Genomic DNA, 576,716 nt, shown 5'->3' on the forward strand with positions numbered 1-576,716 from the left:
ACTAATTTCCGAACCTTGGTTTCATTTTTCAAAACTCTAGACACAAAAACTCACAACCGATGATCAAAATGCAAATTTTTTTTTTTTTCAAAACTAACACTTTTTCCAATTGCTTGGATACAATACACATAAAGATATGATCATTTGTTCATTGAACTAAAATCGCCTGTTCAAAATGACACAACTTAACATCAAAGTATTACTATTTCAAAATGCAATTTACACATTACATCTGAGATGACTGTCTATTAATTTCATTACAATGATCTAACTATCTATTGATACAACTGGTCAAAATGATGAGTAACTGTTGCATTACTCTTAATGCATTGTTTTATGGAAACTGACGAACAATATTCCATGTTTAGATCATGAAAGTTTCAGGATAACGAGATCCATTGACACCAATTACCATTTAACATGAACCAATTGGACTACATTATCTACGGATGTAATATTTCATCATCATTCTTTATCAGACACTGTTTCTATGGTCTCATGTACCACTTTTCCAGACCATGTTTTCAGATTTGACATTACTGTACACTCACTCTATTAGGTACACCTATCTAGTACTGAGTAGGACCCCCTTTTGCCTCTACAACAGCCTGAATTATTCACGGTGTTGTACGTTAAGAGATGCCCTTCTGCACACCACTATTTTAAACAGCTGTTATTTGAGTATTTGTGGCCTTTCTGTTAGATTGAATGAGTCTGAATTATTCACGGTGTTGTATGTTAAAGTTTTCTACAATCCCTTTGGCACTAATTTCAGAACCTTGTGATCATTTTTCAAAACTCTAGACACAAAACTCAAAACAGTCATCACTTGCAACACAGGCTGTCCAATGTTCAAAACATTGCATTGTGCATTCATATCTTTAAAGAAACCTTGCACTTGCAGAATCATTGGTGCAAATATCTAATTTATCATGAAATACCATAGTTTCACTGTGTAGTTGTTAGTTCTATCATTAAATATTGTAGCACAAAATATGTGACACATGTTTCATTATGGTACTACACGTAAATACATCACTGTAAAAGGACTAGTAAAGAGATAGGTTCGAATGTAACCTTCCTTGATGAGCTAAATCAGGTCTGTAGAGCTGATGGCATGACCTATGTCATTGTGTGGGATAATGTCAGGTTCCACCAAGCTCAAATGGTGCAACCATGGTTTCAGGCCCAACCACAATTTACCACCCTGTACTTACCCCCATACTCTCCTTTCCTAAAACCCGATTGAGGAATTTTTCTCCACGTGGAGCTGGAAGGTATATGATAGGCACCCTCATGAACAAGCCACCCTTCTCCAGGCCATGGATGACGCATGCAATGACATCACGGCAGACCAGTGTCAGGCCTGGTTTGTACGGTAATCAAACCTGTGTTTTGCTTTTTACAGTAAGCCAGGTGAGGAACACTGCAGTTGACGTTTTACTGTAGTTTTTTCTTTTTTTGTAGCTAATTATTTTTGCTTTGATTCACAGAAACCTATGTTGCGATTTTATTGTATTTCATCAATCAATTTCAGATTTTGTTCAATAATTCCACTGTGTCTGTAGTATTCTCTCTACAAGTCATTTTACAGTGATGTATTTACGTGTAGTACCATAATGAAACATGTATCACATATTTTGTACTACAATATTTAATGATTGTCCGAACAACTACACAGTGAAACTATCGGTATCTTGTGTGTGGGTGATTTTAAATGAATGTTCCTATGCTATTTCATTATAAATGAGTTATTTGAACCAATGATTCTGCAAGTGCAAGGTTTCTTTAAAGATATGAATGCACAATGCAATGTTTTGAACATTGGACAGCCTGTGTTGCAAGTGATGACCGTTTTGAGTTTTGTGTCTAGAGTTTTGAAAAATGATCACAAGGTTCTGAAATGAGTGCCAACGGGATTGTAGAAAACTGTAAACACTTGTATGAAACATTTATAGCAGGACATTTTATAATCAAATCAATGAATTGTATAATTTCAGCTAGTATAATCGTAAGGAAACTATGTGACACTAACCTTTGCAACGAGTGAACAACGGTCTTCCTCTGTCTATCTACATGTTATTGTAAATTTTTCTGTCATACACATGTCAGTTTCTTAGCTCTGTTTCCTGTCCACCAACAAACATTTCAAAAACTTTCAATTAGCCCCATCTCCTACTGATCCACTCACTGACCCCCCTCCTCTCACTCAAATGACTACTGTGGAGTGATGTGTGTATGTGTGTATGTGTGTGTATGTATGTGTGTGTGTGTGTGTGTGTGTGTGTGTGTGTGTGGCTGGGTGGGTGGGTGGGTGGGTATGTGTGTGAGAGAGAGAGAATGTGTCTGTGTGTGTGTGACTCTGTGTGTGTGTGACTATGTGTGTGTGTGTGTGTGTGTGTGTGTGTGTGTGTGTGTGTGTGTGTGTGTGTGTGTGTGTGTGTGTGTGTCTCGGTGTGTGTGCGTGTGTGCGTGTGTGCGTGCATGGCTGGGTGGATGAGTATGTGTGTGAGAGAGCGAGAGCATGTGTGTGTTTGACTCAGTGTGTGTGTGTGTGTGTGTCAGTGAGTGATGTGTATCCTTGGGATTGGTCCAGAGGTAGAAGTGCAGAGGCTTGAACACAGAGCCCTCCCTGTTGAGCATAAACCAGGCTACGACATCTTAACCACGGACACACTTCACCTCCTAACCATTCATCCTGGACTGACTCTGCTCGCCATCCACTATCTTCAGCTCCACAGACAGTCTCATCTGCCGCAGTTGCTGTTAACCAGCTTACCTGACCCAGCTCTACAACAGACAGGACAGGACTATCCGAGGAGGATGAGCAACATGGCCACGGAGATCGTTGCCTTCATCCTGACCATATCTGGATGGATCCTGGTCTGCTCCACGTTGCCTACTGACTACTGGAAGGTGTCCTCCGTGGATGGGACGGTCATCACCACGGCGACCTTCTGGTCCAACCTGTGGAAGACCTGCGTCACGGATTCTACAGGAGTGTCCAACTGTAAAGATTTCCCCTCCATGCTGGCTCTGGATGGTCAGTCCAAACTTTAGTTGGTTGCTATTTTTGCTGTGATTCGCCATTGTAATTGTATGTGATTGTGTGTAATTTTGTGTTTGCATGTGTGTTTGTGTTTGTGCATATGTGTGTCTGTTTGTGACTGTAATGGAGTTGTGTGTGTGTGTGTGTGTGTGATTTCTTTGACCTAATCACAGATGTGTTACATCTTAAGCATCCGTCTCCTGGGATGAATGGCTGGCTTTGAAAAAAGTGCTATTTGGAATTTGATAACCCTATCGTTTTGTTGGCTTAAGCCCAAGAGCCTCTAAAAGATACACCACCAGAGGCCAGAGCAGCATTTGAACCGGGTGTTCAAGCTGCCATTTGAGGATACAATGCTTTTAAAGTGGCAATGAGAGGAAAACTGAGAAAGTCAGAGCACTTTTACAAGTGTGAGATAACTCTGTGTTTGTCTCTTTATCTCTCTCTCTCCCTCACACCCACACACACCCACACCCACACCCACACCCACCCACCCAGCGTATATCCAGGTGTGTCGGGGCCTGATGATTGCGTCTGTGTGCCTGGGGTTCTTTGGAGCCACCCTGGCCCTGATGGGAATGAAGTGTACCAGGATCGGAGGCTCAGAGAGCACCAAGGCCAGACTAACAGGCCTCTCAGGCCTTCACTTCATACTCAATGGTGAATATTCATTATATAGTGTGCTTGTTGAACTACTCCTTGCTATTTAGACCAGAGCTGAGTCCTCTCCGTTTTCTCTGCAGGGCTTTGCTCCTTGACTGCATGCTCCCTGTACGCCCACAGGATCACATCAGAGTTCTTTGACCCACTCTTTTTTGCTCAAAAGTAAGTGTTCAGCTTAACTGTGCTACTTAATGTCCTACTGCACTGCATGTCGACAAATGAAATGCAGTGAGCACATGTATGTACTAACTGGTCACTGGCTTTGCCGGCTATGCCCGTCCTCTCGTTGCCAGGTTTGAGCTGGGCGCAGCGCTCTTCATCGGCTGGGCTGGCTCGGTGCTCTGCATTTCAGGAGGACTCATATTCTGCCTCTCCTTGTCAGAGGGCTTCAGGCAAGTTTGTACAATTTAATTCAACGATGGTCAATTACAGAAAAGTATTACTTTGATAGACGTGTTCCCCCCCTCCATTTACTCAGTGTGTTATGTAATCTGTAAGTACGGTATGTATCTCAACATCATGTTGACTGAGACACAGAAATGGAAAGGTATCTATAATAGAGTAGACGGATCGTAAAGCTTGTCATTCAGTAAGTCAATGAAGCAGTTTAATATGAACTGTAATGAAGTTGTTTAAGTACTGGGATATCCAGGGATCACTGTCAACATCTTGTCTCATAGTGATAACAGTATAAGGACATGCACTGTATGTTGATGACTGAATGTTTTCTTTGTGTATAGTGTCAACGTATTTATGTGAAAGTCACCTTGGGTGGGGGGCCTAGGGAACGAGTGTATAGGGTGGGATGAGGTAACAGGCTGCTTCAATAACTGTCACTACAATTGGCCTAGATCCGAGACTTCTCTGTCTTCTGAACTCAGACTTAAAAAAATTTTTTTACCATGGAAAGGGAATGAGGACACTGTATATCTCAAAGGAGTAACTCTTAGTGTTTTCCTCTAGTCGAGCAGAGTGCTCCTACAGTGGTGGTACGTCTATGGTAACCAAGCGTCACAAATCCGGCAAGTCTGCCAACAGTTTCTACAAATCGCCAGTTTCCACAGACCCCCGAGACCCAGCAGAACACTCAAGGCAGTTTGGAAAGAACGTCTATGTGTGACAACGGACGGAACACTGGCATTGCCATATGGTCATATGAGGTGACCGTGGACAGTTTGACCCTTGGGCTAAGCTTGTTGAGGTCACCTTTTCATACCTCTTCAACCAGATCCCCAATTCCTTATTGAGACAGATTCCTGTGTGATTACATTACCTAAGGGTGTGATGCATGCTACCTGCTTTTATTTTCCTTGATATCGCACTTCTTTCCAATGCACTGTACATAGAACATTGTTTTTGATATCTTCTCTGCCAAAGGAGACTCCTTGCTGTCTCTGTGCCTCTGCTGTATAACTGACTTGAACAATGTCCCCCCCTGTGGCACAAACAATGCTGGTGGAAATAACCCTTGAAATCAGCAAGAGGAAATAGATTGTTGGCTCCTCTCTAAAACCACATTAGGTAATAGGTCTCTTCTGTCAACGGGCGATAAACAAAATAAATCAGATAAGCTTGTTTTCTTCACAGGGCAGGAAATTCGGTTTGGCTAGGATCACAGTATGAACTCCCGGGTCACCTTGAAGGGACAAACGAACTGGTGCTCTTCCAAATCCATTGTTGCTCATTAGATATGCCTCAAGAACAAATATCAGGAATATGTTTCCGTTTGAGGTCATCGAAAGACATTACTCGATTGGTTCATTCCTGTACATCTCCCAATATGTTGTAAACAGTGGCAATGTCAATAAATGCTGTTTTTTTTTGCATACAAGAAGGAATTCAGTGATCATTTTCTCTGAATGATCTGATGAAAGATAATTTTATTTTATTTATTTAACCAGGCAAGTCAGTTAAGAACAAATTCTTATTTTCAATGACGGCCTAGGAACAGTGGGTTAACTGCCTGTTCAGGGGCAGAACGACAGATTTGTACCTTGTCAGCTCGGGGATTCGAATTTGCAACCTTCCAACGCTCTAACCACTAGGCTACGCTGCCGCCCCAATTAAGTATAAAGAAAAGGGTGATCGAATAAGTGGCCTTTTTAATTTGGGGGTTTATCACTTTGACATGGACCTCTGTATGAGTGTCTCATGACAACTACCTCCGGAACTCAACTGTGGAGCCAATGCCCGTCTGCCGTATGCTGTCACTCTTTAGCAGACCACAAGTGAAGCCTAGACGAAGGAAGAGTCAATAGAGAACATTGTGTGCTCTCAAGAACTGTCAAGTTCTTGTATTTTTGCAATATACCTCACACTGAAAGATGGCCTCCTACCAGCCACCACAGACAGAAAGGGGATTCCGTTGTCTCGACTGATCACAGAGTTACCAATCAACAGCAGTCCTGCCCCAGTTGATCTTTGTTCAGACTCGGATATGGGAATCGGAAGTCCCCCCCCCCCCGCCGCCTGCCATCTATCTCCACCTTCTGATCAATGGAAACCTTAACCCTGTTCCGCGAATCCTTTTGGCCCTCCAAGCCGGGGGACTCTCACCAGCTGGCATGGGGCTACAGCTGGCAGCCGCCCCGTGCTCCCTGCTCCAGTCCTGTCTATCCGTAAACAAGTGTCGGGTGTCCCGCAGCTCTGGTTGGTCAGAGGACCTACTCTGACAACGCTACTATGTTTGGATGATAGCCAGACATCTAGACAAAATCAATAATGGTGAGTGATTTCCCATTTTGATGTCCATATTTTTCAGAATGAATCAAGAAATGAATACGCCATATATATATATATATATATATATATATATATATATATATATTTTACAGTTTTATTGTATGCAATAAGTCTAAGATTCCTAATTTGTATGGATTGAAGCAGAATGGCCACATGATTCACAAGCATCCATAATTCATGTTTATCCTGTCACATCAGATTCTACATTCAAACATGAAGGCCACCAGCAGAATCCTTGTGTCCCAAAGTTTATTTCTGCCAAATTTACAGCAAATCATTTCCGTACAAAATACACAAGTTGAGTCAGATTCGGACTGTGGTTGAGGCACAGTTTGGTCGCCTTTCAACAAGACACCACCAGACCGTATGCCTACACTTTTATTTAGAGGACCGTAGAATCAAACTATTGACAGATAGACATTCAAACAATGTTCTGTGTATGCATCTTTGGATGGAATCTTACTTAATATTTCTTCAATTCTCATGGTAGGTTATTCTGCAGCAGGTATTTGTGCTTTATAACCCATAATTAACGTGAGGCCCTGCCAGCGAACACAACCACTCTTTTGTTCATTCTCTCTTATTAGCCCTTGATTAATGAAAAGCATGAATTACCACCATATAGGTCCATGCATCACAACAGTGGGTCCAATCCAATGTCCCATCTACTTTGCCAATAAGCCGAGGGACTCGGTACAAAGAAGACCCTTCTCATCTTCACTCACCACAAGAAAATCCATTCCCCATGCAACTAATACCATCAGAGAGAGCCGTGGATTTAAGCATAATTATATGAGGCCAAAGACGTTGTGTTTTAATTATATAAGTGAAGCAGGCAGCACACCTAGCTAATAACCTACCGCAGCCCGAGGCAATGTCAACGGACAATGGAAGCGCTTCAACGGACTCTGAAGTTGTAATTCCTCAGCTAATGAGTTCTTATTGAACTAGTTAAGGTCAGACCTGCACTGTATTTAAAATAATGATAATCTTGAGATGAGGTCAAGTTTTTGCCATAGCCTTTGGGCCGTACTAGGTCATGTTTATGTATTTCGAATACATTCGATCAGAATTAGTCAAATAAATCAAAAACCCAAGGAATCAGCTCGGGACATAGAGATGGATGTTTTTGAAACGTGAGATAAACGCTTAGGTCAACATCTTTAGCACCCAAACAGGGTTCTGGGAACCTGAGCAGCAACAGACCCACATCCACCCTCATGCAGTATGGGAAAAGTGACAACCAGGTAGAGCGACAAAATGACTGTCTCCTTAGTCGTACTGAGCCCTGCTACCAAGCTGTATGACTGGGATGAGCAGGTTTCTTCTACAGCACAGCACAGCACAGCAGGAGACTCAGGCTCCACTGGACGGTGGCTCCACCAAGGAGACACACCATCGTATAGACGAGGGAAAAAGGAATCGCCAAATAAGTCAGATCTCGAAAAAGGAAACGCAACAGAGACGGTCATAATAAGACAACTTGAGGGTTATCTAGATATAGAGCATATAGACTGACTCCACACACCGGAGTATCAGGATGAAAATCCGCGTGATGCAGATCTGGGGCTTCCTGATGACAGTGCTGGGCTGGATCTTTGTGGCATGCACCATGGCCATGGAGGGCTGGAAGGTCACGTCCATCGGGGGCATGGGCGGCTCGGCTGTCATCAAGGTGGCCTGGTACTGGTCTAACCTGTGGAAGGCCTGCTTCACCGATTCCACTTCTGTCACCAACTGCCAAGACTTCCCTGTGCTCTGGTCCGTGGACAGTAAGTACCGTAGAGACATGCATCATTAATTGTGTTCTAATTTTATTTCTATGGTGGGCATGAAGTCGTATATCAACAAGAGGTACACATATGAAGACAGCCTGTTAAGTTAATTTACCCCCCCCCCCCCAAAAAAAAAAATAGGGCTTAAAACAAATGATGTTAATGTGTGAGTATTACTGTGCTGTCTTTTAAGCAATGCAGACAAAGTTCTGTGAGTTTAGACTGTTTCAGTACAGTGACATTGGTTATTCCACTGAAGTTCTAAAGCCTACTGTAGTGTAAAATGTGACCGTGCGTTCGGTTGTGTTCTAATCAACCAGACCACATCCAGATTGTGAGGGGCCTGCTGATGGGTGCTCTGTCTGTGGGGATGCTGGGGTTCGTACTCAGTCTCATTGGGATGGAGTGCACCTTCCTCGGGGGCAAGGACAAGGCGAAGTACAGGAAGCTCTTTACTGGAGGAGTCTGTCACATCATCAGTGGTAAACATATTCTTTCAGTTGACTTTTCTCTCTGTGAAAGCAACCTGGTAGATGCACACTGTAGCAGATTGAGAGTAGCTGACTGACTCACTTCGTCTTATGCAGGCTTTCTGGCTGCGTCGGGATATGCTGTCTACGCAAAATACGTCTCTGGGGAATACTTCAACCCCTATTTTGACGGATTAAAGTGAGTTGACTTGGATGCAGGTTTTTCCATTCAGTTACAAGATAATATGAATTATCTCTCTCTCTCTCTCTCTCTCTCTCTCTCTCTCTCACACACACACACAGGTTTGACCTGGGTACTCCTCTGTTTCTTGGCTGGGTGGGATCAGCTTTCCATATGACAGGGGGTTGGTTCTACTTGGTCTCTGTGTGCAAACTGCTCTGTGGGGACGAGAGGTGAGTACAAGCATAGCCATGCTCATCATGGAATAGTTATTCATTTACTCATAACACACTTGTCATTGATTTGTTCTTTCTCATTTTGTATGTCATCTCTCCCAGCGAAACCATAGTCATCCCTGAACTTCCCGAGGTTGAGAGCGACCAGGCCAAGTCCACCACACCACAGTCCCCAGTATCCCAGATCACCTCAAAGATCAAGGTTCCATCTGCATCTAAGATTTCTTCAAAATCTGCAGGCTCAGATGTGTCTGCCATCTCCTCAAGGTCTGGTCAGTCCGGTCGCGCGTCCAAATCAGAGCGGTCTGGGCGGTCCTCAAACTCCGTGCAGTCCTCGAAATCTGGCGGTGGGTCTTTGACGTCTGGTCGTTCATCGAGGTCGAGGTCTCATGGGTCAGTGCACTCTGAGGTGAGCAGCGGCAGCAGTAGTACAGTGTCCTCTTTATCCAGTGGGTCAAGGAGGAGCGAGAGAGAACCGTTTATCAAAAACTCCTACATATGACCTGGTTCTGTTCAAGTATGTGTGATTTTGACTGGATTGAACTGAAGTAACAATTGTATATACTGTATATGATGATTAGGGCTGTCAGAGTTAATCCGTTAACTTTATGGAATTTTAGTGAACTACTGTTCTTTAAATCGGGATTAACCTCATTGTCTGAAAGCTTTCAAAATACAGTGAGAATATCCAAAATACATAATTTACACAGCTAAAAAAAACAATTCGATGTCAAAACACATTAACAATGAGGTTAAATTAAGTGTGCTTTATCAATTTACCTGATTTGCTAACCGTTGCTTTGGACAACTCAATTTGAGCAAATTCTGAATTTGCGATGAATCACAACAAATCCTTTGATTAACTCGATTAAATGTTTGAATCGTATGACAGCCCAACGATGATCCAATTGTGAATCTGTATGTGGGGGAATGTTTCTGTATCTAATGGCTTTTTATCCTGGGTGTGTTTCACTATCATTAAATCAAATGCTTCATCACGTTCATTGTTTCATGTGTTGCTATTGATCATGTCATTCAAGCAGGACTTTTCTGCCTTTCGACCAAGCTCTCTCTGACTCCGTGTTGTTGTTGTTCTCCCTTTTCAAACGATTCAACTGTAGTCCAATCAAAATCAAGATATTTTAAGGTCTATAAATAATCCCCAACTCTTTTAGATGTTACTTTCCTAATATTGTCAGCACAGTCATACCTGCCAAAGCAGTCAGGGAGGTTGCCTGTAAACAGTCTCTGTTTTTGGTGTTGCCACTCAATTCTGCCCGGACACTGTTCCCTATTTAAACCAAGAGTGACATGCCGCACAGTTGACAGACCGATGCTCCTATCTTGTGCTCTTCTAAATTAATATGGAATACTTTTTAAACTATGCATTTTTTGTGAATTCCGTGACTAGATTGGATAAAACCAATAACCTTGAAATAGCTCCATTAACTTACCCTCGGAGGTCCCTGTGAGCGCTCCTCTCCACCTGTCCAGACAGAGGAATGTGGAGAAAGTTGGTTCAGATCCTGGGCCTTATGGTGTCCATGCTGAACTGGGTGTTTTTGGCCTGCACCCTGGCTATCGACTACTGGAGGGTGGCCCAGGTCAGGGGCCAGGGTGGCCCAGGTCAGGGGCCAGGGTGGGTCCTCAATCGTCAGTGTGACCTGGTTCTGGTCCAACCTGTGGAAGGACTGCTCTGCGGACTCTACCGCTGTGGTCAACTGTGTGGACTTTGGGGTTCTGAGGACGGTGAAATGTGGTTTGAGTACTAGAATCTCTCATCTCGTATCTGGTATCTCTGTGTGGAATAATCAGGAGTCTTACGGGTGCCTGTTAATATGAATCTTTCTCTAAATTGAACATAATTCATTAAAGCATATTGGCAGGCTAACACAGCTATGATACATACTGACTAATACAACGATACATGATATTTGCGATATATTTTATTTGGCTAAGCTAGGTTCAATTCATTTTGTACATAATGTTACAGTAATTGATTAGCCTCCAAAGCAATGAGATCTGTCTGTGTTACACAGCGTACATCAAGGGAGTGAGAGGGCTTCTGATGATTGGTCTAGCCGTGGGGCTGGTGAGAACTGTGTTTTCCTTTGTTGGAATGGAGTGCCCTTACATTGGATGAAACCAGAGAACCAATGACAAACTGCTATTAACAGCTGCCTCTCTCAGGACACATACCGTACAAATCACCTTAACTTCGAGGGTTTAAACTTCCTCATCCTGACTATATGTCTTTCTTCTTTGTCATTGGTTCCTAATCCCTGACGCATCATCATGCAGGCGTCTCAGACATCAGCAGTTATTGTTAATAAACACAGTTGCAGCAGCCATTTTTACATGCCAAAGCAGACCCATCAAAACTAAGGCAATATCGCAAATAGAACAATCTGAGGGAAGATGTTGGAATAACAAACCGTATGGGAATATCAAGCTGTTTCTTTCTACATTTCCCCTACTCAGGTATGATATTGGATCTGCTCTTTGGCTTGGACTAGTGGGATGCTTCCTCATCATATTAGGACCCATACTGCTCTCTGACACTATATTCACAGTAGGCCATTCAAACAGGTTAAATGTACAGTACAGTATAAGTATAAGCATACATGCCTGATTTACACACACCACCACATATGCATGCTTCTCTAAATGAATGGTGTATTTTCAGTCTACAATGCGATTTGCATAAAGCTTGAGTGCATGTTTTCTGAATATATCTTAATACGCTAGCAGGGTGGAATTGGCCCACTCCTCCAGATCTCCCATGGTGCCCCTCACCAGAGAATTTTGAACGAGAGAAAACAGCCAATCAAAACAGTCACAGGAGCCAAAGGGATCCAACAAGTCCCACCTCTACAGTGATTGGTTGTGATCGTGTGGCATGTTGCACTGGCATGTTCCATGTGTATTGGCATGTTCTTTTTCATTTTAAAATGCTATTTTCATTATTGTGGCAAAACAAATTGTCCAATAAAGATCTACTTTAGGATACTGTCCTCAGCTCTACTCTATAGGCTATATTACATAGATCATTATCAGTTTGTCCAGAGAATATTGACATGAATCAGTTACATGCACCAGTGTCTTGTGACCATAGCCGGGAGGGAGCAGTTCATCCACTGTGATTTGAGATAAAGGGCTATGAGAGAAACCTAGTGTCAAACCCCCATACGAGGGGAGGGAGGAAACCAGTTTCATGAATCCCCATCCCTGACGCTATCTCCCCCTGGTTCGTGGGAAAAGAAGACGTTTGCTTACGGAGCAAAACCCTGTGAGATAAGCCAAACGTCCATAATGCTGGTTTGACTGGGAGGCATCAGTGACATAACAATGCAAGTGCCTGGCTGCACCTTGACTTCCACAGACCGAAGATCTCTGAGCAACTCTGGAACTTCACTCCAGCTTTGTTCACTACATCCATTTCTCTGGTAAATCCTATTCATACACGTAGCTTTTTTCCCCTGTAACCACTGCCAAGCTGGAGGAGAGCATCCTCCTTATCGGCCATCATCATGAAGCATAGGACGGTGATTATGTACATGGAGATAGGCTGCTTTGTGTCTGGCTGGCTGGATTCTGGTGAGCTCCACCCTGGGTATAGAGTACTGGACCTGGTCTGAAGTGGGCAGCGTGGTGCTCACCACCAGCAACTACTTCTCTAACCTCTGGAAGGACTGTGTCTCAGACTCAACGGAGGTGTCCGACTGCAAAGAGTACCCCTCCATGCTGGGACTACCAGGTATGTTCTGGTCAGCTAGTCACAACTTGCATGGATGTGTGATTCTGTCTTAATATGGACACCTAACATTTGATGATACATGATGGGATATTGACTCTTACAACTTGGAGGGTTGTAATCAAGATCTTCAGTGCAGTTTGGTGCAGTTGATTGTCATTCAGCAGATGCTCTTATACAGTACTACATTACAGGCAGATAATGGGGCAGGGCAGAAGTATGACTATAAATATCATGATCAACATTTTGCAGACGGAAGTAGCGACACCATAGAGTGGAATCCACAAACTCCAATATACACGGAGTACACAACACATTAAAAACATGACATAGACTGACCAGGTGAATCCAGGTGAAAGCTATGATCCCTTATTGACGTCACTTGCCACTTCAATCGGTGTAGAGGAAGGGGAGGAGAAAGCTTAAAGGACTGTGGACTGTGTGTGTGTGCCATTCAGAGTGTCAATGGGCAAGGCAAAAGCCTTAAGTACCTTTGAATGGGGTATGGTAGTAGCTGCCAGGCACACCGGTTTGTGTCAAGAACGGCAACGCTGCTGGCTTTTTTTTGACATCGAGCCAACTTCACACAATTGTGGGAAGCATTTGAGCCAACATGACTCCGTGTTGTTGTTGTTCTCCCTTTTCAAACGATTCAACTGTAGTCCAATCAAAATCAAGATATTTTAAGGTCTATAAATAATCCCCAACTCTTTTAGATGTTACTTTCCTAATATTGTCAGCACAGTCATACCTGCCAAAGCAGTCAGGGAGGTTGCCTGTAAACAGTCTCTGTTTTTGGTGTTGCCACTCAATTCTGCCCGGACACTGTTCCCTATTTAAACCAAGAGTGACATGCCGCACAGTTGACAGACCGATGCTCCTATCTTGTGCTCTTCTAAATTAATATGGAATACTTTTTAAACTATGCATTTTTTGTGAATTCCGTGACTAGATTGGATAAAACCAATAACCTTGAAATAGCTCCATTAACTTACCCTCGGAGGTCCCTGTGAGCGCTCCTCTCCACCTGTCCAGACAGAGGAATGTGGAGAAAGTTGGTTCAGATCCTGGGCCTTATGGTGTCCATGCTGAACTGGGTGTTTTTGGCCTGCACCCTGGCTATCGACTACTGGAGGGTGGCCCAGGTCAGGGGCCAGGGTGGCCCAGGTCAGGGGCCAGGGTGGGTCCTCAATCGTCAGTGTGACCTGGTTCTGGTCCAACCTGTGGAAGGACTGCTCTGCGGACTCTACCGCTGTGGTCAACTGTGTGGACTTTGGGGTTCTGAGGACGGTGAAATGTGGTTTGAGTACTAGAATCTCTCATCTCGTATCTGGTATCTCTGTGTGGAATAATCAGGAGTCTTACGGGTGCCTGTTAATATGAATCTTTCTCTAAATTGAACATAATTCATTAAAGCATATTGGCAGGCTAACACAGCTATGATACATACTGACTAATACAACGATACATGATATTTGCGATATATTTTATTTGGCTAAGCTAGGTTCAATTCATTTTGTACATAATGTTACAGTAATTGATTAGCCTCCAAAGCAATGAGATCTGTCTGTGTTACACAGCGTACATCAAGGGAGTGAGAGGGCTTCTGATGATTGGTCTAGCCGTGGGGCTGGTGAGAACTGTGTTTTCCTTTGTTGGAATGGAGTGCCCTTACATTGGATGAAACCAGAGAACCAATGACAAACTGCTATTAACAGCTGCCTCTCTCAGGACACATACCGTACAAATCACCTTAACTTCGAGGGTTTAAACTTCCTCATCCTGACTATATGTCTTTCTTCTTTGTCATTGGTTCCTAATCCCTGACGCATCATCATGCAGGCGTCTCAGACATCAGCAGTTATTGTTAATAAACACAGTTGCAGCAGCCATTTTTACATGCCAAAGCAGACCCATCAAAACTAAGGCAATATCGCAAATAGAACAATCTGAGGGAAGATGTTGGAATAACAAACCGTATGGGAATATCAAGCTGTTTCTTTCTACATTTCCCCTACTCAGGTATGATATTGGATCTGCTCTTTGGCTTGGCCTAGTGGGATGCTTCCTCATCATATTAGGACCCATACTGCTCTCTGACACTATATTCACAGTAGGCCATTCAAACAGGTTAAATGTACAGTACAGTATAAGTATAAGCATACATGCCTGATTTACACACACCACCACATATGCATGCTTCTCTAAATGAATGGTGTATTTTCAGTCTACAATGCGATTTGCATAAAGCTTGAGTGCATGTTTTCTGAATATATCTTAATACGCTAGCAGGGTGGAATTGGCCCACTCCTCCAGATCTCCCATGGTGCCCCTCACCAGAGAATTTTGAACGAGAGAAAACAGCCAATCAAAACAGTCACAGGAGCCAAAGGGATCCAACAAGTCCCACCTCTACAGTGATTGGTTGTGATCGTGTGGCATGTTGCACTGGCATGTTCCATGTGTATTGGCATGTTCTTTTTCATTTTAAAATGCTATTTTCATTATTGTGGCAAAACAAATTGTCCAATAAAGATCTACTTTAGGATACTGTCCTCAGCTCTACTCTATAGGCTATATTACATAGATCATTATCAGTTTGTCCAGAGAATATTGACATGAATCAGTTACATGCACCAGTGTCTTGTGACCATAGCCGGGAGGGAGCAGTTCATCCACTGTGATTTGAGATAAAGGGCTATGAGAGAAACCTAGTGTCAAACCCCCATACGAGGGGAGGGAGGAAACCAGTTTCATGAATCCCCATCCCTGACGCTATCTCCCCCTGGTTCGTGGGAAAAGAAGACGTTTGCTTACGGAGCAAAACCCTGTGAGATAAGCCAAACGTCCATAATGCTGGTTTGACTGGGAGGCATCAGTGACATAACAATGCAAGTGCCTGGCTGCACCTTGACTTCCACAGACCGAAGATCTCTGAGCAACTCTGGAACTTCACTCCAGCTTTGTTCACTACATCCATTTCTCTGGTAAATCCTATTCATACACGTAGCTTTTTTCCCCTGTAACCACTGCCAAGCTGGAGGAGAGCATCCTCCTTATCGGCCATCATCATGAAGCATAGGACGGTGATTATGTACATGGAGATAGGCTGCTTTGTGTCTGGCTGGCTGGATTCTGGTGAGCTCCACCCTGGGTATAGAGTACTGGACCTGGTCTGAAGTGGGCAGCGTGGTGCTCACCACCAGCAACTACTTCTCTAACCTCTGGAAGGACTGTGTCTCAGACTCAACGGAGGTGTCCGACTGCAAAGAGTACCCCTCCATGCTGGGACTACCAGGTATGTTCTGGTCAGCTAGTCACAACTTGCATGGATGTGTGATTCTGTCTTAATATGGACACCTAACATTTGATGATACATGATGGGATATTGACTCTTACAACTTGGAGGGTTGTAATCAAGATCTTCAGTGCAGTTTGGTGCAGTTGATTGTCATTCAGCAGATGCTCTTATACAGTACTACATTACAGGCAGATAATGGGGCAGGGCAGAAGTATGACTATAAATATCATGATCAACATTTTGCAGACGGAAGTAGCGACACCATAGAGTGGAATCCACAAACTCCAATATACACGGAGTACACAACACATTAAAAACATGACATAGACTGACCAGGTGAATCCAGGTGAAAGCTATGATCCCTTATTGACGTCACTTGCCACTTCAATCGGTGTAGAGGAAGGGGAGGAGAAAGCTTAAAGGACTGTGGACTGTGTGTGTGTGCCATTCAGAGTGTCAATGGGCAAGGCAAAAGCCTTAAGTACCTTTGAATGGGGTATGGTAGTAGCTGCCAGGCACACCGGTTTGTGTCAAGAACGGCAACGCTGCTGGCTTTTTTTTGACATCGAGCCAACTTCACACAATTGTGGGAAGCATTTGAGCCAACATGGGCCAGCATCCCTGTGAAACGCTTTTGACACATTTTTTTTAACTTTTCAGTTATTTAGCAGACACTCTTATCCAGAGCAACTTACAGTAGTGAGTGCATACATTTTCATACTGGTCCTCCATGGGATTCAAACCCACAAGCCTGGCTTTGCAAGTGCCATGCTCTAACAAGTGAGCCACACAGGACTTGTAGTACATTGTAGAGTCCACACTCTGTTCTGAGGACAAAAGGGGGTTGGTACAACTCAATATTAGGAAGTTGTTCCTAATGTTTTGTATACTCAGTGTATAATACATAATTGTAGTCCTGTACTTTGGCTTCCTGTTTAACTGTGTTCTACTCTGCATCAATGTTCCTTCACTCAGTAAGGGCTCTGTCCATCTGTTCTGTCATTCTTGGGTTCTTCGCTGGAGTCCTCACACTGATAGGGTTGAAGTGCACCAAGATTGGAGGGTCAGAGCTCGCCAACGCACGGGTCACCTTCGCTGGGGGAATCACCTATCTGGCGTCTGGTAAGATATGTTTATGGAGTACCTGATTAGTCACCAAAGTGGCGCAGCGGTCCCGAGTGGCACAACGGTCTAAGGCACTGCATCTCAGTGCTAGAGGTGTGACTACAGACCCTGGTTTGATTCCAGGCTGTATCATAACTGGCTGTGATTGGGAGTACTATAGGGCGGTGCACAACTGGCCCAGTGTCATCGGGGTTAGGGCTTGGCCTGGGTAGGCCATCATTATAAATAAGAATGTGTTCTTAATTTACTTGCCTAGTTCAATTTTAAAAAATGTGATATGATAATAATAGCTGTTTTCCTCCTATGATTTTCTGGCCTGATCCTGTACTCTTGGTGAGGTAACAAAGTAAGATCTGTGGATCCCAATTTGAAGGCACAGAAGTGAGTGGATTTTTTTTCAATGAGACTGCTGGAACACACTAGAACAACATTGGTTTCAAGTATACAGTATATGCATTCTAATTTTTTCTCTTTGAAATCGGAGCAGCGGTTTTTATTGGCTGGGGAGGCTCGCTCTTGCTCATCACCGGTGGTTTCGTACTCAGTTTCTTCTCTGGAAAGGAGGGTCTACGCTCAACGTAACACTTTCCACAATATTCCTGCTTCACCCGAAAGACAATAGATTGCATCAAAGGAATATTTTTTGTGTCGGATATGTTCATCATCTCACAATTCTCTTGCTCCGTCTTCCAGTTGAAAGAAAAGGCCCCGCAGACCTAACTCCTATGCCACAGCTCGGACCAGACGCACATACATGATGACAAACTCTTCCAGAGTGACTCCAATGCCACAATTGGTCCAAGGGAGCAGAGGTGGCAGAAGGATCAGGACAACAAGGACCACTGGGACGTTTAGCAGGGGCGATTTAGTTTGAGCTGCAGTAGCTCCTGTACTGCAGGAAATACACTGCTTCATATTATTGGTCGTTAATTACCATGAAAACATTGTGGGAACTGACTCACCACCTACACCTTGTGGTACACCTCATGTATGACTGTTTTACTAACATATAACTGTGTTCCTTTAGTGAACTGAAATTGACATCAAGGAAATGGATGAATGTTTTCATTTGATTAAAAAAAAAAGTTTTATTGCTTGTCTAGCGTGTATAAATATTTTATATACAAAAAAAAATTTTTTTTCATACATTGGACATTCAAATGTCTTACAAATTTCATGTAAATTGTTTTGACACAAATCATACAAGTACCTCACATGGAGTGCAATATCACATTTCATAAAACCTCTAAGGTGACAATTCCCTGTAGCTAATATATAATCTGTATATAAAATAAAAACACTGAAAACTGCCACAAGGCAGATGGCTACCACTGTCATAGGTGTATATCTCAAGAGATACACTGTGTCCTGAACAGAGGATCTCTTAGTTAAGTCTCTTCTACATGCAACTATTATTCTAACAGTATCGGTAAATCATGTAGAAGTATATTTGCCTTCCAAAGAATTCCTATGGGCGTCATATTGAGTTTTATCATTGTAGAAGTGTAAACTATATATATGACTATATATCATCGTCACTCCAGTCGCTGACAGAGACCAGGCTGCTCTTCAGAGTGCTGCCGGTTCCTGCTTCATTCAAACCTGGGGAATGGATTAACATCATCAGAGGCTGAAGGTGAAGGGTAAAGGGATCTGAATGGAGCTGGGTCTGTGAGAGTGAGTGAGACTGACCTGTTTTCTGCCCCTTCCCGGTGGATGTTCCCCAGACACTGGTAGTGCTGTCTGAATCCAGGCTCTTCCTCACAGGGGCGGTGGGCTTGCCCACGGGGGCAGGTACCGATAGGTCATCCAACGAGGAGATATCCCAGTCATCCTCATCATCCTCGTTTGTATACTGAAACGCATAACAGTCCAGATGAACCCGATTAGGATATGGGAACATTCTGACGTTGACAAATGTTCTGTTTGTTCTGTGTGTTATGTTACTCTGAGTTGATGATGACACTGCAGAGAGGAGACTACAGAGGATTTCTCACCTTGAGTTCCCGTACAACGTCTTTGTCTTTACTCTCTGGTAAGATGCTCACTCCCCCTAGTGGCTTCTTTGGTCCTCTGTCTGCAAGCTGCTTCTCCAGGCTCTTAGTCAAGTCCCTGACTAGGTTATCTGGAAAGACAAATATGGTCAGCACAACGCATAAAAACCTATGGGCAACAGTTTTCAATAAACACACAACTAAAAGAAAAGGTGTGTTGTTATCTGATATTAGCACTTAACTACTGACTGGGGGGCAGTATTGAGTAGCTTGGATGAATAAGGTGCCCAGAGTAAACTGCCTGCTACACAGGCCCAGTTGCTAATATATGCATATTATTAGTAGATTTGGATAGAAACCACTCTGAAGTTTTTAAAACTGTTTGAATGATGTCTGTGTGTATAACAGAACTCATATGGCAGGCAAAAACCAGAGAAAAAAATCCAACCAGGAAGTGGGAAATCTGAGGTTTGAGGTTTTTCAAGTCATTGCCTATCGAATATACAGTGTCTATGGGGTCATATTGCACTTCCTAAGGCTTCCACTAGATGTCAACAGTCTTTAGAACCTTGCTTGATGCTTCTACTGTGAAGGAGGGGGGAATGGGAGCTGAATGAGTCAGAGGTCTGCCAGAGTGGCAAGAGCTGATCACGTGCGCTCACGTGAGAAGTAGCTGCGTTCCATCGCATTTCTACAGACAAAGGAATTCTCCGGGTAGGAACATTATTGAAGATTTATGTTAAAAACATCCTAAAGATTGATTCTATACTTTGTTTGACATGTTTCTACGAACTGTAATATGACTTTTTGTCTGAACTTTCGCCTGGACTTGCGCGCGTCATGAGTTTGAATTGTGTACTAAACGCGCAAACAAAAAGGAGGTATTTGGACATAAATGATGGACTTTATCGAACAAATCAAACATTTATTGTGGAACTGGGATTGCATTCTGCTGAAGATTTTTAAAGGTAAGTGAATATTTCGAATGCTATTTCTGACGTTGTTGACTCCACAACATGGCGGACATCTGTATGGCTTGTTTTGTTGTCTGAGCGCTGTACTCAGATTAATGCATGGTGTGCTTTTTCAGTAAAGCTTTTTTGAAATCTGACACAGCAGTTGCATTAAGGAGAAGTGGATCTAAAATTCCATGCATAACACTTGTATCTTTTAGCAATGTTTATTATGAGTATTTCTGTAAATTGATGTGGCTCTCTGCAAAATCACCGGATGTTTTGGAACTACTGAACGTAACGGGCCAATGTAAACTGAGATTTTTGGATATAAATATGAACTTTATCGAACAAAACATACATGTCAGGTCGCAATTGTAAATGAGAACTTGTTCTCAACTTGCCTACCTGGTTAAATAAAGGTGAGAATTTTTTTTTTATTGTGTAACATGAAGTCCTTTGAGTGTCATCTGATGAAGATCATCAAAGGTTCGTGATTAATTTTATCTCTATTTCTGCTTTTTGTGACTCCTCTCTTTGGCTGGAAAAATGGCTGTGTTTTTCTGTGACTAGGAACTGACCTAACATAATCGTTTGGTGTGCTTTCGTCGTAAAGCCTTTTTGGTGCCCTGCACTTTCACTGGCTGTTGTTGAGATGGGACGCTACCGTCCCGAATATCCCAGAGAGGTTAAAGGAGTAAATCAGCCTTGTGGTGTAAAAACAACAAAAGTCCCTCTTACTGTTTGTAGTCTTCTGTACGTTCCCATTCTGGTCTTTGTAGTTCTGGAGCTGTTGTGGGTCGACCTCCTCCAACTCACTCCCCTCTGTCCACTCTCCCTCGCTCTCTACCACAGTGACTGCTGTTTTGGTCGTGTTGACCGCAGTGCTTCTGGGCTGCTGGGGTTTATATGGCTGAGCCTGGGTGGTAATGGGCTGGACCTGTTTGGGCTGGCTTGATCTATCCTGGACCGGTTTGGACTGGGTGAGTTTGTGATGGGGGGTGATCTTGGGTTGTGTTGGTTTGGGCTGGGAGGCTCTGTGATGAGGGACTCTCTGCTCCTGTCTGGGTTTCTGAGGTGGCTCCTCCTCCTCTTCCTCCTCTGATGATGACTCATCGTCTGAGCTGAAGGGAGGGGTCCTACGAGAACAAAGTCAATGTCACAATTTGAAATGAACGTACAATCAATCACTCCCTTATAAGGTAATAAGAAACTGATACCACATAAATGAAGCCAGTGGTGAGGTAGTCTCTTTAGACAGGGTGTCTATCTGGCATGCATTGAGACAAACAGCAGGAGATTCTGACTAGGTACGTACTTGGGAGTGGTCTTGGGCAGGGTAGTGGTAAGGGTCCGGGGGGCAGGCTGGGGGGTCGTTTGCAGCTGTTTGGCAGGCGCTGCTGTTGGTCCTGACATCACTTGGGTCACCTTGGAGGAAAGGCTGCTGGACAGCTGTCTGGCCTGGGTCACTGTAGGGAGGGACAGAACAATAACAATCAGCTGATTTGTTCGTTTGAGGACGTCTCGAGGCCTAAGTAGGTTAAAACGGTGACGAACATGACTCCTGTTGCGAGCAGCTTAAGGCTTAAACTGTTACATTGATTAAGGGGGACTTGTTTAATGTCACCAGCAGCATGCTAGCAAACTATCACAAGAGAATGGAATAGACCCACGAGATGAAACATGAACCCCTCAGCAAAAACCACATGAACATTCTTGAATGCATTAAAAGTTCTAAGTCCTCATAGACCACCAAGTGCTAACAGTCAGTATCTGGATAATATCTGTGAAATGCTTGACAATGTATGTGACATCAACAGAGAAGTATATTTCCTGGGTGATTTAAATTGAATGGCTCGCATCAAGCTGCTCACTCAAAAACAAACTTCAAACTGTAACCAGTGCCTGCAACCTGTTTCAGGTTGTCAGTCAACCTACCAGGGTAGTTACAAACAACACTATAGGCACTTTAGTATTGCCAGTGTAACAATATAGCTTCCGTCCCTCTCCTCACACGCGCCTGCTTACGCGCCTGCTTCTGCCTACCACCGCTCAGTCAGATACTTAGATACTTGTATGCTTGTATGCTCAGTCAGATTATATGCAACGCAGGACACGCTAGATAATATCTAGTAATATCATCAACCATGTGTAGTTAACTAGTGATTATGATTGATTGTTTTTTATAAGATAAGTTTAATGCTAGCTAGCAACTTACCTTGACTTACTGCATTTGCGTAACAAGTCTCCTTGTGGAGTGCAACGAGAGAGAGGCAGGTCGTTATTGCGTTGGACTAGCTAACTGTAAGGTTGCAAGATTTGATCCCCCGAGCTGACAAGGTGAAAATCTGTCGTTCTGCCCCTGAACAAGGCAGTTAACCCACCGTTCCTAGGCCGTCAATGAAAATAAGAATGTGTTCTTAACTGACTTGCCTAGTTAAATAAAGGTATAAAAAAATATATTTAAAATATATATATATTTTTTTAAATTAGGCGCCCAAAAATACCTGTTACTTTTTTCAATCTTTACTAACGACATGCCACTGGCTTTGAGCAATGGCCAGTGTGTCTACGTATGCGGATGACTCAACACTATACACGTCAGCTACTACAGCGACTGAAATGACTGCAATAGTTTACAAAGAGCAGCAGTTCGTTTTGGAATGGGTAGCAAGGAATAAGTTAGTCCTAAATATTTCCTAAACTAAAAGCATTGTATTTGTGACAAATCATTCACTAAACCCTAAACCTCAACTACATCTCGTAATAATTAATGTGGAAATTGAGCATATTGAGGTAACTAAACTGCTTGGAGTAACGTTGGACTGTAAACTGTCATGGTCAAAACATATTGAAACAACAGTAGCTAAGATGGGGAGAAGTCTGTCCATAATAAAGCTCTGCTCTGCCTTCTTAACAACACAATCAATAAGGCAGGTCCTACAGGCACTGGTTTTGTCACACCTGGACTACTGTTCAGTAGTGTGGTCAGGTGCCACAATGAGGGACTTGGGAAAATTGCAGTTGGCTCAGAACAGGGCAGCACGGCTGGCCCTTAAAAGTACACGGAGAGCTAACATGCATGTCAATCTCTCATGGCTCAAAGTGGAAGAGAGATTGACTGCATCATTACTTGTCTTTGTAAGAGGTGTTGACATGCTGAAGGTACCGACACCCATGCATACCCCACAATACATGCCACTAGAGTTCTCTTCACAGTCCCCAAGTCCAGAACAGACTATGGGAGGCACACAGTACTACATAGAGCCATGACTACATGGAACTCTATTCCACATCAGGTTACTGATGCAAACAGTAGAATCAGATTTAAAAAGCAGGTAAAAATACACCTTATGGAACAGAGGGGACTGTGAAGTAACACAAACACAGGTAGACACATGCATACACACAAACGATAACATACGCACTATACACACACGTACATGGATTTTACATTGTAGATATGTGGTTAGGGTTAGTGTGTTGTGACTTCTGTAAAGATTGGATTGTAATGTTTTTTAAATTGTATAACGGCTTTAATTTTGCCCGAGGAATAGTAGCGGCTGCCTTGGCAGCAGTTAACGGGGTGCCACGGTCGTCCTCCTCTTCATCTGAAGAGGAGAGGCGAGAAGGATCGGAGGACCAAAATGCGGCGTGGTATGTGTCCATGATGAATATTTAATTAAAGAAAGTACTGAACACTGAATACAAAAACAATAAACAAATAACGACCGTGCAGCTATCATAAGGACTGTGCTGACACAAGCAACTAACATAGACAATCACCCACAAACAAACAGTGCACCCAGGCTACCTAAGTATGATTCTCAATCAGAGACAACTAATGACACCTGCCTCTGATTGAGAACCATACTAGGACGAAACATACAAATCCTCAAATCATAGAAAAACAAACATAGACTGCCCACCCCAACTCACGCCCTGACCATCCTAAATAAATACAAAACAAAGGAAATAAAGGTCAGAACGTGACACGGGGATCCATAATAAATACAAATACATCTACCTTGAGTGGGTTGTTTTGGTTTGACCCGCTGCTCGGGGGCAGAGTCACTCTCAGTCCTCTTGTCCTTCAGTCTCAGACGCAGTGTGAGAGCCACATCCTCACGGTGACGCCAATAGTCCGGAATGTCCTTCGCCGTACTCTCTCTCTCCGAGCGCAACTTAGCCATGAGATCACTGTACTCGCTGCCTCCGAGTCCCCTCAGACCCTACAGAGTTGTGTAGATTAGAAAACGGAAGACGCATAAGGATTATCTTTACTGGGGAGACAAATGATCCCTCAAGTCTATTAGTGAAGTCAATTTGTTGTATGTTTTTGATGGTGTATCTGTCAGGCTGACTCTTTCGCGTCATAGATCTTCCACAGAGTGTGATTTTAAAGATGCCATTGTGTATATGTACTCATGAAGGTACAGTACATACCGGTTTGACTCCCAGGGACTCAAGCTTCTCTAGGAGTGCCTGCTCCAGGGCGGGACGCAGCTCCCTCTTGATGTTGGGGTTCTTCCTCAGGACACTGGTCACAGAAGACGGCTGCTTCATTACAACAACTGGCTTCTTCTCAGACACGCTGGACGAGTCTATGACAAGCACCAGACAAGTACAGTACAGTTACACACACACACTTGATAACACACTCAAAATAACACTGACGCCTTTGTAGTTTCAGAGGACAGGCTGGGCAAGCATGAAAAGGACTTGAGAGAGAGAGCGGTGCATATGAACTTCCTTTTCTTCCATCTACAAAGGACCTGTGCCATAGATAACTACAGCTAACAGCCACATGATTCTGGAGAGGGACGGGCAGATGATGCTGCCTTTTTGGGCCAACGTGGCTTTGACTGACTTGACTTCACAAATGCTCACTGACTCTACATGGCAGGCATCACAGACCGACTGACACGTCCGTGCAGAGAGCATGCATGGAGTAGACAGACAGACGCTGCTGTCGTCTAGACTGTGTTACCTTTGTCCTCCTCAGACAGCTCCTCTATAGGGTCCAGTTTAGGAGCAGAGGGAGGCTGCTCTGATTGGACAACACAGGGGGTCAGAGGTCAGACAAGAGCGGGAATTAGGAGGAGGGAACTCAGGTAGATGGAACAATAACATTGATCTCTAATGGTGTCTTGTTGGGAGGTCTGATCAACAGGGAGAGATCGCTGACAGAACAGTCTCGTTACATGCTAGCATACCTTTTCTCTGACCAAAAGGATGCAGATGTCTAGATTGACTGAGCTACATATCGTTGGGAATCTCCTGCTAATAACTTACCCTTCACTACTCTCTTTGGTTTAGGCTCTGGCGCTGTGGCTGTTATGATCACTGAAACATACAAAGTAGGAAGAATAGTCAGTAATAACAGGTTCTTTACAGAACTATAAACAGCTAATATCCAAGTTCAAGCTAACATCCAGATTTAAGCTAATATCCAAATTTGACAAATATAAACACAGCAATACAAAAAATAAAGTTAAAGAAAAAGTATGCATACCTGGAACTTCAACTACTTTAGAAGGTGGATTTGAGGACATATGCTTTATCTGTGAAATGAAGAAGTACAATAAGCTACATATCTTAATTATATATATTTTTTAAATGTTTTGTATTCAACCCCTGCTGTTGAACCCCAAGGGCGTAATCTAATTTAATTTAACTTTTTAACATGCTTATGAAGTCAGAGTGGCCCTGACGACTACACTATATGAGTGTGTGGAAACATGACACGTCCATCCGGCGCCATCAATCCAGGATTTCCTGTATGAGGGTCAAGTAGGCGCCCAGTTTCCCGGTGGCCGGGTCGCCAGGGGGTGGTGGTGAGTAAACTGACCTGTTCTCGCTGAGAGAGGATGATTAGGTCCCGCTCCTGAAGCCGCTGGTCACTCTCCTCCTTTTGCCTCTGGCTCTGCTGCTGCCACTCCACCACAGACGACTCCAACCTGCTAAACTGATCCTGCCACTGAGAGGAGACATAGGACAGACATAGACGTTAGAGATCCCACTGCGATGGCTGCCTCTTTCAAGGCTCTCCGCTGACCATTAACTATTCAACAGAACTCACAAGTAGTTGTTAACCAGTATTCTTCATCAAAACTTAATATACCTGATTCTTTTCGCTCTCATGGTTAGCCTTCATTTTTTCAATTTTTGATGTAAACCTTTCTTCCTGTAACAAAGTAAATAGTTGATACATTTAAAAAAAACACAACACAATCACAACTTGAAATATTTAAAGAGAAGAAGTACTGCTTAGCTGCTTACCAGTTTCTTGTGTTTCTGATCCATCTTCTGGACCACAATCTTGCTTTTTTCATCCATGTCTTGGTCAGTCTGCTGGGGAGCAGGACTGGGCCTCCTCTCAGGAGTGGTCATCTTGAGATCCACTTTCTGTACAGATCACATCAAATCATTCAAACAAAAACCTCCCTGACTTACAGAACCAAATCACCAACGCATCAGTTTGAATTGGACACAGAACCAGGAAAGTCAGTGCTTTGCCAAATGGACTAGTGGACTCACTTGTTGAAGAAGAGCGTTCCTGTTGTGAAGCATCTCTATCTCCCTCCGGAAACCGTCTCTCATCTCCTCTATCTTCCTGTGTTCTTCTTCCTTCCATCTCTCTAGCTTTCTCATCAAATCCTGGTGCATGGACTGCTGGTCTCTTTCCTACAGATGAAAAGAGAATGAAAATGGTCAAAAGCTCAAAACAAATACGCAAGTGCAAACTGATCAATGCCATGGAAACAAGCACGGTTCTTATTGTCCCACCTGAGAGGCTTTGGCCAAGAGGGCTTGCCTCTGTGACTCCAGCTCAGATGTGGTGTAACTCAGCTGCCCTTTCAGCCGACTGATCTCCTCTTCATCTGCAATGCTCTTCACTTTCCTCTGGTTGCCTGTCCTTAACTCTGAGAGAAACATTAACAGAGACAGACTAATGGAGAAAAAGTTAGCCTAAGTAGTGTTTCAGGGCCGGGCTCAAAGATATACACCTCTCTCTTTCTGCTAGACTCTGTGGGAGTGTGTGACATGTCTACTGCTGCTGCAAACTACAGTGGGATGTCATAGGAACTGGTTCTCCAGCATTGTAGACACACTGTGGTGCGCTTGGGGACACCCATACCAGTGGGACTCCCTATAGGAGACAGGGTAGTTGGCTGCAGCAAACCTTCTTACCTGACTGACGGTTACTTTCCCTACCGTTCTCTCTAAACTGATGATCAAACCTTTTAAAGCTCTCTTGACTTACGGCTGTCGTACTCGTCTGCATGGCGACGTTGCATATGATTCTGGAGAAAGGAGGAATTCATGAAGGCTTTATCACAATGTTGACACTAAAGGAAAAGAAAAGAAAACGGAATTATACATTGACAGTTCATTCCCATGCAAAGATTGCAACGAATCAATGGTCTGAATACATGTTGTTTGCTACCTTCACTTATAGATCAAACGTAAGGCCAATTTTGTAATAGGCAACTTGGGCTGTGTGTAAAAAATTAACACATCTGAACCCAAAGCTCAAGCCGCGACTATACTATCCACCATTAAGCTTTAGAGACGGTTTCCTGGGAGACAGATCGACATTACCATCCACCAATAAGCTTCAGGGACTGTTTCCTGGAAGACAGATCTACATAGCGTGTGTGACGTGATTCACCCCATATGCCTGGCGTCACCTCGCTCCAGCTCACAGGGGAGGGGGAGTGACAGACGGGGCAGATTAAACGCCAGAGCAACCACATCACACGCCACATTTAACGCCCGACACCAACACAGCACGCATCTGTGCCTTCATTCAAACTGAACCGCACTGCCACGATACCTTGTTGCCTCGCGTGCTGGTGCTTTACCATGCTGCAGGGGAAGTGGTGGTTTCTACAACAGAGACCCTTGTTGTTGTGTGCTGTAATTGCATTGCTGCTCTGGAATAACTTTGGAAATCGCCAGTGAAATTGAATTAGGTCTGGTCCTTGATCGAATCAAGGCGGTTGTGTGTCTGTTGGCATCCGTTTGCCGTGACTTGATGTGCGAGACAGTAATAAAAAAGCGGACTAAAACGTTCATTTTCTAGATTGCATTGACAACACACAGGCTGAAATAGACAGGACGTTTCTTGAATGATACAAGTACTACAATTTATGCAAAATTTCTGCGAATTGCAGACAATTAGGCTAGATACTGTGTATCAGATACACTGTGCATTCTGTATATCTGTTGAAGTTCCTGTATATGTAAATGTAGCTTGACGTAATACATTTGAGTACCTGTGTGAAACAATCAACACATCTAGGCCTATTTTTGGAAGCACGGTGGCCCATCAATAATTGAGCTGTACAGACGCCTCGGTTATCAACGTGCCTGTTAGCCGGGCAGGGCACTCTCACCTAGCAACAATGCTCAGTCATATGAAACACTAGGTGTTGCCTTGGCAACAGCTGGGCCCTATTCAACAGCAATGCCCTTTAAAAATATAAGGATCCTTCTATTCTACATCTGTACAATAAATGCATACATTTCTGGTGTAACAAATGGAAGAAAATCAAAACGACACGTTGACGCGAGACCAATGTCATTATGGAAACATGAATGGGGGTGGGGGAGGTGGTTCAGTCATTTTGGTTCCGTCTCTTGCCACCCTTTTGTAAGTGGATTAAAAGAACTAGGTCTAATTATCACCAGCTGACACCATCTGCTCAGAACACAATCCTATTGTTTAGGTCCCAAAACAAAGCTGATAATGATTACGTCTACCAATCCTTATAAAGTGGCCACATTACAGCTACAGGGATGAGGTGAACCTATTTCCAATACTATGTCTCTGATTTAAATGGCATAATTAATTTAAACCAAATCAAATTTGATTTGTCACATGCGTTGTAAACAACAGGTAGACTAACAGTAGACTAACAGTGAAATGCTTACTTACATCTTCCCAACAATGCAGAGAAAAAAAAGAAAAAAAATGATGTAAAAATAATAACACAAGGAATAAATTCACATTGAGTAACGATAACTTGGCGATATACACAGGGTACCAGTACTGAGACAATGTGCATGGGTACGAGGTAACTGAGGTAGATATGTACGAAGGTGAACCTCCTGTTAGCATTCTCACTCCTCTGACAATGATAATTGAACAAAGCTAAAGGAGCTCTGAATATCACCTGGGGAACAATGGCTAAGAGGGGGACCCAGGAGGAAGGGGGGACTAACTGTTGTACAATACAAATGGAAACCGACACCGAGAAGAAGCAGCAGCGTGAAGAGGTGTTCAGTACCTTATGGCAATTGGTCATGTTGATCATAGCCTGCTGGTTGAGGGCAATGATTTTCTTCCTCTGCTTCAGCTCCGTCTTCAGTACCTTGGCCTGGTCCGCCTGCTTCTGCTGCTGGGCCAGGAGCTGCTGGTGCTCGCGGGCCTGGGTCTGCAGCCTCTCCTCGGCCGCCCCCAGGCTCAGGGTCAAGTACTCCTGGGAGTGCAGCAGGTACTCCACTGTCAGCTGGGCCAGGCGGAAGAGCTTGAGCAGCGCTGGGTCCACGGGGCTCTGGCAGCGGACACAACGCTCTCCCTCCACGTTGCAGAAGGTCACCCCTGTGATGTGCTCCTGCAGGGTCTGGAAGTCCAGCTCGCTGGCCACCAGGTCCACGTCCACCGCGCTGATCCGGCGCCAGTCAACGCTCTCGCGCCGAGGCCGGAATTTGAAAGGCGGGATGGTGGTGGATGTAGAGGCAGACATGGCTGGTGGTGGTGGTGCTGGAGGACACCGGCCGCTGGAGGAGGGCTGGCTAAGGGGGGAGTTTAGGAGGGAGGGGATCCCAGCTGATGAGTGGGTCCCTTGGGTCTCTGGCTGGTATGGGTAATAGACGTTATTGTAAAATGGCTGAAAAAAACAAGACATTTATACTAGGTTATTGTTTTTTATTTTATTTGTGACAGACAACAACAAATAGATTATTGTGTGCTACAGATTAGAAATGCAGCATCTCAATCAAGGTCAGGGAGAAACAAACCTTCTGCAGGTATCACAGCAGTACAACAGAAGCATGAACAGAGAGTATAGAATATGGAAGAAAAAAGCAAAGATTCCACCTCTCAGCACATGAATGAACCATATGAGATGACACAAAAATGGCTAAGCATTACATTCGTATTCGATGGTAATCTACCCAATTCTTCCGATGTCACGTTGACGCCGTGTTGTCCTTACCATCGTGGATTTCATGAGCCTTTATGAGATCGAACACAGAGAACGAGTAGTCGTTTCCTATTGGTGCACGCCCCCTTCAGCTGTCTGCCGCGACACCGAGGCAGGGCGTCCTCCCGATCACCATGGAGACAGAACAGTGCGTCCCACTTTACGGGCTCCCTGGGGAGACATATGTTATCAAAATATTGCACCTAATCAATCCTAAATGATTCCACAATGCACGCGACTGCAGCATCAACAGTATCCTCCGCAAGCTGGATGTATTCAATGTTTTTTGTGAAGCCACTCATGCCACTGACACTGCAGTAATAACATATGACAATTTTTAATTAATGTTTTGTTATTCTACCCACGTAAAATCTGTCTGGCAAACATCTGCAACAAAAATGCTTAAACTTGAGTCTTTTTTTCTATTTGTGCATTAAAAGCCACATAACCAATTGAGTCAAGTGAAGTGTCAAGCTCTCAACATGCATGACATTGCTTGATCGCTATTACCAAATCATGTAAACCAAATTACGCAGCTATTCTCATCGAACTAAAGTATCTAACGTTAGTTCGATGAGAATAGCTGCGTAATTTGGTTTACATGATTTGGTAATAGCGATCAAGCAATGTCATGCATGTTGAGAGCTTGACACTTCACTTGACTCAATTGGTTATGTGGCTTTTAATGCACAAATAGAAAAAAAGACTCAAGTTTAAGCATTTTTGTTGCAGATGTTTGCCAGACAGATTTTACTTTGTGGCCCAATTTTTTTTTTACAATTAATGACTTTTGACAAATAACCATATGTATATTCTGCAGCATCACCCACTTCTGGTTGCCCCTCTCAAATTACGGGCACTGTGCCTCAAAACAGTTCAAGTTGGGACAAGTTGAGCCCAACAAAAGAACAGAACGCATGTGGAGAAACAGTTTTAGGATTTTTTTTTTAACGTCAGTTAGCTACCTAGCTATAAATGTAACTAGGCTATATTAGTTAATAGCGTAGTAACTAGCTATTTAGCTAGCTAAGTAACGTTTATTTTGTAGACATGAACAAAATAGCAACCAGTAAATTAGCTAGCTCACACGTCTGTATTTTCAAAAACATCCCTAGCTAAGTAGCGAACTAAACTCCACTCCATGGTGAAGGAAGAGTGGAGTTTAGTCCGTTAGTTACTACCGTCGGCTCGCTAGCTAGCTAAATTGGCTAACGGACATTTAATTTAGCAGCAAACTAATTTATTGAACATGGACTTCATCGTACATGCCTTTTGAGTGTGTCTCATAAAATAAATAACATTCTGATCGAACTCTAAGTTTTAGTCAGAACTCAAACTTACCGTCCGCAACGTTTTTAAAGTCCATAAAAACTGTTTTTCCACGGGACTCGGGCTTTACTGAGATCTTCGGATGGAGTGAGACTTGAGAGACCGCGGTGACGTAGCAGCTGCTTCACACATTCCAAAAGCTCTGCTCATCCCGTGTCCCCTCTGCAAAGAGGGGGAGGGGAATTAGGGAACTCAAACTGCTGAGATTTAGGAAAGGGGGATTGACAAATGTGGGTGTTAGTCTGTTATCTCCTGAATACGCAATTGCATATACCATATACACATTTAGAGCCACGGTGCTTTTAACATTTAGTTGGCTATTGGCCGTTACTTTTTAGCCACCGTCGTTGTCTTTACAGGCAAGAAAAGCAACCGCGCAAAAAGGACAAGGCTGCTTACACTCAAGGTGGTGTTCGTCTTTAAGCAGTTTTCAGTGGCTAAAGGACTCCCCCTTGTGGTGTAGATTATGAACTTCCCCACAGAGATGTGTGCCTTGTTCTGTCAGGAGATGTCAGTAGTAGGTCCTTTATAAAAATGCTTATGATTATGCATCATAAAGCTGAGATAAAGCTTAGCAGTTAGCCTAGTATTTCTGGCAAAACATATTCCTATTTATTTTTATTATATTATACTTTTATCACATTTTTAAGACAAATTCTAGTTAATTTGGTCCTTTGGAATCACAGTCCAGATGTCTCATAATAAAATAATACCATTTTGAGATTATTAACATGAGTGCACTGTCAATGCGGCAGGGTAGTCTAGTGGTTAGAGCGTTGGACTAGTAACCGGAAGGTTGCAAGTTCAAATCCCTGAGCTGACTAGGTACAAATCTGTTGTTCTGCCCCTGAACAGGCAGTTAACCCACTGTTCCTAGGCTGTCATTGAAAATAAGAATTTGTTCTTAACTAACTTGCCTAGTTAAATAAAGGTAAAAAAAAAAAAATGACTCAACAATACCCTACACACTATTATAAGCATGACACAGACAATAGGACATCTAACTCACTATTATCAAGGGGAAACATGTCAGCTGTTTTAGTTGAGGGCAGTCAAGCCAAACAGCTGTGGGGGCAGGGAGAGAACACAGCACCTCCTTGTTAAAAAAGACAGAAAGACACTGTGGGGTGCATCGTGCCAGTCAGTGCACACACACACACACACACACACAGTGAACATTACATTTATCATTTAACCAGGGAGATTAGGTAGTAGGACAATCCTAAAACTCGTACTTTACTTCCCATCTTGAGAGTGCCTTTCAGCACATCAGCTTAAAGGGGTGGTAGGTAGCCTAGTGGTTAGAGCATTGAGCCAGTAACCAAAAGGTTGCTGGATCAAATCCCTGAGCTGACAAGGTAAAAAAAATTGGTTGTTCTGCCCCTGAACAAGGAAGTTAACCCACTGTTCCCTGGTAGGCTGTCATTGTCAATAATAATTTGTTATTAACTGACTTGCCTAGTTAAATAGAGGTACAAAATGATAAAGATAATATAGTGTTGAACCTGCTGTTGGAGTCCTGCTGCTGTGGTAGACGGACAGTAGATGAGCAGTGGATGTTGGTCAGTTCCCAGGCTGTACCACTAGCAGCAGATAGAGGTCCTGATGAATAGTGGATTTAATTCATACAGACAGGACAGCCCCAGATAGACTGACAGGACAGCCCCAGATAGACTGACAGGATAGCCTTGGACAGACAGACAGAGACTTTTCCCTCAGGGGTTTTTCCAGGAGCAGGCAGGAAGCCCGTGCTGGTGTGGTGTGTCATCCCAATGAAACATCCCACACACAGTTCAGCAAAAGGACAACATGTTGAAGATGATGTGTAGAGGTCCAAGTTTCACCCAAAGGCGTCTGACCACACGCCCATTAGATGCTTACTCCAAAGGTATTGGTGATGTCTGGGGCCCTTTGGAAGGTGAAACCATCAGAGCCACTTCAGCAACTATCAAGCTGAGTGACAAGGAAAATTGCAAGACAATTGAGTTGCTACACTGTCGTCGCTATGCATCTTATCCTCCACTTTATCTGGAGCCTAGTGAACGCGGTATAACAATTGTGCAGTATCTCAGAGCTGAACTTTCTATAGAAATGGTCCTTTTCCTTTCATCCAAGCCACTTTGTTGTCTATTTTTGACAGGCGAGCCGAGGAGTGTTTAGATACAGTGTAGCGAGGTGACTCGGCCTCGTAGGAAGGGAACATGAAAGGAAATAGCGACGAGGACAGAGGCAACCCATGGATCCTTTTATTGTCTACCCACAAAAACATGTTGCTAAGTTCACTGGGAACCGAGGACTCTGTGTTCACAGGTTGTGCGTGATTCGTTCCTGGAGCTAGGGGGCGGAGAAGGAGATAGAAATAGAGAGATTACCAAGAATCTCAAAAGTAATAAGAGGTAAGAGTCAGGGAGAGATACCTGTATGCTGCATGTGGACTAGGACTGTGCTTTAGTGCTCTAAAATGGCTGCTTCTTCTTCTATCCTTTCCCGGAAGGTGAAAGGTCTCTGTTGTTTTCACTCATCTCCAACCGGGTTCTATATCACTGGTCATCAAACCAAAGGTCAAATAGGGGGTGCTTATATTTGTCCTGTTTCACACATGTACAAGCGTGTAACCTGTATAAGTGTATGGTGTGAATTGCATATCCCACTCCCCCTGAGAAACCCTCGGTGAGTGGGGGCCACGGTCAGGGATCAGCCATTATTGACAGCGACCCTGGAGAAATTAATGCTAAGTGCCTTGATCAAGGGCAAATCAACCAACAAAAATTAGAACCAGTGTGCTAGCCACTTTTCGGTTACTGGCCCAACGCTGGTCAGCAATAATGAAGGGAAGATAGTTCCTAAGAGTCACAGCTTAAGAGTGTAGGTGGGCGCCAACATTCATGGAGGAACTGTGAGACATTAGCACTTCTCACCATCTTCCAAGATAGTGCTATGTGCAACACTGAATAGTATAATTTGTATGTTAGTGAGTAGCACTCACCGGTTCTGATGATGGTTATTTTTTACATCAGTGCAAGATGCATCTCAAGGTTGCTGCTTTACAGCCCTGTGTTCACTAGTTGTAGATCTGGGCTGGGGCATGTCGATAGGTCCCTGTGCTTTATGTCATGTGACATCACATCAAGCTGTATTTTTTTGTGAAGAATCAACAACAAGTGGGACACAATCGTGAAGTGGAACGACATTTATTGGATATTTCAAACTTTTTTAACAAATCAAAAACTGAAAAATTGGGCGTGCAAAATTATTCAGCCCCTTTACTTTCAGAGCAGCAAACTCTCTCCAGAAGTACAGTGAGGATCTCTGAATGATCCAATGTTGACCTAAATGACTAATGATGATAAATACAATCCACCTGTGTGTAATCAAGTCTCCGTATAAATGCACCTGCACTGTGATAGTCTCAGAGGTCCGTCAAAAGCGCAGAGAGCATCATGAAGAACAAGGAACACACCAGGCAGGTCCGAGATACTGTTGTGAAGAAGTTTAAAGCCGGATTTGGATACAAAAAGATTTCCCAAGCTTTAAACATCCCAAGGAGCACTGTGCAAGCGATAATATTGAAATGGAAGGAGTATCAGACCACTTCAAATCTACCAAGACCTGGACGTCCCTCTAAACTTTCAGCTCATACAAGGAGAAGACTGATCAGAGATGCAGCCAAGAGGCCCATGATCACTCTGGATGAACTGCAGAGATCTACAGCTGAGGTGGGAGACTCTGTCCATAGGACAACAATCAGTCGTATATTGCACAAATCTGGCCTTTATGGAAGAGTGGCAAGAAGAAAGCCTTTTCTTAAAGATATCCATAAAAAGTGTTGTTTAAAGTTTGCCACAAGCCACCTGGGAGACACACCAAACATGTGGAAGAAGGTGCTCTGGTCAGATGAAACCAAAATTGAACTTTTTGGCAACAATGCAAAACGTTATGTTTGGCGTAAAAGCAACACAGCTCATCACACTGAACACACCATCCCCACTGTCAAACATGGTGGTGGCAGCATCATGGTTTGGGCCTGCTTTTCTTCAGCAGGGACAGGGAAGATGGTTAAAATTGATGGGAAGTTGGATGGAGCCAAATACAGGACCATTCTGGAAGAAAACCTGATGGAGTCTGCAAAAGACCTGAGACTGGGACGGAGATTTGTCTTCCAACAAGACAATGATCCAAAACATAAAGCAAAACCTACAATGGAATGGTTCAAAAATAAACATATCCAGGTGTTAGAATGGCCAAGTCAAAGTCCAGACCTGAATCCAATCGAGAATCTGTGGAAAGAACTGAAAACTGCTGTTCACAAATGCTCTCCATCCAACCTCACTGAGCTCGAGCTGTTTTGCAAGGAGGAATGGGAAAAAATGTCAGTCTCTCGATGTGCAAAACTGATAGAGACATACCCCAAGCGACTTACAGCTGTAATCGCAGCAAAAGGTGGCGCTACAAAGTATTAACTTAAGGGGGCTGAATAATTTTGCACGCCCAATTTTTCAGTTTTTGATTTGTTAAAAAAGTTTGAAATATCCAATAAATGTCGTTCCACTTCATGATTGTGTCCCACTTGTTGTTGATTCCTCACAAAAAAATACAGTTTTATATCTTTATGTTTGAAGCCTGAAATGTGGCAAAAGGTCGCAAAGTTCAAGGGGGCCGAATACTTTCGCAAGGCACTGTATAAGCAGTAGTCATTTCTAAATGGCTCCTCCCCACTTGTCTTCCCAGAATATTCAATTAGACAGCTTTTAATCAATGAAACATGAAAGAGCCATCAATCCGCTGAACATGTGTGGGTGTCTTCTTGACTTATGTGATGCAATGCTTTCAGACTTTCAGTCTCTCTATATATATAACTCACTGTGTAAAGTCTGTACAGTATCACTCTGGTGTTGGAAGTAGAGAGTTCACACAAACTGCAGTGAGCCAAGCATGGCAGGAGGGGAAGTGTTTGAGTACTAGCTGTCGCTATCCAATAGGGAGACGGGAAGTGGACGTCACCATGTATTGACATAGGTCATACTGTATATTGATGTACCTGGTTCGGAATGTTAGCAAATAAATAGGGTTACGGCTCCACTTTCTATTCAATTGAAATACTTGAGTTCTCTATGTCAGTGTGCAGGTAGAGAGCATCAGTAGCTATCTTAATTTGATAGGTTGAAAGGTGTAGCGGTGTAGATTTGAAAGGGCGATATCCAACATGGTCCCTGGCAATTCTCCAGCCTGATTCTCTCCCAATTCAGAGAAGGGATCTCATTCCTGTCAAGCCAGGACAAGAAAAGCACTTAACTTGACATTTAGAAAGGATCAGAGATTTTCTCTAGAGGCCAGAGGAAAAAGAAAAGAGAAAGAAGAGGATGTTATCGCAGACATGTGTTTAAATGTCAAGTGTGCTGGTAGCTCTGTGACCACGGAGATAGCAAAAACCTGTCCCCTGGCCTATTTGGAGTTCACATATTAAGCTTTCTCTACACATTCTCTTTTTTTTATCAAACATTATCTTCCAAGGCTTAGTGCTCAGCGAAAGGTCATCATCCCAGAACAATCATCTTACGTAGCATATTAATGCTGCTCTAACCCTTTCAGATACTACTGTAATACAAATTGATTTGAAACTGTCCACACATTTGGGCTGGAATGAGATTTCACTGGTCTTCATGACTCATCTGAAGTCATAGCTGCCTCAATAAATGAACAGACAGTTCTATAATACACACACAATCAAAAACATAATAACATATACCTGAACAAGGTTAGTATTCTCCTGTGTCCCAAATGGCACCCCATGCCCTATATAGTGCACTACATCCCTACCTACTGTAGGGAATAGGGTGCCATCAGGGACGTATCCTACATCTACTTCAGGTGTCCCTTTGAAGCAGTCATCTACGGGTCCCGGTCAAAAGTAGTGCACTACATAGGAAATAGGGTGCCATTTGGGACGTATCCTACATCTACTTCAGGTGTCCTTTTGAAGCAGTCATGTTTTAAGAGCTCTCTAGATATTCAACCACTGCTCTTGAATGATAGAGCACTAGCTGCATCATTCATTCATCGTTCCAACTGCTGCCTGTTGAAAGAATCATTACAATGTTATTTCAAATGGTGTTCCTTTACGTTGATATACAGTACCAGTCCAAAGTTTGGACACACCTACTCCTTCAAGAGTTTTTCTTAATTTTTACTATTTTCAACATTGTAGAATAATAGTGAAGACATCAAAACTATGAAATAACACATCTGGAATCATGTAGTAACAAAAAAAAAAAAAAAGTATGACAGCTTTGCACACTCTTGGCATTCTCTCAACCAGCTTCACCTGGAATGCTTTTCCAACAGTCTTGAAGGAGTTTCCACATATGCTGAGCACTAGTTGCACTCTGTGGTCCAACTGTGGTCCAACTCATCCCCAACCATCTTGATTGGGTTGAGGTCGGGTGATTGTGGAGGCCAGGTCATCTGATGCAGTACTCCATTATTCTCCTCCTTGGTCAAATAGCCCTTACACAGCCTGGAGGTCTGTTGGGCCATTGTCATGTTGAAAAACAAATGACTGTCCCACTAAGCGTAAACCAGATGGGATGGCGCATCGCTGCAGAATGCTGTGGTAGCCATGCTGGTTAAATGTGCCTTGAATTATAAATTAATCACTGACAGTGTCACCAGCAAAGCACACCCTCACCATCACACCATCACACCTCCTCCTCCATGCTTCACGGTGTTAACTACACACTCGGAGATCATCCGTTCACCTACTCTGCGTCTCACAAAGACATGCGGTTGGAACCAAAAATCAAACATTTGGATTCATCAAACCAAAGGACCGATTTCTACCGGTCGAATGTACATTGCTTCTGACTCCTGGTCCAGGCAAGTCTCTTCTTCTTATTGGTGTCCTTTAGTAGTGGTTTCTTTGCAGCAATTTGACCATGAAAGCCTGATTCACACAGTTTTGAACAGTTGATGTTGAGATGTGTCTGTTCCTTGAACTCTGTGAAGCATTTATTTGGGCTGCAATTTCTGAGGCTGGTAACTCTAATGAACTGATCCTCTGCAGCAGAGGTAACTCTGGGACTTCCTTTCCTGTGGTGGAACTTTAAAAATTAATGAAATGTTCAGATTGACTGACCTTCATGTCTTAAAGTAATGATGGACTGTTGTTTCTCTTTGCTTATTTGAGCTGTTCTTGCCATAATATGGACTTGTCTTTTTCCAAATAGGGCTATCTTCTGTACAGCAATCCTACCTTTTCACAACACAACTGATTGACTCAAACGCATTAAGAAGGAAAGAAATTCCACAAATGAACTTCTAAGAAGGCATACATGTTCATTGAAATTCATTCCAGGTGACTACCTCATGAAGCTGGTTGAGAGAATGCCAAGTGTGTAAAGCTGTCATCAAGGCAGAGGGTGGCTACTTTGAAGAATCTCAAACCTCAAATATATTTTCATTTGTTTAACATTTCTGTTTACTACATGATTCCATATGTGTTATTTCATAGTTTTGATGTCTTCACTGTTATTCTACAATGTAGAAAATAGTCAAATAAAGAAAACCCTGGAATGAGTAGGTGTGTCCAAACTTTTGACTTGTAATTGGCTTCATTAATCATTTAAAGGTCAACAAACATTTGTTTTGAGGTTTTGTTTCAGCTAATCCTACAATCGAGTCTACTAAGGGGTGTTGGGAACACAACATACTCTATTTTCTATTTCTGTCAGCTCTCACAATTGTTCATCCCAAATGGCACCATATTCCCATATAGTGCCCTACTTTTAACCAGAGCCCTATTGGCCCTGTTCAAAAGTAGGGCACTATATGGGGAATAGAGTGCTATTTGGGACGCAACCCATGTCACTGTGGAACATGTCACTCAGGGAATGTACTATAAAATACTCCCTGTTGGCTGCCTTAAGGAATGTGCCAAGATGAGATTCACTATATTTACGGCCGGAGGGAGATGACTAATCCATGAGTATATTTTTCTTACCATTTCTGCTCTGCTCACTGAATATTTTGAGGCTTTGATGTACAGTTGTCTAATGCACTTACCTAAGCAGCCCAGCATATCAAGCTTTCACAGATTTCCCAGTGCAATTCTCCTAGTTTTGTGCAATGTGACTGCATTCTAATGTTAAGATATCCGTTTGAAGCTTCCTTGCTCCTCCTCTGGGGAAGGTGTTTTCAGTAGATAATGACTTTCTGTGATTCAGACTGGATCCACAGGCTGTTCGCCTTGTTTTCTTACCCAAGCTGCCCTGTTAAAAGTCCTGAATATCCACACATATTACTGCATGAATTACACCATGATTCATTGACATTATTACACATACTGCTTTGGGAAAAACAACAGTAATAAGAGCTGTAATAACAGAAAATCATTTTAGACAAATACACATTTTGTTTTTATATATACTGTATTTGGGATATGACTTTAACAACATATATAAATATTGTTGACTTTCTGTGAGATTTGAAGCACTATGGGATGATTTAATGTTGGCCCTAGTCTTTAGTGGTGGAGTAAAACATTGACTGGTGAGGGCTAGTCTGGTGCCAGGGTCTGTGTGGCACAGCTCCCACTTCCTCTTTGACTAAGGTGGCACCCTGGGTTAACTCAGCACGCATGCGCGCACGCACGCACACACACATAGATTAAGGTATTTATCCCTACCATTACCAAGAAAGGCCAGTGAGTGTAGTCTCTATCCTATTCTGCATCCCATGAATGTCCTTCCCTATAGATGGGTTAGCTGATCGCTAGCTGATTGTTAGCTGATTGTTAGCTGATCGCTAGCTGATTGTTAGCTGATTGTTAGCTGATTGTTAGCTGATCGCTAGCTGATCTCTAGCTGATTGCTAGCCAGCATGACAAGAAACTGCCATGCAGGGAATTGTAAGTGGCTCATTTCAGATGGTTTCAATTTGTTCTTCATTACTATGTCTTGTTTTGAGATGTTTTGACTGATTTCATGTCAATTCTAACATGGAAAAATGTGTTAGCTAGCTAACCAACAACTGGAACGAAGTATTTAAGAGACAACTAGTGCTCATTGTGAAAATGTATTTATGTTTTCAATAAACATATAGTTTACATGTTGTCAACAATCTAAGCCAACCCTGTTTTTTTTGGTCTGTTTTTTCCCTCATAGTTAGTTGCATATGCGTTGGTTTTGTTGCTAAACAACCAACCCGTCTATGCATCCATCCAATATACTAGACCTGGGTTCAAATACTATTTGAAATCATTTCAAAGACCAAAACTGCAAACCCACCCATTTGGTACTCCAGACAGACTCAAGCAAACCCTTATATTTGAATGATTTTAAATAGTATTTGAACCCAGCTCTGCTATATACATCTATTGGAATCCTATGCTAATCCCAAAATAATTGTATGTATCCCGTTTCACCCATTACTGAGTCACCTATGGTTTGACTTGAGACCTTCTTTTTAATGCATCCATTACACAACCATAGTGCGATTTATAATGAACACTGACATATCTTTCAAATGATTTGATCAGGGCCAAGGCAAAAGGACACCTGAGAATTCACTCTCACAGCTTCACACTTTTGACCCACTTTAAACGGATCCTTTGAAATGTGACATACACAGTAATTAACAGCACATGCCTGAAATTCTAAAGAATATGATCAAAATAACTAGTATGGGGTTGAGTTTCTTTACACTTTGTTTTTGATTTTCTTCTTGAAATCTTTCATTATCTCCCTCAATTATGTCCGTAACTCAATCAATGTAACAGCACCACACAGTCAAGGAATTACTTCAATGAACCTCGCCACAATGGATCATTTCCCCTCTCCCCCGGAGACTGCCTGCAGAGAGGAGACTGCCTGCAGAGAGGAGACTGCCTGCAGAGAGGAGACTACCTGCAGAGAGGAGACCCCAGCACTGAATCACTCCTGTGAAATCAACAGCAGGAGACAGAGAGGAGACTGCCTGCAGAGAGGAGACCCCAGCACTGAATCACTCCTGTGAAATCAACCGCAGGAGACAGAGGGAGGTAAATCACAGTTGGAAACACTTGATGACACATCTAAGCTCTTTATCTCACACAGCAGCACTTATAATTAACATATTTTAATGTAAAAAAAAAAACATGAACGCATTAATTCACAGGAAGGATTCTGATGCTTGTGCGTCCATGGATTGCACCATGCAGTATGTCAAAGCTGCCAGTACATGTGTTTCAACTAGTTTAATTCTAGCTTTAAATAGACAGGGAGGACAGCAATTACTTGTGGGCCTTTTCACATATGATTTTTCCCCCGCAGAGCGGTAGAAGGCCTTGCAGTGGTGAGTACTTCCTCCCCCAGCCCTGGCCCGATGGCAACGCGCTGGAAGGCTGAGGTGACAGACTCCAGTCGGAACCCAACAGTCCTCCTCCAACTCCCCATTTTCCTGCCAAATCACAGAGACAGGTTCTGTGTATTTCCTGTTTGGACAGGAAAGTGGGTAATGGCCCTCCTGTCACACAGAGCAATCATAGCTGCCATGGTAACCTTGGTGGGCAGAGCATGAGCGAGAAGGCTTTTATACAGGCCTGAGAGGAAGACATGGGAGCTATACCATTGTGTAGTTGGACCAAGGGGGACAGTGGGGGGCGAAAGCTTGGCACTGGAGCTCCACAGGGCAGTGGGTCTTTACAGAAGCAAAGGGCTTCTATCTAACTCATTTATATGCTGGCACACACACACACACACACACACACACACATATGCACGCACAGTCAGTTATATGCAGCCAAGGCGAATGGCACAGTGTGTGATTCATGCACCTATGAAGTTAGATGTCACTTCCTGTCCAGAAAGTGTGTTGATTTGGAGGGCCATCTCAGCTCTCCAATGAGGATTTCTCTTGGATCTCTTCAACCAGAACTACTCAGAACTATTGTAACTGAGAGGACATGTTATGTCCTCAATGTGATCCAGTTCTAGGACAGAAATACAACACATAAACAGAGCATGAATGCAAACAGTCACATGATCTGTCCTCACATCTCAGGACACCAGGGAACGTTTAAAAAATGTATATATAAAAAAATATCTAATATCCTGTAGTCACCTGTGCCCCTCGGGGCTGTATATCAGCGGTGAGGTGCTGAGTCTGCACTCTGAGGGGTTGTTTCTCATACCGCTGCCTGCTTTTCTGAGGCTCAGGCCCTATAAACATCACAGCCACAGGATTACAAGACTCTTTACCACACCTCACTAACAGGGACTGGTGCCAAGGGGGTAGCACAGAACATTCCCTTAACGATTCTGAGAACCAACATTTGTTAGCCGGGACGGCTGATGTTGATGTTTACAGTCACCAGGACTGGATTTTTAAAATTCTGCTCCTGATTAGACTGGATTCAATTGAATAATAAGACTCCAACCTTATTGAGTAATGTCCATCAGCTCAATCTTAAGCTGTAATCAATGATTGTGGCATTGGGAATGGCTCCAACTGCCAAACGTCTGTTCAAAAGGTGTCCATGTGACCATCAAACAGTTGGCAAGTGGGTTAATGTTCAACCAACGAGGAGAGGAAGATGGCGAGAACTTATCTGTCTAGTTTGTTATGGTGTTCTGTTTGAACTCATTCAACTGCGCGGGGTCCCTTAACAGCGGTGATCTCTGCGCTATAAGAGGACACAGTTGTTGCCTTCAACCCTTTCTACAACACAACTTATGCTGTATTATCCACAGTCTCTCACCGCTAAAGCCCGGCATGTGTTTATCTAACACTCACAGCTTGTGGCTTTGTTCTCCTGGCTGCAGTGACACAAACCACAATGTCACATTTTTCCGGTGCTGATCAAAGCTGTGATTATGTTACCGCAGGACAGGACAGGACAGGACAGGGCAGGACAGGACATGACAGGGCAGGACAGGGAAGGACAGGACAGGGCAGGGCAGGACAGGACAAGACAGGGCAGGACATGACAGGACAGGACAGGACAGGACAGGGCAGGACAGGACAGGACAGGGGCAGGACAGGGGCAGGACAGGACAGGGGCAGGGCAGGACAGGACAGAACAGGACAGAGGCAGGACAGGACAGGGACAGGACAGGACAGGGCAGGGCAGGACAGGGCAGGGCAGGGCAGGGCAGGGCAGGGCAGGGCAGGGCAGGGCAGGACATGACAGGACAGGGCAGGACAGGACAGGACAGGGGCAGGACAGGGGCAGGACAGGACAGGACAGGACAGGGGCAGGGGCAGGACAGGACAGAACAGGACAGGGGCAGGACAGGACAGGGGCAGGACAGGACAGGACAGGGGCAGGACAGGACAGGACAGGACAGGACAGGGGAAGGACAGGACAGGGGCAGGACAGGACAGGGGCAGGGCAGGACAGGACAAGGGGCAGGGACAGGACAGGGGCAGGGGCAGGACAGGACAGGGGCAGGACAGGACAGGACAGGGCAGGACAGGACAGGACAGGACAGGGGCAGGACAGGACAGGACAGGGGCAGGACAGGACAGGACAGGACAGGACAGGACAGGACAGGGGCAGGACAGGACAGGACAGGGGCAGGACAGAACAGGGGCAGGACAGGACAGGGCAGGACAGGACAGGACAGGGGCAGGACAGGACAGGACAGGACAGGGGCAGGACAGGACAGGACAGGACAGGGGCAGGACAGGACAGGGGCAGGACAGAACAGGACAGGACAGGACAGGGGAAGACAGGACAGGTAAAGGACAGGACAGAACAGGACAGGACAGGACAGGACAGGACATGGACAGGGCACGGCAGGGCAGGGAAGGACAGGACAGGACAGAACTGGACAGGGGCAGGAGCCATGTGCTGGAGCAGTCACGGCAAAAAGACGAATACTAAAGCACTTCACCACATCGTCATAAAAGCCTTTGATGGTGGGGGTTTCAGGAAAATCTCAACAAAAGCTTGAGATCGGTATAAAAGCTTAAGAAACATGCATTTGTTAAAAAGCTTAGTGGAAGCACTTATAGTCATTATGATGCAGATTGAGAACAGCATGAGAATAGGCTATATTCATGCACACTGTCCTGCACGAGTGGGCTATGCACACTGTCCTGCACGAGTGGGCTATGCACACTTTCCTGCACGAGTGGGCTATGCACACTGTCCTGCACGAGTGGGCTATGCACACTGTCCTGCAAGGCCATGCAGGTTATGGTGTAATTTTGGAAAAGGCGGTAATGTTGGAGGTGCATTGCAAAGAAAATCATCAGGAAATGATTACACAGACGCACTTGCGCTCGCACGCACACGCACAAGGCTGCCGGCCCAGACGGCATCCCTAGCTGCGTCCTCAGAACATGTGCAGACCAGCTGGCTGGAGTGTTTACGGACATATTCAATCTCTCCCTATCCAAGTCTACTGTCCCCACATGCTTCAATATGAACTGAACTAAATTAATATTGCCCCGTGGCACTTCCTTCTGTCATCATCAAGTGCTTTGTTAGGCTAGTTAAGGATCATATCACCTCCACCTTACCTGGCACCTTAGACCCACTTTAGCAGGGAGAACAGCCACGGCCTGTCAGCCGAGATCAGTACAGGTGCATCAAAGCTGGGACCGAGAGACTTAAAAACAGTTTCTATCTCAAGGCCACCAGACTGTTAAATAGCCATCACTAGCCGGCTACCACCCAGTTACTCAACCCTGCACCTTAGAGGAATCACTGGTCACTTTAATAATGTAATTTTAATGTTTACATACTGCTTTACTCATTTCATATCTATATATTGTATTCTATTCTACTGTATTTAGTCAATGCCACTCACATTGCTCATACTAATATTTATATATTTCTTAACTCCATTCTTTTACTTTAGATTTGTGTATATCGTTGTGAATTGTTAGATACTACTGCACGGTTGGAGCTAGGAATACAAGCATTACACTACACCAGCAATAACATCTGCTAAATATGTGTATGTGACCAATAACATTTGATTTGATTTGACACACACGCACACCAACGTAGTGGTTGCAAAGGTGCTTTGTTTTCCTTTAGTCTGTCACTATTGGACCTGTCCAAGGTTCTGGAACGCTATAGCCTAGTATAGACCGTTCAGCTCAGCACAGGGCTCACTTTAAATCCAAGAAGACATACGACATTTGTTTGAAAGTCATGTAGTTACTATTAGGAATTTGATAAACCTGAAGTTTGACATCAGAAACGCCTTTGCAAACAGACGGAAAAGGAATTTGACGTCCATTCATGGGGCTGGCCAGTGTAGGCTATAGGCATAATCATGTCTCCCCGTTTCGATTGGCTTAAAAAGTAATGTTTTAGTGCGAATATTGTTATGGTGGCCAATGGGTATTTCACGTAGGCTATGTTCATGGATTGGTCGATTTTACAGCAAGTGATAATACATGATTGGTTCATATGTAGATGGCTCTCTATCCTCCTCCGCTTTCAATGTATTGCCCTGCGCACAGGTGAACAATTGTTGTTGAGATGTTGACTTGAAGAGCCAGCCTTAAGCGACACAAAAGTATTATTTAAAAACATTGTCGTGGTGACGCAAAGGTTTAAAATGAACAGTGAACCGGTGGCTATAGAGAGATGCATGGGTAGTGCGTGTGCACCGGGTGGTTATGCTACTAATGACAGCGTGATGCATTTATGAGAGCTTGCAGTCGCCGCCTCCGGACAGAGCCGTTGTCGAAGAAGATGCTGAATCAGCTGCGCGCTCGTGAGATAGACTACCCCGGGTAGGCTATGTCTGTTTTTCAAATTTCACAAATGTCTCCTTTGCTTCTGACAATAGAAGACGATACATTGGCATAGCGTTGGGAATAGTTTTTTTTTTTTTTTACATTTTGCTGCTGGAAATAAATAAGCTGCCTGTCTAGAGAGATGTTCATCGCTCCAAAGGAGACATCAAGTTTGACAACTGTAACCATCTAGGCTACGATGAAGCAGGGTGCACGAGGAGTTAGAGCATTTGGTTTGGCTGGAGACTTTATGTTACCGCTTATATCAATGGCATGACTATTTCACCAAGCACAATGGAGGATAAATCCAACAAACTCATTTTGATTCCGATACTGGCCGTGGTCTTCTTGATGATAGGCTATCAGTACATTTGTCCAGCCGGCAGTAACTCTTGTCGCTTCCTAACTGGGGACAAGTTGAGTGGAATGTTCCGCCAATATCACTCGGGGGACGACATTTACGCGTACCAAGAAGGGCTGGAGTCGGAGGGTTCCTCAAAAACTCTGTCCAAATTCAATTTTACTGACCGAGACCTTGAGCGACACGTGGATTTCAACATCAAAGGAGATGACGTTATAGTGTTCCTCCACATCCAGAAGACCGGTGGGACTACTTTCGGACGGCACCTTGTCCGAAACATTCACCTCGAACAGCCCTGTGATTGTATGCCAGGACAGAAGAAATGTACCTGTCACCGCCCGGGCAAAGCGGAGTCCTGGCTTTTCTCTAGGTTCTCTACTGGCTGGAGTTGTGGTCTACATGCGGACTGGACCGAGCTGACTAACTGCGTGCCTGTAGTGATGAACAAGAAAGACAAGAAGGATGCTCAGAGGGACCGACGGTATGGGGTCTCAATTTGATTATTGTTCCTGTAGCTAATCAGTAGAGCCTAAACTGTTTGTGGCCAGGAGAAACAGTGTGAGATGTAAGTGTACATTGACAGAATTAAATTCAATGATCAGATAGGTTTGAAAGAATAATGTAGCCTATACTACATTTCTATAACAGGAACAATAGCATGCAACACGGGTGGCAACCTGGCCCTAGGGGGCTGCAGTGGGCAGGCTTTTGTTCCAACCCAGCTTGAACACTGATTAAAATCATTATGGTTTGTATTAAAATACTATGATTAGCCTCTCTTTTGAATAGAGCGTGCTAAAAGCTTGATTAAACGCATAGAAGACAAGGCGCTTGACTAAAGATATTTACAATTTCTCCCCTTGCACTCATTTTCCTGTTGAAAATGAATTAGCCCTTTTCTGAAGGCTTTAACAGGCAGTAGTTATCCTCACAGAGGGCTACTGTACACTACCCCTTTATAAATGGTTATAAACACATTATAAACACATTATAAACTGCCTCTATGTCAGGGTTATTCCATTTTGGGGTAGAAGGGCTGAAACACTTCTAGTTAAAAAAATAAACAAGGTTTTTACTTTTGGGTTCGGCTTGACATTACAATCATTTAATCTTGTTGTCTTTTTGGTTGGTGCATTTGTCCTCTTGTTGTTCCTGATCCCATACTTCTGACTGTAGCTTTAGGATGTACTGTAACCATAGGGATAATACAAGAAGAGCACTGTAGATTATCCCCATGGTTTTTTATTGATATCAAGAGTTCAAAGATAATTAACGATTATGAGGTTGTTATAAAATACCATAAAGACTGAGATAGTAAAACCTGAAACAGTAAATCTGGTACAACGCACGTAAGTATTCCAGAAATATGATCTGCTTGTATAAGAAGAATAAGCATGGAAATGAAACGGATCAAATGGTCAGACCAGAACCATGGCACTAGTTTGTTAAGGTTCCAATGCAGTCATTTTAATCTCACGATCAAATCATTTCTGGGTAGCAATTAATTACCTTCATTTGAGAGAAAAAAAAATGGTAAAATAAAATGGTAAAATATTAACAAAAATAGCTTGTTAGCAAAGAGCAATTTCTCAACAAAGATATTTTCTAAGACTGTCTGGAAGTTGTCTGAGTGGGGAGGGGATAACTGAAAACAAGCTGTTATTGGTAGTGAGGTTTGGAACTCTCTTTCTTATTGGTCTATTAACCTATTTGCCTCCTGGTGATGTCACCCCAAAATTCCATCCCACCAAAACAGGCTGAAATTTCAGGCAGCCTTTTCAAACTGCTCTTACAGTAAAGGGCACTATCATCATTTTCACAATTTTACTGTAATATTCCAACCTCATATTGTGGAAATATATATAAAACACATGAAAAGCATGTTTTTGACTGCACTAGGACTTTAACATGGGAAATTGAGAGGTTGCATCTATGGGGACATGATGGTCTTTAGTGGAGACAGAGCTGCCATCTGTCTATTGTTGCCCTCGGGTCATCTCACAGACACCCCATCATCTGGTCTCCCTGGTCGAGGCTGTGTCAGGGCTGGTGCCAGGGCTCTGACAGCGTTGGCATTTCCAGGCAGTCCCCATGCAGCTCCAGAGCATGGGACGCTTCAGTCAGGCTAACGCATGAAAGGTCACATCAGATCCTGTCACATCAGACTACTTTCATTGGAGCGACCAGCGTGGGTGAATGTGGATGTATCTCGTATTCCTAACCAACATAATCAGGATTAAGCTCTGCCCTAATGCTAAAATCCATCCATCCATCCCTCCCTCCCTCCCTCCCTCCCTCCCTCCCTCCCTCCCTCCCTCCCTCCCTCCCTCCCTCCCTCCCTCCCTCCCTCCCTCCCTCCCTCCCTTCTTGACCTCCATCCTACTTTCCACATAATCTACCTTGACCAACCCCATCAGTGAGTCATGTGAGGTTACTGCCAATCACTAATAAGAGCACCGTGCTACTGAGTCCAGCATGGCATGCTCCTCACAGCAGCAACACACTGCTCCAACCTTAGAATCTGCTTCATTTGTCAGGTCTGCTCTTCCACAGTCAGCTGCAATGGTAGGAAAGAGAGAGAGAGAGAGAGAGAGAGAGAGGAGGCAAACCTCACTGTCTCACCCAAGTATAAAGATAACATAATTAATTACCTGTTCTGGGGTCAATTCCATATCAGAACAATCAAATTCAAATTGCATTGAATCACCGGCTATGAACTGGAAAACTGGCCATTATCTTCGATGACAGTTTATTTTCTTCAATTCATTGAAAATAAATTGAAGTCAAACCCTGAGGCTGACGGACACGGCTTTTACTCAGAGCCTGTGAACATTGGCTAATGTGTTTCTTCCGCAAAGAGACACCACTACTAGAATAGACAGAATAGACACAAATATATTATAAAACATTTTGCTTTGTTTTATAGGAGGAGAGATAAAACATCCTACCCAGGACCCACTGCAGTCTAGAAGTCTAATAATATGGGTTTTGTGCACATAATCCAGTACACAGATGATTCAGCGTTGTCTTCCTCCTCCACGTTTCACTGGCACTGGGACCCAAAGCAGACCATGAGAAAATGAGAAAAAACCCATCTGGTGGCAAATTTCTGACATTAATCTTGTCCTGCACTTAAGTCAATTTCTCATCCGTTAAATCCCTCAGCTCAAGATTCCCATCTGAGGAGAAGGCTGTTTTATGTAAGCTCCTCCCAGTTAGTTCAGAGGGTAGATTGAAATTCAAACTGTATTTACAGTGAATTTCACTTAACTCTGTCACAAGCCATTTCACAAACACATATAACAAGGAAGTCACATCAGATAGGACGAAAATGAATAAGAATAAGTCATTAACATAAAACGGATAAAATATGATCAGAAGGTGATTATCAGTGGAGGTGTAGCCCCAGGTGTATTCATGTACAGCAGATGTCTCACACTTCGAGGTGTGTGTGTGTTCCAGACACTCGGTATAGATCAGCAACACACACACACACGCACGCACACATGCACACAAAACCTCTGAGCATGCTCTTCACACATCATCAGACACAGCATCCCGGTTATCATTTACCCTTTCTTTCGTCGCATAAGGCAAGAGAGAGAGAGGTATGATTTCCGACATTAATTAGCCAAGTTGGTATAAGGTAACTCTGTCATTAGTGTGTTCTCTCTGTGTAGTTTCTATAGACCTGGGTTTAACTAGACCAGGCTTCCCAAACTCAGTCCTGGGGTTTTTTCTCTAGCACGACACAGCTGATTCAAATAATCAAAACATGATGATGAGTTGGTTATTTGAATCAGCTGTGTAGTGCTAGAGAAAAAACCAAAACATGCACCCAAGGGAGGGGGGGGGGAGGGGGGGGCAGGACCAAGTTTGGGAAACCCTGAACTAGATCAAAGGTCCATTCAGTTATTATTTTCCATAGAAGTTGGTCAATTGATCATATGCATTAATAAAGTGTTGTGTCAGCAACAGTTTCTCCCAGCAATTGACTGGGAAGTCTTTCAAAAAACCAATGTGTCGTTGGTTAGGATCATATTCCCAAAATGTATCAGTCCCTAATCAGAACATGCAAAAACGTAATATATTCCGTTGTAATGTAATATCATGCATTCTGCAGAGGTATTCAGAAGATAGTAGTAATCTCCACACTCCTTTATGGGAGATCATCATCTGGAGGTAGATTAAGGAGCAGATCCCGATTTATACACAAACTTGTCGCTCTTCATGTGTATGTATAGCACATCACTAAAGACCCGAATACAAGCCTGTTGTTCATGTGTATGTATAGCACATCACTAAAGTCCCGAATACAAGCCTGTTGTTCATGTGTATGTATAGCACATCACTAAAGTCCCGAATACAAGCCTGTTGTTCATGTGTATGTATAGCACATCACTAAAGTCCCGAATACAAGCCTGTTGTTCATGTGTATGTATAGCACATCACTAAAGTCCCGAATACAAGCCTGTTGTTCATGTGTATGTATAGCACATCACTAAAGTCCCAAATACAAGCCTGTTGTTCATGTGTATGTATAGCACATCACTAAAGTCCCAAATACAAGCCTGTTGTTCATGTGTATGTATAGCACATCACTAAATTCCCGAATACAAGCATGTTCTTCATGTGTATGTATAGCACATCACTAAAGTCCCAAATACAAGCATGTTGTTCTACATGTGTATGTATAGCACATCACTAAAGTCCCAAATACAAGCATGTTCTACATGTGTATGTATAGCACATCACTAAAGTCCCGAATACAAGCATGTTTCTACTTGTTCCTTTCCCCTCTCTTTTTCTGTCTTATCATGAAGTGTTTTGAGTACACAGGTTTCACGACAGAGATTCTGTGTGCGTGGTATTACAGTAACAGCTGTGTGTGTGTGTGTGTGTGTGTGTGTGTGTGTGTGTGTGTGTGTGTGTGTGTGTGTGTGTGTGTGTGTGTGTGACCGATTGTGATTTTTCCATGCCGATACCAATACCGATTATTGGAGGACCAAAAAAGCCAATACCGATTAATCGGTCATTTTTTATTTTTTTTAATTTGTAATAATGACAATTACAACTACTGAATGAACACTTATTTTAACTTAATATAATACATCAATAAAATCAATTTAGCCTCAATTAAATAATGGAACATGTTCAATTTGGTTTAAATAATGCAAAAACAAAGTGTTGGAGAAGAAAGTAAAAGTGCAATATGTGCCGTGTAAGAAAGCTAACGTTTAAGTTCCTTGCTCAGAACCTGAGAACATATGAAAGCTGATGGTTCCTTTCAACATGAGTCTTCAATATTCCCAGGTAAGAAGTTTTAGGTTGTAGTTATAGGACTATTTCCCCCTATACCATTTGTATTTCATTAACCTTTGACTATTGGATGTTCTTATAGACCCTTTAGTATTGCCAGTGTAACAGTATAGCTTCCGTCCTTCTCCTCGCTCCTCCCTGGGCTCGAACCAGGAACACAACGACAACAGCCACCCTTGAAGCAGTGTAACCCATGCAGAGCAAGGGAAACAACCACTCCAAGGTTCAGAGCGAGTGACGTTTGAAACGCTATTAGCGCGCGCTAACTAGCTAGCCATTTCACTTCGGTTACACCAGCCTCATCTCAGGAGTTGATAGGCTTGAAGTCATAAACAGCGCAATGCTTGACGCACAACGAAGAGCTGCTGGCAAAACGTAAAGAAAGTGCTGTTTGAATGAATGTTTACGCGCCTGCTTCTGCCTACCACCGCTCAGTTAGATACTTGTATGCTTCTATGCTCAGTCAGATTATATGCAACGCAGGACACGCTAGATAATATCTAGTAATATCATCAACCATGTGTAGTTAACTAGTGATTATGATTGATTGATTGTTTTTATAAGATAAGTTTAATGCTAGCTAGCAACTTACCTTGACTTACTGCATTTGCGTAACAGGCAGTCTCCTTGTGGAGTGCAACGAGAGGCAGGTCGTTATAGCGTTGGACTAGTTAACTGTAAGGTTGCAAGATTGGAGCCCCCGAGCTGACAAGGTGAAAATCTGTCGTTCTGCCCCTGAACGAGGCAGTTAACCCACTGTTCCTAGGCCGTCATTGACAATAAGAATGTGTTCTTAACTGACTTGCCAAGTTAAATAAAGATTAAATAAAGGTGTTAAAAATAAAATGTAAAAATCGCCCAAATCGGTGCCCAAAAAGACCGATTTCCGTTTGTCATGAAAACTTGAAATCGGCCCTAATTAATCGGCCATTCCGATTAATCGGTCGACCGCTAGTGTAGGGTGAGTGCTGCGTGTAGCTCACCCAAGACAACCCAAAGGATTGGAAGTGACTTATTTACAAGAAAGAAACTGCTACGATTAACATGTCAAGCTACTGTAATTGCTAACACTCCAGGTTTGAGTATTAGAGTAGTAGCATGCCATTGGCTGTGTCAAACAATTTCAAAATACTTTTGTCTGACTCTGAATTTCTCTAATATAAGGTAATTTGAAATAGAGACATAACTTGACTGTTTTCATGTTAGTTGTTTTCTGAGAAGCAATCAGGACATGCTCATAATTGATATGTGACTGTGTTATTACCTGCTTGGTCATCTGTGTCTGTAGGCCTATGCTGTGGTTCCATGTATTACTGTATGTCGTTCCATAAGCAGTACGTGGTCTTTCTGATAACTGTGTTAAAGAGAAAGGTGACATGCTAACTACTACAATCCTGACAGACTGCTGTACTCCTGAGACTTGTATAGTTTATCTTTAGGAAATGTCCAAATCTTTGCAACAAAAGCAGGTTTCTGTCAATTGAGAAATATGCGCTGCCATGTGCTGGGGGGGGGGGGGGGGGGGGGGGGGGGGTGAAGGCTGAAATACATTGGGGTCCAAGTAACTCACTGGAGAGACCATTATTATTATTATTTTTTATTTGAACCTTTATTTAACCAGGAAGGGCTCATTGAGATTAAAATCTATTTTTCAAGAGCGCCCTGGCCAAGATAGGCAGCACCAAGTCATTAAAAAAAATTACAGACAGACAACGTGAAAAACTACAAGTAATCTAGTAAAAAACATTGAATTCACAAGAGTATAAAACAGCAAATTAAAAACATTGACAGGTCAGGGAATCAGCCTCAAAATCCTTCATCAGTGATTTAAAAACACCAATCGGGACAATTATTCTTTGGTGTCTCCCCGCCTACCCTCCGTTCCTCTCACCCTCGCCCTCCTTCTCCTTCTTCTACTCCCTCTCACCCTCACCCTCCTTCTCCTACTCCCCTCTCCCTCTCACCCTCGCCCTCCTTCTCCTACTCCCCTCTCACCCTCGCCCTCCTTCTCCTACTCCCCTCTCTCTCTCAATTTAATTCCATGGGCTTTATTGGCATGGGAAACATGTTTACGTTGTCAAAGCAAGTTAAATGGATAAACAAAAGTTTCTCTCTCTCTCACTCTCTCACTCTCTCTCTTTCTCTCTCTCTCTCTCTCTCTCTCTCTCTCTCTGTCACACACACACTACCCAAGATCTACCCGGTAAATCTCTCATTTTATTCCACTGTCTCCACACCAGCATCCCTGGGGCTTTCCTGTAGCTCCCGAAATAGCATCCCAGATCTGAGACCATCAGAGAGCCACAGTTAGCCCTCTCTCTCTCTCTCTCTCTCTCTCTCTCTCTCGCTCTCGCTCTCTCTCTCGCTCTCTCTCTGTCTCTCCCTCTCTCTATCTGTCTGTCTCTCTCTCTCTTTGTGCTGTATCGAGTAACATACCTTCTCTGCCTATTCTTCTGTGGGCTTGTAATGGACTGCACATTGTACTGTGGATGGGCAGTAAGTGTGTGGGCATTTGTGTGTGTGCGTGTGTGTGTGTGTGTGTCGGCACATGGGCATGTGTGGGTATAGAAAGGTATTCTATTATCACCACAACTGGCAGAGCATTTCAGTAGAGGAAGTGATCTGCTCAGTCACGTCCACTAATTGCTCAATTAATATGCACAACTCTATTTAATCCAACAGCATCAGCCGAACCAGTGGTGTTAAGTTATGACAGCGTCTCTAAAGGAAACAAGGATTTCACACACAGCTGTTCACGCTTGGCTAGCACGTAGCATCTTTCCCTGCTTTAAATGAGTGTTGCATCAGAATTCACTTTTCATCTGTGGAGAGAGACTATACACGCCGTCAAACAGAAGAGAGTGAAGAAGTGATCTGATTGGTCCCTAATACAGTTGAAGTCGGAAGTTTACATACACTTAGGTTGCAGTCATTAAAACTCGTTTTTCAACCACTCCACACATTTCTTGTTAACAAACTATAGATTTGGCAAGTCGGTTAGGATGTAATTTTTCCAACAATTGTTTACAGACAGATTATTTGTTAGGTGCGTGAATGAGGACCCAAAAGCGAATTAACAAAACAGAGTTTCTTTAATGACGAAACACACGTAGGCTCAGATGGACAGGCAGATTCCGACAGGACAGGACAAGGTTAGATGAACAGGCAGATTCCGACAGGACAGGACAAGGTTGCAGCAAACACGACGATAGTCTGGTTCAGGCATGAGTAACACAAACGAGAATCCGACAAAGACAGGAACAAAAACAGAGAGAGATATAGAGGACTAATCAGAGGGAAAAAGGGAACAGGTGGGAAAAGGGGTGACGAGGTAGTTAGGAGGAGACAAGGAACAGCTGGGGGAAAGAGGGGGAGAAAAGGTAACCTAATAACGACCAGCAGAGGGAGACAGGGTGAAGGGAAAGGACAGAAACAAGACACAACATGACAATACATGACAGTACCCCCCCACTCACCGAGCGCCTCCTGGTGCACTCGAGGAGGAAACCTGGCGGCAACGGAGGAAATCATCGATCAGCGCACGGTCCAGCACGTCCCGAGAGGGAACCCAACTCCTCTCCTCAGGACCGTACCCCTCCCAATCTACTAGGTACTGATGACCACGGCCCCGAGGACGCATGTCCAAAATCCTACGGACCCTGTAGATGGGTGCGCCCTCGACAAGGATGGGGGGGGGGGGAAGACGAGCGGGGGCGCGAAGAACGGGCTTGACACAGGAGACATGGAAGACCGGGTGGACGCGACGAAGATATCGCGGAAGAAGAAGTCGCACTGCGACAGGATTAATGATCCGAGAAATACGGAACGGACCAATGAACCGCGGGGTCAGCTTGCGAGAAGCGGTCTTAAGGGGAAGGTTCTGAGTGGAGAGCCAAACTCTCTGACCGCGACAATATCTAGGACTCTTAGTTCTACGCTTATTAGCAGCTCTCACAGTCTGCGCCCTATAACGGCAAAGTGCAGACCTGACCCTCTTCCAGGTGCGCTCGCAACGTTGGACAAAAGCCTGAGCGGAGGGGACGCTGGACTCGGCGAACTGAGATGAGAACAGCGGAGGCTGGTACCCGAGGCTACTCTGAAAAGGAGATAGCCCGGTCGCAGACGAAGGAAGCGAGTTGTGGGCGTATTCTGCCCAGGGGAGCTGTTCTGACCAAGACGCAGGGTTGCGAAAAGAAAGACTGCGTAAGATGCGACCAATAGTCTGATTGGCCCGTTCTGCTTGACCGTTAGACTGGGGGTGAAAGCCGGAAGAGAGACTGACGGAAGCCCCAATCAAACGGCAAAACTCCCTCCAAAACTGAGACGTGAATTGCGGACCTCTGTCCGAAACGACGTCTGACGGAAGGCCATGAATTCTGAAAACATTCTCGATGATGATTTGTGCCGTCTCTTTAGCAGAAGGAAGCTTAGCAAGGGGAATAAAATGAGCCGCCTTAGAGAACCTGTCGACAACCGTAAGAATAACAGTCTTCCCCGCTGACGAAGGCAGTCCGGTGACAAAATCTAAGGCGATGTGAGACCACGGTCGAGAGGGAATGGGAAGCGGCCTGAGACGGCCGGCAGGAGGGGAGTTACCGGACTTAGTCTGCGCGCAGACCGAACAAGCAGCCACGAAGCGACGCGTGTCATGCTCCCGGGTGGGCCACCAAAAACGCTGGCGAATGGAAGCAAGCGTACCCCGAACGCCAGGATGGCCGGCTAACTTGGCAGAGTGAGCCCACTGAAGAACGGCCAGACGAGTAGGAACGGGAACGAAAAGAAGGTTCCTAGGACAAGCGCGCGGCGACGGAGTTTGAGTGAGTGCTTGCTTTACCTGCCTCTCAATTCCCCAGACAGTCAACCCGACAACACGCCCCTCAGGGAGAATCCCCTCGGGGTCAGTGGAGGCTACTGAAGAACTGAAGAGACGAGATAAAGCATCAGGCTTGGTGTTCTTAGAGCCCGGACGATAAGAAATCACGAACTCGAAACGAGCGAAAAACAGCGCCCAGCGCGCCTGACGCGCATTAAGTCGTTTGGCAGAACGGATGTACTCAAGGTTCCTATGGTCAGTCCAAACGACAAAAGGAACGGTCGCCCCCTCCAACCACTGTCGCCATTCGCCTAGGGCTAAGCGGATGGCGAGCAGTTCGCGGTTTCCCACATCATAGTTACGTTCCGACGGCGACAGGCGATGAGAAAAATACGCGCAAGGATGGACCTTGTCGTCAGAGAGGGAGCGCTGAGAAAGAATGGCTCCCACGCCCACCTCTGACGCGTCAACCTCGACAACGAACTGTCTAGTGACGTCAGGTGTAACAAGGATAGGTGCGGATGTAAAACGATTCTTGAGGAGATCAAAAGCTCCCTGGGCGGAAACGGACCACTTAAAGCACGTCTTGACAGAAGTAAGGGCTGTGAGAGGAGCTGCCACCTGACCGAAATTACGGATGAAACGACGATAGAAGTTCGCGAGAAAGCGCTGCCGCTCGACGCGTGACTTAGGGACGGGCCAATCAATGACAGCTTGGACCTTAGCGGGATCCATCTTAATGCCTTCAGCGGAAATAACAGAACCGAGAAATGTGACGGAGGAGGCATGAAAAGAGCACTTCTCAGCCTTCACAAAAAGACAATTCTCTAAAAGGCGCTGGAGGACACGTCGAACGTGCTGAATATGAATCTGGAGTGACGGTGAAAAAATCAGGATATCGTCAAGGTAAACGAAAACAAAGATGTTCAGCATGTCTCTCAGGACATCATTGACTAATGCCTGAAAGACAGCTGGAGCGTTAGCGAGGCCGAAAGGAAGAACCCGGTATTCAAAGTGCCCTAACGGAGTGTTAAACGCCGTCTTCCACTCGTCCCCCTCCCTGATGCGCACGAGATGGTAAGCGTTACGAAGGTCCAACTTAGTGAAAAACCTGGCTCCCTGCAGGATCTCGAAGGCTGAAGACATAAGAGGAAGCGGATAACGATTCTTCACTGTTATGTCATTCAGCCCTCGATAATCTATGCAGGGGCGCAGGGACCCGTCCTTCTTCTTAACAAAAAAAAACCCCGCTCAGGCGGGAGAGGAGGAGGGGACTATGGTACCGGCGGCAAGAGCTACAGACAAATAATCTTCGAGAGCCTTACGTTCGGGAGCCGACAGAGAGTATAGTCTACCCCGGGGGGGAGTGGTTCCCGGAAGGAGATCAATACTACAATCATACGACCGGTGTGGGGGAAGAGAGGTGGCCCTGGACCGACTGAACACCGTGCGCAGATCGTGATATTCCTCCGGCACCCCTGTCAAATCACCAGGCTCCTCCTGTGAAGAAGAGACAGAGGAAACAGGAGGGATAGCAGACATTAAACATTTCACATGACAAGAGACGTTCCAGGAGAGGATAGAATTACTAGACCAATTAATGGAAGGATTATGACAAACTAGCCAGGGATGGCCCAAAACAACAGGTGTAAAAGGTGAACGAAAAATTAAAAAAGAAATGGTTTCGCTATGATTACCAGAAACAGTGAGGGTTAAAGGTAGCGTCTCACGCTGAATCCTGGGGAGAGGACTACCATCCAGGGCGAACAAGGCCGTGGACTCCCTTAACTGTCTGAGAGGAATGTCATGTTCCCGAGCCCAGGTCTCGTCCATAAAACAGCCCTCCGCCCCAGAGTCTATTAAGGCACTGCAGGAAGCTGACGAACCGGTCCAGCGTAGATGGACCGACAAGGTAGTGCAGGATCTTGAAGGAGAGACAGGAGTAGTAGCGCTCACCAGTAGCCCTCCGCTTACTGATGAGCTCTGGCTTTTACTGGACATGAAGTGACAAAATGACCAGCAGAACCGCAATAGAGACAGAGGCGGTTGGTGATTCTCCGTTCCCTCTCCTTAGTCGAGATGCGGATACCTCCCAGCTGCATAGGCTCAGCACCCGAGCCGGCAGAGGAAGATGGTAGTGATGCGGAGAGGGGGGCAACGGAGAACGCGAGCTCCTTTCCACGAGCTCGGTGACGAAGATCAACCCGTCGCTCAATGCGAATAGCGAGTTCAATCAAGGAATCCACGCTGGAAGGAACCTCCCGGGAGAGAATCTCATCCTTTACCTCTGCGCGGAGACCCTCCAGAAAACGAGCGAGCAAAGCCGGCTCGTTCCAGCCACTGGAGGCAGCAAGAGTGCGAAACTCAATAGAGTAGTCTGTTGTGGATCGATTACCTTGACATAGGGAAGACAGGGCCCTGGAAGCCTCCTCCCCAAAAACAGATCGATCAAAAACCTGTATCATCTCCTCCTTAAAGTCCTGATACTGGTTAGTACACTCAGCCCTTGCCTCCCAGATTGCCGTGCCCCACTCACGAGCCCGTCCAGTAAGGAGAGATATGACGTAGGCGACACGAGCAGTGCTCCTGGAGTAAGTGTTGGGCTGGAGAGAAAACACAATATCACACTGGGTGAGGAACGAGCGGCATTCAGTGGGCTCCCCAGAGTAACACGACGGGTTATTGATTCTGGGCTCCGGAGATTCGAAAGCCCTGGAAGTGGCCGGTGGATCGAGGCGGAGATGGTGAACCTGTTCTGTGAGGTTGGAGACTTGGGTGGCCAGGGTCTCAACGGCATGTCGAGCAGCAGACAATTCCTGCTCGTGTCTGCCTGGCATCGCTCCCTGGATCTCGACGGCTGAGTGGAGAGGATCCGAAGTCGCTGGGTCCATTCTTGGTCGGATTCTTCTGTTAGGTGCGTGAATGAGGACCCAAAAGCGAATTAACAAAACAGAGTTTCTTTAATGACGAAACACACGTAGGCTCAGATGGACAGGCAGATTCCGACAGGACAGGACAAGGTTAGATGAACAGGCAGATTCCGACAGGACAGGACAAGGTTGCAGCAAACACGACGATAGTCTGGTTCAGGCATGAGTAACACAAACGAGAATCCGACAAAGACAGGAACAAAAACAGAGAGAGATATAGAGGACTAATCAGAGGGAAAAAGGGAACAGGTGGGAAAAGGGGTGACGAGGTAGTTAGGAGGAGACAAGGAACAGCTGGGGGAAAGAGGGGGAGAAAAGGTAACCTAATAACGACCAGCAGAGGGAGACAGGGTGAAGGGAAAGGACAGAAACAAGACACAACATGACAATACATGACATTATTTCTCTTATAATTCACTGTATCACAATTCCAGTGGGTCAGACGTTTACATACACTAAGTTGACTGTGCCTTTAAACAGCTTGGAAAATTCCCGAAAATGATGTCATGGCTTTAGAAGCTTCTGATAGGCTAATTGACATAATTTGAGTCAATTGGAGGTGTACCTGTGAATGTATTTCAAGGCCTACCTTCAAACTCAGTGCCTCTTTGCTTGACATCATGGGAAAATCAAAAGAAATCAGCCAAGACCTCAGAAAAAACAATTGTACTCCTCCACAAGTCTGGTTCATCCTTGGGAGAAATTTCCAAATGCCTAAGGTGCCACGTTCGTCTGTACGCCCTGACCTCAATCCTATAGAAAATTTGTGGGCAGAACTGAAAATGTGTGTGCGAGCAAGGAGGCCTACAAAACCTGACTCAGTTACACCAGCTCTGTCAGGAGGAATGGGCCAAAATTCACTCAACTTATTGTGGGAAGCTTGTGGAAGGCTCCCAGGAATGTTTGACCCAAGTTAAACAATTTAAAGGCAATGCTACCATATACTAATTGAGTGTGTGTAATCTTCTGACCCACTGGGAATGTGATGAAAGGAATAAAAGCTGAAATACAGTGCCTTGCGAAAGTATTCGGCCCCCTTGAACTTTGCGACCTTTTGCCACATTTCAGGCTTCAAACATAAAGATATAAAACTGTATTTTTTTGTGAAGAATCAACAACAAGTGGGACACAATCATGAAGTGGAACGACATTTATTGGATATTTCAAACTTTTTTAACAAATCAAAAACTGAAAAATTGGGCGTGCAAAATTATTCAGCCCCCTTAAGTTAATACTTTGTAGCGCCACCTTTTGCTGCGATTACAGATGTAAGTCGCTTGTAAGTCGCTTTTTTCCCATTCCTCCTTGCAAAACAGCTCGAGCTCAGTGAGGTTGGATGGAGAGCATTTGTGAACAGCAGTTTTCAGTTCTTTCCACAGATTCTCGATTGGATTCAGGTCTGGACTTTGACTTGGCTATTCTAACACCTGGATATGTTTATTTTTGAACCATTCCATTGTAGATTTTGCTTTATGTTTTGGATCATTGTCTTGTTGGAAGACAAATCTCCGTCCCAGTCTCAGGTCTTTTGCAGACTCCATCAGGTTTTCTTCCAGAATGGTCCTGTATTTGGCTCCATCCATCTTCCCATCAATTTTAACCATCTTCCCTGTCCCTGCTGAAGAAAAGCAGGCCCAAACCATGATGCTGCCACCACCATGTTTGACAGTGGGTATGGTGTGTTCAGGGTGATGAGCTGTGTTGCTTTTACGCCAAACATAACGTTTTGCATTGTTTCCAAAAAGTTCCATTTTGGTTTCATCTGACCAGATCACCTTCTTCCACATGTTTGGTGTGTCTCCCAGGTGGCTTGTGGCAAACTTTAAACGACACTTTTCATGGATATCTTTAAGAAATGGCTTTCTTCTTGCCACTCTTCCATAAAGGCCAGATTTGTGCAACATACGACTGATTGTTGTCCTATGGACAGAGTCTCCCACCTCAGCTGTAGATCTCTGCAGTTCATCCAGAGTGATCATGGGCCTCTTGGCTGCATCTCTGATCAGTCTTCTTGTATCTTCCTTGTATGAGCTGAAAGTTTAGAGGGACGGCCAGGTCTTGGTAGATTTGCAGTGGTCTGATACTCCTTCCATTTCAATATTATCGCTTGCACAGTGCTCCTTGGGATGTTTAAAGCTTGGGAAATCTTTTTGTATCCAAATCCGTCTTTAAACTTCTTCACAACAGTATCTCGGACATGCCTGGTGTGTTCCTTGTTCTTCATGATGCTCTCTGCGCTTTTAACGGACCTCTGAGACTATCACAGTGCAGGTGCATTTATACGGAGACTTGATTACACACAGGTGGATTGTATTTATCATCATTACTCATTTAGGTCAACATTGGATCATTCAGAGATCCTCACTGAACTTCTGGAGAGAGTTTGCAGCACTGAAAGTAAAGGGGCTGAATAATTTTGCACGCCCAATTTTTCAGTTTTTGATTTGTTAAAAAAGTTTGAAATATCCAATAAATATCGTTCCACTTCATGATTGTGTCCCACTTGTTGTTGATTCTTCACAAAAAAATACAGTTTTTTATATCTTTATGTTTGAAGCCTGAAATGTGGCAAAAGGTTGCAAAGTTCAAGGGGGCCGAATACTTTCGCAAGGCACTCTAAATAATTCTCTCAACTATTATTGAATAAAAGTGGTGATCCTAACTGACAGGGATTTTTTACTAGGATTAAATGTAAGGAATTGTGAAAAACTGAGTTTAAAGGTATTTGACTAAGGTGCATGTAAACGTCTGACTTCAACTGTACATGGTGACAGTCATTTACATTCAGGAAGAGAAACATTGTTTCTGTCCCAAATGGAACGCTATTCCCTATTTAGTGCACTACTTTTGACCAGGGCCCATAGTGCTCTGGTTAAAACTAGTGACCTTTAGTGAATAGGATGACATTTGGGACTCACCCACTGAGAGAGACACACTAACAGTCCCATTCTGCCAAGTGTGAGCTCTGACGTTACTTGATGCTCTGTATCAAATATTCTCAGTGAGGACTTAGTGAGCTCAGTTGCCATAATTGGGGCTAGTTCGATTTTTTTACCTGACCATGATGATCTCTGGGCTCCAGTCATTATAAGTGAATTACCCCAACAACACCACACCTTCCAATCCTGGAACTGGCTTGAGCATCAATCAGTCATTTAACAAAATCAATCTCACACTAGAGTGAATTAATCTGTTCACTCCCACACTTGGCTGTAAGGGCCGGAGACAGTGCTGAGAGTGTGAATGGACAAGAGGTCAGCCTGACCCATAGAACTGGAATGAGTTTCATTCTATTTCTAGGATCTGACCTTACTCTACAGACAGCTCAGGCAGGTCTTTCAACTCCCGTGGAGTTGTCCTCCCTGCAAGCTCTAAGAAGGGCCTTTGTATATATAGTATCTATGCTCTTTCATCCACCACTTATATCATTCTCTGCCTCTTTTTTGTCACTTGTCCCTCTCACCCTCTGTCTGTATTTTTCTTAGACCCTGTGGTGCAGCGAGGGTTTATAATGTAGAGCTCCAGCTCTTTGTTGTGTCGTTGTGTCTGTTTGTCTCCCTGTCCCTCTTTGCCTCTTCTTCTATAACTTCTCTCTCTCTCTCCCTCTCCCTCTCTCCCTCTCCCTCTCTCTCTCTCTCTCTCTCTCTCTCTCTCTCTCTCTCTCTCTCTCTCTCTCTCTCTCTCTCTCTCTCTCTCTCTCTCTCTCTGTGTGTGTGTGTGAGTTTTCATTAAGTAGATCTCTAGACCAGACTGGGGAGGATATCTCCTACAGTCTGACTGCTGGCAGTAGTCACACAGCTCCACATGGCTCTGGCTCAATGGACACACTGATGATCCAACTCCCATCTGATCGTTTCCCACATTAATATAACTCCCATACTGACATTCTAATATTCTGAAAGAAATGTTGAGGTGATGTGATTTTATATGTTATCTTCAGTTCCCTGTTTTGACAATCTTTCAGGCCCTACAGTAAGTATTGAATGAATCTGCCACTAAGTGATCTGCCACTAAGTATGACCACATTACCAAGGACACAACCTCCATTCCCAGCAGCAAATTCCACCTCTTGCAGGGGGGCCAGGGGGCAGGAGGTCACAAACTCACACCCTCTGGGTCTCCTGCAGAGAAGCTAATTCACACACCAGAAAGGGGTGTCGGAGAGTGTTTGAGGGTGTTAAGTTTGGGAATAGGACAACGATTGGGTTATTGTGAAGATGAAAGTGTATGATAGAAAATGGTACACCTCGTGTAGCCTATGTGGGTGAATGTAGCTTCAGTGTGGTGTTAGTGACACGTTTGAATTGGATTTGCATTGGTTGTGTGGTACACTCCCCGAGAACCATCATCACCCTAGCTTCAGTGTGAAGTAGAAACATCCACCTCTTTCAAACCGCTTTATCTACCCGTATCACACAATATGGCGGAAGTAAGGGTAGGGTAGGAACGCTAGTACACAAGTACCAGGTCAGGCAACTTGCTGCTTACTCCAGACCAGGCACTAATCCCCGGGACTCGAAAGAGGAAGCGACAGGGCAAGACAGGCAGGCGAGCCGCCATCCTGATGAGATTATGTTGACGAGGAAATAAACTACCTTTACCCTCTGTTCTTTTGGTGAACGTACAGTCACGAGAGAACAAACTGAAGAACTTTAATATTCAATGTTTCTCTGAGTCGTGGCTGAACAAGGACATGGATAATATACAGTGCATTCGGAAAGTATTCCGACCACTTGACTTTTCCCACAATCATTTCAGCAGCACTCCACCAATCAGGCCTTTATGGTAGAGTGGCCAAGCGGAAGCCACTCCTCAGTAAAAGGCACACGACAGCCCGCTTGGAGTTTGCCAAAAGGCACCTAAAGGACTCTCAGACCATGAGAAACAAGAATCCCTGGTCTGATGAAACCCAAGATTGAACTCTTTGGCCTGAGTGCCAAGTGTCACATATGGAGGAAATATGGCACCAACCCTACGGTGAAGCATGGTGGTGGCAGCATCATGCTGTGGGGATGATCTGGGAGACCAGCCAGGATCAAGGGAAAGATGAACGGAGCAAAGTGCAGAGAAATCCTTGATGAAAACCTGCACCAGAGTGGACCTCAGACTGGGGAGAAGCTTTACCTTCCAACAGGACAACGACCCTAAGCACACAGCCAAGACAACGCAGGAGTGGCTTTGGGACCAGTCTCTTAATGTCCTTGAGTGGCCCAGCCAGAGCCCGGACTTGAACCCGATAGAACATCTCTGGAGAGGCCTGAAAATAACTGCGCAGCGATGCTCCCCATCCAACCTGACAGAGCTTGAAAGGATCTGCAGACAAGAATGGGAGAAACTCCCCAAATACAGGTGTGCCAAGCCTGTAGCGTCATACCCAAGAAGACTCAAGGCTATAATCGCTGCCAAAGTTGCTTCAACAAAGTACTGAGTAAAGGGTCCGCACCGCTCTGATTCAGAGGGGTTAAATGTGGAAGACACATTTCAGTTGAATACATTTAGTTGTACAACTGACTAGGTATCCCCCTTTCCATTTTCAGTTTTTTATTTTTAGTTTTTAGTTTTATCTATTTGCCACTACAAACCGATGCTGGCACTAAGACTGCACTCAACGAGCTGTACAGGGCAATAAGCAAACAAGAAAATGTACATACAGAGGCGGTGCTTCTATTGGCTGGTGATTTTAAAGCAGGGAAACAGAAATTAGTTTATCTTCATTTTTACCAGCATATCACCTGTACAACTAAATGCAACAAAAATGTACATCACATTTACTCCACACATAGAAACTCATACAAGGTTCTTGCCCTCCCTTTAGCCAGTCTCTATCCTCCTGATTCCAGTTTACAAGAAAAAACTCAAACAGGAAGTACCAGTGATGGCCTCAATACGGTAGTGGTCCGATGAAGCGGACGCTAAGCTACAGAACTGTTTCGCACAGACTGGAATATGTTCTGAATCCTACTATGCCGGCTCTGACACTCGTCGGATGTGGCAGGTTTAGCAAATTATCACGGACTAAAAAGGTAAACCAAGCCGCGAGCTGCCCAGTGACGCGAGCATACCAGATGAGCTAAATGCCTTCTATGTTCACTTCGAGGCAAGCAACACTGAACTAGTGTTGTCACAATACCATCATTTTGACTTCAATACCAGATTCAGTATCACAATACTCGATACCATCACGACACTCGATACCAAAACGATACCACGGCAAAAAATAAGGCATATTAGCCAATGCCACAGAATGGCACCTGATCCAGACAGATAAACTCAGCTGCTGCTCTGTTAAAGTTTGTGCATCTTTTTAGCGCCTTTTTTTTTTTTTTACATCAACATATTTCAGAGACAGCCATATATAAGTGAATTAATCAATTATACAATCATACAATCAATTAGATTTTTTTTGTGTGTACCAATCTAACTGCATAAAGGTAATAATTTATTTGAATGGTAAATCTCTTTTGATACATTTTGTAAATCAACATGTAGCCTTATCCACAAAACAGGTGAATACATTTTCAATAGGAGTGTGTTGAGTTATTGAGCTGGTTAGCAATGAGTAAGTGGAACAGGCACTTACCAAGGGGTCAGATGTGCTTATAGACAGAATTGATCTGTGAGACACATTTGATAGAAGTACCGAAAGTAACATAAATTCTAGCACCTAGTATCAAAAAAGTACAGACGTTTTGGTATACCGTGCAACACTACTCTGAACCATGCATGAGTGCACCAGCTGTTCCGGACGACTGTGTGATCTTGCTCTCCATAACCAATGTGAGTAAGTCCTTTAAACAGGTTAACATTCATAAGGCTGCGTACTCATAGCAGCTGACCAGCTGGCAAGTGTCTTCACTGCTATTTTCAACCTCTCTCTGACTCGGTCTGTAATACCTACATGTTTCAAGCAGACCACCATAGTCCCTGTGCCAAAGAACGCCAAGGTAACCTGTTTAAATGACTATCGCCCCGTAGCACTCATCTGTAGCCATGAAATGCTTTGAAAGGCTGGTCATGGCTCACATCAACAGCATCATCCTCAAAAGGTTCTACAGCTGCACCATTGAGAGCATCTTGACTGGCTGCATCACCGCTTGGTATGGCAACTGCTTGGCATCTGACCGCAAGGCACTACAGAGGGATGTGTGTGCAGCCCAGTACATCACTGGGGCCGAGCTCCATGCCATCCAGGACCTCTATACCAGGCGGTGTCAGAGTAAGGCCCTAAAAATGGTCAAAGACTCCAGCCACCCATAGACTGTTCTCTCTGCTACCACACGGCAAGCGGTACCGATGCCCGAAGTCTGGAACCAACAGGACCCCGAATAGCTTCTATCCGCAAGCCATAAGACCGCTAAATAGTTACCCTAATAGCTACCCGCACTATCTGCATTGTCCCTTTTTGAACTAACTCTTTTGACTCATTACATACACTGCTGCTACTAATTATTATGTATCCTGTTGCCTAGTCACTTTAACTCAACCTATATGTACAGTTGAAGTCGAAAGTTTACATACACCTTAGCCAAATACATTTAAACTCAGTTTTTCACAATTCCTGACATTTATTCCTAGTAACATTTCCCTGTCTTAGGTCAGTTAGGATCACCACTTTATTTTAAGAATGTGAAATGTCAGAATAATAGTAGAGAGAATTATTTCAGCTTTTATTTCTCTCATCGCATTCCCAGTGGGTCAGAAGATTACATACACTCAAATAGTATTTGGTAGCATTGCTTTAAAATTGTTTAACTTGGGTCAAACATTTCGGGTAGCCTTCCACAAGCTTCCCACAATAAGTTGGGTGAATTCTGGCCCATTCCTCCTGACAGAGCTGGTGTAACTGAGTCAGGTTTGTAGGCCTCCTTGCTCGCACACTCTTTTTCAGTTCTCCCACAAATGTTCTATGGGATTGAGGTTAGGGCTTTGTGATGGCCACTCCAATACCATGACTTTCTTGTCCTTAAGCCATTTTGCCACAACTTTGGAAGCATGCTTGGGGTCATTGTCCATTTGGAAGACCCATTTCTGGAGGAGTACAATTGTTTTTCTGATGTCTTGGCTGATTTCTTTTGATTTTCCCATGATGTCAAGCAAAGAGGCTCTGAGTTAGGTAGGCCTTGAAGGTAGGCCTTGAAATACATCCACAGGTACACCTCCAATTGACTCAAATGTCAATTAGCCTATCAGAAGCTTCTAAAGCCATGACATCATTTTCTGGAGTTTTCCAAGCTGTTTAAAGGCACAGTAAACTTGGTGTATGTAAACTTCTGACCCACTGGAATTGTGATGCAGTGATTTATAAGTGAAATAATTTGTCTGTGAACAATTGTTGGAAACATTACTTGTGTCATGCACAAAGTAGATGTCCTAACCGACTTGCCCGAAACTATAGTTTGTTAACAAGAAATTTTGTGGAGTGGTTGAAAAACAAGTTTTTATTGACTCCAACCTATGCATGTGTAAACTTCCGACTTCAACTGTACATATCTACCTCAATTATCCCTGTACATTGACTGGTACCCCTTGTATATGGCCAAGTTATCGTTACTCATTGTGCATTTATTCCTCTTGCTATTCTTTTTTTATTGAGAATCTCTCCATTGCTGGGTAAGTAAGCATTTCACTGTTAGTCTACACCTGTTGTTTATGAAGCATGTGACAAATACAATTGTATTTGATTTGAGCCATTTTCCAGTAAGTGACTCAATTCCACCTCATCAAGCCAGTGTGTGTCCTTAATGGTAATGAATGAGAATTGTCTTGGCTAATATTGATCCCATTTCCTCTACGGAAATATGAGTTCCTTGAAAGCCTAAGCAAGCGAGGGGGAGGTGAGGGGAGGCAAGGGGGGAGACAGCAAGAGCGTCAAGTTCGCCTCACACACTCAGGTTAATCAATGAGAGGCTGTCTGAAGGAGACTTGGAGATCAGGCCATAAGAGGGGCATAGAAATAGACATAGAAATAGAATTCTAGGTCCATGGGAATACAAGGTGTTTCAACATCTCTTGCTCCTGTTTGAAGTGTCCCATCCATTCATTTACGTTAGTCATTGAGTGCTTTGTCTGATATAGCAGCATACTGTTTTCTTAGAGTTGTATTTTTTTTATCATATGAGTTTGTGTCCAAGTATCTTCCTGACTATCATGAGTCCGAGTACCCATAACACCCTCTGTTTCCCTCAGACATTTCTAAACCGGAGAAATGTGTCAAAAAGGTCAGCAGACACTGTATAGTTTACTAAATGCCAGTGGATACAAGTCCAGCCGAGTTAAATGCCATAAGCCAACTTCGCCCATTTCGTTTTTTTTTTATATTTGACCAATTATCTTTATTCAACCATCCATCAGACAGACACTGGGAGTCCTGGCAGGGCAGTATTGATTGCTTGTCCAGAGTGCCCAGAGTGTTTCTATGCACTGTTGGAATGGTCCGTTATGAATGATTGAGAGGCACTCATCTTATTAGGGTGGATAGAGGCCTCTCTCTGCCACTGGGTCAGATGCATCTGAAATGGCACCCTATTCCCTATACAATCCACTACTTTTGTCAAAATAAGTGCACTACATGGAATAGGGTGTAATTTTAGCCACAGCCTTTGCATTGACCGTGCCAGGAGATGAGGAGGGGTGTTCTTCTGAATGAAAAGCATGATCTAGTAGTGAATTACGTTGTTGCTCATTTACATACTTTCCCTAAATTGCGTGGTTTACTATTTTATTTCAATAAATATTAGTGACTATTAGTAAGTTATTTCGGCTTCTTACAGTGCATGTTAATATTCCTTGTTGCAACACAATTTGAATTGAAGTGACACAGGGATTTTGTGAGAGCAACACAGAGAGGAGCTGGGCTCATTTGCCTGCACTTCTCTGACTGAGCTCTGTGGAAATAGTTGTTTGTTTCTCAACGAAGTCATCAGACAGGATCAGTCCTCCAGTCGCGCTAATAGAATCCGAGCTGTCTCATTCCACTATGGAAACCCAGTAGAAATCACAGGTATTCATTAGAGGAGTAGCAACCCGCTACAGCTGTTGAAACAGTGGGAGGGAGTTGTAGTGTAGACGGTCATCTAAGGTCAGGGTTAAAGTACCGGTTTGAGGATGGTAAGCTAGATCTGGCCATGTACCTGCAGTGTTGAACCTTTTACTGCAGTGGGCTGAACAAGGGTCACACAGAGTGTTTCTTGGTAGTCTTAAAACAAGAAGTCACCTGCACCATGTCAGATATAGAGTTGAAATGTATTACATTTTGAGTTTGCATCACAATATTACACTTCATATACATAATGGAATAAGGAAAAATATAAAAACCGTTTGACATAAACCCACACTATTTTTATGTGTTAAAAAAAGAAGAATGCTTATTAATGATGAAAAATATGAATAACATTCCACCCATGAGGCCACTAGGTCAATGGACTGCAGGAAAGGTCTACACAGAAGAAATGGAGAAGATTCCCCATGTAATGAGGATGTTTAGTTGGCACGATGTTCCATTTTAGTTAGGTCGAAATGATTGGGAACAAAGTGGCTGCCAGCTAAACTCTCTTTTTTTTGTCACCATATGCAGATGGGCCCTAAGCATTGTTCGACTCTCATTTATAAGGGATCATAATACATGTCTATAAGCACACAGAGCATATAGGATTTGGCGTTAAATAGTTTTGGACTTTCACATTTTCAGCTTGTTTTGTTTAGATGTCATCCCCTTTTAAAGATGACTGGCACTAACACGGTAAAGAAAGACACTGAGGCGGCAGGGTAGCCTAGTGGTTAGAGTGTTGGACTAGTAACCAAAAGGTTGCATGTTCAAATCCCCCCAGCTGTCGTTCTGCCCCTGAACAGGCAGTTAACCCACTCTTCCTAGGCTGTCATTGAAAATATGAATTTGTTCTTACCTGACTTGCCTAGTTAAATAAAGGTAAAATATATATACAGTATATATTTTTTAAAAGCAAGCCCTTAGGCTCTGGTCAGCTTCAAATGACTGGAGTTTCTTCTGTGCTGTAGAAATGAAACAAGTATACTGAACAGGCGCAGTGGTTAAGGGCGCTGTACTGCAGCGCCAGCTGTGCCATCAGAGTCCCTGGGTTCGCGCCCAGGCTCTGTTGTAACCGGCCGCGACCGGGAGGTCCGTGGGGCGACGCACAATTGGCCTAGCGTCGTCCGGGTTAGGGAGGGATTGGTCGGTAGGGATCTCCTTGTCTCATCGCGCACCAGCGACTCCTGTGGCGGGCCGGGCGCAGTGCGCGCTAGCCAAGGTTGCCAGGTGCACGGTGTAGCCTCCGACACATTGGTGCGGCTGGCTTCCGGGTTGGATGCGCGCTGTGTTAAGAAGCAGTACGGCTGGTTGGGTTGTGTATCGGAGGACGCATGACATTCAGCCTTCGTCTCTCCCGAGCCCGTACGGGAGTTGTAGCAATGAGACAAGATAGTAGCTACTACAACAATTGGATACCACGAAATTGGGGAGAAAAAGGGGTAAAATTCTAAAAAAAAAAAGATTAAAAAAAGTATATATATATAAATGCAACACGTAGCAATTTCAACTATTTAACTGAGTGACAGTTCGCATAAGGAAATCAGTCAATTGAAATGAATTCGTTAGGCAACAGCTCTGGTTGACATTCCTGCGGTCAGCAGGCCAATTGTACACCTGCAAAACTTGAGACATCTGTGGCATTGTGTTGTGTGACAAAACTGAACATTTTAGAGTGGCCTTTTATTGTCCCCAGCAGAAGGTGCACCTGTGTAATGATCATGCTGTTCTTGATATCCCACACCTGTCAGGTGGATGGATTATCTTGGCAAAGGCTCACTATGTAAACAAATTTGTGCACAAAATCTGAGAGAAATAAGCCTTTTATGGAAAATGTCTGAGATCTTTTATTTCAGCTCATGAAACATGGGACCAACACCTTACATGTTGCATTTATATTTTTTGTACAGTATATATGTAAATGCATGGAGTGTAGCCTGTCTGTAAGTCAACATCCATCCTGTTACAGAATATGATGTTGTCCCAGGTCAATTACATGCCAAACGTGTGCATGTTGAAACAATGTGTGCGTGCACTGTTGTTTTGCCCAGTAAGATAAGCGGAACACTCAATTGTTTGATGACGGACTCTATTAACTGTTGACTGATGCCCCGACCTTCCCAACCACTCTGTCCCTCGAACACACACGCACACACGTGCACACACAGACACACACACACACACACACACATGCACACACACACACACACGCACACACACACGCACGCACACACACACACACACGCACACGCACACACACACACACAGACGAGTAATCGGAGTGCTTTGACATTCGCCCATTCATGTCAATAGGTCACTATGGAAGAATAGAAGGATGGAGCTAGAATGTCTGGATTGTGCGGAGACATATTGATGGGCCTGTCCTGTGGTTATGTAGAATCTTAATTGGACCAGTATTGTCACAGCAAAATAATCCTGCAGCAACAGGATTTGAACGGTTAGTCCATAATGTTGCTTGAACAGTGGTTAGGCTATTAGCTGGTCAGAATGTAGTAACATGAAAAGTGAAATACTCTTAATAGAACTGTGAATGTATGCATATCCAGCGGTGCAGGAACATTCTCAGCAACAAAAGAGTGATCAAATAAAGATCCTACATCTGTAATGGGGATCTAAAATGCCCCCTTCCCAGAAAGACTGTGTAGGCAGCAGCTCTGGGAGTGTGTGTCCATCTCTCTGTACAGCTCTGGGAGTGTGTGTCCATCTCTCTGTACAGCTCTGGGAGTGTGTGTCCATCTCTCTGTGCAGCTCTGAGAGTGTGTGTCCATCTCTCTGTACAGCTCTGGGAGTGTGTGTCCATCTCTCTGTACAGCTCTGGGAGTGTGTGTCCATCTCTCTGTACAGCTCTGGGAGTGTGTGTCCATCTCTCTGTGCAGCTCTGAGAGTGTGTGTCCATCTCTCTGTACAGCTCTGGGAGTGTGTGTCCATCTCTCTGTGCAGCTCTGAGAGTGTGTGTCCATCTCTCTGTACAGCTCTGAGAGTGTGTGTCCATCTCTCTGTACAGCTCTGGGAGTGTGTGTCCATCTCTCTGTACAGCTCTGGGTGTGTATCCATTTCTCCCCACACTCTCAGTGCCAGTTTAATTCATTTACAGCCTGTGCTGTGGTCGAATATCCATTACGGCTTGGAGTGTGTGTGTGTGTGAGTGCGTGTGTGTGTGTGCGTATGTGTGAGTGCGTGTGCGCTCACGCTCGCGCGCGTGTGTCATGAAAAAAAACTTTGTTAGGATCTATTTCTGCTGACACATTAAAATATCGGTCGATGGTAGTCTGCCACCCGACAATAATCTCCTAATTACCTTTGAGGGTGGTGTGTGTGTCCCCTGCACCGAAAGGTCAACAGTCAGATGGTTCTTTAAATGGCATTCACAGAGCCATTATTACCACTTCAGTGGTGCAGACTGACATTTCCCTTTCCTTAATTACCCCTAAGAGTTTTGGTCGAAATCAATATTTGTTGATCAGTATAGAGACAGCATCTGACATACTCTGACTACTCAACGCCATTGCTCACCGTCGAGAACATCCTGTTCAAGCAATTCAGTTTCTGATCAGGCAAAATGTTAGCAACTCAGTGTTGACTATGGCATCTATCTTATAAAGTGTCTGTTCCTTCTCCATCAGAATGTACAAGTGAATGCTTTGTGAAGCTCCGTCTCCTCTGGCAGTCTCAACTCTTTTCCTACCCGCTCCTCATGAATCTCTAGCAGCTCGCCGTTAGGAATCTCAAAGTGAAAACAAGCAGCGCTCTGCATTTGACACATACAAGATGTTTACTTTGCCGTGTAGCTGCAGCTTTCAAGGTTTTAGTCTTGATCTCAATTCTCAAACTCCCCGTTGTACCTGTCGGGGGCCCAAGACGGTTCCCCTACTTTATTTGACTACGGGATAATGTAAAGAATACTGCAGTGCGGTGTGATCTGTATTAGAAAAAAAGTGATTATATACACTACACTCTCATCTTTAGCCTATATTCCCTTTTTTGATTTAGAAGAAATCATCCAAGGTTTGGATGTTCGATAAGTTCACCGTTTTCAGAAAAAGGACAGTAGAGCGCAACATGCTACTTAAATGTAGCTATTTGTTACGCAGTGAAAGGAAGGTACCGAGGTACGCATATTCAGGAGCTAGGGAGGCCTAGCAATAGGATGAGAATTGCCTCTTATTCAGTATTAAAAATGAGATAGCCCACTGTGCTCTCAGCTCATTAGGATCACTGTTTAGAGAGAGCGTTATTAGAGTTTCCTATCTTCTAATGCTGGCTATTTTTAAATGTGAGAAATATGATATTTTCTTCATTCTTTTCATCGCCCAATTTCCACCTTTTTCTCTCTCTCTCACATGGTCAAATAATTATAGCTCATTGCCACCCCCTAGCTCATCAGCGAGTGTTACATAGAGGGAGGGAAAGTGAAAGACGTGTGCCAGTCTCACTCTCTCTAACGCTCCCACTTCTCCCACTTCCCAGTTCTGTCATTACGGATTGGAGAGCACGGAGGAAAGGAGACAAGGAAAGGAGACATGGAAAGGAAGGAAGTATTAAAACGAATGTCTTTTTCTGTCTTTGCTGCTGCAGGAACTTCTACTACATCACCATGCTAAGGGACCCTGTCTCCCGCTACCTGAGCGAGTGGAAGCACGTGCAGCGTGGAGCCACCTGGAAGTCCGCCCTGCACATGTGTGACGGCCGCTCTCCTACCCAGGACGAACTGCCCGCCTGCTACAGTGGCGACGACTGGACCGGGGTCACGCTGTCCAACTTCATGGACTGCCCTTCCAACCTGGCCAACAACCGGCAGGTCCGCATGCTGGCCGACCTCAGCCTGGTGGGCTGCTACAACGTCTCCACCATCGGCGCCGAACGGGAGCGCGGCCGTGTCCTACTAGCCAGTGCCAAGAACAACCTCCTCAACATGGCCTTCTACGGCCTGACCGAGTTCCAGCGCAAGACGCAGTACCTGTTTGAGCGGACGTTCGGCCTGCGCTTCATCCAGGCTTTCACGCAGATCAACAGCACGCGGGCGGCTAGTGTGGGGGTGGGGGAGGGGGCTCTGCGGCGGCGCATCGAGGGGCTCAATGCCCTGGACGTGGAGCTGTACGAGTACGCCAAGGAGCTGTTCCTCCGGAGGTACCAGTACAGCCGCCAGACACAGCACCGGGAGCAGAGGCTGAGGAGGAGGCAGGAGAGGCAGGAGGAGAGGCAGTGGCTACACCAGCACACAGCCCCCATCTCCAAAGCCAGGAGGGAGGAGGAGGAGAGGGAGATAGAGGGGGTGGAAGGGGAGGAGGTGGGAGGTGTAGCCACCACAGAGGACTACAGCAGCCAGGTGGTGAGATGGTGAGGCCGCAACACCCATGCAAGGACTAGTACTTCCTGTCAGTTTCTCTCTCTCTCTCTTTGTCTCTCTCTCTCTCTCTCTCTCTCTCTGCCTTGGGCTGCCCAATGGTGTCTTAATCTTTCAAATAGATGTATTTATTATCACTATTTATCATGATGTTGTCAACTTTAGTTTCTCCTCTCATGCAGAGTTTATTGTGTGTGTTCATTTTCTAATGCTTGTCTGTTCTTCAAAGTAGGTGAACAACTCAAATGGACATTCTACAAGATTTGATCAGAATCTCCATGGGACTGTACGTAAACAAAATAAGCGCCTCAGGATTCTTGAAAAGTAATGTGGTTCGCTTAGGGTTGCAAAGGGAGGGTATATTACTAGAAACTTTCGAAGTTTACCAGTAAACTGCCAGGATTGTGGTAGCTTTCTTTTTGTATTTTATCAGATGGCATCTACTGGCCATTTTGGGTACTTCAGATTATCACAGGTGTCAGTAATTATCTATGGCCCTCTATGTGGCCTTATCACATGTAAAATGTATAAAATAATCAAGTAAGATGATTCTAAAATAAGAAATGAAATGTAAAACCTGTAAAATATTATCCTAATATAAACCATCAATCAAAACCATTGGTGTTTAATATGAGGGTTTCAGCATTAAACACCTTTATATTCTTTTCACACATTTTTATTTATTTGACTATGTCTTTGTTGTAAATGTTTTGGCGACAATGTGGTGGCAGTTGTGAAAAAAAGTCAATAGGTGGAAGAGTTGCAGAGTTAGATGAAAATAATGACATTCTTAATTAGATGCTTTTTTAAAATTAATTAGGCTATTTTCTCTTGAACCATATGATCTATCCACTAGAAACTCATGGAATATATGGACACAGATATTTAAAAAAAATGTATACATATATGAATATAATCTTTTTTAAGTTATTTGAGTAAATGACCAAAGTTACCAAAGATTACATTTTAATTACCAAAATTACTGAAGATTCCATTAACCTAGCTTTACAACATAGGACTTGCTCATGATTTCTAAAGTAAGATATGTTAGTAAATAACACAATAAATTATTAATTAACAACCCTCCCATACTTTGGTTATTTCAGGACAGGACTTGTATTAGTTTACCTTGTAAGTTTGCTTTCCAACTATGAGTTAGTATGTACAGTATGATGGTATTCAAGACATTCACCTGTAGGAAAGTTGTGCATTAAATGTACGCTGCATACCACCGATTTCCAAGCTTTCCAAAAGCTGTCCTTTTTTCTGCTTCCGTTCACATTGTGTGTTATTCATGACAAAGAAAAGTCTTGATGACATCCACTTCTCTTTGCACGCTTTCTCTGTCAAATCCACGAACGCACACACACACACACACACACACACACACACACACACACACACACACACACACACACACACACACACACACACACACACACACACACACTGTGTGATGGAACTCTGTTTAAGATGTTAGAAATAAATACCGGGGGGCACAATAGGCTGGCTGTCTGAACCAATTAGAGCCTTCTTACATCATGGTGGTGTAGAGCAGCCGTTAGCCATTAGTTGTGGTTCCAGGCAGTTCAGGGTGAAATGAAGCGTTTAAAGTGCCATTGAGCTTGACTCCAACACAGCACAATAAAGAGTAGGCTCTCTGAATACCTTTCTCCTTCATCTGGGTACATAGTCACTCTGGGGATTTCTACACACCAGAGAGGCTGGTGTGATGTGATGAAGAGAGAACAGAACCAGTGATGTTTGGAGGAGGAGGAGGAGGAGGAGGGAGGGGAGGAAGAGGAGGGAGGGAAGGAGGAGAAAGTCAGTGGGTTCCCTACCCCAAAATAGCCTCTCTTCAGCCCAGCTGCAGTTCTCAGGCTATCTAATTGCTATCGCAGTAGGAGAGAGAAGAGAGACTTATTGAGGTCAATAATTCTACAACCATCATTACTTCTTATCAAGTCAACCCAGTAACAGTGAGAGAAGTTGTTTTTCTCCATAACTACTACCATGCACTACTCTGAATAACACTTAGAATGTGAAGCTTTTTTTTAAAAAGCAGTGTGATCCCAGTAGAAATCCATTGTTGCAAGAATTCAGACCAAAATGAACCTGTGTCATGTCCACCGCTTCTCCAATTGGCACTTGTTCTAACCAGAGGAGCTCTTTCACTTTTACAATCATTAACATGAGCGAGCACTGTGAAATGGTTTGTGAAGCATGGAGGGATATGACATATGGCATTCAGTAGAATCGTTTGGTGACATCATTTCTAAAGAACAAGCTATCCAGTCACTCTTATTTTCTGAAGATCTCTCACTGTTGTTTGAAATGGGTCGTTCCGGTGGTTCGGGGTTGACTCACCTTAAATATACATTGAAATGAAATACAGCCAGCCCTGAACCACACAGAGTCCTTATACGCAGTACACTTATGTCATATTCAACATATTATGTCAAATTGATGTTTGGGAATCCGACTTTTGACATTTTTTTTTATAGTAAAGTATCTGTGGTCTGTAGAGACGCCTGTAAAAACAAAATATTTGTCGATTTACATTCCAGTGGAGTTATATGGGAAGGGCGGGTGCTGATCGAAAGACAAGTGGTTAATCGAGAAACGTGAAAATATGTGGATAGAAAGGGAGGTGTGCAGGAAGGAAGAGACAAACACTGTAAAGGGTTTTTACCAGACAGAAACAGTTCCTTCCTGGTTCCCAGTCAGTGTGAAACACAGCACCAATCTCTGTATGCCTCCAAAATGGTACACTATTCCCTATATGTGCACTACTTTTGATCCGGCTCTGGTCTAAAGTGGCGCACTATAGGGAATAGGGTGCCATTTGGGACACAGGCCCTGAGTAGCCTGGGAGTACACTGACTACAGAATAAACCACTGAGTTGGAATCGCATGCAGTGACCGTATACGTCCATGTGTACAAAAGTACATGCACATCCACGTTACACCATGTTGAGAGTAGTGACGTATGATGTCATTGCCAAAAATCTGTACATCTGAACACAGCTGAATGACAGTAGATACCATGATAGGAGACCGCATGCTCCTGTTGGCATACACCTGCACATTCTCAAAAGGGTCAAATGCATAACACAGATTCCAATGATTTGGGGAATTCATCAAATGAGCTTCTCAACTATGTTTACTGGAAAGGTAGAGGAAGAGATTGAAAGGTTGACAAGAAACAATATCCAACAATCAATTGCAACTAGAGACAGGAGGAACTTGTTGCACGCATAGATAGCCCAACTCATTTATATTCATATTCAAGTTTCCATCCTAGCCTATAATTCCTCTTTATTGTTCTCATTGTGTTATGGTAGCAAGATACTATACTGAGGTCGTTTTTGCTGTCAGAGTTGACTCAAGTGTTTCTTTGCATTAGATACTTGCTTTCAGCTTTGAATTTGAAGTGAGGTCTGGGCTCCCACAAGGTAGGATGGACAGTGGACATTACCCCCCTTTGATGTGGGACTCAAATAGTACAGCCTCAAATAAACATTTAAGCACCACTAATCTGACACTAGTTTGTTGGCTATTTGATACTATCAAATGATGAAATGTGTTGAAATAATTCAATTGGATGAGTAATGTATTACAGTAAAGTAAAGTAAAGTAGTGGTTCTGTGATTCTCCATAATGTAAGATGTAAAACAGACGCACGCCACTTTAACAGCAGGACGTCTTTCCCCCCAGCCGCTCCTTTTCCCCCCAGCCGCTCCTTTTCCCCCCAGCCGCTCCTTTTCCCCTCAGCCGCTCCTTTTCCCCCCAGCCACTCCTTTTCCCCCCAGCCACTCCTTTTCCCCCCAGCCACTCCTTTTCCCCCCAGCCACTCCTTTTCCCCCCAGCCGCTCCTTTTCCCTTAAGCCACTCCTTTTCCCCCCAGCCACTCCTTTTCCCCCAGCCTCTCTTTTCCCCCCAGCCGCTCCTTTTCCCTTAAGCCACTCCTTTTCCCCCAGCCACTCCTTTTCCCCCCAGCCTCTCTTTTCCCCCCAGCCGCTCCTTTTCCCTTAAGCCACTCCTTTTCCCCCCAGCCACTCCTTTTCCCCCCAGCCTCTCTTTTCCCCCCAGCCGCTCCTTTCCCCCCCAGCCGCTCCTTTTCCCCCACAGCCGCTCCTTTTCCCCCCAGCCAACGTGTTCCTTATTCCTTGACTCTCATCTCATTGTTGCTTGCGTTAAGTAGGGGAGAAATAAATACCTGACAACACTGGGTATAGAAGTGAAAGCATTTGGTTTATGAATCATATTGGCATGTCTCTGGTCCTGGGCCAAATGTATCATGTTCTTGTTTCTCTCAAGTCATACCAGAACAATGCATTAAATACCCACTGAGCTCTGAGACGGATATTGGATGGTTAAATGTTGATTGTTAAATGTTTATTTATAATGAAGTGATATGGCAATATCAATTAGAGTTTACAGTATATATAAAGTCACTCTTTATAGGTATCTAATATTTTTATAGAAACCACATCAATGTTGTAAACCTCATACTGGCATATAATAAAATCTGATAAAAGGTTTTCTATTTACAGTACAGTATACACAGTATTGTAGGACAATATATTGCCATAGTAGTAATGTCCACACAGAATGAAGTAGAACACTGTATTATATTTCCTGTCTTTGGATGTCCATATCCGTGGCTACTGTCCTTTCGGCTGAAGCTGTGTTACTGGGCTTACTGAAGACAGCCTGGCTGAGTTTGAGGTGAGTCCTGAACCTGGTCCACCAGGGGCCCCAGTGGAACACACTGAGGAAGGCCTGCTTGAACTTGTCCCCGGCCAGGGTGTACAGAGCCAGGTTAAAGAAGGTGTTGAGCCCCGCTATGGGCCTGGAAATGATATAAGCGGCGTGGACCCAGTGCTCCACCATACATGACGACTCAGGCTTCATCCTGGTGTCTACTCTTAGGATCCTCAGGACGTGGTACGGCAGGAAGCATACCACGAACACTACCAGGATCAGTATGGTGAGGCGGCGTGCCCGCACCCGGCAAGGGCTGTGGGTGTGGGGCCCCCTGGCTAGTTCCCGGGCGATACCGGCGTAACACAACACAACCACCACCAGGGGCAGCAGGTAGCCCAGCACGGTCAGCAGCCAGCCGTACCACCACACTAAAGCCGGGTCGCCGCTAGCAAAGTCCAAACACCGGGTCTTGTTGTTTTTATTCTCCATGGTGATCATGGTGAGCATGGGCACAATCTCCGCCCCGGCTATAGCCCAGACTGCGGCGCACGCCAAGATACCCCACCTCTTCTGCTGCACCTGCGCCGTCCTCAGAGGATTCGTCAAGACTACATATCGAAACACAGCCAAACAGGTGAGAAACAGTATACTACCATATAGGTTAAAGTGGAACCCGAAACGCACAAAGCGACACATGAAGTTGCCCAGGGTCCAGGATTCACCGTTGGTGTAGTAGTAGACCAGGAAAGGCAGACTCAGAACATACAGAAGATCCGTCAATGCCAGGTTGACCATGATGATACAGCTGGACTTCCAGGGTCGTAGCTTGGCCAAGTAGATGGCGATGGAGGTGATGTTACCCAGCAGCCCCACAGCGAAAATTACACTGTACATGATAGGAAGGTAGTAGAGTTTCATCAGGCTGTCCACGTTGGTGCAGTTATGGTCGGATTTGTTCCTGCTGTAGATGACGCTAGACATGACCGTGCTGTGAGTGTTGTTATCGGCCTAGAAGAGGAACCCAAACAGAGACAGTGTTATATAATTATATACGTATATAGTGAGCTCCAAAAGTATTGGGACAGTGACAAATTTGTTGTTGCTTTGGCTCTGTACTCCAGCACTTTGGATTTGAAATTATACAATGACTATAAGGTTAAAGTGCAGACTGTCAGCTTTAGTTTGAGGGTATTTTCATCCATATCGGGTGAACCGTTTTGAAATGACAGAGCTTTTTATACATATAGTGGGGCAAAAAAGTATTTAGTCAGCCACCAATTGGGCAAGTTCTCCCACTTAAAAAGATGAGAGAGGCCTGTAATTTTCATCATAGGTACACTTCAACTATGACAGACAAAATGAGAAATAAAATCCAGAAAATGACATTGTAGGATTTTTAATGAATTTATTTGCAAAAAATAAGTATTTGGTCAATAACAAAAGTTTATCTCAATACTTTGTTATATACCCTTTGTTGGCAATGACAGAGGTCAAATGTTTTCTGTAAGTCTTCACAAGGTTTTCACACACTGTTGCTGGAATTTAGGCCCATTCCTCCATGCAGATCTCCTCTAGAGCAGTGATGTTTTGGGGCTGTTGCTGGGCAACACGGACTTTCAACTCCCTCCAAAGATGTTCTATGGGGTTGAGATCTGGAGACTGGCTAGGCCACTCCAGGGCCTTGAAATGCTTCTTACGAAGCTACTCCTTTGTTGCCCGGGCGGTGTGTTTGGGATCATTGTCATGCTGAAAGACCCAGCCACGTTTCATCTTCAATGAACTACAAAAATCTCTGAAACTGGAAACACTTATCTCCCTCAATAGCTTTAAGCACCAACTGTCAGAGCAGCTCACAGATTACTGCACCTGTACTTAGCCCACCTATAATTTAGCCCTATCAACTACCTCTTTCCCAACTGTATTTAATTTATTTATTTATTTTGCTCCTTTGCACCCCATTATTTTTATTTCTACTTTGCACATTCTTCCATTGCAAAACTACCATTCCAGTGTTTTACTTGCTATATTGTATTTACCTTGCCACCAAGGCCTTTTTTGCCTTTACCTCCCTTCTCACCTCATTTGCTCACATTGTATATAGACTTGTTTATACTTTATTATTGACTGTATGTTTGTTTTACTCCATGTGTAACTCTGTGTTGTTGTATCTGTCGAACTGCTTTGCTTTATCTTGGCCAGGTCGCAATTGTAAATGAGAACTTGTTCTCAACTTGCCTACCTGGTTAAATAAAGGTAAAAAAAATAAAAAAATAAAAAATGCCCTTGCTGATGGAAGGAGGTTTTCACTCAACATTTCACGATACATGGCCCCATTCATTCTTTCCTTTACACGGATCAGTCGTCCTGGTCCCTTTGCAGAAAAACATCCCCAAAGCATGATGTTTCCACCCCCATGCTTCACAGTAGGTATGGTGTTCTTTGGATGTAACTCAGCATTCTTTGTCCTCCAAAGACGACGAGTTGAGTTTTTACCAAAAAGTTATATTTTGGTTTCATCTGAACATATGACATTCTCCCAATCTTCTTTTGGATCATCCAAATGCTCTCTAGCAAACTTCAGAAGGGCCTGGACATGTACTGGCTTAAGCAGGGGGACACATCTGGCACTGCGGGATTTGAGTCCCTGGCGGCGTAGTGTGTTACTGATGGTGGGCTTTGTTACTTTGGTGCCAGCTCTCTGTAGGTCATTCACTAGGTCCCCCCGTGTGGTTCTGGGATTTTTGCTCACCGTTCTTGTGATCATTTTGACCCCACTGGGGGAGATCTTGCGTGGAGCCCCAGATCGTGGGAGATTATCAGTGGTCTTGTATGTCTTCCATTTCCTAATAATTGCTCCCACAGTTGATTTCTTCAAACCAAGCTGCTTACCTATTGCAGATTCAGTGTTCCCAGCCTGGTGCAGGTCTACAAGTTTGTTTCTGGTGTCCTTTGACAGCTCTTTGGTCTTGGCCATAGTGGGGTTTGGAGTGTGACTGTTTGAGGTTGTGGACAGGTGTCTTTTATACTGATAACAAGTTCAAACAGGTGCCATTAATACAGGCAACGAGTGGAGGACAGAGGAGACTCTTAAAGAAGAAGTTACAGGTCTGTGAGAGCCAGAAATATTGCTTGTTTGTAGGTGACCAAATACTTATTTTCCACCATAATTTGCAAATAAAAAACCCTACAATGTGATTTTCTGGATTTATTTCTCATTTTGTCTGTCATAGTTGAAGTGTACCTATGATGAAAATTACAGGCCTCTCTCATCTTTTTAATTTGGAGAACTTGCACAATTGGTGGCTGACTAAATACTTTTTTGCCCCACTGTAGTAGAGGACCAAAAGTATTGGGACCAATTAACTTCTATGTGTATTGAAGTAGTAGAAAGTGAAGTATTTGGTCCCATAATATGTTTCTAAACACTTCTACATGAATGTGAATGCTACCATGATTAAGGATAATCCTGAATGAATCTAACCTCCCCCTCCGCTTGTGCATCTGTAATTTATTCATGATTCATTCAGGACTGTCCATAATCATAATGTAGTGAAAGTGCTTGCACACATCACTACAGACCCTTCATTGCATGTTACCACACGACGGATCTGCTTCCTGTCACATATAGGTGCAAGCGTGTTGCACGTCATAACAGGACACATCATAACATTGTTATTGCATTGTATAATCAAGCTTTTCCTCTAGGTGACTTCTGCAGACCCAGACCATTCGTCTGGACAAAACTGCAGGGAGGGTATGTACTGTGTTGGTTCGTGAGCTGCTGATTTCACAAGCCTGGGCAAATGCAAAGAATTGTTCATGGTCAACCAAGTATTGTTTTAACCGTACTACGTGTCAGTGGAGGCTGCTGAGGGGAGGACGACTCATAACAATGTCTGGACCGCAGCTGATGGAATGGCACGAAACACATGGCAAACCATGTGTTTGATGTCGTTGAGACATTTCCACTCATTCCGCTCCAGGCATTACCAAGTGCCCATCCTCCTCAATTAAGGCGCCACCAACATCCTATGCTACACGCGGCTATCACCAACCGACACAGTGTCCATAACCATATCCAGTCCCTAAAGTTGGTCCTGTTAAAGGAAACATTAACAAGACCCTAGTCTAGTTACGGTTAATGTGTCCTACAGCATATCTAATGTTCTGGCAGCCTTCCAGGCTCATTGTAGCAGTAATGGTAGAACAGACTCTTATTGAGGATTTCATTTCTGGTTACAAGGGCAGACTTGCTATCCAAGCCACACACTGACCGGCCTTTTTGGGGCTGGTAACTCCATGTCTAACACATATCAGCTGGCTAAACAAACACAATATACTGCATGGATTTCAAATCGAATAACTACTGGTTTTCAGCATCTGGCGCTTGGTGATGATAGTATCATCAAGGCCGTCAAGTCATAAGCTGAGACATTATTGAAGCTTAGTCACATTTTTTTTGTCCAAACCCACACTGTGGAACACAATACAGCTTGTATAACTTACGCACAGGACTTGTTCACAGCTGCACAGCAGGAGATATTGGATCTCCGCCTGGGTAAGGCGCCGCGCCATGCGCTGAACGACCTCATTGTTTCACTTGAACTAGAGAAATGGTTCAAGTCAGACAATATTCAGAATATTTCATATGCAGAACTGTTAGCCACCATTGATGCACAATTCTAAAGGATATTTTGGCTGTATTTGTTTTTATATGACTTTCCCTTTTATATTTCCGGACCCAACATTTCCAACTCGAGCTCCATCCGCCCTTCGTGAGTGGTTGTTAAACACCAATGCATAAAAATGGGATCACTTTGCTGGCTATTGTTGTGTGAAGGGTACTGATCCGTTCTTAACAACTCGGTCTTGTTGTCATGCGACTGTAATAAATATGTCATTTTTTGCACCTGTAATACATTACCACCGGTAACTTTTGACGATACTAAACTGATGAGAGTACGATCATTGCATGCTATTCTGATGCTATCCAAGTGTCTCATACCCAGTGGCGTGTGATAAGTGAGATGAATTCTTTCTCCTGGGGGGGGGGGGGGGGGGGCTGACCTGTCCAGCTAACCACACTTTCTGCTTGAAATTGACTGAAGATTTCACAATGGGACAGCTGAATATTCTCGGCCGGGTATCCATGTACACTGACATTGCACCCTGGTGGGAGGATACCTTCTATGAGAAGAGCACCAGGTCTCTGACGGAACCCACGGCCATGGTACAGGAGCTTCTGCAGGATACCTGCTACCACCTTGCATGCTCCCAGGTCGAAGTCAACCTGGTCAAGAAGACCGCAACTATCCCGACTAGTGTCTCCATTGCCTCAGCCAAATACACAGGGTGGGACTGGGTGTACCGCGCGTTCTGTCTTGGCAAGCCAGCTTGTGGTAACTATAACTTTAATACGGTGTTGCTTTTGCAGACATTGAATCACCTCTCTTCGTAAGACCACTTCTACTTCTTTCATTATGGCACCTCTGGTTCTTTCCTGGCCCAGAGGTGCCAAACAGGAGATTATTGTAGTCGAAAATAGAGAGAGTAAACTAATGTGAACGATGATGAAGGCCAGTGATGAAGACGCGTCTAGCGACTTGCTGGCGCCGAGGCCCAGGATGATGACTCAATCACGATTTATGACATTGCTTGAATGGCAGACCATCAGTGGGCCATCACATGGGTCAAACACACCTTATCTGTGGTAATCTCGAGGAAGAGACATTCCCACAGAAATCCTAGGGTCGCTGAAGGCAGGAGAGGTGAAGACTGATTAAACTTGAAATTAATGTTATTGTGTGAATTAAATGATCATGTTTGGATTGTTTCAAGAGTTCACAAAGAGCTATGAATTATGATTTATTTTATTGTACTGTAAGTGCTATGGATTTGTTGTTACAGAGACACTGTGTTATTCTGTTGGTCGGATGGCGGAGAGTTCAAAAAGGACCGACACAGGGGTGTGCTCTTATCACACAGTGTTGAGATGTGGTGATTAGAGAATGCGTGTGAAGTTTCATACCTTTTGTTTAGATTTTTTTGGGCCTTGCAAAGTGATGTTAATTAGATGATGGGAGATACTGGGATTTGCCATTCTTGGAAGAAAAAAAGATGGGGTTAAACGTTGATCATGGAGTCATTGGTAAACTGATCTCCTGATGTACGTTTGTATGTCATAGTAGTGAATTTTCTATGCCGTTAAAGACTTAGGATATTTTGTATTATTTTTATCGTGAAGATTTCTGGTATGTACCATTTGCTAATTGTATTCCTATTGCGTACCTGGAATAAATCGGATTACTTTTAAATGGATACAATCCGTAGTCCTCACATTTCTGAGTAATATTCCTTGAATTATTATTAATACTATTACTATTCCTGCTACTACTACTGCTACTGCTACTGCTGATGATGCTACTACTAATACTACTACTACTACTGCTACTACTACTGCTACTACTACTACTACTGCTGATGATGCTACTACTAATACTACTACTACTACTACTACTGCTACTACTACTACTGCTGCTACTACTCCTACTCCTGCTACTGCTACTACTACTACTACTACTACTACTGTTACTGCTACTGCTGCTGATGCTACTACTACTGCTACTACTACTACTGCTACTACTACTACTGCTACTCCTGCTACTGCTACTACTACTGCTACTGCTACTACTACTGTTACTACTACGATTACTACTACTGCTACTGCTGATGCTACTACTACTACTGCTACCACTACTGCTACTGCTGATGCTACTACTACTACTACTACTACTGCTGCTGCTACTACTCCTGCTGCTGCTACTACTACTACTGCTACTACTACTCCTGCTACTGCTACTACTACTACTCCTGCTACTACTCCTGCTACTACTACTACTCCTGCTACTACTACTGCTACTACTACTACTGCTACTACTACTGCTGCTACTACTACTACTGCTACTACTACTGTTACTCCTACTCCTGCTACTACTACTACTGATACTGCTACTGCTACTACTACTACTACTACAGTACTATTACTATTTCTAATACAGTCACTTACCCTCAATTTTCAACACTAGCCTCTAACAATTTAAACTTCTAAACATCTTCTATTAACATAAAAAATACTCATAAAAAATTACCCTTTCTACTTCCCTCTGCTCTCATTATCACAAAACGTGTGAGACAGTCTCAGGTTTTTCTGGCAGCATAAATAAACCAAAAAATCCACACCATGACATTGCAAATTTTACACCTCAGGCCTGATTATTTTTTCTCATCTTGTTCCTTACTTTTCACTCTGCACTTCATGTATTCTTCCTTGCAGAAAATACTGTAACATGTGAAGCCACCTAGTAAGTATGATCAACGCTATACTAGAATTTTAAAAATTATCCTTAGAGTTTCTTTGTACTGAACACATTGAGTCAGAAGCCCCGTTGATAACTGGTTATAAAATGTGTCCTTTGTCCTGGTCTTGTCCACATTCTGATTGTGCCCACATTTTTAGACAGGTGTAGATGATTAAAATACGCATTGTGATCTGTCCGTGATCAGATCTTCCTGACCACCTCCGGAGGTAGTCAGGGACCCAGTGTGTTTGGATATTATCAATCAAGTATAAACCGATTTTCAATTAAATCATCACTATACCGGTCTCTAAAATAAATACATTCGTGTTATTTTGAAAGAATATCTGTCAAATAATCTCCATACTGGGAGGCACAAGGGAATCTAGTCACAATGCAGGCAAAAGACACATTTTAATACCATTTGTAGATGCCATGGCTACAATGTGGGCACAATAAGAATGTGGCAAATATCAGGACAGAAGTCACATGTTAGCATCAGGTATAAGCAAGGCTAGAGATACAGTGAGTGATATGGCAACTTACAGTTAGTCAGTCAGTCAGACAGTGCTGCTCCCTCAGTCATCGGTATCCTCTCTGAGATTTTCCTCCTCCTCCCTCTTATACATCAACCACCTCTGGTCCCTCCTTTCAGCTATGTTAACCTCCTACAGCACTGTCTGGCCCCCACCACGGGAAAACACAAGCATGTCACGCACTGTGCCTTTGTTGGGTGTTACCTCATTGACTTCTGCATCGAAACCCTTATTCACAAAGAATTCCGATCCTATTTCTGTATTTGACATGAATGTATTGAAAATATACGAGAAGTACAGTACTACTTCCTCTTCACTATGGGTACAGTACAACATTCCTGTGCAGCAGTTAAATAAAGGGAGTACATTAAGCACCGTTATTCCCCCTCAGTGCTAGGGGTTTAGTGGCTTAGTATTACTGTACTATGATGTCACATGTCCTGCATTTAGTGATGGAAAAAAGTATTTGATCCCCTGCTGACTTTGTACGTTTGCCCACTGACAAAGAAATGATCAGTCTATCATTTTAATGGTAAGTTTATTTGAACAGTGAGAGACAGAATAACAACAAAACAATCCAGAATAACGCATGTCAAAAATGTTATAAATTGATTTGCATTTTAATGAGGGAAATAAGTATTTGACCCCCTCTCAATCAGATAGATTTCTGGCTCCCAGGTGTCTTTTATGCAGGTAACGAGCTGAGATTAGGAGCACACACTTAAAGGGAGTGCTCCTAATCTCAGCTTGTTACCTGTATAAAAGACACCTGTCCACAGAAGCAATCAGATTCTAAATTCTCTACCATGGCCTAGACCAAAGAGCTCTCCAAGGATGTCAGGGACAAGATTGTAGACCTACACAAGGATGGAATGGGCTACAAGACCATCGCCAAGCAGCTTGGTGAGAAGGTGACAACAGTTGGTGTGATTATTCACAAATGGAAGAAACACAAATGAACTGTCAATCTCCCTCGGCCTTGGGGTCCATGCAAGATCTCACCTAGTGGAGTTGCAATGATCATGAGAACGGTGAGGAATCAGCCCAGAACTACGCGTGTCAATGATCTCAAGGCAGCTGGGACCATAGTCACCAAGAAAACAATTGGTAACACACTACGCAGTGAAGGCCTGAAATCCTGCAGCGCCCGCAAGGTCCCCCTGCTCAAGCTAGCACATATACATGCCCGTCTGAAGTTTGCCAATGAACATCTGAATGATGTGTTGTGGTCAGATGAGACAAAAATGTAGCTCTTTGGCATCAACTCAACTCGCTGTGTTTGGAGGAGGAGGAATGCTGCCTATGACCCCCACCGTCAAACATGGAGTTGGAAACATTATGCTTTGGGGGTGTTTTTTTGCGAAGGGGACAGGACAACTTCACCGCATCAAAGGGACGATGGACGGGGCCATGTACCGTCAAATCTTGGGTGAGAACCTCCTTCCCTCAGCCAGGGCATTGAAAATGGGTTGTGGATTGGTATTCCAGCATGACAATGACCCAAAACACACGGCCAAGGCATCAAAGGAGTGGCTCAAGAAGAAGCACATTAAGGTCCTGGAGGGGCCTAGCCAGTCTCCAGACCATAATCCCATAGAAAATCAGTGGGGGGAGCTGAAGGTTCGAGTTGCCAAACGTCAGCCTCGAAACCTTAATGACTTGGAGAAGATCTGCAAAGAGGAGTGGGACAAAATCCCTCCTGAGATGTGTGCAAACCTGGTGGCCAACTACAAGAAACGTCTGACCTCTGTGATTGCCAACAAGGGTTTTGCCACGAAGTACTAAGTCAAGTGTTGCAGAGGGGTCAAATACTTATTTCCTTCATTAAAATGCAAATCAATTTATAACTTTTTTAACATGTGTTTTTCTGGATTTTTTTGTTGTTATTCTGTCTCTCACTGTTCAAATAAACCAACAATTAAAATTAGAAACAGATAATTTCGTTGTCAGTGGGCAAATGTACAAAATCAGCAGGGGATTAAATACTTTTTTCCCTCACTGTATGCTTGATACATGTTGATGACAGACATTAGTGAACTAGAAATGGATGCCGGTGAAAACGGTCAAAAGCTGTGGCGGTTGTAAGAATTTAGTAATGTTACAGTGCAAGTTCAACTCATGAATGTAAAGGGTATCTAGAGGTAGTTCATTTAAGTCGTTTTTGGGGGTATCTGTACTTTACTATTTACATTTTTACTTCACTGCATTCCTAAAGAAAATAATATACTTTTTACTCCATACATTTTCTCTGACACCCGAAATTACTCATTACATTTTGAATGCTTAGCATGACAGGAAAATGGTCCAATTCACGCACTTATCAAGAGAACATCCCTGGTCATCCCTACTGTCTCTGATCTGGCGGACTCACAAAACACAAATGCTTTGTTTGTAAATTACGTCTGAGTGTTGGAGAGTGCCACTGGCTATCCCTAAATAAAACAGAAAGAGAATTGTGCTGTCTGGATTGCTTAATATAAGGAATTTGAAAGGATTTATACTTTTGATACAGAAGTATATTTTTAGCAATTACATTTACTTTTTGATACTTAAGTATATTTAAATCCAAATACTTTTGGACTTTTTCTCAAGTATTATTTTACTGGGTGACTTTCACTTTTACTTTAGTCATTTTCTATTAAGGTATGACAATTGGGTACTTTTTCCACCACTGTGGGTTAATGAGATTAACCTACTGTATGTCAAACCTACTGTGGAAATTTACTGGGACCTACAGCGTTGGTATGACACATACTTTAGTGTACATAGTGTATGCATAATGCAGGGCAGTTGTTTAAACCTGCCAATGGGTAGGTGTTTCCCATGTTTGTTTTTACTATAACAACTGGCTCACACCTAGATTTAAATTCCTGATATACCATATCGTCGACCTGAATCTAGTTCTAGTAAAACATGCGTGCTATGCACAGACAAATGTTTAAACTAAACCAGCCATAAAAATGGCGACAACTGTTTCTCCAAATTCAAAACAACCATAACAGGAGTTTTTGAACAAATGTTTATTTTACAAAAAAGCTAGCTAAATACACGTTGTGGGTTACTCTATAATGAGGGAAACTAATATACTGATGCGGTCTTCACTGAAGCAAAGCAGATGTTTTTGTTGTACAGAAAATCACCTGAGATCAGAAATGAAACTCACAACACAATCAACCAATAAGAGTCCACATTTGAGTTGTCATGTGACACCCCCTCTATTCCTGAAATGGAAAGACTACTCAGAGGAGATGGTGGTAGTCCGTGCAGACAGAGGGCATCATGGGGAATCATGACTGGGCAGCGAGGGTCTAGAGTTTGGGCATCTTGGCAGCATTGAGGCGCATGGATACGCAGGAGGAGCCAGCGGCGTAACGCATCTCCCTCAGCATCCCGCTCCATTCCTTCTTGTCCTCCTCGTACCTAACACAGGGAAAAGGAAGATACAGTGATGAGGAACAAACCAAGACGTAGTTGACTGTTTGTACAGTACCACTGACCAAGTAGGGCGCTCTCATTTATTTTTTCATTTAGCTTCAACTTTATTTCTTATCATACATTTAAATAACAAATTATTATGGAAATGTAAGCCATCTAAAATAATGAACCCACAACTAAACTAACAGGGCGGAACAATGCAAACTTCTGTTAGCTCACTGAGTTAATGCCTAGGCAAGAAGACCTGGGTTTGAAACCCGGTTGATAACATAACATTCAAAGAGGGTACTTACTGCCAAACATCAGTAATCTCTGCGGGGACCACCTCCTTGTTGTCATTCTGGATGAAGGTGAAGCCCCCCACGGCGTACAGGGCCCCCTCATTGCTCAGCAGGTTCACTGAGCTCCTCTCCTGGGGAAAGTCTGTGAACGCCTCCCATCTGCAAAACAAGGTGATTAGGGATAGCGTCAGGGGGACTCTTTCTAATTAAGGCCATCCTGACTCAAGATGACTAATAACGTTCAACATCCAGAACCAGCAAATGATATTGTTATGGTGAATGATATTAAAAGGTGTAACACATTCTTAAACTGATTTATCACCAAAGTAAATGCTACATACTTGTTTGTTCCAAAGTCGTAGACTTCAGATGCAGCAGTGAGGCCTTCCTCGTTGACTCCACCGGCCACCACGATCTTTCCATTGTGAACGACGGCTCCGAACATGGCTCTGGCTGTCTTCATGGCAGCCAGCTCCCTCCACTCTGACTGCTTGTGGTTGTATACAAACATCTTGTTCAGGGCTTTGCTGCGCGGGAGAATGATAGACAGGGTTGTCAGATCTCAGGAAATGTCCTTCTGGCAACAGTATAGAAAGACTGTGATGGATTTGCAGTTACGGTTTGGATTCAATAAATCAGACAACATGTATTACAATACGTGCTCACATGCAGTGGAGGCTGGTGAGAGGAGGACGGCTCATAGTAACGGCTGGAATGGAGTCAATGGAATAGTATCAAACACATCAAAGACGTGGATTCCATGTGTTTGATGCCATTCCATTTACTCCATTCCAGGCATTATTATGAGCCGTCCTCCCCTCAGCAGCCTCCACTGCTCACATGTAACCCCTAGAAAATGTATTTTCACTACGGTCACGTATGAACAACTGTTTACTTTACCATGTGTAATTCCATAATCAAAATAATGACTTCTACGCTAGCTCTAAGATCTAACATGAACAGTTCTTAGAATGATAGACTACAAACAGCTGCAGCTTACACCATATCTTTAGCACGACGCACGCATGCACGCACACACACACACACACACACACACACACACACACACACACACACTTGATGTTCAATTGTTGTGGGGACCTGAAATTGATTTTCATTCAAAATTATATTTTCCCTAACCTAACCCTAACCCCTAAACCTAACCCTAACACCTAACCCTAATTGTAAACCCAAACCCTAAACATAACCCCTAAGCTTAAAATAGCCTTTATCTTCGTGGAGACATGGGAAATGTCTCCACAAGAGAGAATTTTCCTTGTTTTACTATCCTTGTGGGGACTTTGGGGCAATTCAGGTCCCCACAAGGATATAAGAACAAGACCACACACACACACACACACACACACACACACACACACACACACACACATACTTGTCATCAGTCTTTCCTCCAATGCAGTACACCAGACCCTTATGGGAGATCACAGAATGGCCGTGGATCTTCAGGGGAAGCTTTTTGGTCTCACTCCACTTCATCTTCCTGGGGAGAGCCATTACAGAACAGGAGGGTCAAAACACACACTTTAAATGGTAAAGAGCTGAGTAGTCCTATATGTTTCTACTGTACTGTGTGAATGAGACGTTGAATGCTATTCCACTCACTGGACATCATAGCACATCACAGAGTCCAAACACTCGTTGCTTTGGAGGTCTTTTCCAGCAATAGCGAACAGCAGGTTCTCACACTCTCCCATGTTGAAAAGGGCTCTAGGGGAAGGCATGGGGGGCAGAGCTACCCAGTCAGCTGCAAGAGTGTCCAACTGAAATACACAGGGTTGAATTAATGAATGAATGATTGATTGATGGAATGACTGCATTAATTTATTACAAATAAGTATTATGAATAAAGAGACTGTTTTGTGCTATTGACATCATCATTTATTCTAACATCAAACAAAGACTTTTGTCGATGTAACTAACGTAGATTCCGAAAGGCAAATATTACCAATAGAAGATTTGAAACCATCAAAAGAAGTGACCCAAACTCTAAATGAACAATGATTGGTTACCTGATAGAAGTAGCACTGTAGGGGAGCGTCCTTGTCCTCCTCGTCCACAAACAGTCCTCCGATGAGGTAGAGCTGGTTCTTCTGTGACGCCAGGCTGACGTGGTTCCGGGGGATCTGTTCCGACATGGCCGCCAGGAAACACTCGTTCTCGTTGACGTCGTACGCCACCGCTGCCGTGTCGTTGATCATCAGGATCAGGTCGCGGACGTACATGCCGTGGCGGCGGTTATCGTTCAGGAAACCTGGGAAAACCTCCTCTGTCTCGCCACCCTCACCATCCGCCCCCTTATCCCCAGCTACCTTCTCCTTCTTCTCTGGGAGCTTCCCCTGGAACGCGTCTTTGATAATCTGGACCTTCTTCAGGAGTTCTGGGTCGGCCTTGATGATCTCGTCTGTCTCCACTTTGTCGTGGAAGTATTTCTCGGGCATGAGGCGGAAGCGGATGCACTCAAAGGCGTCACCCAGTACCTGGACACGTTTGTCTTTGTCGTTGTGGACCCATTTCATGAGGGCTTCGAACACCATCTCCTCCCTCTCCACATTGAGCGAGTCGCCACCGATGACTGCGAACAGTTCATGAGCGGCCAGCTGGAGGAACTCCTCGTCTTTAGAGAGGATATCGAAGCGGTCTGCGATGTAGTCACGGGCGGACACCGCCAACCTGGGCACGTTGAGGACCAGACCCATCCTGAAGATTGCCAGACAGTTGGTCACGGAGAGCTTCTTCTGAAGATAATTAACACACACGGTGAAGACTGAAGGTATCTGGAAACGATTGGCTACGGCAAATATGTCCTGCACATTTTCGTCAGTGAGGTCGATCTCGGCTGAGTACAGATACATGATTATCATGTCCAAGATTGCGGGATTGACATCGTCCAGGACCACCTCCTTGTTGGCCTTCACCTCCTTGCCATCCTCGGAAAATAATATCTCTCTGAAGTATGGGCTGCAGGCAGCCATGATGAGTTTATGGCAGGGGAAGCTCCGATCGCCCACTTTCAGAGTGCAGTCCACAAACTTGTTCTCGTTCAGCAGCTCCTTGAGGCCATCCTGGAGCAAGGTGCTCTGGAAGAGGCGCAGCTCCTCCTTCATGGCTTTGGGGTCCATGGTGTTGGGAAATCGGTGGCTTGCAGAGGGGAAGAAATGGTGGCCACAGGTCCTCTTGGCACCCAGTCCAGGCTAGAAAAGGCTGAGCAGAGAAAAGGTTCCCAGCTTGAAGCCCCCACTCCCTACTGCAATTTTATCCTTTACCCTCTAAATATAGCTGCCTGCCTGCCTCAGTCGGTAGGAATCTCAGCTCTGCCAAATCTGAATGCGGAGACCGACTCATACAGCTGTCACAGACTGAAAGAAGCAACTGGGGTGTTCCGGGCTATAGTCCACTACCATGATTCAGCCTCAACACTGTCATTGGTTTAGTAGAGGCTAAAGAGGGATAATGCTGTCAAAGCTACTGGTTATTAACCCAATATTGGTTGTTTAGACTAGTGTCTCCACCCTGTATCTCATTCCCATTAATTCATTTCCAAACAACCATTCAAGCTAGGGTAATACCTCTCAATTAAACTATTTAAAGTGGATTCTAGGATATTATGTCCCTATGCCACTGTGCAGCAGTGGCAGCAGCTGATAGACAGGCCTCTCCACCTCTCAACATTCCTCCTCATTTTCTCTTCATTGTTCTGGAAATAGACACTTTTTCCTGAATTATACTGTACCCTCAGAGTAGGCTTTCTTCTCTGTTTAAACTTAGGTGTCTACAGATAAAATATATAAAGCAGGTAAACTTAGCTTGATTATAAGTCAAAGTGTTTGGAGATGGGTGGCAATGTGGACACTGTAGTTGAGGACACTAAAGATAGACCATTTGGACAGGAGTGGAGTGTCTCACACATAATATAAATATAGTGTAGTGCACAGACAGCAGTGTCACCTCGCCAATATCAGAAATGGATACCTATCGATTGCGGTGGCTACAGGAAGAGGTTCCTAAATTCATAGAAAGTGAGATTTAGAGAAGACTTTCAAAGTACATTCATCTTGTTTCTACTTCAATTTAGTTGAGTTAAATTCACAGACATTTATTTACTCTCTAAGCAAAGTCATTTTCTCAGAGCATGATACATTTGTAGACAGATACACTATCCATATTACTAGGACAAGTTTTACAAATGGTTGACATCTCAAAACGCTCCTCTATCCCTCAACTAGATTGTCAGAACAAATGGTCATAGTTAAAACCAAATAAGTAGCAACATGTAGTAGTAGCAGCTGTAGTAGCAACATGTAGTAGTAGCAGCTGTAGTAGCAACATGTAGTAGTAGCAGCTGTATTAGCAACATGTAGTAGTAGCAGCTGTAGTAGCAACATGTAGTAGTAGCAGCTGTAGTAGCAACATGTAGTAGTAGCAGCTGTAGTAGCAACATGTAGTAGTAGCAGCTGTATTAGCAACATGTAGTAGTAGCAGCTGTATTAGCAACATGTAGTAGTAGCAGCTGTAGTAGCAACATGTAGTAGTAGCAGCTGTAGTAGCAACATGTAGTAGTAGCAGCTGTAGTAGCAACATGTAGTAGTAGCAGCTGTATTAGCAACATGTAGTAGTAGCAGCTGTATTAGCAACATGTAGTAGTAGCAGCTGTAGTAGCAACATGTAGTAGTAGCAGCTGTAGTAGCAACATGTAGTAGTAGCAGCTGTATTAGCAACATGTAGTAGTAGCAGCTGTATTAGCAACATGTAGTAGTAGCAGCTGTATTAGCAACATGTAGTAGTAGCAGCTGTAGTAGCAACATGTGCACATGTTATATTCTTAAAGTTATATAGGCGTTATATTTGTGTTAAGTTACAATCTGAGCTACCAATGGAACAGCTGGGGGTTCCTGATGACAGAATTGAGAACCACTGACTGATTTAGTCAACCGTTCTCAATGGACACAAGGCCATATGTGAGTCTTTCACAAGACACTACACTGGCCATAGACATATAAACGACTTAGTAGCATAACACAACAGATTACATAAACTGGAATGACGACACTCTCACTCACGGCTGCACAAAAAGAGCTAAGAGCAAAACACGCCAAAAAATACTCTAATGAGCCGGCAAACCTACGTTTGAATTATCACTAAAAGAGCAAGTAAAGCTTTTTGTGAACTGTAGAGAAAAATTGAAGAGCTCAAAGGGTTCTTTGAGTCATCATGGTTCCACAGAGAACCATCACCTTTCCCAAAGAACCCTTGACGAACCCTAGCTTCTAGTGTGCATCAGGCAAGGCAACTTTTCACCAGTAGAGGACACCATACATCTACAGTATAATCCACATGAACCAGCGTGAAAGAAAAGGCAACAATTGTCATGTAGAAAACTGTACGGTAATGTACTTGTATGATAAACATCGCAAATTCAGACAAACATAAAGCAAAATCACATTTTTATTCCTAAAAATCTTTGTAAAAAAAAAAACACATTCAAATGCACAAAACTATCCCTAGACATGAACGGTAGAGCACCATTGTCATTTCCTAGCATGGTTTGTTGACAGCACAGTGAGTTGATACAGGGTTGGTTCTTCTTGGAAATAAAATGAGTTGCTCATAGTTTCTGTAAACGTGTTAATACTGGGTCACAAGCTGGATGAATAGCATTACTGCAGGAACACGTTGTGACACCAATGTTATTTCACAGTTTTAACAATGCAGATATTACAATTCCGTTAGCAATATAAAATCAGTGATCAGCATAAAAGAGTTATGATATGATGCGGGATATATACATTACATACTGATGCTGTCAAAAAATGCTGTCAAAAAACCTATAGACCATACTGATTTGCCACTTGAAGCATGTACAGTTGAAGTCGGAAGTTTAGGTTGGAGTCATTAAAACTTGTTTTTCAACCACTCCACACATTTCTTGTTCACAAACTATAGTTTTGGCAAGTTGGTTAGGACATCTACTTTGTGCATGACACAAGTCATTTTTCCAACAATTGTTTACAGACAGATTATTTCACTTATAATTCACTGCGTCACAATTTCAGTGGGTCAGAAGTTTACATACACTAAGTTGACTGTGCCTTTAAACAGCTTGGAAATTCCAGAAAATTGTGTCATGGCTTTAGAAGCTTCTGATAGGCTAATTGACATCATTCGAGTCAATTGGAGGTGTACCTGTGGATGTATTTCAAGGCCTACCTTCAAACTAAGTGCCTCTTTGCTTGACATCATGGGAAAATCAAAAGAAATCAGCCAAGACCTCAGAAAAGAATTGTAGACCTCCACAAGTCTGGATCATCCTTGGGAGCAATTTCCAAACGCCTGAAGGTACGTTCATCTGTACAAACAATGGTACGTAAGTATAAACACCATGGGACCACGCAGCCGTCAACACACTCATCTCCTAGTGATGAACAAACTTTGATGCAAAAGGTGCAAATCAATTCCAGAACAACAGCAAAGGACCTTGTGAAGATGCTGGAGGAAACAGGTATAAAAGTATCGATATCCACAGTAAAATGAGTCCTATATCGACATAACCTGAAAGGCCGCTCAGCAAGAAAGAAGCCACTGCTCCAAAACCGCCATAAAAAAGCCAGACTACGGTTTGCAACTGCACATGGGGACAAATATCGTACTTTTTGAAGAAATGCCCTCTGGTCTGATGAAACCAAAATAGAACTGTTTGGCCATAATGACCATCGTTATGTTTGGAGGAAAAAGGGGGAGGCTTGTAAGCCGAAGAACACCATCCCAACCGTGAAGCATGGGGTGGCAGCATCATGTTGTGGGGGTGCTTTGCTGCAGGAGGGACTGGTGCACTTCACAAAATATATGGCATCATGAGGTAGGAAAATGATGTGGATATATTGAAGCAACATCTCACGACACCAGCCAGGAAGTTAAAGCTTGGTAGCAAATGGGTCTTCCAAATGGACAATGACACAAAGCATAGTTCCAAATTTGTTTGCAAAATGGTTTAAGGACAACAAAGTCAAGGTATTGGAGAGGCCATCACAAAGCCCTGACCTCAATCCCATAGAAAATTTGTGGGCAGAACTGAAAAAGCATGTGCGAGCAAGGAGTCCTACAAACCTGATTCAGTTACACCAGCTCTGTCAGGAGGAATGGGCCAAAATTCACCCAACTTATTGTGGGAAGCTTGTGGAAGGCTACCTGAAGCGTTTGACCCAGGTTAAACAATTTAAAGGCAATTCTACCAAATACGAATTGAGTGTATATAAACTTCTGATCCACTGGGAATGTGATGAAAAAAATAAAAGCTGAAATAAATAATTCTCTATACTATTATTCTGACATTTCACATTCTTAAAATAAAAAGTGGTGATCCTAACTGACCTCAGACCTTCTAGGAGTAAATGTGAAAAACTGGAATTGTGAAAAAAGTATTTGAATTTGGTCAAATGTATTTGGTAAGGTGCATGTTAACTTCCAATTTCAACTGTATGTATTAACGAATCAGTGTCTAATACTAAGTGGTATTTTCTACTATTTCTTGACTACATACCTGAGTGAGATTGACTGAATTGTGTGATAAAATGTTGTTATATGATGAGCTATCCATTCATTTTGAATGAAAATGGTAATGTTAAATTAAAGGCCCAGTGCAGTCAAAAACTAGATTTGCCTGTGTTTTATATATGTGTCCACATTATGAGGCTGAAAGATTACTGTGAAATTGTGAAAATATTGATAATGCCCCTTTAGTGTAAGAGTTGTTTGAAAGAGTGCCTGAAATTTCAGCCTGTTTTGTAAGGTACTTAATTGTCATCCAGAAATGATTTGATATTGAGATAAAAACGGCTGCATTGGACCTTTAATGAAACATTTTACAGAGATTGGCGGTAAAATTAAAGTTCAAATCAGACACTGGAATTAGTATATGAATATTTATAATAAGTGCGTAGAGTTTTAGTTCAAGGGTAGGGGGGGGGGGGGGGGGGACTAGGGAGTGTCAAACAAGCATTTATCCAATAGTACAACATACTGTCATGACTTGACCTCCTTCCATCGTGAAATACATGGTGCCATGGAACATCCCTTTAAAGACTGAATTGAGTGAGATGTCTTCTCAGCCTGTTGTGAAAACACACAAAAACATTCATACAAAATCCCATACTTGATGAATATTCAACGGAAACCAAAGATCATTGAAAGATGAGCTATACAGTACCTGCTCTGCCTTGCACGCATGTCCTCTTACACTCCTCCTCTGTGTCAAAGCGGTTCTGGTTCCCCTCACAGGCTCCGTACCAGAACTGGGCGCATGCGTTGGCCTGCTTGTCGTAGTACCAGCGCATTTTGTAGTCCCGGCAGGGGCCCTGGTCTAGGACCAGTGCACAGCGAGGGTCCAGAGGCACAAACTCTGACATGGGCAGAACACAGAGAGAAGACCGTTAGTGAAGGCCCACTAAATAAATAGATGTTATATCAGGATGTAGGGGCCATGGCACACTAGTATACTGATTCTGTTCATTGGCAGACAAAGCATCAACAAAATGTGGGTCATTTTCAGTTGGAATCATTCAGTAACTGATTTTGACAGGCTTTGTAGTAATCTGAACAGCTCATATGATTCAATCCTTTAGCTTAATGAACAGACACAGGGTAGACTTCTATGACTACAGAGACATAGCACTTCTCCCAGCTGTTGCAACATACCTTTGGGAAGTGCGGGTTGTGATGCAGGCACTAACTGGACAGAGCCTGAGGACCCTGAGGATGAAGATGACGTTCCTGATGATGATGAGGAAGAGGACCCTCCTGTATTGGAAGATGAGGAATCCCTGGAGGAGGAGGATGTGTTGCGGTTCAACGTGGGAACGTCCCCGCGACCAGTCCCCCAATCCTGGGTGTAAATACCTCCATCCTGGCCTCCCTCACGCTGCCCTATCTGGACCCGGAGGAATTCAAACACACAAGGAAAAATATGAGGACCAACAAAGTCCTTACCCTATTGTCAATTAATAGCAAAACACAAATACACAGTTTTAAAGCCTGACACAGAGTAACAAGCCCAGTGTTACTATAGTGAGATAATGTACAGTAGACTAAGAGGAGACAGTGTTACTATAGTGAGATAATGTACAGTAGCCTAAGAGGAGACAGTGTTACTATAGTGAGATAATGTACAGTAGACTAAGAGGAGACAGTGTTACTATAGTGAGATAATGTACAGTAGCCTAAGAGGAGACAGTGTTACTATAGTGAGATAATGTACAGTAGACTAAGCGGAGACAGTGTTACTATAGTGAGATAATGTACAGTAGCCTAAGAGGAGACATTGTTACTATAGTGAGATAATGTACAGTAGCCTAAGAGGAGACAGTGTTACTATAGTGAGATAATGTACAGTAGACTAAGAGGAGACAGTGTTACTATAGTGAGATAATGTACAGTAGCCTAAGAGGAGACAGTGTTACTATAGTGAGATAATGTACAGTAGACTAAGAGGAGACAGTGTTACTATAGTGAGATAATGTACAGTGGACTAAGAGGAGACAGTGTTGTCATTAGTTCAATGGAGCATGCAAGTCATGTCAACTATACATTGAGAGTAGGTTGTTTTCTGGCCAGTGCCTCTGCTAAATGTCTGTTAATGTGCTGTAAAGACCTGTACTGTGGCAGTGCCAGGGTTGATAGGCTGGGTCAGGTCTACGCTGCCACCCTGACTTTGAGTGCCGGTAGTGGTGACTGTCCGCCTCCTGTTGTTGAAGTCCTCCTGGTTGGTGGTTCCATAGCCATTGCCCCCGTTGCCATAGTTCCCATTGTTCCCGTTCCTGTGTCCATTGTTGCCGTAGCCATTGGTGACACGGTTGTATACCAGACCACCGTTCTCGTCTTCACAGAACTTGCTGACGAGCTTGGACTCCAGAGCTGAGAGAGAGAGAGAGCGCCACAGAGCAACATGAGTTGTGATGACTTGGAACAGGTGATGAATCACATTGTACTGGTATTAGCCTTGGAGACTTCGCGGCGACTTGATGCAGTTAACTTGGTACATTAGGTACATTTACAGACCACACCGTATAATAACAGTAGACCTACTGCTAACATAGGGGCAGAGGTTTTTCTTCACTATGTCAGCTGACCAGGGCCATTCAACATTCAGCTAACATTGTAACGACCTAAAGCTTCATATGACACCATCTACAGATGAAACACTATGGTGTCTTAAAGGAGGCCTGGGTAGGATCAAAATGTCATAAATATTCATGTATTTATGTTATTAGATAGAAATGTCAAATATTTGTCAACAATCCTGAAAAGGACTATTCTATGGACTACATTGAGTGATAATCCCAAAAATCATGGTCTTTTTTGTTTGGGTTTTGTGAGGAATCATTCTGATATGACTACACCAACACGATAAACCAGCCGTACCTGGCAGCGTGTTGAAGTCATCAATGAGGTACATGTGTTCACTATCAGGGTCCGACGCGATCAGGTTGAGCTCCCTCAGGAACTCGGGCTGTGTGGGGTCCGACGTATTCACGATCCCCAATGCGTACATCTCGATGTTGGCTGCATGTGCCTCCCGCACCGCAATATCCAGCTTCACCGGCTCCCGCTTATCCGTCTGTCCGTCCGTAATAACTATAGCCACTTTACTCACCCCTTTGCGCGAGCTGTAGAAGGCATCCTGGGTGGCCTTGCGGATGGCGGTGCCTGTGTGGGTGCCCTCACCTATATAATGGATTTTTCGTATGGCCTGTTTGACTTCCTGCTTGGTCATGTGGCGCACCAGGTTGAACTCTAGCTTGACCTCCAGGCTGTAGAGGACCAGGCCTATGCGGGTGGCATTGCGGCCCACCGTCACACGGTCCACCAGGGCCGCCACAAAGTCCTTGATGATCTCAAAGTTCTCCGGCCCCACGCTCTCCGAGCTGTCAATGACGAACACCAGCTCCATGGGCCGCTCCTTGCATTTGATTCCGCAACCTGGAAACAAGGCAGAGGTATACGATTCGGACGTAGAAAGGATGTTTTCCAGTGCACTCTCGACAAGGCCTGCCGTATGTTGCAATCGATGTTAAATGATACTACACAAAGCACAACAAATAATTTTTTATTCACCACAAATCTCCTTGATCATTTTAATGATGTCTTCTCTCTGTGGGTCAAAATCCAGATTGACATGGTGACTAAATGGAATGAAAAAAAGACTACGTGAAATAAAAAGACAGCTAAAGACTGAGAACTTACTGTGAGGCCCATGTCACCTTTGAACCCTGGTCTGCCCTAAAAGGAAGCAGTAAAACATTGGTCTGATCAGTTTCTCCTTTGATTGCAGTTAATTGTTTATTACAGCATGTATCCATGTTATCAAATGAATAGCCCTGATTATAAACGCGACCCATGACATGACTCACTGATTGGCCAGGAACTCCAGGGTCACCCAAATCACCTTTGACCCCCTTCAGGCCCCTCTCCCCTCCAGAGCCGCGGTCACCCTGTCATAGAGCCAGATAACACAAGGTCAGAGGTCACGAAAGTTCAAATACACTGCCGTATGCTTCAAATCACTGTGTCTGTCGTCACCTTGGCCCCTGTGAATCCTTCCCCTGGTGGCCCCCGAGGGCCCGTCACGCCCTGAGACCCTGCCTCGCCCTGAAAGGGTCCATAAAATAAAGAGAAGATTTGCCGTGCTCAACTCAACATTTTAAAGAAACAAGAACATTTTTGTTTGCTTGCTTAGTTCTAATTACTATAGAAGTACCACTTGAAAACAAGAGCGAGGCCTACCTTTGGCCCCTGAATACCCTGCCCAGGGGGCCCCGTTGGCCCTGGGGGGCCCAGTCGTCCAATGCCACCCTAGAAATGAGCAGAAGTTACAACATCAATCAACATCAATCAAAAAGTGTCAGCACAACACAACCCAACCACACTGCACTGCCTGTGTCAAACCTAGCTAGCCATGCAAAATAAGCTAAGCTAAGGGACAAACCCTTCACTTTTTACTTAACAAACCTAGACATTAAAAGTGACCCGATTTCACAGGGCATCCGTGTCACGAGCAGGTAACTTCACAACTCGAGTGTCTCTGGCTTTACTGTTCACAGTCTGACACATATAAGCAAGCTTACTGTATGAGACCAGACCTACTGATGTGACGGACAGCGGTACCTCAACCCCCAGGTCTGCCCGCTCCCTAGGGCTTCTGGGGCTACAGAAGATGAAAAGCCTGAAGAGAAACCTGGACGTAATATTATAAGCTAGACTGCCGGCTCTGGGTATTGTGTTGGTTATAGGCACCCTGGTCCCAATGGTTGTCATTAGACCCTTATGTTGGGATATATTCACACGGTCTTGGAAGTGTGTGAAAATGATATATGTTTCGTGAGAATGAAACGCTGATTATCGCAGCCTTTGAATACAAGGTCCCTGGGGATATGTGTTCACACGTACAAGGTGGATCTGAAATGTGGAGTCTGGCAGCATGAGGTAATACTAGTATCAATCACCATGACTCAGTGGGTTTATGATGGCGCTGAACAAGGCTAAATGGGTTTCGCATCAGAGCTGGGATTGATTCTTTGCCAACTGTTTAGCAGGTTAGCTTCTTCATGTCAGACTACAATACATACCGGTAGACCTTGTAGCCCCTCGCCTGGGGGGCCTGCTAAACCTGGAAAGCCCCTGAAGCCAATATCGCCCTAAATGGGAGAAAACACACAGCTATCATGATGTCCTCTGCTAATTGAGGTCTTCTGTTCACCCAGGGCTGTTGTCACTATCCAAAATAACCCAGATCCGACACCCTCACACAGAACCATATCTTTACCTTCGGTCCAGGGATGCCCAGCCCCTCCAGGCCTGGTTCACCAGGAAGCCCCGGTAGACCAGGTGTTCCCTACAAACCCCAGGTAAACACTAGAGTCAACACTGGTACAACTCATGCAATAGCAACACATTAATAAGCAGCAGTGTTGCTCACCGTAGGGCCAGGATAACCATCGCCTTTGGGCCCAAATGGACCAGACGGACCAGGACCTCCACGATCACCCTAAAAGTTGATGTGATTAAATAAAAGTACAGCAAGATTCAAGTAAAGAAATATCAGTAAATCAATGAATTAAGCTGATTATTCCGATAAAAAAGTATCCCTATTATTCTAATAGTGTGGCAGAGTGTGACCTTAGGACCAGGCAGCCCGTAGCCCGTCTCTCCTATTGGTCCAGATGGACCAGGTGGGCCAAGATTGCCCTGAGACAGACAGTTACAATATGGTTATGATATGGCATTAACCTCATCTACATGGTGAATTGCAGGCATTTTGGGACAGAGGGCTGTTACCTTAGGTCCTATGATTCCCCGCCCTGGAAGTCCTGGCATACCCAGTCGACCTGGTGTCCCAGGCTCCCCCTAGAAGAGGTCAGAAGTCAAAGCTCGCAGTGTGACCACATTACACTACAGTACAGAGTGTAGACTGATGATAATTGAGGATGATGTCCTCACCTTTGCTCCAGAGGGCCCGGCGATTCCAGGAGGCCCACCCAAGCCCCGAATGCCCCTCTGGCCCTGGTCTCCCTATGTGGAGAGACATTATTCGTCAAAAAAACAGCACAGAAAAGCAACCTTGGAATACCACAGCTGTCCAGATTAATGAAGATGAAAATCTTGAAGCAGCGATGTGAGGAGAAAAACCTGGGAATCTTCTTACCTTCTCACCCTGGGTGCCAATCCCCGCAGCTCCCTCTGGCCCCCTCAGACCACCAACACCTGGTTCACCCTATATAGACACACACAAACAGACACACAAGCAAAGCATATGAATCCAATGGTCACATTCAAAGAGGTACAGTATCAACCTTTGGCGCGGAGAGATGGCAGAAGGTGAAATACCTTCTGTCCCGGGGCCCCATCCTCTCCTGGGAGGCCAGGAAAACCAGCCAATCCTGACGCTCCTGGCTCACCCTGAAGAGAGATCGTTGGTTGTCTGTCTCACATCGCATCGACTACATATCCAAATGTGACACCACACCGAGGACAAACTACACATTGCATTTCCATTGGAGGACTCACCTTATCCCCAGGTTCACCAGCCCCCCTCTCTCCTGTTGAACCAAGCTCCCCTGGTAAGCCCTGGTCACCCTGTGGATGAGAGGAGCACCCATACACAGCCACTAGTATTAGCGATAGCCTAAACATGCCATAACCACAATTGATACAAATGTAAAAGTCAAGGAAGAAGCATTCAAACACAGACCTTGGGCCCTGGATATCCATCTCCTTGTGGGCCCCTGCCCCCTGGTGGCCCCCGTGGCCCCTCTATACCCTGGTAGGACAGGAAGCACAGGGCAGTCACATTAGGACAGTAATCCATAAACTATATTTTATTCTTTTTTTAAATTTCACCTTTATTTAACCAGGCAGGCCAGCTGAGAACAAGTTCTCATTTACAACTGCCACCTGGCCAAGATAAAGCAACGCAGTGTGACACAAACAACAACACAGAGTTACACATGGAATAAACAAACGTACAGTCAATAACACAATAGAAAACAAGTCTATATACAGTGTGTGCAAATGGCGTGAGATGGTAAGGCAATAAATAGGCCATAGTAGCGAAGTAATTACAATTTAGCAAATGAACATTGGCGTGATAGATGTGCAGATGATGATGCGCAAGTAGAAATACTGGTGAACAAAAGAGTCAAAAAGTATATAAAAACAATATGGGGATGAGGTAGGTAGATTGGATGGGCTATTTACAGATGGGCTATGTACAGCTGTAGCGATCAGTTAGCTGCTCAGATAGCTGATGTTTAAAGTTAGTGAGGGAGATATAAGCCTCCAACTTCAGCGATTTTTGCAATTCGTTCCAGTCATTGGCAGCAGAGAACTGGAAGGAAAGGCGGCCAAAGGAGGTGTTGGCTTTGGGGATGACCAGTGAGATATACCTGCTGGAGCGTATGCTACGGGTGGGTGTTGTTATCGTCACCAGTGAGCTGAGATAAGGCGGAGCTTTAACTAGCAAAGATTTATAGATGACCTGGAGCCAGTAGGTCTGGCAACAAATATGTAGCAATGGCCAGCTGACGAGCGCATGCAGGTCGCAGTGGTGGGCGGAATATGGGGCTTTGGTGACAAAACGGGCGGCACTGTGATATACTGCATCCAGTTTGCTGAGTAGAGTGTTGGAGGCAATTTTGTAAATGACATCGCCGAAGTCGAGGATCGGTAGGATAGTGGGTTTTATGAGGGCGGAGTGACTGAAAGAGGCTTTGTCATGAAATAGGAAGCCGATTCTAGATTTAATTTTGGATTGTAGATGTTTAATATGAGTCTGGAAGGAGAGTTTGGCCCTGTCCGGGGGTGTCCTCGGATGGGGCCACAGTGTCTCCTGTTCCCCTCCTGTCTCAGCCTCCAGTATTTATGCTGCAGTAGTTTATGTGTCGTGGGGGCTAGGGTCAGTTTGTTATATCTGGAGTACTTCTCCTGTCCTATTCGGTGTCCTGTGTGAATCTAAGTGTGCGTTCTCTAATTTTCTCCTTCTCTCTTTCTTTCTCTCTCTCGGAGGACCTGAGCCCTAGGACCATGCCCCAGGACTACCTGACATGATGACTCCTTGCTGTCCCCAGTCCACCTGGCCGTGCTGCTGCTCCAGTTTCAACTGACCTGAGCCCTAGGACCATGCCCCAGGACTACCTGACATGATGACTCCTTGCTGTCCCCAGTCCACCTGACTGTGCTGCTGCTCCAGTTTCAACTGTTCTGCCTTATTATTATTCGACCATGCTGGTCATTTATGAACATTTGAACATCTTGGCCATGTTATGTTATAATCTCCACCCGGCACAGCCAGAAGAGGACTGGCCACCCCACATAGCCTGGTTCCTCTCTAGGTTTCTTCCTAGGTTTTGGCCTTTCTAGGGAGTTTTTCCTAGCCACCGTGCTTCTACACCTGCATTGCTTGCTGTTTGGGGTTTTAGGCTGGGTTTCTGTACAGCACTTTGAGATATCAGCTGATGTACGAAGGGCTATATAAATACATTTGATTTGATTTGATTTGATCTATCCAGACACCTTGGTATTTGTATATGTCCACATATTCTATGTCAGAACCGTCCAGAGAAGTGATGCTAGTCGGGCGGGCGGGCGGGTGCGGGCAGTGATCGGTTGAAAAGCATGCATTTTGTTTTACTAGCGTTTAAGAGCAGTTGGAGGCCACGGAAGGAGTGTTGTATGGCATTGATGCTCGCTTGAAGGTTTGTTAACACAGTGTCCAAAGAAGGGCCAGGTGTATACAGAATGGTGTTGTCTGCGTAGAGGTGGATCAGGGAATCACCCGCAGCAAGAGCAACATCGTTGATATATACAGAGAAAAGAGTCGGCCCGAGAATTGAACCCTGTGGTACCCCATAGAGACTGCCAGAGGTCCGGACAACAGGTCCTCCGATTTGACACACTGAACTCTATCTGAGAAGTAGTTGATGAACCAGGCGAGGCGGTCATTTGAGAAACCAAGGCTGTTGAGTCTGCCGATAAGAATACGGTGATTGATGTATGGGTGATACTTGGTGAAACCTGTAATAATGAATAGGTGGGCCTACGTACCTTCTCCCCCTGAATGCCCAGGCCTGGCAGGCCGACAGGCCCTGGAAAACCTGGAGGGCCAAAGCCACCCTGAGGGTCACAAAGAGAGTCGTTGTTGGCATCATAGCTATAATTACACCAACACCAGCTCGCGGTGGAAAAGTGAATGAAAAGTGAATGAAATAAATATACAAAAAGTACATATACATTTATATACATTGGTCTGGATAATCACCCTTTCATTATCTGTTATAAAATTAAGGGAAAGTTGTCAAAATAACACAATTACTTACTGTGTTAAAAATCGTCCTGCTAGTCCCCTTGCTATTAAATATTGAGAATGTTCACACAATTGACTATTTTGATAGGCAATAAAGTTAACAAACTCCAGATCCAACGACCCAGTAATACATGCATGCCTCAGCTAAAAAATGCCAGCATAATTCACTTTATAGTGTCAACAGAGCGGTTATAAAGTTACATGGCGAAAACACAGAATGTTAGCCAACTGCAACATTCATCCAAACCGTTAGCAGCATTCTTGCTGAAGGATTGGCCTCATATGATGAAAGCACTGCCAATATCCCAAGAATAAATTTCACCACAAGACTAACCTTGCCAAGACTAATCGGGCCAAGAACAAACACCATTTTAAGGTCAATTAACGTTCAAATCTGTGAAAATGATCATCAGCTACCGGAATTCTATCAGTGTTTGTTTCATTCATAATGGTATATTTAAGCAATAAGGTCCGAGGGGGTGTGGTATATGGCCAATATACCACGGCTAAGGGCTGTTCTTAGCTCGACACAACACGGAGTGCCTGGACACTGCCCTTAGCCGTCGTATATTGGCCATATACCACAAACTCCCAAGGTGCCTTATTGCTATTAGAAACTGTTTACCAACGTAATTAGACCAGTAAAAATAACTTTTGTCATACCCGTGGTACTACGGCTGTCAGCCAATCAGCATTCAGGGCTTGAACCACTCAGTTTATAAATGTAATCAATTCATGTCCCATAATCAGTGTGGGACCGTGATTCTATTTCTGACAGTACACAACGTTATTCAGGTAGAATGAGGCTGCATCAAAATAGCGTTAAGTAGATTTCTCTCCTTGTCTCCTCCCCTTTATCTGAAAACACAGACTAGGTGAAAGCAAAAGACAAGAATCCTTCTGAACCAGGACTTTCCGTCCACATGTGCAGATCTTTAACACCAGTTTCAATGAAGGCAAAGAGACGAGGAGAGGAGGCCACTTTAGACAATTGAGATGCACCCTTTACATTAGCCTTGACCCCTGTATGATTCATCAACACACAGATTCCATTGGAGCCTCATATATAACCTCAGTCTGAATGAGACCTAGATGCCAGTGCTTCTGGCCACTCCCTACCCAAGGCTCTTTATGCGTTCCTGGGGAACACTGTGTGTTTGTGTGAAGGCCATTCACCCAGATTTAGTTTATTTACAGTCTATACTGTACCTTGTCTCCTTTCAGTCCAGCGCCGGGCTGTCCTCTGGGTCCCCTCGGCCCCTCCAGGCCCCGGTCCCCCTGCGGAGAGACAAACACAGCTCTTTATAATTCTCTTCAACTCTTCAGTCTCTCTCTCTCTCTCTCTCTGGCTGGTGTGGCTGGTGTGAGAGAAACTCACACCAGCCATACAGTGAAGGCAGAATCCCAATTTGAGATCTGTGCCAATAACTTCATCTACTGATGTCAATGAGAGATTTAGATTTCAAATTTAGATTTAAAATTAGGATTCTGCCCTAAGACAGCTAACAGCAACACAGATAGTTACTCATTGACGGGAAAACAGTCATGATCCCGCGAACGAAAAACCACAAGGCGGATAGGAACAATGGAACATTCTGAAAACGTTAAACTGAGTTTTTCCTTCCGCCTTGGCAAAAGGTTCCAGCATTCTGTTGTAATTTGTGTTAACGTCTATCTATGTGCCACGCCAAGGCTGGTTCGCAAGGTGACAACGGACGTCCGTTTACTGTGTCTGTTCCTGCGTGAGAGACAGGAAGTCTAAACAGGAACGTGAAAGGGGTTCTGGAAACTTCTTCAGATATCTTCCCAGCCTCGCATGCATCCACTCTGGACCTCCAAGGAACGTTCCAGGGAGATCACATGGTCGAAGCGGGTTGTTGAGATGCCGGAGGACATGTTTAGTGTTACTCTCATTTTTTTCAACAAAGGGGTTTGGCACCGAGCGAGAGTCGATCAGCACTGGTGGAGATGGAAACCACAGCGACCAGCTGAATGTCGTCGAAGGTTCTTTGTACTTAATTACTGCAAGAGTCACGCGCCGACTAAAAGAAAAAAAACTATGAAGTAAATTACACAATAATCAAAGTTGAAGCCAAGAGAGAGAGAGAGAGTGAGAGCTGTGTATGCGTGCAAAACATATCCATTACCTCAGAGGTTACCTCAGGTCTAGGGAGAATACACTCTGCAGCTACATCATTAGCATTAGCAATACCCGAGGACAAACCAGCAACAGAATATACCTGCAACGGAGCTTAGATAAAATGTACACATTAATCCCCCATAATCTTCCATTTCTTCACCCCAGCAGGTGCTGATGACAAGGGTAGCAGTTAAAAAAAGAAAAAACTCTTCAGCTCTCGTGAATCTGGAACTTGCCAGAACTTGTGACTAGCAACAGAGCACTGCTGCTCATAACCAGAGCTGTGTGTCTGGGCTCAGTCTCAATGCAGGAAAGTAAAAGCCTTGAGGCCATCTCTAATAGTAGAAGCTTCTAGATGACTGGTGGAAACTCACACCGTCACTCTCTCCAGAGTAAACTACCAGATAAATATCTCTGATGATAGGAGTTTCAATGAAATAATGCAATAAACGATGTGTCTCCTCAGTCAGTTGACTGGACTATTATGAGTCGAAGTTGCAACTTTGCCAAACAGAGATTACATTTGGCGTGATGTTACTTAAGTGCGTTCCCAAAACTTAATCAAGCGTTGTTTTCCAAGACCGTTCAGGAATGATCAAAACAATTGTTGATCTGTGTTCCCTCACCTGCCTCTGGAAGCGTAATGTTATCCTCGTCGCTAAGTAGGCAATATAAACCTACAGTGGGGAGAACAAGTATTTGATACACTGCCGGTTTTGCAGGTTTTCCTACTTACAAAGCATGTAGAGGTCTTTAATTTTTATCATAGGTACACTTCAACTGTGAGAGACGGAATCTAAAACAAAAATCCAGAAATCACATTGTATGATTTTTAAGTAATTCATTTGCATTTTATTGCATGACATGAGTATTTTATCACCTACCAACCAGTAAGAATTCCGGCTCTCACAGTTTTTCTTTAAGAAGCCCTCCTGTTCTCCACTCATTACCTGTATTAACTGCACCTGTTTGAACTCGTTACCTGTATAAAATACACCTGTCCACACACTCAATCAAACAGACTCCAACCTCTCCACAATGGCCAAGACCAGAGAGCTGTGTAAGGACATCAGGGATAAAATTGTAGACCTGCACAAGGCTGGGATGGGCTACAGGACAATAGGCAAGCAGCTTGGTGAGAAGGCAACAACTGTTGGCGCAATTATTAGAAAATGGAAGAAGTTCAAGATGACAGGCAATCACCCTCGGTCTGGGGCTCCATGCAAGATCTCACCTCGTGGGGCATCAATGATCATGAGGAAGGTGAGGGATCAGCCCAGAACTACACGACAGGACCTGGTCAATGACCTGAAGAGAGCTGGGACCACATTCTCAAAGAAAACAATTAGTAACACACTACGCCGTCATGGATTAAAATACTGCAGCGCACACAAGGTCCCCCTGCTCAAGCCAGCGCATGTCCAGGCCCGTCTGAAGTTTGCCAATGACCATCTGGATGATCCAGAGGAGGAATGGGAGAAGGTCATGAGACAAAAATAGAGCTTTTTGGTCTAAACTCCACTCGCCGTGTTTGGAGGAATAAGAAGGATGAGTACAACCCCAAATACACCATCCCAACCTTGAAGCATGGAGGTGGAAACATCATTCTTTGGGGATGCTTTTCTGCGAAGGGGACAGGACTACTTTGAGGGGAGGATGGATGGTGTATTGAGGGGAGGATGGATGGGGCCATGTATCGCAAGATCTTGGCCAACAACCTCCTTCCCTCAGTAAGAGCATTGAAGATGGGTCGTGGCTGGGTCTTCCAGCATGACAACGACCCGAAACACACAGCCAGGGCAACTAAGGAGTGGCTCCGTAAGAAGCATCTCAAGGTCCTGGAGTGGCCTAGCCAGTCTCCAGACCTGAAACTAATAGAACATCTTTGGAGAGAGCTGAAAGTCTGTATTGCCCAGCGACAGCCCCGAAACCTGAATGATCTGGAGAAGGTCTGTATGGAGGAGTGGGCCAAAATCCCTGCTGCAGTGTGTGCAAACCTGGTCAAGAAATACAGGAAACGTATGATCTCTGTAATTGCAAACAAAGGTTTCTGTACCAAATATTAAGTTCTGCTTTTCTGATGTATCAAATACTTATGTCATGCAATAAAATGCAAATGAATTACTTAAAAATCATAATGTGATTTTCTGGATTTTTGTTTTAGATTCCATCTCTCAGTTGAAGTGTACCTATGATAAAAAATGACAGACCTCTACATGCTTTGTAAGGAAAACCTGCAAAATCGGCAGTGTATCAAATACTTGTTCTCCCCACTGTATGTAATACTGTCAATACCGTAACACAGATCTCTTTCTAAAGGAATGGCATGTTTGCATTGATGCTTTTACGACCATTCTCTTACAAGTCGCAACAAGGGCGTAGGCTACAGTAGAACATAATATCTTTATGAAGGGAAGACACTCACTGCAATGCAAATAGCATATCCGTATCCTGGTAACACTTGAGTTCAGAGGATATGTAAGAGCAGGGAGAAAGAGAGAGGTCTGGTTTGGGCAGATGTAGCCCATGTGTGCCTGAGCAACCCAGTGAAAAGCAGATGGACTCATTCCTTCCTTCTGGTCTCGGTTGAGTGACTCACTCCTTTCATGTTCTACAGGGGTTCTGGATAGCTTCTGGGGGTTTCCCAGCCCAGGGCCTGTATGGGTTCACCTGACGTCCTTTTGAACTATGAACTTCGCCTACCTGCATGCTGGAAGTTACTCCGTAGTAGAACAAGAAATCACTGATTGATAGATCCATTGCATGTGACACTGTGATACCAAATAGAGGTGTAATTCAGATGGACTTTTATGGCACTGCGTCTTCTCCTATAACCATCATCCGTGTGATGTTCCTGGTTTTACAGCGACAGATCTGGAGCCCAGACCGGGACACATCTCTGCAGATGCTCAGTCATACCTTTGGCCCGGCAAAGCCTTCTCCTATAGGACCCTTCTCTCCTTGGACGCCCTGTGGCCCTTGAGGCCCCTGTGAAACGCAAACAAATCAACCAATGATGAACAGACTTGAATAACCATAGACTCCATACAGCTACATGAACACCCATTTCACTGAGTCATTTATGAGTACATTGTGGTAGCGGTAACTCACCGGTAGTCCAGGTTCCCCTAAGCCAGGTGGTCCCGGAGGCCCCAGTCGTCCCTGGAACCCCACATCACCCTGCAGAGAGAGTTGAACACCCGCGAGGTGAGATACAACAGGTGGTTGGGGGGAAATGTAATTCTCATTTTTCAAAACAATGGGGTGATGGAGTGATACCTTGTGTCCAGGAAGCCCGATCCCAGTTTCTCCTTGTATTCCAGGTGGCCCAGAAAGTCCCCGCTCACCCTACAAAACACACACGTAACCATGCAGAGACACACACACACACACACACACACACACAACTCAGTATACAGGAAATTCATATTTAAATGTGTCTGGCACAACAACAATTCATAAATCTGTCTCTCTCCTTCCTTCTCCTCCACTATAGGCCAACAAGAGCAGAACTCTTTGAACGAGGTGACATCATTTCCATTGAATTCCTCTTAGCTTTAACCTCACACCACCATCACTAACCCAGCCATTACCTCACCACATAAACCAATACACCACCACACACTGACCTCAAACGTTAACATTTTCCCCTTCACACATCTTCCATCAATCAAATTCTACCAGGGGTTCAGGCTAGCACTAGGTGTTCTGAAACTCCTCGAGAATTCAAATCACTATGGTTAAAAGCCATTGTTCAAACACAGTGCCCTCCGTAATTATTGGGACAGTGAATCATGTTTTCCTCTTATGGCGCGGCGCTATTGTCCAAAAGTTTGGATTTTAAATCAAACAATGACTATGAGGTAAAAGTGCAGACTGTCAGCTTTAATTTGAGGGTATTTTCATCCATATCGGGGGAACTGTTTATAAATTACAGCACTTTTTGTATATAGTCTCTTCCCCCCATGAGAAAGTTAGACACACAAATATCATACCCCCCCAAAAACGCTAACCTTCCCTGTAATTGTTCTGGTGAGAGGTTAGCATGTCTTGGGGGTATGATACTTGTGCGTCTTTCTCACTCATCAATTATTGATGATTCACTCAGGATTATCCATAATCATGGTAGCATCCACATTAATGTAGAGGTGTTTAGAAACATATTCTATTCTTAATTACAATAAAAGTGACTCCAAGATGACAAAATACATTATTTAACATGTCTTTCTATTGGGCAAAAAAATGATCTGAAACACAACCAAAACAAAGAGCAAATGCATCCAACAAATTTGTAGAACTACCAGCTTGATTGTATTGTTGTCATTGTATGCTATTAATATGGGACCAAATACTTAACATTTTACTACTTAAATACACATAAGTGAAATTGTCCCAATACTTTTGCTCACCTAAAATAGGGGGACTAAGTACAAAAAGTGCTGTAATTTCTAAACGGTTCACCCGATATGGGTGCAGATACCCTAAATTTAAAGCTGACAGTCTGCACTCTAACCTCCTAGTCATTGTTTGATTTCAAATCCAAACTTTTGGAGTATAGATTCAAAAGAAGAAAACATGCTTCACTGTTCCAATAATGCCGTATGGCATTATAATAGAAGTAAATCAACATGCTGTTATACGATAACAAGAACAGTGTGAGAAGACGGCTGTCACGTCCTGACCTTAGTTCCTTTTTTATGTCTCTATTTTAGTTTGGTCAGGGCGTGAGTTTGGGTGGGCATTCTGTTTTGTTCTGTGTGTAAGATTTCTATGTGTATGGCCTGGTATGGTTCCCAATCAGAGGCAGCTGTCAATCGTTGTCTCTGATTGAGAAGCATACTGAGGCAGCCTGTTTTCCCACTATGGGTTGTGGGTAGTTGTTTTCTGTTTTGTGTGTCTTCACCTCACAGAACTGTTTCGTTTCGTTCACTCTCTCTCTTTGTTGTTTTTTGGTTATTGCAGTGTTCAGTTTATTTATTAAAATGAACATGGACACATACCACGCTGAGTTTTGGTCTGATCCTTGACCTTCGATCATTACAATGACAGAGATATCTCAGTGCGTAGGCTAGTCTACATACTGTTCTCCTTGTCAGACATTAGTTCTACGATAACAAGAACAGTGCGAGGAGACGGCAGAGATATCTCAGTGCGTAGGCTAGTCTACATACTGTTCTCTTTGTAAGACATTAGTCTGCCATTCATTTTTGATCTTGGATGACAGTCAAACAAGCAACATAAACATTCTTTCAAAACAATTAAGCCTCTGAATGCTTGACTGGGAGTGTGGGCATATGTCAGACTTGGCAGTAGTGTTGCTGAGAGAAGTTTGAACAACAAACTGACACGATAATAACATGATTATAATCCCTCAACGGGTCTGTGGCGTTCATGCAATGACTGATGATACTTAGCAAGTAATGTATCCATTCAAAACATTAATGCACACATACTTGGTCAATCATCTGCCGTCTGCTTTTGGGCCCCACTTGAATCTGTCTGTCAGTAGCTCTGGTCCAGGGCCGCACGGAACATCCTGGACCAGATCTAGTCAGTCTACTCAGTGGGACCGATACCAGTGTTGTAAGACCACATATTGAGTATCTCGGTCTTGTCTCTGTGTTGGATACATGTGTACTTGGTCTTGACTCAGATTTATTTTTAAATGTAGAATGATCAGCTTCCATTCAGTCAGCCATAAAACCACTTCAAAGGGCAAAATGTATACAGTCCTTTCTTGAAACATTGAGGGAAACAGCGCCCCTCCATCTCAGTATGTGTAGCCCATGTATATGATTCTGTCAAGACCAAAAGAGTATAGCATGTTGCCGCCGTACCATTTCATTGATGCCAGCAAGCGTTTGGACTCCCTTGATAAAACAAATACATCAAATAATTATTCAACAAACTGCGGGTTGTCCCGGTGTAGCAAAATGCACCCATAAAGAGGCCAGTTTGGATTTGGCTTCAGACCAATTAAATCACTTCCTTTGCAATCATAATTTTCAGGAAAACATGTCTGTTTCTGGTCTGCTTGTGTTGATGTCCTGCAGTAGCTAGATTGCTAAATTGGCCCTTTGGCAAAGCATGGATGGAGATTGGGATTTGGACTTGTGGTTTTGAATTAATTGTCTGTACAGGCCAATGATTATGACGGGGATTCTGATCTAACCATACATTAATATGTTGTGCCACTGGCCTGAGATGATTACAGTTCAATGTGTAGACTAGTAGTCTCACATTAACTAGCTAGCTAGATAACTTAGCTGGTTCATTGCTGCCCATGCAAGGAGGTCAGGCTAGCAAGTATTTTAGCTAGGTAGCATATGACAACAAAAGCTAAAAGTGCACTGTATGACAGACAATAGACCATTTTGCCAACATGAAAGAGAGGAGGAAGGCATTGGCGTTCAACTAGTGTGAGTGCAAAAAAAAAGTGTTTACTTGCGCACAGACGTACACACACACACACACACACACACACACACACACACACACACACACACACACACACACACACACACAGAAATCAGAACCAGGGACAGCCACATGATATTTAGCAGCATTGATTGGACTACATTGTTTTTGGTATTTTTACATTTGTTTCCAGTATATTAAACTAAGCATGTTCTTGTTGATTTGATGATGTTTAAATGTTTAAGTTGAAATGGTGCTGGAATAGCGGAGGCAGTGCTGCTGTTGTCCTTGTGCTGACTTGCTGTATCTCCATTGTTCTAAATCAGCAGCTGTTTAGTAAACTTTCGAAAACATAAACTTGCTTGACCATGCTGCAGGTGATATACAGTTGAAGTCGGAAGTTTACATACACCTTAGCCAAATACATTTCAACTCAGTTTCACAATTCCTGACATTTAATCCTTGTAAAAATTCCCTGTCTTAGGTCAGTTAGGATCACCACTTTATTTTAAGAATGTGAAATGTTAGAATAATAGTAGAGTGAATTATTTCAGCTTTTATTTTCAGCTTTCATCACATTCGCAATGGGTCGGAAGTTACCATAGACTCTATTAGTATTTGGTAGCAATGCCTTTAAATTGTTTAACTTGGGTCAAATGTTTTGGGTAGCCTTCCACAAGCTTCCCACAATAAGTTGGGTGATTTTTGATTTCCCCATGATGTCAAGCAAAGAGGCACTGAGTTTGAAGCTTGGCCTTGAAATATATCCACAGGTACACCTCCAATTGACTCAAATGATGTCAATTAGAAGCTTCTAAAGCCATGACATCATTTTCTGGAATTTTCCAATCTGTTTAAAGGCAAAGTCAACTTGGTGTATGTAAACTTCTGACCCACTGGAATTGTGATACAGTGAATTATAAGTGAAATAATCTGTCTGTAAACAATTGTTGGGAAATTCTTTGTGTCATGCAGAAATTAGATGTCCTAACTGACTTGCCAAAACTATAGTTTGTTAACAAGAAATTGGTGGAGTGGTTTAAAAACGAGATTTAATGTCTCCAACCTAAGTGTATGTAAACTTCCGACTTCAACTGTAACTGTTGATATGCAATATTAGCTTTGTGGACTTCACCAGACAGATGTTGCTCTTCGGTTTTGTGATGAAACAAGTCTTATGTGTAGTTGAATTTATGCCGCCACTGTGTGACTTGTCTTTTTGTTGTCACGGCCTTATTATATATCTCGTGAAGTATGAATGAATGGGTTAGGGAGCATACAACGCAATTATCACAACATGGGTTGTAAATTTGGCTTTTTTACTGGCTTGGTTTCCTCAGTGATTTTGCCAAGTAGCACCACTGCTGCCCAGGTCCACCCAATCAGATTGATCTGGTTTAAGCATTATTGAGGACTTGAACATATTGTTTTGGTATAGAAAAAATACAAAAATGTTAACTTCATATGGCTGGGGGCAGTATTGAGTAGCTTGGATGAATAAGGTGCCCAGAGTAAACTCCCTGCTACTCAGGCCCAGTTGCTAATATATGCATATTATTAGTAGCTTTGGATAGAAAACACTCTGAAGTTTCTAAAACTGTTTGAATGATGTCTGAGTATAACAGAACTCATATGGCAGGCAAAAAACTGAGAAAAAAATCCAACCAGGAAGTGGGAAATGTGGGGTCAAATTGCACTTCCTAAGGCTTCCAATAGATGTAAACAGTCTTTAGAACCTTGTTTGATGCTTCTACTGTGAAGGAGGGGGGAATGAGAAGGGATTGAGTCAGAGGTCTGGCAGAGTGGCATGAGCTGACCACACGCGTTCACGTGAGAGTTAGCTTGAGTTCCATTGCATTTCTGAAGACAAAGGAATTCTCCGGTTGGAATATTATTGAAGATTTATGATAAAAACATCCAAAAGATTGATTCTATACTTCGTTTGACATGTTTCTACGGAATGTAACAGAACTTTTTTACTTTTTGTCTACTCGTCATGAATTTGGATTACTGGGCTAAACGCGCAAACAAAAAGGAGGTATTTGGACATAAATTATGGACTTTATTGCATAATAAATTAAACATTTATTGTGGAACTGGGATTCCTGGGAGTGCATTCTGATGAAGATCATCAAAGGTAAGTGAATATATATAATGTTATTTCTGACTTCTGTTGACTCCACAACATGGCGGATATCTGTATGGCTTGATTTGTTGTCTGAGCACTGTACTCAGATTATTGCATGTTGTGCTTTTTCGTGTAAAGCTTTTTTGAAATCTGACACAGCGGTTGCATTAAGAGACGTGTATCTATAATTCCATGCATAATAGTTGTATCTTTTATCAATATTTATTTTGAGTATTTCTGTAAATTGATGTGGCTCTCTGCAAAATCACCGGATGTTTTCGAACTACTAAACATAACGTGCCAATGTAAACTCAGATTTTTGCATACAAATATGAACTTTATCGAAAAAAACATATTGTGTAACATGAAGTCCTATGAGTGTCATCTGATGAAGATCATCAAAGGTTAGTGATTAATTTTATCTCCATTTTTGGTTTTTGTGACTCCTCTCTTTGGCTGGAAAATGGCTGTGTGTGTTTTTGTGACTAGGCTCCTTCATACTGTTTGGGAACTTTTTGGCAAAATTAGAGTATACCCGCTTCTTCAGTCACCACTACACCACTGCATAAGGCCGATGGAAAGACAACAGTCACACACAGCATGATGTTAAAGGATAAGTAGTCCATTCACTCGGACATAATAAGCCAGTAGGTCCCAATCATAAGAATACAAAAACACAACCATTAAGCATTTCCCAATCGAAATGTACATGTATTACTTCCCATTGAAAAAATCATTTCAAGTTTAGCACACAAAGTAACTGATCACCTAAAGTTTAAATGCAACAAAGAGATGGCTTACAACAGCAAGCGTGCTGCAATAAAAAAAAACACAATTCCACTCACCAGATGAGGATCATTTGAAACTTAACTTATTGTTGAAGTTATTTTTGAAAAGGGGGAAGCTAACAAATTAGCGACAACAACTCATGCTGCTACTGCTGCTGCAAACTAGCCTACAACAAAAGCTAACTAGACCATGGAAAAACTACAGCTCGCTAATGCATAGTGAACTGTTAGCCTTCGAGTAGTTTCCATAGGCTTTTGTAAAAACGGTCCCACCCATTATGTCAAAATGCGATTGGTTGATTCCACTGTCATTGCAAAATGTTGTACTAATACAGTTGAATGGCAAAAGCCTTCTATCTCGCTTCTGATGGCCTAGCCAATGGCTGACTTAGCTAGCTAGATTGATCCCCCTCCAGAGGCCAGCAAAAGAAAAATCCTGATTGGATCTTTTTTTCACTTCAGTGTTAACCCTTTCCTTTCCAACAAAAACTGAAGAGATTAAATCAGAACATCATTGAAAAGCATAATATAATTATAATTATAATAATTATTTTATAAATCCTTAGCCCTTCTTTTAAGATATAGAAGGCCCATTTTCCCCACTGTAATAAGTTGTAGAGTGGCTCTATTTTCTCTCGGCATGCATTTTTTTCACTATTCTGTATGTCTAAAGAATCCATATGTTGTTCTGAAATATGAACACAGAAACACTCATATTATGGTGGTGATTTGACAAAATTACTACCGTGGCCTGACTGCCAATTTTCTTCAACCATGAACCCAAGAAACCAAAGACCTCATCCAAACCAGATTCCATACACCCAGACATAATTGATGTTGTCCAGCCAATAAACTATAATCTACTTATCTGTATGGATTTGAGATAGAAGGTTACCTTTGATCAATGGGTTGAAGCTAAGTGGGGGGAATTCTGGCACTGACTTAGTGAATAGACACGTAAGACAGACCAGTCAGTCAGTCAAAGTAGTTGCTTTCTCTTCCATCCTAAGGGCAGATGTGGTTCCTCTAACCAATGGCTTTCTGTGAATGACACTCTCTTAATGAAAAGTTATTAGGTTTTATGAAATAAAACTCACTTTTTTCCCTATGAGACCCTCAGGCCCGGCATCGCCATTTGGACCAGGTAACCCCTGTGTGAAGACAGAATAAAGTAGTCTACAAATGGACAAGTATACAAACACAATTGAATTTGTGTTAGAGGACAGCTTGATGTCCTGTAAAACATGTTTTACTTAGATAGTAAACTGGGGCCTGTCAGTGACTAACCATTGAAACTACCTAGCTTGTGACAGTCTTAACAAAGATGGGCAACACAGAGGATTCTAGAACAAAGGCTTACCTGTAGCCCTCTGTTTCCCCTGGTGCCAACTGGCCCCTCAGGCCCCTGGAGAAGGAGGGGGTCAATCAGTTCATGTCAAAACATGACAAACAAACATGGGAGGCACAGTCAACACATAGTAGTATGGGTTTCACACTGTCTGCATTCATCAGTGCAACATCATAGCCCAGACAAACAAAAACTAGCCAACAACACTATTGGTTGGCTAAAGTATAAACAGAGTGGTATGTAGTGACACTAAAGCTAAACACATAAAATACCATTAAACAAAAATACACTTCTGCTCGCATTTATGGAGCTAAAGAAGACACTTTGACCCAATGGTCCCTTAGGTCAGGGGTGTCAAACTCACTTAGTTAATTAAAAAACTTTTTTTTAAAAATTACTCTAACCATCCAAGGGAGGGATTGGCCCCCCTCGTGGGCCGTATCCAGCCCGCGTGCCATATGTTTTACACCCCTGCCTTAGGTCCTTGGTAAAGGTGGGATTAAAAAAACATTTGATGACAAAACAAAATAAAAATACACTGTACCCTGTCTCCTTTGATTCCAGGTGTGCCACATTCTCCACTCTCCCCCTACAAGAAAAATGAGGTAGGTACAATGTGTCATATTTACTAAATACTAGGAAACCCAGAGGGATATTGATCTGGAGATTCATACTCTACCTGCTCTCCTTTGTAGCCCGGCTTGCCCTGAGTAGAAACAACACACTCTTGATTAGCAAGGAGACAGTGATCAAAACATTGTCACCAACCACAAAACAGAATCCTTGTATTTATAGTTAGCAATGCTGAGTTGTTGAAGTCTGTGCCAATAGCTGTGTACATTCATCTAATAATATAACAGCAGGTGTTTAGGGTATGCCCTCTGTACTGACCTCTTCCCCATTTCGACCAGGAAGTCCACTGAGCCCGCTCTCACCCTGTAAGAAAGAGAGAATTAAGGTTTTGAAAACAGAATGACAGACTAATTGGAATAAGACACACACAGGCAAAGCAAATCACCAGTACCTTCGATCCTTTAACACCTGGGTTACCATCATCTCCAGAATTCCCCTTCTTGCCCTGTGGAGGGAAGTGAAATCACATCAGCATGGTATGGAGAGAAAAACCTCATTTGTGGTGTAATAGCATCTGATCAGTGTGTGGCAGCTGCATCTGGTTTGACAAACTGCATTTTTGGTCTGTTATAGGATAATGGCAGTGATTACTGTGCACAGACCCTAATATTAAAGTACAGGCACATCAATGTACATCCAGTGGGGATAGACTATAATATTCTACAATGTCTGGTCACCAAGTGAACAGTCTACAGTAGAAATTGTCAGTTAGGTGAAAGACTACAATGACCTACAGTTGAAGTCGGAAGTTTACATACACTTAGGTTGGAGTCATTAAAACTCCTTTTTCAACCACTCCACAAATTTCTTGTTAACAAACTATAGTTTTGGCAAGTCAGTTAGGACATCTACTTTGTGCATGACAAAAGTAATTTTTTCAACAATTGATTACAGACAGATTATTTCACTTATAATTCACTGTATCACAATTCCAGTGGGTCAGACGTTTACAAACACCAAGTTGACTGTGCCTTTAAACAGTTTGGAATACTCCAGAAAATTATGTCATGGCTTTATCAAATCAAATCAAATGTATTTATATAGCCCTTTTTACATCAGCTGATATCTCAAAGTGCTGTACAGAAATCCAGCCTAAAACCCCAAACAGCAAGCAATGCAGGTGTAGAAGCACGGTTGATAGGAAAAACTCCCTAGAAAGGCCAAAACCTAGGTAGAAACCTATAGAGGAACCAGGCTATGAGGGGTGGCCAGTCCTCTTTTGGCTGTGCCGGGTGGAGATTATGACAGAACATGGCCAAGATGTTCAAATGTTCATAAATGACCAGCATGGTCAAATAATAATAATCACAGTAGTTGTCGAGGGTGCAGCAAGTCAGCACCTCAGGAGTAAATGTCAGTTGGCTTTTCATAGCCGATCAAGCTTTAGAAGCTTCTGATAGGCTAATTGACATAATTTGAGTAAATTGGAGGTGTAAGCATGGATGTATTTCAAGGCCTACCTTCCAACTCAGTGCCTCTTTGCTTGACATCATGGGGAAATCAAAAGAAATCAGCCAAAACCTCAGAAAAAAAATGTAGACCTCCACAAGTCTGGTTCATCTATGGGAGCAATTTCCAGATGCCTGAAGGTACCACGTCCATCTGTACAAACAATAGTACGCAAGTATAAACACAATGGGACCACGCAGCCATCATACCGCTCAGGAAGGAGACACATTCTTTCTCCTACAGATGAACGGACTTTGGTGCGAAAAGTGCAAATCAATCCCAGAACAGCAGCAAAGGACCTTGTGAAGGTGCTGGAGAAAACAGGTACAAAAGTATCTATATCCACAAATCCGCCAATAGAAAGCCAGACTACGGTTTACAACTGCACATGGGGACAAAGATCGTACTTTTTAGAGAAATGTCCTCTGGTCTGATGAAACAAAAATAGAACTGTTTGGCCATAATGACCATCGCTATGTTTGGAGGAAAAAGGGGGATGTTTGCAAGCCGAAGAACAGCATCCCAACTGTGAAGCACGGGGGTGGCAGCATCATGTTGTGCGGGTGCTTTGCTGCAGGAGGGACTGGTGCACATCACAAAATAGATGGCAGCATGAGAAAGGACAATTATGTGGATATATTGAAGCAACATCTCAAGACATCAGTCAGGAAGTTAAAGCTTGGTCGCAAATGGGTCTTCCAAATGACAATGACCCAAAGCATACTTCCAAAGTTGTGGCAAAATGGTTTAAGGACAACAAAGTCAATGTATTGGAGTGGCCATCACAAAGCCCTGACCTCAATCCTATAGGAAATTTGTGGGCAGAACTGAAAAAGCATGTGCGAGCAAGGAGGCCTACAAACCTGACTCAGTTACACCAGCTCTGTCAGGAGAAATGGGCCAAAATTAAACCAACTTAGTGTGGGAAGCTTGTGGAAGGCTACCCGAAAAGTTTGACCCAAGTTAAACTATTTAAAGGCAATGCTACCAAATACTAATTGAGTGTATGTAAACTTCTGACCCACTGGCAATGTGATGAAATAAATAAAAGCTGAAATAAATCATTCACTCTAGCATTATTCTGACATTTCACATTCTTAAAATAAAGTGGTGATCCTAACTGACCTAAGACAGGGAATTTTTACTCTGATTAAATGTCAGGAATTGTGAAAAACTGAGTTTAAATGTATTTGGCTAAGGTCTATGTAAACATCCGACTTCAACTGTATTTACTTATGTGGATATTGTGACTGCCTATGACAAAAACACACAAAAAAAGCATCCTTATTAGATCAACCGGAAACATACTTTTTTATGTAACCTATAACAGCAGAATTCTGCAGATTTTCCCAAGCCGATATCTGTCCCAGCTTGCTGATCATAAAGTGAAGCAGGAATGTTAAGCATTTGCCACACTATCACTGCTTCAGGGAAGCAGATATGAATCGCCTCTAACCACACAAATCACTAAAGCCTACCAAAGCCCCTCAATTATCTCACGTGTAAGCATCAAGGCAGGCTTTGTGTGTTGGTACTGTACTGTCCTTCAGTTTTGAAGTAATCGTCCACTACAGGATGTTCAATTCGAAAGGGGGCTGTAATCTCAATGTATTGATGTCGAGGGGAGCTTGAGGGTGATGCTGGTCATGTTCAGACACTTACCTGGAGGCCAATGGGTCCCCTCTCTCCCTTGTCACACGCACACTTCAGGGCCAGAGGACACTAAAACCACAAGGGCACAACATAGGGGGTCAGACAGGAGTTCAGACTCCTAAAGAGGAGAGTTCATTGAATACTGTGTGAAAAGGCTGCAGTATATCAAGATTAGTAGGCCTAGATAACTAGGACTTACCCCCTCATCAGCCAACTCTGTCTGAGAAATGAGAAAAACAAATAATTGGTCAAAATTTAGTGCACTTCATATTTATTCGACACATATCTCAATGGCGAGACAGTGACTGTTGAACAAAGTCAGGACATTCCTCTCCCACTTGGCGCAGACGTTAATTCAACGTCTAGTTTTGATTTGAATTTGGTTGAAGTTTCAACTAGCGTGAATTCAACGTGAAATCGACAAAAAAATGTCACCATGTCATTGGATTTAGGTTCAAAGTTGGGTGTAGAAAATGCAATTCCCTCACTTCGATGACGTTTTTGCAAATCCAATCAGTTTTCCATGTTAATTCAACGTCATCAAATTGAATTTTATTGTTGAAATTCTGTGGAAACAACTTTGATTCAACCAACTTTTGCCCAGTGGTTCCTTTCCCTGAATGTTGGCGACAAACACGGATTGCTAATGTTTGCTGATGTTTATTCATGTTGCTTGCGATTCCAATCAGATTCCTACTTCTATTGCTGTACAGAAGATTAAACACGAGCAGCCTAGCGTTTAAAGTTACATTGTATCACCGACGTGTAGGCTACACCACCGGGGAATGTTTTGTGGACTGGTTATTTTAATGTTGATTGATGAAATACCTGTTTAGGTGCATTTTGGATTATCCCAGTGATATGGGGTTGGTCATCTAACCTGTTCAAGTTACTCATTTCAGGAGAGTTTAGGCAGGAGTTGTAAGGTCTGCTTCCAACTCACACTCTCAAACACGTAGATCCCTTAAACGTAGCTCACTTTCCAGCCCACTTTCCAGCTCACACTCTCACACTCTCATATATCCCCTGAACGCAGCTCACTCTCCAGATCCCAATCACAGGAATTCTGATCACCTGTTCACACACCTGTATGTCATTATCACACACTATTTAGTTCAGTTCTTCGCACCCCATCATTGTGAGGCATTGTTTGTTTTGTGACACACTTCTAGTTGGAGTGCGGAGGTTCCTGTGATTGAATCTGCCTGTCTATGATAGTTTGTCTGCCTCACTAACGATGCCTATTCCCTGCCTGTACTTTAGCCTATCGGATTTCCTGTTATCAACCCATTGCCTGACCTTCCTTGACGACCCTGGACCCAGCTACCTGCCGCCTCCTGTGGTCCTTTACAAATAAACACCTGCTGCGCCCTGCGCTCCCATCATGTCCATTACAGGAGTGACAAGTTTTCCCAGGGCTCTCTAAACTCTTCAACTCAACATTGCTAACTATAAAGACAAGGATTCTGTTTTGTTGTCGGTGACAATGTTTTGATCACTGTCTCCTTGCTAATCAAGAGTGTGTTGTTTCTACTCAGGGCAACTCCTGTCAGCTGTAGGCCTAATCCTAAAAAAAACTGGTAGAAGAATGATTCTGTTGCCCAAAATCTGTTTTTCTCCAAACATTGTTTTGTTTGGTCTGGACATGAAAGCCAGCCACATTCTATATGGAGGGGGGATGGTCGAAATTCAACAGAAACAAACACAAACCACATGCAATGGTCTCGGAGCATCCAAAGTATATTTCCGCTTGCAGAGAAGCACTTGAAGCCACCACAGAAGGTCTGTTTATTTTTACCGTGAGAGGATTGGAGCTGATCCTGCCGGAGACGGAAGCATATAAGAGATAAAAAGACAAGCTAATGGGACAGACAGCCTTATGACTAACAGATGCTGCCTGAAACAGGATGAAGCCGCTGTGTTGACTGGGAGCTATTGGGTACCCGACTGAAACTCAAACCAGTCCATATGGATCTAGCAGTAGAGCGCGTAGCTAATGCAAATGCTGCTGGTTAATATGGATTTCATGACCCGATTTTCTTGATTGTGTTATGTCTAACACCTGCGTCAACAATTGGTTGATAAGTCGAGGGGTGTGCGTGAGACTTGTTGAGCTATTCAGCCATGTGTGATCTTGCTGAGCTTCCTTTCTAATGCACACAGCAGTTTTCCACAAGAGTTTTTACGTAGAACCAATGGTATAGTTAAACAGGTCCTGAACTCATATTGTGTCTCTAGACCTACTGTACTGTTTCATGCCCGAATCCGTCTTATTGGACAGACATCAAAGGGTTCATTTCCACCACTACTTTTACCTGAGGTTTCAGTTAAAAAAGAACGTTGTTAAAATAGTTTGAAACACCGGAATGGTTTCCAACAAAATGCCTCAGAAACACCAGCCAGGGGCCACAGTCAAAAATATTGATGTCTGCATTTCCCCATGTCAAGTGAAGACTAAACAAGGTGCTAGAGCGATAACAGTATGAATATAAAGGTAATGTGTTTGTGATGAGAGAGGGGACCAAATCACCAGCAACTATGACAACCTTAGCAGGTGCAGCGAGTTGAAACCACACAGGATGCCCCCAAAAAGCATAAAATATTCTTTGTCTTAGACTGTTAGGAGATGCTTAAACACTAAATATACATGAGTCCTCTTCAACCGGCAAAGATAAAGCATGCAAGTCTTGACATGAGTAAGCCTACATAATATTGTGTAATCCAAATATATTTGCATCCATTTCTTCTCAAACCATTTTCAAGGCCCAGCTTGTTGTATACATGGTAATATCCAAAGAGTGATTAGCAAAATATGGCCCTGAGGGCGCCCTGTTTTGACAAAGCCTGATTTGTCATTCCGATGGTGAATGCCAATTCCCAAGAGGGAGAAGTCCACACAGATTTAAAAGTCCCTACCATAAGCAGTTATACAGCCATAAGACACATTCAGCAAACTACAGAGACCTTTTTCTCTAGACACCTGAAAAATGTGGACTGAATTTACATCTCAACGAACCACAACCTGAACCAGATGGCGAAACGTGATGACGTTGCACTTACAATCTCTTTGATGACCTTTTCCACGATGCCCCTGTCCTGAAGGTTATGGAGGTAGCGATTGGCTGGGGAGCTAGCCAGCCGGCGGAGCTGTGCCACGTTGGAGATGTCATTGGCCGCGGGCGTGATGCCCACCATGAAGAACTTCACACCCTGGTTTTTGGCGTCGACCACGGCGGAGAAGATGTCTGGGTTCCTGGGGTGGAGGATGCCGTCTGTCAGCAGTATGGCCACCCTGATGCTCCCTGGCTCTGACTCCTCCATGTAGATCTTGGTCAGGTTGGTGATGGCGTAGGTGGTGTAGGTGCCGTGGCCGATGTATCCGATGGGTGCGATGCGAGCCTTGAAGTTGGCCACCCCCCTCCACTGCTTGAAGGTCTGCTCGATGATCACATGGCTGCTGAACTGCAGGAGGGCGGCTCGCGAGCTGAGAGCCCGGCCCGTCTGGAGATTGACCCCCTGCAGGCGTTCAACCACATCTGTGGCGAACCTCTTCTCCTGGGCGTGGTTGTCCTTGGCGCTCTCCGAGCTGTCCACCAGGAAGGCCAGCTCCAGGCCACAGTCATCGTTCAAAAGTGCTAAGAACATGAAAAAAGTGTTAACCAATTGTTAATTTATCATGTACCATGCACATTACACAAGACGTAGCTAGCTACCGCTAATTTGTCAATCTTTGTTTGGCAGAGGGCAGAGCTGAGGTCAACCCCATTTCAAAGCAGGAGATCCGATATGGGTAAAACTGGATATTTTCTCATGTCCACCGCTAACACCAAAGAAGGATCATTCATCAGTTCAATCATCATGTACGAACCAGGTACAACATTAGCTAGCTACATTACGTAAGTGGTTCACAGAGCTGGGGGTCACTACCATTTCAAAACAGGAGATCAGTGTTACGCACACCTCTGTGAAGAGGGAACGCAACACCCTGCTACAACTCAACTCCCTGTGAAGTGAAAGAGGTATGGGACTGTAGGTGCGAGTAAGGATGACAAAGGCAGAGAGAGTGGTACCGTTTACAAATCATTTATTCCGTCACACGGTAATATGGGGAAAAAGGGGCTGGACGGAACCAAAGCAAAGGAAGTAAATATCAAAGCACCCTATCCTATCTAACCTGCCTACCCACTACCTATCTAACTTAGCACCACCTGGTGCCCTAACCAAAATACAGGGGGTGGTCTGGGTCAAGCTAGGTACTTTCTCACATCCAACTCAAGACCAACATTGACCAGCGACTGACCACAACTCTGAAGGTTAAGCTAGACCAAAGCCACTCAGAAGCTTAAATTCTGAGATACTGAACCTTAATGACTCAGAGAGAAGATTGAACCCAGAAAAGATCTGATATGATTTATTTATCAAGGTGGAAGTGAAGCTTGGAGGGGCGTCATGACTTGAACTGTGAACTGATGTTCCTGATTCCTGTCTGATATCTAAAAGGCTCTCAGAGAAACAAGTCACACAAGGCATCCTAACCTACAATATTTTTCAAGGAGCGAGGGCACATATCCAATATAAACCGGGAATACATCATATTTATGTTCAAAGAAACGTGTCCGAAAGAATGTGCCCGGGGATACCCAGCTCTTGAGGGAAAAAAACGTTAAAGGAACAGAATGGTTGCCACTGAGATGGATGGGTTTCTAAGCCTGGCTGTGAGATATAATCATTTTTTAAGTGGGTCCCATCATTTGCCAATGACTCTTGAAAATGAGATTTTCTTGTAGCCACACATTTTTTCATTGATGGATGCTTTACCCATGTAGTATTTTCAGAAGTGAACATATCCTATCAATTCTAGCCAACACTATGTCTAAGAAAAACTTTTCTGTGTCTCTCCTTTAAAACAAATAAATACTTTTGGGGCTCTTACATTGGCCATTCTTGGGTATGACGTTGGTTGTCAGTAGTTGGTTCTTGGCTCTCCTGTCCATGGTTCTATCATCATGTGTGCTATAGTCATCCTGAGCCCAGAGACTGTGGAGTCTACAGAGCAGCAAGAACCAGTACAGAGAAGGGGACATCACCATCTGTTCTCCTCCTCTGAGAGAGAGAGAGAGAGAGAGAGAGAGAGAACAAGAGAGAGAGAGAGAGGGAGAGGGAGAGAGAGAGAGAACAAGAAAGAGAGAGAGAGAGGGGGGGGCAGCCAGAACAGCAAATTCAGCTTGTGTTCAGGTAGAAACTTGTCTCACATGAAAACCTGCACACCAACACAGAGGTGCAAAAGTCCACCATTTTCTGAGACCCATAACCTGTATCATTGTAACTTGATCCTGCACATACTCACAATACAGTGCTGCAGGCTCAGGTCTCCAATATACTCAGCTCAGTGTTCAGGATTGGGAAAGATGCACATGAGAGAATCAGAGGGAGCAAGAGAAGCAGAGGAAAAAATAAGACAGTTTCAAGTGTTGTTCAGGTAAAGTTCCACTTAGACTCCTGCTCTTGTCCTGCTCCTGTGATGGTGTCAGTCTGCAGGATGGGAGCTGGTCAGGTCAGGTAGGATGTCTGCAGTACGGCAGCAGTGAGTAGAGGGTCTGTGGAGGTCTGTGCTCTGGTTCACACTGGGTTTCCTGAGGTTTCTTTAGCTGCAGCCATCCTCACACAGACACAGTGAGTACAGTAGAGGCAGAACCAGCCCCCTTTCATTCACAGCCACTCCATGTTTGGAGAAGGGTGGGGCAAGGAGCTCTCGCGGGGCAGGGCTAAGCTGGGGGAAGTGTGGGGGTGAAATGTTATTTTTATAATAGTTTTTGTTTTTTAATAAATGGAGTATGGGATGGCACCTCCAGGCTGTAATAGCAAAGATCCAATTTATTAAGACTATAGTTGTAATCAGTTTATGGGCCTTTGTCCGTTCTTGTTTGTTGCCTCGTATCTTATACTATTATCCACTGGTGACCAGGGTAAATTCCCATTTCTGCCCCATATTGACCTGATGTCTCATTCTGGGAATAATAGCTTCCGGAAGCCTCACCCACAGAACAAAGCTTTTTTGTAAGGTGACTGGTAGTGATTTACTTATAAGGCTCTAGGCAGCGCACCTTGCTAGCACAATTTTCCATGATTCACATTCATATGAAGGCACTAGTCTTTGGCTGCAGCTGCAGGGGGTGAGGCAAGACTATAAAACTGTTTAGAAGATTAGCTGTAGCTGCTCCTCCAGAGAATGTAGCACTCCAACAATCAGTTTCAGTTCACAATACCCCGTTCACCTTGTCTTTATGGATTGGAATTTTTTAGGAATAGGAAAATATTTTTTTGAAACTTTTGATTCACTCCATTCTGAGTTCAAAAAAATCTGGAATATAGAGCTCATGCAAAGGTAGTGAAAATCCATACGCATTTCCCTGGCCGCCAGACTTCTGGCCGCCAGAAGGAGAATCATGCAGCTCTGCTCCAGCTGTGCACTTGGTGGTGACAGCGTGTTTTTTTTTATAGCTCACAGTATTCCAAACCTGGAGGCAGAAAGCAATCAGAGGTGAGCTGCCACTCAAGAATGCCGTCATGAGAAATAGGCCTGCTCAAATCTGGTTCAGATACCGTGCCCTTTCATGGGGAGACAAGTAAAACATGGTGAGGATCTCTCTAACACTTCCTATATGGTGCTGATCAGCCCAAAGGAATTTCTGCACAGTTCAATTCAACCATCTAGCAACTATAATGTTTCACGGTTTGGTTCATTTCAAGTTGAATTCATGCTTAATGACAAGATGGTGATCTGACGTCTTTTCCCAGTGTGATGTACATATCGTGTGGTGCATGTACACATGTGCAGTGAATTGAAAAGGAGTTTGGCAAGGACATAAATTCAGCTTTTCCTGATAGCTGATGACATCATTTTAACATAAAGTCGAAAAGTTTAACCAGGTGGTTAAAAATCATCAATCCATAGCATCTCTGCACATTCTCAACCAACACTTAATGCAATTCACAATGTGCTTGCAATCTGTAGAGTTGGTGTTCTCTTTGATTTCCTAGCAGGTTAGGACTTAGTGTAGGGATGTCCCATGGATCCCGGATAGCACTAACCAATCTAGAACATGTCTGTGGAAGGTCAAAGGTCTCCTGTAGATCGTCTCCCATCAAAGTGGTCATGTCACGGACTGTCATGAAACGCAGTACAAGCTGCTTTCATTATGATGAATGGCCGAGGTGTCGACTGAAAGCGCCTCGAACATGGGTGTGAAGAGCATGAAACAGCCGGTGAAGGATTTCCAGAGAGGTGTGGCAAACATATGAAAACCTCAATTGTGGCTGGCAGGGAATGTTGTAGCATCCAATCTAGTCCAGTGTCTGGTTTCTGATCCTATATGTACTTATGAAACTACGCTTTGAAAGTACCCGTGCATATTTCAGTAACACATTCAGGTATACAGAAAACTATTTATAAAGGGTTACAAACGGTTAGTTATCCATTTATAGATACCAGATAATATGCCAAATACCAGATAGAAAGTTCCATAGAAAACACAAGGCCTCTGAAAATAATGAACACCTGCTCTTTCAATTAAATAGACTGACCAGGTGAATCAAGGTGAAAGCTATGATCCCTTATTGATGTCACTTGTTAAATCCACTTCAATCAGTGTAAATGAAGTGGAGGAGACTGGTTAAAGAAGTATTTTTAAGCCTTGAGACAATTGAGACATTGAGACAATTAAGTGCCTTTGAACGGGGTATGGTAGTAGGTGCCAGGTGCACTGGTTTGTGTCAAGAACTGCCACTCTGCTGGGCTTTTCACACCCAACAGTTTCCCGTGTGTATCAAGAATGGTCCACCACCCAAAGGACACCCAGACAATTTGGCACAACTGTGGGAAGCAATGGTGTCAACATGAGCCAGCATCCCTGTGGAATACTTTCGATTTCTTATAGAGCCCACGCCCCCGATGAACTGAGGTATATAACCAGACAAAACCATCTTAAGAATGTTGAAAAGCCTGACTCATGTGTCAACAAAGCCTGAGGAGACAGGGGCATGGAAATCATTACCACAGTACTTCAGTAACATTCATCCATTTTCATAGTTAAGGACAGGTGAATCTTTATTTGGAAGTTGGTGTGACAAGCTGGCCGATACCTTATCTAAAAGGCTTAAAAGAAGAGCTGAGAAATAAATAGTTATAAAAGTACTTATTAACTGCAGACTTAAAGTAAACGCACATGACTGGTGGCTAAAATCAATGGCTCTTCCACAGTCAGGAAACACACCTTTTCAAGAAAACCCAGGCCCCGATTAAACATTACTACAGGATCGTGTGCCGATTAGCCACTCCCACAAATTAGGCAATACAATATAACAGGAAAAGTTTGGAGATTATAGAAAGTGCAGGTTATGGATGAAATTAATTATGAATCAAAACAGAAAATAACACTGCAACACAATAATTTACAGTTTAAAAACGGCAATAAATACCTTTAATCCATATATTAAAATAAATGGTCCATAGTGAAGGCTCTCCTTCACAGTTGGCATGTAGCCTACTTCACTTCCCATTACAGGATATTCCATCTATTACATTACTGGGATTCTAACACTGGTTGGTAGCATTCATTACCACACTTAATTCCACATGTTTCAACAAAAGAGAGGATGAAGATAGAGAGGAAGTACCAAAATGTATAGTGCAGCCCCACACTCTAGTGGAAAGATAGTGTATGTGCTGAAATCGAGCTTGTGCACACAGTGTTCTAAACACTCGGTGTGGAGCTCTATACAATGCCTTCGGAAAGTATTCAGACCCCATGACTTTATCCAGATTTTAGGTTACAGCCTTATTTTAAAATTGATTAAATTGTTTCCCCCCCCCCCCCCCCCCCCCCCCCAATCCACACACAATACCCTATAATGACAAAGCAACAACAAATTTAGACATTTTTGCTCATTTATAAAAAATTAAACTGAAATATCACATTTACATAAGTATTCAGACCCTTTACTCAGTACTTTGTTGAAGCACTTTTGGCAGCAATTACAGCCTCGAGTCTTCTTGGGTATGACGCCACACGCTTGGCACACCTATATTCAGGGAGTTTCTCCCATTCTTCTCTGCAGATCCTCTCAAGCTCTGTCAGGTTGGTTGGGGAGTGTTGCTACACAGCTATTTTCAGGTCTCTCCAGAGAATCAAATCAAATTTATTTATATAGCCCTTCGTACGTCAGCTGATATCTCAAAGTGCTGTACAGAAACACAGCCTAAAACCCCAAACAGCAAGCAATGCAGGTGTAGAAGCACGTTGGCTAGGAAAAACTCCCTAGAAAGGCCAAAACCTAGGAAGAAACCTAGAGAGGAACCAGGCTATGAGGGGTGGCCAGTCCTCTTTTGGCTGTGCCGGGTGGAGATTATGACAGAACATGGCCAAGATGTTCAAATGTTCATAAATGACCAGCATGGTCAAATAATAATAATCTGGCTGTGCCGGGTGCAAGGGCAGTTTGTTGCTCCAGAGCCTTTCCGTTCACCTTCACACTCCTGGGCCAGAGAAGTTTGATTGGTTTAAAGTCCGGGCTCTGGCTGGGACACTCAAGGACATGCAGAGACATGTCCCAAAGGGACTCCTGTGTTGTCCTGTTGGAAGGAGAACCGTCACCCCAGTCTGAGGTCCTGACCGCTCTGGACAAGGATTTCTGTACTTTGTTCCGGTCATCTTTGCCTCGATCCTGATTAGTCTCCCAGTCCCTGCCGCTGAAGAACAACCGCACAGCATGATGCTGCCACCACGCTTCACTGTAGAGATGGTGCCAGGTTTCCTCCAGACGTGACACTTGGAATTCAGGCTAAAGAGTTTAATCTTAGTTTCATCAGACCAGAGAATCTTGTTTCTCATGGTCTGAGAGTTCTTAGGTGCCTTTTGGCAAACTCCAAGTGGGCTGTCATATGCCTTTTAGTTTGGAGTGGCTTCTGTCTGGCCACTCTACCATAAAGCCCTTATTGGTGGAGTGCTGTAGGGATGGTTGTCCTTCTGGAAGGTTCTCCCATCTCCACAGAGGAACTCTAGAGCTCGGTCAGAGTGACCATCAGGTTTTTGGTCACCTCCCTGACCAAGCCCCTTCTCCCCACCGATTGCGCAGTTTGGCCGGGCGGCCAGCTCTAGGAAAAGTGTTGGTGGTTCCAAACTTCTTATATTTAAGAATGATGGAGGCTACTGTGTTCGTGAGGACCTTCAATGCTGCAGAATCTTTTGGTACCCTTCCCCAGAAATGTGCCGCGACACAATCACGTCTCGGCGCACTACGGACAATTTCTTCAACCTCATGGCTTGGTTTTTGCTCTGACATGCTCTGTCAACCGTGGGACCTTATATAGACAAGTGTGTGCCTTTTAATATCCAATCAATTGAATTTACCACAGGTGGACTCCAATCAAGTTGTAGAAACATTTAAAGGATGATCGATGGAAACAGGATACACCTGAGCTCAATTTTTGAGTCTCATAGTAAAGGGTTTGAATACTTATGTAAATAAAATATTTCAGTTTTTTATTTGTAATAAATTTTCAAAAATGTCTAAAAACCTGTTTTCGCTTTGTCTTTATGGGGTATTGTGCGTAGATTGCTGAAGATTTATTTTTATTTTGATCCATTTTAGAATAAGGCTATAATGTAACAAAATGTGGAAAAAGTCAAGGGGTCTGAATAGTTTCCAAAGGCACTGTATGTTTGTGTGTTGCTGTGTTTTGGGGAGATGGATATTCACTTACTGCATTACTTACTGCATTATACACACACACACACACACACACACACACACACACACACACACACACACCTATCAGTGACCTTGAGTTTGAATGTTGTTATCTAGGTTGTTAGAACATTGTACATGATTATTCTTGCTGAATTGACATGATACGTGATTTGTAATGTTGCGAAGACAATTACAAGTGTTGTAGTATGACAGTAATATGTGGAAGTAGCAATCAATGCAAAATAAATCACGAAGTGCGCCTGCTCAGTTTGGCCCTGGAGTTGCGCGCACGCTCAGTTCAGCTCCGCGGTCATTCATTATAAAGGCACAAGTCGTTTCGTCTCTTTCCACCTTCAGCCATTTTGACAATGTTAGGAGCTGTGGGACGCTGCTGCACCGGGGCTCTCCAGGCACTTAAGCCTGGGGTCCAGCCCCTGAAGGCCCTCGTTGGCTCTCCATCTGTCCTTGGACGTAAGTTTTGCAAGCATATTACAGAGGTAGCTAATGAATTGTAAAAACCGTTTGGAACAGAACTGGTATTAGGCTAACTGCTAGTCAACTTTAGCCCAAAGCAAAACGCTGGCTTTCTTCAGTGTAGCAGGCCTCACATTTTTTACCATGCTTAATTTCTCGTCTACTAGTTTAATGTTGAACGTGGAACTTACGCCATGCATTCGATTTAGTAGTTATATTAATGTGACTTAAGTACATATAGCTGAGTGACATGATTTTTGTGTAAATTGAAATGACCTTTGTATGACATGAGGTTTGGAGGCTTGCGCTAGCAAGTCCATACTGTGGCTAGTTAGCCAGCCAACGTCAAGTGTCATTCAATTACTAAATGAATCACTGTCGGTGTTATTTCGTAGTCAAATAGTTTATAACGAGTATAAATGAATTTCAAAATATTTTGCTTTAACTAGCAGTTCGACTTCTTCACACGTTGCCTGGTTAATGTACCGTTACAGTAGTTTGCTAGCCATCTGACAACTAGTTAGGGATAATTTATTATGCTAAGTTACAAAAATACCAATGTCACCATAGTAACTCGGTTGGCTTGACATGTGTCGGTCTTCGAAGGTATTCGTTTTCCAATTTGTTAACTAGCTTGCTGATTACTTTAATTGCTGAGCTGTAGCGTTTCTCCTGCACAACATGGCCGAAAATACTTGACATTGAGTTTGCTTCGGTGTTTCAGACCTCCCAACATGCACCAATTTTGCGTACCAACTACGCAATTCTGTCAGGTACGACATCCGAGTTAAAAGTACCCAGAAATGAATAGGGCCTGAATTTGTATTTTCATTTTTCATCAAATAAATCCACTGAGTAAATCTAACGTCCAGGTTCTCGAGCTGCAACACAGATATGTAACGGAGTTTGTCTACGGACATGGCGATTAATACATCATTATTCGACGTAGCCCCTCCTGTTTGTTGTGAAGCTGAGTTTGCCAACTGTCAGCTGTACGTAAACACATGGACAAATCCCTTTTCGACTCCCTGTGTTGTGGAAAGGTAAACACGTTGTTTCAAGCTAACGTTAAGCGAACATAAGATGGACATTCAGTGGGCTCTGAAGTGCCAGCAGTTCACTCGCATTTGTTAGTGAAAGAAATGTAAATGCAAATACGAAAAATAACTGGTCTCAATTGTGCCAGTGATACACTTAATTATGCGTCCCATTAGTTGTATTTCCACGTAATATTACGCGGATCACGCAACCTCATAGACTAACTGTAATTATGATCCACTCCACAATTTAAAAAAAAGTAATCAAAAATAAATATAAGCATTAAATGGAGTCGGGAGTTTAGAAAACTGCAGGATTAAGAATGAGTGTCCGTTATCAGCTATAGAGGCAATGCTTCTAAAATGACCTTGGAAACTAGATTTGAGGTTTTCTCAATTTCGAAAATCTGAAATGATGTATGTGCTGCAAAGAAATAGGCTGAAACACTGTCCTCTTCTAGCGAACAGCGTTCAGATTCCCTTTGTGCTAGCCTACTTAAGCTTTGTGTAGCCAGTTTGCGGTCTGTATTCTTATGGATAATATGTATATTTGATACTGATGCTCAGCTTCAGACATTTGTTCTTATCATATCAGTTAATGTGTTTTTATCGTGGATAAGACTTTTGTACCTAATTTGTTTAATTTAACAAACTCAGAGAATGAAGGCCTTTTGTGTTTCTAGTTAGATCTTGTTAGTGACTTTTACCATGTGTAAATGGAATGCTGTCAAATATTCCAACATTTTTAGACATCATTTGGTACAATTCTATAACTGTAGTACTCAGGAAAGGAAAGAACCCCAATTCGGGGTGTGGTATGCATGCTAGTTGAATCTCGAATTTGCTGCCTGTGTCTGGTACTCTAAAAAGTTGGACAGGGTTGGCAGGTCTGGTGTTTGCTCTGGTGCACATGGCTAGCTACACAGGTGATGTTACATTTCCAACTCCTTGCATTGTGTAGGCTAGGTTGGCAAGGGTCAGCAGACATGGCGTATTATTGATTTTTCACTCACAACAAGGTCATATGGCTTTTGGTCAATGCACTTTTACAGGTAGAGACTACGTTGCACCTGCTGCTGCTGCCGCCTTCGCCCATGGAAGGATCGTAGCAGTCATCGGTGCCGTCGTCGACGTCCAGTTTGATGAGGGCCTCCCACCCATCCTCAATGCGTTGGAAGTTGCTGGTCGTGAGTCCAGGCTAGTGCTGGAGGTGGCACAACATCTTGGTAAATCATTTCACCTGCATTTAGAGGCAGCCTAATTTGTGTAGAATTGTATTTTTTTTTTGCCAATAATTGGGCAGAGATCAGGATTTGTCTACTTGTGTAAACACAGCCATTGTTTGCAAAGGCATTGTACCAACATTGCATAATCAATAGCAGCTTATTGGGATGAAATTTGTATGTTGACTTTCAGGTGAGAACACTGTGCGTACCATTGCCATGGATGGTACAGAAGGTCTTGTCCGTGGGCAGAAGGTTGTGGACACTGGCGATCCCATCAGAATCCCAGTTGGTCCTGAGACCCTGGGCAGAATCATGAACGTCATTGGGGAGCCCATTGACGAGAGGGGACCCATCTCCACTAAGCAGTAAGCACTTTGTCTATCAGCCAATTCTCATAGTTTTAGATATGGCAATCACAATATTTACATCCATATTCAATTATTTTTAATGTATGACTACTAGAATTGTCTTGAGATTGAATGATACACAATTGGAAATTGCTTGTTCAAAGTGAAGTGTTGGCTTTGATTATACTTTTTTGGTGTTTTTTTTTGTTGATTAGGACAGCAGCCATCCATGCTGAGGCCCCGGAGTTCACTGACATGAGTGTGGAGCAGGAGATCCTGGTAACTGGCATCAAGGTGGTAGATCTGCTGGCTCCCTATGCCAAGGGAGGCAAAATCGGTACGTGGGACAACCAACATCCTCATTAATTTTTTTGCAATTAGCTAATTAAAGTTTAATGACAGTAAGTTGCTTTCCTTTCTATAGGTCTGTTCGGTGGGGCTGGTGTGGGCAAGACTGTGTTGATCATGGAGCTGATTAACAACGTGGCCAAGGCCCATGGTGGTTACTCTGTGTTTGCCGGCGTGGGAGAGCGTACCCGCGAGGGAAATGACTTGTACCATGAGATGATTGAGTCGGGTGTCATCAACCTGAAGGACGACACCTCCAAGGTGACCAACTGGTTACATTTGACAGTCATAAGCCGGTGCCTCTAAGGAGTCTTATACAGGTTGATGGTATTTAAAGCTGTCACAGGGGAAAAATATCCCCAGTTGAATGTCAAAATATAAGGTGCAATATACAGGAATTGCTCTGACCTTTCCTGGTTGCATAAATCCAAAGTCAGGTTTCCCAAAAAGTTACATATTCTGGCTTTAAGTAGCATATCACCAGTCTGGAAAGTTGACCTCATTACCCACTTGACTTGATGTTCACATCAGCTTTACCCTTCGAACACACCGACAGCGTCACTGCATTTTGGTACACCACAATTGCATTCATTTCCATTGAAATGCTATGTTTCCTTGCAGAGGTAGTTGTGTTCGGTGTGGTATATACGCTGGATTTATAGAATGTGTGTGTAGACTGCTTGACAGAGGGGCACAAAGGTGAATTTTGTATACATATCCAGATGCTGTGTACTATTTTGCGCAATAACTGTCAGTTTCTATTATGGGTTGACCTAGATGTATTCTCTAACTGTGCCCTCTCCTCCAAACCCCTAGGTAGCACTGGTGTATGGACAAATGAACGAGCCCCCAGGCGCCCGTGCCCGTGTGGCTCTGACTGGTCTGACCGTGGCTGAGTATTTCCGTGACCAGGAGGGTCAGGATGTGCTGCTCTTCATCGACAACATCTTCCGCTTCACCCAGGCTGGCTCCGAGGTGTCTGCTCTGCTGGGTCGAATCCCCTCCGCTGTGGGTTACCAGCCCACCCTTGCCACTGACATGGGTACCATGCAGGAGAGAATCACCACCACCAAGAAGGGTTCCATCACCTCTGTGCAGGTAAGCTGGAGTTCAAGCAGCATAGGCCTGTTGGAGGGCCATGCTAACATGGCAGTCTGTAGTACCCAATAGTCTGTCATTGCTTCAAGACTGAAACGCTACTTGTCACTGTAACAACCTGTCTTCTCTAAGGCAATCTATGTGCCAGCTGATGATTTGACTGATCCTGCCCCTGCCACCACCTTCGCTCACTTGGACGCCACCACTGTGTTGTCCCGTGCCATCGCTGAGCTGGGTATCTATCCCGCTGTGGATCCCCTGGATTCCACCTCCCGTATCATGGACCCCAACATTGTCGGTGCCGAGCACTATGATGTTGCTCGTGGCGTGCAGAAGATCCTCCAGGTTAGTGTCTTATAGCCCCCCAGTGTATCAGTCACCCCAACCATTGAGTTTATTTTTTTAAACGGGGACAGTGCACATTAATTTGTTTCAGTAGAAGTGCTAGATTTAGCCACCTGGCAAATTTTAACTGCACACACTGGCAGGTTATTCGACCATTCCCATGACAATGAGCACATGCAGAGCAATGTAGGACAAGCAACACGTAGCATGCAGACAGAGCAATAACGATGGCGTAAAATGCTTAAAAGCAAGTGTTACACACCTCACAAGCTACAGACATGGAAAGCGGCAGTATACAGCTTCTAATAATGAATGACCGACCTTGCCCCTAACATGATGCCTACAACTCTTGCCTCTCAGGACTACAAGTCCCTGCAGGATATCATTGCCATCCTGGGTATGGATGAGTTGTCTGAAGAGGACAAGCTGATTGTGTCTCGCGCCCGCAAGATCCAGCGTTTCCTGTCCCAGCCTTTCCAGGTGGCGGAGGTCTTCACTGGTCACGCTGGCAAGCTGGTGCCACTCAAAGAGACCATCAGTGGCTTCCAGAGCATTCTAAATGGTACGTAGTACTTGTGATTAGGTTTAAAGATACTCTGCGATATGACATAGATACGCGAAGTAAAAAGCTTAGTAGGTCAATTTCTGCAACTACTGAGTGTTGGAGGCATGAGGTTCAACTTTGCTGTTTTGGTGCTGTGGCTCCCATGTAACCGAGTCAGATCATGCACATAGTCTTGCAACTCGCTTATCACAATATCTGCAGTGCTGCTATTGGCAACATTTCGGTCAGTCTACCTTAACTTATGAATTTCCTTGATGTTGTCTGTGTGAAATTCTGATTGTCTTGAGCTAAGTGTGGTCATTCTTTCCCTCCAGGTGAATACGATGCCCTGCCCGAGCAGGCTTTCTACATGGTCGGACCCATTGAGGAGGTGGTTGAGAAGGCTGCACAGATGGCTAAGGATCTCGCATAAGTTCATCTAACTGAGCGGAGGAGGGAGAAAGGCATAAACACAGGGTTGTGTAGAAGGCGCACTTGATTTGTAAGAATGTCACATGCAACAAATATCTGTATTGTCATCCAAAAAAAGTTATTTAATGTTTCCAATGAAAGATGGAATAAAGATCTGTCTTGACAATTTGGTTTGGTCTCGACTGTATATTTTGTAGCATTTTTTTAATGTTGCAATGCTATTCTGGTCTGGGTGCTGTCAGACTGGTTGTAAAATGTCATCCTACAGCACTGATCCACTAGATGGCGTTCAAAGGCTTTGTACAATGCTTGAGTGAATAAATAAAATGGCTGTTAAAGTTGAGGGGAGTTTGTCATTCCTTGCACAAAGTGTAGTGATCTATTTGTAAGATACTTTTTAGACCAGCATGTGATGCATTTTAAGACCTACAGTAACTATAAAATGCTGGCTGTCTTTGTTGCCTTACTGCTGAGACATAAGCCATGTTGACATTATGAAGGTGCAATATGCAGAAATCATTGCCATTAGCTGGTTGCTAATAGTTTGCCTAATTTGTGACAAGCCATGTAGAGAATCATTGTACCCTCAAACCGGTGTGAAACCTTGTTCAAACAAGTATTGTTTGCTGCTGGTGTACGAAGACTCAAATGGGAAAGATGTACTGCTTTTTAGACTTTCAATGAGTAATGGATGCATAACTAAATTCATTGGGTTGCTCAAGTTAAATACAGCTATGAAGATGTTTTCAAAAACAAACTAGACAGCACTAACATGCAATTCAGATTCCTACCACTTGCAGTTGTAAAGGCCATCTGGCATTCGTTATGATACTAGTCAAAATGTAGCTGCAAAGAAAAGTTGCCAAGTGAGTGGAGGACAAGTTTGAACTCGATAGCCCTGCTGAGCAGAGAAATGGTCGTGGACATATTTAATGTACAGTACCAGTCAAAAGTTTGGACCCCTATTGAATGGTTATTTTCTACATTGTAGAATAATGACCACACTAGAATCATGTAACCAAAGTGAAATATCTTGTATTTGGAATTCTTCAAAGTAGACACTTTACTTTGACTGCTTTGCACAGTCTTGGCATTCTCTCAACCAACTTCATGAGGTTGTCACCTGGAATGCATTTAAATTAACAGGTGTGCCTTGTTAATTTGCGGAATGTCTTTAATGCGTTTGAGCCAATCTGTTGCGTTGACAAGGTTGGGGTGGTATATAGAAGATGGTCTTTTACCAAATAGGACTAAATCTTATAGTAAGAACCGCTCAAATAAGCAAAAGAGAAACGACAGTCCATTAATTTAAGACATGGTCAATCTGGAAAATTTCAAGTAAATTGAAGTTTCAAGTGCAGTAGCAAAAACCAAGCACTAGGAAACTGGCTCGTGAGGACTGCCACAGGAAAGGAAGACCGAGTTACCTTTGCTAGAGTATCATTTCATTAGTTATCAGACTCAGAAATTGCAGTAAATGCTTCACAGATTAACAGACACATCTCAACAACTGTTCAAAGGTGACTGCGTCAATCAGGCTTTCATGGTTGAATTGCTGCAAAGAAACCACTTCAAAAGGACACCAATAAGATGTTAAGACTTGTTTGGACCAAGAAACATGAGCAAGGGACATCAGACAGGTTGAAATCTGTCCTTGGGCTGATGAGTCCACATTTGAGATTTTTGGTTCCAAATGCAGTGCCTTTGTGAGACGCAAAGTAGGTGAACGGATGATCTCTGCATGTGTGGTTCCACTGAAGCATGGAGGTGGTGTGAGGCTGCTTTGCATGTGATAGTCGGTGATTTATTTAAAATTCAAGGCACACTTAACCAGCATGGCTACCACAGCATCTGGTTTGCGCTTAGTGGGACTATCATTTGTTTTTCAAAAGGACAATGACCCAAAACATACTTCCAGGCTGTGTAAGGGCTATTTGACCAAAGAGAGTGTTGCAGGGCAGATGACCTGATGATCAGATGACCTGGCCTTCACAATATCCCAACCTCAACCCAATTGAGATAGTTTGGGATGAGTTGAACCGCAAAGTGAAGGAAAAGCAGACAAGTGCTCAGCGTATGTGGGAACTCGATAACGACTGTTGGAAAAGCATTCCAGGTGATTCTGGTTGAGAGAATGCTAAGAGTATGCAAAGCTGTCATTGAGTCAAAGGGTGGCTACTTTGAAGATTCTAAAATATATTTTGATTTAACACTTTTTTGCTTACTACATTATTCCATTTCATAGTTTTGATGTATTCTCTATTCTAGAATGTAGAAAATCATCAAAATAAAGAAAAAACCTTGAATGAGTAGGTGTGTCCAAACTTTTGACTGGTACTGTATGTATTTAAGGTAGAAATCTGACATGGGCTGCAAGACCGAAATAAGTTTGTAAATCTTTCATAGACGTACTTATCTTCTACCAATATTACATTTTTTTAATGGAATTTAATATTTCATTCCTGAACGTAGAGGTATTTGAATCATAGCGGCTAATATCAGTGAAGTTGAAAGATTCTGAATGATTCAAAGCTTGTAAACTTTTTTTGGTCAATTATTGCAGGTTAACCTTCAACATACCAATATCAGCACACCAAGGACAAAGACTGTCAAACCTTGACCTTAATCCCCATTTATCTTGTAAAGTTCTCAAAGACCAACCCAACACTGCCCATGTCATACTGGCCAGAGATGGAAGAGGAAGTGAGACATCCCACTAATTTTCTGTTTCAATGGATGTCAATGAATTAAGTAGACCAGACCCAGCTGCGATTGAATTGGTGTCCATGGTAGAGCCACTCCCTTAAGTAAACTAACTGATTTTTTTTTTCTCCAATGATGAACGGCCTGAGTGAACTGTCTTCAGTGTCACCACTATCTTTGATACTGGCATAGAGAATGCACTGAATAAAAGAGGGCAAACAAGTGGTACCAAATAGCAATTATGGAATTTATTTTTTTGTCAGAGATTAAACCATGTCTGTAGCAAAGCTTACATCAGACTGTATTTCGGCCTGCACACCGTAGGATACAAAAAGTGTTTTATACATTAAAGACAAGCAGTAGCACAGCACAATCAAGCATTTGTTCTGACAGCATATAAACACTGGCAATCTTACGTCAGCCTTAGTAGACAGCCTTGGCTGGAATGATGGCTTTCTTTAGCAGTAGCCAGTCAGCGAACCTGGTTGGCATGTAGGACATAGGGATCCAGAAGAACTTGGCGTCCCACCCTGGCGAGTAACGGGTGCGAGGACGGACTGCAGCGACAGCGTGCTCCATACAGCTCACCACCTTCATCAGGTCGGCGTCGGACATCTTGTCAAGCTTCTCCCTCATCCTCACCTCCACTAGAAGGGACAGAGAAGGTTTGTCTTTAGCTATTCAAGATGGCCACTTACACTAGAACATCGGGGTGAATAATGCTTTCTGAATAGATCAAATCCTTTGGAAGACTGATGTCACAGAGGGCAGACTGAATAAAAAAACAGCCAAATTTTGCATCGGCTATAGAAAACATTTGTGCAAATTAATACATTCCAGAATGTAGGAAAATAAAACTTTTATATTTACCCTTGTCCAAATAATCATGTCCATAATCATCTCTGACTTCTTGTGGCATCTTCTCCCACAGCTGCTTGAAGCTTTTCCCCAGGACTATCCAGTCGGTCATGGTGGTCTTGAAAAAGCCTGGCTCAATGCAGAGGACTTTGACTCCGAAAGGTACCATGTTTCTCCTGAAAAACAAGGTAACAAAACTTCTGTTTACAAAATTTCCTCTGATATGTTACAGATTTTTATAGTTTCATTCGCTGAAGTCAAACAGTCAAAGTTGTATTCCTTATGGTTCACAATTGCTAGATTACTGAATGTATGTAAAAAAAAAATGTTTAAACACTGATGAAAAATATGGCATGGATAGGATAATGTTCTTGTTTCACCTGAGACTGTCATTGAAGGCCTCCACTCCAAACTTAGACACAGTGTAAGGTCCTCCACCTGGACTGATCCTGCCAAACACACTGGCTACGTTGACCACGCGACCCCTGGCCTTCTTGATGAGGGGCAGCACACTCAGGGTGACTGCGATGACCCCGTTCAGGTTCACGTCCAGCATGGACTTGTAGTCATCAATGGTCAGCCAATCACATGGGGCCGAGGGCATGGCCACGCCTGCGTTGTTCACCACAGCCCACAGACCTAGAAGGTGACAGGTCATTAGGTAGCTCTATGAACATGCATTATTTCACATAAGGACAAAGATACCGGCACTCGGGCCTCCCGGGTGGCGCAGTGGTCTAAGGCACTGCATCGCAGTGCTAGCTGTGCCACCAGAGACTCTGGGTTCGAGCCCAGGCTCTGTCGCAGCCAGCCGTGACCGGGAGGTCCATGGGGCGACGCACAATTGGCCTAGCGTCGTCCGGGTTAGGCCGGTAGGGATATCCTTGTCTCATCGCGCACTAGCAACTTCTGTAGCGGGCCGGGCGCAGTGCACGCTAACCAGGTCTGACACATTGGTGCGGCTGGCTTCCGGGTTGGATGCGCGCTTTGTTAAGAAGCAGTGCGGCTTGGTTGGGTTGTGTTTCGGAGGACGCATGGCTTTCGACCGTCGTCTCTCCTGAGCCCGTACGGGAGTTATAGCGATGAGACAAGATAGTAACTACTAACAATTGGATACCACGAAATTGGGGAGAAAAGGGCTAAAAAAAAAAATTTTTTTTTAAAGATACCGCCACTCAACATGAATGTCAACACATGTAACTGAACTGGTAATATTGCATCATTTGACTGGAAACAAATGATGACTGTTTAATTTTCAATATAAACACAGACACTCACCCCTAGCCCCAACTTTGTCTTTAATCAAAGCAGCTGCTTTGTCGACGCTCTCGTTCTTTTTGACATCCAGGTGGAGGGTGGTGAATCTGCCTGAACAGGCCTTCCTCAGATCTTCCTCTCCCTTCTCTGTGAAGCAGGATGCGATCACACAGAAACCCAGCTCGTCCAGATGTCTGGCCAGTAGGTTGCCGAAACCAGAGTCACACCCCGTGATGTAGACATATTTGTCTCCTTTGCCTGGGACTCTTGGGATCTCCCGGAACCAGCGGTACAGGTAGTAAAACACCACCAGTCCAAGGAGGTACAGAAACATGTCTGGGGACAGGATGAGACAGACAGCCTTTTAATAAGTCGTCTCTAGTTTATCAACATTTTAAGCTAAAGGTTCTGATCTGTTGTGTCAGCCACATTGTATAAAATAGTTTTTTAGATGCTACTGGTTGTATTCATTTGGGATCTATCGCATCCCACAACTGTCCCAGACTATGTTTGGAATATTTATTTCTCACACAGAATTGAATAGTCAACTTTTGTTCTATGGGGGATAGTAGACTGACATAGGCTAGTGATTTTGCTGTTCGTTAGGCCTACTCATCTTGTTGGCTGATGAAAAGTAAATGTGAACAGTTCTTCCAATATCGTCAATATGCAACACGGAATTGGATAAGGATGCACACAGTTGCATCCCCAATGGGTCTATCTTAACTTGTAGCCTGTGAGAAAGACCCGATCACGTGATGAGAGCCTTGTGGATTGCGCAGCACTCAGGGAGAAGGGCACAACACAGCACTCTGGGCTGCAAAATGCATGGATTTTTTAGGGTGCATTACGGCCACAAAGGGGATGCTGCTGTTAAAATTGAGGCATTATCAAGTGCTTGTCAAATGAGAGACTGATGAAGTGTGTACAGATGCAAAAAAACAAAGCAGAGCTCATGCCTTTCAAGCGACTTTTTTCAAATCATCATTAGAGTCTCGTCATGCAGCCTTCCAATAAATTAAAAATCAAAACAAAAACCCCAACATTTATAGAACTACTAAAGTTACATTAATAACTTTAAATTAAGCATATAGGAGTACCTATTTCTTTGTTAACCGCTCAACACAGAATAGCCGCCGCATGTGCGCACTCCCTCAAATCGTTTGGAAAAAATATTCATATTTTATTCAGCTTTGTTCAATTTTATTCTTCATAATATAAAAATAATGCCATGGAATTATAAGCTAGTCTTATCTGCTAAATGAACTAGTGTAGCCCACAGCATTTTGGCATAGCCACATCAAGACAACTCAGAGTATGCTTTTCTTTTCTTCTGAAATATACTATAATTTTCTTCATATCATGCTTTTTTAGACCTGTTTAAAGTAAATAATGGATTTATTGTGAAAGTCTAGGCTACATTCAGTGGTGTAAAGTACTTAAGTAAAAATACGTTAAAGTACTACTACTTAAGTTTTTTGGGGTATCTGTACTTTCCTATTTTTGATTACTTTTACTTTACTACATTCCTGAATAAAATCATGTACTTTTTACTCCATACATTTTTCCCTGACACCCAAAAGTACTCGTTACATTTTGAATGCTTAGCAGGACAGGGAAATTGTATAATTCACGCACTTAAGAGAAAATACCTGGTCATCCCTACTGCTTCTGATCTGACAGACTCACTAAACACTAATGCTTTGTTTGTAAATGATGTCTGAGTGTTGGAGTGTGCCCCTGGCTGTCCGTAAATTTAAAAAACAAGATAATCGTGCTATCTGGTTTGCTTAATATAAGGAATTTGAAATTATTTATAGTTTTACTTTTGATACTTAAATATATTTTAGCAAATACATTTACTTTTGATACTTAAGTATATTTAAAACACAAATACTATTTCACTTTACTCAAGTAGGATTGTACTGGGGGACTCACTTTTTCTTGAGTCATTTTCTATTAAGCCCCACCCACCATTCCTCAGTGTACCAAACAAAGTGCTTGGGCCATCACAGCAAGTTATAGAAATATGCACATGACACAATATGCGGTTAGACATACATCAAGTGGAATGATAGGATCTGCCTTTTACAGTTCATCAGTAATATGCGTCTTGTAACAGTAGCTTATAGTAATAACGTTATTGTAGCTATACAGTCCGTAGCTGGAACAGAACAAGGATCAACAGTTATTATGTGCCTGTTTCAACGTGTACTCTCTTGTGCAGTTGCTCTTTGTAAATTATCCACTACAAAATGAGCCAATCTCTTGCCAAAATGTCCTTAAAACCACAACTAACAAATACTATTGAACATGTGGTTCAAATAAACTGGAAGGAATCTGTGCAACACTCCTGCATTTCTATTTGAGTGTAATCTCATGTTATATGCAAGTTCTCGGTGTTTCAACTAACACAATATGTGCAGTCAGGGCGTTGACAGAAGTGAAAATCCAATGAAACCATATCAAATTACCTTTTTACTATTGGAGAAAAAAACACTGCAAGTAGAATTATATAGTGACGAGTTGGCCTAAAGAATGTCCAACTATTGTCATTAATGCCTTTTTATTGAAAAAAAAGAAGATTATTCGTCAGAGCTGTCAAACTCTCAATTTCAATAACATGAATGCGCACTGCCCATCACATAACAATAAATATTTGTTCGATCAATTATAATAGATTGCCTATCCTCAACTTCTGCATGTTCAAGAAGACTACAGTCTGGTGGAATATTGAAGTCTTACCAGTCGGAAATGTTCCACGCCAGCGCAACAAAAGTAACAGTTTTCATAAAATACTCAAGACCAAACTCTGCACAAGGACTCTGCACAAGGACGTCACATGTCTAGTTCTGACCAATCGGAGCCAAGTTATGTCATTAGAATTAATTAGGTCAAAAATGATTTGATTCCACCTCCTTTGACAGGAACTTGAAACCATTTCACATTCTCTTGACTTCAAAATGGAAGGAATATGAACGTATTCCCTTATCCATATTTCATCAATGTCTAATAGATGACCATTTTCTTTAAAATTAGGCCTACCTATTACATTGCATATTAAATCCCGATATAATTAATACAAAGATGATTTTTACAGAAAATGTGTTTTACATTTTAAAATATGGTTGTCATGGATTATCATTTCAAATATACTGAACAAAAATATGAACGAAACATGTAAAGTGTTCATCCCATGTTTCCTGCGTTGAAATAAAAGATAACAGAAATGTTCCATATTTACAAAAAGCTTCTTCATCTCAAATTTTGTGCACGCATTTGTTTTCATCCCTGTTAGTGAGCATTTCTCCTTTGCCAAGATAATCCACCCAACTGACAGGTGTGGCATGTCAAGAAACTGATTAAACAGCATTACACAGGTGGGTGGATTACACATTGTGCTGGGGACAATAAAAGGCCACTCTAAAATGTGCAGTTTTGTCACACAACACAAGTTTTGAGGGAGCGTGCAAATGGCATGCTGACGGCAGGAATGTTCACCAGAGTTGTTGCCAGATAATTAAATGTTCATTTCTCTACCATAAGCTGCCTCCAACGTCATTTTAGAGAATTTGGCAGTACGTCCAACCAGCCTCACAACCGCAGAACATGTTTAACCACGCCAGCCCAGGACCTCCACATCTGGCTTATTCACCTGCGGTATATTTCTGTCTATAATAAAGCCCTTTTGTGGGGAAAAACTCATTCTGATTGGCTGGGCCTGGCTCCCAAGTGCCTTTACCCTCTCAGGCCCACCCATGGCTGCGCCCCTGCCCAGTCATGTGAAATCCATAGATTAGGGCCTAATGAATTCATTTCAAATGACTGATTTCCTTATATGAACTGTAACTCAGTAAAATCTCTTGCATGTTGCGTTTATATTTTTGTTCAGTATAGTTCAACTCAATACTAACTCAAGGTCATGCCTTGTATTTCAATGATCACTAGATGGCGGCAAATACTTGTAGGCTATTGAAAACGGGCGTTATCAATAATATAAATAGTTTCTGCTCATCCTAATTTGAGCCAGTTTGCTACAGAAGGAAAAGGATCCCGCAGCAACAGGAAATGTTCATTATTATGTGGATTATAATTAATGTACATTTTTCGTATGGGAAAATCAAGTCTCACATTTCAAAGTGGAAATTACAAACTTCAGAAGCCTTTTTATACCTCAAATACACTGCAAGTTTAACATTTCCTGGAAAGTTCTCCTGCGACAGGGTGATCAAATTTAGATCCTATATCGGTACATTCATTGACCCCAACCAAAATAATGATCTATCACCTTATCTACCACTCGTAAGTTAATTTCATAAAATAGGTTTTTAATTGACAGATTGTGCTACATTAATTGATGAACTACTATAGACATAGTTCTGATCTAGGCAAGCTGTATTAGTAGTCAGTAAACACAACTATCTGCCAATCCATTTGAATGGCCATAGTTTAGCTACAGTAGAGCAAGAACAATGCTGGCAGTGGCCTGTAATGATCTGCAAAGTGAATTGTCATAATGTTGCTATAATGGACAACACTACCTACTCTGGGAGTTAATCATTACGTAACAAACTGTTGGCTTATTTGGGCATGTTTCAACGAGCCTGTTTCCAGAACCTTTTCTTCACGTGTCAGTAGCCTTCACAAGCGTGTCACAGCCCCAGGGGCACACAGGCCTATTCACCTGCTTCCCAATGGGGAGGGAAAACATACCCTTTACAGTTACAATTCACAAACAAAAAGGAAAATTGGTTTGAGTTAGTACTACTCATGGAATAAGGTTGTGGGCTCAAATTGGAAGTGCTGTTGCTTGTTAGTAATGGCTTCCCAACCCCATGAAAGCAAGTAAAAGCAACAAAAAGTCCCAGTTAGGAGAGAACCTGTTATGACAAGACTGCTAAAATGCAAATGCAACAGAAATATAATGATTTCAGACAGATCATATCGGCTTGTTTAGGACTGAAGAGGACAGCAGCCCGGAGGGAGATGACGTGGAAGTTGTTTGACTTAGCTTCAACTCTTGGAAAGTATCCTGTCTCCACACACTGTTTGTGTTCACATGTAGAAGGGTCAATAAACTGTAATATCTGTAGATGTCATCAATGTGATATGATGAATGTGTAACACTGAGCCCAATCATCGATGGATGTCTTATAGATTTTGCCATAGTCTTTGATCACTTAAACACCTTGGGCAGTACGAACCGACAGGACACTTACCTCTAAACACGATCGTATGACCCCAAGTTCCAGCCTGGACCGGCTTGCACGTGGTGCAGAGGGCCTCAGCATCTTCCAGCCCACAGCCACCCTATCAGTCTACTCTTTACCCACTATCAGTGACCACCTGCCATCTCTACAGACACAGTGGTGGCACGAGGCTGTCAGGTGGACTCGGCTGCACATGTCTTAGTACGGACTGGAGACCATTAGTGTACTGTACAATTGGATCGACTATAATGTAAAGAAGCAGAATCCAACAAGGGTTTTAGTGCAAAGAGGAGATAAGTAGTTTTTTATTGGATTTGGGAAACAACAAGTTGGTAGGTATCTCAGTGATAATACAATACATTTCAAATGGGATGTATTTTGGCTTTGTAATTCATTTTTATTATATATCTTTCCTCTCATGAATGTATTGTAGACAGTCCAGGATGCCTGCTGGATCAGTGAAATTACACAGCATCAAAAAGCTGGGAGAAGAAAACAATGGTTTTGATGAAGGCACACCTGCATAAATATGATTCTGTTCAATGCATCATTTTGATGTCACTTTCCTGACATAAACAGTGCTATCAAAAAGTATAATATTTATTTATCATCTCTTCATTACAGAACCGAACAACGCATTCATGTAAGTGCATCTTCCTCAGATAAAAAACAACAACACTTGTCATGACTTATATTCGGTGTGATTTGAGTTCTGGTTGGTAAAATGTATAAATCAAACTATTTATTTATTTATTTAACTAGGCAAGTCAGTTAAGAACAAATTCTTATTTACAATGAAGGCCTACTCCGGCCAAACCCGGACGATGCTGTGCCAATTGTGCATCACCCTATGGGATTCCCAATCACAGCCGGTTGTGATACAGCCTGGAATTGAACCAGGGTCTGTAGTGACACCTCTAGCACTGAGATGCAGTCGGGAGCCCATTTCTTATCATGTTTCTCAGAATTGTGACATGTAAAAACAAGGTCACATTTAATAGCATGTTCTTTTTTTCCTCCGCTGCAGGACGATGGGGAACCTGGAACAGAACACAGAGTAAGTCCATCTTCACCCCCTACATTATTCCCACTCATGTCCTTTAGGCTTTGACTAATTTCTCTGTGATTGTCCCAGGTCTCCAAACAAGAAGAAGGAAGCTGCTATCAGGATTGGCTTCTTTCAGCTGGTAAAGTATTTTATTTGTGTTTCTTTTCATAGAGATAAAACAAAACCGTACCTAACTCTATGGTTCCTTCAGTGAATTCCCTGTGCGGTTGTGTAGTGTTGTGTGAAGGTCACATGAAGATGTTTTTATTTCATCTCATTTGTGTGGGAGTGCTGGTTCATAACTCTTGTACATAAGAACTTTAAACCACAACTGGACTGGAAATCATCAGAAACATGTACAAGAATGGTAGGTACAATATGAGAATGGAGCATCATGGGACAGACTCATCACACACAGGCAGGTTCCAATGGGGTGCCTTTATTTTAGCAATGACTATATTACCATCTACATGGTTACAGTGGTTAAAGCATGCATATTTTGTCCAGGTAGTACATACTGAGACGGTAGGTCAGATTATCAGAACACCTGTTGTGATGACTGACACATTGGTTGGTTGTGTGTGTTCGGTGTGTGTGTGTGTGTATTTGCAGTTCCGTTTCGCCACATGCCTGGAGACCCTGATGATGCTGGGGGGTAGTGTGTGTGCCTTCCTCCACGGTTCCGCTAAGCCTCTCATGCTGCTGGTGTTCGGGATGCTCACCGACACCTTCATCGAGTACGACATCGAGTTACAGGAGCTCCTGAACCCCAGGAAGGAACGTATCAACAACACCATACAGTGGAAGAACCAGTCAGTATGGACAGACTGGCTGGACAGCACCAAGACTGATAAGATGAAGAATTTAACATGCGGGTAAGTCCTATTCGTTGCTGCACAGAAGAGTAGAACTTTGCTACACATGGAATTTCTATATCAAGGATTGAGGATAGAAAGATATATTTTATATTTTAACCTACATCTGTATGACATTCATTCTCAGGCTTCTGGACATTGAGTATGAGATGACCAATTTTGCCTACTATTACGTTGCCATCGGATGCGCAGTTTTCCTGCTAGGATACCTTCAAGTAAGTATATAGTTGGCATCAACATACTGAGTTCAAGCAGTTTGATGACAGAGCGCTAGATCTTGATTGCTTTGAATGCCTTATTTCTCTTTTAGATCACGTTGTGGGTGACGTCTGCAGCGCGACAGATCCAGATCATCAGAAAGATGTACTTCAGGAAGGTGATGAGGATGGAGATTGGCTGGTTCGACTGCACCTCGACTGGAGAGTTAAACACACACATGTCAGAGTAAGAGAAAAACACAGACCAAAATTCCACTTTTAGGTTTTAAGAGAAAAAGTTCTGGGAAAGTTTTGCATTTATTGTCATGTTTAGGACCAGTACAGATGTAGGATCTTAATTTGATCACTCTTTTGTTGCTGAGAATTTTCCTACACAGCAGGTAGTGTAGTGTATTTGAGTTTTAAAACAAACTGTTAGGGAAATTCTGCAGTTCTATAAAGTATAAAGGTACTCAGATCCAATCATTTTGGTTGGGATTTGAAATTTCAGACTTTATTTGCCCTAACAAAACCTGTATCAACCCCTACAAAAATGTCCATTAATTAACTTCTTGATGCACCCATCCCGTTAGCGGGATAATTTTCGTCAACCACCGCTGAATTGCAGAGCGCCAAATTCAAATTTAACTACTAAAAATACAACATTTTCATGAAATCACAAGTGCAATATAGAAAAACATAGCTTAGCTTGTTGTTAATCCACCTTGCGTGTCAGATTTCAATAAAGCTTTTCAGCGAAACATACCAAGCGTTTATGTAAGCACATCTCTCTCAGTAGACAAAATATTACAAACAGCTAGCAGCCAAGTAGATTGGTCACGAAAGTCAGAAAAGCAATGGATTAAATCTCTTACCTTTGATGATCTTCGGATGTTTGCACTCACGAGACTCCCAGTTACACAATAAATGTTCCTTTTGTTCCATAAAGATAATTTTTATATCCAAAATACCTCCTTTGGCGCGTTATGTTCAGAAATCCACAGGCTCGAGCGGTCACGACATCGCAAACGAAAATTCCAAATAGTATCCGTAATGATCGAGGAAACATTTCAAATGTTTTTTATAATCAATCCTCAGGTTGTTTTTACAATATATAATCGATAATATATCAACCGGGACTGTAGCTTCTTCAATAGTAGAGAGAGAGAAAATGGCTGCACCAAGCTGTTGCGCATACAAAACGCTGCTGGCACCCAGCCATACAATGACGCGATGTGAACTTTCTCGGTCATTTTTCAAAATAAAAGCCTGAAACTATGTCTAAAAACTGTTCACACCATAGGAAAACGAATCTTGTTGATATCCCTTTAAATGGAGCGAAGGCAGGCTATGGAACATGGAGCTTTCAAAATAGAAGCCACTTCCTGGTTTGATTTTCGCCTGCAATATCAGTTCTGTTATATTCACAGACAATATTTTGACAGTTTTGGAAACTTTAGAGTGTCTTCTATCCTAATCTGACAATTATATGCATATTCTAGATTCTGGGCCTGAGAAATAGGCAGTTTAATATGGGTACGTTTTTCATCCAAACATCAAAATATTGCCTCCTACACTCAAGAGGTTTTAACTATGGTCCACATAATAATTCACATTTCCTGTTGCTGCAGGATTATTTTCCTGCAGTAGCAAACTGTAGCAAACAATCTGTTGTTGTTCTTGAACCTGACCTGGAAAAACATTAATGATTCTCATGACTCTGTCTGTGGTGTGCCCCGCTATTTCACAGCGACATCAACAAGATCAATGACGCCATGGCGGATCAAGTGAGCATCTTTATCCAGCGTTTCACCACCTTCATGTGTGGTTTTGCGATTGGCTTTGTGAAGGGATGGAAGTTAACGCTCATCATCACCGCAGCCAGCCCTCTCATTGGAGTAGGCGCCGCCCTCATGGCTCTGGTAGGATGGTCAACGTCAATCAATGTGGTCACTTCCTGTCCCAATACACTGAAATGGTCCCTTTCCTTCCCTCTTCTCCATTTAACTCTGTTAGGAATGGATAGATGAAAGCAATTTACTAGTGGTCACTTAGTAAAGGAGACAATGAAAGTTAAAGGTGAGAAGGAAATCTCATTTATGAGTATTAGGACTAGGCCTATGATTTACATGATTAATTTTCTATGTGTCGATTCTCAATGAGCTCCATTGAGGTGAGTGTTAGTAAGTGTACTGTACTGAATGCACCTTTCTACTTACCTCCTCTGCTCTCGTCTAGTTTGTGGCCAAGCTAACAGGTCAGGAGCTGCTGGCCTATGCTAAGGCTTGAGACGTAGCCGACGAGGTGCTCACCTCCATCAGAACAGTGGCCTCTTTCAGAGGAGAGCTAAAGGAAGTGGAGAGGTAATATAATAACATGACTGAAACTGCCCCAACATTTTCTTCTTTAGTTACTTGCTGAATTTGTAAGTGTCAATACTCGCTAGCCAAATTTAACATTCTTTACGTTGATCAGCCTCACAATATATTGTTAATTCCATTAATTGTTTTCTCATTAAGGGGCAACTAGTAGCACCGCCTTACATATAATATCCAGTGCTGGGCCTCTATCCCAGTTTAAAGGGACGCTCCAGAACATTTGTGTAATTTCAGCAAGTAGTTTTGAAAGTAGTGCTTACAAGCCAAAACGGGTCCCTGCTTTTTGTGTACTACATCATCCAATTGTGTACTACATCATCATCACTACAAGAATCACAGTTGTTTGTTGGAATTCGTGTGATATGTTACGAATCCAATTCGTACGATATGTTACGATTTTGTCGTGCTTAAGATCCCAGATTGCATCTTTAACCCTCTATCCCTTTCTCTCTCTCTCCCAGGTATGGCAAGAACCTGATCTCAGCTCAGCGTTGGGGCATCAGGAAGGGCCTGATCATGGGCTTCTTCACAGGCTACATGTGGTTTATCATCTTCCTGTGTTACGCCCTGGCCTTTTGGTACGGATCCAGCCCAGTGGTGGACACACAAGAGTACAGCCCGGAACACTGTTACAGGTACTATTTTGTAACCATACGGCCAACACCATGAAGGTATACTTTATAAAGAGTCCGTAAGTAGATCAGCTATAGACTGTGAATCAAATTTCTTTGGTTTTTGAATTAATAATAATCACCTCATCTGTCCTGTGTCTTGTCTGTCATCGCAGGTTTTGATTGGTGTGCTGATAGCAGCCCTGAACTTAGGGCAGGCATCTCCATGTCTGGAGGCATTTGCTGCAGGAAGAGGAGCTGCTACCATCATCTTTGAGACCATCGACAGGGTGGGAATCACAACATTGTTGGAGAATTTCATTGAGCATTCAATATACTGTGTACACGCTCACTTTACACAGCCCTGGTGGTTAACACTGCCATTTGTCTGGCTGTGTCACTGTGCCTAGGGGCCGGACATCGACTGCCTCTCAGAAGCAGGGTACAGACTGGACAAGGTCAAAGGGGACATCGAGTTCTATAACGTCACCTTTTCACTACCCATCCAGACCTGAAGTCGTGGTATTGTGGCTTTGTATTTCCTATAACGACGACATGCATCTGATTATTGTGTCGCAGGGCAATCGTGGAATATTTCCGTAAAGATGCAGTCTGTAATTTGTTTTGTGCCGTGTCAGATCCTGGACCAGCTGAGTGTAGCAGTGAATTCTGACGAGACGACCACCTTTGTGGGGCCCAGTGGAGCGGGGAAGAGTACTGCCGTGCAGCTCATCCAACGATTCTACGACCCGAAGGAGGGCATGGTAAGTTATCTTCCATTACATAAACTCAGGAAAAAAAAGAAATGTCCCTTTTTCAGGACCCTGTCTTTCAAAGATAATTCGTAAAAATCCAAATAACTTCACAGATATTCATTGTAAAGGTTTAAAAACTGTTTCCCATGTTTGTTCAATGAACCATAAACAATGAATGAACATGCACCTGTGGAATGGTCGTTAAGACACTAACTGCTTACAGACTGTAGGCAATTAAGGTTACAGTTATGAAAACATAGGACACTAAAAATGCCTTTCTACGGACTCTGAAAAACATCAGAAGAAAGATGCCCAGGGTCCCTGCTCAGGGTCCCTGAACGTGCCTTAGGCATTCTGCAAGGAGGCATGAGGACTGCAGATGTGGCCAGGGCAATAAATTGCAATGTCCGTACAGTGAGATGCCTAAGACAGCACTACAGAGAGACAGGACGGACAGCTGATCTGACTCGCAGTGGCATACCACGTGTAACAACACCTGCAGAGGATCGGTACATCCAAACATCACACCTGCGGGACAGGTACAGGATGGCAACAACAATTACCAGCGTTACACCAGGAACGCACAATCCCTCCATCAGTGCTCAGACTGTCCGCAATAGGCTGAGAGAGGCTGGCTTGAGGGCTTGTAGGCCTGTTGTAAGGCAGGTCCTCACCAGACATCACTGGCAACAATGTCGCCTATAGGCACAAACCCACCGTCGCTGGACCAGACAGGACTGGCACAAAGTGCTCTTCCCTGACGAGTCAGGGTTTTGTCTCACCAGGGGTGATGGTCGGATTCGCATTTATCGTCGAAGGAATGAGCGTTACACCGAGGCCTGTGCTCTGGAGCGGGATCGAGGTGGAGGGTCCGTCATGGTCTGGGACGGTGTGTCACAGCATCATCGGACATGAGCTTGTTGTCATTGCAGGCAATCTCAGTGCTGTGTGTTACAGGGAAGACATCCTCCTTCCTCATGTGGTACCCTTCCTGCAGGCTCATCTTGACATGACCCTCCAGCATGACAATGCCACCAGCCATACTGCTCGTTCTGTGCGTGATTTCCTGCAAGACAGGAATGTCAGTTCTGCCATGGCCAGCGAAGAGCCCAGAGCCCGGTAACATCTCACAGCAAGAACCGGCAAATCTGGAGCAGTCCATGTGGAGGAGATGCACTGCAGTACTTCATGCAGCTGTTGGCCACACCAGATACTGACTGTTACTTTTGATTTTGACCCCCCCTTTGTTCAGGGACACATTATTCCATTTATGTTAGTCACAGGTGTGTGGAACTTGTTCAGGTTATGTCTCAGTTGTTGAATCTTGTTATGTTCATACAAATATTTACACGTTAAGTTTGCTGAAAATAAACTCAGTTGACAATGAGAACGTTTCTTTTTTTGCCGAGTTTATATTTAACATGATGTAACACATTAGTAAAATAATGCTACCTCTATCAATACAAACGTGCACCTCCACTAAAGTGTATCATTGAGAGAGTCTTTAGAGGAAATAGTGTAGAGACATTTGAAATATCCCATTTTTCTCCCTCCCTCCCATCCTCTCTTTCTCCTTGTTTATGCCTTGTCTCAGGTGACCTTGGATGTCCATGACATCAGAGGCCTGAACATCCAATGGCTACGTTCGTTGATGGGCATCGTGGAGCAGGAGCCCGTGCTGTTCGCCACAACCATCGGCGAGAATATCCGCTACGGTCACCCCGGAGTCACCCTGGATGACATCATCCATGCCACCAAAGAGGCTAATGCCTACAACGTTATATTAGGCCTACCACAGGTGAGGTTGACATCATTTAGCGTGCTATACATTGAGGGCTAGTGTAACTGGTGTCAAATGGCTAGCTAAATTTGACACGCTGGTGGGAGAGGGCAGAGGTCAGATGAGCGGCGGTCAGAAGCAGCGTATCGCCATCGCCCGGGCCCTGGTCAGGAACCCCCGGATCCTACTGCTGGACATGGCCACCTCCACTCTGGACAATGAGAGTGAGGCTGTGGTACAGGAGGCTCTGGACAAAGTGGGTGGTTGCGTCCCAAATAGCACCCTCTTCCCTAAATAAAGCAGGAAGTGACCAGGAAGTGTCTCTGCTAGGATCAATTAATTACAGTGATAATAGTTAGGATAACTCTGACGATAGATTGTGTTTTCGTATCATTTTTCATACAACAGGATCAGACCTAAGTACGTGACAAATGGTAGAAAAACAACCATGAAAATAACCATATTTACAGTAGCCAGGTAGGATAACGGTCTCGTGTTTATCTTCTATAAGGTACGCAATGGCCGCACCACCATCTCCATAGCCCATCGTCTGTCCACCATTAAGAACGCGGACGTGATCGTGGGCTACGAGCATGGGCGGGCGGTGGAGAGGGGGCAAGGGGAGAGGGGGCAATAGAGGGGGCAATATGTGGAGAGGGGGCAAGCTGGAGAGGAATGGTGTTTACTTCATTCTGGTCACCCTAAAAAGCCAAGGAGACAAGGCTCTCAACTGGAAGGCCAGACAGAGTAGGTCCCTATGAGATCAATGCATTCCCATCCTTTGCCAAAATTCTAAAGTTGACTTGAACGCACTTTTGTCAACATAAAAAGTATTAAGAGAGAAATTAATGTGCAGGAACATTTTTAACAAAACATTTCTTATAACATTTTGTGTAATAACCTCCCTCCTTTTGCCAGTGTCAGTGCGGGCAACGACGAACCAGAGCAGAAGAATCTATCCAGGGAGATGGAGATGTTGGTGCGTACCTTATAGAAGATACAGGGCCAGTCTCAGGTACTGTAGAACTACATCTCTCATGATGCACTTCACATTCTTTTCACAAGGCCTCACTCACATCTGGTTTCCTTGTAATCCGACACACATCTGGGTGAAGCACGGCAGACATTTTGTGCCAGAATACTGACTGATGAAGCCATTTTGTATCTTGGTAGTGCACTGACATGTTCAGAGCCTCTATCAGGAAGAGGACCTGCTCACAGCTGTCCAACCTCATTCCAGAAGCAGAATCCTTTGTATCTCAGGCAGACGCGGGCAAGGTCTGTGTGTGTGTGTGTGTGTGAAGGAGGTTGGTATGGAAGTCATCAACAGGGTTAAACGGGGGTTACTTACTACTTACCCTTTCCAGGTAATCTACAGTTTACACGTGTGCATTTGTTAGACATGTATCCACAGTCCATGCACGTGTGTTTGTGTCCAGAGTGCCTTTGTAGAGGAGGTGGAGGAGCATGTTGAGCCTGCTCCAGTGACCAGGATCCTGAAGTACAATGCCCCTGAATGGCCCTACATGCTGTTTGGAACCATCGGAGCTGCTGTCAAAGGAGGAGTCAACCCAGTGTACTCCCTGCTCTTCAGTCAGATTCTGGGGGTAAGGTGGAGGGGTGGAGTAATAACCAAGACCGTCTTCATTGAATATCGGTTCATTAACTTAATAAGTGTATGTGTGTATGTGTGTGTATTCCTCAAATCAAATCAAATTTGATTTGTCACATACACATGGTTAGCAGATGTTGATGTGAGTGTAGTGAAATGCTTGTGCTTCTAGTTCCGACAGTGCAGTAATAACCAACGAGTAATCTAATCTAACAATTTCACAACAGCTACCTTATACACACACAAGTGTAAAGGGATGAATAATATGTACATAAAGATATATGAATGAGTGATGGTACAGAACGGCATAGGCAAGATGCAGTAGATGGTATCGAGTACAGTATATACATATGAGATGAGTAATGTAGGGTATGTAAACATTACATTAAGTGGCATTGTTTAAAGTGGCTAGTGATACATTTTTTACATGTATGGCAGCAGCCACTCAATGGTAATGGTGGCTGTTTAACAGTCTGATGGCCTTGAGATAGAAGCTGTTTTTCAGTCTCTCGGTCCCTGCTTTGAATCACCTGTTCTGACCTCGCCTTCTGGATGATAGCGGGGTGACCAGGCAGTGGCTCGGGTGGTTGTTGTCCTTGATGATCTTTATGGCCTTCCTGTGACATCTGGTGGTGTAGGAGTCCTGGAGGGCAGGTTGTTTGCCCCCGGTGATGCGTTGTGCAGACCTCACTACCCTCTGGAGAGCCTTACAGTTGTGGGCGGAGCAGTTGCCGTACCAGGCAGTGACACAGCCCGAAAGGATGCTCTCAATTGTGCATCTGTAAAAGTTTGTGAGTGCTTTTGGTGACAAGCCGAACTTCTTCAGCCTCCTGAGGTTGAAGAGGCGCTGATGCGCATTCTTCACCACGCTGTCTTTGTGGGTGGACCATTTCAGTTTGTCTGTGATGTGTACGCCAAGGAACTTAAAACTTACTACCCTCTCCACCTCTGTCCCGTTGATGTGGATATTGGGGTACTCCCTCTGCTGTTTCCTGAAGTCTACGATCATCTCCTTTGTTTTGTTGACGTTGAGTGTGAGGTTATTGTCCTGACACCACACTCCGGGGGCCCTCACCTCCTCCCTGTAGGCCATCTCATCGTTGTTGGTAATCAAGCCTACCACTGTAGTGTTGTCTGCAAACTTGATGATTGAGTTGGAGGCGTGCATGGCCATGCAGTCGTGGGTGAACAGGAGAGTGCTCAGAACGCACCCTTGTGGTGCCCCATTGTTGAGTATCAGCGGGGTGGAGATGTTGTTACCTTCCCTCACCACATGGGGGCGGCCCGTCAGAAAGTCCAGTACCCAGTTGCACAGGGCGGGGTCGAGACCCAGGGTCTTGAGCTTGATGACGAGTTTGGAGGGTACTATGGTGTTAATTGCTGAGCAGTAGTCGATGAACAGCATTCTCACATAGGTATTCCTCTTGTCCAGATGGGTTAGGGCAGTGTGCAGTGTGCTTGCGATTGTGTCATCTGTGGACCTATTGGGGCGGTAATCAAATTGGAGTGGGTCTAGGGTGTCAGGTAGGGTGGAGGTGATATGGTCCTTGACTAGTCTCTCAAAGCACTTCATGATGACGGAAGTTACCTTTAGCTCAGTTACCTTAGCTTTCTTGGGAACAGGAACAATGGTGGCCATCTTGAAGCATGTGGGAACAGCAGACTGGGATAAGGATTGATTGAATATGTCCGTAAACACACCAGCCAGTTTGTCTGTGCATGCTCTGAGGACACGGCTGGGGATGTCGTCTGGGCCTGCAGCCTTGCGAGGGTTAACACGTTTAAATGTTTTACTCACGTCGGCTGCAGTGAAGGAGGTTTTGGTAGCGGGCCGTGTCAGTGGCACTGTATTGTCCTCAAAGCGAGCAAAGAAGTTGTTTAGTCTGTCTGGGAGCAAGACATCCTGGTCCGCGAAGGGGCTGGTTTCTTTTTGTAATCCGTGATTGACTGTAGAACCTGCCACATACCTCTTGTGTCTAAGCCATTGAATTGCGACTCTACTTTGTCTCTATACTGACGCTTAGCTTGTTTGATTTCTTCGCGGAGGGAATAGCTGCACTGTTTGTATTCGGTCATGTTTCCGGTCACCTTGCCCTGGTTAAAAGCAGTGGTTCGCTCTTTCAGTTTCACGCGAATGCTGCCATCAATCCACGGTTTCTGGTTGGGGAATGTTTTAATAGTTGCTGTGGGTACGATATCGCCAATGCACTTGCTAATGAACTCGCTCACCATCAGCGTATTCGTCAATGTTGTTGTTTGACACAATGCGGAACATATCCCAATCCACGTGATCGAAGCAATCTTGAAGCGTGGATCAGATTGGTCGGACCAGTGCTGAACAGACCTGAGAGCGGGAGCTTCCTGTTTTAGTTTCTGTCTATAGGCTGGAAGCAACAAAATGGAATCGTGGTCAGCTTTTCCGAAAGGAGGGCGGGAGAGGGCCTTATATGCGTCGCGGAAGTTAGAATAACAATGATCCAGGGTTTTACTAGCCCTGGTAGCTCAATCGATATGCTGATAGAATTTAGGGAGTTTTGTTTTCAGATTAGCCTTGTTAAAATCCCCAGCTACAATGAATGCAGCCTCAGGATATGTGGTTTCCAGTTTACATAGAGTCAAATAAAGTTTGTTCAGGGCCATCGATGTGTCTGCTTGGGGGGGAATATATGCGGCTGTGATTATGATCGAAGAGAATTCTCTTGGTAGATAATGTTGTCGACATTTGATTGTGAGGAATTCTAAGTCAGGTGAACAGAAGGACTTGAGTTCCTGTGTGTTGTTATGATCACATCACGTCTCGTTAATCATAAGGCATACCCCCCCGCCCCTCTTTTTACCAGAAAGATGCTTGTTTCTGTCAGCGCGATGCGTGAAGAAACCAGCTGGCAGTACCGACTCCAATAGCGTGTCTCGAGTGAGCCATGTTTCCGTGAAGCAAAGAACGTTACAGTCTCTTATGTCTCTCTGGAATGCTAGCCTTGCTCAGAATTCATCAACCTTGTTGTCAAGAGACTGGACATTGGAGAGTAGTATGCTAGGGAGTGGTGCGCAATGTGCCCATCTCCGGAGCCTGACCAGAAGACCGCTTCGTCTTCCCCTTTTACGGCGTCGTTGTATTGGTTCGCCGGCTGGGATCCGATCCATTGTCCCGGGTGGTGGGAAAAACACAGAATCCGCTTCGGGAAAGTCGTATTCCTGGTCGTAATGATGGTGAGTTGACGTTGCTCTTATATCCAGTAGTTTCTCCTGACTGTATGTAATAAAACCTAAGATTACCTGGGGTACCAATGTAATAAATAACACGTAAAAAAAAAAAAATACTGCATAGTTTCCTAGGAACGCGAAGCGAGGCGACCATCTCTGTCGGCGCCGGAAGTGCAATGGTTGGTTCCTGTAGACATTCTCCATACCAGACCCAGAGGCTCAGAGGAGGGAGATCAATGGTATCTGCATGTTCTTTGTGCTGGTCGGAGTGACCACCTTCATCACCCATTTGCTCCAAGTACATGTCCCTCCCTCCCTCCCTCCCTCCCTCCCTCCCTCCCTGCTCTTTTTGTTACTTGTTCTAAAATACATATTTAATCTTCACATCAACCGGATCCTTTCTCCTGCTTCTCCAAACTCCGTGAAAAGAGAAGCCTATTTCATCTGTCTTTTTGTCATTCATTTCCCTTAACCTGATCAGATGGTGTCGGTGTCTCCCTCAGGGCTATGACTTCTCTAAGTCTGGGGAGCTGCTGACAAGGCACTTGAGGAGGATGAGTTTCCACGCCATGTTGGGTCAGGAGGTGGGCTGGTTTGATGACCACAGGAACAGCCCTGGGGCTTTGACCACACAGTTCCAAGGGGTCAGTATGGACCTCATATAGTCCTCATATAGTCCTCATATAGTCCTCATAGAAGGCAGTTACCAGACTCCAGACCAAATAGTATTAGTGTCTTTCAAATACTTGATTTAATGGAGGGCTTTGGAACTAATGCAGCAGACCCAAAAGAAAACCTCACCCATCTGACATTCTGGGTAAATAACCTAATCCGACCCAAAGTGATTGACACCGCTCCCTCGTCCTCTCCTAGGCCACGGGCTCTCAGATCGGCATGATCGTTAACTCTCTGACCAACATTGGCGTGGCCGTCATCATTTCCTTCTATTTCAGCTGGAAGCTCAGCGTGGTCATCATGTGCTTCCTGCCCTCCCTGGCTCTTTCCGGATGCTTCCAGGCTAAGATGCTCACTGGCTTTGCCAAGCAGGACAAACAGGCCATGGAGGATGCAAGTCGGGTAGGCTACAGTACTCCACTGTACTCCACCGCACTCCACCGACTCACTGGCCAGGGCTGTTTGTAACAGGGTGGAGTCACATAGTGCTACTGTGACTGGAAGTGAATTGTCACTAACTTCTCACATTAGTTATCAACACGTTATCAACATGTTTCTCGAAAGCTTCTGTTAGGGTCGTTCAAGCAAAGTCACTACCACAGAACTTCCGTTGTGTCATATTGTAAGATATTTCAGCCTGTAACTATTGTAATGTCTGTTATAGACATCAGGTGAGCGCTTCCTGTAACCTCGTCACAGTAAACCCACTGGAGGGCTTACCTTACAGTGTGTTAGAGATCATGCGTAGAGTTCCTGTACTGTATACAGTTCCTACTTCCTATTCTAGACTTAAACGGTGGTAGTGGTGGGTGGTTGCGACATCTCTGTGGTATCTTTTGTAGATCTCTGGCGAGGCCCTGAACAACATCCGCACCATCACCTTTGTTAACTGGGGAAGGAACAGAGCTTTGTGGAGATGTACGAGGCTCACCTGGAGGTTCCGTACCAGGCCGCTAAGCAGAAGGCCAACGTGTACAGCGCCTGCTTCGGCTTCGTCCATTGTGTTGTCTTCATGTCCAACAGCGCCTCCTACAGGTTTGGAGGGTACCTGGTGCGCCAGGAGGGCCTCCACTACAGCCTGGTCTTCAGGTGAGAGAAACTGTCTGCCTGTCTGCCTGTATATCTACTTCATAAACAGACCATGAAATCACATTGTCCAAGATGTATTCCACTACCAACACCACCTTTGTTAATTCCTATATATTAACTTGACTAAACCGCATTGTCTCTCTGTGATTGGTTCAGAGTGAACTCAGCCATAGTGACAAGTGGCACAGCGCTGGGCCGAGCCTCTTCCTACACCCCCATACTACGCCGAGGCCAAGATCTCAGCTGCCCGCTTCTTCCAGCTCCTCGACTGCGTGCCAAAGATCAGCGTCTACAGCAACGAGGGGGACAAATGGGTACATGTTGCTCAAGCGCACACAAACACACACTCATTCTCTCTCTCTCTTGCTCACGCCCCCTCTCTCTCTCTTGCTCACGCCCCATGTCTCTCTCTTGCTCACGCCCCCTCTCTCTCTCGTCCAGTCTGATTTCAGCGGGAACTTAAGAGTTCATTGACTGTAAGTTCACGTAACCGACCCGGCCAGACATCCAGGTGCTGAACGGCCTCAACGTGTCGGTAAAGCCCGGCCAGACGCTGGCCTTTGTGGGCAGCAGTGGCTGTGGGAAGAGCACCAGCGTCCAGCTACTGGAGAGATTCTATGACCCCGACCAGGGCAAAGTGGTGAGTCCTCAGTTTCTCTCAGCAGCACGCAATATCCCCATATATGTCTCTAGAGGTATAAAGACTGTAAGAGGGTGGGGGTATCCTGGGAGCTGGATTAGTTCACAGGCTAGTTGACTGGATTTTCCATGTTGCATTTGCAGATTATTGATGGCCATGACTCGACTCAGGTCAACGTCTCGTACCTGCGCTCCAAGATCGGCATCGTATCCTAGGAGCCCATTCTGTTTGACTGCAGCATCGGAGACAACATCAAGTACGGAGACAACCTGCGCGAAGTCAGCCTGAATGACATCATCTCCGCATCCAAGAAAGCCCAACTCCACGACTTTGTCATGACGTTACCTGAGGTAATGCTGCTGTCAGTGTACTGACTTAAAACAACACTGACATTGTACAAACTTTAAAACAAGACTTAAAACAACACTGTCAGCGTACTAACTTAAAACAATACTGTCATTGCAACTGAAGTTTGTAGCACCATTAGGAAGGAAACGCCAACGATTTAGATGTGTCATTTAAATCAAGTCACTCTAACATCTTTGTTTCTATCAAAGATACCCGCACACTAAGATCCAAATACAATTGTCCAGTTTCTGTGCCAAACTTCTAGTCACAAGAACTCTGTCAGAGTATATCCGGCATCTATAGCCCTTTGTTTGACACAGTAGTCTTTTAAAGGTTTAATTTCCCCCTTTAGAAATATGACACCAACGTGGGTTCCAGGGCTCCCAGCTCTCTCGGAGACAGAAGCAGCGCATAGCAATCGCCAGGGGGATTATCCGCGACCCTAAGATCCTGCTACTGGACGAATCCACTTCAGCCCTGGACACAGAGAGCGAGAAGGTAATGTCTCCATGACAACCGCCTGTCATCATCACGAGCAGTAGAAGAAGTCCTGAACCTGATGAGGATAGACTGAAATTTATACAGATAGCTTTATTACAGATAGCTATTTCAAATGGCTTTAGAATTGGTACGAGGCAAGGCAAGCATGCAATTTGCCTGTGCCTTAGGTCCATTGTATGAGGCAGAGGTAGTAATCAAGTAATCATGGTGAGTCATGGGTGATTGTGAAATCAGCTCAAAGCTTTGTGTGTGTGTGTGCGCGCGCTACAGACAGTGCAAGAGGCGCTGGATAATGCGAGGGAGGGCCGAACCTGCACCGTGTTCGCCCACAGTCTCTCCACCATCCAGAACTCTGACATCATCGCCGTTATGTCCAGGGTCCACATGACCATCTCATAGCCCTCAAAGGGGCCTATTACAAACGTGTCACCACCGGTGCATCAATCAGCTAACTCCACAGGGTTATAGGAGCCAAACCAGGAAATGTCTGTTCAGGTCATCATGCCGGGTCACATAGTATTTATTCTGCAGAAGGGATCCTGTCAACCGTCACACATTCTTCAGTGTTAATTGGCCATGTGTATTCATTTGTTGTCGTTACATGTAAACAGTATGTCTGAGAATACTGTAGGTCTGAGTGGCTACCTTTAATCTTTGAGTTTTTACTTTTTTTGCAATTAACTGTATTGCATAAGAATAAAATGAATCCAAAATCTACATTGAGGGTATAAAGTAACTGTTTACAATTGTCGACCGTTTGTACTGTGTTTACTATTATACATTTACGATTGAATTTTTTTATTTATTTTTAATGGAACCTTTTTATTCTTAAATCAAATATGGTGCATTTAAATTGCCTGCAGACGATAATACATTCATTTACAGTTGATTTTCCTAAGTCAAAGGTTAAGATAACAGACTCATTGAAGAGCCTGGGACAGACTAGTACTACAGACTAGTACTACAGTATTCCCTACACCAGGTCTTGTTGATACTTCCATGACTGACACCGTGACACCGTGACCTGACACCAGGATGAGATTTGCTGCGTCCATCCATCAACGGTAATGTGTGATCACACCGCTCTGACCTTATGGAATGGAGTCTTCATCAGTGCATCCCAGATTCCCAGCACCCAGACAACGGGTGAATTAGTATGCGGGTGAAGCAATATAATCTCTCTTGGCTTTCTGCTCACAATCCGTCCGCTAAGAGGACACTGTTTGACTTTGTGCCATGTAGCGTCAATACAACATTGATTGATAACGGCGAGCCGGTATCCTGGAACCAAGTGTTGCGGTGAGTGTCTGGGTCTCTGTTGACTTAGTGGGTGAGAAGTGGGGCTAACGTGCTCTAATAAGTCTTGCCCAGTCATCAACCTCCACGATGTCATCCACTTCTAAAGATGACTCCTCAACCTTGTCATGACTGTCTTGATCAACCCCAACAGAGGAGGAGAGATCTAGGGGTCTGAAGATGTGGGGGGTTTTATGACCCCTCACGCCCCTGGTAAATCTTAGGCCACAGACAAATTCCTTTTGTCCTGTTACTATGGAGAACCAGCCTCAGAACATTAAACATGAAATAAAGGGACTTTGGAACAATGGTTTTCGTCAGCCACAATGGTGGTCATGATGATGGAGGGACTATGAACATGTATGTCATTTTTGTTTGGTTATTAAAGGTTAATAGATAACGTTATTACGAAAACCTTGTAACGTCAACAGTTTACCTAGTATATGTTTGATGTTTATACATTGTACGTTGTATGGAAAATCTCCAAATCAAAGAGAATGTTTTGGTAAAGATGAAATGTGAAGTTAGTTGTCTAAAATTGGATATGAGTCAAATCTAGACCTTGCCTCTTAACTTGGTATGCCCAGAGAATTGCCCTAAAGGCGGTAACGCCCACTTCTGACCCAAGGGTATAAAACCTGTGAGTGAAGAATTTACAGATAAAACTAAGTGACCCTAGCTGCAGCCGAGGTCTAAAAAGTCAACGAACCCAAAACAAGTTTGAAGACAAAGAAATCTTTTTCTAGCCAAGCTACGGATAAGCGGGTGAATTCAAGTCAAACCACCTAGTCTCTACTACCCATCGAATCGTGGTATCTACACTGTTTCATTCCTATGCTGAGCTACAGAGCTGTCTGTCCTCAGAAGAGCCCTTCCAGAACAAGGGCGAGGGAACAGACTCGGAAGCCAAAAGGACACTTACATTGTGAGGACGACCAGAGAGTTGCTCCGGAGAAGTGCGTCATTGAGCAGCCTGAACGGTCCACGCGGAGAATCCACAGAGACCTTCCCCATGTAATTACATCATTATATTCTGACCCATAAGAGCGGCAGTTTGGGGCAAGGCTAGGGTTAGAATAAGCATAGCTGACAAATTCACCCAAATGTATATTTCTCTAATGGACTCCTATATACAGTCTCTGTCCTACTCATCCTATACTGTCTCTGTCCTAATAGTCCTATACTGTCTGTCCTACTAGTCCTATACTGTCTGTCCTACTAGTCCTATACTGTCTCTGTCTTACTAGTCCTATACTGTCTGTCCTACTAGTCCTATACTGTCTCTGTCCTACTAGTCCTATACTGTCCGTCCTACTAGTCCTATACTGTCTCTGTCCTACTAGACCTATACTGTCTCTCCTACCTGTCCTATACTGTCTCTGTCCTACTAGTCCTATACTGTCTCTGTCCTACTAGTCCTATACTGTCTCTGTCCTATTAGTCCTATACTGTCTCTGTCCTACTAGTCCTATACTGTCTCTGTCCTACTCGTCCTATACTGTCTTTGTCCTACTCGTCCAATACTGTCTCCTACTAGTCCTGTACTGCCTCTCTTATTCTAGTCCTTTACTGTATCCTACTAGTCTTATACTGTGTCTCTCCTACTAGTCATTTACTGTCTCCTTCTAGTCCTATACTGTCTCTCCTTCTAGTCCTACACTGTCTCTCTTTCTAGTCCTATACGGTCTCTACTAGTCCTATACTGTCTCTCCTTCTAGTCCTATACTGTCTCTCCTTCTAGTCCTACACTGTCTTTCCTACTAGTCCTTTACTGTCTCTCCTTCTAGTCCTATACTGTCTCTCCTTCTAGTCCTACACTGTCTCTCCTTCTAGTCCTATACTGTCTGTCTTACTAGTCCTACACTGTCTCTCCTTCTAGTCCTACACTGTCTCTCCTTCTAGTCCTACACTGTCTCTCCTTCTAGTCCTATACTGTCTGTCTTACTAGTCCTACACTGTCTTTCCTACTAGTCCTACACTGTCTCTCCTTCTAGTCCTATACTGTCTGTCCTACTAGTCCTACACTGTCTTTCCTACTAGTCCTTTACTGTCTCTGTCCTACTAGTCCTATACTGTCTCTGTCCTACTAGTCCAATACTGTCTGTCTCATTCTCGTCCTATACTGTCCTACTCGTTCTATACTGTCTCCTACTAGTCCGATACTGTGTCTCTCCTATTAGTTCTTTACTGTCTCTGTCCTACTAGTCCTATACTGTTTGTCTCATTCTAGTCCTATACTGTCTCTGTCCTATTAGTCCTTTACTGTCTCTGTCCTACTAGTCCTATACTGTCTCTGTCCTCTGTATTTCTAATGCTCCATCATCTACCGGTGACACAAGGGGCCTCAATGTGAAATGCCACAGAAGAAAGAGCAGAGGGACTCTGAGAATGAAGGTGCAACTAATTCAAAGACGATAGGTAGGCCTGTTCCCAAATGGCCCTGTCAGAGATTGTTGCTTTGGGATTGAATTAGATGCATTTTGTCAGGATTTGGCCAGGATTGTTCCGGTTTTGGCCACTAGATGCCCCCATTGTGCTTTTTGACTCTTTTGTTTTCCCTTGTTTCCAGTTATTATTTGCACCTGTGCCTCGTTTCCCTTGAATGTATTTAAACCCTTAGTTTTCCTCAGTTCTTTGCTCTGTGTTTGAATGTTAGCACCCAGCCATGCTGCTCCAGTTGGACTCTCTTGTGGTACTCTGTTTTTGTTCTCGGTTATTTATTTTTGATTATCTTTTGAGGCTTTTTCCTGCTGTACCTACCACCTTGTGGATTTACCTTTTCACTTGGAGGATTACCTTTTTCTCTTGGAATTACTTTTGACGTTGTGGATTTATATTTTTGCCTGAACTTTCCTTTTTACTTTATTAAAACAGTCTCAAGTACTGCTGTGTCTGTGGACTCTCCTTCACCGCAGCCAATGTGAGTAAAACATTTAAACATGTTAACCTTCGCAAGGCTGCCGGCCCAGACGTCATCCCTAGCCGCGTCCTCAGAGCATGCGCAGACCAGTTGGCTGGTGTGTTTACGGACATATTCAATCAATCCCTTCCCTGTAACGCACAGCATTAAGGTTGCCTGCAATAACGACAAGCTCAGTCTGATGATGCTGTGACACACCACCCCAGACCATGACAGACCCTCCACCTCCAAATCGTTCCCGCTCCAGAGTATAGGCCTCGGTGTAACGCTCATTCCTTCAACGATAAATTCAAATCTGACCATCACCCCTGGTGAGACACAACCCTGACTCGTCAGTGAAGAGCACTTTTTGCCAGTCCTGTCTGGGCCAGCGACGGTGGGTTTGAGCCCATTGTTGCCGGTGATGTCTGGTGAGGAACTGCCTTACATAATAATATGCATGTTGCTTCCTTTCACAGACTACTGGGAAGGTTACAAGATGAAGGGTAGGGTGAAGCATTATTGCAATTCACTGCACTTATAAGGTTAATGAATATATGAATCATTCATTTGTAATGGTAATTGTATGCTCGAGACCTCTCTTATTCCTTAGCCTCAAGATAGCCTCCTTCTGTTCACCTGATTTAGAATTCCTCACAATCAAATGTCGACCGCATTATCTACCAAGGGAATTCTCTTCGTTTATAATCACAGCTGTATATATTCCCCCCCAAGCAGACACATCGATGGCTCTGAACTAACTTTAACCCTCGCAAGGCTGCAGGCCCAGACGACATCCCCAGCCGCACCCTCAGAGCATGCGCAGACCAGCTGGCTGGTGTGTTTACGGACATATTCAATCAATCCTTATCCCAGTCTGCTGTTCCCACATGCTTCAAGAGGGCCACCGTTGTTCCTGTTCCCAAGAAAGCAAAGGTAACTGAGCTAAACGACTACCGCCCTGTAGCACTCACTTCCGTCATGAAGTGCTTTGAGAGACTAGTCAAGGACCATATCACCTCCACCCTACCTGACACCCTAGACCCACTCCAATTTGCTTACCGCCCAAATAGGTCCACAGACGATGCAATCTCAACCACACTGCACACTGCCCTAACCCATCTGGACAAGAGGAATACCTATGTGAGAATGCTGTTCATCGACTACTGCTCAGCAATTAACACCATAGTACCCTCCAAACTCGTCATCAAGCTCAAGACCCTGGGTCTCGACTCCGCCCTGTGCAACTGGGTACTGGACTTCCTGACGGGCCGCCCCCAGGTGGTGAGGGTAGGTAACAACATCTCCACCCCGCTGATCCTCAACACTGGGGCCCCACAAGGGTGCGTTCTCAGCCCTCTCCTGTACTCCCTGTTCACCCACGACTGCGTGGCCATGCACACCGCCAACTCAATCATCAAGTTTGCGGACGACACTACAGTGGTAGGCTTGATTACCAACAATGACAAGACGGCCTACAGGGAGGAGGTGAGGGCCCTCGGAGTGTGGCGTCAGGAAAATAACCTCACTCAACGTCAACAAAACTAAGGAGATGATTGTGGACTTCAGGAAACAGCAGAGGGAGCACCCCCTCCCTATCCACATCGATGGGACAGTAGTGGAGAGGGTGGTAAGTTTTAAGTTCCTTGGCGTACACATCACAGACAAACTGAATTGGTCTACCCACACAGACAGCATCGTGAAGAAGGCGCAGCAGCGCCTCTTCAACCTTAGGAGGCTGAAGAAATTCTGCTTGTCACCAAAAGCACTCACAAACTTCTACAGATACAGCCCGACAGGATGCTCTCGATTGTGTATCACCGCCTGGTACGGCAACTGCTCCGCCCACAACCATAAGGCTCTCCAGAGGGTAGTGAGGTCTGAACAACGTATCACCGGGGGCAAACTACCTGCCCTCCAGGACACCAACACCACCAGATGTCACAGGAAGGCCATAAAGATCATCAAGGACAACAACCACCCGTGCCTCTGCCTGTTCACCCCGCTATCATCCAGAAGGCGAGGTCAGTACAGGTGCATCAAAGGAGGGACCGAGAGACTGAAAAACAGCTTCTGTCTCAAGGCCATCAGACTGTTAAACAGCCACCACTAACATTGAGTGGCTGCTGCCAACATACTGACTCAACTCCAGCCACTTTAATAATGGGAATTGATGGAAATTGATGTAAAATATATCACTAGCCACTTTAAACTATGCCACTTTGTTTACATACCCTACATTACTCATCTCATATGTATATACTGTACTCGATACCATCTACTGCATCTTGCCTATGCCGTTCTGTACCATCACTCATTCATATCTTTATGTACATATTCTTTATCCCTTTACAATTGTGTGTGTGTATATAAGGTAGTAGTTTTGGAATTGTTAGGTTAGATTACTCGTTGGTTATTACTGCATTGTCGGAACTAGAAGCACAAGCATTTCGCTACACTCGCATTAACATCTGCTAACAATGTTTATGTGACAAATAAACTTGATTTTGATTTGAAGCAGAGGTACACAAGGAGTTTGAAACATGGAAAGTTAATATGGTAAAACTGGTTCAACACTAACTGAAATACTTATTCCCAGTATTAAATAAGTCAAATTCCGTAAAACAAGATGACGTTTTTTCATGCTTGCAGGAAAGACCTATCCGTCCACGGAGGAAGCTAAGCGCAAGGAGATCTGGCTAGCTACTAGGAAGATGGTGAGGGAACACAACAAGAGAGCAGAGAATGGCCTGGAGAGCTGCATCACGGCAGCCAGTCACCTTGCTGACTTAGTATGGTATTATTCATTCAGATTAATCTTAAAGAAATTTGGGTTGTTATACAGTATATTACTATGTTGAAAGAAAATCTCAAACAAGTCTAAAGTTGTTTGTTGCCTCTTTGTTTCCAGACTACAGAGAAGGTTCGTAGAGGACTTTTTCCCACGGTAAGGTTCCAGAATATCAAAACGTGTTTAATGCTACAATGTAATTTAACTGTTTACATCAATGATGTCGCTCTTGCTGCTGGTGAGTCTCTGATCCACCTCTATGCAGACGACACCATTCTGTATACTTCTGGCCCTTCTTTGGACACTGTGTTAACAACCCTCCAGGCAAGCTTCAATGCCATACAACTCTCCTTCCGTGGCCTCCAATTGCTCTTAAATGCAAGTAAAACTAAATGCAACCGATCGCTGTCTGCACCTGCTCGCCTGTCCAACATCACTACTCTGGACGGCTCTGACTTAGAATACGTGGACAACTACAAATACCTAGGTGTCTGGTTAGACTGTAAACTCTCCTTCCAGACCCACATCAAACATCTCCAATCCAAAGTTAAATCTAGAATTGGCTTCCTATTTAGCAACAAAGCATCCTTCATTCATGCTGCCAAACATACCCTTGTAAAACTGACCATCCTACCAATCTTTGACTTCGGCGACGTCATTTACAAAATAGCCTCCAATACCCTACTCAACAAATTGGATGCAGTCTATCACAGTGCCATCCGTTTTGTCACCAAGGCCCCATATACTACCCACCATTGCGACCTGTATACTCTCGTTGGCTGGCCCTCGCTTCATACTCGTCGCCAAACCCACTGGTTCCATGTCATCTACAAGACCCTGCTAGGTAAAGTCCCCCCTTATCTCAGCTCGCTGGTCACCATAGCATCACCCACCTGTAGCACGCGCTCCAGCAGGTATAACTCTCTGGTCACCCCCAAAACCAATTATTTCTTTGGCCGCCTCTCCTTCCAGTTCTCTGCTGCCAATGACTGGAACGAACTACAAAAATCTCTGAAACTGGAAACACTTATCTCCCTCACTAGCTTTAAGCACCAACTGTCAGAGCAGCTCACAGATTACTGCACCTGTACATAGCCCACCTATAATTTAGCCCAAAAAACTACCTCTTTCTGTACTGTATTTATTTGATTTATTCATTTAGCTCTTTTGCACCCCATTATTTTTATTTCTACTTTGCACATTCTTCCACTGCAAATCTACCATTCCAGTGTTTTACTTGCTATATTGTATTTACTTTGCCACCATGGCCTTTTTTTTTGCCTTTACCTCCCTTAGCTCACCTCATTTGCTCACATCGTATATAGACTTGTTTATACTGTATTATTGACTGTTTGTTTTACTCCATGTGTAACTCTGTCGTATGTGTCGAACTGCTTTGCTTTATCTTGGCCAGGTCGCAATTGTAAATGAGAACTTGTTCTCAACTTGCCTACCTGGTTAACGGTTAAATAAAATTAAAAAAACTGAGCATACAGTGATGTAAAGTTTCTAAAGCTCTGTTTCATCACAGGGTATGCTTCCAGTCACATTAGTCACTAACATTGCACTCACTACACTACTATTCACAAACCTTAACTATAATGACCATAGTATTAAAGAACCCTTAACATTTACTAATGTTACACACCTAATTCACAAAACAATCATGATATTGACTGACTGTTTCCTCCATCAGAATGAAGACTAGACCCTATGCGGAATTAACTATTTTGTAATTTACAATAAATATATATACTACACTTTCAATTCCTGTGTCCCTTTTTTTTCCATACCAGCCAATATGGCAGGGTTCCCCAAATGGCGGGCCAAATTTGGCCCGTGGGTGGTTTTATTTGGGCCCCCAAGTTTTCAAAACAAATATATAAACACTGTGTTTGGAAAGTATTCAGACCCCTTGACCTTTTCCACAATAATTTACATTACAGCCTTATTCTAAATTGGTAACAGTTTTTTAGACATTTTAAACTGCACCAAGTGGTGCAGCGGTCTAAGGCACTGCATCTCAGTGCTAGAGGCATCACTACAGACCCTGGTTCGATTCCTGGCTGTAAGTGGATTGGAGGCAGGGCATGAAAGGGATTACAAATCGAGTTGTCATCCGTTTCGTGAAAGTACCTATGTAATTGCGCACCCAACTCACTCCGGTGCTTCGCTATTTGACACTGTCCGTAAGCTTGAGTTAATTTGCACACAAAAAAAATCATACACTGATGGAAAGACCTGTGTTGTCCTTGTCAATGCAGATAGAAAAGAGCTCCAACTTTTTAATCTTAGTCTCACTTTTGTCCCGCACATTGAATATAGTTGCGCAGAGTCCCTGTAATCCTAGATTCAGATCATTCAGGCGAGAAACATCACCCAGGTAGGCCAGTTGTGTGAAACTCGTCATAATGCAAGCGGTCAGACAAGTGAAAATGAAGGTCAATAAAGAACTTCAAGCTCGTATCTCAATTTTTTTTTAAAGTGTCAATACTTTGCCCTTGATAACCAGCTCACTTCTGTATGTTAAAGTGTTACATGGTCGCTGCCAGTATTATTGCATAGTGCGGAAAATACACGAGTTCAGGGGTTTTGCTTTATCAAAGTTAACCATTTTCACTGTGTCCAAAACGTCATTCAGGCATTCCCTTGGCAGCAAGAGCCTCTCGGTGGATACTGCAGTGTATCCAAGTGGCGTCGGGAGCAACTGCTTGTACGCGCGTTACCACTCTGTCTCCCTGTCATTGCGTTTCGGCCATCAATATAGATACCAACACATCTGGACCACCAGTCCATTTGTCACAAAGCTGTCCAGCACTATAAAAATATCCTCATGTTGACCTGGTTTCCAGTGGTTTGCAGAAGAGGATGTCTTCCTTAATTGACCCCCCTACCAGGAGCTGTGCCAGGCCCGCAACGTTGTGACTCATCCAGGTGTAATGCATATAATTCACTGGCTTGTATGCGACACAGTAATTGTTTCAGAATCTCATGCCGTGCCACTGATGCGTTCTGAAAGTTTGAAGACATTGTCTCTTTCTTTGGGGGGTCTTGTCCCCCAGCATTGTGCCAGCCATATCTGCAGCAGGAAGAATTACGTCCTCCACAATAGTATGTGGCTTGCCTGTCCTAGCCACTCGGTAACTCACCATATAAGACGCATCTAGCCCTTTATAATGGCATCTTTCTTTTATGCATGTCTTACTACTCGAAAGTCATCTTTATTCTCGCTCAAATTTCTGTCTTATTTTTCAAATGGTCATGATTAGTTTCTTAATGTCTGCGCAAGAGTGAAGGTTTCCTGCGAGAGAGTAACGGTTAATTATTTGACTAGGCCACCTGTATTTGATATTGTTATTTAGCTGAACACTAGATGGTTAAATTGTATTTTTGGCAGGGAACCGAGGCTACTCAGGTAAGAAAAAAAACCTCCCCCAAATGTATAGCCCCGTAAAATACGAATGTACTGTTTGAAAATGTGAAGAAAACGGTCCGGTATGGCCACTTCGCATGCTAGAATCTCAGTTATTAAAATGAATGACCTCCCTCGTATCAATTTTCCATATTACCACTGCCTCTTTACCACTGCCTCTGTCACACCCTGATCTGTTTCACCTGTCTTTGTGATTGTCTCCACCCCCATCCAGGTGTCACCCATCTTCACCATTATCCCCGGTGTATTTATACCTGTGTTCTGTTTGTCTGTTGCCAGTTCGTCTTGCTTGTCAAGACAACCAGCGTTTTTCATCTCAGCTCCTGCTTCTCCCCAGTCTCTCTCTTTCTCGCCCTCCTGGTTTTGACCCTTGCCTGTCCTGTCTCTGAGCCCGCCCACCTACCTGACCATCCTGCCTGACCCTAAGCCTGCCTGCCATCCTGTCTCTTTCTCCCACTACTCTGGTTATCAACCCCTGCCTGCCTTGACCTGATGTTTGCCTGCTCTGTTGCCGTAATAAACATTGTTACTCCGACAGTCTGCATCTGGGTCTTACCTTCTAACCTGACACTTCCTATATAGACTATTGGTCTAAACCTGACTCTGTCATAAAAAAAAGTTAATTTGGGGGAGAAAGAGGCCACAGATTAAACACAACACTACAGAGAACAGAAGCATCAGGTGGACTTGCAGTTCCTAATCTAAACATGTATCACCTATCATTCCAAATGAATTTCCTGAAGACCTGGTTGAACCCAACAGCTTCTGTTCCCTGGCATGCTATAGAAGATTCCATATGTTCACCAATTAGATTACAAGATGTATTATTTTCTGGACTGACTCCTAAAACATGTGCATTGTTTGAACCCATTTTCTAAAATGTTATTTCACCTTTATTTAACCAGGTAGGCCAGTTGAGAACAAGTCCTCGTTTACCTGGCCAAGATAAAGCAAAACAGTGGGACAAACAACAGTTACAAATAAACAAATGTACAGTCAATAACACAACGGAAATAAAATCTGTCTTGTGTAGAAATGTTGGGAGGAAGGCAATAAATAGGCCATAGAGGTGAAATAATTACAATTTATCATTAATACTGGAGTGATAGATGTGAAGATGATGTGCAAGTAGAGATATGGGGATGAGGTAGTTGGGTGGGCTATTTACAGATTGACTATGCACAGGTACACTGATCGGTAAGCTGCTCTCACAGCTGATGCTTAAAGTTCGAGAGGGAGATATAAGACTCCAGCTTCAGAGATTTTTGCAATTCGTTCCAGTCATTGGCAGCAGAGAACTGGAAGGAATTGCGGCGAAAGGAAGTTGGCTTTGGGGATGACCCATGCAATAGACCTGCTGAAGCGCATGCTACAGGTGGGTGCTGCTATGGTGACCAGTGAGATGAGATAAGGGAGGGGCTTTACCTAGCAAAGACTTATAGATGACCTGGAGCCAGTGGGTTTGGCGACGGATATGTAGTGAGAGCATACAGGTCGCAGTGGTGGATAGCATTTGGGGCTTTGGTGACTAAACAGACGGCACTGTGATAAACTACATACAGTTTTCTGAGTAGAGTGTTGGGGGCTATTATGTAAATGACATCGCCAAAGTCAAGGATCGGTGTGATAGTCAGTTTTACGAGGGTATGTATGGCAGCATGAGTGAAGGAGGCTTTGTTGTGAAAAAGGAAGCCGATTCTAGATTTATTTTTGGATTGGAGATGCTTAGTGTGAGTCTGGTAGGAGAGTTTACAGTTTAACCAGACACCTAGGTATTTGTAGTTGTCCACATATTCTAGGTCAGAACCGTCCAGAGTGGTGATGCCAGTCGGGCGGGCGGGTGCGGGCAGAAATCGGTTGAAGCGCATGCACTTAGTTTTACTAGCATTTTAAAAGCAGTTGGAGGCCACGGAAGGAGTGTTTGTGTGGTGTTGAAGCTTGTTTGGAGGTTTGTTAGCACAGTGTCCAAAGAAGGGCCAGATGTATACAGAATGGTGTCGTCTGCGTAGGGGTGGATCAGAGAATCACCAGCAGAAAGAGCGACATCATTGATATATACAGAGAAAAGAGTCAGCCTGAGAATTGAAGCCTATGGCACCCCCATTGAGACTGCCAGAGGTACCGACAACAGGCCCTCCGATTTGACACACTGAACTCAATCTGAGAAGTAGTTGGTGAACCAGGTGAGGCAGTCATTTGAGAAGCCAAAGCTATTGAGTCTGCCGATAAGAATACTGTGATTGACAGAGTCGAAAGCCTTGGCCAGGTTGATGAAGACGGCTGCACAGTACTGTCTTTTATCGATAGTGGTTATGATATCGTTTAGGACCTTGAGCGTTGCTGAGATGCACCCATGACCAGCTCGGAAACCAGATTGCATAGTGGAGTAGGTATGGTGGGATTCGAAATGGTCGGTGATCTGTTTATTAACTTGGCTTTCGAAGATTTTTAGAAAGGCAGGGAAGGATGGATATAGGTCTATAACAGTTTGGGTCTAGAGTGTCTCCCCCTTGAAGAGGGGGATAACCGCTGCAGCTTTCCAATCTTTGGGGATCTCTGACAATACGAAAGAGAGGTTGAATAGGCTAGTAATAGGGGTTGCAACAATTTTAGAAAGAGAGGGTCCAGATTGTCTAGCCAGCTGATTTGTAGGGATCCATATTTTGCAGCTCTTTCAGAACATCAGCTGTCTGGATTTTTTTTTTTTGGGGGGGGGGGGGGGGGGGGGGGGGGTAAGTTGCTGTAGTGGGTGCTGAGATGTTGGGGCAGGGGTAGCCAGGTGGAAGGCATTATAGCATACTCAGTAAATGTGTGGAAAGCTACAGAGAAGCATATTAGATATAATCTTAAATGGCATTCATACTCTCCAATATGGCGTAATAAAGAATTCTTAGCATGTAAGAAACCATTTACATCAGATTCTTTGTCTAAGAAAGGTGTTTATACTTTCAAATACATATTCAATGTGAATGGACTCCTTAGTTTCCAGGGTATCCACAAGTGTTTTAATGTCCCAGGTTCATTATTTTATCTTTACCTTCAACAACGCCTATCCACGCGAGCCTATGGGGTCCCCTGGGGAGCAGAACTAGCAGTACACCCATTGGTCAAACTTCCAACGGACAGGCGCCCCTCATAAGGAGTTGTTTCTGATATCTATAGTCAATTAATTCTTGCAGCACAAAAAACATTATGTCTATCCACTGTATTGGAAAATGATTTTATACTTGCTGACAGACAAATAAATTGGGAGACGATATGGAAAAATATATTTGGATCATCTAGAAACCCCAATCACCAATTCATTAATATTTTTTTTTTGCCATAGAACTAATCTAACACCTAAAAAAAGACATCACATGGGTATTAGTTCATCACCATTATGTGAGTTCTGCACCACATGGGACCTTGGTACTTTTCAGCATGTGCTGTGGAAATGCCCGGGGGGGGTTGAATTCTGGGGGAAAGTTAACCATGTCATCTCTGTACTTAAAGATAAAATACTACCATTAGATCCAATAGTGAAGTTGCTTTGTGTTGACTCTGATTTGCACTTGTCGGAACACCAACAGAGAGTGTGGTTGGCAGGAACCACAGCTGCTAAGCAAATGATTGTACAAAGGTGGATTCCACCTCAGCAGTTTCCATTGCAACAATGGCTGCTCACATTTAAGGAAATTGTACTTATGGAGCTCTCCACAGCCAGGATCCACACGGCCAAGGTGTCCACTCTCCACGGCCAGGATCCACACGGCCAAGGTGTCCACTCTCCACGGCCAGGATCCACACGGCCAAGGTGTCCACTCTCCACGGCCAGGATCCACACGGCCAAGGTGTCCACTCTCCACGGCCAGGATCCACGCGGCCAAGGTGTCCACTCTGGTCAGATGGATAAAAGCAGCAGGGGACATTTCTGAACTCAACCAACGGGCCTTTACATCCATGAATGATGTATTGCTCAGCGGATTTACTATGTAAATCGGGGTTGGAAAACAATATCTGTAAATGTATTGTATGAATCCTATGAATTGAAATAATAAAAAGTTTGGACACCAACTCATTCCAGGGTTGTTCATTATTTTGACTATTTTCTACATTGTAGAATAGTAGTGGAGACATCAAAACTATGAAATAACACATATGGAATCATGTAGTAACCAAAAAAGTGTTAAACAAATCAATTTGTATTTTATATTTGAGATTCTTCAAAGTAGCCACCCTTTGCCTTGAAGACAGCTTTCCACACTCTTGACATTCTCTCAACCAGCTTCATGAGGTAGTCACCTGGAATTAATTTAAATTAACAACGTGTGCCTTGTTAAAAGTTCATTTGTGTAATTTCTTTCCTTCCTAATGCATTTGAGCCAATCAGTTGTGTTGTGACAAGGTAGCGGTGGTATACAGAAGATAGCCCTATTTGGCAAAAGACCAAGTCCATATTATGGCAAGAACAGCTCAAATAAACAAAGAGAAACAACGGTCCATCATTACTTGACATGAAGTTCTGTCAATTCGGAACATTTCAAGAACTTTGAAAGTTTCTTCAACTGCAGTCGCAAAAACCATCAAGGGCTATGATGTAACTGGCTCTCACGAGGACCGCCACAGGAAAGAAAGACCCTTGCCTGTGCTGACCCTGAGCCTGCCCGCCTGACCACTCTGCCTGCCTGCCGTCCTGTACCTATGCCCCATCTCTGGAGGATCGACCTCTGCCTGACCTGAGCCTGAACCTGCCTGCCGTCCTGTACCTTTGTCCCTGTTGCTGTAATACACATTGTTACTTCGACGCGGTCTGGGTCTTACCTTTATCCTGATACATTCCAATAGAAGCAACAAGACGAAGCCTACTGAAGTACATTACATCGACATGCACATGTCACTAAGCAGACACTCATCACTCAGAGCAACAATACAACATTCAAATTAGCAGGCTGAAACAACCGCACGACACAAGCATCCGCCAATCGCAGCACTTGAGACATATAGTGCACTGAAATAAAGTAGTACAGCAACAAAGTAACACAAAGGAGGAGCAATAAGATAAAGCAGAACACATGATTGGTCCAATGATTCCATTATGAGTTGCAGAAGGGCTCTTCCCTTCCTTGCTCTGAGCTGTCATTACAGTCCCCTCAGGTGTGACAGCCAGACATTGGGAACAGTGATTTGTCATGATTGGGTAAGTGTAGAGCCCCTCTAAGTGTTTTGAGTCAATACAACTCCAGGAGGGAGCCTTTCAGCTGACACTGATATCATTCAGCCCTGTGTGTGTCAGAATGCAGTTGTGTGTGTGTGTGTCCGCCCTTGCGTGTGTTTGTTTGTGTGCGTGTGCATGCTTGTGTGTGTGTCTCACCTTGCAGTGCCAGTCGAGGTACTGATTATTACTGCCATAAAGAGCCTCAGTGCTATTCTCCCGTTGGCCATTATCCTATCCCAGATTATCTCCCCATCAGCCCACAGAAGCCATATCCCCCACAATCCCCCTGTGACAAGAGCCCACTGCCAATCGCCTTAATTACATTTTCCCATTATCTTCCCCAGCAGAGAAGCCGGGACGGGTAAATTAAATGGATTGGAAAGGAAAGGTTAGATGACTAACACCCAAAGTTATGTAATCACTGACCTTGTGTTTGTCCAAACTGGTATTTTTGATATTGCACTTTTACTTTAGCTCTTCTAACCTAAATCAAATCTAAACAAATCTAATTTTATTTGTCACAAGAGCCGAATACAACAGGTGTAGACTTTACAGCTTACTTACGAGACGTTTCCCAACAATGCAGAGTTAAAAAGAGTAACAAAACCTGCTAATATGAAATACTAACACAATAAACAACAATAACGTGGATATCTACAAGGGGTACCGAGTAATACGACCTCTGCCTGCCCTGACCCCTGAGCCTGCCTGCCGTTCTATACCTTGTGACACTGCTCTGGATTATTGACCCCTGCCTGCCCAGACCCTAAGCCTGCCTGCCGTTCTGTACCTTTCGGACTCTGCTCTGGATTACTGACCTCAGCCTGCCCTTGACCTGTTATTTGCCTTCCCCCTGTTTTTGTAATAAACTTTTGTTACTTCGAACTGCCTGCATCTGGGTCTTCTCCTGCCTAGGTAGGGGCAATCAGGATAGATAATAAACAGAGTAGCAGCAGTGTATGTGGAAAGTGTGTGTTTTTTTGTGAGCGTATGTAGTGAGTGTCTGTGTAAGCATGTGGGAGTGTGTGGGTAGAGTCCAGTGAGCGTGCATAGAATCAATGTAAGAGTGTCAGTGCAAAAAAAGGGTAAATTCAATAGTCAAGGTAGCCAGTTGATAAACTGTTCAGTCGTCTTATGACCTCCCGAGGGGTGCAGCGGTCTAAGGCACTGCATCTCAGTGTTAGAGGCGTCACTACAGACACCCTGGTTCGAATCCAAGCTGTATCACAACCGGCCATGATTGGGAGTCCCTTGTCCAAGCGTCATCCGGGTTTGGCTGGTGTAGGCCATCATTGTAAATAAGAATTTGTTCTTAACTGACATGCCTACTTAAGTAAAGGTAAAAAAAGAATTTATGGCTTGGGGGTAGAAGCTGTTCAGGAGCCTTTTGGTCCAAGACATGGTGCTCTGGTACCGCTTGCTGTGTGGTTGCAGAGAGAACAGTCTATGGCTTGGGTGGCTGGGGTCTTTCACAATTTTCCTGGGCCTTCCTCTGACACTGCCTGGTATAGAGGTCTGGGATGGCAGGGGGCTCAGCTCCAGTGATGTACTGGGCCATCAACACCACCCTCTGTAGCGCCTTGCGATCGACTGCAGTTCAGTTACCATACCAAGCGGTGATGCAGCTAGTCAATATGCTCTCGAATGTGAAGCTGTGGAACTTTATGAGGATCTGAGGGGCCATGCCAAATATTTTCATCCTCCAGAGGGGGAGGGGTGTGAGAGGACCATGTTAAGTCCTTGTGGATGTGGACACCGAGGAACATGAAGCTCTCTCCATCACTGTCAGTGTGACACTCCAAAACCTTCCATTCATCGTACCCCCCCCCCCCCCCCCCCCCCTCTCGCTCTCTCTCTGAAATACCCTTGTTGCTTTTGGGTTTTGGACAGGAGACTGATGAAAAGATGGTGGCAGCTATTTTTCTTTCTCTCATGTTTCTTTCTGTCCTCACAGCCACATCCCTGTCTGCATATAAAACACCTGCCCTCACTCACTCACTCACTCACTCACTCACTCACTCACACACACACACATATATATATTTTATTTCCTCTTAAGTTGAAGAAACATCATAACCTTGAGCCAAATCCCCTTGAAATGAAAAATGACACAGCCAGCTATTAATCTTTTGGACAGTTGTATGTGTCTAGCTGAAACATCCCATAAAGGTGGAACTACACTGTGACAATATGAGCATGCTGATCTGAGAGCTGATCTTCAGATGTTAGATTGCAGTCAGTTGAGCTTGGAACCGACAATCACAGTGATCAGATAAAGACAAATACTGTTCACAGATCAGGGCTTACATGTACCTATATAAGGGAGATATAGTAAAGAGACATAAATAGGGATGATAAAGTTTAGAAAGTTGAGAGGGGAATATTTCTTTGTCAGTCAATTACATCCCTCGTCCACTCGCTGTTGCTGCGTACCTCCCTTTCCTACACAGGTAAATACACAGCTGAATCACCAGCCCCTTCCAAACACATGAAATCAAACAGGTGAGGTAAATAAATCCTCTTTTTAGACTGCGTCACATGGAGATTTGGTTTCTTTTTCAATGAATCAAGTGCCGTCATTATCATTTGATAGGGAGGGAAAGAAACAAACGCATTTGTCTCAAAGGGGTCACATTTAATCCAATTGAAATTGACGGCACTATTCGGGCTGATTAAATTACCTTGGAATCGGCGTTATCTTTTCATTCCCACAAAGCTACAAAGTATCGCAGGCGAAGTAAGTGCCACATCTAATAGATATTGATTGGATTCGCTTTATTAGTTTCTACTTGCAGATGAGATGAAACTGAAATCTTTCCCAGTAGGATGAGAAAACAATTATGGTGGCCTAGAGGAAGTATAGGAACAAAGACAAGGAGGTAGGGAATAGGAAATAGGAACTCTTGTGTAGGGAGTAGGAAGCATAATTGACATGCTTTTGACTATAAGGATGCTGTGCGGAGGCTTATAATATTATTAGGACTATAAGCAGCACTGCTGTGATGATTTGATAAGGGGCCAAAGGTGTGAAGACGTTTCAGACCGGCTCTTCCTTAAAGCACTCTCCAGAGATTGGTTTAGGAGGGCTGTTGAATAAAAAACAATGAATTCTTCATTCTTCATTGAAACTCAATGGAAATCTCTGCTGACAGAAATGCCTGATCTCCCGTGCATAGCTTTCCCAGAAATAGCCCTGTTATGTTTTCCAAGCTGTTCTGGCTGTCTGAAGCCGACACACACAAAGTATTGTCCCATCCTCTGTGATGCAATCTGTCAACAGCTTCACAGGCATCTGCTGGGGATTTCTCTCTGTGTGTGGACGATTGAGGGAGCCTTATAGGAAAAAATTGGAAACTGGAGAGAGATAGGGATGAGGAAAACGAAGAGAGAGAGAGAAAACAGATTGTCACACTGAGTTCAAGCCCTGGGTTATCAGATTACCCTCCTGTGACTGGGAAAGTCACAGGAGGGTGACTGGGGGGTGACTGGAGGGTGACTGTGACTGGAGGGTGACTGTGACTGGGAAACTGAGAAAGTGACAACCACAGCATCACCAAAAAGTGAGTGAGAGAGACAAAGGGAGAGGGAGAGAGAGAGAGGGAGAGAGAGAGAGATCCATCTAGCCTGTCACCTCAGTCTTAAAGCTAAAACACACTGACTCTCTGAGATGCACTCCTTACATGACAAAAGTGAGATAGAAAGGAGGGTTTGATACAATCCTCCCTCCATCCCTTCCTCCGTCTTCTCCCTCTTTCCTACAAAGCTCCATTGCCCTGCTCAGTACTAAAGCGTGTTTGCTGCTGGATTGCCAGCATTGCATCCTGGGATGTAGGTCAGGTGAATAAGAGAGCGAAGTGAAGAGCAGGACGGAGATGGAAGAGATTTCAATAGAGATTAATTGCCTCCCAAATGAGCCACCTAATTCTCCTCCTCAGCTCCCTGCATCTCATCTGCTCAACACAGGCCTCTGTTAATGATCGTCTGAGAAATTCAATTTCCACTTTTATCTTTCTTTTACCGCAGCGCCCGACCACTTAACTGGGTTTTAATTATTATTAATGGTATTTAAGAACTCTGTAGATAAAAGTTAAAAACTTGAAAGACACCAATCTTAAAGAACATCTGAAAGATCAGGCTTGGGGATATTGTATCAATGGGGCTTATGGAAAGAGCAGTTTGAGAGGAATGATTTCAATGCAGCGATTGATCACGATGATAAGTATCTTTAAGCTCTTCTTGTCATGTGTCTTGCATATTGAGACTAGCCTGAGGCGATAGTGAGACGTCAACATCGTACAAGTTCTGCTGAACTCCTACTCTAAAGCACTACTCTATTCTGAACCAATCCGGTCAGTCTTATATCAACATCCTAAATCAAATCGTCTGTCAACACGTTGAGTGATTAATCCATTTATTCGCTTCCTGGTCAAAGATTGTGAATTACTACTGAGATCATTAAAGTGTCAGCAGAAATGTATCAAAAGCAACTACAAAGTTCGTTAAAAGCTTATCAATTACAATCTCCCTTTGACAACAATAACAACAGCAATGGACGTTAAAAATAATTGTGATGAATGACGAATCCTTTGGAATGCAATATCTCCCAACTAGCCCAGACAACCGGTGGGATACGATTGTGATCCGACACGGGACTGCAGTTTAATACCTAGATGTTGTATACTGTATGATTCATAAAGCTAGGACTGCCCAGAGCTATCCCAGGCCTGAGTCTCTTGGCTGGGCTAGTGTAGACTAGAGGAACCCTCCTAGCTGTCCGGATGGGTTGGGTATGCTGCTGTGAACACTGCTGAGTCTGTCATGGTCGGGAGAACAGAGGAACACAGCCTTGACCCCGATCAGTCCCACTGAGACAACACCACATGAACACTGTGATTCACCATGGTACAATACTTGACATGGCCTCAAAACAGGATGTTGTAAGCAGCAGGCTTACCTTATAGAATGTCTACTATCACAAGGAAACTTCAGGTCGGGTATTTCTCAATGTCTTCTTTGTGGTTTTGGGGGAAGGAGACAGAAGAGACATGGGAGGCATCCGAAACATAATACCTTCCTTGTGACATAAGTAACCTATTACTGTTTCTGTCACAAGCGATGTTCTGGGGTCTAACGGCATGCGACTGTAATGTTAAGCAATGGAGTGCTGCTGGCTTTAGGATGGTTTCTGTAATGGAGTTGCCTTGACACGGTGTGCTTCAGTGTGGTACCTTGTCTATTTAGCATCAGCGGTGGTCTGAATCACCCTCTTTAGGAATCCCATCAGGTATTTATGGTCGTCACCTCCACGGGCACGACCGCCTCGCCTCGCACAATCAAATAAAACAGGGCTGCCTCGTCTGAGGCGGTGAGAGGCGCTAACCATAAATACGAGTCAGCTACTTTCCAATGCATTGCAACGAACGGAGTCAGAGAAGGAGGAAGGTGGAGTAGGCCTAGCTCACAGCCCATCTCCATCACGTCTAACAGAATGGGTTCATTCTGCACTTTAAAGAGTTCATTTATCACAGGAGCATTCCTCTGTTTCCTTGGGTGTCACTGCGCTCCTCCTAGTCTCTGGCTGATGTATGCGGCCCATTTAAATCCCATCCATCTGTTATGTATGACAGAGCATAATTCACATAGGGCTGAATCCTGTCTATCTACCACGGCAAGGGCAGTCTCTTAAGGAAGAATTCAATATTAATCTCATGTTTTTTTTATTTTGCTGGTTGGTGGTTTGCAAATGGCGTCTCGGTCTTGGACTAAATGAAATGGGGTGAATACTATTACGCAAATAGTTGAAGTTGTTGAAGTGGCAAAAAAGGATGTGATGCATACAGGGCCGTCTTTAAGATTGTAATCGAATCACTTTTAGGAAAGTGAATGCGGGGTTGTTCAACTAAATGGATAGAAGGACAGAGAGCGAAAGAGACAGAGATAGATAGAGATAGCGATGCAGACAGACTTGTGGCGTAGAGAACAGAAAGAGACGGAATGAATGTCAACTGAGCAGTATGAGCAGTATGAGTCGGAGTTGATTCAGTATGAGTCGGAGTTGATTCAGTATGAGTCGGAGTTGATTCAGTATGAGTCGGAGTTGATTCAGTATGAGTCCGAGTTGATTCAGTATGAGTCGGAGTTGATTAAGTATGACTCGGAGTTTGATTCAGTATGAGTCGGAGTTGATTCAGTATGAGTCGGAGTTGATTCAGTATGAGTCGGAGTTGATTCGGTATGAGTCAGAGTTGATTCGGTATGAGTCAGAGTTGATTCGGTATCAGTCAGAGCTGATTCGGTATGAGTCAGAGTTGATTCAGGATGAGTCAGAGTTGACTCAGTATGAGTCAGAGTTGACTCAGTATGAGTCAGAGTTGATTGTGTGCTTTGACGACACGTCTTTAGTGAGCCAGGAATATTACGTTTTTATCATCTAACTATTGGACTATACTGAATGTTCAAAGCAGTCAGGGTCTCCATGAACGACGTATTGCATTAGCTTTAGGGATTACATGTCAACAGGATGTCTTACAAATATAAGATATGTCTGAGGAAATGTCTGCATGTGATTTGATGTCATATATTCAAAGCCTGCCTTCACAAGCCAGTACTGCCTTCACAAATTGTCTTGGGGCAAATATAAAGTCTTGTTTGAAAAACGAGGCAGACAAAATCCCTTCCCTAAAAACTGCAGTGACAGGCATGATATTATCGTTGTGGTTCAATGGAGTAAAAGATAGCTGACACAAGAATACAAACCCAGCTTGTCTCTCTGCTCGCCTCTCTTGTAAGTATTCCGATTGATCGGATTTGCAGGGGGGGAATGCAAATAAAATGCCAAAACCTTCCGATCCAAACAAATCGCCTTTTGTTTCATGCATATTTATCACACTTTTAAAATCCAGCAACTGTGACAAAGATGAATGACGTGTGAGAGGATCATTGCGGCACTGCATCACATCCTGACCTTTAAGTCAGTTCTAAGTTATACGAAAATGTCACCAACAGCCAAATACACTGTGCCCTCTCCAGAGTACAAGACCACGTCAATAGATGTTTGGAACTCCTCGGCACTGAGGATTGAGTTGTGGCATTTACCCATGTGGTGGAGTATTGCTTTGGCATGTGTAGGCCTACAGGCACGCACCGACGGGCCTGCTCACATACAGCACAGCTGCGTGCCGTGCTGTATGTGAGCAAGACAGTTCCAGAGGAGATAGATGTTGATTGGCAGATGTGGAAAAAACTTTGGATTTTAAATTCCGCATAATTAGCTCATTTTTTCTGCTTCATCACAGTGTGCGTGGGGGAGCTTGTCTCCTAGGAGATTGGTACTAGAATAAAAATGCCCCCCCCCCCCCCCCCTCCCCCCTCCCATACACACAGACCACAGGCTCAACACAAAAGAGTTCACAATGAGTAACCTAGATAACGTCTCCCTATTAGATCCACCCCCTTTGTGAAACAGATGCAGAACATCCCTATGCATATTCCTCCCACTGAACAGCACCAACCAAAAGCAACACTCCATAATCCCATTGTATATTCAGAGAGAATCCTGTGACACAATAGCATCACCGAAAATAAAAACGATTTGTGTGCCCTCATCTGAAAGAGCCCTTTGCTACCACAGCAGATGGTTCATGCTGCCCTCAGATTGGTACCATATTTTTTAAACGTGGGCTGCTCATTTTTGTTTGGTTCAGTTTTTTACTTAAATGCACTTTGAATGTGATAAAAGTTGACTAACAAACTTGTATCTCTTTATTTTCCGAAATCTATATATTTTTTGGCCTAGGTCCCATTGCGATAAACACACAAGTTAATTCACTTCATACTCACCAGAACTACCGTTATCTGTCAACTCAGCAGTTTGCCTTCTCCGTCTGTCTGGCTGATGCCTCCATGTCTCCCATGTCCTCCATTACTACAGTATGTTATTCCCAATTGTTCCGTTTGTAGCACAACACTGAAAATATAACTGCAATCTAAGGAACAGAAAATGAGTCATATAATGAATGTGTCACCTGTGAGTCATTTAATAGAAAACCGTCAGCTAAATGGTCATAGGACTGAACAAGCTCTGGGAATGAAGGTAACACGTTGTAAAGTGGATGCATTTAGGATGGAGCAAAGCCATCAAAACGCCATTTAGAATCGACAGTACTAAAAGTACAATTACATTTCAAGGGGTTTCAAGTTGATCACAAGTTAACCGAATAGATTTTCAACCAGAACAGCATCTGGGAATACTCCTAATGTGAGGAAAACGGTTAGGACATAGAGATGTGTCTGTCCCCAAAGATTTCAAGTCCATATTGTTTGTGAGAACACTGTAAATGTTTTACCACAGTGTGTCATTGTGTGTTCAACATATATACTGTTGAGAATCCCCTTTTGTTCTATATAGAATCTATCTAACTCCCCAGAGGCTCCTAGCAGCTCCCAGGAGCCATGTCGGTAAACTTGTGTTTCAAAGTGTTCTCACCTCCGCCACACACACACCTGTCTGCATCTGACAAACCTGCTCTCACCGATAGGAAGAACCAATTACTGGAGCTCTATTCTTACATCACACACACACACACACACAGCTCTCCATGTGACCTACTTTTTGTGTGTACTATATGTACTGATGTGTATATGTTACTGATAAATGCACACACACACACACACTACATGTTCATGTTTTTAAATGTCTGTAATGTATGTGTTGGACCCATGTACGACTGACTAGCTGTCGCCATTGGCGTTGGCTAATGGGGACTCTAATTGAAAAACCAAAACACACACACACACACACACGCCTCTACAGATGAGCAAATGTAAATCTCGAGCATTCAGCTGAGTAGTTCAGAGTCATAGCATGAAGGCATTTCTCTGAGTAGTTGTTCATGGCGTGTTGACAGCTTTACACAGAGAGTTGTGTTGATAGGCACTCTTAATGAGCGCCGAACATGTTTACAATTCATTACCTGACGCACTGCAACTACAGAGAGGGACTTGGGTAAAGCTGAAGTCCTTAATTCAGGTATAAATAGGTATTTGTCAGTCCACTGCATGTATTGAAATAAAAACCCATTGAATAATTAAACAATATTATAAAACTGTCCTCTTATTAGGATCACACATAATAAAGGCTGATAAATACGTAGGGAAAAAAGGGAATCCACTCTCAAATGAAAGACGTCTTTAATGTAATGTTGGTTGTGTCGTCCCTCTGGTTTCAAGTAATAGAAAATATAACACCCTGCCGTCTGTCTCGTCACCGCGCGGCTTAAAGAGCGGGGGAAAAGAATTGCGCCTCACATACAGATAGAATAACATTCACCGGGGAATGCATGTGGTTAATGCCGTTACGTGGCCATTTGTACCGTCCCATAAGAAATACGGGTGTCCAAGAAATGAAGCCATTCTCTACCTAGTACAATACAAAGGACTCCAAATACATAGTAAGAAAATAGGTTTGATCTTTAAAACAGTATATTACAACTCAATTGCAGAGGCAAGTGTGTCCGTCGTGTCACACAGTAGGTCCAGTGAACTGTTAGTCTCCTGTTCTAACAATCTTAGATCATTCCAATCAATGAACACTCAATCTATGTCGACAGCACGTTGTTACATTGTATACTTATCATGGTCTTTTCACTATGACAACATCTGTTGCGGTACCAAAACAGTACATCCCACAAATACATCTTTATTAAATATGCAAAGACTGGAAATTAAGAGTGGACATTCATTATCAACCTAACTGACAGCAGAACGTTTACATAGGTTGTATATCTTGGTATTTCTTATCATCCCTACTACTACAGTAATAGGGCCAGTTTTTCTGGAAATTAACAGCATTGCCTACATAGATTAGCCTAATAGCATCCGAGCCATTTTGTCCCACTGCTAAGCTTCTACCTCTGTGTTTTAGTGATTTCATCTCATAAACAACATATGGTGCAAATGGCATACTGTTGCATTGTGGGACATTATTTGATTTTCATAGAGTGGATTTTTTTAATCAAACATATTTCAGAAAATATACAGAATTATTTGATTTTCTAAACTGTGGCCTTTAAACTCATCAATAGGGGGAGAATGCAGGAGTAACAACAGCAGAGAGAAACCTTGGTCTGATAAAGAGGCTTTTAGCGAAGCGTCTCTTGGACTATGCAAACGGCCAGACGGTTATTGTTACAGTACTGTTCCCTCAGGGTCATGTGCTGTACAGTGACAAAGAAAAGCAGAAATAGGAAGAGGTGGAAGAGGCAGAGGAGGAGGAAGAGAAGAAGCAATAAAGAAGAAGAAGAAGAAGAAGGACCTCTTGGCACTAAATGTAGGTAGCTGATTAACACTTGAGGTGTTTCTTGCTGGTCATGTCATTCCAGATGCGGTGCATCTCCTCCGGGGAGATCTGGTGGACCGTTACGACCCGTCGGTAGCGGCACAGACTGTAGGCCATCTTCCAGTGGTTGAAGCCACTGTTCTGGAAGGGGTGGATGCCCAGTTTACGAAGGCACAGCCCCACGTACACATCCTCCAGGTGGAGCAGTCTGGTGTGCAGGGACGTCTTGTAGATGAGCTCGGCCACATCCGCCGAGAACACGTACCCCGTGCCCGAACAGAAAGGCGGGTACTTAGCCTCAGGGTAAAGGTCTCTGGGCATGTACCACTTACTGCGCATGTCTCTGATCGGACCTCCGTTGATGACGTAGCCCGTGAAGTAGCGTCTCCGCGGCTTGGAGGCGGGCTTGAGGAGGTTGTAGACCAGGTTCTCCATGTTAACATAGATGTCCGAGTCCGTCTTGAGGACGTACTGTGCCTTGGGGCAGAAGGTGGCCACCCAGCGCATGCCCATCAGGGTCTTGAGGGTGAGGTTGTGGTAGGAGTCTATGAAGTCCTCCACCACGACATCGTGGAAGATCTGGCTCTCCTGTTCCACCATCTGGTTGAGCACCGGATCCGTGTTCCTCCCAAGCAGGAAGAGTGTGAGGACGCGAACGCCATCGCCGAACGTGCTCTCGTCGCCCCACGTCTCTCGAATCGCTTGACGTGCATCAAACTCCTTGTGGGTGGTGCTGATCAGAATGACTAAGAAAGGTGCCTCCGTCTCACACTTCTTGGGCTCGTTGATGACAAAGTCGAAGGAGTGTGGGTTGAGCGGCCGAGTCCGTATATTGCTGAAGGTCACGTTCTTGGTGAGCTTGGTCTTCTGGCGGATGGGGATGGACAGCTGGCCCACGTAGGAGGTGGAGGGACGGGACAGACTCAGGTACCAGAGAGCGCTAGCCCAGCAAACGACCGTCAACAAGTATAAGCAGCTGACCTTTGAAGGCATTTCTGTTTACTTGGCACGTGTTAGGAGCATTGAGAATGTCAAGAAGGTGGAATCTCCATGGGTGGTCCTCCAGCTACTTCCATCGGTGCAGCATGATGCTGCCTCCACGAGATGCTTGACATTAATTCAGTACCCTCGACTGCTTTAATACAGCCTAGTGGTGGGATTCTGGTTGAAAAGGAGGGTTGTCGTTTTTCCTCAATGCAGACATTGAACTATTCCATTCCATTAGGGGTGTTCCCTTGCATTCTTCTCGCCAGCACTTGATTCTGGACAGAAACAGATAAAAAAAACAATTTAGTCAAGCCTTAACAAGAATGCTTCAGAAGTCTTTGGCAAAATTAGAGTATTTACATGCGTGGAGTTATGAGGAGGGTTAGTATGAGCTTAGAAAAACATACAGAAAGATCCTCTTTGTTTGTTTCCTATAATCACAGATAACAGATGACTCAACATGTGAGACGATCTCTATAGCTTTAGGTGCGTGTATACTTCTCCAAGCCGTCCTCTGGCGGTATGTTTATGGCCTGCTTTTTCTTCTTCTTTAGTTCTGGCTACTTTGTGTTTACAAACACTGGTTATCTCCGCTTGTACTTCCCTCGCTGCATACGCTGTGTCAAATCAGCAATATCACTCTTACTCTCTGAAAAGTCTCCTCAAGAAGAAACACTCCCGAGGGAAATGCTCTGCATCCTCTCTTTCGCTCTCTCTGTATCTGTCCTTCTCGCTCTTCTTCCCTCTTTCCTTCTCTCTTTATATCTCTCTCTTCCCCTGCCTCTCTCTCTCTCTCCTCTTTCTCTCTCAATGACACAGTGATCTTGGCATGACGGGAAATATTGTTCAGTAATGAGCTCTTCCTCGCTTGGTGGAATAGGTACTGTAGCATCCAGAGAAATAACGCACCGATGCTCTGGTGCCATTATTAGGAATTGTATGGCACTTTCATGGGCATATAAGTATGCACACACGCTGCTTTTTAGAATGGTTTATCATAATAGTGGCTTTGTGACGGGGAAAAATGAATCACAAAATAACCATTGTTTCGCTTCGATGATGAAAGACATGATTAAAGAAAGTCAGCTCTGATAAAAGCCCACCATGCTCAGTGAGTGTTTCCATCACAGACAGCAACAGCATTGGTTCTGGATCAAAGCGAAGAGTGCATTTTTCCATCATTACAGTAACAAGAAGTGAGAGGCACTCTACTGGATTTTACTCAGGGAACAGGCACCTGTTGCTACCAACAGTGAGACTACTGATTGTGGTGTGGAATAAAAAATAAAAAAAAGTGTGTCTTTATGTGTGTGTTGATGAAAAACTGGTATTAGGAATGAAAGAGTGTAAAAAATAACAGACAAAAATATCAGTTTTCCACCATACAGAGATATACAGGTAACTGCCAAAATAAAGGAAACACCAACATAGTGTCTTTATAAGGCGTTGGGCCACCACGAGACAGAACAGCTTCAATGCATCTTGGCATAGACTCTACAAATGTCTGGAACTCTATCGGAGGGATGCGATATCATTCTTCCATGAGAAATTCCATAATTTGGGGTTTTGTTGAAAACGCTGTCTCAGGTACCACTCCAGAAACTTCCATAAGTGTTCAATTGTGTTGAGATTTGAAGACTAACATGGCCCTGGCACATGGTTTACATAGTTTTCATGCTTATCAAACCATTCAGTGACCACTCGTGCCCTGTGGATGGAGGCATAGCCATGGTAACCAAAATATTGGCCAAAATAATGGCCTGTCCAGCGTTTTTATACATGAGCATGATGGGATGTTCATTCCTTAATAACTCAGGAACCACACCTCTGTGGAAGCACCTGCTTTCATTATACTTTGTATCCCTCATTTACACAAGTGTTTCCATTATTTTGGCAGTTACCTGTATGTCAAAACCAAAGATGAATCCCACAGTATGCGCCCCTTTTATTTGAGAATCCTTTGGATAACGCAATATGGCATCTGTGCATCAACATAGGTGAACAGTTATATTCCTGTAGCCAAAGGATTATCTTTTGGACAAATAAAATGTTCAGAGGTTCAGAGGGCTGAAGTCCATGTCTTTTGGAAATGAACATTGTTTTTGACGTAGTCGAATGCTGTGCTGCGTGATTAAAGGAAAGTCCTGTGGATATCCCACAAATGTCATTTTGAGTGAGACGCTCAAAATGGTGAGATGGTCTCATGATTTCTTTAGATTAGCCTGACTTCGCAGTTCTGAGTTGGGGTCCTGCCTTATCTGTCACATTTTGAGAGTGGCGACGATGACATCTATTCATATTCTTTATCCCTTCTCTTTCAGTGGCAGAATGATCTATTCTATGTCCTCATATTTCCTGTCCTCCCATCACTTCTCACTGGGAGTTTAATCCATCTCATCATGTTTCCCTACCTCTCTTCCCCTCTTCTCAATCATTCCTCCACCTCTGTTTAGCACTCTCTCCCTCTCTCTTTCCCCATTGTTCGCCATCATTTCTCCCCCCCCCCCCCCCCTTCTCTGTCATTCTTCTCTTTCTATCACTCGCCCTCCTTTTTCCCAGTGACACTGTTGATCCCTCTCCCCATGCTCCTCTGGGCCTCACCCACTGCAAACACACAGCTTTGTTTTCGCCACCCACTATAAACCCTTCAATCTCTATGGACACCTCGGGCTGCTTCCTCTCATCCATCTCTCTATTCCCCTCTCTCTTTTAGTCTAGCTCCACCACTAAATCATCTGCCCTCCCTGACCTGCTTCGTCCCGTTCACTCTATTATTTCTGTCTCTGAGCGAGAGAGCAATAGAGAGAGCGAGAGAGTGAGAGCGAGAGAGATGTTTTGCTTGCTTTCCTTCAGTCATTTCCTTGGGATTGTACTGTACAATTCCTTTAATTATTCTCTCTTAGATTGATTCTTTGTGCTTGAGATCACAGTGTCAGCCGATTCTGATAAATGGTACAGGGAAAGTAGTACTAGAAACCTGCTCTTCTCACGACAGACGGACTTGTTACATGTATTCATTCCACCTCTCATGTTGAAGTAGCTTCTTTTTTTAGAGAGAACACCTTGACCTGCAGATGCTATTTGAATGAACAGGATATGAACAGGATATCATTGCAGTATCATATTCATGTTTCTCCCTGATTCTTGGATTGCCATTACGGAAACGGAAAAGGCAGGCTTTCAATTGAGCTTTGTTGAACTTTTCCCCAACATTCAATTAAAGAAGAATAATAATTATTATTATTATTTATTTTTTCACTTTCACCCACTTTTTCTCCCCAATTTCGTGATATCCAATTGTTTAGTTGTTACTATCTTGTCTCATCGCTACAACTCCCGTATGGGCTCAGGAGAGATGAAGGTTGTATTCATTCCACTAGCTATGAAGCTATGCGTCCTCCAAAACACAACCCAACCAAGCCGCACTGTGCACTGCCCGCCAGAGGAGTCGCTAGTGCGGGATGAGACAAGGATATCAGGATATCCCTACCGGCCAAACCCTCCCTAACCCGGACAACGCTGGGCCAATTGTGCATCGCTCCATGGACCTCCTGGTCGCGGCCGGCTGCGACAGAGCCTGGGCTCGAACCCAGAGTCTCTGGTGGCACAGCTAGCACTGCGATGCAGTGCCTTAGACCACTGCGCCACCCGGGAGGCAAGAAGAATAATTTAAACAGAAAATGTCAACAACAACAACAAAAAATCCTTACACTCAATAAAACTTAGTTTATCTTCTTCTCTTCACTCAGTGAAGCGTTGTTATTTCCCAAATTAAGTCTTTGGTGTAAATTACAATAGAAGCCTATTTACATCAAGCAACAGCAGTCTTTGACAGATGTGAGATATTGTATTGGTTGTCATGACAGCAGGAAGCAGACAGTAAAGGCTTGTGTAGAGAGAAAGTGAGAGAGAGAAAGAGAAGGGAATGAAGAAAGAAAGAAGAAAGAGAGACACTGTCGTCCCACCACGCCGCAGCCCTGTCACCGCCCCTGACTGACACCTGGCAGACAACAATGCACTCTGGGTAATTGAAAGGAAGTCCCGTCTTCACACTAGACAGGGTGGGGGCTGAAGAGATGGGGGAGAAAATTCAATGCATCTAGCTGGATTAAACCATTCAGCTCTAAATCACCACACACATCCCCCTTCCTTGAGGAACTCAATTTAGCAGCCTTAGAAATCATGGCTCACCCTCTCGTTGATCTACTGCTTTGGCCTGACGCCTAACACTCCTCTCATCAGTGTGTACGTTTTTGTGTTGTTCATTTGTGTGTGTGTGTGTGTGTGTGTGTGTGTGTGTGTGTGTGTGTGTGTGTGTGTGTGTGATAACAGACAACCACCCTGTGATGTTAAAGGCTGGAGTCAGTTAAAGGTCTTCTCCTCCCAGAGAGAGTGTAATATACTGACTCTGATGCGCCACAACATTAGACCAGCCTGGTGGTTACTCACTGCTGAGGGCCTCTCTTTTCGTCCTCACACCTAATTAACTGAAGTTGTTATTTAAGCGGATAGTGACCTTCGTTAGAAGGGTGCGATTAGGGACGGACAATTCAAAACAAGAGTTCAGGTAGAGGCTATTGTCGAGTAGACTGAGAAGACGGAGTGTTTCAGAGATGGGCTTCAGCTCATAAGATGAGAGGAACATGCCGCTTTATAATAAATCATACATCACATCTATGGGCACATCCATCAAATGCCAAACCAAAGGTAGACGTCTCACACTGCCCTGGCCAATTTACTGATCTATCTCGAGATAAAAGGAGGAAAGGGAGAAAAATACATAACTACCCCTACAGATCTGATGCCTACTCTTATGAGCAGAGCTGTCAACATATCTCTTCATGAAAGAAGCTCCCGTCTCCCTGTGATTATCTGTATCGGAAACCAGGGCAAGAACGGTAACATAGAACTGTAATATAGAACTAAAATATCAGTCAAATATCAATCAAATCAAGGAGTACGAAAGGCAGATTTAAGACTTAAATGGAAATCCCCTTACTTCCGAATAGAATATAGCCGTTTCAGATATATTGTTAGCCAGACATGAAGTCTTGCTGTCAATGAGGTATGTCTCGGGAAAGCTACTGCTCCAACTATGGCAAATCTCAAGAGACCCACTTTTCTTTCTCTTTGAAATGCAAACTGTGGAGTCAGTCAGATGGCTGCTTCTTGGGAATGCAGCACTGTAGGCCCCCATAGGCAGCGATACAGTGACATGGAGTAATGCAAGGCAGCCTATCAACAGCCACCTTATATCTAAGACTGGACCCGACCGACCCTATAGTAATTACTTCGGCAGCAGTGGAGGCTGCTGAGGGGAGGACGGATCATAATAATGTTTAGAACGGAGCGAATGGAATGGCATCAGACACATAGAAACCATGTGTTTAATACCATTCCACTGATTCCGCTTCACCCATTACCACTGGATTGTCCTCCCCAATTAAGGTGCCACCAACCTCCTGTGATGGGCATCTACACATAATGAGCAGCGGAAGTAAGGGGGAGGTAATTGGGGTCCTCAGTGTCTTGAAATTAAATGAGTGTGCTGCAGGTTTCAGTTATAGATCTGTCATTTGGGAAGCAGTTCTACGTGCGCTATTTCTATGCTTCCCGTTCTTAAGATTTGTTTTTGAGTCTTTTACTATCAGTTTTGTTCACCAGCTTCAAACAACTTAAAATACTATATTTTTGGTTATGGAAAATATATTTCATACAGGTTTAGATGGTACTCTCTCAGGTGATTCTCTACAGTATACTTGCTTGTTTTGTCACATAAACTGAAATTATGAGAAGTTTTTCAACCAGGAAATGGCGGAGGGATTTCTGCATAGTGCATCACCACAGAAGCATAGCATGACAGTATTTGGGACATGCAAACAAATCAGGGCCCCAAAGTATGTGCTCTGTGGTTTATGGAGTAGGACAAAATGTTGCATAGTGAACTACAAATCAGGGCCCTCATCGCTCCCCCCACATGGTACTGTGTGTAGGTGTAGAGTAAATCAGACATTTTGAAATTCTTCCAAGCTTCTCTCCTCCACCAATTGGATGTTGCTGTGAATATTGTGAAGATGTCATTCTGCTTTCCTGCTGTTAAATGGTGCGTGAAGGTCCTGATGGAGGCTGAATTAATAAGCGCTCTCTTGCTTTGATGAGTGTTAAATTAAAATGGCATTGATAAAGATTCCCAGTATGGTTCTAGCCTTTGTGTATTCTCCTGATAACAGATATAATTGAATGATTGTTGGTAAGAAATAATTAACTTAAGGCCGCACACTCCACTTCCTGGTCTGTATTTTCTGCGCAGGCACTGTTTCTGTAGGGGCCACCTCAAATATCTCTGGTCTCCTTATCAAATCTGTTAAAGACAAACAGATGCTGGCATTATTGGCACAGACTCATCATTCAGTACCACCTTGCGAGTACACTATATGTTTTAACTGTGAGTCGCTTTGGATAAGCATGCCCTAAATTACAAATAAATTAGAAATTCTGAAGAGGGTTTTGTAAGTTGGAATCAGAGAGACACTTACTGTTTGAGGATGGAGAGAGAGAGAGAGAGAGAGAGAGAGAGAGAGAGAGAGAGAGAGAGAGAGAGAGAGAGAGCGGACAGCATCAGTAGTCTGTCCACAGCACCAGGACCTGTGCTCTGGCATAAATTGGAAATGACAACTTGATTCATGGCGGTGATATATTTTACCGTCCGACCGGGTGACATTCTTGTCATCTAATATCCGAGACTTGCTGCAGCGTTCCAGAGACGCGACGGGACGTTAATGCTGGGTCCAAAAAGGACATGGAGGATTTTCGTCTGTCTTTGGTAGACTAATGAAATAGAGCGAAAAGCAGGCCTAGAAAATGGAAGGGTATCTTTAAAACCTGTCGATACACTGAGAAGGAAGTACAGGATGTTTTATTACATCAATAGAGTAAAAGCCTCCAGCTAAACATGTAGGTGACAGAGACCTTCAAAACCTTCTCTCTCAGCTTAGCTATACTGTATATTCTGGAAGTTTGAACTCTCATTATCTGGTATGCTATGTTGGATGTAAGCTAGTTGAGGTGAAATAAGCCATGGGCAAATGAGAATGGGGAACACTGAAACCACAAGAGGCTGGTTAGAGGAGGACAGGCTCATAATAATGGCTGGAATGGAGTGAATGGAATGGTACCGAACACATGGAAACAACGTGTTTGATGGGTTTGATACCGTTCCATTCATTCGGTTCCAGTCATTACTATGAGCCCCTCCTCCCCAATTAAGGTGCAACCGGCCGCCTGTGACTGAAACGTTCAGACTTCAAGACGACAATCACGTTTCTGGCATTGACCTATAAAAGTTGGAGTTAGTTAGGGAGAGACAGATTCCAACTCCAATATTCATTTCTATGAACAATAGAACAGGACAAACAATAACTGCTAATTTGGATATATTATTTTACCCTTTAAAAGAAAGTGAAAATCTGTGCTTATAATTCAAAACAGATCATTTGTTCTCAAGAGCCACTCCTGACAAAATGAAAAATACAGGCGAAACATTTCAGGAAATAATTGCACTTAAGCTCAATATATTCCAATGTAAAACTATAATGTTTTTACACACACGCACACACACACACACACACACACACACACACACACACACACACACACACACACACACACACACACACACACACACACACACACACACACACACACACACACACACACACACACACACTTTTGCTTAGATAAACATCTGGAGGCCTGGGTGAAGGAGAAGTAGCAGCAACCAAAACATAAACTCAGCAACAAAAAAAAAAAAGTCCCTTAATCAGGACCCTGTCTTTCAAAGATAATTAGTAAAAATCCAAATAATTCCACAGATCTTAATTGAAAAGGGTTTAAACACTGTTTCCCATACTTGATCAATGAACCATAAACAAATAATGAACACGCACCTGTGGAACGGTCGTTAAGACACTAACAACTTACACACGGTAGGCAATTAAGGTCACAGTTATGAGAACTTGGGACACTAAAGAGGCCTTTCTACTGACTGAAAAACACTAAAAGAAAGATGCCCAGGGTCCCTGTTCATCTGCGTGAATGTGCCTTAGGCATGCTGCAAGGAGGCATGAGGACTGCAGATGTGGCCAGGGCAATACATAGCAATGTCCGTGCTGTGAGACGCCTAAAACAGCGCTACAGGGAGACAGGACGGACAGCTGATCGTCCTCGCAGTGGCACACCACATGTAACAACAACTGCACAGGATCGGTACATCACACCTGCGGGACAGGTACAGGATAGCAACAACAACTGCCCGAGTTACACCAGGAACGCACAATCCCTCAATCAGTGCTCAGACTGTACGCAATAGGCTGAGAGAGGCTGGACTGAGGGCTTGTAGGCCTGTTGTAAGGTAAGGTCGCCAACAGACATCACCGGCAACAACGTCGCCTATGGGAAAAAACCCACCGTCGCTGGACCAGACAGGACTGGCAAAAAGTGCTCTTCACTGACGAGTCGCAGTTTTGTCTCACCAGGGGTGATGGTCGGATTCGCGTTTATCATCTAAGGAATGAGCGTTACACCGAGGCCTGTACTCTGGAGCGGGATCGATTTGGAGTTGGAGGGTCCATCATGGTCTGGGGTGTCACAGCATCATCGGACTGAGCTTGTTGTCATTGCAGGCAATCTCAACGCTGTGTGTTACAGGGAAGACATCCTCCTCTCTCATGTGGTACCCTTTCTGCAGGCTCATCCTGACATGACCCTCCAGCATGACAATGCCACCAGCCATACTGCCACCAGCCATACCGAATAGCCCGGATCAAAGCGTGTTGGATCAGAGGGTGAAGGCTAGGGCCATTCCCCCAGAAATGTCTGGCAACTTGCAGGTGCCTTGATGGAAGAATGGGGTAATTGCACAGCAAGAAATTGCAAATCTGGTGCAGTCCATGAGGAGGAGATGCACTGCAGTACTTAATGCAGCTGGTGGCCACACCAGATACTGACTGTTACTTTTGACCCCCCCCCCCCCCCCCCCCCCCCCCCCCCCTTGTCCAGGGACACATTATTCCATTTCTGTTAGTCACATGTCTGTGGAACTTGTTCAGTTTATATCTCCGTTATTGAATCTTGTTTTGTTCATACACATATTTACACGTGTTAAGTTAGCTGAAAATTAACGCAGTTGACAGTGAGAGGACATTTATTTTTTTGCTGAGTTTATGTGCCCAGATAATACCCCCTCCAGTGCCATTACCAACCCCCTGTGCTGTGCTGCCCAGACACAGCAACAGATAGAGCTTCACCAATAAATGAATGAATGACATTTTATTTTCATGTCAATTCGTCCTTTCACAGTGAGAGTGTACTAGGAATTATCACAGGCACCATCTCAGTGCTCATGGGTAGAGGCAGGCACGCTGCGAGCACCCTGAACACATCCCATTATACAGCACAGCTGAAACACCACACCTGTCCTGATAACATCCCAGCTCCGTACAATAGGCTTTCTCCGTCTCACACCCTCTTACACACACGGACACGCACCCACACACACACTCTCTCGCTCTCTCTTTTTCTCTCCACTGCTCCATCCTCAGTCTTTTTCACTTTACACCCACGCACACACACACACTCTCTCCCTTGCTCCATGTCGGTGCAGGAGGCTGACAGGGGTCCTGTTAGTCGCTCTGATGAACCTGGGAGGGGAGCTGTAGCTGTGTTTGGGCGGTGTTGAGGCGCTGAGCAATGGCTGAAGAGGCTTACGGCAATTACCCTGTCGTGTCCTCTCAGTGCCAGACCCTGCTGCTGCTGACACAGCCAGGCACATGGACAGCCAGGCAAAGGTACAGGACAAGCTGCGCCAGCATCTCTTTTCTCACTGCACTACTCCCTGAGAGGGTGCTGAAAAGCTGCATAACCCGAGGTGAGGTGTGTGAAGATACTTATATACTGTCTATAATCAATGCACACACACACACACACACACACACACACACACACACACACACACACACACACACACACACACTCGTCCCAGTGATATGTCAACCTGAGTACAATACTTTCCGAGCCATGAGCAGGGTAAAGCATTTCCAGTGACTCTCTCTGGACCTAACCCGACAGTAACATGTAGCAGCTCCAGGCTGCAGCTGTGGAGGCGATGTTACAACGTTAACTACCCAGCACGGTGCTCCACTGGTAAGGAGCTGTCGCTGCTACATCTGACTACCCAGCATGATGCTCCACTGGTAAGGAGCTGTTGCTGTTACATCTGACTACCCAGCACGGTGCTCCACTGGTAAGGAGCTGTCGCTGCTACATCTGACTACCCAGCATGATGCTCCACTGGTAAGGAGCTGTTGCTGTTACATCTAACTACCCAGCATGGTGCTCCACTGGTAAGGAGCTGTCACATCTGACTACCCAGCACGGTGCTCCACTGGTAAGGAGCTGTCACTGTTACATCTGACTACCCAGCACGGTGCTCCACTGGTAAGGAGCTGTCGCTGCTACATCTGACTACCCAGCATGATGCTCCACTGGTAAGGAGCTGTTGCTGTTACATCTGACTACCCAGCACGGTGCTCCACTGGTAAGGAGCTGTTGCTGTTACATCTGACTACCCAGCACGGTGCTCCACTGGTAAGGAGCTGTCGCTGCTACATCTGACTACCCAGCATGATGCTCCACTGGTAAGGAGCTGTTGCTGTTACATCTGACTACCCAGCACGGTGCTCCACTGGTAAGGAGCTGTCACTGTTACATCTGACTACCCAGCACGGTGCTCCACTGGTAAGGAGCTGTCGCTGCTACATCTGACTACCCAGCATGATGCTCCACTGGTAAGGAGCTGTTGCTGTTACATCTGACTACCCAGCATGATGCTCCACTGGTAAGGAGCTGTCACTGTTACATCTGACTACCCAGCATGATGCTCCACTGGTAAGGAGCTGTCGCTGCTACATCTGACTACCCAGCATGATGCTCCACTGGTAAGGAGCTGTCACTGTTACATCTGACTACCCAGCATGGTGCTCCACTGGTAAGGAGCTGTCACTGTTACATCTGACTACCCAGCATGATGCTCCATTGGTAAGGAGCTGTCACTGTTACATCTGACTACCCAGCATGATGCTCCACTGGTAAGGAGCTGTCACTGTTACATCTGACTACCCAGCACGGTGCTCCACTGGTAAGGAGCTGTCACTGTTACATCTGACTATCCAGCACGGTGCTCCACTGGTAAGGAGCTGTCGCTGCTACATCTGACTACCCAGCACGGTGCTCCACTGGTAAGGAGCTGTCACTGTTACATCTGACTACCCAGCATGATGCGCCACTGGTAAGGAGCTGTCACTGTTACATCTGACTACCCAGCATGATGCTCCACTGGTAAGGAGCTGTCGCTGCTACATCTGACTACCCAGCATGATGCGCCACTGGTAAGGAGCTGTCGCTGCTACATCTGACTACCCAGCATGATGCTCCACTGGTAAGGAGCTGTCGCTGCTACATCTGACTACCCAGCACGGTGCTCCACTGGTAAGGAGCTGTCGCTGTTACATCTGACTACCCAGCACGGTGCTCCACTGGTAAGGAGCTGTCACTGTTACATCTGACTACCCAGCATGGTGCTCCACTGGTAAGGAGCTGTCACTGTTACATCTGACTACCCAGCATGATGCGTCACTGGTAAGGAGCTGTCACTGTTACATCTAACTACCCAGCATGGTGCTCCACTGGTAAGGAGCTGTCACATCTGACTACCCAGCATGGTGCTCCACTGGTAAGGAGCTGTCACTGTTACATCTGACTACCCAGCATGGTGCTCCACTGGTAAGGAGCTGTCGCTGTTACATCTGACTACCCAGCATGATGCTCCACTGGTAAGGAGCTGTCACTGTTACATCTGACTACCCAGCATGATGCTCGACTGGTAAGGAGCTGTCACTGTTACATCTGACTACCCAGCATGATGCTCCACTGGTAAGGAGCTGTTGCTGTTACATCTGACTACCCAGCACGGTGCTCCACTGGTAAGGAGCTGTCACTGTTACATCTGACTACCCAGCACGGTGCTCCACTGGTAAGGAGCTGTCGCTGCTACATCTGACTACCCAGCATGATGCTCCACTGGTAAGGAGCTGTTGCTGTTACATCTGACTACCCAGCATGATGCTCCACTGGTAAGGAGCTGTCACTGTTACATCTGACTACCCAGCATGATGCTCCACTGGTAAGGAGCTGTCGCTGCTACATCTGACTACCCAGCATGATGCTCCACTGGTAAGGAGCTGTCACTGTTACATCTGACTACCCAGCATGGTGCTCCACTGGTAAGGAGCTGTCACTGTTACATCTGACTACCCAGCATGATGCTCCACTGGTAAGGAGCTGTCACTGTTACATCTGACTACCCAGCATGATGCTCCACTGGTAAGGAGCAGTCACTGTTACATCTGACTACCCAGCACGGTGCTCCACTGGTAAGGAGCTGTCACTGTTACATCTGACTATCCAGCACGGTGCTCCACTGGTAAGGAGCTGTCGCTGCTACATCTGACTACCCAGCACGGTGCTCCACTGGTAAGGAGCTGTCACTGTTACATCTGACTACCCAGCATGATGCGCCACTGGTAAGGAGCTGTCACTGTTACATCTGACTACCCAGCATGATGCTCCACTGGTAAGGAGCTGTCGCTGCTACATCTGACTACCCAGCATGATGCGCCACTGGTAAGGAGCTGTCGCTGCTACATCTGACTACCCAGCATGATGCTCCACTGGTAAGGAGCTGTCGCTGCTACATCTGACTACCCAGCACGGTGCTCCACTGGTAAGGAGCTGTCGCTGTTACATCTGACTACCCAGCACGGTGCTCCACTGGTAAGGAGCTGTCACTGTTACATCTGACTACCCAGCATGGTGCTCCACTGGTAAGGAGCTGTCACTGTTACATCTGACTACCCAGCATGATGCGTCACTGGTAAGGAGCTGTCACTGTTACATCTAACTACCCAGCATGGTGCTCCACTGGTAAGGAGCTGTCACATCTGACTACCCAGCATGGTGCTCCACTGGTAAGGAGCTGTCACTGTTACATCTGACTACCCAGCATGGTGCTCCACTGGTAAGGAGCTGTCGCTGTTACATCTGACTACCCAGCATGATGCTCCACTGGTAAGGAGCTGTCACTGTTACATCTGACTACCCAGCATGATGCTCGACTGGTAAGGAGCTGTCACTGTTACATCTGACTACCCAGCATGGTGCTCCACTGGTAAGGAGCTGTCACTGTTACATCTGACTACCCAGCATGATGCGCCACTGGTAAGGAGCTGTCACTGTTACATCTGACTACCCAGCATGGTGCTCCACTGGTAAGGAGCTGTCACTGTTACATCTGACTACCCAGCATGATGCGCCACTGGTAAGGAGCTGTCACTGTTACATCTGACTACCCAGCATGATGCGCCACTGGTAAGGAGCTGTCACTGTTACATCTGACTACCCAGCATGATGCGCCACTGGTAAGGAGCTGTCGCTGCTTATTTCCAATCTCTGCAGAGCAGAAGACCATAAATAAATGATTAAACTTGTCAGATCCATTCAAGCCTGATCCTTCAGGAAGTGGCTTGGGAGGAGGTGGTGGCGGGGGACACCGGAGGATGTCAACAGGTTAGAGGTGGGAGGATTAGATGGAGGGCCAGGTTTGGAGGTGGGGAAGGGTGTTACAAATGTTATCTGTCTTTGTGAGCGATACAGTGAATTTGATTTAACCCTTATTTTACCAGGCAAGCTGACTGGGAACGTATTCTCTTTTAAAACAATGACCTAGGGAGTAGCTGCAGGTGAGAGGAGGCACACACACAGACAGATACACACCCCAGAGAAAACATTAGACATTAAGATCGCTGCCCCCTCTGCCCACAGGCAAACAGATCTATATGTGTCCTTGAACACTGTTCAAAGAACAGGCCTTAACCTTTAACATGGTCTCTGTTTGACTACAACATGCTTCAAGGCAAAACAGCGTTATGGGGAGTGAGTGAGCGTGTGTGATGAGAAAGATATAGGTTGTGAGCGAGTAATAAGTGTGTGTGTGCGGTATGTGTGTTTGGTAATGGAAGAGTGTGCATCGAAACACCCTTTTTGACTCCGAATGGCCATGTTACTATGGCAACAGGCTGGGCGAGGCGAGGGAATGTTCTCAATAGGAGAGTTCTGACACGGTGACGTGATCTGAATGCTCCCGCATGATCAGTCGGAGTCAGAACGATGTCTGTTCAAAAGAAAAGCCAACTTCCTCTTGGGTTTGGGCAGACCGGTCCTCTGATTTAGCCCAATAGACAAAGAGACTCGGGAATATTAGGCAACACTGGAACCACAGTGTGGGATCTAAATGGTATCATGAAAGTGATGTCCATCGGTGATTTGGAGAGCGTCAGGAGTGCTTATGTCAACGACTGACAGGAACAAATCAGGATGTACACATTTCAGGTTTAGTTGATAGGAAACTATGTATAATCTACTGCATTAGCAGGTTGAATACATTTTCAAAAAAACTAAAAAAATCTGCTCAATAATATCATTATTGTTCATCCTCTATGGGTATCACATGATGAAGCCATATGCACCAGCTTAAGCAGCCTTGGATATAAAGAGGACTTAAATATATGCTGATACAAACACGTCAACAAGCAAAGATTGGCACAGCACATTGGGTAGAATAATTGGCACAGCTCTGAATGAATATTTTACTATCTTCTGGACTGGTTCCCTCTGCTGAACGAGGGGGATCCACAACACACTTCTACTGAGAGCTCCGTCTCAAATCCCTGACCATTGTTTTTAATGAGTGCACTCCATATGTCTTCTTGTGAATGTGTGTGTGTGAGTGTGTGTGTGTGTGTGTTCGTGGGCTCCCTTAACACTGTTGACAGCCATTGATACAGCACCAGCTTCACCGAGTGTGACTGGCTGTCACGGTGGAAGGGGACATTCATTCATCGGAGACTGATGGAGGGGGACTGGCTTTCCGCCGTGACGGATCGATAGAAGGAGGCGTTAGGAAGAGACACCCTTTGAAAGACACCAATACAGCAGCCAGCAGGCAGATACTGTGGGAACTCTTCAAAGAGCACTCAGTGGAATCTTAAAGAGACTGACTGGTGGGAGTTGTCTGACTTTGAGGAGGAGAGAGGAAGAGTGAGGAGGAAGGAGGGAGGAGGACTGAGAAGAGCCATCATACTGTATCTTGCTGGCTGGCGTGATTCATGTTGAGATCGGAGAGGGAGGCTGTTCTACTTTATGAGGCCCTCGTTAGCTTTTACTGCCTGGAGTGAAGGGCCATGCAATCTGTCCTAAGATGGAGCCATCATGGAGAGATAGGAGGTTTGCATTCGCGGCTTGGGTTCAGCTCTTGTCTTGTTGCTGCTTCCGAGTTTATCATCCATATACAGTACCAGTCAAAAGATTGGACACACCTACTCATTCCATGGTTTTTCTTTATTGTAGAACAATAGTGAAGACATCAAAACCATGAAATAACACATATGGAATCATGTAGTAACCAAACAAGCGTTAAACAGATCAAAATATATGACATATTTGAGATTCTTCAAAGTATTCACCCTTTGCCTTGATGACAGCTTGCACACTCTTGGCATTCTCTCAACAAGCTTCAAGAGGAAATCACCTGGAATTAATTTCAATTAACAGGTGTGCCTTGTTAAAAGTTCATTTGTAGAATGTATTTCATTCTTAATGTGTTTGAGCCAATCAGTTGTGTTGTGACAAGGTAGGGGTGGTATATAGAAGATAGCCCTATTATGGCAAAAACAGCTCAAATATGCAAAGAGAAACGACAGTCCATCATTACTTTAAGACATGAAGGTCAGTCAATACAGAAAATGTCAAGAACTTTGAAAGTTTCTTCAACTGCAGTCGCAAAAACCATCAAGCGCAACAATAAAACTGTCTCTCATGAGGACCGCCACAGGAAAGGAAGACCCAGAGTTACCTCTGCTGCAGAGGATAAGTTCATTAGAGTTACCAGCCTCATAAATTGCAGCCCAAATAAATGCTTCACAGAGTTAAAGTAACAGACACATCTCAACATCAACTGTTCAGAGGAGACTGCGTGAATCAGACCTTCATGGTCGAATTGCTGCAAAGAAACCACTACTAAAGGACACCAATAATAAGAAGAGACCTGCTTGGGCCAAGAAACACGAGCAATGGATATTAGACCGGTGGAAATCAGTCCTTTGGTCTGATGAGTCAAAATGTGAGATTTTTGCTTCCAACAAGCGTTTCTATGTGAGATGCAGAGTAGGTGAACGGATGATCTCTGCACGTGTGGTTCCCACTGTGAAGCATAGAGGAGGTGGTGTGATGTTGTGGGGTGCTTTGCTGGTGACACTGTCTGTGATTGATTTAGAATTCAAGGCACACTTCACCAGCATGGCTACCACAGCATTCTGCAGCGATTCACCATCCCATCTGGTTTGCGCTTAGTGGGACTATCATTTGTTTTTCAACAGGCCAATGACCCAACACACCTCCAGGCTGTGTAAGAACTATTTGACCAAGAGGTAGAGTGATGGAGTGCTGCATCAGATTACCTGGCCTCCACAATCACCCGACCTCAACCAAATTGAGATGGTTTGAGATGAGTTGGACCGAGTGAAGGAAAAGCAGTCAACAAGTGCTCAGCATATGTGGGAACTCCTTCAAGACTGTTGGAAACGCATTCCAGGTGAAGCTGATTAAGAGAATGCCAACAGTGTGCAAAGTTGTCATCAAGGCAAAGGGTGGCTACATTGAAGAATCTCAAATATAAAACATATAATGATTTGTTTTACACTTTTTTTGGTTACTACATGATTCCATATGTGTTATTTTATAGTTTTGTTTTCTTCACTATTATTCTACAATGTAGAAAATAGTCAAAATAAAGAAAAACCCTTGAATGAGTAGATGTTCTGGAACTTTGACTGGCTCTGTACATGTATCAGCTGTATCTGGAGTGACACTGTTAATCAGATTGTTTTAACCTTTCTAATACTGATCCATCTGCACATTATATAAGTTAAGAAAAAGGTGGAGTATATTATATACTGAATAAAAATATAAACACAACATGCAACAATTTCTAAGATGTTACTAAGTTGCAGTTCATATAAAGAAATCAGTCAATTGAATAAAGTTAATTGGGCCCTAATCCATAGATTTCACATGCCTGGGAATACAGATATGCGTATGTTGGTCACAGATAAGGTCACAGATAATAAAAGGTAGTGGTGTGGATCAGAAAACCAGTCAGTATCTGGTGTGACCACCATTTGCCTCATGCAGCGCGACACATCTCCTTCGCATAGCGTTGATCAGGCTGTTGATTGTGGCCTGTGTAATGTTGTTCCACTCCTCTTCAATGGCTGTGCAAAGTTGCTGGATATTGGCGGGAACTGGAACACCCTGTCGTATACGTCGGTCCAGAGCATCCCAAACATGCTCAATGGGTGACATGTCTGGTGAGTATGCAGGCCATGAAGGAACTGGGACATTTTCAGCTTCCACGAATTGTGTACAGATTCTTGCGACATGGGGCCGTGCATTATCATGCTGAAACATGAGGTGATAGGGGCGGATGAATGGCATGAGAATTGGCCCCAGGATCTCGTCACAGTGAATTCAAATTGCCATTGATAAAATTAAATTGTATTCGTTGTCCGTACCCAATGGGGCACTCTGTTCACAATGTTGACATCAGCAAACCACTCGCCCACACGACGCCATACACATGGTCTGCGTTTGTGAGGCAAATTGGACGTACTGCCAAATTCTCTAAAATGACGTTGGAGGCGGCTTCTGGTAGAGAAGTTAATATTCAATTCTCTGGCAACAGCTCTGGTGGACATCCCTACTGTAAGCATGCCAGCATAAGCTCCCTCAAAATTTGAGACATCTTGTCGCATTGTGTTGTGTGACAAAACTGCACATTTTAGAGTTGCCTTTCATTGTCCCCAGCACCCGTGTAATGGTCATGTTATGGATTATCTTGGCAAAGGAGACATTCTCACTAACAGGGATGTAAACAAATTTGTGCACAACATTTGAAAGAGGTAAGCTTTTTGTGCATATGGAACATTTCTGGGATCTTTTATTTCAGCTCATGAAACATAGGACCAACACTTTACATGTTTTGTTCACATTTTTGTTCAGTGTATATAGTTGATCTTTGAAAATGACAGGCAGTGGAGCTGTCAGATGAGTGGGGCACGGGGACGACGACACTGAAGGTCTGTATTGTGCGTTAGTTCTCAGACAGGTAACGTGAGAGAGGAGCCAGGGTGAGTTTGCTCTGTGATAGAGGAGAGTGAGTCGAGTGTTGACCGTGTCGAGGGGGTGAGGGTAGAGGTAGCACTTCTGAGAAACCGATGTGTGTAGACTAGAGACAGGAAGCTGTCAAAAAAATGCCTTAGCTGGAAGTAGCAAGTAAGAAGTCATTAAAGCGAGAGGTGGTGTGGCGTCCCTCTCATCCCTTTCTTGCGTCTCTTCTCGCCCCATCTTTCTATCTTTTCTTTCAGTCTCATCTCTCTCTCTCTTGATCGCCCCTTACCGGAATCCCTCCAGTCTCTCTCCTTTCTCTTCCTGTTTCTCCTCATCTCTCTCTCTCTCGATCGCCCCTTACCGGAATCCCTCCCGTCTCTCTCCTTTCTCTTCCTGTTTCTCCTCATCTCTCTCTCTCTCTCTCGATCGCCCCTTCCCGGAATCCTTCCCGTCTCTCTCCTTTCTCTTCCTGTTTCTCCTCATCTCTCTCTCTCTCTCTCGATCGCCCCTTACCGGAATCCCTCCCGTCTCTCTCCTTTCTCTTCCTGTTTCTCCTCATCTCTCTCTCTCTCTCTCGATCGCCCCTTCCCGGAATCCCTCCCGTCTCTCTCCTTTCTCTTCCTGTTTCTCCTCATCTCTCTCTCTCTCTCGATCGATCCTTACCGGAATCCCTAACGTCTCTCTCCTTTCTCTTCCTGTTTCTCCTCATCACTCTCTCGATCGCCCCTTACCTGAGTCCCTCCCGTCTCTCCTTTCTCTTCGTGTTTCTCCTCATCTCTCTCTCTCTCGACCCTTACCGGAATCCCTCCCGTCTCTCTCCTTTCTCTTCCTGTTTCTCCTCATCTCTCTCTCTCTCTCTCTCTCTCGATCGCCCCTTACCGGAATCCCTCCCGTCTCTCTCCTTTCTCTTCCTGTTTCACCTCATCTCTCTCTCTCTCTCTCTCTCGATCGCCCCTTACCGGAATCCCTCCCGTCTCTCTACTTTCTCTTCCTGTTTCTCCTCATCTCTCTCTCTCTCTCTCTCTCTCGATCGATCCTTACCGGAATCCCTAACGTCTCTCTCCTTTCTCTTCCTGTTTCTCCTCATCTCTCTCTCGATCGCCCCTTACCTGAGTCCCTCCCGTCTCTCCTTTCTCTTCCTGTTTCTCCTCATCTCTCTCTCTCTCGACCCTTACCTGAATCCCTCCCGTCTCTCCTTTCTCTTCCTGTTTCTCCTCATCTCTCTCTCTCGACCCTTACCTGAATCCCTCCCGTCTCTCCTTTCTCTTCCTGTTTCTCCTCATCTCTCTCTCTTGACCCTTACCTGAATCCCTCCCGTGTCCCTCCTCTCTCTTCCTATTTCTCCTCATATCTCTCTCTCTCTCGACCCTTACCTGAATCCCTCCTGTCTCTCTCCTTTCTTTTCCTGTTTCTCCTCATCTCTCTCTCTTTCCTACTCGTTCACTCTCAGGGTTTTTTCACCTTCCAATCCAAGAGGTTCTTCTAATCTCTCCTTCTCCTGCTCTTGCTTTAGTTGCTCTACTTCGAAATCAATTAAAAAACAGTCTGCAGTTGTGATTGGTACAGCAGTGTCTGCTATATTGGAACAGTGAGTTCTTTTGAGGTTTACTTTATGTTAATTCTATTCCTCTGACTCCCTTCTCAGAGTGCTACTTAACAAGTCTGCTCTGCTTCTAAATGCAGATGGGAAGGTTTACCATTATACGATGCAAATACAATTAATAACATTCTTTGTCAGATAAATTACACATATTAAACCAAGTAGAGAGAAAATGCACCAGGTTAGTTAGAACTCCTCTTCTCATTTGAATATTTGCATACACCCCCCCCCCCCCCCCGTTCCTATTCAGCAATAAATATAGTTGTGATATCGTGATCGATCAAAACAAAAAGGAACAATCGTGACTAGTAGAGTACTTGTCTTGTTTCTAGGGCTATTAGCGTTTTGGCTATTTTGAAAGGATCTGTGTATAATCAGGCCACACAACACATTATCCAGAGATGGGAGTGGTAATTATGGGCTGTAATAGGGGCCAATTAGGATGACTCTTCAAGCTTTACTCTGTAATGCTTTGTTTCATTCCTCTCTCCACAGTGGCATGTGGTTTTTCCTGTACTGTGAGGGCTGCTGTTACTTTGGTAGAGCTGGAATAATGTGATGTCGGTCAAGTCCTAGTGTAACCGCGCCTATTTCTATTGTTCTATGATGAATAGTATTTAACATTTTTAAATGTTTTAAAATTTAACCTTTAAATATCTAGGCAAGTCAGTTAAGAACAAATTCTTATTCACAATGACAGCCTACCCCAGCCAAATCCGGACGACGCTGGGCCTATTGTGTGCCTACCTATGGGACTCCCAATCACAGCCAGATGTGATACAGCCTGGAATTGAACCAGGGACTGAAGTGATGCCTCTTGCACTGAGATGCAGTGCCTTAGACCGCTGCGCCATTCGGCCCCTAAACGTAGCACTATGATCAAATATCATCACAAATATGATGTTTGATACTGTTGTGTCTATCCTGTTTGACTCAAATCAGGAAGAGAACACACTTTTAGGTACATTTGTGATATAGCTTGAATACCTCAAAGACCGGTATAGGAAGGTCCCCAACAAGCTCCCCTTGAAAATCAAGCTACAAGATACCCACTTGTTACGACACTATGATATTTTTAAAAAACTCTACTAACAAAGTTTTTGTTACTTTGTTAGTACTTTTATTTTATTACTTGATGATGTGATTATTTTACTTTGTTACTTGTATTTTAAAGCACTACACAAATAAAGTTGTCTCCCCTTCCTCCCCCCAGTATGTCCTCTCCTCCTAGGCTGTAATGTGAAAGACACCTCCCAGTGTGTGTCTCATCCAGAGGCTGCATGGTGTTGGAGAGATTGTGTCTCTGGAGCTCAAGGCCCAGGCAGGGAAGGATTCACTACTGTTCTCTAAGAACTCTGAAAATGTACAGCTCAAAACACTCTGTCGCTTTTCAAAACTAGATTATATTACTGTGTGTGTGTGAGAGATAAGAGAGAGGGAGGGAGATAGAGAGGGAGAGAGAGAGGGGAACAAATTACAAACATTTTCATTGCCATTGAATAAATCAGTGGAGACAGTTGATGAGGAAAATAACCAAATCAATAATGCAAGCAAAGATAATATCCTAGTTTAATCAAAGTTATCATCAAACACATCTTTTAATTAACAAAACACTTTTTTTTCCAGAGATGCCAATGTGTAGAACTGGTTTTAACCCTAGTGACTCAAAGTCATGTTTTCCATCCACAATGACAGGAGAGGACAGTAGCCACTCTTTCAAGACGTTCAAAACCATGACAACGGCATACTGTAAGAAGAGTAAATACCATACTGTTAACTTCTTATGGCTGCAGGAGGTGTATTGAGTAGCTTGGATGAAAAGGTGCCCAGAGTAAACGGCCAGCTCCTCAGTCTCAGTTGCTAATATATGCATATTATTATTAGTATTGGATAGAAAACACTCTAAAGTTTCCAAAACTGTCAAAATATTGTCTGTGAGTATAACAGAACTGATATTGCAGGCGAAACCCTGAAGAAAATCAAACCAGGAAGTGGCTTCTATTTTGAAAACTCCATGTTCCATAGCCTGCCTTTGCTCCATTTAAAGGGATATCAACCAGATTCCTTTTCCTTTTGCTTCCTCAAGGTGTCAGTCTTCAGACATAGTTTCAGGCTTTTATTTTGAAAAATTAGCCAGAAAGATAACATCGCGTCAGGTGTTCACATGAGTTTCCTACTGAAAAATACAGTTGCGGTTGATATATTATCGATTATATATTTTAAAAACAACCTGAGGATTGATTATAAAAAACGTTTGACATGTTTCTGTGGACATTACGGAAACTATTTGGAATTTGTCTGCATTGTCGTGACCGCTCTTTCCTGTGGATTTCTGAACATAACGCGCCAAACAAACGGAGGTATTTTGGATATAAAAATAATCTTTATGGAACAAAAGGAACATTTATTGTGTAACTGGGAGTCTCGTGAGTGAAAACATCCGAAGATCATCAAAGGTAAACGATTAATTCGATTTCTTTTCTGATTTTCGTGACCAAGCTACTTGATGCTAAGTGTACATAATGTTTTGTCGAGCGACCGATAAACTTACACAAACGCTTGGATTGCTTTCGCTGTAAAGCATATTTTCAAAATCTGACACGACAGGTGGATTAACAAAAGGCTAAGCTGTGTTTTCCTATATTGCACTTGTGATTTCATGAATATAAATATTTTTTGTAATATTGTTTGAATGTGGCGCTATGCAATTCAGCGGTTGTTGATGACAATTATTCTGTTAACGGGATTGCAGCCATAACAAGTTTTAAAGAGCATCATTCCTTGCTAATAGAACTGTAATAACTCCAGTTCAACATCGCAGGGTGGGTCATTCTGATTGGTTCTCTGTTGCTTCTATTGGCCTTTCCGAGCAGCCCTCTTTCGAAGCCCTCATTTCACCACTCAATGGCACACCGAGCAATATTGATTGCGATAGTTGGGTAGTTTGAGCATTAAAGAGCCTAAAAGTGGTTATTTGAAGACTGACACCCCCTGCCCAGCACGTATAGAGACACACACACACACACAGACACACACACACACACACACACACACACACACACACACACACACACACACACACACACACACACACACACACACACAGACAGTTGCTCCCAATCAAAGCTTGAACAGTCTCAGTCTGTGAGTCATAAAAGCATAAGATTACCTTCAGACAGGACTTCGTTAACTATATGGCCCATCAGTGAGGGGTGTTACCAGGGCTCGATAGGTCTCTACTGCATACACCCCAACGTAACCCTTTTATGATACTCTCAGCCACTGAACAGTAATCAGTGTACTGTTGTGCTTACATACTTTATAGGCCTCAACTGTATATAAACCTGTAGTTAACCCTTGATTGACACCCTCAGTCTCCTGGCAGTAATCACCGCACCATTGTCACTCACACACTGACACCTACATACGTTACTAAGACCCCTGCTACACTGTGGAAAGAGTGTGGATCGATGTGGATCCAAACTGAATTGAACCATTATAATGAGGGCAATTTCCTGGGAAACTGCAGGAGAAACAAATCTCCTTAAATCACTACCCACACAGCAGCCTATAATGACCAAATAATGGAGGCCTCCAGTGCTCCCACTCGATTTGGGCTGAGTATAAAGAAATCATATTTGCACGCCTTAAATTAAACACCACAAATAAATCAAACGTTTTAAAATGACTAAGCAACCATTTATTAGAAATATTGTAAAATACGGAAACAAGTGTTATTGCAAAATCAACCATTGTTACAGGCTATAGGCTGAACAGTGTTAAAACTTTTATTTTTCCCAAGATGGCGTAGCAGTCGGATGTGTGTTTTCGTCTTGTCCCTTCCTGTCCCGTGTAAACATCGTTTTTTCTAGTTTTTTCCCCGTATATATTTTAAATATTACTTTCCATCTACGGACTGAATTAACTCTCCTGATCTGTACCCAATGTGGTACAGATCTGCTATTTTAATACTTACGAACAAGAACTCCCATCAAAAGCTAGCCAGCTAACTGGCTACCATCAAACTGGCTACTAGCTAACCGCGACCCGCTAGCTGTCTAGAGCACATCGAACTGTTTGCTTAAGAGGCCCAACGGACAAATTCTTTGGCCACTATACCTAGTTTGCCAATTCGCCTTTTTTTCCACACGGAGCCCTGCGGATCCGCCATCTGAACCAGAATCCCAACAGAAGCGAGCCAGCTAACTAGCTACTAGTCAGCAGTCATTAGCTACCTCAAACCAGAGAAAACCGGACTTATTTTTCTCCATATCTCCAGATTCCTACCGCATGCTCTGGACCTTTTTTTCTTTTTTTCTTCACGTGGATCACAGCAGCTAGCTAGCTGCTATCCGAGTGGCCACTCCTGGCTAACGTCCCTGTCCCGAAGCAAGAACCAATTCGCCTGGAGCTAGCCCTGCGTCGTCCCCTGAATGCGCATCCGTTAGCCTGCTAGCCTGCTAGCCGCGGCCTGCTAGCTGTCCAGAGAACATCGGTCTGTTAGTTTAAGAGGCCCATCGGACAAATTCTTTGGCCACCATACCTATTTTGCCAATTGGCCTGGTTTACCACACGGAGCCCTGCTGATCCGTCTGCCGACGTAATAGCACGAGGGGGACACAACAGACAATAGTCACTCCATGGCCTTTCGTCGCGACGTCCCTCCAAGGCCTTTCTGCTAACTTGCTAGCTGCCTGAAGCCACTCATTGGACTTGTTTGATTCACTCGGCTACGTATGCCTCCCGCTAACGTCAATATGCCTTGTCCATTGATGTTTTGGTTAGTATTTATTGCCTTATTTCACTGTAGAGCCTCTAGCCCTGCTCAATACGCCTTATTTAACACTTAAGTTCCACCTACCACACATGCGATGACATCACCTTGTTTAAATGATATTTCTAGAGACAATATATTTTTCATCGTCACTCTATGCACAGGTTTACCCCCACTGTATTCATATCCTACCATACCTTTGTCGTCTGTACATTATGCCTTGAATCTACTCTACCGTGCCCAGAAATCTGCTCCTTTTCCGAACGTACTGGCGACCAGTTCTTTTAGCCTTTAGCCGTACCCTTATCCCACTCCTCCTCTGTTCCTCTGGTGATGTGGAGGTTAATCCAGGCCCTGCAGTGCCTAGCTCCACTCCAATTCCCCAGGCGCTATCATTTGTTGACTTCTGTAACCGTAAAAGCCTTGGTTTCATGCATGTTAACATTAGAAGCCTCCTCCCTAAGTTTGTTTAATTCACTGCCCTAGCACACTCTGCCAACCCGGATGTCCTAGCCGTGTCTACCAAAACCACTGAAATTTCCATCCCTAACTATAACATTTTCCGACAAGATAGAACTGCCAAAGGTGGCGGTGTTGCAATCTACTGCAGAGATAGCCTGCAGCGTTCTGTCTTACTATCCAGGTCTGTACCCAAACAATTAGAGCTTCTATTTTTAAACATCCACCTTTCCAGAAACAAGTCTCTCACCGTTGCCGCTTGCTTTAGACCACCCTCTGCCCCCAGCTGTGCCCTGGACACCATATGTGAACTGATTGCCTCCCCATCTATCTTTAGAGCTCGTGCTGCTAGGTGACCTAAACTGGGACATGCTTAACACCCCGGCCATCCTACAATCTAAGCTTGATTCCCTCAATCTCACACAAATTATCAATGAACCCACCAGGTACAACCCCAAATCCGTAAACATGGGCACCCTCATAGATATCATCCTAACCTACTTGCCCTCCAAATACACCTCTGCTGTTTTCAACCAAGATCTCATTGATCACTGCCTCATTGCCTGCATCCGTAATGGGTTGCGGTCAAACGACCACCCCTCATCACTGTCAAATGCTCCCTAAAACACTTCAGCGAGCAGGCCTTTCTAATCGACCTGGCCGGGTATCCTGGAAGGATATTGACCTCATCCCATCAGTAGAGGATGCCTGGTCATTCTTTAAAAGTGCCTTCCTCACCATCTTAAATAAGCATTCCCGGTTCAAAAAATGTAGAACCAGGAGGCCCATGGTTCTCTCCAGACCTGACTGCCCTTGACCAGCGCCAAAACATCCTGTGGCGTTGTGCATTAGCATCGAATAGCCCCCGTGATATGCAACTTTTCAGGGAAGTTAGGAACCAATATCAAATCAAATCAAATTGTATTTGTCACATACACATGGTTAGCAGATGTTAATGCGAGTGTAGCGAAATGCTTGTGCTTCTAGTTCCGACAATGCAGTAATAACCAACAAGTAATCTAACTAACAATTCCAAAACTACTGTCTTGTACACAGTGTGAGGGGATAAAGAATATGTACATAATGATATATGAATGAGTGATGGTACAGAGCAGCATAGGCAGATACAGTAGATGGTATCGAGTACAGTATATACATATGAGATGAGTATGTAAACAAAGTGGCATAGTTAAAGTGGCTAGTGATACATGTATTACATAAGGATACAGTTGATGATATAGAGTACAGTATATACGTATGCATATGAGATGAATAATGTAGGGTAAGTAACATTATATAAGATAGCATTGTTTAAAGGGGCTAGTGATATATTTACATCATTTCCCATCAATTCCCATTATTAAAGTGGCTGGAGTTGAGTCAGTGTCAGTGTGTTGGCAGCAGCCACTCAATGTTAGTGGTGGCTGTTTAACAGTCTGATGGCCTTGAGATAGAAGCTGTTTTTCAGTCTCTCGGTCCCAGCTTTGATGCACCTGTACTGACCTCGCCTTCTGGATGATAGCGGGGTGAACAGGCAGTGGCTCGGGTGGTTGATGTCCTTGATGATCTTTATGGCCTTCCTGTGACATCGGGTGGTGTAGGTGTCCTGGAGGGCAGGTAGTTTGCCCCCGGTGATGCGTTGTGCAGACCTCACTACCCTCTGGAGAGCCTTACGGTTGAGGGCGGAGCAGTTGCCGTACCAGGCGGTGATACAGCCCGCCAGGATGCTCTTGATTGTGCATCTGTAGAAGTTTGTGAGTGCTTTTGGTGACAAGCCAAATTTCTTCAGCCTCCTGAGGTTGAAGAGGCGCTGCTGCGCCTTCTTCACAATGCTGTCTGTGTGAGTGGACCAATTCAGTTTGTCTGTGATGTGTATGCCGAGGAACTTAAAACTTGCTACCCTCTCCACTACTGTTCCATCGATGTGGATAGGGGGGTGTTCCCTCTGCTGTTTCCTGAAGTCCACAATCATCTCCTTAGTTTTGTTGACGTTGAGTGTGAGGTTATTTTCCTGACACCACACTTCGAGGGCCCTCACCTCCTCCCTCTAGGCCGTCTCGTCGTTGTTGGTAATCAAGCCTACCACTGTTGTGTCGTCCGCAAACTTGATGATTGAGTTGGAGGCGTGCGTGGCCACGCAGTCGTGGGTGAACAGGGAGTACAGGAGAGGGCTCAGAACGCACCCTTGTGCCAATATACACAGGCAGTTAGGAAAGGTAATGCTTGCTTTTTCAAGCAGAAATTAGCATCCTGTAACACAAACTCAAAAAAGTTCTGGGACACTGTAAAGCCCATGGAGAATAACAGAACCTCCTCCCAGCTGCCCACTGCACTGAGGCTAGGTAACACTGTCACCACCGATAAATCCACTATAATTGAGAATTTCAAGAAGCATTTTTCTACGGCTGGCCATGCATTCCACCTGGCTACCCCTACCCCGATCAACAGCCCTGCACTCCCCACAGCAACTCGCCCAAGCCTCCCCATTTCTCCTTCACCCAAATCCAGATAGCTGATGTTCTAAAAGAGCTGCAAAATCTGGGCCCCTACAAATCAGCCGGGCTAGACAATCTGACCCTCTCTTTCTAAAATGATCTGCCTGAAATTGTTGCAACCCCTATCACTAGCCTTTTCAACCTCTCTTTCGTATCGTCTGAGATTCCCAAAGATTGGAAAGCTGCAGCGGTCATTCCCCTCTTCAAAGGGGGAGACACTCTAGAGCCAAACTGCTACAGACCTATATCTATCCTACCCTGCCTTTCTAAGGTCTTCGAAAGCCAAGTTAACAAACAGATTACCGACAATTTCAAATCCCACCGTACCTTCTCCGCTATGCAATCTGGTTTCAGAGCTGGTCATGGGTGCACCTCAGCCACGCTCAAGGTACTAAATGATATCATAACCGCCATCGATAAGAGACATTACTGTGCAGCCGTATTCATCGACCTGGCCAAGGCCTTCGACATCTCTACGCAGACTACACCATTCTGTATACTTCTGGCCCTTTTTTGAACACTGTGTTAACTAACCTCCAGACGAGCTTCAATGCCATATAACTCTCCTTCTGTGGCCTCCAACTGCTCTTAAGTGCAAGTACAACTAAATGCATGCTCTTCAACCGATCACTGCCCGCACACGCCCGCCCGTCCAGCATCACTACTCTGGATGGCTCCGACTTAGAATATGTGGATAACTACAAATACCTCAGTGTCTGGTTAGTCTGTAAACTCTCCTTCCAGACTCACACTAAGCATCTCCAATCAAAAATGTAATCTAGAATCAGCTTCCTATTTCGCAACAAAGAGTCCTTTACTTATGCTGCCAAACATACCCTCGTAAAACTGACCATCCTACCGATCCTCGACTTCGGCGATGTCATTTACAAAATAGCCTCCAACACTCTACTCAACAAATTGGATGCAGTCTATCACAGTGCCATCCGTTTTGTCACCAAAGCCTCATATACTACCCACCACTGCGACCTGTACACTCTCGTTGGCTGGCCCCGCCTTATCTCAGCTTACTGGTCACCATAGCAGCACCCACTCATAGCACGCGCTTCAGCAGGTATATCTCTCTGGTCACCCCCAAAGCCAATTCCTACTTTGGCCGCCTTTCCTTCCAGTTCTCTACTGCTAATGACTGGAACGAACTGCAAAAATCACTGAAGCTGGAGACTCATATCTCCCACACTAGCTTTAAGCACCAGCTGTCTGAGCAGCACACAGATCATTGCACCTGTACATAGCCCATCTGTAAACAGCCCATCCAACTACCTCATCCCCATACTGTATTTATTTATCTTGCTCCTTCGCACCCCAGTATCTCTACTTGCACATTCATCTTCTGCACATCTACCATTCCCGTGTTTAATTGCTATATTGTAATTACTTCGCCACCATGGCCTATTTATTGCCTTAACTCCCTTATCTTATCTCATTTGCATTCACTGTATATAGACTTTTTTCTACTGTAATATTGACTCTGTTTTGTTTATTCCATGTGTAACTCTGTGTTGTTGTATGTGTCGAACTGCTCTGCTTTATCTTGGCCAGGTCGCAGTTGCAAACTAGCCTAGCTGGTTAAATAAAGGTGAAATAAAAATAAATAAATAGGTAAATCCCCAACATGGATTCCTAAACAATAGAACAAGGAATATCCAAGAGAATCGTATATTAATACATCTCTTATTCGACGTAAACACTAGATTCTACTTAAGTAAAGGGAATTCGAGCATCAAGTTAGTATGAGTTAGCGGTAAGTCTTTTTCGCGAACACAGATGACAATTAAAGAGAAAGCAGACGGTGAGAGAGTGGGAGAAACAGCGGGTAGGGAGCGAGGTATTTGGAGCGGAGCGGTGCCGGAGTGCTCATTAGCCGAGGCTGAGGTGGCGATACAGGACGCCCGACACGTCTTTAAACACGCGACTGAGCCGGTGTCTGACTCGCTTCTACACATTAGCATCATCAAAGAGAATATTTAAGAGACCGAATTAAGAGAATAAAGCATTTGCATGACAGAACCAATGACACGTAAACCTTATCAAAGGGCGTTAGCGTGGGAGAGAGATAAAGAGAGAGAGAAAGGATGTGTGCCGTGCATGCACGCAAACCTTAGCCTCCTCTGCCTGAGAGAGAGAGGGAGAGAGAGAGAGAGGGAGAGGGGCGAGATTTAAGCACACAAATCTGTTGAACTTTAACCAATCAAAACAATTAATTACACTGCAAATACCGAAGTAATAGAAAATGACAAAGCTGACGTGTGGCAGTCAGTGTAATTCAAAAGCTGCGTCAAGGATACTTCTTAAGAAAAGTCTGAAATGTTTTTTATAATTGTAGTCTTCAGGCCATGAAAAGAAAATGAACAAAAGGAAAGCTTTTCATTTGCTACAGTGCAAAATCCTTGAAGATAAAAAGTGGGAGGTACTTTATTTCCAACTGTTTTTTCCTCAGAAAAGTTATCTGGTATGACGCCTTTTCAGAAAGACTGAGGTATAGAGCTCGTCATCAAAATGTAATCTCTCACTGGTCCTGCAAGCAAAACAATGGACAGCCTTGACCTCAATCTTTCAGACTTCTGGCTTGTTTCCTTCAGTCCCTAGCCCCGTCTTCTACTCATTTGGTGTTCACAGATCTGAAAGGAATGGATAGGAGTAAGCAAGAAAGATGACTCCACCTCTCCCATAGGCTAAGTGGAGTTCCTCCACCATTATCTCTTACCAATCAAATCCTTTCAGATCTGTGAACCTCCGTCTCTGATTGGCAATTACTATTACCCTGCAATTACTATTACCCTGCAATTTCTATTCAATTCAATGAATAGCTTACGATCACAATAGATAATTACAACACTCCTATTCTGACAGAGGCACAGTAGGCTGCTCTGAGGAAAATATGAAAAACACAAGCGATGAATGAATACACCGTCCAAGAATTTTAATCAGTGCAATTAGTAAATGGTGCACAATAGAAAGAGTAGAAAGGACAGTTTTTCTTCTTGTAGTCTCCATTGATGTGTCACCAGGTGGTTGTGGGTAAATTATTGAGATGGCAGAACCTGTAGACACTAGACAGTACATGAAGAACTTTATACCATAAATGACCTGAAGTCTACAAAATAAACTCTTTGTCGTACCTCCCAAGCTCCCATTTGACAACAACTAGAGTACATCCCAATTACGATGTGAATTCAAACGTCAACATGGCATGTTGTACAGTACAGACATGTAGGGATACAGACATGTAGGGATACAGAGAAGGTTAGACCTCCGAGTGAACTGTTGAACTGTGTGTTTCGTAAGCGATGAGGATTTATGGTAGTTGGCACATCAGAAGACGATTTCTCCAGGCATCTCTTTGTACTATATGTGTGTGGGCAGATGTAGGATACTGTGTGTTTGTGTGCGTGTGCGCGTGTGTGTGTGTGTGTGCGCGCGCGTGCATGTGTGTGTGTAAGAGAGAAAGAAAGAGACTGCCTTAGGTACTTGTATGTACAATAACTCTTAGTGTGTCTGTGTGTGTGTGTGTCCTTGCGTTGTTGTATGCGTGTGTGTGTAAGTGTGCTTGCGTGCACAACTTAGTGTGTTTAAATGAGACTTCGCAGTGTTCACAGGTCCGCGAGTGGGAAGAGAAAAAGCATGTGGGAGGGGAAGGGAGAGTGTGTGGTTGCATGGTGCCAGTTCTTTGGTTTTAGAATCTAAATTAGGATTATTTTCAAAGAAAATAGAACAATACCATTACTGTCACAGTGCTCTTCGTTAGAGGTCAGAACATCTCGCTGAGGTAAAGCATTTTCAATTATATATCCTTCTACTTTTTTAATTACCTTAAGTAATAGAGATTGATGAGTATCGAGCAAGGGAACAAGTATAAACTACAAACAGAACATCAAGATGGTAATGGTACCTCACACTCAAACATGCATCCTTCAACTAGACACACTGTAGGAGGAACTCTGTATTTCTCTCTCTCCATCAGCCTGTCCATAAGCCTGTCACCATGGTGATAATGAAGACAAATTGATAATACATACAGTAAACACACCTTGACAACAAATCCAAATGACTAGATAGATACTATAGGTTTCCCAGACGGATTTCTTTTCAGAAGCCACATTTCTCAACCTGGTGTTGATTTGCTATTTCTCGCAAGAACCATGGCATACTGTAACAATACCTTCCATACCATCCATGGAATACACCATACATACATACATACATACATACATACATACATACATACAGTGCCTTGCAAAAGTATTCGGCCCCCTTGAACTTTGCGACCTTTTGCCACATTTCAGGCTTCAAACAAAGATATAAAACTGTATTTTTTTGTGAAGAATCAACAACAAGTGGGACACAATCATGAAGTGGAACGACATTTATTGGATATTTCAAACTTTTTTAACAAATCAAAAACTGAAAAATTGGGCGTGCAAAATTATTCAGCCCCCTTAAGTTAATACTTTGTAGCGCCACCTTTTGCTGCGATTACAGCTGTAAGTCGCTTTGGGTATGTCTCTATCAGTTTTGCACATCGAGAGACTGATTTTTTTCCCCATTCCTCCTTGCAAAACAGCTCGAGCTCAGTGAGGTTGGATGGAGAGCATTTGTGAACAGCAGTTTTCAGTTCTTTCCACAGATTCTCGATTGGATTCAGGTCTGGACTTTGACTTGGCCATTCTAACACCTGGATATGTTTATTTTTTAACCATTCCATTGTAGATTTTGCTTTATGTTTTGGATCATTGTCTTGTTGGAAGACAAATCTCCGTCCCAGTCTCAGGTCTTTTGCAGACTCCATCAGGTTCTCTTCCAGAATGGTCCTGTATTTGGCTCCATCCATCTTCCCATCAATTTTAACCATCTTCCCTGTCCCTGCTGAAGAAAAGCAGGCCCAAACCATGATGCTGCCACCACCATGTTTGACAGTGGGGATGGTGTGTTCAGCTGTGTTGCTTTTACGCCAAACATAACGTTTTGCATTGTTGCCAAAAAGTTCAATTTTGGTTTCATCTGACCAGAGCACCTTCTTCCACATGTTTGGTGTGTATCCCAGGTGGCTTGTGGCAAACTTTAAACAAAACTTTTTATGGATATCTTTAAGAAATGGCTTTCTTGCCACTCTTCCATAAAGGCCAGATTTGTGCAATATACGACTGATTGTTGTCCTATGGACAGAGTCTCCCACCTCAGCTGTAGATCTCTGCAGTTCATCAAGAGTGATCATGGGCCTCTTGGCTGCATCTCTGATCAGTATTCTCCTTGTATGAGCTGAAAGTTTAGAGGGACGGCCAGGTCTTGGTAGATTTGCAGTGGTCTGATACTCCTTCCATTTCAATATTATCGCTTGCACAGTGCTCCTTGGGATGTTTAAAGCTTGGGAAATATTTTTGTATCCAAATCCGGCTTTAAACTTCTTCACAACAGTATCTCGGACCTGCCTGGTGTGTTCCTTGTTCTTCATGATGCTCTCTGCGCTTTTAACGGACCTCTGAGACTATCACAGTGCAGGTGCATTTATACGGAGACTTGATAAATACAATACACCTGTGTGTAATCATTAGTCATTTAGGTCAACCTTGGATCATTCAGAGATCCTCACTGAACTTCTGGAGAGAGTTTGCTGCACTGAAAGTAAAGGGGCTGAATAATTTTGCACGCCCAATTTTTCAGTTTTTGATTTGTTAAAAAAGTTTGAAAAATCCAATAAATGTTGTTCCACTTCATGATTGTGTCCCACTTGTTGTTGATTCTTCACAAAAAAATACAGTTTTATATCTTTATGTTTGAAGCCTGAAATGTGGCAAAAGGTCGCAAAGTTCAAGGGGGCCGAATAATTTCGCAAGGCACTGTAGGTATTTTATTTTACTCATCATAAAAGTAGAGTTTGTACATTTTGGAATTGGAAAACATGTTTGTTGTGTTCAGCCAAAAAAGACGAACACTATCCTGCTTTTATGCAACATGGACAAAGGTCAAATGGACATTAGAGCCTTCATGAAGTAGCCTCTAAAAGCACTCAACGCAGGTTTGCCTTCAGAATGTGCGCTTGCTCTTACTACGAGTCAAATAAACGCTCACAAAAAAAGAACATAATATCCATAATTTGATCCAGACACCAAAAGGGCCTTGGGGGTATTTTATCTAACATTATCAGAGAAGAGGATTCCAAAGTACTTATTTCTTTATCAGGCTAGTTTCAGAGGCACATGTTTGATATATAATTACTGAAGATACATGTTTTTTTTTTTTTAGCTGTTCTTTCCTCTCAGTCTATTGTACAGCCTGAAGAGGTACAGATGCTCTGATATATCTAGTACACACTATCCTCAAGGTCTGTTCAGCAATACATCCATTCATTCTACTGACAGAAAGTCGTAATACAGGAAGACAGGTTATCTTACATATGCTAACTTTGTAGCTTTATCTTTATGTTCACTATAGACCTACAGTAGAGCGCAAGTCCAATCTGTTTAAATCTTCCATAGACCCTACCATAGACTACCTCGTTGTCGTTGTACCTAATGATCATAGGGCGCGATGATATGTGCAGCCTGGAGCAAACGGATGGTGTTCAGAGCACGACTTTGGCCCATGACAAATTGGATTTTGACAATCGGTTTATCAAATTAAGTGTGTGTGTGGAGGCCGGAGCATGCTGAGCTGACATGCCCCTGTGCTGTGAGACTTATGGTACGGGCCAGGGACTGACTCACAATTGACTCATGGCCCTGATGGCAACACAAACACACACACTGTGCATACATCAGGCGTGGGCCAAGGTTTCACTAGGCAAACATGGTGAGAGCAGAGAGAATGCTATGCAAACAGGTGATAGCTGAGTAAAGGCAGCCAAGCTGTTGTGGTTCCCATTCAGTGAGCATTTGATACCTAGGTCCATCCCTGTCAGTGTAGGTCCCGTGGCGGTACTGTAGTGCAGTACAGTAGCAGGATAAGGCTCTCAGTGCAGGTCCCATGGTAGTAGAGTCCTGCATGGGTCAGAGCTGCACCCGCCACACGCCGGCCATATCAATTCCGAGACACACCCGACGCCTAACATCAGGACAAATTTTTCTCCGCAACCCGACCCAACAAATTGTTCCCGAGAGCCAACCTGTTACCCGCCAATAACATCAATGTATTTAGCTAATTGTTTTTAGAACTCAAGGCAGAAGGCTATTTCCCTTCTCTGCATGCAATTCATTTGTCTGGATGTCAAGTAGTAGATACAGTACCAGTCAAAAGTTTGAACACCTACTCATTCAACGTTTTTTCTTTATTTTTACTATTTTCTACATTGTAGACTAATAGTGAAGACATCAAAACTATGAAATAACACATGGAATCATGTACAGTCGTGGCCAAAGGTTTTGAGAATGACACAAATATTAATTTCCACAAAGTTTGCCGCTTCAGTGTCTTTAGATATTTTCATCAGATGTTACTATGGAATACTTAAGTATAATTATAAGCATCTTCATAAGTGTCAAAGGCTTTTATTGACAATTACATGAAGTTGATGCAAAGAGTCAATTTTTTGCAGTGTTGACCCTTCTTTTTCAAGACCTCTGCAATCCACCCTGGCATGCTGTCAATTAACTTCTGGGCCACATCCTGAGTTTGTCAGAATTTGTGGTTTTTTTGTTTGTCCACCCACCTCGGGGATTGACCACAAGTTCTCAATGGGATTAAGGTCTGGGGAGTTTCCTGGCCTTGGACCCAAAATATTGATGTTTTGTTCCCCGAGCCACTTAGTTATCACTTTTGCCTTATAGCAAGGTGCTCCATCATGCTGGAAAAGGCATTGTTCGTCACCAAACTGTTCCTGGATGGTTGGGAGAAGTTGCTCTCGGTGGATGTGTTGATACCATTCTTTATTCATGGCTGTGTTCTTAGGAAATATTGTGAGTGAGCCCACTCCCTTGGCCGAGAAGCAACCCCACACATGAATGGTCTCAGGATGCTTTAATGTTGGCATGACACAGGACTGATGGTAGACCTCACCTTGTCTTCTATGGACAAGCTTTTTTCCGGATGCCCCAAACAATCAGAAAGGGGATTCATCAGAGAAAATGACTTTACCCCAGTCCTCAGCAGTCCAATCCCTGTACCTTTTGCAGAATATCAGTCTGTCCCTGATGTTTTTGCTGGAGAGAAGTGGCTTCTTTGCTGCCCTTCTTGACACCAGGTCATCCTCTAAAAGTCTTTGCCTCACTGTGCGTGCAGATGCACTCACACCTGCCTGCTGCCATTCCTGAGCAAGCTGTGTACTGCTGGTGGCCCGATCCCACAGCTGAATCAACTTTAGGAGACGGTCCTGGCACTTGCTGGACTTTCTAGGGCACCCTGAAGCCATCTTCACAACAATTGAACCGTTCTCCTTGAAGTTTTTGAAGATCCGATAAATGGTTGATTTAGGTGCAATCTTACTGGCAGCAATATCCTTGCCTGTGAAGCGCTTTTTCTGCAAAGCAATGATGACGGCACATGTTTCCTTGCAGGTAACCATGGTTGACAGTGGAAGAACAATGATTCCAAGCACCACCCTCCTTTTGAAGCTTCCAGTCTGTTATTCAAACTCAATCAGCATGACAGAGTGATCTCTACAGCCTTGTCCTCGTCAACACTCACACCTGTGTTAACGAGTGAATCACTGACATGAAGTCAGCTGGTCCCTTTTGTGACTCAGTTCATTTGCATGGCAAAGATGGACTTTGCAATTAATTGCAATTAGTTTGATCACTCTTCATAACATTTTGGAGCAAATGCAAATTGCCATCATACAAACTGAGGTAGCAGACTTTGTGAAAATGTATTTTTGTGTCATTCCCAAAACTTTTGGCCACGACTGTAGTAACCAAAAAAGTGTTAAAGAAATCAAAATAGGTTTTATATTTTAGATTCTTCAAACTAGCCACTCTTTAACTTAATGACAGCTTTGCACACTTTTGTGATTCTCTCTTCCAGCTTCATGGAATGCATTTCAATTAACAGGTGCGCAGGTTTCTTTCCTTCTTAATGGGTTTGAGCCAATCAGTTGTGTTGTGATGACGTAGGGCGGGTATACATAAAATAGTCCTATTGGTGAAAGACCAAGTCCATAGGACAAGCATGATCTAGCGAGATCCTATTGGCATGTTCTGGTCTGTGACGTGTACCTGTGCAATAACTCAATTCGTCTTTGCAATCCTTCTAAACAACGCAATTTTAAAGAAATTGGCAAAGTGTAAAGTCTACAAAACTCATAACATATTCTACTATTGGGAACAGAAAACTGTATTGAGATGTACAGTACAGTAGCAGGATAAGGCTGGGATGCTTACTGAGTCATTGGGCCGGCTCTGAGACAGTTACAGTAGGGAGAATAAAACTGCATTAATGACTTGGAGTATTAATATTGTAAAGACCTGCCCGGGCTGACAGCCTCTAGCTCTGAAATATCTGAGCCGATAAGGTGAAAAATCTGTCTGAAATACCTGAGCTGACATGATGAAAATCGTTGAGCAAAGCACTTAACTCTAATTTGCTTCAGGGGCTCTGTACTAATATGACTGACCCTGTAAAATAACATATTTCACTGCACCTATCCAGTGTACTACATGACCAAAAGTATGTGGACACCTGGACGTCAAACATCTCATTCCAAAATCATGGGCATTAATATGAAGGTGGTCCGCCCATTTACTGCTATAACAACCTCCACTCTTCTGGGAAAGCTTTCCACTAAATGTTGGAAGATCGCTGCGGGGACTTGCTTGGCACTGGTGTTGGGCGATTAGAACTGACTCGCAGTCGGCGTTCCAATTCATCCCAAAGGTGTTCGATGGGGTTGAAATCAAGGCTCTGTGCAGGCCAGTCAAGTTCTTCCACACCGATCTCAACCAACCATTTCTGTATGGACCTCACTTTGTGCACAGGGGCACTGTCATGCTGAAACAGGAAAGGGCCATCCCCAAACTGCTGCCACAAAGTTGGAAGCACAGAATCGTCTGCGCATGGTGATCTTAGGCATGTGTGTGGGTGCTTGGCCTTGGAAACCCATTTCATGAAGCTCCCGACAAACAGTTATTGTGCTGACGTTGCTTCCAGAGGCAGATTGGAACTTGGTAGTGAGGACAGACGATTTTTATGCGCAACACACTTCGCACTTGTCGGTCCCATTCTGTGAGCTTGTGTGGCCTACCACTTTGCGGCTGAGCCGTTGTTGCTCCTGGATGTTTCCACTTAACAATAACAGCACTTACAGTTGACCGGGGCAGCTCTAGCAGGGCAGAAATTTGACAAACTGACTTGTTGAAAAGGTGTCATCCTATGACGGGGCCATGTTGAGTCACAGAGCTCTTCAGTAAGGCCATTCTACTGCCAATGTTTCCCTATGGAGATTGCATGGCTGTGTGCTCGATTTTATACACCTGTAAGCTCCGGGTGTGGCTGAAATAGCCAAATCCACTATTTGATCACCCACATACTTTTGTATATATAGTGTATGGAAGTACGGTAATGTAGTCATGCAATGTATTACAAACACACATTACTTGTAAACCCAGATTAAAAAGGCTAGAAGCATTAAGTATCTCTCTCAGCCCTGCATTCTGTGAGTAATCCATGTTTCAATAACTCAAGGTGAGTTGGTGAGCGAAACTAAATGATCCCCCAGAGAAATCACTTCTTTAGCACCTACAGTTGAAGTCTGAAGTTTACATATACCTTAGCCAAACACATTTAATCTCAGTTTTTCACAATTACTGACATTTAATCCAAGTACAAATTCGCTGTTTTAGGTCAGTTAGGATCATCACTTTATTTTAAGAATGTGAAATGTCAAAATAATAGTAGAGAGAATTATTTATTTTAGAATTTCTTTCTTTCATCACATTACCAGTGGGTCAGAAGTTTAGTAGCTCTCAATTAGTATTTGGTAGCATTGCCTATAACTTCGTTGACTTCGGTCAAACGTTTCGGATAGCCTTGCACAAGCTTCCCACAATAAGTTGGGTGAATTTTGGCCCATTCCTCCTGACAGAGCTGGTGTAACTGAGTCAGGTTTGTAGACCACCTTGCTCGCACACACATTTTCTATAGGATTGAGGTAAGGGCTTTGTGATGGCCATTCCAATACCTTGACTTTGTTGTCCGTAAGTCATTTTGCCACAACGTTGGAAGTATGCTTGGGGTAATTGACCATTTGGAAGACCCATTTGCGACCAAGCATTAACTTCCTGACTGATGTCTTGAGATGTTGCTTCAATATATCCACATAATTTTCCATCCTCATTATGCCATCTATTTTGTGAAATGCACCAGTCCCTCCTGCCTCAAAGCACCCTCACAACATGATGCTGCCATCCCCGTGCTTCACAGTTGGGATGGTATTCTTCGGCTTGCAAGCCTCCCCCTTTTTCCTCGAAACGTAACGATGGTCATCCTGGCCAAACAGTTCTATATTTGTTTCATCAGACCAGAGGACATTTCTCCAAAAAGTACGATCTTTGTCCCCATGTGCAGTTGCAAACCGTAGGCTGGATTTTTTTATGTCGTTTTTGGAGCAGTGGCTTCTTCCTTGCTGAGCGGCCTTTCAGGTTATGTCGATATAGGACTCATTTTACTGTGGATATTGATACTTTCATACCTATTTCCTCCAGCATCTTCACAGGATCCTTTGCTGTTGTTCTGGGATTGATTTGCACTTTTCGCACCAAAGTACGCTCATCTCTAGGAGACAGAACACGTCTCCTTCCTGAGTGGTATGACGGCTGCTTGGTCCCATGGTGTTTATACTTGTGTACGATTGTTTGTACAGATGAACGTGGTACCTTCAGGCATTTGGAAATTGCTCCCAAGGATGAACCAGAGGTTCACAATTTTTTTTCTGAGGTATTTGCTGATTTCTTTTGATTTTCCCATGATGTCAAGCAAAGAAGCACTGAGTTTGAAGGGATTCCTTGAAATACATCCACAGGTACACCTCCAATTGACTCAAATTATGTCAATTATCCTATCAGAAGCTTCCAAAGCCATGACATAATTTTCTGGTATTTTCCAAGCTGTTTAAAGGCACAGTCAACTTAGTGTATGTAAACTTCTGACCCACTGGAATTGTGATGCAGTGAATTATAAGTGAAATCATCTGTAAACAATTGTTGGAAAAATAACTTGTGTCATGCACAAAGTAGATGTCCTAACCGACTTGCCAAAACTATAGTTTGTTAACAAGAAATTTGTGGAGTGCTTGAAAAACTAGTTTTAATGTCTCCAACCTAAGTGTATATAGACTTCCGACTTCAACTGTGTGGGGCACCTTTGATTTTCCCCTACAGATTCGGACTCCCTTGGACCCCTCTGCTCTTCTCTCCTCTCATGTCCTCATCCCTCCTCGCATTTCCTCATCCCTCCTCTCATCTCGTCTTCTCCTCTCTTGGCAGAGTTGCCTCTGGAGTCCTCTTCCATTTCACCTTCAATTACCACTGCCTTCAAGGCAGGAGTCCCCCTGCACTGCGCATTTTCAGGTGTCTCTAAAAGACGATCCTCGCTCTCTAGCAGCACACACACACTGATCATCTCATACACACACACACCTAAGCCCACCCCCCCACACACTCTACTTTATTTTTAATGTGAAACAGAAAAGGAAGAGTGCCAGGGTGTTGGGTGTAATCCCTCTCATAATGCCCTTCACCACTGGCCAGGACATGTCATAAATGAACATGCTGGGAGGTCAGCAGGACTAATGACCAGCACAGCAGCCTTGAAACCATAATGTAGCATATCCTGAAAGATGTTCAGAATGTCGAATGGTGAAGTGGGTATTAACGGAAATATATGCAAATTCATATTAATACCATTTAAATGTCGATGTTTTTTTGCATTGGATATATTTACCATATCATATGGAGACAGAAACAGAAACCTTTTACCTTATCATAAGTAGACATAATTGCAAATGATTAAATCCTTCCAATAAAAAAAAAAAAAACTATTTAGTTACGAATTGAACTTTAATTAAATGAGTTGACTCTTCACACATTTCACTGAACAACAAAAGAAAGGGAATATTAAATGATACCCAATGATCCATCGCATCTCCCAAAAATGTTTTCAACATACATCTGTAAAATGATAGTCTAGAAACTAAAGCTTTGGTTGTCTTCCTCTCAGGCTTCTATGTCTTCTCCCTGGACCTCCTCAATGTCCAACTCAGACTCTGAGGCCTCATTTTCACTGTCACTTTCCAACCTTGTTGAGGATGGCTCGTTTTCAGGCTCAAAAAGCCTCAAATTTGCCCGGATGGCCACCAATTGTTCAACCCTTGTATTTGTCAGCCTGTCAGGCTGATGTTGGTGGGATTTGGAGGATGGAGGCAACAGGGGAAAGAGCCCCAGATCCACAAAGTCCCTTCCACCAGGTGGCTGATGAGATATGTTGGCATGACTGCCATATTGCATCTCCATCCCAAAGCCCTTGCTTGGAAGCGTACTTCGCCAGACTGCCAAGAACCTTGCCCTCATCCAGGCCGCAGTGGCGAGACACGGTAGTGATGACACCATAGGCCTTGTTGATCTCTGCACCTGACAGGATGCTCTTGCCAGCATACTTTGGGCCGAACATGTACACTGCGTGTATGCGCTTCAGGCAGAAGTCTTCATGCTTTTTGATGTATTTCAGAACTGCAGTTTCCTCTGCTTGGAGCAACAGTGAAGTGGGCAGGGCAATACAGGGCAAAGCAGAGTCTGAACATCAGACAGGATGGCATTGTCTCCCTCAATCCGTGCAATGGTTACTGTTACAGGTTTCAAGAGTTTCTGGCTGCTTACCACTCTCTCCCAAAATACATCATCCTGGAGGATCCTCTTGATGGGGCTGTCCATATCGGCAGACCGTGATAAGGCCATTTCTTGGAGAGACTCCTTCCCTTTCAGGAGACTGTCAAACATGATGACAACACCAACCCAAGGGGTGTTGCTGGGCAGCTTGAATGTGGTGCTTTTATTCTTCTCACTTTGCTTGGTGAGGTAGATTGCTGCTATAACTTGATGACCCTTCACATACCTAACCATTTCCTTGTTTATCGTGTAGAGTGTATCCATTGTTTTCAGTGCCATGATGTCCTTGAGGAGAAGAGTCAATGCATGAGCAGCACAGCCAATGGGTGTGATGTAAGGGTAGGACTCCTCCACTTTAGACCAAGTAGCCTTCATGTTCACAGCATTGTCTGTCACCAGTGCAAATACCTTCTGTGGTCTAAGGTCATTGATGACTGCCTTCAGCTCATCTGCAATGTAGAGACCGGTTTGTCTGGTGTCCCTTGTGTCTGTGCTCTTGTAGAATACTGGTTGGGTGGTGGAAATTATGTTGTTAATTATTCCTTGCCCACAAACATTCGACCACCCATCAGAGATGATTGCAATACAGTTTGCTTTCTATATGATTTGCTTGAGCCTTCACTTGAACTCTGTTGAACTCTGCATCCAGCAAATGAGTAGATAAAGCATGTCTGGTTGGAGGGGTGTATGCAATGTATGCAACCATTCAGAAATCTCTTCCAATAAACATTGCCTGTGAGCATCAGAGGTGAACCGGTTGCATACATAGCTCGAGCAAGACATTCATCTGCATTTCTTCTGATTATGTTCCTCCATTGAGTCGAAAACACTTCTGATTCCAGGAGGACCATGAGCTGTTGCTATCGATAAGGTGCCTGATTCATCATTTTCACCTCCAATAGAAGCAGAGGGACTTTTGTCAGAGGTTGCTTGTTGTGAGCGCTGAGGGAACTTTATGCACTTGGTCAGATGATTTTGCATCTTTGCTGCATTTTCACATATGATTTGCCATAGTATTTGCAAATGTACACAGCTTTTCCTTCTACCTTAGCTGCAGTGAAATGTCTCCACACATCAGATAGTGCCCTTGGCATTTTCCTGTATAGATTTGGTGGGAAAAAGTATATATATAAATTTAAAAAATACAATTCCATGATTAGGGACAAAAAGTATATTTTTTTAAATGAATACAATTCCATGTACAGATAAATAGTTAAGCAGTTAGATTAAACAACTCCTTTGTAAGATAAATGTTTTAAAATGAAACCAGTGAATTAACACTCCTCAGTTAGCAGGCTCAAGCAAGCTAAAAACCCACATGGTTGCAAAAGCTAACTAGCAGAAATTGTGAACAAGTTAGAAATGATTTAAAACTGTCACGTTCTGACCATAGTTCTTTTGTGTTTTCTTTGTTTTAGTGTTGGTCAGGACGTGAGCTGAGTGGGCATTCTGTTGTGTGTCTAGTTTTCCCGTTTCTATGTTTGGCCTGATATGGTTCTCAATCAGAGGCAGGTGTTAGTCATTGTCTCTGATTGGGAACCATATTTAGGTAGCCTGTTTTGTGTTGGGTTTTGTGGGTGGTTGTCTTCTATCTTCGTGTGTCTGCGCCAGACAGAACTGTTTCGGTTTTGTCACATTTGTTGTTTTGTAGTGTTCACGTTTATCGTCTTTATTAAACACGATGAACACTAACCACGCTGCGCTTTGGTCCTCTCCTTCGTCCACAGAAGAAAGCCGTTACAAAAACACACTTTGCTTTAGGCTACTATTTACTAGTTAACAAAACATTGTGTCATATAAAATATATTCACCCCACCCACTATTGTAATAAAAACAGTGTAGTAGTGTGGGCTCAATAGCGTCTCATTAGTGTGCAAGATCTTGAGAATCAGCTGTACATGAGAGAGTGCACTGTGAATGCAGAGGGTTGCAATTCCATTGAATTGGGGATAGTTTAACCAAAATATGCCACAAGACCTAGAATTGCCTTGTGTATCCCACATAAAATGTTCACTGCTATAAGCTAACTTTTTTGATGAATTTAAGCAAAATTCCCAAAATTCTGGGATTAACTTCCCATGGAAAATTTCCGGGAAAATTCTGGAAGATTACCGGAAAGTTTACGACACTTTGCAACCCTAACTGTTAGAAAAGATACTGTTCTGTACACACCGACATACAGTCCTCAATATAAACCCACACCAAACACAGTGATCTGCCACCATACAGCACCCCAACTATACTCCCACTCAAAATCTGTGCTAATAAAACTAACTGCGGCTCATATATACTCTTGAAGACCATTGAAAAGCACTCTAAAACAGCAGGCTCCCACTGGTCAAACTGTTAAGAATATATACTATTCTCTGATTACTTGGCGTAATACTGTCAAGTAAAAAAAATCGAATTATAAAATGAATGTCGTCTTTGTCCCGAGACGAAGCAGCAGTTCTTGATATACAGACAAAAATTGGTTCTGAGTGGAAGTCGGGAATAGAGGTATGGCCCACGTTTGCCCTCTCATATAGGGAGGACCAACCAAACAGGAAGGAAGGACATGATAAATGAGGTTTCGAAAATCCATCTTGAAACCTGTGTTCATTTCACTGGGCATCACAATAATGGTCTATTGTGTTCTTGCTCCTGACCTGGACTTGAAACAAACGTAGTGAACTACAGAATAGTACTTTATGTGCTGTACTTTAACCGAGGCAGCGTTTGTCTGTTCGTCTACTGAAGTTCACCTCACCAAAGGTCGGTCTAGTGAAATGGGTGCTCACTTGTTTAGTATGCAAAGGATACTAGGAGTTTGAACATAAAACAGGGAAGTGGACAGAAAAGTGAAAAGAATAAAAAAACTAAATAATAATAATAAGCATGGACCAAAGTGAACCTATAAATGGGGATCTTAAAACGATCCTGGTTTTATTTGCTTATTGATTTCCCTTTAATAGGTCCAGCATACTGTATTGCCAAAGATGCAACACTTTGGCAATACAGTATGAAGCGACCCGATGGACTTGCTTGAACTATCAAGTACAGGCACTTTACACTACAAAACAATCTCCACACAATGTTCCCAGCTTAGCGAAGCCTGGTGAAGATCATTTATACTGTTTTTTTTTAATGCTACACTGTTTTTTTTGTCAAATGTTATTATGTGTCTAAAAACGTGTATTTTCCTCGATCTGTGTAATCAGACGAGGCTGGAGATTTCAAACCTTTCTTTGCGGCTGACCCTAGTTTTAGACCTTGGGGCTCTGAAGCTCAACTCTACAAATCGCTTTTGTGGGCTACACTAAAAAGGGATGACGCTACAGCGGAGACAGGTTTTTAACCCTATGAGCTATGATTCCATAATCTAGCCTTCACATCTTAAGTGGTAGTTGGAATTTCTCCCGTTGCGTAATCTACAGTACACAGCACTTTGAGTCCCCTAGAATAGGGTTATAGGAATCTAATCCAATATCAAATCAATGATCATTTGTTTTTTGCTTTGTTTCCCCTTTAAACCCGAGAACGGATTTGACTGAATATCACATCCCCACATTCCTGCCGCTCTATCTCAGGAGCAGTGGGTTTGTGTTTTAATACCCCCTGGAACTGAAGAGAGGAGCTTCACGCTAGACTAATGAAACCTGTGCACTGTGTCATTTAATCTGACACCAGCGTAATCTTCTCAACTGCCTGTTTCCTACCCTGGTATGTTGTGTTATCCCAATTACAGCCATGCTCCATTGATCTGAGATTAAAAGTGTCCTTAGCTGTTGGTACTCTCCACAGAAACTACAAATAGACTGGAAAATAGAATCATGTCACCCAGTACCACTTAATAGTTTTACTGGTCAATTTTTAGTTGGTGTGTGTGTGTGTGTGTGTGTGTGTGTTCATTTTGGCACTTCAATAGAGTGGCAGGCTGCAGATGGTTGCTTGTGTGCTGACACTACTATAAGGGCACCTTTACCAGGAATGTGATACTAGAGAAATCCACTCAGTGGCACTTTTCCATCCAAGAAATGGGTGGATGGCATCACCCACTTTCCCCACAACAACTCTTACTAAGATCATTCCATGACTTCATTTGACAGAGAAGAAAAACATAAAAATATGTTAATTGTCACATACAAACACTATATGTTGAGTCAGACTTGCTTCGGTCATTTAGCATTTCCTATTGATTCTCAATGCCATTCCTCTGATGCATCCTTAACATGTTAGGGAAACAGCTTTCCTATACATCTGTGGTCGAAACAGCATCCCTTTCTCTCCCTCCCCCACATCGCTATACATGCCAGAATGGATTTTCCTCAGAGGTCGGCATTTAGGGTGTATCCTTCTAATTTCCCTCTACAATTCAGGTCTGATTGATTAGAGACTATCGACTAATTAATTAAAAACTCATAGGTCCCTGTGGGAGAGTGCTGTTCATTTCAGAGTAGGGTCCAACAACTCCATTAGCTCAGCATCCACTCACCAATAAATCACAGGAGATTGGCTGCAGTTGGCTAGTTTACCACCCAGGAAGCTTTGTACTGCTTTACTGTATGGAGTTTACACACCATAGACCATCACTGTGTCTATGTCCCCTAAAGAGTGCACTACTTTACCCGATTCCCAATAAGTAGTGCACTATAGGGAATAGGATGCAATTTTTTACAAAGCTCTACTACACTAGCTTCCAACTTACCTAACTTCACTGTTAAAATATAAAAACATGAGAAACCAAACCCATTCACAAGGTTGCTTAACTCTTGAGGTTACTCGGGTGTCGAGCAAACTTGATAAGTCTGCTTTTAGCTTTAAAGCACCTCATTGCTGGAACCAACTACACAAAACATTACAATTAGATGTGCTGGTGTTTCTGTATGGAGCTTGTTTTGTGCATGGGGACATTGTCATGCTGAAACAGAAAAGGGCCTTCCTCAAACTGTTTCCACAAAGTTGGAAGCACAGAATTGTCCAGAATGTCATTGTATGCTGTAGCATTAAGATTTCCCTTCACCGGAAATAAGGGGCCTAACCCGAACCATGAAAAACAGCCCCAGACCATTATTCCTCCTCCACTAAACACTTGGCACTCTACATTGGGGCAGGTAGTGTTCTCCTGGCATCCGCCAAAACCCAGATTAGTCCGTCGGACTGCTAGATGGTGAAGCGTGATTCATCACTCCAGAGAACACGCTTCCACTGCTCCAGAGTCCAATGGCGGTGATCTTAGGCTTGTGTGCGCGGCCGCTCGGCCATTGGAACCCATTTCATGAAGCTCCCAACAAAGATTTCTTGAGCTGCCTCTGGAACTTGGCAGTGAGGGTTGCAAACGAGGACCTGTTCTGTGAGCTTGTGTGGCCTACCACTTGGCGGCTAAGCCGTTGTTGCTTTTAGACGTTTCCTCTTCACAATAACAGCACTTACATTTGACAGGGGCAGCTCTAGCAGGGCACAAAATTTGATGAACTGACTTGTTGGAAAGGTGGCGTCTTATGACTGTGCCACGTTGAAAGTCACGGAGCTCTTCAGTAAGGCCATTCTAATGCAAATGTTTGTCTATGGAGATTGCATGGCTGTGTAATCAATTTTATACACCTGTCAGCAACGGGTGTGGCTGAAATAGTCAAATCCACTAATTTGAAGGGGTGTCCACATACTTTTGTATATATAGTGTATATGCAGGGCTCCCTTGTGAAAGAGACCCTCCCTGGTCTCAATGGTTACTCCTTGCTTAAATTAAGGAAAAAATGATAATAATTTAACAAAAATACAATCGGAAACAGTGATTGCCAAAAACACAGATTGCATAACTATTCCAGATATAATGCACCTTGTGGAGTAGCATGGTGTGCATCTAAAATGGCACTCTATTCCCTTTTTAGTGCACTACCTTTGACCATGTTAAAATTAGTGCACTATATAGTGAAAAGGGCTCCATTTTGGACACACCCCGATGCTCATCACATGGATACAACTATGTCATTTGTGAAATGGTGTGAAGCCAATGAATGTACTTGAAGGCGAAGGAGCTAGTAGTAGATTTTAGGAAAAATAAATGTTTTTAATCCTATTTTTATTAATGGTGAAGAGATTGGTATTGTTGACTTTTACAAGCACCTGGGTGTAATAGTGGACAATAAACTGAAATGGAAGGAGAACTTCCACAGCATCTACAAAAATGCCCAATCCAGACTGTACTTTTAAAGGAAGCTTAGATCTCTTAATGTCCGTGACAAAATGCTTTGTATGTTCTACAGCAGTGTCGTGGTGAATGTAGTAAGCTATGCCATTGTGTGCTGGAAAGATCATTTATCCAAGGAGGACATAAACAAGTTTGACAAAATAATCAGGAAATCCAGTGCTACAATTGGCTGCAGCCTGGAATCAATGCAGGACATGTTCATAAAAAAGCTGCAAGCAAAAACACACACGATCATGGAACACAGCAGCAGCTTCAGTAGCAGGTTCATCCTGTCCAGAAGCTCCACAGAGAGGTCAAGACGGTCCTTTTTACCCAAAGACATGAGGCTTTTTAACGAGCTGATTAAGTGTTTTAATTGATGAACTGTTTTATGATGTCTTCCTATTGGGAACAGCATTCTTGCAGGTTTTTCCTCCAGAGTGGGATGGAAAACAGCACTTGAATCCGACTGCTCTTCTGCGGATGCTAAGGTGCAGGTGCCTTCATGAGTCTTGATATGTTTTCTGTTTGGTTGTGTATCTGTCATTGTGTCCTGTCCTTATACGTGATGGATGATGAATGCTGTGATAAAACAATTTCCCAAGTTGGGATTAATAAAGTAATACTCTGCTCTACTCAGTTCACGCACAAGGACGGGCCAGGAAGATGTATGGGCTGGAAGCATAATGTATTCATAGGGAGGACGATGGAAAAATTGGTCTGGAGTCATGATGAAGCACCTGCTGAGGTGTCATTGATAAATTATTATGGAATCTATAGGAATTGAGTCAGATCCCCACCAAAGACCATTCAATTAGCAGAGCACTATACGGTGCTTTACTGCTTCAGTTGAATTGACATATGCAAAGTAGAGTAAACTCAACATATTTGGGGCATGGAAAATGACAAGGAAATATCCTATTTGGATATTTCAGAGGACGCTTACGTCAATATTAGTTTATGTTTGATTTAATTATGCTAAGTGCATTGCTACACTGAGTCCTGAAGCACACTGTTCTGTGATGTTATCATCAGACTCTTGTCAGGTTGCAAGTCAACGAAAAATCTGCAACTTCAAGGCACTGACTAGATTAGTGAAATGCTTGTTTTTGCATTTTACTTCTACTCAATGAGAATCTAATTTATACCGCACAAACAAATCATAACAGATTGGGTTTATCTGGCACATTTTCTTAGCTCGCACACACCCATTATTCACAATATAGACTGTGTTAGAATCTGTGTCAGACCAGGTACTTTACTAAAACCTGCTCTAATGATGTGTGCATTATTCATAGGTAGCCTAACACTGTCTTTGTACAGTTTCCCTTCCTTGAGGAAAAACCTGCACCGATCCTCTGGGTTTTCAGACAATTAGCCTAGCACAGGGGTGTGAATATTTACAAGGGTCTTGCTCTGAGCGACATCATAAATAAAAGCCTTGGATACATTGAGTCAAATGGATTTATTTGAAATGTCTAACATCTTCATGTTGAACTCGATATGACTTCCGCTAGGACTAGCCGTGGTGGCTTCTCTCTCCCAGACGTAGGCTATGCATCACTGACTGGATTTCAGACCTTTTTATGTCCCATTCTGGGATCACTGCCCTCCTGGCTGTCACTCATGACCGGCCTTCACCACACTGTATCTAGGAACTCTTCTGCTGTTGCTTCACAATCATATCTGCATTCACGTAACGCGGCAGGCAGCTCTTGAAAGTTCTCTGTGCTGTTTGCCTTTGGTAATTATTATTTTTATTTTTTTATTTCACCTTTATTTAACCAGTTAGGCAAGTTGAGAACAAGTTCTCATTTACAATTGCGACCTGGCCAAGATTAAGCAAAGCAGTTCGACACATACAACGACACAGAGTTACACATGGAGTAAAACATACATACAGTCAATAATACAGTAGAAAAATAAGTCTATATACGATGTGAGCAAATGAGGTGAGATAAGGGAGGTAACGGCAAAAAAAGGCCATGGTGGTGAAGTAAATACAATATAGCAAGTAAAACACTGGAATGGTAGATTTGCAGTGGACGAATGTGCAAAGTAGAAATAAAAATAATGGGGTGCAAAAGAGCAAAATAAATAAATACAGTAAGGGAAAAGGTAGTTGTTTGGGCTAAATTATAGAAGGGCTATGTACAGGTGCAGTAATCTGTGAGCTGCTCTGACAGCTGGTGCTTAAAGCTAGTGAGGGAGACTGTGCTAAGACAACATGGGAATCTACGAAAGCAGAGACGGGTTTGACTAATCCAGCCTCCCACTTTTCACAGAACACAGGATGAAGCGACGAGTTGAACACAGTCTCACAAAAAGACGTAGGCCTTTATACATCTTCCTCTATTAGAAATGGATCTCTAGTAACGGTTGCTGAAGCTGTGTATATTTCTGATTTACTCAGTGTCTTCAATAAAACACTATAGTTCAGTGTAAGTAGAATGACTACCACTAATTCTGATAATTTCTACCCATATTATTATCATAATAAGTAGTGTTAGTCATATTAGTACTGAAGTAGTATAGCAGTTAGCTGTACAGCAGTAGCGTGTAGCAGTGGTAGCAGTGGAGGTGGTGGAATTATCCCTGACCTCATTGACATACAATAGTCAAATTAGAGGTAGAAATGTCAATCGTATGCAGATTGACAGAATTATTCACTTCTTGTATCGCCAAGGTGTTCAGCTGTAATTATGTGAGTGGGCTGGAGCAGTAGGTAGGTAGGCAGGCGCCTCTTGCCCTGTTGTTAGCCAGGGTTAATGATGGAGGCTGCAACATACCTCTCAGCTTTACTCTACAGCATGGAACATGGATGACCTTTCTACCTGCAACACACTATCTTTGTTCCAACTGGCACCCTATTTCCTATATAGTGCACTACTTTTGACCACAGTCCTATGGAGCCTTGTCAAATGTAGTGCACTATATAGGGAATAGGATGCCATTTGGGATACAAGCACTGATTCACTAAAACAAAAGCTGAAGGTCTTGTAGCTTAGCATAGGATTATATATAGCTTTTCCTCCCAATCACATTACATATCAACCATACTGTAACACTATAGGGCAATGTGTTAGCTAGCTAGGCTGCTACAGGTAGATTGGCAAGGTGTTAGCTTGCTACTGTAGGCTGCTACAGGTAGATTGACAAGGTGTTAGCTAGCTAGGCTGTTACAGGTAGATTGGCAAGGTGTTAGCTAGCTACTGTAGGCTGCTACAGGTAGATTGACAAGGTGTTAGCTAGCTAGACTGCTACAGGTCGATTGACAAGGTGTCAGCTGGCTAGGCTGCTACAGTTTGATTGACAAGGTATTAGCTACAGTAGCTAGGCTGCTACAGGTAGATTGAAATACAGCCTTGAAACATTGTAACAGTCAAGGTGGTAGCCAGCTAGGTTATTACAGGTAGATTGATAACAGTGCTATACTGTGTGTTTTCATATATATTCTGGGGGCTTCTGTCGCAATATTATACTGTATGCTGCCAAATACTTTAGTACAGTACAGGCAGCATAGGGAGTCAAATACAATGTTGGTTCTTTATATCAGTTATGAATGATGTGATTAGACAGAGGGACAGAGGGGCCAAACCAGCAGAGAGGATTTGATAATAGAAAACACTGAGTCATTCCTTACCTCACACAGCTGGGTCCTGCCCTTAACGTTAGGCTCTTTCCTCTTCACTCCATCTCTGCAAACAGAAGACAAGACAGCAAGGTGAGTGGTGATAAGAAAGGAGGAGAAAGAAAGGGAGTTGTTAGAATGAGAGAGAAGAATGAGGGATATTTGATAAGAGGAAGTGAGAGAAATAAAGCGAGGTGAATCATGAGAGAGAGTATAACGAGTCATAGGACAGAGAGTGAAAGAAACACAGGGAAGACGCAAGATTTTTATACTCCGCAGAATAAATGCACTCCGAAGTTGCACGTTGCCTGATCTATTATAACAATAGTATTTATATTTTACGACTACAGTGATACTGTGCAAAGGTAAGGGATCACAGCCGCTACCTCGCCAAGCAAGGTGTATGAATTGTGGACCATACTGAAGTAGAGAGGCGATTCAGCAACTCCTGGAAGACAACAGAAGTAAATTAAAAAGCTTTTTTTTTTTTTTTACAAGTAAAACCTGATATTGTGAACGGCCTTTCTACCTCCATTGTGCAATCATAACAATGAACAAGGTAGCCAAAGAAAGAACAGATGTTGCCTCATTCATCCAAACTGCATACAATTCAAGCCAAATTCATGTTGATGTGGTAGAAGCAGTGAGCCAACATCTGATCAGTAGTCTGCAGAACTGTTGCTTCACTAACCATAAACACTTCTGGGAGGTTGAGAATCTATTGATGTACGAGCAGTTCTCATTCAGACCCACTTACTGCATAAAAGGTCAAATGAAATTCTCCCATATCAAATTGAGTTTCCCCTTTCTCTGTTGATGAATGTGTTGCTATGGCTTGACAGTGCTGATGCAAAATGACGGACTCAAAAACATATATTACTACCAGGTTCTCATTTCTGTTGTGAATGATATTAAATTGAAGGAAAATGAATGTATTTAAAGAACCATAGAATAGTCTAATTAATTGATTAGCATAATGCAGTGGATTCCTTTTTTTTAAATGAGGAAAAAAAACTGTGAGAAAATGGAATCAAACCCTTGCCTGTATGACAGCATCTGGATGTGCACACAATAGTTTGATAAAAGGTTTTCAGATCAACCTATAAATAAAAGCAGAGAAAAGTTACTGCAATTACTGCTAGACTATTTTGCTCATAAAGGTTAAAACCCTGTGTAGGGTTTCTAAATTGGAAAGTAATTGAGAGTACAGTAATTTTAGAATCCAAAGTGCACTTAGGGGTTCTGGAAACATAAAAAATAAATGTTGTTTTTCCACAACATGTCTTGTAATCCATTCTGAACCACTTCCTAGCTGAAGCCATTTCAAGTGCAAGCCAAGAACCTGCCATCTACCTGTCAGCCTCTGTCAATCATAGAACCATACTGCATAGGTAAGTAAAGAATAGAGACAATTAAAAATAGAAAGGGAGAGAGAGAGGGAGTGAGTGAGAGAGAGGGGGGGGGGTTGAATAAAGAGAGACAGAGAGACAGTCAGACAAGGAGAGAGAGACAGTTGCCCCAACTTACTGCAGCCCTGTCACCAACCCTGACTGACAACTGGCAGACAACAATGCATTCTGGGTAATAGAGAGGAACTCCTCTCTTCACTGGGCTCTAAAGTGGCAGGAGGGAGTCTGTCTGTCTCAACCCCAGCATGTGCACTGTCACCTCAGGCTCTGACCCCTGAGAATCACAGCTGATAATGTCTTATACACCCATGCCTGTCACCAAGGGGCCATAGCAGTCAGAGTACACACAAGACAGAAATCCACAGGGCTGACTCACTGTAAGAGGAACACAAGCATGCACAAAGACGCATGTTACCGCAAACATACATAAGCACACACACACACACAAACAGGAACTCCTTAAACAGGTGGCCTGCCGATGATCCTTCATCACTTTATGAAAAACCCTTTATCATAGTGATAAATTAAACTGTTTTAAATCTATTTCACATCCCATCCACCAGGCACAGGCAATTTAGTCTGGATTCTGTGGGTGATTCCACATTAGGTGAGGTCTTTCTCACATTTACTCAAATGCATTTATCGCAGTTAGAAAACATACCGTTGTTCACAGTTCACTCCATTCATCTGAATCTGTAATCATTTAGCCATTTGAAATGCATTATGCAACTTTTTCTGTGGGCTCATCAGCATAACATGAATTATTGCCATCATTACGGAGGGCAAAGCAGAAACACAGTATCACTTAATTATTCACCAAATGAAAGAATGAAGGTAAATTATGGCACTTTTATTTTAGCTGACAAAAAGATTAGTCGCTTACTAGATTTCTCTCCTTCAGGAAAATAAGACAGCACTAAAAGTATAACCCTTACTGGATCTCTCTCCTTCAGGAAAATAAGACAGCACTAACATTATAATCCTTACTGGATCTCTCTCCTTCAGGAAAATAAGACAGCACTAACAGTATAACCCTCATTTGTGATCAGTTGTAAAATAAGTTGTGATGCCAGACTCTTTTGACTGGTAAGTTTATTATTATGTGGCAAGATGTTGAGCGTTGCCATTACATTAAAGGCACACTAAGCTTTAATAATCCTCTAATCACCTACCAACAACACGGAGCCGTCGAAAAAAACGTGTGGCGAGCAAACATTTTCCCTTTTCAATCAGGTGGAGCACCACTTCTTATTTAGTTTAGTACAAAATATTGAAACAAAGGCATTAAAAGAGGGACAAAGTGCTGTTTTTTTTAGACTGATTTGCTTCATGATTTGTCAACTCGCAATTTATCTATCCTTCACATCCGAGTGCTGCAGGTTCGGTGCGTGCTTGACCAATCATATTCACGGAAATCAAGGGCCGCGTGGGCCGGGCACAACGCACACTCAAGTGCGCTTTCCACTTTACTCCGGTATTTATTTAGCGAACATGATAACACATGGCCCTGACAGACACATGCAAAAAACTACTTCCATAAATGTTACATGACTGGGCTACTAATAACAGAAGCTGCATACAGCCTATGCACCCTGTCCATCTGGCCAGGTTAAATAAAGTGTTAATGTTATGTATATATAATCCATTAATTTGTGTTAGGAGAAAATGTGTACAGTATGTGATCAAATTTGGTTTATATTCAAACTTGGTGGTGACATTCTGTAGAATGTCAGTCATTTTTTTATTATTAGACACAGTTTTTAAATGTATTTTTATTGTTTAAATTGAACCTTTATTTAACTAGGCAAGTCAGTTAAGAACAAATTCTTATTTACAATGATGGCTTACCAAACCTGGACGACACTGGGCCAATTGTGCGCTGCCCTATGGGACTCCCAATCATAGCCGGATGTGATACAGCCTGGAATCAAACCAGGCACTGTATTGACTCCTCGTGCACTGAGATGCAGTGCCTTAGACCGCTGCACCACTCGGGAGCCCTGCATAGGTGCAAAGCCCTGCATGCTTGCATAGGCCTACACTATTGAGTTCTATTGTCCAATCACAGTTGTTGTCTCTGTGTATGTAGAGGAAGCCCCTTTTAGACTAGTTTTAAAATATAATTCATATGAACAAGTACAAGGTTGCTGCAGTATGACAAGACGTTTGTCAAGACAATGACGTTTTTCCAGGATTCTTTTTTAAAACCATGTGACCTGATAACATTTTTTTTTTTGTCCCATTATACCCCACAACTGATTTAATCACTGTCATAGCTATAGAGTCTGAAAGAAAAATGCCCCTCTGTAGAGGTGTCGTCCAGGTTTGGTAAGCCATCATTGTAAATGAGAATTTGTTCTTAACTGACTTGCCTAGTTAAATAAAGGTTCAATTTAAACAATAAAAATACACCTCTGTAACAACATCTTAGCTACCAGAGAACATTATACTTTTGACAATGTAAAATCACTGTAAAATATATCAGCACTTTTCCAACAGCAGCTATGGCTATTACAGTATATCTAAAATACCTGACAATCGGTGTAAGACCTGAGAGCATACAGGGCAGATCATGGATCAATTAGCCATTCCGGTGTTAATTAGCTGAAATATGCTTCCCGCTTAACAAAATAAAGTTACCGTCCCTGAATCAATCAATTAATTTAAATACTGTTAAAGCATCCGCGGTGTAACCGTCCTCTTCCGTTGTCATGGCACATTACATCAATCGTAGCCTATTATGTGAACAAAACATTAGGTTCAATCCACACATCAATCTTACTGTATTATTATGAACCATATCAAGTACTGCCAATCACGTCTATCCATCTTAATGACTATGGTAACAGCGAGATAGTTGTGACAGCGATTAACGACTTTATATATCCTTGTCCGTCAAAGATGAACCACCAAAAGTCATGGACGGCTCTGGTATAAGATGAGTTATGACCTCCTGTTGATGGAAAAAGAACGACGTTGTGTCAGATTGTGTGGCGTCACCTGTCGATTAATGATACCCCCCTCCATCCTCCCCTTCAACCACCCCTCATCATTCCTCCCTCAAACGCCATTGTAAGAACACGGCCTTGGTGACCGAAGGGCATTAGAAGCATCAGTCAAACCCGCCGTCTTCACTTTAAACTTTTCCATTGACACTCCTGCTCTCTCCGATCCTAATTACCATGGAGAAGTGTGTGGCTGAAGGGCGCGTTCCGAATTCAAAGTGTCAGCGGCTCGGCTGCTTAGAAATGGATAGCGAGCGTCTGATCCAAAGAGGACCACAGGTGGGAAATGGGATGATTAACCTTCAGAAAAAAGTTTCTTACGGGGGACCTGTCAGATGTCGTTAGCGACGGGGAAGTGCCCGAAAGACTGATGATATTAAACAACTGTGTGAGCGTCATGGAAGTGTAGGTGCTGAAACGTTCTCTAAGCGGTTCCATGACATTAATGTCCTCAAAGTTGTAGGGTGGAAATACATCTGGGAAGATAGGGAGATAGCAACCCTGAAGTCAATGTGTTTTCAAAGTGGATATAATTAAAGGGTGACAATGATGGGCTCTGTACTGTAGGTACTGTACCACAAACTCTAGCCAACATGAACCTACCGGTTCAAAACAATGTCGGTGTCACGTTCGTCATATACATAATGAGCGGACCAAGGCGCAGCATGAGTAGAGTTCCACATATGTATTAAAGTGAACCTTCAGAAAACAAAACAGAACAGAATAAACAAACGTGCAGTTCGTAGCGCACATAGCACTAAAACAAAATCCCACAATCGCAGATGGGAAAAGGATCACACTAAGTATGATCCCCAATTATAGGCAACGATCATCAGCTGCCTCCAATTAGGATCCATACTCACACCTACATAGAAATTCAAGACTAGAACATCCCCATGTCACACGCTGACCTATTGCACCATAGAGAACCCCAAGGGCTCTCTATGGTCAGGGCGTGACAGTCGACCCCACGACCAGGTGAAATCATGTTTTTTGATCTTTGTCTACTCAACAAAGCTCTCAATACACTGAGCAGAAAAAGCTTCCGTACGCAACTCCATCTCTAGCAGTATTGAGATTCCTAGTGAAACACTACCCGTAACCTGGAGGTATGATCTTCAGTCTGCCCTGATAGGCTCACGTCCTGATGTCAGATGTTTACCGAAAGGAAGTGTTCCAATCAAGGTTGATCTTCGCACTTGTCACTCTTTAAGCTCTGCTCAGCGTTATATGTCAGATGCCCTTCAAGCTCAGATGCCAACAGAGATGTGCACAGCAGTGGAAAACACACGACTGATTGAAGTGGAAGCACATCTCTCCCTTTCTCTCTCGCTCCCTCTGAACAGTGATGTACCATCCATTCACACTTGAGACACTGGATATAGTGGTTTGTTCTATCGGAAAATACTACAGAGCATGTTGTGGACATAGTGCTTTGCAAAAGTATTCATCCCCCTTGGCATTTTTCTATTTTGTGGCATTACAACCTGTCTTTTAAATATATATTTTTATTTGGATTTCATGTAACGGACATACACAAAATTGTCCAAATTGGTGAAGTGAAATGAAAAAAATTCCTTGTTTCAATATAATTTTTTTAAGACAAAAAAAGTGGTGTGTGCATATGTATTCACTCCCTTTGCTATGAAGCCCCTAAATAAGATCTGGTGCAACCAATTACCTTCAGAAGTCACATAATTAGTTAAATAAAGTCCACCTGTGTGCAATCTCAGGGTCACATGATCTGTCACATGATCTCAGTAATATACACCTGTTCTGAAAGGCCCCAGAGTCTGCAACTCTAAGCAAGGGGCAAAAGACCAAGGAGCTCTCCAAACAGGTCAGGGACAAAGTTGTGGAGAAGTACAGCTCAAGATTGGGTTATAAAAAAATATCCGAAACTTTGAACATCCCACGGAGCACCATTAAATCCATTATTAAAAAATTGAAAGAATATGGCACTACAACAAACCTGCCAAGAGAGGGCCGCCCACCAAAACTCACAGACCAGGCAAGGAGGGCATTAATCAGAGAGGCAACAAAGAGACCAAAGATAACCCTGAAGGAGCTGCAAAGCTCCACAGCGGAGATTGGAGTATCTGTCCATAGGACCATTTTAAGCCATACACTCCATAGAGCTGGGCTTTATGGAAGAGTGGCCAAAAAAAGCCATTGCTTAAAAAAAAAAAAACTTGTTTGGTGTTCGCCAAAAAGCATTTGGGAGACTCCCCAAACATATGGAAGAATGTACTCTGGTCAGATGAGACAAATGGCGCTTTTTGGCCATCAAAGAAAATGCTGTCTGGCGTAAACCCAACACCTCTCGCCACACCGAGAACATCATTCCCGTCCCAGTGAAGCATGGTGGTGGCAGCATCATACTGTGGGGATGTTTTTCATAGGCATGAACTGGGAAACTGTTCAGAATTGAAGGAATGATGGATGTTGCTAAAAACAGGAAAATTCTTGAGGGAAACCTGTTTGACCTCCAGAGATTAAGCTGGGATGGAGGTTCACCTTCCAGCGGGACAATGACCCTAAGCATACTGCTAAAGCAACGCACGAGTGGTTTAAGGCGAAACATTTAAATATCTTGGAATGGCCTGGTCAAAGCCCAGACCTCAATCCAATTGAGAATCTGTGGTAGGTTGCTGTGGTAGGTTGCTGTACAGCAGCAGAACCCATCCAACTTGAAGGAGCTGGAGCAGTTTTGCCTTGAAGAATGGACAAAAATCACAGTGGCTAGATGTGCCAAGCTTATGGAAATATACCCCAAGAGACTTGCAGCTGTAATTGCTGCATAAGGTGGTATTACAAAGTATTGACTTTGGGGAGGGGTGAATCGTTATTCACGCTCAAGCTTTCATTTTTTTTTGTCTTCTTTCTTGTTTGTTTCCCAATAATCTTCAAAGTGGTAGGCATGTTGTGTAAATCAAATGATAAACCTCCCCCAAAAAATCAATTTTAATTCCAGTTTGTAAGGCAACAAAATTGGAATAATGCCAAGGGGGGTGAATACATTCGCAAGCCACTGTACCTAGGGCAGTGGTGGTCACGAAATCTTGTCAGCCGGTGATTGTCAAGCAAATAACTAAAATCGGTCTCACGGTAATTGACCGTTAATTAACATACACATTTAGCATCTCCTGGCTTCCACACACAGCCTACAAGCCATTTAAAAAAATGTAATAAATCAATATAATATAGCCTACAGCTTCACAATAAATCCATTATTTACTTTAAACAGGTCTAAAGAAGGATGATATGAAGAAAATGTAGTCTATTTCAGAAGAACAGAATGGCATACTCTGAGTTGTCCTTATGTTAGGTTCTGATGTGGCTATGCCATATGGCTGTGGGCTACACTAGTTCATTTAGCAGACAAGATTTGCTTAGAATTCCGTGACATTTTATTGTATGAAGAATACAATTGAACAAAGATAAAGATAAAATATACATATTTTCTCCAAACGATTTGAAGGACTACACTGGAAGTCAACGTTCCTCTCCTCTTCTCCCATCTCCCCTCATTTCCTCCCCTCCTTCTTCCCAGTATGACAAAAGAGCATCTGCGCTCCACAGTAAAATAGGTCAGGCTGGTCTAGATTCCCTCAGTAACCTTCTGGTTCATTGTCATCATGTGTAATGAGGGAAGTCGCTATCGAGGCATCGTTTAACATGGAAGTGTGTGCACCAGGGCCACTTCTTTTCCCCACCAGCAGGTTACAATCCGCAGCAAATAGCCAGAGGGTGTGTAGGCTGGTTGAAAAGCAGAATAATGGTCAGCCGGTCTTGAGGAATGAATCTGCTCAGTCAACTGTATGATAAGCAGTGATTCATTTTTATTTAACTAGGCAAGTTAGTTAAGAACAAATTCTTATTTACAATGACGGCCTACCGAGGAACAGTGGGTTAACTGCCTTGTTCAGGGGCAGAACGACCAATTTTTACCTTGTCAGCTTGGGGATTCAATCCAGCAACCTTTCGGTTACTGGCCCAACGCTCTAACCACAGGCTACCTGCCGCCCCACTAATAATGATAATGATAAATAATATGATTATGCTAAGGACTAAAGAGAAAAATGAAGAGAAACGGTTTTAGCTAGCTAAATGAGAAGACTTCGTCTATCTTGATGTCTACAGAAATTCGCCCCTCACTCTCTATTGGCATTGCAGTGCATCGCAGCCGAAGAAGAGAACCTTCCATTGATGTGATTTCCTTTGATCTTCCCGAAGCATCCCAACACCCCACCCTCTTTCTAAGTCTCTTACACCTCCCCTCTCCCCTCCTACCCTCTTACTCGTTCTTTCTGCCTCTCCTTTTCATACCCTCTCTCCCTATCTCTGTCTCTCTCTCTCTGCCTCTCCCCCTCTCCTATCAAATACATTCAAAGGGCTTTATTGGCATGGGAAACATATGTTTACATTGCCAAAGCAAGTCTCTCTCTTTCTGTCAGGACTCTGAAGCGTGGCATGTCTGTCTGCTCCTCTCCTCACCACTTGCACCTCATCCTGCCATGGACCCCATTGCTGACTGTCCGTATACCCGGGCTCCCTTCATCCTCTCCCAGACCTAACGCCTTGCACGTCATGTGGCCAGTCCACGAGAGTGCTCTTCTCACTAATCGGAGCTGGCTATTCCCTCCGTCAAAGTGGAGCCATTAGTTGATGGTGAAGGACCTTCCTTCCTCAGTACAGCCAATTGTCTCAATTACGGTACAGCGCTGCAATTGCTCGAGTGTGAGAGAGACTGGTATGAAGGATGGGAATGGCTTGCTCAGCTAAAGGGACATTGTGGAACACCATAGTGTTTGTATGGGGTTCTTCATACATTGTTTACAAGACACCCAAAATGGTGGCATCTGTTCAGATTGGGAAGTACAATGAAGGATGGAGAATCATTCCTCTCTGTCGTGTTTTGACTGATGTGTTTTGATGTGAGATCAATGCCTCCTCACAGCAGACCATTTCAATCAACGTCTTTTCTTTCCTCTGGCTAGACTGGCTCATTTACTGTTTATATGTCTGATGAGACTGACACTTCGCATTACCTCGATGTTCTCCTGCTCCTCATGACAAACCTCTCACTGCTGTTAGTCAAAGCCCTTTTCATTCTCTTCACTTCTCTATTGGACCCACATCCCAGTCTCCTGCTTCTCTATTGGACTCGCATCCCAGTCTCCTGCTTCTCTATTGGACTCGCATCCCAGTCTCCTGCTTCTCTATTGGACTCGCATCCCAGTCTCCTGCTTCTCTATTGGACTCGCATCCCAGTCTCCTGCTTCTCATTTGGACAAACAGTCTCCTGCTTCTCTATTGGAGAAGAACAAATCAAATTGTATTTGTCACATGCGCCGAATACAACCTTACAGTGAAATACTAACTTACAAGCCCTTAACAAAATATGCAGTTATGAAAAATAAGTGTTAAGTAAAAAAATAGATAAGTAAAAACATACGAAATAAAAGTAACAAATAATTAAAGAGCAGCAGTAAAGTAACAATAGCGAGGCAATATACAGGGTGTACTGGTACAGAGTCAATGTACGGGGGCACCGGTTAGTCGAGGTAATTGAGGTAATATTTACATGTAGGTAGAGTTAAAGTGACTATGCACAGATAATAAACAGAGAATAGCAGCAGCGTAAAAGAGGGCAATGCAAATAGTCTGGGTAGCCATTAGATTAGCTGTTATGGCTTGGGGGTAGAAGCTGTTGAGAAGCCAGTTGGACCTAGACTTGGTGCTCCGGTACCCCTTGCCATGCAGTAACAGAGAGAACAGTCTAGGACTAGGGTGGCTGGAGTCTTTGACCATTTTTAGGCCTTCCTCTGACACTGCCTGGTATAGAAGTCCTGGATTGCAGGAAGCACAACCCTCTGTAGTGTCTTGCAGTTGGAGGCTGAGCACTTGCAGTACCAGGCAGTGATGCTCTCGATGGTGCAGCTGTAGAACCTTTTGAGGATCTGAGGACCCATACCAAATCTTTTCAGTCTCCTGAGGGGGAATAGGTTTTGTCGTGCCCTCTTCACGACGGTCTTGGTGTGCTTGGACCATGATAGTTTGTTGTTGATGTGGACACCATGGAACTTGAAGCTCTCAACCTGCTCTACTACAGCCCCGTCGATGAGAATGGAGGCGTGCTCTGTCCTCCTTTTCCTGTAGTCCACAATCATCACCTTTGTCTTGATCATGTTGAGGGAGAGGATGCTGTCCTGGCACCACACAGCCAGATCTCTGACCTCCTCCCTATATGCTGTCTCATCATTGTCGGTAATCAGGCCTACTACTGTTGTGTCACCAGCAAACTTAATGATGGTGTTGGAGTCATGCCTGACCATGCAGTCATGAGTGAACAGGGAATAAAGGAGGGGACTGAGCACGCCCCCCTGAGGGGCCCCCTTGTTGAGTATCAGCGTTGCGGATATATTGTTACCTACCCTTACCACCTGGGGCCAGCCCGTCAGGAAGTCCAGGATCCAGTTGCAGAGGGAGGTGTTTAGTCCCAGGGTCCTTAGATTAGTGATGAGCTTTGAGGGCACTACGGTGTTAAACACTGAGCTGTAGTCAATTAATAGCATTCTCACATAGGTGTTCCTTTTGTCCAGGTGGGAAAGGGCAGTGTGGAGTGCAGTAGAGATTGCATCATCTGTGGATCTGTTGGGGTGGTATGCAAATTGGAGTGGGTCTAGGGTTTCTGGGACAATGGTGTTGATGTGGGCCATGACCAGCCTGTCATGAAAAGCCCCTAGTGGGCTAACCCGATATTACGGCTGGTTACACAAAGGAAGGGGGTTGGGTTTGAATGAAAGAGCAGAAAGACTGAGGGACAAAGGGATTGGGTCTCTATCAGACCTTGAGAAGCTATGTTACCATAAATACAGAATCTTATGCATTCTAATAACCGCCCATTCGGAAAAGGAAAATGCAATATTTACTCTGAGCTGCACTTCGATAGATGGGTCGAAGATTGGTTTGCCCAGAGATGAAATTGTCCTTTGTATAATCTTTCTGGTCGTAGTGTTGTAGAGCGGATACGTTGAAGTACGCTGTCGTTCTTAGGAGATTGTCTGTCCTTTCCTAGGCCACGTACGTTTACAACTGCAGCTGATAATTCGATGTATCTCTTCTTCTATAGTGAATAATAGTTCAAAGTTCATACCAAGTTGCCATAATCAGCTCGTGCTGTATTCTGGATGGTCTAGTCAAAATTCACCATTCCAGCGTGGTGATCGTCACCTCCACGTGATCTGGTCTCATGTAAATTTCGTTAGATAGAGTAGTCGTTCAACCATTCGCAACCACAGCTCACGCTGGGGTTTGCTTAGTTTAACGTGAATTGGGTCACGGGGGCTTTTGTACTGGGGAAGAGAAGGGCGTGTTTCATCCCTCTCCAACCAATGTCTGTTCACTTGGGCATGGCCACTGAGTGAGCATACGTTTACTTATGAAAACAATTCTCTCATTTAGAAGCTAAAATCTTCTCACAAATAGTTTCATATTTAAACATTTACATTGCACAACAATTCCATGTGAATCTGAACTAGAATGTGTGGACTTTCCAAAATACAATTTATGTCACCCTATCATCAGATAGAATGTCCCAGACAACAACTGATCTGACATCATGTTCCAACGGACACTTCCAACGGACACTAGTACCAACGGACACTTTCAACTGGTTGAGAAAGGGAATTATTGTTCCATTCCCCAACCTTTTGATGTTACCATAACGGACACTAGTACCAACGGACACTTTCAACTGGTTGAGAAAGGGAATTATTGTTCCATTCCCCAACCTTTTGATGTTACCATACTCTCTCTGTGGTAACACAGGGGGGGGGGGGGGGGGGGGTCATAAACCTCACCCAATAGGGCAACGTCATGACACTAATAGTTTGCAAACCCTGCCACATCCGACGAGCGTTGGAGTCGGTGTAGTACGATTCGATCTTAGTCATGTATTGACGCTTTGCTTGTTTGATGGTTCGTCGGAGGGCATAGCGGGATTTCTTATAAGCAACCCTCTGCATCCCTGTGATTGGACATGACATAATTATGATAAACATGAATTATATGAGTAACAGCAGAGTGTGAGCTGAACAGTGAGAGTTGATTGGAGTGCACAGACCTCATCACTGCAGGCTGCTATAGATGTTAATGGAGGGAGAGGGTAAACAACATTGAATGTTAAGTTCTCCCCTTGTCAAAGCCAGCGGAACAGTAGCGGGCTGATGAGAAAATTACGTGTCGCAGTAATGGAGTCTTGCTATGAAAACATGCTTTCAGACCTTGATCAATCAATTGTATTATGCGGTGGCAGGAGTCACCTTAACCTGGTTAAATATGTAAATGAATGCACTTTTTGAGAATTAAATGCACAAATTGGTTTTAATAACCTAAATTATAAACATATTTTGCATGATGAATTGTCTGTGTGGAACAATGCCCTTGTGGTAACAATATTGTGACAAGGCAAAAACACACATTTGAATGAATCATGGTTTCTTATTAAGGGAAATATTATGCAGCAACAAAGTGTAAACAAAATTAATATAAACATACTTTTTATTCATTATGTTAGGAATTATTCCAGGTAAGTTTAGAAATAGGGTGTATTTCTTCCACCCTGGCGTAACATTTGCCATGACTGTCCACCATTATCTTTACCTATAATTCCCGAAATCCCAAGTCCTTTTTTAAGACGCCGAAATGGTTGGATGACAGAAACTGTCCCCTCAGGCAGGAATAATAGTTATAGAGGGAACCTCAAAATGGAGAGGAGGTCAGAGTAAGCCAAAGTCATCTCTCTTCACTTCCCCAGAGCCATTAGAGACCTGCACAAGGCCTTCCTCTCAACAGAGCATTACAGCTGGCACAGTAACTTACAATTGTTTCCCCTCTGACTGGGCATTTTAACTAAAAGCAATGACCTACTAATCAGGAAAGACTTTGGGTTTCATTTTTAAACATAAGCTAAGTGTATACACAGCGCACGCTAAACCCTAGGGGAATAAATACTTTCTTTCCCTAAAACACTTTGCCAAACAATCTGAGACGAAAATTGAAAAGTTAAATCACGTGCTGGATATATTTAGGCTCTATGGTAAAACGGGTAGGTCATCTGAGGTCAAATTTGTCAATATTGTGAACATTATCAGCACAATGAGACAACATAAGGAGAGGAGAATGAGAGAGACATATATAGAGAGAAAGGAAGGAGAGAGGGAGAGACAGGGACAGTGAGGGAGGAAGAGAGACCTCGTATAATGGAATGTGCGTAGGTTGCTGGGTTACTTTCTCAAGAAAACAGTTGAATTCACACCTCCGCTTTCTCTAGCACAGCACGCTAGCACTTAAAGGTGAACGGAGGAAAGGAAAGGCCAGAGGAAAAGGAAAGGCATAATCTGTCTTAAAGGTACAGTCATAACCTGCCTTGTGCCTCCTACCTAGACAAGATCCCAGGTATTTTACCAGCACACATACAGGAAGTGTTTCGCACGGTAGCAACAGCTACGGACACAAGGGAGTGAAGGTTACACTGCAAGGTGTGAGCTCGGAATTACTGGTAGCCTACTGAGTCACTATCCAAATGATGAGACAGAATGTGGTAGGCAGGAAGCAGCTCTCTAGGTGAATTACGTGTCCACTCTTGGTCGCCTACTCGCGTCCGGATGCTGCCATGAACTGTCACCATGACAGAATCACAGCCGTGCCAAGGAGAGAGAGAGAGAGATAGAGCAAGAGAGAGCAGACGGACTCATCACCGGACCTGTTGCTTCTTGAGCACCTCTCTACTACTGTGACTCTGTCTGTAATTCATGACTACCACTTCCCCGCCACGCCTGTTATGAAAATATCCTGTAGATGAGATTTTAAAAAGCCCATTGAGGTAGTTCCGTTTCCCCTCTGTCCTCTTTGAAATGTGCCCGCTCAGATGGTAATCAGACACACATTGAAATACAGGCAGAACCCCAACAATTTTCTTGTTGATTCTCTCACAATGTGATTATAAAAAGGGGATAGAAGAGGTTCAATGTAGTGGGGTCGATAGAATTATTTGAGCTTTTAACCGTTTTGAGTGAGAGCTCAAGGATACAATAGAAGCAACTAGGCTCCTAGGGACTACAGCGAGGCACTTCGCCTTCCCTTCGGTCGTCACAGACCAAAACAAACGAGACAGAGAGAGAAGAGGTCTTCAGTGAAAGCTCTGTTGTTGCTTAGAAGCTCTCTGAAACCACCAGACAAAAGCGAAAACGCCCCGAGCTCGATACGAACAGCAGGCATTATGTGAGAACAAAAAATGAATGCATTTGCGCGTCGACATACAAGATGGAGTATTACTCATTCTAATTAGACACACTCTTTCTTTTCTTCCCTCTCTAGATACAAACAGCACACACACTATAAAAGACGAGTCTTTGAACGAGAGTGTGAATGGAAGCTATGCCCTCCGGACTGATATGGTAATTATGCTTCTTTTCAAAACAAACCAGTCAATAACTAGTGCAGTCGTATTCTCCTACCTTTTGGACCATTTAACCCACTGAGGTTGATGCTTTATAAAATGTCAATTATGACACGTGAACTGGATGAATACAATGTATCTGCCCTCCCACACAGATGTAAATAATCATCCTCACACGGGGCACCATTACACACACACATGCACCCACGTAGCCAAATGAGATGATCTGTCTTTCTCTATCTGTCTCTAGCTAAGCAAGAAAAATAAGATATTTCTGCACATGAATAAAGCAATGGCATAGCTGTCAAACTCACAATGGTGTTTACACACACTAGGAACAACTGTTGGTTATTGTTTCACGAGTCGACAAGTCACCCTAATTGGCCTGACACCCGTTCATCTATATTATCATTACTGACTAGCGGTGATTATTCTCAGCCTCCTTGTTAGCGCGGCAGAATGGCAACGGTCACTTGTTTGTTTTCCCATGATTCCCTTTCTTCACGGCACAATTGGCTGAATCATATTTCTTCAGGAAATTGCACAGTGGCGGTTGGCAGGTGGTGGTCAGAAAAAAAACTGAACGCGTGCGTGAGAATGCAGATAGGGGGAGAGAGAGACATCGGCTCCGTGGGTCTGACTCACTGAGCCCGAGCACACACACATCAGCTCTGACACAGACGCACCAGATGGACAGGAGCAAAACAGAGGTAGGGCACACAAAAAAAAAAGATGCTGAGAAAACAACAGCTGTCAAAACAAACGTTGTTATTCCAATCCACCCTCGTAAAATATCTATGGTCCCAACCGCTAATTAAGCCCAGGTAAACTGGCTAGGTCTGATAGGTGTTGAATTATCTGTCCATCTCATCAGAATCCTGGAGAGATGAGTAAATAAACATGTCAACAGCTAACATGTCAAAATGTCAGCCGGCTACGGAGCAGTTTTCCTCTGGTAGCTGCCAGAGCCAGAGAGAAACATTTACATGTGTTCATGAAGCTGATTGGCGAGGAGGGGATAGAGGATGAGTAGTGCACAGATGGAACATAAGCACACCAATGGACCAACACACAAACAGTGCAAACATGCACACATCCATAAACATGCAAACACACACGAGAGCACTTGGACTCGCATGTGCACACGCGCACAAACACTTCCGTCCATCCACCCACCCACCCAGCAATCCATACCCATACGTCATTCTGATTCACCTAGCATACAGAGTGTGGAAAGGGGTGGGGGGGTGGGGGGTGGGGTCTCTCAGTCCACCACTCTCTCCCCCTCTCCAGGCATCTCTCCTGGATGTGGTTTATCAGGATCCAGCCCTGCTCCCAGCAGCTGCTGCTTCCCCAGCTCTGGACTGCAATGAGCTGTGTTTAATGATCACAAGCCATCTGCAGACTGTGCATACACTCAACTCCCCCTTTAATACATGCGGTGTATACAGAAGGATATTATATAATACATTATAAGGAGAATGTATACAATATGTCACCAAATGGTGAAGAGAAATCAACAAGGATTACTGGGCAACAACCATGGCTGCATCCAAATTGCAACCTATTCCCTATATAGTGCACACCAAATATTTCTAGCCCGGCCTAACAGAGGGAAGCTCATATTGCATGTACAAAGGAAAGGGAAAGGATGAAAGTGTGTTTAGTTAAATTAAACTGGTATGGACTTATTTATTCTGGAGTATAGGGACACTGATTAGGAGCATCAGCCACATGTCTAGATGCTTCTAAGCAGAGGAGGCTTCACAACCCAATTGGTATTCATTTATGCAGGAATGCGGCGGCTGTGGAAAATAACCAGTCTAGTACATAGAATATTGTTTTTATAGTCTTTCTCCCAATTTCAAACTCTTTCCTCTATCTCAATACATCATTGCTGTTTCAGTACACATTTGTGAAGAACAATATATTGTTATAAAACATGTTGTTTGTATCCTGGATGCTGATTGGTTGATAGCAGGGAGTTATTAATGACAGTCCCTGGGTAATGCCTGTTAACAGGGCTCCTGAGTGGCGCCGCGGTCAAAGGCACTGCATCTCAGTGCTAGAGTTGTCACTACGGACCCTGGTTTGATTCCAGGCTGTATCACAACCGGCCATGATTGGGAGTCCCATAGGGCGGCGCACAATTGGCCCAGTGTCGTCCGTGTTAGGGTTAGGCCGTCATTGTTCTTAACTGACTTGCCTGGCTAAATAAAAAAACAGTTTGAATTATCAATGTACATCCACTGTCCTACAACCCAGCCAAGCAATTCATGAACTTCATTTCCCCTGGAAAAAAACATCTAGACATTTCCCCATGCTTTTAGCATCTGATTTGTTTTTTTTATTTTAAACCAGACATTTTGAAAGTTAGAGACAGTGGGCCTCCCTTCAGAGACCCTCAAGAACCCCCCCCCCTGCTTAATGAGCGTGAAATTATGAATTTTGGACACTGTTCTGATTTAAAGCATTAATCTTCAGCTCCCACATGTGGGCTTAGCCTTAATCATACTCGACACAATTTAATTAACTTGCAACTGACTTATATATAAATATGGGGCACTCTTTTCACAAGTTGACATCGGTAAACCGCTCGCCCACACAATGCCATTTACGCTGCCATCTGTACAGTTGAATCCGAGATTCAGTCCTGAACGGCAGTGCTGTTCTGAATGACCAGTTGAAGATCAGTGTGATTATGGTGGCCTAGAGGGGTTATGTATGGTGTGTGCTGCATGAGTTTTGCTACTTCAAATGGTCACACCCATTTGGATCAGGTCACACCTTGTCACACCCACCAAAGGGGAGCAAACATACCTTGAAGTCTGTTCAAGATCGTTAAAGAACGTTTTGGGGAAATGTGTCGTTCAGAACAAACCGTCACGCAACATAGCAAACATTTAATCAAACTGACCACAACCCCATGCTACAAACTCCGGTTGGATTTGCATTTTTAAAACAATGCCATGCTCGCAATTTTAGAAGTTGAAAAATAAACGTGGTAGCACTGGAAAGCTAAAATATGCGTTTTCCCCGCGATTGTAGCTAGAAATATGCCATAACATTTATTCATTATATAGAACTGAATGCAGTTTGACTTGGCTTTCCTTTCACGTCTCCCCTGAAAACACACACCAACACCCCCCCCCCCCCCCCCCCCCCCCCTACATTTTTTATGTAAACCTGTCTTTAAATCTTTTTTTAATATGTTGGCAACCATTTTATAAAAGCAATAAGGCACTCGAACCCGGGGATTATCGTGAATAACACCCTCGTAAGGGCTGTTTTCCCGGCCCTCAGCTTCAGATCGGCCCCGGATTCTAATGCCTTATTGCTTAAATAGTCTCTTAGTTTCTCTAAATCTCTCTCAAGTTCTCCGTAGTCCTTGTAGATACAGCTGTTTCTGTACAATGTTGTGAAGAACAATATCTTAATACTATTTTTCTTTCAAATGCTCTCTTTCTCCATCTCTCTCTGTTCTCTGAAATCCCTGTGCATGTTACTGTTTCAGTACAATGTGGTGAGAAACAATAGCCAAACTACCTCCAGCAGCCGCAGCCAGGAGCAGAGCTAAATAGCCTACATTAGTCTAAAACAAGGGCACTAAAATCCCAGAGGTAGGGAGGGATGGGGACCACTCTGGCAGAGTCCTCATTTACTCTAGACTCACAAATTGATGTGCATTATGGGAGTTCTCCCCGTGCCTAGACTGTTCCTGCCTGCTCAATTACGGGTCTCATTTTCCAAGTTGGCTTTGCAAATGTCCCAAATCACGAACAGCATGGGGACGTCAGAGCAGTTCATCTTAGACAACACAACTATAATGGCTGCACAGCCAGCGCACACATTTTTGCAGCCCACTATATGCGTGTTTTACTGTTGTATCAGCGGTGTATCATGTATTGGACTAAATTCGGTAAAACAGTTATATTGCATCTGTTCAGTATACAGCAATAATGATATGTGACCGACCAGCTCGATTCGGTCTTATGTAGCAAAATTTGAAGTGGTGTTTTTTTTTTACATTGGATAAAGTAGAGACTCAGAGATAGAAAATGGTATGGACCTTGAATGTTTTGGTACCTACTGGAGAGCTATTCTTTGTCTACACACATTCAGCATCATTCACACCCTCTTAAGCTTCAGCCCAACCCATCTCTGTTTTTATGTTATCAATAGTATTGGTGACTACAACTGTGCTGCAGGCAACAATATAATGATGCTTTTTTTGCCAAAGTTTACTGACACCAGCCATATTTAACAGGTGTTGAGTGTTCGTAAATTCATCAGTTATTCTGCTCTCTGGTCCACTCAGATGAGAGTGCTCTGATATTGGAGTAGATAGCCAGAGTGAATTTACCAGCTACGTCTACCGACAGTGGTTGCAGTGACATCCTAAACATTCCATTGAAATAGTTACTTGCGTAGTGGCGTCTTTTGTTAATACAGATCATACATGTAACCATAGCTAGTAGCCAGCCAGCTAACGTGAGCTAGCTAGCTAACAGTACACTTTAACTTGAAATGAAAATAACTTTCTGACAAAATTAGAAACGTGTAGTATCTGAAAATGTAGCTAGCTAGACTCTCTCACCCAGATACATAGATGGATGTAATCCAGAGACAGGTGTTTTATACAACAGCCTTCTGTGTGTTCTCTTTTCGACCCCGTCTGCATATTTTCAATCAAACGCCAGAATTCTCCATCTCCATCTCCTTAGCTATCATACTCTAATTCCACTGATTTCAAAACTCAGTCCTCCAGAAAGTGGAGAGCAACACTTCTACAGTTCTATTATGTGATGTCTTTCAAAAAAGCAAGCGTGCAACATGGCAGATCAATCTGAACTCATCTCTCAGCATGTCCAGCACACTCATTATCTCAGCCAATCATGGCTAGCGGGAAGGTTGCTGACTTTTTGTTGGCTAATCCAACAAGGCTCGTAATTTAACAGTTGTATTCATACTTACAGATGGCATACAAGTTTGTTATTAAGGCACATGAAAGTTCACATGTTCCAGAAGGCATTTCTGCCCCCAAAAAATTGATATAGATTTTTAAAAACATGTTTACGTTCAACTGGCGCTCCTGTGAAGTAGTGATACGTGACATACGCCTAGTTTCCTGAAACGAGTCACATATCCTTTAGGGTTGCCCACTTTATAACGCCAGCCCAAGGCACACTTAAACCTAATGAGACTGTCTACAGTATTACAGTACAAACCATGCAAGACCGTGCCAACACATCACTCTTCTCCAGCGCACCTCTGAATCATTATCCAGAAAAACCTCCTCTCAGTATGTGTCCCAAATTGCACCCTATTCCCAATATAGTGCACTGCCTTATGGGCCGTGGTCAAAAGTAGTGCACTACATAAGGAATAGGGTGATATTTGGGACACAGACAGAGACTAGGCACTGTGCCCGTATTGTTTGTGCAGTCTGACACCACGTCGCGAGGCTGAGAAACGTATTAGTCGCTGACAAGTGTTGTTGTTCTTCAAATGTTTTACCCAAGAAGACATAAAACGAAGACTGAGTAGAACACTGTAGGCGCAGGAACTAAATCCCTATTTTCAAGGACTGGAATACATGCAAATAGGATGCCATTGTCTTTCGGGCATCTTTCACAATAGAAACATTGGTATGTTCCTGTGCATTGTATGCAAAGACAAAGCCACTAAGCCAATGGGTGTTTATCTACCAATGAATCAAGTCAATGTCCAAGGCCTAGGCCAGAAGCAGCCAGCCAGGGAGGATGCAGTACAGTAACGTTCCAATGACATTCAGGAATGGAAATCTCACCACCAGCCCTCCTTCCCCTTGAATATGGAACAGGGCCATAAATGATTAGACCATTTTGAGAATAAATTAGAGAGCTTACAACTGGAATTCTAATGTCCATGTTAACCGGTTAGCCAGTCCATTTGACATTCACTTTGAGGGTCCTCGTGTAATTCCACTATAATGCAGCTCAACCTTTGATAATGTCTTACCCTTGTGTTCGGAGTTTTGCCAATCTAATTGGGAGAGAAAACTACCAGTGGATGAGAAGATTGAAAATCATATTAAAGAAAATCTATGTAATTCAAATCACAGCCCAGTTACATCAAGGGATACAGGAGAGTATTTTAGTTTATTTGGCTAGGCAAGTCAGATAAGAACAAATTCTTACTTGCAATGACAGCCCAGAAACAGTGGGTTAACTGTATTGTTCAGGGGGAGTTACTTTGTCCGCTTGGGGATTTGATCTAGCAACCTTTTGGTTACTGGCTCAAAGCTCTAACCACTAGGCTACCTGCCGCCACAAAAACAATACCGTTGTCGGCAGGATTCGAACCTGTGCGGGAAGATCCCAATGGATTTCTTGTCCATCGCCTTAACCACTTGGCCAAAGCTGTATCAAAGCTGTCTGAACTCGTGAGTGTGTGTGCGTGTGTGGACAGCGTATGATTAATATGCGATCATCTAATAGCGTCACTGAGGCATAAATTCACATTCACACCATTTCAAACATCATCGTGCCAGGGCACACTGGTCAACTGACACATCACCGTTACATCACTACACCACAATTAGTCTTAACTCAATGATGAACAGTCAACGAGCTGCATACCGACACTTCCGGACAACACATTTTTCGTACAGACAGGAAGAGACCTGCTCTTCCGAATGCCCTTTTATGAAGCAAACCATACAGACACCAGACACACGCAAAGCAGAAACAATCTCAGGAGGGAGATGGACAGAAAAGAAGAAGACAGGAGTGGACAGAGGAGTGGATCCAGCAGCATGCAGGCTGTGTTGTCTGTGCCTCCAGGTGGGTGCTTATCTATTCCAGGGAGATAAGCGAAAAACAAGCATGCTATCTCCCCTGTGGGCTGGCCTGTGTTGGCTGGTTAACCTCAAGAGTGCCTCGCTGCAACCCACAGCAAATGAAACCTAGAGCAAGAATGATACAGCTGAATGCTCAAACATCTTCCCTTAGCACACCTATCACCTTGAAATTAGAAATCTATGCCAATAAGAGCAAAATATGTTTTGTAGGAAAAAGCCATATCTTTAACATTCCAAGTAGCGAGTGGATGTTTAGCACCTTTCTGCACTGAATAATAATGGTTTATGATGTAGTGGGCTGTAACATTATAGTATGAGGAAATTATGTTTGTGACAACCTGTGGCTGAGACAGAGAGAGAGAGAGGTACGGAAAGATGATGTATGAACAGAGGGATGGATCAGTTGAAAGACTGGCATTTTCATACCGCAAGAACATTCCTGGTTGGAGGAAGGTTTGATTTAAAATGTAAAAAATGCAGGTAAAACAATGGATTACGCAAGACTAAGAATGACAGTATGGATCTCTTACCAAAGACCATTGTACTATTTCTATATTATTAGCATATCAATTATCGCCTCATGTTACAATGTTTCGAGATACAGTAAGTCCTGCAGCAAGTATTGGGAATAATAGAGTAATTTCTGCCCATTCCAGTGCCGTTAAGCTGACAGAAAATGTCACTCTGGAGTCTGTCAGAATACCCTGGTGATTCCGCCGTGTAGGACGCAGTCCCCCATCCTCATTTCAATTTGGCCTGGACTACAGACAGTAAGTAACTAAATACAATCATTTTTTTACTGAAAAACACTGGGTTTAATGAAATTCTGCCAGCCTGCCCACACATTTCCCTTCTCTAGAGTGTATTTACATAAAAGAGCTGCCTCAGTTTGTATGATGGCAACTTGCATATACTCCAGAATTTTATGACGAGTGATCAAAGGAATTGCAATTAATCGCAAAGTCCCTCTTTGCCATGCAAATGAATTGAATCCCCCAAAAACATTTCCACTGCATTTCAGCCCTGCCACAAAACGACCAGCTGCCATCATGTCAGTGATTCTCTCGTCAACACTCACACCTGTGTTAACAAGGACAAGGCTGGAGATCACTCTTGTCATGCTGATTGAGTTTGAATAACAGACTGGAAGCTTCAAAAGGAGGGTGGTGCTTGGAATCATTGTTCTTCCTCTGTCAACCATGGTTACCTGCAAAGAAATACATGCCATCATCATTGCTTTGCACAAAAAGGGCTTCACAGGCAAGGATATTGCTGCCAGTAAGATTGCACCTAAATCAATAATTTATCGGATCATCAAGAACTTCAAGGAGAGCAGTTAAATTGTTGTGAAGAAGGCTTCAGGGCGCCCTAGAAAGTCCAGCAAGCGCCAGGACCGTCTCCTAAAGTTGATTCAGGTGCGGGATCGGGGCACCAGCAGTACAGGGCTTGCTCAGGAATGGCAGCAGGCAGGTGTGAGTGCATCTGCATGAACAGTGAAGCAAAGACCTGGAGGATGGCCTGGTGTCAAGAAGGGCAGCAAAGAAGCTACTTCTCTACAGGAAAAACATCAGGGACAGACTGATATTCTGCAAAAGGTACAGGGATTGGACTGCTGAGGACTGGGGTAAAGTCAGTCTCTGATGAATCCCCTTTCCGATTGTTTGGGGCATCCGGAAAAAAGCTTGTCCGGAGAAGACAAGGTGAGCGCTACCATCAGTCCTGTGTCTTGCCAACAGTAAAGCATCCTGACACCATTCATGTGTGGGGTTGCATCTCAGCCAAGGTAGTGGGCTCACTCACAATTATGCCTAAGAACACAGCCATGAATAAAGAATGGTACCAACACATCCACCGAGAGCAACTTCTCCCAACCATCCAGGAACAGTTGTGACAAACAATGCCTTTTCCAGGATGATGGAGCACCTTGCCAAAAGGCAAAAGTGATAACTAAGTGGCTCGGGGAACAAAACATCAATATTTTGGGTCCAAGGCCAGGAAACTCCTCAGACCTTAATCCCATTGAGAACTTGTGGTCAATCCTCAAGAGGCGGGTGGACAAACAAAAACCCACAAATTCTGACAAACTCCAAGCATTGATTATGCAAGAATGGGCTGCCATCAGTCAGGATGTGGCCCAGAAGTTAATTGATAGCATGCCAGGGCGGATTGCAGAGGTCTTGAAAAAGAAGGGTCAACACTGCAAATATTGACTCTTTGCATCTACTTCATGCAACTGTCAATAAAAGCCTTTGACACTTATGAAATGCTTATAATTATACTTCAGTATTCCATAGTAACATCTGACAGAAATATCTAAAGACACTGAAGCAGCAACCTATGTGGAAATTAATATTTGTGTCATTCTCAAAACATTTGGCCACGACTGTATATACAGTTGAAGTCGGAAGTTTACATAAACTAGTTTTAATGACTCCAATCTAAGTGTTTCAACCACTCCACAAATTTCTTGTTAACAAACCTGTTGATGCCAGGAGTTCCTCTGGAGGAACACCCTCCCCCCCGTTCAGCTCAAACGGTGGCGCATGGAACGCAAAAATATTCTTAGAAATATTTAACCTCCACACATTAACAAGTCCAATAGCTCAAATGAAAGATAAACACCTTGTTCATCTACCCAGCATGTCAGATTTTTTTAATGTTTTACGGCGAAAACACACCACACATTTATATTAGACCACCACCGAAACAAAGACAAGCGGCAGCCATTTTGTCCCAGAAAATATAAAATTATAAAAGCAGGATTAAAAAATAAATCGCTCACTAACCTTTTGAAAATCTTCATCAGATGACAGTGATAGGACATGTTACACAGTACATTTTTTTTTTTTCAATAATATGCCATATATATCCATAAATGTCCATTTACAATGTACTCATGTTCAGAAATTACTCAAAAATGCCCGCAGGAAATCTAGGTAGCTCGGCAAGATAACGTAAATAGACATCATAAACTTTGGCTAAATATACATGTTCTACATATAGTTAGAAAGATACACTGCTTCTTTATGCAACCGCTGTGTTAGATTTATTTTTAACGTTACAGAAATCGCACACTATTCCATATGCTGAGACAGCGCTCAGTTCCAAGCTACATTTCTACGTAATGTTGGAGTCAACAGAAACACAGATTTAAGCATAAATATTCCCTTACCTTCGATGGTCTTCGTTCAGAATGTTCTGGAAGGGTTCATACTTACCCAATACATCGTTTGGTTTCAAGTCTTGCGTCTTTGTATTAGCTACTGCTAATAACATCAGCTGAAATGCACCCAAAACGTCCTCCGGTCCGGATAAGTTGCGCATCAAAACTTCAAAATTACACATTATATGTCGACTAAACAGGTCAAACTAAGTGCAGAAGCAAGCTTTATGATGTTTTAGACGTGCAAAACAAACTTCAATTCAACCGGGCATCGTTTGCTCTTCCCAGGAGTGCTGGAACAAAGGAATGGCTGTGACCAATTCGCGCCCTAACGCACAGGTTTTTTTCTCGCGACACTTACTCCAATCACTCCTATAGGGCCAATTCTCGCGCGATTTGAACGATTGAACGCTCTAAAGAAAGAGGACATCTAGTGGAAGAGATGGAAAGTGTCCCCAGATCCATAAGTGGTCGGGAAGGGTGGGGGCCATGACGTCAAAGTTGCTCCAACTTTCATGGCCACAAAAACTAGTTTGGAAGAATGCATGCCCTGTGAGTTCTGCTATACTTACAGACATAATTCCAACGGTTTTAGAAGCTTTAGAGTGTTTTCTATCCAATAATAATTATTATATGCATATATTAGCAATTTTTGATATTTTTTTTTTCAGTTTACTAGGGGTACCCAATTTCTCCAAAGGGGGCGTAAATCTGCCATGCCCTCAAAAGGTTATTAACAAACTATAGTCTTGGCAAGTCGGTTATGACATCTACTTTGTGCATGACACAAGTAATTTTTCCAACAATTGTTTACGGACAGATGATTTCACTTATAATTCACTGTTTCATAATTCCAGTGGGTCAGAAGTTTACATACACTAAGTTGACTGTGCCTTTAAACAGCTTGAAAAATTCCAGAAAATGATGTCATGGCTTTAGAAGCTTCTGATGGGCTAATTGACATCATTTGAGTCAATTGGAGGTGTACCTGTGCATGTATTTCAAGGCCTACCTTCAACTCAGTGCTTGACATCATGGGAAATCAAAAGAAGTCAGACAAGACCTCAGAAAAAAAATGTGTAGACCTCCACAAGTCTGGTTCATCCTTGGGAGCAATTTCCAAATGCCTGAAGGTACCACGTTCATCTGTACAAACAATAGTACGCAAGTATAAACACCATGGGGCCACGGAGCCGTCATATCGCTCAGGAAGTACACGTTCTGTCTCCTAGAGATCAAATACTTTGGTGCGAAAAGTGCAAATCAATCCCAGAACAACAGCAAAGGACCTTGTGAAGATACTGGAGGAAAACAGGTACAAAAGTATCCATAGCCACAGTAAAAACGAGTCCTATATCGACATAACCTGTAAGGCTGCTAAGCAAGGAAGAAGCCACTGCTCCAAAACGGTTTGCAACTGCACATGGGGACAAAAATCTTACTTTTTGGAGAAATGTCCTCTGGTCTGATGAAACAAATATATAACTGTTTGGCCATAATGACCATCGTTATGTTTGGAAGGAAAAGGGAGAGGCTTGCTAGCCGAAGAACACCATCCCAACCATGCTTTGCTGCAGGAGGGACTGGTGCACTTGTGCACACAAAATAGATGGCTTCATGAGGCAGGAAAATTATGTGGATAAAGTGAAGCAACATCTCAGTCACGAAGTTAAAGCTTGGTCGCAAATGGGTCTTCTAAATGGACAATGACCCCAAGCATACTTCCAAAGTTCTGGCAAAATGGCTTAAGGACAACAAAGTCAAGGTTTTGGAATGGCCATCAAAAAAAGCCCTGACCTCAATCCTATAGAAGTTTTGTGGGAGAACTGAAAAAGATTGCGCGAACAAGGAGGCCTACAAACCTGACTCAGTTACACCAGCTCTGTCAGGAGGAATGGGCCAAAATTCACCCAACTTATTGTGTGAAGCTTGTGGAAGGCTACCCGAAACATTTGACCAAAGTTAAACCATTTAAAGGCAATGCTACCAATAACTAATTGAGTGTATGTAAACTTCTGACTCTCTGGGAATGTGATGAAAGAAATAAAAGCTGAAATAAATAATTCTCTCCACTATTATTCTGACATTTCACATTCTTAAAATAAAGTGGTGATCCTAACTGACTTGAGACAGGGAATTTTTACGAGGACTAAATGTCAGGAATTGTGAAAAACTGAGTTTAAATGTATTTGGCTAAGGGGTATGGCTAACTTCCGTCTTCAACTGTATGTTCTATCTAAAAAACAACTGGAAATGGGGACTGTAAATTAATTCATTGTTATTGGCGAGATAACAGATGGTGGTGAGTGAAGGTATAGCCTGATGTTCTGGCTATAGGGAGCATCTTTGTGAGGTAGGAGTGATGATGTTTGCACCTCTCTCTATCTCATCTTTGTTCGAGCTTGATGTGCTTCTTATCACTCCCATACCCCACATCTGACAGTCGTTGTAGGGCGAAGAAGCCCGTAGAATCCCGTAGCTAATCTTTATATCAACTGCGTTTGATCATTTGTGAACGCAAAGTCAATACAGCATTGGAATTTAATCGAAGGAATCTTCAAAGACAACATCATAAGGGAGTCGGGTATGACCCAGTGGCTACAAAACAAAGTCATAATGTTATTAATTACCCATGTGAATAATACAATCTACATTCAACTGTCAAGGATGGTTATTACTGTAGCTTTTGCTTGTGAAAAAGACTAAGCATTTTGGATAAAGGAGTATTAAGAAGATTACAACACTAATCTATCTCACAACGTAGTGAAGGAGCTGTCTTAATACAAGCCTGTCGGATCTTATGTATTTGAGTACTGCTGATTGGACAGCCGTGTGTTTAACTCTCCGATAGAGAATCACATGGAAAAATAATGCCTGCAAATTGCCACGAACTTCCATCTATGTAATTACAGTATTGAACATTTCCATGCGAAGGCAGCCTCCGTCATAATGTGAAATGAATGCATTTCTGAGACGCAAACGAGACACAAAAGATTAATGTTCACTGGAGGCTTCGTGGCCATGGATCATCACTGGAGACTTCGAACGTGGAGCCGGAACAGGTCTCACCGGACTGAGGAGACGTACTGGCAGCCTAGTGAGTGGAGCTGCCACAAGTGGAGCTGCCACAACACGACCTGGCTGGATACCCACTCTAGCTCGGTGAGTGTGGAGAGCTGGCACAGGACGCACTGGGCTATGACGGCGCACTGGAGGCATAGTGCGTAGAGCCAGCGCAGGACACACTGGAACGTGGAGGCGCACCAGAGGTCTGGAGCGCAGAGCTGGCATAACTCGTCCTGGCTGGATACCCCTTGTAGCCCAGCAAGTGCGGGGAACTGGAACAGGATAACCTGGGCCGAAGAGACACACCGGAGACCAGGAACGCTGAGCCGGCACAATCCGTCCTGGCTGAATGCAGAGCGCACCGGGCTGTGGATGCGCACTGAAGGCATGGTGCGCAGAACCTGATAGCATGGTGCTTGACCGGCCCGTGTGCCCCCCCAAAATATGTTTTTGGGGCTGCCTCTCATTCCTGCCTCGCTGCTCCAACTCCTCGTAAAGTCGCCGTTCCGCCTTTGCTGCTTCAATCTCCTCCTTCGGACGGCGATGCTCCCCGACCTGCGTCCACGATCCTTTTCCATCCAGGATCTCCTCCCATGTCCACTCATCCCTTTTCCCACGCTGCTTCGTCCTTTGGTGGTGGGTAGTTCTGTCACAGCTCTTGTCGGAATGAGTGTACCAAAACGCAGCGTGGTAAGTGTTCATGATATTTATTGATCAAAACACTCGAACAAAATAACAAAGTGAAAAACGAACAGTTCTGTAAGGCAAATAAACTATACAGAATGCAACTACCCACAAAACACAGGTGGGGAAAAGGCTACCTAAGTATGATTCGAAATCAGAGACAACGATAGACAGCTGCCTCTGATTGGGAACCACACTCGGCCAAAAACACAGAAATAGAAGACATAGAAATAAAGAAAATAGAATGCCCACCCTAGTCACACCCTGGCCTAACCAAAATAGAGAATAAATGCCTCTCTATGGCCAGGGCATGACAGGAATAGAAACAGGAAGAAAGACAGGTTTTCTATTGAAGTAACCCCCACCCATGCAAGGAGAAGGTCTCAGGCTATGGTTGGGTGACCTGTGAGTGACTGTTCTGAAAAGTCCCTTAATAAGGACAAAAACCACAACACAACATTAACATTGCTATCTGGTGCTGCACAGCAGCAGTAAATCCAGTCTTTCTCTCAGGCTATTGTTTCATCTATGACATCACAGCCTTAACAAAAGCTCCCAATATAAAAGAGGCATAGACAAAAACAGAGAAGTAAACAAAACAAAAACATGAAGGGCTTTCTTCTGTGGAATACAATGGGACTATAACACCCCATTCGTCAATCGTCGCCATCCTCCATATAAAACCACAACAGCTTTCACGGCGAGATATCAAGCCGCTTTAAATGAGAACTGTTTGTGTTTTGTGTGGTTTTCAATTTCACAGACCCGGGCCTCTGTGTTTTCTCATAAAATGGACAGACACTCCAAGACTGTCTTTTTAGAGTCCCGTGTATGTGTTTACACGTTGTGCCTGTTAGGGAACACTGCTCCTCCACATCTCTGTCTGCCAGGGTCACCGTGAAAGACAGGAAAGGACTTGTACGGTAACGTATTCCATGCTTGAGAAAATGTCACTGTCACAAGTATTGGAAATATTCAAATGGATGTTTTTGCCTAAGATCTGATTTTCACTCTCTGGAGAAGGGCTGATTTGCTTGGAAAGCAGGGCTATGATTTGCCTGCTGTCTCTGTGCAGGTGAACAGAGTCTAATAATGATACTGATTGGCCTAAACAGGTACAGTCCCTGGACAGGTGGGTTTAGGCAACACAACTCCATCAATGAGGTCAGAATGCCCTTTGATTATTATCATATCATAATCACAATTAACAACCAATAAAATCATATGAAATTAGGCCTATAGCTGATATTCAGCCAGGTTCAATATATTTTTTGTAGCTGTTTACCTTGCATCAGGATCAAATAGGTGTAACGGTTTTCTTGAGGTGAAGGAGAGGCGGACCAAAACGCAGCGTGGTGGTTATTCATGGTACTTTAATAAAGACACTTTACATGAATAAACTAACAAAACAAGAAATGTGAAAAACCAAAACAGCCCTATCTGGTGCAAACACAGAGACAGGAACAACCACCCACAAACACACAGTGAAACCCAGGCTACCTAAGTATGATTCTCAATCAGAGACAACTAATGACACCTGCCTCTGATTGAGAACCATACTAGGCCGAAACATGGAAATACCCAAAACAAGTTTTTCTTTATTTGTACTATTTTGTACATTATAGAATATTAGTGAAAGAATCATAACTATGAAATGACACATAAGGACTCATGTAGTAACCAAAAAAGTGTAAAAATATCTAAATATATTACATATTTGAGATTCTTCAAAGTAGTCACTCTTTGCCTTGATGACAGTTTTGCACACTCCTGGCATTCTCTCAACCAGCTTCATGAGGAAGTCACCTGGAATGCATTTCAATTAACAAGTGTGGAATTTCTTTCCTTCGTAATGTGTTTGAGCCAATCAGTTGTGGTGTTACAAGGTAGGGGTGGTAAACAGAAGATAGCCTTATTTGGTAAAAGACCAAGTCCATATTTTGTCAAGAAAAGCTCAAATAAGTAATGAGAAATGTCCGTCAATCATTACTTTAAGACATGAAGGTCAGTCAATACGGAACATTTCACGAGGACCGCCACAGGAAAGGAAGACCCAGAGTTACCTCTGCTGCAGAGGATAAGTTCATTAGTTACCAGCCTCATAAATTGCAGCCCAAATAAATGATTCACAGAGTTTAAGTAACAGACACATCTCAACATCAACTGTTCAGATGAGACTGCATGAATCAGGCCTTCATGGTCAAATTACTGCAAAGAAATGACTACTAAAGGACACCAATAAGAAGAAGAGACTTGCTTGGGCCAAGAAACACAAGCAATCTGTCCTTTGGCCTGATGAGTACAAATGTTTTGATTTTTGGTTCCAACCACCGTGTCTTTGTGAGACGCAGAGTAGGTGAACAGATGATCTCCGCAGGTGTGGTTCCCACCGTGAAGCATGGAGTAGAAGGTGTGATGGTGTGGGGGTGCTTTGCTGCTGACACTGTCTGTGATTTATTTAGAATTCAAGACACTTAACCAGCATGGCTACCACAGCATTCTGCAGCGATACTCCATCTCATCTGGTTTGCACTTAGTGGGACTATCACTTATTTTTCAACAGGATAATGACCCAAAACACACCTCCAGGCTGTGTAAGGGCTATTTGACAAAGGGGAGCGATGGAATGCTGCATCAGATGACCTGGCTTCCACATTCACCCGACCTCAACCCAATTGAGATGGTTTGGGATGAGTTGGACTGCAGAGTGAAGGAAAAGCAGCCAACAAGTGCTCAGCATATGTGGGAACTCCTTCAAGACTGTTGAAATAGCATTCCTCATGAAGCTGGTTGAGAGAATGACAAGAGTGTGCAAAACTGTCATCAAGGCAAAGGGTGGCTACTTTGAAGAATGTCAAATATATTTTGATTTATTTAACACTGTCACGACTTCCACCGAAGTTGTTCCCTCTCCTTGTTCGTTCGGCGGTCGACGTCACCGGCTTTCTAGCCGCCACCAATCCATGTTTCATTTTTCCTTTTGTTTTGTCTGTTTACACACCTGGCTCCCATCTCATAATTAAGTTCCTTATTTAACCCTCTGGCTTGCCTTTCTGTTTTGTGCGTAATTGTCTTTCGTGTATTCCGGTGTGTTGGATTTTGAGTCCTGTTTTGTCCTTGTTTGGAACGGGATATTGTTACGTTTTTTGGATTGAGTAAATCAGTGTTTGTTACCCTTACCTGTGTCCTGCGCCTGACTCCTTTGCTATCTTCTAGATAGACTCTGACAAACACTTTTTTGGTTACTACATGATTCCATATGAGTTGTTTCATAGTTTTGATATCTTTATTATTATTCTACAATGTCGAAAATAGTAAAAATTAAGAAAAACCCTGGATAAGTAGGTGTGTCCAAACATTTGATTGGTAATGTTTGGACACACCTACTTCCAGTCCCTGGAATGAGACCATCCTCTCACAACTGTGGATGTATGAAACAATAACCTCAACGCCAGGCTGCTGTACATTCAACAACAATATTTCTCATCTGTTTTTCACCCCCTCATCCCATTGCTCACACTGTCCTCTAATGACACACCCTCTGGCACCTTGTACCAACATAAGGCAACCATATAACAAGGCAACAGTAAACATGTCGCCCTCCACGAATGATGCAGCGCCCTTCTTGGGCCAATCAGTGTCATTTTGTAAATTACAGATCTCTATGGCAAGACGCATCATTCACCCAAGTTTGGTTGAAATCAGGAAAGTGATGTCTGATATATCGTGTTGGTTAGCTAGACTCATATCCCTGAGTATGTGTGCCAAATTTCATTCAGAGTCAAACAGCTCAAGAGATATAAACATCTGCCTGTTACAGAGCCACTGTGTGGTTGATGTTGGGTCTTGACAGTGTTTGCAACGTGTGTACCAAATTTTGTTACACACATCCACGTGAATTTTTATTGATCAATAGCAGCCATGTTGTTTTAGGTATGTTATAGCGATACCATCTGGCCAAACAGTGTAATTTTGTGCTGGATCAAAATCGGGTCAGTGCTGTCTAAGATATTGCGTGTGACATCGTAAGAACGTACTAACGGACGGGGACAGATCCACAGTCCCCTCCACAATTTCATCGTTGGGGACAATAATATCACAGTAAAATTACTAAAATAATGCAACAGCAGGTCTGGAGGCAGGGTGAAGTACCCTGTACAGTACAAGACACAAGGACCTTGGTGAAAACATGTGGGTCAGCCAATTCATGTTGGAATGCAGCCCTATCCTGCCTTCTGTTTTGCTGTGAAGAAGTGAGGAGTTTTGCATGGCTACTATTTGCCTGAGAGGGCAAGCGGATATGTACCTAATGTAGGGGGTTAGAGGTAAGAGCAATGACCCGCTTGGAAAGAGATAGGGTGGGAGACACAAGGTATGTTCAGATGAGGAAAGGAAGCCATATGATTGGTGGGCTGGGTTTCCAGGTGGGTGGGGCCAGGTAGATGGAGCAGGTGGAAGAGCAGCAGTAGGGTTAGCTCAGTTCCACACCACATGGACTGAGCACTGGGTCATCATGCAGAGGAAGAGCAGCTTCACTGGGCTCCTCGTCACTGCTTTGTGTGCAGTGGCCTCTGGGCTGACCAGCAAAACGTACTACCATGTGGATAAAATATTGACCTGGCACGACGCTCAATAGTACTGCCGAGAGCACTATACTGACCTGCCATTCATCAGCAACCAGGAAGAGGCAGAGCTGGTCTTTAACATTAAAGAAATGGAGCAAGCGACGTGGATTGGTCTGTACAGAGATGACAATGACCCAATTGGGTGGAAGTGGTCAGGAGTGGAGGACTCAGACTTCAGGCTTTGGGGAAAAAAGAACCAAACAAAGGTAAATCTGAGGCCTGCGCCAATGTGCTTGATAATGTATGGATTGACACATCATGCAATAATGAACACACTTTCATCTGCTATGGAGGGGAGTGTGAGCTGATCCTGGTTCAGGAGAATAAGATGTGGTTGGAGGCTCTGAAGCACTGCAGGAATCACCACGCAGACCTCCCCAGCCTACTCTTTGTGACAGAGCAGCTCCAGGCCCAGAGCAAGACGAAGGGGGCCCAGACGGACCACTTGTGGATGAGCGTGCGCTTCCATGCCGGCTACTGGCTGTGGGTGAACAGGGATGCTCTGGAGTACAAGGCCGGGCTAGGGACCGGGGGAATGCTGCCCCAGTGCCCAGGCAGTTACCACTGTGGGACCCTGGCCAAAGAAGAAGAGTACTGGGGAGTTAGGGACTGTGAGGAGATGATGAACTTCCTCTGCTATAGAAAGTGATTTGACTCCATTTGCTAACTGTCTTATCCAGATGCCTCCAAGTCAAGATTTTGAAGGTTGAGGAGCACATTTTATTGCTGTGTGTACGAAGTGTAGCAATTACTTATTTACTGTGTGATAAACATACTGAATGCGTATATTCTTAAATTAATCAAGCTTTCTTTTACTATCAGAAAATACATACAAATATAAAGGAAAATGAGCTCCAATGGTTTCTGTTTGTTCCTGCTTCATATTGTAGACTGAATATTATTGTCTTACAGAAGATACAGTAGACTTTGCTTCTGCTGGCCTTTTACGAGGCTGGCAACGCTACATTAGAGTTGACTTGATAAGTGATAACTGTAACTTGATAACTGTGGCCAGAGTTGCCATGCATGCAATATGTTATCGGTGTGGGAGATGTGCTATTCCGCTTCACGTAAGCGAATGGTTTCCCTATCTTCTATCGTAGGGATGGGCAACTTTGATTGGGGTGGGGGCCACAAAAAAAACGGAACTCATCATGTTTACAGTTTTTTAATATGATAATTGATGATCAATGGGCCCCACCCGTAATTGGACCATGCTTAGTACAAGTTTAGATAGCTGGCAGCTAGACTCATTTACCAATCATAATTTTTTAGCTGACATGGGCTAATTGAGTGACTGCTGACACACAACCAAATTTCAAAATTGCAACTTGTGTATTCTATTATTCTAACTCTCAACAGTAAGTTGAGACCCCGACTGAGTTCCAGTTATTTAAACAATGTATTGGTCCACGGGCCTACAAAAGGGGGGCCCAGTTGACCATCCCTGTTCTATAGCATGCACCAGCTGAGAGACAGGTAAACAGAACCGGCAGGGCTGGCCACCTGCTGTCACCCCTCCTTTCCTACGTCTCATCGTCCGTCTCGCTCCGGGGCCTACCCGCTCTGCAAGGTAGCAGCCTCATCAGCATTCACTCAGGGGAGCACATGCTGCTGCTGAGGTGGATGCTCCACCGTTATTGGATCGCTAATCTGTTCCTGGGAGGCCTTTCAGACTGGCGAACACTGGAGGAAACGGAAATAAGCCATCTACAGGGGCCGCAATGATAAACTTTGAGCACGGCAAGGCGTGAGAATACAACAGCGGCCCAGACACGTTTGGGTTTGTGAAGAAAAAAGTAAAAAAGACAATCGTTCGGTTGTTGGTTGCTTGCCAGCTAGGCCCGGCGCCTTCCGGAAGAAGTTATTGCTTTTGTTTGAAGACTGCTCCGGCTTTCACCCCCAATAAATCACAGCACTTGATATTGTAGCGGGGGAGATGGTGGAGGAACCTGGCCTGCCAACCATCTCTGTGTTTCACAGACTACTATGCCAATCTCCTGGAACACTGATTGCTTGATCACTGGTGATGAATATACTGTAGCCTAGCTACCAGCGGATAAAAATATATTTCTCAAATTTGTTTTGACTTTACTGTACCGAGGCTGCTCTGTAAAAACCTCCAACTGTGACTCAAAGCAGTGAAAATTATTCTCTTACAATGCACCTACAAATGACTGACTCTTGGAGATCCATGACATTTCCACCTCCAATATTCATTAGAAACCACAAAGGAGGATGCCCTTGGTATTTCTCAATTCGGTAACACTTTACTTGACACCCGGCGTCATAACACGTCATGACAAGGTCATAATCACGTCATAATATGTCATAACAGCTGACGTAACTTGTAATAACCTGTCATAATATGGTCATAACGCTGCCATGACACATATTGGTACATCTGTTGTGACATATATTGCGTTGTTTATATGGCTGGTTATGACACCTACATAAGTGTCAAAAACCCAATTTGTTTCAAATGGGTTTTATCTCTGCCAAGAAGTTTCCTTTTGTTTTAAAGTTTGTTTCTTAAATCCCGTGTTGTTGTTGTAATGAATTATATGCAGTCATGTTTTCTTCCATCATATTTTAAATAACTTGTAGAAAATGCACTTTATAACACTGCCATAAAGCATCACGACCATCCTGTGTCACTTTACTTGGACTAAGACAATACACTTTATAACACTGCCATAAAGCATCACGACCATCCTGTGTCACTTTACTTGGACTAAGACAATACACTTTATAACACTGCCATAAAGCATCACGACCATCCTGTGTCACTTTACTTGGACTAAGACAATACACTTTATAACACTGCCATAAAGCATCACGACCATCCTGTGTCACTTTACTTGGACTAAGACAATACACTTTATAACACTGCCATAAAGCAACACGACCATCCTGTGTCACTTTACTTGGGCTAAGACAATACACTTTATAACACTGCCATAAAGCATCACGACCATCCTGTGTCACTTTACTTGGACTAAGACAATACACTTTATAACACTGCCATAAAGCATCACGACCATCCTGTGTCACTTTACTTGGACTAAGACAATACACTTTATAACACTGCCATAAAGCATCACGACCATCCTGTGTCACTTTACTTGGACTAAGACAATACACTTTATAACACTGCCATAAAGCATCACGACCATCCTGTGTCACTTTACTTGGACTAAGACAATACACTTTATGACAATGTCAAGAAGCATTATGACCATCACAATCATATAAGCCAGATAGGCCTGTCACCTACATGCCCTTATGTCAGTCATCAGTCAAAAAGAGTGTGTCTTGTCCTGCTCCTGAAATCTGCCTCGGCATTCATCCCAGTCATCAGAAACCGAGCATTGGGGACACCCTTATGTAAGTGTCATAATAACCAACAATAGAATAACACAATATATGTCACAACAAGTCTAAATATATGTGTCATGGCAGTGTTATGACCATGTTATGACAGGTTATGACATATTATGACATGGTTATGACCGTGTTATGACGCTAGGTGTCAAGTAAAGTGTTACCCTCAATTCCTTTCTATATTGCTAGCCAATTAGTTACTTTGTCTCACTAAACCTCATCAACAGTAATGATGCAGTATAATGAAAAGAAGATGTCCCAAAAGAGAGAATAATTCTAGGAGAAAGTTTATAGAGAAAGATACAATCAAACATCTAAGCGTTAGGCACAAAGCAAAAAATTAAATGTTGGATAAGAAAGCAGATAAAGCTGTCGTAAAACAGATTCTGCTTGGCCTAATGGCTGTAAGTTTGGCTTTTGAACAGCAGAACCCATTGGTTCAGTTACAAGAACCACAGTGTGCACACCCTTTCTTTGATTCAGAGCTGTGATCAACACTGCAGGGCAGACATGGGCTGTAAAGCACTGGCGGTGTGCTTAATGGCTCTCGGTTGATGTTTCACTGAGAAGAGTGATGCATGGATGGATCCTTGACGGTGTTTTTTTTACGAGACAAAATGATGGCATGTAGCCTCCGTCCTTTCGATCTCTCTCCAACCCCTGCCAGTCTTCAATGCCCCAAACTGAAAGGGCCAATAAACGAATAACACTACTCTGTTGGCAGAGTACCGGGTCAATAATGGATAATTCATTATCGTTGAACAATGGTGAAGAGTAGCACAGTGGTAAATGGCTTGTGGTAAGATGTCCAAGAGGAACAGATGGCGAATTAAAGTTGAGATAAGTTGCATGATGGTGGATGGAACACTTTCAAAATGTACAGGTTTGGGATACGGATGTACTGCTACTCTCAGCACTGGTCATTTAAGCAGGAGTCTAAGTACAGTATGAAAAGAGAGAATTAAGAATTGACAGAAACGATGAATGACCATGAGTAGGGCTGTTGCGGTGACCGTATTACCGCCACACCGTTTAGTCACGGTAACTAGGCTTCTCCAAGCTCTGATGCCGCTGATTGTCATTAGTAGCCTATCAAACTTGCTAGCTGGTACTCAGCACTCTATTGTCCCTCTAATCAATCTGACATCAATGCAAATGTATGATGACCTTCTGTTGCGCAACATTTCTATAGGCATGAAAATGAACCACAGGAAAAGCGTCCTCCATCTGCTATTTACAGTTGAAGTCGGAAGTTTACATACACTTAGGTTGGAGTCATTAAAACTAGTTTTTCAACCACTCCACAAATTTCTTGTTAACAAACTATAGGTTTGGCAAGTCGGGTAGGACATCTACTTTGTGCATGACACAAGTAATTTTTCCAACAATTGTTTACAGACAGATTATTTCACTTATAATTCACGGTATCACAATTCCAGTGGGTCAGACGTTTACATACACAAAGTTGACTGTGCTTTTTAAACACCTTGGAAAATTCCAGAAAATGATGACATGGCTTTAGAAGCTTCTGATAGGCTAAATGACATCATTTGAGGTGTATCTGTGGATGTATTTCAAGGCCTACATTCAAACTCAGTGCCTCTTTGCTTGACATCATAGGAAAATCAAAAGAAATCAGCCAAGACCTCCGAAATAAAACGTAGACCACAAGTCTGGTTCATCCTTGGGAGCAATTTTCAAACGCCTGACATGCTGACCAGACCGGACATGTCGCGTGCGCGAGCGTCGCAAAATAAATTTAGAAATCCATGTTATTCAATTATTGCACCCACACTGCTCGCGCGCGCCAACGAGCGTCTGCTTTGCCAAGGGCTAAAATAGAACTCCTTTCTATTTCTGATGCAGATCGCACTGAAAGTCCTGCCTCTCCCATCTTCTCATTGATTCATAGCAGCAGGTACCCACGTGCTTTCTCCTCATTGGTTATACCCACGTGGGTGATTGAACAACGAAATGTTTTGCCGGTTGTCGTGGTAAAAGTGTAGATGCCAATCACCATATAAGTTCAAATATGAAAAAGCCCGGAAGGAGGAGAGATGACTAGAAACGATTTGGTTGGCCGTTTTATGTGTGGATTAATTGTCGGAGTAGAAGACCTTGTATATATCAGGTAAAATAACAACTCAATGTTTATATCCCAGGACAAATTAGCTAGCAACAGCAAGCTAGCTAAATAGAACAAATTAGCTAGCAAGTGGAAGCTAACTAGCTAAATTGCCATACATGTTTAATGCTTTTTGACCTGTCCCCAAACTAATGTCATTGGTTCAGAGTTTGTTTTGATATTTTAACCTGCGTGTCGTGATCTCGTTTGGTGTAGTGGGACAAAATAAATGTATGCACGATAGCGCACGTACGCAGCCGGTTTGGGTTCCGTGTGAAGGTACCCCGTTCATCTGTACAAACAACAGTACGCAAGTATAAACACCATGGGACCACGCAGCAGTCATACAGCTCAGGAAGGAGATGCGTTCTGTTTCCTAGAGATGAACGTACTTTGAGGAGAAAAGTGCAAATCATTCCCAGAACAACAGCAAGGGACCTTGTGAAGATGCTGGAGGAAACAGGTACAAAAGTATCTATATCCACAGTAAAACGAGTCCTATATCGACATAACCTGAAAGGCCGCTCAGCAAGGAAAAAGCCACTGCTCCAAAACCGCCATAAAAAAGCCTGCACATGGCGACAAAGATCGTACTATTTGGAGAAATGTCCTCTGGTCTGATGAAACAAAAATAGAACTGTTTGGCCGTAATGACCATCGTTATGTTTGGATGAAAAAGGGGGAGGCTTGCAAGCCGAAGAGCACCATCCCAACTGTGAAGCACGGGGGTGGCAGCATCATGTTGTGGCGGTGCTTTGCTGCAGGAGGGGACTGGTGCACTTCACAAAATAGATGGCTTCATGAGGCAGGAAAATTATGTGGATATATTGAAACAACTTCTCATGACATCAGTCAGGAAGTTAAAGCTTGGTCGCAAATGGGTCTTACAAATGGACAATGACCCCAAGCATACTTCCAAAGTTGTGGCGAAATGGCTTAAGGACAACAAAGTCAAGGTATTGGAGTGGCCATCACAAAGCCCTTACCTCAATCGTATAGAAAAGTTGTGGGCAGGGCTGAAAAAGCGTGTGCGAGCAAGGAGGCCTACAAACCTGACTCAGTTACATCAGCTCTGTCAGGAAGAATGGGCTAAAATTCACCCAACTTATTGCGTGAAGCTTGTGGAAGGCTACCTGAAAAGTTTGACCCAAGTTAAACAATTTAAAGGCAATGCTACTAAATACTAATTGAGTGTATGTAAACTTCTGACTCACTGGGAATGTGATGAAATAAATAAAAGCTGAAATAAATAATTATCTCTACTATTAGTCTGACATTTCCCATTCTTAAAAGAAAGTGGTGATCCTACCTGACCTAAAACAGGGAATTTTTACTAGGATTAAATGTCAGTAATTGTGAAAAACTGAGTTTAAATGTATTTGTCTAAGGTGTATGTAAACTTCCGACTTCAACTGTAAGTGCATAGATGGCATGTAGTTTTCCCCGCTGCCCCTATTTCGAGACAGGTGCACGAGAGTGGTCCATTCTAAATCAAAACAAATTTCACACATATATTATTTAGTATATATAAAGACAGGATTAAATGAAGAATAGTCTGATGCGTGACAATATTAGCCTATCACTTGTGAATTATATATTATCACTTGTGAATGACGCCCAGCAAAAGAAACTGCCTTTTTTTGCAACTTTTTCAAATCGTAGTCGCACACCACATATAGCCTAGCCCATAGGCCTATATGTTCTGATAAGGTTTGTATCACAACTAAAGTGGCAAAATAACTTCTTGAAATGAAGCACATTAATCTGCTTTACAAGGGGTTTAGAGCCTAATTGGCATACATAACCAGAGCATGATTTTCAAGTTTGGGGAAGATCATTTTCACCACAAAAATGTTGGGGTATCATCGCACCAGTGGTGTGGGACGTGGACGCCGACATACGGCAAGCCCTGCGCACGGAACCCGCACCTGCACAGTGCCCGGAGAACCGCGCTTACATGCCCACGGGTGTGCGGGACCGCCTCTTTACCTGGGCGCACATGGCGCCTTTGTCTGGTCATCCTGGGATAAGCCGTACCATCGCCTGCAAAACTGAGAAGTACTGGTGGCCCACCTTGGGTAGGGACGCCCGGGTTTACGTCTCTTCCTGCTCCATCTGTGCCCAGTCAAAGACACCCAGACACCTCTCTTATGTTAGGTCCTGATGTGGCTATGCCATATGGCTGTGGGCTACACTAGTTCATTTAGCAGACAAGATTTGCTTAGAATTCCGTGGCATTATTGTATAGAATTTTATAGTGTGAAGAATACAATTGAACAAAGCAGAATAAAATATAAATATTTTCTCCAAACGATTTGAGTGAGTGCGCACATGCGGCTATTCTGAGTTGAAAAAAATAGGTGCTCCTATACTGTATGCTTAATTTAGAGTTATTAATGTAACTTTAGTTGTTCTACAAGCGCTGAGCAATTGCAGCATTGTAAGGCTGCATGATGAGACTCTAATGATGATTAAAAATATGTCGACAAGGAAGTGAGACCATGGTCGTTATGGAACCGGCAGGAGAAGGAGCTTTCCATAAGGACAACTCAGAGTATGCCATTCTGCTCTTCTGAAATGGACAACATTTCCTTCATATCATGCTTCTTTAGACCTGTCTAAAATAAATAATGGATTTATTGTGAAGGTGCAGACTATATTACATGGATTTATTGTGAAGGTGCAGACTATATTACATGGATTTATTGTGAAGGTGCAGACTATATTACATGGATTTATTGTGAAGGTGCAGACTATATTACATGGATTTATTGTGAAGGTGTAGACTATATTACATGGATTTATTGTGAAGGTGCAGACTATATTACATGGATTTATTGTGAAGGTGCAGACTATATTACATGGATTTATTGTGAAGGTGCAGACTATATTACATGGATTTATTGTGAAGGTGCAGACTATATTACATGGATTTATTGTGAAGGTGTAGACTATATTACATGGATTTATTGTGAAGGTGTAGACTATATTACATGGATTTATTGTGAAGGTGTAGACTATATTACATGGATTTATTGTGAAGGTGCAGACTATATTACATGGATTTATTGTGAAGGTGCAGACTATGTTACATGGATTTATTGTGAAGGTGCAGACTATATTACATGGATTTATTGTGAAGGTGTAGACTATATTACATGGATTTATTGTGAAGGTGCAGACTATATTACATGGATTTATTGTGAAGGTGCAGACTATATTACATGGATTTATTGTGAAGGTGTAGACTATATTACATGGATTTATTGTGAAGGTGCAGACTATATTACATGGATTTATTGTGAAGGTGTAGACTATATTACATGGATTTATTGTGAAGGTGCAGACTATATTACATGGATTTATTGTGAAGGTGTAGACTATATTACATGGATTTATTGTGAAGGTGTAGACTATATTACATGGATTTATTGTGAAGGTGCAGACTATATTACATGGATTTATTCGAGTTCTAAACATGTAGATGTTCCAAAGGTCTGCATCTGTGTCTTGTAGGCTGTGTGTGGAAGCCAGGAGATACTAAATGTGTTTATGGTAATTAACGGTTAATTACCGTGAGACCAACAGATATTCGCTTGACAATTCCTGGCTGACGAAATTTCGTGACCGTCACAGCCCTAATCATGAGCTCATCTAAATTTAGATAGAAGGGTCAGGAGACATAAGAAATAGATTGATTGATTGATGATAACTATCAATGACATTAATAAGAGATTGATTTTTTGGACACACATCAGTAGATGGTTGGGAATATGTCAGGATACAATGATTCAGATGGCACAATTTATTTTGATTTTTTAAAAACGTATTCTTTGCTAAGGCAATGTGATAAGCACAGTAAACAGAAGTCTATTTTCCTATTAGCCAATATAAAGAGATCGATGTGATTCTGAAGTCTAACTTGGTTTATTCTCCATCATGTGGAGTTATCAGATCACTCATCATAATCACTCCATCCCTTCCCAATGTTCTGGGTCGCTGGCAGATGCTCCTAAGCACAATGAGATTAAATCAGTATTATATGAAGATCAAGGAGTTTGCTGTCAAAGATTTAATCAAAAGGAGGTTCATCACATATTTCAGTTTCCGAAAGACTCAATGGCATTACTTACAGTGGTGGAAAAAGTACCCAATTGTCATACTTGAGTAAAAGTAGATGTAATTGCAAAATTATACTTAAGTATCAAAAGTTCAAGTAAAAGTATTTCTATTAGGCATTCCAAATGGTGCAATTTGATTGTTTTTGTGTGTTTTTTTACAGATAGTCAAGGGCACACTAAAACACTCAGACATTTACAAATGAAGCATGTGTATTTAGTGAATCCGCCGGATCAGAGCCAGTAGGGATGACCAGGCATGTTCTCTTGATAAGTGTGCGAATTGGACCATTCCCTGTCCTGTTAAGTGTTCATAATTTAACGAGTACTTTTGGGTGTCACGGAAAACGTATGGTGTAAAACAAAAAAATGATTTTCTTTAGGAATGTTGTGGAGTAAAAGTAAAAGTTGTCAAAAAATATGAATAGTAAAGTACAGAAACCAACACAAAAACTACTTCAGTAGTAATTTAAAGTATTTTTACTTAACTACTTTACACCACTGCTGATGTATAAACTGGTGCTGGGTCAGTTGACAGCAAGGTGAAAGGCGCACAGGACAAAGTGAGAAAGGAAAGGGAAAGGGGGATACCTAGTCAGTTGTACAACTGAATGCCTTCAACTGAAATGTGTCTTCCACATTTAACCCAACCCCTCTGAATCAGAGAGGGCTGCCTTAATCGACATTCATGTCTTCGGCGCCCGAAAAGGGCCAAGGGAGCATAATATTTGTGTCTCAGAAGCAATCCTTGTTGCATTGAACAGATTCAATTGAATTCCTGCTTTCGTAAGGTAATTGATAGCGTCTGATATACATCTGAGAAAATAGCTGGAGCATTACCGACTCGTGGTAATCATAATGTATAATAGGTGTACTCAAGACATAATCCAGTCTCTTCCCTTGTGTGAGTTCAATCCCATCCAAGGCCCTGTGCTTATTAAATACGAACATCATCCAGAAACTGTAATCAACTGCATCTTGAAAAAAGCATGGACGCAACAAATGAGAGATGATATTGTGTGCAACACATCACAGTGCCCGTATCATGAAGCAATGCCATTTTGTGTAGCCTGCGAACGGAAAATAAGGACTGAAGGAGACAGATGTTTTGCTTAGAAATGGCTAAATCCAAATATCTGGATTACAGTTGAAGTGCAAGCCAGGTCATATTTACTATTTTTGACTGCAACAGAGATGATGTTCTTTAAAACCTTGTTAAACTACAAAATGCAATACATTCAACATTCCTGTTCAAATGCCTACAGTACTGGGGGTCTTGTCAAGAATAAACTGTGAAAACGGTGAGCTCTATATGTACAGTAGCACCACATGATTAAACAAAAACAAACAACTACAAATTAAAAGGACAATAATATAAGTAGTGTACACAATTCATTTCAAATTCCCTTCAGGAGGGATGACAGAGCAGTCCTTCATCCTTAAGTCATTGCTTTTCTTTCCCACAATTCCCAGGGTACAGTAAATACACTCCCCTCCGTATTTATTTGGACTGTGAAGCAATTTTTGTACTTTTTTTTGTTGTTGTACATTTGGCTCTATACTCCAGCATTTTGGATTTGAGATCAAATATTTCATATGAGGTGACAGTACAGAATGTCACCTTTTATGTCAGAGTATTTTCACTTGATGAAAGAAAATGGACAAATTCACTTACATGTAAGTGTATTCAAGTATTCAAAATGTTAATATTTGGTACCATATTCCTAGCACACAATGACTACGTCAAGCTTGTGATTCTACAAACTTGTTGGATGCATTTGCAGTTTTCTTGGGAGGTTGTGTTTCAGATTATGCTTTGCCCAATAGGAACTGAATGGTACATAATGTCATGTTGAAGTCATTTTTATTGTAAATAAGAATAGAATATGTTTCTGAACACTTCTACATTAATGTGGATGCTACCATGAATATGTATAATAATGATGAGTGAGAAAGTTACAAAAGAACAAAGATCACACCCCCCCTCCCCCCCCCAAAAATACTAACTTCCCCTGGGAGGTTGGATCAGGGCCGGGCTACTGCATTTGGGGCTACGGGGCACCGGCCACCAGCAAATTTCCTGCAATTCTACACATTTTCCTAACATATACAATCTGACCTCCAGGGGTCACTCAACCCCACGAAACTAAAAAACTAAAACATTACTTGGTTAGGGGCCCCCTGAAGGTCGGGGGTCACAGGTCACGTGCCCTGCATGCCCGTTTCGGTAATCCAGCTAGCTAGCTAGTGTTATTACATGAGTTTGAAATTGTAATTCGTGTTGTTTAATGTTTTAGGGACTCCTGAGAAAACCAGTAAACCAGGCTGTCGCCTTGTGAAACAGTGGATGTAAAGAATCTAGCTAGCTAAAGCAATTACTGGAAATTGAATGTACGATTGTGTTAGCTTGCCTTGCTTATATTTCCCATGCAATGCAGCTAAAGTAACATAGCTAGTTAACTATTTATTTGCTTATTGTGTAGTGGAGGATGGAAATAACTGTATTCCTATGGATGTGTAGCTAGCTATAAAACGTATGGTATGAATATTAGTTCAGAACCTATGAACCTCAGCTATCATAGTTGTTGTATCGACTTCAAGTCTGAATGGCATTAATGAAGCCTATGGATTGAGTAGAATATAATTACTTTATTGTGCCAAGGATGCAAGTCCTATAAACATGTACAGTAGTTATTACCACACATGAGATCCCCACATTGTAGCCTGTACATTGAATATATTCACTGATCATGTACTCTTCCATGGCAAATAAAGGTGAGGTTCAGGTATGAATCTCTGTGAGACATTCTTTTTCAGTCATATCCAATATCAGTCATATCAAACTCCATTCTTTGAGTGACGCTGTGTCTGCATGTATGTATTACAATGATACACTTCAACAGTGTTTACCACTCTTGCTTCTGGGACATCAATGATTACACATTGTAACTATGCAATAGACTAGAAACATGATTTAAGTAAGGCTGATTTGTAATTCTTATATATATATATATATATATATATATATATATATATATATATAGAAAAAAAACAGCACACTACACTTCCTATGCATATCTAACTCCCTTCATTTGCATTAATCTGAGGACACAGGATAGGTGTAGTATTTCAATGGATAGGTGTAGTATTTCAATGAGATACTTCATTTCAACCAGTGGAGAATGTGAAACGCTTTATTGAAAGTTCATTATCCAGGTGTTATAAATACATAATACATGCATTATAAATCTTATAATTGTAATACTATATCATAAATACAAGTTCAATCTGTTCTTCAATGCACATACGGTGTGCATTATAAAATAAATAAGAGGAAAGAGGAGGTGGGGAGAGAGGCGTAGAAGACAGGAAAGGAAAGGGGTAAAACAGAGGAACAGGGAAAACAGCATATGATTAATGATGTACAGTGCTACCCTAATATTCTCTCAGTTCATCACAATTACATAGTGTCTCTAGCGGTGTCTCCTAACCAGCCTTGGGCTCCCAGTCAGGTCGAAGGTTATCTTGTGAGGTGGCGATGACGGGACTGGCTTCCTCTCTCACATCAAAACATAGCTGCAGACGAGAGACAGATGGCTATAGAGAGCATGATTAAGCTTTGTTTTTTAAAATTCTAACGCGGTCAGTCATCATAATCTACTTCCAGGGGCCGACAGAGATGGCCGCCTCACTTCGCGCTCCTAGGAAACGATGCAGTATTTTGTTCTTACTGCATTGTCGGAACTAAAAGCGCAAGCATTTCGCTACACTCACATTAACATCTGCTAACCATGTGTATGTGACAAATAAAATTAGATTTGATTTGATAATCATCAGGAGGTGAACTGCAAAACTGACCTTGGATCATTAACTCTGGGTCTACTACATCTCTATCTGTATTTCAATGTAAATCATCTCTTTAATAATACTTCCTGTTGACCAGACCAAGTGACCTCTCACCTATGATCATGCTGTGCCCTCTGTGTCAGCCAGTTCAGATACGGGAGGGGTTCACTAACACAGCTGATATAACCTAGAGGATTTAGGGAGAAGGGGGAGAGGCATGAAGTGAAGGAGAGAGACTGTTATTGAGAAAATAAGGTAGTTAAAGAGACTGTGTTCAACAGGAATCTGTGTGTGTGTAGACTCACCTGCTGTAAAACAGACACATTAGTACAAACAATAGAAGATAATGCCATTATCAGACTTGTACATTACCAGATCACAAATTAATACATAAATACCACTTGAAGCTTGATGATGACTTGATCATTTGAATCAGTTGTGTAGTGCTAAGGCAACAGCTGGTGAGGTGTCAGGTTCGCCTCTGTACTTAAAGGGCGATTATTCCAACTCTCTGTGAAATGCTGCAGATCTGCCCGCAGACGAGGCAGGAACACATATCCCACACAGAAGAGGTGGATAGAATTTGACAGGTCAAGGTATCCTTCTTGCTCTACACTGTGCAGCAAGGTGTAGTACTGACATGCCACAGCACTCCAAACATCTCTCCATAAGTGTTCCACTATAACAGAAAGAAATAAAATGTTTTGTGGGGGGGGGGGGTAATCTCTGTGGTACTGTGGTCTTCCTCCATGAATAGTGAACACTGAGGTGGGGCCGAGGTTATAGAAATGCAAGTTGTGTGTGCCTCTGTGAGTGGTTGCTGACTGTATGTGATGCAGACACCTATCTGAGTGTACCTGAAACATTTAAATATAGAGGGCTGTGTGTCTCACCACTTGGTTATTGCAAGGCTGACCCCCAGGGAAATCATGACTTGGCAGCAACAGGGGCTTGATAGTCCAGTGAAAATGGCTTAGAGTTTATGTGGTGTAAATCTGAAAATTAGCAGCTGACATCTTAAGTTTTTTTTAAATTAAAGCATGTGAGACAGGTTCTATGTACAAGACAGGCAGAGAGGAAGAGAGAAAAGGAACGCAGAACCGTTTAATTACCTCTGGTTATGGACACTTTACCCAGCAATAAAGCTTCCACGGCCTGTTACTCGGACAGTGAACATACATTCGGCAATATCTACATTTTTGACCCTTGATCAGCTCGCACTCTGAAAGTAAAGAAAATGGCTTATTAACATATCAGAATAGTATTCCCTGACAGACATATTATGTTCTTTCATCCTTCTGTAAAAAAAAAAAGCTAACCGTTACACTGTCATGAAATATGAATATTTATTGACTATGAAACAAATAGGACATGGCCTGCTTATGAGTTGCCATGAAATAAAGTTAGATGAATTCAACTGAAAATGGCGAGAACAGGCGTTCGTAGCTAAATGTTTTGGTTAGCTTGAGAATAATAATTGTATGATTTATCATTCTACGGTATGTATGTATGTAATATAGAAGAATGTTATGATCCGACACTGAATCGTAGGAGCTAACTACTAGCTATGTAGAAGTTGGATGGAAAAATGCCCAGTGCTGCTTACCTGAGATGCCATCATCACAAAGTCCTTCGTAGGTGTCCGCTATGACTTCCTTTGTGTCGGAAAGAAAGGCTGAACAGTATTGGTTGTAGCCAAATTGACATTCAAAAAATGGCCAAAATGGACGGTGTTGAGGTTTTGTTTTCAAATTTTTAAAAAATTCTCTAAATATTTTATCTGAATAAAATGCATAAAGTTTTGCGCTATATTACAAAATATTTGATTGCAAAAAAAATGTTTTACTTTGAAGCCTCGTTTTTGCTTTCAGAACAATTATTTTTGATTGAAAATGAAACAGTTGCTTTCAAAAGAATTATTTTTGCTTGAAAATAAAAAAGTTTTGCTCTCGACAAAAAGCCACAAATGTACCTCCATAGCATACAACAATTTGCCGGTGAATAACCAGACCTTCATACAAACTTGCTATGCAGAATTCTTGATGCACAACCGAAGATGCTGCCATATCCTGCCAGCACGCCCACAAGCGAGCAACTCTGGTGGAGAATGACGCGTGGAAGAGGTTGAGGAACGAGATGGGAGTAAGAACAATTTGTTGCAAGTTGGAGGGGGGGCTAATAGCGGAACAATAGACTATTCAACCTTTACTAAAGAATAGTCTAATAGCCGAGCTAGGTGTGAAAACCCCCACTCCTATCACAGACCAGATTTGCCCTAACGACCAAGGGGGAGTTAGAGCACTGATTATGCTTTTGGGTCCCAATGCACTACTGTGTCTCTAACTGACAATGCATGGGCAATATAAACCAAATAATAAACTGATAATTGTGCACAACTTCAAATGAAACAAGCAGGGAGCAGGTTTCGAACCCTCAACATTCTTGCCCGAAGTCGATAGAGCGCGTCCTCGCGGTAGCTTGCTACTCATTGTAGCACAGTTACAGTCACCAACGCTCTGGTTAACACGAAAACTGCCTAACCAACTCTGCTAGGGTGAGTAAAATAGTCAGAGTGGTCTCATTTATGTCTGGAAGTAGCTAGCAAGCTAGCCAACGTTAGCTTGTATGCTTGACTGCCGTTGTAAGGCCAGAATGCTCAAATCTACCCTACTCCTCGGCCCAAATGTCCAGTGTGCGCTCCGAGAGTGAAACGGTCTGAATTTACAAACTGACAACATGACAATACTCTGAATTTATGAGCGCAGGCACTCCAGGTTGAATTTAAGAACACACCCAAAGTATAAAAATCTCGAACTAGTAATTTGTTATGCTAACTAGCTAGCAAGAGGTTGCATAGCAACAGCATCAACTTCCGGTAGAGAAGTAGAGAAGGCAATGAGCAAATACGCTCAACTGAAAATGTGTTATGCCCCATAGATATTAATTTAGAATCCTACAATCCTTTTATGGTGTAGCCTACTCCCGACCGTCACGTTGTACAGCGTCATATTGTTCATTCCATCCTAACAGAAACCCTGAGGGTTTCATTTTTCGTTTTTCTCGGAATAAAAACACCATTATATGAATCAAATTAATTAAGCCACATTTCTTAAAATCAATCCCATATACTATGTTATTACAAAAAAGGTTTTCAATTCTCTGGTAATACCAATATGCAAGACTATCAAATGCTTCTCAAAGATGCCCTCTTGTGGTCAAACAGGAAAAAAGTCGTGCAACAGAACGTGCAACAGAATGCTGCAGCAGCCCACAAGGTGTGCTGCAGTATGACAATACTTTTAAAGGAGGAACCACTGTACACATTTTAGCTTCACTGTCCAAAAAAATATGTTGGGGAATTTAAATCCTTGGTAAAAATTAACTACTTGGAAAACAGGCTAAATGAGTACCATGCTGTAATTATATCTACAGGACAGAGTGGTACCAAAAGAAGACATTTTTGGGTCAAAATTGTAGCTGGGGAGTCTGACTCCCTCCCTTAATATGCTCCGGGAAAAGCAGTGCATTACTTTGCTCATTGGCTTTCTTCCAGTCATTTCATCTCATCTAGCTAACTACAGTAAACAGAGAAAAAAGAGGGGGGTGATACCCCTTCCCATTACCCATTACACAACAGTAGCTAAGATGGGGAGAAGTCTGTCCATAATAAAGTGCTTCTCTGCCTTCTTAACAACACTATCAACAAGGCAGGTCCTACAGGTCCTAGTTTTGTCGCACCTGAAGTTCTGTTCAGTCGTGTGGTCAGGCGCCACAAAGAGGGAAAATTACAATTGTCTCAGAACAGGGCAGCACAGCTGGCCCTTAAATGTACACAGGGAGCTAACATTGATGATATGCATGTCAATCTCTCATGGCTCAAAGTGGAGGAGAGATTGGCTTCATCACTACTTGTGTTCACAAGCTGAATGCACCGAGCTGTCTGTTTAAACTACTAGTACACAGCTCAGACATCCATGCATACTCCACAAGTCACGCCACCAGAGGACCCTTCACAACACCCAAGTCCAGAACAGACTACATGGAACTCTATTCCACATCAGGTAACTGATGCAAGCAGTAGAATCAGATTTCAAAAACACACCCTATGGAACAGCGGGACTGTGAGGAGACACACACACACAGGTACAGACACATGCAGACGCACACAAATGCTAGCACTCTACACACACATACCTTGAAATAACGTTGTATGGTGGTATTATACATTTTGTAGATATGTAATGATGTAATAATGTTATATGATGTACTGTTTAATCTTTTGTTTTATGTGTGATGTACCTGCCTTAATGTGTTTGGACCCCAGGAAGAGTAGCTGCTGGAACTAATGGGGATCCATAATAAACTCCAGGAAGAGTAGCTGCTGCCTTGGCAGGAACTAATGGGGATCCCTAATATTTACAAATAACTCTCATTTTCTTTTTCATAGAAAACACATGTGTGTTCAATGTGTGTTTTTTTCAAAAGTGATCTTCAATCGTTTGGTTCATTTCAAAGTCAGTCAAAGCCTTTATAGAGCACCTCTATTTCATAGAGTGTTTAAATACCCTAGTACTAGTAGGTCATGTGGCCATCGGGGATAAGACAGGGATCAGACAGTTCCATATTAAACCTGCCTCCCTTCAAAATCAATTTGAGAGGCATAATTCTGAGCGGAAGGCAAATGTCAAATTGACATGCAGATCTCAGAGGATAACGGAAGCTGAAACATGCGTGGGCTGTATCTAACTACTGTTTGCAATAAAAAAAATACTGTTAGGTCTACTCCATCCTATATACTGTATAAACAATCAGAATAGTGCATCAGTGGAGGCTGCTGAGGGGAGGACGGCTCATAATAATGGCTGGAATGGAGCGAATGGAATGGCATCAAACACATAGAAACCATGTGTGTGATTTTGTTGATACCTTTCCACCTATTCCTCTCCAGCCATTGCCACTTGCCCGTCCTCCCCAATTAAGGTGCCACCAACCTCCTGTGTAGTGCATAGCCTATTGGAGTGAACACATGAGTATTCAAATGAAACATTGTAGTCCACTGAGCTGTAATATTGTTTTGTTCACAAACTCACAGCGTGGAAACAGACTAGAATGAAAATGTCCCATCTAAATGTAGCATCTAAATGTAGCAACAAGCCATAATCCTTCAATGTGACATCTGGGGGCTATCGTGGTCTGTACATGGCTTCAGATATGTAAAGTAACATGCATGGACCACACCTCCTCTTCCTCATCCTCCCTTTCTCTCAGTCTCTCGACCTCTAACCCAGGCCCATCATGAGTTTGGAGCCGTGCTGTGCTCTAGGAGGATTAAAAAAAAACAATTGAGAGCTTAAATGGTTCTAATGGCGCGCTGAGCCTGACCCTCTCTTTCTAAATGGCACAGGACCAGAGACATAATGTATGTGGTGTGGGTGGGACATATCAACTTCCACATACTGGAAATATAGGAGCAGATTCAACAGCTGCTATTGTTGGAAAAGGGGCACTTGCCAAAGTTTAACACAAGGAGGCAGCGAGGGGACCGCTCGTTCTCCTGAAGCCCCTCTCTTGTATGACTACTGCAGCGCAAATCCAATCATCCACTTGACCAGGGGAGCTGGGAGCCGTCTGCCTCCAGTGGCCAAGTTGGCAAACCAGCAAATGCCCTTCAGCAGAACCCAATTATACCCGAGACCCATGAGACACTCTCAGAGCTTGGAGCTCTTCCCTTCTCACAGCTAACAACGGTGCGGTGGCCTATGCTCAGTAGGCTGCTCATGTACTGTAGATCCACACACCAACACCGCAGAGCACGGACCAGAGTCGGCGTTCAGTCCCGGCTGTGGTGGAGGCAGGGCTGCAGAAAACAAAGTGGGCTACGGCTGTTGATGCTGCTGATGTGGTGGAATCGTGGTGCGCTTGCCTCCTCTTTATCTCTTGTCCCAGATTGGCTGCCGAACACCGTGATACCAGCTCTACGAGCTCCAAGGACGTGTTAAAGAGGAACCTTTGTCCTAAAGGTCCTCGCATACTGTCTAAAGCACTTAAAGGAAGACTGCAACTGCAAGTTTACAGTTCAGATCCCCACATAATCAGCCGTTGGATTATATTGGGAAAGCTAATGGACTGAGTTTATGTAGCTGCGTTCATTAGACATCGCATTGCTACCAATTCTTCCGATGGCGGTAGCTCACCTCGTCAACCTCGGATGTGTTTGTGGTGTTGGCGTGACAGCCGCTTGGCTCCGCTCCGACACGTCACATCACATCACACGCTATTCAATTGTTTCACAGAAAATGAATGTGGACGTCTGCCATTACAATGCTTACGGAGGATAACAACGCTGTGTTTGCCATTCAGGGCCATTTGCCATCCTTGTAAACAAATATGGTAAACAATGCTTGTGTCTATAGCCTGGCTTAGCATAATCACTGATACAACGACCATTCAGATACAGTACAACACAATCAATTTGACTCTGTGGGTTTGGGTTTGACTCTTTGTGGGTTTGGTTCCCACGGGGGACCAGTACGGAAATATATGCCCTCACTACTCTGGATAAGAGCGCCTGCTAAATGTCGAATGTGTCTAGCCAGCATATTTTATGAAAGTGTCAAATTAAATAAAACACAAAAATGGTAACACTGTCACTGTGGTTGACTGATTGTGTGCTGCTGTCACATTTGGGCCTTGGAAAGCACAAGCAGGACGGGAGCCATGTGTGACTGTCATAGCTAAAGGGATTATCTAGTGATCCAATAAACTCTGGACGGCAATGACAAAGATGATCACGGCCGAGCATTGAGTGAGACGGATGAAATGTACAGTTGCATTTGTTAGTGACTCTGTATAGAGGAGGACAGCGCAGGTCAAATCACATCAGCATGAAAACGTTGGAGACGCTTGGAGAATGAAAATCCCTACAGGAAATGTGAGGAATTGTATTATAGCTGTACTGTGGTTCATATTAAGACTAGACTACACAAGACTAGTGCCTATTATGCATGGTATAACAAACACAAATGACATTACCAGCAGAAACACATAGAGTACTATGGCAAAACAAGTGAACCATTGCTTTAGGCAGAATATAGTCCCACATAAACGTTGTCACAAAAATAATATATAGCCAACAGACTACAGGTACAGTCTTAGAAAAAAAGGTGCTATCTACAACCTAAAAGGGCCCTCCAGAACCTAAAAGGGCTTTCCAGCTGTACTCATAGGAGAACACTTTGAAGAACCCTTTGGTTACCTTGATAACATGCAGTGACACAGATTGTCCTTAATTGCTTTGATAAGAAAAACAACAAACGCTGAAGTGCACATGACCTGGGAACAGTGTAAAATGATATTTTGCAATACACATTTCTATTGCTCTCTTATCGATGCCATCCACCACCCTTTTAGGTTCCAGGTAGAACTCTTTTGTGTTCCAACCCTATTGGGAAAGGGTTCTACATGGAACCCAATAGGGTTCAACCTGGAAGCAAAAAGGGTTCTACTTGGAAGCAAAAAAGGGATATCCTATGGGGACAGCCGAGTAATCCTTGTGGAACCCTTTTTTCTAAGAATAGTCAAATAAATGACACTCTAAGTCATATTCATTCAAATGTAAGGGGTAAACTGTGTTTATGGTAAACAGCCGAGGACACTGAACAGGGAGAGTTTATGCTCCTGCTCCGGCCCATTACTAAACCAACCTGCCATATTGGGGCGGCAGGGTAGCCTAGGGTATTCTAGTGGTTAGATCGTTGGACTAGTAACCGGAAGGTTTCAAGTTCAAACCCCCAAGCTGACAAGGTACAAATCTGTCATTCTGCCCCTGAACAGGCAGTTAACCCACTGTTCCTAGGCTGTCATTGAAAATAAGAATTTGTTCTTAACTGACTTGCCTAGTTAAATAAAGGTAAATAGATATAGCAGGCTTTTAAAAGGCCTTTAGCTAAAACAACCCCAAATACTGACCCAATATGCACACATCCACAAGGTGTTAATAAAATGGCAACTGTTTCAAGCTGCTTCTGTTTGGACAAAACAACATTGGCATTTGACAAGCTCAGGCCGGCTAGACTTGAAAGAGAGAAATATTCCCGAGGGGGAAAAAAAAAAAGTTTACCGTAATAACATGCAACAACACAGATTTTCCTTTTAAATTGCTTTGATAAGAAAAACAACAAACGCTGAAGTGCACATGACCTGGGAACAGTGTAAAAGGATATTTTGTGATCCACATTTCTATTGTTCTCTTATCGATGCCATCCACCACTGTCACATAGTGTTGATCTCCTGAATGAACTATTAACCTTGTAGATTCTTATAAATAACATTCCACCACAGCACACACATGTAATTAAGAATATGTAGCTGTTGGCTATTATATTATCCCTGTGGGTAGAAGAGCATTCAATATTCCATTCCATTAGAACTGTGGCGGTACACTGTTGCATTGTTCTGAAGTGTATATTTCAAAGGATCCATTTCTCAAGTCAAATACATCCTAGATGTAGACCTACATGTTCCCTACACGAATGGAACAACGCACACAATGAATCTTAAGCAAGTAGCAAGTGGGGAGAAGGACCATAAACACGCAATCAAATGCCCCTCAAAGAGTTAAGACACAGGGTACGGTGGAGCTTCTCCTCACCAGTGTCAATGAGACATGGCTTACGGTAAAAGATAAGTAGCTATTTATAGATAAGAGGGGTTGTGATATGACCTGGGACGGTACACGTTCAATATTGCAATACATTTGATATGAGTCAGTGCTTCTAAAAAAAATGCACAGGATGTTTCCTGAGGCAAATCGTTGCTTCCCAGTCGACCACCGCTGTTATAACGTAAGGGAATCTGCATCCAAGGCTATTACGGGGTTACTATTACACTTGACCGATGCACGGCCTGCTGACAGCACACGGCTACTTACTGTATTGACTTACCACTGATCTATATCTAAGGTAATTCAAACGTGAACATAGACGCTGTAGGGTACAGCCAGGTGAAATATGGCGATTTCCCTTTGATCATAGCCCATGATCGCTATTGAAGGAACCGTAATCTTTCAATGCAGTAGAGAAGAATAGGCAATTATGATAACTATGATATTATTGAGATCAGTCAATATGACAGTGTTAAGATGGATCAAACCAATTCAGCATCTCAATCCCGTGTACATATAAAGGCACCTCCTCTCTCTCTTCTCTTCCACAACCTTCATTGTTCTCCTCATTTAAAGCTTCCATCTGTCTAAGATACCTATTTTGATATGTCATTGTTTAATTGAGATTCAACTGCTGCCTTTCTTGTCAAATTAGATAAATGGGGCACTGAGGATGTTTGAAATTAAATGGGACATTTTTTTTCACCCGTAAAATATCAGTTACTGGTAGGATGCCAGAACGCAGGCTTAAATGAGGGAATTTTGGCAGGACCGGGGGAATTAACAACCAGGCACTGTAAAGTCGAGAGAGAGAGAGAGGCTGCGCTTACACAATATGGACTATGCATCCTGCTACAGCATTTCTCTCTGAAAAGCAAGTGTGAAAAGTATTGATGTAGCAACTTCAAACAGCAGTGTAATTCCAAAAAAGGATCAGTCGCACAGTGAAAAAGCCTTTGAGATCTATGGCGTTTCGCCCCACAAAGGCTCTGTTAGAATACGTCTCTGTCAATAGATTTCCCGAGGTTTAGACACACTGTTCACAGAATGACAAGACGCTGCAGCTTAAATGGTCACTATGCCCTATTTGCTACAATCAACAGTTCTAAAAACGGAGGCGGTTCAGTCTTGCTCCGATTTACTTTGTCATGCTTGTGTATACTACACCTAAATGGTAAACAGTGGTGATACTCTAGTCCTGCACAGTAAACAGATCAACGACCTACTTTTGGCTATGTAACATTTGTTGTCCACATGCAGTTATTGGCTTTGTATGTGCAAGGTCATTGTGGTAGAACAAGTGCGTTGAACCTAGCTACTGCAAACAGATGCCTCTAGATCAACACTGCTTGTCCTCTCCTTCCCTCTGATATAATTAAATACCTATTTTTCAAGTATAGCTATTACATTTTGTCGAAACATTGATGTTATCACCAAAACGTAAAATGAAAATCAATAAGTAAAAAGTGAATATACTTTGCCGATGCAAAGTTGATAGGCAGGGTAGCCTAGTGGTTAGAGCGTTGGACTAGTAACCGGAAGGTTGCAAGTTTAAACCCTCGAGCTGGCAAGGTACAAATCTGTCGTTCTGCCCCTGAACAGGCAGTTAACCCACTGTTCCTAGGCCGTCATTGAAAATAAGAATTTGTTCTTAACTGACTTGCCTGGTTAAATAAAGGTACAATTAAAAATTAAAACATATTAAGAAACCATTCATAATTCATGTGTTTATGTTTTGAATATGATGAATCCTTGCCTCCCAGGGCTTATAGGTTCTCACTTGATGAGGGAGATTCTGAGTAAAATATACTGTTAGCGTAGCCTATGTGTGGTACTTAAAACAGTAGTTGTATTGTAATGTATGTCCCTATGCTGAACGCCCTGTAGTATGTGGATGACATACAGTAAGTGCTAGTGGACTTGTTCTTGAGGCATGTGCTCAGTATGATAGCCTCTATCAACAAACAATATGATATGAAGTTCAAAATGAGATAAACATGTAGGCTAGCCTTGCGCAATTCACTTCAAGCAGGAGCAATAAAATGGTTTCAACTCATAGCTATTTGGTTCGCTTTGAATCAAAGCCGTAGGTTACATCAAATCTGCCGACAATCCTGGACCACAAAACATCGCAGCATCACTGCTAATGTGAGACGCACTCTTAAATACAGAACATTCCTTTGGAGTCCCGGACGGTCCATCAGAGGGCAAAGCCAATAGGACAACAGCAAACAACAGACGATGCATTTCTAAACACAAAGAAGCAGCGACCGAATGGTTTGCACTGTCACTACAAAACGATTATAATCTAACCACAAAGTAGTCGCATGCACGAAATAAAAAGGCTGAATGACGACGAAAGCTTGTACCAAGTGTTCAGTAAGCTGTTGCGGGCTGTCGCCACTGAATAAACACAAATAGCAGCAATAGGATTCAGTTTACAAAGCATTTGTACCTACCAGTCTCGTTGTCTACATCCCACCAAGACAAGTGGTGCTGAAACTGTCCGTCCTGCGCTGAGCTCCGCATCTGATCTCACAGCGAGAAAGCAGTGGGGGAGACATGATAGTGACTGTATGCGGTACTGCAGCTGACAAGAGAGCTGTCCAATCAGGATCATTTGCGAAATGAATAGTAGCCAATCAATCCGTCTGGACGTGAGGATTCCACTTTCTTTAGCAAGGTTGACTGACATTGCTGCTAAACCCATTTGCAATGCATGACCGATGGTTTCAAGTAATTGCACTGCAAAAGCTGAGAAGTTTGAGGTAGGCTAATGTATATTTTTTGTAGAGTTTGCATGGATATGATGCTCCTCATAACAGACAATTGGAATTAGACAGTTTTAGGCTAAATTAACTAATGACTCGATTTCACAGTGTGGCCATTTTGCTTTGCTAAATATAAGTCTTCCAAAATTGGGATAGAAAAAAACTGCTAGTAATGGTGACAGAGCCATGCAGTGCCTTCGGAAAAGTATTCACACCCCTTAACTTTTTTCCACATTTTGTTGTGTTACAGCCTGAATTTAAAATGGATACCCCATAATGTCAAAGTGGAATTGTTTGTAGAAATGTTTTGAAATTAATAAAAAAAAATGTAAAGCTGAAATGTTAGTCAAGTATTCAATAGCTTTGTTATGAAAAGCCTTTCAGAATTTAAAATGTGCTTAACAAATTGCATAATAGGTTGGATGGACTCATTCCGTGTTCAATAGTAGTGGGTAACATGATTTATGAATGACTAACTCATCTCTGTACCCCCACACATACAATTATATTGAAGGTCCCTCAATCAAGTAGTGAATTTCAAGCACAGATTCAAGCACAAAGTGCAGGGAGGTTTTTAAATGCTTTGCAAAGAAGGGCACAGATTTGGTAGATGTGTAAACAGACGCTGAATATCCCTTTCTGTATGATGAAGTTATCAATCAGGCTTTGGGTGGTGTATCAAGTAGAGGTCGACCGATTATGATTTTTCAACGCCAATACCGATACCGATTATTGGAGGACCAAAAAGAGCCGATACCGATTAATTGGCTGATTTTTATATATATTTGTAATAATGACAATTACAACAATGCTGAATTAACACTTTTATGTGAACTTAACATAATATATAAATTAAATACATTTAGTCTCAAATAAATAATAAAACATGTTCAATTTGGTTTAAATAATGCAAAAACACAGTGTTGGAGAAGAAAGTAAAAGTGCAATATGTGCCATGTAAAAAAGCTAACGTTTAAGTTCCTTGCTCAGAACATGAGAACATATGAAAGCTGAGTCTTCAATGTTCCCAGTTAATAAGTTTTAGGTTGTAGTTATTATAGGAATTATAGGACTATTTTTCTCTATACCATTTGTATTTCATAGACCTTTGACTATTGGATGTTCTAATAGGCACTATAGTATTGCCAGCCTAATCTCGGGAGCTGATAGGCTTGAAGTCATAAACAGCGCTGTGCTTCAAGCATTGCAAAGAGCTGCTGGCAAATGCAGGAAAGTGCTGTTTGAATGAATGCTTACGAGCCTACTGCTGCCTTCCACCGCTCAGTCAGACTGCTCTATCAAATATCAAATCATAGACTTAATTATAATATAATAAACACACAGAATTTCGAGCCTTTGGTCAGTAATATGGTAAAATCCGGAAACTATAATTTCGAAAACAAAACGTTTATTATTTCAGTGAAATATGGAACTGTTCTGTATTTTATCAAACGGGTGGCATCCCTAAGTCTAAATAGTGCTGTTACATTGCACAACCTTCAATGTAATGTCATAATTATGTAAAATTCAGGCAAATTAATTACGGTCTTTGTTAGGAAGAAATGGTCTTCACAAAGTTTGCAACAAGCCAGGCGGCCCAAACTGCTGCATATACCCTGATTCTGCTTACACAGAACATAAGTGACACAATTTCCCTAGTTTAATATTGCCTGCTAACATGAATTTCTTTTAACTAAATATGCAGGTAAAAAATATATACTTGTGTATTGATTTTAAGAAAGGCATTGATGTTTATGGTTAGGTACATTGGTGCAACTACAGTGCTTTTTTCGCGAATGCGCTTGTTAAATCACCACCCGTTTGGCGAAGTAGGCTGTGATTCGATGATAAATTAACAGGCACCGCATTGATTATATGCAACAAGCTAGATAAACTAGTACTATCATCAACCATGTGTAGTTAACTAGTGATTATGTTAATATTCATTGTTTTTAAAAAGATAAGTTTAATGTTAGCTAGCAACTTACCATGGCTCCTTGCTGCACTCGCATAACAGGTGGTCAGCCTGCCACGCAGTCTCCTCGTGGAGTGCAATGTAATCGGCCATAATCGCCGTCCAAAAATGCTGATTACCGATTGTTATGAAAACTTGAAAATGGCCCTAATGAATCGGCCATGCCGATTAATCGGTCGACCTCTAGTATCAAGTCATTACACCCAGTCATTACAAAGATACAGGCGTCCTTCCTAACTCAGTTGCCAGAGAGGAAGTAAACTGCTCAGGGATTTCACCACGAGACCAATGGTGATTTTAAAACAGTGACAGAGTTTAATGGTTGTGATGTGAGAAAACTGAGGATGGATCAACAACATTGTATTTACTCCACAATACTAACCTAAATGACAGAGTGAAAAGAAGGAAACCTGTATAGAATAAAATATTCCAAAACATGCATCCTGTTTGCAACAAGGCACATAAGTAATGTGGCAAAGAAATGTTTTTGTCCTGAATACAAAGTGCTATGTTTGGGGCAAATCCAACACAACACATCACTGAGTACCACTCTTCATGTTTTCAAGCATGCTAGCATGCTGGTGGCTGCATCATGTAATGGGTATGCTTGTCATATGCAAGGACTAAATAGCTTTTTAGGATAAAAAGAAACAGAATAAGCTCAGGCAAAATCTTAGAGAAAAAACTGGTTCAATCTGCTTTCCAACAGACACTGGGAGACAAATTCACCTTTCAGCAGGACAATAACCTAAAAACCCAGGTCCAAATCTACACTGGAGTTGCTTACCAAGATGTCATTGAATGTTCCTGAATGGCCAAGTTACAGTTTTGACTTAAATCGTCTTGAAAATCTATGACGAGACTTGAAAATGGCTGGTCTAGCAATGATCAGCAATCAACTTGATAGAGCTTGAAGAATTATAAAAGAATAATGGGAAAATATTGTACAATCCAGGTGTACAAAGCTCTTAGAGACTTACCCCAAAATACTCACAGTTGTAATCGCTGCCAAAGGTGATTCTAACATTTATTGACTCAGGGGTATGAATACTTCTGTAAATTAGATATTTCTGTATTTCATGTTCAATAAATTAGCAAAAATGTCTAAAAAAACATGTTTTCACTTTGTCATTATGGGGTAGTGCGTGTAGATGAGTGAGAAAAAAATATATATATTTAATTCAGACTGTAATACAACAAAATGTGGAATCAATCAAGGGGTATGAATTCTTTCTGAAGGCACTGTACATTTTAAAATCTGTATTCCTCCTACAACCCTCTGGCTCCCTCAATGGAAATAAATATGGCTCTAACTTAAGAGATCACAGCTGGCCAACCATACAGACTGTAGACCAAACTACACCTCTACACACAATGTTTACCTTAGTTTCTCTTCCCCCACTGATTAAAAAGTCATGTACCAGAAACATGTCTTTATTAATAACTACATTACTAATGTAGAAACAATAGAATAGGAAAAGTAAATCATCTTTAATCAGACTCGGAAGATTAAACCTCACAGGCATTCTTTCCAACAAACCAAGCAAATCGAAAACCCTTATACTGTAGCAAGAAAGTATAATGAATGTCTTGAAAAATATGAATCTGTTCTGTTTTGATGGTTTTAAAATATCAGAAGCAATGTATACAGAAAAACATGGAAGAGAAAATCCCTTTATAATCTTTTTTTAACTGCACACCAGGTGCTTTTAAACAGCAAGATCAAATCTATATATTGTAATAAAGAGCATCGATATCATTGCTAAAACACAGTACAAAATAGTTATAGGGAAGTTGTGATATTAGCTTGATTCTTCTCTCCACGGACAGAAATGAAATTAGGGATTGTATGAGGACAGAATTGACTAATTAAGTGATAGAATCATGGATTAAATGTTATCAGATTTAGGAGTTGTCACTGTCGTCCTCGTCATAATATCTGTTCCTCTTGATTTGTTCCTCCACTGACAGCGAGTCATAATCATCTTTCCACAGCATGTTGCTTATCCCCTGTGCACAGACATCCTTCATAGCAAAGCTGTCAAGCGGTTCATCCCCGTTCCGCCCGTCTTTGGGTTTATCTGTGTTTCCTCTTGACTCCATTCCAAAATCCAAAAGGTCGTCCAGAGATGACACCAAGGGCCTCTCACTGACAGACTCACTGAAGAGGTCAGACTTGAAATCAGACAGGAGGATGGAACTGTTATCCAGACCAGCAAAAATGTCCTCCAGGAAGCTAGAGGTGCTCATCTTTGGTTCTCCTTCAAAAGAAAATGTACTTTGAGTCGCCTCTGTGAAGACATGTTTACCTAGACTGTCGTCTGTGGCCTCCATACATTTGGCACCCATTGGCACAAAATTGTCCTCCCTCTGCGCCATGTCTAGAACGTCGGTTGGCATCCATTTTAGTTCTTCATCCCCGAATATGCCCTCCTTCAAATCGCTTTCGACAGCAGCTGGTTCTGTGGACTGAAGTATTACATCTCTTTCTTCCGTTTTGTAGTCATCAAGCATTTTGAACATTGGTTCATGGTCAAATAATAATTGTCCATTATTGTTGTTGTTGGAGTTCGCATTTACTGCTGGCTCACCTGATGCCTCACCATCTATCATTGTGACCTTGACCTTATCCTCCTCACTGCCATTTACTATCTCCATTTTCTCCTTCTCCTCTTCATAAGAGTTCTCTGCCTCAGCCTCCCCGCTATGCCCATTTACTCTCACATCCTCTACCTTCTCTCCACTTTCCTTTTCATCTTTCTCTGTCACATTCCCACTTTCCACAGCTCCTTCCTCGTTCACCTCACGTGTCACTTCCACATCGGGTTCCACTTTCCCAGCTACCTCTATGCCACCGTCTCTTGGGGGTTCATGGGTGGGAGTACTCTCTGGTACCTCTACTAGGTCTACAGGAGTTGTCAAAGCCTTCTTCTCTGCTGGAGTTTCTACAGTTACAACGGCACATTCCCATGCAGTTTCTTGAGGACAATTTTGTGTTTTTATAGCAGGGCTGTTGTTTAATGAAGGTTCATTGATCTGGTTTTTATGGGCATCGGTGTCAGTCTGTGGAGAGCTATCCTGGGGGGGCCATGAGGGTTTAACCAGCTTCACCTCGTCCTCTACCATGAACACTTTCTTGGGAGAATCATTTTGAGGGGGCCATACAACCGCAATCTTACTTGTGGGCTTTTTGTTTTCATCCTGTGATTTGCTCACTTCCTTTTCCTGTGGAGGTGGTACCTCTATCTTCGTCGAACTGACACTGCTCCTAGCTGTGGAATTTCTGGAATCTAGTTTTTCAGGGGACGGGGATTTTAGCTTAGTCTTTTCATTTTCAATGGAATACTCTTGATTTTTAGCACTCCAAAGGTCTTTGTGAGGCTTCTGTCCGAATCCTTCGTCATAATTTCCTTTTGACTTGAACAGTTGTTTGAAGTGGGGCTTGCAGTACATTCGTCCATGGAGAGAGGCGTAGTTGCCAAGGCTGCGAAAGACAAAATGTTGTTGCTACAGTATTCAGACAACATTTGAAATAAGATAGTTGTTATTATTTGTACGGGTTATAAGTCGAGGTTTGTGGTTTACCTTAGTTTGCCACTGCAGTGCTCACAGCGGAAGCAGCTTTTATGGAAATTGTGTTTGTCTGCGACCAGACACTCCATCGGATACACCCTCTTCCGACACACCGTGCACAGTTCGGACTCTGGAACTCGAATCTTCTGCAAGAGAAAGATAGTGTTAGGTCATTCTTTTATTTACCTGTTCAGTAAAAACAAAAGTGACAACAAAGCAAAATTAGTTAACACTAACATATCAACACTATTAGTTAATAATGAGTTATTATCAGTAAACCTACTGGACTGTGAATAATGTATGAAATAAATGAAAAAAGGGTTCTCACTTTAAACAAACTACAAATTGTGAAGGCTTTATGTAGCATATACAGTGAGAGAAAAGAGTATTTGATCCCATGCTGATTTTGTTTGTTTGCACACTGACAAAGAAATGATCAGTCCATTAAAATTATAGACCGATCATTTCTTTGTCAGTGGGCAAACATACAAAATCAGCAGGGGATCAAATACTGATTTCCCTCACTGTGTACAGTAACATCTTGCTAAGCACTACACAGACGCTTCACAAATCTGTGTAGTTCATTCCATAATCTATAAAGGGTTTAGAAAAGGTGACATACAGTAGTCTACCATTTAAAAAAAATTTAACGAGGCAAATCAGTTAGGAAAAAAGTATGATTTTACAATGACGGCCTACCCCGGCTAAACCCTCCCCTAACCCGGGTCTGTAGTGACGCCTCGAGCACTGAGATGCAGTGCCTTAGACCACTGCGCCACTCGGGAGCATCTCCCTATGTACTGTATAGTAGGCTGCATTGCCAAATGTGACTTAACCAAGACAGACATAACACACACCGACATACAGATGTTACAGAGGTAAGCTAAGCAGGCCTCATAAAGATGACGTTTGTGCTGATGTTAATCAAAATCAAATCAAATCAAATTGTATTAGTCACATGGGTCGAATACAACAGGTACAGTGCCTTGCGAAAGTATTCGGCCCCCTTGAACTTTGCGACCTTTTGCCACATTTCAGGCTTCAAACATAAAGATATAAAACTGTATTTTTTTGTGAAGAATCAACAACAAGTGGGACACAATCATGAAGTGGAACAACATTTATTGGATATTTCAAACTTTTTTAACAAATCTAAAACTGAAAAATTGGGCGTGCAAAATTATTCAGCCCCCTTAAGTTAATACTTTGTAGCGCCACCTTTTGCTGCGATTACAGCTGTAAGTCGCTTGGGGTATGTCTCTATCAGTTTTTCACATCGAGAGACTGACATTTTTCCCATTCCTCCTTGCAAAACAGCTGTTGAGGTAGTATGTACATGTAGGTAGAGTTATTAAAGTGACTAATCATAGATGACAACAGAGAGTAGCAGTGGTGTAAAGAGGGGGAGGGGGGGGGGGCAATGCAAATAGTCTGTGTAGCCATTTGACTAGATGTTCAGGAGTCTTATGGCTTTGGGGGTAGAAGTTGTTTAGAAGCCTCTTGGACCTAGACTTGGCGCTCCGGTACCGCTTGCCGTGCGGCAGCATAGAGAACAGTCTATGACTAGGGTGGCTGGAGTCTTTTACAATTTTTGGGGCCTTTCTCTGACACCACCTGGTATCGAGGTCTTGGATTGCAGGAAACTTGGACCCAGTGATGTACTGGGCGGTTCGCACTACCCTGTAGTGCCTTGTGGTCGGAGGCCGAGCAGTTGCCATACCAGGCAGTGATGCAACCAGTCAGGATGCTCTCGATGGTGCAGCTGTAGAAGCTTTTGAGGATCTGAGGACCCATGCCAAATCTTTTCAGTCTCCTGAGGGGGAATAGGTTTTGTCATGCCCTCTTCACGACTGTCTTGGTGTGCTTGGACCATGTTAGTTTGTTGGTGATGTGGACACCAAGGAACTTGAAGCTCTCAACCTGCTCCCACTGCAGCCCCATCTATGAGAATTGGGGTGTGCTCTGTCCTCTTTTTAGTCCACAATCATCTCCTTTGTCTTGATCACGTTGAGGGACAGTTTGTGGTCCTCGCACAACACGGCCAGGTCTCTGACCTCCTACCTATAGGCTGTCTCGTCGTTGTCGGTGATCAGGCCTACCACTGTTGTGTCATCAGCAAATTTAATGATGGTTTTAGAGTCGTGCCTGGCTGTGCAGTTATGAGTGAACAGGAAGTACAGCAGTGGACTGACCATGCACCCTTGAGAGGCCCCTGTGTTGATGATCAGCGTGGTGGATGTGTTGTTACCTACCCTTGCCACCTGGGGGCGGCCCGTCAGGAGGTCCAGGATCCAGTTGCAGAAGGAGGTGTTGAGTCCCCGGGTCCTTAGCTTATTGATGAGCTTTGAGGGCACTATGGGGTGGAACGCTGAGCTGTAGTCAATGTATAACGTTCTCACATAGGCGTTCTCACATTGCAATAGAGATTGCATCATCTGGATCTTTTGGGGCGGTATGCAAATTGGAGTGGGTCTAGGGTTTCTGGGATGATAGTGTTGATGTGAGCCATGACCAGCCTTTCAAAGAACTTCATTGCTACAGACGTGAGTGCTGTGGGTCGGTAGTCATTTTGGCAGGTTACCTTAGTGTTCTTGGGCACAGGCACTATTGTGGTCTGCTTGAAACATGTATTACAGACACAGACTCGGACAGGGAGAGGTTGACACTTGCCAGTTGGTCAGCGCATGCTCGAATACACGTTCTGGTAATCCGTCTGGCCTTGCGGCCTTTTGAATGTTGACCTTTTTAAAGGTCTTACTCAAATCGGCTGCGGAGAGCGTGATTACACAGTCTTCAGGAACAGCTGGTGCTCTCATGCATGTGTCAGTGTTATTTGCCTCGAAGCGAGCATAGAAGTAGTTTAGCTCGTCTGGTAGGCTTGTGTCACTGGCAAGCTCTCGGCTGTGCTTCCCTTTGTAGTCTGTAATGGTTTGCAAGCCCTGCCACATCTAACGAGTGTCAGAGCCGGTGTAGTACGAATCAATCTTAGTCCTGTATTAACGCTTTGCCTGTTTGATGGTTCGTCAGAGGACATAGCTGGATTACTTATAAGCTTCCAGGTTAGAGTCCCGCTTCTTGAAAGCAGCAGGCCTAGCATTTAGCTCAGTGCGTATGCTGCCTGTAATCCATGGCTTCTGTTTGGGGTATGTACGTACGGTCACTGTGGGGACGACGTCATCAATGCACTAATTGATGAAGCCAATGACTGATGTGGTGTACTCCTCAATGCCATCAGAGGAATCCCAGAACATATTCCAGTCTGTGCTAGCAAAACAGTCCTGTAGCTTAGCAAAACAGTCCTGTAGCTTAGCTACAGTCCTGTAGCTTAGGTACTATTTAATGAAGCTGCCAGTTCAGGACTTGTGAGGCATCTGTTTCTCAAACTAGACACTCTAATGTACTTGTCCTCTTGCTCAGTTGTGCACCGGGGCCTCCCACTCTTCTTTCTATTCTGGTTAGAGACAGTTTGCGCTGTTCTCTGAAGGGAGTAGTACACAGCGTTGTACGAGATCTTCAGTTTCTTGGCAATTTCTCGCATGGAATAGCCTTCATTTCTCAGAACAAGAATAGACTGATGAGTTTCAGAAGAAAGTTCTTTGTTTTGAGCCTGTAATCTAACCCACAAACACTGATGCTCAAAATACTCAACTAGTCTAAAGAAGGCCAGTTGTATTGCTTCTTTAAATCAGACCAACAGTTTTCAGCTGTGCTAACATGATTGCAAAAGAGGTTTCTAATGATCAATTAGCCCTTTAAAATGATAAACTTGGATTAGCTAACACAACGTTCCTATGTAGATATTCCATAAAACAATCTGCTGTTTCCAGCTACAATAGTCATTTACAACATTAACAATGTCTGCACTGTATTTCCGATCAATTTCGGGGCGGCAGGTAGCCTAGTGGTTAGAGTGTTGGACTCGAATCCCGAGCTGACAAGGTAAAAATCTGTTGTTCTGCCCAGTTAACCTACTGTTCTTAGGCCGTCTTTGAAAATAAGAATTTGTTATTAACTGACTTGCCTAGTTAAATTTAAAAAAGGATGTTAAATGGACAAAAAATTTGCTTTTCTTTTAAAAATAAGGACATTTCTAATTGACCCCAAACTTTTGAACAGTAGTGTATACTTAAGCAATAAGGCCTGAGGAGGTGTGGTATATGGCCAATATACCACGGCTAAGGGCTGTTCTTAAGCATGACACAACGTAGAGTGCCTGGACACAGCCCTTACCCGTGGTATATTGGCCATATATTACAAACCCTGAGGTGCCTTATTGCTATTATAAACTGGTTACCAACGTAATTAGAGCAGTTAAAACAAATGTTTTGTCATACCCTTGGTATACTGTCTGATGTACCATAGGTATTAGCCAATCAGCATTCAGGGCTCGAACCACCCAGTTTATAATTAGAAATATGCAACCACATCCTCACACAAGCATGAAAACATTAATCCATAACTTCCCATCGCTCCTTTTTGCAAAAATAGCTCTATACAGTATCTTAGGCATCAACAAAACAACCCCCCCCCCCGTAGACAAGCATATCATGAGGCACGCTCTTGCTGTGTTTTAATGCATTCTAAACAGACTGCCAGTACCCATTAGATTCATTATGCTTTAGAAGTGTTAGTGTCTGTCAGATAAGAATAAAGAAGAAGAACAACAAAGGGGAGATGCATAATTAAAAACAGTGCAGATGCAAAACGTTAATGCTGAATTTGAAGGCACTGTTAATATTTTTTACTTTCACACAAAAATATGTTAAACACACCATCACTCTCTATTAGTCTCCCCTCATGCTCCAAACGTTGGTTTACCCGTCACGACAGTCTCCTGCTGGTGTGTTACGATCTGTGATGTCCTCTGTTCTGAGACACTGAATCCCAGATTCTGGAACACACTCTCTGTTTCGGCCCAGGACTGGTTGAAGCTCTTCAGTACGTCCTCTGTGGCGGCCTTCACAGGAACTGCCATCTCTTCAACCGTCCCTTTCACCACGTCGGCATAGGAGGGAGGGAGGGGGCGGGACATGTGGCTCTCAGAGTGCATGCTGGTCTCGCTCCTCACCCCGCTTGTTATGTTGCCAAATTCATCCATGCCAGAGAACTCCTCAGTGACGGACTTTGTTTCGGAATGCCCCGTCGGTTCGGCAGACTCTGATTCTCTCCTCTCTCTCTCCTCTTGTTTCTCTCTCACTTCTTTGAGAGCATTATGATCACCCAAGTCAAAGGCATTCTTGATGGCCTTGATGTTGAAGGCAGGTGTTTCATCAGTTTTTGGCGTTTTGGGGTCTGCCTCTGGATCTTCAGTGTCACTTCCCAGTCTATCTGTGATGATCATGGGATCTTTTCTGATGAACAGCTTTGGTTGTGGTGATTCAAATTGATTGACCAGCTTTGACAGGTCAAGCCTAGGGAGATCCTCTTTCATTATGTCTATATTCACACCCTCAGGAACTTCCTCTAGATCCTCTGGACCCAGGCGCTCCGGGATTTCAATGGGGTCCTTCCGCATGTATGTCCTGCTCACCTCTGCCTTCTGAGCTTCCTCAAAGAAGAACTTCTTGTCTCTGACAGTCATCATGGAGTCAACCATATCAGCCACATCCGGAGTCGTCGTCCCAGTCTCCATCTCCTGTGTCTGCATGTGGATCTCAGGTTCAATCAGCGCTGGGGAATCCTCTCTGTCAGAGGCTTGCTCTGTGGTCAGAAACTCAGGCATGGGTGTGGGAGGGGTCATGCCCCTAGAGAGCTTCGCAGTGGTGTCCTTCAACTTGGCTAGCTTCTCTGAGCTGCTCAAGGTGGGAGAGGGTGTGGCCCTACAGAACCGAGAGGTAGGGGTGCGGGGAGGGGGAGGTGGTGGGGTTGGGGTGGCACCAGACATGTATGACGGAGGAGGTGAGGGGGTCACCATGAGGGGTGAGTCTGTTCTCCTCACTGATTCAATGCTGATGAAGGTAGGTGAAGGTGTTCGCGTTGCAAGCATAGGAGAGGGAACTCTGGGATCAGGACCTTTTACTTCAGTCAGCTCTGGCTTTTTGCTCTCATGAGAGATCTTCTTCTCCTCAACCACTTTCTTATGGGTTTCGACTCTTGATGAGCCAATGCTTGTTTTAGATATCTTGGCTGTTGCTTCTCCAAATCCTTTATTTTCAGATGCTGGTGCAGGTGGTGGTGCAGGTGATGATGCAGGTGCTGGTTCTCTATCCTGTTTTGCCATGGCTGCCATTTGTCCTTCTAAGTTTACAAGTTTTGCTTGTGCTAGGTTTCTCACGTGGAAAATGATCTCTGTGAGCTTCTTCTTATTCTGCTGAACAGCAACCTGTGTTAAATCACGCTTTTCCTCCGCCCTCATCAACCAGACAGGGACCCCACTAAGTATTGTCCTCACTGAGTTTGAATCCATTTTCCCTGGATGAAGCTGCTTAATGTTAAATAGCAGCTTCTGTACCATTACACATTTCTCTGAATCTGTGCTCTCCACTGATTGAGCTGAGCTTTCCGCCATTGATTGAGCTGCTTCTGTCTGTGCTGCTGCCTTCCCTGCAATGTTCACGGAGACAGCCGTAGACTCTGCCTTCGACCTCTCCTGATGGTGCTGCATTTTGCTTACTTCTCCTTGTTGTTGGAAAGACTCGACCTGCTGCTTCTGTGTGCGAACCTGCTGTTCCTGTTTCTGGAAGCTCTGTTGAACTACTCTCTCATTAACAATCACTTGCTCCTGCTTCTGAATGTGCTGTTCCTGCATGCTCTGTTGACTATGGGAGACAGATATGTGGCAGTGCCCTGGAGCTTGAGCTACTGGCATAGGAACTAGCTTTGGCTCTTTGGGAAAAGGGACTTTAATGCCTTTCTGCTTTGCCTTTGTCGTCCTTTGGATCTCCAGCTTTGTTTCCTTGGCAGCTGCAGTTTTTTCAACCTCCTCAGCTTTCTCCTGTATCACATTCGTCGCCACCTTTACTTCCTTTTTTGCTGAGCTACTGGTGGCCGTCTGCGTGCTCTCCTGAACTACTCTGGTCTCACTCTTAGAAATAGTCCCCATACCCGTCACTGCTCGTTGCTCTTTTTCCACCACCTCGCTTTTCTCCTCCTTCTTCTCTTTCGGCAACTTCACAGTTCTCACCTTGAAATTTGGTGTCACTTTTGGAATTTTGATTTTGGTGGGCTGAGATGGATTTTTTTTCACTTTCTGTGTGAGAGAGGCGTCAGTATTATTTTCCTCCGCTGCTTCGTATGTGACTGCGGATTGGGATTGAAGATGTACATTTTCCTGGACAATGCTCTGAGTGGAGATGATAGACCGTGAGCTAGCATTCATACCACTCTGCTGCTCAGCTATTGAGGATGAAATCACATTAGCGCCAGAATGGACTTTAATGTGGGACTCATGGTGAGGGTGAGCAGCAGGGACTGAAACAGACTGATGCTCGCCAGTGGAAACAGCCTGATGTTTTCTGGAGGCAACAGATGAGGCGAGTTCTTTCCCAAAAGAGACCATAGAGGACTGATCAGTGGTAATATGTTTCTTATTTGAGGAAATATTTCCAGATCCAGAGGTTGATGTCTTTTCCCCCACTGAGATCAAAGGTTTGCTCAGGGGGATATGTGATGGAGCTTTCTTCATGGGCGGCTCTTGTGATGAAATGCATACTTTGCTTTTAAACTGAGTTTCCTCAGCCTGTGTTACCTCTGAGGTCACTTTTGACTGCTCTGTTTTGTGTGCAACTGAGTGTTGTTCACTTGCAACATTGGTTGAGCCCATCATTTGCATCATAGTAGTTGGAGGAGAGGTGGGAGATGTGACTCGTGAAGTGGCAGGAGTTGTGTCTTGTGACTTGTTTCTCTCAGCCTCCTCTCTCTGCACACGATACCTTTCCTCTGCAAGCATCAGTGGGGTTTTGAATTTACTGGCATACGGTTTAGGTTTTGCAACTGGGACAGGCTCTGCAGGTGGGGGTATTTTGATTGGAGGGATGAATACCTTTTTAGGTGGTCGTGGCAACTCTTCCTGTGGTGGTTTTGCCACTGGTATTGGTGAAGTGATTTTAGTCATGGACACTGTAAAATCAGATTGAACCTGTGTGTTGGTAGTATTTGTAGTTTCCACCTGTTTACAACCGATTTCACTCTTGACTTCCTTGACTACTGCTTCCTCTTTATGTTCTGTCTGAACTGTCATTGGCTGAGGAGGTGGAGGAGGCGGTGGTGGTACTGCTTGCTTTTTCTGCCATTTTGGTTTGACCAGTATTGGTTTCTTGGGTGGCTCAGATTTTGGGATTTTGAATAAAGGCCTAGCTTTAAATGGCTTTCCAGGTGGTGGTGTAGGCACTTGGTGTGGCATTGAGTTTAGCTCTTGCTGTGAGGGCGGTGGAGGAAGAAAGTCTTGCCCTGCCTCGGAGGGTGGGGGTGGCGGAGAAGGGAAAAAGTCAGGCTCCCCGCATTCTGCTGGGGGTGGAGGAGGTGGAGGCGGAAGGTCACTGTCCTGTCTCATAATCAGGGGACGGGATGTGGGAAACATTGGGCTATGGCATGACAGGGACATTGGGCTGCCTGCCACTGGTGAGGGCGGGGGAGGAAGAGACATCTCAGACTCAGAGGGTGGAGGCGGGGACGTGGGAGGAGGAGGGAAATGAATCTCAGGCGTCCCTTTCTTTATCATACCTTTTCTCTTCACGTCCAGGTTCCGGAAATTTGTATTCAGATTTTTGACGTTGTGTTTTTGTGAAACGGTCTTATGTTCTGTCACGGTTGTTTGCAACCGTTTCATTGTTTTTGTTTCCTGTGTTTGCTTTGAAACAATATTAGTTTGAGATGTGCTTTGTGTTTCTTTCATCACGTGTATGTCTGAGGCTGCTTCATTCTCAGTTATCTGATTCGTTGATGTATTGTCAGTCATCTGATTGGTCATGTTTTTCTTCTTTATGAAGATGGGTTTAGGGGGTGGTGGTATTCTCTGTTTCACAGCCTGTTTTTTAACATGTGTCTGCTGTGAGGACTCAGACATATTGACTGTTTTGACCTGTGTTGTCACGTTCATGTCTGAGACTTGTGTTTCTCTCTGTGTTTCTTTCGTCACATTTATGTCTGAGACTGCTTTATTCTCAGTCATATGATTGGCTGATTTATTCACAATCATCTGATTGCCTGCTTTATTCTCAGTTATATGATTGGCTGATTTATTCACACTCATCTGATTGGATGCTTTATTCTCACTCATGTGATTGGCTGATTTATTTACAATCATCTGATTGGCTGCTTTATTCTCAGTCATGTGATTGGCTGATTTATTCACAATCATCTGATTGCCTGCTTTATTCCCAGTCATCTGATTGGCTGCTTTATTCACAGTCCTCTGATTGGCTGCTTTAATCTCTGTCATCTGATTAATTGATGTATTATCGGTCATCTGATTGGTCAGGTTTTTCTTCTTTATGATCATGTGCTTAGGAGGGGGTTGCATTTTCTGTTTTACACTCTGTGTCTGTTCTTTAACTTCAGTCTGTTCTTTTACATGTTCCTGCTGTGAGTCCTCCAAAATATTTACTGTTTGGACCTGTGTTGTCATAGAGTGTTCCTCTTGGGTGAGGGTCTTGCTACTCTTCACTGATTTGTTCTCTGTGTATGTCTCAGTGTGCTTTTGTGTGGTGTCCTGTGATTTACTGCTCTGACTCTGAGACAGGTTTTTCACAGCAGGAGCTAGATTGACTGTGACGTTCTCATTCTTAGCCACATCTGAGTATTCATGGTCCATCACTTGCTGTGTGGGTAATGGATTTTTCACATGAGCTCTAGGAGCTTTCCTGGGAGGATACTTTCGTACTTTCCGATTTGAATATTCTTTTCTCTGCATCAGATTCTTTATGGCTCCTTTAACATCTCCCTTTATCACCTCCTCCTTCTCCATCTGTGATTGCTCCTCATCCTGGTCCTGCCCCTGCCCTTCGTATAGGCATTTTATGGAGGTCTTCACATCTCCCTCAGTGCTTCCCCTGCGTTGCATTCGGGGGGATGTGGATGGTTCTAGTAACAGCTGTATTGTGCCTCTCACGTCCCCCTGTTCACTCACTTGGTGCTGGTAAAGCTTTTTTTCACTCGAGGCCTCATGCAAACCCTTCAGCGCAATATGAATGTCTCCCTTTACAATCTCCTCCTTTTCCATCTCTTTCACTGCCTGCTTAGCCTCTTCTAGTGATTTCAAGGTGCCTTTGATATCGCCGGGCACTAAATCCTCAACAATTACCTCAGTCTTGGTGGTCGCCGACTTCTCTAATGATTGGAGGGCTCCTCGAATATCACCTCGGACAATTTCTGGCTTTTCCATTTCCTTGGCTTGGTTTTGAGCCTCCTCCAAAGACCTCAGAGTGGTGTGCAGGTCCCCTTTCACCACTTCCTCTTTCTCTATCACAACTCTCTTGCTAATAGTTTTGGTCAGTGAGTCCAGGGCCGCCCTCAGATCTCCCTTGACAATTTCCTCTTTCTGCAGGTTGTCCAGCAAGAGAGCAGGTTCCATCATGAACACCTTCACTGTGTTGTTGACATCACCAGGGACAATATCGTCCTCAGCTACTGTGCGTTCAATCTGCTGTTGATTCTTCCTTAGTGTCATTTTGGTTTCCATAACGTCGCCGCCAATGATACGTTCCTTCTGCGCCTGTTCTTGTTCCTCATTAGGTTCAAACTGGAGTTGTTTGAGGTAATCCAGTGCCCCAGATTCAATACAGGTGGAGTAAAAGCTAACGTTACCCCTCTCTGTGTCTTCCACCCTTATCCTTTTAGATTCCTCTGACCCTGGGTTGGACAAGAGACTGTGAAGGGTCCTACTGACATTGCCTTTGATGATATCCTCCTTCTCAATGCCACCACCGTCTTCCTTATTGAGGAGGGAGTATATAGTCATTCGCACATCTCCCTTTTCATCTTCTTGAATCAGAATTCCACGTTTTGAGGAGCCCTCCTCCTTCAATAGGTTGTTGATGGCCTCTTGAATGTCGCCTCTGAGGATTTCCTCCTTCTCAACATTGAATCCCTTTTCTTGGTTGAATAGCTGTTTTACTGTTGTGTTGATGTTGCCTCTCTCGTCCTGGTCTATGACTATCCCTTTCTCTGTCATTTCTCGTCTGTTTAGGAGGTTCATCATGATATTGTTCAGATCCCCTCTGATCACCTCCTCCTTCTGGATTTCTGGAGCATCTTGGTTCAAGAGTCTATATTTTGCCATTCTGACATCTCCTATCTCATCCGTCTCAATGAGAATCCCTTGTGAGTCAACCATTTTCTGACAATACAGCTCTTCAAGGGTCTCTTTGATGCTCTTCCCCATTATTTCAGTTCTTTCTACACTGTTCTCATTAAATTTGGTTAAAGGAGTGGTTTCAAAAAGCCATGTTGTTGTCTTTACATCTGCTTGTGGGATCTCCTCCCGGGTGACAACAGTCTCTGTTCCGTCTGACTCTTTAATGCTGTCAAGCGGCTGTTTTTCAAAGAGCCACACAGACTGCTTGACATCTCCTTTCATCACTTCTTCTTTTGTCACGGTCTCCATTTCATCATATTCTGAGCCCTCGCCATGGATCTTATCTATGCTGTGTGTTTCAAACATCCACGAGGCAGTCCTGACGTCCCCTTTTTGGATCTCACTCACGCTAACAGTTCTAACATACTTCTGGGACAGTTCATCTGTCTCAAAAAGGTGTTTGTTTGTCTTCACATCACCACCCTGGATATCTTCAACTGTTTTAGTCAACACTTTCATGTCCTCAGCGATTTCATCAAGAGGTTGTGTTTCGAACCTCCACCTGGCCGTGCTGACATCACCTTTCTGGACGTCCTCCTCAGTGACAGATTTGATGACATAGACGTCGTCTGTGTCCCTTATTGAATCCAGAGGTTTTGTCTCAAATAACCACCGTGCCCCCACCACATCTCCGCTCATGATTTCTTCCTTTGTCATAGTGGTAACTTCATGGTAGTGGCCCTCTTTGTCACAGATTGCATACAGTGGCTGATTTTCAAACATCATGGTGTAGCTTTTCACATCCCCTTTCTCTATATCATCCCTGGTGATGCCCTGGAGTTTTGACATCTCAGTCTCGGTGGACTCCTCTTGGATTTTATCGAGAGAGTAAGTCTCAAAAACGAAGCGTCCTTGACCAACGTTTCCTCCCAGCACATCGGTTACGGTGCGAGTGTCCTTGGCTCCCTCTGTAACCTCACAGATAGTGTCTATAGGTTGGTTTTCAAAAAGCCACATGTTGTTCACTACATTTCCTTTCTGAATTTCCTCCGCCGTAAGGGTCTTCAGCTTATGCATCGTTTCAGCTGACGTTGAGGTCATGATGTCTGAAGACCTATTCTGGAAGAGAAACTTCATCCTAGACACATCTCCAGACTGGACATCAATCTTAGTCACTCTCCTGAAGGCACCACTCTCCTCCCCTGTGAGGTTCTCCAGGTTCTCTGTCTCAAAGAGGAAGCGAGCGTGATGCACATCTTTGCCTTGGACGTCCTCTTGTTTGACAGTGCAGGTTTTGAGAACGGTCTCCGATTCGGACTCGGAATGGTCACAGATGTTATCGAGGTTCTGAGTCTCAAAGAGCCATGTGCATGTTTTGACGTCCCCTTTGTTGACCTCCTCAACCTCAGTCTCATTCCTCACCTTATCTGCTTTCTCATACAGATTATCCATTGGTTGAGTCTCGAACAGCCACCTGCAGGTTTTCACATCACCCTTCTCAATTTCAACACTCTCCTTTGTCTTAGTTTCATCTTCTTCAGTGTTGCTAAAATGTTTAATACCATCGAGGGGTTGAGTTTCAAATAACCACTTGGCAGTCTTGACATCGCCCGATTCAATCTCCTCCTTTGATATACCTTTTATAATCTGGAAATTATTGATACTTTCCTCAAACTCATCGATAGGATGTGTTTCAAACATCCACCTGCAGCTGCGAACATCTCCTTTTACTATCTCCTCACGTCGCACGGTTTTCACCTCGTGGTAGTGTCCCTCGCTGTCTTGCATGGCATACATCGGGGTGGATTCAAAAATAACTTTGTTTGATTTCACAGACCCACTAGTAACACCTTCAACTTGGATTCTCTGTGCCCCCTCACATCTGCTTAAATCCAAGGTTTCAAATCTTTCCTTGTGATTTGTGACGTCGCCCTTATCAAGTTCTTCAAGGTTTATAGTGCGTGTCATTTCCTTCTTCTCCTCCCTTATGTTTTCAAGTGGTTGACTTTCAAAAACCCACTTCTGATGTCTAACATCACCCTTCTCCTCCTCGGACGCGACCATCTTCTGAAGTTTCCCTACTTCAGCCAGATCCTTCAGGTTCTCTATTGGCACTGTCTCAAACAGATGTTTTGCTGATCGGACATCACCTCCTACAATCTCCTCTGAGGGTAAAGGTCTGACATTGGCATTGTCTTTCAGAGTATCCATCTGCTGTGTCTCGAAAACCAAGCAGTGCTTCCGCACATCTGCTCCAATAATCTCCTCCTTTTGCCGGATGCTTTGCCATTCCTCGTCTTTAATGGAGTCCAGTGTCTTTGTCTCGAACAGCCACCTCCCCCGGTTCACGCCTCCCTGGGAGTTGTCCTCCATGGAGACTCCACAGATCAGCTTCACCTTGGCAGGGTCTTTGTTGATCATGTCCAGAGGCTGGGTCTCAAAGAGCCAGCGGGAGGTCTTCACGTCTCCTTTCTCCATCTCCTCCCTGCGGATGGCGGTGATCTCCAGTATATTTCCAGAGTCGCCCCTGATGACACACATGGGCTGGGTCTCAAACATCCGTGTGGTTGTCTTCACTTCCCCTTTGATCTCCTCAAGCTCTGACTTCAGGTTCAAGAAGTGGCTCTCCTCAATGGTCTCTGTGTGGCTGAGGGAATCCAAGTGTTGAGTTTCAAACAGATACCTGGCCGTTTTCACGTCCCCTCCTGTGATATCTTTAGTGAAGACAACCTCCAAGGCTTGCTCATCCTCCTGGTAGAATTTATTCAGACAATCCAGTGGCTGGGTCTCGAAAAGATAGGTGGCTGTTCGTACATCTCCTCTCGCTAGCTCGGTCAATTTTCCTGTCTGTACAGTGGATTCTGGGGTGTCTGCACGCAGCGCATCCATGGGCTGGGTCTCAAACATCCATGCTGTGTATTTGACATCACTTCCTGCAATGATTTCCTGCTCAGCAATGTTCTTCACTTCATCATCCTCATCTGGGGTGTCATCTTTAATGGTATCCAGCGGCTTATTCTCAAACATCCAGCGCATGGACTGCACCTCCCCTTTAAGGATCTCATCCCACTCCAGGTAATCTCCCTCAGGGCTCATACATTCATCCCCACCACTGTTCTCAAACACATAGCAAGCCTGCTGGACTTCCCCGGTCATCTCATCTTCACTATCCAGCTGTGACTGCTCGATCTCCGTGACGTCGGTGAAGTAATCCTTCTCCATGGTCCTCCGAACCTCTGGGTGCATGTGCTTGTACAGGCGCTTCAGCTCATTGAGGTTCCTCTGCTTGGAGTACTGCTCTTTGTTGAAGATGTATCTCTGTTGGCCAGCCTGCTCCTGAGGCGGGAGAGAGTCACAGCACTCGGGGACCTCCTGGGGCAGTAGTTCAGTGGGTGGAGGAGGGAAGTGCTCCATGGTCTCATAATCCATGGATGAGGCTGAGGCAGCGGTAGAGGAAGAGACAGCCATTGTCCTGATATTGGATGAGGCAGCGGTAGAGGAAGAGACAGCCCCTGTCCTCATATTGGATGAGGCTAAGGCAGGGGTAGAGGAAGAGACAGCCCCTGTCCTGATATTGGATGAGACTGAGGCAGCTGTAGATGAAGAGACAACCCCTGTCCTCATATTGGATGAGGCTAAGGCAGGGGTAGAGGAAGAGACAGCCCCTGTCCTGATATTGGATGAGGCTGAGGCAGCGGTAGATGAAGAGACAGCCCCTGTCCTGATATTGGATGAGGCTGAGGCAGCGGTAGATGAAGAGACAGCCCCTGTCCTCATAGTGGATGAGATTTCATAGCTCGTTGCTGCTGAAGCCCTGGATGACTGTTTCACAGTGGACAAACTTTCATAGCTAGCTGCTACTGAGGAGGACTGGTTTACCGGTGCCCATTGAAACTGGTTGTAATCCAGATCAATCTATGGTTTTATGATTGATGGAAAGAAGGACAGTGGTACTTGCAGTCAGAATATGAAGTGATAGAGAAATGGAAAAGAGGACAGTATAGCAGAATAACCCATCGAGTAGATTTAAGCAGATAATGACATCTCTGAATATGTTTGTTTTTACACAACAATAATAACAACTGTCATAAGTTTGTGCTTTTTAAGCTCATCCCATTCTCACGTCATCCAATGTACTCAGTACTCAAAGTGAATTCCCCTGCTTTGATGTTGATATCATGGCATCGTCTATAGACACACTATAATGGCCACGTAGATAAACAGACTGCATCATTACCTTAATTTGCTTGCCCGGCGTGGCCTGTTCGATCGTCTTCTCATACTGCTGCTTCAAAGCCTGAGTGGAGACCTTTGGTAAGTCCTCTCCTCCTATGACCTTAACTGAAATAGAAACAGGAAGCAGTTGTCTCATTAAACGAGTCTCAGTTTGAAGCCCAGTTGGTTTGGAGGAAACTAAAATTGTGTCTTTAAAACCTACCATTTCCAATTCCGAAAGTGGCATCGATTACCCTATTCCCAGTTGCAATATTTTTTTTACCTTCCTATGCCTTGATTTAATTTGCAGCCATGCACTGAATTTCTGATAGAAAATCATCTGCAACACAATTAAATTCCGCACCTCATCTGTAATTTTGGCTTGGAGAATAATCCTTTTCAAAATACATTACTATACAGCATACACTCTAGGCTGTGATCAAAAAAGCCAAACATTCAAATATGAATAGTATTATAAGCTACCTGTTTCATCATAATGGTTTTCATAACTGGAGGCCGCGTTGCTTTGTTGAACTCTTTGATCATGAGTCACCTGCAGTGAGATGGAGGCAAGTGGTGAGCACAATAGGCAATTCTTCAAATTGATTTCCTTCACACACAGACAACAGAAAGGGTGTGTAAGTGGAATAAATTCACAATGAAAACAGAATTTGTCTTACCACGTAAGGTTAATTTAGCCCTGCATTTATATATATATATTTTTTTACTTTACTCTGTGTAGGAATACTTTGGAAAACAAATAAAGTGACATGAGAAACAAAAAGTGTTACAATTTGTCACGCCCTGGCCATAGAGAGGTTTTTATTCTCTATTTTGGTTAGGCCAGGGTGTGACTAGGGTGGGCATTCTATGTTCATGTTTCTATGTTTTCTATTTCTTTGTGTTTGGCCAGGTATGGTTCTCAATCAGGGACAGCTGTCTATCGTTGTCTCTGATTGGGAATCATACTTAGATAGCTCCCCCCCCCCCCCTTCAGTGTGGGATCTTGTTCTTTCGGTTGTGTGCAGGTAGTTGGCACAACGAAGCTGTTCGGTGGTTGTATTCTTTGTTTTGTTTTTCCTAAAAGTGTCACTTCATTATTCAATTATGTGGAACTCAAAGAACACTGCGCCTTGGTCTCATCCTTCCGACAACACCCGTTGCACAATTATTAACGTACACTTAATTATAGATGTTGGGGCAGGTGCGGGGACAGCTAACATATTGAGTAGATGTGCACTAAAATGATGGGAAGCGGCCTAGCAGGCTCCGGGATGGGCTCAATATGCGTTTGTGAGAAATAGGCTTAGTTTGAGACTGCACAGTTGCAGGGTTAAGGGTCCAACTGAATATAAAGACTAATTAAAATATATATATATATATGAGAGAGAAAAGTTGAGTAATGATCTGAATTAATTGGTAAATACCAGGTAAGTAATGTATTGTAATAAAGCATGAGTGTGTAATACCTCCTGGTCATGGAAGTAGGCCACTTGCTGAGTGGTGGGAATGACCTCTCTGACACTGCTCCTCACTGTCACCTCCTGTGAGCTGGACACCTCCTGTCAGAAAGACCACACACAGACCGTTCACACACTAGGCCTACATATTTATGATTCACAAACACAAATGTCTCCAGATGCCGGTGGGTGTGGTTTAGGCCGGTTCTGTTTTACATGGGTACTTTAGATGAGGGTGGCATACAGTATTTTGTCACAAACCCGCTCGACTGGCGTCTGTTCCTGTCGCTGACAGGTTGCAAGCAACACACTCGCACGCAAACACTTTAACACACACACATTGTAGCTAGCAGTCACAAACACACAGCAGTATTGTGTTTCCCCCTGACAGCAGACCATATTTAGCAGCAGGAGGGGAAAAATATGAATGTTCAGAGAGCAAAGCTTACTGGAAAATCCATCTGTTGTACATAATACATTATTTCCTGTCAATTGCAGAGCTCTCCCCGTGAGAATAGTAATGCCAGAATTCTATTAGACAGTAACTTAAGGAGAGAGTGAGTGACAAATAGAGGTGGAAAATCTCTGAAGTAAAATGAAAATACACCAAATGCACCTCAAATAGGTTTTTAGAAATGGAATACTTGTAATTGGACTTTCTCTCCCTGGCATTGTACCTCGGCCGTCATTGAAAATAAGAATTTGTTCTTAACTGACTTGCCTAGTTACATGAAGGTTAAATCAAATAAATGTTTTCAAAAATGTAGAGCGTAGAAGCATACATGTCAGAATAGTACTGGCTCCCTGAGACCAGGTCTGGTATATCATATGTTGTTGCTGTACAACTTGCCATACAGCAAAACAAAACAGCATGTGGACCCCATTACCTGAGCCGCACAACAAAACCCACTACTCCACATCCCACCACAGCCCCAGTGCAATATAAATAAATAAGAATGAAGGATTTCTATGTATGGCTTATGCCTTGCCTGTTTAGTTGCCAGTACCTGCACGGATCTCTTTTCTACGTGGACCTGAGTAACGCTGGTCTGGGACTGGGAGGATGAGGCGTACTCCTGGCTCTCAAACTGTTTCTTCACGCTGGCCAGACCCCCTGGCAGAGAACAGGCTTCAGACTCCTCCATAACCTATGAAGAGAAGACATAGGCATCATTCGTTCAAGTCCTCTCCATGCAAAGGGCTCTCAGAAGAGTATCTTCAGGGGTACAGTGGTAGTTAATGCAGAAGTGATAGTTCCTGGGACGTCCTGAAGGGGGCATAAGTGAGCAGCATATTCCACAGGACTGGACTACTTTCCCTAAATACAGTAGGGAGTTATGACTTGGACCTCATGACATTTGCAAGTCTCCCCACACAATTGGAGATCCCAAACATCTGTGACACCAAGTCAAATCAAACTAACTAGTGCAACACGGCATAACAGTATCAAGCTATGTTTTAGTGGCGTATGCAGACAGTAGCTGTAAAGGTATGGATGGATAATTCTGGTCCAGATTCTGTCTGTTACCCCTCATAGTGTTCAGTAACCCTACAGCCCAGCCTCCCACCGCCAGCTGTCAGCAGCCTCCCCATGGGCCGTGACACTGGGATCAACGGAGGTCACCGCAGTGGCACCGACAAATTACACTGATGGCCTCAATGCAAATCAACATTGGTATCATTATTCAGTACTGAATGTAAAAGTAAATGATACATGATGAATGTTGATATCCCACTACTTGTCTTCAGAATTGTACACGTTACTGTGTGGACAGAGGGTCCTGGAATATGTGGTTGCTGGAAGATCTTTGTCGTGTCCAGGAATATTCAACACTGGGTTTCGTTATGACAAAAGAGGAATTATTTCTATCCATGAGGCTTCTCAGTATAAAAAGGCTTGGAAATACAAAAACGTCTTCCTGACGTTCCTTTCAGTTCCAATCAGATAACAGTGACCTGGGTATAGAGAAGCTGAATGGAAGGCAACAGACCAGGGAAGAGAAGCCGTATAATAGTGAATAATAGTGAACCGCTGAGAATAGGAAAAGGCTAAAAGGCTGCGGCTCCGATGGCTTCAGTCCACAGACTGAGTTGAATTAATGGCCTCGGCTTAATACATGCCCTCGTTTTCAATTACAGGTTGGACAAAGTCTAAGCTGCTTTCGGAGAGGTGTTTCTTTACTCTGATGAACCAGGCATGTAAAGCTCTTTTTTGTTTTTTTATTTTATTTTACACAGCAGATTTGCGTGGTCATGGATGTCTGTGTCGAAACGTTTTGAGAATGCGTCATATTTGGACATATGTGAAAATGTTCTGTTAATAATGTCCATTAAAATGGGATGCACTGGCAGTTATACCGTGTGTGTGTTTCAATGTGTGTGTTTGAAGGTATAGTGTCTGTCTTCCTGTCCTGCCTGCTTATCAGCCTGTCTAGTTATTACCCTTGGAGTGTTTTTCCCTCCATCTCTCTTTACGTCCTTGTGGAAGTATCCCCTTACCGTGGCGGATGAGCTGCTGGCCTCCTTCTTGGACACGGCAGCTTGATACATGGCCATACGTTCCTTTAGTGACACGGACTCCGGCTCCTCGCTGGTGGGCGCTCCTCCGTCTCCTTTCCTCTGACTCACCACCCCTTCCCTTTCCTCAGGACGTCCTGACCTGGTTCCACCCGCGCTGCCCGCAGCTGCAAAACGCAACAGACATGGAGTTTACTCTCCAGGACATGAGAATGCAGTTTATGCACGGAACGAGCCGAATCCGTTTGTCACGCGAATTGCCGCATTCGCTCTTACCATTGATTTACAGTGAATCCATGGTTTACGTAAAAGTCAGATCGGTTATGAGTCAACTTTTCAACTTTTCCCAGTGATGTTCACCATTTTGTGGTGCCAATAGACTTATGGTCAAATAAAATAAAACATGTACAAACAGAATAGATACTTTCAAGAGATACTTGTTGACATGACAATGGATGACATTTTAACAGGACGTATTGGGAAAGAGTTGTGCTAGCTACATCCTATTGTTAAGGACAGGGCCATGATGTAACTGCGACACAGAGACAACAGTGAAAACCTCTACCAGTGGAGGCTGCTGTGGGGAGGACGGCCCATAATAATGGCTGGAACGGAGTCAATGGAATGGTACCAAACACAAACGTGGTTTCCATGTAGTTTATGCCATTCCATCCAGCGGTTACTGTGAGCCGTCCTCCCCTCAGCAGCCTCCACTCATCTCTTCTGCCATCCAAGTTAGCTTCACTCCTCCGTCTGGCTTGTTCCAGGACCACGTCCCCTCACATGTTTCGTACATGACCCCTCTATAGATAGCCATAGACTATGACAATGGGGATTCACAAAGGATGTTGTCATGAAACTGAAGCGAGTCACACTCATCAATCAAACAGGACTGCTCTAACATCACACGCACACACACACACAAATTGGACGCACACACTGATTAGCGGTTAGTACGGTACATCCCTATAGACGTCCAATTAGTGTCAAGTATTGATTTATGGTTGACTCTGCTACGCTATAAGGCATCATTAAGCCAGTGAGATGACTCCACTGAGGATCTCTCTAACACCCACACTGGACCTCAAGGCTTTTAGCATGTTGATTCTGCCGGGGTTATAATGCATTGAGATCAAAGAGGACACGGATGGAAATGGTAATTGTGTTATGTAGTACACATTGACATTCCTACGTTGATTTTCTCTGCTGTTCCACATACTGGGGCAGGGATCGTAGCCAAAACAGAAGCACATGGATAGAACTGGTATATTTTAAGGAACTGTTCCAATGGTATCTCAGCTACTACTATTAGCGATATAAAGCTATTCTTTGCCTGGTACATACCGTGCGCATATACCCCTATGGAGAAGAGCTAGTCGTCCTAATGCCTGTCAGAAAGTCCTATGAATACATGTGTTACTATCTGCCGGTTTGATTTCCTATTCCTGGAATTGACTGGTTGTCTGACCGGATGACACAAGTCAAACATGCTCCCTACTTCAAGTCTATTGAAACAGGGCCAAGGTATATATTCGTCTCATAAACGCACATGATTTCTCACAGGAGCCAATCACTTGAATTGGCTACCATGTGATGAAAGCACGTTCCCTTAAACCACCATTTTTAGATCCTCCTGCTATGGCGGGCGTGTTAGTGTTAACCAATCACCCTGCGCTGCCGAGAGAGATAGCTAGAGGATGACACACCAGCACAGCCATGTCCAAAAATAAATGTGGGTTTTACCCACTCTTGACTATAAATACAGGTCAGATACCCTACACCTGAGATCACCTGAAACCTGACACTCGTTTAACACAGCGAACGTGGGATAATGTCCTCATTTATCACTGGGGATAGGTGCGTACCACACCTAAGGCTAAATTAACCGTTAGAACCTTCGTAGGAGCATCGTTAAATCTCAGAGCTGTTTCCCAAAACCATTATTAATGTTGGACTTGAAAATGTTTGTAATCTAACGCCTGCCTCGGACCACTCGTAGAACAGCAAAGTACATTGTTAGAGGCTTTTTTTTTGCGTTCCCGCATCACTTTATACAGAGCAGATCTCCGGTAATTAGAATAAGCCACCTTAATATTTGTAGCCGTAGTTGGTAATATCTCTCTAGGAGCTGATCCGCCGTCAGTATTGTGAACTAATTCTAATGTTAAGGAAAGATTTTAATGTAGAAAGCTGATCCGAGAGCAGCGCTCCCTTCCTTTTGATCCTATCAGTATTGGCACATGCTCTAACGACGCACTTAGTGACCGTTCTCTCTGCGTGGTGTTTTGGGAAACGTGTGTTACATCTTCAGCCATTGTAGGGAAACGCGTGCTACATCTTCGGACCGTGTAGGAAAGAAGCATATTTTAAACAATCCTAATCCTAAATTACAATGCTATCGGGAAACTGGGCCCTGGGCTGTCAGTAAGACAAAAAGACATACAAGCGTTCTGATGCCATAAAAACTTGACTAAACCAATTCAATGAGAGTCGCAAAATAAATCCTCATTTTTTTTGTATCACAGTTAGAGAAAGAGGGATGAAGGGAAGGAGAGAGAGAGAGGTCAAACACAAGGACATCTCAAAAGAGCAACATTTCTCCAGAAGCCTAAAAGCTTTTTCCTCTACATCACTTGTGCGTTCCTCTGTTTAATTAGCGATATCAACCGATTTCAATGATTATAACGTTTACAAATGGCTTACTGGGTAAAATGCCATAAACTTCCAGCAGATTACCATCTGTTTGCGTTTCGACATTGCTATCTTAAAAGCAGAGGTGCTTTCACTCATTTTATTTTCCTATATTAATTCCCCTTCCACGGAAGGCCACCTACTGTATGATTAGTCAACAGTGTGTTTTCACCAACTCCACATGGCAGGGATGGGTGGCTCTTGTTCTCTTCCTTGAGTGTTAAGTCTTAATCTCTGATATGCGGGGCAGCGGTGCCTTCATCTGGCTCTACGGATAGGAGGGGGAGGTTGAGGCGGCAGGTGGCTGGTTGAAGGTGGAGGGTGGGCGTCAGGAAAAGTCTATGTGGGAGACAGTATGTGTGGGTACGCATGGCTCAGTGGCTATATTGGGGCCGCAAATGGATCAAAGAGACCACTGGATCAGCCTCAAGCACTTGGTCACAATGTTTCTACTGAGTACGCTCACAGTCGGAGAGCACTCCAGGCGAAATAGCTAAGTCATATCAGATCGGAAAAACCAAGCTGACTTCATGCATGCCTAATCCCACATCCTCGTGGAATCATGCTTCCTTTTGCAATTTTACATGTGATTAATTTAGCAGACGCTCTTGTCCAGAGCGTCTTACAGGAGCAACTAGGGTCAAGTGCCTTGCTTAAAGGCACATCAACAGATCCCTCACATAGATACCTCGGGGATTTGAACCATCGACACCTCGGTCACCAGCACAATCAGCTTCATCTGACAACTCTATACTTCTGGAACACATTTAGAAGACTCTTGCTGTAATTCCAGGCCTGTTTTACATGGTAAAACAACCTAGTCGTATACTACACGCAACCAAAAGCTGTATAAAGCTGAAAAGGCAATCTACTGTCAACACAGTCAATTTACCATTCAGCCTCTCATTCATCCAGTACATATAGTATCTCTCTCTCTCCACGTATCTCTAAGTGTCTTTGTGTTCTCACTCAAATCAATCACATGACAATGAATGTCAGTCCACCTTTACATGCAGAGTATTGTAACACACTGAAAGGCTATGAAGGTTGTAAAGACTGGCTTACTTACTGTAATGCTCTCTATGCCTTTAGCACGACCGTGTACCTCGACAATACAATCCCACAGATAATGTTGAAGGGCCTTGAAATCCCCTGGGAGACAGCAGCAGGGTCCTTTTGCCCAGCCGTTACCAGAGGAAACTAAAAAAAAACCTGGGAGGTGATTTAATGAGGGTTGGAGACCGGCTCCAGCAGTGTTGCGATCAGCTCAGCTCTGTGGGGCCTAGTGGACAGTGACAGCTGATTTTATTTTAGATGCCCCCCCTTCCTAAAAGACAGAGCTCAGGAGGGGTAGGGGGGCTTTTTTTAGATGAGGTACCCTACATGCCTTTTACCTTAAGTCACACGGACCTAACGGAACAGACGTCCTGCACTGAGACCTCGAAACCAGACCCGCATCCCTAATTTCTCCGAGAGGAGGGGAAAAGACGAAGGGGTGGGGGCTAATCAACCCAATGAGAGGACCAACTCAAATAACCTCATGCAGGTCCCCAAATCCAGAAATATTGACAATGATGATTCACCATTCTTTTAATATCTTTGATGATGAAATGTGTGAAACCACCCTAGGCTCCCTTTTAAGAGCCACAGACAGCAGGACTTTTTACATGCCAGAAATGAAAGGTAGAAAGTGAAGGGGACTGAGTAAAGGGCAGATACCTGAGGTTCAGGGATCTCCCTTGGCTGCCCGGGCCCAGATGGAGAACAGGGATACCAGATGGGCAGGAGTCCCCTCTGAGACCACAACAGAGCCGCCTGTCATAGCTGGCCCTGATCAGGGAATTTACAACAATCCCTCAAATATCTTAGTGTGTGTGTGTGTGTGTGTGTTTGTTTGTGGTACCGGGCCTCTCTAAGTAACTGAGTGACGCTGATCCCTCTTTGTGCCATCGAAGCTCCCTCCCCTTAAGTTACTGCCCAGCCTTTCTGAACTGCCTGGCTGAACAGCACCTTATCACCTGAAGATGGAAGAACATCGCCCAACACCTGCCAGATCTCCACATTCGTTTTGTTTGTTTTTACAGCGTGTTTGAGATTCTCTTTGTAATGAAAAGCGCTATATAAAATACATCTATTATTATTATTATTAAAGCCACATGTGTTCTGGGAATCATTGAAAACATCTCCAGGAACAGTTACATAAGTGCATGCCTTAAAGTTTGAGTCCTTAGTTGCTAGATCCATTTTTGGACTTAATGATTCCCATTGGTTCTTGAAGAATATCTTATAAACGCCTCAGGAGCTTATTTTCAACTGTCACACTCCATCAGAACTCAAAATAGCTTGCTTTACTCCAATGTTTAGAAAACAACATAAATGTGAACAAACACTGTAGAGATTCAAAACATGGTTAAATCAAAATATTTGATATCATGAATTTGAGTGGTTAAATTTCTCCAGAACCATTACTTAGCTTTTTAGCTAAACAGGGACGGGGAGTGTGTTTTGTTATTGTTTCAATTAAGGACTCTATCTTAAGAACACACATCAATTTTGATGACTGGAAACTTGACCCTTTACGTGACATGCAAGAAGTATCATTCAATAATTCATAATTGAACTGACATCATGTCGCAGTTAAAAGGCAATTCCGCCGCTTTTCAACCTCATATTCATCATCTCCAGCACCAAACCAGTGTTTAAATATAGTGGGGTCCAAAATGATTGACACCCTTGATAAAGATGAGCAATAAGGACTGTATAAAATAAATCATTCAAATACTGAGCTATATGGTGTGCTCTAAAAAAAAAATGAAGGTTGAGGTCAAAATGATTGACACCATTGAAGATTCTTATCAATAAATTCAAAGGCGTAGTATTTGGTCCCGTGTTCCTAGCACGCAATGACTCTACAAACCCGTTGGACGCATTTGCATTTAGTTTTGGTTGCGTTTCAGATTATTTTGTGTCTAATAGAAATGCATGGTAAATAGTGCATTGTTTCATTTTGAAGTCCCTTTTATTGTAAATACGAATATAATCTGTTTCTAAACACGACTGCATTAATGTGGATGCTACAATGATTACAGATAATCCTGAATGAATGATTACTAATGATGAGTGAGACAGCTACAGAGTGTCAAAGGTCATACACCCAAGACATGCTAAACTTCGCTGTTATTGGTAATGGCGAAGAGGTTAGCATGTTTTGGGGATATGGTCTTTGACCCTCTGTAACGTTCTCACTAACCTGCAGAAAGAGAAAGGGAGACGGCATGAAAGAGGAGAGTAAACTTTGCCCAACAAGAGCTAGCCCCCTCCTTAAGCCATTGACCTTGTGAGAGTAGCTTCACCACGCTAACTTCTCTCATTCGGGCCATTTATCAAAGACTGATTAGCATTAGCTCGCTCAAGGCACCAATGTGCAGACCCTGATGTATCTTGACATTCTACCCAGGGTACTCCTGGTTCTGTTCAGGAAACCTCCAGGTATTGTAAAGCTCACTAAATTCAAAAAGATAGCAGTGATTGTTGTTTTCTGCCCTGCAGTGTGTACTATAGGAGGCAATTGGGAGGAGCTATAGGAGGACGGGCTCATTGTAATGGCTGGAATGGAATTAATGGAACAGTATCAAACACATGGAAAACACATGCTTGACTCCATTCCATAAATTCCATTCCAGTCATTACAATGATACCTTCCTCCTATAGCTCCTTCCACCAGCCTCCTCTGGTGCAAAATGTACCCCCAGAGTCAGACATAGCAGTGCATCAACTAAAGAAAAGTCTGCTTATCTCTGCTGTAGGAACCTGTTCCGTGCTGATAATCCCTCTGAAATTGCACATGGATTTCCTGTTCCTGGAGTGTAAACAAATTCGCCCAGAATATCTGATGTCATAGACAACATCCCCTGGCGCTTTATCAGCTAGCTAAGGCCTGCAGGCTTTCAAAGGGTTAATAATGAACGCATTTCACAAATTCTGGAAACTTTTTTTGATAAATCATAGTAGATCAAATTCTCTGGCAAGGCTTATTTTCAGGTCACTGTTTAGACAATAGATAATCACAGTTTTTTGTGTGTGCTGCCTGTCTAGGTAGAGACTGTTGTCCCTCAAAGCACCCTAGCCCTCTGGTTCTGTTTGAGTATTGTGCTTAATGGAAGTTAATGGGAGGAAGTTAACTTTTGCCATTTAGAGAAGCCCTAAGAGAAACACTGTGGATCGTTACGTGTCAATCTGAGTGACTGCAGCTTCGATTTTCCTGAGGCTAAAATCTCCTCCAATAACCTTCATGGGTAAAATCCCCCGAATAAATTGCCTAGTTTAACAAAAATTAAGTGGTGCTTCTCTCAACGAAGCGTATCCCCTGATATTATAAAATATTATCACTACAATTGTGAATATGACATCCCATTTAAAAAATATTGTGTTGTTTGTACCCACGGGTGTGGGCTATATGAACCAGACCCAGAATCCACTGGGATATACAAAAGGGAGATATTGTAACCACGGTTGTCTATTTAAAAGACAAAAGCATGCTGGTTCGGAGGTGAGGTGAGTGCTTGTTTAAAGCACAAATTGCAGTGTGTCGTTCACAGGTCTTTATTTAACACGGTGGCTTTGGACAAACAGCTCCTTTACCCCCTCTGTCACTCACTGTGAGCTGGAAATCACATGATGCTGTCACTGACATGACACTGTCAATCGGTCAGCTCTCACAAACCCTCATCACTCACACCAACACCGGTCCGCAAAGGCCACAGTGTCTTCCAACTTTAGCTACCACAGTGATTTAGGGCTGGTTAACTTCACTAGGGTAGGTGGCAGCATTCGGAATTTTGGATGAAAAGCGTGCCCAAATTAAACTGCCTGCTACTCAGGCCCAGAAGCTAGGATATGCATATAATTAGTACATTTGGATAGAAAACACTCCAAAGTTTCCAAAACGGTTAAAATAATGTCTGTGAGTATAACAGAACTGATATGGCCGGTGAAAGCCAGAGGAAAATCCAACCAGGAAGTACTATTATTTTGAAAGGCTGTTTTTCCATTGAAAGCCTATCCAACATACAAAGACTTAGGACCCAGTTCACAAGCTCTATGACTTCTTCTGCATGTGGCCAGTCTTTAGGCATTGTTTCAGGCTTTTACTCTGAAAAATGAGGGAGATACAGCACTTTAAATCAGTGGCCAGTGGAAATTTCCAGCCATGAGTCCTGCGCCTGATCGGGAATGCGTGTTTCTTGTTTCCCCATTTCTATTGACGAAGCTTTTGTCCGGTTGAAATATTATTGATTTTTAAAATTAAAATTTGACCCCCTTTTCTCCCCAATTTTTGTGGTATCCAATTGTCAGTAATTACTATCTTGTCTCATCGCTATAACTCCCGTACGGGCTCGGGAGAGACGAAGGTCGAAAGCCATGCGTCCTCCGAAAGCGCGCATCCAACCCGGAAGCCAGCCACACCAATGTGTCGGAGAAAACACCGTGCACCTGGCTGCCTTGGTTAGCGTGCACTGCACCCGTTCCGCCACAGGAGTCGCTGGTGCGCAATGAGACAAGGATATCCCTACTGGCCAAACCCTCCCTAACCCGGACGACGCTAGGCCAATTGTGCATCGCCCCACGGACCGGCCGGCTGCGACAGAGCCTGGGCGCGAACCCAGAGTCTCTGGTGGCACAGCTAGCGTTGCTCCACCCGGGAGGTCGGAGGATTGATTTTAAACATCGTTTGGCATGTTTCTACTAACTTTTATTGTACTTTTTTAAACATTTTGCCTGCACCTTGAGCATTCGGATTACTGGACAAAACACTCAAACAAAAATGAGGTTTTTGGTCATAAAGAGGGACATTATCGAACAAAACAAACATTTATTGTCTAACATGGAGACCTGGAAGTGCCACCAGATGAAGATCATCAAAGGTAAGTGATTAATTTGAATGCTATTTCTGACTTTTGTGACACCTCTCCTTGGTAGGAAAATGGCTGTATGTTTTTCTGTGGCTAGGTGCCGACCTAACATAATCGCAAAGTGTGCTTTCGCCGTAAAGCATCTTTGAAATCTGACACAGCAGTTGCATTAAGGAGAAGTTTATCTTTATTTGTATGTTTAACTCTTGTATCGTTTATCAATGTTTATGATGAGTATTTCTGTAATTTGATGTGGCTCTCTGCACTTCACCAGATGTTTGTTTGAGACAATGCATTTCTGAACATAACGCGCCGATGTAAACTGAGATTTTTGGATATAAATATGAACTTTATCGAACAAAACATACATGAATTGTGTAACATGAAGTCCTATGAGTGCCATCTGATGAAGATCATCAAAGGTTAGTGATTAATTTAATTGCTATTTCTGATTCTTGCAAGCCCTCTCCTTGGCTGGAAAATGGCTGTATGGTTTTCTGTGACTAGGTGCTGACCTAACATAATCGCATGGTGTGCTTTCGCAGTAAAGCCTTTTTGATATCGGACACTGTGGTTGGATTTACAAGAAGTTTATCTTTAAAATGGTGTATAATACTTTTATGTTTGAGGAATTTTATGGGATTTCTGTTGTTTTGAATTTGGCGCCCTGCAATTTCTCTGGTACCAGAGAGGTTAACCATTTCACATGACCGACGTGACATTTGAGAATAAATAAAATAATCTGGAAATTCAACTGCTGTATATAGGTTGTTACTTAAACCACAACAACAACTAGGAGTAATGACGTGTGTGTGTGTGGGAGTGTGTGAGTGTGTGAGTGTGTGAGTGAGTGAGTGAGTGAGTGAGTGAGTGAGTGAGTGAAACACACAGTGAGCTTTCAACATGTCCATCATTCCACTGAGCCTTTCCCCACCCACTGTCTCTCTCTCGCTTTCTGTCCCTCCCCCCCTCCCTCCCTCCCTCCCTCCCTCCCTCCCTCCCTCCCTCCCTCCCTCCCTCCCTCCCTCCCTCCCTCATTCACACACACACACACACACACACACACACACACACAGAAGCACCTCAACATGACCCCAATGTCACACACTCAAGCATTATCTCACTCAGGTCATGTCCTCTGCCTTCACACGTGTAAATAATTTAAATGGAGTGAAACAGGGAAATGTGTATTTGTGGATGATTTACCATTACAGAAACATACATCTGAGAACCTTTTTAAATACTGCACCTTTTTGGATGGAGAATACTGCACATTCCCCACGACTACTCTGTACAGACAGCGTTATCAGTTTCAGTGGAAAAGGGAAAACCCACAATGCAGCCACTCAGCAACTTCTCCTATCACAGTAATGGAAACACTGTTTGTGTATCTAGGGTTGTTCATTTTCTACCTCGGATGGTACTCAATTCCCAGAGTAGATTTGATCCCACACAGGACAATACAGTACATTCTCAGCACACAAGCTCATCTTCAGATTTCTCTCTCAAACACACGTAACCAATATCACATTCTGTATCTACTATGTGGATTTGAAGAAATTCTTTGAAAGTTGTGAAACCTGATTTCTGATGGAATAAAAGTCCTGGAGGAGGCGGTAAGGCAGTGCGTAATACTACAGTCATGGACTACTTACAGAGGCTGGGTTCTTGAGTTGAGGCCATGTTCTCACCAGGTGATGGGTCACTCTTCTGGTCCAGCTGGTAGCTACTGGCTGGGGCTCTTCTAGATGTGCTGGACTGTACGGCTCTTACTTCCTGGTTAGGGAAAGAGAGAGAGGGAGGAAGGGAGAGAGAGGAGGGGGAGGTGAGTGTATTATCAGAGGAAGCACCTGTGCTTTCCCAGAAGGGGGTGGAGATTGAGGTACAGGTCATAGCTCAATATGCACACACACACATGACCATACACACACACACACACACACACACAAACACACACACAGTACCAGTCTGAAAAATGATCCACCCAGTGAGTGTTAGGTGTCATTGAACCCCTGGACACCAGTGGAACATTATCGATGGTAGCGAGGATGTCTGTGTCTGTTGACTGGATGGCAAACAAACCTCTGAACTTACAGCGCAAACACTGACGACCTTGACTGGAATGTGCAAAACAGGCATCGACTGGAAAGTTACAGCAAACAAAACACTCCAGTGAATTTTAATTGGCAAACTCTTAGTGTGTGTAGCAGCTTAAGGCTACACCCTTCAATAAGAACTGTAGGTTACACAACTACTGTGTTAGACCAAATGCAATGTTATAATGCCAAATGTTGTTAGTGGCATATCCTCGAGGCATATAACTTGTGTTTCCTGAAGTGGTTTTTTTTGTTGGTCAAATGTAGAAACTAGTAGACAAAGCACGCCTCGTTTTCTTGCAAATCAGTACTGTCTGGAACAAACACACCTGTGTGTTGTTTTCCAAGAACTATTTGCAAATCAAATGTGTTTCCTGTGGTATTTCATCTACAGCTTCCCAGCGGGACCTGGGGAAGAGTGACAACAAGGAAACAACAACACATGGACACAACAGACAATGCTCCCAAACACCTGCCACAATCAGAGAAACGCACCCGAGACAAATCTAGGACACACACACACACACAAAGAGACAATGTATTTGGAGGGCATGTCCATGAGAGGAACAGCTTGTGCGGTGTGTCGAGGTCACAGGTCCCAAAACAGAGTTAACCTGTGGTCTGGGTTCTTCGATTGACTGAATGTGGGATTTTAGTCCCTCACACTTCAAGCTTTGTCAACAGCAGTACAGCAGTAAACACCATGTAGCTGAACACTCCATTCTGTAAATCTCGAACCACTCCTCTCCTCAGGAACAAGCTACCAGCCTCCCACTGGATCGTGATACCATTTCTGTTGACGTCTCCCGTTTTTTGAATAACAGTAAGTCTATGGCAGCGCTTGTGTGTTGCTCCGGAGATGTTTAAAAGCGTCGTTAGCGGCAATAGAACTGATGTTTGAACAGCATTTGTGTCTGTGAAGTAGGGATTGTGTCATACCCTGGTCAAAGTATTTTGTGTTTATCTTTATTTATTTGGTCAGGCCAGGGTGTGGCATGGGTTTTTGTATGTGGTGTGTATGTATGGGGATTGTAGCTAGTGGGGTGTTCTAGCTAAGTCTATGGCTGTCTGAAGTGGTTCTCAATCAGAGGCAGGTGTTTATCGTTGTCTCTGATTGGGAACCATATTTAGGCAGCCATATTCTTTGAGTTTGTCGTGGGTGATTGTCCTTAGTGTCCTGATGTCATTGTTCTGTGTTAGGTTACACAAGTATAGGCTGTTTCGGTTTTCGTTAAGTTTATTGTTTTGGTAGTGTTTGTGTTTAGTGTGTTACTTCATTAAACATGGATTGCAATAGACACGCCGCATTTTGGTCCGACTCTCCTTCTCATCAAGAAAACCGTTACAGAATCACCCACCACAAAAGGACCAAGCAGCGTGTCAACAGGCAGGAGCAGCGCGAGGAGATGCGCAATAAGGATTTCTGGACATGGGAGGAAATCCTCGACGGGAGAGGACCCTGGGCTAAACCAGGGGAGTGTAGCCGCACCAAGGTGCAGCAGGAGAAGGAACAGAGGCAGCAGCAGCAGGAGCAGCAGCAGCTGCAGTGGGAGAGGCTGCACCACCTGGAGAAATGGACATGGGAGGAAGAACTGGACGGTAAAGGACCCTGGGCTCAGCCTGGAGAATATTGCCGCCCCAAGGAAGAACTGGAGGCTGTGAAAGCTGAGAGGCGCAGATATGAGGAGGCAGCTCGACGTAGCGGATGGAAGCCTGAGAGGCAGCCCCAAAAATTTCTTGGGGGGGGGCTAACAGGGAGTATGGCTACGCCAGGTAGGAGACCTGGGCAGACTCCCTGTGCTTACCGGGGGGCTAGAGAGACCGGACAGGCACCGTGTTATGCAGTGGTGCGCACGGTGTCTCCAGTGCGGGTGCATAGCCCGGTGCGGTATATTCCAGCTCCGCGTGTCGGCCGGGCTAGATTGAGCGTCGAGCCTAATGCCATGAAGCCGGCTCTACGCAGCTGGTCCCCAGTGCGTCTCCTTGGGCCGGCTTACATGGCACCAGCCTTGCGCTCGGTGTCTCCGGTTCGCCTGCATAGCCCAGTGCGGGCTATTCCACCTCGCCGCACTGGCAGGGCGACCGTGAGCATTCAACCAGGTAAGGTTGGGCAGGCTCGGTGCTCAAGAGCTCCAGTGCGCCTGCACGGTCCGGTCTACCCAGTACCACCTCCACACCCCAGCCCTCCGGTAGCAGCTCCCCGCACCAGGCTTCCTGTGCGTGTCCTCGGCCCAGTACCACCAGTGCCAGCACCACGCATCAGGCCTACAGTGCGCCTCGCCTGTCCAGCGCTGTCGGAGCCCTCCTCCTCTCCAGCGCTGTCGGAGTCTCCCGCCTGTTTTGCGCTGTTAGAGCCTTCCTTCTCTACAGCGCTGCCGGAGTCTCCCGCCTGTTCAGAACTGCCAGTTAGCATAGAGCTGCCAGTTAGCATAGAGCTGCCAGTTAGCATAGAGCTGCCAGTTAGCATAGAGCTGCCAGTTAGCATAGAGCTGCCAGTTAGCATAGAGCTGCCAGTCTGCAAGGAGCTGCCAGTCTGCAAGGAGCTGCCAGTCTGCAAGGAGCTGCCAGTCTGCAAGGAGCTGCCAGTCTGCAAGGAGCCGCCAAAGCTGCCAGTCTGCAAGGAGCCGCCAGAGCTGCCAGTCTGCAAGGAGCCGCCAGAGCCGCCAGTTAGCATGGAGCAGCCAGGGCCGCCAGTCAGCATGGAGCAGCCAGGGCCGCCAGTCAGCATGGAGCAGCCAGAGCTGCCAGTCAGCATGGAGCAGCCAGAGCTGCCAGTCAGCATGGAGCAGCCAGAGCTGCCAGTCAGCATGGAGCAGCCAGAGCTGCCAGTCAGCATGGAGCAGCCAGAGCTGCCAGTCAGCATGGAGCAGCCAGAGCTGTCAGTCAGCATGGAGCAGCCAGTCAGCATGGAGCAGCCAGAGCTGCCAGTCGACCAGACTCTTCCAGATCTGCCAGTCGACCAGACTCTTCCAGATCTGCCAGTCGACCAGACTCTTCCAGATCTGCCAGTCGACCAGACTCTTCCAGATCTGCCAGTCGACCAGACTCTTCCAGATCTGCCAGTCGACCAGACTCTTCCAGATCTGCCAGTCGACCAGACTCTTCCAGATCTGCCAGTCAGCCAGGATCTGCCAGTCAGCCAGGATCTGCCGAAACCACCAGCCAGCCTGGATCTGGTAGATTCATCAACCTGCCTGAGCTTCCTCTCACTCCTGAGCTTCCTCTCACTCCTGAGCTTCCCCTCAGTCCCGAGCTGCCTCAGTCCCGAGCTGCCCCTCAGTCCCGATCTGCTCCTCAGTCCAGTGGGGTTCTGGGTGAGGACTACTAGGCCATGGTCGGCGGCGAGGGTGGACTATCCAGGGACGCGAGGAGAAGGGACTAAGACATTGATTGAGTGGGGTCCACGTCCCGCGCCGGAGCCGCCACCATGGACAGACGCCCACCCGGACCCTCCCTATTGTTTTGAGGTGCGTTCGGGAGTCCGCACCTTAGGGGGGGGGTTCTGTCACACCCTGGTCAAAGTATTTTGTGTTTATCTTTATTTATTTGGTCAGGCCAGGGTGTGGCATGGGTTTTTGTATGTGGTGTGTATGTATGGGGATTGTAGCTAGTGGGGTGTTCTAGCTAAGTCTATGGCTGTCTGAAGTGGTTCTCAATCAGAGGCAGGTGTTTATCGTTGTCTCTGATTGGGAACCATATTTAGGCAGCCATATTCTTTGAGTTTGTCGTGGGTGATTGTCCTTAGTGTCCTGATGTCATTGTTCTGTGTTAGGTTACACAAGTATAGGCTGTTTCGGTTTTCGTTAAGTTTATTGTTTTGGTAGTGTTTGTGTTTAGTGTGTTACTTCATTAAACATGGATTGCAATAGACACGCCGCATTTTGGTCCGACTCTCCTTCTCATCAAGAAAACCGTTACAGATTGACGGTATAGAGAAGACTGTGTGCTAATCTCGAGACGAGGGTTCCATTCAATCTAATCCACAAGGGGATTTTGGAGTTAAATCACCTGTAAATAATAATGCTCCACTGCAAACATGTTGGCACAGTGAGTTTATTTCACTGTTGAAAAGAATCCAGTTGCACATTGTATCACAGCAAGCAAGTGGTGTATTCTAATTGATTTCATTGGATATGGCCCGCAGTCATGTTACCGGGCAGACTGGGCTCGATCCCCCTCTATGTCTATTCAGCTCTGAGGTCAGATGTCAACAAACAGGGCAGGATGTAGAACATATTTATCAGTGGAGTGAGCATTTACATCACATAATATAGGCAGCAATTATATGACACATTTCTAAACAAAACATGTCATATCTCTACTGTGTATACGTATATACACATAAGTTCATTCAGCAGTATCTTCATGTATTTCCTCACCCATTCCCATTAAAATAGATCAAATGTTTTCTGCTTTTCTCCTCTATCATGCCACAGCATTTCCATTTCTGAAGAGGAATGGGGTCAGAGAAGACACAGACAGGAGGCCATTTCCCAGGGATACTAGTTAGCCAGATCCTATCCTCCATATGTTCCCGTTGGCCCTGCCACAGATTCCCCGTCAGCCTTCCCATCCAGCCTGGGGAATTACTTCCCCTTACGCTCCCCTTGACAGACTGACATCATTAATAAGGTACGTGCTTCAGGAAATCTACCAGCCTCAGAGACAATACGCAGGAAAAATAAATTGCCCTTTTAAGGGTGTCTCAGTAATGAAATCAATGCCACCCGTCCATGACATTAATGCTGATGTGACAGCGTGCACAGTAAAATGCCGGTCGGACACGTGTCAGGGGAAACCATGGCGATGACATCAGTTTATTATATGGAGCTGCAGATTAGGAAGTGACATCGCGACCTGTTGTTTTCTGTCACCTGGGGGTGCACTCATACACAACCATGCCTATTAAAACCTAGTAAAGAACATCATACAGTAACTATAGGTGATCTCTCTCTCTCGTGCTCTGTGTCCGCATAGAAAAGGGAGTTCTGGCTGAGATGACGGACTAGAAGGGGTTGCTGAGGGAAATGGCAGCTCATATGTGACTGACTCACCACTTGGAGGGATGCTTTGTTTCTAATGATGCACACACAGACGCACATATACACACCACCAAGCCTGATTGCTCCTGGCTAGGAGGTCTAATGTTGTGAAAGCTGCCTTATTGCTTTCCTGGCACAACATGAAGTGACATGAAGATGACTCATCAGGACCCACAGTTGATAGTCAAGACAGAGACATACCAGTAGGCTGTAGGAGGCATCTGCCTTGCTGCTGGTGGAGAACATCTCATGTTTCTTCACTCGCCTTAAATCAATCCAATACTTTGTTAATCAATCAAATGTTCTGAGTCACAGCGTCACAAAACTTGCTTAACCTGAGCACGCACTGTACCTGAACAAGTTTGATTTCACGTTCTCCTCCTCTTTAGTGAAGTAACAGCTTTAGTTTCTGGTTTGGAAGCTTTTGCTGAAACAGCAGATACTTCCTGTCTTTGAAGGTCACCCAGAAGCACTTAACAGACTCCAGAGTGTCTCATCCAAACCTTGGCAAGAGCTTCTCTTTCCATCTGAGTTGTTTGTTTGCATCCAATGCCATTAGCTCTCCTCACAGTCCAAAACGTTTGCTGTGAAAAATATTGTACAGTACAATTATCTGTTGACTCCCCATTTTTAGGAAACACAGGCCACTGAGATCCACCCACTTATATTTCAAGCACTCTCAATCCAACACATCACAAAAGAGTTGCAGCGAGGATAGAAAGATAGAGATGAGAGCGGGGAGAGCAAGAGATAAAGGGGGATACCTAGCCAGTTTTACAACTGAATGCATTCAACTGTAAGAGATAGTGAAGATAGCTGGCAGTAGAAAGTGTCATGACGTTGACCTGGGGGAAGGTTTATGACAGTCATAAATACATCTTCCCCCCTTTTTCCTCTCTCTACCCTACTGATGTTACATTTGCAAAACCCTTGGTTAACATAGAGATTCTGGGAACATCAGAAGGTGGGGGGAAATGAACAATATTCTGGTAATCTGACCAATTGAACATATGCGGTGGTACTTAATGAATATGATGTCAGTTCGGTTGTCATCTGAGAAATTCTCATCAATGATAAGATGACATAAACTCTACAGTGGAAAGTCTACACATCAGAGTTATCGGATTCACATGGAATTGTTGTTCAATTTAAATGTCTGAATAGGAAATTATCCGTGATGGGATGAAATGTGATTTTAGCTTCTAAAATGTGAGATTTGGGTTTTCATAAGGGCTCTGCTCAATCAGTGGCCCGCCCCTGTGAAGGGACATGGGCTATAAAACTTTTCAGACACACCCTCCTCTCCCTTCCTATATAAAGCCTTGACGACAATATAACCTCCTGTTCCGAGGATGTGGGGACGACGGTCCAATGTCAGAATGGTTCAGATAATAACTACAGAACGAAGCCAACATCAGTGTGAGCTTTGGTTGCGAATGGTATGAACTTTGAACTCTTATTCACTACAGAAGTGATACCTACTAGCCGTTGAGTTAGCAACAGCCGCTGCAGGGTTAGGAAGGAACAGACAGAGTATCCCGTCTATCACACAACAACGTTACTACAATGTATCCAATTAACCACCAGAGACATTCTTCAAAGGACTCGGTTGGGCAACACGGTCTTCCATCTACCGCCAACCTACCGAAGCGCAGCTCAGAGTAAATATTTATTGCATTTTCCTTTTCCAAATGGGCGGTAATTTAGAATGCACAAGATACTGTATTTACGATAGCACAGCTTCACCCTTTGTTCCTCAGTCTTCCCGCTCTTTCACTCTAACCCAGCCCTTTTCTTTTGTGTAACAAGCTGTCATATCTGTTCCGCCCGCTAGGGACATTTTCCTTTATGACGTAATTTGTAATCAAGTTATGATTGAATTATGTGTATGTGTAATTGTGTGTGATTAGTTAGGTATTTAGTAAATAAATAATTAAACCCAATTTTGTATTGCTGATTCAACTTGTTAGCCAGGGTTCGTGCAGATAACCAAGAATTTACAACTTTCAGATGAGACTGAATTAAGAGGACGATTAATATTGACTGCTATTGATGTAAAATACTACTAGGTCTTTAAGAGTTTATTCGGAAGATAACAGCTCTATAAATATTATTTTGTGGTGCCCGACTCTCTAGTTAATTACATTTACATGATTAGCTCAATCAGGTAATATTAATTACGGAGAAATTATTTTATAGAATAGCATGTCATATCACTTAATCCGGCATAGCCAAAGACACGACAAAAGCCTAAATAGTATATTTGACCTTTCAGTTTCCCTATCAAATCTAAACATTTCAAGCAGACAATTAACAACAATGACAAATGGTTTGAGGCAAAAACCTAAGAAAGAAATTGGGAAACCTATCCAACCAAAAACATAGAGATCCAGAAAACCAGAGCCTACGATTTCACTATGGTGAATCACCAAAACAATACAGAGTACTGATCGCCTCAATCCACAAAAGTGGAGACAAATTCAACCCCAATAACTACCATGGGAAATGCGTCAACAGCAACCTTGGGAAAATCCTATGCATCATCATTAACAGCAGACTCGTACATTTCCTCAGTGAAAACAATGTACTAAGCAAATGTCGAATGGGCTTTTTACTAAATTACCGTACGACAGAACATACATTCACCCTGCACACCCTAATTGACAAACAAACAAAACAAAACAAAGACAAAGTCTTCTCATGTTTTGTTGATTTCCAAAAATCGTTTGACTCAATTTGGCATGAAGGTCTGCTATACAGTTACAAAAAATCTGATATATAATAACAAAACAGTGTTGGGAGGAAAACATAATATCCGTGTACACAAACAACAAATGTCCAAAAAAACACACATTTCTATCACGACTTCCGCCGAAGTCGGTTCCTCTCCTTGTTCGGGCGGCGCTCGGCGGTTGGCGTCGCATGTCTTCCAGCCATCATCGATCCACTTTACATTTTCCTTTTGTTTTGTCTTGTCTTCCCACACACCTGGTCTCATTTCCCTCATTACATGTTGTGTATTTAACCCTCTGTTTCCCCAATGTCTTTGTGCGGAATTGTTTATTGTAAGTGCATGTGCACGTTTTCTCTGGTGCGTGAAGGGTTTTGTACCCATTTGTTTGTTGTTCTGGTTACCGGTGGTTTTATTAATAAACTGCTCCGTTGATTACCCAGTTTTGCTCTCCTGCGCCTGACTTCCCTGCCGCCTGTTACGCACTCCCTTACAATTTCTTTCAAAAGGGCCGTGAGGTGAGACAGGGATGCAACTTCAGCCCCTCCGTCTTCAACACACACACACATATATATTTTAAATTTTTTAATTTATTTATTTCACCTTTATTTAACCAGGTAGGCTAGTTGAGAACAAGTTCTCATTTGCAACTGCGACCTGGCCAAGATAAAGCATAGCAGTGTGAACAGACAACACAAAGTTACACATGGAGTAAACAATGAACAAGTCAATAACACAGTAGAAAAAAAGAGAGTCTATATACATTGTGTGCAAAAGGCATGAGGAGGTAGGCGAATAATTACAATTTTGCAGATTAACACTGGAGTGATAAATGATCAGATGGTCATGTACAGGTAGAGATATTGGTGTGCAAAAGAGCAGAAAAGTAAATAAATATAAACAGTATGGGGATGAGGTAGGTAAAATTGGGTGGGCTATTTACCGATAGACTATGTACAGCTGCAGCGATCAGTTAGCTGCTCAGATAGCAGATCTTTAAAGTTGGTGAGGGAGATAAAAGTCTCCAACTTCAGCGATTTTTGCAATTCGTTCCAGTCACAGGCAGCAGAGAACTGGAACGAAAGGCGGCCAAATGAGGTGTTGGCTTTAGGGATGATCAGTGAGATACACCTGCTGGAGCGTGTGCTAGGGGTGGGTGTTGCCATCGTGACCAGTGAACTGAGATAAGGCGGAGCTTTACCTAGCATGGACTTGTAGATGACCTGGAGCCAGTGGGTCTGGCGACGAATATGTAGCGAGGGCCAGCCGACTAGAGCCCAGTGGTGGGTGGTATAAGGTGCTTTAGTAACAAAACGGATGGCACTGTGATAAACTGCATCCAGTTTGCTGAGTAGAGTATTGGAAGCAATTTTGTAGATGACATCCCCGAAGTCGAGGATCGGTAGTATAGTCAGTTTTACTAGGGTAAGTTTGGCGGCGTGAGTGAAGGAGGCTTTGTTTCGGAATAGAAAGCCGACTCTAGATTTGATTTTAGATTGGAGATGTTTGATATGAGTCTGGAAGGAGAGTTTACAGTCTAGCCAGACACCTAGGTACTTATAGATGTCCACATATATATATCAACGAATTGGCAAGGGCACTAGAACAGACTGGAGCACCCCCCCTCCCCCTACTAGAATCTGAAGTCAAATGTCTACTGTTTGCTGATGATCTAGTGCTTCTGTCCCCAAACACCAAATAAGACTCTGCATGCAGAATTCTATACAATTATAATCTGTGTACAACGTAAAACATCAAATAATGCTTGCACAGCAGAATTAGGCCAAAACTAGCTAATTATCAAAATCCAGAAAAGAGACTTCTGTAACCTTCTAAAAGGAAGCGATTCCCAAACCTTCCATAACAAAGACATCACCTACAGAAGGATTAACATAGAGAAGAGTTCCCTAAGCAAGCTGGTCCTGGGGCTCCTTCACAAACATAAACAGACCCACAGAGCCCCAGGACATCAACAGGAACACAATTAGACCCTACCAAATCACCAGAAAACAAAAACATAATTACTTGACACATTTGAAAGAATTAACAAAAAACAAACAAAGCAAACTGGAATGCTATTTTGACTATGTATAGACTCAGTGAGCACACCCTTGCTATTGAGACAGGAACTCCCATAGGCAGAGCTGGCTCTCAAGAGAATACGGGCTATGTGCAGACTGCCCCAAAATGTGGTGGAAACTGAGCTGCATTTCCTAACCTCCTGCCAAATGTGTGAGACACACTTTTCTCTCAGATTACACAGATCCACAAAGAATTTGAAAATAAATCCAATTTTGATGAACTCACATATCTATTGGGTGAAATACGACAGTGTGCCATCACAGCAGCAATATTTGTGACCTGTTGCCACAAGAAAAGGGCGACTAGTGAAAAACATAAATATGGGTTGTATTTACAATGGTGTTTGTTCGTTTATTTTCCCTTTTGTACTTTAACTATTGGCACATCGTTATAACACTGTACGTAGACATAATATGATTTTTGAGATCTCTATTCTTTTGAAACCTTTGTGAGTGTAATATTTATTGTTAATTTCTGATTGCATTCAACTTTTGTTCATTGTCTATTTAACATATGTTTCCGAAGCCAATAAAGCCATTTGAATTGAACTGAGAGAGAGGTAGAGAGAGGGATACAGAGAGAGACAGAAAGGGAGCAAGAGAGAGAAAACAAAGAGTGAGAGAGGAGACATACAGACAGGCACATAGTGGAGAGAAAGAGAGAGGCTGAGTAGAGAGAAAGTGTTGTGATGGAGTGGGCCCAGCTTGGCTGTGGCGTCTCCAAGCAGGTTTGAGATGATTAGGAGCCTCTGTCTCGCTGGGCCAGCTGACACACACAGAGGAGCTAAACAGTACTGTGTGCCAGATGGCCAGACGGCCAGACAGACAGGCTGCAGAAGTGTCATATGTTGTATGGGTGGAGAGGACATTCTAGGCACCAGGCTTTATTGTTGTAAACACCTCTCACTCTAACACACTCATCACAACACAGTACATAAAACCCAGAAAAGCCACAGCTACAGTTGGGGGATTAGGGATGATGTAACACTCCTCTGAGTGTAGGCTACTTTGCACTGGATTTATGGAGGGTGTAGGAAGTACTCTGGAAAAAAATTGTCAATGTTGATATAACATGCATAATCATTTTTTCCACTGAACATTTCTGAGAGAGACAGAGAGTCGGAAACTACAGAGAGTCAACATGAAAAAAAGAGTGTGGTTCTGAAATGTGCTCATCATGCTTCACCATAGATGGGACTTGTTTATGACGTACAGTGGCCTGCTTGTTAACTCCCCAGAACCAACATCACTCTCTCTCTCTCTCTCTCTCTCTCTCTTTCTTTCTCTCTTTCTCTCTCACCCACTCTCGCTCTCTCTCTTGCTCACTCTCTCTCTCGCTAATTCTCTCTCTCTCACTCTCTCTCAATTTCAATTGGGAAACATATGTTAACATTGCCAAAGCAAGGGATCTAGATAATAAACAAAACCCCATTCAGCTAGCAGAAACCCTCGCCAACAGCCAATGAAATTGCAGGGCGCCAAATAGCAAAGCACAAATAGAGATAAAATGAATCACTAACCTTTGATGATCTTCATCAGATGACACTCATAGGACTTCATGTTACACAATACATGTATGTTTTGTTCGATAAAGTTCATATTTATGTCCAAAAATCTCATTTTACATTGGTGTGTAGTTCCAAAACATGTAGTGCTTTTGCAGAGAGCCACATCAATTTACAGAAATGCAGTTGATGACAATACATGTGTTATACATGGAAATATAGATAAACTTCTCCTTAATGCAACAGCTGTGTCAGATTTCAAAAAAACTTTACGGAAAAATAATAATCTGAGTACGGCGCTCAGAGCCCAAAACAGCCCAAAGAAATATCCGCCATGTTGCGCAGTCAACATTAGTCAGAAATAGCATTATAAATATTCACTTACCTTTGATGATCTTCATCAGAATGCACTCCCAGGAATCCCAGTTCCACAATAAATTTAGATTTGTTCGATAAAGTTCATAATTTATGTCCAAATAGCTTCTTTTGTTACGGCGTTTCGTAAACAAATCCAAAAGCGCGTTCAGTTCCAGCCAAACGTCGTGCGAAAAGTTCAAAAAGTTATATTACAGGTCGTAGAAACGTGTCAAACTAAGTATAGAATCAATCTTTAGGATCATAAATGTTCAATAATGTTCCAACCGGAGAATTCCATTGTCTGTAGAAAAGCAATGGAACGAGAGCTACCTCTCATGTGAAATGCGCGTGACTGAGATTGAGGCTGCTGCCAGACTTCTGACTCAATCAGCTCTCATTCGGCCCTCCTTCACAGTAGAAGCCTGAAACAATGTTCTAAAGACGGTTGACATCTAGTGGAAGCCTTAGGAAGTGCAAAATGACCCATATCCCACTGTGTATTCGATAGGGGCTGAGTTCAAAAACTACAAACCTCAGATTTCCCACTTCCTGTTTGGATTTCTTCTCAGGTTTTGGCCTGCCATATGAGTTATGTTATGCTCACAGCCATCATTCAAACAGTTTTAGAAACTTCAGCGTGTTTTCTATCCAATACTAATAATAATATGCATATGTTAGCATCTGGGACTGAGTAGGGGGCAGTTTACTCTGGGCGTGCTTTTCATCCAAAAGTGAAAATGCTGCCCCCTATCCCAAAGAAGTTTTAACAGTTAACATTACACTCACAAAAGTTCCAAAAGAATAAAGACATTACAAATGTAATATTATGTGCAAATAGTTAAAGTACAAAATAAAAAATAAATAAACATAAATATGAGTTGTATTTACAATGGTTTTTGTTCTTCACTAGTTGTGTCACGTTCGTCATAAGGATCGGACCAAGGCATCGCGTGGTATGCGTACATTCTCTTTTAATGAATGAACCACTTAACAAAAACAACAAAACCAATGAACGAAACGTGAAGCTATACGAATAGTGCAGACAGGCAACTAAACATAGACAAGATCCCACAACACAAGTGAAGAAATGGCTACCTAAATATGATCCCCAATCAGAGACAACGATAAACAGCTGTCTCTGATTGGAACCATATCAGGCCAACATAGACGTACAAAACCCCCTAGACATACAAAAACCCTAGACATACAGAACCTAGAGTACCCACCCTAGTCACACCCTGACCTAACCAAAATATATAGAAAAACAGAGATATCTAAGGTCAGGGCGTGACAGTACCCCCCCCCCCCCCCCTCCCCCCAAAGGTGCGGACTTCCGGCCGCAAACCTGAACCTATAGGGGAGGGTCCGGGTGGGCATTCACCCTTGCTGGCGGCTCCGGTTCTGGACGCAGCCCCTCCTCCTTACGCTGATCCCTCCGCTTCTGTTGAACCGGACCGTGGATCATCGCCGGAGACTCTGGACTGCAGCTCGTCGCTGAAGACTCTAGACTGCAGCTCGTCGCTGGAGGCCCCGGACTGGGGATCGTCGCTGGAGGCCCCGGACTGGGGACCGTCGCCAGAAGTTCTGGACTGGGAACTGTTGCCGGAAGCTCTGGACTGGGAACTGTTGCCGGAAGCTCTGGACTGTGGAGGCACACTGGAGGCCTGATGCGTGGTGCCGGCAATGGTGGTACCAGGCTGGTGACACGCACCTCAGGGCGAGTGCGGGGAGGAGGCACAGGATGTACTGGACTGTGGATGCACACTGGAGACCTGATGCGGGGGACCGGTACATGTGAACAGGACACACCTGACTGGGAAAGTGCACTTGAGGGAGAGTTGGCACAGGACGCACTGGGTTGTGAAGGAACGATGGAGACCTGGTGTGTATAGCCGGCATCAATTGCTCCGGAACTTTAACACACGTTTCAGGATGAGTACGGGGAGCTGACTCAGTGGCACCAAACTGACAACACGTTCCTTTATTCCAAATCCGTGCGTCCTCCACCAACTCAACAACTCCCCCATTTCTCTCTCCTCTGAGTACTCCTTCTTCTCCCAGACTGGCTCTGGTTTACTCCTCGGCTCCGCCGACTGCTCCATGTGCCTCCCCCCAAGAATGGGCTTAACTCCTCGTATCGACGCTGTTCCTCTCTCGCTGCCTCTATCTCCTCCTTCGGATGGCGATACTCCCCGGCCTGCGTCCAGGGTCCTTTTCCAAGTCCAGGCCTCCTCGCCATGCTGTTTGGTCCATTTGTGGCGGGATCTTCTGTCATGTTCGTCATAAGGATCGGACCAAGGCGCAGCGTGGTATGCGTACATTCTCTTTTAATGAATGAACCACTTAACAAAACCAACGAACGAAACGTGAAGCTATATGAATAGTGCAGACAGGCAACTAAACATAGACAAGATCCCACAACACAAATGAGGAAAATGACTACTTAAATATGATTGGAACCATATGAGGCCAACATAGACATACAAAAAACCCTAGACATACAAAAACTAGAGTACCCACCCTAGTCACACCCTGACCTAACCAAAATATATAGAAAAACAGAGATATCTAAGGTCAGGGCGTGACAGGTTGCCCTTTTCTTATGGCAACAGGTCACAAATTTTGCTGCTGTGATGTCCCACTGGTATTTCACCCAATAGATATGGGAGTTTAACAAACTCGGGTTTGTTTTCTAATTCATTGTGTATCTGTGTAATCTGAGGAAAATATGTCTCTAATATCATACATTGGGCAGTTTAGGAAGTGCAGCTCAGTTTTCACCTAATTTTGTGGGCAGTGTGCACATAGCCTGTCTTCTCTTTGAGAGCCAGGTCTGCTTACGGCGACCTTTCTCAATAGCAAGGCTATGCTCACTGAGTCTGTACATAGTCAAACGCTTTCCTTACGTTTGGGTCAGTTACAGTGGTCAGGCATTCTGCTACTGTGTACTCTCTGTTAAGGACCAAATAGCATTCTAGTTTGCTCTGTTTTTTTGTTAATTCTTTCCAATGTGTCTCTCTCTCTCATTCTCTCTCGTTCATTCTCTCTCTCTCTCTCTGACTAGGCCATTCTCTCTGTCTCATCCCACTGGGCCTATGCGTAATGAATGCAAATCATGTTTCACTCCCTTTTATCAGGCTCCTCTGCCTCTTAATGTTTGCTGAGCGCTGCCAAACACCAACTCCATCCGACGCTATTTATACGTACGAGTGGCGGATCTAAACCGGTATATCCAGAACCTTCTCCATGTCCAGACAGTGACTTTGGACATAATCAGGGGGCCCCTTGTTCATCAATGCTGATACAATGTTCTGGGGATATAGGCCTAGTCTATCTTTGTTTATATGGATATAGACAGGTGGAAGCAAAATAAACTATCTGCGAGTGGGTTCTCAGTTTGACCAACGGTGCTGCTGTTAATGATTAAGCCGTCACTCCGAATACCGTTCGCCATCCAGTAAGTTATAAATAAAGCTTTAACAGGTTTGAAAAAAACTAACATTTAATCTATTTCACCATGGCAACCATCACAGTAGCAGCTAGGTCTGTGTGAGGGGACGTTATGAATTACAGTGCTGTCTTTGTCTCAGAGCAATATCTACATAAATGATTAAACTGTAAGCCCTGTGGGTCGGGTGGTAATCCGTTAGCGTGCACGCTCCGGTGCCGTTCTGGGTGTCATCATAATACCGCTGGAAAAAAAAGAAAAGGGCCCTGAAACACAGAATCATGCTGGTGGTGAAGATGGGTCATGAAGATAAGGAAGATGATTGGTAAACAATAGGAAAGGAATGCTCATTATATGCACATAACAGATAAGTAAGTACAAGATGAATGCTTTAGAAAGGGAACCCCCCCCCAATCAAACTCCCTACCCGTAGAGTATCTAGAATAGAACCTGTTTTAGGTCAAGTCAATTGAAATGAAAAGCCAGGTGACGACCTGGCCTGGCCATTGGTTTAACTGTACAACAGATAAGTGCTGGTAATAATTGGAATGTCTAGCGTTCAGAGACCAAGTCCTTTGTCATTGGGCCGTGTGGTTGAACTCATACAGCCGGGACTCCATTAAATGATTTGAATCAGTGAAACTGAGATGAGGTGGAAGTGTCTCATAGAGCTAATGGAATCTTACGAGTGAGCCACTTTGGACTGGGCTGGACAAGAGAGGGCTGTAAGAATGGGTCAGAATGAAGGGGTTTTGATGTGGGTGTTAGTAAACTGTAGCCTCAATGTCAACATAACATTAACCATTTGGAGCTTTAAAAGAGGCTCTCAAACCTGTTTGCCAAATACCACTTCCTGTCAACCGGGGCAGCCAATGAAATGACAGTAATCACAATTGACTAACCCCTAAATATAACACGCAAGCATACACATGATGTTGTGTCAAGTGTCAAGTTGCTTAGCTGAAGATCCTGCATATGGGACACATTACATCATGTTAAAAGCCTCCATAGAAATTAAAGGACAATCATGCTCCCGAGTGGCGCAGCGGTCTAAGGCACTGCATCTCAGTGCTAGAGGCGTTACTACAGACCCTGGTTCGATTCCAGGCTGTATCACCATGATTGGGAGTCACTTGGGCGGCGCACAATTGGCCCAGTGTCGTCCGGGTTTGCCGGGGTAGGCCGTCATTGTATTTAAGAATTTGTTCTTAACTGACTTGCCTGGCTAAATAAAATAAATGCTTTTGTACATCCAGCAGTACAGAGGTACGGTAGCTACTCAAGCTGTGAAAATCAACCCAAGCTCCCATGTACATTCCCAACCGCACGTGCCACCATCTGAATGTGTGCAGACGCCTCACATTTACGTGTCCAGCGGGCCTTCAGGACATGTCACATTTAAAGCCACCCATAACATCAAGCTTCATAAGTCACAGTGGGCTGTATATTTAGAGACTGGGTGTCCCTTGAAGTGGTGAAGTGAGGATGGGGAGTGGGCTATCTATCTCAGAAGCCCCCTAGAACCTCCAAAAACAAACTACCCGAGATGAACTCCCTGGTGAAATAACAGGACAATGACACAGAACGTGCCATGGTGTGGTGACATAGATCCTATCTCTGTGCCATGGTGTGGTGACATGGATCCTATCTTTGTTCCATGGTGTAGTGACATAGATCCTATCTCTGTGCCATGGTGTGGTGACATAGATCCTATCTTTGTTCCATGGTGTAGTGACATAGATCCTATCTTTGTTCCATGGTGTAGTGACATAGATCCTATCTCTGTGCCATGGTGTGGTGACATAGATTCTATCTTTGTTCCATGGTGTGGTGACATAGATCCTATCTCTGTGCCATGGTGTGGTGACATAGATTCTATCTTTGTTCCATGGTGTGGTGACATAGATCCTATCTCTGTGCCATGGTGTGGTGACATAGATTCTCTCTCTGTGCCATGGTGTGGTGACATAGATTCAATCTCTGTGCCATGGTGTGGTGACATAGATTCTCTCTCTGTGCCATGGTGTGGTGACATAGATTCAATCTCTGTGCCATGGTGTGGTGACATGGATCCTATCTCTGTGCCATGGTGTGGTGACATAGATTCAATCTCTGTGCCATGGTGTGGTGACATGGATCCTATCTCTGTGCCATGGTGTGGTGACATAGATTCTATCTCTGTGCCATGGTGTGGTGACATAGATTCTCTCTCTGTGCCATGGTGTGGTGACATAGATCCTATCTTAGTGCCATGCTGTGGTGACATAGATCCTATCTCTGTGCCATGCTGTGGTGACATAGATCCTATCTTAGTGCCATGCTGTGGTGACATAGATCCTATCTCTGTGCCATGGTGTGGTGACATAGATTCTCTCTCTGTGCCATGGTGTGGTGACATAGATTCTCTCTCTGTGCCATGGTGTGGTGACATAGATTCTCTCTCTGTGCCATGGTGTGGTGACATAGATTCTCTCTCTGTGCCATGGTGTGGTGACATGGATCCTATCTCTGTGCCATGGTGTGGTGACATAGATTCAATCTCTGTGCCATGGTGTGGTGACATAGATTCTCTCTCTGTGCCATGGTGTGGTGACATAGATTCTCTCTCTGTGCCATGGTGTGGTGACATGGATCCTATCTCTGTGCCATGGTGTGGTGACATAGATTCAATCTTTGTTCCATGGTGTGGTGACATAGATTCTCTCTCTGTGCCATGGTGTGGTGACATAGATTCAATCTCTGTGCCATGGTGTGGTGACATAGATCCTATCTCTGTGCCATGCTGTGGTGACATAGATCCTATCTCTGTGCCATGGTGTGGTGACATGGATCCTATCTCTGTGCCATTCTGTGGTGACACGGATCCTATCTCTGTGCCATGGTGTGGTTACATGGATCCTATCTCTGTGCCATGCTGTGGTGACATGGATCCTATCTCTGTGCAATGCTGTGGTGACATAGATCCTATCTCTGTGCCATGGTGTGGTGACATGGATCCTATCTCTGTGGAGTGATACATGCTGTGGTGACATGGATCCTATCTCTGTGGAGTGATACATGCTGTATGACTTTGGTTCTATTTCTTCATTATAGACCTACCTGTTTAGGTATGCAACTTTTAAGGATGGCTTTAGATTGCATTTGGATTCCAGTGTTATCTGGGTTGTTAACTGGATTCGTTCTGACATTCGTGATTTCTGTTTTTTGATTATTATTTGACATTTTTGCTGCGCTGTTAGGAGCTAGTAACACAAGCCTTTTGCTGAACCCGCTATAACATTTGCTAAACTATGTACAGTACGTGACCAATAAACTTTTGATTTGATTAGACAGCTATGACATTTATAAAGACTTTAGTGTTTAGCGCTATTGTTTCTCATCTATAACAAATGTCATGTTTAATTCAAATCTAAATATCAGATGATAATGAAAACGTTGATATTGCTCCTCTATGATGTGCATTAAAACAACACATTACAACAGCACTAATTATTAAGAAGAGGCAATATGGAGATGTCTCTATATTCACATTAAATGTGTATATGACTTGTGAATCCATATATACAGTACCAGTCAAAAGTTTGGACATACCTACTCATTCAAGGGTTTTTCTTTATTTGTACTTTTTTCTACATTGTAGAATAACAGTGAAGACATCAAACTATGAAATAACACATCTGGAATAATGTAGTAACCAAAATAGTAGCGACCCTTCGCAGTGATGCCAGCTTTTACACACTCTTGGTATTTTCTCAACCAGCTTCACCTGGAATGCTTGTCCAACAGTCTTGAAGGAGTTCTCACACATGCTGAGCACTTGTTGGCTGCTTTTCTTTCACTCTGCGGTCCAACTCATCCCAAACCATCTCAATTGGGTTGAGGTCGGCTGATTGTGGAGGCCAGGTCATCTGATGCAGCACTCCATCACTCTCCTTCTTGGTCAAATAGCCATTTTTATTTTATTGACATTTTTATTTCACCTTTATTTAACCAGGTAGGCTAGTTGAGAACAAGTTCTCATTTACAACTGTGACCTGGCCAAGATAAAGCAAAGCAGTGTGACACAAACAACAACACAGAGTTACACATGGAATAAACAAGCGTACAGTCAATAATACAAATAGTCCTTACACAGCCTGCAGGTGTCACTGACAGTGTCACCAGCAAAGCACCCCATCACACCTCCTCCTCCAGGCTTCACAGTGGGAACCACATGCAGAGATTTGTATTTTATTTAACTAGACCAGTCAGTTAAGAACTAATTCTTATTTACAATGACTGCCTACTGGGGAACAGTGGGTTAACTGCCTTGTTCAGGGGCAGAACGACAGATTTTTACCCTGGCAGTCACTGTCAGCTCGGGGATTCAATCCAGCAACCTTTCGGTTACTGGCCCAATGCGCTAACCATTAGGCTACTTGCCAGCCCCTGCTGGAGATCATCCATTCACCTACTCTACATCTCACAAAGACATGGCGGTTGGAACCAAAAATCTCAAATTTGCACTCATCAGACCAAAGGACCAATTTCCACCGGTCTAATGTCCATTGCTCATGTTTCTTGACCCAAGCAAGTCTCTTCTTCTTATTGGTGTCCTTTAGTAGTGGTTTCTTTGCAGCATTTTGACCATGAAGGCCTGATTCACCCAGTCTCCTCTAAACAGTTGATGTTGAGATGTGTCAGTTACTTGAACTCTGTGAAGCATTTATTTGGGCTGCAATTTCTGAGGCTGGTAACTCTAATGAACTGATCCTCTCAGGCAGAGGTAACTCTGGGTCTTCCTTTCCTGTGGCGGCCCTCATGAGAGACAGTTTCATCATAGCGCTTGATGTTTTTTGCGACTGCACTTGAAACAACTTTAAAAGTTACTTAAATGTTCCGGATTGACTGACCTTCATGTTTTAAAATAATGATGGACTGTCGTTTCTTTTTACTTATTTGAGCTGTTCTTGCCATAATATGGACTTGGTCTTTTACCAAATAGGGCTATATTTTGTATACCATCCCCACCCTGTCACAACACAACTGATTGGCTCATACGCATTAAGAAGGAAAACATTTCCACAAATTCACTTTTAACAAGGCAGACCTGTTAGTTGAAGTGCATTCCAGGTGACTACCTCATGAAGCTGGTTCAGAGAATGCCAAGAGTGTGCAAAGCTGTCATCAAGGCAAAGGGTGGCTACTTTGAAGAATCTCAAATATAAATATATATATATTGAATTGTTTAACACTTTTTTGGTTACTACATGATTCCATATGTATTATTTAATAGTTTTGATGTCTTCATTACTATTCTACAATGTAGAAAATAGTAAAAACAAAGAAAAACCCTTGAAGGAGTAGGTGTGTCAAAACTTTTGACTGGCACTGTATATATAAATATATATATATATATATATATATTCACACGTCAATCCCTGAGGTCATCTCATTAGGATAGCGTGATGATTAAACTGATGCATGACTAATTGGTGTGTCTCCCAGACATTTGTTTGCCCCCCACTGGTTGGGACTGGTAACGACATCTTATTCCACTGTCAACCAGTACAGGGAACCCGTGTGCATGTAAGTGTGTGCATGTGTGTGTGCGGGCGTGCGCATGAGTGTTACACAACCAGGGTCAGACAGACCACGTAAACATAAGCAGAAGGGGGTCGGCTAGTCAGCTAGTCCACTCGAGCAAAAAAGGAGCTCTTCGCTCTGAACATAAACTATTGCATCACTCCACATCTGTGGATAGTGGAAGCATAACCTGTCCTTCTCTACAGTGGAATCAGTGAAGTTATGGCGCTACTTATAAGACCACCCGGCAATGATCCATCCTCCATTGTTATGTCTAACCTCTCAATGACATCCCAGGCATTCCACTGTATCAATAATAAAATATCCCACCAAAGCTGACGTTTTATTAAATATGCATCGCAACCCTACAGATAAGGCTAGAGACAGAGTCATGTTTTATAGTGAGCTGCAAACCTTTTCTTTCTGTGATCTGTGAACACGGGCTCTGTGTCGAACTGACACGGGCTTTTGTTAGACGACTAAATCAGAGAGAAGAAGGTGACCTTCCCGTTGCCTGCGAATACTGTGTGGCTGAGAATGTTATTCGAAACCAGAGTGAAACAGAGACAAATGAACAGTCAGATTATTGTGCTTCATTCAAAGGTCTCCTTTATTAATTAAGTGTTTGAAAGGGGTATTAATCAATTATTAACATTCTGCTTTATTGTTTCTCAGGTCACCTTGCCCCAAAAGGGACAGAATGAATCTGATTTGGGGGAACAAAAAAGCACTTCAACACCACGGGCACACAGAACGAAAATGACAAACGAGAATGAAATCTTCTGCAGAGGAAATTGAAAGGAAACGGCAAATCGGATTAACATTCACTAAGAATCAAAAGTGAAACAGAAGGGTCAGGTTATGTATGATTCAAAGGAAGAATTAGACAGTGACAAGTATCTGTGTCCTCACTAATTAAGATTCAACATAATGACAGAAAGATCGGTTTCTTTACAAATTTCGGTCGCGCAAAATGAAGGATGTATTCCAAATGGGCGTCATAGAGTAAAAGTAAGTCTTTATCTCTCTTTCCTTGACTTGAATGATGAAATAGAAGAAGGATTGAGAGTCACCATATTGGATCCCTATAGAAAGCAATTCAGCGTTAGTATATCACAACGGTACAGTAGATAAACCACCATTGTATGGGGATCGGGGGCGGCAGGTAGCCTATGCGGTTAAGAGCATTGGGCCAGTAACCGAAAAGTTGCTGGTTCAAATCCTCGAGCTGACTGAGTGAAAAATCTGTCAATGTGCCCTTGAGCAAGGCACTTAACCCTAATTGCTCTTGTAAGTTGCTCTGGGTAAGAGCATCTGCTAAATGACACAAATGGGAAATGAAAGTTAGCCTCTTAGCCTAACCTACATCATATCAGTCTCATCATGAATGTCAGTCAGCTCATGTCAAGGGAATAAAATAATTCATCGTTGAAGCAAACTGTGTTAGAAGCAAATGTATCCTAAATGTATAATAGGACAAGGTCCATTGGGGAATAGCCAAACTCTGTTCTTATCAGGATGTGTTTGGTTTATTATGGCTTCGTTCCACTCTGTCTCGCCACACTAGTCTAAATATACTTAACAAGGCTTAACTTTCCCTAAAATACTACATTTCACTCAGTACCAGATGAAGTTTTTACTGTGTATTTGAGACATGGCCAGTTATTCTGAGCCAAAGAATGTCTGTGAAAGATTGCATCTTTTGGACCTTTGGCATCAGTGGTTCAGTGTTGTGGTCGCAGCAAACTACAGTACAGTCATCTGAGAAACTTCTCACATTTCCTTTCACATCTTTAGTCATTCTCCTCTCCCCAAACACAACCTCCTCTTCCTTCCCACCTCATCTCCTCTCATTTCCCCTCTCTCTCTCTCTCTCTCTCTCTCTCTCTCTCTCTCTCTCTCTCTCTCTCTCTCTCTCTCTCTCACTCTGGTTTCTTAAAGAACAGTAAAGATATAAACCCTCACAAAAAAACAACCTCCTAAGAAAAACAACAACCCCCTCAGGAAAACAACAATTATTTCGTTTTTTACACTTCTGCTCTTGTGGTTAAACTACTAAGAATGAAGCTTCTCAGCTGGCCTTTAATCACTTTAGCTGACTTCACCTTCCTCTTTGTGATCTGAAGCAACACCAGAACCCACAGATCCACATAAGAAGACAGACAGACAGACAGACAGCAGGACCCAGTCCAGAACTCTGACTACGACAGGCATGATCCAGCTCTCTATAGATCCACGTCTCCACTCTGCCTGCACTCCCATCCGATCTGAGGCAGGCTGGCAGTACCTAAAGGCCCTCCACTCCCGCGCTGTCAGCCACAGCCGACATACCAATTACAGGGTTATTTTTAAAATACAGCTTAACCATAAAACCCCAGGAATAGGCCTTAAATAACACCGTGTGGAATAAGCCCCGTCGTCTGTGCATGGCACTGCACTGCACAGAGAGCATGTGCCACCAACAGGTTTCAGCCCACAGTCGGCAGGCTAGAGAGACACCATACTGCAGCTGTGCTGCCGCCTCAAGACCTCTAAAACCTACAGAGCTGGGACTACTGTATGTTTCTTATGAGTAGAGCTCAGAGTTTTTCCCTGACCATGAGCTAATTATGAACAACTTTGGGACCCAGTTAAGGCCATATGGTCAGGAACAAATCCAGAACCTAGTTATGGACTAGTCAGAGCTACTATGAGTCCCACAACTAAGCAATCAAAGCCAGTGAGCTCACTGAATTGGTAAGTAAGAAGTTAGTCAGTAGATTGATAACACACTGGTCTTAAATACATATAAAACTAAAAGCATTGTATTTGGTAAAAAATATATAAAAAACTCAACTGGAGTTGTGTATAAAGGGTGATGAACTGCTTCTCTTCTTGTTTTCATGAGAAGTATTACTGTAAAGAAAATTCCAGATTGTCTCTCATAATCCAATAACATTCAGCACAGACAGCCATACATACCTCACAAGACATGCCACCAGGGGTCTCTTCGCATTCCCTCAAGTCCAAAACGAAATCACGACGACACACAGTATCATACAGAGCCATGATCGCACGGAGCTCCCTTCCATCTTCAATTACTCAAGCGAACAGCAAAAATGACCTTAAAAAAAGTGTAGGAAACAACGTCCCGTGGCTAAATAAGGACACGTGCACGCACAGACACACTCTAGCACACACGACCTACACACACATTAGTCTTTAGTTGTATTGCTTGTGTGTCGTTGTATTCTCCATCTGTGTGACTCTTCTTGTCTCTCAGTGTATCAGTGCTTTGTTACTGGTCAGGTTTTGTGTTTTGTGTGGACTCCAGGAAGAGTAGCTGCTGCTTCGGCAAAAGCTAAAGGGGATCCGAATAAACCAATAAACTCCGTCGGTGTATTGATCTACTTTATAAATAACTAAAGCTGCCTTCAGGTGGTTGACACTGAGCCATGGCCATGTCCTTTGTTTACAGCATGATTACGTTCCGTTTACAACTCTCAAGAGGACAGTAATAACATGGCCGGGGGCTGAGAAACATCAGCTGTGTGTTTACGCCAAACGCCATAGACAGGAGGATGGACCAGGGATCAATACAGATTTCTCGGTGCAGCTAATGGGGAGAGTTCACTCATTTCTTTCCCTTTTGCTGGCACCTTATAGATTCACTTAAGGATATTGTGATACTATTCTAGTTTTGATTAAACCAATAGAATCTGCGGTGGATCTTTAGCATCACGAGCACATCATGGCCATATTTGAGAAGAATATGGTTGGACATCATGACGGTGTTAAAAGCAACTAAGAGAATAACTAGGTCAGATGGACCATTCGTTACTCCACGGTAGACACTTGGCAGTGGGATGCTTTCCCCAAAAATGACCCACTTTGCTTCCAAGTGTCTTAGATTTTCCTCTGAGAGCAGCCAGCTGTAATGTGATGGAAAACCAGGCGGTGAAACAATCGCACTTCGACTTCAGCGAGAGAGAAAAAACTGACGTAAGCACTTGTACCAGAGTCAAAAAACGTTGGGTAAACCCTTTGCCAAAGGCTGAATCATATTTGTCTGGCTTTTCTGTATATTTTCTAAAACACTATTTGTCTAGAGAGAAGACGCTCCAAGTATCAGAGCATCGTCATTCCTGTTCATGTCTTTCTCTTTGTAACAAATCTCCTAAACCCTAGACTGTGCACTGATATCCACAGCTCTTTGCAACAAATCTCCTAAACCCTAGACTGTGCACTGATATCCACAGCTCTTTGTAACAAATCTCCTAAACCCTAGACTGTGCACTGATATCCACAGCTCTTTGTAACAAATCTCCTAAACCCTAGACTGTGCACTGATATCCACAGCTCTTTGTAACAAATATCCTAAACCCTAGACTGTGCACTGATATCCACAGCTCTTTGTAACAAATCTCCTAAACCCTAGACTGTGCACTGATATCCACAGCTCTTTGCAACAAATCTCCTAAACCCTAGACTGTGCACTGATATCCACAGCTCTTTGTAACAAATCTCCTAAACCCTAGACTGTGTACTGATATCCACAGCTCTTTGTAACACATCTCCTAAACCCTAGACTGTGCACTGATATCCACAGCTCTTTGTAACAAATCTCCTAAACCCTAGACCGTAGTATCCATTGCTCTTTGTAACAAATCTCCTAACCCCTAGACCGTGGTATCCACTGCTCTTTGTAACAAATCTCCTAACCCCTAGACCGTGGTATCCACTGCTCTTTGTAACAATACTCCTAACCCCTAGACCGTGGTATCCACTGCTCTTTGTAACAATACTCCTAACCCCTAGACCGTGGTATCCACTGCTCTTTGTAACAATACTCCTAACCCCTAGACCGTGGTATCCACTGCTCTTTGTAACAATACTCCTAACCCCTACACCGTGGTATCCACTGCTCTTTGTAACAATACTCCTAACCCCTAGACCGTGGTATCCACTGCTCTTTGTAACAATACTCCTAACCCCTAGACCGTGGTATCCACTGCTCTTTGTAACAATACTCCTAACCCCTAGACCGTGGTATCCACTGCTCTTTGTAACAATACTCCTAACCCCTAGACCGTGGTATCCACTGCTCTTTGTAACAATACTCCTAACCCCTAGACCGTGGTATCCACTGCTCTTTGTAACAATACTCCTAACCCCTAGACCGTGGTATCCACTGCTCTTTGTAACAATACTCCTAACCCCTAGACCGTGGTATCCACTGCTCTTTGTAACAATACTCCTAACCCCTAGACCGTGGTATCCACTGCTCTTTGTAACAATACTCCTAACCCCTAGACCGTGGTATCCACTGCTCTTTGTAACAATACTCCTAACCCCTACACCGTGGTATCCACTGCTCTTTGTAACAATACTCCTAACCCCTAGACCGTGGTATCCACTGCTCTTTGTAACAATACTCCTAACCCCTAGACCGTGGTATCCACTGCTCTTTGTAACAATACTCCTAACCCCTACACCGTGGTATCCACTGCTCTTTGTAACAATACTCCTAACCCCTAGACCGTGGTATCCACTGCTCTTTGTAACAATACTCCTAACCCCTAGACCGTGGTATCCACTGCTCTTTGTAACAATACTCCTAACCCCTAGACCGTGGTATCCACTGCTCTTTGTAACAATACTCCTAACCCCTAGACCGTGGTATCCACTGCTCTTTGTAACAATACTCCTAACCCCTAGACCGTGGTATCCACTGCTCTTTGTAACAATACTCCTAACCCCTAGACCGTGGTATCCACTGCTCTTTGTAACAATACTCCTAACCCCTAGACCGTGGTATCCACTGCTCTTTGTAACAATACTCCTAACCCCTACACCGTGGTATCCACTGCTCTTTGTAACAATACTCCTAACCCCTAGACCGTGGTATCCACTGCTCTTTGTAACAATACTCCTAACCCCTAGACCGTGGTATCCACTGCTCTTTGTAACAATACTCCTAACCCCTAGACCGTGGTATCCACTGCTCTTTGTAACAATACTCCTAACCCCTAGACCGTGGTATCCACTGCTCTTTGTAACAATACTCCTAACCCCTAGACCGTGGTATCCACTGCTCTTTGTAACAATACTCCTAACCCCTAGACCGTGGTATCCACTGCTCTTTGTAACAATACTCCTAACCCCTAGACCGTGGTATCCACTGCTCTTTGTAACAATACTCCTAACCCCTAGACCGTGGTATCCACTGCTCTTTGTAACAATACTCCTAACCCCTAGACCGTGGTATCCACTGCTCTTTGTAACAATACTCCTAACCCCTACACCGTGGTATCCACTGCTCTTTGTAACAATACTCCTAACCCCTAGACCGTAGTATCCACTGCTCTTTGTAACAATACTCCTAACCCATAGACCGTAGTATCCACTGCTCTTTGAAACATGCTTTCTATCCCTGGTCATCTTGTTCTATCTTGACATTTAAACCATCAATCTTCCTAAACAGAGCATTTTCTAACTGTGTAAAAACCAGATGCAATAAAAAGAGGGGCCAAAATACTGCAACCAGGTGCTGCACCAGGGGTTTTCTATTGGTCAGTGATCACACGGACGTCTTTCACAGGATCCCACATAGCCACCCTGAAACTGGAATAGGCGTATTTATGGAATTAAGTGAGAGACACAACAAGAACACAAAAACGGGCAGCAGAGCTGATGTTTTTTTTAAAGTGTGACGCCATTGGTCACCGGACCTCCCTCTATCTACACGGATACTCTGCTCACCGTCGTTCAGACACTAGAGACGGATACATTACAACTGTGACAAAATCTCCAATGAACCTACTTCACTCAACTTACTTTTTGAACTTTCCACAAAAGTTTTATTCAGTTTCTCACAGTAAATGTAGCACATGATTGCCCATCAGTTGGTTCCCTCCCAAACAGTCCATGGACAGAGCACTTTGGGCCACAATAAGTTTGGGCACTGTTTGGCTAAAACATTCAATTCACATAAAGCTGTACTGCATAATTAAAAAAGAAGTTTGCTTACGGTGTTTGTTGCTCCTGGGGGCTTCTCAAACATCCTCTTCAAGCTACTCAGAGGGATGTCAAATCTCTCAATGGTCTTGGCAGCCTGGAGGTCCTCCCGGAGTACTTGGTCGTCCGTGCCGTCTGCCTGAGGGCCAGAGAGATATGGCGAGGAGGAAACGGACCCCGGGGTCACTATTGACTCGCCACTCACCACCTCCAACTCCTCTCCATTTCCTGATTGAATTTCCATTGTTGTGGAAACCGTATCCCCCTGTTCTTTCCTCTGGGCAGGAGTGTACAGGGGAAGTCTACTGTAAGACTGGGAGGTAAAGGGGGGAGAAAGGAAGAGAGAGAAAAAGAGGGAGTATTGTGAGTGAGAGAAAGAGGAGTAGATGGGGCTCCTGTGCCTTCCACTGCTCTGTTCGGACCCTGTGACTGCTCTAGACACACCAGGCTGATAGACGGCACAGAGAGGCTGGCCTTCAGAGGAGGAGAGAAGAAGAGGAGAGAGGAAAATATTTTTCCCAGTGACACACTGTTTTGGCTCTTGGACGCAGCTCACAGTAACGTCAGCTACATAGCTATGAGAAATAAATATTCACTTTAAAGAGAGAGAGACAGAGGGAGACAAAGGGAGACACACAGAGAGAGAGAGAGACAGACAGACAGACAGACAGACAGACAGACAGACAGACAGACAGACAGACTACTTTATAAATGTAATATTACACTAATAGAAGTATCATAGCCTACCTTTCAGCTTAATCCTGAGGCAAGGAACTCCAGAACCCAGTTTAGACTGAACCGACTCCTTTCTCCCTCCCTCTGTCAGTACCACCCAGGCCAGGCTGACAGGAAACAGTTGAGACCCCGGGTTGACAACGTCACCAACTTCACACCGCCCAACCCCAGCCCTGTCCTTGTCTGGCTCCAATCCTATTATTCCTGAACAAATCAAGGAAGCTCGGTCACAATTAACCTCCCACCCCGGCCACCAGTGTGACGGTTGTTTTATTGTTCATTTCTTTAACACTAGGTGCCCTTCCTCTCCTTGGGAGGGTGTAACTGCACTGGGCACGGCTAAAGGTTTGTTTTGACGGTTTAAACACATTTTTTCCCCTCTACTTACACCATTGGAGCACAACTGTTCTACTGTTTTACTTTGTCCCCCTGTAACAGTAATGGTATCTTTGCTTTGCGTTGAATGTTTTTTGTTGTTGTGTCAAGACAAGGGCCTTTCAGTGTGGGGACTTTGTGCAGTGTGAGGATATGCTCACTGTACTGTAAGGTTTTGCTGGGTTTTCTGAATGAGTTTGAAGCACTGAATCGTCAACCATGTGAAATGAAATGAATTACTTATGCATAGATTGTGAAATCCGCCAAGTCAACTCTGTGGTCCTCTCAGGTCTGTCAAAAGCACTTTTTTAAGACAAGGATTTCAAAGAGTACCTTGGCAACCGTCTCAGGTAGTAGTTGAATAGTTGAATATCGGAATGTGTTTTAAAGTATTGGAAAATACTCAAATACACTGACTCAAACACACTCCCATGCATTTGAAATAAATATTAGGCTATTTTTAGCATAGCAAATTATTATAGCAAATGACTTCCAATAGAAGTAGTTGATTCGGGCCAATGTTATTAGAAAATAGTCAAATCCCAAGATGTCGTTCAGCTCAGGGAATGAAGAGGGGGATACAGATTGAGCTAGAGATCAGATCAACGTAATGAGTGTGAGGCCATGACAGATGCATCTGACAGAACCGTGGGGATGTACATGTAGTATGCAGCTACATTTGAACCTTGCGGCACATGCATTATTTAGTGGAGGCCAAAGTGTGTCACTTTCAGATGGATCCTGTATCCGCCTGGCACACTCCTCTTACAGGAGTTACAACGCTCACACAAACACGTGCACATGCGTACGCACACACACACACTGCCCTCTCCCACTCAAAGCGGATCAGAAGTTTTCAAAAATGGGCCTCACACTCTCCAGTCCTAAAAGTCCTCTTCATTCCCATGGAAAACCCTTCAAATACAAAGACATGACTCAACATCTACATACCAGCCATGTCATGACAAGTAGGAATATCATTTGTTATCATGGAATGCAAAAAGTAGGGTGGGGGTGTATTTCTCTACAGAGAAGTTCTCCATAAAAAAATGAAAAAAACACTGTATTGTTTATTTTGTATCCAAATAAAAGCTCTTCTTTCTAAGCTTTCATTAGATTAAGATGGGCTTTTCCCAGCAGATGGAGAATTGTTGCATGCATTATGTGGGTAGGTATGAGCCATTCATGGCTTTCTAGTCACACATAGTCATTCAGTATCAGATCTCTGTCTCACATACTCCAGTTACCGAGGTTTGCTTCAGAGCTTGGTTTTCACACGTCGCCGATACGGCAGGTGAGAGAAGGGACACTCTATCTAGTGAATAGTAGGGTGTTCAAGTAGTTCGACAGCTGCAACAGAGATGCACATGGCACTCAATGCTTTGGATATCACGTGACATTATCAAACATTTCCTTTTATATGATTTAGTTGTGTTTGTTTATAGTTGTTATTTATAATTGTTAAACAGTGTATTGACCTTTTTTTTTAAATTGACTATACATCTTTAAACAAAAATCCATTTAATTTAACTTCTAACAATGCTTGACCAAAAGAGCCATGCATTAACTGTTATTGGAGATTTTTTCCCCCAACCGTTACACTGCTTATCCCAATCTTTGGTCATGTTCTCTTGACAGCCGGATGGAATAGTTTAACGAGGGACTTCCCAGAAACCAGACCGAAGAGACAGATTGCAACATAGACAGGTGAGAGTTCAACATTTTAGTGAGGGAAAGCTTCATCTTGAAGTTTTTGGAGGGGGACGACTGGGCTACAAGCAAAGAGCTATTCAACTTATCTTACGCTTTAGGCCATAGTTAGCTTGTTTGTCTTGGTACTCCGCCCAGACCAGGCCGTTCTTTAAACACAAACCCAGATGGTATCTGGACGTTTCTCAGCCACCTCTCTCTCTCTCTCTCTACTGCTGCTGCTGCTGGAAAAAGTGACTCTGTCTCATTTAGCTCTCATTACAATGCAGCTAGAGTCAACAGGGGATAAGGGTCTCATAGATCCTATGTTTCTCATGCACTAAGCAAGACTTTCAGTGACAAAAACATATTGAAGATGATGAATGTGCAAGACAATCAACATTAGTTACTTTTGTGCATGTAGACTGCATTCATACAGATGTAGGGTATTAATTTGAGCCGGTTTGCTACAGCAGGACAGGACATTTGAATTATTATTATGTGAATTGTGTCGGGGGGCTAGGGTCAGTTTGTTATATCTGGAGTACTTCTCCTGTCCTATTTTGGTGTCCTGTGTGAATCTAAGTGTGCGTTCTCTAATTCTCTCCTTCTCTCTTTCTCTCTCTCGGAGGACCTGAGCCCTAGGACCATGCCCCAGGAATACCTAACATGATGACTCCTTGCTGTCCCCAGTCCACCTGACTGTGCTGCTGCTCCAGTTTCAACTATTCTGCCTTATTATTATTCGACCATGTTGGTCATTTATGAACATTTGAACATCTTGACCATGTTTTGTTATAATCTCCACCCGGCACAGCCAGAAGAGGACTGGCCACCCCACATAGCCTGGTTCCTCTCTAGGTTTCTTCCTAGGTTTTGGCCTTTCTAGGGAGTTTTTCCTAGCCACCGTGCTTCTACACCTGCATTGCTTGCTGTTTGGGGTTTTAGGCTGGGTTTCTGTACAGCACTTTGAGATATCAGCTGATGTACGAAGGGCTATATAAATAAATTTGATTTGATTTGATTTGAATTTACAATGAATTCATATTTTTGTTGGGGTTGATAAATGTTTTCATTGGGGTAAATCAAGTTTGACATTTCAAAGTGGAAATTACATCATTTAGAAGCTTTTTAAAAACTCTATCACACTACAAGTTTGCATTTCCTACCGTGCAGGAAAATTATCAGCAACAGAAGAGTGATCAAATACATCTGTAAAACCACAGAGAATGGAAATAGAACAGAACGGACCCAGTGCAGTATGTGGGCTGTGAGCGCCCTCTACTGTCTCCTGGCTCTAATATCACGCTCTCCAGTACCCTGTACCCATTGATAATACGATTTTTAGGCCAATGCTGCAAATGTCCCCAAGTAGTTGCTATTAAGTAATCTATTCAAATACACGGTGTGCTATACCCAAATCCAACATTTGAATTAAACAGATTCAATGAAATATCAAATGGTAATCATACAGAATATACTATATATATTAGTTATTATACAACTATAACAATTTGTGGACACATCCTGGCAGGGTGTTTCTGTACTTCGACATTCAAATATAATACTTATTCTTGACAGCTCAATACATAAAACAATACATTAAGTATTTAAACACTCTAGCCAAGCTTTCCACTGGATGGCAGCAAAACATTTCCACCGCAACAAATCCAGAGCTGAGCCGCACACACACACACACACGCACACGCACACAAAACACAGCTTCTTATAACTGAAGACCAACGACCACAATTATGTTTTGTTGGAGTTGGCAAAAATATTGTTTTATGTTTTCAAAGATAAGGTTACAATGTTGCAAAAACACGTAGAATTATTTGCTAGAGTAGCGGACACTTTGGTAGTCTACGTATAATTTAATTCACCTGGGAATGATTGGCTAACATTAGTCACGTTGCCTGTAGGGCTCGTGTCAACTCCTTTCTCTCCACCATTGTCAGCGCGCGCAGCCGAAGAATCCTCCACGCGTCCGTCGTGCTGCAAAACCTACTAATTCATTTACGACATAAATCAATTACAGCACCATGTCACTCTGTTATGCTTTTGTGTGAATGGTGCGCAAATATCGTTTCAGCTGCATTGATAATTAGCCTTTCATTTAACAGTTGTCATTTAGGCTACTCATTCGTTTATTTTAGCCAATACGGGACGTCATCTTATACAGTTGCCCGTTTTTTCGTGATGGTTTGACAACATGATTGGTAAGTTACTGTTTTTGATACCTCTGTATTGGTCTTTCCCGCTAGCCTTTTCAAATCCTATATTGCACTGTATACCGCGATACCCTGCGCGCATTACTGTGCTTTTTCACTGTCTGAACCTTAAACAAGCTGAGTGAGTGCATGATTTGAGAGATGTTACACTAACAATGCACATATTATGCAAATATACAGTGTTATAGAATATAATTGTACATTTTGTTGTAGGATAAGTGGTTTGTGATAGAGGCCTCATAGCCTTCAGGTTTTCTTGCTTTGTCACAGGCATAACTACATTACGTTTTCACTCAATAGGTTTCACCACTGTGTTTATTTATTAGAACGATTTGACATTGGTTTTATATAAGCTGTAGTTTATATGCTAGTACCCCCAAAACATGTATAATTAATGACATCATAGTTTAACCTTTTCTGTTGAACTTATTCTCGTTGTAACAGATTGATTAAACTGTATTTGCATGTCTTGTCATAAAACAATCTATGCTTTTGTAAACACACACACACACACACACACACACACACACACACACACACACACACACACTTCAGTGCTGCAGAGAGGAGGCTACAGCCCCAGTCAGTCTGTTGAGAAAGGGCATCTGTGTGTGTAGTGCCCCACTCCTGAGTCCCCTGGGAACCAATTATTCATCACCAGAAGAGAAGGGGGAGAAAGAGAGGGGGGAGGGGGTGGGGTGGGGGGCAGCAACACCTGCTTTCCACTTCCCCGAGCCAAACTCTCACTATAAGCTTTGTCTCACTGCATGAGTAGTTTCTATGAGAACCCAATCCACGCTATCAGTGAATTGTGTCTCGCTATATTTCAGCCAATGTCAAATAAGAATACATTAGCTCATCAGTCCTCACCTGTGTGCATTTCCTTACAGGCCAGCAACTTCTCATGCCAACAACCTAACTTGATCTCTCAGCATCTAAGGTAGGTTGGCTTTAACTTGTCCAATCATTGTTATTTCAGTTTGTATAGACTGATTTTAAACATAAATTCCGTATAAGGTCTGTCCAACTAGCAGCCCTGTTAGATGTCTGTGGCGTTTCCTAAAAGGTTCCTGATGGGAGAAGTCATCATGTAGTGAGTGGGGCAGCTAAGTGCCCGTGCAGGCTGAATGATACTTGATATATCAGGGTAGAGCCTCTCTTTGTCCACCACCCCATGGTTATTATCTCTGCAGGAGATAGCAGGGGAGAGAAAATAGAGCTGGAGAAGTATGGGGTGTTATTACACAATACAATACCAAGACAGACACATACACACAAAGACAGAAACAGGCATTTGTTTATGCATCTCCACACTGCGTGTGTTGGCCAGCTTTGAGGGAGTGCTTGTCCGGTACACACACACACACACACACACACACTCTGTAAAGGTCACCCTGATTCTCCGGCTGTCAACATCTGTCTATCAAATCCATCATCAAGCAATTCCCAATGCGTAAACTATATTACTAGAGGTCATGCCATGTTTTCATCAGGCTTTGACTGTATATTATTAAGGTGAAGGATAAATTGTTACAATTTCATAGCGAGGGGGAGAGAGAGAGAGAGAGAGAGAGAGAGAGGTTGCATCATTGTCTGTTAAAAATAGTATCCTAGTTACACTTCCAATGAATGCTTCATAATGCATAGTAATAATATGATAGTCTATACTGTAGTTTACATGTAGAATGTGTTGTGTTGTAAATTTGCTCTCATTTTACTAGTCGAGTCAGTTCAGCACATTTGAAGAGTTTAAGTTGTGCCATTTATAGCAGTTTATGACCGCCTTGATTGAGACAGTCATTTTTTTCAAGCAGTTAAACCTAAAATGATTAACTGCATTTTAATTTGAACCAAGATTTCTTTCAAAGCATTTAAGTCACTTTGTTTCAACTATTTAACTGTACTAGAATGCTTAAAAGTCTGCTAAAATGTTAAATATCGGTTCTCGGTATCGGTATTTGTTTCTTTGGCAAGGAAAATATTGGATCTGTATCGGCCAAAAATGTCATAACGGTGCATCCCTAATTGTGTGCAGCCACACTGTATACTGTATCTATAGTCCTCTCCTCTCCTGGCTAGCATACATAACAGTTCTTTGTGAGATGTGGTATACTTCCCTGTCCAACTCATGCTTCAGCATAGTGCTCTCCCCTCGCCTCCAACCCCCTCTCCTCACTCCCCCCTCCTCTTCATGGCTGGTTGCCATGGCAGCTGATTGGAATGTTCACTCAGTCTCCAGCAGCATATTGCTGTTCACCCCCTAGGAGAGGACAAGCCGCTTACAAAAGGTAACATCTAGGAATTAACCAGGGTGCTGAGGTCCGCTGAAAGTGTGATTCATTCATTTCACATGTTCATTACTTGTAAGAGATGGTCATTATTTGGGATTATTTAGTATTATAAAAAATATATATATTATGACCTAGCAAACCATGTGTTTTATTTGCAGGTTTAGTAAACTTATTCTCCAATCATAGCCAACCATGCTCACACATCTTTAAGGCTTCTGTCTGGGGACTTTCCATGAAATAAACTTGAAAACAGAACGCAGACAGGAGATACACAGCACCGCTCAGCTTCCACTTTCATCTAGATAATTACTCTGCATCTCCTTGCTCCACGTTTGATTGGAGAGAGAGGATATGAGAGAGAGAAAGAGCAAGGGAGAGAGCAAGAAATATATATGGATAAAGAGGGAGCGAAAGAGAGAGAGAGATAGAGGGGGATGTTGAGAGAGAAAGAGAGAGAGAAACACAGAAAAGAGAGAGAGGAATGTTGACAGAGAAATAGATAGGGAACATATATATATATATCAGTGCCTTGCGAAAGTATTCGGCCCCCTTGAACTTTGCGACCTTTTGCCACATTTCAGGCTTCAAACATAAAGATATAAAACTGTATTTTTTTGTGAAGAATCAACAACAAGTAGGACACAATCATGAAGTGGTGCTGCCACCACCATGTTTGACAGTGGGGATGGTGTGAGCTGTGTTGCTTTTACGCCAAACATAACGTTTTGCATTATTGCCAAAAAGTTCAATTTTGGTTTCATCTGACCAGAGCACCTTCTTCCACATGTTTGGTGTGTCTCCCAGGTGGCTTGTGGCAAACTTTAAACTACACTTTTTATGGATATCTTTAAGAAATGGCTTTCTTCTTGCCACTCTTACATAAAGGCCAGATTTGTGCAATATACGACTGATTGTTGTCCTATGGACAGAGTCTCCCACCTCAAGTGTAGATCTCTGCAGTTCATCCAGAGTGATCATGGGCCTCTTGGCTGCATCTCTGATCAGTCTTTTCCTTGTATGAGCTGAAAGTTTAGAGGGACGGCCAGGTCTTGGTAGATTTGCAGTGGTCTGATACTCCTTCCATTTCAATATTATTGCTTGCACAGTGCTCCTTGGGATGTTTAAAGCTTGGGAAATCTTTTTGTATCCAAATCCGGCTTTAAACTTCTTCACAACAGTATCTCGGACCTGCCTGGTGTGTTCCTTGTGCTTCATGATGCTCTCTGCGCTTTTAACGGACCTCTGAGACTATCACAGTGCAGGTGCATTTATACGGAGACTTGATTACACACAGGTGGATTGTTTTTATCATCATTAGTCATTTAGGTCAACATTGGATCATTCAGAGATCCTCACTGAACTTCTGGAGAGAGTTTGCTGCACTGAAAGTAAAGGGGCTGAATAATTTTGCACGCCCAATTTTTCAGTTTTTGATTTGTTAAAAAGTTTGAAATATCCAATAAATGTCGTTCCACTTCATGATTGTGTCCCACTTGTTGTTGATTCTTCACAAAAAAATACAGTTTTATATCTTTATGTTTGAAGCCTGAAATGTGGCAAAAGGTCGCAAAGTTCAAGGGGGCCGAATACTTTCGCAAGGCACTGTATACTGTATATATAGAGAGAGAGAGAACATATATATATATATAGAGAGAGAGAAACAGAGAGAGAGATGTGGATGTTGATAGAGAGAGAAACAGATATATAGAGAAACAGATATACAGAGAGAAACAGATATAGAGAGAAAATCAGATATACACTGCTCAAAAAAATAAAGGGAACACTAAAATAACACATCCTAGATCTGAATGAATGAAATATTCTTATTAAATACTTTTTTCTTTACATAGTTGAATGTGCTGACAACAAAATCACACAAAAATTATCAATGGAAATCAAATTGATCAACCCATGGAGGTCTGGATTTGGAGTCACACTCAAAATTAAAGTGGAAAACCACACTACAGGCTGATCCAACTTTGATGTAATGTCCTTAAAACAATTCAAAATGAGGCTCAGTAGTGTGTGTTGCCTCCATGTGCCTGTATGACCTCCCTACAATGCCTGGGCATGCTCCTGATGAGGTGGCGGATGGTCTCCTGAGGGATCTCCTCCCAGACCTGGACTAAAGCATCCGCCAACTCCTGGACAGTCTGTGGTGCAACGTGGCGTTGGTGGATGGAGCGAGACATGATGTCCCAGATGTGCTCAATTGGATTCAGGTCTGGGGAACGGGCGGGCCAGTCCATAGCATCAATCCCTTCCTCTTGCAGGAACTGCTGACACACTCCAGCCACATGAGGTCTAGCATTTTCTTGCAGTAGGAGGAACCCAGGGCCAACCACACCAGCATATGGTCTCACAAGGGCTCTGAGGATCTCATCTCGGTGCCTAATGGCAGTCAGGTTACCTCTGGCGAGCCCATGGAATGCCACCCCACACCATGACTGACCCACCACCAAACCGGTCATGCTGGAGGATGTTGCAGGCAGCAGAACGTTCTCCACGGCGTCTCCAGACTGTCACGTCTGTCACATGTGCTCAGTGTGAACCTGCTTTCATCTGTGAAGAGCACAGGGCGCCAGTGGCGAATTTGCCAATCTTGGTGTTCTCTGGCAAATGCCAAACGTCCTGCACGGTGTTGGGCTGTAAGCACAACCCCCACCTGTGGACGTCGGACCCTCATACCACCCTCATGGAGTCTGTTTCTGACCGTTTGAGCAGACACATGCACATTTGTGGCCTGCTGGAGGTCATTTTGCAGGGCTCTGGCAGTGCTCCTCCTTGCACAAAGGCGGAGGTAGCGATCCTGCTGCTGGGTTGTTGCCCTCCTACGGCCTCCCCCACGTCTCCTGATGTACTGGCCTGTTTTCTGGTAGCGCCTCCATGCTCTGGACACTACGCTGACAGACACAGCAAACCTTCTTGCCACAGCTTGCATTGATGTGCCATCCTGGATGAGCTGCACTACCTGAGCCACTTGTGTGGGTTATAGACTCCGTCTCATGCTACCACTAGAGTGAAAGCACCACCAGCATTCAAAAGTGACCAAAACATCAGCCAGGAAGCATAGGAACTGAGAAGTGGTCTGTGGTCACCACCTGCAGAACCACTCCTTTATTGGGGGTGTCTTGCTAAATGCCTATAATTTCCACCTGTTGTCTATTCCATTTGCACAACAGCATGTGAAATGTATTGTCAATCAGTGTTGCTTCCTAAGTGGACCGTTTGATTTCACAGAAGTGTGATTGACTTGGAGTTACATTGTGTTGTTTAAGTGTTCCCTTTATTTTTTTGAGCAGTGTATATAGAGAGAAACAGAAATAGAGAGAGAAACAGATATAAAGAGAAACAGATAGAGGGAGAGAGAAACAAATATATAGAGAGAAACAGAGGGAGAGAATCAGATAGAGGGAGAGAGAAACAGATGTAGAAAGAGAGAAACAGAGACAGAGAAACAGAGAGAGAAACATACATATATATATATATATATATATATATATATATATATATATATATGAGAGAGAGAGAGAAACAGATAGAAAGAGAGGGAAAGGGAGAGAGAAGTTGAAACGAGAAAGAGAGAGAGAAATAGACAGAAAGCGGGAGTGTGGGTGAGAGAGAGGAGAGAAAGAGAGAGCAGTGGCTGGGAGAGAAATCAGTGGCCGATTTTTAAATGCAGCACAATTAGTTTCACCAGTCACTAGGAGAAGAGAGGGCGAAGAGAGCAACGGAAAAGGGCTCACTAACTCGCTCTAGGACACATACAGTAGTAATTGGACGTCTCCACTATCTCCTCTTATCGTGCTTCCAACAGCTAGGTCATATTTTGTGCAGTGGTAAAGGCTACTGTTTATTCAGTCAGTGGGAAATAAATACATGGTATACCTCTCATTAGAGTGCATTTGCTTAATGTTTTATAGAGACTGAATTGATTTCCAGTGACGTGTTAGCTCATGAGACAAGTGTCCGTAGATCAACTTTGCAAATAGCTCATGAATGAGCGTGAACGACCACATTGCGTAAGTGGATAGGTGGGGGATCTCAGAGTGAGTTGTGCGCAAAAGAGAAAGGCGGCCATTGTTACTCCCGGTCCTAGTGAAAAGCCAACTGTCCCGGTTGATTATATTATCGAATAGATATTTAAAAAACACCCTGAAGATTGATTATAAAAAACGTCTGACGTGTTTCTGTGGACATTATGGATATAATTTGGAATTTTTGTCTGCGTTGTCGTGACTGCTCTTTCCGGTGGATTCCTGGGCATAACGCACCAAACTAACGGAGGTATTTGGATATAAAAAATATCTTTATGGAAAAAAAGGAACATTTGCTGTCTAACTGGGAGTCTCGTGAGTGAAAACATCCGAAGATCATCAAAGGTAAACGATTCATTTGATTGCTTTTTGATTTTCGTGACCAAGTTACCTGATGCTAAGTGTACTTATTGTTTTGTCGAGCGATCGATAAATTTACACAAACGCTTGTATTGCTTTCGCTGTAAAGTATAATTTCAAAATCTGAGACGACAGGTGGATTAACAAAAGGCTAAGCTCTGTTTTGCAATATTGCACTTGTGATTTCATGAATATGAATATTTTCTAGTAATATTATTTGACTGTGGCGCTATGCTATTCAGCGTTGCTGATGACAATTATCCCGGATCCGGTATGGGTGGTTCAGAGAGTTAAAAAAAAAAAGTATATATTTTTTTATACCTTTATTTAACTAGGCAAGTCAGTTAAGAACACATTCTTATTTTCAATGATGGCCTAGGAACAGTGGGTTAATTGCCTTGTTCAGGGGCAGAACAACAGATTTTCACCTTGTCAGCTCGGGGGATACAATCTTGCAGCCGTACAGTTAACTAGTCCAATGCAATAACGACCTGCCTCTCTCTCGTTGCACTCCACAAGGAGACTGCCTGTTACGCGAATGCAGTAAGCCAAGGTAAGTTGCTAGCTAGCATTAAACTTATCTTATAAAAAACAATCAATCGTAATCACTAGTTAACTACACGTGGTTGACGATATTACTAGATATTATCTAGCGTGTCCTGCGTTGCATATAATCTGACTGAGCATACAAGCATACAAGTATCTAAGTATCTGACTGAGTGGTGGTAGGCAGAAGCAGGCGCGTAAACATTCATTCAAACAGCACTTTCGTGGGTTTTGCCAGCAGCTCTTCGTTGTCCGTCAAGCATTGCGCTGTTAATGACTTCAAGCCTATCAACTCCCGAGATGAGGCTGGTGTAACCGAAGTGAAATGGCTAGCTAGTTAGCGCGCGCTAATAGCGTTTCAAACGTCACTCGCTCTGAGCCTTGCAGTGGTTGTTTCCCTTGCTCTGCATGGGTAATGCTGCTTCGATGGTGGCTGTTGTCATTGTGTTGCTATACTGTTACACTGGCAATACTAAAGTGCCTATAAGAACATCCAATAGTCAAAGGTTAATAAAATACAAATGGTATAGAGGGAAATAGTCCTATAACTACAACCTAAAACTTCTTACCTGGTAATATTGAAGACTCATGTTAAAAGGAACCACCAGCTTTCATATGTTCTCATGTTCTGAGCAAGGAACTTAAACGTTAGCTTTCTTACATAGCACATTTTGCACTTTTACTTTCTTCTCCAACACTTTGTTTTTGCATTATTTAAACCAAATTGAACATGTTTCATTATTTACTTGAGGCTAAATTGATTTTATTGATGTATTATATTAAGTTAAAATAAGTGTTCATTCAGTATTGTTGTAATTGTCATTATTACAAATAAATAAATAAAAATCGGCCGATTAATTGGTATCGACTTTTTTGGTCCTCCAATAATCGGTATCGGTATCGGCGTTGAAAAATCATAATCGGTCGACCTCTAATACACACACACACACACAGAATAGTCCTAGAGGTACTGATGTTGTAACACCTTTCTGTCACCTTCCATCTTAAAGCAGATGTTTCTCTTGTTATTTTCACCCATGGCAACATTACAAGACCATAGTGACTCTGAAGAGCTCTCTGATTTAAGGGAGATACAGCTCTCTGATTAAGGGAGATACAGCTCTCTGAATAAGGGAGATACAGCTCTCTGAATAAGGGAGATACAGCTCTCTGATTAAAGGGGATGCAGCTCTCTGAATAAGGGAGATACAGCGCTCTGAATAAGGGAGATACAGCGCTCTGATTAAGGGAGATACAGCTCTCTGATTAAGGGAGATACAGCTCTCTGAATAAGGGAGATACAGCTCTCTGAATAAGGGAGATACAGCTCTCTGATTAAAGGGGATGCAGCTCTCTGATTTAAGGGAGATACAGCTCTCTGAATAAGGGAGATACAGCGCTCTGAATAAGGGAGATACAGCGCTCTGAATAAGGGAGATACAGCACTCTGATTAAGGGAGATACAGCTCTCTGATTAAGGGAGATACAGCTCTCTGATTAAGGGAGATACAGCTCTCTGAATAAGGGAGATACAGCTCTCTGAATAAGGGAGATACAGCTCTCTGAATAAGGGAGATACAGCTCTCTGATTAAAGGGGATACAGCTCTTCGATTAAGGGAGATACAGCTCTCTGATTAAGGGAGATACAGCTCTCTGATTAAGGGAGATACAGCTCTCTGAATAAGGGAGATACAGCTCTCTGCCTGGTATTGCTCATGACTCATGTCTATTTGGAATATAATGGCAGAACATATGAATGGCATGGAGTCATTGTTTCGTGATTTGTTCGATGGCGCCTAGTCTAATTTTAGATTTTTCTCTTAGTCTTTGTCCACTTCTTTCTCACTCTCTAAATTCTGTCAATCCAGCATCATTTTATACTCAAACTGAAAGAAAGAGCACATTTCTGTGTGTGGATGGATAGGAAGAGGAGACATTGTTGATTGCCTGCTTCTGTGCGTGCGTGCGTGTGTGTGCGTGTCTGTGGCAATAGGCTTCTTCAGCGCCAGATGACATTAGGGTCCGTACTTTTAGAAATCCCATTTAACTGACTCTCTCTGTGACGTCATTCTTGAATCTAGAGAGGGTTTCCTTTCTCAACCTCCCTGCCTGGAGGTTGAATGGAGGCTAGCTAGCTAGCCTAGCGCTAATTCAACCAGTCTCACTGCAGTGAGTGAGTCAGGTCTCCTCTCTGCTGTGTGACACACACACCATCAAACCCAATGAATCCAAACATGAATGGAGGAGGAGGAGTAGAGAGGAAAGGGGAAGTAGAGAGAGAGGAAGAGGGGAGATGCAGGAGGGTATTTTAGGACAGTGAGTTAAGTTGAGTTGACAGTTGGCCCGTATTCATCATCGAGACAGTGTCTGCGGACAGGGTCAGGACAGGGGCTGGCATCGGTGCTTCCCACTAAGCTTTGTCACTCATCTCCATGCTATTTGTGGCAACCTGAGCCTGTAAAGTGACACAGAGTTGTTGTGTCTGTCTGTTATACAGGGGGCAGTGGAGGGTTTGGGATTATAAAAGGGAGATTTAATATTGCAGATCTGTCTCCTTGCCCTTTTTGCTATTTTGTCAATTGTCTGAGTACAACCCCCCCCCTCTCTCTCCCATCTCTCTCTCTCCTCTTCTTCTTTCATTCTATCCTCTCTCTTTACGTGATCTCCAAGGACCTCCTCCTCTACCTCAGTCAGGCTTCAGCACTTCACCCAGCACAAGCTAACGAGTCTTTGTGTGGAAAGGGAGAGAGTGCGAGGGAGAGCCAGAGGAACAGAGGGTGAGCAAAAGAGATATACAAATAGAAAGAGAGAGAAAAAGAGAGAGAGAGCTAGAGAGGAGAGAGAAGCTGGCTGAGAAAGCTGACAGCAAGCAACACCAGAGGGAGAGGCAGAGAGGGGGTAGAGAGAGAAAGATTGTGAATGCTAGACAGACTCCTGGGTGCTAAACAATAGCGTAAGAGGGTAGCAGCAAGGTCTGTTCTTCTGGGAGCCCTGTCAATGTGGACTTTTATGTCGTGAATACTGTGGGGATGCTTTAGAGAATTCCTGGAGTTTGCAAGGCGATACGATACGACACAGGTCAGTTAGTGGTAATATACATTATTGAAGTGTGGTGGTAGTAGTTCCTCGCCTTTGGTACTTTTACATTTTTGGGGGGGAAACTCACGAATGGGATCCAGCACAAGGACACTATCTGTAGCATCTGGTGTGGAGGGAGCTTATGCAGCGTTGTGTTCCCAGTGTATATCCTGCTGCACAGCTTACTGTTCTTCTTGGAGAGAGAGAGAGAGAGAGAGAGAGAGAGAGAGAGAATGAGTGGTGGTTAGCGAGAGAGAGAGAGGTGGTTAGCGAGAGAGAGAGAGGTGGTTAGAGAGAGAGAGAGGTGGTTAGAGAGAGAGAGAGAGAGAGAGAGAGAGAGAGAGAGAGAGAGAGAGAGAGAGAGAGAGAGAGAGAGAGAGAGAGAGAGAGAGAGAGAGAGAGAGAGAGAGAGAGAGAGAGAGAGAGAGAGAGAGAGAGAGAGAGAGAGAGAGAGAGAGAGAGAGAGGTGGTTAGCGAGTGAGAGAGAGAGGGAAAGAGAGGTGGTTAGCGAGAGTGAGGGAGGGAGGGAAGGGGTGGCTCCCTACACCTATTCTCTCACTGCCATTGCAGGGTAGTCTGCTCCTGTGTTCTGTTCTGTTCTGGTGCATGATGTCATCCGGTACCAGTTCACAGAGGGAGAAGCTCGCAGCCTCAGGTCCTGTTGTGTGGCCATCAGTAAGGAGGCATTTATAATGATATTGTGATTTGTGTGGACAGTAATCCACAGTTTTAAGTGTTATTGTTTTGCACATAGTATCCACAATGTCTATATATCAGGCGACAACTGTCTGAATTAAACATTTCTCTTAATAAGATACATGTATACGATGACACTGTTGTCATGGCAACCACTGCAGGGTGTACGGATTCTGAGGATGGGAATGAGAATACATGACTGAAATGAAGTGTAGGAAGTTAGTACATGATGCTTGGATATAGCCACGGTTACCCTTACCCAGTTCCCACCACCACCATCTCCCCATACTGTCACTGTGGGGAGTTGTGTTTGAATTTTAGTTGAGTTTATTCATTCAACATTTTTTACAAAACAAGCACACATGAAACTTGAGAAGCCATACTTGCACATGAGTAAAATCATGGAGGATAACACACAATAACATCTGGGACTTATTTCCATTGTGGTCCTCTTGAAACAAGATGGCTAGGCAAGATGCAACAATGTTGAACACAGTATAACAGCAAGATGTCCTGTACTGTATGTCGAGTGGGGATGGGAAGGGGGGGGGGGGGGACAGGGCTGCCACTGCAACATCTGTGTATTATGTCTAAAGCATCCCTCTATGAGTCCTGTGTGTGTGCAGGGGATTACATGTGTGTGCACGCACAGTGCAGGGGATTACATGTGTGTGTGCACGCAGAGTGCAGGGGATTACATGTGTGTGTGCACACAGATTGCAGGTGATTACATGTGTGTGTGTTCCTTGATGCGTGTTCCTTTCAGTCAGTCAACTTGGGTACAACACACTATGGGGAGTCGCACCCTGGCAACAACACAATTGGAACACGAGACTGTCTTACGTTGTGCCATCTCAACTGTCCCGTAGTGGTAGAGAGTGCTCACCCCCTGGATGTTATGTGCTGAAGTTTGTATGGTTCTCATACGTTTCCTTAATCACAAACAATTAGTTATTCTTCAAATTGCTTGGCCTGGCTATAGCAATAAATAAGCTGGATTACGCGACCGAAACGACGAAGGCTAGGCTTGGATTCGCATGCCCCAATTAATTAAAATATACTCATGTTAGTTGTCTTGTATGTCGCGGCTCGGTGCGTGCTCAGGCTGCCCTCACTTGAATCTGTTTGTGTACGAGACTAGGGGATGGCTGGCACTGTTCCCCTACTAATCCGTGGCACAGGTTCTCTCGACAATCGTGTAGCATTCTTCAGGGGGCTTGGTGTTTCCGATAGTGACTTCCTCTCCCGGGTGCCTGTACCTCGGCTGATGGTTTGGGTGCGCACTGTCGCCGGTTACGGGAGGCTACTCGGAAGAGAGAGGGTGACCAGGTTCTGTGGGTATCCCGCCGCCTGTGTGTGCCAGGGTTAAGCACCACTTGCCTCTCTTCCCAGAAGGGTCCGGTTCCCACCTCAGTGATCCGGTCCGACGTACACTTTCGAGACCAGGTTAGCGAACAAGCGCTGCATAGCGTGCTAGCCAGATTAGCTAACTTGCAGAGGCGAGCTAGCTACTACTAGCTATTCCTGCCTCCCCACGGTGGAGTTGCTGGGGGAGCTCTCTTGTTTAGTATACATAGCGTTAAGTCGCTTGGTTATTGTAAATGAACCATGCCACGGTCAAAGAGGCTAGCTAGTCGAGTTTAGGCTAAAGAGCCTCCTGGCTAATGTCAGCTAGCATGCATAACTTCCGGTGAATGAAGTTTACTAGTGTTCCCCAAAGCGCTATGGCAACCCTACTCTTATTTTCAATTCCTGGAGTTGGCGGGAGTAGAGAGCGGGTCTGGCATGCTCCTCCGATGGGGAAGTAGCCCCCGAGCAGCTGCACCGCTCCACTAAAAACATTTCTGTGACGACAGTGCCCCACATTTTGATACAGCAAACGGGGTACTACAGGGTACTACATCAGCCGTTGCCAGAGTCCTCTGTGCCCATAAGACATTCGCATTGCCTGCTCTTTGGGGATTCAGGCTGGGTTTCTGAATATGCACTTTGTGACATCTGCTGATGTAAAAAGGGCTATAAATACATTTGCTTTGATTTGATTTCAAGGCCGTTTAGTTTATTATGACCAATAGTGATCCATTCTGACTGCTACATTTGTCGTCACACAGGGGTCACGTGCTGACACAGACCAATCACGGTCAGGCAGGATACGTGGAAGCTCCCGGTTGACTATCTCAGGCAGGATGAAAACGACTACATCAACCTTGATCTTTTGCTAGTTACGGCCACTTTCACCATGATCCTTAGCAATTTCTTTGTGCCATTCAGACCCATTTAGCAATATGGCATGCTTCAAATTCAAATACTTCCGGCTTCATACGCCATTTGGTAGTTTTCATAGTGCTGACGTCATGCATGTATTACTATCACTATCTACTGGTTTTCATGGCTATGTGTCACGTCTACTCCCGCTCCTCACCTTCGGCATTTGACGTCACCGGTATACTAATCACGGGTCCTGGGATCCATCACTACGCACACCTGGCATCGCTCATTGCGAGCACCTGTACGTCATCATGTCATCATCATCATGAGGCACACCTGGACTCCATTACCTCACTTATTAACTCCCCTATATCTGGCACTCCCTTAGGTTCTTTCCCCAGCTGGTATTATTCCTGTGTTTATGCGTAGACGCTGCTGTTATGTTGTCTCGGTTCATGTTTGTTGTTTTATTAAACGTTTCAGCTGCTTTTCGACTCTGTGTCTCCGTTACAGAATACTGACTCCAACAATGGAAGCAGCAGGAAAACAGAATATCTCCCATACGGTCGACGAGCAGGGATAACTTCTACGTCAACACCATGACCAGCTGGCACAACTGGGGACAGCTATGGAAGAGGTTCTTCACAGTGTGTAACGTCTCGAACATACCTGGAAGCGTTGTCGTCAACTAGCGGAGGATACTTTACAACCAGTTGACCCAGTGAGCCAGCACAACAGCCCATTCAGCAACTCGCTCAGGTCAGCGATGCCTGTTTAATGCTACTGGATAAATATGACGGCACCCCATCTAAATGCTGTGACTTCCTACTTCAGTGCTCCCTCTACTTTACGCACCAGATGGGAGCCCCCACCACCAAGAGGTCCAAGGTTACCATGGTTATTTCTCTGCTGACTGGGCGGGCATTGGAATGGGCCACAGCCATCTGGGAGATAGGAGAGGAGGAGCTAGATTCATATGAGGGGTTCATGGCTCTGTTCAAATGCATCTTCAATCATCCTCCGTAGGGCAGAGAGGGAGGCTGCCGTGTATGCGCTCACCTTTCGGACAGTGGTGGTTCATGGTTCATTGAACAAGTGTCAATGAACCATAAACAATTAATGAACATGCACATGTAGAAAGGTCGTTAAGACACTAACAGCTTACAGATGGGAGGCAATTAAGGTCACAGTTATGAAAATGTAGGACACTAAAGAGACCTTTCTACTGACTCTGAAAAACTCCAAAAGAAAGATGTCCAGCGTCCCTGCTCATCTGCGTGAACATGCCTTAGGCATGAGTACTGCAGATGTGGCCATGGCAATAAATTGCAATGTCCGTTCTGTGAGACGCCTAAGACAGTGCTACAGGGAGAGGACGTCCTCGCAGTGGCAGACCACATGTAACAACACCTGCACAGGATTGGTACAGCCGAACATCACACATGCGGGACATGTACAGGATGGCAACAACAACTGCCCGAGTTACACCAGGAATAAACAATCCCTTCATCAGTGCTCAGACTGTCCGCAATAGGCTGAGAGAGGCTGGACTGAGGGCTTGTAGGCCTGTTGTAAGGCAGGTCCTCACCAGACATCACCGGCAACAACGTCACCTATGGGCACAAACCCACCGTCGCTGGACCAGACAGGACTAGCAAAAAGTGCTCTTCAGTGACGAGTCGCGGTTTTGTCTCACCAGGGGTGATGGTCGGATTCGCATTTATCGTCGAAGGAATGATCGTTACACCGAGGCCTGTACTCTGGAGCGGGATCGATTTGGAAGTGGAGGGTCCGTCATGGTCTGGGGCGGTGTGCCACAGCATCATCGGACTGATCTTGTTGTCATTGCAGGCAATCTCAACGCTGTGCGTTACAGGGAAGACTTCCTCATCCCTCATGTGGTACCCTTCCTGCAGGCTCATCCTGACATGACCCTCCAGCATGACAATGCCACCAGCCATACTGCTCGTTCTGTGTGTGGTTTCCTGCAAGACAGGAATGTCAGTGTTCTGCCATGGCCAGTGAAGAGTTCAGATCTCAATCCCATAGAGCATGTCTGGGACCTGTTAGATCAGAGGGTGAGGGCTAGGGCCATTCCCCCCAGAAATGTCCGGCAACTTGCAGGTGCCTTGGTGGAAGAGTGGGGTAACATCTCACAGCAAGAACTGGCAAATCTGGTGCAGTCCATGAGGAGGAGATGCACTGCAGTACTTAATGCAGCCGGTGGCCACACCAGATACTGACAGTTACTTTTGATTTTTGACCCACCCCCCTTTGTTCAGGGACACATTATTCCATTTCTGTTAGTCACATGTCTGTGGACCTTGTTCAGTTGATGTCTCAGTTGTTAAATCTTGTTATGTTCTTACAAATATTTACACGTTACGTTTTCTGAAAATAAACACAGTTGACAGTGAGAGGACGTTTCTTTTTTTGCAAAGTTTATTTGACTGTCCCTCATGTACTGTGTCTACAGCGTTAGTGAATTCCGGTGCCACAGGGAACTTTATTGACCAGACCCTTGCCTCCTCTCTTAACATCTCATTCTCACTCTCCTCTCATTTCCCAGTGCAATCCCTTAATAGGCGGCCACTAGGATCCGGAACATTACACACATCACCCAACCACTCACCCTTACCGTAGAGTCCATTCATCAGGAGAACATCCCCTTCTTCATCACCAGTTCACAAGATCTTCCTCGGCTCCCTTGGCTTCAGCGCCATAATCCCACCATCTCATGGTTGAGGATTAGAATCACAGACTGGTCACTCGAATGCCGGAGGACCTGCTTCCCCATCCCCTGTGGTTCTACGTCGGTTGAGAGTCCTGTGGTTGCCCTTTAGCCCAACAACCCGGAGATATACCAGGACCTGCGGGAGGTATTCTCCAAGACCCGCGCCACCTGACCCAGGCCATGGAGGATTACATCCAAGAGGCGCTCCAACAAGTTTTTATCCGCACGTCCTCTTCTCCTGTGTCGGCTGGTTTCATCTTCGTGGAAAAGGCTGATGGAGGGTTATGTCCATGTATCAATTACAAAGGACTCAATGAAATCACCACAAAGATCCATCACTACGCACACCTGGCATCGCTCATTGCGAGCACCTGTACGTCATCATGTCATCATCATCATGAGGCACACCTGGACTCCATTACCTCACTTATTAACTCCCCTATATCTGGCACTCCCTTAGGTTCTTTCCCCAGCTGGTATTATTCCTGTGTTTATGCGTAGACGCTGCTGTTATGTTGTCTCGGTTCATGTTTGTTGTTTTATTAAACGTTTCAGCTGCTTTTCGACTCTGTGTCTCCGTTACAGAATACTGACTCCAACAATGGAAGCAGCAGGAAAACAGAATATCTCCCATACGGTCGACGAGCAGGGATAACTTCTACGTCAACACCATGACCAGCTGGCACAAATGGGGACAGCTATGGAAGAGGTTCTTCACAGTGTGTAACGTCTCGAACATACCTGGAAGCGTTGTCGTCAACTAGCGGAGGATACTTTACAACCAGTTGACCCAGTGAGCCAGCACAACAGCCCATTCAGCAACTCGCTCAGGTCAGCGATGCCTGTTTAATGCTACTGGATAAATATGACGGCACCCCATCTAAATGCTGTGACTTCCTACTTCAGTGCTCCCTCTACTTTACGCACCAGATGGGAGCCCCCACCACCAAGAGGTCCAAGGTTACCATGGTTATTTCTCTGCTGACTGGGCGGGCATTGGAATGGGCCACAGCCATCTGGGAGATAGGAGAGGAGGAGCTAGATTCATATGAGGGGTTCATGGCTCTGTTCAAATGCATCTTCAATCATCCTCCGTAGGGCAGAGAGGGAGGCTGCCGTGTATGCGCTCACCTTTCGGACAGTGGTGGTTCATGGTTCATTGAACAAGTGTCAATGAACCATAAACAATTAATGAACATGCACATGTAGAAAGGTCGTTAAGACACTAACAGCTTACAGATGGGAGGCAATTAAGGTCACAGTTATGAAAATGTAGGACACTAAAGAGACCTTTCTACTGACTCTGAAAAACTCCAAAAGAAAGATGTCCAGCGTCCCTGCTCATCTGCGTGAACATGCCTTAGGCATGAGTACTGCAGATGTGGCCATGGCAATAAATTGCAATGTCCGTTCTGTGAGACGCCTAAGACAGTGCTACAGGGAGAGGACGTCCTCGCAGTGGCAGACCACATGTAACAACACCTGCACAGGATTGGTACAGCCGAACATCACACATGCGGGACATGTACAGGATGGCAACAACAACTGCCCGAGTTACACCAGGAATAAACAATCCCTTCATCAGTGCTCAGACTGTCCGCAATAGGCTGAGAGAGGCTGGACTGAGGGCTTGTAGGCCTGTTGTAAGGCAGGTCCTCACCAGACATCACCGGCAACAACGTCACCTATGGGCACAAACCCACCGTCGCTGGACCAGACAGGACTAGCAAAAAGTGCTCTTCAGTGACGAGTCGCGGTTTTGTCTCACCAGGGGTGATGGTCGGATTCGCATTTATCGTCGAAGGAATGATCGTTACACCGAGGCCTGTACTCTGGAGCGGGATCGATTTGGAAGTGGAGGGTCCGTCATGGTCTGGGGCGGTGTGCCACAGCATCATCGGACTGATCTTGTTGTCATTGCAGGCAATCTCAACGCTGTGCGTTACAGGGAAGACTTCCTCATCCCTCATGTGGTACCCTTCCTGCAGGCTCATCCTGACATGACCCTCCAGCATGACAATGCCACCAGCCATACTGCTCGTTCTGTGTGTGGTTTCCTGCAAGACAGGAATGTCAGTGTTCTGCCATGGCCAGTGAAGAGTTCAGATCTCAATCCCATAGAGCATGTCTGGGACCTGTTAGATCAGAGGGTGAGGGCTAGGGCCATTCCCCCCAGAAATGTCCGGCAACTTGCAGGTGCCTTGGTGGAAGAGTGGGGTAACATCTCACAGCAAGAACTGGCAAATCTGGTGCAGTCCATGAGGAGGAGATGCACTGCAGTACTTAATGCAGCCGGTGGCCACACCAGATACTGACAGTTACTTTTGATTTTTGACCCACCCCCCTTTGTTCAGGGACACATTATTCCATTTCTGTTAGTCACATGTCTGTGGACCTTGTTCAGTTGATGTCTCAGTTGTTAAATCTTGTTATGTTCTTACAAATATTTACACGTTACGTTTTCTGAAAATAAACACAGTTGACAGTGAGAGGACGTTTCTTTTTTTGCAAAGTTTATTTGACTGTCCCTCATGTACTGTGTCTACAGCGTTAGTGAATTCCGGTGCCACAGGGAACTTTATTGACCAGACCCTTGCCTCCTCTCTTAACATCTCATTCTCACTCTCCTCTCATTTCCCAGTGCAATCCCTTAATAGGCGGCCACTAGGATCCGGAACATTACACACATCACCCAACCACTCACCCTTACCGTAGAGTCCATTCATCAGGAGAACATCCCCTTCTTCATCACCAGTTCACAAGATCTTCCTCGGCTCCCTTGGCTTCAGCGCCATAATCCCACCATCTCATGGTTGAGGATTAGAATCACAGACTGGTCACTCGAATGCCGGAGGACCTGCTTCCCCATCCCCTGTGGTCCTACGTCGGTTGAGAGTCCTGTGGTTGCCCTTTAGCCCAACAACCCGGAGATATACCAGGACCTGCGGGAGGTATTCTCCAAGACCCGCGCCACCTGACCCAGGCCATGGAGGATTACATCCAAGAGGCGCTCCAACAAGTTTTTATCCGCACGTCCTCTTCTCCTGTGTCGGCTGGTTTCATCTTCGTGGAAAAGGCTGATGGAGGGTTATGTCCATGTATCAATTACAAAGGACTCAATGAAATCACCACAAAGTACCGTTACTTTTTTGCCCCACTGTATATATCCAAAATGTCAATTTATTTGGCACGTTTGATCCAGAAAAACACCGGTTCCAACGTGCGCAATGTGACTACAAAATATCTCAAAAGTTACCTGTTAACTTTGCCAAAACATTTCAAACTACTTTTGTAACACAACTTTAGGTATTTTTTAAAGTAAATAATCGCTAAAATTGTAGACGGGATGATCTGTGTTCAATACAGGAAGAAAACAAACTGACACTACCTTTCTGGTCACGCACCTCTATCTAACAGTACACTTGAAGTACACTTAACAGTACACGTTTTGAACAGGGCTACTTCTTCATTACACAAAGGAAAAACCTCAACCAATTTCTAAAGACTGGTGTCATCCAGTGGAAGCGGTAGGAACTGCAGGAAGGTCCCTTAGAAATCTGGATTCCCAATAAAAATTTATTTGAAAAGAGAGTGACCTCAACAAAAAAAAAGTCTGAATGGTTTGTCCTCAGGGCTTTGCCTGATACATAAGTTATGTTATACTCACAGACATGATTCAAACAGTTTTAGAAACTTCAGAGTGTTTTCCATCCATATCTTATCTTCTGAGGATGAGTAGCAGGCAGTTAAATTTGGGCATGCATTTCATCCGGACGTGAAAATACTGCCCCGTCACCAAGAAGTTAAGGGAGTGGAGACGCTGACTGGAGGGCACCAAGGAAACATTCGTCATCCGCACCGACCATCAGAACCTGGAGAACCTGTGGACAGCAAGTAGGCTGAATCTGCACCAAGCAAGGTGGGCCTTTTCTTCACAATGTACGACTTCACGCTGACCTATTGCCCAGGTAAAAAAACACCAAGGATGATGCCCTGTCCCATCTCTACGATTTGGGAGAGGGTCCTGTCCAGAATGCACCTGGACCTAGGTGTCGACATTCACCAAGCTCTGTAGAGGGATCCCGCACCCACTAACTGTCCTCCCGAGTGCATCTACGTTCCAACGGAGATAAGGGATCGGCTGCTGACCTGCGCACACACAGCTGTCGTTGCTGGACATCTAGGTATTTCTCGCACTAACCAATCCATCTCTGAGAAGTACTGGTGGCCCACCTTGGCACAGGATGTCACTTGCTACGTCAACTCCTGTTCCGTATGTGCCCAAACCAAATCCCCCCCCCGGAATGCTCCTGCTGGTAAACTCCTTCCCGTGCCTCAGCGTCCCTGGTCCCATCCATCCATTGACTTTGTTACTGATCTCCACCATTTTGGTGGTTTCACCACCATTTTGGTGGTTGTGTTTAGATGTTCCTAATTCTGTAATTTAATCCTGCTTTCTGGTCTCCCTACTGTTCTCCAGGTTGCTGGGGCACTATTCCAGCAGGTCTTCCAGCATTATGGCCTTCCGGAGGACATCGTCTCCGACCGTGGCCCCCAATTCACATCACGGTATGGAGAGCCTTTATGGAGAAGCTCGGGGTCGCGGTCAACCTCACTTCCGGGTATAGGCCTCAGCCCAACGGGCAGGTGGAGAGGATCAACCAGGAGCTGGGGAGGTTCCTGAGGAGTCACTGTCAGGACCGGCAGGAAGAGTGGGCTCGATTCCTTCCGTTGGCACACCCAGAACTCGCTACTCCTCCACTGAGTTGACCCCCTTCCAGTGTGTTCTGGGTTTTCAGCCGGCCCTGGCTCCGTGGCCCCCTGGGCCAGACCGGAGCTCCTCGGTTGATGAGTAGGACAGGCACGCAGAAGCGTGGAGCAATGCTCATGTGAGACTCCAGCGCGCCGTCCACTGTCAAACCCCCGTGTACCACTCTGGGGATCGTGTCTGGCTCTACCAGGAACCTCACACTCCACCGGCTCTGTAAGAATCTGAGCCCCCAGTTTGCGTGTCACGGGGGGGGAGGTACTGTCACGTCTACTCCCACTCTTCCCCTCTGGTGTTCAACATCGCCAGTATACTAACCACCGGTCCTAGGATCCATCATTAAGTACACCTGCACGTCATGAGGCACACCAGGACTCCATTACCTCCCCTATATCTGGCACTCCCTTAGGTTCTTTCCACAGTCAGTATTGTTTCTGTGTTTATGCGTAGACGCTATTCCTATGTTATCTCATTCCATGTTGTTTTATTAAACGTTTCACCTGCACCTGCTTCTTGACTCTCAGTGCCTCCGTTACACTATGGGTATATCAGTCTCCCGAGTAATAAATTGGCCAATTCTCTCTCTGTCCACAAGGGGGCACCCCTCCTCTATAGGTGGCTCATTACTGGGATTCATTGCTGATTCCTGCATGTAGCTTACTAGTCCATATGAGTTGTCTAATGATACAGGTAGCGGAGTTGAGGGACAAGTGTTGGACACGACCATGCTATTATCCAACACAATCTCTGTGGTTCATATGAACCCTGAAATTAGCTTCCTGTCTCCAACTCACAGCTTCATTCCTGGGAATTAGATTTGATTACAAATCGCCCCTGTCGGTTACCCCAGAAGGGTTCCGTTTCTCAGAGCTATCTGTCCCATTCCCAGCTAGGCTACAAGGCGCCTTGTCGCCAGTACCTATGGCTGGTCGGTAGGGTAACCTCCATGGTAACTTCCAATGTTCACGGGTGCCAAAAGTGTCGTCTCCCCCATGTGAGTTCAATGAAAAGTGTCCCTCCTCCACGTTCATACACACAGTTGTCAAGAGTGGTTCTTCCATTTCCACCAATCTCTCCCAGTCCCAGTCCCCCACTTCATGAGAGGCTGACTGTCTGCTCCAACCAGTGGCGCAGTGTTGCCCTAGATCATGCGAACAGTGACATCATCATATCGCCCTTTTCTATCCCTGCGGAGGTTCCAGCTCTGCTCAGCCAAATTTGGGCTGGGCTACGCCCACTGGGGATGATGGCTTCTGTAATGGAAGTCATTCCCCTGGGGCTAGTGTTGATGCAGCCCTTCCAGAGTGCTAGCCACTCACCTGGATGCATCTCGCAGCCTTACCCGGTCGCTTTGGGTGTCCCAGTCAGGCCTTCAGGCCCTGGCCCAGTGGTGGGACCCTCTGCTATTGTTAGGGGGCTCCCATGGACTGAGTTATATCTGGCAGACGCATCCCCCCCAAGGGGTGTACGATGGCAACTCGATTCGGGAGGGATGGATACTGGTGCGGAGTACACCATATTAATTACCCAGAGCTCCTAACGGTATATCGGCGCTCAGGCACTTCCCCTTGCTTGTGTCAGGCTGGCTTGTGTTGGTCAGAACCAACAATATGTCAGTGGTGGTGTGAATCAACAGATGGGGAGAGACTCTCTCTTCCTCCTAACCTTGGCTCGGTCCCTATTTCTGGGGAGCAGTGTGCACATGCTCTTGCTTTGGGCCACTGTTCCCTGAAGGAGGGAAATGAGGTACAACACCTGTTTGGCCCCATGCCGCACGTTCCTGGGCTCGGTGAAGAGCGGTATTAAATTGAAGAAATAAATCCAAGCCTCACGCTTATCACCTGTAGAAGGCGGGGCTTCCAGCGAGGCGTGGCCTTATCAGACATGATTGTAGACCCTTCAGTCGCAAGAGTGCGACTCCCCATAGTATGTTGTACCTCGTTTCCCTCCAGAGAACAGTAGTTATAGTCATGATGTTAAGTTTACTTTTATGCACTCGATGTACATACACTCATCACACATACCTATTGAGAAAGATCAATGCCCACTATGCCATGAACTGAGCAACCATGTACAGTAGCATAGGTTTGCTCATCGACCATGTACACACTTGTGCAATAACCGTAATAACATTTCTTCCAATATTCTTTCTTTCTCTCAGGGGAAGACGTTGGGTGGTAGACCTACGGCAGGATGAGTGGGATCCTGAAGAGGAAGTTTGAGGAGGTGGAGGTGGACAGCCTCTCCCCCTGCCTCTCTCTCCGGGGGTCCGATGACGAGGTCTCTGCCGGCAGCGACAGCGGGAACAGCAGCGACAGCGTCAACCCCGGCCCCTCCACCCCCGTCGCCCGTGAGTTGCTTACCCAGCATGCATGTACTTAATTGCTTAACTAACACAGCCAGCTTTGCCAACTTCGGACAACACTGTCAACTATTTGACACAAAGTGAATGAAATAGCGCCTTACATTGTGCTGGTGAGTAGCCATCCATCTTTTCAGTGGAATAAAACTCCCAGTTAATAGAACCACTTCCTCACCTACTGCTTTTCAACTCAGATGGGATTCCCTCAAGCACCACCAGCATAGAGAGCCTCAGTGGGATTAGAATGATAGAAAGAAACGGGAAGTAACTCTTGGGAGTAGTGTGATTTCATCTCTCTTTAGGAGTCATAGCTGGTGATCTCCCCTAGCTCCTGCTCCCTGTGGGTTTTTAGATGACAGGGAGGATGTGAGGGATGCTAAAACTCAAGGGGTCCATAGGGATATCGACAGTAGCAATACTCACTTAAGGGCTCACGAGTGGCACAGCGGTCTAAGGCACTGCATCTCAGTGCAAGAGGAGTCACTACAGTTCCTGGTTCAAACCCAGGTTGTATCACATCTGGCCATGATTGGGAGTCCCATAAGGCGGCGCATAATTGGCCCAGCGTCGTCCAGGTTTGGCAGGGGGTAGGCCATCATTGTAAATAAAAATGTGTTCTTAACTGACTTGTCTAATTAAATAAAGGTACAATTTTAAAAAATGATATAGTGATACTTTGTCTCTAAATGCCCCCTTTCTTTCCATCCCTCCTTCTCTCTCTATCCCTCCCTCTAACAGCCTCCTCTATCTTGAGGTGTGAGAAGCGTCTGCTGGTGCGCAATGTGCACTTTGAGAGCGTGACGGTGTACTACTTCAGCCGGCGCCAGGGCTTCACCAGCGTGCCCACGCAGGGCGGCAGCACCCTGGGCATGTCCACACGCCACAGCTGGGTGCAGCGCTACACCCTGGGGGAGTTCGCTGTGGAGCAGGAGAGAAGCCACCGAGACATGCTGCGAGACCACCTCAAAGAGGAGAAACTCAACTCCATCAAACTCAAGGTAGTGTCATAACTCTCCTGTGACGATCTGAAGGATCAGTTTACAGGGGGGTCCACTCTACAGCGTGCTCTCTCTCTCTCGTAGAGGGGGAGAGCGGGAAGACGACTGTTTTATGGTCGGTCATAACATACGCTGCCCTTATGCTCTGTAGTGTTCGAGATTGGAATGTAAACTGTGGAACACAGAGAGACCTTCGAACATCAAAGTTTGAATAATTAAACAATGTTTCTATTTTTGAGAATGTGGGAATGGTCTGTGGACACTTAAGGGACAGTCATGTCGAGTGGTTCATTTGATGATCTAATGAAGGACAGGAAACACACATAACTGTATATCTTACAGTGTACATTTCCCAACTGTCAGGTATACATCGGAATATTGTGAAACATATATGATTAAACGTTAAACTATTTGTGAAAAGATGTAATGTTCTAAATGAGAAAATATGGGTTTTCATATAAAGTTAACCAAATCAGTGGTCACGTCCACATGAGCATAGACATTATGTCGGCGTCATGGACTCGCGCCTTTTTCCACAGAGTATAAAGCCCACTTCCTACAAAATGTACATCAAGTCAGAGAACGCTGGGAGTCCCCATGTTGGAATGGCTAGAATCCTATAGATATTTAGACCATACAGCTGTAGTTTTGGCTACAAGGCTGGAAATGGTTCATCTCCGAGACTATCAATCACTACAGAATAAGAGAAAATCTTAGACATATTACCAGTCTAGTAAGAGAATACCGACAATCGGCGAAACATCTATTCTAAGAACATGGTACGCCTGACTTATCGATTACAACAGACACTATCCAGAGCCGCGGAGAAAGCTATAACCACGAAGGACATTGTGACTTCTGGGGAAGTTTACCAGAAACTCTCTGATGAACTGACTCTCCAGCAGACGGACAGGCGATTCCAACAAAAGACAACAACGACATACGGGCGTAAATCTAGACATTGCTATTATTTTCGAATGAGCGGCCGTTCATGTGCGAAGGATTAGCATTTCAATTAATATAATTATCAACTGTGTGTAGTGAATCCATTTCGTCTTTCCCGCTTTTTCTCCGTCCCGACCCCTTTCATTTGTCTACCAAGCCGTCATATCGGCTTCGTCCGCTAAGGACTTTTTCTTTGTATCAGGTAGTAACCCACATATCTACAGTTTGTTTTATGTAATTCGGTGTGGTTAGTTAGTAAAGAAATAAGCCCGTTTTTATATCGACACTCTAAAATGGACACTCTATAAACAACATTTCATGGCGCCCCGACTTCCTAGTTTAACGTTTCGTGATTAGTGTAATTGCGTAATTAAATTACACACAGAGAATTGCTTTGATAATATACAGTCTTCACATTTAGTGATAGTCCAGACACGACAGTAGCCAACTCCAATGAAATTGCAATAAAATGCTAATTAAAATGCTAATTAATTACTTAAAAATCATACAATGTGATTTTCTGGATTTTTGTTTTAGATTCCATCTCTCACAGTTGAAGTGTATCTATGATAAAAATTACAGACCTCTACATGCTTTGTAAGTAGGAAAACCTTCAAAATCGGCAATGTATCAAATACTTGTTCTCCCCACTGTATTGATATATATACATATATTATTATGATTAATTTTTTTTTCAGGATTTTGGAAATTCTCCCATGGCCCCCATTTTCATATCAGGCGACCCGTCCCCCCACCCCTATGCGGTCGCAACCCCTAGTTTGGGAACCACTAGACTAACGGAAGGCAGCCGAGTCTGTCTAACTGAAGGCAGCCGAGTCTGTCTAACTGAAGGCTGCCGAGTCTGTCTAATTGAAGGCAGCCGAGTCTGTCTAACTGAAGGCAGCCGAGTCTGTCTAACTGAAGGCAGCCGAGTCTGTCTAACTGAAGGCAGCCGAGTCTGTCTAACTGAAGGCAGCCGAGTCTGTCTAACTGAAGGCAGCCGAGTCTGTCTAACTGAAGGCAGCCGAGTCTGTCTAACTGAAGGCAGCCGAGTCTGTCTAACTGAAGGCTGCCGAGTCTGTCTAACTGAAGGCAGCCGAGTCTGTCTAACTGAAGGCAGCCGAGTCTGTCTAACTGAAGGCAGCCGAGTCTGTCTAACTGAAGGCAGCCGAGTCTGTCTAACTGAAGGCAGCCGAGTCTATCTAACTGAAGGTTTGGACTATGCCTTTGTGTTAAAGTATCCAGCAGTGCAGTGGCAAATTCAGTGTATTAATAATGGATTGCATAAGGCACACACAGTGGCACTTTTCCAAGTGCCTAAAGTGCATTACATAGTACACCAATGTGTAGCATGGCAACTATTTTTTGTGCTAGAAATCAGCTAACATAGCAGAGAGATGAGGAAGGAATGTTTGCCCATTTGTAAGCCGGGGATAACCAGGAAAGCAGGATAGCATTAGGACTAGGTTATGAGTTCAAGGCTAATGACAAATTACATTAAAAGCCTGAGTGGCACAGTCCTTTCTAGTCAAAATGACCTTTACATTCCTTATAATGTATTTATTCAGTGTATTCACTAGCACTTTCAGCTGCTTTATCGTAGAGATTCTAATCCAACACAAGGGGATGCGCTAACACAAGCAGTCAGCCATGTAATTGTTATCAATAATAATCCCCCTCATTGGTTTATGCTGATTCCTCACACCTCGCTGTGACCTCGGACAGAGTGTTGGAGTATCAACTTTCTTTGAACAACCTGTGTAAACCATTTGTGTTGAATTGATTTACATCACCACCTAAGGTATTATAGTCAGGAGATGAGCATTTATTTCATAGATACAAGGATACACATACAGCAGTCTATATGGCATGACTTTACAAGAGCCCAGATACATTATACACTGAGTATACAAAACGGTAAGAACACCTGCTCTTTCCATGACACAGACTGACCGTGTAAATCCAGGTGAAAGCTGTGATCCCTCATTGATGTCACTTGTAATATCCACTTCAATCAGTGTAGATGAAGGGGAGGAAAAAGGTTAAACAAATGTTTTTTAAGCTTTGAGAATTTAGACATGGATTGTGTGTGTGTGTGCCATTCAGAGCTTGAATGGGCAAGACAACAGATTTAAGTGCCTTTGAACAGGGTATTGTAGTAGGCGCCAGGCGGTTTGTGTCAAGAACTGCAACGCTGCTGGGTTTTCTATATTCAACAGGTTCCTGTGTGTATCAACAATGGTCCACCACCTAAAGGACATGCAGCCAACTTGACAAAACTGTGGGAAGCATTGGAGTCATCATGGGCCAGCATCCCCGTGGAACGCTTTTGACACCTTGTAGAGTCCATGCCCTGACGAATTGAGGCTGTTCTGAGGGCGAAAGGGGGTGCAACTCAATATTAGGAAGGTGTTCGGTTTACTCCGTGTGCATCACGAGAGAGCATCACCATCTACTCGTGTTTTTTTCTTCCAGCTGACCAATAATGGCACTGTGGAGTCGGACGAGGTCGAGTCACTGACCTTGGACGACATCTCAGAGGACGACATCGACCTGGACAACACGGAGGTGGACGAGTACTTCTTCCTGCAGCCGATGACCACCAGGCGGCGCCGCGCTCTCCTCCGGGCGTCTGGGGTGCGACGCATTGACGTGGAGGAGAAGCACGAGCTGCGGGCCATCCGGGTGTCCCGGGAGGAGTGCGGCTGTGACTGCAGGGGGCTGTGCAACCCCGCGACCTGCGCTTGCAGCCTGGCCGGCATCAAGTGCCAGGTAAATGGAGCTGTGGTGAGGGTCTCCTGAATTACCTCTGTCAGTATGTTTGCCTGTTAAATGATGGCTGGCTGGCTGGCTGGCTGGCCCGCTACTGGATAGCTGGCTGTTTGCCTGGCTGTTTGCCTGGCTGTTTGACCGTCTGCTATGCTTATGCATCTGTCTGTGTGTTCGTTATTCATTGGAAACGGAACCGTCCAGTATTGGAGGCTAACTGAGGCGTTGGTTGTCTGTCTGTACAGGTAGATCGCATGTCATTCCCGTGCGGCTGCAGCAAGGAGGGCTGCAGTAACAGCACAGGCCGTGTCGAGTTCAACCCCATCCGTGTTCGCACCCACTTCCTGCACACCATCATGAAGCTGGAGCTGGAAAAGAGCCACGAGCAACAACAACCACAACCACAGGTCACCATTGGTTACCACGGAGAACTACCAGTCAACGTCCCTGTCCAGCGTGCTTTGCAGTACCCCCTGATGTCTGACAACATCCCAGTCCCGCAGGCTCCCATCATGCACCTGCTGAGTGCCAGCGATGTGGAGCAGCATCTAGAAGAGGAAGTGGACGAAGATGAGGAAGATGATGAGGAGGAGGATGATGACGATGGTAGTAGTTTATGTAGTGGCCTCTCGGACTGCAGCACCAACAGCCTGCACACTAGTGACTCGGAGGAGGAGGAGGAGGAAGATGACTGTGAGTCTATGGAGGAGGGGGTGAGTGGACCCCCAGTCTCTCACACAGAGGTGGTCCCTCTCTCCTCTGTGTTGGGTTACAGTGATGGCACACAGACCAACACCAACCGCGCTAACCCCAACTCATACTACCACAACCCTTCATCAGGGTACTACCATATGGACAACTCAGCCAAGCTGAACCCCACACCACAATCCCCTTGTGAAGCTCCCTCACTCCGCCTCTCACTCCCCAACAGGGAGGGGGCCACCGATGGCCCCACGGTTGTGTCACAGGAGCAGCCTAAAACCACCTCCGAGCCGCACACAGACCACCTCAGCCAGATAGAGGGACTGTATATGCATTTTCCCCACACTGACAAAGCACCAGCAGCCAACGCCTGTTCCTCAGCCCCGCAGCAGAGCAACACTCCCCACAGTGGGGAGACTAGTACACTACACCATGAGCAGCCCTATCAGACACAGGTTAGCGTTTTTAATCATGAATCTTGTTCTAGAGGCAACTCTGCGGAGTGGTCACTAGCTGGCACGGCCACAAAGTCATAAAATCAGATTTTAACCCTACCTTAACCCTAAACCCGTAACCACACTGCTAACCCTAATGCCTAACTCTAACCTTAAGACCAAAAGCACATTTTTGCATTTTTTCAATATAGCCAATTTTGACTCAGTAGCTGGCCTATCTAAGGGGAAATTGCTCAGTTCTGCCTCCAGCACAAAGACTCATGACAATAATTGTCAATCAGCCTTTCAGACAGATATGAACGGTAATGGTATTACACTTTCACTGAAGAATAGCACACGGTCTGAGGTATCTGTGGGGACAAAGGAGCAGCAAAGCCAAGGGTCTTTCAACGGGCTGGCTGAGGCGTCCTCTCTCCTGCCTGAGAATTAAAGGGATCCACCCATTCTAGAGACTAACACTAGTCACTAGCAGTGTCAGGTAGACTTGTGGCGAGTTCAATGAAACTGGTTAGTGTGATAAGTCAAATAAGCATTCCTTTGCAGCAAGTATGCACATTTGGATTAATGTGCTGACCAACTTAATTAAAGGGATACTTCAGGATGTTGGCAATGATCGCCTTCTCCAGATCAAGATGAACTTGTGGACACCATTTTTATGTCTCTGTGTGTAGTTTGAAAGAAGTTGCTAACTAGCGTTAGCGCAATTGCTAACCAGAGTTAGCGCAATGACTGGAAGTCTATGGAAACCAGATGTTAGCTGTGACCATAGACTACCAGTCATTGCACTAACACTAGTGAGCATTGGCTTGCAAAACTACCTCTAACTTCCTTCGTACTGGGATGAATGATGCAGAGACATAAAAATGGTATCCTTGAGTTCATCGGACTGGGACTGGGGAAGCAGATAATGGGCTTCATTGCCAAAATCCTGAAGTATCCCTTTACTAGTGAAACTACATGATGTCAGTATCAATTCATTTTCTGCACAGGAATAATGCTGTTGTTGACCTATCCTAGAAACCGAGTCGCCAGGTTGATTGAATAGAACCTGAAGGTCAATGTTTGTTGTTTTTAACTCCTGATGAATTTACCTTTTTAAAGTGAACGATTAGGTTTCAAAGGCAAGTTGTGGGGTTTTGCCTCAGAAGGATCTTTGCACATTATTGCGCACACAGTTTCCATGTCCTGGTTCTGAATGTCTAACCGCTATTGGACAATGACTGTGAAATAGTTACTATTAAACAAAATGATTGCTTGTCGAATGGGAAAATGAAAAGATAATCACATTTTAGTTAAACGAATGAACAAAGATAGACGGTAGGGCTCGGACGATATCAGCAACGCGATACTTGTTAGTCACGTGGCAATGAAACAAAACATGATGGCGGAAAACAGCCCTAATGTTGTAAATAAACATTGCTCACAGTATTTATATATAGCAGGTTTTTAAAAGACCGAAGAGTTTTTTTCTGCTTCATGTTTACATTTTTGCCATGGAAAAAAAGTATTGCAGTACTGGTATAGTCACAGCCTTGGTAGATTTGATTTGATTTGATTTGAGCTTTTATATGGAGTCAACTGGAAAATGTATAGTTTATTTATGACTATACTAAGTTTATGTAGTATAATGTGCGTTTTGATAATGAGAGCATGCTGTTGTTAGTGCTGATGACAAATCAACACGATTTTGAGGTACTACTATTATTAAGCGTTTGGTCTCTTGCTGACTTGTGTTGTCTCATAGATGTTGAATACTTTGCATGTATTTTGTTGAAAGGAAAAACACCCTGTTTAAAAATGAACTTTTTTTTATATATATATATGCAGTGAGAATGTCAAAAGGAAACAAATGAAAGAACATTTGTACTTTACATTAGATTGGACAGTTAGATTGGACAATCCTCCAAGATACTGTAGTTAGAGCCACAGACTTATAGTCATCTCTAGTCTTACCACTACATTTAGGTCCATTTTCAATTGGACCATGAAACTTGGAAAATGTACGTCGTTTGAAATCGTTTTATACATCTTGCTTAATTTCATGAGACAAGCTATATTTTCAGTGCTGCTATTATGATTTGTTACCAAGCTTTATTGTCACAGGCACAGGACACAGCAGGTGTAAAACAGTGCAGGGAGAACCTTAACTTGCCAGCTCTTTCCCAAAAATGCGTAATAACGGTTGTAATACAGATAAATAAAAACAGGTGAAATGTGACAGAAGATGAACAGAAGAACAGAGTTCTATAACGTTCTTATATACAGGTCAGTACAGTACCAGTACTGTTATTACAGTGTAGAGGGGTACTGGACGGATTGAGGAAGGAATGAACCTACTCCATCACAACATGTTCTTTGTCTCTACTCTCTTTTCTCTATGTATCCAGTCTCTTCATCTATCCCCTTTATGGTTCTCCTCTCTCTTTTCTCTATGTATCCAGTCTCTTCATCTATCCCCTTTATGGTTCTCCTCGCTCTCTTTCTCACTCTCTCACGCTCTCTTGCTCTCATGACCTCTCTCTCCTCTCGCCCATCCTGTGACATCATATCACGTCACCACAATGAGGTGGTGTGTAGCGTAAGGGTGCCAAAGCATTCATGTTCAGGTGATCTATCGTGAAGTAAGCTACCAGTCTGTACCAGTCTCTGCTATTCTGCTGTAGATATGATTTGGTAGTCTATATTGTGGTCAGTGTGAAAATTGGTATTTATTGTGGTTTATTCCCGCAGCAGTCTGTTGGGTCATGAAGGCCTTGAAGTGCACAGAGCTCATGTTGTTTTTGGCTTTGTCCCAAATGGCACCTTATTCCCTTTATAGTGCACTTCTTTTGAACAAGGAAGTAGTACCATTATAGGGTATTTGGGACACAGACTTCCTGTTCGGTTTAGTTTTGTTCCAGAATGTCTCTTTGTTTATCAAGACTGTCTAGAACTGGGGGCCAAAAATAGATTTTCTCTGTTTGTCTCTTCTTTTTTGCACCAACATTTGTTCCTTTTTTCACAAACATCCGACTTTGAGAATAAATAACCAATGGAATAATTGTGTCCCTTGTCAATCATTTTGGTTACGGATTATTATGACCTTGACATTTTGTCAAGATGAATCATACATATCAGTAATGTATTGTTGTAATTATTAAAGGAAGACAAAATGTACATCCTAAACTTAAATATGGCTGTTTCAGATTATAGTTTATTTGTAAAAAAAAGTATTTGTCAACACCCATCTTCCAGTTCCAAATGTAGCCTCTGAAATCCCCAGAGAAAACCAGTGCCATGTTCACTGTCTCGCCCAACAGAGTCGGAGTGAGATGGATTCTCCGGAATGTGTCTGTTTCCCAGGGTAACACATAGCTAAGACTGCTGTGCTCAAGACCTCTCTACATTATGTAATGAATTTGAGGAGTTCTTTCAGTAATGTCTAAGCAACTGATTTTTCCAGGATATACAGTGCCTTCGGAAGGTATTCAGACGCCTTGACTCCACATTTTGTTAGGTTACAGCCTTATTCTAAAATGGATTAAACTGTTTTCCCCATCAACCTACACACAATACCCATAATGACAAAGAAAAAACAGTTTTTTAGGCTCCGTCTGGGCCACTCGAGGACATTCAGAGAGTTGTCCTGAAGCCACTCCTGCGTTGTCTTGGCTGTGTGCTTAGGGTTGTTGTTCTGTTGGAAGGTGAACCTTCACCCCAGTCTGAGGTCCTGAGCGCTCTGGAGCAAGTTTTCATCGAGGATCTCTCTGTGCTCTGTTCATCTTTGCCTCGATCCTGACTAGTCTCCCAGTCCCTGCCGCTGAAAAACACCCCCACAGCTTGATGCTGCCACCACCATACTTCACCGTATGGATGGTGCCAGGTTTCCTCCAGATGTGACGCTTGGCATTCAGGCCAAAGAGTTGAATATTGTTTCTCATGGTTTGAGAGTCTTTAGGTGCATTTTGGCATACTCCAAGTGGGCTGTCATATGCCTTTTACTTTTGAGTGGCTTCTGTCTGGCCACTCTACCATAAAGGCATGATTGGTGGAGTGTTGCAGGGATGGTTCTGGAAGGTTCTCCCATCTCCACAGAGGAACTATAGAGCTCTGTCAGTGACCATCAGGTTCTTGGTCACCTCCCTGACCAAGGCCCTTCTCCACGATTGCTCAGTTTGGCCGGGCGGACAGCTCTATGAAGAGTCTTGGTGGTTCCATACTTCTTCCATTTAAGAATGATGAAGGCCATTTTGTTTTTGGAGACCTTCAATGCTGCAGAAATGGTTTGGTACCCTTCCTCAGATCGGTCCCTCAACATAATCCTGTCAACTGTGGGACCTTATATAGACAGGTGTGTACCTTTCCAAATCAAGTCCTGTCAATTGAATTTACCACGGGTGGACTCCAATCAAGTGTAGAAACAGCTCAAGGATGATCAATGGAAAGAGGTGTCTCATAGCAAAGGGTCTGAATACTTATGTAAATAAGGTATTTCAGTTTGCTTAATATTTTTTCAAAAATGTCTATGAACCTTCAAGGGGTCTGAATACTTTCTGAAGGCACTTCATGTATTGTTATTTAGTATAAAGTCAGTTATAGCTGATACGATTCTGTTCTTGTTGATACCTTTGAAAGTAGTGATTGTAATGAATTGAGAAATTTCATAAACTACATTAGGAACAAGGTCTTAGTTTTAAACTGACTATCAAATCAGTCAGTCTACTCTGGTGTTCTTTCTCTATACCTGGATAGTTTACAACAGATTTAATCATGTCTAAATTATGGCTTAATGAGGAGTTCAGTAACAAAATTGAAATAATCATTATTGCATTATTAAAATTACATAATACAAATACAATAAATGATAACAAGTTATATGGTTTGACTCAATGGAACTTGATGACAAAACCAAAATTCCCTTGCTATGGGGGGGTTGTTTATTGCTCATTTGTGCTGTTGCTGAGCAACTATTTCTAGGTAATCATGGAAATTATTCTCAAGAGTTCAACAGACATAATAACCTGCTATAATGACATAATTTGAGTACTTAATTGAGCACATCAATTCAGCCTACTGCATGATTTGAGCCAGTCAACAAGCACTCATAGAACATGTTTATTGAAAATCTCCTTGAAATCAGTCAGAAGTGCTACCCAGACTGGTCATGTGTCTCCCCACCTCTAGGTGGAGCCACTGACCTTATTTTTTATGGAGTCCTCTCTTTGGTGGCAGGCAGGTTAGGGTATAAGGTGGTCCTGTCTTCCCACCTCACACAGGCTAATCTGTTCCTGAATGGGGACCTTGTCATGGCTCACTGCTCATGGGTGTGTATTAAACCAACATTTACTCAAACAGACCCCCACTACAGCAGGTGCTGAGCACACAAAGGACTTGTATGGATTAAAGCACCGGGATATGAAGGCAGGTCATTGATACTATGCATATACTGTAATACTGTACAGCATAACAAGTGTATTCCATGGCTTCTGATCATGGTGTTTTTTTTCTGATGCAGGGAAGGAGGGAAGGACAGGGGTCGGGAAGGGTATGCCTGCTCGCTGCAAGGTATTGTGGGTAGGCAGTTGGGAGACACTACTGATCAATCAAAAGCGGGGGAGCTGTGATGTAAGGTTGCCAAGCAACAGCAGGGGAGAATCTGGCGGCAGAATCAGCAAAGTGTTTTGAGGGTGTAAGGATGGGGGTAATCTCAATCTCTCTCCCTCTGTATACAGCTGATATATGTCTCCCTGCTGCCTATTGACCATTCAACATGCTAACAATAGATTGCATAGCGCAACAGTTTCATCTGATTGAAAATATTCTGTGTACAAAGTATGCTTTCCAAAATCGGTTTTATTTTGGAAATCTTGATTTTGTGTTTTGTGGTCACATCTTTGGTCCTAACAAAAATGTCCCTCGTCACACATTTACATTTCAGTGTAGCATGAAATTCAACCACATGGATGATCCCGTCAACTAGACATCCAGCCATCGTCATACTTTCTGATAGAGCACAGCTTAAAAGAGAAAGGTAACAGGTGTGTCCTTTATTCCTTTGAATGTTTTCATTCACGTTAGCAGATGAGCTGATACCAGTCCTGACCTGCATGCCCTTCACTAACACACTAGCTGAAGGGAAAATGGCCGCCGATTGCTTTATTTTTCATATCTACAGAAATGTGGACCATACAAGTGTTTCATGTGTCAATGTGTGCAGAATGTAAAACAAGTTGTAGAAAAATGGCAACCTAAAAGTTCATTTGAAAAGCAACAGTAGCTACACACACACAGAGAGATGTCTGCACACAAACACAGACGCACACACGCGCGCGCACGCTCACATAATACCCTTTGGGGCGTGGCCATGAGAAGATAAAAAGTGCTCTTACATCAAATGGAAGTGTTATGCATACTGTGGGTCCATATAGGACACCATACTATTTATAAATCGAACCAAATCACTACGCTTGAAAGAATCAGGCTTTGAATTAAAATCATTCATGAACTATGAGTACAGTGTGGAGTACAGACGAGTGCTAAACTCAACGCCAGGTGTCATATGCACGTATTATAATGGAGTTAGACATCTTTGGAAAAAGACCATCAATGTGTTCCCTTTATTATATTTTTGTTAGTCATCTTTCTTTACACGAGTGTTTCGACAGAAACAAGGAGTGGAGAGATAGAGAGAGATATTGAAATACATCTGTCGGACACATTGCTTTGTGACAATGAATGTCTACGAAAATGAAGAAGATCTCATTGAATCCCTCTCAATGAATCTGTTGACATACATTCAGGATCTCTGTGGCCGTGGGCGTGTTCATAGAAACAGCGAGGGGAGAACAACAGCCATTCATATAGATGTACGAGATATAGTACGAGATATATCTTTACCAAGTGTCACCGATGATTAGTTTGTGCATAATGTAACGTTCACGTGATGAGTAACCTGAAGACCTGGGTTAGCTCCCCCGAGCTAAGTCTCAGACCTTACCTCAGCGGGCTAGCACAGTCTTGTGGTGTGCAGGAGACCCGGTTAGTTACATATACAGTGCCTACTTATTCCCAGAGGGATACACGAAAACTGCTGCCTGAGAACAAATAGTTCTGGGAGTAACAAAACACATATGGCGTTAGTATTGGGAACATGGATTTGTTTAGTCGCTGAGTTTTGCTGTACATGGTGTTTTTACAACCGTGAAAAGCAGTGGACACATTCTCACAATTACACAATAACACATTCCTTACCATAAAAAAACAATGAAATTGTACAAAAATGCAAGAACCTTAAGTAACACGGCGACCGTTATTCAAGACACTGGATGTATGATGGTAGCAGCAGCACTCGCTACAGAAAACTTCACAGTATACTCATGTGTGTCAGATAGTAACACTCAACAGAAAATCACAAGCGGTTACGCAACGGCATTTTGAGTCGCCGTCTTTCACTTACTCCTGGCAGTGATACATAACAATAATCTTCCCCTGCCTTGTTACTATGTAACCCCCTGGAACAGTCCCCTTAAATGGCTCCAATCCTGCTCTCAGGCCTCAGCTAGCTACACATCAGTTTGGCCTAGCACCCAACACCACCACACCCTCTCCACCAACACATTAGCATACATCGGTCCTCCAAATCTGTAAAACTGTTTTTCTTCAAAGCAAACGTCTTCGTACTCATCATTTGTCCTTTTGTTCGCTTATTTATTTTGCTCTCTCAGATCTCTCTCTTCTTTTTCTCCCTCTTTTCTTTCTCATATTGGTCCTTTTTCAAGTTTGTGGCACTGTTGTGCGAAGGCAGCGAGGCGGTGGTGGGCGTAATGTCCGTTTTCTCTGTGGAGGTGGAGTTGTCCGCGAACTGTCCTATCACCAGCACCTCCTTGTCCTCCAGCTCATACATCACGCTGCCTTTAGGCTGCTCCTTGTAGAGCTCTGCTGCTTTCTTCAGGGCGAGTCGGGCCAGGTAGCGCCTGAAGGACCTCTGGATCACCAAGGCAGACATGTCTTCCTGCTTGCGCCGCAGGGTACTGGTGATGGGTTCGTAGGAGACTTTGGAGGGGTTGGAGGCCATGAAGCGCTCCTCCATCTGGCCCCGGAGGAGGTCCAAGCCTTCACCCTCTCCCAGGACACGCTTGGTGAAGGCAAACAGGATGTCAAGGCAGTGGATGCGCTCCCCGCTGACCATGGGCAGATCCATTTTGATCAGCTGGATGTGGTTGGGCTTGGCCATTCGCAGCGGTGGGTCCAAAGCGTCTGCAAAGTCCGACAGCTTGTCGTACTCCACAAACTGCGTGGCGTCCGGGTCGAAGCGCTCCCACACCTCGTAGAACATCTCAAAGTCGTCCTCGCTCAGCGGCTCGGCCGACTCCTCGGTGGCCACGCTGAAGTTCTCCAGGATGACGGCAATGTACATGTTGACCACGATGAGGAAACAGATGATGATGTAGCTGACGAAAAAGAACATGGCCACTGGCGGGTTGCCGCAGTTTCCCCGGTACAAGGTGCCCGGGTGCTCCATCTGGCTGTCGCAGTCAGGCTCCTTCTTGTTGAGGATGGGAGCCAGGAGGCCGTCCCAGCCCGCCGACGTGGTGATCTGGAACAGGCAAAGCATGCTGTTGCCGAACGTCTCGAAGTTGAACATGTCGTCGATTCCCGCCTCGTGCTTGACGTAGGCGAAGTTGGACATGCCGAAGATGGCGTAGATGAACATGACCAGGAAAAGCAGGAGGCCAATGTTAAACAGGGCAGGAAGTGACATCATCAAGGCGAACAAAAGCGTCCGGATGCCCTTGGCGCCCTTGATGAGACGGAGGATGCGGCCGATTCTGGCAAGTCGGATGACTCGGAATAACGTTGGGGAAACAAAGTACTTCTCAATCAATTCTGATAAAAACATACCTGTAAGGACAGAAACAAAAACCACACCAATTTAACACAAACAATTTCTCGGTAACTCCAAACATTTATTCTGAATGCTACATTTTGATTCAAAAGACTATGAAGAGTCAGGGTTCTTACCTACGATTGAAAGGATGACAACGACAAAGTCAAACACGTTCCAGCCAATGGTGAAGTAGTAATGGCGGAGGGATATCATTTTGAGCGTACACTCCCCAGTGAAGAGCACTATAAAGACAAAGTTAATCCAGTGGAGGATTTTTTCCCTCTCTGGTGTCTGGTCATCCTCTTCCACCATCATAGTGACCATGTTGAGGCAGATGAGGATCATGATGACAATGTCAAAAGCCTGCTTCGTTACGAAGTCAAACACACAGCCTTGGAATGCATTCTAGAACGGAAAGGCAGATGAAGGGAGAGAGAGATACAGAGAGAGGTAGAGAGCGATAGAAATACATTTAATCAGCATTACTGTGAGAATTCAAAATAAATATTGATTTGACATTTTTTGTTATTTTGAGAAATCCGTCTTAAATATGAATTCTTAATCCGTCTTAAATATTTGAGCTACTGCTTGGTTGTATGGTTATTGTAAAATCAATAGGTGTCAATATCAGTGTCAAACCGTTGGCCTGGGAATAGGCTTCTGGGGCTTCTTGGAGCCGAGCTTCTTCATGGCATTGTAGTACTTCTTCTGTTCCTCTGTCATGAAGATGTCCTGACCTCCAAAGTAAAGGGAACAACACAAAACCTGGTAAAAACCTAACACACGTACACCCAAAGCGTCTCTCTCTCTCTCTCCCTCAAGTTTCTTTCAGTCATTGTTAGCTCAGGGCTAGGCGCGCTTTTCAGATCTCTCCCTCCCTCATCCCTCTCCTCTCGATATCTCTCTCAGGCTATTTTACGCTCTCTCCTCTTCCTCCTTGAACGTTCTTTCTTTTTCCTCTTGTCTCCGTATCACGGAGACTGCATTCACAGTGTCAACTCTCTTAGCGACTGGAATGTGTGTGTGTAACTCATATGCCTGCCATATTTAGAATAATCTCTCAGCCAGCAGCGGGTTTGACAAAACACTGTCCACGAACACCTGTTCACTACAGAATACGTATCTTTTTCTTCTGTTGGTTGAAGTTGTCAATGATGACACCAATGAAGAGGTTGAGAGTGAAGAAGGAGCCAAAGATGATGAAGATGACGAAGTACAGATACATGTAGAGGTTCTGTTCATATTGGGGCTGAAGTTCCACCTGAAACACAAACAAGAAAGATATACAGCAAAACGTTTAATCATTGCACATATTCAAGTCAAACCCTTATTTACAGGACATTCCTAAGGGAAGAAACACCAACATTCCAATAAAGAAATGTCAACTCAAAACCTTAAATGCAAGAGTCAACCTGACTTTAAACTGTCCGCCATTCACCATGACCAGAGCCCCAAGGAAACACTTACATTACGAGAGTCCACAGCTGCGTACATGATGTCCATCCAACCTTTGAACGTTGCCTAGGAGCAGAGAACAGAGAACAGAATGAGTTACTCTCTGAGGGGTCACTTGAGTGGTTACTTACATCTGACTTCCCTGTTCCCTAGCTGCAGCCTTGCAGTCAGGCTCCGCTCCACTACTTTTGGTTTAGGAGAGCTATTTTGGTAGCAGGTGGAAAATATTAAATGAACAGTCACAATACTCTGTGAAAGGTGCTAAGCTATGTCTCGAAAACAAAAAAAATACTCCACACTGATTTGAAAGCACAAAAGCAGCATAGAAAGTCAAAAACAAGACCACCATACAGGCATTCGGTATATACACTGAGTGTACAAAACATTAGGAACACCTTCCTAATATTGTTGCTTCCACCTTTTGTCCCTAAAACAGCCTCAATTCGTCGGGGCATGGACTCTAGAAGGTGTCGAAAGCATTCCACAGGGATGCTGGCCCATTTTGACTCCAATGCTTCCCACAGTTGTGTCAAAATTGCCTGGATGTCCTTTGGATGGTGGACCATTCTTGATTCACACGAGAAACTGTTGAGGGGGAAAAATCCAGCAGCGTTGCAGTTCTTGACACACTAAAATTCATCTGATCAGTCTGTGTCATGGAAAGTGCAGGCTTTCCTAATGCTTTGTTCACTCAGTGTAAATGAAAATTTTATGCATGTTTCATAATAACTACACTTTTAAACCAGATTTAAAGCATAATCTTCCCGAACGCCAACAGACAACTGTCCCACTCACCACTTGCAACAAGGCCAAGTACCCGGCCCCGACATTATCAAAGTTGATCTTGACATTCTTCCATCGGGCGCTGTCATTGGCCAGGGCCAGACAGTCGCTCTTGTTGTTGACCACCTCGATGGGAAAGGTCTCGTCGTTGGTGGTGTTGACGCAGTGATAGTACTTCCCTGCGAACAGATTGACGCCCATGATGCTGAAGATGAGCCAGAAGATGAGGCACACCAGCAGCACGTTCATGATGGACGGAATGGCACCCAGGAGGGCGTTCACCACCACCTGTCAAATCACAGATGACACGGTTAGAGGGCTCGGTCAAACCGGTTCGCTGAGGTTTCTCTGGATAGGACTAGAAAGTAATGTGACAATGTGTTGAGTGAGATAAAGTTGAAGCTCAAATGCACACACTTGTTACTCAAGAAAACATGCATTTCTAGGCTTATCCAAGAATTCTGGTTACCATAGATGATAACATATGCTATAATAATATAATCATGTATAGGGAGGGTGAATAGCGGTGGTAATATTGAAATATTGTGTAAGGTTTAGGAACACATGAGAATATGTGTACAGTATTTTCACTTTGTTATTTTCAGTACAAAGCATGTTACAAGCACTACCACAAGAGTTTGACAGTTAACTATTTAAGGAAAGGAAAAGGAAGGAAACGCTCTTTCAAAGGAGTGGCGACAGAGCACATTTAACCACTCAAAAGTTAAAAAGCAAAACAGAAAAAACCTTAGAAGAGTCAGGATGAAGTCACAACAAGTGTTTTACTGTAAATGAAAAGACACACAAAGAAAAATAATTACACATCAAAAGGCCCCACACAAGCAACATCGAGGCAGAGCAATGTTAGAATCTATCGACACAATGTGGAGAACGTCACGCAGATACACACAACGAGAGACGTATCTCGAAATCCAGCTCTATCCACAGGCATGCGTCCATTTAAAATACATCACTGGTTTCTATTTTCCTCCTTCTAGAAGCCTCAGCCATTTTAAAAGGACTGCGGCTAAGAATGCTACAAGATGTCAAATGTAACAAGGCATTCGTCTCCTAAAATAAGTTACATTTAGTTATGACATTTAGTTATTTTCAAAAGACTCAATTGCAGTGGACTTTATCATAACAAATATCCTAAAAGCTGCTTGAGAGGCTCTTTCTGATTGCAGTTCAGCAAGAAACATGTTCTCCAGTAAACCTTACCCTCATGCCCTCGAACCGTGACAAGGCCCTCAGGGGTCTTAAGGCCCGCAGGGTTCGTAGAGATTTAATGGCACTCAGCTCAGAGTAGCCTAACGCATTGGCTACCAAGCTCACCAGAGACACCTGAGAGAGAGAGAGAGAGAGAAAGAAAAACAGAGAGACAGAAACAGAGACAGGGAGAGAGAGAGAAAAACAGAGACAGAGACAGAGAGAGAGAAAAACAGAGAGCAAGAGATAGAGAGAGAAAAATAAGCAATGTCAGGAGAGGCATTTGCAGGAGAACTATGTGTGGTGCATGGGTAAAAAATGTTATGGAATTTCCATTCATTCCAACTGGTAAATGGATAATCACAAAATGAATAAAATCACTCTACACTGCTATCCAAAGCTTAGATTTGAATTCATCTGCTGACAAAGCGTGTTCAAGGTCATCGTGTGTGTACGGAGTTTGCATACAACTCCAGCAAATACCTACATCAACAATGAGGAAGTCCAGCCAACACCAGGCGTTGGTGAAGTACTTCTTGAATCCGTAGGCCACCCACTTCAGCAGCATCTCCAGGATGAAGATATAAGTGAAGACTTTGTCTGCGTACTCCAGCACTACCTTAATGGTCTTCCTCTGCTCTATGTAAATGTCTTCAAACGCCTACACGGAGACACAAACAAGAAATCAAGCATCAGATAGTTGACTAAGGTCATGCTTGTCAAGTGTTTTGAGTCACATAGGTTGGTGTTTTTTTGGTAAATTGTAGAGCTTTGAGTTTTTTCTGAACACAAGACATGACCAGGAAATTCTCTGGGCCCTAGTTATGCATATGGATCAGAGTTTTCCCTGTCCGGACTCAACCCTACTGATGACTACACTCCGACCAATCAACGTTTCAGTTTTCAGTTCAAAACAGAAGTGTCAGGCTAACCAAGAAGCCATAAAGCTCATCTTCACTCTACATCATAGTAAGCAGACTGTAATTATTTGACACTCCCATTGTGATGTAAAGACAACTCGAGCCCACGTTTAATTGACTTTCCTTAAAGGAGCGGTACAACATTACACAGGCCAGGTGAGCAGCAGCCACTCACCAGAGCGCCACTGCTGAGCAGGATCATGAAAATGATTAAGGTCTCGAACCAGTTGTGTTCCACGATGAGGAAGCACGTCTTCCTCAAAGTCCACCACATCTTCCACTTGCCCTCCTCAACGTTGACCTGGCAACACTGGAACCTGAGCACACAGTCTGGGAGAGACAGAGAGAGGGAGAGACAAAGGGACAGAGAAAGAGAGAGGGAGAGACAAAGGGACAGAGAAAGAGAGAGGGAGAGAGAAGATAAAATAATGCATTGTCCTTGCCTGAAAGAAACTTCTCCTCCCATTTTTCAAACAGTCCCTCCTATCTATCAGAGCTCGGAATTCCCTCTAGACTACTTCTGATGTGTGAAAGGAAAAGTCTCTCTCAAACCTTCCTCTCACTAGTCCCTTTCTCCCTCCCCCCCTTCCCTCCTTCTTCCCCCACTCTTCCTCGTCCTCTCCCCCAGCCCCTCCCTCCCTCACCATCAGTGAAGCAGTTCTCTGGGTTCTCTGACTCCTCGTCCTCCAGCTCCACTGACTCAGCTCCATCTCCCGGGGGACCGATATCCACCGAGCTGCCCTCCGACGAGATAAGGTTCTGGGGCTCTATAGGGAGCTTCTGCGGGGGGGGGGGGGGGGGGGGAGAGACAACCTTCTGAGCTACTAGAGTTCTTAAGATTCTTGTAATGGTTCATTCTCCATTGTCATGGACTGTAACAGTACAGTAGTCTCACCAGATACTTTGGTCTGGACGGGAGACATGACTTTGGCTTAAATTTAAAGTCAGAGTTATACTCGTTTCATCATTGTAATCATCATTACATGCAGGGTCGATCAAAAGTACCTACAGGCTTGAGATCAGTTTGATCAGGTGAGATCCAATCACACTGTAGTATACAGCACCCGGTAGCAACAATACATGCTACAGGGAGAGGTTGGTGTTACAATGCACTGTGGGTATGTTTGAAATCGGCTCAGACAGTCGAAGGGGGCATGCAGTATTCCAGTGCATTTCCAATCCTGAAATCGGAAAACAAGCAGGAGAACGTGGGCTGACGGATTTTCATGTCCACTGAAAAATGACCCAGGATTTAGCATTTGAGTGGCGGATAGCCCCATCGATCAAAAGACGATAGCGAATCAATTCCCCCTTCTTCCCTCCCTCCCCCGAAACACTGAACATTTTCCTCATTGACATGAAAACATCCTTAAGAAAAGCACAAGCTTCGGTCTCTGTTTAAATGGGTATTACCACATTAGCTAACCAGCAAAACCCAGTACTGTGCACTGTTTACAAGACAGCATGCGGTCTGGAGCTATCAGATAATAACAATAGAATGAATACTAATATAACATTAGACGCAGTGTGACCATGCTAACATACAGGGGAGACACAGCTAAATGGGGTACTCTAACAGGATTATCCACTCGAGACTAAGAGGAAATGTCCCTCCAAGAGGAAATAATGTTGGAGGGATCTCTGGGGATGACTAGTACTACTGTCCTTATTCTTTGCTATTGGCAGGATAATCATTGGATTATAATGCACACTTTGACATTAGAGCCTGCATTCCATGCAAGTTATCCATAGTACAGTACTAGAGATATTTTTATATATAAATATATAATCTACATGCTGATTGGGCACCTAAGTGGCGCAGTGGTCCAAGGCACTGCATCTTAGTGCTACAGACCCTGGTTCGATTCCCGGCTGTATCACAACTGTTTGTGTAACAGTATAAGTTTAAACCGGGCGCGAACCAGGGACCTTCTGCACACATCAACAACTGACTCCTACGAAGCGTCGTTACCCATCGCTCCACAAAAGCCGCGGCCCTTGCAGAGCAAGGGGAACTACTACTTCAAGGTCTCAGAGCAAGTGACGTCACTGATTGAAACGCTATTTAGCGCCCACGCTAACTAAGCTAGCCGTTTCACATCCGTTACATTTGGGAGTTCCAAAGGGCGGTGCACAATTGGCCCAGCGTCGTTAGGGTTTGCCTGGGGTAGGCCGTCATTGTAAAGAAGAATTTGTTCTCAACTGACTTGCCTAGTTAAATAAAACATAAAAAGATGCAATACAGTGTTCTGTGTACTGTATGGTGAGAAGGCCTCGCTTAGCTCTGTAGGTGGAATGCCTGTCCTGTTTTCAGGAGTTTGGGGCGTCTGGCTGGCAGACAGAGAAGTAACATGCCATCAGTACTCGACAGTGCAGCAGGTCTGATTGCCGTGGGACCCAGCTAATATGTAGTGGGAATGATGGAAGCATGCTGCCCTCCACGCCCCTCCCGCCCCGAGATGCGCAATGTTCCAGAAGGATCAGTGGCGCTCTCTCTCTATACCTCTCTCACTCTCACACATTATATTCCCCTTTCTCACATGTTTTCTAATTCTTCCTTCTTCTCTGTCTCTATATATATACACCTCTCTCACACATGTTCTATCTCTCTATGTTCCTTTATCTCTCCCTCTGTCTCACACATTTTCTCATCCTGCTTGTTCCGTCCTTTCCATCTCCCTCCCTCTCTCTATTCTTTCACACATCTTCTCCTTCTCTCTCTTTTCCAATCTCTCTCCCTGCCATCTCTCTCTCTCTCTCTCTCTCTGTTCAGGGCAAAGGCTATATATAAATTGAGGGTGCCCTCCTGCCATGCTTCTGGAAGGCAATATGTAATTTGCGTCTTGATTTCACTTCGGTGTTTGCTATAATTGCTGCATCAGTTCAGTATGGTATGGCTGACTGTGCAACCGCAAATCTACCAGGGGTTCAAAGAGACTAATATTCAGACTCCAAAATATTCACTAGATCTATACAGGAAGAACATGTAACCCTCGTGAATTTACCCTAAAGTACTTTGGGCAAAATTAATTCCTTTCATCTTTGTCTCTTCCACTCCTCCTTTTCTCTCTTCATTCATTCTCTGTTATTTTTTCTCAATCTTGGGGGGTGGTCAATGCCAATCACCTCCAAAATCAATCAATACAAACCAAGCAAGGAAATCAGAGGCAAAAACAAGTCACATGACTTCACCTATCAATTTGAAAAGTGGATGCAGCTCATTCATAATGGTGTTGAAACTACAACAAAAAAGCCTGATGATCAAACTAGAAATAAAGAAATGAGATGAAGGGGGATAGAAGAAAAGAAAGGCCAGGGACAACAGAAGCAGTTGGGGAGGGCAGTCAGGCAGAGAACAAAAAAATTGGCAATCCATTGAAAAAGATGCAAGATAAGTATTGGTTGGTTCTGTAAAATGGCATAGGCAGTCTTCATGGTTAGTGCTATGTAGAATAAAATGGTCTTACAAGTCTCCTCTCTCTCACTGACAACCTTGTGAGCGTCTGTAACACAGCTGCAATAACAAACGGTGGGTTAAGCAAGGTAGAGTGATACAACCGTGAAAGCCAGCTCATAATGTACAGTACAACCTCGGTGTCTGTTTTCATCAATCAGCTGCAAGGCACATAAGGAAACAGGTTATCCACAGAGAAACACTTTAGAAGACAAGGCTCTGGGATGATATAGAATAGGATTAAACAGTTTGTGAGGACGACAATTGACCTTGTACTGTTCATAGCACAAAGTCACACTCACACACACACGGTTTATGATCCCGTTCCCAAATAAATAGACTAATTCATAAGGGAGAAGGGGGATCAGTAGCTGGCATCTAATCCATATTTGTTGCATGGAGAGTCATGGCCAGAAACAGACCAGGCTAGCTTTCTCTAATAACTGAAGGAGTTGGCTGGGGGCAGGTTGGCGACACTCCCTGTCCTTAGCTCTGGTCTGGAGATGTGGGGGCGGGGCTACAGAGCCCAGAAGGCTTACCCTCCTAGCCTAACGTGATATTATGTCTTCGAAGCAGACACACATCGTATTTACAACATCTGCTCCAGAATGTCGTGTGTGTGTGTGTGTGTGTGTGTGTGTGTGTGTGTGTGTGTGTGTGTGTGTATGTGTGTGTGTGTGTGTGTGTGTGTGTGTGTGTGTGTGTGTGTGTGTGTGTGTGTGTGTGTGTGTGTGTGTGTGTGTGTGTGGGCCAGTGAGTGGGATATTTTAAGTCCTTTATCTGTCTTCCGGCCTTAATTTACAGTCTATTGTAAAAATGTGGATATTTTAAAATCTCTCTGGTGTGATTTCTAATGAAAGGGATTAAATGTGTGAGAAATGAGCCGCCACACACATCCGTATGCCTCCACAAACATCCGTGAGCCTCCACACACATCCGTGAACACCCACACAAATCCGTGAACACACACAGATCCGTGAACACCCACACACATCCGTGAACACCCACATGAGTCAGCAAAACAACTAGCTGGTAACTGCCTCTGGAAAGTCTGGACTTCTCAGATTCTATCCATTGATGTGTAGTGGTAAAAAAGAATCGGTGAACAAAGTAGCGCTGCCTATATTTTCAATGCATTTTTCTACTTTAGGTCGGTAAACGCCTGGCAAGATGAAAAGGTGTGTGAACGCCGATTATGTGCGTTTCCCTTCCACTTCACCACTGATTCTGTTTACAGATCTACGTCAAACACAGCAGACCTTGGTCAAACCCATATGACAAAAAAAACGCTGTATTTAGCTTGCCTGACAAAATGGAACCAATGGCACAGTCCCAAAAGTGTAAACCAATGGAATAGTCCAAAAGGTGTAAACAAATAAGCCTTGTTCAACCATCCTGATCTCCTGAGCTCACATTCGGTTTCACTACACATGACACGTAACGGGAGCACACACGGTTAGTTCTGGTTCACAAGACTAGTAAACCAATGGAACAATCCCAATAGTGTTAACTAAAGGAATCGTCCCAAAAGTGTAAACCAATGGAATTGTCCCAAAAGTGCAAACCAATGGAATAGTCCCAAAAGCGCTCACTCTGCTTAAGCTCAAGCTAAATCAGGGCACCTCCAGTAACACAGACACCTATCAAAACTAACACAGACACCACTCAGAACTAACACAGACACCACTCAAAACTAACACAGACACCACTCAAAGATACCACAATTAAAATATGTGATGTGACTGTGCTCGTTGCTACTTAACGGAGCAGCAAAGGGGTCTCTGGTCAAACCTCTTACCTCTTTGCTGCCCATCGACATTTCCTCGGAGGCCGAGTCGCTGCTGAAGTCCTCTGTGATAGCGGTCTCAAAGTCTGACTCGCACACCGCGATGGGCACGCTCACCGTCAGGCTGGGGTTGTGGATGAACGACATGTAGTTGCACTCCTCCTTTGGGTAATTCTCCGTACTGTCTCCTAACCCCACCCCCAACCCCCCTCCGGGCCGCCCGTTCCCCTCCTTCAGATAGACCCCACTCGGATCTTTACTGATCTCGACCAACGTGTGATTTGAGATGCAGTTGCCCCCCTTGCCATTGATGGAGCTGTGGAGCTCGTCCAGGGTCTTACCCCCCTCCAGTGACTCCCCCTTGACCCGTTTGTTGGCTCCGCCCCCGAGGAACAGGCTCTGGATAACCTGGCGGATGGCCACCTTGACCCAGGCCACGCCCCTCTGGATGCGGCCCACAGCGATCTGCAGGTTGTTCATCTCGCTGTCGTCGTCCGTGGCCGCCAGGTTGTCGGCGCTGAAGGAGCTGAGCAGCAGGGCCAGGAACAGATTCAGAACCTGTAGAGACAGAGGGAGGAAAGGAGTCCATTCTGATCTGGGTTCAGTTGTTAATATGGAGATTCAGTTCAAATTGAAAATTGCATATCACTTAAATATGGGTAGGCTTAAAACATATTTGCTGCACCAGTGTCAAACACAAATTGACCAAGAAAGATTTATCACAAGTAGAGTGATATCATCCATAGGTATGGGGATTTTGGGATATACAATGACTAACAGCAAAAACACCTACCACCAGGTTCCCTATAACCATGACCATCATAAAAACGATGAGGCACATGCTCTGGCCAGCCACCTCCATACAGTCCCACATGGTCTCGATCCACTCCCCACACAGCACCCGGAACACGATGAGGAACGAGTGGAAGAAGTCATGCATGTGCCAGCGGGGCAGCTGGCAGTTGTCTGCGATCTTACACACACACTCCTTGTAGCTCTTGCCGAACAGCTGCATGCCCACCACGGCGAAGATGAACACGATGATGGCTAGGACCAGTGTCAAATTACCCAGAGCTCCCACCGAGTTACCGATGATCTTGATCAGCATGTTCAGGGTGGGCCAAGACTTGGCCAGTTTGAACACCCTCAACTGTTGACAAGAAGAATCACATGAGGAGTTTTGTTGTTCCTGGTTGTGACCACGGTATTATTATCTAGCTAGCATCAATCAACAAAGGATGAAGATGAATATTAGCACTGTATCAAGGAGTACGTAAAAGAAAGGGCATCTGTCATTCAGCTAAGGCGGGGGGGGGGGGGGGGGGGGGGGGGTAGTTATGTTTCCTGTAGAAATGTGGCAACTAGAGGGTACACAATCTGCTCTGACAGGATCAACTCGGGAGAAACTGGTGTCAGAAGTGGGATCTCACCAATCGGAAAGACCGGAGCACAGACAGGCCCTCTACATTGGCCAGGCCGAGCTCCATCAGACTCAGACTGACAATGATGCCGTCAAATATGTTCCATCCCTGTTGAAAGTAGTAGTAGGGGTCCAGAGCGATTAGCTTGAAACACATCTCAGCCGTGAAGATGCCTGTAAACACCTACACAGAGACAGAGACAGTAGTTAGATTTGAGCACGGTTAGAAATACTTCCATAGACTGAGTGTTAGTGGTTGTGTGGGTAGTGTGTGGGTTAAGCTTGGCTAGCCACACATATTTGGACCTATGGATAGTGGATAGATGTACATCTTTGTATACAGTTTCAATAGTATATGGCCAACTTGATGGCTGAATCTTCTTAAAATAGACTTAGACAATGAAACCGTGAAAAATAACAGATTGATGATTTGGAAGATGCCATGTGTGACTTTGAGGAGAAGCTATATCAGGCGCAAGAGATTTTCCGTACAAATTCCTTAGAAATGAAAAAAGCAGCAGCGGACATTGCTGAACTCTTATCCACCAGACCTGTACATCCATGAATGGATCTCTATCATTTGTAACTGTTTCTGATGTATGTGTTGTGAAGTATTGTTCAATAGATGTACTCTGTAAGGCATTTATTTATCTGTGTTTCTATTTCACAATTCATTTGACATAGATTGCTGAGTGAAGGGTTTGGGTGTAAAAAATATCTAAATATATATTGATGTATTGTATGAAGAAAAAAATATACAATTAGAAATGGCTGTTAGGGGAGAAAACCATCCTAGTGACAGTCTCTCTTTAACAGCTTGATATTTCGAAAAAGCCTTGCAAGTTTACGTCAATAATATCGAACACTTACCAAGTTCCCGACAGAGAGGACGTGATTGAACTCCGTGGTCATGGGATAATGTTCCATGGCCATGAACAGGGTGTTGAGGACGATGCAGACGGTGATGGCCAGGTCCACGAAGGGGTCCATCACCACCGTGTTGACGATCCCCTTGAAACTCAACCACATAGGACAGCAGTCCCAGATCAGATAGGTGTTGGCAAACTTATACCAGCATGGTGGACACTTCTGCCTGGACTCTTCAAGCTCTGGAAAGGGTTAAAACAGACACATTTTGGAGTCATTCCCCCCCCTTAAAAAAAAAAGATTTAGTCATTTAGCAGACGCTCTTCTCCAGAGTGACTTACAGGAGCAATTAAGGTTAAATTACTTGCTCAGGGGCACAGACAGATTCTTCACCCAGTCGACTCATGGATTTGAACAAACAACCTTTTGGTTAGTGGTTAAAGGCTACCTGCCGCCTGTTGGTATGTATACATGTCCACATTTTGGCTTTAAGGCATTATGACTTGTTATAAGCACGTATAAGAAGTATCAAATATCATATAGTTAACTTTCAGGAAAGTGCTATCATGTTTTTATCATGCTAAGGAGGACACTTCATTGATGGCAAACACATTATAATGGTTGTTGTAGGCTTCAAGATGTTCGGTTCATCGGTCTGGTATAATAACATATTATTTAATAACTTGGTGTGACACCAACCCTCCATGGTGTTGGTGAGAATACTGGCCACACTCATAGCTCTGGCTCTGGCTCTGTCTGGTTCATCTAGGTAGGCCATGGAAGCCTGGCGAGACCTCCTCTTCTTCAGCCTCATCTCAGAGTCAGTGGTCGTCCCCTGGAGACAAAGAAACATCTGAAAGAGTTATTCAGTGTACGGACTAGGTGGCCTGTAAGGGACTCCTGACCCTAACCATGACTAAACCAACAATGTTGGGTTCACTTCAAATAGTATTTATTTTCTGTCAAATACTTTAGCTGGGCAATGGAACCAACTGAATAATCCCAAAAGTGCAAACCCGGTCATCTGGCTCAATCAAAAGAAAATGAATAATATTTGGAGCCTGGACTGATAAAAATTATAGCTCACCTCAGGCAGGAGCAGTCCTACAGGCGAGGTGGGCACCGAGGTCCCTCCCACTAGCGAGACGACGCCGTTACAGTCCACGGTGCAGTGCATCTTGCCGTTGGCGGGCAGCAGGACGCGCTGAGGGGCCAGGCTAGTCTGACTGACCGTGCTGGAGCGGCACTCGACACGGCAAGGCACGAACAAGGAGCCGCGGCGGCTGTCGGTGTCCTCGAACGTGCTTTGCTCGTCGTCGGCGAAGTCGTTATCGGAGACAACATCGCGGGCGCGGCCTCGGAAGCTAAACAGGCTAGCTTGGCTGTTCCTCCTCGGGGAGAAGAGGGAGCCGCGGATACTGAGGAGAGACTGGTGGAAGAGGAGAGGGAGGAAAAAAAGAAAGGGGAGAGGAGAGAAAGGTATCAGTACTGAAAAAGAGGAGGAGGTTGGAGGTTATGGAGACGATGAAACAGAAGAAGGGAGATCAACATGATTGGAGTGACTCAGTGGACACTCCGCCCGGTGGAGTGATGAGGAAGATGATGGTAATGAGGACAATGGTGACTAAGACAATGACCCTTTCCCCTCACTGTGTACTCGCCTGGTTGGGTGAGGAGCATCTCTTCTCGTAGGACAGCCGGTTGGCATCTATCGAAAACCGGAAGCTTAACCTCTTGATACTGTCCTCCGACTCGGACTTGTGGAACTTCTTGTGCTCGCCCCTCTCTTTTCTCTTCTTCTGACGGTTCATTCTCTCCTTGGCACTCTTGGAGCTGAGTTTGGAGGTCCCTGAGGAGGCTTCTGAGGAGGGCCCCCCTCTCCCGCTGTACTCTCCGTGGCTCTCTGTGGCTGCTGCCGCGGCAACCTGACAGCCAATCACACACAAGCACAGTTGTCACGGCAACCACCACCCGTCTTTGGTGGACAGAGCACAGAGCAGAGCAGCAGGCAACACAAAAATACCCAAATCATCTTCAAAGAACTTCTAAAAATGGAGGCCTGTGTTTTGTCCCACAAACGGACTGTTTTCCTAACGAAACTGTCAAAGATTAAAAGGTTATCTGTTCCGGAAGCAAGTGAACAACCCAATTGCTCTTTAATTACAAGCCCTGCAAAACCTGAATAACTGTGGATTAATTTACTACAACAAAAAGACAAAGTCATTCATTTTTCAAAAGCAACCATGCTTATACTCAGTATATAACATCTTCGTGATACCCATGTTTTTGTTATTATTGTATTGCTGGACACTTGCTGGTCAAGCTGTTATTGTAAATAATAAATTATGTGTAGCAGATGGAACCTCCCTCCCTCCACGGAAGCTAATACTGTACTACCAATACCGCACAGAGTAATTATTCCTTCTCTATCTACCTCTTGTTTCCATAGTAATGGAGCACCCTTGTCTGTAGAAGCTTGACACCAAGCAAGCACCAAAACATACTTATGTAAGAGAGGATTATGGACTTAAGAGAGAAGGGCAATAGAGGGCAGGGTAGGGAAAGACAGAGAAAGACAGGGAGGACTTTGGCTGTATGCACCCACTACTGTGTCATTGCTCTGGATAAGATGGTCTGCGTAATGACTCAAATGCAAATTATTTTTAAAAAGTCAAACTCTCTCATGCAAATGCACAAGCAGAAAATCAGCCAATACCAATGCTTCCTCCTGCTGTCTCTTGAGCTGCTCCAGCATGGCCTGGAACTCCTCCTCCTTCTGGGCTGCCTCCTCTATGGTGGCCTGGTTCTGCTCGTCGTAGGCCATGGCCACCACAGCCAGGATCAGGTTGACCAGGTAGAAGGAACCCAGGAAGATCACCAACACAAAGAAGATCATGTAGGGCTTCCCTGCCGCTCGCAGGGTCTAAGAGGGAGGGAGAGAGAGAGGGACGGCGGGGGGAGAGAGAGGGGGAGGAAGAGAGAAGGAGACAGAGAGCGAGAGAGTGGGACGGTGGAGGGAGAGAGAGGGGGAGGAAGAGAGAAGGAGACAGAGAGAGAGTGGGATGGTGGAGGGAGAGAGGGGGAGGAAGAGAGAAGGAGACAGAGAGAGAGTGGGATGGTGGAGGGAGAGAGGGGGAGGAAGAGAGAAGGAGACAGAGAGAGAGTAAGAGAGAGAGAGAGAGACAGAGACAGAGACAGAGCGAGGGAGGGAGGGAGGGAGGGAGGGAGGGAGGGAGGGAGGGAGGGAGGGAGGGAGGGAGGGAGGGAGGGAGGGAGGGAGGGAGGGAGGGAGGGAGGGAGGGAGGAAGGAAGGAAAAGAGGGAGGGAGGGAGGAAAAGAGGGAGAGAGAGATAGGGAGGTAGGTAGTTAGGGAGGGGAAAGAGGGAGAGATAGAGGGAGGGGGAAGAGGGATAGAGGGAGGGGAGGGAGAGAGAGAGGGATAGAAGGAAGGGAGGGAGAGAGAGAGGGATAGAGGGAGGGGATTTCAATGAAAAAGCACTAAAAGGGGGTCAAGCATATCAGATCAGCAAACAGTGAGCGGACATTTTGTTTCTAACCAATAGCTTTGGCCCACCTGTTGGTAGAGGTTTTCCCAGAAGTCCTGGGTCATGAGTCTGAACAGGGACAGGAAGGCCCAGCCAAACGAGTCGAAGCTTGTGTAGTCGTAGTCTGGGTTCCTGCCCGCCTTAATGCATGTGAATCCCTCTGGGCACAACCTGAGGTGAAGAACCCCATACAGAACACACAGGTCAGCAACCATGTGGTGGTCACTAAACCACTGCCACAAGCCACTTGTACAGTACAGAGCGATACAGTGGATATTTACAGCGTCCACTGAGCAGCATTGGTTTTCATTCGATCGACTTAACTGTACACTGAATATGATTTGATTCACTAAGATCTGCCTGACTACATTAACTCTATCCACTGTAAGTGGCACTCGTTTTTATTAGACCGACTTGACTGCATCAAATTAGTCAATTCTGCTGAAATAGTATAGTCCTCTCCACTCTCTTGTATTAGCACCAAGTGCTCTATTCTAGTTAGCATGTCGTCAATGCCTAAGTGTTAAGGAAACAAGTGAGTATGCTTACACGCACACTAATAACTCGATATTAAACTGATTATGGCAGAAGGCCGAGTATGGCATTAGTCATGTAAACACCTTCATCTGATTATCTTAATCGGCGTAAGGTCAAAGTTGATTAAAACACCTGGTTTTCTGAGCAATCTTTCTAATTATTAGGACGTGTAAACAGCTTTATCGGCCTTTCCAGCTGTGTGTTTGATCTGTGCATGTGCCAGGACCGGAAGCATGCGTGAGGGAAGTGAGTTCGGAAAAACTGAAAGGATGCATCTTAGAAATATTTTTCACAAACAAACTTCATTTGTCCAAACTCAATCAAATAACCTTTGCAAAAAAATAACATGTTCAGTGTTGTAAAACGTTTATCTTGTCTGCTGATTTTCAGATGTGTCCATTTAAACATGATTATTAGGTAAACCGTTCTTCTTGCAAAGCACGTAAAGGTTTTAATCAAACTATTGCATTCATCTGACAGTGCACAATAATCATATTTATTGTGCGCATGTAATCGTGCTCAGTAATTCCGTATGCGTGTTGAGGCTGGGTTGGTGAATGTAATTGGCTATGTAAATAAAGGATGTTGTCAAGTCTCACCCGGCTCCACTGCCATTCCCACAGAGGAGGGCGTCCCTGCGGTTGAGGAGGTAATAGTAATTACCTACAAGGAGGAACAGAGAGAGGAACAATCAGTCAATATGTTGAGGAGCGCTCGAGGAAAGGAGGGAGGCAGGCAGGGAGGAAAGAGAGGAGGGAGGCAGGCAGGGAGGAAAGAGAGGAGGGAGGCAGGCAGGGAGGAAAGAGAGGAGGGAGGCGGGCAGGGAAAAAAGAGAGGTGGGAGGCAGGCAGGGAGGAAAGAGTGGAGGGAGGCAAGCAGGGAGGAAAGAGAGGAGGGAGGCGGGCAGGGAGGAAAGAGAGGAGGGAGGCAGGCAGGGAGGAAAGAGAGGAGGGAGGCAGGCAGGGAGGAAAGAGAGGAGGGAGGCAGGCAGGGAGGAAAGAGAGGAGGGAGGCAGGCAGGCAGGGAGGAAAGAGAGGAGGGAGGCGGGCAGTGAGGAAAGAGGGGAGGGAGGCGGGCAGGGAGGAAAGAGGAGGGAGGCAGGCAGGGAGGAAAGAGAGGAGGGAGGCAGGCAGGGAGGAAAGAGAGGAGGGAGGCAGGAAGGGAGGAAAGAGAGGAGGGAGGCAGGCAGGGAGGAAAGAGAGGAGGGAGGTGGGCAGGGAGGAAAGAGAGGAGGGAGGCGGGCAGGCAGGGAGGAAAGAGAGGAGGGAGGCAGGCAGGGAGGAAAGAGAGGAGGGAGGCAGGCAGGGAGGAAAGAGAGGAGGGAGGCAGGCAGGGAGGAAAGAGAGGAGGGAGGCTGGCAGGGAGGAAAGAGAGGAGGGAGGCTGGCAGGGAGGAAAGATAGGAGGGAGGTTTGAAACTGAATTAAAAGATTAGAGATTTAGCAAATAATCTTAATGGGTTTTCAAACTTGTACAAAATTAAGATTTATGAATTAAGCAAACAATACGCTGTGGCCCAGTGGTTGAGTGCTTTAAGTGAAATAAACAAAAGCACTTTATTAAAATAATTGTTATTGTCATTATATACTGTATTGTATATATTGTATATATTGTATAAAGGGGGGTGCAACTCAATATTAGGAAGGTGTCCTTTAATATACTGTGTACTGAACCAAAATATAGATGACTGACTTGACTGCATCAAATTAACCAACTAAATTCTGCTGAAATAGTATAGTCCTCTCCACTCTCTTGTATTAGCGCCAAGTGCTCTATTCTAGTTAGCATGTGTAACTCAGTTGTGTAACTCAGTAAAATCATTGGAATTGTCACATGTTTCATTTATATTTTTGTTCAGTATATACAGTATATGTATATATATACATATATACACAATTGAAGTCGGAAGTTTACATACATTTAGGTTGGAGTCATTAAAAGTCGTTTTTCAACCACTACACAAATTTCTTGTTAACAAACTATAGTTGTGGCATGCCGGTTAGGACACCTACTATGTGCATGACACAGTAATTTTTTACAATTGTTTACAGATTATTTAATTTATAATTCACTGTATCACAATAACAGTGGGTCAGAAGTTTACATACACTAAGTTGACTGTGCCTTTAAACAGCTTGGAAAATTCCAGAAAATGCTGTTAATGCTTTAGAAGCTTCTGATAAACGAATTGACATAATTTGAGTCAATTGGAGGTGTACCTGTAGATGTATTTCAAGGCCTACCTTCAAACTCAGAACACCTACTCATTCAAGGGGTTTTCTTTATTTTTACTATTTTCTATATTGTAGAATAATAGTGAGACGTCAAAACTGTGAATTATGTATATGTGTGTGTATATATATATATATATATATATATACAGTGGGGCAAAAAAGTATTTAGTCAGCCACCAACTGTGCAAGTTCTCCCACTAAAAAGATGAGAGAGGCCTGTAATTTTCATCATAGGTACACTTCAACTATGACAGACAAAATGAGAAAAAAAAATCCAGAAAATCACATTGTAGGATATTTAATTAATTTATTTGCAAATTATGGTGGAAAATAAGTATTTGGTCAATAACAAAAGTTTATCTCAATACTTTGTTATATACCCTTTGTTGGCAATGACAGAGGTCAAAGTTTTCTGTAAGTCTTCACAATGTTTTCACACACTGTTGCTGGTATTTTGGCCCATTCCTCCATGCAGATCTCCTCTAGAGCAGTGATGTTTTGGGGCTATTGTTGGGCAACACGGACTTTCAACTCCCTCCAAAGATTTTTTATGGGGTTGAGATCTGGAGACTGGCTAGGCCACTCCAGGACCTTGAAATGCTTCTTACGAAGCTACTCCTTCGTTGCCCGGGCGGTGTGTTTGGGATCATTGTCATGCTGAAAGACACAGCCACGTTTCATCTTCAATGCTCTTGCTGATGGAAGGAGGTTTTCACTCAAAATCTCATGATACATGATGATCTCATTCATTCTTTCCTTTACATACCTGTTTGTCCAATGCCAATATCTTGCCATTCATTTTTGTACAATTCAGGGGGGTATTCCCTTACACGGATCAGTCATCCTGGTCCCTTTGCAGAAAAACAGCCCCAAAGCATGATGTTTCCACCCCCATGCTTCACAGTAGGTATGGTGTTCTTTGGATGCAACTCAGCATTCTTTGTCCTCCAAACACAACGAGTTGAGTTTTTACCAAAAAGTTATATTTTGGTTTCATCTGACCATATGACATTATCCCAATCTTCTTCTGGATCATCCAAATGCTCTCTAGCAAACTTCAGACGGGCCTGGACATGTACTGGCTTAAGCAGGGGGATGCGTCTGGCACTGCAGGATTTGTCCCTGGCGGCGTAGTGTGTTACTGATGGTAGGCTTTGTTACTTTGGTCCCAGCTCTCTGCAGGTCATTCACTAGAGATCTTAAAATCTTGAGATCTTGCGTGGAGCCCCAGATCGAGGGAGATTATCAGTGGTCTTGTATGTCTTCCATTTCTTAATAATTGCTCACACAGTTTATTTCTTCAAACCAAGCTGCTTACCTATTGCAGATTCAGTCTTCCCAGCCTGGAGCAGGTCTACAATTTTGTTTCTGGTGTCCTTTGACAGCTCTTTGGTCTTGGCCATAGTGGAGTTTGGAGTGTGACTGTTTGAGGTTGTGGACAGGTGTTTTTTATACTGATAACAAGTTCAAACAGGTGCCATTAATACAGGTAACGAGTGGAGGACAGAGGGGCCTCTTAAAGAAGAAGTTACAGGTCTGTGAGAGCCAGAAATCTTGCTTGTTTGTAGGTGACCAAATACTTATTTTCCACCATAATTTGCAAATAAATTCATAAAAAATCCTACAATGTGATTTTCTGGATTTTTTTTCTCATTTTGTCTGTCATAGTTGAAGTGTACCTATGATGAAAATTACAGGCCTCTCTCATCTTTTTAAGTGGGAGAACTTGCACAATTGGTGGCTGACTAAATACATATTTGCCCCAATGTATATACAGTATATATATAGTGCAGAGGTAATAACTCTAACAATATCTCATCATGACCATACCTGGAACACTATGGACCAAGGAGGACCACAATAAACACCATAGCCACTACTGTGGGTGAATGATAGATTGTTGTCATTAAATAAATAATTCACAAAAACAAAGGATGCAAGGAGTAAACATTGCATTATACAAGGATATAAACCAATGCACCCCCTGAGACTGGAGGTCAAGGAGACATATACTGTCTGTTTGACAGTGTACAACAGCTCAGGGGAAGAGGACAGAGTCGTCCAAGAGAGAGTTTGACCCCGTGACCTACTGGCCTTGAATACTAAAAGCTGCAGGCTGCAGAGAGATGGAGAGGTTTACTGGAACTCTCACGCAGCTAACTGCTACACCTCCCTCCCAGACCTCTGTGACTCACATCCTCCATTACTCTCTCCATCTTTCCATCTCTCACTCAAATGGATTTATTTGCATGATATTGCATCAGTCAACACTGACTGTCATTTTCCCCTGTTTTCTCTATCTTCTCTCTCCCGCTCTCGCTCTCTCTATCTTTGTAAATCCATTTCCTCTTTATCCTTAGACCATTTTCACTCTTCTTCATTTATCTTCTCCTCCCTTTCCGCCTTGTCCCCTCTCTCCCCATGACATCAGTGTCATATGTTTGCTGGTCTGGTCTGTGTGTCCGCCTGCCTGCCTGCCTGCCGTGCCCCACCGGCGGCCAGTGAGGAGCCCTCTCTCTCTCTCTCTCTCTCTCTCTCTCTCTATGTGCCTGTTTTCTCACACACAGACAGGGTGTAGGGGGGGATGGGGAGAAGGGGGTTATTGTGGGCGATTATCCGCCACGTTTGCCACAATTTCCCACCGGGCACTACTTGCACTTGCCCCGGCCTTCCGGCCAATCGCTGTCACTCTTTATCACGCTGCTTCACAGAAATTGGGCAGGGCATGGGCTGTCTGGTTTTATTACACAGAATATGAAGACTGTCTGAGTAGTGTGACTCAGATACTGTCTGAGGTATAGAACACAACCCTCATTACCCCGGCGCCCCTGCAGACAAACAAGCACTTAACTTACTCTCATTGTTGATGTACTCAGTCCAGTTTACGGAGCTAGTGATGTTGAAATCGGTTCCGTTGAAATCGGTTCCATTTAAGTCTGGAGTTCCCAGAGTTCTGTTCAGGCGGTCGTCGGGGGTCGTGTCATTGGCGAGGTTGCGGATACACTTCTGCCTCAGGTTGCCCATGAAGAGCTGCAGGCCAATCAGGGCGAAGACGCTGAGACAGAAAACGGTGAGGATCATGACGTCGGAGAGCTTCTTGACCGACTGGATCAGAGCGCCCACGATGGTCTTTAGTCCTGTAAGGGAGGGACGACACACAGTCCTGGTTACCAGCTCCAACTGATTAATAGAACAGATACATAATATGGTATAGAAATGTAGTATAGAAATGCTAAGGTATGTAGAAATGCTTCAGCCCCCAATGATAGCTAGCAAGCAGCATAGGAGATCCATATGTCAAGTTTCTGTATGACATTCATACAGGCCCTGGTTGAGGATCGTGGATCTCTCCAGAGATGGTGTTGTTGGTGTTAAGATCACCCAGTTCTTAACACACTTAGATAAACCCCTGGCAAACTGTCTACACAGAAAGTCTAATTTTGGTTGATAATCAAATTCTCTTTTTGAATAGACTCAGATCACTACAGATATCGTATCATATCATTACGTAGTGATCTGTACAGCAATGTAATAATGACATACTAGACAAATTGCGATCATTCAGTTTGATAGGGACTAAGTGTTTTGGGGTTTTAGTGATGCTAAGCAGATGCTACAGTTTTTCTACAGACTGTTTTGCTAGCACAGGCCGGAATATGTTCCAGGATTTTTCCGATGGCATTGAGGAGTACACCACATCAGTCATTGGCTTCATCAATAAGTGCATTGATGATGTCGTCCCCATAATGACTGTACTGTACATACCCCAACCAGAAGCCATGTATTACAGGCTACATCCGCACTGAGCTAAAGGGTAGAACTGCCGCTTTCAAGGAGCGGGACTCTATCCTGGAAGCTTAAAATAAATCCAGCTATGCCCTCCGACGAACCATCAAACAGGTAAAGCGTCAATATAGGACTAAGATCGAATCGTACTACACTGGCTCCGATGCACGTCGGATGTGTCAGGGCTTGCAAACTATTACAGACTACAAAGGGAAGTACAGCCGAGAGGTAAATTACTTCTATACTCACTTGAGGCAAGTAACACTGAAACATGCATGAGAGCATCAGCTATTCTGGACGACTCTGTGATCATGCTCTCCGCAGCTGATGTGAGTAAGACCTTCAAACAGGTCAACATTCACAAGGCCGCAGGGCCAGACGGATTACCAGAATGTGTACTCTGAGCATGCGCTGACCAACTGGCAAGTGTCTTCACTGACATTTTCAATCTCTCCCTGTCCGAGTCTGTAATACCAACATGTTTCAAGCAGACCACCATAGTCACTGTGCCCAAGAACACTAAGGTAACCTGACAAAATGACTACCCACCCATAGCACTTCAGTTTGTAGCCATGAAGTGCTTTGAAAGGCTGGTCATGGCTCACATTAATGCCATTATCCCAGAAACCCTAGACCCACTCCAATTTACATACCACCCCAACAGATTCACAGATGATGCAGTCTCTATTGAATTCCGCACTGCCCTTTCCCACCTGGACAAAAGGAACACCTATGTGAGAATGCTATTCATTGACTACAGCTCAGCGTTCAACACCATAGAGCCCTCAAAGCTCATCACTAAGCTAAGGACCCTGGGACTAAACACCTCCCTCTGCAACTGGATCCTGGACTTCCTGACAGCCGCCCCCAGGTGGTAAGGGTAGGTAACAACACATCCGCCACGCTGATCCTCAACACAGGGGCCCCTCAGGGGTGCGTTCTCAGTACCCTCCTGTACTACCTGTTCACTCATGACTGCACGGCCAGGCACGACTACAATACCATCATTAAGTTTGCAGATGACACAACAGTGGTAAGCCTGATCACCGACAATGACTATAGGGTCTCTGACCTCTATAGGGAGGAGGTCAGAGACCTGGCTGTGTGGTGCCAGTACAACAACCTCTCCCTCAACGTGATCAAGACAAAGGAGATGATTGTGGACTACAGGAAAAGGAGGCCCGAGCACATCCCCATTCTCATCGATGGGCTGTATTGGAGCAGGTTGAAATATTCAAGTTCCTTGGTGTCCACATCACCAACAAACTAACATGGTCCAAGCACACCAAGACAGTCATGAAGAAGACACAACAAAACCTATTCCCACTCAGGAAACTGAAAAGATTTGGAATGGGTCCTCAGATCCTAAAAACGTTCTACAGCTGCACCATTGAGAGCATCCTGATGGGTTGCATCACTGCATGGTATGGAAACTGCTCGGCCTCCGACCGCAAGGCACTACAGAGGGTAGTGCGTACGGCCCAGTACATCACTGGGGCTAAGCTTCCTGCCATCCAGGACCTCTATGCCAGGCGGTGTCAGAGGAAGGCCCCAAAAATTGTCAAAGACTCCAGCCACCCTAGTCATAGACTGTTCTCTCTGCTACCACACGGCAAGCGGTACCAGAGTGCCAAGTCTAGGTCCAAGAGGCTTCTAAACAGCTTCTACCCCCAAGCCATAAGACTGCTGAACATCTAATCAAATGGCTACCCAGACTATTTGCATTGCCCCCCCCCCCCCCCCTTTATGCTGCTGCTACTCTCTGTTATTATTATCTCTGTTATTATCACTTTAATAACTCTACCTACATGTACATATTACCTCAATTACCTCGACTAACCGCTGCCCCCGCACATTGACTCTGTACCGGCACCCTCTGTGCATAGACTCGCTATTGTTATTTTACTGCTGCTTATAATTATTTCTTACTTTTACTTCTTATTTTATTTGTATTTTTTTTTAAACTGCATTGTTGGTTAAGGGCTTGTAAGTAAGCATTTCACTGTAAGGTCTACATGTGTTGTATTCGGTGCATGTGACAAATACATTTTGATTTGAAAGAGAGCTGATGTAGGTTGAGGTTAGAGACCCCCACTAACCATGGATCCAATGATGTGATTGGTTCATCCATGAAACAGGGCGATGACAACTTTGTGAGAGTGTGTGTCATGGCATTGCCTAGCATCAATCTAGTACATCCCTATTCAACAACCACCATACGCAGTGAACAGGACATACATGCAACATAGAACAAGGACAGAGGGGGAACCCTAGACACAAATGCTCACCACACAAATTGGCTTTTGCAATGTCTCATGCATAAAAAGACAAACAAATCATAAATATTCTACCGAATTTCCCCAAAGGGCAAGATAGCAAAGAAAGAGAATTACAGGAAGAAAGTGAAAGTAACGTCATGTGTCTAAAAGTGTGGAATCTTTTCCATCTCGATGGAGTGGGCCCGGATTCCTGCTTTTACTGGCCTGTGGAAAGGCAGCGTGACAGAGGCAACAACGCTAGGCTAAGCTAAACGTGAGATGAGCAGTTACTGTTTCTCAGATGGAGTGAATTAGCCATTAGCTGTTAGCTTATAGCCTTGTTGCTAGCATTTAAGTGTTTAACCTTTAACCTCTGACCTGGGCTCTCTCACCTGGGATGACTGATATAGTTTTGAGAGCTCGGAGAACCCTGAAGGTTCTGAGGGCCGAGACATTACCCAGGTCCACAAACTCTGTCACATATCTGTAAGGGAAGGCAGCAGGGGGGAGGTTTGGGGGAGGGAAGAGGAGCGAGGGAAGGAAGGGGGAAGTCACACACACAGGACACACACCATGACAACACAAGGGGGTTGGGGGTTGGGGGGGGGGGGTCGACAAATGTCACAAACAAAAGACATCTTGGCTGACGGGTGTGAGAGCAGGCATAGGTTCTTACCTGGGATTACCGAGATAGTTTTCAAAGCTCGCAAAACTCTGAAAGTGCGCAGAGCTGAAACATTGCCTAGGTTTACAAACTCTGTTACATACCTGCAGGATTAAATGCACAGTTAAAAATCAGCGTTGTACGCTGACATACTTGCAAATGCACACACACACACACACACACATACAGACGCAGGTACACACATACGCGCATATGAATACACGTCAAGCACACACTTTCACAGTGGAATTAATTAGATCAAATGCACTACACCATAAACAGGAATACGTTAGATATCATACATACAGTATATACGTTTTTGAGAAAGATTACTTGAAAAATACAATTTTATTTAGTAAATGTAGTTAATGGTTTCTTTTCATTTTGAAGAGAGATTCAAATGGAATTAATTGATTACTATTTGTTAATGTAAAAATAGAAATGTAATGAATTATGGCTGCGTCATTAGATTTGGGATGGGGTCGCGAGAACAAAATAGACTGGGTCCTCAGAAATTCTGGCAAAAATAAATGGGGTCTCCACTGAAAAAGTTTGAATACCACTGGTCTAGAGTGTTGAGTGTAGAGCACTGCTCTGACCTCATAACTCTAACCTCTGTGTCCTGACTGACCTCTGTGTCCTGACTGACCTCTGTGGCCTGACAGACCTCCGTGTCCACACTTTTCAAACCAGTCCTTCCAGTTACATGGCAGAATCAGAATATCCACAGTGTAGAAACATTAAGGACACCTGCACTTTCCATGACATAGACTGAACAGGTGAATCCAGGTGAAAGCTAGGATCCCTTATTGATGTCACTTATTAAATCCACTCCAATCAGTGTAGATGAAGGGGAGGAGACAGGTTAATGAAAGATGTTTAAGCCTCGAGACAATTGAGACATGAATTGTGTATTTGTGCCATTCAGGAGGTGAATGGACAAAACAAAAGATTTTGAATGGGGTGTGGTAGTAGGGGCCAGGCACACCGGTTTGTGTCAAGAACTGCAATGCTGCTGGGTTTTTCACACTAGTCATGGGCCAGCATTTTGAGTGTGTGTGTGTGTGGGGGGGGGGGGAGCATCTGAAGGTGTTCCTAATGTTTGGTATAGTCAGTGTATATTGATATTTGGATTAGTGACATGAGTAGTAGTTTTGTAGTGAAGTGTTATATTAATTGTACTTAAAATATAAAAAAATCTACGCTGGTTAGGAGGAATACATACATCAGTCCTATACTCAGACATGCTTGTTGTTGATATAGTCAGCAATGCTAGATAATATCCTATTCTATTGACCCTAGCTGGAAATATGTCATCCATACAGTTGAAGTCGTAAGTTTACATGCACCTTAGCCAAATACATTTAAACTCAGTTTTTCACAATTCCTGACATTTAATCCTTGTAAACATTCCCTGTCTTAGCTCAGATAGGATGACCACTTATTTTAAGAATTTGAAATGTCAGAATAATAGTAGAGTAAATGATTTATTTCAGCTTTTATTACTTTCATCACATTCCCAGAGGGTCAAAAGTTTACATACACTCAATTAGTATTTGGTAGCATTGCCCTAAATTGTTTAACTTGGGTCAAACGTTTCGGGTAGCCTTCCACAAGCTTCCCACAATAAGTTGGGTGAATTCATGCCCATTCCTCCTGACAGAGCTGGTGTAACTGAGTCAGGTTTGTAGGCCTCCTTGCTTGCACACGCTTTTTCAGTTCTGCCCACACATTTTCTATAGGACTGAGGTCAGGACTTTGTGATGGCCACTCCAATACCTTGATTTTGTTGTCCTGATGCCATTTTGCCACAACTTTGGAAGTATGCTTGGGGTCATAATCCATTTGGATGACCCATTTGCAACCAAGCTTTAACTTCCTGACTGATGTCTTGAGATGTTGCTTCAATATATGCACATCATTTTCCTCCCTCATGATGCCATCTATTTTGTGAAGCGCACCAGTCCCTCCTGCAGAAAAGCACCCACACAACATGATGCTGCCACCCCCGTGCTTCATGGTTGGGATGGTGTTCTTCGGCTTGCAAGCCTCCCCTTTTTCCTCCAAACATAACAATGGTCATTCTGGCCAAACAGTTCTATTTTTGTTTCATCAGACCAGAGGACATTCTCCAAAAGTATGTGCAGTTGCAAACCATGTGCAGTTGCAAACCATAGTCTGGATTTTTTTATGGCGGTTTTGGAGCAGTGGCTTCTTCCTTGCTGAGGGGCCTTTCAGGTTATGTCGATATAGGACTCGTTTTACTGTGGATATAAATACTTTTGTACTTGTTTCCTCCAGCATCTTCACACGGTTCTTTGCTGTTGTTCTGGGGTTGATTTGCACTTTTTGCACCAAAGTACGTTCATCTCTAGGAGACAGAACGCGTCTCCTTCCTGAGTGGTATGACAGCTGTGTGGTCCCATGGTGTTTATACTTGCGTACTATTGTTTGTACAGATGAACATGGTACTTTCAGGCGTTTGGAAATTGCTTCCAAGGATGAACCAGACTTGTGGAGGTCTACAATTGTTTTTCTGAGTTCTTGGCTGATTTCTTTTGATTTTCCCATGATGTCAAGCAAAGAGGCACTGCGCTGGAAGGTAGGCCTTGAAATACATCCAAATGACTGAAATGATGTAAATTAGCCTATCAGAAGCTTCTAAACTCATGACAGCATTTTCTGGAATTTTCCAAGCTGTTTAAAGGCACAGTCAACTTAGTGTATGTAAACTTCTGACCCACTGGAATTGTGATACAGTGAATTATAAGTGAAATAATCTGTATAATCTTGTTGGAAAAATGACTTGTGTCATGCACAAAGTAGATGTCCTAACCGACTTGCCAAAACTATAGTTTGTTAACAAGATATTCGTGGAGTGGTTGAAAAACAAGTTTTAATAACTCTAACCTAAGTGTTTGTAAACTTCCGACTTCAACTGTACATCTGTGGTAATACTTACGCCATGGAGATTACCATGAAGTCCAACCAGTTCCATGGATCCCTGAGGAAGGTGAACTTCCCCACACAGAACCCCCTCGCCAAGATTTTAATGAGAGACTCGAATGTGTAAATTCCTGTGAATGTGTACCTGATCAAACCAAGACAGAAAGGCATTATGATGGTTACTATGGAAGTCAACAACAACAGCCCTATTCAATCAAAATCTTATAACTGTTTTCCGGCTAGATCAAAACAACACTATTTCTCCTGTGCCAGTGTCGGCTCTGTTCCAATTTTGATGGCAAGAAAACAATTGTAAGTCTTATGCTAGTGTGGATATCAGTGGAGGCTGCTGAGGGGAGAATGGCTCATAATAATGGCTGGAACGGTGCGAATGGAATTGCATCAAACCTTGTGTTTGATGTATTTGATACAATTCCACTCATTCCTCTCCATTTCTCCCCAATTAAGGTGCCACCAACCTCCTGTGGTGGATACTAGAGCGTAGCCAATGTTTGAATTGTCATGCTAATTCATTTCTTATGGTTTCTCACAGTAAAAATGTCTGAGAAACGCAATTACGCATTCTCACACTGGAAACAGAATTGTATCTTGTGTCTTACAAAGGAAGCTATAAAAACTGGTGTCAATTGAATAGTGTAACAGCCAATAATAAGTAACCTATAGGAATTAAATCTAGAATATAAGTTACTTACTCAACATTCTTGGCCCAGTCCGGGGGGTTGCTCAGAGTCATAAAAGCACAGTTGGTCAAAATGGTGAACATGATTAACATGCTGAACATCGTACAGAGACACAAGTCAAGGAAAGAACACAACACGTTCAGAGACACATGTAAAGCAATGTCACATCAAGGCTAACTAATAATGAGGACTAGGCCCCGAGTGTTCCGTGACCATAGGCCATAGGCTATCCGTTTTGTCACCAAAACCCGATATACTATCCACCACTGCAACCTGTATGCTCTCGTTGGCTGGCCCTCGCTTCATATTTGTCGCCAAACCCACAGGCTCCAGGTCATCTATAAGTATTTTCTAGGTAAAGCCATGCCTTATCTCAGCTCACTGGTCACCATAGCAGCACCCACCCGTAGAGCGCGCTACAGCAGGTATATTTCACTGGTCACCCCCAAAGCCAATTACTCCTTCGGCCACCTTTCTTTCCAGTTCTCTGCTGCCATTTAATTGGGGAGGAATGGAGAGGACTGGAACGAACTGCAAAAATCACTGAAGCTGGAGACTCACATCTCCCTCACTAGCTTTAAGCACCAGCTGTGAGTGCAGCTCACATATCACTGCACCTGTACATAGCCCATCTGTAAATATATCATACAACTACCTCATCCCCATACTGTTATTTTTTATTTTTATTTTGCTCCTTTGCACCCCAGTATCTCTACTTGCACACTCATCTTCTGCACATGTATCACTCCAGTGTTTAATTGCTATATTGTAATTATTTAGCCACTCACTATGGCCTATTCATTGCCTTACCTGCCTTATCCTACCTCATTTGCACACACTGTATATAGACTTTTTCTATTGTATTATTGACTGTATGTTTATTATTCCATGTGTAACTCTGTGTTGTTGTTTATGTCGCACTGCTTTGCTTTATCTTAGCCAGGTCGCAGTTGTAAATGAGAACTTGTTCTCAACTAGCCTACCTGGTTGAGTAAAGGTGAAATATATATTTTTTATTAAAAGTTACCCGGAAAAACTCCATGCCCTATACAGCCTAGAAATATCGACCCAGAGATTTTCTTGGTCAGGTCACATGGTTACCATAACATATTTTCAAAGTCAACATACAATTTAGTCACATTACTCTCACGTGTTTGCTCTATATGACACCAAACTATATCAAACCAAACCTTGATATAGATGTGAAAGGATATGAGTGTACTAAAACTGCAATTGCTATTCTCCGTAGAGGATTGAAGGGGCTTAGGATGTAACAGGCAGGAGTGGCGTTGAAACGGAATATTGCCTTGCCGCGATTTAATACTATAAATGTCTGAAAGAGACCGAGAGACAGAGAGAGAGAGAGAGAGAGAGAGTGAGGAAGAGTTGAGTTTCCCAAATGACATGCAGTAATATGTAGTACACCTTCAACAGACTATGGAACTAAGACTACAAGAAGTGACTGTGGCTGTGAAACACACCCATCCCAGCTGTACACACCACCACAGCACCAAGGCAAGGCCAAGACATTGTCCTCCAGTGTTGATGGTGTGCTGAGGCTGTCCTGTGGTCCTGTTACTATTGGTGTTGATCCTTCTGTCTGGCACGCTCAAACCCCAGAGGACAGGAGAGCAGCCAGGCAGTCCCTCTCTCTCTCTCAGATGGGCTCATGATATGTGTGTGTGTGTGTGTGTGTGTGTGTGTGTGTGTGTGTGTGTGTGTGTGTGTGTGTGTGTGTGTGTGTGTGTGTGTGTGTGTGTGTGTGTGTGTGTGTGTGTGTGTGTGTGTGTGTGTGTGTGTGTGTTTCCGTCTATGTGGGTGTGTATGTGTGTGTCTGATCATGGCAGTGTGAAAGTGTTAGGTAGGCTCTGTAAACAGCCGTCCTACAGAAGGGGCTTCTACAGTACATTGTGTCTTGATGATTACATGAAAGACTCAGCTGGGGCCACAGTTTCGCCCGGTTCCTGTCACTTGTGCATTGGCTGCTAGTTAGCCTTGGCACCATGTAAGGAGGACCCTAGAGTGTGGCTGCTAGTTAGCCTTGGCACCATGTAAGGAGGACCCTAGAGTGTTGGCTGCTAGTTAGCCTTGGCACCATGTAAGGAGGACCCTAGAGTGTGGCTGCTAGTTAGCCTTGGCACCATGTAAGGAGGACCCTAGAGTGTGGCTGCTAGTTAGCCTTGGCACCATGTATAGAGGACCCTAGAGTGTGGCTGCTAGTTAGCCTTGGCACCATCTGAGGAGGACGCAACATGGCACATGAAGGCAGCATAAGGACATGGCACCATGTTTCCACAATTCAGAACATTCTGTGAACTCCTATGTGTCATTATTGGCCAGCAGGGGCTAATGTGATTGCCATTGAGTCTTGCAATGTCTTGTTAATGTATCATAATGCTTTTGAATAGAAAAATAGACCAAACTGTAAAGGTTGTGGGTGGGGTTTAGAGTCCCATATGACATGAAATAGGAGTTGGCAAGACAGCACAAACAGATCTGGAATTTAGGCTAGGTGTGGGTGTGACCAGTACCTTCTGGTTGGAGTAGAAGGGGTCCAGGTCCTCCAGAGGGGTGGAGACAAAGCCTTGGGGGATGTCCCCGTAGATGAAGGGGAGAGACTTCCCTGCCTCCATGTCGCTGTTGGGCTTAGGCTCGTTGTCGTCATTGCTGCCGCTACAGTGGTCAACGCGGGGTTTCCGGGCCTCCTCCTCGGCAATGCGCCTTTCGATGGCGGCAAGCGAGTCGGGACAGAAGCGGCAGAAGCTGTCAGGTCCGGGCGGTACAAGCAGCTGTGCCATCTTGTCATGGTGCTCCTTCACAGGGAAGCTTGGGGCTCCGCCAGGGCAGGGGGCTGGGGAGAGAGGGAGGGAGATCAGGAAGGCCCAGCTACAACATTTAGCCTACAGCACATGTTGTGCATGACAAGTTGCCTGGGATACAGCCAGTACTCTACTGTATGTTTAGACAAATACTCTCCCCTCCCCCTAAAATGAACGTCAAATACGTACAACTGAAACATGAATGGCAATATAATCTTAATTTCCCATGACTTCTGCTGTCAGTTATTGTACTGTAGCACCATGTTCAGATATACCATTACATCATCATACACAGGGACCTGGTTTATTTCTCTCTCTGAAGGACGATCAAAGAGACTTAGTGTAGCATCCTTAATCCTAGTATATTTCCTCTTAAAGACATCAACGTGGTAAGAGCATTACAGGGTAATGTGCACGCAGCTCATGCATGTAGATATATCTACTGTTGAGAGTGAAACCCTGGATGACTGTCAACCAGACACACACAAACACACACACACACACACACAGTGAAAAGGAAGGGAGACATTAGAGAGGGTTCGCACAGTTCCTCTGCCCGCATTGAATTCTGGGTAGTCTTTCTTTCGAGATGCCCAGGGGGTCATAGGCGGGGACAAGGGCAAGGCGAGAGGGCTGAGGCTGGTGACAGTCGAAGAGGGACCTGAACTGATGCAGAGGGACACAGACAGCCTTGGCCGAGGCCAACCAAACTGGACATCAGAGGCCTGTTTCAGCCGAATAAAAAATTATATTTGTATGAGAAGGGAAGTGGTCACCAAGTTAAATGAGATGTAGCTGACCACAGAGATTTTTTTTAAGCTTATTAAAATGTAATTCTATGTAGGTGACTTTCAATATGTCCCCAGGGTTGTCACTGCCACTGTGGTTGATTTAAAAACAGCCAACAGCTGTGGATAGATCACACTCATTGTGGATACATCTGTGATGGAAATAAACACTCATTTTCTCTCTCACCATGGCCTGATTCTCCATCAACATCAATCAACGCCCACACACACCTCTCCCCCATTTATCTTTTTTTACCTCTCTCCAAAGGCCTACCCTGTTTCCTCCAGAGGCCCAGGGAGAAATACAAACAAGCACTCCCCTAAAACCCAAGTGGGCCCTTAGAACAAAACCTGTACCTTTAAGACAACACATATCCAGAGGCCAGTGAGGGCAGTGGGGGCCTCCCTGTCTGGGAGCAGGGGCCAGGGAATACGACTGTGTTCCCCCACCGGCTCCTCTCTCATCACATCTTTAGCACTGTGATCCTCGTTACAGAATGGTACTACTGACATAGCCTTCATTGTCAGTCTTTATCATTTTATATTTCTGAAACAATGGAGGAGCTGCAGTTGTGTCACCTAGCAACCCTATACTGTCTGACTTATGAGGCTACTACTGACACATGGCACATCCAAAACAGTGGCACAGCACCCAGCATACACTTCCATGGGGCTCCTAGCCCAGCCGAGGAGGGATCTCATTTGCATTCATCAGGTTAACACCATTTGATTTCTGATTGCCATTTGAGCAACTGACATCAAAGTAGGTGTTTTCAGAGTTGATTGGTGTTTCTACAGACTGTAAATAACAATTCAATTAACTATCTACTAACCCTAACCCTTATCCTAACCCTAAACTTTAACCGTTACCCTTATCCTAGCACTAGCCCTTACCCTATAACCTTTATTCTGAACCTAACCGTAACCGTAACCTTAGCAACCAGTTGCTTATCAACAGAGAGTTTGTTGATAGTATGACCATTGTTTCAGCATTTACAGATGGATTGTCAGGACTATCTAAATAAAGTGTGACTCGAAATCATCTTTGTTCTAATTCATGGCATGGAATAGGCGCATAAATGAGGAATTACAGTGACCTCATATATCCTATGGTTCTTTGTACTGTAGACAATATCTGTGTCACTGTGTGCTAGCTGGCTTTTCCCATAGGGAGCTTCATAAACACATCTGCTTGTGTTCTAAAGACAGCCTGGGGATCCACTGCTCCGATGTGTGAGTTAGTTGACAGCACGTCACCTAAGAGCCGTATGAGAGGTTTACAAGACCCTACGCTAGTACACACTCCCCCAACTGAACCAGTCTCTGAAGGCTTGTTTTGCCTGGAGTCTAACAACACCGCAGACACTGATTATTTCTATACTCTAAAGATGAATTAAATGGTATCTCATGTTCTAGCATGCATCGGTAGCTATACTGTCTGGTATATTAGGGGTTTTTGAATGGACATTACATTGCCGAATTCATTTAAAATCAAAAGATTGTCCTGGGTGGACGGCATTTATTCAAAGAATGTTTCAAATGTCGACCTCCACATTTAAAAAGGTTGTTTTAATATGATGATGTCTGTCTGTGATAGGGATAAAGAAGCTTCGGGAATATCATACTCGGCCTGTGATCAATATCACAGCTGGAATTTGTCAGATCTGTTCAAAGTTACACGAATCCCTCGAGACTTTATGTAGGCTGTTATCAACACATAAGTATGTACTCAAGACATACATTAAAGCAATACATACTGTTGTTATATCAATACATTAAATGTGACATATGAGTAGTAGTAACCGTTCATATTAGTACGTATTGCTGCGTAGCCAAATTTTCTCTGAACACGTCTGCTGTCCATGGTGCTGAAACGCGAATCAACACAGAAAACACCAATTTGGGGCTCATACACCAAACGGCAGACAGAAACCAAATGGTAAGCTACCAACAGAGACACAGGTATGTTGTCATCATGAAACGCATAGCCAAACACATGAAGGTGTGAAACAAGTTAGGAATCGATTGATGGCTAATAAATCCGTCTAGACAAGTGCAGTGGCTTGCTTTTAAATACGTTGCGTAGCCTTATCACGAACAATAAGCACAGGCTACAGGTATAATCTGAAAGAGAAGGTGAGGCTAGTAGCCATACCTTAATTGTCGTGGATTCAAAACGAGCAGGGGAGGCGGCAGCTGTCGCCATATTCCTCGAATTTACCGCTTCTCATGTGTAACATCTCCGTCCTGCCACCACCATCTGACACGCACATAAGTCTCCAAAAACCGAGACACTCAGATCATGGTTGGAAAGGGCATTAAGTAACAAGAGTGGCTATCTCTCTCAATCACCACAATCCCTGAAAACACAGCGACGTGAGTGAGTGACAAAGGTTCCCAAGCGCGCGTCAGCCACCCAACTGAATGGGTGTGAATGGATCTCTCACAGTGCCTGGGCGTGCCCTTACCCTTACGGGTTGCTTATTCCTTGTAATGGATCCACTATGGATGCTGTTAGCTGAAATATGGATAAACATTTGCATTTTGCCACTACATTCTCTAAGTAGCAGTGTTTCATTTATGACCATGAGACTATCTTATGTCCATGACACTAGAGTCATCTAAGAAGCAGTGGTGACATCTATTTTTCCATTGTCGAGACATGACCGCAAATGACTCAAGCTACTTGAACAATATCGATTGGAAATATTATCGTGATCAACGTTTGCTCAATGCGTTCGTGTGTTTGAGTAACACACATTTAGAGACCACAAAATCCCTGCCAATTTTGATAAATGCATTGCAAGAAATGTATATGTCAATTGAAGGCAAATCTGTTCAACAATAGGGTTCTTGTCATTGATATGTATTACAACAAATTAAATGATCTAATTGCGACACCCATGTATAAAAAAGTAAAGCCATAATTTGGAGATTATAAGAAAGAAGCATGGGAAGGTAGCTTAAATAATAATGTATTGTCATTAATTGTCTATGTCAGGGGTTCCCAAACATTTTCACTCGGGCCCCCAATGGGAACACCCCGCACTCCCCCTGCGCGCACACGCCACGTCTATTTCTATTGGCACAATCACTGTTCATGACCAATCAACATCTTGAACCCCATTGAAAGACTGTCGATTGAGTTGAAGGGGTCAGTCCATAAGAGCAGAGGAATTATATCAAGTATCTGGAAATATTATGTATGGAGGAATGGTCTAAGATCCCTCCCAATGTGTTCTCCAATAATGTGTTCTCTCATAAAACATTTTACAAAAAGGCTCAGTGTCATTATCCTCGCAAGGAGAGGGTGCTAGAATATTGAAAACAGGGGTGTTAGTATGTTTTGCTCATCTTTATCAAGGGTGCCAATAATTATGGATCTGGCTAATTGCCAATATCTCTAGGTGTCTGACAGGGGGCGCTGTTTTAAAGCCACCACACAGCCATTTTGGTACTCCCCTCCGTTGTAAAAAAAATATATTTTGAAATGCATTTATTAATGTCTACATTCGTTTTTGACAAGTATGTTCTATAAGAGACATCTTAATGCATACATTTAAATTATATTAAGGGAACTTAACATTATTTTATATATATATAAAACATATTCCTTAAAAAACCCATTTGAGAGTGCTAATGATACTACAAAAAAAAGAAATATTTAAACACATGCAATTTTGTCCCTTTATTGACATGATGTTGAATTCCTTTCATTCCTATGGAGGACTGCTCCTTCTGGGGAGTGCCAATATGGCGAACGGTGGCTTCAAAGCCTCTTATTGGCCATTACATAGCATCAACCATCCAGGTTATCATTGGTTATCGTCTTGTATTGTTTGTGTGAATGTTTTCTGAAATCCAATAATACAAATCTGTAAAAAAAATATATATTTGGAAGTCTGACATAGACTGTATTAAATAGAATGGGATTGGCGGTTCCGGATTTTCTGTCTTGATGTTGCAAAAAAATACGGAGATGCCTAGATGAAGGTTCCACTAGCCTACCTCTCAGCTGCTGCTCAGTCACTCCATAACTCTGCTTCCGCTTGTTCACGAGACGGTTCGAAGAAACGTAGATCTGTTGTAACAGTAAGCTATTGCAAAAATAAGCAGAACACAAACAGGTTGTTTAGTAATTCCGTATTTTATTCAGGAGGGGAGTTACATGACGATAGGCAAGTTAAATGTAGACTACACAGCATATCGTACAAGTAAGTCACAGACAGACAGTCAATAGCGACGTAATGTTTAAACCATTATTTAGCATATTGGCAAACATTGGCTAAACTTGAGGCAGACTGCTAATTATATGGCAGCAAACTACACATATTACATCACACAAAACGCGAATGGATTTTGCCCCAATGCAATGTGTAGACTACGTATTGCTTGTGCTACGGCAATATCCGTTACAACAGATAGACGGTTGTAATTAGACTTCTTATACAGTGAGCTGCAAAAGTATTGGGACAGTGACGCTTTTTGTTGTTGTTTTGGCTCTGTAACTCCAGCACTTTGGATTTAAAACGATAACAATGACTGAGGTTAAAGTGGAGAGAATCAGCTTTAATTTGAGGGTATTTTCATCTATATCAGGTGAACGGTTAGAAATTACAGCACTTTTTGTACATAGTCCCTCCATTTCACTTCTATGTGTATTAAAGTAGTCAAGTGTAGTAGTATTTGGTCCCATATTCCTAGCATGCAATGATTACATCGAGCTTGTGACTCTACAAACTGGTTGGATGCATTTGCTGTTTGTCTTGGATGTGTTTCAGATTATATTGTGCCCAACAGAAATAAATAATGTATTGTGTCATTTTGGAGTCACTTTATTGTAAATACAAATGGAATATGTTTCTAAACACATCTACATTAATTTGAATGTTACCATGATTGAGGATAGTCCTGAATAAATGGTGAATAATGATGAGTGAGAAAGTTACAGATGCACAAATATATCCCGCCCAAAAACCTTCAGTTATTGTAGTAGTGAGAGGTTTTGCATGTCTTGGGGTATGATATTTGTGTGTAACTTTTTCACTCATTCAATGCATCCAACAGGTTTGTAGAGTCACAAGCTTGATGTAATCATTGTGTGCTAGGAATATGGGACCACATACTACACTTTTTTGACTACTTTAATACACATAAGTGAATTTGGCCCAATACTTTTGGTCCCCTAAAATCGGGGGACTATGTAAAAAAAAAAGTGCTGTAATTTCTATACGGTTCACCTGATATGGATGAAAATACCCTCAAATTAAAGCTATCAGTCTGCCCTCATTGTATTATTTACAAATACAAAACTACTAAAAAAATGTGTCACTGTCCCAATACTTTTGGAGCTCACTGTATATTTTTGGAACATGTGTTCAGAAATATGAGGAAGTGACATAGGCTACATCATCAAATCAATCTTAATTGGTTGAGGCTTCAGAAGAGGGTGAATAAATAGAGAAACATGAATGTGTGTGAATAACATATGCACAGTATGGGATTTGGATTCTTAGATTTGGGAAAGAAGTTTCCAGAAGGGGAGGGACGGGAGCGAAAACTCTGTATCCGTGCTTCTACACCTGCATTGCTTGCTGTTTGGGGTTTTAGGCTGGGTTTCTGTACAGCACTTTGAGATATCAGCTGATGTACGAAGGGCTATATAAATTGATTTGATTTGATTTGATTCGTAGCCTCGGCCTGAAAAGAAACTCCAGCTCACTGGTGATCTTGATCCTCCACAACTGCACCAATCTGAAAACACCAAATATAATGGAAGAAATCCTATTAGATGATTTTTCTTCCACCTATCCAGCCGTTTCATTCAGATCAATGCAGAAGACGAAGGATAGGACACAAGGTCAGGGTGCCACTGTAGACTATTGGGAAGCAGGCTCTGTCAGATGGGCTGTAGTGTGGGTGAAAAAGGCTACCCGTCTGTCTTTTAAGCACAAAACATACTTGAGCATTCTAAAGAACTGCACTTCCAACTTAAGAGCAACATGTGTTCTCTCTGAAGTGGCACTCAGGGAGAACCGGCAAGCAGTGGGTGTGTGTGCCTCCTGAAGCAGAGCCACCCTGTGATTCTTGCAGGTTCCTGCCCTCTGCTGGTGAAAGTGCATTTTTACAACAAGCCAAGAAAGCAGTGTGCCACCAATCTCCTAATTATCCATCTCCTTCAAATATACATCTAACCCTTCAAAATGTACCTGAATTTAACACAGAACATGACATTTTCGTTTTTTTTCAATGCTGTCATAGTGAATTAAAAAGCTGTAGTGCTGGTTAACCTTGGCGCCCATGTGGAGTGTCTGACTGTTTGACATTCACCTGGCTCCTAAGCAAGGGAAGTTCCCGAAGCTGCCTGTCATCATGGTTACACTGTTCTCTTCTCATTACCGTCTCAGTGATGAAAGTAATACGTGTGAGTTTCTGTCACATACACGCCGCACACACAGACACAGAAACACACACAGGCATACAGTGCATTCGGAAAGTATTCAGACCCTTTAACTTTTTCCATGTTTGATTATGTTACAGCCTTACTCTAAAATTGATTAAATAAAATGTTTACCTCATGAGTCTACACACAATACCCCATAATGACAAGGTTTTTTGAAATATTAGCAAATGTATTTAAAACCAAAAACAGAAATACCTTATTTACATAAGGGAAAGGGGGATACCTAGTCAGTTGTACAACTGAATGCATTCAACTGAAATGTGTCTTCCGCATTTAACCCAACCCCTCTGAATCAGAGAGGTGCGGAGGGGTGTCTTAATCGGCATTCAGAAGTTTGGAACCACTCTTCGTAGAGCTGGTCGCCCGGCCAAACTGAGCAATTGAGGAAGAAGGGCCTTGGTCAGGGAGGTGACCATGAAACCTATGGTCACTCTGACAGCTCCAGAGTTCCTCTGTGGAGTTGGAAGAACCTTCCAGATGGACAACCATCTCTGCAGCACTCCACCAATAAGGCCTTTATGGTAGAGTGGCCAGACGGAAGCCACTCCTCAGTAAAAGGCACATGACAGCCCACTTGGAGTTTGCCAAAAGGTACCTAAAGACTCTCAGACCATGAGAAACAAGATTCTCTGGTCTGATGAAACCCAGATTGAACTCTTTGGCCTGAATGACAAGCGTCATGTCTGGGGGAAACCTGGCACCATCCCTATGGTGAAGCATGGTGGTGGCAGCATCATGCTGTGGGGATGTTTTTCAGCGGCAGGGACTGGGAGACTAGTCGGGATCGAGGGAAATATGAACCCAGCAAGGTACAGAGAGATCCTTGCAAATTCTTGCTGAAAACTTGCTCCAGAGCACTCAGGGCCTCAGACTGGGTCAATGGTTCACCTTCCAACAGGACAACAACCCTAAGCACACAGCCAAGTACATGCAGGAGTGGCTTCGGGACAAGTCTCTGAAAGTCCTTGAGTGGCCCAGTCAGAGCCCGGACTTGAACCCGATCGAACATCTCTGGAGAGACCTGAAAATACCTGTGCTCCCCATCCAACCTGACAGAGCTTGAGAGGATCTGCAGAGAAGAATGGGAGAAACTCCCCAAATACAGGTGTGCCAAGCTTGTAGCATCATACCCAAGAAGACTCGAGGCTGTAATCGCTGCCAAAGGTGCTTATTTATGTAAATGTTATACTTCCGTTTTTTAAATGTTTAACATATTTGCAAACATTTCTAAAAACCTTCTTTTGCTTTGTCATTATTGGGTATTGTGTGTAGATTGATGAGGAAAAAAAAAACATTTAATCCATTTTAGAATAAGGCTGTAATGTAACAAAATGTGGAAAAGTAGAGTGGTCTGAATACTTACCGAATGCACTGTACACTCGCATCACGCAAACACACATACACACACACACACACTCATACATAATCTCCCAAACAACGATCACTCCATCGACAGACACACCCAAGACTTCAGCTTAGCATGACTTTTCAAGAAGAACAAACTCGGGTTTCTCCAAACACCCTCTTCATAAGCCTTCAGGCATCTAATCAAACTATTGATCAAGCGCTGATCTAAACCTCGACCTGACATTCAAAGTGACCACAGGCATATGCAAAAAATATATTTAAAAAAATTGTCACAATGTGACATTCCAGACACATTACATTCTCCTCGAGTAGAAGGAGACAATTGAAGGTGGCTGGGATGTCATATTGTGACAAAATCTTTAGTTGTTTATCAGGCTGGCAGAGCATGTGACTGACCTCACTGTGCTCCTGAAACAATGTCAGCTATGTGACTGAGGTGGAGCTCATGGCTCCTGTCCCCTCTTGACATTTGGCTGTGACTCTGCTAATGGTTTCATTAGAGGGCTAGTGGTGAATGTGAGTGCCTTGCAACAGCTTGACCCTTACAGCTCTGTGGTATTTAGGGTTATATCATGCCATAGTACTCAGTGGGTGTTGGGAGTTAGTTAGCCACTCAATACACTGTATATCTACTGCACTTCCTGATTATTCCAAGACTGAAAAAATAGTAAAAACTGGATAGGGAAAATTCAGAATAAATGGCCTCTATACACTTTAAAGGAATTGTGCTTGCTTCGGTCAAATGTTGATTTATTTAAAACTGTTCATTTAGTCAGATGGTATTGTTTTCTTACTAACCTCCATTTTACTGGTGGACATGTGATTGTGCAGGACAGGAAACCTGTAGGAGTCTAGGGGGAACACACACAAGCCAGAGTCAAAACTTCCCGAGTAACCTCTGACCTATTCAATAAACTGGCTCGAGTAAATAGTGCATTGAGATAACAAAGGAAAACAGAGGAGGAAAATGAGTTCATATTAAGGGCTTTATAATTACGGACTCTATTTCCTCACCTATAGATACGACTATTCACTATGGGGTCAGGGTGCAACGCTTTTCAGAAAAGTTCATCAACATGGCCGCCACTGTTTAAAGATGGATAAGCTTAGATCTGTGTGTGTAGGCTGTAATAGTAGGGGGATTTTATTTATTTATTTAACCTTTATTTAACTAGGCAAGTCAGTTAAGAACAAAGTCTTATTTACAATGATGGCCTATCAAAAGGCAAAAGACCTCCTGCAGGGAACGAGGGCTGCGATTAAAGAAATTAAATATAAATATAGAACAAAACACACATCACTACAAGAGAGAAAACACAACACTACATAAAGAGAGACCTAAAACAACAACATAGCAAGGCAGCAACACATGACAACACAGCATGGTATGAAATGTTCATTATTCTAAGACAGCCATTTAAAAATGATAGCGTGTGTCCATCTCACAGATTTCAGTACATAAACATTAGTGCACACCAGATAAGTGACAAGTGATTTGTAGCAATGAAATGTGGCCAATGCAGCACATTTATATAAGTATATATTTACAAACTAACTGGTGCAGGGAATCTCCACTGTTTAACCACCAAATAAGATTACACGATTACAGTCCATGTGGACATGTGTTCCTGGGCTTAAATTGATTAAACTCCTACTTGGTAAGTGACTGCTACTGTGTAAATTAAACTTTAGTATAGGGACAATGTCCATCGCCTGCTATAGTCCAGTCTGACCTTGTGTGATAGTGTTGAACCAAGCGGAGCCTCCAAACAGTAGATTTCTACTCCCTCAATGGTGCTACTTTGTCTCAATAAATCACAGGCAAGGGTGGGTGTATTCATTAGTTGCAATCCGTTGCAAAACCTTTTGTCTGTTGCATAATGCTTTGCAAAATAAACTGTTTACTGTTTGCTTTAGGTGTGATGACGGTGTGGGGGGGCTTTGCTGGTGACACTGTCTGTGATTGGTTTAGATATCTTATCCAGCATGGCTACCACAGCATTCGGCAGCGATACACCATCCCATCTGGTTTGAGGCTTAGTGGGACTATCAGTTGTTTTTCAACAGGACAATGACCCAACACACCTCCTGGCTGTGTAAGGGCTATTTGACCAAGAAGGAGAGTGATGGAGTGTTGCATCAGAGGAACTGGCCTCCAGAATCACCCGATCTCAATCCAATTAGTTGGACCGCAGAGTGAAGGAAAACCAGCCAACAAGTGCTCAACACCCTACGCAGCAAACTGGATGCAGTTTATCACAGTGCCATCCGTTTTGTTACTAAAGCACCTTATACCACCCACCACTGCGACCTATATGATCTAGTTGGCTGGCCCTCGCTACATATTCGTCGCCAGACCCACTGGCTTCAGGTCATCTACAAGTCCATGCTAGGTAAAGCTCCGCCTTATCTCAGTTCACTGGTCACGATGGCAACACCCACCCCTAGCACGCGCTCCAGCAGGTGTATCTCACTGATCATCCCTAAAGCCAACACCTCATTTGGCCTTTCGTTCCAGTTCTCTGCTGCCTGTGACTGGAACGAATTGCAAAAATCGCTGAAGTTGGAGACTTTTATCTCCCTCACCAACTTTAAACATCTGCTATCTGAGCAGCTAACCGATCGCTGCTGCTGTACATAGTCTATCGGTAAATAGCCCACCCAATTTTACCTACCACATCCCCATACTGTTTTTATTTATTTACTTTTCTGCTCTTTTGCACACCAATATCTCTACCTGTACATGACCATCTGATCATTTATCACTCCAGTGTTAATCTGCAAAATTGTAATTATTCGCCTACCTCCTCATGCCTTTTGCACACAATGTATATAGACTCTCTTTTTTTCTACTGTGTTATTGACTTGTTAATTGTTTACTCCATGTGTAACTCTGTGTTGTCTGTTCACACTGCTATGCTTTATCTTGGCCACGTCGCAGTTGCAAATGAGAACTTGTTCTCAACTAGCCTACTTGGTTAAATAAAGGTGATTTTATTTTTATTTTTTTAATATGTGGGAACTTCTTCAAGACTGTTGGAAAAGCATTCCAGGTGAAGCTGGTTGAGGGAATGCTACGAGTGTACAAAGCTGTCATCAAGGCAAAGGGCAAATATACAATATATTTTGATTTGTTTAACACTTTTTTGGTTACTACATGATTCCATATGTGTTATTTCATAGTTTTGATGTCTTCACTATTATTCTACTATGTAGAACATAGTAAAAATTAAAAAAAATCCTTGAATGAGTAGGTGTGTCCAAACTTTTGACTGGTACTGAACATGAATTTGTTTTCATTTGGAGGAAAGGGTTTTTGTTGCAAAACGTGTTGCAACAGAATCAATTTTGCAATGGAATCTGACTAATGAATACACCCCAGATCAGTCCTCCCCATTTATTTGAATGCATTGTAGACACAGAAATCAGAATGGGTTACCTTCAGTATAGTATCACCACACAGGACAACATGACTGACGATGCAAAGATGGCAGCACACAAACCTATAAGCCATACTGTATAGTCTCTAGTCCAAGCAGGATGAGAAGGGTACGGTAACTAAGACTAGAAATGTGTTTACAAGCTAAAGGGACTACGGAGGGTTCACCCAGTTTAAATAATGCCATAGGAGCCCTAGGGTTCACTAGGCTGTATAGTACAGTAGGGTCTATGTGTAGACAGGGCAGAGTCTGTGATGTCAGAGGGCTGGGCAGGGCCAGAAGGTGCAGTAGGCTGTCTGCTAAACAAGGATTACAGAGCAAGGGATCTCTCCCTCTCTCTAATTCTCTCCCTCTGATGGTGGTGAAATGACAGTCATGTTGATGGAAGATATCTCATTTCTGGACAGAGAGAGGTAAGGACATTGTCTAGTTAAAACTGATTTGTGGATTCGATTGTTGTGTAACTGCTGGACAATATGTTGGGACAGGGCTTGGAGAGCACTAATCCGTCTTGCTCTTGGAGGAGTAAAGCCTATTCTGGTTTGCATTAGCCAGTTGACCAACATGGCCCAGGCAGGGCTGCATTTAATTATGTGCTTGGTCTATTCTGAGTATATTTGCTCTATTCTAAAGAGAGATTTTTTTTTTGTGAATTTAAGTGTTTAACCTATTCAATTAGATTCCCTGATTACCACTATCATTCAGTTGTGCATTGGTTTAAGAGTACAGGACAGAACGGCTATATAGTAAAACGTGTTTTAGTTATGTAATTTATATGTTCACAGGAGCCCCCAGCATATTCTTCCACATTGAGTGGAGGGCAGGCATACCCAAAGTGTTGCGAGTCCTAGAACTATAAAGCCTCCTAGCAACGCATTCCGGAGAGCAGCACTCACGTATTACAGTATAGAAACGTGGTGACGAACATTTACTCACAGCTGCAGAGGAAGGCATGCATTGTTGAACTCGCTTCTGACATAAACTAGGGGTTTGACACTTTGCATGCTGGTGCTCAGTTTTGTCAACTACGCTTGCCCCAAAACGTTGAACAATACGTTTGTGTGCGTGAATATTAGGTCTTTTTTATTTGACGACCGTGTCCAGAAAAGCCATTCCGATGTTGTCTCGTAAGTAGACTTCTGTTCTTGCAGTTTGTATCACGTTTAAACGACAAGTAGTAGTATTAAAAGCACTTGGAAGTGACATTAAAACATTTAATTTCGAACTAGTGTGCCAAATACGCACAAAGTCAAAATCCAGTAATTGTCAGGTGGTCAAGTCTGGTGACAATTTAAAATGAAAACAATTTAAATGTATTTACTCTTGCTGAGTAAACCTTGTACGATATGTTCATGTTTTTGTCTGCGAAAAGGAGGACGACTGTGGTTTTAGATTTCACATCTACATAAACATTGTATAATTCACCGTACCTCCTGTACATAAGTATTTCAAGTCAAGCACTTGGATGTGTGAGTAGCCCCAGCTTTACAAGTGGATGAATGTTTAATTTTTTCAGAGACCATGAAGGGATGGGATGGGAAGGGTTTATCGGTTAGGCCCAGAGGGGCTCCTCTCTCAGGCATTTAAATGCCATCTCCAAAGTACTTTTAGAGCAGGAACACGACATTTCACACAGGTCCTCAGAGGTCGGGGCCAGGCAAGACTTAGTCTGTGATAGACTATATATGCATAAGTATGTGGACACACCATTCAAATTAGTGGCTTTTTCAGGCACACCTGTTTTTGACAGGAGTATAACATTTGAGCATGCAGCCATGTAATCTCCATAGATAAACATTGGCAGTAGAATGGCCTTACTGAAGAGCTCAGTGACTTTCAATGTGGCTCCTTCAAGGGATGCCACCTTTGCAACAAGTCAGTTTGTCAAATGTCTGCCCTGCTAGAGCTGCCCTGGTCAACATTTAAGTGCTGTTGTTGTGAAGTGGAAATGTCTAGATGTCTAGGAGCAACAGCGGCTCAGCCGCATAGTGGTAGGCCACAAAAGCTTTACAGAACAGGATTGCTAAGTGCTGAAGCACATAGTGTGTGAAGATCGGCTGTCCTCTGTTGCAACCGAGGAATCTGGGTTTGGCGGATGCCAGGACAAGGCTACCTGCCCCAATGCATAGTTACAACTGTAATGTTTGGTGGAGGAGAAATAATGGTCTGGGGATGTTTTTCATGGGCTAGGCCCCTTCATAAGGCCCCTTAGTTCCAGTGAACGCTACAGCATACAATGACATTCTAGAAGATGATGTGCTTCCAACTTTGTGGCAACAGTTTGGAGAAGGCCCTTTCCTGTTTCAGCATGACCATGCCCCTTCCTGTTTCAGCATGACCATGCCCCCATGCACAAAACAAGGTCCATACAGAAATGGTTTGTTGAGATCGGTGTGAAAGAACTTGACTGGCCTGCACAGAGCCCTGGCCTCAACCCCATCGAACACCATTGGGATGAATTTAAACGCTGACTGGGAGCCAGGCCTAATCGTCCAACGTCAGTCCTCGCAGCAATGTTCCAAGTCCTCGCAGCAATGCCAGTCCTCGCAGCAATGTTCCAACATGTAGTGGAACGCCTTCCCAGAAGAGTGGAGGCTGTTATAGCAGCAAATGGGGGACCAACTCCATATTATTGCCCTTGATTTTGGAATGAGATGTTGGATGAGCAGGTGTCCACAAACATTTGGTCATGCAGTGTAAGTCCTGTACCACTGTAACACTTTTAGTTGACTGTGACATCATCTTCTCACAGGATGTCATCTCTTCTCCTTATGTTGACATTGTCCCTCTCTGTTAGGAGATTCACCTGAGATTGAGTCAAGTCTCAGACTTTGGTCGCGTCTAGACCCCTGGGGAAGATCCATGGAGGAGAAGGAGGAGAACCCGCTGGAGAGGGAGCATACTCTAGCAGTGGTTCTACCAGGAGGCCTGGAGAAAATGGCCACGGTACATGGGAGGTAAGAGGCATACAGACAGAATGTTTCATTGGAGCCATACGAAGTCATGCTGTGTATTTGGAATGGATTGACTGAGTATGAAAATGGATGCACTCACTAATGTAAGTCTCTCTGGATAAGAGCGTCTTCTAAATGACTTAAATGTAAATTGATTCCTCTTTTTAGTTGAACATCATTAGAATTAATTTTAACCATGAATATAGCTCTATACTGTGGACACATGTAGTACACCTGCGCTGTGTTTGTATCTCTACAGTAAACCTGTGATGGACTTGCTGGTCACACTCTGTGCCCAGTACCACCTGAATCCATCTGACTTCACCATGGAACTCCAGTCGGCCAATAGAAACGACATCTCCTTCAAACCCAGCACTCTGATTGGAGCCATGGAGCCTCACAGGATCCTACTGAAACCTAAAGGGGGAGAGGAGAAGATAAAGAGGCCGTACGTGCCAGAGGTAAATACTGACAAAATGCATCTGTACCCACTAGCCAATCTCCAACCTAGGTCAGTTCATGAACTCGAAGGGATACTGTTTCCTGTAGGTCACTGTACGTCTGCTGATCAACTACAAGAAGAACCATAAGGCCGTTGTGAGGGTCAACCCTAGAGTCCCTCTGGAGCAGCTCCTGCCTGCGGTGTGTGAGAAGTGTGAGTTTGACCTGGAGTCCACCATTTTTCTGAGAGCCAACGACTCTGAAGGACCTTTAAACCTGAGCAGGTCCCTCGATGACTATGGACTAAGGGAACTATACGCCAAGAACATGGCAGGTGAGATATGTTTTTATGTTACTCCGCTTGGAGACTGTCTACAGAATGCTATTTACCCACTGAGTGCATAGTGTCTATATACTGTAAATATGAAAATGCTAACATGGATGTCTTTTTCTAATCTTGAACAGCTGTCAGTCCTGAAGTGGTTATCACACTACCTCGCCCCGAGAGTACAAAACTTAACGAAAATGTCTGAAATATGCCCCAAGATTTCGGCAATGAGCACATTTCATTAGAATACCAGTTCTCAACCATCTGTCGTTGCTATTTCTTTCTCCTAGAAGCACCTGTAGAAACACCCACCCTACCAAGTAAAGAGCAGAAACAGAAACAGAAAGAGAAAGAGAACAGGGGATTGTTCGGCTTATTCAGGAGAATTAAGAAGAAACCAGAAAAGGTAATTTGTTTTACTCTTCCACAGCTTAGCTTTACCATCGAATGTAAGCGCTGTGTAAGAAGTAGAGTTTAGACTTTGACTAGATCTGTGAATGCAGTTGTTTTTTTTCCTCAGCCGTGCTAGATTTGAGTGCGTGGGAGGATTTCAGTGTACACCGATAAAGCTTAGTGATGTGTTTTTTTTGTTGCTGTGGTCGTCTTCTAAAGGGTCTCTCAGTGAGTGCCCCGGCCTCGCGTGGTCTGAAAAACCAGCGGGTGGCCAGCATCAGCATGAACTCCCTGGGTATCCACTCCTCCAACACCCTGCCCATGGACAACACCATGGTCAAGAAAAGACGGGCACCCATGCCCCCCATGGCAGGCTCCGAAAGTGTCCCTGCTAACCTCAACGTCCAGCCGGTGAGTGACTGGTGGTTAGGGAGTCGGATTTAGGGGTGTCTCTCGATACTCTTTCATGGTTTCCTTTGCTTGTTTGCTTTGTTAAGCCTGCATGAAACACAGCCCTTATTTTAAGTGTTTCAAAAATCCCCTATTGGAAGAACAATTGGAACCATTTCCTTGTTTGACCGGTAGGTTTTTTATGGGTATTATTACACCACTGTGGGGCTCTATATGTGAAAAGACAGGGGAGGCTTCCACCATATTGACTTCACCTGATCTGATTACCTGATTATGCCTTGCGAGTTTAGTGGTTATAGAGAAAAGGACACAAGAAAAGGAAGCATGTTAATCCTATTGAGACTCAGCCGTAGACTTTAGACTTTAACTAGTGGTTCCAAGCTATTGTTCCCTGACCACAGTGAGAATGTAAGGTAGATTTAGAGGATCCTGGGTTAAACCGTTATTTGTTTCTGGTGTTTTCCAGTTGACCTCTAGGAAGAAGAGGAGAGCCCCCCCGCCACCCCCCTGTGCCCCCCCACCACCATCCTCCTGTGTTAACACCCACAAAGGAGCACCCCAGGACACTGAGATCAAAGGTCAGTCATATTGAATCACTAGTTCAGTCATATTGAATCACTAGAATCACTAATCTGAATGGACTCTCAGTGTTGTAATATTGAGTTAAGAACTTTGATGGGGTGGGGGCGGGTCTGCATACCCAACTCATACCCCCCCCTGAAATTCTACACATTTTACCATAGGGTGGTGGCAATTGTTTTTTTAAATATGATAACTGCTGATCAGTGGTACCCACCCCAGTCAGTAATTCCACCATGCTTACTACAAGTTTATATGCCTAGCTGCTAGACTAATTTACCAATTAAAAAATGAAATGCTGACGTGTGCTAATTGAGTGACTGCTGATGCACAAACGCACTTTGTGTATTCTATTATTATTATTCTAACTCTCAACAGTAAGTTGAGACCCTGACTGATTTCCTTTTTTGAAATAGCTCCGCGGCCTTACAAAAGGGCCTAGCCTCCTAGGGAGGCTCATGGGCTGCCAGTTGCCCATCCCTGAGTTAGAGGGGAGGCTCATGGGCTGCTAGTTGCCCATCCCTGAGTTAGAGGGGAGGCCCATGTAGAATCATGTGCTGCATATGGTGTCTCACCTGTCCTCTAGTGGTCAGTATTTTAGTGGACTCTTTCTGTTGACTCATTCCCCTGTCTGACTTGATTGTCCTGCTTGGCTGTTGGTTCTCCTTGGCAGTGGTGTTCGCCTTTTAGGCTGTTAATCACCGATTAGGGCTCCCGGTAGGCGGTACTTCTCAGTCCTGGCACCTGAGCAGGATTGTAGACCACTGTTCTAAGCAGTGTCCCCTTCTTTCTCCCCTGCAGACGGCGAGTGAGAGCTGCGTCCTCCTTTCCTCTTCCTCTGTGCTGCTCCTTCTGCTCCACTCTCCTCTTGTCCCCGTGGTGAACGATTCTTCCTCCTCTCCACCGTGTTGGTTTTTTGAACTGTCATGCTTGTAGTCTTATAGTCTTATAAGCTCTTATTTATTTTTATTTCTGTTTTGTTGATTTTGTTAGTGTGTTGTGCTTTTACCGCCTTGTAACCTTTTTGTTTCCTTTCTCTGCGTTTTAGATGGTAGGTTCCTCAGCACAGTAACACAGCTTTGTTTCCTGCCACATAACTGTGCCTTCGAAAGAGACGCTACAATACAATACACACCTCAGTGTAAATGACGTACACTAGTTCACTTTTGAATGAAACCATGACGGGGATTAGGTTTTATTGTCTCCAACGTGTCTTTTCTGTCTTCTTTGTTGTTTTTCTGTTCCTCAATTGACATGTTTTCTACCATTCACCTCTTTCTTTTCAATCAGTTTTATAGTTTAAACTACATCGGTTGAGGAGATCATGTTTTCTAAGTCAGACGTAGGTTGCTATTCCTTGTGCAAATGTATTCATTTTGATTTGAATAAAGTGCTTTGATGAACTTGTTTTGTCAGAAACTGGGCCGTCTGTATTGTTTGAAATGAGTTACAACCACCTTAGTAGTCATTTCAATCAGAATCTAATCTACGATCATCTTTGCACCCTTATTTCCTATATTGCAATACTCAGTTACTCAAACAACCAACCATTCTCTATTCTAGATTAACCTAACATTCTAACAGTTTCTCTGTCTTTACAGGGAAGGGAGTATCACTTTACACACTGGAGGAGATGGGAGAGTGTGAGGAGGACCTGGACTCCACATCCTCATCCCCAAACATCTCCAGCCCTTTGACTCAGCCCCGAGTGCCCCCCACTCCCCCTTCTACCCCATCCACTACCTCTTGTCCCTCTAGCACCTTTCCACCTTCCGATCTCTACCATCCCTCTCCTCTCTGCCCTCCCTCCCCTCCCACCATAGGGGAGACACTAACCCCTTTCCTGCTTTGTCAAACCAGGGCCAACCTCAAGCATCCTTCGTTCCCAACCCTAAGACCTGTGAACTCCACCAATGGAGGCTCCCCTGTGTCCTTGACACAGTCGGGTGGAAGTAAGGGATTCAGTCCCCTCTCTTTACTCCAACTCAAGACCAAGGCCCCTGGTGAGGCTTGGAGGAGTCCCGGTCTGAGGGAGGGGTTGACCACCTTCACCGTGGTGCCCCGAGGGCAGTCACTGATAGGGCAGAGGGGCTTGGAGGCGGACCTGACCCTGGCGAAGCCCCAGGCCTTAGACCCAGCACAAACCATTGATGAACCCTCTAATGGTGTTGCTGAGCCTGGGTTGGAGCACCACCGGACAATGAAGAAGACACCTGTATTGCTGGAGAGGTCAGTGGTTGAGGCATCCACCTCAGAGCCTGATATGGATTCTAAACTTTCTCCTCCAGGGTTTCCAGAAGGTTCTACTGACTGGGTCATCAGTCCTCCAACTGTGTCTAGTCCTAGCGAGCTTTACCAGACCGCACCAAATTCACCAGTGGTAGTCAAGCAGGAGAGTTCAGAGGTTGAGGTCCAGGAGGAGTCCGAATCACCCACAGACAGTGTAGATTCAGAACTACAGAAAAGTCTAGAGGTAGAAGTCCTAGAGGAGTCAGATTCACTCTCAGAGATACCCAACCCATACGCAGCTGACCTGTTGGCCCACACCAATGGAATACCTGGAGATGAGGTGACCTCAACTCCTGAACTACTAGAGAGCAGAGGATCGTTCCGGAAGCTCAGTCTGGTGATGGAGGCCGAAGAGGACCGTTTCTGTTTCCCTCCACCCCCTCCCCCTGTGTGCTATGATAAGGAGGTGGAGGAGACAGAGCCAACCCAGTTACGATTGAGGCCTCCTGGGGGAAGAAATCACCGCCCTCCCTCTTATCCTCCCTCTTCTCTTCCTACGCTGAGTCGTTCCTTCTGTGAACCAGCAGAGGGAGACAATCAGACTAACGCCCCTTCACCCAAACCATACGTGCCTGCAGCCAAAACCCTGGCCAGGAAAACCGGCATCCCCTCCTGCTTTGCCCAGGCTGTGGCTCTAGCAGTCCGTAAGTCTCAGTCCTCCCGAAGGCCAGCACCAGACTTGCTTCCCGCCTGTTCCTCCCATTCCAGTTCCTCACCCTCCTCTGCCTTACCGCGAACCAATGTGGTGAGTGATGATTTTGACCTGCGTTGACACAGTGATGACATGCTGGCAAAATTTGCCATTGTAGCAACTGGATTGGACCAACAACTGAACCATTGGTTACCCCTATCATACTACGATGTGGTTGCTTCTATACATAAAGTTGCCATTCTTAACTTTCATGATCTCTCTCTGTGAACCTCATATGTTCCACAGGTGAACTCATAACACCAGTAGAGGCTGGTGGGAGTGGAATGGAATGGGGTCAAACATGTTTTCCATGTGTTTGATACCATTCCATTAATTCCATTCCTCCTCCTATAGGTCATCCCACCAGCCTCCACTGCTTTACACAGGAAAGAAGGGAAGGGCATATCTTTATGTGAGTGTGTACATTTTACAGTGGTATTTTTTTTTCTCTCTGGAAAGACGTCATTTGTTACATTAAATGGCGACCTACGCCTTTCTAAACAGTCCTGCCAGGCTGGTATTCTTCTGAGACACCTTGGTGTTTGTCTGTTATCTTTATGTGGTATATGGCCCTGTGGAATACCTCTGTGGACACGCTCACACTCTGTGTGACCTGGTGGAGGAAGGACTTCATCTAAACTGGTGATATTTGTGTCTCTTGTCCCACAGGGGCCATAATGGCTTCTTAGTAAATCTGTGAATGGAAGTTCCTGTTTAGAGTGAGGCGACTGCAGTGAAGTAGTAGTAGCCGGCCACCACATAGTCACATGACCTCCAAGTGGACCCCACTTAGAGGAACCCAGGCCCCTTGTTTTGCACGGGGAGTCAGCACGTTATAGAAACGTTTATCCAAGACTTCATCCAAGAGTTTGGTTAGTGTACAGGTCATTTTATGTTCACTGAATGTTTGTTTTTTTGTATCATGCTACCTGTATTAACTGGAGGCAGTGCTGCCTTATGTTATTAAGATGTTTGACTTACAAATGAGCCAACAGGAAACTCCATGTACAAAAATGTATATCCCATAAATACTGTACTACCAAGGTCTAATAAGAAATGCATCGTCATTTCTTATTTGACCTTGGTAGTACAGTATTTATGGGATATACATTTTTGTACATGGAGTTTCCTGTTGGCTCATTTGTGTTGAAATGTGCCAAAACCGAGATTAAATCATATGTAATCTCTCATTTTATTTTGATAAAAAAATTTTTCTGTCAATTTCCTTCTACGCATCACACCTTTTCTGAGTGAATAATTTTTTCCCAGACATCATTACTATATAATATAAAAATGATCAACCATAATCAACTAAGGTGTGTTGCTTTTTTTTTGCCACTGGAGAGCAGGAGCACACTTCACAAATAAGTAATGTACAGAACCTCTGAGTGAGCTGTTTTGTGATCCACACTTGATAAATTAATAGCATTGACATATCCCGATATTTAAGAAGAGCATCAATTATACATTTTCTTTGTCTTTACTGGTTATACTTCTTCTTTTTTTAAAAAATGCATTAGTGTGTTTCAGTTCAAGCCTTGTTTTTATTGTCCATAATTGAGTTATGGTTGGTATTTGACAAGGATATTCTACCGGGAGCTATGTGTAGAACGTTGATGGAAGATAATGCACATGATGTGAAAAATAATGTCCTTGTTATGCATTCTATGTTGTTCAGAGTGCAACACTACAGAATAAACTGAGAATATACAGCGTTAAATCTTGTACTGTTGACATATTGTACCTCTGCCCGAAGGCTGCACTGTGTAACAGTATGGATGGGTGCTGAGTGCATCCACAGTATATTGATTCAGCTCTGGCCTTAGAGACAGCCAGCAAGCAGCAGTTGCTACATACAGTCAGACCTAGCCAGAGCAGATGCAGCCTGTGGTTAAAGCCTCTTACCACCATACCAGGGCAGAGGGCTGGGATACAGTCCTCGCCTCTAGCTTCATCCTTTTCACCACCTGAGAAGGAGGGAGGGAGGGAGGGGGGGGGGGTGACGGGAGGTGACCTCTGACCCTATTGTGTTTCCACGGTGATCCCCCGGAGGATGTGTCCTGGCCCTCAAGGGCAGCGGCGATGTCATGCGGCCGTTGTCATGGAGAATGCCATTATCGCCCCTAAGGGAGAGTCACGTCTCAAAGGTAGAGAGACACACACCCACACACACATGCTGAAGCTACCTAAAGATATCCAGTACAAGTGACAACTCTGGCATTCTCCTTCTTGTGATGAAAGGTTGCATTTCAAACTGGGCTATGATGTTATACACTACATGACCAAAGTATGTGGACACCTGCTTGTTGAACATCTCATTCTAAACTCATGGGCATTAATATGGAGTTTGCCTCTCCCTTTGCTGCTATAACAGCCTCCACTCTTCAGGGAAGGCTTTCCACTAGATGTTGGAACATTGCTGCGGGGACTTGCTTCAATTCAGCCATGAGCATTAGTGGGATCGGGCACTGATGTTGGTCGATTAGGCCTGGCTCGCAGTCGGTGTTCCAATTCATCCCAAAGGTGTTTGATGGAGTTAAGGTCAGGGCTCTGTGCAGGCCAGTCAAGTTCTTCCACACCGATCTCAACAAAACATTTCTGTATAGAACTCGCTCTGCGCACGAGGGAATTGTCATGCTGAAACAGGAAAGGGCCTTCCCCAAACTGTTGCCTGGAAGTTGGAAGCACAGAATTGTTTAGAATGTCATTGTATGCTGTAGCGTTAAGATTTCCCTTCACTGGAACTAAGGGGCCTAGCCCGAACCTTGCAAAACAGACCCAGACCATTATTTCTCCTTCGCCAAATTTTACAGTTAGCACTATACATTTGGGCAGGTAGCGTTCTCCTGGCATCCGCCAAACCCGGATTTGTCTGTCGGACTGCCAGATGGTGAAGCGTGATTCATCATGTTTCTACTGCTCCAGAGTCCAATGGCGACTAGCTTTACACCGCTCCAGCCGACGCTTGGCATTGCGCATGGGCTTGTGTGCGGCTGCTCGGCCATGGAAATCCATTTCATGAAGCTACCGACGAACAGTTCTTGTGCTAACGTTGCTTCCAGAGGCAGTTTGGAACTAGGTAGTGAGTGTTGCAACCAAGGACAGACAATTTTTACGCGCTTGCGCTTCAGCACTCTGCGGCCCCGTTCTGTAAGCTTGTGTGGCCTACCACTTAGCGGCAGAGCCGTTGTTACTCCTAGACGTTGCCACTTCCCAATAACAGCACTTATAGTTTACCAGGGCAGAAATGTGACAAACTGACTTGTTGGAAAGGTGGCATGCTATGACGGTGCCACGTTGAAAGTCACTGAGCTCTTCAGTAAGGCCATTCTGCTGGCAATATTTGTCTATGGAGATTGCATGACGGTGTGCTGGATGTTATACACCTGTCAGCAACGGGTGTGGCTGAACTAGATGAATCCACTAATTTGAAGGGGTGTCCACATACGTTTGTATTTATAGTGTTTCGTGTCAGATGCCTTGAACATCTGCATAATAATGAGGGAAACCTTTGAGGTTACAACATACTGTTAATGTAGGATCATATAGTGTCAGTCACATTAGAGATTGAATTAATAAAGCCTTTGATTAAGCAGGGCCTTTTTAGATCAAATTAAATCAAGCTTTATTTATACAGCACATTTCAGACATGAACGCAACACAATGCACTTCACGGGAAAAAAAAACATTAATTCAAAACTGAAATAGGAGGATAAAATAAAGAATAACAAAGACTGAACAACTAAAAAGCACCCTTAGGTAAAGCAAAACTAAAAAGATCTCTTTTAAATTATGTCTATAGTTTCAGCCCCCCTCAGGTTCTCTGGCAGGCTATTCCAGAGACTGTGGAGGCATAATAACAAAAGGATGCCTCTCCATACTTCTTGGTCCTAGGCTTTGGGGACAGAAAACCTGAGGGACCATCTGGGTACATAACTTAATAGTATGTCTGACATGTATTGGGGTGCACAATTGTGGATTGATATAAAAACCCTCAGGCAGCCAGTGCAGAGACTTTAAAACTGATGTGATGTGTGCTCTACGTCTGGTCTTGGTCAGTACCCGGGCTGCAGAGTTCTGTATGTTTTGCAGTTGACCAATGGCTTTCTTGGGCAGACCAGACAGGAGAGCATTGCAGTAGTCTGCTTGTAATAAAAGCATGGAAAGAGTTTCTCTGTATCAGCCTGAGAGAGAAACAGCCACACCTTGGAAATATTCCTCAGGTGGTCAAAAGCTATTTTGGTCACATTCCTAATGTGTGATTTGAAATTGAGTTCAGGTTCTAAAATGACACCTAGGTTTTGTACCTGGTGTTTCACCTTCATTGCCCGTAAATTAAAATGTGAGCCAAATTCTCTCTAATAATTGGCTCCAATAATAAGTATCTCAGTCTTGTCTTGATTTAGCTGGAGGAAGTTGTGAGCCATCCAGGTATTTAAATCACTAATACAGTCTAATACTTTATCTGTGGAGCTAAAATACTCTGGTGACAAGGAAATGTAAAGCTGTGTATCGTCTGTGTAGCAGTGAAAATCAATGCTGTGCTTTAACCTTCTTATGTCCATCAACATATGAATTTAACAACCTTTTACATTTTCAAATCAAATAAATCATTCATTTTTATGATTATATATTATCTCATTTTCTTTTTCCTCTGCAATTCTCATTGTCAAAAATACAAGCAAAAGCCTGGATGGAGTGAAGGAGTCGCTTTACATCAATGGTGCAAATGATCTGGATAATTGATTGATCTCAAACTCACACCAGAGTGCCCCCTTCACATAGGGAAGAGCAGGAAGCCACTGAAGGTGCTGTAGTTACTCGACTTTTCATCATAGAGCTCCTGATTTACTGGGAGACGCATGTAGACCACATCCCCGGCCTCCAGCTCTAGAGTCAACGCATTAGACAAGAACCTATTACGCCCATTGTCATTGTTCTGGTGATTGAACATGACACTCTTGTCGTTGTGGTAAATATAGGCACCTATGGACTGTGGACCCTTGAGACCCATGGCAGTGAATCTGATGTAGTAGAGTCCTCTCACTGGTGCTGTGAAGACACCTGCATCAGAGGAGAGTCAAATACGTTAACAGACTGTCACAGACACTGTTAGCAATGCTGGAATAGCTGGTTGTCTACATGTTTTTATATGGGATAAAGATGACACAATTACAATGCATGTGTACACCTGCCTGATAGCAGATGTCTAATGTGAACATGATCTGATCCCAGGTCACATTTGAATACAAAGTGAAAAGGGGGTCTTAGAATGTTCAAAACCTGTATTTGGGTTGTAGGCCTTGCCGATGTTGGTGATGACCCTTCTGTATACTAGTGTGGTGATACTATTAAAGGGTCCTACATGTCCATCGTTAGTCAAACCAGCAGAGAAGGCCACCTTTGGTCTGTCTATGAACACAGAGGAGGGAATTCAAATCACTGATTAAAGACAAAAACAAACATGGTAAAATGCATAATATGGTTCTGATGAAGACGAAAATCACCTTAAAAAAAACATAGAAATGAAATCCTAACGAAAGGTTTAAGTGAAAAACAAAGATGCAATCTGCGACATTTATCATATTACGAACGCATTCGGCCATGGAGCAAAATATAAAAAACGCTTTGATTCGCCAACAGCCCAACAGCCATTCCATTAGATTACAAGCATGTGCAATCGTAGGCCTACAGTACATGCACCATGGAGTTTACCTGCATTCTCTCTCCTCAGCTTCTCCACCATCCCCTCGCTGGCATTCAGTCTGGCCTCTAAAGCTACCATTACAAAAAGACAGATTAGTCAAATGATGCTTAAACTCTCTGTTTTAAGCAGAATGATTTCATATATCCAGGCTGCATCACATCCGGCCGTGATTGGGAGTCCCATAGGGTGGCGCACAATTGGCTCAGCTTTGGCCGAGTTTGGCCGGGGTAATTGTAAATAAGAATTTGTTCTTAACTGGCTTGCCTAGAAAATAAAGGTTCAATAAAAAATAAATATATGTGACTGAACTCAGGAAGGTGAGCTAAGTACAGACTCAGACTTGAAGCTAAGTACAAACTTAGCTTCAAAGTGGCATATAATATGATATAATTACGTTATGCTTCTTTGATATTTGATAAACCTGTTATTACAATTTGGAGACAAGTAGGAGGCAAAAGTGCCCTTGAATGATTTTCACACTTTCTAGAGGGCTCTTTTTTTGTTTACGCCCATTCAGCCTTGTTCACACCTTCTTAGGCCTTCGCCCCACCCATCTTTTTAAGAATTCACATGGAAACGAATGAGTCAGCGTGGCGTCGTCCTCCAGGAAGTAGTCTATTATCCCCCTCCTTTATCTCAAACATGGGATCCTGCCTTTCTCCCTACATAGCTCCGTGCTTTCTCCTTGACGAAACTAGGGTCATCATTTAGCAGATCCCAGACACTTTTGTAATTAAAGCACATGAAAGTTCAGGGAAGTTAGGAAAAGGCAACAAACGCCTACGATCCAGAATCCGGTCACATTGATTTACCTGTGTTCCCATTCTCACTGTCTGTCACTCTGGCCTCCAGGGCTAAAATATGAAGTGAGTTCATATGAGAAATAAGCATAAATAAACGGTCTATAAACAGTTTTCATGGACAATTTTACAAATACAGTTTTATTCATGACCCTTTCTTTCTAACGATATACAACTGATGTTGGTGGACAAATGACATTACCTGCATTCATTCTCTGCAGCTCCTCCACCTCCCTTTCACTGGCACTCAGTCTGGCGCCCATGGCTAGAATTACGAGAAAATGTAAGATCATGATCCTCCTCTAATCTGACCTCATTATAACAAATTAATTTGTGTTACAAAACAAAACAGGCCTCTACCCATGTTCTGTTCTTTCAAGTCCTCCACCTCTCTCTCAATTAATTTGTCATTTATTTATTTTTACTTCAGTTTATTTTAGTAAATACTTTCTTAACCAACAATGTAGTTTTAAGAAAATTGTTAAGAGCTTGTAAGTACGCATTTCCCTGTAAGGTCTGTTGTATTCGGCGCATGTGACAAATACAATTTGATTTGATTTTTGATTTGACTCAGTCTGGTCCCCATAGCTGGATTTATGGAAACAAAACAATTCTCACAAACATGTTCATCCTGCACTGAAACGAGGTCATAATGAACCAAATTCCATAAATACCAGCATTCTCACTCTCCAGTCTGGCCTCAGCTCCTCTGCTCCTTTTTTCTCTCCACCTTCTTTCCACTTGTTTCTCCATGTTCCTCAGCTTCTGTCTCTGCTCCAAAACCACGGTTCCCAAGTTATCCACCATGTCTCTAAGCTCCTCTACCTCGCCCCAGATATCAGGGGTTGTGATGGTCTGGCCGGTCGTCTGCTTGCTAGTCGTCTCTGTATCTTCAGTCCCGTGGCTCTCTACCAAACTCTCTCTGTCCCCTCCACTTTCTCCCTGAGTCCATGTCCCAGACGGACAGAGCAGCAACACCAGCAGAGCTACAGCACCCCTCATTCTGAAACGACACCTCTTCAGAAATAACGCAGCCTGTGAGGCTCACTACAGGCAAAAAAAAGCAGTGAACCACTGCCTGAGAAGTGTTTCACATGTTTCTGACGTAATGTGTACAAAGTAATGTCAAGGATCCTACTGAAGAATTCAAGGTGAGCTGGCTGCCTTTTTAATCTGAGACACTGCAAGGTTGTGGGAGAACAGAACCTGTTATTTGGTTGAAGGTCTTTCTTTATCTCCATAAGGTACGGTGTGTCAATGTTTATGTTTATCTATTTACATAGTACTAATACTGTGACAGATCACACACAATGCATGAATGCACACTGTAGACGCACAGATGAACTGATTACACATTCACAAGTAACACAATCACATAGTATTGACATTTTCTTTTACAGATATGCACTCACTCACACACACACACACACACACGCACGCACGGACACACGCGCGCACACACACACGCGCACACACACGCGCGCGCACACACACACACACACGCGCACACGCACACGCACACGCACACGCACACACACACAAAACGGTTGCATCCTGTCAAATCAATTGAGCAGCTCACACAACAACCGGTAATCAGTACTTCCCATTAATTTATTCAGTCATCTGTTAATTTGTTTTCATCTATATATTCTACCATTAAATATATATATTTAGTTTAGTTTTACAAGGAGCCTCACGGCTGGTTTTCATACTGTAGCAGTAGGATGATATGCTCATCATAAATAAGCCTATAGGGGTGCTTGCGGTTGGAGTGTGTGTGTGTTCACGGAGTAGCTTTTGCTAGGATTGAAATAGGCAATCGATTAATAACCCAAAGCGTTGTTCTCCTGGACACACTGACTGACTAGCTGGTGGGGGAGAGGAGCTGAACAGTACTCAACAGCTCCACCTGGGGACTAACAGCCCCCCCACAGTACGATGGAGATGCAGGAAAGAGAACGTTAGCAGCGCCTGAGGGGTTGTTGTGTTGGGAAACAAAATGCGGGGGAGATGATATTTGACCTTTGACCTGGAACATGTATTCAGCTGATCTTTTCTACTTTGGAAGAATGGGAAATCAGTGGGTTCCATGTAATTGACATTGTCAGATTCTTGTAGTGGTGCTTTTTGTATGAGGATATGTGGTAACCTGGTTAAATGTTAGGGATATGATACTGGTGATTGTTTTTCATGATGTGGCAAATAGCCAGGGCAAACAAAGACAGAGCAAGAGGGATGTGCTTGTATTCAAGATTACCATTTATTTGAGTTGTGTCAGATTGATGCCAGCTATATAACTGAGAGAGAGAGAGAGAGAGAGAGAGAGAGAGAGACAGAGAGAGAGAGAAAGAGAGACAGAGAGAGAGAGAGAGAGAGAGAGAGAGAGAGAGAGAGAGAGAGAGAGAGAGAGAGAGAGCGAGAGAGAGAGAGAGAGAGAGAGTGTGTGTGTGTATGTATTTTGTAAGCAAAACTACAGCTATACACAGTAGCATTTGTTTCGGTAATAGCGTCAGTATTATTATTCAAGGTCATTCAATTAGATATTTTAAACAGGAGAATACTAATAGCATGATTTGTTAAGTATGTTTTTTATATACCAGTTGGCTAAAGTGTAATAATACAGTAGTGAATAGGAGATGAACAAGGCTACTGAACAAGGGTACTGAACAAGGCTACTGAACAAGGCTAGTGAACAAGGTTACTGAACAAGGTTACTGAACAAGGCTACTGAACAAGGTTACTGAACAAGGTTACTGAACAAGGCTACTGAACAAGGTTACTGAACAATTCTTCTGAACAAAGCTACTGAAAAAGGATACTGAACAAGGCTAGCATTTGTATAAACACTTTTCCGATTTATTTTGATACATAAATAGTATAATCTTATTTAGATGGGTCTGAGGTTCTGCACAAATCAATGACTGCATCATAAGTTTCACCAATTATATTATTTTATACATATCAAATATGTGGATGTTTGGTATTCATTTTCCATTTATATTTTCTTTGGTTGATCTGAACGTAGTGTACAAGTGGTCTTTTAAAAGAGAAAGTATGTTTCTAAATCCAATTCACCTGTTTCGTGTGTATAGATGACATAACAAACCAGAACTGACAGTAACCACCAACCCAAGTACAGCCTTGATATGTAGAACAATGGTTATCTGCTTACTGCCACTACAACCAATGATAATTATTTAACAACCATACAATACGGTTTGATAGATCGCGACAAGTTGTTTCACCCTGTCATTTTCTACATTTTGCAAGTCTCCGAGACTCTCTGAGGGGAAAATGTATTTTTGTGACGAATGCTTTGTGTCAAATTCTCCAAATTCGATCCGCTGACAAATTTACACAATTTCCCATATGCATCTTTCATAAGCCTTTTCTTTGATTTAATACTGGCCTCTAAAATAGTCAGATTATGTAGATGATCAGATGAGGAAATTATTCAATCCATCCTGGTTTCACAGAGAAAGTCATTTGATCTGTCACTAACTGTATGCTTGGAGTCATTATAGTGGAAATATTCATAAACATATTGTCTGTGTTATTTATTCTGGTCTAAACTGTATTGTCAGACTTTAGGTCTGACCGTAGTCCTAAATGACAGTGCAGTATTATTGTATAACCACTAGTGGGCAGAGTAATCACTATTTAAGACTCAGGGTTGTGTAACAACACTCAAGAGATTGTTGACTGCGATATAAAGGAAGAACATAATCATGACAGCACAGTTGGACATCTTCATCACTGTTTAGTATCATATTTGATGATGGTCAGTATCTGTGTCCTCAACACTCACCGCTAAGAAGATGTTGGTGAAAACAGTTTTATTATTGCCGGAGTAGACTAAATGAAAATACGTTTCTGGGGATGTGATGGAATGATATTTACTTTATTTATGATATTTCATTAGATGTGTCGTTTTTTTTTCTTTCAACATTTTGTCACTATAAATGTGATTCATCTGATATAAATAAAAGCCCAATTGAAGAGGAGCTGCAAACACAACATGTGCTATGTCAAGGTGCAAATGACAAATCCTACAGTGCGTGGACACCTCTAACGGCGGAATTTAAGACGGCTGAAGTTCATATTTCTATGACGTTTACGTACGACTGCTGTCCTTTTAGTTCACCTGGAAGCTCCTATTACAGTATCACATCAATGTTTTGGAGCCATATTCAAAGCAACACAATTACACTCACCAGAGAAAACACACCAAGAATGTATTTTACATTTGACAACTGAATGAAAAACTTCATCATTCCACTTCATCCCTACCATTGACAGAAATGATGGACGACAGGTAAAATATCCCAAATACAAAAACATCTCATAAATATCTGACTGTCACCATTAATAATTCATTTCCTTTTCTTTGACGCAAAAAAACAATAAGCGTAACAACAACAGGGATAATATATGCAGTAAAAAGCTCATTGTCTGACGGAGGAGTGGAGAGACCAGTGAAATGTGCACTGGAGTGAAACACGAGAGATCCCCGAAAGGGTGAGGCTCAATGTCACTCTGCACGGAGCACAGGCAGCGCAGGCAGCACAGGCAGACAGGCAGACAGGCAGGAAGCATAACAAACCTCCCCCAGATGAGCCTAGCTGCTCAATTAGAACTATTATGACTCTGTTATGAGATAATGAAGAAAAAATACTTTGGCCAGTTGAAGATTTGCTCCATAGAAAGACATGTTATAAGCCTTGTAAAAAGAAAATCATAAAGGATGCTTATAACAAGATATAAAGCATTATAACTGTCTGTTACACGGTCAAATAGCAATAATCCAATGTATTTTCTTGAAGTGTCTTTGAGAGCATATTGGAGTGAAAATGTACAAGGTTACTTTATGTTTCTTTGCATTGTACGTACAGATGTGTGTATTCTATATGCTGCATTTGTCCTTTGTATACCTGGGCTGTCGGTTGCTAAACATCCTTCAACCCTAAACAAGTCGAGGAACAATACCTCCTTGCTTTAAGGGGTCTCTCTTTGGCCAGACCTTGTGATGCTTACCAAAAGGGTGTCCTTCGTCTGAAAGACTTATAGAAGAATGCATGCCAACTTATTCTGTTCATGAAAGAAGAAGCACATTACTGGCTTAGACCCTTTAGACGAACCTACTCGCTCATTCCATCTGAAGATAAACCATTAACCAACCGAAACACATTGGTTTCTGGGAAATAAAGAGTGAACACATGAAGCTGCCATGAAAACCATTTCACCCTTTCACTTCCTTCTTTAACACAATATGGTTGAAGCACAGCATTCACCTCTGTTTTCCCCGGCAGCAAACATCTTAGTCGTTTACCTTGCTTCACTGCAAGGCTTTCTCTCTCCCAAGGCTAAAACCGAAGCATACCTCAAGACCATGTCTTGGTTTCAGGCTGTCGTATGGCCAAAATTCCTCACCTTGGCCCTTGTTAATTGCATCAGGGCTCTCTCCGTCTAGATGTGCTCTGGGATGGAGTCTCACAAGAGACAGGGCAGGTGTGACAGAACAACATTATAGTCCTATTGATGATCAGAATGCACTGGCCCGAGGGTGTGAGAAGCAGGCAGCCACGTCGCTTTGAACTTGGCATTGAACGGTGGCAGTCCGTGTTTCCTTTGTGCATGCATTTCATTGTGCAGATGGGTACTAGTCGTATCTTTCATCTCGACGCCGTGCTCTTTGAGGGAGTAGTTAGTGGCGGAGGATGCGTGCGTGAGTGTGAGGAGACCCGTCTTTTTTCCATTAGCAGGTGTAGTCTGTTGGCCTGCCCTGCCCAGACTCTTTGTAAGAGAATCACCGCTAGTTGAACCCTATCAATCGGAGTAAAGCAACTCGGCTATTTGACTCGCCCTGCTATATCTGACTCCGTTTTGACGGCACCAATCTGTGGAGGATGTTGTGTTTGTGGATTGGGAAAAACCTTACGTCTTTCACCCTAGTTTGGTTGTCCCCCGTTCTTATCAAAGCTCCCAACATGCTCCGTAGCTGCAACAGTAGGAACTAAAGGGGTGTTAACACTGCTGCTGTTGTGATGACTCCAGGTTGAAGTTTGTTTGGAGGAAAGGAAGTGGAGCCCTTTGCTTCCTCTACTTGTTGATGTGAGAGGAAAATAATGTACGAATAGGATTGTTTCCGAGCTTCAGCTCGCCACCGCTGTGATTACCATAGCCCCGTTTCAGACAGCGTTTCAGTTACTGACCGAAAGAAAGCATTTCGTAATCAAGACCACGTCATTTGTAAATGTCGCTCTTCGTACGAGGGCAGAGATTGACTTATGGCACTTGAGTGATTTGTTTTACTTGTTGATTTGTGTGGTTATACATATACAGCCTCTCGCTATTCAGTGAGTGGGGTTGGACTTGTGTTTTCTGCCTGAGTTAAAACATAGGCTCAGAGGACCAACACCGTCTAAGAGCACACACATCCTGAGTTTAATAGTGTGTCAGTCACACTAAAGGGAACGTGACCCTCACTGTCCCGTTCTCACGTTATTGCTATTGAATGTATACCTTATTGTGGCTGTTGTTCTAGGTTGTTTCAGAGGCATTCCTTATACTCTGTCACGATTCAGGTCAGTGCTTGCATACCCCATTGTCAATTATTCTCCCTTATATTCCGTCTATTATTGTGCGGAATATAAGCTTCCACAATCCACGTTCAAGGCAACGCCTAAAGCTCCTTTTTGGACGGAACTGGTTTCAGGTTCCAAGGCTAGGTGACACCCAAGGTGTATTAGGTATTGTAGGTCAAGGTACAGTATGTGCTGTTTGGACTATATATGGAATTGTTGATGTGTTTGCGAGAAACATTCATTGATTGAGTCATGCAATGTGGGAATGTATAATGTTATATACAGTATGTTTGCAAACACTACTATTCAACCTGGTTCTTTGGTGGCTCTGGGAAGAAAAAAAAAAGGTGACAAATATTAATTCAAGGCATGATGCCTGGGTGTTATTAATTCAGAGCCACTGTGACAACTGAATAATAACATTTAATGACATTTTTACAAGGACTAAAAGTCAGTTCTTCCCTCATTAATGTTTAAGTCACACTCAGGACTCAGGCTTTCCACAGTAATGACACCGGGCACCTTTCCACGGGGCTGCATGGGAACATAGCACCCCCTCTCATGTTCACATCATACGGATCATAGACTCGAGAAAGCATCTCTTTCTTTCTCTAATTTTCAATAAGGTTCAATTCTGAAATGCATTTTTTTTCTTCTCTCTCAACGAAACAGGCCTCCAATGGCTAAAGTAACGTTCAGTTTTAAAAAGGATTGGAGGGACGGCCTGAGTATACGAAACATTAGCAACACCTGCTCTCTCCATGACATAGACTGACCAGGTGAATCCAGGTGAAAGCTATGATCCCTCATTGATGTCACCTGTTAAATCCACTTCAAATCAGTGGAGATGAAGGGGAGGAGACAGGTTAAAGAAGGACTTTTAAGCTTGCCATTCAGAGGGTGGAGCGCTTTCGGCACCTTGTAGGGGGGAGGGTGCGACTCAATAGTAGGAAGGTGTTCTTAATGTTTTGTGCGCTCTGTGTATATGACAGACTTCACGTGATCCCTCATTTACAGTATGTTGTAGTCTCAAAGGAGGTTCCCCTCATGTGTGCCTGATGTTCGGGATACTCACTGTATTTCCATTCGGTTGATCTATTTGTAACATGAGAATGCAATTGTGCGAGCACTGATAATGGAATTACCAAGAGAAAGACATTTACGTTCATTGCCGAAAGACTGGCTGAATCTATGACACGTCTGGCCTAAAAATGGTGGTGTCATGGCTTACCTCCCCCACTGGCTTTGGTCTAGGAGTTTAACAAAGAGTTTCCCTCTGCCCAGATGGCTCATAGCAACACGCAGAGAGAGAAAAAGGACAAAGTGATCACTTTTCACCAAAGCTCAGAGGATTATCAGGAGACATTTTCTCTTTCTCGCTCTCTCGCTCCCCCCCCCCCACTATTTATTTTTCTCTTTTTCACTCTCCCTTTCTCTCTCGCTCGCTTGGCGTTCGCTAGTCAATAAAACACTAACTAGAAAAGAGGTCACCGATGGGAGGATCAATCCGCCGAGCCTCCCTGTGGCTTCCCCATCTCTCCTTGGTATTCTGCGTTGTCTCCATTGTGGCCCAGGCCCAGTAAGTAGCCTAGTCTAAGCTGAGTGAAAGAAGCCCCAATGTGCTGTGACCCTGGTGGAGAATGGATCCGCGGAGGTAGAGGTGCAGTAATCGAGGTAGTGCATGGACAGCATCCTCTGTGGTATTGTGTGTGCTTTTCAAACACCGTCATCAAGAAGTCCAGACTCAGGGAATGATGGAAGATACACGTTGAATTGACGTCCTTAGAACATTTGATGATTGTCGCATCATGTAAAAGGCGTTGAAGGCTTTTGCTTCGACGACAATGACAAAGAAAAGACATTTCGACAAATTAAATGTGATAAAGGGGACAGTTTTAATGTATCATATTATTGGGAAGCAAAGGGACGACATACTTACTGGTAAATGCTTTTGTGTCACTCAGTTCCTGTCGGGAGATAATATGCACCAGGTGAGATAATATGCACCAGGTGAGATAATATGCACCAGGTGAGATAATATGCACCAGGTGAGATAATACGCACCAGGTGAGATAATATGCACCAGGTGAGGTAATATGTACCAGGTGAGATAATATGCACCAGGTGAATAACGTGTTTGTTCTTTGGCAGCATCCCGCCAGGCACACTGTTCTTTGGCAGCATCCCGCCAGGCACACTGTTCTTTGGCAGCATCCCGCCAGGCACACTGTTCTTTGGCAGCATCCCGCCAGGCACACTGTTCTTTGGCAGCATCCCGCCAGGCACACTGTTCTTTGGCAGCATCCCGCCAGGCACACTGTTCTTTGGCAGCATCCCGCCAGGCACACTGTTCTTTGGCAGCATCCCGCCAGGCACACTGTTCTTTGGCAGCATCCCGCCAGGCACACTGTTCTTTGGCAGCATCCCGCCAGGCACACTGTTCTTTAGCAGCATCCCGCCAGGCACACTGTTCTTTGGCAGCATCCCGCCAGGCACACTGTTCTTTGGCAGCATCCCGCCAGGCACACTGTTCTTTGGCAGCATCCCGCCAGGCACACTGTTCTTTGGCAGCATCCTCGCATCTCCTAAGATTCAGCGTACTGAAGATGTCCGCGTCACCTGACATGTTTCGGGCTAAATGCATCCCAACACTTTACAAATACATCCAGTTTTGCGGCAGGACATTTTTGTTTTCCGTTCAGTCTCACAACCGTCAAGTGAAGTTGCCATATAAATGTGCCATAAAAATAGATCAAAGATTTCGCACCTGTCCGTTTGTGTAAGAGAAAATATGCTCCGGAATTGTTTTCCTGTACATTTTGACACATATCAAAAACAAAGAAACAAACAAAAGAGGATGTCTGTGAAAAGCATTTGAATTCTTAAAGAATATACAATTTTGCCCTTTGTCACCAAAATAGAGATGTTTGCTCAAATAAAGGAAATGTCTCCAGCTGCTACTCATATCATGTAAGAACCTGCCATTCTTTTACACAGAATGAACTTTTTCTAAGTATCCATACTACTGTAGATTTAATTGCATTTGAATACTTGAGAACTTGGAGACAGCAGAGTCCTGCCGTCCTCCCTTGGTTTGTAAATGTATGAGAATTTCATATCAGTGGAGATCTCCCTGTCTGTTGGGGTGATTGACATAAGCCCATATTAGGAGGTGGTTTTGGAAATAAGTCCATGGAGACGCGGTGGATTCAGGCTGCAGAAGGAGGAGAGCGAGCGCTTAGTCTCCTGGAGGAGCCGTGCCTTCTTAACCCCGCTCATTGGTATGCTGATGCATACACGTTGAGGCACACTCTAAATGGCTGAGCCTTCCAGACTCTCCTACCCCCCCCCCCCCCGACACAGTGCGGGGCAGACATGATCCCGCTGAGGCCCGGCGACGATATGCAGCGCGGAATACAGAATCATAGAACGAACCCAATTAATAATCACGTAGTTAGTTCATATTTTAGACACTGTCTGTGCAGTGTGCAGCCGCAGCGTCGCTCGTCTTGTCAAAGTTTTCAATTGGGAAAGTTGAGATATAGGGTTCAAAGTGTTTTTTATTTCTTGATATCGGCCTCACTGACAGGCCCATGCTTTTGGTCACATGTGACAGATGCATGGGGTTTTAACGTAAGACACATGATCTTCTGTCATCATTCCCATAAGTGAAAAAACACACACAGAATCATGTTACATTTCTTTTGTTTCAGATCACACCCCCAGTCCCAGATTTAGAAGAACAACATGTCTGCCAGAGACATATCTCCTGTCAAGTGAGAAGATAGAATATCACCTTACCCTATTGTGACTTTCAACTGTAAGACAGTTATAGACAGATTGTTTTTGTCATATAACGAAGCGACCCTGAACCATACCACTCTCCTTTCAAACTATTCCGCAAAACTTCTGAAAAAAATCCCTTCAGAAAAAGACTGTTGGAATTCGGTAGACCTTAATGTCATTGTTAAGGAATATTACCAAAAACATACATGTTTTTTTTTTTATCTTTATCGTTCTGAGGGACTTATCATTGAGCAGGCTTCGAGTTGCGAGGTTAGGTTCGACTCTTTGAACGTGCTTAATGAAAGGCAATATGAAAGGTGTTTTATACCGTTTTGTTTTGTTTCTCACTATACTACACATGCTGCCACTAATTATACAAGCTAGGTAGTCCTCATACAGTCAGAAATGAAAACTCGACCGTTACTGACATATTCATTTTAAGTTTCTAATCAGATTTAAATATGCAAAGCAGGTCCCGATGGGTTTTCTTTGATATGCAAATAGAGAGTGCAAACAAAGGTGGAGGCGATGTAGATTTTTCAATATAAGAAAATCTCAAAGGTGGGCTCGTCGTCACATCTTGTTAGAAAAGGGAGGAGAAAATGTCCTATTTCCATACTGTAGCATTTAAGAGAAATGTCTTATATTTTCCGTGCAGAACAAAATACTTAAACAGAAATAAGACATGATGTGATATGATATGATATGATATGATATGATAGGATAATTAGTTAGACAGTGTGCTTCAGAGTACTCATAATAGCTGTAATCCCATGAGTAGGATACTGCATGCTCTACAGTCATACACACAGTAGTTGTGACTCCTATTCATATATCAAAGCCATATCTGATGTGGATCTACTGTTTGCCGTCCAGCTGTATCATTGCATGTAAACAAGCCTGACATGGTGCTTTTCTGTGGAGCGTGTCCCAACTGCAGCTTACTGGCCAGTAATCAGTTTGATAGATTGTAAAGGGAAGGTCAGTGTTTCCATAATTCACTCTTACCATAAATCATGTTATGTGATCTGGATCCACATAGCATTCAGCGCTCTCTTACTGCTCCGAGAATGGCAGCAGTATTTTGTTAAGGCATTTTGACCCTCGGATTGTGGAGGTCACTATGGGGTAAAAAAAAAAAAATGTAAAAAGAAGAAGCTCATTTAAGTACAGACAAAAACAATGTGATCTTTAAAATAGAAGACACAAACAGTTTCGTGCAGAATACACTGCAAGCTGTCCTAATATGGAGACCGTAACAGATGGTTTTACTGACATGAAGTACTTTGTCGTACATTGTGTAGGTAAAGACACAAAAGCAGTTCTGTGCGTTAACACATGCAGGCTTTCTTAATATGGACACTAACATTTCATGGACATACAGCACTTTGTAGGCTACAGTTTATTCTGAGTAGTGTTCAAAACACTGTCACCTCTACATACGTCCATGTTCTTTGCATAGCATCCAGTCAAATTCTGTTGCATGGTGTCTACAGCTACTGTATCAGGTGGCACCAACGTGAACAGAAAAGACAGTAAGTAATACATGGTCAGCGAAGGGGAGCAAGGGAGGAGAGCTGACTTTTATTGACATCAGATTGGGGACTGTCTGACCTTAATTTTCAATTTCAGCCCACAGATTGGAAAGCCCTGACTGCTCTCTCCAGTGTCCCATGCGCCACTTTCTGACTCCATGGTGTGGAGAACATGATTTCCCTTACTGAAAAAAAACTGGCTTCTGGCAAACAGTTGTGGCAAACCTTTGGCCAATTTGCCCAAAAAATATATTTTCACATGCAAATTAGTTTTGTGGTAAAATGTTGTGGCAAATTTGCAGTGACTTGTGAACTTATGGCAAACAATCCCTGGAAATATGTGGCGAACATTCTACTGTTCACAACAAATTTGCTGCAAACTCCATATGACTACACTAATTAGATCAGGTTTTGGGATACTGGGTGTTAACAACATTGAAATGTTGTATCTACATAAATCAAATGACATATAACTTTAAATTAATTTGCTTCTCACAGAGAACATTTTACTGAACATACTAAACAACATGTATTCAATAACAGATATAAATACAATGCATTCGGAAATTCTTCAGACCCTTTGACCTTTTCCACATTTTGTTATGTTACAGCCTTATTCGGAAATGGATTAAAAACAAAAATTGCTCATCAATCAAGCTACAATAATGACAAGGCTAGTCAGGATCGAAGGAAAGATGAACGGAGCAAAGTACAGAGAGATCCTTGATGAAAACCTGCTCAAGAGCGCTCAGGACATTAGAAGGTTTACCTTTCAACAGGACAACAACCCTAAGCACATAGCCAAGACAACCCAGGAGTGGCTTTGGGACAAGTCTCTGAATGTCCTTGAGTGGCACAGCCAGAGCCCAGAATTGAACTCGATCGAACATCTCTGGAGAGACATGAAAATAGCTGTGCAGTAACACTCCCCATCCAACCCGACAGAGCTTGTGAGAGTCTGCAGAAAATAATGGGAAAAACTACAGGTGTGCCAAGCTTATAGCATCATACCCAAGAAGACTCAAGGCTGTAATCATTGCCAAAGGTGCTTCAACAAAGTACAGAGTAAAGGGTTTTAATACATATGTAAATGTGATGTTTCAGTTACATTTTTTAATACAAACATTTCTAAAAACCTGTTTTTGTTTTGTCATTATGGGATATTGTGTGTAGATTGATGAGGGAAAAAAACGATTTAATCCATTTTAGAACAAGGGTGTAACGCAACAACGTGTAAAAAGTCAAGGGGTTTGAATACTTTCCAAATGCACTCTATGCATTGCTTGTGCTGAGAAAATATACTATGCAGGCCTACTGTCAGTATTTGTCATCATATAGAGAAAATAAGATGTCCACATAGGCCTATCTCGGGATATCTAATGACTCAATATCCGGCCATATCATGTATGATATCCGGAGGGAATCCAAAAACGATTTGTGCATGAAAGAAAAATATGGATTTGTGAAATTATTGAGCATGTGCTGAAAACTCAGAAATGCATCAGAAATCCCATTTTCAGCATATCAAAAAGCATTTCAAGATCCAGATATGGACCTCAGCCAAGAAAAGCATATCTGGAATCAATACATTCATCTTGAATGTGCTGAGAACACACAGATATGCGATTTATACAGTTCGTATTTGTCAACATGATGAGAGAAAACAGGATGTCACATAGAGAAGATAGTGAATTGGTCCATATCCGGCCATAGGAAATGTCCATGTGTGATATTCCGAGTAATCCCAATATCATATATGTCTAAAAGATACATCTGGATTCAGAATTTGTCCGGATATGGTGCAAATCCACAAATGGTCTGTAGTCTCTAGAATATCAAGAAAGTGTCATGCAAAAAAACATCTCCTGATATGGACCCTTAATGTCCAGTGCTTGCAACGGCTACATCAAAATTAGAATCATTACACATTGAGGAAGGCTCTGTTCTGTTTTCGCAGTAAGTTACAATATTCATTTCAAACTGTCAGATGCTGTTGCTGTCTGCATCACACCGTAATCCCTTTTGTCCGTGTGTGTGTGTGTGTGTGTGTGTTTGTGTGTGTGTTTGTGTCTGTGTGTCTGTGTGTGAGTGAGTGTCAAGGACATTAGTCCTTCTAAGTACTATCAAGGCATGCATTTCTCTGTCCCCGTCCCCCGCAGGAGGCCTTTTGCCTTTCCGTAGGCCGTCATTGTAAATAAGAATTTGTTCTTAACTGACTTGCCGAGTTAAATAAAAGCTCAATAAAAATAAAACATGAAAAATAAATGCAGCATCCTGCCTCTTCTCATTTGAATATGCAAAACTGAATACTCAAAAGCTGCAAAATGCAAAGCTTTCTTTTTTTTTTAACTAAAAGTGTCAAACAGTGCATGGTCACGGCAATGAGAGCCTTTTTGTCTCATCAAGAGTAAACCAATTGAAAATGATTTTCAATAGGCCTTGTGTAGGGCTCTATGTAGCACTGTGAAACATTCTTACCTCAGTATAGAGGTATTGTGTCAGTGGTTATACAGCAGGTGTACTGAGGATGTGTCTTGTCCATGACTTAGCTTAGAGAGATTGATAGCATTTATCCCTGAGGGTATTTACTTATTTGTTATTATTTACAAGGTATTTACACCGTTCAGTTGTAACTTTTCATTCCCTTTTCTTGAGCCTGAAAATACATGTCAAAATTGTGTACGGATGAAGTACAAAACAACTACTGTAAATTAAAGTTTGCTTTCTGACATTTGGTTATTTTTCACACATAGCAACACATAGCCTATGCTGTGGATAAAGAGCATTGTGACATACCAGGAAACTGACAACACAAAAAAATGGAGTGAAATGTATTAACCCATAGTAAAGTTCATCCCAATAGGAGCTAGCATTACACAGGCGCTATACCTGACCTTTCTGACAGCCAAAAATGTCATTTAAGGTTTAAGGCAAAGAAATACAGTCATATTTAACCAAGCCTTCAGAATCTTTGACATTTTCTCTGATGTTGCCACTGGATGGCACCCTGAACACTCTGTCTGCATCCCAAATGGCACCCTGTTTCCTGTATAGTGCACTACTTCTGATCAGGGCCCATAGGGTTCTGGGCAAAAGTAGTGCGTTATACAAGGAATAGATTTGGGACGTACACTCTGCAGTGTTGGCCTTCCCTTGCAGCCTTTAAAGACGTACAATCATCACAGGTGTTGGCAGAGCTCTCAGTACACTCAGAAACACCTCTGAAAGGAGGGGATAGTGACAACTTAGATAAATCCTGGGTCCCGTCTTGTATTGCAGTCAACACAACAAAGATGGATACAGTTGAAATCAGGGAGAAAACATTTCACTGCAATACACATAATGATATCAAGATACATGATTATTTAGCGGCAAAAACCACCTCTGGTTATCTATGTTTTTATTTGAAAAATTAAGAAAACATTTTCTCCATTACCATGGTATGCATGCAAGCACACTCGCACACACATAGTACACCCACATGCACGCACCAACACACACACTCACAAACACACGTACACACACACACGCACGCAAGCACACACACACACACACACACACACACACACACACACAGCATCTTCACTGCCATTCACGAAACTGCAGGTACAGCTCATCTCTGCTGAGCCAGAACTCAAACCAGGAAGTTATAAGCCAGTAGGAGAATCAGGGGGATGATGGGAGGAGTGGGTCTGAAAACACTCCAACACCACTGGAGACCGCCATTCCGCCAGTTAGGCCCACTCGCATTCCCTAATTCCAGTTGGAAACCCCTAACACACACACACACACACACACACACACACACACACACACACACACACACACACACGAGATTCCTTTCTGTCAGTCTGTCAGACTGTCAGACTGAAGATCATAGGTGCCCCTAGGGACTTAACATTGGTGGTGATTGGGAGGAGAGGAAGGCTTGACACGAAGACAGACTGCAGTCCTTTACACCTGCTGAGTGCTCTAAATAAACTGTACCAGGAAGAAAGATCCACTGTCATTGTTGGTCCATGTCGCTTGTTGATTCATGTGTGTGTTGTCTATGACTCACTCTTTTGTTCCCTGCTCTCTCTCTCTCTCTCTCTCTCTCTGTGTGTGTCTCTCTCTCTCCTGGGTGCCATTCTCTGCTACATGTGGTGTTGTGGTGACGTGACACCTCCATGCCTCACCAGGAGAGCTCATGAGACATGGACCATAGACCATGCATGCACACACCACACACCCCTGCCCTCTGGACTGTTCCTGAGAGGTTCCCTGCTGGGAGAGATGACAGGGAAACAGGGGTCTAGAGACCAGTGTCCGTCTGGTCCTGTAGCCAGTCATTTCACATTCGCAACCTTTCAGGACATTCTAATACTTGGGAACTCGTATTTCCATCAGCATACTACACAACAGCCTGAATGTTACAGTAGTAGAAGATACACACCTGTGTTGTGTTAACCTTCAACCATTAAACCACTGGCATGCAACAAATTGCATCTCACTATTGTGTGTGTAGTGTATGTGTGTAAGTGTGTGTAAGTGTGTGTGGGTATGTGTGCGTGTGTGTGTCCTTTTCCTGAAAACAATCAATGTTACCTTTCCGCTCATGGTCATTTAGAGAGAGAAAGACTTTGTAAATGAATTAATTACAAATGATTCTAAATGTCAAGTATAGATAAACCTTAATACCCTGGCTCCTCCTCGCTGCAGCAAAGAAGCTTTTAAATGGCTCGCTGCCAGTCTCTATCTGCCAAACGACACCAAGGTTACCGGCAAAAGCGGAAATATTCATAATATATGCAAAACCGTCCGGCGGTACCCATGGACAGTGTTCATTTGAATTCAAGAGCTGATCTCAAACCTTTGACAACTGCTTAAGTAATTAGTTGGACGAAATGTTATGCTGGAGACCAACAAAAAAAACAGACTAGAGAATATTTTTCACGTTTTATCTTCGGCTTTTGATTCTAACTGAATGCGTTTAGGAACTTTCAGGTTTGATCTGGGTTTGATCTTATGGGCTGTACACATAGAGAGAGGATATGGTATCATTTGTTTTTACTTTTGGCAGATAAATTGTGTATGGAGAAAGAGGGGAAAAAGGTCCGGCTGCCCTCTGAGAATTTGCAGGCGATGGAATAAACCCCCACTTCCCTCCATTCTGCTTGCAAACGTGCAATCTTTGTACATTGAAATCGACGAGTTACGCGGAAGATTAAACTACCAATGGGACATAAAAAACTGTAACATCTTTTGCTTCACGGAGTCGTGGCTGAACGACGACAACATCAACATACAGCTGACTGGTTATACGCTGTACCGGCAGGACAGAACAGCGGCATCTGGTAAGACAAGGGGCGGCGGACTAAGTATTTTGTAAACAACAGCTGGGGCACAATATCTAAGGAAGTCTCGAGCTATTGCTCGCCTGAGGTAGAGTTTCTCATGATACGCTGTAGACCACACTACCTAGCCAGAAAGTTTTAATCTGTATTCTTGTAGCTGTTTACATACCACCACAGTCAGAGGCTGGCACTAAGACAGCATTGAATGAGCTGTATTCCGCCATAAGCGAACAAGAAAACGTTCACCCAGAAGCAGTGCTCTCAGTAGCCGGGGACTTTAAATGCAGGGAAACTTAAGAGTTTTACCACATTTCTATCAGCATGTTAAATGTGCAACCAGAGGTAAACAAATTCTGGACCAACTCTACTCCACACACAGAGACCTGTACAAACTCCCCCTTGCCCTCCATTTCGCAAATCTGACCATAATTCTATCCTCCTGATTCCTGCTTACAAGCAACAATTAAAGAAGAAAGCACAAGTGACTAGATCAATAAAAAAGTAGTCAGATGAAGCAGATGATAAGCTACAGGACTGTTTTGCTAGCACAGACTGGAATATGTTCAGGGATTCCTCCGATGGCATTGAGGAGTACACCACTTCAGTCATTGGCTTCATCAATAAGTGCATTAATGATTTTGTCCCCACAGTGACTGCACGTACATACACCAACCAGAAGCCAAGGATAACAGGCAGCATCCGCACTGAACTAAAGGCCAGAGCTGCCGCTTTCAAGGAGGGGGACTCTAACCCGGAAGATTATAAGAAATCCCACTATGCCCCCCGACAAACCATCAAACAGGCAAAGCGTCAATACAGGACTAAGATCGAATCGTACTACACCGGCTCTGACACTCGTTGGATGTGGCATGGCTTGCAAACTATTACAGACTACACGTGGAAGCACAGCCGAGAGCTGCCCGGTGACACGAGCGTGCCAGACGAGCTAAATAACTTCTATGCTCGCTTCGAGGCAAGTAACACTGAAACATGCATGAGAGCATCACCTGTTTTGGAAATATGTGTGATCACGCTCTCCGCAGCCGATGTGAGTAAGACCTTTAAACAGGTCAACATTCACAAGGCCGCAGGGCAAGACGGATTACCAGGATGTGTGCTGCGAGCATGCGCTGACAAACTGGCAAGTGTCTTCACTGACATTTTCAACCTCTCCCTGTCCGAGTCTGTAATACCAACATGTTTCAAGCAGACCACCATAGTCCCTGTGTCTATGAACACTAAGGTAACCTGCCTAAACGACTACTGACCCGTAGCCAGGAAGTGCTGTAGCCATGAAGTGCCTTGAAAGGCTGGTCATGGCTCACATCAACACCATCATCCCAGAAACCCTAGACCCACTCCATTTGCATACCACCCCAACAGATCCACAGATGATGCAATCTCCATTGCACTCCACACAGCTCAGCATTCAACACCATAGTGCCCTCAAAGCTCACCAATACTGGGACTAAACACCTCCCTCTGCAACTGGATCCTTGACTTCCTGACGGGCCGTACCCAGGTGGTAAGGGTAGGTAACAACACATCCGCCACGCTGATCCTCAACACAGGGGCCCCTCAGGGGTGCGTGCTCAGTTCCCTCCTGTACTCACTGTTCACTCATGGCTGCACTGCCAGACACGACTCCAATACAACAGTGGTAGGCCTGATCACCAACAACAACAAGACTGTAACGCTTGTCGTCTGGGGAAGGAGAGGAGGACCAAGGTGCAGCGTGGTAAGTGTTCATATTTTAATGAACACTGAAAACAAACCACAACCAACGAACAGTCCTGTAAGGTGTAACACAACACTAAACAGAAAATAACCACCCACAAAACACAATGGAAAACAGGCTACCTAAATATGGTTCTCAATCAGGGACAACGATTGACAGCTGCCTCTGATTGAGAACCATACCAGGCCAAACACAGAAATAGAAAATCATAGACAAACTAACATAGACAACCCACCCAACTCACGTCCTGACCATACTAAAACAAAAGACCAAACAAAGGAACTAAGGTCAGAACGTGACAAAGACAGCCTATAGGGAGTAGGTCAGAGACCTGGCCATGTGTTGCCAGGACAACAACCTCTCCCTCAACGTGATCCAGACAAAGGAGATGATTGTGGACAACAGGAAAAAGAGGACAGAGCACGCCCCCAGTCTCAACGACAGGGTTGCAGTGGAGCAGGTTGAGAGTTCCTTGGTGCCTACATCACGAACAAACTAACATGGCCCAAGCACACCAAGACAGTCGTGAAGAGGGCACGACAAAACATTTTCCCCCTCAGGAGACTGAAAGGATTTGGCATGGGTCCTCAGATCCTCCAAAGGTTCTACAGCTGCACCATTGAGAGCATCCTGACTGGTTGCATCACTGCCTGGTATGGCAACTGCCCGGCCTTCGACCGCAAGGCACTACAGAGACTAGTGTGAACGGCCCAGTACATCACTGGGGCCAAGCTTCCTGCCATCCAGAACCTCTATACCAGGCGGTGTCAGAGGAAGGCTGTAAAAATTGTCAAAGCCAATCTAGTCATAGACTGTTCTCTCTGCTACCGCACGGCAAGCGGTACCGGAGCGCCAAGTCTAGGTCCAAGAGGCTTCTAAACAGCTTCTACCCCCAAGCCATAAGACTCCTGAACATCTTGTCAAATGGCTACCCAGACTATTTGCAGTGCCACCCCCCCCCCCCCACCCCTCTTTACAGCACTGCTACTCTCTATTGTCATCTATGCATAGTCACTTTAATAACTCTACCTACATGTACATACTACCTCAAATAACCAATGCCCCTGCACATTGATCAGTATCGGTACCCCCCTGTTTATAGTTTTGCTTTTGTTATTTCACTGCTGCTCTTTAATTACTTGTTACTTTTATCTCTTATTCTTGTCTGGATTTTTTGAAACTGGATTGTTGGTTAGGGGCTCGTTGGTAAGCATTTCACTGTTGTATTCGGCCCAGGTGATTATTAAATTGGATTTGATTTGATTTGGTTGTGTGAGAAGATGGTTTCTTTATGCCTTTAACCCAGATAATTCAGCAAGTATTGCATCCCTCATTTTTACATGTCTATTCTAATTCAGTAACGATCGATATTTGATCATCAACCACAGGAGGTAGGTGGCACCTTAATTGTGGAGGACGGGCTCGTGGTAATGACTGGAACGGAATAGGTGGAACGGTATCAAATACATGGTTTCCATGGTTTCCATGTATTCCATTTGTGCCGTTACAGTTGTTATTATGAGCCGTCCTCCCCTCAGCAGCCTCCACGGTAATCAACATAGAGTATGCAACAAATCAACATTGCTCTATTTTTCTCCATTTTCCTAGCAGGAGAAAAGCAGCTTTGAGTACAGTAGCATTGACTTGCAGATTTTGGCCAATGCATAATTAATATATGACAACACAACATCCTGTTTTGTTGTTAACTAAAGCCAAGCTCAGTGTCGGACACAGGATAGTGCTGTTATTCTATTGTTCTTTACTGTGCAGGCCTGTTCACAATGGTATTATTAGCGTCTGCCCATATCTCCCAGGTTGGGTGTCACAGTCCTATAATGAGAATCATACTCCAACTACTTGGAACTAGGCCAGAACCCATTGAAAGCCACCCTCCATGCCTAACACATTACCGCAGTGTATTAATCTAAAGAGACTCCGTGTTTGTGTTTACCGAGCTTGATTCACTTCCAATTAGAGGGAAATAATTACACTCCACAGGCCAAGGGATGCAGCCGTGTGACAAAATGGGGAAGGGGAGAGAGGTTGCTTGTGTCACAATGAGAGAGAAAAAACAGGAAGCAGGACTTTAACAATTCGATTCGATTTAAAGGGGAGCGTTTAAACATAAGAACGATACACGCGTTCTGGGAGTACGTCTTTCTTTGACACTTACATTTTCATTGATTACAAAAAAACATTATTATTTATTATTAGTTTGGAGATAGCCAGGGGAATTGGTGGTTAGTTGTCATTTTATGTATTCAATATATTAAAAAAATATAATTCACATTTGAGTCATTTAGTAGACACAATTTACAGAAGTGAGTGGATACATTTTGATATTGGTCCCCCATGGGAATTGAACCCACAACACTGGCGTTGCAAATACCATGTGCTACCAACTGAGCTACACGGGACATCTTCATTCTTGTTGATAAGAAACACACTTAAATAAACAAATATCAGCAGTTTTTATCGACAACACTGTGATACCAGTATTGCATTACATTTGAATGCCCTTGGGAATGCTCAGTTTAGAAAAGCACCATGGCTAACACATAACACAACCCCACAGGGACCCCAGCCACGGGCTGTTCACTCCCTTACCATCGGGCAGACGCTATCGGAGCATGAGGTCTGATACCAACAGGCTCAGAGACAGTTTCTATCTACAAGCCGTCAGACTGCTGAAAACTTGAACTGGACTGGCCACCTGCTCTGATTCTCCACATCTTAGCACACACACACTCTCACACACACACACACACACACACACACACTCTCACACACACACACACACAGCTATATATATATATATACACTAATGCTAAACACACATCACAACTACTGCTACCAGAGTCTAGTTTATAATAATGCACAATTTGAACACGTGCCCCCCAATCCCCTCTGCCACAAAACACGTGTAAATATTGGACTATAAATTGTGCCTTCCTGTACTACACTTATGCTCAAATGTTTATTCTATTCTACTGAGTCATTTACTTTAAGTTTGTATTCTTATCTTTTATTATTTATTGTAGTTGCATTGTCCAGAAGGAACCTGCCAGGAAGCATTTCTTTGGACAGTGTATACAGTGTGTATCCTGTACATATGACTATTAAAAGTTGAACGTTTTTATTTTCAGACTGAATGTATGCCGGCTGCAACAGATAACTCTCTAAGGAGAGAACATACACCGACTCAAGGTATATGGAACGTGCCTTGTTAACATTGCAAAGACATGACAAAAATGCATATAACAGATAACCCAAAAATATACAGTAGCTAAAAGTATGATAATGTGCTTGACTAACATGGGTCCAACAGGCACTATTTGTAAATATGTGTGTGATTGAACCAACCCTTTTAAGAGCTCAAGTGTCCTTGTCTTTGGGACACCAAGGGCATTGTGTACTCCCTCCCCGGTAACGCTAGCTCATCCTGGATGGCCATTCATTCCTACGTCCCTCTATAATAACATCTCCATCACATTCAACTGAGCTGGGCTGGAAAGACCTCCACATTGCTGCCTCTGCTTTCTAAACAGGTCATGTATTTTATTTATTTTACCTTTATTTAACTAGACAAGTCAGTTACGAACAAATTCTTATTTTCAATGGCGGCCTAGGAACAGTGGGTTAACTGCCTTGTTCAGGGGCAGAATGACAGATTCAAACGTGCAACCTTTCGGTTACTAGCCCGACGCTCTGACCACAAGAGCTATTTAAAAAGCCTCGTACAAGTCAGTGCAGAGAGTGGGAGGAACCCGATGTGTACGGATGCCGGTGTAAAAAAAGCACACTGGATTTTCAAACTGCGACAGCTCAAGGGAAGTGGAGCGCTTAACGTATTCTGAATGGTCAGTACCAAGGCCAGTGCTCCGATCCGTCTCTGGATCCACCCAGTGGAGGCTGACAAGGTTGGCTTCTATTTGATTCGGGGACGGCAGCGCGAAGATGAGGAGGCAACATACTGTAACATTCATCTGGACTCACTTTTCCTCTAGGAAACAAGCTCTGGAAACCAGACACATGTAGAGATAGATGGATCAACATTTTGAAATAGAGAGCTATGGAGAAAAAAGATACAGACGGTCAGACAGACACACGTACATCTATATTGGGATACTACACACACATACACATTCGCAAGCACACACGCACACACACACACAATGCTGATTGCCCTGTGTTGTGATAGCAGCCTTCTCTCTCCTTACACACACCTGGGGCTCCTACGAGGTTGCTACGGGGTTGCTACGGCGTAGCTGTCACGGCCAGTCGCTATGGCGAGGGATTGATGACACCCATTGGCTGCTGAAGGTGTATACATCATGTCTGTCCAGGACTGCAGTAACCAGATGGACCCTGACCATCCATTCTCTGTCAGGGACACAGCTGCCCAGCTCCGCCCAAACCCCCTCGCTCTTGGGGATCTAACAAGTCTTCATTGCTCCATAGGAAGGTGGCAGGGATATATAGTGTGGGATATAAGGGTGGAGGGGGATGAGGGGGCGAAAGCATGCAAACTCAATCACAAGGTTTTCTGGGGAAGATGAGGCAATGTGTATTGGAGTGGAGATTCTTTAGTACCAAGATTTTTGAAGTACAGCCTTTATTTGTGTTTTTTCATTTTCAAACAGCAAATGTGGATGAACAGTACCAATTGTGTTATGTACTTTCCAAGGTTTTGGGCTTTTTGAGTGAATACTCAGAACAGAGAAAGTATCTGATGATTAATTTTATACTATTTTGTCAGCTTCATCTTCCTCCAACAGCATTTTTAAGAGAAAGACCTTTGCCTTGGTTTGACAATGACAAACTGTAGTGTTCAGAGAAGGAACGCTTGCAGAAATATTCTCCAATATCCAATATCACAGTTTTTGTGTTATTTATATTTTGAATTAAAATGACACATTTTGTGATATACCCGAAGTTTTTGATGATAAGTGCAAACAGAGCATAATGTGGATGAATGAGTGTGTGTTGTTTTGTGTGTGTGTGTATATGGGTCTATGCAGCTGTGTGTTTGTGTTTCCGTGTGTACATATGTGAGTGTGTGTGTTTGTGTGTTCATGTCTTGCAGGTGAGGGTAAGCGCATCTCCCGCCCGAGTTCATTGGTGCCCCCTGTGAGGAGCGGAACGAGAGCTCTAGATCTCTAACACAGAGGACCGTGTGGAGTTCTTCACTGTCTACCCACTCCATTATAATAGTCTGGCTCAGCGTGACTGACAGAGCCTCTCTGTGCTGTGATTGAGTGTATCGATCTCCACCGCCGGCCGCACTACTCCGGACGCCGGGGAGGAGGAGACCAACAATCAGATCCTTCACGCGCAGAAAAAGCCTTCCTCATCTGCCTTAATCATTCCATCAATGATTAGCGGCAGGCTACTGAGGGCGCTGACAAAGACATCTCCCACTGAAAGGGTTTCTTTTATTTTTTCTTCTATTCCTCGACTATGCCGCCTGCCCCTTTTTTTCATTGGCCTTTTTTTCTGTTTGGATTGTGTGTGTGTGTGTGTGTGTGTGTGTGTGTGTGTGTGTGTGTGTGCGTGCATGTGCGTGCGTGTGTGTGTGTGTGGGAAGGGAGGTTTACAGATTGGTTTAGGGGCTCCTCCTCCTCACTGAACAACCCCACCTAGTTGTCTGCCAATTGCCAATCCCACACTTCCCCTTCCTTCCGCCACACCCCATTGTGCGACACTCAATGAGCTGGCAGCGGTCCAAGTCCATTCCCTTCACAGTGCTCAGTCAAAGCTGTTAATCAGACGACGATCCTCCCGTTTTATCTGTAGTATTAGAGCTTATGTTTGTGTGAAGCAAGATATTGTGACTGATTAAGAGATGTGGACGGAGTGGGATTTCGATGATATTGTTATAGGATTATTACAGATCTTGTGCGATCTTGTTTGGTGAATAAACAGGGCATACACACATGGACATGTAGTCAACCCTACAGCCAACTGCATGAATCCTATTGGAAATCTATCTCTTGCTCTCATTCCTTCGCAAGGCCTGCGTTTACACTCCTTATTCAACAGGATAAAAATAGCATCACTTTCTCCTTCTGTTTACCAAGTGTCTTGACCATATGAATGTCTCTCGCTGGCCTTTTTGGTGACCTTTCATTTTACTCAGAAATATGGTTCTACATTTTGTACCAGTATAATCATACCTTGATTTTTTATTTTTTATTTAAATGTCCACAAATATTTTTGGGGACATACTTTCCTTCAAGCTTATATGTTGCGTTGCGGACATACCATTGTACCACTGTTATGAAAAGCAGCAGAGAGGACTCCTACTGTGTGTCAACGCAACCACTTTCTCCTGAGTAGCTCTCCTACAACGACAATAGGCTCTTCTCTCTCCGCATCAGCCCGGCCATTCCTCCACTTATTCACTTATTTTATTCACTGTTCGCTGATAGAATTGGACATTTGTCTCACTTTGGGTGGAAACTCAAGGTTGCAGCTCATCTTGCCTACCTAACACAGGTCCGGTGAATAGCGTTTATCACCCCACACTCTAACCACGTGGCTGTCTGAAGGCTGCGGGGGGGAGAAGATAAAAAAGAAAGCAGAAAGGTTTTTCGCTATAGCTGCTACAAGCACTCGTGAGATCTCGCTGCATCTTAATTCCTCTCTTCCCCCGAGTCTGTTGAATAGGGAGGTTCAGAGGCAGCGACTATAGAGGGAAGCGGAGACAGAGGAAGAGCATTGGTCGAGTTAATTAACTGATTGGTTAAGTCGGTGGCTCGGTGACCGGAGTACGTCGCACTACTCACGGCTCAATCGTTTATTAATCTTAGTTTATGGGCTGTAAAGGTCCAAAGTTTTTCCTGGTGAGGCCCAATTATAATGACACCAACAGCTGTGTGAGGCCATAGCAGATTTGATTATTAGGATTATTAGTCTAACACAAACACACTATTGGAAACACACAGAAATATGAAATGCTTTTGGATAATTCTTATTATCGAAGTCATATTCAAGAATAGTCTTTGTTTAGCCTTTTTTCTTTCCATATACAATTTTCCAGATGGGTGTGATATTATTACTTTCCAATTTGCATTTAAATCTAGACGTGGAATAAGAGCATTTATTTGATTGACTGAGAAGTGTTCCCTGGTTCGTCACGATAGGAAGTCTAGCACATGATTACACCATGGCCCTTCATCCAGGAGGAGAACACTAGTCGACAGCCCAAATGTGCCCATTTTCAATTACCTCCTATTAGGAATTTCAATATCCACCCGTACTACAAGAGGCTTCTCAAACCCACCCTCTAACCTACACACACACTCAATACAGACCCCAAATGGGCCACTACGAGCCACTAGGAGCCCGGAAAAACATGGCCGTCATTAGAGCGATGCAGTTATGTAATTTTGGAGACAGGTAATTGAGTGGTACTCTTCTCAGAGGAGGACCCGCCTTCGTTCCCTCGCGAGGAGTAGTGGGAGAAGATACAGGAAGGTAATCACTGCTTTTACAAGCTCCACTTCCTATGGATGGAGGCTGGTCCTTGTCTTTGGTGAAAGCATCTTTTCAACTTCCTCCTTCAGAAACAATGTATTACTAGCAAAGCCACAGGTATGTAGTCATGTTAGAGTCATCCTCTGTAGTTTCTATTTCGCTTCTACGGTGTGACCCCATAAGTTGGTTTGGTTTGGTTTTGGAGGGCTGAGGTGCAAGTGCTTAATCAAATAAGAGGAAGGAACATATGTACAGTATATGTATTTTTAAGGCCTGTATTTGCATGCATCATTTTGAGCAGATGAGTACAGTACTGTCAAGTATACTTTGTGTTTTGGACAAGTTACCATGATGAGCAAAAAAATACTGCAATATTACAAAATGGTTGTAGGACTAGGCTAACGTTATTAGGGGTTTTCCCTGGACATATTGAAAACACGTTGGGCTAACAAACCAACCAGTAACCAGACTGCATGAGTGAGTAAACTGTGTAAGTAGTGGCATCAGTCTTCTCTAATGTCCTGCCGCCAGTCGTTTCAGAGTGACACCAGACAATGGCACCTTTCTCTGGGAAACCAGGTGCATCACAAGTATCACCCTAATCCCTATACAGTGAGGGAAAAAAATATTTGATCCCCTGCTGATTTTGTACATTTGCCCACTGACAAAGAAATGATCAGTCTTTAATTTTCATGGTAGGTTTATTTGAACAGTGAAAGACAGAATAACAACAACAAAAATTCAGAAAAACGCATGTCAAAAATGTTATAAATTGATTTGCATTTTAATGAGGGAAATAAGTATTTGACTCCCTGTCAATCAGAAAGATTTCTGGCTCCCAGGTGTCTTTTATACAGGTAATGAGCTGAGATTAGGAGCACACTCTTAAAGGGAGTGCTCCTAATCTCAGTTTGTTACCTGTATAAAAGACACCTGACCACAGAAGCAATCAATCAATCAGATTCCAAACTCTCCACCATGGCCAAGACAAAAGAGCTCTCCAAGGATGTCAGGGACAAGATTGTAGACCTACACATGGGCTACAAGACCATCCCCAAACAGCTTAGTGAGATGGTGACAACAGTTGGTGCGATTAATCGCAAATGGAAGAAACACAAAATAACTGTCAATCACCCTCGGCCTGGGGCTCCATGCAATATCTCACCTCGTGGAGTTGCAATGATCATGAGAACGGTGAGGAATCAGCCCAGAACTACACGGGAGGATCTTGTCAATGATCTCAAGGCAGCTGGGACCATAGTCACCAAAAAAACTATTGGTAACACACTACGCCGTGAAGGACTGAAATCCTGCAGCGCCCGCGAGGGGTCCCCCTGCTCAAGAAAGCACATATACATGCCCATCTGAAGTTTGCCAATGAACATCTGAATGATTCAGAGGAAAACTGGGTGAAAGTGTTGTGGTCAGATGAGACCAAAATGGAGCTCTTTGGCATCAACTCAACTCGCCGTGTTTGGATGAGGAGGAATGCTGCCTATGACCCCAAGAACACCATCCCCACCATCAAACATGGAGGTGGAAACAATATGCTTTGGTGGTGTTTTTCTGCTAAGGGGACAGGACAACTTCACCGCATCAAAGGGACGATGGATGGGGCCATGTACCGTCAAATCTTGGGTGAGAACCTCCTTCCCTCAGCCAGGGCATTGAAAATGGGTCGTGGATGGGTATTCCAGCATGACAATGACCCAAAACACACAGCCAAGGCAACAAAGGAGTGGCTCAAGAAGAAGCACATTAAGGTCCTGGAGTGGCCTAGCCAGTCTTCAGACCTAAATCCCATAGAATATCTGTGGAGGGAGCCGAAGGTTCGAGTGGGACAAAATCCCTTCTGAGATGTGTGCAAACCTGGTGGCTAACTACAAGAAACGTCTGACCTCTGTGATTGCCAACAAGGGTTTTGCCACCAAGGACTAAGTCATGTTTTGCAGAGGGGTCAAATACTTATTTCCCTCATTAAAATGTAAATCAATTTATAACATTTTTGACATTTTTGAGTTTTTCTGGATTTTTGTTGTTGTTATTCTGTCTCTCACTGTTCAAATAAACCTACCATTAAAATTATAGACTGATCATGTCTTTGTCAGTGGGCAAATGTACACAATCAGCAGGGGATCAAACACCCTCACTGTATAGTGCACTACTTTTGACTAGGGCCCATAGGGCTCTGGTCAAAAGTAGTGCACTGTATAGGGAATAGGGTGCCATTTGGGACTCGTGCCAGGTTCTTCAGGAAGAAGAGTGGTCAAAGAGATGCTGATTGTATTTCTGTCTATCTTTCCTTATGACAAACAAGAGGCAAGGGATCCAATTAAATGCACATTTTTAAGATTCTCTCCTCAACCCTGGAGACCGTAGCTTTTCCTCGAGGATGACTTGTGTTCAACTACGTTGCCTCTGTTTGTTTGTCAGAGGATTAATTAATGAACGGTTGTTGCAGTGGGTTGTCACTAGGGAGGGGTTTGTGGGAAGAATATTATTGATTCATTAATTAATTTATTGTATGTACTGTATATATGTGCATTGTGTGTGTGTGTGTGTGTGTGTGTGTGTGTGTGTGTGTGTGTGTGTGTGTGTGTGTGTGTGTGTGTGTATTATTTTGAGAAGTGTAACTTGGCAACAAAAGAAACGGTTGGATTTGACCTCTTTTTAACATTCTGTCATAAAGAGCACATGTTCAACCTAATAAAAAACATGTTTTCCCATCTCAAGCAGTTAAATAAAAGAATGACTGTAGGTGCCTATTAAGTGCCAAATAAAGTGTTGACTGTAACAGGGTTGACTATTTCATCTGAAATCAGCCCTAAATCCCCATGTGACAAGGGGATTGGAAACTTGATGTATACAACAGGGAGGGGCAAATGAATGCGAGCTTCACAAAAAAAATGGAATTGTTAAAACATTTCTAGTCTGTCTATCTGTGGGTAACAGGGCTGACGTTTTATGCTTGACCTGCTCTGTTCCCCACCACCAAACACAAGAAAATGACCAAAAAGAGTAGAACCAGCTCGCTCACCTGCGTTTACACTGTGTCTTGACGATTAGATGTGAATGTTTCTTTTGAAAGCAATATTTAGAAACAAATAATTTCCCCGCATTAAAACGAGAGTTCAGTTCCTGTAACAGGGTTGACCTTAAAGTGACCCCTGATCATAAGAAAGAAATCATGACGATCAGAAAAGACTTTGTCAAGGCAACGAAAACAACGAGGACTTTCTGATGTTGGTGAAAACTTTGAGCCAATTTTTGAGCAAAGTGGGTTAAGATCTTCCTAAAAGTCACAGAGGGTGCAAGGAGGGGCGTGTCAGAGTGCTGAATTCTGATACTTTAGCAAGCCTTTATTCATATAAAAACATCTGAATTATTGAATTCTCCATGCGGTCTATATTAATGGGCACTTAATTTATTGTAACAGGCTTTCACAATTCGATATTTGTGCAAAACTTCTACTTAAACTATCACAGGTCGCAAAAGGCACTCATTTCGTGGAACGACACAGATATTTCTATCCTGCATGTATACATTTACAGCATGAAATACCAGGTCTGGTAATAGCTGTTAACTCAGGTCCTGAGCAGTTCATTTTTCATAAGAATATAACATGTTGGCAACATTGTTTAAATGGCACATCACATATGGTAGAGGAGCTAGGAGCTGTGAGACCCACTGTTGAATGTGATGGGTAGTGAAAAGGCCTTTAGGCTAGCATCACTTTTCAGGCAGTGTCTCTACTTATCCATGACTCATCTCCCATCTCTCTCTCTCTCTCCTATCTCTCTCTCTCTCTCGCTCTCTCTCTCTCTCTCTCTCTCTCTCTCTTTCTCTCGCTCTTTCTCTCATACCTATCTCTCTCTCTCTCTCTCTTTCTCTCACTCTCTCTCTCATACCTATCTCTCTCTCTCTCTCGCTCTCTCTTTGCCTATCACTCCTTCTCCTTCTCTCTCTCTCTCTCTCTCTCGCTCTCTCTCCGTCTCTCTCTCTCTCCTTATTATAATGCAACAACTACATTGGTGGGAAATGAGATGTGATATAACAGGTAAAATATAGCTTACAACGTTCAGATGCATTACAATATACTCTAACTCGCTCTCTGATATTTCCATACAACCTGTGGATTAGCTGTGCATCGGCCCTGAAGGCTGGAACATGTACAGAATGAATATGGCCTGTTGGAAATGTATGGAGTCTCACTGTGTTCCAGAATACCTGAGAAGGAGGCAGGTTTCATGTTCCTACAGGACGTGGTCACGCCCACTCAGATTCCCCCCCCCCCCCCCCCCCCACACACTGATCACAGACCAGCACGCTGCTTCATATATTCTGCATGGGAATGGAAGGAAAAAGAGGAGGAGGAGGAGGGCGGAGAGAAGAGGTGGGGAGAAGGAAGTAGAGAGTGATGGAAGGAGGAGGAGGGGAATGAGGTGGAGGATGAGGGGATGAAGAAAGTATGTAAGTGAAGAGGAGGATGAGGACGAGTGAATGGACAGCAGCAAGAGGAGGGAGAAGAGGAGGAATAGGAGGAGGGAGAGAAAGAGAGTGGGGTCTGGAGTTTTGATGGCGGTGCCTTCAGGCTCCTCCAGGCGATAAGAATCACTGTCTTCTGAGAAGTCCCCAACGTCCTCGCTTAGCCCGGGCCCCTGGAGCGGAGAGGAAATGAGGGGGCCCGCAGGCCGCTCTGTGATCATTAGGATTCACACTGGCTTTGGCAGCAGGTCTCCCTAGCCACGGACACCGCATATTTAGACCCAGGGATGGCTCCCTCTCCCCCTGCTTGTTGTGAGGGAGGGCTGGGGAGACGGTAGCCATGCAACAGGACTGAGGAGCAAAGGGCTCAGGCAGAGAGTTGGATTTCAAATACATTTACATCGACTTTCACTATACTATACATTTATCTGTGTAAGAGAGCTGCTTGGAATGTGATGTTGTTATTGCATCGGACATTTGTTCTGTTGTTTACTATATGATTCATGTTGTCTTCTCAGAAGATGACGTTGGTGATTCATTCTGTATGATTCAGCCCTATTCAGATGAGGCTTTTTATCGCCGTTCTGAATAATAAATATGCAGTGAGCCGTAACTGGTTATCATTGTGTGTTGAAACAAATGGCATAAATACAGGATGGGGTTCTTGTCTTCCACGTGATGTAAGTGGCTCAGGTGGTTAGAAAAGTACACCCCAAAACATCCCTCACCTTCACCACCTTCCCCCCTCCACCTCCAGCTACACAGCTGTTGTGCTGGTATCGATTTCTCCGGCCCCACTCTTTCCCCAGCATCGTTATATAGGCCAGGGGAACGACCATCGGGCCCAGCCAACAGCCTAGCAGATGGACAAACCTTTACCCGGCTTCTTCAGAACAGCAGTAGATGGATGGAACACTCCTTCTAGGCCCGGAGAGAGAGAGACCCAGAGAGAGACTCAGAGAGACAGTGTAGTTGTTTTAATTGTTTGTGGTGTTAGTTGGCCCGGAGCTGTAGACTCCACGCTGCAGGCTGGCTCTCAGGGGATCGGCACCCGGATGCAGGTTGTGACCTCGGTGCTAGCGGTGGAGCCTGACACACGACAGGATCGAACTCAGGTACATATCAATTAACTCCCCAATTAACAGACACAAACAGAGATGCTGGGCCCAGATGCTGAAGGGACAGGACAGGAAGCTAGGTAGCAGGAGAACAACACTGAGCTGTTTGTCTATATGGAACCAGTATGCTATTAAGGGCTGTTCAGCTCTAGCCGAGGTGGCATTGGTCTGGAGAGGGCAGGTATATGAAGGTTAAGAGATAGACTCAATCTGGCCATTAGGAAATATATGCTACAGCTAGTGTTGCAGAAGCTTTTTTGTCAAAGAACGGGTAATACATTTTAGCCGACATATTGATCAGAGCTTGTGGAGTGCAGCCTATAAAGGACAATGTTGCTACGCTAAAAGCTGAAACATTGTTAACTACGTGAAGATGCTCTTTAAAACGCAATCTATGCACTTTATAGTCACTCTATGTGACAGGAGGTTGAGTACTCAGTTAAGAAGCACTGCCATTTCTGTGGGACATTCAATGCCCACGTCTGTTGTTTGGAAAGGCCTGTCTGTCAAGGAAGCACATCTCCTGGTACAGAGGAGAGGGTCATGTGGCTGACAGTGCTCAACTAGTAGTTATGGCAGCCCTGCCACGGCTCACTGACTCCACACAGTCACAAGGAAGGAGATGAGAATCATCAACTGTGTCCTCTTCTGCTCCACACACACAGGCACGGGCGTGAGTGGCACACACACACACACACACACACACAGACAGACATGCATGGACGGATGCACGTCTCACCCAAACACACACATACTAACAGACAAGCACACACATATGCACACAAGAAACCCGCAGGCAAAACTCGTACGCAAACACCTTTACTTTGTCTATCAAAATACAAATAAAAATGGCTTGAAATACCTCATCAATATGCCCGTGATGAATCAGATGTATTTCACTTTTACTTTTGCCATTTTCACAGTAAATCACTATGCTTTTTAAGGCCTTTTTATGAATGTAATTGTTTAAGCCAGGCTGTGGCGTAGTCGGCAGACTGCTATCAGACTGAAAATATGTGTCACCCCATGAGTGAGTGCCCCAGTTATTAAGAAAAGCCAACAGTCCTTTAATCTCCTTTACAACTTAATGCTCCCAACTAAACGCTACACTGAGGAAGGCAGCGAAGCCTTCAAGTATGAAACATGAATATCTGCACTCAGGGGTTGGCCAATAACCTCTATTATAATGCATCCGGATCTATCTGGGGACCACTTTGTTCTGAATGTATCATATCATCGCTGTTCGAGACATGACTTCACAATCTTGTGATGTAAGTATTACTACAATTCATGAAATTCAAATACTTATGTTGGGCCGTTAATTTGAACTATAAGCCGTAGGGAGAGAGATTTACAACTGGAAGCTGTGTGGAGTTGAGGGTCGTTTTAATTTTCTTCCATTAAAGGATTCAGTAGAAAGAGGGAGAGAAAACGGCAGAGGACTGAGCTGGTGCAAGGTGAGACTGGCTGTCTTACTCTGAACTTTCCGATCCGTGTCACTGAGGAATTTATTTACATCTGTTTGAATTGCAAAGGTCAAGTTCCTACACATTTACATGTGGTTGTGATAATGCAGCTATCCTAGTTAAGGCAGGCTTCTCCTGGCCTCCTGGTGTAGCTTGCTCTGTAGCAAAGCACTGCATTTTTCATGAGCATATAACCCTTGGAATTCTACAGCATTGTTTACTGATACTTCCTGAAGGCATTGCGCTACACACTCTCATGCCTGATGAGATGTTCTCCTCGTAAGACGGGAGAACAGGAACACACAGTGTGCTGGGGGTCAGGACAAACAGACAAAGTTCTCTGTTTCAATCTGGCATCAGCCACTAGATTAAAGAACCCGACCGTGGAAGCTCATGGAAGTTGCGGCCAACCTTTTACAAAACCATGTCTCCTCAAATCAGCCAAATCACAGATGATTTCACCCTTGATTGTGGTACAAATGATTGCTTTGACGGTTGTATTCACAAAGTGCATCGTCGCCTTTCAAGTGAATTTGTGCTGCAGACGTTTTTACGGTGTCTTCTCACAGATCTGCACTCTTTTTGCGCGGTGAAAAACGTCACCCTCGTGATTGTTCCGCAGACAAATCAGCTCATTCTATACCTGCACTGCACCTCCACTCAAAGCCGTGCTCATCCTCCAAAACATTGTCTGGACGGGGATTTCCCGACGGCCTCACCTTAACCCACAATAATCTCCCATAAGTGGCCTGTGGTCTCGTATTAGCAGTCATTTGTCAGACGGCGGCGGGCCAATGTTACGGGTTCAAACTGAAATTGGAAATGCCTCAGTGCGCCCCAACAGCCCAGCTTTGCTTCTCTCTTTACACTCTGTAACCCAGGCCAAGATACCATTATCTTCAAGGTATTCTGGAAGAAATGGCTTCTGAATCTTTTGGTCATTTCAACTGTTTTGGTGAGCTCTTTGTTATCTCTCCGAGGTTCTTTTATTAATGGTCAGGCTCCGAGAGGAATGTTTTTAGCGAGCACAGATGCAATTCACAAGTCATTTTGCAGCGAGATTGGAGAATTAAATCCAGTGTGGTTTTTTAGAATGGAGTCTCTGGGTATCCAATAGCACCACGAAGTGAAAAGGTGTAGCATAGACTGCATACAGCGTGGTCCTTTTCTACAGACAGCTTGATGGCAGCATGATAATCATTATGAGAATGTGAGTTATTTAAAAATCAGAAACAAATGAAAATAGAATCAACTGGAACACTCTCCACTCATACAAGGAGTAACGTAATATCACTGATTATCACTATAGCAACATACCTTTTCTTTATTTAATCACATGGTATCTACTCCTATTGTTGGAACACCATTGTTGTTGTGGTTGTGTCTGTATACACATGGTACAGTGTGGACACAGTAGTAGGAAACTATCTGAAAACCAGGTACCTTCCCGCTGTGGATCTGCAGCACTGTTGAACAGCGGCCTTCATTGGGCCTCGGCAATCTGATTGAGTCCATCCAAGTGGAGCGCTATTGAATCAGGAGAGTAAACCTCAGGGACATGGTCTAGCACACCCAGCTACACACAAACACACACGCACGCACGCACGCATGCACGCACGCACACACACGCACACGCTGAACATACACAGTCGCCTGCTAATTGTGTGGGCACATTGGTGACCATGAGATGTTGTGGAGTGCTGCTGCCTGTGCTGCACCGAGCAAAGTAAATATAATACTGTGCTCTCTGTGACCTGCAACCCCCTCGCTGTAACAACAGGAGGTACACATTCCCATACTGTATGAGCTAGACCTGCAGTGCACCTGTAATAACGCATCACTGAAATACTATATCTCTAAGGACCCAGATGCACAATCCTAGAAATGTACTCAAACGTTACCTAAAAAAAAAGGGGTGAAATTGCACATACATTTGAGGCAAGTCAGGATTTGCCCCTAATTGAACAATTTGAGTGTGATACTATCAGGACAATCATTCACTCACACTTTGTTTTATCCCTTGAGATTTTGACTCATCACCCAACAGGGAATATACAAGGCGCCTACTGTTTCAAAGGACTGCACCACGTCTGCTAAATGGCATGTATTACTGTTGTTATCATATGAAAAGGACAGAGCAGGACTGCACCATGTGAAAAGGCCTAGGTAGGAGACAGAGAGCCATAGCGGTCATCGATGCCAGCACTCTCCCACTCTCAATTAAGGGAGAACTCAAGAATAGACCTTTCAAGTAGTTAATTAGATGAAGCCGGGCGTTCATTCAGAGGAAGACTACGCCACAAACAATGAAGTGGTGACCAGTCATGGTAAAAAAAAAAAAAATACGGCGTATCACCATGGAGATATGAGTTGGCTTCGATATCCCAACGTAAAAGAGTCGTCAGGTTGAAATGCAGATAGGATGTCATTATAATTTTTGGGGGGGCCTAATGATGGTCATTATGTGCCAGCACTGATTGAATTCCATTTGTTAGTTCCACATTTGAGCCGAGTTGGAATAATTACCATTTTAGTGTCCCCATTAAAATGAATGTAAAATAGTTCATGGCCCAGACGTCTCTGGCTTTTTTTTTGAGACTAACATGTCATTCTTTGATTGAGAACTGTTAAGAGGATGTTCTTTAGTTGTGGTTCTGATATAGAGTGAAGGAAGAATGTGAAATGGACAGGCGATTTTTATGTTGATTTAATTTGACTACATTTCAATTATTGCATAGTGTTAAATCAAATATCATATGAATGAATGTAATTGAATCATTAAAGCATACCACATGGAAAACGTTTGACTATTTAACAGTCTACGATGTACAGTGCATTCGGAAAGTATTCAGACCACTTGACTTTCCCTATATTTTGTCACGTTAGCCTTATTCAAAAATCTTCTTTAAAAAAAAAAAACATTCCCTCATCAATCTACACACAATACCCCATAATGACCAAGCAAAAACAGGTTTTTAGACATTTTTGCAAATGTATATATATATATTTTTTTACAGAAATATCACACATAAGTATTCAGACCTTTTACTCAGTACTTTGTTGAAGCATCTTTGGCAGCAATTACAGCCTCTAGTCTTTTTGGGAATGACGCTACAAGCTTGACACACCTGTATTTGGGGGAGTTAAAAAAACATCCCAACAGCATGATGCTGCCACCACCATGCTTCACCTTAGGGATGGTGCCAGGTTTCAATCTTGGTTTCAGCAGGCCAGAGAATCTTGTTTCTCATGGTCTGAGAGTCCTTTAGATGCCGTTTGGTAAACAAAAAACAGGCTGTCGTGTATTTTACTGAGGAGTGGCTTCCGTCTGGCCACTCTACCATAAAGGCCTGATTGGTGGAGTGCTGCAGAGATGGTTGTTCTTCTGGAAGGTTCTCCCATCTCCACAGAGGAACTCTAGAGCTTATGTAAATAAGGTATTTCTATAGATTAATTTTTTCTTTTTTTTTAAATGTGCAGAATTGTGCACAATTTGTTGCTTTGTGTAGATTGATGAGGAAAAAAATTAATTGAATCCATTTTAGAATAAGGCTGGAAGGTAACAAAATGTGGAAAAAGGGGAAGAGGTCTGGATACTTTCCGAATGCATTGTATTGACTACACTTTGCATGCTTAACAAGTCTGACCTTTATCATGTATGGATTAGACTGCAATCTAATTGTCAAACACTTCTCAATGTGATCATCTTTCCACTATGCTCTGAGTGATCCACTGTGCTGTATTGATATCATGTGCTGTATTATAAATAATCCAATCAACAGCAGTTGATACAACGACACTCATTAGCTACCACCTGAAATCTGACTGACACGACATGTCTGCATGTTTATGAAAAGGACATGTTTTGTCTGTCTGGTTTCGCAGGCCTAAAGCATGTTTCTATTCAGCAGCAACAACAAACAGCAGCATGTCTGGTGTCCTTGCCCACTGCAGTGGGAGTCCTCTCATGAGCCTGTCCACCTGAGTTGATGTAAGTGTGTGTTTGTGTAGCAGGCAGCGTTATGACACACGCACACGCACATGCACACACGCGCGCGCGCACACACACACACACACTCCCCTAATATAGCCATTCCATAGCACATTCACACAGCAGCAGCAGCGGGCGGCCAGCCTACCAATGCACTCGGTGAGGGGATTTGGCCAGCACCTAATCAATCAATGACAGATTACCACGAAAGCCACTTCCACAGCCATTAAGGCAGGACAAATGCAGAAATGCAACTGAACAACTTGGAGTTTTAAGCCAACAGTGGGACTTCCTGGTTATTTGTCAAAGTCACTGCTGCTGAGCCGCATGACTGGGTGCACATAGCGAGTGTGTGGTGCGACTCACGTAGCAGACAGAGGCAAACCAGCCAGGCGGGAGAGAGTGAGAGTGTATGTGTGTGTGTGTGCCAGCACGCGCGTGTGGGTGTCCCTATGTGTTTGCGCCTCTAGCCATGACTCTGTGGGCCCAGTGGCGTTTACAGTAAATCACATTGCCTTTATTGCCAGATTTAGTAGCTTATTCTCAATAGGCTCCGTTCAATCTAAGCTCCGACCCATCTGGGTCTTAGTCTTCAGTCCATAAAGGACAGCAGACCACACACCAGCAGAGACACACAGGCCTTTCAGCCTGCCTACTCAGTCTATTTCCTTCCTGATTCTCTGAACACTAGGCATTATGGAACAGTGACTGTGTTTCATTGAAAAATACTCTCATTTTTCTCCCTTAGGCTTTCATTGCTTTTGAGGGTGTTATATTTATATCAGTGTTCTCTATTCACTGGGGGTTTCTATGCAATGTAGCTGTACTTGATACGAGACACCAACACAATCTTATTTCACATAGGTACTATTACCAAGGGAACGTATTGTGTTGCACATGTATTGTAGGGAATTTAGAAAGGAGAGATTTGTATTCATTCAAATTGTACTTGACATCTTTGTCTGTTAATAAATATTGCAGGTTAAATGTTTGCATAATGATTTATAAGCGAGGAGTACAATTATATCTGTGATTTGAGGATTCTAGACATCAAGGAAGGAAAATAGATTTGTATTCGTAATGTATGTAAAACACATTCTCTCAATTTAAATGTTTGATCTGTGTGACAGTTGATAGAACTACTTTACCTTTATATATAGCTGCTTGTTTTGTTCTTTAAGGGCGAGATGCATCTCAAATTAAGCTTTTTAAGATGTTTTTGGATCCAGCACTTCAGTGGCCTACTAAATAATGCATAATCCAATCATAATGTGACACCAGACAATGTTTTTCTTTTCATTTTTATGATGACTGGAAAAGAAAACACATTTATTTTTCCTGTAATTGCTGTAAAGCAAAAGTACAGCTTGTGGTCTTGAAGTGATGAAGGGTGACATCAAAGTCCTCGGACGGAGGGGCTGTAATCCAGACAGTCATGTGACTAGAAACCCCTTCTCTAACCCCTGTGAGTGTGTGGCAGGAAAAACGGCGTCAACGTCGAGGGTGTGTATGTGTGTGTGTGTGTGTGTGTGTGTGTGTGTGTGTGTGTGTGTGTGTGTGTGTGTGTGTGTGTGTGTGTGTGTGTGTGTGTGTGTGTGTGTGTGTATGTGTGTGTGGTAGGATGGAAACGAGGAGGGTGGAGCGAACGTCTACTGTGGGTTTAGCATCACTGTACACCCCCTCCTATTCAATTAAGAGCTAAAGCTCATTAGTGGTAGCACCACATCATTACCTCTGAAATGGTTAATGACTTCAAATCCATTTAGATTAATGTAGCAGTTAAATCACGGCGAGGCCTGCTCAAATTCAACAAGGCCATGCTGACACATATAGTATACACACACACACACACACACACACACACACACACACACACACACACACACACACACACACACACACACACACACACACACACACACATACACATACACATACACACACAGTCTATCTAGCATATCCATTACTCTTAGCGAATAATATTGGTGTTGGCAGACTGAGCTCCCTTGCAAATTCACTTTCAAATTGGTCTTGTGGTTCATTTGAAAACTAAATCCGAATAATAGATGACTTTGAGGGATTCGTACACTAGGTGGTATTTTACAGATTAGTGTCAAATATTTCATGCTAACGTTGAATATTCAGTATCACCTGAATTGCTGTCTTTACTGCAATTTGCAAATTAGATGCAAATATTCTGCCTACCACAGGAGGGTAATTTATGTGTGGAGCCTACACAGTACTATCTACATCAAGTCTGAAACAATCGAGGTACTCCACCATTTCATGCAAAAAAAAATTACAAGGTGGTAGATCCAACAGAAAGGGACAAACATATTACAGAAATAGAGACGAACCTACAAGATTCTGAAGAAATTCCGAGTGTATGTGAAGTGTGGATATTATAGGGGAAGAAAAGGAGACGTCAGAGAAGTCAAATAATTCCATGTGTCCTGCCTGCTGACACAAGGACAAAAGGCCGGACACAAGGTGTGCGTGTTTGCATGTGTGTGTGTGTGTGTGTGTGTGTGTGTGCTCTGCATGTGCATGCATTTGTTTGTGTATATTTGTGTGCACGCATGTGTGTTTGTATATGTGTGCATTTGTGTGGGTGTGAGTGTGTGTTTACACACCCATGGTACCATCAAGAATCACAGCGTGGCTGTATCTCAGAATGACCTCCAAGCCAGTCAGCAGCTGTGTGGACCTCACAGCCACGTAGGTACACCATCACAGTGGCTGGCACACACAGGGGCGAGCCAAAACCCCCTCCATTCTCAGCCCCCAAACCCTCCTACTGATTCAACCCTCTGTCTCTGTTGCGTCACTTTCTATCACCACAGCAGTACCACTCCTAGCAGTGTGACTCACATTCAGCTGTGGCCTCCTATCAGCCGCAGTCCAGTTTAGAGTCCAGATTTCAACATAATGGGGAGGGGGAAATTCTCTTAATCTGTCAAATACTTTTTTTGCAAAAAATCAAGGTGAGATTTACTCAACATGTGAACAAAACATGCAAATACGGTGAGTGCACAAAACATTAGGAACATCTTCCTAATATTGAGTTGCACCTCCCCTTCTGCCCTCAGAACAGACTCAATTTGTCGGGGCATGGACTCTACAAGATGTCGAAAGCATTCCACAGGGATGCTGGTCTTTGTTGACTCCAATGCTTCAAGTTGGTTGGATGTCCTTTGGGTGGTGGACCATTCTTGAAACACACGTGAAACTGTTGAGCTTGAAAAATCCATCAATGTTGCAGTTCTTGACACACTCAAACCGGTGCCTACTACCACACCCTGTTCAAAGGCACTTTGACCTCTGAATGGCACACATACACAGTCCATGTCTCAATTGTCTCAAGGCTTAAAGATCATTTTTTACCTGTCTCCTCCCCTTCAGCTACACTGATTCAAGTGGATTTAACAGGTGACATTAATAAGGGATCATAGCTTTCAACTGGATTCACCTGGTCAGTCTATGTCATGGAAAGAGCAGGTGTTCCTAATGTTTTGTACACTCAGTGTAAATATCTGCCTGCCTGCCTGCCTGCCTGTCTGCCTGCCTGCCTGTCTGTCTGTCTGTCTGTCTGTCTGTCTGTCTGTCTGTCTGTCTGTCTGTCTGTCTGGAGGTATACCTGGGAACCACAAGGTGGTAGACCTACATTGGAACCTGTTTTGGGAGGTGTGATGGGAACTGGAGCACTGGGATTTGGAATAGCTCCATGCTGAACTGATGATGTCCAAACCAGAGGTCCCCGTAAAAGGCCAGTGAAGCCCTACAGTATAGAGCCAGCCCTAGCCAGTCAGTCAGCCAGCCAGGCCATGTGTGATCAGGGGTTAAATTGAAAGGGAACAGAGTGGAACAGATGGGAGCATACAGTGAGAATTGAAGTGATTCTCTGTACAAAATGGTCATCGAAATAGCCATCCCTTTCGGGGACAGTTTTATAGCACTTTAAAAAATAATTCCCAGTTGAACCTCTTTGTGTGTCTAGGTGTGTGTGCACACTCACAAATGCGCGCCTGTGTATGTTTGCGTGCGTTGTGCATGTGCGTGCGCGCGGGTAAGTGTAGACCATCTCAGATATCTCACTATTTTTTAAATGAATTTATTCCCTTTATTTCAACTGTATACAAATCAAATTCCTGGCTCTCATTACCAGGACTTTGATTGTGTAAATTAATAAAAGATATCAGCCATGACGATTGGGATATTTCAATTGAGCCTTTATTTGACACACTGAACTTCATCTGACAGTTGTTCCATCTTTGATGTCTTGTTTAAATGTGATCTCCCTACTGATGCTCTGATAGTGTGTTAACTGGGACAGTTCAGCTCTAATTAGGACTCAGATAGATAATTCGACGTTGGTTCTATAATTATCATTGGGAAATACAGAACTAGGACTAGTGGAATGAGTGCGTGTGTCCGTGTGTGCGCGCGTGTGTCACACAGCAATCGCACAATAGGCTACATTCCCAGATTGTTCTCTAAATATGGGACAATGGTTATTGATTTCTTATTTGCAATTGTTAAAAAAAAAAAGATCAGCGCGCAATTACAAATAATCCATAGATTAAAAGTATCTGTTTAGACAGATCCAATCTCATAGCCTACAATAGTCTACTGTAGGTGGCGTTTACTTGAACACAATCACGAGCTTTTGCTTATTTCCCAATACAATGTTGCCTCGATGTCTGTTGGCATAACAAGATAATAACCTTGCATAATTACCTCTTTTACGCGGGACTTTGAATTTCTGGTCCTTACAGCTAGACGCATGCGCATTGGGAGGCATACTGGTCAGTCTCCGAAGCAGCTGTTTTACGGTTTGAAATTCCAACATGGCAGTGGCTGTGGTCAGTGTTGCCTGCGCTAACTTGGAATGGTTTTAAATCCCACGCAGCCTCACTTAACCCACCGCACAGTTATTTCATCAGCAAGCTCTACCGTGGATCGATGTTGCTCTAACCCCAGAGGTCGACCTGTCGCACATACAGGTAAGCCTTTCCAGAACTGGATTCGAGATGTCCGCAATTAAAGTAGCCGTTATTAGGCGAGTCTTGCCTTAGCAGGGAACCCAAGCGCTTTATCCGTAAAGACACCACCACCCTCCGAGACGCAATGAATCATAAGGGATTTAAGCAGGCACTGTTAAAAACAATTTGTATTGCTTTTGCAATGCATTTATCAACGAGTTTGTTCGTTTTAGGATCGTAAAGTAGCGCATTTGCGTTTTGGATTAGTGTCACTTAAAACCGCATGGGTATGTTGTGTTCTTATGTAGGCTATCCAATTGCTATTGCTGGGTTCGAATGACACTGCTTGTGTGTGGGGGGTGCTGGGCCGATATTTGAATTGTTTCAAAGTAGACAACTTTTATACATGCATACGGTGATTACAACAAGTATCCCTATGCATCATATCAGTCGCATCAGCGGATGCAATGTCACAGTCCTTGTGACACACCATCGATTGTTAAAGCACGAGAGTAGCCTATGCTAGAGCTTGTGTATTTTTATTAGGCGAGAGCGATATCGCCACAGGTAACTTTCTCGATAACATAATAACAGCAATCAATGCGCAAATTATCTGGTGTGAACCAAGTGGCTGCACCATGATTTGCTCCCGCCTCTACAGCGCTATCCAACTGCGTTTTGCTGCCAGGGTCCACTTTCCTTGTAATAGTATGCGTGTAGGTTAGATGAGTATTTAGTAGCCCTGACTAGAACGACTCACGTTAAACTGAAATGTGAGAGTGGAGAGTAGTGCTTCTTATGTAAAATAACCTTTGGAATTCCTCCTCGTCCAAATTCCAATTCCAATGCTCTCTCCTCTTCTTCCCCGTTATTCGCAGCGAGAAATGATCAGTAGCAGCAGCGTCTATGGTAGGTTATTTTTTTCAATCTTTCATTTGATTAACTGTTGTAATTTTTAAAATGGTGTTTGTTTTGACCGTGCTCGTTTCCAAGCATGCGTTTTGTGTCAGTTTCTTTAAAATAATGACAGGAAATATAACTGATGTATGATGAGATATGTTGCACGCGTGCACATTGTTTTGTGAGAGTTTAGCAATGAAGGCCTACATGTTGATTTTTCCATGCTATCATCCTCAGGCTTGTGTCCAAATTAAAACAATAAAATAAAAGTATCATACTCTATCTAGGCCGAATTGTTGCCACTCTCGGAAAACAAATTATTACTATAGTATACATAATGGAATATTCCTCGCATCAGATGGTCGCTGTGAATGCAAACGGACCCTTGGCGTTTGTCTGTGCTGGCTTTGAATGCACATCACTATGACGCCGATATGTTTTCGGAAATTGCTGCACCCAGAACCCCTTTCAAGCGCAGAGCTTGGGCAATAGTAGGCTAACAGGAATGTCTCCCAGGTCCACTTGTTATGTAGGTTATATTCAGAATATATTAGTCTGCTTAAATTATGACTAATATACCGGTAAAGGTGTTATACTAATCTTCAAACGTTGTTATTACGGATATAATATACTAGAGTATTATCAAATTATTAGAAGAATAGACTGCAAGGTTAGCTTTTGTTAGTCTCAGGTGTGGCAAACAAACTGTAATGTTATCCAAATATATCAATCATTGATCAGTAATTTGTTTTAAGATAATGATTTTCTTATACCAGAAGCCTACCCTACAAATAAGAATTCTAGAGTGTAATTGATTATTAACCTCATCAGAAATGGCAAACAGCAGTAATTAAGCAGTTATTAATAGCACATTAAGAGGCCATCTTTGTCACCATTAGGCCTTTATCAACATGGAACACTGAAATATATAGCCTAGTTAGGCTATTAGACACATATTTAAAATTGATAAAAGAATATTGAGATATTTTGCATCCAAACCAAAATATCCTGAATGAGCATGACAATAATTTGACTTCATCCTGAATATATGAACATAGAAGATTTAGGCCTATCCCATTTCTGGACTGGCTTTGTGACATTGATCTGTGTATCGTACAAACTGTTATGTGAGGTGTGCAATTCAAAAGGGACATGAATGAACTTTAAAGTGAGTCACACAAAAAAAGAATGTTTGTTCTTTAGGTAATGTAGTATAACATTCATCGCAAGGTAGGCCAGATAGAATGTTATGCATCAACTCTAATTTGTATTTCCCTGTATGTTCAAGTTAAGCTACCTGGAAATAACAAATAGGACTTAGCCTACTGTCTTCAACGTCAACATGTTGTTAATTTGTCTTGTTAATTTGCCACTATGTTTTCACTTGTTGTTTTATACGTAGTATAGAGATGAATGTTAATATTAGCCTCTCTCTCTCTCTCTCTCTCTCTCTCTCTCTCTCTCTCTCTCTCTCTCTTTCTCTCTCTCTCGCTCTCTCTTAGAAACGCATCACAGTTCGGGGTGTAGTTAGTCACATATGTTGGTTGACTATCCTTTTCCACCCCCTTACTTTACTAATTCATTCATTTCATGTAAATCCACTGTATATTTGCTGAATGATAGGATAGATTTGTTTTCATTAGATTAGCCCACATAATGCAACTTGTTATAGTGTAGGCTAATACAGCCAAGAACTTCTCTGGAATAAAGATGGAGACTGTTTCAGATCAAGATATTCCGTTGTATTGCAAAAATGTCCCTTGCTGTAATGCAGTTGCTTGATTCGTTCTCAAATGTATTTTGCTCGATATATGCAGCACATCTGTATTCTGTTTTCGATTCTATTACGCACATCATGGAGCCTGTTGGCAAATCCAAATATCTCAGTCTGGGCCCCTACAAGGGGTGATCTCTTGTCGCATAAGTCAAGGCAAAAGCCTGTGTGAACATTAAACACTATTTGTTCCTTTTAAAAAAAAAATCAGCCCAACTATCTGTACTGATATTTACTGGATTTCATTTGGTTATTTCCTAAATAAGGAAGTTGACATTCTGCGCTGTTTAGTGTAGTGATGGATAGTTGGTATGCACTGAGCAGTCCCCTAACAGTGTGTTTCTACCCGGTGGTTCTCCTGATAAATTGATAGAGTGAGGGAAGTTGTGGAGGCTACAGGCACAGAGAGTGACTTATACCCTGTGTCATTTATACTGGCTGTTGCTGATGTAATGAGAGTCGTGTGTGTGTGTTTGTGTGTGTAGGTGTGTTGGATGTATGTGTGTGTGTGTGTGTGTGTGCGTGTGTGTGTGTGTGTGTGTGTGTGTGTGTGTGTGTGTGTGTGTGTGTGTGTGTGTGTGTGTGTGTGTGTGCATTCACTCTCACATAGTATTATAATGTTGTACTAAAGATCTAAACACGAAAGTTCACTTATCCACTACACATCCCTACTATATTAGAAACTGAACTGACAGCACAAATGATTCCCCTCATTGTGTACGTATTTTATGTCTCATTTTATGTCTTTGTCAGAAGTGTCGTAATAGTTGCTCAAAGAGATAATGAAGGGGATAGTAGAGATATTAGAGAGGGTTAAAGAAAACGGTCTTTGCAAACAGAGACACTAATAAACAACAGTCTCCTCGCGATTACTTTGTTTATCTAGCTAGTGATTTTCCCTCTGACTCAGAGTGAATACAGAGAGTGGTTTGGCGTTAAGGCTAGCTGGACTATTCCCTGTGGGACTAAAGACAGGAATTAGCCTGACAGTTTCAAAACGTCTGTAATGTTTACCATTAAAGAAGCCCCCTCTCTTCCAAAATGACTCCCTTGCATATACTGAACCCTGGGGAATTACTGCTGTGGAAGATGTATGTAGATGGATTCCTTGTAATGTTAAAGAAAGAGACACTTGTCAGACGCTCTCTCTCTCTCGCAAATATCAGTGGACTTCTCTCGTCTGCCGCTCCTAACAAAGGCCGGCTTCAAATGAGATCTAGGCAGGGTTGTCATCTTTTAGCAAATATGTTAAGTGTTGTCTTTTGTGCTCTCTCCGTCTCAGCGAGCGAGGAATGACCCCAAGGGAGCCTGGCTCATGCAAATCCCTCTCTGAGTCTCTCTCTCTCTCTCTCTCTCTCTCTCTCTCTCTCTCTCTCTCTCTCTCTCTCTCTCTCTCTGTCCCCAAAAACTAGTCCCTGGACTTGTGGCAGCTGGCTATGTTGTCTTTGTGCGTGTCTCTCTGTGTGTGCTGACAACCCTCTCAGTGATCTAAGTTAGAGAGGCACACAGCGCTGGAAACGGGAGGCAGCTGTCTGTTGCTACACTGTCTGTGAGACGAAGGAGCGTTCGTTCTGCTGCTGCAAAGATGAACGGCCGCCAATCCGTAAATCCTTGACATCCAGCCTGTCCCTCCTCGCTCTCCTCCTCCACCCCCTCCTCCTCTTCCTCCTCCTTCATTTCTTTTGGATCAGTCTGGCTGTCTGTTTAGATGTTTTTTTTGTGTGTGTGTTTGGTGTTCCTCTGACTGACAGTGTATGGGCAAAGGCATTCTTTTGGAAAGTATGATAGTCCCAGAGACAAACGCCTAAATCCTTCCTCTAGCCATTTGAACAGTGATCTGTTTGTTCTTCCCCTCCCTCAGACTGTCATCATGCTGTTATCATTCTGAGTGCTGACAGCCCTGTGTCTTGTGGGGGTTTTAGGAGAGAAAGAGGTCTCCTGATGTACAGTATCTGGTTTAGCACAGTACAACTTTTACTGTATCTGGGCTAAGAGCAGATATGCATTGCCTTCAGAAAGAATTCATACCCCTTCACTTTTTCTCCCCATAATGTCAAAGGGGAATGATGTTTTCTGACATTTTCGCAAGTTAGTACAAAATGAAAAGCTGAAATGCCTTGAGTCAATAAGTATTCGACCCCTTTGCTATGGCAAGTCACATAATAAAACAAGCAGACATTTGATACACACTTTGGATGGTGTGTCAATATTAGAGGTCGACTGATTATGATTTTTCAACGCCGATACCGGTTATTGGAGGACCAAAAAATATATATTTGTAATAATGACAATTACAACAATACTGAATGAACAATGAACACTTTTATTTTTTTAACTTAATATAATACCTAAATAAAATCTATTTAGTCTCAAATAAATAACGAAACATGTTCAATTTGGTTTAAATAATGCAAAAACACAGTGTTGGAGAAGAAAGTAAAAGTGCAATGTGTGACATGTAAAAAAGCTAACGTTTCAGTTACTTACTCAGAACATGAGAACATATGAAAGCTGGCGGATCCTCTTAACATGAGTCTTCAATGTTCCCAGTTAATAAGTTTTAGGTTGTAGTTATTATAGGAATAATAAGACTAGTTCTCTCTATACCATTTGTATTTCATAGACCTTTGACTATTGGATGTTCTAATAGGTACTTTAGTTTTGCCAGCCTAATCTCGGGAGCTGATAGGCTTGAAGTCATAAACAGCGCTGTGCTTCAAGCATTGCGAAAAGCTGCTGGCAAACGGAGTAAAGTGTGGTTTGAATGAATGCTTACGAGACTGCTGCTGCCTACCACCGCTCAGTCAGACTGCTCTATCAAATGTCAAATCATGGATTTAATTATAATATAACAAACACAGAATTTCGAGCCTTAGGTCATTAATATGATCAAATCCGGAAACTATCATTTCAAAAACAAAATGTTTATCTTTTCAGTGAAATACAAAACCGTTCCGTATTTTATCGAATGGGTGGCAACTCTAAGTCTAAATATTGCTGTTACATTGCACAACCTTAAATTTTATGTCAAAATTATGTAAAATCCTGGCTAATTAATTGCGGTCTTTGTTAGGAAGAAATTGTCTTCACACAGTTTGCAACAAGCCAGGCGACCCAAACTGCTCCATATACCCTGACTCTGCTTACACTGAGCGCAAGAGAAGTGACACAATTTCAGGCACCGCATTGATTATATGCAAGGCAGGACAAGCTAGTTAAACTAGTAATATCATCAACCATGTGTAGTTAACTAGGGATTATGTTAAGATTGATTGTTTTTATAGAATAACTTTAATGCTAGCTAGCAACTTACCATTGCTCCTTGCAGCCTGCACTCGTGTAACAGGTGGTCAGCCTGCCACGCAGTCTCCTCGTGGATTGCAATATAATCGGCCATAATCGTCATCCAAAAATGCTGATTACTGATTGTTATGAAAACCTGAAATCGGCCCCAATTAATCGGCCATTCCGATTAATCAGTTGACCTCTTATCAATATACCCACTCACTACAAAGATACAGCTGTCCTTCCAAACTCAGTTGCCGGAGAGGAAGGAAACTGCTCAGGAATTTTACCATGAGGCCAATGGTGATTTTAAAATGGTTACAGAGTTGAATGACTGTTGTAGGAGAACTAAGGATGGATCAACAACATTGTATTTACTCAACAACCCCAACCTAATTGACAGAGTGAAAAGGAGGAAGCGTGTGCAAAATAAAAATATTCCAAAACATGCATCCTGTTTGCAATAAGGCTCTAAAGTAATGCTGCAAAAAATGCGGCAAAGCAATTAATTTTTTTGTATTAATACAACACATTACTGAGTACACTCTCCATATTTTCAAGCATGGTGGTGGCTGCATCATGTTACGCATATGCCTGTAATCGTTAAGGACTGGGGAGATTTTCAGGATAAAAAATAAATGGAATGGAGCTAAGCACAGGCAAAATCCTATAGGAAAACGTGGTTCAGTCTGGTTTCCACCAGACATTGAGAGATTCATTCACCTTTCAGAAGGACAATAACCTAAAACTCAAGGCCAAATCTACACTGGAGTTGCTTACCAAGATAACAGCGGATATTCCTGAGTGCCCAAGTTAGAGTTCGGACTTAAATCTACTTGACAATCAATGGCAAGACCTAACAATGGTTGTCTAGCAATGACCAATAACCAATTTGACAGAGACAATCATTTTGAAAAGAATAATGGGAAAATGCTGCACAATTTAGGTGTGCAAAGCTCTTAGACTTACACTATAAAGATTCACAACTGTAACCTTTGCAGGTGCTTCTACAAAGTATTGACTCAGGGGTGTGAATACTTATGTAAATCAGACATTTCTTTTATTTAATGTTCAATACATTTGCAAAAAAAATGTCTAAAAACATGTTTTCACTTTGGCATTATGCGGTATTGTGTAAATGAAAATAAATACATGTAATATATTTGGAATTCAGGCTGTTACACAACGGAATGTGGAATAAGTCAAGAGGTATGACTACTTTCTGAAGGCACAGTACTTTAGGTATCACCATATACCCAGTAATAAGGGGAGGGATGTCTTTTTTGTATGTGCGGATGTTTTCATTATGGGGACGATAGTCAGCACTTTGTATTCATTTATTATTTTGAGTATGCTATTTTGAGTGGGCCCCATTATTGTCAAATCTATTATATATATATCTTTTTTAACGTAAAATACATTCAACATGTTCGCATAGTGATGGATCCATTACAAGTGGGTTTCAGGGAGGTTTTTTTCTGACTTTGCAATTGGTGCAGAAAGACAAGTGTGAGAGCTCAGGTGTGTGTTGAGATTTGTGGCTGTAAATTAGTAGACAAGTAAACAAATCAGTGTGTGGCCTAGAAGGGAAGCAGTGTCAGACAACAGTCCACTAGTGACCATCTACCGTTTAAAACACTTTTACCCATCATGCAACTATACTCAGCTGTGAACATCGAGGCAGACAGCACACATCTCAGGAACATCGCACTGTTTCTTCAGCTAAATTCACCTTGGTGTGAATACAGGAATTCAAATAATATCTTCCCTGTGCTTGGCAAGTGCTCAAAGTGTTTGAAGTTCACCTGTTTTTTTTGATGTCATGCACCATTTTCATAGGTTTAATCAAATCGAAGCTATGGATTTTTTTCTCCTCTCTTTTTTTCACTGCTCATTTGGAATTTTAATCAGTAATTTCTCACCCCGCGTGGCTTCTCTCCTGCTCAATCTCTCCATACTACCCATGGCTAAGATTCTCCCTTAGATATTAACACATTCTACCGAGATGATGGGAAAAGTTAAATATGCTAAAGACTTATTAAAGCTAACGTCCCGCTACCGGATATTCGGCTTCGTTAGATCCACAATAGACCACGGCTTATCCTGTACATTGTATTTTCCAATGAGACCTTCTGCAATTCTAATTAAGTTATTGATATGGACATCTGAGTTAAACGGTGCATTGATATGCGAAGCGGCCTCGCGTTCATTTGCCTGATGAGGGAACCAGTTATTAAACGATGACTGCTTTTTTCAGGGCTGCTGGGGGGAGAGAAAAAGACAGCAGCAGAGAGAGCGAGAGAGAGAGAAAGGGAATTGAGTCATCTCTCATCTCTCTTCTGCCTGTGATCTGATCTTATATCTTACTCTGTGTGTCTCGGCTGGTGTACAGCTTGATTAGGCAGACGATCATTGGAGAATCGCGCAATCTCTCTCTCTCTGTCTTTCTCTTGTCAGCCGCGGTCAAGTAAGTCCCTGTCTGGCATTTTCATTCACCCAGCCCCTCTCTCCGCAGAGCTGTGTATGTGTGTATGTGTGTGTGTGTGTGTGTGTGTGTCTGACAGCTTGGCAGGTTGCCAGGGGGTGGCACAAAGGACCTTGAGTGGCTGGGCTGGGTGTGTTGTGTGTGTGTGCGGCACGGCCAGCACGGCAGCCTGTGGCCTGTCTCCGGGAGGGAAGGGTGAGAATCAGACAGCGAGGACGGAGGAGAAAAGTGTTTTGTAAAGTGCCGCGTCCAGCAGAAGCGTGTGCATAATCAGGTTGATCTGCGGGGGACCCGTGGAGAAGGGCGTGTGTCTGTGTGTGGCAATGCGTATGAAAGCATGTTTGTATCTTTGTGGGTGTGCGTGCCTATTTGTGTGTTAGAGTCTCTTATCAGCTTTTGTGTGTTTTGTGTCGGGTGCAGAGTTTGGCTGCATGGATGGCTAATGGTTTGGCTAATGTAGGATGGTACTGTATGCGCTGGGTAATGAGATGCAGCTCCGAGCTCCTCAACCTGGTTTCATACATTATCCATATAGGCAGATACACGCGTGGTATTGACTTTTCAGTGGGTGTGCATTAGTCGTGGGAGTTGTTTTGCGTCAAAGAGGCAGAATCTTTTTTTAAGACAACCGATTCAATTGCTTCCATTATTTTAAAAAGGTTTTGTTTGACATGTAGAAATATGTCCTCTTATACTTTTAACTCACCACTCGCTTGTTTTAGTCTTATTAGATGGGAAACATGCATAAAATCAGTGTGTGTTCTTCTTGTATGTGTTTCTGTTCTTAGAGTGTGTATGGCAAAAGAACCTCATCACATTTAGACAGAGTGTTGAAATGAGAGACTTGGCCAACTTCCACCCTCCACCCGGTCGACACATTCATCCTGTTCTCCACACTCCTCCGGGCCAATGAGAACCCTGGGGGGTCTCAATGACATGATTACTAATGTGTGCTTTGGAAAAAAAGACTGCTGTTGTGTCCTGCAAAGCTCATAAACCACTGTATGATTTGCCCATTGTTGTCAAATCACTTTGCTTTCGCCAGGAACTAGGCATTTCACTGAGGGCTTAATGCTTTTGAAACCGTCAGCGACGTATTCGAGTTCCTCTTTTGTTACTTTGGCCGGGAAACTGCCAAGAGCGCTGCGCTGAATATTGTTGTCAGGATAGAAAAGGGGGGGTTTTGCCAGAAGAGTCCATTGAGGAGACTGAATGGACCATTCATATTTAAGAAGAATTACCCAGACGCCATATTGTTGGCGCAACAAGGCTAAACGCTTTCCAACAAGGGCGACATTGTGGGTATTTTGGCGTGTTGTGAAAGTGTAAAAGGCATGGGTCCTTAAAAAAGTTTTAAAAAGAACTGCGGTGGGCCGTATGAACGGAATAAAATCATTTTTGCAATATTATGAAAAAGGAGTGTGAGTATTTTTAAAGTGGTAGTAGATAGGACTGGTAATTGGCAGGGACCTCACGGTACAATATTATCACCATACTTAGGTGTCGATACAATATGTATTGCGATTGGAAGATGGGAAGAAGATGGAGAACAAGCTATATTGGAAAAATGTAGTTTTAGTTAAGGTACAGCCAACTAGCGCAAAAATAATATTGCAATATTGTCAAAACGATATGACACGAAATATCGTCAAAAATAATATACCGATATCTACAGTAACTATCGATTTTTTCCCCCCATCACTAACTGGTAACTGTAGATTTATCTTAGGGTCAAACATATTTGTCATTTTAGAGATGGCTACAGGTGATAATTTTATGGTTTATCTTCAAATCACCACATTAAATTCACAATGTATTGTTAAGTAAGCAAAGGTTCACTTACTGTTTGCTGCTCCAAAATGGGTTTTATTGAAGCTAGTGATACAGCAACATTTCAACTGACCCATATTTGTCCTGTGCCAATGTCAGTTATCCCTCTATTTCCATTAATTTTACAATGTAACCCAGTTATTTGCTAGAATCCCTGCTCCCTTGGAAGGCAGTCCAGTCCTGTTTACAGTACGGTATTAGCTCGCTAGGCTATAGGCCTTAGCATAATGTCATCTAGTCTAGGGCCTTTATGTCACCCTGGCCATGCATTCACCCGGGTATTAATCACCACTGTGGATCTACGTCTTAGAGGATTATCAAATTTATTGTTTGGCTGCCCGGGACTGTAATGGGTGTTTAATTACTCAATAAAAGCGCTTTTATGGATTCCAGTCCTCCCGTGTATCGAGCAAATGGTATTGATCTGGCTGTCCGCTGCAACATGATCGCCTGTGAAGGAGAATTAGAGCTGCCCGCCTGCCTGCCAATGGTCCTGCTCGTTCATTAGTAGCACATTACATGCCGAGTTGGTTCAGACATAAGATTGGTAAGATCAGGGTCTAGACAAGACAAACAGTTAGCTTCTGTACCTTAAACGTGTAGATTTCAATAGAATCATTATCAATATGGTTATGTGGTGTTCTGTCAGCACAATCAAGACTCTCCGTTGACTTGCTATTGCCGAGCTGAGATAGAGTTCAACTCTGAGATGTCTACCTGCTAAACGGCTTGTTTCTGTAATCTGTGTGCCCATTGTGGTCTGTCTCCCAGGCACAACGCTCACAACGCCGTATTTCTCCCAGCCCTCCCCCGAACGATTACAGGGCTGTGAAATCATCCTGACACGAGGGAAAATGTATGTGTATTAGATTATAGTAGTTGACTGATATCTTTAAGTAGGTCTTCCATTGCGTGCATGCGTGGAACGACAGTACCCCCAATATCTGTTTTGCGACCTCTTGATTTTTAGGCCACACCTGAATAACTCGATAAAGACTACATCGAATCCTTAATTCTGTCATTTGGGGTTCACTGGTGAAATCATTGGAGAGTAAGCTTATAGGTCACCTAAGGCAAATCAATCTTAGTCTCTCTCATATCTTCAAGCATTTCAAATGAATGTTTCCCCACTTAACAGTGAGACAGAGGAGTCAGTGTGGAGACGTTAGTGAAAAAAAAGAGAGGACTGCGTAGTGTGGGGGAGACAGACCTCGACAGACCATAATAGCAGCATTGTCCAATATGGACCACAGTGCCTTCGTAGATAAAGGGATTTTCATGGCGATTCACTTGAACACAGACATGAGTGAAATGTGCTCGGACTGTGGATAATATGAAATTATTCTCACCTCTCGCAACAATAGTTGAAGTCCTGTGTACTGTGCTGCTGGTCAGGCATCTTTTGCGGTTGTATTTAATAGATATTAGATTTAGAGCTTAGTGTCTGTGTGCGGCCACATCAGTCATCAACCACACTCCATCACTTGTAAATAACCTGAGATGATCATTACTTCAGTCCCGGGGTCGTTGTTTTCCACCATTTTCACATTGAGGAACACAACATATCTTTCAGACTGTCAAATATCCCTAGCTTCCATTAAATATCATAAAGATTGCTGTATGGTGAGCAGTCAAATCATTATTTTGATTAAAAGAAAAATGAGGCTCATTTGACGTTGAATGGGTTATCTACATACTTGTGTGCACTTGCATTTGTCTATGTCTGATTAATGTACACGAGCAATCTGTAAACATAAAGATATGCATATTCCCTCCCCTTTTGCCCTCATGTACCCCCCCCCAGTACCATCTCCGTGGTCAGAGTGAGTGTTGGAGAAGACTATTCATTTCGTGCCGAACCAGTGAACTAAGTAATCTGAATGTGCAAGAGGGACAGGCCCATTGGTTTACAAATCAATTGGCTGCATGACCATGCCATTAGGTCGACATGTTACGGACGCAGTAAGAAGTGGTCGTAGAGGCAGGCTGTGGTTTGTTCCCCTGCTCCCCTGGACTTAGTCCAGCTACTAGACTCGCTTATCTCTGTTTCCATTCATTCTCTCTGTCTTTTCTTCGCTCTACCACTGTTTGGCTATTCTCAGTGGATGAGTGCTTCAGGGGATATTGCTTACCGGAAAGTGTTTGTGTTTGTGTGTGTGTGTGTGTGTGTGTGTGTGTGTGTGTGTGTGTGTGTGTGTGTGTGTGTGTGTGTGTGTGTGTGTGTGTGTGTGTGTGTGTGGAGAGAGAGGAGATATTTTGGCCAATGAACCCTTGTTTAGCTCCATCCTCCAGCTCTGTTTTCTTGGAGTGAGTAAGTGCTCCCCAGGGAGAGAGGGCCGTAGTTTACCCAGGCTTAATGCACACGCACACACACACACACACACACACACACACACACACTGGCTCAGTGATGTGTGTTGCTGTGGGATAGAAAACAAAAGTAATCTTAACAGATTCCCATTTGGACACGGCCTCATAGCCTCATTTTACTTGGCTGAAGTCAATTTAGGACTATGTTTGGATAGCTAACTTAATACACAGTTCAAAATTGCCCCCGCCCCTATAATAAGGCCCATAGCAAAATGTTATATGTAATTCCCTACAGGTACCTGTCTGAGCTAGTCTAGCTGGGCTAGGATGTTGTAATTCACTACATGTTGTCATGTACAAATCTTCCCAGCGTGAAATAGTTCCCAATCGTTCTGATTCTGAAGTCATGTTGTAAACATTTTCACAGCGTGGAAATGTTCCCAGTCAATAATTGCACGCGCATCTGTGTGGGTGGCTGAGCTCGTGCATATGTTTCTCTCACACCTCCTCGCCCTTGATTAGCTGTAAACTGGTCAAAATGACTTGTTCTCAGAGATGTGCAGTTTTAATTTGTTTGTATAGCTAACTAACTAACTAACGAACAAATATATGCACTGTCAATCGAAAACGTAGGCCCCAAGTCTTTGCAATCGCAAAAAATCTCTCCTTTCATCAACCCTCAGCACTTTGGCATGTGAGTCCGGGTATTTATATGCTGACCTCACGCCTCAACAAGCTTCTGATTGGTCAAAGTCAATACTCCTGGCCACCATTGACTGGCAGATGTGCGAAGCAAATGTGCATGCCCACAGAACAGTTTTAGAGGCCGAGGCAAGGTGTGAAAGAAACATCCACACGAGCTCAGCCATCCACATAAAAAGATGAGCTCAGCCATCCACAAAAGAGATGAGCTCAGCCATCCACAACAAGAGATGAGCTCAGCCATCCATATAAAGAGATGAGCTCAGCCATCCACAAAAAGAGATGCCCTCATCCATCCACAAAAAGAGATGAGCTCAGCCATCCACATAAAGAGATGAGCTCAGCCATCCACAACAAGAGATGCCCTCAGCCATCCACAAAAAGAGATGCCCTCAGCCATCCACATAAAGAGATGAGCTCAGCCATCCACATAAAGAGATGCCCTCAGCCATCCACATAAAGAGATGAGCTCAGCCATCCACAACAAGAGATGCCCTCAGCCATCCACAAAAAGAGATGCCCTCAGCCATCCACATAAAGAGATGAGCTCAGCCATCCACAAAAAGAGATGAGCTCAGCCATCCACAAAAAGAGATGAGCTCAGCCATCCACATAAAGAGATGTGCATGCAATTATTTAACTGGGAACATTTTCGCGCTGGGAGAAATAGTACAGCACGACGTCACAATCAGGACACAATCAAAACGATTGAGAACTATTTCACACTGGGAAGATTATTACATGACACAGGAACCTGTGTGAGCTAAGCTAGCTGAGCAACATGCTAGTCCAGCGAGCATTGCTCACCTGGTACTCTACCCTGCACCTTAGAGACCTCTGCCCTATGCACATGGTCATTGAACACTGGTCACTTGAATAATGTTTACGTAATGTTTTACCCACTTCATATCTATATACTGTATTCTAGTCAAGGCTCATCCTATATAACTACTGCCGTACACACCTTTGCTATTCATATACTGTCCATACTGTCTATACACAACATTATATACATATACACTGTATATATTTATACTCCCGACTCTGACATTGCTCTTTCTTTTTCTTAATTTCTTTCTTTTTATTTTGGGGATTTTTGTGTATTGTTTCGTATTGTTACGTATATTGCACTGTTGGAGCATGAGCATTTTGCTGCACCTGCGATACCATCTGCAAAATATGTCTAGCAACCAATAACATTTGATTTGATTTGTAATTGGGTGTGAGCTAGGCTAGCATGGTTATCATGTTGTAATTGGTCTAATGTGTAGAGCTAGGCTAGCTGGGCTATCATGTTGTAATTGGGTTAATGTGTAGAGCTAGGCTAGCATGTTTTAATTGGGCTAATGTGTAGAGCTAGGCTAGCTGGGCTAGCATGTTGTAATTGGGTTAATGTGTACCTTGTCTTCGAGGGTCAGTCAAGTGAGCGTGTCAGTGTGGTGTGTCGCATTTCCTTTCCTTTATTTTACTTTCCTCTCTCATGCTCTCTCTTTCTGTTAGCCTCTCTCTCTCTCTCACTGATTGTCTGAAAGTGTGATCACAGTAAGGTAGGAGATGACTGACTTATTGCAGTACTGTGTTGTCCAGAGGAAGGGGGTAGACGTTGCCCATAGCAACTGATTTTGGGTCAGTTATTTTCACCAAAGCTAATGATGTCATCTCCTCAGCACCGTTAAGGTTCATTACACTCTTTCACTTTGACCCTTGCGAAGCCATTTCAGACGTTCTCATTCAAATCAATGTCCTTGTTTTTTGAAGTGAGATACTGGTCAACTGTTTGATGGTGCTCACAAGAAAAGTGTATTTCTAATATCCGCTTTATACTGGTTTATCTGTAGTACAGCTTAGACCACTCTAACATCTATTGGGTACATTAACAGTGAATGTGATTAAAGCCAGAGATCGATAGAGACTGACACACTGCTGGTGGGTGTCACCAGAGGTGTGTGTGTGTTTGTGTGCTCGTGCGTGTGTGTGTGTGTGTGTGTGTGTGTGTGTGTGTGTGTGTGTGTGTGTGTGTGTGTGTGTGTGTGTGTGTGTGTGTGTGTGTGTGTGTGTGTGTGTGTGTGTGTGTGTGTCACGGTGCACCCAACCCAAGTAATGGGAGAGCAGACGCTGCCTGTTAACAGGCCTACAGCTGCTGTCAGGCACTCTCTCTAACTCTGTTAGGGCCCTTATTGATTGCTCATTATTACTGTTCCCTGAAAGATGAGCTTCCCTTATGATTACATTAAATCTGCTCTCTCTTATTCCTCTGAGACACCGTCTGGCTTATTGCTACCCCCCATCACGTTCCAACCTCCTAGATGCCATATTAAGGAGGAGGTAGGTATTTTGTAATCGCCGCGGTTTTGACTGTTTAGTTCGATGCTTCCAAATACCTGTCTGGAAATTGTTTGAGGAATTGACTAGCCTGGTCTCTCTGTGAAATGGAAATAAGCGATGATTGATATTCTTTTTTGTCAATTGTAATTATACTTTTTCCAAACTTACAATAATGATTTTTTTAGATTTCCTTCCAACTCATTTGATGTCATTAGTCATTGTTCAACAAAAGGGAAAATAGAGGATAGGAGATGAAATAATGACTAATGGCACATTGACACTAAGAAAATAGTTTTAAAAATGAAGCAAGTATCTGTGTCTTTCCTCTTTCTGTGCTGTGATATCACGAGTGAGTTGTCTGAAATATGGATCCGTCAGTCACGGGCTGGTTCTTTTAAAGTTTGGACTTTTCCAAATCTACCCCTCGGTCTCAGAGCTGTATCAGAAGCCATCTTATCACTCAGTCCCAATGAATTATTCAAAGGAATCGACTGCGTCAGTTCAGTCTCAGGACCTGTGATGATGTTACGCTGACTGCCTAGCTGGCTTGATATTCACTCAGAGAACTGAAATGGATGTCCTCATAGAGTCAAACGAACAGCTCATTCCAACTTCCAAAGACACAAATGTCTCGGGAGTAAAGAGACTGAAATATGTGTGCTGTAGTTTGGTTGGTGTTATTTATATTTTGAGTGTGTGTGTGTGTGTGTGTGTGTTGCAGCTCCTCAGCGGTAGACTGGGGAACGCTAGTGAGAATCTCTTGCCCCCCCGACACGTCTGGCTCAGTCTCAATGCCACAGATCGATGGCCATATTGATCCACTGTTTGAGTGTTTAGACAACCTGTGTGAATTCCACCAGAATGAAATCCACATTGAATTCAAAGTAGAGGTATTTTAGACTACAAAGGAGTCTGGAATTAACCAATGGCTTCGTCACATTTTACAAAATTGTAAAATATTATGAGCAATAATAAAGTAAACGCATTTTTCTTATTCAGTATAATTTCAGATGTGAATGAAAGAATTGCAAACGGTCAATAATGTCCTTTTATTTGGTGTGTCTGTATCCCTTCATGTAGATTTTTGTTGGATGAAAAACCCGCCCGAGCTGGCAGTGCCTGATGTGAAGTGTGAATGACTTGACACCTTTGACGATCCCATGCATTTACAGTTCAATATCGATGTTGGGGTTATTTCAGAACGGTGCTGTTCAGTAGTAGAGACAAGCTGTGCTCTGCTGACAGCAGTTTTTAATCTGAGCTGAACTCCTGTTTGGAGCGGGCCTCTCTGACCCCCATCTCACCAACACGCGGTCGCCCGGGCTTTTCCTCTTTTGGAGGATTGTCAGGGTGGCTATCGTCAGATAATTAGCAGCAGCAGAACTCTTAACTGGTGACTCCTCTCTCTGTTGGAGGGGTTTGCACTGTTGGCTATGGCAGTGGAGAATTTATTCTGACACAAACAACTATCAAGAAGGGCATGCATTTGATGCACGCACGCACGCATGCACACACACACATTCATTCACAAGCAGTGTCACTTTGACAGCCATGCCTGGCTCGTCTGTCAAAAGCTTAACGTCACCGTGTCTGCCGCAGCACACACACACAGACACAGACACAGACACAGAGACACACACACACACACACACACACACACACACACACACACACACTCACACACACACACTCACACAGACACACAGACACACACACACACACACTCACACACACACTCACACAGACAGAAAGCCAGTGACAACAGAGAAAGTGAAACATTGTTGGGAATCTGCTTGCGTTTTCTAACATTCAGGAGGATATCAGTGGCTGGTGTTATATAACCATTCAAGAGGAAACTCTGGTTCCACTGTTGTCCGAAGGTTAAAAGTTATGTGACAAAACGTAACAAAGATAACAGTAATTGTAGAAATTTCTTGTCTGTTAAATGTACCAAATTGGCTTTAATTGACATTTGATTTTGATGAAAAATATTTTTCAATAGCTTTAGTGTTTATGATGTTGATGGATTATCTAATGAGAGATCACTGCTGTTTGTATCATGGCTGTGCACCCCCCAAGTCGACACCACACTGGCACTCAAGGAATTACACAGGAATATGAACAAATTGGAAACAGCAAACAGCATATCTTGAGGCCACATTCGTTGTAGCCGGGGACTTTAACAAAATAAATTGAAGGAAAGTTTTCCCAAAATTCCACCAACACATCTCTTGCCTCTTGCAGGAAAAATACGTTGGACTATTGTTATTCTCCATTCCGAGATGGATACAAAGCCCTCCTTTAACCCCCTTCGGAAAATCAGACCACACCTTTATCCTGCTCCTGCAAGTCTACAAGCAAAAATTAAAGCAGCCATGGAAAAAGCCATGGTAAGATTTGTAAAATGCTGGTCTGACCAATCAGAATTTATGCTACAAGACTGGGAAATGTTCTGGTTTGCCTCTGACAATAACATCAATAAGTATACAGACTCAGTCACGGGGTTCATCAGGAAATGCATAGAGGATGTTATCCCATCAATGACTATTCACACACATCCAAAACAGAAGCTGTAGTTCAATAGCAACATCCGTGCAAAACTGAGAGTGTGGACCAACGCATTCAAATTGGATATCTGGGAATATGGATGAATACAATAAGACCAGCTACGACCTACAGAAATAAATCAAAAGACGAAAAAAGACAGTACGGGGATTACATTTCGCCTGCGCTAACGCTAGGCGAATGTGGCAAGGACTACAAACCATTACGGACTACAAGGGAATAACTAGCAGCACTGCGAACACAGATGCCTTTCTCCTAGACAATCTAAACAACTTCTACTGTATGCTCGTTTCGAGGCAATCAACACTGATCCTTCTACAAGGCTGCTGTAGAGGACTGAACGAACATCGAACATCCACTTTCAAGCATAACAACAATGATTTGTTCTCTGTGAATAAATGTATTTTTCTCCTCCTGATTTGCTTTGGGGTCTGTATTGTTGAAGATTAACATCAACAGCTAAAACCCTGTAGCACTCACTTCTGTCATCATGAAGTGCTTCAAGAGGCTGGTCAAGGACCATATCAGCTCCACCTTACCTGACACCCTGGACCCACTCAGATCCACAGATGATGCAATCGCCATTGTGCTACACACTACCCTGTCCCACCTGGACAAGAGGAACACCTATGTGAGAATGCTGTTCATTGACTACAGCTCGTGGACTACAGGAAACAGGGGGAGGAGAACTCCCCTATTGTCATTGACAGGGCTGCAATGGAGAGGGTCAAAAGCTTCAAGTTCCTCAGAGAACCTGACATGGTCCAATTACACTACCACCATAGGCACCTGAAGAAATTTGGCATGGGCCCTCAGATCCTAATGAAGTTCTACAGCTGCACAATCCACACCCTGGTACGGCAACTGCTTCGCCGAAAACCAGAAGGCCCTACAGAGGACCTACTACATCCCGGCGGGCGACCTTCCTGCCTTCCAGGACATCTACACCAGGCGGTGCCTGAGGAAGGCCCAAAAGATCATCAAGGACTCCAGTCACCCGAGCCAAAGACTTTTCACTCTGTTACCATCTGGCAAGCGGTATCGGAATATCGGTTCCCGAACCAACAGGCTCCACGACAGCTTCTACCACCAGGCCATCAGACTGCTGAAAAACTCAACCTAGCTGTCTCCCTGGATAGACCTGCACCGGAGAGACTATATATGGAACATTGCACTGACTACCCACATATCCAACCCTCAAACACAAACACATACACACAAACACCCATAAACATACACACAGAAGCACACACACACACACACACACACACACACACACACACACACACACACACACACACACACACACACACACACACACACACACACAGTCAACGCTGTTGTTCTATTAAATTCTATTGATCTCACTACCCCCTTTATATGAGTAAATACAGTGTAAATCCATTCCATTATGCAACTAACTCTTCAATTACTTCTGCTATTTTGGACTCTTCTGATTGTCACTGGTTAATGTACTGCATTGTTATTATTGATCACTGGTTAATGTACTGCATTGTTATCATTGATCACTGGTTAATGTACTGCATTGTTATTATTGATCACTGGGTAATGTACTGCATTGTTATTCTTGATCACTGGTTAATGTACTGCATTGTTATTATTGATCACTGGTTAATGTACTGCATTGTTATTATTGATCACTGGTTAATGTACTGCATTGTTATTATTGATCCCTGGTTAATGTACTGCATTGTTATTATTGATCACTGGTTAATGTACTGTATTGTTGAGGGAGCTAGGACATAAGCATTTCGCTGCACCTTTTATACCTGTTGTAAATTACGTTTGGGACAAATACATTTGATTTGATTTGACCATGAGATGTATGCATATGTTGATATTCTGTCTTATTTAGTACCTACGGGCCGTGAATCTAATGGCCTGTTCTGTGATTTCGTTGTGTTTGTACGCGTCGTCGTGTGGATTATTCTCTGACTACTACATTAGAATAATGAGCGGGGAAAGAGCCTTTCTCTTCGTGTGTCTCTTTGTGCTGCCGCGGTAACGACCCCGTGAATAGTTCTTTTTGGATGACCTATCAAAGTATTCTCTCCCCAAGCACCCAATAGATGGTACTTCCAGAAATGAGTCACTTGAAAATGCTCATCGTCCAACACCGTATAAGGTAATGGATGGTTATCACACTCCATTTCCCTGCCTCCTCACCCACACAAATGCAGCGCTCTTGAAATATGATGCATCTTCTGTGCTTAGCAGGCACTTAATGTCTGAAAGCAACCTGTTTCTCGTTGATTTACTGACCGCAACGGTAAAAAAAGAGTGCGCCTCGCCGCTTGTTCACTCAATAATTATCTCATTTTATTTACGCAGACAGACAGCTTTAGACGAGGTGAGAGGCTTCCCCTCCATTATCTGTAGGTGGGCCTCTCTCTCTGTCTTTCAACTACACCCCCTCATTAGTCCACAGTCCCTTAATGACGTCCTCCTCGTCGAGGACTTTTCCAAGTTTCGATTTCACGAGGCACACACAGTGCACATAGACATGTAGGCACGGATGTGCAACACACACACACACGCACGCACGCAAGCACGCACGCACGCACACACACACACACACACACACACACATTCCACCTGTGTTAAAAACTAAACGTTGAACTAAATGACACAATGACTCTCCTCTGCCGGTCGTCCAATCAATGTGGTTTCTAAAAGGATTAGGGCCTTCAGTCTGAAATCTATTTTAATTACTTAACCAACAGGTAAACAAAGTCGCGGTGGCACCGCCGGTATAGATCCAGGCGTCTGGAGTGTATCAATACCACCTAGCCCTGTGTTAACCCCACAGGCCCCCCAAAGAAAGGAGATCTTGGGCCCCTCCCAAATGGTACCTTATTACCTATAAAGTGCACTATGTTTGACCAGGGCCCATATGGCACTGGTGGAAAGTAGTGCACTGTATAGGGAATAGGGTGCCATTTGGAACAAAGTCCTGGACTACGCCACCAGAAGGATCCCATCACCTCTAACAGGTTTAGAATATATGTAGATGAGGTCCCTCAGCAGTGGCTTACTGTTTTCTACCATCCTGAGAATGTCAGCACATACTGGGGACATATTAGGACATGTCCATGCTTGTTAAGATGAATCTGCAGGATTGCAGTTAGTGTGTGTTCGTGTGTGGTGTGTGTTGGAGATGAGGGAGGAGTAAGATTATGTTGGCTAACAGCAGTGAAAGGCGTTGTCGGTGTTAACGCTGGGTTAAAATGATCTGGTGTCTTGTCTCAGTGTGCTACAGGCCCGGTGTGTGTTTATGTATGTGTGTGCTGTGTCTTTGAGAATACCATCGTGGGTATAACCGGGTGATTAGGCGCGGTGCGCCAGTCACAGGAAATGGACTGTCTAAAGGACGGGCCCGACTGCATTAAAGATGAATGGCGAGATGCTAGGGCGTAAGCGTCCCCGTGTCGCCGCGGCGGCGGCTTAGAGCTCACTCTGAATATCTCTCAATTTCCCCCCTGACTGACACGTGAAGCCATGCACAATTTCCTTGATCCGGAGCATTTGTTTAACTGCGCTCTCCGTTTAACCCAGAGCTCCGATAGTATGTCTAGTAAAAGGCAATTTATCCAGTGTCAATTTATTATACAGCTCAGGGGAAAGTGTCACTATATTTGCCTAGGTAGATTTGTTTGTGCTCAATGGAGTAATAAAAAGTGTCTGTATTGTCATGTGTCTGTATTGCCATGTGTCTGTATTGCCATGTGTCTGTATCGCCATGTGTCTGTATTGTCATGTGTCTGTATTGTCATGTGTCTGTATTGCCATGTGTCTGTATTGCCATGTGTCTGTATCGCCATGTGTCTGTATTGTCATGTGTCTGTATTGTCATGTGTCTGTATTGCCATGTGTCTGTATTGCCATGTGTCTGTATCGCCATGTGTCTGTATTGTCATATGTCTGTATTGTCATGTGTCTGTATTGCCATGTGTCTGTATTGCCATGTGTCTGTATTGTCATGTGTCTGAATTGTCATGTGTCTGTATTGCCATGTGTCTGTATTGCCATGTGTCTGTATTGTCATGTGTCTGTATTGCCATGTGTCTGTATTGCCATGTGTCTGTATTGTCATGGGACATGGACTTTTCGTAACATTAGATCACTTTTAAGGTCTGAAACATCTGGCAAACTTTTACTGGAGAGTGAACTATCACTTTAACTATCCCTGAAAGCATCTGGCAAACTGTTACTGGAGAGTGAACTATCACTTTAACTATCCCTGAAAACATCTGGCAAACTGTTACTGGAGAGTGAACTATCACTTTAACTATCCCTGAAAACATCTGGCAAACTGTTACTGGAGAGTGAACTATCACTTTAACTATCCCTGAAAGCATCTGGCAAACTGTTACTGGAGAGTGAACTATCACTTTAACTATCCCTGAAAGCATCTGGCAAACTGTTACTGGAGAGTGAACTATCACTTTAACTATCCCTGAAAACATCTGGCAAACTGTTACTGGAGAGTGAACTATCACTTTAACTATCACTGAAAACATCTGGAAAACTGTTCCTGGAGAGTGAACTATCACTTTAACTATCCCTGAAAACATCTAGCAAACTGTTACTGGAGAGTGAACTATCACTTTAACTATCCCTGAAAACATCTGGCAAACTGTTACTGGAGAGTGAACTATCACTTTAACTATCCCTGAAAGCATCTGGCAAACTGTTACTGGAGAGTGAACTATCACTTTAACTATCCCTGAAAGCATCTGGCAAACTGTTACTGGAGAGTGAACTATCACTTTAACTATCCCTGAAAGCATCTGGCAAACTGTTACTGGAGAGTGAACTATCACTTTAACTATCCCTGAAAGCATCTGGCAAACTGTTACTGGAGAGTGAACTATCACTTTAACTATCCCTGAAAGGATCTGGCAAACTGTTACTGGAGAGTGAACTATCACTTTAACTATCCCTGAAAACATCTGGCAAACTGTTACTGGAGAGTGAACTATCACTTTAACTATCCCTGAAAACATCTGGCAAACTGTTACTGGAGAGTGAACTATCACTTTAACTATCCCTGAAAACATCTGGCAAACTGTTACTGGAGAGTGAACTATCACTTTAACTATCCCTGAAAGCATCTGGCAAACTGTTACTAGAGAGTGAACTATCACTTTAACTATCCCTGAAAGCATCTGGCAAACTGTTACTGGAGAGTGAACTATCACTTTAACTATCCCTGAAAGCATCTGGCAAACTGTTACTGGAGAGTGAACTATCACTTTAACTATCCCTGAAAACATCTGGCAAACTGTTACTGGAGAGTGAACTATCACTTTAACTATCCCTGAAAGCATCTGGCAAACTGTTACTGGAGAGTGAACTATCACTTTAACTATCCCTGAAAGCATCTGGCAAACTGTTACTGGAGAGTGAACTATCACTTTAACTATCCCTGAAAGCATCTGGCAAACTGTTACTGGAGAGTGAACTATCACTTTAACTATCACTGAAAGCATCTGGCAAACTGTTACTGGAGAGTGAACTATCACTTTAACTATCCCTGAAAGCATCTGGCAAACTGTTACTGGAGAGTGAACTATCATTTTAACTATCCCTGAAAACATCTGGCAAACTGTTACTGGAGAATGAACTATCACTTTAACTATCCCTGAAAACATCTGGCAAAATGTTACTGGAGAGTGAACTATCACTTTAACTATCCCTGAAAGCATCTGGCAAACTGTTACTGGAGAGTGAACTACCACTTTAACTATCCCTGAAAGCATCTGGCAAACTGTTACTGGAGAGTGAACTATCACTTTAACTATCCCTGAAAGCATCTGGAAAACTGTTACTGGAGAGTGAACTATCACTTTAACTATCCCTGAAAACATCTGGCAAACTGTTACTGGAGAGTGAACTATCACTTTAACTATCCCTGAAAACATCTGGCAAACTGTTACTGGAGAGTGAACTATCACTTTAACTATCCCTGAAAGCATCTGGCAAACTGTTACTGGAGAGTGAACTATCACTTTAACTATCCCTGAAAGCATCTGGCAAACTGTTACTGGAGAGTGAACTATCACTTTAACTATCCCTGAAAGGATCTGGCAAACTGTTACTGGAGAGTGAACTATCACTTTAACTATCCCTGAAAACATCTGGCAAACTGTTACTGGAGAGTGAACTATCACTTTAACTATCCCTGAAAACATCTGGCAAACTGTTACTGGAGAGTGAACTATCACTTTAACTATCCCTGAAAACATCTGGCAAACTGTTACTGGAGAGTGAACTATCACTTTAACTATCCCTGAAAGCATCTGGCAAACTGTTACTGGAGAGTGAACTATCACTTTAACTATCCCTGAAAGCATCTGACAAACTGTTACTGGAGAGTGAACTATCACTTTAACTATCCCTGAAAGCATCTGGCAAACTGTTACTGGAGAGGGAACTATCACTTTAACTATCCCTGAAAACATCTGGCAAACTGTTACTGGAGAGTGAACTATCACTTTAACTATCCCTGAAAACATCTGGCAAACTGTTACTGGAGAGTGAACTATCACTTTAACTATCCCTGAAAACATCTGGCAAACTGTTACTGGAGAGTGAACTATCACTTTAACTATCCCTGAAAGCATCTGGCAAACTGTTACTGGAGAGTGAACTATCACTTTAACTATCCCTGAAAGCATCTGGCAAACTGTTACTGGAGAGTGAACTATTACTTTAACTATCCCTTAAAACATCTGGCAAACTGTTACTGGAGAGTGAACTATCACTTTAACTATCCCTGAAAACATCTGGCAAACTGTTACTGGAGAGTGAACTATCACTTTAACTATCCCTGAAAGCATCTGGCAAACTGTTACTGGAGAGTGAACTATCACTTTAACTATCCCTGAAAGCATCTGGCAAACTGTTACTGGAGAGTGAACTATCACTTTAACTATCCCTGAAAGCATCTGGCAAACTGTTACTGGAGAGTGAACTATCACTTTAACTATCCCTGAAAACATCTGGCAAACTGTTACTGGAGAGTGAACTATCACTTTAACTATCCCTGAAAGTATCTGGCAAACTGTTACTGGAGAGTGAACTATCACTTTAACTATCCCTGAAAACATCTGGCAAACTGTTACTGGAGAGTGAACTATCACTTTAACTATCCCTGAAAACATCTGGCAAACTGTTACTGGAGAGTGAACTATCACTTTAACTATCCCTGAAAGCATCTGGCAAACTGTTACTGGAGAGTGAACTATCACTTTAACTATCCCTTAAAACATCTGGCAAACTGTTACTGGAGAGTGAACTATCACTTTAACTATCCCTGAAAACATCTGGCAAACTGTTACTGGAGAGTGAACTATCACTTTAACTATCCCTGAAAACATCTGGCAAACTGTTACTGGAGAGTGAACTATCACTTTAACTATCCCTGAAAGCATCTGGCAAACTGTTACTGGAGAGTGAACTATCACTTTAACTATCCCTGAAAGCATCTGGCAAACTGTTACTGGAGAGTGAACTATCACTTTAACTATCCCTGAAAACATCTGGCAAACTGTTACTGGAGAGTGAACTATCACTTTAACTATCCCTGAAAACATCTGGAAAACTGTTACTGGAGAGTGAACTATCACTTTAACTATCCCTGAAAACATCTGGCAAACTGTTACTGGAGAGTGAACTATCACTTTAACTATCCCTGAAAGCATCTGGCAAACTGTTACTGGAGAGTGAACTATCACTTTAACTATCACTGAAAGCATCTGGCAAACTGTTACTGGAGAGTGAACTATCACTTTAACTATCACTGAAAGCATCTGGCAAACTGTTACTGGAGAGTGAACTATCACTTTAACTATCACTGAAAGCATCTGGCAAACTGTTACTGGAGAGTGAACTATCACTTTAACTATCCCTGAAAGCATCTGGCAAACTGTTACTGGAGAGTGAACTATCACTTTAACTATCCCTTAAAACATCTGGCAAACTGTTACTGGAGAGTGAACTATCACTTTAATTATCCCTGAAAACATCTGGCAAACTGTTACTGGAGAGTGAACTATCACTTTAACTATCCCTGAAAGCATCTGGCAAACTGTTACTGGAGAGTGAACTATCACTTTAACTATCCCTGAAAACATCTGGCAAACTGTTACTGGAGAGTGAACTATCACTTTAACTATCCCTGAAAGCATCTGGCAAACTGTTACTGGAGAGTGAACTATCACTTTAACTATCCCTGAAAACATCTGGCAAACTGTTACTGGAGAGTGAACTATCACTTTAACTATCCCTGAAAACATCTGGAAAACTGTTACTGGAGAGTGAACTATCACTTTAACTATCCCTGAAAACATCTGGCAAACTGTTACTGGAGAGTGAACTATCACTTTAACTATCCCTGAAAGCATCTGGCAAACTGTTACTGGAGAGTGAACTATCACTTTAACTATCCCTAAAAGCATCTGGCAAACTGTTACTGGAGAGTGAACTATCACTTTAACTATCCCTGAAAACATCTGGCAAACTGTTACTGGAGAGTGAACTATCACTTTAACTATCCCTGAAAACATCTGGCAAACTGTTACTGGAGAGTGAACTATCACTTTAACTATCCCTGAAAGCATCTGGCAAACTGTTACTGGAGAGTGAACTATCACTTTAACTATCCCTGAAAGCATCTGGCAAACTGTTACTGGAGAGTGAACTATCACTTTAACTTTCCCTGAAAGCATCTGGCAAACTGTTACTGGAGAGTGAACTATCACTTTAACTATCCCTGAAAGTCGGCAGGTTATAGTTTGTCGAGCAAATCCATACATGAGGGAGAACACGTGGTCCAAGTATTATTAGTAGGGATGAGGGATCCCCATATTACTAGGAATATTTAAAGGATATCGGTCGGATTTCCTAATATTACCTGTCACTCTGAATTTCCTGAATTCCAGTTGGTTTATATGTTTTTTTTAATATAAAATCTCAATTTCATTGATGACAGCTTATCTTTTGTGTCTGTATTGTCATGTGTCTGTATTGTCATGTGTCTGTATTGTCATGTGTCTGTTTTGTCATGTGTCTGTATTGTCATTTGTCTGTATTGTCATGTGTCTGTATTGAAAGTGGAAAGTCACTGCTTGCTGTCTGTGCTTTCAACTACTTCTGTTTTTGTTGCTGTTGTTTTCCCTCAGTGGAGTTGTTGTCATGGTAAGCCACTGAACAGCGGTTGGGCTTCAAAATGCATGCTTCAAAGACTGCAATGCTTGGTTTTTGTTTATCTTTACAGTTTCAGAAGAAATGAGGGAATGCTTGGTCTTTGCTTGGTCTGTGGGGATTCGGAACTAATTTGTCAGGCTTTGGGTTCAAGCTATTTTATTTTAATTTTGTTTGATACATATATTTCTGTTTTGGAAGGGATCTGTGGAGTGACAGATCATATTTTTTTGGGGGGGATGAAATGATCTGATCCTCAGACATTGGAATTTAAATATTCACGCGAGGTGTTCCAGCTCCATCTTCTCAGACACAAAGTACCTATTTAAATCTGCATTTACATACCAACAGACGAGAAACAAATACTTCAAAGATAACTTCATTTGTTTCTATCGTCTTTGAGGTTGAACCCCAGACTCCCAAGTCCTCGCTTTCTCTTCCGTTTCAAGCTCTATAAACAGGCAGCTTGATTCTAAGTGGAGTTTTCTGCCTGACAATCTATTGTATACAGGTACCCACATTTCTGAACAGCACTATGAGTAGTAGTGGGCCACCACACAATAGTTACCTTCATTAGAAGTACACAAGCGTTTATGAATCCAGATGACAACATTGATGCAATGTTATAGTTGGGTCATGCGCTAAGAGTCAAACTGTAACTTCTTAGCTTAGGGACCTGACAAATCAGTATTTGTAAGTGCAGAGGTTCAATCAATTAACCAAAACACTGAAGCAATTTTGATTGCAGTGTCTGACACTCATTCACGACTAATTACTTAATTAATTGCATTTTAGAGGGCTTAATCACATTATTTTACACGGCAGGTAGTGTGTGCCAATACGCCATCGCCACTGGCTTAGTAACAGTGTCAATGTGGCAGCCTCATTAACAAGGTGACACACATACCCCGGCATGCACGCACGTTACACACACACGCGCACGTTACACACACAATATCTCGCTGAATTCGAGGTTAAATTATGCCCTCTGCTCTATCGGACGAGGATATCAGTAATTGCTTGGACCATTTCCTCGTGAAATTGAATTGGTCTCTTATTCTCATTTGATGAAGTTAGATCACTTGCCAATCAGTTGCTGCCACAAATTCAGTCTTTCACCACATTTCATTTCAAAACCCGCCGCCGAACGTGTTCTGAATATATTGCGGCACACCTTGTTTTGGCGTGCATAATGCGAGATGACTCGTCGGAAGAGAAGGATCTTTGATGTGCGTTTGTTCACATGTCTGTCTCTGTAAACGCATGGATCTTAATTATGACAGGGCTGAAATAGGTCGCCCGCTCAAACACACTCTGTGTAGAATCACACAGCAGACGGACTTCAAAGAGCTCATTAGTGCTTTCTGAAGAGCTGTTTACCCCCCACACACGCACACGCACACACAGACACACACACACACACACACACACACACACACACACACACACACCCCTTTCTAATATGCAGCCACGTTCATGCCAATGTCCAGAAGCAGAAATGAGTTTGATTAGACCTTCTATATGACGGACTTGATGCTCTTAGGACGCATCCAAATGTTGTTGGATGTTGTTGCAGCTGAGTGCGTTAATGCTCGGCCAGACTCACACAATCTCACTCTCTCTCAGAGAGCGCACGCGCGCACACGCACACATGGTCATTCATGGTGATCCAAATTCAATCTTGCGTTAGATGTTGATATTTAGAATGTTTTCAATTCGAGAGGCATAAAAGTTTTTATAAGATTAGAGATGTGTGTATTCCATGTTTTAACCATCACATGGACAACAATGTACGATTCAAGAGCCAGTCTCAGGGCCTTATTCCATGTGTTTATGGAAGTGCATGAGGTTCAAAGCCTTGAGTTCAAACTCATATGCCCTCATCTGAATAACGGGAGAGTAATCAGTGTTACCTGATTTAAATAGTGCAAGTTATCATTTGGCCCTCATTTGCATAGTGGAGGTAATCACTGTGGATGCGTCTCAAATGGCACCCTATTCCCTATATATTGCACCTCTGGACCAGGGCCTATAGGGCTATGGTCAAAAGTAGTGCACTATGTAGGGAATAGGATACCATTGAGACGCGTGCTGTGGCTTTACATTAACCCCCTGATTGGAGAGATGAAGGCACTGATGGAGCCTGACACGTCTCTTAGAAGTGTTGGCTTTATTGAGGATGGAATTATAAAGATTCCATGTTTTCTAAATGGATTTAAATAAGATAGGAGTGATTGAGGTTTTCTATGTCAATATTACAGTGATAAAAGGGAGGTTAGGTGGTTGTTTTAAGTGGGCTGGAATTTGGAAGATTTGGAAGATGTGTTTTTTTTGCCGCGTAGAAGGTTGTGTGTGTGTGTGCGTGTGTGTGTGTGTGTTTTCTCTGTTGTTTTCTTGCCAAGTTGCCAGACTGGCACTGCATACCCTCTCTTTCACCCTCTATTCCCCCTATAGCTTCTCTCTCTCCCTTTGTCCCTCCCTCATCCCCCCTCTCTTTACCTCCTTCCCTCCTGTGTGTTTCTCTCCATTGACATGCTGGCAGCTGAACCGTGGTCCCCAGAGCGAGGCCCAGTACACAGTACTAGGAGTCAGACTATGAATTCTCCAACACAGGCAGGGAGGAGGGAGGGAGGGAGGCATCTCTAGTTAATAATAACACTGTGAGGAGAGAGACTACCTAGCATTCTGCTGTGAAGAGAGAGAGAGAGAGAGAGATGTTGTTAGGGTAGACCAGGGTATTGTGAGAAAGATTCAAGAAGATATACTGTTGTGTTGAAATATTGAAGGGCGATACTATATTTTTAAGAGAGTATAGAGACCGTGCTCTTAGAAGGGTATTTTTCTCTCGCAAACTGTTTCTACCATAACCTCTGAACTACTTAATACTCTGCTATCTACAATTGAAATGGTAATTCATCCAATAAATGACATTTAGCCCCAAAATTGAAATGCCATCGAAGTATTATAGAACTTTGGACAAATATTGCAGCTATCGTATAATGGTGCAATAGGGAGGTTTTTGAACCTCACAATTAGTGTAAAGGATGTGAGAAATATTGCAATAACCACCCACTTAGCTATCGGGTGTAATGTCTTGCTGGGTACAAGATATAACGTTCTCCATTAGCTGACCATGACAAATATTATTATGAACCGGAAAATCACAGAGTTGAGAAGAATATTTTCTGCTGATGCTTTTTTTAAATGTAAATGTATTTAAATCCGGATGCATTATGTTTTAGAGTTCTCAAATGAGCTCCATTGGCAAATGAATAACCTTCTGTTGTAAACTCCCATCCTTACCTAAACGTCAACTTTTTGACATTTAGGCAGTTAGTTTACTTCTGTGTCTAACCTCTAAGCCCAAAATATACGTTGAGTAAACATTCTAGTTGTATATTCAAACACGTTTTACTGTGCAGAAATGTCATTGTTTTACAAAACAAGAAAAGAATACAGATGCTATGTGAAGAATTATCAATCGCAACAATTATTCCCATCATGCAGCAGTTATTTTTCAGAAACCACTGTCGATGAAACGTCATGTCAATGAAACACACACACAGTTTATTGAACAATTTGATCCAGGCTAAAGTATTTCCAAGCCCTTTCTGTCCGTGGAGTTTCATATAGTCATTACAATAAGGAGCGTGACATGCGTGCCAGCCCCGGCAAGACTCCCCTCGGCTTAAACCTTGTAAATGAACACAATTAGCACATCGTCATCCTGCTAATTAGCTGCTGGTGTCTGGCGAGACGTCTGGGAGAGAGAATCAGAGAGGAGTCTGGGGAATTCCCCCGGCTCTATTACCAAACAAACACCATGCTACGCTGACACGCCGAACCTACTGGAGAAGTGTGTTTGTGAATATGTGTGTTAGCGAGTGTGTGTGTGCATGTTCACGCCAGTTCCACTTATAAAAAAAACCAAGAGGAACGTCGGTGGTATGGTAATTGTAAGACATGCAGTGCTTAAAGGGCCTCCGACAGTGGATTCATAAGACATGCTACTGAGACTGAAGAAAGGACAGAGGATGGTCATAAATGATCCTCATAATCCGCTGTGTGTTAAATCAAATCAAACAGAGTCCGATCTGAGAGGAGGCTCCTACGACGATGTGGGTCTGGCCTTTGATAGCACCATGCTTTGATAGTGAGATGACTGTGTGTGTGTGTGCGCGTGTGTATGTGTGCGTGCGTGCGTGCGTGTGTTAGTATTTGCAGATAGTCTTTGGGGATTATATAAAATAGTGGCTCTTGAGCCTCAGAGGCAACAAAGGGATCTAGGTGACTGAAGTGTGTGTGAGACGGAGCGAACGAGCCAGAGGCGGGGGGGAGAGAGAAAAAGGGATGAGGACAAAGATGGGAGGGGGTAATGAGAGAGGGTGGACAGGGAAAAGGAGCGAGAGAGAAAGGTAGGAGACGAATGGAGATGGAAAGGCAGAGCGAGAGAGAGAGAGAGAGAGAGAGAGGTGACGGGGTGGAGGTGCAGTCCGGCACTGTGCGGTGTATAGCGGAGGCCTCATACACAGGGTGTTGTAATTCATAGCCAGCTGTGGCTCTGTTGTGTGTGTGTGTGTATTGATGAAAGCAGCAGAACACTGCCGGCGGGGGGAGATTGCTTGCTGCACTAGGCGCGTTCTGAAACCATCTCCGGCCGCCTGAGATGAGAGAGGGATTATGGAGTGACCTGCCATGTCTGTGTCATATTGTTATGTGCAGGGTGCATTATTTTGTCCTAACCTGGTAGCAGCCAGCCCGGTCCCAAGGCAGAGAGGCGGTGTCCTTCATGTGATCTGTCATTACTCGTGTCATATTTACCATCCGTGTTCCAAGAAACAAAAGAAATGCGAGAGGCGAATTATATCAGACGACTTAAATGTGAAGAATTTTCGTTAGTTAGTCATTTTCATGAATATAATATTTGACATTTATTTAAAGATGCACCTTGCTGAAATCGCTTTGCCGTTTCCTGGCTGCAAAAATTATAATAGTTAGGGTTAGGTTTCATTTCAGTTTATGTGGCCAAACAAGCAAGTATAGTATAGAGAAGAATCATTGTACCATCTAAACCGCTGTGTAATATATTTTCCATAACCAAAATATTGTATTTTTAGCTGTTTGAAGCTGGTGAACAAAACCGAAAGTAAAAGACACAAAACCTAAGCTTAAGAACAGAAAGCATGAAAATAGCGCACATAGAACAGATCTACCGCTTCTTAGACTTGCTTTCAATGAGAATGTCAGATCTATAAAACACATTTCTATGTGAATTTGGTCGGGTCGCCCAAAAAGTGACATATTGCATCTTTAAGCCATTCACTAAATGAAACTGATGGACGTCAAATATAAAATCATTATTCACAGTAATTATTATTCAATATACAGTAGCACGTAATGTAAAATTTCATTAAACTAGAACACATCTTGCTCAGTAGTACATTAGTCATCATGGATGTTAATTATTGATCATGATGTGTGAATCATGTCATAAATGACCCACTGTATAACCTCATAAATGACCCACTGTATAACCTCAGATTCATATACATATTCATGAGTTGTATTCTCGATTTTATATTGAAGAAATGGCAGCAGTGAATCTCCATGATTAAGCAAAATACAGTGAGTACTATCATAAGCATGACAGTGTTTGATCACTCCCAATAAACTGTCATCACATCACAGCCATTATAATCAATCCGTTGACAGCAGAGCGAAGACCAATTGACAGAGAGCCTAAGTGAAGAGATGCTGTATTTTGAGTGGCTGTACCTTTGTCTTATAAATAAGACCAACCTAACTGTCCTGTCTGTCTCTATGCTCTTGCCGTTGCAGGCCTAAAGATGCAGTGGACCCCAGAGCATGCGCAGTGGGCGGAGCAGCACTTTGACATCACCTCCACCACGCGCTCGCCGGCCCACAAGGCCGAGGCTTACCGGGGCCACCTGCAGCGCGGCGGCAGCACCTACCAGTACGCCTGGGCCAACGACGACATCTCTGCACTTACCGCCTCCAACCTGCTCAAGAAGTACGCTGAGAAGTACTCTGGCATCCTGGAGATGCCCAGTGAGAGGGCCCTGCTGAACTCCTACGCCGAGGCCGGGATGAACGGCAGAAAGGGGGAGGGCGAGGCCTGGCAGGAGGGGGTATACTGCGTCCCCGAGGGGATGTCCATGAGGAAAGGAGGGGTGGCGGCGGAGGTGGCTGGTATGTGCAGCTCGCCATCCCCGGGCCTGGCCTCCAGCGGCCTGACAGAGCCTGGTTACTCCAGCAGCAGCTGTGGTAGTCACACCGCCACGGCCCTCCACTCCTCTGCAGGCTCCTCTCAGGAATACGGCCCCAGCTACAGTGGCTCCTACCTGGGCTACAGCTCCCAGGTCACCACCTCCCCGCTGCACAGCTCCGGCCTCTTGCAGCCCCCTCCTCCACCCCCCCACCCCTCCCAGGTCCCGGCCTACAATGGGGGATCCTCCAACCTTTCGGGCTACAATTACCCACATGCCGGGTACCCCTCCCAGAGCTCTGTGGGGCCAGGCTACAGCCCTGGGGGAGCCCCCCCTCCATCCTCCTACCTACCGTCAGGGATCGCCGCTCCCACCCCCCTGCCCCCCTCCTCCACGCTCCCCGGGTACCCCTACCAGTCGCACAACCTTGGCCCCATCGCGCCCACGCCTCTGAATGGCAGCTTGTCCAACTCTCTGAAGAGAAAAGCCTTCTACATGACAGGGCAAGGAGAGATGGACTCCACTTATGGAAATTTTGTCTACGGCCAGGCACGCAGCACCGCAGAGAGTCCCATGTACAGGGTACCGGACAGCAGCATCTCAAATGCGGGCGGTGGAGGGAATGGTTTTGACAGGAACGCTGGCAAGTCATCTTTGCCGTTTAATACCCAAAAGCAGCCCATGGCCTCTGAGCAGTCTGCGGGTGGAGCCCTCACCCCTCCGTCCTATACCTCCACTCGGGGTGGCTCGCGCTCAACCGACTCCCTGGGCAGCTTCACCTCTCCCTCCCTGAGCGACCAAGGGGATGAGCACCGCCTGCACCTCTCCCACCTCTCCCTGACGGGGGCGACCTCATCCTCCCGGCCCGCTGAGGAGCAGCTGAAGAGCAGCGACCCCCACCTCCTGGACATGGTGACCTCTGAGATCCTGCAGCAGGGACCCCCAGTCGACTGGAGTGACATTGCAGGCCTGGAGCTGGCCAAGGCCACTCTGAAGGAGGAGGTTCTCTGGCCCATGCTACGTCCGGACATGTTCAGCGGCCTAGGTTCGGCCCCGAGGTGCGTTCTACTGTTCGGCCCCAGAGGAACTGGCCGGACGTTGCTGGGCCGCTGCATGGCAAGCCAGCTGGGGGCACCCTTCCTGCAGCTCAGAGGCTCCACCTTGGCCACCAAGTGGCTAGCAGAGGGTGACAAGATCCTGCGGGCCTCCTTCCTGGTGGCGCGCTGCCGCCAGCCCTCAGTGCTGTTCATCAGCGACGTGGACATGCTGCTGTCAGCCCAGCTCAGCAACGAGAGCCCCGTTCACCGCCTCAAGGCCGAGCTCCTGGCCCAGCTTGATGCGCTGCTCCTGGGGCCGGCCGATGACTCCAACAACCACGTCCTGGTGGTCTGCTCCACCAGCAAGCCCCAGGACATGGACGAAGGGCTGCGACGGTACTTTGGCCGGCGGGTCCTGGTGCCGCTGCCGGACGGTTCGTCCCGCCACCACATGCTGAGCCAGCTGCTGTCCCAGTCCCAGCGGAAGTACTGCCTCAGTGAGGAGGAGCTGGTGCTGCTGGTCCAGCGCACCGAGGGCTTCTCCGGCCTGGACGTGGCAAGGCTGTGCCAGGAGGCCCTGGTGGGCATGCTGCACACCTCCTCCCAAGGCCTGGACCTCTCGGTGAGCATCATGCCCACGGGCCAGATGCGACCCCTCACCTACCAGGACTTTGACAGTGTTTTTTGCAAATTCCAGCCCAGTATATCGCAGAAAGAGATCGACACGTACACCGAGTGGAACAAAATGTTTGGGTGCGGTCAGTGAACCTCGGGGGGAAAGTCCTCAAGAAAGAGGCGTTGGGAATTCTTTGACCTGTCTGTGGTGCTAACCAGAGAGGAAGGCACACAAGAGGGGCGACGTAAACTCCCCACACGTGAGACCTGACACCAGAGGTGGAGAAACATCAAGAGACTTGGTTGGAGTGATACCTGATGGTTTTGCAGGTAACGAGCAGAGATTTCATTAGGATGCTTGACGCTGCTAAAGTCAGGCATAGTTATACACATTAAGAAGGGGTCAACTTGAGAAGAGACAGAGGAGGACCCTGTGTGTATATATACATTTGTTGTTGTCCCCTAAAAATTTAGTTGGCTAACCAAGTGCCTGTAGTGGTGCTTTCTTAATTCTCTTTTTTTTTTTGATGTATAATGATTTTGTTTGCCTCACAATCTACATTAATGGCATGTGCTGATATTATGAGCTTTAAACTTCAACAGCAAAATTAAAATTAGAGTGGCGGTTGCCATTTTCTCCTGCCATTTCACCAAGTATCAACAGTATTCCTCAGGGGGTGACAGGAATTTGGACCCCCGATCCATACACTTCATCTCTGATCCTCTGTCTGCAAAAAAAAAACTCAGGAAAGTGTTTGTGAATTGTACAGTACCTCAACGTCATCACCACACAAAAGCACTACGATCCTCTGAGAGTATTAAGACCAAGATTTTTGTCATTTATATAATATCTAGAGAAACATTGTTAGGTTTACCTCGAACCTTCTAGGGGAGACGGTCAAGGAGATGAAAATGAATGTAACCAGATTTAGTTCTGGAACGACGGGACAAATAAGTCAATATGGAGATTTCTCTTTTTCTTTTCCGAAGGTGCTTAAATGAAGAATTTGGCGATGAGTTCAGTTTCCATTTTAAGGTTTTTAGAAAATGCGATGCCCTAGTGTGTTTTTCTGATCCTGAGTTGTGTATTGATTGAATCAAGAGAGTTGTTCCCCTGATGTTTTAAGGGGGCGCTGATGACCACGTATAGTGGCTTATATGAAGGTTAGGGGAATGTTGTCAACAACGAACAACTCTTTAGATGGAACGATGAACTTCAGTTGCTATTGTGTTGTCACAGGAAGCCATAGAATTACTGTAATTGACGATGAAGCAGAAACGCCACCAAATGAAGACAAAAAGCGAACTGTGCCGTGACACAGTGTGTGATTCCGGATTTCCCAGAATAAAATGCAACTTTAAGATCACATACTTTCTGTTCTACCTCTGTTGGTTTCAACTCATCTAGGAGGCAGCAGAGCAGTCGGGGGGGACAGCCTCAGATCCAAAATGGCCAAATGCTAATTACTGCTATATGTCAGCCAGTCGAGTCGGTTTGAATGAGAAAAGGCTGCCAGCTTTATTCATCACCGAGGTCAGAGGTTCAGCACCAGGGGCTCAATTCCAAACCTGTTTTCAGTTCCTTACCAGAGGTCCTCATTGGCTTATCCAGGTACAGATCTGACGTGATAAGACTGTTCACAACACCATGGCTATAATGATTGAACTCTGGAATGCTCTGGAGATTTTCGTCATATTGCTAACACCTATCCAGTTGTGTCATATCTGCAAGGAGACTCAACAAGGGCTTGCGGGTAGGAGCTAGGTATTGTTTAAGGTATTTGGCCAATCGCATCCTCGTTGTATAGTATGTACACACATTACCCAAGCACATGGTCACGGTGGATATACCACTAATTGGACACTCATCCTGGCTCTTAAAGGCCCAGTACAGTCAAAAACGTGATTTCCTGTGTTTTATATATATTTCCACACTATGAGGTTGGAATAATACTGGGAAATTATGAAAATTATGATAATGTAATTTTAGTGTACGAGCTGTTTGAAAAGACTGCCTGAAATTTCTTCCTGTTTTGGTGGGATGGAGTTTGGCCATTCATGGTGATATCACCATGCGGTAAATTAGTTAATAGACCAATAAGAAAGAGAGTTCCGAACCTCTCTGCCAATAACAGCACACCACTCAGACCACTCCCAGAATGTCCTAGCAAAATGATTGCTTTAGAAATTGCCCTTTGCTGAGAAGCTATATTTTTTTTTTTTGCCATTTTAATTGAAAGCAATCACAGTGAGGTACTTCAATGTTTCCCAGAAAGGATTTGATATTGAGATAAAAAAACAGCTGCATTGCACCTTTAAGAAACGTCCAGTCAGTCTGCTGTGGTCAGTACCAAAAGACCCACAGAACAGTGATTCATAGCTCATTGTTTTGCATTTGAATGTATTTTGTTGCTCTTCTTTTGTTCTCTGTGCCCGACTGTTGCTATGCGTGTTGCGGTGTTGATGTACCGTAGGTGTATTATTATTGTGCACTATCGCATTCCGTTGTGTGTATTTTTTGTTTTGGTGTTCATAATCACTGGTTGGCAATCCCCGAGCACTGAGATTGCCAGTCCTATGTTGCTTGCCTTTACGTTTTTTGTTTTGTTTTGTCAGCTTGTGACCAGTGTAACGTTTATCTCTTCCTATGATTGGTATTATTTCCAATTCTAGTTTGCATACCTTTTCCATTTTAGCACTCAACGGATTTTAGATGGAACTTGCTGTGACTGCACATTGCACTCGTCTACCACGACGTCTCGGCTACGTAAGATTGAACACTTCTCCAATTTCTCTCGCTTGGGTAGATGAAAGGGTGGATCCACGGAAGTAACACGACCGTAATATAACCGCTTACATGGCCTATGAAACTTTGACTCAAATTATACTTCACTCATATAAAATAATGGTAGGTGGGTGAAATGTACAATGCTTTATTGATATGCTACACACGAACAAACCTTAGAACGCAACACATCCACGTCAACTTCTCAGATTTAGTTCACCTCTGGAGTTACTTAAGATTGACCTGAATGCACTTTCACATACCTTCAATTCATCGGAATGTTCAAATGTTTCACAAACTTGATACAGTGCTAACAGGCGGATGCTCACAGCCTGAGTGTGCTGTATGTGTAGAAGCTCATTACTCGAAGGCTTGTTCTGGAAATAGAAAATGGAGTCTCGCTCCCTACTCCTTGACCCACAGCCCAGGCGTGTGAATCTCACTTCTCCGCTCACTCTCACTGAGGAGAGGAAAGGACACGCTGAGGTGTGTGTGTGTGTGCGTGTACGTGCGTGCGTGCGTGTGTGTGACAGTGTCAACAGCACATGGAAACTGCAGTGCAGTCTGTCAACTGACCACAACGCGGTCTATCCCATAATTCAGTCTGCCCTCTCTAAACTGAAACCTACTGATGTACTTGAGAGCACGAAAAGCCCATTCCTTCACATATACAGTACTTTCGAAACAACCAAATCACTTGAATTGTACTATCCAACCAATCTTCTTGTCTTTGTTGTGTTGCTATGTACTTTTCCCTCGGCTTATTTTTTTCTTTGTACCAGAACTGGCAAACAATGTTATTGGTGGTTTCTGTGTTTGTTTATTTTTTCCCCGCTTTCTATTCAATCATTTTATTATAGTGTTCTTTGAGACATTTCTACCTCATGGCTACATATTATACATGTAGTATTTCATTTATGTCTTCTGAATGTCCTACAATTTGTTGACAAATCGAACAAAAGAAAAACAAAAAGGAAAGTGGGTGGGAGCAGGAAATCACAGGTCCTTGAGCTTGAGTCTACCTCAGAGGCACTGAGCAGAGGAGATGGTGGTACAGTCTAACGTGTGTCTGACAAAACTGGATGCACACTCACTCAAGCCTCCGAGCGACATACAGATAGACACACAACACCCGCAAGGGAAACATTTCTGGTGGACGGGAGAAAACTGCTGGACTTTGCAGGTCCTCTCCGAGGTTTCCCTTGATGCATAATCCAATGCGTTGCTTTAATCTTTGGTGAGCTGTAGTTGTGTGATTGTGTATATTACGTGGGCACACATGAAAATGATTTGGTTTGTGTGGGATTTTATATATAATTAGTAGATGTAAAACACACTTGCACAAAACTTGAACTGAGTGTAACGTGTTTCTGTTGTACATATTTATATACATAAATACATACAAAATGCACCACATACATGTTTATATGTGTGAATATGTTGCCATACTTGCAGTCGACTTAAATGTATTTTCATGTAATCTGTCTGAGGTACAAAAGACAACAACTGATTCATTAAAGATGTTTTCTTGAAAATCTATTTTCTTTTTGTATTTTTTTAAGATCTGAGGTCTTCAATTGAGTTTTTGTGTTCCTTGAAAATAAAGCTTGTTTTCACGGCATCCTCTAACTTTGTTGAATGCCGACATAACAGTACAGAGTTTACACTCTGTGAAAATAAGGTGCTATGTTGAACCATATAGGGTTCTTCAGTTTGTCCCCATAGGGGAACCCTTTTTGGTGCTAGGTAGAACCCTTCACCGAAAACCCTATATGTATGGTTCTTTAAAGAACCCCCTGTATATGGTCCTACCTAGAACCCTCTATGAAGGATCCTACCAATAACCATTTTATAATATAAAGGTTCTTCCTATCTAAAGGTTCTTCCCTCTATGAATGGTTCTGCCAGCCTTTAAATGAATTAGGAACACCTTCTTACTAATGAGTTGTACCCGCTCCCCCATTTTGCCCTCAGAAGCGCCTTAATTCATCAGGGCATGGACTCCACAAGGTTACGGAAGCGTTCCAAAGGCATGCTGGCCCATGTTGATTCCAGTGCTTCCCACAGTTGTTAGCTGGATGCCCTTTGGGTGATGGACCATTCTTGATAAACACAGGAAGCTGTTGAGCGTGATAAACCCAGCAGCGTTGCAGTTCTTGACACACTCAAACCGGTGTGCCTGGCACCTAATTCCATATCCCATTCAAACGCACTGAATGGCACACATACACATTCCATGTCTCAATTGTCTCAAGGCTTAAAATTCCCCTCCCCTTGAAGTGGTTTCAACTGTTGACATCAATAAGGGATCATAGCTTTTACCTGGTCAGTCTATGTCATGGAAAGAGCAGGTGTTCCTAATGCTTTGTACACTCAGAGTTAGTATATCCAACAAGTGGAATTTGTATCACCCGCAACCTGTATTCAGAATGACTGTCAGCGTAGGGAAGATTGAATACTGAGACTACCCCAATGATCTACAATGGAATAACCATCTCTTTAACAGGTGCAATAAGTCCAACTACTAACAGATTGGTTTAGTTAAATAATATATATGTTATTAATCTTTGTGTAGCATAAAATTTATCAACCAAACAATGTACATGCAAAATTTTAAAACAATTCTAAAAATCACCCTGCAATAGAGCATGCTGGGAAATATGATATATGGTTCTATGTTAAATCTCTCTTGCCTTCCGAAGAATCCCTCTTGCCTTCCGAAGATTCCTTCTTACCTTCCAAAGATTCCTTCTTGCCTTCCGAAGATTCCTTCTTGCCTTCCGAAGATTCCTTCTTGCCTTCCGAAGAATTCTCCTTGCCTTCCGAAGAATCCTCCTTGCCTTCAGAAGAATCCTCCTTGCCTTCCGAAGAATCCCTCTTGCCTTCCGAAGATTCCTTCTTGCCTTCCGAAGAACCCTCCTTGCCTTCCGAAGAATCCTCCTTGCCTTCCGAAGACTCCTCCTTGCCTTCCGAAGAATCACTCTTGCCTTACGAAGAATCCCTCTTGCCTTCCGAAGAATCCTCCTTGCCTTCCGAAGAATCCCTCTTGCCTTCCGAAGAACCCTCCTTGCCTTCCGAAGAATCCCTCTTGCCTTCCGAAGAATCCTCCTTGCCTTCCGAAGATTCCCTCTTGCCTTCCGAAGAATCCTCCTTGCCTTCCGAAGAATCCCTCTTGCCTTCCGAAGAATCATCAAAGAACCTTTCTTCCAAAAACTGTTCTTAGGATGTTAAAATTCTGGGTACAACTCTTTGCCGTACAAAGAAACGTTGTCTTCCAGAAAGGATCCTTCAGATCAAAATAGTTATTGGTAGAACCCTATCCCTCCGCAAAGAACCCTATCCCTCCGCAAAGAACCCTTTTGGAACCCTTTCTTGTAAGGGTGTAGTTTAGATTTAAATCAAGGCCGTACTTTCGGAAAAAAAACTGTGCTCTGCGAGATCTTTGTAATATGTTTTTTTGGGGGGGTGGGGCGGTGGGGGGGGGTTAATTTAATTGTTTAAATGTACTTTCATTTTAAATGTGTTGTTTTTACACAATTTACATTTCCTGGTGTGCAAATGATTTGATATCAAACACAGATAATATGGATTATCTTCATAGATTGATGCACCGTGTATGCAGTATACAGTAGATAATGCACATTTTTTAACAAACCTTGTGCCACCTCAACCTACAACGTGTGCAATTAAAATATATCTCTGGTATGTTGCAGTGCACCAAAAGTTTAGTCATACATTTCTCTCATTAAAATGTAACAATTCATTTATTTTGGGGGGAAAAGTGTCAAGTAAAAACACTAAAACCTTACCTCACACAAAGAATTCACATAAAGTGACTACTATGAATGTAAATTAGGTGCTTTTATCCCTACCATTTTTGAAAGCATCATTATATGGTTGATGGTAAGCGTAGGAAGCTAGCTACAGTGTAATTAGCTGTGCAAAGCAGACTGAGATTTCCGGTTGCTGAGCAATGGAGTTTCTGCTTGGTCTTTGTCCATTGCACTTTGCTTTATGAGGTCTGTGAGATTTGAGGTTCAGCCGCTGTTCTTTTTTCTTACCTTGTTTTTAAAACAAAACATGAAATATTAAGTTGATTTGAAAAGCTACAACCAATCCCATCCTTACTGCGTGTATGTGCATTCTATTACAATTTGGCCCTGAGAGTCTACATAGCAACAATATGTTGCAGGTCCAAGGTCTTCGCATTACAATACAAACCTTGGATGGGTTTAAAGATACAGTACATAATGTTAGTTAATTCAGGTTTCATTGAAACAGTTATATATGTATGTATTGTAATGGTAATCTTATGAGTACCGGTAGATCATTAGTGGAGTGCTGTTAAATCAATGTGTTGGCATTTTGTTGATATCAAAGAGGCACTTACTCCTGTGCTCTTCATTTGCATTGCAAATATTGGTGTGTGTGGGTGCCTGCGTGCGGGTGTGTTTGTGTATGTGTGAACTTGGAGGGTTACTCTGGTCACCACTGCACACCTAGAATCACCTGGCCAGAGCCAGACTCAACAGAATACACCTAACATTCCTCTCCCCGCACAACAATTAAAATATGCAAAGTGATAATTCCCTTTAAGTAGCCTTCAATGTGCAATCGATTCAAATTGTGAGAGGAAATTGCCCAAAGCTCTAGAAGAGGTGGATGGAAAGAATACATTATGCAAATAACACAAAGGACTGGAGCACTTGAAAGCCTAAATCCTCTATAATCAGCATACTGTGTCGTTTAATATGTTTTCACCTCTTATTAAAAGTGACTGTTCTTCTGCACTGTCAGCCGGCTGGATCTGACATTGGACTGAGACCACGGACAGACCTTGACGCTAACGCATTCTGCCCCCCATTCTGCCCCGCATTCTGCCCCCCCCACACACACAAGTAATTATGCGCCGGAGAGTCCAGAAATAAGGTTTAATTACACAGTAATCGCCTCTGATGGACACTAGGAAGTGGTGAGCACTGCCAGACTGCAATCCATCAATGACAAACCTCTATCCACTTTTAATTCCTCCTCATTTGCATCATAACCTCCGCACCAAGTTGCACAAACGCTGTTAAATGTCAATGGGACCTGTCTCTCCACTCAAAATGAATGCTTAAGCCCCATTTCACTCCCTCGCTCTTTTTTTCCCAATCTATCCTTTCTCTCCCTCTCTCTCTTTTTGTCTCTCTCACTGCCCATCGCTTCTCCCTTTCTCTCCTCTTTCTCTCCCCTATCTCTCCCTCCCTGCTCATCCCCCTCCCTCCCTCTCTCAGCCAGCATTAACGGGTGAAGAGAACCCACAGCTTGGTCAGTGATGCGCTAATTGGGAGCAACACTTACAGTTTTATCTCTCCAGCACTAATAGTGGCCCTGCACCGACAACCCTCAGCATGGGTGGTGGAGGGTGTGAGAGGGGGATGGAGAGAAGAGGAGAGGAGAGGAGAGGAGAGGAGAGGAGAGTAGTGGGCATGTCCTGCATAGGAAATGTAGACCACAGCATGGATCTAAGTATGATTGGCCCCTCCAGTCATAGTTAATGCGAGTCTGGAGGGACCCAGCACACAATTTCCAGCTTCATAAATTGAAAATTGTGTCTTTTTCCTTTTTTTGGGGGGGGGGGGGGGGTGAATAAAATAAAACACTGTATCCATTTATTAAGCATTTTGTCTGTTTTATTCCCGCCACTCCTTGACGGTGAAGTGGGGGACGATCTCATTATCGGTGCCGTCTTGAAGAGTCACTATAATCCAAGCCTTGATTGTTTCACCGCGCTAAGAGAGAGATAAATACCCACAATGCTTTGTTGTGTTGATGCAGACACTGTGTGGAAGGGAATCATTTGAAGTCTCATCACAACACACATCATGGAAATAAATCTGATATTAAATATTCCACACTGGCTCTTGATAGCGCACACAAACACCTTCTTTTTTCAGCATTAGCACATCTTGTTCATTGCTTTTTACCGTAATTGGAATCAACATGCATTGTTCTAATTCGTGACCTCTTACTTGTTTTCCCTCAGACGCACAAAAACAATATATTAATGTTGAGAGGGACTTATAGCAAAGAACACAAGGTACTATTGTTTGTAAAATTATCATTTGTTTTATTAGCAAAGTGTTTCATTTATTAAAGTGTTGTTAAAAGTGGTCCTTACTTAATGGTTCAAAGTTCCTAGTTGAATCAATTTCAGTATTTTAGAATAAGAATTTTTGCAAAGAAAATACATTCTACTACTTAATCTATCATCTGTGTGTCTGTATTCAAACAGGTCATATCTTTAAGCAAATTCTTTGGGATGTAGGTTTTTAGAACAAAACTTGAGACAAATTCTTAAGTATAATCTTGAACAGTGCACAGACTTTGTTTTCTCAACAATGTCTGTTTTCCTAGTGCTGGTCTCTTCCGAACACTGTCACTCCTCAGGCAGCTAGTCAGCCTTCATGCCTCCCTGCCTGCCTCTCAGAAGACATGACATTCATTTGTGCCCTTTCAAAACAACGTGCTTGGAGGTTTCATAGAGACACCGCAAAAAATATATATATATCTTACAATGTTTTTAAAGGGATAGTTCACCCAAATTACAAAATGACAATTATCTTTTTTTGTCATTTGAGTGAACAATCCCTTTAAGGTTGTAAGGACTGGATATTTTTTGCTGATGCTTAATATGTAGCTCTGGTTTATTAGTCCTTTCCCTATGCAAATTATAAATGATTAATAAAGTATTATTTTTATGATAATACATGATTATGATAATGAGAGACATCTTAAATGCATGAGATTGACATTGAGATATTGATAACACGTTGCATTTTGTCATGCAAATTGTACGTCTGGAACTTATGGAGTAAGCCTAATTGACACTTACTTCAGGTTGTCAATAAATACATGGACTGTTCAGTCCAAGAGATAACCACCATTTATTATACTGAAGATACCCTTATAATTCAAGCCAATACACCATTCACTAATTCAGTTTCGTTCATGATGCCTTATCATATCCGATAGAGACAAGATCAAATGTTCTGTCTCTTCACTGTAGCATTGCTATTCATAGATGTACAGTATCTTCATTGACTATCATCACAAGTCATCGGAGATGTAGCCTATCCGTATCCCTGCCCATACATTTTAGATTAGAGTTGATAGAGCTAATAGAAAATATGGCGGGTTTGACGTCCCTTATCAGTGCGGCGCTCCGTCTATTACTGAGCCCCAAACGTCCGCTAATGACTCAAACAAGCGGAGATCCGTTTCGTCCAGTCCCCCTCAATAACGGGGAGTCAGATGCTGAAGTCTTCATTTCATCTCCCTTCTCCCACCTTCAGAGCTTAAAAGGAACGCTCAGTTGAGTCGGTCGTCACAGGAGAGTAGAGCTTTATTAAAACAATGGTTATAGATTAGAGCTTTATTAAAAACAATTGGCTATAGAGTAGAGCTTTATTAAAACAATGGTTATAGAGTAGGGCTTTATTAAAACAATGGTTATAGAGTAGAGCTTTATTAAAACAATGGTTATAGAGTAGAGCGTTCATTGTTTGTTTTTTTAGAGCTCCTACTGCTTTGTGTTGTCAGATTCCACTGTGCTTTAGTGCTCTCAGACACACAGGCAGAGACTGACAGATGGACAGGCAGACAGGTAGACAGCAGAGGCCTACTGAGGGGCATCAGTGTGCGTTCACAAAGTGTGATAGCAGTGCTAGATAGCCTGACAAAAGACAGACTGTGAAGTTCTGAAGGGATTTTTTGTGTGGTTTTCTCCTCAAAGATATATTCTAGTGTGTGTGTGTGTGTGTGTGTGTGTGTGTGTGTGTGTGTGTGTGTGTGTGTGTGTGTGTGTGTGTGTTTGTCAGATTGACTGCTTGACTGCTTTTTGTTCAGATCATTTAACAATAGTCTTTCCATCGTTTGTTCCTTTCTGTAGACAGTGGAGTAAATCATTGTTGGGAGAAAGACAAAAAAACCTATCACATGGAATTGAAGCCGAAGCAAAGGACATTCCTTAGCCTTCAACCTGGTCTCAGAGCATTTCATATTATTTTGTATGTAAATCCCGGATTTACATTTACAATGTTACGTGAGATTAGGCTGTCAACATAGGCGGTTTTGTGTCACTTTCTATGACGACCTCTGTTCATAGCAGTGGAGGCTGGTGACTTGAATAATTGAGGAGGATGGGAGACCCATGGTATAGGCGCGGAACGCACAGACACGACAAAAAGTGTTAAAAAATTTGCCAAAGACTAATTATTTTAACTTAAAGCCTTTAATAAAGACATTTCTATTACAATATTATGGGGAATGGGAATGAGAGGGCTACTCACACAGTGTTAGAAAAGGATCACAGCAGTGATTGAAGGAGTGTATGAGGCATGAGATGAGGTGTTCAGAGGCTTGACCAGTGCAGGACAGGATTTGACTGGGAAGACAAAAACAATAACACAACACATTACACAGTTAGACAAAAGAGCTAAGAATGAGTTAGTCCGAGCAAGGAGTAAAATCATTGATGTGTAATAATGTGATTGTGTTTGTGTATGTGATTGAGTCTACATACAGTAGTGTGAGAAAATGGATATGGGTACTCACAGTGCTTGGAGGGGGAAGTATTCAATGTGCCAGTGTAAGAGCGGGCACATGAGAAGGGGCTTCAGTTAATGTCAGGAGAAAGTTGACAATGGTTGTGGAGTGGACACCACCTCTTAACCAGGGAACAGGGGGGAATTAGCTGTAAATAGAACTAGCAGATACATTCCATTACAGCTGTGCCATCGTAGGTTTGGACAGTGAGTTGCTCTATGAAGTCTCAAAATCCATAAAGTCATAAACGGGCTACGCATTTCAACCACTTGACACATCAAAGTAGCCCAAGAAATGTTCCTGAACAAGGCCCTGATCATCCACATACCTGATGATAACTGACAACTGCAAGCAGACTGGTGGCACCATAGGTCCCAGAGCGGTGCGGCAATTTTTACCCACTGGGGCCTGGAGTTTTTCCTTATATAACCAGGACAACTCTATGACAGTGTATGACAGTGATTAATCAGTTGTTAAAAGGTTTTATATGGGCTATGATGTGACCAGTCACATGGCTTTAAAAAACTCCTGGGAAAAAATGCTGACACCGTGGGGGATGAAAACCCTGTAAAACTACTTTATATATGTTCATATTCATTATATGTAGACTAGATTAAGAGGAGGATTTCCTCTACCCAGACACATAGACAATAACCGATAGACAATATAACTCACAGGGATGAGCTTGCTTTATGCATGTTTGCATAAACTGTAGGCCTTATAAAAAGAAATTCACATCTGTCATCACTTTTATGTTGATTAATTAATTCCAGTTAATATTTTTTTTTATTTATTAAATGTATAGGCAGCCTAGCCAGCCCAATTTTGAATATAAACTCAATTTGATCACATTCACATTTTCTCCTGACACACAAATGGACTACAAATACATAACGTTACCAATTAGTTTACCCTGACCAGATGGAGGGGTGCAAAGGATGTATGCAGCTGCTCTTATTAGTACCCTACAGTTGATCAAACCGAAACACAGTCTCATTTTCATCCCATATTGCAGGTATTCCCAAACTGGGATACGCCAAATAAAAATATTATTCACATTATGCATTTAAAAAAAATACAAAAAGAATCAACAGTACATTTATAGGGCCTCCCGGGTGGCGCAGTGGTCTAGGGCTGTGCCACCAGAGACTCTGGGTTCGCGCCCAGGCTCTGTCGTAGCCGGCCATGACCGGGAGGTCCATGGGGCGATGCACAATTGGCCTAGCGTCGTCAGGGTTAGGGAGGGTTTGGCCGGTAGGTATATCCTTGTCTCATCACGCACCAGCGACTCCTGTGGCGGGCCAGGTGCAGTGCATGCTAACCAGGTCGCCAGGTGCACGGTGTTTCCTCCGACACATTGGTGCGGCTGGCTTCCGGGTTGGATGCGCGCTGTGTTAAGAAGCAGTGCTGCTTGGTTGGGTTGTGTTTCGGAGGATGCATGGCTTTCGACCTTAGTCTCTCCCGAGCCCGTACGGGAGTTGTAACAAGATAAGATAGTAACTACTAACAATTGGATACCATGAAATTGGGGAGAAAAGGGGGTAAAAAATGTTTTTAAACACACAAAAAAAACAGTACATTTACATTTTCCAACGGGGCTGTACATTTGGGTGAGTTTTTTCTCTCTCGCCTGAGTAAAGTTAAACCATCTAGTGTTCAGCGAAATAACAACACAATGTCAAATACAGGTAAGCCATTCAAATAATTAACATCCAATCACATTAACCGTTACTCTCTCACGGGAAACCTTCACTCTTGCACAGACATTTAGAAACGGAACATGACAATTTGAAAAATAAGCCACAGGAGTTTTTTGAGCGAGAATAGAGACAACGTTCGAGTAGTAAGACGTATAAAAGCAACAGATACCATTAATAAGAAGGGGCTAGAAGCGTCTTACATGGTGCGCTACCGAGTGGCTAGGACAGGCAAGCCCCATATAATTGTGGAGGACTTAATATGGCTGGGACAATGCTGGGAGAAAAGGCCAAAACAACTATACAGACAATGTCTTCATCAAACAACACTGCTTCACGAAGCATCAGTGACATGGCAGGAGATGTTTTGAAACAATTACTGCTAAAGGGCAAAGTATTGACGTGTTTTTTTAAATTGAGAGACGAGCTTAAAGTTTTCTTTACTGACCATCATTTTCACATGTCTGACCGCTTGCATGATGATGAGTTTTTCACACGACTGGCCTATCTGGCCTATCTGGGTGATGTTTTTTCTCGCCTGAATGATCCGAATCTAGGATTACAGGGATTCTCCACAACTATATTCAATGTGCGGGACAATATTGAGGCTATGATTAAGAAGTTGGAACTCTTCTCTGTCTGCATTAACAAGGACAACACACAGGTCTTTCCATCATTGTATTATTATTTATGTGATATAGCGAAGCACCTGAGTGAACTGGGTGCGCAGATACGCAGCTACTTTCCCAAAATAGACGACACAAACAACTGGATTCGTTATCCCTTTCGTGCCCTGCCTCCAGTCCAATTACCAATATCTGAACAAGAGAGACTCATCAAAAATGTAACAAGTGGCTCTGTGAAAATTGAATTTAATCAGAAGCCACAGCCAGATTTCTGGATAGGGCTGCGCTCAGAGTTTCTTGCCTTGGCAAATCGTGCTGCCAAGACACTGATGCCCTTTGCAACCACGTACCTATGTGAAAGTGGATTCTCTGCCCTCACTAGCATGAAAACTAAATACAGGCACAGACTGAGTATGGAAAATTATTTAAGACTGAGACTCTCTCCAATACAACCCAACATTGCAGAGGTATGTGCATCCTTTCACGCACACCCTTCTCATTAATCTGTGGTGAGATATTCACACTTTTTGATTAACAAATGTTATATTTAAGATCGTTAAATAAAGAGCAATTATATTATATTATTCTTATTTGTGCCCTGGTTCTATAAGAGCTCTTTGTCACTTCCCACAAGCCAGGTTGTGACAATAAAAAGCACACTCATTCTCACAGTATGTTCAATAAATGGATCGTATAGTGTTTGTGTGGCAGGCTTACAATGATGGCAAAAAACGACATTTGAGAGTGTGCTGACCCTGGTGCTAGAGGGGGTATACCGGCTGGAGGTTGAACGTGTGAACAGGTACGGGACTATAAAACGTTTGGCAACCACTGCCATATAGTATGTCAGATTTCCAATGTTTAGGTGTAGCCAAGGCTGCTGCAAAATGTATGTCATGAGTTTTTCCTTGTGTCTATCCAGAGTGATTATGTGTTATCATCTTTGCTAAATAAATACCGGAAGAAAGTGGAAAGTCTACTTGAGCGCACAAGAAAAAAATGCGCTGCGTCAACCACTCTCTTTAATCTAACCTATGATGGACGATGCAATGGAAGCTATCAAATCATTTGGAATTGTTTTCGACATCCCAGAAAAGACAGTAGAAATGTCCATATGTTCAGCAAGTAAAGCATCGTAATGTGCAATTACCTCTGCAAGCTCCTTGTATTTGCCCTTGTTGGTGGCCATGCAAATGATTGCATGCCAAAACACAGCGGTGTTGATAAGCCGCTTGAGAACATGTTTCTTCTTACTTTCTCATTGTGTTCCGCAGTTTGAATACGCAGACCTTCTTCCTAATCGATGCAGCTTTTTCCAAGAAACTTGAATCTGATGTGGGCATTTATATGCTCCTTGCTTTTGTTTTGCCATTTGGCTGAACGATCAATGTTCTTCAGGTCAATGTACCCACCTTTCGCCCAAGGCGCTGACTTTCCAAAAAGCAGGCAAGGCCAGCAAATACAGGCAGCTTGATCAAAAGCTCACTGTTAACCAGCTATACTTATGATACCAGTTGGTTTTGAACGCCTTCACCATTTCATCCTTTTTCATGAAACTGATCTCAGGCAGAGGTCAACCCCTGCATTTAATTATTCAACAAAAAGTCCACAACATTTCTGACAGCGTTGCCATTCTACCATTCTTGCAGAGAAAACTGCACACACGCGCTGGTAGCTAGCTCAGCTACTTAAGTTAGTAAGGCAGATTAAAATAAATTGCACTATCAGGACACAGAAATAAAGTTCTAAAACCAAGAAAACTATTTGTAATATACCTCCTCCATCTCCTGTAATTTGGAAGAAAATTTGTTCAATTGAATAATATCCCCCAAATACTAAACTATCAGTCTTCACTCTTACTCTCTATCCAACAATGTCACCAAGCTTCTCAATACATAGAATCCCAATAATGTTCTGTGGCACAATCCCAATACAATACACCAGGTTCCTTCTCTGATCCTAATTCTATGATTGGATGGACAACATTTCAGTTTATACTGCAAAAGCTTTGATTGGTTGGAGGACGTCCTCCGGAAGTGGTCATAATTGCCATGTACATGTACGTCTATGGAAGGGTGTGAGGCCTACGAGCCTCCTAGGTTTTGTATTGAAGTCAATGTAACCAGAGGAGGACAGACCCTAGTTGTCCTCCAGCTACACCATGGTGCTACCCTAGACAGTGTTGTGGAAGTTACTGTAGACCATTGCAAAACAATGTATTTTAATAAATTATTTGGTGACATACGAATATATTTAGGACAGTGGCTTGCGAAAGTATTCACCCCCTTTGGCATATTTCTTATTTTGTGTCCTTACAACCTGGAATTAAAATAGATTTTGAGGGGGTTTGTTTAATTTGATTTACACAACATGCCTATCACTTTGAAAATGCAAACAAATATATATTGTGAAAGAAACAATAAATTAGACGAAAATACTGAAAACTTGAGTGTGCATAACTATTCACCCCCCCCCCCCCCCCCCCAAAGTCAATATCTTGTAGAGCCACCTTTTGCAGCAATTACAGCTGCAAGTCTCTTGGGGTATGTCTCCATAAGCTTGGCACATCTAGCTACTGGGATTTAGTTACTGCTCCAGCTCCTTCAAGTTGGATGGGTTCTGCTGGTGTACAGCAATCTTTAAGTCATACCACAGATTCTCAATTGGATTGAGGTCTGGGCTTTGACTAGGCCATTCCAAGACATTTAAATGTTTCCCCTTAAACCACTCAAGTGTTGTTTTAGCAGTATGTTTTGTCATTGTCCTGCTGGAAGGTTAACCTCCGCCCCAGTCTCAAATCTCTGGAAGACTGAAACAGGTTTCCCTCAAGAATATCCCCATATTTAGCACCATCCATCATTCCTTCAATTCTGACCAGTTTCCCAGTCCCTGCCGAAGAAAAAACATTCCCACAGCATGATGCTGCCACCACCATGCTTCACTGTGGGGATGGTGTTCCCGGGGTGATGAGAGGTGTTGGGTTTGCGCCAGACATAGCATTTTCCTTGATGGCCAAAAAGCACCATTTTAGTCTCATCTAACCAGAGTACCTTCTTCCATATTTTAGGGGAGTCACATGCCTTTTGGAGAACACCAAACATGTTTGCTTATTTTTTTCTTTAAGCAATGGCTTTTTTTCTGGTCACTCTTCCATCAAGTCCAGCTCTGTGGAGTATACGGCTTAAAGTGGTCCTATGGACAGATACTCCAATCTCTGAAGGAGCTTTGCAGCTTCAGAGACAAGGGGGACCACCAAGCTTTGCAGCTTCAGGGTTATCTTTGGTCTCTTTGTTGCCTCTCTGATTAATGCCCTCCTTGCCTGGTCCGTGAGTTTTGGAGTCTTGGCAGGTTTGTTGGGTTGCCATATTCTTTACATTTTTTTCATAATGGATTTAATGGTGCTGCTTGGGATGTTCAAAGTTTCTGATATGTTTTTATAACCCAACCCTGATCTGTACTTCTCCACAACTTGTTCCCTGACCTGTTTGGAGAGCTCCTTGGTCTTCAGGGTGCCACTTGCTTGGTGGTCCCCCTTGCTTAGTGGTGTTGCATACTCTGGGGCCTTTCAGAACAGGTATATATATATATATATACTGAGATCATGTGACAGATCGTTTGACACTTGTGTGCACACAAGTGGAATTATTTAACTAATTATGTGACTTCTGAAAGTAAGTGGAAGCACCAGATCTTATTTAGGGGCTTCATAGCAAAGGGGTGAACACATATGCACACATCACTTTTCCATTTTTTTATTTTTTTTATACGTTTTTTTCACTTCACTATTTTGTGTATGTCCATTACATGAAATCCAAATAAAAATATATTTAAATTACAGGTTGCAATGCAACAAAATAGAAAAAACGCGAAGGGGGGATGAATATTTTTGCAAGGCACTGTATGTATTTAATGTATTTTTATGTATTTAATGTTCCACAATTTTTTATTTTCACTGAAATTTCACTGAGAAGGATGGTCCTCCCCTTCCTCCTCCGAGGAGCCTCCACTGGTTCATAGAGGTTAGACAGTGTGACTACTCTCTCGGCTACAAAATCACACCATGTATGACGACCAATGGTTACATCCAATTAGTAGCTGGTCTGTTTTTTTTATGTTAGTTAAGAAAACTTAGAGTCCAAACCACCACGACCCACTTATCTTACATTTTCCACATGAGGTCACCCGTGTTAGTCCAGTGGGTAGTGGGGATGGGTGGATGCAGGACCGCAATGGACGAAGAAGGGGGAGAGGGAATGGCAATGTCACCCAATCAGGTGTAGACAGAATGACTTCATTACGACCAGGATTCCAGAGCAGACCCTGGAATTGCGTGTTGCTGGGAATGGGGGGTCAGTAGGGAGTGAGGGAGGGATGGAGGGATAGGCAGAAGAGGAATGAGATGTGAATCCCTGTTTTATCCTCTGTGTGATGGAGAGTTCCAAATCGACGTCTGCCTGCCTGACTGCCTGTCTGTCTCTGTAGTTTGATAGCCTTCCATTTACATTTACCAAAACCCAGACCAAAATGTACAAACCCAGTATAGAAGATGGAAACAGACTGAGTAGTGCTGTTTCAATAGGACAAAAGTAGAAATACAATAGTGGTCTGTGTTCAAAGACAACCACACACAGCCGTCTTTCTCAGCGCCCTCCGAGGACAGTGACGAACAGCAGAGGAGAGGAACACAGAGGCCGGTGAGCGTCAATGGACCAAGGTCATTTCAGATTGAGAATTTTGTCAAAATGTGATGACATCAGCGGCAGTCCGTAAAGCGTTATTGCACCTTGCTGCAGGTGCCGCTGTGAAACAGTCTGAAATTACAAAAATGCACAAGCTGCCAGAGCACTGCCAAGGATGATTGCCCCTGGAGTTTTTCCCTTTCCTCTCTCTCATCCTAGCTCTCTCTCTCTTCCTCCTACCTTCTTCCCGTCTCACCACCCCCCATCTCCTCTCTCTCTCTCTCTCTCTCTTACACACATGGATAACTGCCAGATGTGAAATGGAGGGACGGAGGGAGAAATAGCAGGGGGGATACAGATCTAGATTTAATGATATTAAACATGTTTCTTGAAGCTCAGTAAGAAGCCTATTATGATTGATACAAGGCCACTGACACTTTATCTACGCAGTAACAGAATCGTCTGTCACCCAACTGTATTGAATCATCAATATCCGCTCTCTCGCTGTGTTTTTTTCCCCCTACCGTTTACAGTGACTAATCATCTGTCTAGTTGCCGATGTCTCCGGGTGCTTGATCGGATAGTGTTTGTGAAAACCGACGCAGCCAATCCAACGCCGCTCCTGGGAAGATTGAGAGGGGCCCCATTATGTTCGCTAGCTGCCTGTAGCGATATCACCGGCTCTTCGTCTCTCTACATAATACAATGCCAGTAAATAAGTCACGGTGTGTCCAGCTCCGTTTATCGATCGACACCGCGCCGCTTCCACTCTTTTATTTTGAGGGCTTCTGGTGAGTTGTTCTCCACAGGATGAAATGCTGTTTTATATTTTGGGTGCCTGTCAAGACACTCCAGTGGCAGATCAAGAGATGCAGACAAAGAGAGGCTGGTGTACAGTAGACTCTTCTAGGCTGAGCTGCATGCTCTCTGAGGATACAGTGTAGGCTACAGTAGCATAGTACTTTATATTATTTGGTTGAACATTTAATTGGCAAAAATATGTGTAGCGGCCCGAGGGAAAAACCTTCACATCGTCAGATTTGGACTTGTTAACTGAGATATCTTTATCAGAACCTGAGTTATGAGATTTTAAAGTTGACTGCTGCCAAAAAGTTAAAACCGACAAAAGAGCTGTAACGATTGTCGTCGGGAGAAGGAGAGGAGGACCAAAGTGCAGCGTGGTACGTGTTCATGATGCCTTTACTAAACTGAACACTGAATACAAACGAACAACAGAATAAAGGAAAACCGAAACAGTCCCGTATGGTGCAAACACTGAAATGGAAAATAATCACCCACACCTCAAAATGGGAAAACAGGCTACCTAAGTATGGTTCTCAATCAGAGACAACGATAGACAGCTGCCTCTGATTGAGAACCATACCAGGCCAAACACATAGAAAAAGAAAACCTAGACCTACAACATAGAATACCCACCCACATCACACCCTGACCAAAGTAAAAATAGAAACATACAAAGCTATCTACGGTCAGGGCTTGACAACAGCATTCAAATATTTTTTCTGATGAGAGATGAGAGAAAAACACCAACACTCAACCTGTTTCAAAAGAGATTGTCACTATATTCATTATTTTGAAAGTAGAAACTGCTGGTATTGTTTGCATGAAATAATTATTACTAGAACACATTATTATACTGTACAATAATAGATACATATATTTGAATTGGAGCCAAAATAATGTACATTTTAGTCTGATTATGAATCGTCAACAACAAATCCTTAAAAATAAAAAGATCTTATATAAAGATCTGTTTGATTTGACTATTTACAACACTGGATGGTATGAAAGATGGCAACAATTATGATAATCATTTAAATTCAGCTGGCAGGAACGGGTACTAGAACGAGTTGCCAACGTCTCCATGGCCAGGAGGGACAATCTCATTTGCTGAGAGATGAGATTAAATTAGTTTGTCACACAGGCAAAGTAAAAAAAATAATACAATACTCACAACACTACAAGACAATCATCCACAATATAAATAAATATAACTGTAGAGAAGTAAGTAAAATAGTACAGCACTAGTGTGCAAAAGCCAATAAAGTGACTGTGTAGTGTCGTGTGTTGACTGCGACCTGGTATTGTTGAAGGCCGGGTGGCAGTGGGCAAGAAGGATTTAAATCATATTGATAATAATCACTCATATTGAGAGTCATGGTTATTATATCTCTCTCTCTCTGACAAACATACACAAAGAGATCCCTAAGACACACAAACACAAACTACTAGGTCATCATTCTTAACTTAGCTGAGTGCTCCATGGTGACGACCACGTTGGATCCAGCTCTGGCCACCATCTTCAGCATCTTGCCCAGAGGGGGAAAAAACATGTTTCATTACCTTATCAGTCTTGTTTATTTTGGTCCACATTAAATACACACACATACTGTACACACGCACAAAGAAGGGTCTCTCTTCCTCTTCAAACTACTCTCTTATCTCTGTCTCCCTATCTCTCAATTAATTAACACAAAGCTACCTAACTTGTTCTGTGGGATACAGGGATGAAGAATACCATGGCTGGTGAAATAGTCTGTGAACATATAGGCTAACGTTAGCTATATCAGCTTGTCTTCAAACTTGTCTTCAATTGTCACTCCAACAACACTGGCTATAGCCTACCTTGAACAATACAAAGAAGATGGAAGTAGTGAAATCCTAGTATGTTAACTGGTAAAAGTTGATTGTGACGTTATTAAGAAAAGGGGTTGGAACCGGTTCAGGGAACAGTTTCAGAAAAACAGAAAATTATGTTATTTTTTAAGGAACAGAAACAGAACATTGAGAGAAAGTGATCCATACTGTTCCGGAACAGAACCATTATATTACAAGCATGGGAACCGGTTAACTTCTTATGGGCAGGTGGGACGGTAGCGTCCTACCTGGCCAACAACCGGTGAAATTGCAGGGCGCGAAATTCGAACTACAGTATTATAAATATTTAACTTTCATAAAATCCCAAGTGTAATAAATCAAAATAAGGCTTAATTTCTTGTTAATCCAGCCACAATGTGTCAGATTTCAAAAAGGCTCTACGGCGAAAGCACACCATGCGATTATCTGAGGACTGCATACAAACACATGAAAAACATATTTCAACCAGGCAGGTGTGACACGAAAGTCAGAAATAGCGATATAAAAAATGCCTTACCTTTGATGATCTTCTTCTGTTGGCACTCCAAAAGGTCCTAGTTACATCACAAATGGTCCTTTTGTTTGATAATGTCCTTCTTTATATCCATAAAAACTCAGTTTAGCTCGTGTGTTTAAGTCAATAATACACCCAGTTTCCCCCCATCAAAATGCATACAAAATGAATCCCAAACGTTACTAATAAACTTTTCCAATCCAGTCAAACAACGTTTAGAATCAAACCTTAGGTACCCTAATACGTAAATAAATGACACAATTTAAGACGGAGAATCGTTATTGTCTTTTCCCGGAGAAAAATACCAATAAATGCGCTCTCTTCCATGCGATTGGAAACACTAGAGCCAAAATGGGAGCCACCTAGAAAAACTACAATTTCTGGCAAATTTTTCCAAAACCCAGCCTGAAACTCTTTCTAAAGACTGTTGACATCTTAGTGGAAGCCCTAGGAACTGCAATCTGGGAGGACCTGGCCTTATAATATAAGTGATAGCCATTGAAAATAGTGGTAGGCTGAATTTCTTTTGGGTTTCGCCTGCCATATCAGTTCTGTTATACTCACATACATAATTTTAACAGTTTTAGAAACTGTAGAGTGTTTTCTATCCAATGTGTTTTCTATACCAATTTTCTAAACGAATTACATGCATATCCTAGCTTCTGGGCCTGAGAAACAGGCAGTTTACTTTGGGCACGCTTTTCATCCGGACGTCAAAATATTGCCCCCTACCCAAGAGAGGTTAATAACATTATTTTACATTCCAGGCACAACAAGACGCAACAAAGCGCATATGCAAAGCCCTATTTCTGCCACTCAGAAACATATTCCAGTGTCTGCCTCCAAGCTGAAAATCTTTGCATATCGCCTGTCTGTGTTTTGGCGACCTGCCCCTCCCCAGTGGTGTAAAGTATGTAAGTATAAATACTTTAAAGTACTACTTTGGAATCAGTACTTTACTTTTTACTTTTACTTCACTACATTCCTTAAGAAAATATTGTACTTTTTACTCCACACATTTTCCTTGACACCCAAAAGTACTCATGACATTTTGAATGGTTAGCAAGAAAGGAAAACAATCAAATTCACACACTTATCAATCGAACATCCCTGGTCATCCCTACAGCCTCTGATCTGGCGGACTCACTACCCACGTGCTTCATTTATAAATTATGTCTGAATGTTGGAGTGTGCCTGTGGTGAAAATGGTGCCATCTGATTTGCTTAAAACCTGTTAAGGATATGGCAGACATATGCCCCCTTTGGAGAGATTGGGTACCCCTAGTAAACTGAAAAAAAAATCTGTCAAAAATTGCTAATATATGCAAATGAAATTATTGGATAGAAAACACTCTAAAGATTCTAAAACCGTTGGAATTATGTCTGTAAGTATAGCAGAACTCACAGGGCAGGCATTCTTCCAAACTAGTTTTTGTGGCCATGAAAGTTGGAGCAACTTTGACGTCATCGCCCCCACCCTTCCCAACCAGTTATGATTCTGGGGAATCTCTTCCGCTAGATGTCCTCTTTCAGTAGAGCTTTGAATCGTTCAAATCCCGCGAGAATTGACCCTATGGGAGTGAAATTAGTGCGTGCCACGAGAAAATAGGCTGTGCGTAGGGGCGCGAATTGGTCCCAGCCATTCCTTTGTTCCAGCACTCAAGAGAAGGGCAGACGATGGCCGATTGAATTGAAGTTTGTTTTGTGTGTCTAAAACATCATAAAGCTTGCTTCTGCACTTAGTTTGACCTGTTTAGTCGACATATAATATGTCATTTTGAAGTTTTGATGCGCAACTTTTCCGGACCAGAGGACGTTTTGGGTGCATTTCAGCTGATGTTATTAGCAGTAGCTAATACAAAGACGCAAGACTTGAAACCAAACGATGTATTGGGTAAGTATGAAGCCTTCCAGAACATTCTGAACGAAGACCATCGAAGGTAAGGGAATATTTATGCTTAAATCTGTGTTTCTGTTGACTCCAACATTACGTAGAAATGTAGCTTGGAACTGAGCGCCGTCTCAGCATATTGAATAGTGTGCGATTTCTGTAACGTTAAAAATAAATCTAACAAAGCGGTTGCATAAAGAAGCAGTGTATCTTTCTAACTATATGTAGAACATGTATATTTAGTCAACGTTTATGATGTCTATTTACGTTATCTTGCCGCGCTACCTAGATTTCCTGCGGGCATTTTTGAGGAATTTCTGAACGTGAACTCACTGTAAATGGACATTTATGGATATAAATGGCATATTATTGAAAAAAAAAATGTACTGTGTAACATGTCATATTACTGTCATCTGATGAAGATTTTCAAAAGGTTAGTGAACGATTTATTTTTTAATCCTGCGTTTGTTGATTGCATGTTTTGGCTATTCAAATGAGCTGTGTCTGGTGGTGGTTTGACATATATATGTGCTATGTTTTCGCCGTAAAACATTTTAGAAATCTGACTTGCTGGCTAGATGAACAAGGTGTTTATCTTTCATTTGAGCTATTGGACTTGTTAATGTGTGGAGGTTAAATATTTTTAAGAATATTTTTGCGTTCCATGCGCCACCGTTTCAGCTGAACGTGGGAGGGTTGATTCCCAATTGGGAACCAATATCGTAGACAGGTTAATATAAGGAATTTGAAATTAATTATACTTTTACTTTTGATACTTAAGCATATTTTAACCTGTTTGGGATAGGGGGCAGCATTTTCACGTTTGGATGAAAAGCGTGCCCAGAGTAAACTTCCTGCTACTCAGGCTCAGAAGCTAATATATAAATATTAGTAGTAGTAGTATTGGATAGAAAACACTCTGAAGTTTCTAAAACAGTTTGAATGATGTCTGTGAGTATAACAGAACTCATATGGCAGGCGAAAACCTGAGAAATATCCAACCAGGAAGTGGGAAATCTGAGGTTTGTAGTTTTTCAACTCATTGTCTATCAAATATACAGTGTCTATGGGGTCATATTTCACGTCCTAAGGCTTCCACTAGATGTAAACAGGCTTTAGAACGTTGTTTGAGGCTTCTACTGTGAAGTGGGGCGATTGAGAGCTGATTCAACCAGAGGTCTAGCAGAGTGGCATGAGCTGATCACGCGTGCACACGTGAGAGCGACCTGCGTTCCATTGAATTTCTAAAGACAAAGGAATTCTCTGGTTGGAACGTTATTGAAGATTTATGTTAAAAACATCCTAAAGATTGATTCTATACATCGTTTGAAATGTTTCTACGAACTGTAATTTAACTTTTTGAACTTTTCGTCTGAACTTTCGCCTGGACTTGCCCACGCCTCGTGAGTTTGGATTTGTTTACTAAACGCACTAACAAAAGGAGGTATTTGGACATAAATGATGGACTTTATCGAACAAAACAAACATATATTGTGGAACTGGGATACCTGGGAGTGAATTCTGATGAAGATCATCAAAGGTAAGCAAATATTTATAATGCTATTTCTGACTTTTACTGACTCCACAACATGGCGGGTATCTGCATGGCTTGTTTTTGTGTCTGAGCGCCGTACTCAGATTATTGCATGGTTTGCTTTATCTGTGAAGCTTTTTTTAAATCTGACACAGCAGTTGCATTAACTCTTGAAACTAGCAATCCCGGATCCGGGATCGTAATCATAGCCTCAAACTAATTAGCATAACGCAGGGGACAATACCCCTAGAAACTTTTCCTATTCATGAAAATCGCAAATGAAATATATTCAAACACAAGCTTAGCCTTTTGTTAACAACACTGTCATCTCAGATTTTCAAAATATGCGTTACAGCCAACGCTAGACAAGCATTTGTGTAAGTTTATCATGGCATAATGCTATGCTAGGCTCTGCTGGCAGCAGGCAACATTTTCACAAAAATAAGAAAAGCAACCAAATTAAATAATTTACCTTTGAAGAACTTCGGATGCTTTCACTCAGGAGACTCCCAGTTAGATAGCAAATGTTCATTTTTTCCAAAAAATATGATTTTTGTAGGCGAAATGGCTCCCGTTTGTTCATCATGCTTGGCTGAGAAATCGATCGGAAAATGCTACCACTACAACGCCAAACTTTTTTCAAAATTAGCTACATAATATCGACAGAAACACGGCAAACGTTGTTTAGGATCCATCCTCAAGGTGTTTTTAACATATATATTCGATAATATATCCGTCGAGGCAATTGGTTTCTCATAAGAAGCGATTGGAAAAATGGCTACCTCAGTATTTTACGCAAGATTTTCTGCAGGAGACACCATATGACCACTTGCTAAATATGCTCCCTTACGGCTATTCTTCAATGGAAATGCGTAAAAAGTCGTCACAATGCTGTAGACACCTTGGGGAATACGTGGAAAACATAAGCTCATTCATAGCTCATTCACAGCCAGTCATTGGCATGAGGCGGTTTCAAAAAATGCGGCACTTCCTGGTTGGATTTTTATCTGGGTTTCGCCTGTAACATCAGTTCTGTGGCACTCACAGACAATATCTTTGCAGTTTTGGAAACGTCAGAGTGTTTTCTTTCCAAAGCTGTCAATTATATGCATAGTCAAGCATCTTTTCGTGACAAAATATCTTGTTTATTAAAACGGGAACGTTTTTCATCCCAAAAATGTAATAGCGCCCCCTAATGCTTAAGTATAGAAGTATATCATCCCAAAATTTTAATAGCGCCCCCTAATGCTTAAGTATAGAAGTATATCTATTATTCTGTGCATAATACTTGTATCATTTATCAAAGTTTATTATGAGTATTTCTGTAAATTGATGTGGCTCTCTGAAAATTCGCCGGATGTTTTCGAGGCACAACATTACTGACCATAAAGCGCCAATGTAAACAAAAAATGTTGGATATAAATATGAACTTTATCGAACAAAACACACATCTATTGTGTAACATGAAGTCCTATGAGTGCCATCTGATGAAGATCATCAAAGGTTAGTGATTAATTATATCTCTATTTCTGCTTTTTGTGACTCCTCTCTTTGGCTGGAAAATGGCTGTATGTGTTTTTGTGACTAGGCTCTGACCTAACATAATCATATGGTGTGCTTTCGCTGTAAAGCCTTTTTGAAATCGGACACAATGGGTAGATTAACAAGAAATTAAGCTTTAATTTGGTGTATTGCACTTGTGAATGTATGAAAGTTACATATTTCTAAAAAATACTTTTGAATTTCGCTCTCTGCCTTTTCAGCGGAACGCCTAGCCGTAAGAAGTTTTAAGCCAAATACTTTTATACTTTTTCTCAAGTAGAATTTTACTGGTTGACTTTTACTTGAGTCATTTTCTATTAAGGTATCTTTACTTTTACTCAAGTTACTGTACTGACAATACAATCGTGATTCAAAAGATAGGGAGAGAGATTTTTAATTAGCTAGAGAAGAAATTGATACAATTTTTAAATGTATTTATTAACTACAAAAACGTGAGACGTATTTTTAATTCTGGTGCAGCTCTGCACACACAAGATTGTGGGCTAGCTAGCTCAAAGGACATTAAAAGTTCCTCTATAGAAGCTTCTCCTCCTAGATATAATCATCCTAGGTATAATTCTGTGGACCTAATTCATATAATGCATGTCATAACAAGATCCCTAGCGCTTCAAGCTTCCTCCGCATCTTGTGCCATAGGTTACACTTGTATGTTCATCACGCATGTAAACAACTAGCTTGCCTGCTCTATCCACGCTGATTGGTGAAGTAATTTAATGAATAAATATAAAAAACTGTTGAATTCACAGGTTAAAAAGGGACAGAAAGGAACGATATAAACCTATACTTTTTGTTGGGTTCTAACCAGTTGAGAACTTTATTTTGCTGGTCGGAACAGTGGAATATATATATTTTCTTTAAACAGAACAAAAGGATTGGAAAATGATTTAGGTTCCAACCCTTGCTATTAGTGCTTGGCCTTAAAATACCTTGCTTGCTCCTCGAAAACAATCCTCGATTACCGGTAATTCAGAGCATAGCTTTGCTCAAAGTAATGACGACTAACTAGCTAAATCATACAACAAGCAACATGGCTATTTATCTGAGAAGTCAGCTGTCAGCTTCAACAATGATTGATGACTAACTAGAAAACGGGAAGACAGCATAAGTGTGCATGCACCCTTTCTCGCCTGTGCACTCATTCACTGCCCCTCGAAGATTAAAAGTAGTGGACTGGTGTAACTGTATTGGTAGACAAATCATCTACACTTAGCCAATGCTTGTACATCTTTGAGGGGAGTGAAGGTGAGTGGACAGGGCTAGGCGGACTTACAAGAAATGCGATGCGGCTCAAAATGACATAGCTAACCAATGACAGCAAGATGTCTCTCGCTTCCAACAAGATAGGATAGGATATCAATTTCTTTGCGTTCTAAAATCAAAATAATTCTGAACTGCTGAAATGACTGCAATACTGTTCATGTATTTTGATCACTTTTCATGTCATTTTGGCCAGATAATAGGCCTACCCACTGATCAAACAGCAAGTGGACCTCTTTTATGAACATTACTCGTTAGCTCTAGCGTACGGCTACTTGTAGACAAAATCTAAATCTGACCCACTTGTATTCATAACTACATTGTTGATTGCAAATGATAACTTTCTACTACTGCATTACTAACTAGCTAGCTAGTTATTATGTGTCTAAACCAGCATGATTTCATTTATTTGTAGCATTTTATGTTAAATGGGCCAAGTCGGCTGCGACTCTCTCAGGTCAGGGAGGTTTGAGCTAACGTTTTCAAATTGGGCATGATAGCTAAATAAAAGAAAAACACGGACATTAACCATTTTTCCTTGGGTAATCATGGAATATTTTTTAGTTTGGAGTATCGAAAACAACCACAAAAACAGATTTCAGTTGCATTTTGGCTTTTTCCCAACAATGAGTCGGCATGCCCTCCGGTGGATTCTAGTAGGCTGCCTCACATACTGTATGATTAAGGCATTATTATATGGAAACACCTGATAAGATTGTATGTTATGATATTCCTACAGGATATGTTGTTCTTCTATTCTTTTGAGCGTTATTAATATAGTCCGAGTCGATATTCACGTAATAATAAGGATTTCCCCTCGTCTACGCCCACAAATTGGGGAAAACAAGCATTCTTCCCCAGTGTAGAGGCAACATCGCAGTCGATTTTTTTTTGTTATACAGAAAATAACAAAACATGGCAAAAAGCTGCTGTGTTGTTCAATGTACTGTACATGTAACTAGGTCGCAATGCCCCCACATACGGTTCGCAATGCCCCCACATACGGAAATAGACTTTGCGAGAAGAGCCCTGTGGCTTCAGGCCTACGCTAGGCTACACATTGCAATGTGTGTGTAAAACATTTAATCACAAGTAAGAGATTTAACTTGTTTACTAGAGTTTGTTTGTACTGTAACTCCACTCACTACTGGAAGCTTTATAGTCCGTTTGTTTGTGTTGGTTTTGGATAGGTTAATGTTCTGGTCGATAGCTAGCTAACACTGCTAGCACCGTCATGAAAAGGAGAATGAGGGAAGCCCTACAATATTACATTTTTCTAAGTAGGGAGAATGACCGGGAGCAGGCAATGTTGAAAAGTAATTTTTAGACATGTTGTACCTTTCTTAAATGTAGTTTCGTAATTGACTAAAATAAGCAGACAAGCAAATTGTGTTTGAAAAATGTAACGTTTTTGTTGTGAGCCAATGGGGTAACCTAGGTAACCACAGGTTGTTTTCCCCACAGACGTTTTCCCTAACCCTAACCCTTTTCCCCTATTCTATCTAAAAGCGACTGGGACTATTAATGTAGAATTGATTCTATCTTACCTACTAGAACTAACACTTATGCACCACACAAACGTACTGTACATATCTAGGTACAAATTCTATCACTATGTAAGCATTTCTATCACTTAATCAAACCATGGCTAAACCCTTCATTCTCAATGTGTCAGTGAAAGGGTGAACCCAGGTAAACCCTTGGCGGAGGATACGGCATGACTAGCAACCAGCACTAATAAGATACGTCTTCCCTTGAAAGACTCCCAGAAAAGCCCTCAATCCATTCCGAGCACATTCAAAGGCATGGGGACCCTACGCCTCTCTCTCTCTCTGTCTTCTATCTTTCACCTCTCCCCCTCTCTGAGGCCTCTTCATTATCATTCTCAGGTTATTCCCAGCTCAGTGAATCTGGAACGCTCGTGAATTAAGGGAGAATTAAGAAGCCTTCGCAGAGCGAAGCCTCTCCAAATCTCAACCCAGATGAAAGGTGTACAGAGACAAGGCTCTATGTGTCAAGTGTGTGTGTCTCTGTGTGTGTGTGTCTGTGTTGAGTCCATGTGCATGTGTCCATGTCTTCTCCGGGCCCGGAGTCAAGCCGGGCTCCCTGCAGGCCGCGACTGCTGCAACCGTGGAAACGGGGCCACTCGATGTAGCACATTGCTTTCCGACCGCAGGTGTGGCCACGTGGGAAACAGTTTTCCAGGGGACCGTGAGGCACGAATCCCCCCCCCCCTTTCCTTTCCCTACCCTTCCCTACATCCCTCACTGACGATTAATTACAGTGTTGCCGCAGTAACACCAAGCCACCAGTGATCCGGGGTTAAGCAGCTCTCTCATCTCTCCCCCACTCCTCTCTCATCTCTCCCCCACTCCTATGTCATATCTCCCCCAATCAAAGAGCATAGAGAGAGAGAGCCCGAGAGAGAGAGAGAGAGAGAGAGAGAGAGAGAGAGAGAGAGAGAGAGAGAGAGAGAGAAAGAGAGAGAGGGGGAGAATGATAGAATGGGAACAGAGTAGAAGAGCCTCTGCTGTGGCATTTAAGCTGTGGCATTTGATTTGGAATCCTCAGGTAGGGTGAATCTTCTCTCTCTCTCAACCTCCCTCTCACTCCCATCACTGTCTTTGTCAGTGACTTTCACCACCACTCTAATCAGAATGAGTTTCGGAGTGACTTGTTTGGGAGAAGTGGATGCCAAAAGTCTTGGGTGGAGTCAAGATTGAGGGACGTTCTCATTGGAAGTGAACAGGTACTGGTCTAGCACTGTGGCCAGTTGGACTTTACAGCAGGTTGAAAAATACATGCTGTATTATCTCTCTCTCTCTCTGTCTCTCTCTCTCTCTCTCTGTCTCTCTCTCTCTCTCTCTCTCTCTCTCTCTTTCTCTCTGTCCCTCCCTCTGTCTCTCTCTCTCTCTCTCTCTCTCTCTGTCCCTCTCTCTGTCTCTCTCTCTGTCTCTCTCTCTGTCTCTGTCTCTGTCTCTGTCTCCACCCACTCACCCACCCACCCCAGTGGCCAGTTGGACTTTACAGCAGGTTGAA

At 43.5% G+C, this 576,716-nt stretch overlaps 18 protein-coding genes, 1 long non-coding RNA gene and 1 pseudogene across 32 annotated transcripts; 10 read left to right on the forward strand and 10 right to left on the reverse strand.

Moving 5' to 3' along the window:
* The first annotated feature begins 2,522 nt into the window (after positions 1 to 2,522).
* On the forward strand, positions 2,523 to 5,388 carry LOC110495779 (claudin-10). The gene is made up of 5 exons (XM_021571205.3): positions 2,523 to 3,043; positions 3,548 to 3,709; positions 3,793 to 3,874; positions 4,006 to 4,104; positions 4,676 to 5,388. The coding sequence occupies exons 1-5, from the start codon at positions 2,572 to 2,574 to the stop codon at positions 4,830 to 4,832; spliced, it is 972 nt and encodes a 323-aa protein (XP_021426880.3). The 5' UTR covers positions 2,523 to 2,571; the 3' UTR covers positions 4,833 to 5,388.
* Positions 5,389 to 7,223: 1,835 nt separating this feature from the next.
* Positions 7,224 to 10,115, forward strand: cldn10e (claudin 10e). Its single transcript, XM_036951385.2, has 5 exons — positions 7,224 to 8,226; positions 8,550 to 8,711; positions 8,817 to 8,898; positions 9,003 to 9,113; positions 9,219 to 10,115. The coding sequence occupies exons 1-5, from the start codon at positions 7,995 to 7,997 to the stop codon at positions 9,616 to 9,618; spliced, it is 987 nt and encodes a 328-aa protein (XP_036807280.1). The 5' UTR covers positions 7,224 to 7,994; the 3' UTR covers positions 9,619 to 10,115.
* An 8,243-nt stretch (positions 10,116 to 18,358) lies between these two features.
* LOC110495781 (cilium assembly protein DZIP1) lies at positions 18,359 to 32,189 on the reverse strand. Of its 7 annotated transcripts, none has more exons than XR_016488365.1 (19): positions 31,799 to 32,189; positions 30,470 to 30,628; positions 29,540 to 30,142; positions 27,511 to 27,595; positions 27,033 to 27,169; positions 26,784 to 26,930; positions 26,526 to 26,651; positions 26,368 to 26,430; positions 26,095 to 26,223; positions 25,759 to 25,807; positions 25,539 to 25,589; positions 25,234 to 25,288; positions 24,690 to 24,847; positions 24,271 to 24,475; positions 21,562 to 21,712; positions 20,985 to 21,382; positions 19,294 to 19,421; positions 18,989 to 19,151; positions 18,359 to 18,898 (listed from the first exon to the last, which is right to left on the reverse strand). XR_016488365.1 is itself a non-coding variant. In XM_021571207.3 (19 exons), exons 2-19 carry the CDS (start codon positions 30,482 to 30,484, stop codon positions 18,819 to 18,821), a joined length of 2,748 nt encoding a protein of 915 aa, XP_021426882.2. In that variant the 5' UTR covers positions 30,485 to 30,628; positions 31,799 to 32,189; the 3' UTR covers positions 18,359 to 18,818. The 7 variants fall into 7 exon arrangements, 6 of the variants coding, with proteins under 6 accessions (XP_021426882.2, XP_021426885.1, XP_021426884.1 ...); XM_021571207.3 differs by having other exon boundaries at positions 25,234 to 25,293; XM_021571210.3 differs by having other exon boundaries at positions 25,234 to 25,293; positions 30,429 to 30,628; positions 31,799 to 31,931.
* A 14,057-nt stretch (positions 32,190 to 46,246) lies between these two features.
* LOC110495784 (heparan-sulfate 6-O-sulfotransferase 3-B) lies at positions 46,247 to 76,584 on the forward strand. The gene is made up of 2 exons (XM_021571212.3): positions 46,247 to 47,361; positions 74,581 to 76,584. Exons 1-2 carry the CDS (start codon positions 46,793 to 46,795, stop codon positions 75,344 to 75,346), a joined length of 1,335 nt encoding a protein of 444 aa, XP_021426887.3. The 5' UTR covers positions 46,247 to 46,792; the 3' UTR covers positions 75,347 to 76,584.
* Positions 76,585 to 79,717: 3,133 nt separating this feature from the next.
* LOC110495785 (2-oxoglutarate receptor 1-like) lies at positions 79,718 to 88,080 on the reverse strand. The gene is made up of 2 exons (XM_021571213.3): positions 87,961 to 88,080; positions 79,718 to 81,067 (listed from the first exon to the last, which is right to left on the reverse strand). The coding sequence occupies exon 2, from the start codon at positions 81,038 to 81,040 to the stop codon at positions 79,982 to 79,984; it is 1,059 nt and encodes a 352-aa protein (XP_021426888.3). The 5' UTR covers positions 81,041 to 81,067; positions 87,961 to 88,080; the 3' UTR covers positions 79,718 to 79,981.
* On the forward strand, positions 83,952 to 85,623 carry LOC110497092 (uncharacterized; annotated as a pseudogene).
* A 2,875-nt stretch (positions 88,081 to 90,955) lies between the features above and the next one.
* LOC110495786 (kelch-like protein 41b) lies at positions 90,956 to 95,058 on the reverse strand. Its single transcript, XM_021571215.3, has 6 exons — positions 93,697 to 95,058; positions 93,290 to 93,447; positions 93,060 to 93,167; positions 92,008 to 92,193; positions 91,679 to 91,825; positions 90,956 to 91,370 (listed from the first exon to the last, which is right to left on the reverse strand). Exons 1-6 carry the CDS (start codon positions 94,804 to 94,806, stop codon positions 91,259 to 91,261), a joined length of 1,821 nt encoding a protein of 606 aa, XP_021426890.2. The 5' UTR covers positions 94,807 to 95,058; the 3' UTR covers positions 90,956 to 91,258.
* A 2,053-nt stretch (positions 95,059 to 97,111) lies between these two features.
* Positions 97,112 to 130,768, reverse strand: LOC110495787 (uncharacterized). Its single transcript, XM_036952236.2, has 36 exons — positions 130,437 to 130,768; positions 130,023 to 130,192; positions 128,150 to 128,724; positions 125,289 to 125,309; positions 125,099 to 125,158; positions 122,379 to 122,432; positions 122,246 to 122,290; positions 122,034 to 122,060; positions 121,899 to 121,943; positions 121,367 to 121,411; positions 121,104 to 121,157; positions 113,953 to 114,021; positions 113,785 to 113,853; positions 113,593 to 113,661; positions 109,743 to 109,811; positions 108,275 to 108,343; positions 105,924 to 105,992; positions 105,740 to 105,808; positions 105,560 to 105,631; positions 105,378 to 105,446; positions 105,173 to 105,244; positions 105,011 to 105,079; positions 104,852 to 104,920; positions 104,652 to 104,720; positions 104,499 to 104,567; positions 104,302 to 104,370; positions 103,460 to 103,528; positions 103,256 to 103,324; positions 103,087 to 103,167; positions 102,920 to 102,955; positions 102,791 to 102,827; positions 102,098 to 102,655; positions 101,328 to 101,590; positions 100,376 to 100,607; positions 99,888 to 100,079; positions 97,112 to 99,790 (listed from the first exon to the last, which is right to left on the reverse strand). Exons 2-36 carry the CDS (start codon positions 130,177 to 130,179, stop codon positions 99,786 to 99,788), a joined length of 3,666 nt encoding a protein of 1,221 aa, XP_036808131.2. The 5' UTR covers positions 130,180 to 130,192; positions 130,437 to 130,768; the 3' UTR covers positions 97,112 to 99,785.
* A 5,417-nt stretch (positions 130,769 to 136,185) lies between these two features.
* Positions 136,186 to 142,030, forward strand: LOC110495788 (ATP synthase F(1) complex catalytic subunit beta, mitochondrial). Its single transcript, XM_021571217.3, has 9 exons — positions 136,186 to 136,309; positions 138,402 to 138,575; positions 138,766 to 138,940; positions 139,138 to 139,259; positions 139,347 to 139,531; positions 140,087 to 140,368; positions 140,501 to 140,713; positions 141,074 to 141,275; positions 141,593 to 142,030. Exons 1-9 carry the CDS (start codon positions 136,207 to 136,209, stop codon positions 141,688 to 141,690), a joined length of 1,554 nt encoding a protein of 517 aa, XP_021426892.1. The 5' UTR covers positions 136,186 to 136,206; the 3' UTR covers positions 141,691 to 142,030.
* A 2,588-nt stretch (positions 142,031 to 144,618) lies between these two features.
* LOC110495789 (retinol dehydrogenase 7) lies at positions 144,619 to 149,388 on the reverse strand. The gene is made up of 5 exons (XM_021571218.3): positions 149,253 to 149,388; positions 146,529 to 146,843; positions 145,631 to 145,889; positions 145,263 to 145,426; positions 144,619 to 145,039 (listed from the first exon to the last, which is right to left on the reverse strand). The coding sequence occupies exons 2-5, from the start codon at positions 146,839 to 146,841 to the stop codon at positions 144,816 to 144,818; spliced, it is 960 nt and encodes a 319-aa protein (XP_021426893.2). The 5' UTR covers positions 146,842 to 146,843; positions 149,253 to 149,388; the 3' UTR covers positions 144,619 to 144,815.
* Positions 149,389 to 152,854: 3,466 nt separating this feature from the next.
* Positions 152,855 to 160,355, forward strand: LOC110495791 (bile salt export pump-like). The gene is made up of 13 exons (XM_090206641.1): positions 152,855 to 152,904; positions 153,378 to 153,640; positions 153,768 to 153,855; positions 153,951 to 154,084; positions 155,588 to 155,767; positions 156,677 to 156,860; positions 157,003 to 157,116; positions 157,237 to 157,311; positions 157,465 to 157,590; positions 159,176 to 159,379; positions 159,471 to 159,617; positions 159,873 to 159,976; positions 160,280 to 160,355. Exons 2-13 carry the CDS (start codon positions 153,408 to 153,410, stop codon positions 160,353 to 160,355), a joined length of 1,665 nt encoding a protein of 554 aa, XP_090062767.1. The 5' UTR covers positions 152,855 to 152,904; positions 153,378 to 153,407.
* A 31,861-nt stretch (positions 160,356 to 192,216) lies between these two features.
* LOC110495790 (beta-1,3-galactosyltransferase 1) lies at positions 192,217 to 303,638 on the reverse strand. The gene is made up of 3 exons (XM_021571219.3): positions 303,512 to 303,638; positions 245,672 to 245,726; positions 192,217 to 194,644 (listed from the first exon to the last, which is right to left on the reverse strand). Exon 3 carries the CDS (start codon positions 194,373 to 194,375, stop codon positions 193,386 to 193,388), a length of 990 nt encoding a protein of 329 aa, XP_021426894.2. The 5' UTR covers positions 194,376 to 194,644; positions 245,672 to 245,726; positions 303,512 to 303,638; the 3' UTR covers positions 192,217 to 193,385.
* A 2,451-nt stretch (positions 303,639 to 306,089) lies between these two features.
* On the reverse strand, positions 306,090 to 368,290 carry LOC110495793 (uncharacterized). 3 transcript variants are annotated; one of them, XM_021571223.3, is made up of 11 exons: positions 367,968 to 368,290; positions 367,234 to 367,533; positions 339,055 to 339,175; positions 328,779 to 328,963; positions 327,287 to 327,427; positions 326,289 to 326,381; positions 325,303 to 325,372; positions 324,842 to 324,945; positions 314,190 to 324,519; positions 309,384 to 309,517; positions 306,090 to 309,282 (listed from the first exon to the last, which is right to left on the reverse strand). In XM_021571223.3, the coding sequence occupies exons 2-10, from the start codon at positions 367,462 to 367,464 to the stop codon at positions 309,423 to 309,425; spliced, it is 11,370 nt and encodes a 3,789-aa protein (XP_021426898.3). In that variant the 5' UTR covers positions 367,465 to 367,533; positions 367,968 to 368,290; the 3' UTR covers positions 306,090 to 309,282; positions 309,384 to 309,422. The 3 variants fall into 3 exon arrangements, with proteins under 3 accessions (XP_021426898.3, XP_021426897.3, XP_021426900.3); XM_021571222.3 differs by having other exon boundaries at positions 367,234 to 367,694; positions 367,968 to 368,195; XM_021571225.3 differs by lacking the exons at positions 339,055 to 339,175; positions 367,234 to 367,533; positions 367,968 to 368,290 and adding an exon at positions 332,557 to 332,948.
* On the forward strand, positions 340,040 to 371,043 carry LOC149975461 (uncharacterized). Its single transcript, XR_016488366.1, has 3 exons — positions 340,040 to 340,318; positions 343,932 to 344,127; positions 369,969 to 371,043. It is a non-coding gene; the product is annotated as an uncharacterized LOC149975461 (long non-coding RNA).
* Positions 371,044 to 371,966: 923 nt separating this feature from the next.
* Positions 371,967 to 404,237, forward strand: LOC110495794 (cysteine/serine-rich nuclear protein 3). 2 transcript variants are annotated; one of them, XM_021571226.3, is made up of 6 exons: positions 371,967 to 372,238; positions 373,141 to 373,190; positions 395,131 to 395,319; positions 396,070 to 396,329; positions 399,750 to 400,061; positions 400,289 to 404,237. In XM_021571226.3, exons 3-6 carry the CDS (start codon positions 395,163 to 395,165, stop codon positions 401,279 to 401,281), a joined length of 1,722 nt encoding a protein of 573 aa, XP_021426901.3. In that variant the 5' UTR covers positions 371,967 to 372,238; positions 373,141 to 373,190; positions 395,131 to 395,162; the 3' UTR covers positions 401,282 to 404,237. The 2 variants fall into 2 exon arrangements, with proteins under 2 accessions (XP_021426901.3, XP_021426906.3); XM_021571231.3 differs by having other exon boundaries at positions 399,750 to 400,046.
* Positions 404,238 to 408,781: 4,544 nt separating this feature from the next.
* Positions 408,782 to 438,798, reverse strand: LOC110497093 (sodium channel protein type 2 subunit alpha). Its single transcript, XM_036952242.2, is given in 25 exon segments — positions 408,782 to 408,917; positions 408,920 to 410,080; positions 410,201 to 410,471; positions 410,706 to 410,810; positions 411,190 to 411,327; positions 411,534 to 411,587; positions 412,317 to 412,592; positions 413,526 to 413,648; positions 414,001 to 414,174; positions 414,609 to 414,763; positions 415,078 to 415,213; positions 419,686 to 420,231; positions 420,467 to 420,823; positions 421,104 to 421,277; positions 421,964 to 422,202; positions 422,660 to 422,795; positions 423,048 to 423,389; positions 423,622 to 423,885; positions 424,677 to 424,883; positions 425,535 to 425,676; positions 426,642 to 426,705; positions 431,131 to 431,412; positions 434,996 to 435,087; positions 437,946 to 438,074; positions 438,643 to 438,798. Coding segments are annotated over 25 exon segments (5,691 nt in total). The 5' UTR covers positions 438,732 to 438,798; the 3' UTR covers positions 408,782 to 408,882.
* A 506-nt stretch (positions 438,799 to 439,304) lies between these two features.
* Positions 439,305 to 444,673, reverse strand: LOC149975462 (sodium channel protein type 8 subunit alpha-like). The gene is made up of 3 exons (XM_090208076.1): positions 444,393 to 444,673; positions 441,162 to 441,481; positions 439,305 to 439,963 (listed from the first exon to the last, which is right to left on the reverse strand). The coding sequence occupies exons 2-3, from the start codon at positions 441,426 to 441,428 to the stop codon at positions 439,805 to 439,807; spliced, it is 426 nt and encodes a 141-aa protein (XP_090064202.1). The 5' UTR covers positions 441,429 to 441,481; positions 444,393 to 444,673; the 3' UTR covers positions 439,305 to 439,804.
* Positions 444,674 to 453,759: 9,086 nt separating this feature from the next.
* On the forward strand, positions 453,760 to 461,757 carry LOC110495795 (cordon-bleu protein-like 1). Of its 3 annotated transcripts, none has more exons than XM_090208078.1 (8): positions 453,760 to 453,921; positions 456,306 to 456,465; positions 456,722 to 456,923; positions 457,012 to 457,237; positions 457,522 to 457,637; positions 457,844 to 458,035; positions 458,502 to 458,613; positions 459,416 to 460,017. In XM_090208078.1, the coding sequence occupies exons 2-8, from the start codon at positions 456,371 to 456,373 to the stop codon at positions 459,424 to 459,426; spliced, it is 954 nt and encodes a 317-aa protein (XP_090064204.1). In that variant the 5' UTR covers positions 453,760 to 453,921; positions 456,306 to 456,370; the 3' UTR covers positions 459,427 to 460,017. The 3 variants fall into 3 exon arrangements, with proteins under 3 accessions (XP_090064204.1, XP_090064203.1, XP_036808142.2); XM_090208077.1 differs by lacking the exon at positions 453,760 to 453,921 and adding an exon at positions 454,435 to 454,635; XM_036952247.2 differs by lacking the exons at positions 453,760 to 453,921; positions 459,416 to 460,017 and adding exons at positions 454,461 to 454,635; positions 460,216 to 461,757.
* A 3,437-nt stretch (positions 461,758 to 465,194) lies between these two features.
* Positions 465,195 to 469,201, reverse strand: LOC110495796 (uncharacterized). 2 transcript variants are annotated; one of them, XM_021571235.3, is made up of 6 exons: positions 468,776 to 469,201; positions 468,304 to 468,366; positions 468,114 to 468,155; positions 467,310 to 467,372; positions 466,878 to 467,006; positions 465,195 to 466,658 (listed from the first exon to the last, which is right to left on the reverse strand). In XM_021571235.3, exons 1-6 carry the CDS (start codon positions 469,101 to 469,103, stop codon positions 466,372 to 466,374), a joined length of 912 nt encoding a protein of 303 aa, XP_021426910.1. In that variant the 5' UTR covers positions 469,104 to 469,201; the 3' UTR covers positions 465,195 to 466,371. The 2 variants fall into 2 exon arrangements, with proteins under 2 accessions (XP_021426910.1, XP_021426911.1); XM_021571236.3 differs by lacking the exon at positions 468,114 to 468,155 and having other exon boundaries at positions 468,776 to 469,166.
* A 41,226-nt stretch (positions 469,202 to 510,427) lies between these two features.
* On the forward strand, positions 510,428 to 550,204 carry LOC110495797 (fidgetin-like). Of its 2 annotated transcripts, XM_021571237.3 has the most exons (3): positions 510,428 to 510,622; positions 511,480 to 511,510; positions 543,844 to 550,204. In XM_021571237.3, exons 2-3 carry the CDS (start codon positions 511,486 to 511,488, stop codon positions 546,033 to 546,035), a joined length of 2,217 nt encoding a protein of 738 aa, XP_021426912.3. In that variant the 5' UTR covers positions 510,428 to 510,622; positions 511,480 to 511,485; the 3' UTR covers positions 546,036 to 550,204. The 2 variants fall into 2 exon arrangements, with proteins under 2 accessions (XP_021426912.3, XP_090064205.1); XM_090208079.1 differs by lacking the exon at positions 510,428 to 510,622 and having other exon boundaries at positions 511,327 to 511,510.
* Positions 550,205 to 576,716: the final 26,512 nt, after the last annotated feature.

Source organism: Oncorhynchus mykiss, chromosome 18 (assembly GCF_057628025.1).
Source record: "Oncorhynchus mykiss isolate SJ-2025 chromosome 18, ASM5762802v1, whole genome shotgun sequence".
Taxonomy (NCBI): domain Eukaryota; kingdom Metazoa; phylum Chordata; class Actinopteri; order Salmoniformes; family Salmonidae; genus Oncorhynchus; species Oncorhynchus mykiss.

Coding starts and splice junctions, on each gene's coding strand:
- LOC110495779 (XM_021571205.3), top strand. CDS start 2,572: ATGTGTATCCTTGGGATTGGTCCAGAGGTAGAAGTGCAGAGGCTTGAA. Junction 3,044..3,547: donor CTCCATGCTGGCTCTGGATG/GTCAGTCCAAAC, acceptor CCACCCACCCAG/CGTATATCCAGGTGTGTCGG. Junction 4,105..4,675: donor TCCTTGTCAGAGGGCTTCAG/GCAAGTTTGTAC, acceptor GTTTTCCTCTAG/TCGAGCAGAGTGCTCCTACA.
- cldn10e (XM_036951385.2), top strand. CDS start 7,995: ATGAAAATCCGCGTGATGCAGATCTGGGGCTTCCTGATGACAGTGCTG. Junction 8,227..8,549: donor TGTGCTCTGGTCCGTGGACA/GTAAGTACCGTA, acceptor CTAATCAACCAG/ACCACATCCAGATTGTGAGG. Junction 8,712..8,816: donor AGTCTGTCACATCATCAGTG/GTAAACATATTC, acceptor CGTCTTATGCAG/GCTTTCTGGCTGCGTCGGGA.
- LOC110495781 (XM_021571207.3), bottom strand. Junction 27,596..29,539: donor ACATGACCAATTGCCATAAG/GTACTGAACACC, acceptor CTTTTCCTTTAG/TGTCAACATTGTGATAAAGC. Junction 27,170..27,510: donor TGCAGACGAGTACGACAGCC/GTAAGTCAAGAG, acceptor TGTTTCTCTCAG/AGTTAAGGACAGGCAACCAG.
- LOC110495784 (XM_021571212.3), top strand. CDS start 46,793: ATGACTATTTCACCAAGCACAATGGAGGATAAATCCAACAAACTCATT. Junction 47,362..74,580: donor GATGCTCAGAGGGACCGACG/GTATGGGGTCTC, acceptor TTGCTGCTGCAG/GAACTTCTACTACATCACCA.
- LOC110495785 (XM_021571213.3), bottom strand. CDS start 81,040: ATGTCTAGCGTCATCTACAGCAGGAACAAATCCGACCATAACTGCACC.
- LOC110495786 (XM_021571215.3), bottom strand. CDS start 94,806: ATGGACCCCAAAGCCATGAAGGAGGAGCTGCGCCTCTTCCAGAGCACC. Junction 93,448..93,696: donor TACAGTGCTACTTCTATCAG/GTAACCAATCAT, acceptor TGTGTATTTCAG/TTGGACACTCTTGCAGCTGA. Junction 91,371..91,678: donor GAGATTACTGATGTTTGGCA/GTAAGTACCCTC, acceptor TCCCTGTGTTAG/GTACGAGGAGGACAAGAAGG.
- LOC110495787 (XM_036952236.2), bottom strand. CDS start 130,179: ATGGTGATGTCCCCTTCTCTGTACTGGTTCTTGCTGCTCTGTAGACTC. Junction 114,022..121,103: donor AGGGTCTCATAGGGAAAAAA/GTGAGTTTTATT, acceptor TGTGTTTTGTAG/GGTGAGCGGGGACTTTCTGG. Junction 105,632..105,739: donor CTGGTGAACCTGGGGATAAG/GTGAGTCCTCCA, acceptor ATCTCTCTTCAG/GGTGAGCCAGGAGCGTCAGG.
- LOC110495788 (XM_021571217.3), top strand. CDS start 136,207: ATGTTAGGAGCTGTGGGACGCTGCTGCACCGGGGCTCTCCAGGCACTT. Junction 139,260..139,346: donor TGCCAAGGGAGGCAAAATCG/GTACGTGGGACA, acceptor TCCTTTCTATAG/GTCTGTTCGGTGGGGCTGGT. Junction 140,369..140,500: donor GTTCCATCACCTCTGTGCAG/GTAAGCTGGAGT, acceptor GTCTTCTCTAAG/GCAATCTATGTGCCAGCTGA.
- LOC110495789 (XM_021571218.3), bottom strand. CDS start 146,841: ATGTTTCTGTACCTCCTTGGACTGGTGGTGTTTTACTACCTGTACCGC. Junction 145,890..146,528: donor AGACAAAGTTGGGGCTAGGG/GTGAGTGTCTGT, acceptor GTCACCTTCTAG/GTCTGTGGGCTGTGGTGAAC. Junction 145,427..145,630: donor GCCTTCAATGACAGTCTCAG/GTGAAACAAGAA, acceptor CTTGTTTTTCAG/GAGAAACATGGTACCTTTCG.
- LOC110495791 (XM_090206641.1), top strand. CDS start 153,408: ATGATGCTGGGGGGTAGTGTGTGTGCCTTCCTCCACGGTTCCGCTAAG. Junction 157,312..157,464: donor GGGACATCGAGTTCTATAAC/GTCACCTTTTCA, acceptor GTGCCGTGTCAG/ATCCTGGACCAGCTGAGTGT. Junction 159,977..160,279: donor GGGCGGGCGGTGGAGAGGGG/GCAAGGGGAGAG, acceptor TCCTTTTGCCAG/TGTCAGTGCGGGCAACGACG.
- LOC110495790 (XM_021571219.3), bottom strand. CDS start 194,375: ATGCCTTCAAAGGTCAGCTGCTTATACTTGTTGACGGTCGTTTGCTGG.
- LOC110495793 (XM_021571223.3), bottom strand. CDS start 367,464: ATGGAAATTCAATCAGGAAATGGAGAGGAGTTGGAGGTGGTGAGTGGC. Junction 328,964..339,054: donor AACTCAAGAACCCAGCCTCT/GTAAGTAGTCCA, acceptor TGCGTTTTGCAG/CTGCGGGCAGCGCGGGTGGA. Junction 327,428..328,778: donor CCAGCAGCTCATCCGCCACG/GTAAGGGGATAC, acceptor TTCTCTTCATAG/GTTATGGAGGAGTCTGAAGC.
- LOC110495794 (XM_021571226.3), top strand. CDS start 395,163: ATGAGTGGGATCCTGAAGAGGAAGTTTGAGGAGGTGGAGGTGGACAGC. Junction 395,320..396,069: donor CCCCTCCACCCCCGTCGCCC/GTGAGTTGCTTA, acceptor TCCCTCTAACAG/CCTCCTCTATCTTGAGGTGT. Junction 400,062..400,288: donor GCCAGGTAAATGGAGCTGTG/GTGAGGGTCTCC, acceptor CTGTCTGTACAG/GTAGATCGCATGTCATTCCC.
- LOC149975462 (XM_090208076.1), bottom strand. CDS start 441,428: ATGGCACAGCTGCTTGTACCGCCCGGACCTGACAGCTTCTGCCGCTTC. Junction 439,964..441,161: donor CCTTCTACTCCAACCAGAAG/GTACTGGTCACA, acceptor GGTCTCTTTCAG/ACATTTATAGTATTAAATCG.
- LOC110495795 (XM_036952247.2), top strand. Junction 456,466..456,721: donor ATGGCCACGGTACATGGGAG/GTAAGAGGCATA, acceptor GTATCTCTACAG/TAAACCTGTGATGGACTTGC. Junction 457,638..457,843: donor TTAAGAAGAAACCAGAAAAG/GTAATTTGTTTT, acceptor CGTCTTCTAAAG/GGTCTCTCAGTGAGTGCCCC.
- LOC110495796 (XM_021571235.3), bottom strand. CDS start 469,103: ATGAGGGGTGCTGTAGCTCTGCTGGTGTTGCTGCTCTGTCCGTCTGGG. Junction 468,367..468,775: donor ACTGGAGAGTGAGAATGCTG/GTATTTATGGAA, acceptor TCGTAATTCTAG/CCATGGGCGCCAGACTGAGT. Junction 467,007..467,309: donor GCTGAGGAGAGAGAATGCAG/GTAAACTCCATG, acceptor CTGTGTTCATAG/ACAGACCAAAGGTGGCCTTC.
- LOC110495797 (XM_090208079.1), top strand. CDS start 511,447: ATGCTCTCTCCTCTTCTTCCCCGTTATTCGCAGCGAGAAATGATCAGT. Junction 511,511..543,843: donor CAGTAGCAGCAGCGTCTATG/GTAGGTTATTTT, acceptor TTGCCGTTGCAG/GCCTAAAGATGCAGTGGACC.